Consider the following 576,716-nt stretch of genomic DNA (forward strand, 5'->3'; position numbering starts at 1 on the left):
AAGGTCAGCCAGGACTCCCCTCCAAGAGTCGAGTCCCCTGACTCTTGCTGGTCCTCTTCAAATCCCCTTCTGTCCAGATTTGCACTTGCCAAGGCTTGTTGGTGGTCCTCCTGACCACTGACCCGACTGCGACTGGCATGGGACAGCTTCTTCACTAATTCAGGGACTCCTCTGCAGCTCCTGGGCTCCACAGTTGGCCTTCATCTTCCATCGGCGACCCGAATCTTCATCCATAGATGGGTGGGTAGTGGCTCCTGCCCCACCTGGACACTCCTGTGGGGACTGGAGTCCGTCCCCTTCTTTTGTAGGTCCTTTTTTTCCGGAATCCACCATTGGGTTCCACTGGACTAGTCTTGTTGTTGCAAAGTTGTTAGCCTATGGGAAGACCAGGTAACTTACATCTGCTCTCCTGGTTGCTGGGGGTCATCTAGGTATTCACCTTTGGGGGTCCCAAGTTCTTTTGGCTCCCTTCTAACTATTCCACATCGTTGGGTGGCGGACCTCACTTCGCACTCCACCACCCCCCAGGCCCCCCCATCGGGCCCTAGCTATTTTCAGTTATTTCTTGCCAATGCTTGTTGTTTTTCTATGCTAATTCCTAATACTTACCATGTATATATGGTGTCTACTTACTTCCAGTTGGGGGACTGCCTATAAGTAATCTAGTTCACCGTTACTGTAATAAAGAACTGCACAAAAATAACAAAAACAGACACAGCTGCTGTTAATCAGCTGTGTCATTATTTTGAAGCAGTAATGGGCATCCTTGATCATGCTTCATACCATATAAGTTAGAAAACTTTGCTCAGTGTCCACCCACCAGACCAACCGATGATCACTCAAGGATGAAACAGAAAAGTGGACCTAAGTGTGTACAGGCCTCCTAATCAGAGATCTGAACCTCATCACAAGTGTGCAAGAAACGTCCTGAAAACTGAACTATAAAAAGTTATTTTAATTGAGATCTTCAGAGGTTAAGGGTTGTGACAAAAGAATATTGAATACAGTTACCCATCCTTCTCCTTCTGGCCTCCTTCTGTCCCCTTTCTCTTCATCAACATGTACAATTCTCATCTCCTCTAGCTGTATGAAGTAATACACTGTTTTTGCATCAAACCATATGCTACATCTGTGTGGGCCAATTCACTGCCCTTATATTTTATATTGTAAATAGTCTATATTTTCAATAAAAATAATCATAGAAATGTATGGTAATTACCAATCTTCAAAATGATCTCTACATGTGTTTTCAGAAAATGTCGGAAGAAGGTGATGCTTGCTAAATATTACATTTAATTCGGTGTATTTGCTTCTGTCAAAATAGTACTGGTCTAAAGAAGGAACTGTCTGTTTTAGGAACCTAAACAATTAACGTTCTGAGGTATGGGCTGAAGTGGTTGCCGAAGGTTCGCTACAAAAGGTCACATCCAGTTTGACAGCGATTGTAGACAGTTATGGCAAGCCAAAATTGAACAGCTAAGTCTCATAGAATAAGATAATACTTACTGTAAGAATTAGGAGGCTTGTTTAATGTTGAGGATCAGGCCAGCATACTGCTTGGGTTGTGGAGGTCTCATGTGCTGATCTTAAGGGTTCCCTGGTGCTCGGGTGGGGAATTTTGGTCAAATGCTTTCCAGACAACAGGGTAGGAGCTCTCTGAAAAACAAAAACACTAACACCCAAAGTAAGTGTTTGTTTCTGAAAAACAACACAAAAATGTCCTCAACATGATTGGAGTGTTCTCCTACAGTGCGGGGGACATTTTTGTTACTTTCCTGACTGTGGGTGCCCCAACTTCATGGTGGTCACAAGCCTCAATATTCAGTGTCAAACGTAAACCAATATTTTTCTATGACAAAATCATAGTTAATAGGAGATTTCATGTGTCTACGGCAGATTATAGGGCTAGATTTTGAATCATTTCTTATCACAATGCCAAGAAAGTATCACTGTTAAATTAATTAACAAAACTGCTTATTTAGATTGTTTGCTATGACATCCTCTTCACCCATTGAGCAAAGTTACTTGCTTTGGGTCTTAACAAATAAACTGCTGCAACACAAAAAAAAAAACCTTCATCCACAAACTAAGCATTTGAGGCAACAATTTCAAAGCAACAGTGTGCATTTATCTCAGTACAAAGGACAATCCAAGGACAACAAGATCAACAGTAAGAACAACTTATAGTATTCTGAAACAGACATTTACATCAACACCACCAGAACAGCAGAAAGTGCAAAACCACAGCCTCAGTCATACTGTAGCTTTTATATCTACTGCAATCATATTTGAAAATAATGACTGAATCTGATGGATATTTAAAAACATTCAAAATATTTTAATAGCAAGACGATCATGTAATTGTATTTCAGGTGTAGTTAATAGAAACTGAGTCATGTTAATGAAATATTGCATGAAAATGACAAAAATCACAGCAACCATGTGAGATGAGAACAAGCGATCAGCTGAATTGTTACAGATATGGGGCACATTAAAAAGATTTAAAAGAAAATGGAGGAAAAGCAGTTAATGTGCTGGTCACAAATGCATTTTTTAAATAAACAAAAACATTGTCAGAAAGAGGCGCTGTGAATCACTGCCCTACTACACCTCAAAGAAAATAATTAAGTCGAAACCCTTATTTCTGTAAGTCTTGAAAGACCACTTTGATCCAGCCATTTTTCACACAGGATAAATGGTCCCTAGAAACCTAAACAAGGGGTCAAATGAAGTCAGGGAATAAAACATAGGAATAGCCTATTCTTTCAGCGTCTACTAAATAAAACAATGTTTCTGATGATCGATAATAAGCAGAGAAACATCACTATTTACCTGACAGTTAACTGAATAGCCACAGCCAATAACATACTTATGGCCCTTCTTCCTTGGCATTCACACCACATTCCTATCCCTCACTACTATTGCACTAGACTTTTTTTTTTTCATCTTGCAAAAAAACTTTCAGGCTGTGAACTCAGAAAAGAAAATGCTGGAACAATGAATAACTGAATGCTGTGTTTCAGCAAAATTTCAGTGTGGGTGGAGGAAGGTTATAAGCCTGGTTTGTTGTAAACAGCTTTTTTTGTACACAATGAACAGTCATTTCACAAGTGATGCACAAAAATATACAAGTAATAAGTTATTTTTCAAACTCCATTAAAAAGACTACATAACGTAACATGGATTTCATGGAAAAGGCCTGTTCCAATAAAAACAAAAACACCTGCAGGTTACAGATTGCCACTACTAGATCACATTTAACAATTATAAAAATAAACCGCACAGACTTCGTTCTGACGGCTAAACAGCACATGTGCTGGTACCATGTTTTAAGAACATTCCTTGAAGGGGCATTTCATGCCATTTCATTTGGCACTCCGCAGGACATTAATTCTTTACTTTTGGCACGAGCTCCAGTTCAATGGCACAAAAGAAGGACGAAGCAGACAGAACAGGTCCTGCTGTCGACAGAACAGGCGCGAATATTTTAAGACAAGAGAGTGCCGCTTAAAAAGTTCAAGAGGGCACATTTTCCTTTTTAGAGATACCTTACAAGTTTCTGCAAAAGGAGCTTGTTAATTATTTTTAATTGGAACTACTGTACTTCTTGATTGTATAAACATCAATTGTAAGAAAGGAATGACACCAAATTTCCCCTAGAAAAAGCAGCTGGAAAAGTTCGGTTTTGGCTCAAGAGAAGACCTCAGTACACACGAAACTCCTTCTGACTTGGAAGTGGGCTGCGCAGAGCTGGGCTCGTCGCACTTCGGATCACCTCCATCCACCTGTGATGAAAAAAACAAGAGGTTAATACATTTCCTTAGAGAAACGACAAAAATCAGAATATGTCCTGGTTCTCCCAACTGTAAGTACAATGTAATACCATTTTAGTCGCCACAAATACTGTTGCTGCCTGAGGTATTTTGAAAACCTAACACCACAGACGTTTTTGTGCGCTTGAAACGTTTTGAGTGTGATGTCGTGAATTTTCAACAAGGCAAAAAAGAAGTAACAAGTCATTTCATTTTCTATTTACCAATTTAAATGTTATAAAGCATGGGGAAAAGTCCAGAAAGGTTAGTAGAGCAATCTATAATGGATAATAAACAGAGACTGCGGACCTCATGTGTGCATTAAGTAAATGGGATTGCAATTTGCACACCAATGTTTACTGAATGCCCTTCATATATACTCACGTGTTGTCAAATAGAATTACACCTCATTCTATACGCCTATTTTAATGCCCTTGCCAGCCATATCCCTTCTAAGTGTGCCAGCCAGCCCTGTGACACTTACTAGCAGTGACCCACTTTCTGCCTGCAACAGTGGCTTGCGTCCCCCCAGTACATTGGTCTTTGTTTCGCCGTCTGAGCTGGCCATTACCCCAACAGTTTTACTAATGGCAACTACCCTAATCAACACCTTCGTAGCCTCCACTCATTGGCTTTTATGTGTGTTGTGCCCAGTTTGCAACAAAGTAGTCAGTCAGTATTGTGCAAATGATCATAGCAAACGCTCGGTGTCCTGGATGGCCTCTGACCTCATCCGCCATGCTTGTGTCCCCATTTGTCATTAACTAAAGGGAGTGGACTGAAAGGACCCTACCCATATATTCCATGTCTCTCCAGTCTGTGTATATGTCATGACCGACAAAAAGATAGTCTAGAGTACCATAAGGGCCTTGTGGGTGTAAACCTGCTTGTCTGGGTGTCAGTACGCCATGTTACAATCATCTAAAATTGGCCCACTGTGTTTACTAGTTGCAATGTGAGGCTTGTCTGGTGCCCGGTCCTGGGGGGCGTCTCTTCTTCTCGGATGACATTACGTAATTAAAATCCCTGTCCCAGATCACTGGGGGTCCTGGGTGTGGGGTCATTAATTCCAGTACGTTGAGGAAAAAGGACATATTTTCTATGTTGGAGAATAAACAATCCATATGCATTCCATTCAATGAGCGAGAGCTCGACCTGTACCTCTCCCAAGGAGCTCGGGGCCTGATCAGAGTTTCAAAGGACACTCTGCAGTCCACCCATATTGACACTGCTCAAGAGTATTACAAGTAGGTTACCGAGTGTATCTGTCGCCTCCATTTTGATGCTAATTTTAGACGTTCTTGTTGCATTAATTGTGTTTCCTGAAGGAATGCTATTCAAACTTTTTTTTTGCCATTTTAGGAATAACACTCTAGTCTGTTTAATAACAATGTTTAACCGCCTCACATTCCTGGTAATCATCTTAAGGGACTCCATAGATTGTAGATTTACTTTAGTCAAGCTGTCACCTTTGCCTGTCACTGCATGTTGTGCATTCCCATATCTCATTGGCACCGTGCCTGTGCTCGATGCCCAAGTCATTCCTGCTAGTCCAGTGTGCACTACATGCAGCATTTCAGTTTCAGGCTCTTTGTTCCTTAGTATAACACCCACTGCTGGACCATTCTGGGCAACATAAACGTGTAAAGTTAGCTCTGTGCGATCGTGTGAAGTGATCAATTGACAGTACACTAATTCTGATAACCTGTTTGCAACACAACACACGATCTGCAGATATTAGTACAAGCGGTGCTGTTTGTGTGTCAACTCCATGGGGGACCAGTGGCAATGCATACAGCACTATTTTATGTGACTATGCTAGTTTGATTTATTACTTGCCATATTTGTGGTGCATTGAGGGTCATGACGCTCCCTTCTACAGTAGTGCATCGTGATTTACAGGGTCACCTTCCAGTCGGGGGTCTCATAGGAGGACCCAGCCAAGGAGCAAGCCCCACTTGTGTTATTTCAGAGGCTAAGGGCCTGATTACGAGTTTGGTCGTCTGACTGTCGGACCACCAAACGCGTGTGAAGAAAGCTTACCCCCCCCCCAAAACCTCCCTCAGGGAGCTGAGGCCAATGCGGTCGCACACAACCACTCTCGGAATGTAGACAGTGCGCATTCTGAGGGTGCTAGCAGAGGGGGGCTGCACTGCCCACGGCATAGTCCATCAAGCAATCCTGCAGCACTTTACAAAACCCCACAAATAAAAGAAAAATAAATACAATTTCAAAAACCTTTTTTCCTTTCCTTCTCCTAGTGTGTATGAACATGCGAACACCCGCCGAAATTAAACAAAAGTGAAATAAATTCCCAACTATGCCACAACTACGAAAGTGCCGTAGTTCAACATTTCGAAATACTAATGCTTGTGCACACTGATGCTCATTACTTCATCGAGCCATTGATACTTTAATGCCTTGTGACCACTGGTTCTCGCTTATGCCTGGACCTATTAAGTTTTACTGTTGCCAGGAAACTTTGACTTTCATTACTGCCTTGGACAACTGAGGCTTTCTAGTGCCTAATGGCACTGATGCTCATTGAGACTCCTTACCACCTTGTAAAATTAATCCTCAATATTCCCTGCAGTGCCTCAGGCAACTGATGTTTATTGCTGCAAGGGGCAATTAATGCTTGTGTATTACTAAGGGGCAAATTATATTTGGGCACAATGGCAAACATGATCACCTGCTTTGTTAGTGTAACCAAGTCAAGTTTCTCCTAGCTCCTTGAAGGGCGCAAAGCGGTTATCTAATAAGTCCACGTGGTTGGAGGGTAAGCACTAAAATCTGCAATTTATGAAGGGGTGAGAGTCATCCCTTTCCTTTGTTAGACTCACTTCCTTTCGGAGACTAAACTCATTCCTCGATCAAGTGAAAGAGATTGAGGAAAAGAGATGGTGGCGATCAGTATCCTGCTAGAAGACCCACTGTGTGTAGAGCAGTTTATGAACTTAAGCTACAGGTGTGACTACAGGCTAGTGCTTTGCAGAGAGCTGCTGGAAGTGCAGATGGCACAGGTAAGGAACGGCCTTGGCCGTCAGACAAGTGCGTCTGAAAATGTGAGTGTTAACCCCAAATCCCGAGTTGATGTAATTGGGTTGATGGCCTTTGTCTGCCATACAAATTGAGAAATCTGTTGTCATTTGATACGAAGTGGGCTTCAGGATGTCCTGTAAAGAAAACAGACATGTTAGGGTCGAGACAGTGGCTCAGACAGGACATATTTGAGGGGCACAAGTCAGCTCAATAGTAGAGTTTGCACTTAAGGAGTCGCGGGGTCCAGTGGCTGGTGTCCCCCCAGGTTGTGTAGCTTGGGGTGAAAGGTAAACTTAAGAATGATGCGGAGGCAAGATTGCCCAGTGGCATGTCAGGTTGGTGGTTTGCACTGTGGTGTTGCTTTCTCAGTGGCGGAGGGCTATGGCCCGCAGACACAGTAGGAAGGTAATAGGCACTTGTGTGAATGTTTTGGGAAGTCTTGAAAGATTGAGAGGAGGGTCTGGTGAATCAATGAATTGACTTATTTTACACATCTCACAAAAGGTTTGATCTAATTTATAAATATCATACAAAATAGTGAAAATTATTTACACAGAAGAAATAATTTCAACATCTAGAATATGCCTTAAAATTGACCACTAATAACCTGAATATCAGCAACCATCCCCAGGAGGATAGAAGATGTGTGCAAACATATTCCTAGAGATTGTGTAATCATTTGAGTCCCACAAACCCTTTGACAAATGAAAAAATTAGATTTGCGGGGAACTGGACTTTATATATCCTTGTTCTTAATTCAAAGGAAATGACAGTAACTCTGAACGGCCTGCTAAAGTGTTTTAGCCTGGTCGAATGAGCCTAAAGATGAAGAGGTGCCAGGCATTTTTTCATTTAAGACCTGAAGCTTGAGCTTTAAGGGCAAATCAGGTTATCAAATAAGTAATTAGGTTTCGAATTTGTTTATTAACCTTCACAAGAGATTGAATACAAAGGCACTGGAGCCTGGGTGTATTAATACTAGGCAGGTTACACCCTAGCAGCTCTGCTCATTTTATGGTTCACTATCAGCCACAAACCCTATGGCATTGTAAAATACTTTATCTTAAGCACAAAGTATTCCATAGATTTAAGTGCATCTTCCCAGAGCATACGGAATTAAGAGGATTGCTGCTCTTAAATTTGTTCTTGGGAATGTTACACATTCATTACTGGATTGCAGCTTTACTTGTAACATAAAATGGCAGTTCAAGTAAAGCGGGTTCATGGCAGAATAGGCTGTTTTTAATGGAAATATGATCTGTGTGACAGTCTCACAGTATCTACATTCAAAGGTGCTCTTCACCTGGGTTCCTTTATTCACATTCTGAACTGGAAGCTGAATTATGCACCCGCATGACTAGCAAAGAAGGGGAATGAGTACAGAGTGCCTACTGAGAGAACTGTATTGTTCATAATAAACAATGCACTTTACACAAAGAACGATATAGACTATGTCAGCATTTTGTTAAGCACTCCCAGCACTACCCAAGTGAGTTTAAGGTCTTTGCCAATTATTCTAAAAAATTATAACTTGGTCAGTTTCTTTATTTACAAACGTATTAATGCAGGAAGCTGGCTCTTTATATGATATGTCAAAATGAGATTTATTGCGCAAGAGTCCAGTGGTTCCCTTACTAGTGGACAGGGGCTTGCTCTAGCAATCCCAAGATGCTCTTTTAGGGGGTAGTGTGGTCGAGCAGCCTTAGGCTTATTAGAGAGCAGTGTTAGACATCTGCAGATACTCACACGGTCAATAAATGAGACCCACAACTCAATAAGGAGATCCACACAAATTTACAAAAAACAACAAGTATCTTTATATATATTTAGGCACCTAAAATCAATAAGATCAGGTAAGTACGTTTTACCAGAAAAATACTTTCAGGTTTCAAAAGTGGATAGTGCATTTTTCGGAAGCAGCAATGTTATTCTATGGAGGAACAACAAGTACTGCTTACAGGTACAGTACAGCGACTTATGGGACCAATCTCCTGGACGTAAGATAAGTATTGGGCAAGGGTCAAGGCCACACCAACAGGTCATATCAGGTGCACTGGGGAAGCCAAGTGCAGTACGGTGACAGGTACTCAATGTTAGTCAATGGGGAAAAGAGGCTGCAAGTTTGGACTGGGAGTCCAGTTGAGGTGAACCAACAGGTGGGTTCAAATCTTGAGATGCTCGGGGACGTGGGGACACCTTAGGCCCTTTTCGCCACAGGCCAGAGGTGACGGGTGCAGAGGTGTCTTGAGGCGTCTGGTTTTCTCCACCAGGAACACTCGCGGTTGAGGGGGCCTGCATTCAGAGGCTAAGCAGCATTGGGGAGTCCACAGTGGGCAAGTCCAAGGTGGGCTTTGTCTCTGAAGGGCCAGAGTACCACGTTGGCACCATTGGCACACTTCAGCCTTGGGCTAGGTCTCACGGGTGCAGTGGTGCCTTCTAGTGTCGTGTTTTTGCAGTCTGAGGTCCTCTCAGGTGTCTTGGTGTACTTGCAAGATGCAGAGAAGCAGCTCTGCTGGTCCACTGGAGTTCCTGGATCTTTGTTGAAGGCAGGCCTGACCTCCCAGGCTTTCGGAGACCCAGCAGCTTGCAGGACGAGTCAACTTTGGTTCAAATCGGTGGGAACAGCAGACAGGCTGGCAGGGCTGGGGTCAAGTTAGGTGCTTCTTCAGTTTTTGCTTTTGCGGCTCAAGTGTCCTTCTCCTTTGTAGGTCAGCAGGAATCTTATTTCCTGGTGTCAGCCCCCCCCCTAAATACTTTTAGCTGCAATAGCAGTCTGCAAGTGCTAGGTGAGGTATCCCTGAGGATGGCATTATACATGCTGCAGCTAGCAGTCTGCAAGTGCTAGGTGAGGTATCCCTGAGGATGGCATTATACATGCTGCAGCCCTTGAGGAACCTCTTTGGTACCCTGACACTAGGTACGAGGGGTACCATTTACTAGGGACTTACAGGGGTGCTAAAAGGTATTGCCAATTGGGTACCAATTGCACAGTTTTAGGGAAAGATATCTGGCACTGGTGACCTGGTTAGCAGGAACCCAGTGTACTTTCAGTCAAAATTGCATTGAATACCAAGCAAAACGTGGGGGAGACCATGTAAAAAAGGGGCACTTTCCAATAATTAAATACTAAAAAATAAATAAATAGAACCCATACAGCAAGTAACTGTGTTAAAATGTGTTACTATTGCAGACTGAACATACGTTGAGGACTTCAACCCGCAGTCTAATTATAACTGTGAAGTAAATGTGCTGTACTTATAGATAGGAAAGAATACATAGAAGCCAATTCACAAAGGTTTTGCTCTGACTTCGTTTACTGTACCGCTGACATACATGTGAATTCCAGGAATAACCTTGGAGTAAGACAAGATAGTGCTCCCGGCTTACTACTAGAGTAAGTCATCATGCAGGAATTAATAGTAAATTGCCACAGGCAAAAAAAATAAAAAATACTGACCTAGCCTTCTCAGTCAAATCTTTAAGTACAAATACTTGACAGCATGCTTCAGTACGTTATGCTGCAATATTAAAAAGTCTTCCGTTAATGTACCTTTCAAATGAATATTCACTTTCAGCCCGGAAGAAGTACACATGGGATTTGAAATGCAACTTGAAAACATAGTCCTTGTGAATATTTTCGGATTCGGATGGAATGGTGAGGGAATAACCAAGCAAAGGCAGGCTGGCTAAAGGATGATTGTCCTGTAAGGAAGAAATAAAAACGTCAGGTTGAAATACGCGGCTGAATTTGAGAGACAAATCATAGAATATTGCGGACTGGAATTTACTTTGCTCAGAGACAAATTACCTGAAAGACACATTTTAAATACAAAAGTATTAAACATCTGTAAATTAATCGCTGCATTTAAATGATGCATTAACCTGACGTTTTTGGTGTCTCTCACAAAGCTTAGTAAAGGGATATCTTTGATCTTCAAACGTTTTCAGCATATTCATATCTTCTTCTCTGCTTCAGAAAATATTTCTAAAACTAATTTAAAGCGTCTGCATTATAACCTACTCCCATGTATTATTAGTGAAGTCTCTCGCGTGAGATGAGACTGTCTGTTCCCCTGGGAAGTTTCATCATCCATCTCAGTGGCTTTACCACTCACATATTCAATGTATCACCAGGACAGTGCCTCACCTCATGATCTTTACTGGGGAGGGTTACTGGGTGATGCCTTGTATGGAAGACAACATTTAGATCACACTCCCAGAATAAACTGATTGGGTACCTGAAATCCTAGGGCTGGGAACCTGGTGTTCCAGTGAGATGGGATCATTTGGTAATTAGAATTCAGGCCGTGCAACGATTCAACATTTTGAGGTTTTATGAAGTAGTCTTCGCTGTCCTCAGAGCCCTCAATCATACTCCGTCAGTAATCATTATAATCAGTGCACCTACTCATCATGACTACCTACTGCTATACTAAAATGCATGGATTCCATGACAGCATGCTTATCCGTGGTCTTTCACTGGGCCACGTGTCATTATGTTTGCATTGGTTGCATTCTATAAGTACCCATACAAATACTGGAGGAGATTGGAAAGGCAGATGCTGACTGGCGTATAGCGCTTTAAGAAGAAATGTTCTTCTGAACGTCATCTGCTTTCAGGTCACAGCACAGAGGCACTGTGGATTGCTGTTCTAGATGTCATCATGGTAAGGGCTAACGAGGCTGATTATCAGTGGCTGGAGCAACAACCGAGTCCCTTGAGAGATTTTTCTTATTTTTAAATCCGGGCAGAGCTGCGAAGTTTAAGATGATCCCTCCACAATTCTTGGTTGGAAATTATGTTTCACCTTTTAGTTGTGGCTTTATAAGAATAAACATGCTTCTAGCTGCGTGTTTCATTCTCTTACTCCCCACAATGCTACAGTGCAGCCCTAGTCTCTGCGCCTTGATCTTTGGTTGCTGCTCTTGCTGCCGGGAGGTCGCACGATAACCAAAGTGTTGTTTGGATTTGTTTTTTTGTGACTCACGATGATGACTAGATAGGGATATGATAGAGTGCTAGGTTTGCTGATTTTCTCCGATTTTTCGAGGTAATTGAGTTACTATGGCGGTGACTCTAACCAGAATTGCATTGGCATCATTTACTGCAAGGAAAATTGAACCTGTGGCAGAAGAATACACTGAAGCGGCCAATTGCATTAAGTGAGAGAGTCATTTTAAAATGGGCTGGGCCATTATGTAATTGGCAAAGTCTTAAGCCAATTGCTGACAGAGACTAGCCAAAGACAGACAAGGCTCGCATGAATGACTGGAGGAGACTGATTGATGAAAACCAATGACTAAAACTGCCGGATCCAAAAAACCCTCTATTTATATTGTTAGCAGTTGATGGTTTGATAGCTGCATTGTCACGTTGGCATAAACAAATTAGCAAGACAGATCCCTGGAGAACCCAAAGTGATGTCTTAGGCCAAGGGCAAACCGTTTGCTAGCCCAGGGACTACCATTTAGTGCCCCTCTATTAAGACACAAAGGGAATTGCCGTCATTGCTCTCAAACAGCCACTGTGCTGCCCATACACGTGAGGGAAGCTTCCCATGTTGCTGCCCATGTGTGCAGTGTGCTGTGCATGTGTGTAGAGTAATACTGATTTGATGCTGCTTGTTTTCTTTGTGAGGGACATTTACGTTGCAGTTGTCTGTCTTGAAGGTGTTGAAAGCTGGCATATGGTGTCTCTGTTCTGAGTATGGGATGAAGGCTAGAGGAGATGCCATCCGGTGAGGGAAGGGGGAAGCTGTGTGTGCCTGGCACTACTGTCTCTATGCTAAGCCGGTTCTGCAAGTGTGGTTGTCGTGCACTATGGCTCTCTATACTGTGAAACCGAATGTCCCGTCCCAAGGTAATTCAGAGCAATTTGTAAAGGAGTAAAATGGTTTTCTATACGAAGATAATAGCTTGTCGTACCACAAACAATAACATCCTACATACCTGTCAATTTCAAAATGGCCGCTAACAAATCAACTTCTTGTAAGCGCTTACCTGGTGAGACTTGTAGAAATACAGGCAGAAGTTGGTAAATACTACCCAGAGCTTCTGCCAACCGTTACTGTTTTTAAACTTCCTCAACAAGTTCCCTGATAACTGGTTCTGTAAACGAGACAAAAAAAAGATGTTTCAAAATCCTCACAGATGTACCACAAGCCACACACAAACAGGTGAAAACAAGGTAAGCCTCAGCAAGAGAGCCTTGGCGTTGTCCTTGGTCTCCATCAAAGCCAAGAATGTGCTTCACCTTATGCCCTCCCAGCGAGTAGACAGACCCAACCTCATCTTTCTAAAGAAACTTCCCTCTCATCTCCCACCTTTACGCGTACAACGGTCTGCTGATACCTTCGAGATGCAGTAACCTTTCTGTCAGATTTAATTGCTTTTGGCTTTTAAATTATTCATCTTCAGTGAGAATCCTACATTTTTCAATGGATGCCAATTACAGTGTGTATTGCTACTGTCATAAAATTGTTTATTGTTGTGCGCCAGAGCACCTACACAGTGTTTACGCCAGATACAATTCGTGGCAAACTGTTTCCACCTAGTGCAATCTGCTTTGTTCCTAGAGAATATGAAGTGCTGCTAAGGAATTCCCAATAAATGTCCTATTTCACATACAAACAGGAATACCAATATCCCCGGTGTTTTGAAAGCAGGAGAAGATACAGGACAGACAGAATATTCTAAATGATGCGGGGAGCATACAGGAGAGAACATTATAAAATGGCCATACATCCCAGGCAGGGGACTCAGTCTCCCCATATGTCCTATCAGTGGAAAAACAATTTAATGACTTTCAGACAACTAAAGAACCGTGTAAATAATTTTAACTCTCATTGATGAAAGAGGGAAAACTCAGCCCAATAGGAAGAGGCTTAGAGATCACTGTGTGACTGAGGCTTTCACTGATTAACTAGGCGGCCTCGAGGAAAAAACCTAACGCCGCAGTAAGAGCGTTGATATTAGTTTTTGAAGAACAAAATAGAGCTGTTAAATGTCACCCACCCCTTTGAAACACAGTCACACATACATGCACACTTCTCTTTTCCATGTCCAATATGTCTAAGGCGTCACAGATTTTGTTATTTCCCATTTTATCTAAAAAAATGGAGGTCAAGTCAAATCCAAAAATGTCCTTTACAGTTCTTGCATTACTCCACCTTTCTCGTATGATCATTGTTCATTCAATGTGCTACTGTTCACTTATGAACATGGTTCATTCAATGTGCCATCATTCACCTCGGTGCACGACACACCAAACGCAACATCATTCCATAGGTCCATGGCTCATCCAATGTGCCATTATGCACTTTGTCAGTGGTTCACATGTGATGCTAACATTCACCTTTGTTCATAGTTCCCCCAGTGTAGCCAGAAACAAAAATCCACAACTCACTGCAAACATGAAAGTTAACAGAACTGCAAACAGTAAAGCTGTCATGGAATTTATTCTCAGTTGCAACGAAACTTTAATATTTTCTCAGATTCTGAGTCAACAGCAATTTGTGCACTCCCATTCCTTTACATACATGGCTGACACCATCTTAAAAACCAGGAGACCGACTGCTTCTGAAGATTTTAAGTTTGAAACGTTACACTGGGTGCACAAAAAGCCACATTTCACACGAGAATAACTCTGACTGCCTATGTCTAAATGATGTTAAAGCGGGGCTGCTCCTATTGGTAATGCTGCAGATGTTTTTGACTGTGTCTGAATTATACATCCCTCAACTCCAACTGAACTTTGCACTGCTTTGGTGTGTAAAGTGAATAAGTTGGGAGTCTATTTGGGTACAAACTATCCTATGGCAACATATTCCAAATAATGTCCACCTAAGTCTGCACTATTTCTTGGAAAACAACTAATTAAGCCACGTATTCTGCACTTAAACTGGAGGAGTTCAACGTAATTAGAGGCAAAAGGTGCACATCTGGGAGGTTGCTTTGTTCTGCTGATGGCCAGGTTGCCTACCATTGCTTGTACTGTCTTTGTCCGTGGCTATCGCCCAACAATGAACATTGGTCCACGTCCACCTGCCGCTTGGTGGTCTTTGTTTCAGGAAATTAATCTGTGCTTGCTCAATTTAGTGACCAAAAACGTACACATCTATGTGTCTTCTGTACATCGGGTGTCAGTGCAGCACATCTACTGTAACTCTCTCAAGGTACATTGTATAATTTCAACATGAAGGAAATTGGGAGCCACATCAAAACACATGTCCAGATGAGTTTCAGGCTTTACATTTCTAAAGAGCACATATCATGAGAAGGAGAGATTGCAATTTGCTTTGGTTCATATTAGGTATTGTATCATATTAGCACTACTCCTGCAGGGTATCGGCTTGATTTATCTGTGTGCCAACACGTGTCCTTCACTGTGAAGACTGACTTCAAGAAAGGGCCTCAAAACCTTTAAGAGCGATGTCAGCCATCACCAAGTTCAGATCTGCACAACTGCACACAACCGTGCGACATGCAGAGATTTCAGGTCTAGTGGCTATGAAAATGAACAACCTTAAAAGAAGGTGGACTGTTAGGAGCCGTGTCACTGGTGGCGGCTGTCAGCAGAAAATCATTTGGCCCTTGGGAACTCTTATTAGACTTTCAGTGTTACTGCCCTACCAAAAAAGATATGATGGATCATCATGATATCTGGCCATCTGCCTAAGAGGACTCTACGGAGAATGACCTACAGAAGTAGGTTTCACCAGACAGCCGTGAGTATTGTAGCTGCGGTAAGATATGTGCTATGAGAGGAGGCACATTCAGGAGTCAGTGACCTCCTGAAATGACTAGGTCACTTCATCTACAATTTTTCATTTACTGAGCATGTATAGAACTGAGCAACTGTTTCGCCACACATTAGCCTGAGAGTTACGTGACTGGGCGTGTAGCCAGGTCTTAGAAATAAATAAACACTGCAGATGACCAATGGCCTGAAAGAGAGGTCCTGTCCCCAAAGAGGGAAAAGCTTGACCTTTAGGAAAGGGTTTGGCAGAGACCATAGATCTTGAAAAATGCATCTGCAATGAAAGAGAAAAAATATGCAAAGCATACAGGATGCTGCAGTCCCAATGAATAAAGCAACATTAAGTGCATGCACTGGTGATCTCCTTCGGGCTGCAATGAGGAGGATAAAAACAACATCGCCCGATTAGAATCTAAATCCACTGGATGCTGAATCAACAGCTAAAACATATCCTCCTTTCTGTGCACAGAATGGAAGAGGAGTCAGTTCTTGATTTTCCCAGAACATAGCTATATTTGATGTGCCTTAGTCAAGCTCCACATTTTTGCTTGGGGCCAGAGTAGAAAAGGCAGCAAGCAGGCACAAATATGAGAGGAAATATACAAAATAGTTCTTCATTTTCTCAGCCAGTGTAACTGTACCAATTTTTTTTTTGTCCTGGCAAAAGTCGATTTTTGGACACTTGAGAAGTAGAAAGTAGAAATGGCAACCTGCAGCAATAACAACGGATTTCTAACATTTTCAGACTTATTTGTGATTCTGGTAAATTGTGATCATAATTTATTATAGCCTTAGAACCCGCCGTAGTGGGCTCTACCGGCTATTAAAGGCCCGCTCCCCGCGTTAAATGCCCGAGCCGAAGGCGAGGGCATTTAACAAGGGAGAGGGACTTTAATAGCCGGTAGAGCCCGCTACGGCGGGTTCTAAGGCTATTAGAACATTCTGCCACTCAGGGCAGAATGTTCTATTAAAAAAAAAAATGTTCACGGAGCCCGAGGGGATTAAAATCCCCTCGGGCTCCGTGAGGCTTTGTTCACAGCTGCTGCTGTGAACAAAGCGAACATTGGAATGTTGGCGCTGCGGGCTTTTACCGGCCAGTAAAAGCCTGCAGCACTCCATTGTTTTCAATGGAGCCCCCAGCATTGCAATGTTCTAATCAGCGGTAGAATGGATGACAATGAATGGGTATGAGAGTTCACAGGAAAAATTTCTTAAAATGGCAAGTGCCCTTTGCCCTAAGTATTCTTCCAAAAATGTGTTAGGGGATTGCTTCGAGGTTTTAGGGTCTGATACATACAATATTTGGTACACATGCATACTGCATGTTATCCCCAAGAGCACTGCATGTCATGCTCTTCGGTGACATATGCCAAGCTGAGACACACTCTAAGCCACACCCCTGTCCACACAGGTAATGACGTTTGTACTGCCTGCTGTGCATGCGTGCACAGACAGTAAAATGTACTCCATGTTTACATTTAACAGCCACATCAGATGTTGAGGAAACAACGGGAGGAAGGGGCGAGGCTTAAGCTGTGCGCCGTTTTCTGTATGTGGAAGCCGGCAACTCAGAAGCGGAATCGTTACAAGACACGGTGTACTACCACTGGCAGTTTAGGACCACTAATTTAGAAAAAAAGAATGGCAAAAGCGTATCCAATTAACACTGCATTGATGGTCCCTCTTAACAATAGTTGAAAAATGCAACAAACAGCTGCTGACAAAAAGCAAGTATCTCAGCACCCGCTGCGTATGTGGCACTGCCAACTTGGAGAGCTAAGGACATGCTGTGAAAAGTGCAATGAAGTGTACAAAAAACTAATGAATGGAATACTTGCATTAATCTCAGCCACTGGTAATTTGTCGGGCTGAATCCCAGTCCATCGTTATTTTGAACACCATGCCACCTCAGTTTGGACCCAGCCACTTGCTAATCAGTCTTGACCCTGCTCCGATGGAAGCAGTCCAGCTCGACGCACTCACACTCGCGAAGTGACACAGCGCACTCAACCCGGGCATGACACAGCTCTAGATCATTTTCCAAAAATTAATCTCAAAATTATTTCCCCTTTTTTGTAACCTCCCTCAGCATTTCCTTTGGTGCGTCCCTCTGGAAATGATTGGGTTAGTGCACAAGATCCTGTGGAGCCTGGAGCAGGTGAGATAGGTTGCGGGCACACATTGATTTACCTCATAACTCTTGGTGATATCATGAAAGGACAGGCTCTGCACTCGGTACCAGCAGATATGTGAAATGGTAACAGGCCGCTGACAACTGATCAGTCCAGCAGGCAGGGACGCACAGTCACTGACAGTGAGAGAATCTTCTACCACACAAAAGACAGAAAAGGGAGGAAAGACACAAGAAACATAGAATAAACTGCAGAGGTGGAGTGACAGCTACACGCATACATCGAGGAATGAGAGCACAATGACATTTGGTGACTTGTAGGAACTACAACACAAAAAATAAGGCTATGCTTCTTTGAATGGTGCCTCTAGGTGCCTTGGTGATACACAGCTGCATCGTAGGGAAGACATAAGTTCATTGAAATGAGAAGATCCAGTTAATGCATTGACAAAATGGCATTAGAGTGACTTATGTGGCCATTTACTCCAGCTAAGGCTATCAAAGAATTTTGCACGACCTCTCCCGTGAAAATGCCTTACGATACAGTCATGGCACCTTAAACTACGAATGGAAACATTATTCCTATTGTACCTGCTGTGGCCATACATTTTTCGCTTTCCTCATACATCTCACTCACACTGAGAGCACAAATAAATACTGTTCAGGGCACTGATGTCTGTGGTAACTTTTTCTACAAGTACATTTACATCAACATTTCCACTTCTGTGTGCATAAAGTCAGTCAGTAAATTTGACAATATAAGTAATTTGAGTTTGTGTGATGAAATTAAAGATGCATTTCACATTCTTATTTAATATTTTCCTAACCGGTCTCTTTTTACCCAAGTAATTTTACTGCACGTTGGCATGATCAGGGTACCCTGACTCTAACCAGACAGATAATGCTGGGGAGATGCAGCTCAGAACCGAAAGTGAATACTGAGTCAACCAAATGGATTGAAAAGGAAATTAAGTGTAAACGAAACCAAGACTGAGGAAAAAGACTGACACAAACAATCTGTATCAGTGGTAGAGAACAAATAGACATTCAAAAACGAAAATTAGGAAAGTGCCAAACAGTAGTGGTGAAAAGAAACCCGTGGAACTGATAAACTAACCAAAGGATGAATGCAGGAAAGTGCACAGAATGTGAATCTACACTAGATAAATTCGGCAAACATACCAGTCGAGATCAAGAGGTAATGAAGATATAATAGAAATAAACATCCAAAATCTTAAAGTTGAGAAGGACTAAAATACAAAGAAATAGAAAGAAGGCAAATCCAACAAAAATATGTAGCAAAGAAAAACTATAAAGATAAAACAACATTCTAAGAGAACAGGACTAAGCAGACAACATGGGAAAGAATGATGCAACGCAATAAAATATTTTTTTAAATGGCAGAAAGACACGGGGCCGGAGAAGGAACACTATCAAGAAAAAGCTGAGGCAGAATTGAACAAAAGAGGAAACGAAAATCCTGATAATGAATGAAAGTGAGAGATTCAGATTAAGGGCAGGATTCACAAAGTTGTTGGGCAAACATAAGAGGAACCTGCCTGTGCACAACTGATTTGCAAGCACCAAAGAGACAATCCTGGATTTATATTTACTGAATCAGGGCCAGTGACCGTTTCTGCCCATAAATAAGATTCACTCCTATGGAAAATTGAAACATTTTGCAGGTTGTCTCTCGAAATAGATCTTTGAGCTTCTGCCTAGCAAAAAGTTGGTGAGCAGCCACAAGCATATACATTCCTGGTGTTCACAAACATTCTTGAAAACAGCCACAAAGCAACTTCTTTAAAAGACAATAATGTGTTCCTGTAACCCACTAGAAAATCGAATACTGTCTTAAATAGGAAAAATAATTAGCTTACCAGACGCAATGGTGGGACTGAGAGAGGCATGGTAATGGTATGTTGAGGATTTAAGAGATAAAGACTGGAGTAAGGCAATGTAGGGCCCTAGGGACATAGCGACCAGGGAAGGGTTTAGGCTAATGCAATTTAACACACTCCATAGAGTATATTACAAAAGAGAACCGATGATGAAGATTGGGCATGCGCATAACCAAAAAGGCCTCCGAGGCTGTGGTCAGGTGGGTACGTTTATGGATGCAATATGGGGCTGCTAGGAAATCAAAGAATATTGGGCTGAGGTGATAAGATGCCTGAACACTACTGTGATATAGTCACTGCCTCTAATTCAGTAACTGTGCATCCTAGGAATATCGCAACTAGGAGAGTACTAGAAATAAATATTTTGCAACGTGGGCATGGTTGTGGCCCAACGTTGAATAGCACAACTATGTCAGTTAGCCACACGACCATCATTCGAACAATAGACCAAAGCTATGGTATGGTACGGTACTGAAAGATATGCATATGAAGCACGCGGCTGCCCAATAAATTTGAGAAGGGATGGGGTCACTGAAAAAACTAAACGGGCGAGGTGTCAGTTTTCCTCAATGAGTAGATGTTCAATTGAGTCTGACAGCAGCACTTCTTGAGCTGGGATTACAACTGTTTCAAATGTATGAAGTCACCCTTGTGACTGTGATATTGATAGATTGCTTAATAACTACATGGGCTTCCCCCCCCCCCCACACAGAGCTTTATAACTGCCTTAATATTTGTATTGTTATGTTTCTTTCAAAAATTGTCAATAAAAAAAAGGGTTTATAAAAAAAGAATGAGTGTTTTGTCGTAGTTGAAGGTAAGGGAGAATTCTTTCTACCCTGCTATAAAATGAGGATACAAGGAGACGTCGTAACATAATCCGGAACAAAATGTTTTTCCTACGGCGAAAAGTGTATTGAGGAAATCCACAGGAGAAAGCACAGAGGAGATTGATGTGGGACTCCAATGGGGTTTTGTGAACCACTAAAATGTCCATAAATCTATACAGTCACTGGTGCATGCCTTTGATATGTAGCTTCACATCTTTCTTTTCAGAATTCTGCCCTAAATTGAAAAATAAACTCTCATAAGAGAAGGGGAATAATTATGAGACACTGGAAAGGAATACCTCAGAAGGGAAAGATGATTATATTTTGGGAATAACTAAAAAGTAGAGAGCATATACAGATGGTAAAGGAAAAGATAAATAAGGAAGGCCATGTCTGTTGCACTAGGGGTTTATTTAAATACAGGGAGTGCAGAATTATTAGGCAAATGAGTATTTTGACCACATCATCCTCTTTATGCATGTTGTCTTACTCCAAGCTGTATAGGCTCGAAAGCCTACTACCAATTAAGCATATTAGGTGATGTGCATCTCTGTAATGAGAAGGGGTGTGGTCTAATGACATCAACACCCTATATCAGGTGTGCATAATTATTAGGCAACTTCCTTTCCTTTGGCAAAATGGGTCAAAAGAAGGACTTGACAGGCTCAGAAAAGTCAAAAATAGTGAGATATCTTGCAGAGGGATGCAGCACTCTTAAAATTGCAAAGCTTCTGAAGCGTGATCATCGAACAATCAAGCGTTTCATTCAAAATAGTCAACAGGGTCGCAAGAAGCGTGTGGAAAAACCAAGGCGCAAAATAACTGCCCATGAACTGAGAAAAGTCAAGCGTGCAGCTGCCACGATGCCACTTGCCACCAGTTTGGCCATATTTCAGAGCTGCAACATCACTGGAGTGCCCAAAAGCACAAGGTGTGCAATACTCAGAGACATGGCCAAGGTAAGAAAGGCTGAAAGACGACCACCACTGAACAAGACACACAAGCTGAAACGTCAAGACTGGGCCAAGAAATATCTCAAGACTGATTTTTCTAAGGTTTTATGGACTGATGAAATGAGAGTGAGTCTTGATGGGCCAGATGGATGGGCCCGTGGCTGGATTGGTAAAGGGCAGAGAGCTCCAGTCCGACTCAGACGCCAGCAAGGTGGAGGTGGAGTACTGGTTTGGGCTGGTATCATCAAAGATGAGCTTGTGGGGCCTTTTCGGGTTGAGGATGGAGTCAAGCTCAACTCCCAGTCCTACTGCCAGTTCCTGGAAGACACCTTCTTCAAGCAGTGGTACAGGAAGAAGTCTGCATCCTTCAAGAAAAACATGTTTTCATGCAGGACAATGCTCCATCACACGCGTCCAAGTACTCCACAGCGTGGCTGGCAAGAAAGGGTATAAAAGAAGGAAATCTAATGACATGGCCTCCTTGTTCACCTAATCTGAACCCCATTGAGAACCTGTGGTCCATCATCAAATGTGAGATTTACAAGGAGGGAAAACAGTACACCTCTCTGAACAGTGTCTGGGAGGCTGTGGTTGCTGCTGCACGCAATGTTGATGGTGAACAGATCAAAACACTGACAGAATCCATGGATGGCAGGCTTTTGAGTGTCCTTGCAAAGAAAGGTGGCTATATTGGTCACTGATTTGTTTTTGTTTTGTTTTTGAATGTCAGAAATGTATATTTGTGAATGTTGAGATGTTATATTGGTTTCACTGGTAATAATAAATATATTTGTTTTTTGTTAAGTTGCCTAATAATTATGCACAGTAATAGTCACCTGCACACACAGATATCCCCCTAACATAGCTAAAACTAAAAACAAACTAAAAACTACTTCCAAAAATATTCAGCTTTGATATTAATGAGTTTTTTGGGTTCATTGAGAACATGGTTGTTGTTCAATAATAAAATTAATCCTCAAAAATACAACTTGCCTAATAATTCTGCACTCCCTGTAGAGAAATGGTCTTCCTGTGCCCAATTCTACATTTGTTTCCATTTTGGGGAGCTCTACGGATAACTGTGGCCATCTGCATAACTAATCACAGCATACATGTGACAGAGAGATTAGTTATGGGGTTAACAAATACCACACATTTTCTTCAAATAGTAACTATAAATACACTACTCCGATGTTTAAACACATTGAGGGAATCATTTTCCAATACCCTTGGCTGGCTTGGGACTCTGTATCCAGGGCACACACTGTCATGCCTATGTTCTGTGAAACTTACTTCTGACCGCAACAGGAAACGCATACGAATTTTGGGTTTCCTAAATAAACAAAATACCTCGCTAAATTGATCGTATTTAGAGAATACCATGCCACACAAAGCCATATTCATGACAGTCTCCTACTCTTAAGACTTTCAGTGGAGTCTTTGTTCAGGACCTTAAGAGCGGGATTACGAAGTGGCCCGGTTAATAATCATACAAGAAGTGACATTTTAGAACATAAATTAAATCTATTTTCTTGTTTGAAAAATTATAACCTCAGCTTGAATAAACTTAAACATATGAAAAACTATACTGCATTATTAACCATGTGGCATTTTGTGCCATGCTCCAATAATAACGCCAAGAGGAGATGACTTCAGTGCAAGGCAACCTAGAGACACCCTCCATTGATGCACCCTTAAAGAGACACCCTATAAGAGGAGCTAAATCAATTTACAAATCACTGAGGTCAAGACAATGTCAATGTGGCAAACAGGTGATATGGTCCCAAAACCTTTGCCAAAGCCACAAGTATGATCAGTTTGTGAGTAATTTCATGTACATAAGAGTGATCTGAACCAAGGGAAAATGTCATAATATTCCACACAAAACTGGTTTAGCTCCTTGAAAAGAAAGAAATAGGCAGACAAGATGAAGAGCTGTGAGACTCCAAGCAGAGGTCTGTAGTAGAGAAAGTGAATTATATTTTAAAAAAACACATATGCCTGCAATCTCCTAGGTCAAGAGACAATATTTTTGATGGTGAAAGCCGTACCTCCATCGGCACTCTAAAGCCACTTGTGGCATAAAAAATGTTGCAAAAATTAAAGTAAAAATAATTGTGTATTGGAAGAAAGAATTATGTACAGTAACACATTTGCCGAGTAGCAAAACTTTAGTAAAATTTTAATTCAATACTCATGTTGGCCCTTGTGGTATTTGACTTGCATCAAAAAATGCCAGCAACATCACTGTATTATATAAGGTAAAGAAAGCTCTAGATTTGTTTGCTTTGTGGCAATTTCAAAGTTAATAAAATTATAAATGCAATATGCCACATTTTAAGCATCAAATAGTTCTGAAAGAGAAAACTGAAACCATCAAGGAAATATGGTCTCTCTTTTGAGATGCAGGTATATGTGGGTTGAGCGACACTGAGGCAGCTACCTCCACAGCAATACTAAAGTCGATCATTGACACACTGGTGTTTCTGTGCCAGCAAACATGCACTGTAGTGTTGCCACGGTGAGGGGACTGCCTCTCCAGTGAACTGCGCGATGCACTCAAGTCGTCCTCGGATTCCTGGTCTATCGTTGTTTCGTCCGGAGACTCTAGTCAGGGAAAAAGCATCTTTTTCTCAGTATTGGGAACACTCATGATGAGATCATGGTCAGCCAGTAAAATAAAATACATTTACGATTTAGTGTCCAGATATTACCACCTTTATCAGACAAGAATCTTTGCTCAAGAACAAACAATGATGTTTAAATCTGGACATCTTTGCTAGAAGAGGTGCGGAATAAAACACAACAATAGGGTTAAATTCATAAGAAAATACATTGCGATATAGTAATAACACAGATATTCACTAACATTTGATCCCCAAGCCATCTAGAACATTTCTTAGGCTTAGATTCTCACATTAGGTTAATAACTTAGGGCCTGATTTAGATATTGGCGGACTAGTTACTTTGTCACAACGGTGACAGATATCCTGTGTGCCGAAATCTAAATCCCTTTAAATCCTATATGATTTGGGTTTTGGCAGACGGGATATCCGTCCCTGTTGCCACAGTAACTTGTCTACAGATATCTAAATCAGGACCTTAGTTGCTTCTCAAATACCTCTACTAACCCCTGCTCAAGAACAACCGTGACAGCTACAACTGCTGAGGAAAGTGACAGCCAAAATAAAAGAGACATTGCTGCTTTGAGATCTTGCCATGTTTGTGCATCACAGTCACAAATCAAGCGAAAACAGTGTGTCATACCCGTGAACAAGTTGCTGTCCATGTTTTTTTGCCTTAAACTAAATTAGCTGGATCTGGATCTCAAAATGTAATACATCTGCATTCATCCAATATTCTGTACTTTTGTAAATCTCCAGAAATGGTATAAATGAACGTGGTCAGATTTTTGTTCAGCCATCACTAAGATGTAATTTAGTATTTTCCCTGAAAAAACATGACTATTGTTGCCAAGAATTATATTTTAAAACTTTTTGTGAAATATGCTTTCGTGCCCAGATTGTTGATGGTGATCTCGAAACAATTTTATTTTTCACTGGTCAACCATTTATAATGTTTTCATAGATTTAAACAGATTGTGGTGCCAATTTTCATTTTTTTCTGTTTTAATTGTTTTATATTTGTTTTAGTGTGAGGCAGTGTTTTCATGGTTTTCATCTTTTTTCATGTTCTCCTTTTAACATCCTTCAACTGCCTCCAATTCGACATTTTTAAAGACAAAGCAAAAAAAACTTCAAGTCTAAGTTTAATCATAATTTGATAGTCTAGGCAGATATCCTGGCTGGTTGTTCAAATTACAGACCCGAATTATGGAACAACCGTTAAACGTGGAGGATTCTACCTTGAATTATGGTTTCATTACAATCAGACAAGACAACATTTGTGGTTATAAAAACAATGCAATAAGCAAGTTGTAGGCAATGTTCTTCATACAGCATCCTGTCACTTTCAATGCTGTGGTGGGAGTACCAAAGTGGGCATTGGAATAGGGGCCGCAATCCTGAATCAGACAGTCTGCGGCACTGTCAATAATGGAACAATATCAAAGCTATAGTTGATGACAAATTCAGAAATGATGGCAAATAAAAATACAATATTGAAAGTCATCTAATTTATCACACCAAAATAAGTAAGCAGAGAGGAATCGCCCAAGGCTATTTTCTGAAACTGAGTAAAGACCCCAGGGGGATAAATGGTGCTTCAACAGAGATAATCTATCAATTAAACGAGTCGTACATTTTCAATGTACTTTGAAAGAGATGCACTCAAATGTTTGTAGCTAATGCGTGTGTTAGAAAGAGGAGGGAATTAAGACTTGGATAGCACCACCCACAAACTGATTTACCCCACAGTCATAGGTGACCACTTAAAAAAGGCACAGACTAATTAAGACAAAAAAACACCAAGTCAAATTTGAGAAACAAAAACATTTCTTGCCTGTCTGTATTGAGTGAATTCTGCTCTGATCTGTACTTCTACAACACATGTAGATGTCGACTGCTAGCTGAAACAAATGGGATGTTCTGGCACTAGTCACTCAATGGATTCCATCCTTGTCATTAAACCACATGCCTAAAATAATATCTGGACCATCTTGAATACACAGAACACACTTTCCACAAAGAAACAAGAATAAAATGCTGTGCAGTGATCTCATGTCAAGACGCATAGACAAATTTCACTTTCCTGTTGAACACATCTCTTATATGTAAGGCTTAGAAAGAAAATTGAGAAGAACTCTATTCTATTCACAGATATTTATATAGCGCATGGCTACCCAACAGGCCTTCTGGCACTGCTAACAACCTCTGCTATAGTACTTTGCCTGGATAAAACTGGAATGGAAAAGATGGGTTTTCAGTTTGTTTCTAAAATTAATATCTGATTAGTCCAGTGTCAGGTGTGTTGGGATGACATTCCACAGCTTACATGGCAAGTATGAAAAGGAGCTCCCTCCATATCTCATTCTTTTAATCCTAGGAACCAGCAACAGAATGTGACCTTCTGATCTCAATGTTCTTTTTGGCCTGTAAGAGGTCAGTAGGCGCTGTATGAGCAGGAGACATTTTTTATTGATGCCATGATGGACAAGGCAAAGGGTTTGAAACTGGATTCTCTTCTGAACTGGTTATTAACACCACCCTACCACCTTATTAAGGCTCAAGCAAGCACAAGTACTCACAAGAATTGCAAGAAATACAAACAGCCAGGTATATTCAGGTGACAATCTCGATCAACTACATCTCAACTAAAACTTGACTATCAACCAAAATATTCTTCCGTTTATCCAGCTACATGAAAATGTTAGGAATTAAGAAAAACTCGTCTCCCTACAGTTTTACAAACACATTTCAAGGTATTTAAAAAACTACCTCACCCTAGGTCGTTCCAAAGATAATTCTTGGTTTCCAGTATTTGAGTAAAAGGTACGCTATCCACCTACAGTATTGTTCCAGACTAGCCATAAATGACAAATGTTTATGATCTTCAATATCTGGAACAACTCTTTCTTAGTCTCACTTATGGTCCCAATCACGTCTCCGGTGGTTACTGGAATTGAGAAAGTATTAGGACAAGAATGCAGCACAATTTTTTAGCACCTTCTATTTGTGCCAGCTTTACTTATTGCAGTTTCTGTTACATGGGATATAGCATACAGAAAACAAAATGTGAACCTTTGCAAACAGCGAAATAAATTATTTAGGCATATTAACCACAGACCATGCCCTAATGTTGGCTGTTTTGTAAATGGACAATATGAACTGATATGACCATGTTTCAGAAGGGATGCATTTTGGCTGACCAGACAATCTGAACCTGATTCCCAGCAGACAGAAAGCATTTATCTGTGTTGGTATTTTTTTTTAGCAATGGTACCCCCTTCCAATACTTAACTTTCTACATCTCAGAACCAGTGCTTAAGAAACTAGTTGAAGGCAGGTTTATGAAATCAATACTTTATATTTGAATATAACTTTGTCTTAACAGATAGCCTTGCTTACATTGAGCCTTTTCCAATTTTTATCAAAAGTGCTTCTTTCATAATACTTTTCATCAACACAAAGCATTGTGTTACTTTCTGATGTAGGCCAAAAATGATGAAAAACAAAGATGAAAGCAAAAAGCAGATAAGCCTTTTTTCAGTGGGTTTTCAAAAATTGCAAAAGCCGCATTTAAAGTTTACAGTTTTTAGGAATTTATTGCTGAATGAGTCAGCTGGCCTTTTACAAGACCAAACAGCTATTAATAATTGGTAAAGACTCACACTTAAAGCCAGAGCTGAACCACAGAACTATTTTGGCTTAGAGTCCGAAAATAAATGCTGCATTTATCCTATGTCCAAGGACACGCACATTCACCACCAAAGATAGAAGCTGAACAAACTATCTTCTTTGCAGACCGTAAACCCCCTCTGGAAGTTATGATGAAGTGTCAACAAAAGAGCAATAAGGCAAATCCTGAAAACTTTCATGCGGGTCTGCCAGACTATTGCTGCCGAGCTTCACATGCAGCAGTTTCAACCTCAAACCTTCAACAGCAGAGTCATGCAGCAGCCTTAATAGGACCAGGGAGGGCAAATTGATTACATTTTAATACTGAACGCACAGTTGGAGGGGTCAAGTTCAGATGCTCTTCCTGAAAGAATCATTCTTCAAGGTTCACAAACACACAGGCTGCACTTACTGCTGTCAGGTGGGCTGCTAGCCAGGAGTTCTGGGACCGGCCCGCTGCTTTTGTCTGCCAGATCTATTGCCATCTGTATGTCCTCCATCCACTTTACCATCTCATCATGGGAGCTATGAAAAAAATATCAAGGACCGCAAGTGACTCAAAATGGCACCTGTATGAAATTATGATTTCTTTCCAACAATGATCATCGTTGGCTTCTGGTTGAGAATTAACCCACAAAGGTACCTTGCAGCAACAACTACGGCCTGGCGATGTCCTCGTAGTGTGAAACAATGAGGAACAGCCCACTCCTCTTCACTTTCTTCCACCTAAAAGACACACAATTGAGCAGTAGTTAGTGGTGCACAAGAGCTCCAATGGTTACCTTGTCATCACAACTAACAACAACCCTGAAGGCTTTCATTCAACATCACAATATACTAAACAAGAGAGAAATATTCAGTAAAGCAAAAAAATCAGCCACTGGAAACACAAGTTATACCTCCTTATCATAGCGAACACCATCTTGGAAGGTAACCACTAATTATATGCAATTCTGTCTGGCAAAGTAAATGCAAACACAGGTTCAAATATAGCAAACATAAAAACAACTAATGTAGAATTATGAAAAACCTCCAATTTTACCAACATATATAGCTTTGACCCAACTATAAAGGATTACAGCTACTGCTTAAACTCAAAGCTCACTATCAACTCTGTACTTTATGTATTGTTCTCTAGAATTCTAATATTTATCTTTGTGAGGGGGGAAGGTAGTAGTTATGGAGGCAACAAATTGATCACACGGACAAAAGGCCCTTTCCTAGCTTCACCTTTGTAGTCCATCATGGCACAAGCTATACCTTAGGGAATTTTCTTTTACATTAGGTTACTGCCTGGACATACACACATCACTTCTTTAAACCTTCCTTTTGAAACTACTAGTCACAGGTGTGTTTGTTTTTTAAAGATAGTCCTAGCCCACTAAAACATATGCTTATTCTTCTTACAAGTTTACTCAACAGTGCCAAAAATGGTTGCACAGAATGTATATTAGCAGGCAGCCTAAAATAGCAGAACCAACATTAGGCACAGAAGAGTGTTTCACAAAACTTAAAATTAGCAATGTGTGCTAATTTATTATAATTGCACCTTCTGTCAAAAAAATCACATTTTCTAAACAGATTTAATAAAATCGTTTGAAGCAGCTAAAATGGATTACATTGGCTTTCCTGCCGGTCCACTAACGGGTACTGAATTCGATTGGTTTTACAACTTGTTTAAAGTTTGTGATGCTGCATCATCATGACAGGATGTCTTACAACTGTGTGTGTTTATATGAGTACGGATTTTTCTCCCAAAGTCAGATGATACCTCTTTACGATGGCAGCCGCGCAGCCAGTATATTGGACTACAACTGAATTCTATAGTCCATTTCTACCAATGGGCAGCTAACAAAAGGAGTTCCTGGTGTCATCGGTGTACAGATAACGGAAGGGAATGTGTGGTCTTCAAGAAGGCATGAACCAGGAACAGTTTGAAAGACATTTACCATGAACACCTAGGTAGCTCAATACGAGACTGGGCGCTTCACTTCTTCCCAGTCCATGGTACCACCAGCAGTAAGCAGAGGCTCACAAGGAATGCCAGCTAATAGACTGATGCCACGATGAAAACAGTGTACAAGAACTGCCCACGCACCTCTCTTGCATGGCAAATAAAGAAACTGGTGAAAGTAGGAAAACCGGAAACATGAGAAATCTGCAGAACTGATGTATTTTTAATTTATTGGGCTAGAGGAAGATTGTTTGCTTTCCTGGAGTTCCAATAAAGAGTTGCTGCATTGTTAGAGTAGCATAAACAAGACCATATCGGTCCCTGCTATGGGTATCATATGTCTCGTGTCTCTACTACAATGTAAGCCACAATCCAGGATAAAGTAAGGACATGGTCAAAGACAGGCTGAGGGCTATTCTGATTACATCATGCGTTGCTCCATCATTGTACACATCCCTGGAAACAAAGTAGCAAATAAAGCACAGACTAACGCATGTGACACTCTAGTGCAGCACTGTTGCGCAGCAGCGCTGCATTGCTGCCACTGATTTTAGTAATGTCTCTAGGCTCGGAGGCAGGGGTGTATTTTTACAAGCAACTGTGTATGGATCTGGCACATCTCCAGCACCAGGAGGCAACTAGCAGGTATAATGGTGATGACACAGAAGGTGGACCGTCAGACCCAAAATGTGCGGTTGTGTGTGTGTGTGTGTGTGTGTGTGTGTGTGTTGGGGGTGGAGGGCAGGGGTATGAGGCGCTGCAGGGAATGAGGCGGAGCACAAGGTACCTATTCAGAATACACCATTTTGGATCGCTTACGGTCTGTAACTGAGGGTGCCCATCCACCCAGGATCCTGAGTGGGCAAACAAGAATTTTTAATTGGTGCGCGTAGCAGCCGTCAAGTGAGACAGCTCAATTGTAGGTAATCAAAATATTAATTAATTCTATATCAGTTATATATTTCTGATCACACTGTGCATTTCCAATGCAGCAGAATAACCAGTATAAAAATATGTTGTCAATTAATTAACCCTAATAGTAATGCACAGTTCACATCAAAGGATGGGTTTAAATGTTCCTAAATGTTGACCTTTACTGTGGTCAAAACCCAATTCCCAGTTAATACAAAGTAAGGATCAAACTACTACAGCTTGCGTTCCTTGATTTTATTCACACTGAGATTGAACACTAAGGCACTTACAAAATGTAGTATGCAGCATATTTAAATATGTATGCTGTGAACCAAAACAGCTTCAGAAGCAAATTACTGCAGTTATGTGGTCACATCCTTAGTGAGTGCCACAAGGGCATCAATGGACACACTGTGAATGGCTTGTACTCGGTCTTACGACATTCATCCCTACCAAACGTGGCCCTATGCATTATGTAATCCTTACATTGGTCAAACAACTTAGGAGTGGAAAAGATAATAAATGTTAAGATGCGTGCTCACCTGGAGGCCATAAAAGACTAGACTAGAGCAGGTTACTCACCGACATGCTGTAGAGAGGGAGCTGTCCGTGCACTTTAAACTGGTTGGAGGCAGTGAGCCCTCTGCTTGTGTACAGCAACACATCATTAAACTGAAAAGAAAAAACACACACATTCATTGCAATGCGTCTTTCTAGTGGTGAACACAGTAGGGAAAGAAATCAGGCATTGCTCAGCTATAAATTAAAGCTTACAGATAAGGAGCACCATATTAATCCTTGAACTACCAGTTCTCACTATCTTTGCATAGTTGAGGGAATTCAATACCTGGTTTAGCAATCCTGGCATGCCTGTTCCTACATGTCTGCTATCCAAAATATGCAATCTAGTTCCTGGTCCAAATGGTTACAGGCCCTACTCACAGAGTTGGACATACCCTGGATGCAATTTATGCCACACAGAAGTTCTGCCATATATTTGCCCAAAACCTCATCATAGCTCCTGGCAAATATACGTCTTGGAAAAATCATGCATCAATTCAATTTAATGTTAACCTGCCAAATATACAGCTTAGACATGTATTAGCTCATGGAGCAACTTGACCGTGCCACTTTCTGTGCTTACATCCTCTTGTCTTTGCTGACTAACTCAATGATCTCAGTTCAACATTTTTATCTCTGGCTGGCATTAATCAACAAAAATATCATCAGGTCAAGGAGAACCACGTCTGCCTGTTGTTGTGGGCAGTGCTTATTTGTCAATCAATAAGTGCTAGGGTACAAAACTTTTCTCAGAAGCCCACAGCCTCCACTATGAATACCAGGGGTGCTGAATGCCAAGGCTGCAGAGTCTTGATTATACCTCAATCAATCAATCAATCAAGGATTTGTAAAGCACAGCTAATCACCCATAGGGTCACTCATCCCTCTTTCATTCACAACCCACCACTTTGTGCCTCTGTATCTCACTAAATAGCAGGGTGTTTTTTCATCCCTGCTTTCTACCTTCGTCACTGTTTTTCCATTGCTGTCTTCTCTTTTCTACTTTTGTGTTTTTCTCTCTCTTATACTGTAAGACGACAAGCAATCTGAATAACAAACTGACGTTACAAAGACATTCAAGAATCTACAAAGTTGCAGTCAGGAATGCAAACAATCCCCACTACACTAGTCTGATTAATGCAGCAACATTTGCAACCAAGGAACTTCACAAGATAATCACTACATGTCTAACCCAAAAACAACTGAGCCCCAAACCCACCTGCAAACAAGAACTAGGTGACTCCTTAAGGTGGTCACTTCATCTCCAAAACCAAAACCTAAAAAAATACATTGAGGTGAAAATAAAGGAGGATCTTTCAGCCAAACCCACACAGCTGAATCCAAGCCTGAACACTAAGTAGAGTCCTTCATCCCTCTATCTATCAGTGACTTCAACTATCAATAGTGATTCAAGGCACCGTTCACCACTGAGTTGATTTGTACTAACAGTCTCTCAATCTATTTCTCCCTCTTTTGACTACAGCCCCTTTTCCCTTGAACATGCGAGTCCCTTGAGGGTCCAACATTTCTCCTTTCTCCTTCAACTTATATCTCACAATCTCCTCATTCAAACTCAACTGCTACAACTATGTGGCTGAGATCCCAATTATACTGAAACTTCAGTGGCCATTCAAATAATATTCCTGAGCCACTGGCAAATAACTCTTGGCTGCAGACCATTGGAAGCAAACAAATTACCTAGCTTGAGGTAAACAACGTACCACACGAGCTAGGGACACCTTGTAACCCAAGACACCACATTAGGGATATAGGTGTGACGATGGATGCAAAACTCACCTTGATACTTTCTACTGAACCAAGAAATAAAGGCTTCATTTTACAGAATGATATGCCTATGTTGAATCTTTCTTTAGTTAGCATTCCAGCAAAGGTACATGCCAGCATAAATATGGACTGGAATTACCTCTGCTATGATCGTAGTATATTTCGTGGCTGCTTCTTATGGTACAAAGTTCGACAAGTTGAACTGAGGGAAGGTGAATCTGTATGGAATAACCTATCTAATTTCATAAATTGAAGGAACAGGTCAATAATCATTGTGTCCTTTACAAACATGAGATTGTGCTCTTAGAGAAGGCCAAGGTTCCTCTAGACGTAAGTATCGGGCATTTGGATGTACCTGTCAAAATGACATATCAAAGTCTCACTGCACATGCTGGCTCGATATTTTTGCAGATTTATGAGTGTCGGAACGTTAGCAATTTCATGTGCATGGTATTTCCTGGGAATGCTCAGTCCTTGTCCATTCGGGATGCCTGGAGCTTGCCCTTGGGGTCTTGCCTTGTAGCAAGAGATTATCATGAGTCAAATTGTAAGTACTGGTGCTTAATGTGAAATCATGAGTCCAGCTCTCTATTTTGTTGGAGCACTGCAGTCTAGAGTATGCCCACAATAAGTTTTTCACAAACACATTCCTAAATGTTTATGGTTGACTGGCAAGTAACGTGTGAGATGGTGCACTTGGCTGTTAGGTACAACACTGCAGTGTTGATTTTAGTGCACTTCAGAGCAAACCATTTCTTCTACTCTACAGCATTCTCAGTAACAATTTTAGGGCTAGGCATTTTGTCTTCGGGTATCGGATACTGGCACATGTGCCCTCCATGCCAAACTGAACTCCCATATCATGCTAACACTGAACTCAAAGAGTTTAGGTTTAAAATAATGCATCCTTTAGATGTATCTCCTCTATAGACCTCAATTTTAGCAATGAAAGGGATTCTAGACCAAAGATTCTCTTTCATCTGAGGGGACAGATTACTTGTTCTCTTGCATAAGAGCTGTTTGGAGGTCTACAAAGATGCACGTGACCAAGCATCAGAGACTTTCAAAACCACTATCTCAAGGTCTTCTGCAGAAGCAGGTATATCATTATGTGTTTTCCTTAAGGCTTAGCACCTTTTAGAAAGAGGAACCGTTGTGCCATGATTAGAATCCAAGACCTGCCAGATCAACTGAAGACACTGCAATCAACAGTGTAGAAGGCTGATGGAAGAGCAAGTATGGGCTCTATAGTTGAGAAATGTGTGATGAACCTAACAGTGTGCAGTCCATGTAGGGTATACATGGGTCACTTAGTGGTACCAATGTATGGCTGCTAATGCCACAATTTGGTACAGACTGAAATAACCACAGTGAGGCCAAGAGGCAGAATAACGTACTGGTAATGCTGATCCTTACAACAAACTGGTTCACAGCTTTCTGCAAGGAAGATATGGACAGACCCATCATTCACACATACTGAACATGCCCCACTTTGAAATTAGAGCCGGGTGCTGGGCTACACCTGCGATCTTCAATCTAGGAAATCAGTTCACCCTGACAATAAGCCATTCAAACTGTGTCTTGGGGGATAGGAAAAGAACGAAACTAGAAAGACGAACCTCTGCACTGCTTTTGGAGGAAACAAAAATGACTGAAAGTAGCACCCCTTTCATTAAATGGACCTCTGTCAATAGGTGTTGTTTGGTTTCCCTAGCAGGAAGTGGAAGTTATAAAAACATTTTCAGCCCCTGTATCATTGCATGGTATGACACCCTGGAGATGTGTCTAAACCCCTAGCATCTCTGAGAGCCATAAAGTCTGTGGCAGCGTCTTCGCTGCTGTCATCAGTGTCATGCGTGGGTGTGTCATCCAGAGTCACTACCAAACAGATTGTGAATTTTTTCTCTATACAACCTAGACTCAGTGTATTGTAGTTCATCCAGCACACATCGAGTTTTTGGATCTGTTGTGGGGCACGAGCTTCGATCTCCGTGCCAAAGGGGTCAAAGTTGGCATTGGTTGTGGCTCCAGGAGAGATAAATGTGATGGTATCAGGCCTGGAGGCGGCATCGGGGGCCGAGGAAGGAAAGAAGTGAACAGCTCCGAGGGAAGACCTCATGTAGATGTCTGAAAGACATCACCTAAAAGTACCACGGGGCTCAATGCGCAACATGCGGGAGCATAGCCCGTTTGAAGATATCAAAATCAAATCAAATCAAATCAAATCATTAACATTTATAAAGCGCGCTACTCACCCGTGCGGGTCTCAAGGCGCTAGTGGGAAAGGGGTTACTGCTGCTCGAAGAGCCAGGTCTTGAGGAGTCTCCGGAATGCGGAGTGGTCCTGGGTGGTCCTGAGGCTGGTGGGGAGGGTGTTCCAGGTCTTGGCTGCCAGGTAGGAGAAAGACCTCCCACCCGCCGTGGAGCGGCGGATGCGAGGGACGGCAGCGAGCGCGAGGCCGGTGGAACGGAGGAGACGGGTGGGGGCGTAGAAGCTGAGGCGTCGGTTGAGGTATTCAGGTCCCTTGTCGTGGAGGGCTTTGTGTGCGTGGGTGAGAAGTCGGAAGGTGATCCTTTTGCTGACTGGGAGCCAATGCAGGTGTCTCAGGTGTGCGGAGATGTGGCTGTTGCGGGGTACGTCTGGGATGAGGCGGGCGGAGGCGTTTTGAATACGTTGCAGACGTTTTTGGAGTTTTGCGGTGGTCCCAGCATAAAGGGTGTTGCCGTAGTCCAGGCGGCTAGTGACTAGGGCGTGGGTCACGGTTTTTCTGGTGTCGGTGGGGATCCAGCGGAAGATCTTGCGGAGCATGCGGAGGGTGAGGAAGCAGGAGGAGGACACGGCGTTGACTTGTTTGGTCATGGTGAGAAGAGGGTCCAAGATGAAGCCGAGGTTGCGGGCGTGGTCTGAGGGGGTCGGTGCGGTGCCAAGGGCCGTGGGCCACCAGGAGTCGTCCCATGTGGCCGGGGTGTTGCCGAGGATGAGGACTTCCATTTTGTCTGAGTTCAGTTTTAGACCGCTGAGCCTCATCCAATCTGCGACTTCCTTCATGCCATCTTGTAGGTTGGTCTTAGCGCTGGCGGGGTCCTTGGTGAGGGAAAGTATAAGTTGAGTGTCGTCGGCGTAGGAGGTGATGATGATGTTGTGCTTGCGTACGATGTCGGCGAGGGGGCTCATGTAGACATTGAAGAGTGTCGGGCTGAGCGAGGAGCCTTGAGGGACGCCGCAGATGATCTCGGTGGGGTCTGAGCGAAAAGGTGGGAGGTAGACTCTTTGAGAGCGGTTGGAGAGGAAGGAGGCGATCCAGTCCAGGGCCTGGCCTTGGATCCCGGTGGAGCGGAGGCGGGTTATTAGGGTGCGGTGACAGACGGTGTCGAAGGCAGCCGAGAGGTCGAGGAGGATGAGGGCGACTGTTTCACCGTTGTCCATCAGGGTTCTGATGTCGTCTGTGACTGAGATGAGGGCGGTTTCAGTGCTGTGGTTGGTTCGGAATCCGGATTGTGAAGGGTCGAGAAGGTTGTTGTCTTCCAGGAAGTTGGTGAGCTGTTTGTTGACGGTCTTCTCTATTACCTTGGCAGGGAAGGGGAGGAGCGAGATGGGGCGGAAGTTTTTCAGGTCGCTTGGGTCAGCCGTAGGTTTCTTTAGTAGGGCGTTGACTTCGGCGTGTTTCCAGCTTTCGGGGAAGGTAGCAGATGAAAAAGAGGAGTTGATGATGGTCTGGAGGTGCGGGGCGATGATGTCGTCGGCTTTATTGAAGATAAAGTGAGGGCAGGGGTCCGAGGGGGCACCGTAGTGGATAGAGTTCATGGTGGTTTTGGTCTCTTCAGTGTTGATGTGGGTCCAGGCGTTGAGGGTGATGGCAGGGGGTGTGGGTTCGGTGTTGCTTGGCTGGGTCTGGTGTCTGAAGCTGTCGTGTAGGTCGGTAATCTTACGATGGAAGAAGGTGGCGAGGGAGTTGCACAGGTCTTGTGAGGGCGTGATGGCATTGGAGAACTCTTTAACGATGCTGAAGAGTTCTCTGCTGTTGTGGTTGTTTTTGTCCAGTCTGTCGGTGAAGAAATTCCTTTTGGCTGCGCGGATCAGGTGGTGGTGTTCACGGGTCACGTTCTTGAGGGCGGTCATGTTGTCAGCGGTGTGGTCCTTGCGCCAGGCTTTCTCGAGGGCGCGACAGGTTTTCTTCGATTCCTTAAGGGTGTCAGAGAACCAGAGCGTTTTTTTGGTGTTGGCCTGTCGATGAGTGCATCTGAGGGGAGCAAGGTTGTCTGCGCAGTTGGTGATCCAGTTCGTGAGGCTGAGGGCTGCGTCGTTGGGGTCGTCGGTGGTGAGGGTAGGTTGGTTGACGGTGAGCGCGGAGAAGAGCTGTTCTTTGGGGATTTTGTTCCACTGTCAACGAGGGATGGGTTGAGTGCGGAGGTGGCGGGTCTCGCGTCGGAATGTGAAGTGGACACAGCTGTGGTCGGTCCAGTGTAGAGCGGAGGCGTGGCTGAAGGAGACGTGTTTGCTGGCGGAGAAGATGGGGTCAAGAGTGTGTCCGGCGATGTGGGTGGGGGTGTTCACCAGTTGCTTGAGGCCGAGGTTGGCGAGGTTGTCGAGCAGGGCGGTGGTGTTGGGGTCGTTGTTGTGTTCCAGATGGAAGTTGAGGTCGCCTAGGAGGATGTAGTCCGGCGAGGCGAGGGCGTGCGGGGAGACGAAGTCGGTGATGGAGTTGCTGAAGGGTGCGCGGTCCGGGGGGGACGGTAGATGAGGGATCCTCTGAGGGTGGTCCTGGGGTCGGTGCGAATCTGGAAATGCAGGTGTTCTGCGGCGAGGGGGATGTCTTCGGTGGAGGTGGTGACGCTGATGGAGTCTTTGAAGACGATGGCGATTCCTCCTCCTACTTGGTTGGTGAGGTCTTTCCTGGAAATATTGTAGCCTTCGGGGATGGCTATGGCGATGTCTGGGGCCGAAGAGGCGTTCATCCAGGTCTCCGTGATGAAGGCGACGTCCGGTCCTGTGGAGTCCAGGAGGTCCCAGAGTTCAACGGCGTGCTTGTGGACGGAAGGAGCGTTGACCAGGATGCATTTGAGGTGGTTGATGGCGCGTGGGCTGGTGGTCATGGTAGTTGCGTGGTGGAAAAAAACGTTTGCAGGGGTGGCAGGCGAAAGGTCTCTGGGTACGTTTTTGGTTAGCTTGGAAGCAGGTGTTGGAGCGTCCTGGGTTGAGGGCATGGAGGGAGGTGGGGTCGTAGCGGAGCAGAGGGGTTTGGGAGTGCTGAGGACCAGGGGTCGTGGCGCTGGGCGCGGGCCAGACGCAGACGGGTTCAGACGGGCTTGCCTCTGGCGCGCCCGCTGCGCGGTCATGCAGCAGCTGCCATAAGAGGGAGGAGGGGGGGGGAGGGGTCAGCTGGGGGCGAATGGGAACTGGGGGGCGGGGGCGTGCAGGAGGTGGCAGCGGGAAAGCGGAGGGAGGGGGGACAGGTAGAGGGGAGAAGAGCTGGGGGAGGGGGGGTCAAGGGTAGTGGGGGGTGAGTTTTAGAAAGTTTAGGAGTTTAGGGAGAGAGATAGGAGTAAGGTTGGGAAGATAGGGGAGGGGGGGTGTAGAGGTGGGTGAGGGTGAGAGGTAGAGTGAAAGGATAGGAAGATAGGGGTGGTAACAGAGGGGGTGGCGAGTGGGGGGGAAGATAGAGAGATAGGTAGATAGGAGGAGGTGGTGAGTGAGGGAGACAGAGAGAGAGATAGAGAGATAGGTAGATAGAGATGGGGGTAGATAGAGAGGGGGAGAGACGAGTCAGGAGCGGGAAGAACCAGGGAGTAGGTAGCAGTTAGCTCTGTTGAGAAACAGAGCTAACAGAGGAAGAGGAGCGGGGAGCAGGAGGGAAAGAAGAGAACAGGAGGAACAGAAGACAGAAGAACAGAAGACAGAAGACCACAGAAGAAGAACAGAAGTGCCGAAGAACAGAAGACAGAAGACCACAGAAGAAGAGGAGCCGAATACACAGAGGACAGAAGGCCACAGAAGAAGAGGAGCGCCGAGGACAGAAAAGTACAGATGAAGGTGAAGAAGAGGAGCGCAGAAGACAGAAGAATACAGATGAAGGTGAAGAAGAGGAGCGCAGAAGACAGAAGAATACAGATGAAGGTGAAGAAGAAGAGGGGCGGCGAGCAGCAGAGGAAGGAGCCAAGAAGAGGGACAGAGAAGAGGAGGCACACACGGGTCACGGTGCAGAGGAGAGGGAGAGAAGCACACAGATGAAGAGAGAAGACGGGGAGCAGGAGGGAAAGAAGAGTACAGAAGAAGACTACAGAAGGAGCGCAGAGGAAGAACAGAGAAGAAGAAAAGAAGCAGGCGAGAGGGTGAGTAGCGTGGGGCAGGGCGAGGGGCTGGGAGGTGGGGGGTTCTTACTGCGAGGTAGCTGGGCGGTCTCAGGAACCTGGGCTGGAGGAGCTGCAGCGGCAGGGGGAGCGACCTACCCTTGGGTCAAGGGTCGCTACCACTGTCGCGCAGCGGCCGCCATAAGAGGGAGGGGGGGAGGGGTCAGCTGGGGGCGAATGGGAGCTGGGGGGCGGGGGCGTGCAGGAGGTGGCGGTGGGAAAGCGGAGGGAGGGGGGACAGGTAGAGGGGAGAAGAGCTGGGGGAGGGGGGGTTAAGGGTGGTGAGTTTTAGGAAGTTTAGGAGTTTACGGAGAGAGATAGGAGTAAGGTTGGGAAGATCTCAAGCATTACATTGAAAAAGATCGCTGGTTTGGAGCCTAGAGTAGAAATTCTGGGTAGGCCAGTGGAACCCGAGGCCCTGGTGGCAGCTGCTGAGGTAGAGCTGTGCCAGATATCAGAGATGGTGCTGGTGGCTCTGCTCACTCAGGTACCGGGATCTCAATGACTTCAGGCTCAGAGACTATCCCCTCAGGGAAGAACAGCAGCGAGGTGACTTACATTTGGATGAGTGATGTTTGGAGAGCTCACTACGTCTCCTTTTCTTTTTGGGGTTTATGTCACTTTTCCTTGGAGGATCTGGAAGAAGGGGACTCCGGTGACCTTGCAGGTTGGTGAGATATAGGCCTGCCTCTACGATTGTCCTGGGCTTTGGCCATGAATAACTTTGCCTCCCTCTTCTTGATGGTTTTGGGGTTCATTCTAATGCAATTACAGCATGGCTTCATGTCATGGTCAGACTCCCAAACACCACAGACAAATATCATGCAGTGTGTGACGGACATTTGACCCTGACAGTCTTTACAGGCTTTGAACCCTGAGCACTTAGGAGGAGATATCCTAGCACTGCATCAAAAAGGTTTGAATATTCTGTGTGAGGAAATTGAATGGTGAGCTTCAGATCAATATCACATTTGTGGAGAAAAGGGAACTGAAGGCATTACGCTGGCATGGGCACTTTATGGGTCCAGTGTTTCCAAGGAGCTTCCTGGAGCAGACGCTGAGCCAAAGCCACCTACCGGCATGGAAAAGCTACTGCAAAAGTTTTTCTATCCAGGTTGATGCCTGAGATGGAAGGTGAGGAATCTGCAGTTAAATGTATCTATGAGAAAATAGTATATTGTGATAAAGCTTACAATTAAACAAGACAACTGGCAGGATGAATACGTTTCAAATTGTTGAGCACTGACGCACCTAAGGTACACCACTGGTTTTAAGACTCGTATGAATGGAGATTCAGCTAAGGAAATATATATTACACTAGTTAAGGAGGGTGGTTAGTTAAATAAAGCTTAACAGATTGGAAATTATTTCTACAAGCATTACTTTATGCTTGTGTTAACTATTCACCATGATCAAGAACACCAGCTGCTGAATTTATTATAATACTTACAAACCCAATCTGGGTTCACCAAACTGGGGACAGCCGTGAAATTTGTGCCGATGTCCAACCAAATCAGAGAATTATTAATGTGTAATCCTTTATGTATTTTACCTGTATTTACTGGATCCCCCACTGCAACACCACAAAATGGTTATTGCTTTGTTCAAACATTACGAACGATAGCAGACTATGTGTATCCTGATACACAGATGCGATGCAACATGTCTTTTCTCCCCTCCTTTGTTTCTGTACAAGGTTGGGTCACACAATTTAAAAAGTATCTTACAAATCACACAGATGGTAGCCATACCCACAGCATATGGCACATCAAACTATAAAGACAGCCATTTATAGCAAAGTCTCTTTCCTTTTGCTCAAAAAATTGGAATTTCTCTTGGGGTTACCAAGGGACAAACTCCATAGTCTTGATGTGTCACCCAACCAATGGATGTCACAACTTAAAAGCAAAGTCACAGCATCTGCTGTTAAACCATCAGGCCACTGCACTAAGAAACTCTTACCATAGGTCTCTGGTCCTTCCAAACAAGGGTGCAAATGAGAGAATGGCCAATAACCTCCGCTTGCTATCCAAAGAAATAGATGAAGCACCAAACTGTCTAATGGAAGGAGGTTCTAAGTATGACTTTATTAGATTTAGGAGATCTCAGGGCACACATGGCATGTTGCTTGGCCTATGGATGCTTGTTACGAGATCCATACGAAGAGCAACAAAGCTTGTGGTATTGGTCTCTTGGTTAGAATGGTTCATGCTTCTGGGTGTACATCCACAGTTTCAAAACAAATTCAAAATCCCACTGAGCCCCCATTTCTGAATGAGTTACTCATCAACTGCGGTCAGTTCCCCAGGATACAGTAAACTATCAAAAACTGAGATAGATTGGCGCGGTCTGATTCACTACCATGGACTCTGGCAGAAAGGTATTGTGAGCCTCAGTTGCTGACAGCTGACTTCATCCAGTCTTGAATTTGGACTCTTAATGATCTGAACAGCAATTTGAAATTAGTTTTGGGGGGTGGAGCAAATGTGCTGAAAAAGTGAAAAAAAAGGCCTAGCCTTGGAAGCGGTTGAAAAGTAAAACAGAGCACAAAGATCATTACCTAAAAGCTGATTGGAATTTAGCAACTGGGTGTTGGGACTACAAGAAGCATAAAAGGGATGCATTTATTGCATTTACCTTGCTACGTTCTGTTCTCAAAATACGATCGCATTGGGCTACTTCAAGATACAAAATGTGACCAACGTAGGACTTAATTCAACATTTTAAAGCTTTTCAGATTGCGATTATCTGAGTAAGAACGCGCTGGACATTCGCTGTGGCACAGCCACTGTGTGTGACATTTTAATGCTTTAAGGTTTTCGTCCTTCAAGATGTACGGAGTATTGTTGATTGGTTGATACACACCGGCAGTTTGAGTATACTAGGCACTGTTAAAATTTCTGCCATCTGGGCGTAATTTTGAGTAACTTTACGTTATGCCTGCTACACAAAATTCCAGAATTAATGCTGTTACACCAAGTTGAGTGGTTAAGGGCCTTTCAAGGATAACATTTAGGGTAAGTGAACAGCAACAACATGAAAAAACAGAACCTGCGCAGCTGTTTACGGTACTTGTGTTTTTTTAAACATTTTTAAGAACACAATGTATCCATATGTCCAAATCTGACAGGAGAACGCATTTCACACTACAATATAACTAGTTTTGCATTTTGTATGCATTTTAGGAATTTTTAGGTAAATACATAAAAGCAAATTAAGCAAATGTTGCGCAACCCTAGGCGTAACTATGACTGAAACTATTATTAATGTTCAATTAAAGCAGACGTTTCATAGGAACAAACCAAAAACTGTTTTAGCCATCTGAAGTTTCGAGACCAAGGGCCCAGCAATATTCCGCAAGCTGTTATAAATGTCATTAAATGTCACAGGAGCTGTTGACTGCACATCTTTCACGCTCCTGTCCTTTATGCATGCTCGGAGTCTGAATGTCAGCCGCAATAAGACATCCAATTAGTTGCAGAACAAACAGTTACCCTCACTTACCAGGAAAAACATGCGCTGTTGTAAGCCTTTCCCAGAGAGCTTGCTGAGACTGCCCAACCTAATGAACTCCTGAAAGAAAGCAAGAGAAAAAACAGGTGTCAAATTGCCCAGTACAAGCAGTTTAGGACATAATGTGCAGACATTTGGTAAATATTAGTGTTAGCTCAAAATGCCATTCGTTTTTCTTTTCCAAGTACTGTTACTTTCCCAAAAATAAAATGGCAACCTTGATTAAAGCAGGAGAGGGTCCTTTTTGGCTTCTGACCTCACTGAGCAAAGGCGCAGACGAATCTTAAAAAAGCATTTTTTTTATGTGTGTGGGCATATCTGGTATTTACCGCTACACAAATCACTGCATGAATGAGTCACACTGAAGCTAAACCCAGAAGAGCCGGTCTTAGGAGATTCAAGGGAAAGAAGTGTCCAATTAGGTACCTTTAAAGAGGTTACTTCACCCGTCAATGAACATACTCGTGTTAGATGGACATTCAATGCAGAGAACACACCCTAGGGCCCTCATTATGAGTTTGGCAGGCGGCTAACTCGTACCGCCATCAGGCCACCTGTGCGGCCAGAACACCGCCAGCCCTATTAGGAGTTCACCTCAGGGCCGGCAGGCGGAAACATTGTTTCCGCCCACCGGCCCTGCGGTGAACAAGGCCTTAACATTGACGCCGGTTCTTAATTGAGCTGGCGCCAAGGTAGTGGTTGGGCAGTGCAGGGGCCCCCGGCATCCCCTTTCCGCCAGCCTTTGCATAGCAGGGCTACCGCCATGCAAAGGCTGGCGGAAAGGGGACTCGTAATCCCCTGGGCAGCGCTGCTTGGCGGTTTACAACCGCTGAGACTGCCAGGCTGTCGACTGGCGGCAACCTGGTGGTCTGACCGTGGCGCTTTCACCGTGGTCATAATGCTGCGGTCAGACTGCCACTTTGGTGGCGGTCCGACCATGACACCGCCAGGGTCATAATGAGGCCCTAAGTGTCTGAATTATCTATGTATGTAGACTTTGTGCATCTGGTTTGGAGATGGCGGATTGGTCATTGTGGATTTCTGATACAGGGTAATGAAGGAGATTTTTTCCAAAAAGAGGTTATGGAATTACCACCTATCCCCAAGCTAGTCATGCTTCCTCAGATACTGGCCAAATGCAGAATCACACTGGAAAGAATGAGGAAAGAGCCACAGCATGAATCAGGGGTTTGGGCAATTGAACTGAAAGAGAAGAATGCTCTAGAAGGAGACACACATCCTGAACAAAGCCACATAGAAATTTGGGGAGAATACATAGCAAACAGAATAAGTACTGTGGAATATGAGGTGGGAGAATGTCACGATAAATGAAACTGTTTATTTTTATTAGGAAGGGGTAATGTTGCACCATTTTCTGATTGCCGATAGACACAGCTGCGCGTTCTGGGGATGTGGTATCATTGAATGATTTCTTAAAGAAGGCAGTGTGCCATAGTCTTGTGTGGCCAACATATAATAATTGTAATGTGTATATGTCACTGATACAAACATGAATTGCTTCAAGGATTAGCCACATTTCATTGTGCATCTTCACGTTAGCGCCTTACCATGGGTTGTCATACTAGAACTAAGGTGAGTAAGGAACAGATTTGCAACTTTCATTGAGGAAAGACCACTGTAGACAACAGCAAGCTTTTGTAAGCTCGTTGGGCAAAAGCAGGCTCCAGCTGGAGCATGGTTTAGAATGTAGGGCCATACTGTAGCATAAGTATTCTGATCCCCCTAGCGAGCTTCCTACACACCCTCTTCTGATTTATCTTCATTCATCCTGGAGAGTGGCCTCTCAACTTCAAAAGGTCATCCAGACTCCCAGGAGTCGGTGCCTTTTTGCAAGAATAGCTAAAGTGAGTTCTCTATGTGTGGGGCTTTAATGATCCAAAACTGCTGTTCCTGATGTTCAGCCAGTCAGTGTAACAGCTCTAAGTTAAGCGAGCTAGAAAGGGAGGTCTCAATCCAAGTCTCTGGAAGGTACCATCATCTTGGTAGTCCCCTTTGGCCATGCAGGTCTTAGTCGCTATCTTTCATGTCTGGTAGATTTACTCAGTGTGGACATGTCATAAATGCTCTCCTGTCTTGTTACTGGGTACTCAGGCACCAGTAGGCTCCTTGCCGCTTTGGAAAATGAGAGGGAGAGGATTGGGCAGATGGGGTTGCCAGCTTCCCTTGGCCTACTACAATTCTGATGCCCTTCTACTCTGTAATCTCATTCTTGAAACTGGGCATTTTTATAAAGTGTTTGATCACAAGGTGTTGCAACATTAGTGGCTTGTTGGTGTTTTACTACAGTAATAGCTGTCTGGTACTCCTCAAATTTAGTGACTGGGATGAGGGAGGCAACAAAGGGATTATTTAAGGGTAATCTTCATTACTGTTAGTCCTGTGCTTCCACATCCCAGTCATAATGATAGCCACCAACCAACTAACGTTAGTCTATTCATCCTTCTGTGATGCATGGAATATACTGGGAATGGCAGCAACCACTTCTGCAGCACACAGTCTGGATGGGTAAAAACTCTCATTCACAGCATTTCTTTTTGGACTTCCAACCACAGATGTGTGGTCCACCTCACTCGGAAAGACTGGGAAGAGGGTACAATGGGAGTAATGGGGGTTGCTGGTAATCAATTAGGAAATTACTAGTTGATGATCATCAGAAAGACACCAAGCACAAGTTAAATTGCAAGTGAACACATCAGCATACTTTGTACCATACTCTACCACATGCTGGTCAGTGCATTACATACTACCACTCACCCGTCCTGGAATAACAAGGTTGTCGATGCCTATCAGGTCTTTCTTGAGCTCCTGCAGCTTCTGAAAGTTCTCCATCTTGATCATCGTCCCGTGCAGCTGGGCTACTAGTTCAGAAATCTCAGCTAGAGCAGCTAACAGAAACAAAACAAAAAAAGATTACTGATCCTGGTGTTTGAAGGTCTACTGGGACCAAGATATAAGATGAATATAGCAGCAACTTGGGGACCATGGAATGAGAACAGGTTGTTTTATTTATTTTTGTGTAACCTTTATTTTTAATGTTCAATACTTTTTATTGAATTTGTCTTGCTACGAAAAGTTGAGATTGGTATACCCACCTGGAACGTACGGTAAACACCCCCACCACCTCCATCCACTCTCCAGCCCACACTCACACCCATAACAATGGTAATAACTAATCTGTTCAGATAGCACACCCACACACCATCCCTCCATTTATTCATGCATAGACTTCACTAACATGGAACTACTCATTGTCCAGCAAAAAGGGTCTTGAAGCCATATTGGGCACCAGGCCTCCATTCTTGTCTTTCATGTATGTCAGGACCGGATCCCACATTCTGTTAAAATTGAGGAGCTTCCCTTACAGGTCGTATGCTATTTTTTCCTGCATAAACAAATGTCATAGCTTTGTTTTTATTTTAATTTCAAAAACGCACACTGCTGCTCAGTCACAAACATGATAAACTCCTACAAAGTTCACTAGCTTTGGAAGAATTCAACAGCGATATCAGAATAAAAGCAAATACAATGTCGGAAAAGGGAGAGGGGCAGTCCAGGCTGAATCTGACTGACTCAGAAGCAAAAACAACAGTAATGTAGGATGGAACTCGCTTGACCACCAATGGGTTTTAATGAAAACCCCACCCTCTTAAACTAGGGGTGGAAGGTGTAGTTCTGTAAGGAGTGGCTCACCGTTAATGAGATGTAATGGCTGAAGAGACGTGTTAAATATCCAAGAGGAGCTGATAGGAGCAAGAATTTGCTTACAAATAGAGATGGTGGTACTGAAAGGAGTGCCACTGACCAAGACTTCAGTGGGATAACGTGAATGCAGGATGTCTGTACATGTTTGTGTAATAGGAAATGTATCAAACTGTAGCCGCAAAACTGCCTGCGTGGCATAAATGATTCTGTCACTATTTTACTGTGTTTTCATACCCATAAGTAGAAAAAATACACGTACCCAACTTTTTGTTTTATGTCCCACTTAATGCTGCACACCTGACGGTGTTAAAATATGGAACTAACCTTCGGGACCTTGAGTTTGTTTTATTTTTTTTATTTTTTAATCACTCCAGTATTAAAAGTAGTTCAAAATTAATTTATGTTTTTTCTAAAGTATTATTAATGGGCGGTATTTTTATTTTACAATCTCTACCACTCATTTAAAATGATTTATAAGTAATAAATGTGTTTCATATGATTACACAATTAATTTCCTTCATTTCTGCCCTGATGCAAAAATCTCTTTGCGTGGGATCTGGAACGGATGCAAACCTATTTGCTAAATTCTGAACCACACGAGAGGCAAAATGGGGCAAACTGATTTGCCTTACCAGCAAAATGATACTGATATGTGGCCTCTGTTGTCTTAATTGTCGTTAGTGTGTGCAAATCAGCCGGTGGGTCTGCGATGTGAGCAACACACGTTACAGTTTAGTGAATAAGTGGTTCTGTTCTTCCAACTCTTGGGATCAAGCGAATAATTTTCAAAAAAGGGCCTTGATTTTCTACATTTCAGGTGTATTAAACAAAATAGAGCATCCCTTAGGTAACGGTATGGAAGTGTTTTGTGCGTCAGAACAGTGAGTAAATTTTAAGAGTAGCAGCTTTGGTCTAAAGATGTTTTTTCACACCGAGTTTTTCTTTCAACCTTTTTTTAAATTAATATAATTTGTGCTTATTCGTCCATGACTCACTTAACTGCCTGGACCTTTCCCACCTCGCGCTGTTCATCAAATGTGCTGCTGAAGCGAACGAAACGAGCGACCTTTTCTAGACACTTTAAACAATGCAGTGGTTACCGACGACAAAAGACTCCGATAAAGACGAGAATTGTAATCCCATGGCGGGCATGAGTATGTAATTTTGACTACACTCTGGAGCAGTGCTTAATTTGTGCTTATTGTTTCCGGTGCTGAGCACCGGCACTTATTTCTGAGGGGCGGCGCTTATTTTTCTGTCTCAAGCATTTACTGCGAGCAAAAGACACGTGGGAAAGACGGAGGGAGAATAAAACGAAAAATCGTCAGAAAGAGGAAAAGCAGGAAGCTGACAAAGTGAGCTGAAGGGGCAGGGAGTGGCTACAAATGGACTGAAGAGTCCCGAGGTGGCTTCAGGATTACGCTGCCTCAGTATTATGTGCTCGCACTTTTAATTGCAGCAGCCGCGTGTTTAAAAGGAGCTTTGAGCACTGGCACCTTTTTATTTACAAATTAAGCACTGCTCTGGAGGGAAATATCCCTCTACGTTACTGGGGTGTTAGTAAATTCTTATTTCGAGAGATTTTATTTTCCAAATATATGTTGTTGAATAAAATATAGTTGAATAATCCGAACCCAAAATGTCACGATTTAGTTTAGACAGGTCTTCAGTTACATTATCTGAGTGTGTATTACAACAGGGCAATACAATGTCGTCCACGACTCACTGAGCTGTCAGGACCTATTCCACCTCCTGCTGTGTTTTTTTCTCTCTCTCATTTTTCGTGGAGGGAAGTATGCCTGCCAAGATGGCATTAATCACCTTCCGGGGAAAGTCAAAGGTGTTCAGTTGTTGACGCTCAATCACCGAACATGAGAGATTGAGAAGGCCAAGTGCAGAACGTGACCTGTTGTTGTGGCAGAAGGTCTCCCTGCAGGGAAGCCGGATTGGAGGACATACGCTCATGCCCAGGAATTTTGATACAAACTCTCTGTGCCCAATCTGGAGCCACTAGTGACTTGGGCTTGGCCTGCCTTGATCATCTTGAGAACTCGCCGCAAGAGTGGTATTGGTGGAAAGGCATACAGGGAGCCCGAGTTTCACTCAATGCAGAAAGGGTTTCTAAGCAAGAGACACGTTGGAAACTCTAATGTGCAGAGTAGCTGACATTTCATGTTCTCAGCGTGGGGAAACAGATTGAACCAAGGTTCTCCTCATTCTCAGAAGACAAGTTGCACCACCCTTTGGGTGTAATTGCCACTGAGCTGAGCTTGTCCACCTTGGCATTCTACTATCCTGCCAGGTGAGTCTTCACCAAGAAGGTTCCTTGATGTTCTAGCCACTTCCAGAGGTGCAAGATTTCCTGACACAGGGTGTGTGACCCCACCATGCCCTGTTTGTTGTTGTACCACATGGCAGTGCTGCTGGCTGTATGCACCTGCACAAGCCTCTCTTTAATGGAAGGCTGCAAGGCTTTCAGTGCTAAGCGGACGGCCCTCAACTCCAGAAAGTTGATGTGGAGCCGAGACTCTGCCAGGGACCAGAAGCCTCTAAAGCCTCTGATCTCCATACCTCTCACAGAAGGCTGCACCATCAAGAACTAATGCATTGATCATCACTGTCTGCTCTAAGCAGGGAAGAGAGTGGGTCTGCTGCTCACCCAATCATGGTTCCTGGACCAAGGCTGAAAGATGGGGATCAAAGTCTGAATGTCCAAGACTCTCCTTTCCGGGGGAAAGGAACAAGACTGAATCATGTTCAGAATGACTCTGATGAAGGAGCGGGTCTGAGAAGGACTCAGGTGCGACCTCTGCACATTGGTAGTGAACCATATAATGACAAGAGATTTGCTTTAGCATGGAGGTGGTTGACGACTGCCTGGGGCAAGCCCGCCTTCAATACTCAGTCGCTGAGGCAGAGGAAGACTGGCATCCCTGACTTGTGAAGGTATGCTACCGCCATGACTTTGGAGAACACCTGAGGGACACTAGTGAGGCCAATGGTGTGCACAGTACACTAAAAAAGCTCCTCCCCCACCATGAACCGCATGTAGCACTGAAGGGTTGGCAAGATGGGAATGTAGAAATAGATGACCTGCAGATCTAATGGCACAATCCAGTTTCCAGGGTTGAAAGCAGACAAGACGTGAACCAGGGTGACCATTTTGAACTTCTCCTTCTAGAGGAAGGCACTGAGAGGGCGCAGATCAGGATAGGCCAAAGGCCAGCATCCTTACTGGCCAACAGAAAGTAGCTGGAATAAAAACCATGCCCTACTTCTGGCACCAGCTGCCTCTGACAGTCCCTTTGGCCAAAAGGGTTTGTACTTCCTCCTGGAAAATGGAGAGATGGCCAGTCACTGGGGTGACGATAGGATGTGTGGTGGATAAGGAAACAAGGGCAGGGCAAAATCTTTCGGACAATTTGCAGTACCCACCTGTCCACTGTGATTTCCTGCCAACCTGGATAGAATGTGTGGTTTCTGCCTCCCAGTGGGCTTCTGTGACTCTAAGGGTACACTAAAGAGCCTTGGAGGGTGGAGCTGCTGGGTGACTGAGTGACACGCTGACCTTGGCCACAGTGGACACAGTGGTCTTTCCCGCTAAACTGCTGAGTTCCCTGCTGGGGAGAAACAGGCTGGAGTAAGGAATGCCTTACCTGAAACCACAACAGAAACGCTGAAGCTGCAGCTGCCGAGGCTGGGTACACAGGCCCAGGAAGTGAGCGGTAGCCCTACTCGCCTTAAAGCATTCAAGAGGAGAATCAACTTGTTCCCCAAAAAAGCGAGTCTCAGGTAGGACTAGACACCGTCCAAGAACCCACTTCAACATAACAATGCATGGCAACCCTGGTGCATACAGGGAGTGCAGAATTATTAGGCAAGTTGTATTTTTGAGGATTAATTTTATTATTGAACAACAACCATGTTCTCAATGAACCCAAAAAACTCATTAATATCAAAGCTGAATATTTTTGGAAGTAGTTTTTAGTTTGTTTTTAGTTTTAGCTATGTTAGGGGGATATCTGTGTGTGCAGGTGACTATCACTGTGCATAATTATTAGGCAACTTAACAAAAAAAAATATATACCCATTTCAATTATTTATTATTACCAGTGAAACCAATATAACATCTCAACATTCACAAATATACATTTCTGACATTCAAAAACAAAACAAAAACAAATCAGTGACCAATATAGCCACCTTTCTTTGCAAGGACACTCAAAAGCCTGCCATCCATGGATTCTGTCAGTGTTTTGATCTGTTCACCATAAACATTGCGTGCAGCAGCAACCACAGCCTCCCAGACACTGTTCAGAGATGTGTACTGTTTTCCCTCCTTGTAAATCTCACATTTGATGATGGACCACAGGTTCTCAATGGGGTTCAGATCAGGTGAACAAGGAGGCCATGTCATTAGATTTCCTTCTTTTATACCCTTTCTTGCCAGCCACGCTGTGGAGTACTTGGACGCGTGTGATGGAGCATTGTCCTGCATGAAAATCATGTTTTTCTTGAAGGATGCAGACTTCTTCCTGTACCATTGCTTGAAGAAGGTGTCTTCCAGGAACTGGCAGTAGGAATGGGAGTTGAGCTTGACTCCATCCTCAACCCGAAAAGGCCCCACAAGCTCATCTTTGATGATACCAGCCCAAACCAGTACTCCACCTCCACCTTGCTGGCGTCTGAGTCGGACTGGAGCTCTCTGCCCTTTACCAATCCAGCCACGGGCCCATCCATCTGGCCCATCAAGACTCACTCTCATTTCATCAGTCCATAAAACCTTACAAAAAACAGTCTTGAGATATTTCTTGGCCCAGTCTTGACGTTTCAGCTTGTGTGTCTTGTTCAGTGGTGGTCGTCTTTCAGCCTTTCTTACCTTGGCCATGTCTCTGAGTATTGCACACCTTGTGCTTTTGGGCACTCCAGTGATGTTGCAGCTCTGAAATATGGCCAAACTGGTGGCAAGTGGCATCGTGGCAGCTGCACGCTTGACTTTTCTCTGTTCATGGGCAGTTATTTTGCGCCTTGGTTTTTCCACACGCTTCTTGCGACCCTGTTGACTATTTTGAATGAAACGCTTGATTGTTCGATGATCACGCTTCAGAAGCTTTGCAATTTTAAGAGTGCTGCATCCCTCTGCAAGATATCGCACTATTTTTGACTTTTCTGAGCCTGTCAAGTCCTTCTTTTGACCCATTTTGCCAAAGGAAAGGAAGTTGCCTAATAATTATGCACACCTGATATAGGGTGTTGATGTCATTAGACCACACCCCTTCTCATTACAGAGATGCACATCACCTAATATGCTTAATTGGTAGTAGGCTTTCGAGCCTATACAGCTTGGAGTAAGACAACATGCATAAAGAGGATGATGTGGTCAAAATACTAATTTGCCTAATAATTCTGCACTCCCTGTATATCAAATCTGAGGGAGTTAGTGTGTCCAAGCCTCAATGAAATGTGAACTTTGCAGCATCACAACCATTCTGAATGGCCTGTGACAGAACAGGGTGAAGGTCTTCAGGAACACCTGAGAGGACTTGTGCCACTGAATCCCAGAGGGCATGAGTGTTTAGAAAGCAGGAATCATTAATGGACTGTAGGGCCAAACCTGCGGCTGAAAAGAGGAGTTTACTGAATATCTCCATTTGCTTAGATTCCATAACAGGGGGAGTGGTAGGAATTTTGTTGGCGTTGGTCCTGCTGGAGAAGGCCTGCACCACAAGGCTCTCAGGAGAAGGTTGCTGCAACAAGGTTGGTTGGTCACCTGGAGTAGGGTGATGGCATCTGGCAATTTGCCGGTTAACTGGAAGGCCAGACAAGGCTTAGTCCAAGACCCTAGTAGGTAAGTCCTTTTTAAAAGGTAGGAGAGGCTCAGAAACAACCTGGACAGGTTGCAGGACTTCTGTCAGGATGCTGATTTTCACCTCCATTGTGGGGATGTGAAGGTGAAGGACTTTGGCCACCTTACGCATAACCATGGCGAAGTATGCTGATTTGTCCATGGCAGGCAAGGGGGGAGAGAAAAGGGCTGACTCCAGGAAGGTATCCAGCCACTAACATCTTACAAGTCCTCATACCAACTGTCATTGACATAGGGCTGAGCGAACTCATCACCCTGGTCAGGATGGTTGTAAGAGTATGTACCAAAAAGAGAATGCAAAAAGTGTTACCTGTCGGCTGGTATGCTGAATGCAGAAACCTCGTTTGGATTTAATTGAGATGTTGGTCAAATTTGGGCTAGCATTGAGACAGAGTCGGTACTGGAGCAGAGGGTGGAAGCAGCTCAGAGGGCCCAGCTGGCACAGAGAGCGAACCCACCCCAGTGGTAATTCAGTTGGTAAGCCTCTAGGTTCCATAGGGCCGAAATGTGCACCAGAGGAATCTGTAGAGGTCCGAAGAGCTGAAGCATAGCTGTTGTATTTGTATGGTAACTAACTATTCTAGTTGAACTCAAAGCCTCAAGGATATCAATTGAAATGCTGACATGTAATACCTTTTATGATATAATGACAGGTACCAGGCTATCTGCATTTGTCGCAATTAATTTAAATACAGAATAATGGAGAGTAGGCTGGTGCAAAATTAAAATTTAGCTGGAGAAATTTGTGAAATTCCTAATTTTGCATGGTGCAAATTTTCCCAGGATTATGCATCAAGCAATTTTGTGTAACAAGACATGTTTGTGAAGAGACAATTTCTGCTCAAACCTTCCTCCCACTGATACAGAATGTGTTTTTTTTCATGTAAAGTATACATTCAGGTAAGGAAAGTTATGCAAGGTAACAGAAAACCATATTTCTCAAAGGAAATTGATTTTGCGTAATTTTTGTGAAATTATGCAGAATGTTTTTTTATTGAAAGATAGCAGCTTAAAAAAGCATGATTAAAATAAAATATGCTTTCTGTTTCCTGATACTCTTTAAAAAGCACAGAATATTTCAAAGTGAGCTGCAGCCTGTTACGTTTACATGCATTACCAATGCAGAGCCAATATGTCTCATCTAACTAGATGCCTTATCACAAACACAGCTGCAAAAAATAAAAACATGGGCTGCTTGTACCAGAATATGGACGGCTTTATCTCCAAGTCAAAACATATTGCACTCAGTTTTCATGAGCTTAAGATGGTGAACACTACCTCTCTGTAACCATGCATGCAGCATTTGAACTGAATGCTGCAGCACTTGGTAGGCTGTAAAGAGCTGCAGGGATGTGGAATTCCTATCGCCCGACGCCCGGGACATCTTGTTTGGGGTCAAGGGCAACAAGATTTTATGTTTACTTTGGGACAAGTAGACCCAACCCTCTGCAGCACAAACCCTTTGGCTGCCTGTTTACAGAGAGTGGAACTCTCTGCAGTTGAGGTAATGTGTTTCCAAGAGATAACGCTGTTCAAACTTGTATTTATGGTTCATTATTTGAAAACCTTCATTATTAGGGTGAGTGCTGTAAATAAATGTTTTAATGTCACACTTTACTACTGACGTTGGTTCCAGTACAAAAAAAAAAACGTGTAACATGTTTGAAAAGTTTAGGCTATGAGGCTAAGTATAATGCTCCCAGAATGCTCTCTGATTATATGCAAATGAAGTGTCATTTAGTAAAATGTTTTGATGCATGCTAGTATTTCCCAAAAATATTTCTAATGGAAAATCAGTGTAACCATTTTCAACACGATTATGGGGAGCATGAAAATAAACAAACACTGACAAAGCCAACTGATCTGACATATTTTTTATAAGTCTTTTAGTTTCATCAATGCGTGTCTTGTTTTGACATGGCTTTTGTAACACTTTATTGTTGTGGGAGCTACCAGGTCCTCAACATTGTAACAAACACTGGCAAAAACCCCCCAAAACGTTTTTGAACTCTAAAAGCACATGTTGCCACCAGTGGCATAACAAAGGCCCCGCAGCCGCCCTCCAGGGGGCCCCTTCAGCACAGCACCTGCCCTGAGTGAGTCTGGAGAGGGGGCTCCTCCATGTTCTTTGCAAAGGGGCACCCTCCAGTTTCATTACGTCACTGATTGCCACTGTAGTTCCTGACACTGAACAAAACTACTTTGTGTGCCAATATGCTCCTTGTGGAAGAGAAGAATGCGATCACTCACAGTAAAGCCAGCCGAAAGAGAGAGAAATAGAAGTTTAATAAAAACAAAGGGGGTGATTCTAACTTCGGCGGGCGGCGGAGGCCGCCCGCCGAAGTTCCCCCACCAAAATACCGCTCCACGGTCGAAAGACCGCTGAGGGTATTTTGGGATTTGCCCTGGGCTGGCGGGCGGCCGCCAAAAGGCCGCCCGCCAGCCCAGGGCAAATCAACCTTCCTACTAAGATGCCGGCTCAGAATTGAGCCGGCGGAGTGGGAAGGTGCGACGGGTGCAGTTGCACCCGTAGCGTATTTCAGTGTCTGCTAGGCAGACACTGAAATACTTTGTGGGGCCCTCTTACGGGGGCCCCTGCCGTGCCCATGCCATTGACCGGCGGAGTGGGAAGGTGCGACGGGTGCAGTTGCACCCGTCGCGTATTTCAGTGTCTGCTAGGCAGACACTGAAATACTTTGTGGGGCCCCCGGGGGCCCCGCGGCACCCCCTACCGCCATCCTGTTCCTGGCGGGCGAACCGCCAGGAACAGGATGGCGGTAGGGGGTGTCAGAATCCCCCATGGCGGCGCAGCAAGCTGCGCCGCCATGGGGGATTCTAAGGGCAGCGGTAAACCGGCGGGAGACCGCCGGTTTACCCTTTCTGACCGCGGCCAAACCGCCGCGGTCAGAATGCCCTGCGGGGCACCGCCGGTCTGTCGGCGGTGCTCTCGCCGACCCTGGCCCCGGCGGTCCGAGACCGCCGGGGTTAGAATGAGGGCCAAAATGTCTTTGTTAACACCAGACCTAATTAGGGACCATGACCCACATGTAGGTAGCTTTTTGCATGTCGCAAACAGCGACTTTCGCTGTTTGCGACGTGCAAAAAGCACATTGCGATGCACAAACCCAGTTTTGCGATTCGGTAACCTGGTTACCGAATCGCAAAACGGGTTTGTGACTCGCAATTAGGAAGGGGTGTTCCCTTCCTAATTGCGACTCGCAGTGCAATGTAGGATTGTTTTGCGAATGCGGGCGCAAACCAATCTCAGTTTGCACCCATTTCAAATGGGTGCTAACACTTTCACAAAAGGGAAGGGGTCCCTCTGGGACCCCTTCCCCATTGTGAATGTCACTGTAAACATTTTTTCAGAGCAGGCAGTGGTCCTGCGGACCACTGCCTGCTCTGAAAAAATGAAACGAAAACATTTCATTTTTCGTTTTTGTAATGCATCTCGTTTTCCTTTAAGGAAAACGGGCTGCATTACAAAAAAAAACAAAAAAACAAAAAACTGCTTTATTGAAAAGCAGTCACAGACATGGTGGTCTGCTGTCTCCAGCAGGCCACCATCCCTGTGAGGCCGCCATTCGCAAGGGGGTCGCAAATTGCGACCCACCTCATGATTATTCATGAGGTGAGCATTTGCGAAGCCCTTGCGAATCACAGATGGTGTCAGGGACACCATCCTACATTCGGATTTGCGACTCGCAATTTGCGGGTCACAAATCTGAACCTACCTACATGTGGCCCCAAATTCTTAAAGAAAGTCACAAAAGTGCACCCATGGTATATGTCGTACCCCTATAAAATATTTGTGAACTGTATTTTTGCATGGGTAAATACGCATGTGTAGATTTGCTCATGTGAAAATCTATTGAGCATTTGCAAGTTCATTTTCCCTCCAGCCACTTTCTTCCCAACCCTGGAAGAAGTTCTAATTCTGCCATTGTCAGGAGTAAATGTCCAACCTTTCTTATTATGGGAAAATATTAGAGAGAAGCTGGTGAAAATCTTTAAAACATGCAGGTTAGTAGGTTTGCAGACTCAAAGGCATTCCAGCCCTGGAACTATTGCTTACTGCTTCCTCCAGCCCCAGTATGCAGATCTGCAGAAAGGTGGAAAAATAAGGAAATTGCTACAGTAGGGATTGAAACTGCTAGTATTCAAGCCCTACTATGGTAGTAGCCCTGGCATAATCAGAGAGGCTATTATCAGAGCTCTTACATAATGAGATTGCTGCTATAATTTGGCGCCACACTACATGGCACCAAAGGGACAAGTAGATCTTTTTACAGGACAAGTAGATTTGAGAAGCAACCTGTCCCGTGCACAAGTAGATATTTTAATAAATTCCACACCCCTGAGCTGTATCATAAAAGGTTGTTGAAGGGGCATAGGCAGGACAAAAGTAGAGGCTTATCGGCAGGAATACTCCTTAAAGGTATATAGGCTTTGCAGGGGACCCTCCGGGAGAAGGCCAGAAGCTGAAGCTACCTTTGAGGAGAACTCTAATCTTTTAACTGAGCCCTAGAGGCAACAGTGGCTGGCGTTAATGGCAGCCATACTGAATGATTAGCAGACGTGCATTGTTAGTGGCTTATCCGACCTTCCCCCCCCTCCGGTATAAATGGATACGAACCATGCACGGGTAGATGCACCGATGCAGGAGAGCCCTCGTTATACTACAGGGCTAAGATCCGAATTGGAGTCTGGTGCCCACATGTAGCGGTACTTAACCTGGGGACCTCAACATCTAATCAGGTGACCTGCACCTGTTAGAATATGAAATAATATTAGCAGAATAATAAAGTATCTTTGTAGGAAAAAAAGAATAGAATTATAAAACGCTCTGTAAGCATGAAGGAATTTGAAATTGGGGGCATAAAGTTAAGTTGGCTTTCTTTGCTTGATTCTATGGAGAAGCAAGAGTACAGCAAAAATAATTTAGTAAGGATGAGTAGGGGCACTGGTACTATTATGCACCGACAAAAAGAGAGGCTGGATAAGTAGCAAAAAAAGTGACATGCCAGAGACCAACATATCACCTCGCCTTTAAAAAACAAAGCCAAATTTTGAAAAGCTCAAACCTTCCTTTTCAAAATGAAAAGTCTGCAGTTTGTTTAATTTGTTGCTTGTGAATTAAATACATCCCATAATTTACATAGTTGTATACTTGCTTATGTATTTTTGTTGATTGTTTTGCATTTCAAGTCAAAGAAATTGTTTAGGTGCAGGTCCCCAGCTTTGAGTACTGTTTTAGCAGAGGAGTAAGTAGGAACCTCTGCCATACTTTATGGGTAGTTTGGCTACATTCTCCCAAGAACTGGAAAACAGCAGCCCCAAAAAATCTGTCTCATCCCTATAACCGCGTCAGACAAAAGAGGTTCCCATACAAGTTACACAAGCATTTGCAATGCAATAGGTCTTGCATTTGCTTGAGTTAGAGCAATTGGCATTGTAAATTCATAACTGGACTTTTCATGCCACATAAATTGGTCAACCCTGTCTCATAATTTTGTTTGCCATATAATTCAAGTGGCCCGGTGTAGGAAGCTGGCTCTGTATATACTATGTACTATATCAAAATGAGATATTGTGCACAGAGTCCAGGGGTTCCCCAGAGGCTTAACAGGGGCTAACGTAGATAATATTAATGCTCTCTTTTGTGGTAGTGTGGTCGATCAGTTAGGCTTAACACAGGGTAGTGCACAGCATTTGTTGTACACACACAGACACTAGAAGAAGCACACACTCAATGACTTAACTCCAAACCAATGGTTTTTAATATAGCAAAAATATATTTTCTTAATTTATTTCTAGAACTACAAGGTTCAAGTTGCAGGTAAGTACTTCAATAGTTTAGTATTTCACACAGAAATCAACAGTACTTTGTTTGATATCGGTAAGTTATACAGTTTTTGAAATATTGGCAATAATCTGTTTTAAAACTTGAAAGTGCAATTTTCAGAAACAGTACCTGGGTGGACGAAAAGTTAGTTCGGTTTACAGGTAAGTACAACACTTACAGTTCCAGTCTTCGGGGGTTAGGAAGTCCACTGGTTGGGGTTCAAACACCCACCACCAGCAACACAGTGCTGGGCAGGTGCAGAGGTCAAAGTGTAGGCAAGATTAATGTGGGCTCCTATGGAGACTGGGGGCACTCGGTTTAAAATCTGCAGGTAGGTAAGTACCCGTGACTTCGGAGGGCAGACCTAGGGGTGTTTAGAGGAGCACTGGGGGAGCCACAAGTAGGCACCAAACATACACCCTCAGCGGCACTGGAGCGGCCGGGGGGAGAGTGCAAACAAGATGTCAGGTCTCCAATGATTCTCTATGAGGGGACCCCAGGGGTCACTCAGAGGATGCAGGTGAGGTCCAGGGGGTTGTCTTGGGCAAACCACAGGCTGGATATGGAGGATGGACACCTACTGAACGTTGCTGCACCGGAGGTTGGGTTCTCCAAAGCCTGGGGGCTGCGGTGCAGTTTGTCCTTAGGAGTCGGATATCTTCGTCCGGAGCTTAGCGGGCAGGGGGTCCTCGGGATTCCCTCTGCAGGTGTTGTCGTGGAGGGGTGGAGAGGTCAACCCAGGGTGGGCACTTGTTTGGAATTGCCTGGGGATCCTCTCTAGCTGGTTGGGCCACCTGGACACAGGCCATGGGTGCAGAGTGGTCAGGACTCATGCATTCGGAGTGAGGTTGGAGTCCTTAGTTGTTGTTTCTTCTTGGACAGGGCTACTGTCCACTGAGTTCTTGGTCCTTTCGAGTGCAGGGCAGTCCTCTGGAGCTCGGCAGAGGTAGCTGATCCAGCTGGATTCGTCACTGTTCTTTTGCAGGTTCTTTGAAGCAGGAGACAGGCCAGTAGGGCTGGGGCCAAATCAGTTGACTTCCTTCTTCTCTGCCGCGGGCTCAGATAAGCAGTCCTTCTTGTCAGGTTGCCAGGGATCTGGTGAGCTGGGTTCAGGGAAGCCCTTAAATACAAGATTTAGGGGTGTTACAGGGGTCAGTAGCCAATGGCTACTGTCCCTGAGGGTGGCTACACCCTTCCTGTGCCCACTCCCTGGGGTTAGGGGGGCACATCCCTAACCCTATTGGTCCCTGTCCTCCAAACTGAGATGGAGGATTTTGCAGAGAGGGGGTCACTTCAGCTCTGGACAGCTTAAGGGTGGTCCCAGGTGAAGTGGTCACTCCTCCTTTCCTATGTTTCCCACCAAACTTTCCTCCAAAAGAGGGGATTTGTTCGGGGGGGAGCATCTCCACTAGCTGGAGTGCCCTGGGGCACTGTAAACATGAGGCCTGAGCCTTTGAGGCTCACCACCAGGTGTTACACATCCTGCAGCGGGAAGGTGTGAAGCACCTCGACCCAGAGGAGCCTTTGTTTCTGGCCTCAGAAAACACAAAGGCCATCAGCCCATGGGGTAAGAAACTTGTCTGCTAGTGTCAGGCTGGCGCAAACCAGTCAGTCCTACATTAGAGGATTGGGTAAAGTACAGGGGGCATCTCTAAGATGCCCTCTGTGTGCTTTTTAGAATAAATCTAACACTGGCATCAGTGTGAGTTTATTGTGCTGAGAAGTTTGATACCAAATTTCCCAGTATTCAGTGTAGCCATTATGGAACTGTGGAGGTCATAATGACAAACTCCCAGACCATATACTTAATATGGCCACACTGCACTTACAAGGTCTAAGAATGGACTTGAACACTGTAGGGGCATAGTGCGCAGGCAGCTATGCCCTCGCCTGTGGTATAGTGCACCCTGCCTTAAGGCTGTAAGGCCTGTTAGAGGGGGTGAATTTACCTATGCCACAGGCAGTGTTTTGTGGGCATGGCACCCTGAGGGGGGATGCCATGTCGGCTTTGCCCTTTTCTCCCCACCAACACACACAATCTGCAATTGCAGTGTGCCTGTGCTGAGTGAGGGGTCCCTTAAGGTGGCACAACACATACTGCAGCCCTTAAGGACCTTCCCTGGCCACAGGGCCCTTGGTACCACTGGTACCTTTTACAAGGGACTTATCTGTGTGCCATTGTGTAAACAATGGTACATTTTTAGGGAAAGAACACTGGTGCTGGGTCCTGGTTAGCAGGATCCCAGCACACTCTGTCAAGTCAGCATCAATGGCAGGCAAAAAGTGGAGGGATAACTGCAACAAGGACCAGTTTCCTACACCCTGCATATAACTAAAGAACTTCCATTTAACACATTCTTCTATCTGCAGCAAAAAATAAAAAATGTTGCCTTTTAGCATTCTAATTTAAATCTGCCATGCTAATTCGAATACAATACCACTTTTACCACCCCACCATCAGAGTTGCTGGCTGGCTATCACAATTCCCCCCAAAAAGAGACAAGACAGCCGCGGAGAAATAACGAGAGAAAAACTAGATATCAAGAGTGTTCAAGCAGTCATAGCTTAATAAGGAAGTTAAGCTGGCCTTAATTATGGTCATAACTGTAATGAAGAGAGATTAATGAAACATATACAATTATCGTGTAAACCCAATAAAAACCTTTGTCAGAAATAAACTCCTGTCATTCAACTGTAATGCGCAAACCAGCCTCTAGCGGGCACCATAACAAAAAATATCATTTGTAAGAAACATGGCCATGTAACCATATTGGTAGCCCCAAGAAGAGATAACCCAATTAAGAAAATACAGGAGAACGTAATATACTGTTACCATATACTTAGAGGACATTTTTAGGGCTAGCCGGCCTACTGCAATGATATTACAAAGAAGTCCTTTAACACAAAACGTTTCCCAGCTGTAAAACAAAAGTTGTAGCCATGAGAAAGCTTAAAAGACGCTGAGTGGTGAAAGGGGTTATTTTTTGTGGTCCCCACTAACCTAGTGTGGGGACTCGAAGATGATGTAGACAGAAAGAGCGTTTTGAAGGTGGTCCCCTTGTCCTAAGACCACCACAGGTGGTGAGTTATGAGCAAAATGTTTTGTAAAAGTAATGCCCTGCAAACCATTATGGAGCAAGTTTTTGTGCCGCAAATATTATATAGTATGTTGATTGCACTGCTCAGAACATCCTATAGAGAACAACACAATAAAATAGCATTTGGAAGAAACATCGTCATGTAATCATGCAGTCAGCCCTTAGATAGCATAACCACATGAAAAAAGAATGAGAAATAGTAATGCAGTATAACTAAATATTTAGCTTCTAGAGGACATAATGCTTTCCACATTGTCAAGTCTATCAAAACTACTACAATGATATTACAAACAAGGCCCATATAACATAACTTCTCCCAGCTGTGAAACAAAAGTTCTAGCCATGAGAAAGCTTAAAAAGATAATGAATGGTGGTAGGGGTTATTATTTAGTAGTCCCCACTAACATAGTGTGGGGATCCAGAAATGAGGTAGACAGAAAGAGCACATTATGGTCAATGTTTTGAAGGTGGTCCCATTGTCATATGACCCACACAGGCAAAGTTATGAGCAAAAATGTTTTGTAAAGTAATGCCCTGCAAAGCATTATGGGACAAGTTTTCATGTCATGAATATTTTAATATGTTGATACGAGTGTAATGCTTAGAACAGCCCCTAGATGACCCACAATGAAAATGGTATTTCTAAGAAACATTGTTATGTATCTGTATAGTTAGCCCCTAGAGGGCATAACCACAGAAAGAAATGTCAGAAAGTAATGCAGTGCAACAATATATTTAGCCCCTAGGGAGCATAGTACATTACACATATTCAGGGCTAACGGGTCTATAGCAACGATATTACAAAGAAGACCCTTAAAACACAACCTGCTCTCAGCTGTAAAACAAAAGTTCCAGCCGTGAGAAAGGTTAAACAGACACTGAATGGTGGGAGGGGTTATTATTTTGGGGTCCGCACTAATCTAGTGTGGGGACCCAAAGATAATGTAGACAGAGCATGTTGTTGTGAACATTTTGGTGGTGGTCCCAGTGTCCTTGGAACACCACGGGCTGAATTATAGGCAAAAATCTTTTGAAAAAAGAACGCTTGCAAAACATTATGGGATGAGTTTCCCGAGTACAGTGAATATTGTAGTATCAGCTCTCCTTCTGTGCCGGGAGAGCCGCTTTTGCTTTGAGGATTTCTGTTTTAGGAAAGCATACACCAATTGCAAATGTTTTAAGGGAAGAGCCACAAGAAATTACTCTGATTAGGTAACTGTGAACAATGTGACCAGTGCTCCAATACTGCCGAACAAGTTCATGCAGTTGTGCCTTTTTGTGCTGTGAGTGCCATGGCCGCCATGCAGCACGAAGGGGAGAGACAAAAGAATAGTTCTCCCACGCTGAAGTATATGGCCAATCATCCATGTAACGGGCATTCTGTAAGGTGTGACAAATCAGCCTAAAGGCGTGACAAACGTAAAGCAATTACCAATGACAACAAGTGATTTTTGAAAGGCAAGGTCATGAACGAGTTAAACTGATGGGCGTGAGGTGGGTGTGGTTAAAAGCCTACAATACTTATAACAAGTCAAAGAACTCAACCTAAAAAAAAAAGAGAGCAAAGGAAAAAGGGACCATCTAAGAGGAAAAGATGCTAAACTAAAGTGAGTGGCATTCAATCTCTGGCACTGAAACACACCCAATTTCAGGCGAATGTGCACATGTGATAAAGCAAAAAGCCTTCAATCACGGGCCAATGTCTGAAATGGGGTGACCCACTGGCCTATGCTATTGGTCAAACAATGAAACCCCATCCAAGAGGCTTAACAAGTATTCCCAAGGTTTTCCAGTGGGTGCAACAAACACCAAAACCCTGGCCTACAAAGTAATCTGTCAGATTCAATGTAACAAAATTCCTGTCTACATGTTTCAGCCCAGTGTAATATCAACCCACCCTCAAAGACTTGTCGCTTTCTAACAAGATAAAGTGTAATCAATATAAATGAGTCAGCCCTACTGTCTTTGTCAAAGATTACTGTAGTAAACAGATCAGATATATGCCAGCTGACATAACTTTTTCTAGTTATGCAATCAGGTCAATAGCCTTTATCATCGGCTTGTCACTATAATCAACATGGCCTATTGTATTGAGAGTAAGTTTTGCCACAAATCAGCCACCAGGCAAACATGTAAAATTACAAACATGCAAGAAGGTACAGCTGACAAAACAATAGACAAATCACCCTAAGTAGGTCTAACAAATCAACTCACAGTGCGGAACTTCTACCATAATAGATTGTCAGAAAGGGTGATCACACCAAAGCCCTTACTTCCAATGGAAATCTGTGAGATTACATATAACAAATACTAGTGTACAGGGCTTACCACGGTATAATAATCCACCCTAAAAGACCTGCTGACTTTAACAGATACTTTTCACAAAAAAATAATTCTGGTCTACTGCTTTTGTGATGGGCTTTCTTAAACACAGGGGTGTTGAATTTAATAAAATATCTACTTGTCCATGGGGCGGGTTGCTTCTTAAATCTACATGTCCTGTAAAAAAAAAATCTATTTGTCCCTTTGGTGCTATGTAGTTTGGCAACAAATTAGGGCAGCAATCTCATTATGTAAGAGCTCTGATAGCCTCTCTGATTATGCCAGGCCTACTAATATAGTAGGGCTTGAATACTTGCAATTTCAATCCCTACTATAGCAATTTCCTTATTTTGCCACCTTTCTGCAGATCTACATACTGGGTCTGGAGGAAGCAGCAAGCAATAGTTCCAGGGCTGGAATGACTGACTCTGCAAACCTACTAATTTCAATGTTTTAAGGATTTTTACCAGTTCTTCTCTAATCTTTTGCTATAATGAGAAAGGTTGAAAATTTACTCCTGACAATGTCAGAAGTAGAAATACTTCCAGGGTTGGGAAAAAGTGGTTGGAGGAAAAGTCAACTTGTAAACGCTCAATTGATTTTCACATGAACAAATCTACACATGTATATTTGCTCGTGCTAAAATACAGTTCACAAATATTTTCTAGGAGAATGATTTCCTGGTCTACTTCTGTAAGCTCTTGTGAATTCATGGAAGACACTAATTCAAAGACACATTTGTGACTTTCTTTAAGAATTGGGTCCTTAATTAGGTCTGGAGATAACAAAGAAATTTTGTTTTTATTAAACTTCTATTTCTCTCTCTATGTATCGGTTGGCTTTACTGTGAGTGTTCGCATTCTGCTCTTTCACAAGGAGCATACTGGCACATGAAGTAGCTTTGTTCTGTGCCAGGAACTATTGTTGCAGTCAGTGGCATAACAAAACTGGAAGGGGCTACCCTGCAAAGAACATGGAGGCCACCCCCTCCAGACTCACTCAGGGCAGGTGATGTGCTGAGGGTGCCCCGTGGACGGGACTGTGGGGCCTTTGTTACACCACTGGTGGCAATGTGTGCTTTTTGAGACCAAAAACTTTTTTTCTTTTTGCCAGTGTTTGTTACAATGGTGAGGGCCTGGCACCTCCCACAACATTTAAGTGTTACAAAAGCCATGTCAAAACAAGACATGCAATGACGAAACCAAAAGACTCACAACAAATGTCAGATCGGTTGGCTTTGCCAGAGCCTGTTTATTTTCATGCTTCCCATAATATTGTAGATAATGGCTACACTGATTTTCCATTAGGAATATTTTTTGGAATTACTAGCATGCATCAACACATTTTACTAAATGACGCTTCAAAGAAATAGCACCTAAAATTTAATAATAGCAAAACTTTTTTTTTTCTACTTGCATTTTTTCCTGAAACATTTTCTTTTGAAAGCAAAGAACTATCACTCTTGCTTACAAGCTTCTGCAAACATTTGCATCTAATAAGAGAGCATTCTGAGAGCATTATACTTAACCTCATATTGTTAAGCTTTTCAAGTGTGTACACTTTTTTTTTTTTAACTGGAACCATTGTCAGTACAGTGTGACCTTAAAACATTTATTTACAGTGCTAACCCTAATAACATTTCATTAATGAACCATAAATACAAATTCAAACAGCATTAACATAGGGATCCACATATTACCTCAACTGCAGACAGTTCCCTTTTCTGTAAACTGGCAGACAAAGGGTTTGTGCTGCAGGGGGCTGGGCCAACTTGTCCCAAGGACAAAATAAACATGAAAAGTTGTTGCCCTTGACCCCAAACAATATGTCGCGGGCAATAGGAATTCCACATCCCTGTAAACATATTCCACCTATGGCAAGGTATATAACTTTTTCCCATGAACCATCAGAAACTTTTGTCACTGGCTTGTCAGTATAAGCATCCCAGGCCTACTGTATGGGACAAAAGCTTTCACAAAAGGCGACCATTTACATGTAGTGTACAAGTTACAAATATGTACAAAATAAGAGTTAGAACTGGGCCTAACGGGAATTCTCACAGTGTAAATCTTGCGTCCCAAGGTTTTTATCAGAGTGGATCCCCACCGCAAATCCTTGCCTAATATGGTAAGCTGTGAAATTCTATTTAACAACATAACTATGAAGGGCAGTGCATAATATGTAAATAAGTAAGTACCAGGGCCCTCGTCAGGAGGCCACTGCAGCTTGCACCACCTACTGGCCCTGCTGGTGCTTTCAATAAAAGTACCAACACAACCACTAACCATCACACACTTACAAGTGTATAGGAATGGCTTGGGCGACAGATGTCAGCCGTTTTTAATGTATATTGAATTAATAAACAGCTGTTGTTGTTGTGCTGATCTCTAAATTAGATAAACAGCACACCATATGGCAAACAATCATAAGAACAGGTGTTGAAAATTAAGTGCCAAGCACCTGCTCAAATTAAGCAATGATATAGGTGCTTTACTAGAGTGTGTAAACAGTTCAATCTTACAAACCTACTGACCTAAACATATGCTTTCTAAATTGTCATGCCTTTGTGATGACGTGTTATAATAACAGATCATACCTATGGAAGCTGACACATGGCATCACTGACTTATTGCCATACCATTCAAAACTACTGCAATATGAAGTGCAATACAAGCACTCATTCTTTGCGGAAAACACACCTTCTGTCCAATCGAACGCTGTAGTTAAGGATATCAACATTTAAAATGACCAAATACTTATCAAGTAAACGTTAGTAGTTCCTCTATCAGCTAACAAGCCGACAGTCGCTCCGCTGTCAAACCAAAGCAGGCTAATTCCTTGAAAATCAGCTTTCAAGCAGTAGGTGGCAGCAAAGCTCTATGCTATAGTTCATATAACCAGTTGTTCAAACCATCCAGACAAAGGTCAGTCGTTGTGCGTTTGCTCTCTCAAAAGCAATCAATCCCACGGAGCCTCGCTGAAGTATGGATTTACTTTTCCTGATGGAGCACAGGCGACGGTATTTAAAACAAACTGACAGTCCATGTGATGGGGGATGGGGGGAGGAATCCTTAGTGTGCAGGTTGCAGCAGAGAACACTCCATCATTTACGTTTTAGCTCGAGGTTAAACCAGAAGACAGCAGAGACTTAAGTTTCAAATAAACTAAACTGCACGTGGCTTCAGAAATGTTTCGTAAGGGGATCTTGCAAGTGCGTTGAGGAATTAACAATCTGATATGTAAGAGGGCAAAGCCTTCTCTTTAAGTGCATTTTTTTTAGTGTTGCACTGCAGCACAGAGTCAACTTGTCTGCACTGCTTCTTAATAGATGAAAACGTATAAAACATCTACCAAATGTTTATTACACTATTCACCTTGAATACAAAAAATGCTGTAACTACTCTAAAGTAATGAAAGAGAGAACTGGACTTCATGTTTCCATTTGCTCACGTTATTTCCTTTAAAAAATCTGTGTATTTACTGCAATGTAGGAATTCATCAGAGGAAAGCAGGAGTTTCTACAGATTCGGAAGTCACTTCTGGAAGTGACTTGCATTCAAACTAACAATTATTTTGAATGCAGTTGTAAAACTAAGGAGTTAACAGGGAGTGGGGTGGCGAATAAGGCTGTAAGCATCAATTGCATGAAATAAAAAACCCCTATCTGGATAATTCTAAAGATATTGCAAGTCACCTTGGAGGTCTATGACTTAATGAAGCAACACTCTCTTCGGCCTTATTCCCTTATCTCATTATCTTATTCACCATCTCTTTATTGATTCACATCATTATAATGTACTGCAGCTGGTACTTTATTCTGCACATTCTTTATGAAAGACTGACAACAAGTATTTCTATGTTTTAGTATAGTCTAATTTTGACATCAAAAAGCCTCTGTCAGAGTCAGCAGAACTTTTCAGATTACAAGTGTTTTAAATGAAGTCTGAGATAGCCTTTCAGCCCGTTCTTCTGAACTATTTTTCTAGTCATTAGGCTGCAAGACCGGGACCGGCTCTCTAGAAGTAGCTGTGGATGAGCAGCCAAGGCTTATCTAGGAGACATGCAAAGCTCATGCAATACAACTACAGTCACACAGTACTTACACACAAGAAAGAAAACACCTAGTTGTACAAAATAAAGGTACTTTATTATTGGAACACAGTATCAGAAAATACTAGAGAGACAACCCTTCAATAAAAGGTAAGTAAATACTATTATATATATATATATATCCTCCAACTCTCCTCCGAATCACAGGAGACCCAGGACACCTCCAAGGTGCAAATCAATTTATTTCAGCACACAAATCCAACGCGTTTCGGCAGCAGCCTTACTCATGGATACATCATTGTTACAGTGCCCCAAGTTAAAAACCATGCAATCCTAGACATAAAAAACAGACAAAATCTCAAATCCCCACCAAAAGACACAAAATGTGGCGGCCATCTTAAAGTGCATCTATAAATAAGTTTCACAGTAGTTTGTACCATAGTCCTATCAAAATACAACTCAAATTATTGTTCAAATCCATCAGAATCTTTAAATTAATGTGATATCATAATTCGCACAATAAATAGAGTAAAATTCAATTGCCAAAATACAAAAATTGTAAATAGAATAATTCATTGCATTATAAAAGTTTGTAAACTATGAATGTTTTCAAAATTTAAAATTCAATATAGCACTTAAATCCTGAACATTATTAACTATGCTTGAATTAATTACATATAAATAGACCTGTACACCTACACAAAACTTTTGGGGGATCTCATATTTTTGGGGGATCTCATATTGGTATATGGAGCTTCTCTACCCAAGTGGGTAGACGAACAAATTCTTCTATTGTAGAAACCTTATAGACCCCAACACCTGTACCCTTCTACTAAGAATCAAATAGGATTCAAAAAATCACCCCTACTTCACATTCTCTATCAGATGACCACCCACCAAACAAAGTATCGATTACCCTAGATGGATGCTCAGCTCCTCACTCGAATTTAGCCCTACAGGTTCCAACGTTTCGAAGTCTATTATATATTTAGACTCTAAAACACGTAACAATCTCTCTCTATCGCCTCCCCTTTTACTCATCTTTACTTGGTCTATAACTACAAACTTCAGCAGATTCTCATTGCCAAAATGATGGCTGAAGAAGTGCCTAGCTACTGGATAAAGAGTTTTAGAACACAGACGAGCCATTAGAAATCAGGATAAAAACTATCCAGTAGCTAGGCACTTCTTCAGCCATCATTTTGGCAATGAGAATCTGCTGAAGTTTGTAGTTATAGACCAAGTAAAGATGAGTAAAAGGGGAGGCGATAGAGAGAGATTGTAGTAGGGGTGATTTTTTGAATCCTATTTGATTCTTAGTAGAAGGGTACAGGTGTTGGGGTCTATAAGGTTTCTACAATAGAAGAATGTGTTCGTCTACCCACTTGGGTAGAGAAGCTCCATATACCAATATGAGATCCCCCAAAAATATGAGATCCCCCAAAAGTTTTGTGTAGGTGTACAGGTCTATTTATATGTAATTAATTCAAGCATAGTTAATAATGTTCAGGATTTAAGTGCTATATTGAATTAAAATTTTTTAAAACATTCATAGTTTACAAACTTTTATAATGCAATGAATTATTCTATTTACAATTTTTGTATTTTGGCAATTGAATTTTACTCTATTTATTGTGCGAATTATGATATCACATTAATTTAAAGATTCTGATGGATTTGAACAATAATTTGAGTTGTATTTTGATAGGACTATGGTACAAACTACTGTGAAACTTATTTATAGATGCACTTTAAGATGGCCGCCACATTTTGTGTCTTTTGGTGGGGATTTGAGATTTTGTCTGTTTTTTATGTCTAGGATTGCATGGTTTTTAACTTGGGGCACTGTAACAATGATGTATCCATGAGTAAGGCTGCTGCCGAAACGCGTTGGATTTGTGTGCTGAAATAAATTGATTTGCACCTTGGAGGTGTCCTGGGTCTCCTGTGATTTGGAGGAGAGTTGGAGGATTTATTAGGGCCTCTCGGAGCCCACCCGGGACCGCTGTGTGGTGTTCCTGCAGTCCGAGTGTTTTATGTGAATTATATATATATATATATATATATATATATATATATATATATATATACACACACTAATAAACAGTAAGAGGCATAAAAAAAGTTAGAAAACAGTGTAAAATAGCAATAAGCAATAGTAGCCCTAGGGGGAGCCCAAACCATATACTAAGAAAGTCGAATGCGAACACCAGGCCCCCACCTAGATAAGTAAATCATGTAGAGGGGAGCTGGGAGTACTAGGAAACCACACAGGTAAGTATTGCAGTACCCCCCAGCGACCAGGAATGCAGGAGTAAAACACTGGATTTCCTCCAAAACCACCCCAAAGGATGAAAAGAAGAAAATGAAGACAATCAGAACAGCCTGCAAGGAACGAGCGTTGGAAAACCGGAGATGGAGACCTGTGGAGAGAGGGGACCACGTCCATAAGTGTCTATGGAGTCCAGGGGGAGTAGGAGGTAATACACATCCAGAGGTACCTTTTGGAGATGGTCAACGAAGAAGGAAGACAGGTCAGAACTGCAGCACAGAAGCTGGAGAAGAGTTACTGATGCATGCAAAAGGTGTCCCATGCTGGAAGCTGGATTGCAGATGGGTATCTGTGAAGGATTTCCACCAATAAGCCTCGGCAAAGGCACACTCGCGTTTGGAGGAAAAGAGGTGCTGCTAAGGACCAGCCAGGTCCAGGAGGGCTCTACCCGGGAGGGGGAGTCACAGGGTACTCTCCGCGTCGCAGAAGGCCCACAGGAGCAGAGGCAGCACCTACAGATGCCCCACAGGACAGGGACACAGAAGTTGCTGAAGCAGCCCACGTAGCACCACAGAGGTTGCTCCCACATTGCTGGAGGAACACGCAGAGGTCTAGAAGTTGCAGTAGGGAGTGCTGGGGGCTAGAGCTACATGTCGCCTGAAGTTCCCCTTGAAGGTGAAGCAACATGCCTTGGCAGCTGCAAAGGATGCAGTGCACGGGGTACTGCCTTGGGTGGAGGGGAAAGGACTTACCACCATCAAAGTGCAACAGCTGGCAGAGAGGACCAAGGGAGACACTCTGAATCACCACCCGTGGTGCAGGACCCACGTCACTCAGGATGAGGGGAAATCTACGTAGCCGGTCGTCGATGCAGCCAGGTACCTGTAGTTACAGGGGAGTGATGCCTTCACCCCAAGGGAGATTCCTTCTTCTTCTTGTGCAGGCTGAAGAGTTGCAGTCTTCTTAGAAGGCACAGCCGGGGAAATGTTGCAAAGCTGGCAGGAGTTCCGGATACAATGCTGCAGAAGAGTCTTCCTCGTGGATCTGCAGCTTGTAGGTTCCTAGAGGTTCCAGTTGTGGTTCCTGAGGCCTGAAGTTGAAGCAGAGGTTGCAGAGGAGTCCTGCCGGAATCTTGCAAGCCACATCTGAGGACCCATTCAAAAGGAAGACCCTATATAACCCAAAAAGGGGGCTCGGACACCTAACCAGGTAACTACCTATCAGAGGGTGCCTCTGACGTCACCTGCCTGGCCTGGACAATTAGATATTCCCAGAGTTCCCTGCCAACCTTGGAATCAAGATGGCAAAACCCAGGTACCCTCTGGAGGAGCGCTGGGCACCACCCCTGAGGTGGTGAGGGACAGGGGAGTGGTCACTCCCTTTTCCATTGTCCAGTTTCACGCCAGAGCAGGAAATGGGGGTCCGTGAACTGGTGTGGACTGGTTTATGCACGGAGGGCACTAAATGTGCCCTTCAAAGCAAAGCAAGTGGCTTGGGGAGGCTACCCTTCCCAAGCCGGTCACACCTATTTCCAAAGGGAAAGCGTATTACCTCCTCTCCCAAAGGAAATCCTTTGTTCTGCCTTCCTGGGCTTGATCAGATCAAGCAACAGGAAGGCAGAAACCCGTCTGAGGGGTGGCAGCAGCTGGGCTACCTGGGGAAAACCCTGTATGACTGGTGGTAGAAATGCCGAGGGTCCTCTAAGGAGCCCCCAGAGGGCATGGAATCATAGTTCCAATATTTTCAACAGAATTGAGGTGTGATTCCGACATGTTTGATACCAAACATGCCAAGGTTCGGAGTTACCATTATGTAGCTGGACATAGGTAGTGACCCATGTCCAGTACATATATAAAATGGCATCCCCGCACTCACAAAGTCCAGTAAAATGGAGCAGGAGTTTGTGGAGGCACCTCTGCTAGTGCAGGGGTGCCCCCACACACAGGTACCTGCACCCTGCCCTCTGGGCTGAGAGGGCCTACCACAGGGGTGACTTACAGTGACCTGTAGTGAAACTGGGTGCATGCGCCCGGTTCACGCAGACTGCAATGGCAGGCCTGCAGAACCCTTTGCATGGACTCCCAATGGGTGGCAGAATAACTGCTGCAGCCCATAGGGATCCCCTACAACTCCAATGCCCTGGGTACCTAGGTACCATATACCAGGGACTTATAAGGGGGCACCGGTATGCCAATTGTGGGGAGAAAATGTTAGTAGTAACCATATTTAGAGGAGAGAGCATAGTCACTGAGGTCCTGGTTAGCAGGATACCAGTGAACACAGTCAAACACACTGACAACAGGTTGAAAATGGGAGTAACCATGCCAAGAGAGAGGGCACTTTCCTACACTAATCAACAGTGTTAAGTGCACATCCATGGGCAAGGCATCTCCATTCCATTGATGAGTCCCAGAATCAGATGCATCCTCCCTTCTATTTCTTCCCTGTGCACATGAAGCAGAAATCCCAGTGCCGTGTATTTTCTCAGCCCCTTAGCATATTTGGAGTACACTACTGAGTATGTCTGTGCTTTCCATCTTTTGCAAATCTTCCCCACTTTGTTTGCAGTTAAGCAAGCCTTATTCCTACACTGATTCTTTCAGGTATGTCAATACCCTGGACTTTGTTGAGCAGTCCATGGACATCCCATAGTACAATATTAATTGCACTTCTTATCGTGTCTACGTCATTTTTTCATGCCTCGTGGAGACCCATCACATGCACAGTGTAATATATCATGTAAGGCCCCTAATATCCTCTTGGCTCTGACTTCCATCTGTGTGCCTGCCGCTAAGTGCATATTTCATCTAAAATCAGAACCGGTTCCTTCCCTGTATTTCTCCCTACCTGAACAGCCACCTCTAAGAAGTGTCTTGATGTCCAGTCCACTGAGTAACATAACTTCCCTTTGTTTACTTCAACAAATTCTTCAAATCCCATAAATAGCTCTGTAACCCTCTTCTCTAACAAATAAAAAGGTGGACCAACTCAGTCTGTTGTCTTAACCTTAACTCTACATGTAAACCAGTATCAAACAGCAGGAGTGGTTCCCATTCAGCCATGTATGTTATGATCGTCAATGTACATCCCCCACTAACTGCAACATATAACTCTACAGGATGAATGCCAATTAGTTCAGGCTTCAATTCAAGTTAGAAAATCCTAGGTGAGAGGCCTATGCTTTAGATCAAGGGAGATACCATAGTTTGAGGGTCAGCTCCCTTCTTCATTCCCTGTCGGGAGCTAATCTCTTTCATTAACCTCTGCCTTTCTAGGTCCATGGGGAGGCCACAGATTCCGCCCCACCACTTTAGTCTATACTTGCCTTCCCACTGGCGAATCCTGCCCCAGCTTTCTTTCGTAAGCGCATCGGTTGTGCTTAGCGGCACTACACACTGTAGGGCTTAGTGAGTGCTAGCCTGGCACTGTCATTTTCATCCTTCTAGCTTACGTTTCTCCTCTCACCTGCCAGAAACCGTGTTTCATTCTCCTCTGCCAGGCTGCAATATAGCCTTAGAGCCTGCCCGCCGGCAATTAAAGGCCCACTCCAGCGTTAAAGGTTTGAGCTGAAGGCGAGGGCCTTTAACAAGGGGGCAGGTCTTTAATAGTCGGTAGAGCCCGCTATGGCGGGCTCTAAGGCTATTAGAACATTCTGCCACTAGAGGGTAGAAAGGTCTAGTACATTTTTAAAAAGTCCTCATGGAGCCCAAAGAGATTACAATCCCTTTGGGCTCTGTGAGGCCTTTATTCACAGCTGTTGTTGTGAGCAAAGAGAACATTGGAATGTTGACGCTCAGGTTTTTACCTGGAGCACTCCATTGCCTCCAACGGAGCTCGCAACATTCCAATGTTCTGATAATAGCCTTAGATCCCGCCATAGTGGGCTCTACCAGCCATTAAAGGCATGCTCACGCTTTCGGCGAGGGCCTTTAACAATGGAGAGGGCCTTTAATAGCTGGTAGAGCCCGCTACGGCGAGTTCTAAGGCTATTAGAACATTCTGCCACTGGGGGGGCAGGATGTTCTATTAAATAAAACAAATTCCTCACGAAACCCGAGGGGAAATCTCCTCGAGCTCCGTGAGGCTATATTTACAGCTGGTGCTCCTCGGTCTCAATTTGGGCCTCTGACCTTTTCCTAGAGTGGGTCAAGAGGCTGTCTGCCTCCTAGAGCTGCCTCGCCATGCTATCAACTTATAAGAAGTAGGCCTGTCTTCCTCTAAGACACAAAAACATTGTTCAGCGAGTTCATCCAGCAGAAGCTATCCTGTTAAGCTCTGCATCGCTTTATTTTAGCAGCCAAAGCAAGCACTTGAAATTTTCATGAGAACGTAGTCCGATTTTGCCCCATTATACATGGGGGTGGTGAGCTCCTCTAATGTGACAATTCCACCATTTGATTTTCTACAGCCCCCACAAACATATCACTACAAGATATTATTATTATATATATATATATTAGCACGTATCCAGTAATGCTAAATCAAATTTTTTGACAGATTTGTAAATCCACTTTAAGCCCCAATAAACTGCAACATGATTGAAAATGTCAGATATTTCTATATTTAATTTATAGCCTGTAATACACGAGGCATTGATGATTGCAGATTGGAAAGTCAAAGAAGCAGGTCATCTGCATTTGTAGGAGTTTAATACTTATAACTTGAATTTGTGATGTCTTCAATGACTGGGTTATCTCTTACTGCAGATATTAGTGGCTCAACTGTGATGTCAAAGAAGACAGAAGATAGGGGAAAGGCTCGACCTCTGCAACATAAGCCAGGCCAATTTCATCTGATAAAATGAGATATGTCAACATATAATGATGGGATCAGTTATAGTAGAGGAGTAAGAAAACCATTCCTTTCCAGGACTTTAGATTTTTTTTAAAATGCCAGTTAACGTCATCAGGTGTTTTTCCCAATCAGAAATGCTTGCGGTCTTAGGTATGTCAGTGTTGTAGTTCACTCTGTTACATTAATTAGCGATTCAATGTTGCAGCTATGGTGCAATTATAATAATAACCATGCAACACGAGCACATTTGTGAACGGGTTATCAGTTCAAGTAATATTTACCCATCCTAATTAAGGAGTCATGTCAGAATGCTGTAACATCATTAATAGCCCGAACTATCTTTGCAATTAACACCTGCAGAGCAGGGTCCATTTAATCTGCTTTATTACCATTTTGTATAATTTCTGCATATCCTTTGAAAATGCCATATATTTCTTTCTTTAGATGATTAAAGTTTTATAGATTTGCTTCCTATTAGATACAATTAAGGAGATTATGTTTTAAAGTTATACATAAGTTATATTTAAATTCTGAAGGAAGCGTATTATATTCAAGGAAATCTAGTATATCTAAACATACTATCTATAAACCCTAACTTAATTGTATATGTAGCATAAGCCTTAAATTAATGTACAAATCTGTTTGCATATTTTTATTCCCTGTTAAGTAAAAGTTAAGTAAAAAAGTTCAGTCATGATCTTAATAATCCTCTCTGCACTGGCCACCAGCAGGCAAGCATATTCAGTTTCAGGTGCTTAGAACTGTTCTACACCTAGGATCCAGACCACTAGATCATACAGAAGGAAATCCTGAAGTTTGGTCTTGAGATTTATTTTACTCTGCTTTGAAACCCTTGCTCAAATACTAGGATTTTTGGTTAAATATAGTTGAAGGCACAGCTCGTCGGGTCATCGGTCTCCCATCAGATGCACGTGCAAAAATAGCATATTCATGATTTTTTATACCTAATAATAGGAATGAATTCCATTGCACATTCATTCTAATTCTGCACTCAAAGTGCACTGCTTTCAACTGTCGCATTCTTCACAAATTCCTTTTTAAGTACATAACAACCTAACATCATGTACTTTAATTTGTACAGCATGATGGTATTGAACCAATTATTTTAAAACCAGCTTTGCCCCCAGAAAAGATGTATACCATTAGCATATCAAGGAAGAAAAAGAAATGTTTAACTTTCTGTTTTCAATTAGGCCTCCATATTATGCAGTAATTATACACATATGGAAGAAAACATACTTTCTATGAAGAGAGAAATTTTGTTAGAAGAAAAATAAGATCCTGATATTGTGCATTGTGTCCTTGCGGCACCTGCTCGTCTGGTTTCTCTTACCTCTGGAGTCCCTGAAGTCGACATGGTTGGGCGAATAGTGCTTGCAGAGCCGCTCCATGATCTGCTTGTAGTGCATTAATCGGTGAAGCGGGCGCAGGAAGAACGTATTGAGAGGTAGGTAGCAGACCTTCTGCAGCTCAAAGTCTCTGCAAAGAGTCTCCAGTTTGCGAGAATTGCGAATCCCCCTTTCCAGCTCCACGAGAACCTCATTGTGCTTCTGTAGGTGAACCGTCAATTGCTGCACAGAAAGAAGAGAAGATGAATGTAAATAAGGTACAAAAATATGACTGTACATAGAGTCCTTGCTGGATTTCAGTAAACATCTGATTTTAAGGTATTTCCCAACCATATATCATCTTTGTGGCCCCCCTATTATGTACCGCTGCATGTGATTAAAACTATTGTAATTCAGACAGCAGTTCCAACAGCACACAGTGGAACATGGCAAAAGGTAAAAACTATTGGTTTCAGAAATATGCATATTTCATCTCTAATGACGTTATTATAAACCATTTTCATGTATGGGTACATACATTTATGCCTCTAAACAATTCCAAGATACCCAGCAGTTTTAGTCCACTTTGTCAAAACCTCCAAACAAACTAGGGAGGAGGCTATTAAAATCCTGTTCCAACGCGGTCTTATAAGAGGATCGTAATAGTAATCAACTGTAAGAAAGAGTTAAAAATAAAAATAAATTACAAAGGCTTTTAATAAAAAACTGGAGTGCTTCTGACATCATATGATAAAGTAGAAGAGTGGATAAACCTCAAAATAAAGATGAGCACAGTAAAAAAAAGAGAGGCACATTTAGAATTCAGTAATTTGAAGATGGAGAATTTATAATGTTGCACTCTATAAATAATATACCAAAGAGACTGCTGAGGCAGGCATAAATGATATGGCATTTAATCACTGTAACATCTACCGGCCTGATCTTTATACAACCTCACCAAGATGTGACACTGTTTGATGCCTAATGTTCCTGCTTCCATTCAGCTACTACTGTTCTACCTCATTGTTTGAGACAATTATTTTTTTTAATTGTATTTACTATTTTTGCCCCCAATACCACAGCTCAAATGCTTAGACTGCAAAATTGCATCTGAGTATCACTGTAAGAACCAGACACAGCACAACGTTGAAACCCGTTGTAGGAAGTTGGCTCTGTATGTGCTATTTCAAAGTAAGGAATAGCATGCACAGAGTCCAAGGGTTCCCCTTAGAGGTAAAATAGTGGTAAAAAGAGATAATACTAATGCTCTATTTTGTGGTAGTGTGGTCGAGCAGTAGGCTTATCCAAGGAGTAGTGTTAAGCATTTGTTGTACATACACATAGACAATAAATGAGGTACACACACTCAGAGACAAATCCAGCCAATAGGTTTTGAATAGAAAAATATATTTTCTTAGTTTATTTTAAGAACCACAGGTTCAAATTTTACATGTAATAGCTCATTTGAAAGGTATTGCAGGTAAGTACTCTAGGAACTTTGAATCATTACTTTAGCATGTAGACTTTTTACATAAAACACAATAAGCTGTTTTAAAAGTGGACACAGTGCAATTTTCACAGTTCCTGGGGGAGGTAAGTTATTGTTAGTTTCAACAGGTAAGTAAGGCACTTACAGGGTTCAGTTCTTGGTCCAAGGTAGCCCACCGTTGGGGGTTCAGAGCAACCCCAAAGTTATCACACCAGCAGCTCAGGGCCGGTCAGGTGCAAAGGTCAAAGAGGTGCCCAAAACACATAGGCTACAATGGAGAGAAGGGGGTGCCCCGGTTCCAGTCTGCCAGCAGGTAAGTACCCGCGTCTTCGGAAGGCAGACCAGGGGGGTTTTGTAGGGCACCGGGGGGGGGACACAAAGTAGCACAGAAAGTACACCCTCAGCAGCGCGGGGGCGGCCGGGTGTAGTGTGCAAACACGCGTCGGGTTTCCTTCAGTTTTCAATGGGAGACCAAGGGGTCTCTTCAGCGATGCAGGCAGGCAAGGGGGGGGCTCCTCGGGGTAGCCACCACCTGGGCAAGGGAGAGGGCCTCCTGGGGGTCACTCCTGCACAGAAGTTCCGTTTCTTTAGGGGCTGGGGGCTGCGGGTGCAGGGTCTTTTCCAGCCGTCGGGAATTGGAGTTCAGACAGTCGCGGTCAGGGGGAGCCTGGGGATTCCCTCTGCAGGCGTCGCTGTGGGGGCTCAGGGGGGGACAACTTTGGTTACTCACAGTCGTAGAGTCGCCGGAGGGTCCTCCCTGAGTTGGTTGTTCTCCACCAGTCGAGTCGGGGTCGCCGGGTGCAGTGTTGCAAGTCTCACGCTTCTTGCGGGGAGTTGCAGGGGTCTTTAAATCTGCTCCTTGTAACAAAGTTGCAGTTCTTTTGGAGCAGTGCCGCTGTCCTCGGGAGTTTCTTGTCTTTTTCGAAGCAGGGCAGTCCTCGGAGGATTCAGAGGTCGCTGGTCCCTTGGAAAGCGTCGCTGGAGCAGGTTTCTTTGGAAGGCAGGAGACAGGCCGGTAAGTCTGGGGCCAAGGCAGTTGGTGTCTTCTGTTCTTCCTCTGCAGGGGTTTGTCAGCTCGGCAGTCCTTCTTCTTGTAGTTGCAGGAATCTAAATCTTTAGGTTCAGGGAAGCCCTTAAATACTAAATTTAAGGGCGTGTTTAGGTCTGGGGGGTTAGTAGCCAATGGCTACTAGCCCTGAGGGTGGGTACACCATCTTTGTGCCTCCTCCCAAGGGGAGGGGGTCACATCCCTAATCCTATTGGGGGAATCCTCCATCTGCAAGATGGAGGATTTCTAAAAGTTAAAGTCACCTCAGCTCAGGACACCTTAGGGGCTGTCCTGACTGGCCAGTGACTCCTCCTTGTTATTCTCATTATTTTCTCTGGCCTTGCCGCCAAAAGTGGGGGCTGGGGCCGGAGGGGGCGGGCAACTCCACTAGCTGGAGTGTCCTGCGGTGCTGTGACAAAGGGGTGAGCCTTCGAGGCTCACCGCCAGGTGTTACAGCTCCTGCCTGGGGGAGGTGTTAGCATCTCCACCCAGTGCAGGCTTTGTTACTGGCCTCAGAGTGACAAAGGCACTCTCCCCATGGGGCCAGCAACATGTCTCTAGTGTGGCAGGCTGCTGGAACCAGTCAGCCTACACAGATAGTCGGTTAAGTTTCAGGGGGCACCTCTAAGGTGCCCTCTGTGGTGTATTTTACAATAAAATGTACACTGGCATCAGTGTGCATTTATTGTGCTGAGAAGTTTGATACCAAACTTCCCAGTTTTCAGTGTAGCCATTATGGTGCTGTGGAGTTCGTGTTTGACAGACTCCCAGACCATATACTCTTATGGCTACCCTGCACTTACAATGTCTAAGGTTTTGCTTAGACACTGTAGGGGCACAGTGCTCATGCACTGGTGCCCTCACCTATGGTATAGTGCACCCTGCCTTAGGGCTGTAAGGCCTGCTAGAGGGGTGTCTTACCTATACTGCATAGGCAGCGAGAGGCTGGCATGGCACCCTGAGGGGAGTGCCATGTCGACTTACTCAGTTTGTTCTCACTAGCACACACAAGCTGGTAAGCAGTGTGTCTGTGCTGAGTGAGGGGTCTCTAGGGTGGCATAATACATGCTGCAACCCTTAGAGACCTTCCCTGGCATCAGGGCCCTTGGTACCAGAGGTACCAGTTACAAGGGACTTATCTGGAGGCCAGGGTGTGCCAATTGTGGAATCAAAAAGTACAGGTTAGGGAAAGAACACTGGTGCTGGGGCCTGGTTAGCAGGCCTCAGCACACTTTCAATTCAAAACATAGAATCAGCAAAGGCAAAAAGTCAGGGGGTAACCATGCCAAGGAGGCATTTCCTTACACAACCCCCCCCCCCCCCCCAAACGAAAGAGGATGAGACTAACCTTTCCCAAGAGAGTCTTCATTTTCTAAGTGGAAGAACCTGGAAAGGCCATCTGCATTGGCATGGGCAGTCCCAGGTCTGTGTTCCACTATAAAGTCCATTCCCTGTAGGGAGATGGACCACCTCAACAGTTTTGGATTTTCACCTTTCATTTGCATCAGCCATCTGAGAGGTCTGTGGTCAGTCTGAACTAGGAAGTGAGTACCAAAGAGGTATGGTCTCAGCTTCTTCAGGGACCAAACCACAGCAAAGGCCTCCCTCTCAATGGCACTCCAACGCTGCTCCCTGGGGAGTAACCTCCTGCTAATGAAAGCAACAGGCTGGTCAAGGCCATCATCATTTGTTTGGGACAAAACTGCCCCTATCCCATGTTCAGAGGCATCTGTTTGCACAATGAATTGCTTGGAGTAATCTGGAGCTTTTAGAACTGGTGCTGTGTACATAGCTTGTTTCAGGGTGTCAAAGGCCTGTTGGCACTCTACAGTCCAGTTTACTTTCTTGGGCATTTTCTTGGAGGTCAATTCTGTGAGGGCTGTCACTATTGATCCATATCCCTTCACAAACCTCCTATAGTACCCAGTCAAGCCAAGGAATGCCCTGACTGGAGTCTGGGTTTTTGGAGCTACCCAGTCCAGAATAGTCTGGATCTTGGGTTGGAGTGGCTGAACTTGGCCTCCGCCTACAAGGTGTCCCAAGTAAACCACAGTTCCCTGCCCTATCTGGCATTTGGATGCCTTGATAGAGAGGCCTGCAGATTGCAGAGCCTTCAAAACCTTCTTCAGGTGGACCAGGTGATCCTGCCAGGTGGAGCTGAAGACAGCAATATCATCAAGATAAGCTGCACTAAAGGATTCCAGCCCAGCAAGGACTTGATTCGCCAACCTTTGGAAGGTGGCAGGGGCATTCTTTAAACCAAAGGGCATAACAGTGAACTGATAATGCCCATCAGGTGTGGAGAATGCTGTCTTTTCTTTTGCTCCAGGGGCCATTCTGATTTGCCAGTACCCTGCTGTTAAGTCAAAGGTACTTAAGAATTTGGCAGCCCCTAATTGGTCTATGAGCTCATCAGCTCTAGGAATGGGATGGGCATCTGTCTTGGTGACAGAGTTGAGACCTCTGTAGTCCACACAAAACCTCATTTCTCTCTTTCCATCTTTGGTGTGAGGTTTGGGGACTAAGACCACTGGGCTAGCCCAGGGGCTGTCAGAGTGCTCTATTACTCCCAATTCCAGCATCTTGTGGACTTCCACCTTGATGCTTTCCTTAACTTGATCAGACTGTCTAAATATTTTGTTTTTGACAGGCATGCTGTCTCCTGTGTCCACATCATGGGTACACAGGTGTGTCTGACCAGGGGTTAGGGAAAAGAGTTCAGCAAACTGTTGCAGGACCTTCCTACAGTCAGCTTGCTGTTGGCCAGAGAGGGTGTCTGAGTAGATCACTCCATCCACTGAGCCATCTTTAGGGTCTGATGAGAGGAGATCAGGGAGAGGCTCACTCTCAGCTTCCTGGTCCTCATCTGTTACCATCAACAGATTTACATCAGCCCTGTCATGGAAGAGCTTAAGGCGGTTTACATGGATCACCCTCTTGGGGCTCCTGCTTGTGCCCAGGTCTACCAGGTAGGTGACCTGACTCTTCCTTTCTAGTACTGGGTAAGGGCCACTCCATTTGTCCCGAAGTGCCCTGGGAGCCACAGGTTCCAGAACCCAGACTTTCTGCCCTGGTTGAAATTCAACCAGTGCAGCCTTTTGGTCATACCACAACTTCTGGAGTTGTTGGCTGGCCTCAAGGTTTTTACTTGCCTTTTCCATGTACTCTGCCATTCTTGAGCGAAGGCCAAGTACATAGTCCACTATGTCTTGTTTAGGCTCATGAAGAGGTCTCTCCCAGCCTTCTTTAACAAGAGCAAGTGGTCCCCTTACAGGGTGGCCAAACAGAAGTTCAAAGGGTGAGAATCCTACTCCCTTCTGAGGCACCTCTCTGTAAGCGAAAAGCAGACATGGCAGGAGGACATCCCATCTCCTTTTGAGTTTTTCTGGGAGCCCCATGATCATGCCCTTTAATGTCTTGTTGAATCTCTCAACAAGGCCATTAGTTTGTGGATGATATGGTGTAGTGAACTTATAAGTCACTCCACACTCATTCCACATGTGTTTTAGGTATGCTGACATGAAGTTGGTACCTCTGTCAGACACCACCTCCTTAGGGAAGCCCACTGTGGTAAAGATACCAATGAGGGCCTTGGCTACTGCAGGGGCAGTAGTCGACCTAAGGGGAATAGCTTCAGGATACCTAGTAGCATGATCCACTACTACTAGGATATACATATTTCCTGAGGCTGTGGGAGGTTCTAGTGGACCAACTATGTCCACACCCACTCTTTCAAAGGGGACCCCCACCACTGGAAGTGGAATGAGGGGGGCCTTTGGATGCCCACCTGTCTTACCACTGGCTTGACAGGTGGGGCAGGAGAGGCAAAACTCCTTAACCTTCTGGGACATATTGGGCCAGTAGAAGTGGTTGACTAACCTCTCCCACGTCTTGGTTTGTCCCAAATGCCCAGCAAGGGGAATATCATGGGCTAAGGTCAGAATAAACTCTCTGAAACCCTGAGGCACTACCACTCTCCTCGTGGCACCAGGTTTGGGATCTCTTGCCTCAGTGTACAGGAGTCCATCTTCCCAATAGACCCTATGTGTTCCATTTTTCTTGCCATTGGACTCTTCAGCAGCTTGCTGCCTAAGGCCTTCAAGAGAGGGACAGGTTTCTTGTCCCTTACACAACTCTTCCCTTGAGGGTCCCCCTGGGCCTAAGAGCTCAACCTGATAAGGTTCCAGCTCCATAGGCTCAGTTCCCTCAGAGGGCAGAACTTCTTCCTGAGAAGAGAGGTTCTCTTTTTGGTGTTGTGTTGCAGCTGGTTTCCCAGCTGACTTTCCTTTTCTCTTGGTAGGCTGGGCCATTTTTCCAGACTCCAGCTCTACTTTTTCACCCTGTGCCTTGCACTGTGCCCTTGTCTTGACACACACGAGTTCAGGGATACCCAGCATGGCTGCATGGGTTTTCAGTTCTACCTCAGCCCATGCTGAGGACTCCAGGTCATTTCCAAGCAAACAGTCTACTGGGATATTTGAGGAGACCACCACCTGTTTCAGGCCATTGACCCCTCCCCACTCTAAAGTTATCATAGCCATGGGATGTACTTTAGTCTGATTGTCAGCGTTGGTGACTGGATAAGTTTGTCCAGCCAGGTATTGGCCAGGGGAAACCAGTTTCTCTGTCACCATGGTGACACTGGCACCTGTATCCCTCAGGCCCTCTACACTTGTCCCATTAATTAAGAGCTGCTGCCTGTATTTTTGCATGTTAGGGGGCCAGGCAGCCAGTGTGGCTAAATCCACCCCACCCTCAGAGACTAATGTAGCTTCAGTGTGACACCTGATTTGCTCTGGGCACACTGTTGATCCCACTTGGAGACTGGCCATTCCAGTTTTAGCTGGATGGGAGTTAGAAGTGGTATCTTTCTTGGGACAGGCCTTGTCTCCAGTTTGGTGTCCAGACTGACTACAGTTACGACACCAGGCCTTTTTGGGATCAAAGTTTTTACCCTTGTACCCAGAATTGTGTTGTGAAGAGGCTCTGGGCCCACCCTCCTGTGCAGGTTTTTGGGGGCCTGTAGAAGACTCTTTACCATCTTTGTTTTTGGCTGTCTCACCACCCTTCCCCTGGGGAGGTTTTGTGACCCCTTTCTTTTGGTCACCCCCTGTGGAAGTTTTGGACACCCTAGTCTTGACCCAATGGTCCGCCTTCTTTCCCAATTCTTGGGGAGAAATTGGTCCTAGGTCCACCAGATGCTGATGCAGTTTATCATTGAAACAATTACTTAATAGGTGTTCTTTCACAAATAAATTGTACAGCCCATCATAATCATTTACACCATTGCCTTGAATCCAACTATCTAGTGTTTTTACTGAGTAGTCTACAAAGTCAACCCAGGTCTGGCTCGAGGATTTTTGAGCCCCCCTGAATCTAATCCTATACTCCTCAGTGGAGAATCCAAAGCCCTCAATCAGGGTACCCTTCATGAGGTCATAAGATTCTGCATCTTTTTTAGAGAGTGTGAGGAGTCTATCCCTACACTTTCCTGTGAACATTTCCCAAAGGAGAGCACCCCAGTGAGATTTGTTCACTTTTCTGGTTTCACAAGCCCTCTCAAAAGCTGTGAACCATTTGGTGATGTCATCACCATCTTCATATTTTGTTACAATCCCTTTGGGGATTTTCAACATGTCAGGAGAATCTCTGACCCTATTTATGTTGCTGCCACCATTGATGGGTCCTAGGCCCATCTCTTGTCTTTCCCTTTCTATGGCTAGGATCTGTTTTTCCAAAGCCAATCTTTTGGCCATCCTGGCTAACTGGATGTCCTCTTCACTGGAGTTATCCTCAGTGATTTCAGAGAGGCTGGACCCTCCTGTGAGGGAGCCAGCATCTCTGACTATTATTTTTGGAGTCCGGGCTTGAGAAGCCCTGTTCTCCCTAGATAGGACTGGTGGAGGGGATTCTTCCTCCAGTTCACTATCATCCTCCTCTGTGTTATCCACAGAGGGGTTGGCTCTATCATACTCTGCCAACAGCTCCTGGAGCTGTACTTTGGTAGGTCTGGAGCCCATTGTTATTTTTCTTATGTTACAGAGTGACCTTAGCTCTTTCATCTGGAGATGGAGGTAAGGTGTGGTGTCGAGTTCCACCACATTCATCTCTGTACTAGACATTATTCTTCTAAAAGTTGGAATGCTTTTAAGAATCTAAAACTAGTTCTAGAATCTAATTCAAACTTTTACAAACTTTTAAACTCTAAAAGAAATGCTAACAGGGACTAACACAAGGCCCTAGCAGGACTTTAAAGAATTTAGAAAACTTTTCAAATTGCAAAAATCAATTTCTAATGACAATTTTGGAATTTGTCGTGTGATCAGGTATTGGCTCAGTAGTCCAGCAAATGCAAAGTCTTGTACCCCACCGCTGATCCACCAATGTAGGAAGTTGGCTCTGTATGTGCTATTTCAAAGTAAGGAATAGCATGCACAGAGTCCAAGGGTTCCCCTTAGAGGTAAAATAGTGGTAAAAAGAGATAATACTAATGCTCTATTTTGTGGTAGTGTGGTCGAGCAGTAGGCTTATCCAAGGAGTAGTGTTAAGCATTTGTTGTACATACACATAGACAATAAATGAGGTACACACACTCAGAGACAAATCCAGCCAATAGGTTTTGTTATAGAAAAATATCTTTTCTTAGTTTATTTTAAGAACCACAGGTTCAAATTTTACATGTAATAGCTCATTTGAAAGGTATTGCAGGTAAGTACTCTAGGAACTTTGAATCATTACTTTAGCATGTATACTTTTTACATAAAACACAATAAGCTGTTTTAAAAGTGGACACAGTGCAATTTTCACAGTTCCTGGGGGAGGTAAGTTATTGTTAGTTTCAACAGGTAAGTAAGGCACTTACAGGGTTCAGTTCTTGGTCCAAGGTAGCCCACCGTTGGGGGTTCAGAGCAACCCCAAAGTTATCACACCAGCAGCTCAGGGCCGGTCAGGTGCAAAGGTCAAAGAGGTGCCCAAAACACATAGGCTACAATGGAGAGAAGGGGGTGCCCCGGTTCCAGTCTGCCAGCAGGTAAGTACCCGCGTCTTCGGAGGGCAGACCAGGGGGGTTTTGTAGGGCACCGGAGGGGACACAAAGTAGCACAGAAAGTACACCCTCAGCAGCGCGGGGGCGGCCGGGTGCAGTGTGCAAACACGCGTCGGGTTTCCTTCAGTTTTCAATGGGAGACCAAGGGGTCTCTTCAGCGATGCAGGCAGGCAAGGGGGGGGCTCCTCGGGGTAGCCACCACCTGGGCAAGGGAGAGGGCCTCCTGGGGGTCACTCCTGCACAGAAGTTCCGTTTCTTTAGGGGCTGGGGGCTGCGGGTGCAGGGTCTTTTCCAGCCGTCGGGAATTGGAGTTCAGACAGTCGCGGTCAGGGGGAGCCTGGGGATTCCCTCTGCAGGCGTCGCTGTGGGGGCTCAGGGGGGACAACTTTGGTTACTCACAGTCGTAGAGTCGCCGGAGGGTCCTCCCTGAGTTGGTTGTTCTCCACCAGTCGAGTCGGGGTCGCCGGGTGCAGTGTTGCAAGTCTCACGCTTCTTGCGGGGAGTTGCAGGGGTCTTTAAATCTGCTCCTTGTAACAAAGTTGCAGTTCTTTTGGAGCAGTGCCGCTGTCCTCGGGAGTTTCTTGTCTTTTTCGAAGCAGGGCAGTCCTCGGAGGATTCAGAGGTCGCTGGTCCCTTGGAAAGCGTCGCTGGAGCAGGTTTCTTTGGAAGGCAGGAGACAGGCCGGTAAGTCTGGGGCCAAGGCAGTTGGTGTCTTCTGTTCTTCCTCTGCAGGGGTTTGTCAGCTCGGCAGTCCTTCTTCTTGTAGTTGCAGGAATCTAAATCTTTAGGTTCAGGGAAGCCCTTAAATACTAAATTTAAGGGCGTGTTTAGGTCTGAGGGGTTAGTAGCCAATGGCTACTAGCCCTAAGGGTGGGTACACCCTCTTTGTGCCTCCTCCCAAGGGGAGGGGGTCACATCCCTAATCCTATTGGGGGAATCCTCCATCTGCAAGATGGAGGATTTCTAAAAGTTAGAGTCACCTCAGCTCAGGACACCTTAGGGGCTGTCCTGACTGGCCAGTGACTCCTCCTTGTTATTCTCATTATTTTCTCCGGCCTTGCCGCCAAAAGTGGGGGCCGGGGCCAGAGGGGGCGGGCAACTCCACTAGCTGGAGTGTCCTGCGGTGCTGTGACAAAGGGGTGAGCCTTTGAGGCTCACCGCCAGGTGTTACAGCTCCTGCCTGGGGGAGGTGTTAGTCTCCACCCAGTGCAGGCTTTGTTACTGGCCTCAGAGTGACAAAGGCACTCTCCCCATGGGGCCAGCAACATGTCTCTAGTGTGGCAGGCTGCTGGAACCAGTCAGCCTACACAGATAGTCGGTTAAGTTTCAGGGGGCACCTCTAAGGTGCCCTCTGTGGTGTATTTTACAATAAAATGTACACTGGCATCAGTGTGCATTTATTGTGCTGAGAAGTTTGATACCAAACTTCCCAGTTTTCAGTGTAGCCATTATGGTGCTGTGGAGTTCGTGTTTGACAGACTCCCAGACCATATACTCTTATGGCTACCCTGCACTTACAATGTCTAAGGTTTTGCTTAGACACTGTAGGGGCACAGTGCTCATGCACTGGTGCCCTCACCTATGGTATAGTGCACCCTGCCTTAGGGCTGTAAGGCCTGCTAGAGGGGTGTCTTACCTATACTGCATAGGCAGTGAGAGGCTGGCATGGCACCCTGAGGGGAGTGCCATGTCGACTTACTCAGTTTGTTCTCACTAGCACACACAAGCTGGTAAGCAGTGTGTCTGTGCTGAGTGAGGGGTCTCTAGGGTGGCATAATACATGCTGCAGCCCTTACAGACCTTCCCTGGCATCAGGGCCCTTGGTACCAGAGGTACCAGTTACAAGGGACTTATCTGGAGGCCAGGGTGTGCCAATTGTGGAATCAAAAAGTACAGGTTAGGGAAAGAACACTGGTGCTGGGGCCTGGTTAGCAGGCCTCAGCACACTTTCAATTCAAAACATAGCATCAGCAAAGGCAAAAAGTCAGGGGGTAACCATGCCAAGGAGGCATTTCCTTACACCCGTGCACGCAGGGATTTGCCACCTGCTTCCAAGGCATAACTACTTTTAAACCTCAAAAACCAGAAAAAGGGGCCCAGACAATATGTATGGGGAAGCAGAATGAGAAAGGAAGGGAATCAAAGATGATTGCTGTAGGTTTTTTTTTTTTGGGGGGGGGGGGGGTCGGGGAGTTTCCTGTTTCCCCTTTAATTGTACAAGGGGCTTTTAATGTTTCTATGTGGGATTTTTGTATAATTGCTAACATCGCTCATTCAAGTAAATACAGGCTCTTGTAAATGCTTTTGTGTGGAGGTATACAAGTCAATGACTGAACTCGGCGGCACACAAATTTGAAGAATCACCCAAGGGTTTACCTTGGAAAGAATTGGTCCAATCTGTTAGCAAGGTCTACGTCCTCTCTTTTTGGTGGTGATCTTGATGGAAAAGTTAAATATCAGGATAAGCTGCAAGATAGGTTAGTACAGTTGAATGAAGGGGGCTGGCCAAAGCTTACGTGCATGGTCCTTAGAGTGATGTTCTAAAAGCCAGAGTGTGGTCTCCAAAGTGCCTTTCGGCCCGGTCTGCACCGTAAAAGAGTGCAAACATGAGATTCTTCAGGGTCATTCCAGGAGATTGTTCTGTTCCTTTGGAGTCCTTCCACCTGGTTTCTACTGTTTCAACCTGGTGTGACAGATCGCATGGATGCGTCTGGATCTCAAGACTCCTGGTGGGTGTGCTGAGGGACAAAGTTTTGCTGATGGTGTCCTGCCATAGGAGCATTATTCTTGCTACATAATGATTTGAACTGAAGCCATTGAAGTCAATGGATTGAATTCAATGCATTTGTAATATGCCTCATTTGTACTGGATCTTTGAGCCTTTAGTGAGATGGGACCAGTGAACTAATCATCTCTGCATTGGAATTGCTTTGGAGGGGTGAGAATACCATTTCTGAACATTTTAATTACAAAAAACCTGGATTTTCTTTATCACTGAGACAAGCATGAGAACTCCAGGTCGAACAGGCATCCTTGGCAATGCAACTCTATACACAGGGGAAAGGTCTTGACCCATGAAACATGGCCTTGTTAACAAAAGGGTGTTGCTAAATCAAAGGTAACCAAAACTATATGTTTTATGTTCAGACAGAGAAGGCTGTTAAGTCATAAAGAAGTATATACGGCCCATTAATTCTCTCATAGAAACTAGATTTGCCATCAAGTCACATATAAGCTTTGCATCCTTTCAATCCTGAAAGGGCAAGTGATCATATTGACTGACCTGAGCTAAGGGACTCATATCCATGTTGAACAACAAGGGTAACAGCACTAATATTCCAGAAGCACTCAGCATCTTGACCTTTGTAGGATTGCTCCATGCCTAATCAAAGCTGTTGAATGTTATTGGTTAAAAAGGATTGCTTGCATGCCGTAATGGTCATTAAAACTTACCTGCCTTCTAATAGAAACATGAAAAGGATACAAAACAAATCAAAAAGGTGCTAAGCAGTAATTGAGGACTTTAGAGAAGTTTTTATACTGCAGCATTAATCTATTTAAGTGGCTTGCTTGGACCATGCAGATTTGGATTTGGGCTGGACGTAAGAAAGCATGAGGTACAGCTGGTCCAAACGTTTGGTTCAAGTCAAGCTGGACTTCATTGACTCAACTCAATTCAAATGGTACAGTGCTCGCCTGGGTGGAACTTACTTTTTAAACTTTTAGAAAAGCTATGTGCCACATGGCTACCCGCGGCTAGTCAGCAATGGGGTTTAAGAGCTTAGACGTATTATTAAGAGTTTTAACAGGCCTGACACATGAGAATACAAACATACTGCTATGAATCTTGCTAGGTCAGTTATTTATGATTACAAATTACAAATTAAATAATTACAAAGTATGTCAATCTTTACAAAAATGCAGGATACCAAACCCCTACAAATTCCCTGTACCATGCCTGGTGTTAAAAAAAAAAAAAAACAGTTCTTCATCCTTGCATCCCTCCCCTGCTAATTATGGATATTTTGATTTATTTTCTAACACTCAGTCCTTCAGGATGTCATCCACTAAAATGATGTAAGACGCCTTTACTTAGCGAGAGCGGTCTTTGGGTTGTCTGCTGATTTAAGCATTCCTGCCAACTAGTTACAGTTGATGCTCCAACTCAGAAAAAGGATTCATACTCAGAGGTGGTAAGGAGAGAGAAATACTCTAGTTAATGATCCATGTGGAACCAAAAGGGGGGAAATCTGTTCCACAGGCAACACGTCTGCCACCCCTAACAAAGTGTGGACTTCTCAGACCTCCACACCTACCTTCATGCTTTGAATGTTCTTCAGCATGACATCACCGATTCTTTGGTAATCTCCTTTAATGTGAGCATTCGATCGTCCTTCCCTGTAAAAAGCACACTTAATTACAAACATTTCAAATCATTCACAAGCAAATAAAATACGGAAGGGACAATGAACAAGCAACATACAGTGGCATAGAAACGGAGGAACAGCTGAACACAGGTAAGCTGCTAATAACAGCCTTTCTACTTGGACACAAGTTCTTCACTCAACAATTTGTATTGGTTTGCAGGAAATGTCAAGTGTCTCACAACAAAGTTTGAATGTCTGGAGAGGTCCTACACACCACGCTAGTAAGGACAAGTGATACAGCACGACAGTACATGATGAAACTTGAACTGGTCAAACACATAAATCTGCTTTCTCAACAATGTACGTTACCAAAAGTTAGTTATATGCAAGATTAAATAATTCCATTATTTCATAGTAAATGTGATGCTCTTAAGAAAGAATTGAAGAACAAGCAATGCTCGAAGGGGGCTAAGGAATGAGGAAAAACTATTTTAATTAGATATGACTGTGACAGAGTGGGGGAAGTGCATAGACATCGTTTTGGGGCTCAATATGAAGCATCAGAACACAGTAAAGACCATTTAATCCCACAGGCGGAGGGAATGAGAGAAGCACACGATGAAAGGAGTTAGAGGACAAAAACTTTCAAGGAAACTAAACTTTTGGAACTGCTGCCTGCTGAAAGACGGAAAATGGATCGCCCAAAGGGAGAAAAGCACCTCACTGAAAACTCAGTACATCATACGATTATGTGCCCGTTGTAACACAGCAGCAAAATATTATTTGTGTAGAACTTAAAGTCACAAGTTAGTCCTTTTGTGAATGGAGGCCAACAGAGGTTTAGCTTCTGCAGTTTATGTGCACTGTTTTTTTTTAAGAGTTCATCCCTTGCCTGTTGCTCACACCGAGCTTGAAATATCTGCAATGTCCACATGTAGCTTACACCCCTACCTTCCAGCCACTCGCTGCCAATCTCTATGAACAATTATTCAGGATAATTAGGGCCTGATTAGGAGGTGGGTGTAAATTATGACCACGCGTAAACAGGACTTTGAACAGGAATTAGAAATTCAAGTAATGCAATAATAACGCACCCATCTCTGCCCTCCACAATTTACCCATGTCAAATGTTGGCAGATCCAACACGCTAAAATTTTCCAAGGAATATGGGGGAGGCCAGATCCCAATATGGCTGCTGATGCTTGGCACTCACGTCATGTCTGAGAACAAAATAAGATATGGAGGTGACTCCCCCACCCTCCACCCTCCACCCCCAATCAGTGCTGCACTGGGCCATGGCATCTTTGGAGAAGTGATGTTCTACTGTGTGGTGGATCATCTGGCCCACAGGCCTTCAAAAGCATGCACATGAGGAGACTCTGGCCTGTAGGCATAACACTTTGGGGCCCAAAGGACACTATGTGAGAGCTCAGTGGAATAGTTGAGGATGGTGTTCGGTGGCAGAGGTGGGCATGGAGCTGAAGAAAGCGAAAAGGTATTTTTTTTTTTTAACACATGCAAGGTTAGTACCCAAGAACGGGACAAAGAAGACGAGGTCCACTGAGGATAGTTAGGAGCTCAGGACGAGCAAATGCCCGTTGTTGAGGTCCATCTCGGACTTGAAAATAAAATGGCTGGAGAAAACTGGTACTGCGCAAACTTTGGTCCAAAATAGTGAGTACAAGCTGAGGGGCCCTAGTATTGACAGTGGACTAGAAGCCTCCATGTTTGGAGGGAAGAATTATGGGTATTGGAAGACCTGCCTGTTGAAAATACTACAGGCAGACGGAATTGGAGTAATTTAGTAATTCCAGTCAGCACTGTAATGGTTTTAAACAGGTCTGGAAGAAGGAGCAGTCCCTCTATGTTTAAAAACGACAGCAGACTAAACTTTACACCAAGGGGTATACACTGCACTGAACTGAACTGCAGCGCAGCACATGCCCCTCTCGCTGCACGTACTTAAATTTGTAAGGGCACTGAGGCGTATGCACTGCATTGGAGTGGATACCCATTAATGCCCATACATAAGTATGTAAGGGCACCAAGGGGTATGCACTGCACTGTGGTGCATATCCTTCAAGGGGTATGCAGTGCACTGCACTACAGTGCAGCACACCCCTCGTTGCCCTTACATAAATATGTGAGGGCACTGAAGGGTATGAACTTGAACGGGTAAAGTGTCCCTCAGTGACCTTACATGCTTATGAAAGGGCACTAAGGGGTATGCAGTGCACATTGCGGTGCCCACTCTGCCCCTTTGCTGAATTCTGCAGAATTCCACAGAATTTGAATGTAATTCCGTGGAATGAAACTCCAACAATTCCTCCCGCTCCTCAAAAACATCAATGAGATGGGAATGCTCTTCTACACCCCCAGCAAATCTGAGGGTGTTCCGAATACCTTCCAGTCCTGGAAGGGAGTAACCATACAACTATTTCCAGGGTAGAAAAAGGTGAGATCAGAGTTTGGGAATTTCCATAAACATACACATTTGTAGACGTTCCCACACTTACACGACAGACCAGTGGTTCCCAACCTTTTGACTTCTGTGGACCCCCATTTTATCTTTATTGGAACCGGGGATCCCCAAAGAATCATTTTTGGAATCCGGGGACCCTATCGGTTAATATTTTTTAAATTTTAAGCAGTCGCGGACCCCCTGAGAAGGCTTTGCGGACCCCCAGGGGTCCCCGGACCACATGTTGGGAACCACTGCGATAGACAATTCCTTAGCATGCCCCCTTGCCAATTCTCGACACGGATTTAGGGCTGCAGATTTCACTGGAGTTGAGGTGAAGAAATATTCACTAGCACATCTATTTTACACCTGCCAGGAACCTTGTGAATTCCTGATATGTGTAAATTGAGGTGTGTTCTCCAATAAACATATATTTACAGATGAAAATAGATTTGTGAAAAGACCTGTGGTATTTCCAAACCCCAAGGTATTGGTATTGACCAGGTACATCAATACCTCACCGACTATCCCCAGCTTCTAATCTTCAATCAGGGTCTTTTAAGTACTGCTTACTGTCTGTAGTCATTTTTGGGTAATATGAGGGTCGCAGGGTCCTTATGGGCAGTGGATTTTTAATAGTGAAATGGCACTACCAGTTTCCCTTATTCTGTGAGCACAAAAACTTGTACATAACTGCTCTGATTTGTTTCTGAAAACCCCATGTCTGCAAATGTATAGTTCATGCTTACTGCTTTCCAGTAGACAGCCCCCAACCTTTAAGTTTGCTCCTTCCATCCCTTGAAATCAGGGCATGTTTAGTTTTCCCAGGAGTCCCCCCTCTCACATTCCAGCTATCACACTCTAGGAGTGTATCATTGACTAAAATGTACAGACAGTCTCAACACAAAGGCATTTCTCAAAAATAAACAAAAGGAAAAACAGGCATCCAAAGAGGACACTGGAACTTCTTAAAATAACTAATACAAGGACAACTTGACAGCAGAGTACCTTCATTTGAAGAGAAATAGGAATAATGTACTGCTGTTGGTTAAGGAGATGGAGGTTGTGGAAATCTCTCCACCGACAGATATAACCTCCACCACCTCACTAGCCTACATATCATTCACTAGTTCATCCACCCATTCCTACTATCCTGTCAGACATAGTAGCAAGTGAGAATAAGAGGAATGCGAAAAATGACGAGAAATCATTCCTATGTGAATGGACATGTTAGAATATTCAGTGATTTAAGTGATCTTACAAACAATAAACAAGGCTGAACTTTCTTGTCAAACTAAAAGAAAAAATGCCACTAAGCCATGGAGTGTATAGTGAGAGACAGCCTGAGGACTACCCTTGCTTGTGTCCTGCCTGCCACCCAAAAAGGTCAGTGATGCTCATTCAGGCTTAAGTGGAAGGAAGCAGGGTACATGATTCTAAATTCACCTTTGGAAGTGGTCATAAGGAGGGGCCTTCAACTTTTTCATTTTTGGTAGTGCCTCAGGACACTTCATTTCACCTATGAAAGCAAGTGTAATCCATGTAGAAATGTAGCCTCTGTAGGTTCTCCGTTAAGGATTCCAAGGTCAGCACCACACAAACGTGCTCTGTCACATCCAACATAACCAATGTGGCAAAAAAACGTGTTTATGAGGTCTGGCTTTAGTGAAGATCTTTGATTTTAGTAACATTATACATATTTATTTACAGGGGCTTTCGGACAGCCCTCTTCATTCATTCATTGGTCTGTTCTTGCGTCATTCATATTTTTCTTCCGCCTACTAAAATATACTGCGTGGGGTATTAGGCTAGTCGACTTCAGCCATTGGTTAACTTCACTGTGAGTGATGGTATGCTGCCTTTTCACAAGGAACACATCCTCACCCAAAGTACGTCCCTTCATTGTCCGCAGCTACTTTGCCAATGTGTGATTTTTGACCCCCAAAAATATATTTTTGCTTTCTTCCTATTTTTCTTTTAGCATTGGCCAGAGCTTGGCAGGTGCAACAACACATTTTTATAAACTATATCAAACTAAACCTAACACTGACAAAGTCAAAAGGTTCTTCAGGGGGTTCCCCCTCCTAACCTTTGAATCTCGGTTACTGTTCTGCTTTCTTCTTGAGTTGCTTGTAGACAGGGAAAAACGTGAGACAGTCATTTCATAAAGCACAGGGTCAACATCTTCATACAACAACAACATATGAGTCTGCTCACCACTTGTGTCTCGAAGGATGAAGGAAAATATCCAGGGCTGGCTCAAGAGTGAAGTGAAAGCTTTTCATTACCCATAAGGATTTAATGGCCTAACAAAAAAAATATCAGCAACAAACTCTACAAGAGTTTTATGCCAAGCACAGAACCCTTTATCCAGGCTTTAACACTATGCTTCACAGAATAAGGGAAAATATGAGGCACAGCTGACACAACACTAACAAGGGTGTTTGGCTTCCTTTTGTTTTTAGGTCGATCCTAGACAGTGCTTGCGCTGTCACTTAGTGACCTGTTGTAGATGGTTTGTGAGGTTCAGCTTCAACTAGTCATTGTGATTTGTGTATGCCAGTGTCCTTTAAAAATCCTTTCTTGCTACTGGGTAATCTTACTCTTTGTCCCACCTTTTTAATTTTTTGACTCCTCCCAGGAGATCAGACGAACTACTATCTAAATACACTGCTCACCATTTTAAGATGTGCTCAGGGACTACTTTGATCTTTCATCTGGAGCTCTGGAGAGGAGTGCTCCTCTTTCGGAGCTCTGCTGTAAACAAGGTGTAAATCTTCTTATCTGGTCACATTTGCTGTGCATTAAAAGACTTTACTCCCTCCTTCATGGGAAGGCTCGCCTTACACACAGCTGCTCCCCTTGCCTTTCCATTTCCAGTGAGAGTGAAAACAAGCCTGTAAATCCTGTCACGGCGACGCTTTCATGTTTCACCATCGCACGCCTTTTATTTGATTAGCACGGCGCCCCACGACTGCTTCCTCAGCGCTCTGGAGACCAGGTGATTTTGTTTTTGTGCATTCCTTCGTTCCGATTGAGCATGCACTTTGCAGTGCCCCCAGTGCACAAGTAGGGACTGACTACAGTGTTTCTTTGTTGTTGAAAAAAAACCTGTGTGCTGAGGGGTTTTCTAGAGACCAGTGTGTCTCTTAGAGGACTTGCGCTGCACAGATGGTAAGCGCGGAGTCCTCCAAACCACCTCCTGCTCTGACATCAGCGCTGCATCGGAGAGAAAGTATTTCCCCGATGCAAGCAGCGAGGGAGTGCAGTGCTCCTCTCAGCTGCTTTTTTTTTTCCCCAGCAATAGAGATGATGTCTTCCCTTAGCTACAATGCAACCTCCACTACTTTATTTTCTTGTCTCTCAATTGCTGACTCCCACAGATCGTCCCCATGACTTGTCCTCTTTTACGTGTCCCATCAGATTTTGTGTCTTTAGAACTTTTTTTTTTACACTGAGAGCAGCACTTACCACTTAGCATGGTGCCTGCGTCCCGCCCGCCATGCTTCAATGTAATCGAGCACTTCCCTCGTGGCACACGCCTCACAGACACACTGTTCTTTTAATTTATGCACCTGCTTCATGTGATGTTCTTCTTATTCATTTAAGCTTTTTGGGGATGTGCAGCGCCCGCTTGACGCAGCTGCTCGTGTTAACCTTAAGGGATTATCTCATTCATCAACGTATCTTTGCAGGCTTCATAAAACTCTGCTCAGCAGGCCTCCAATACGTGTCTTGGTGCATTTGAAGTGCTTGTTGTGCGCTATATTTTACATTTGTTTCATTTTTTTTACTAGCTGAGTGCCGGTGGGGGAGGGACGCTGTTTGCTACATTTTACTTTTGTTTCATTTCTCTAAATGGGTGAGTGCTGGTGGGGGAGGGACCCTGTGTGCTCGCCCACCAAGGCACACACTTCACCGACGGGTCATGCACAGAGCCACTAGTTTAATTAGAGATGACAGCAAACTGAAGAAATGCCCTACTGCGGACAGGCACCTTTAATTATGGAACCAGTGAAGGGAAAAACATTCTTGAGGAACGTGAGTAACCCAAGCGTGAGGGAAATTTTGCTTACAAAGTTAATTTGCTCATTTTCCACAAATGTATTGAGCTGGGTAGATTTTGTGGAATTATGCAGAGTTTGCCCAATGTTGGGGGTTTGCCAAACTCCTCCCCCTTTGCGAACCACTGTAGGCAAACACAAAAACGTATGTTCCGCTTTTCCCTCACTTTGGGCTGTTCTCTCTCTCTCTCTCTCTCATCTGCCCCCTCCTCCTTATCTACGGCAGCGACATGGAATATTTTATTGTATGCTCGCCCCTCTTCCCTCCCTCCTTTATGCCCGTGTCGCTTTGCCTTGTCAGATTTTGTACCTTAATCTGCCTTTACCGCTCTATTTCATCTCACATTCAGCAGTATAATAAAGCCGCAAATAAAACAAATCATGGGCCCATCGGGTATCAACACTGCATTCACTTACATAGCTGTCTGCTTTCTCATTCACTTTTTCTTTAATAATGTGTGTTTTTGTTTGCTGGAGGCAAGGAATATCTATCCATCTAATGCTTGTTAATGGAAACAAGACATTTCCATGATGCTCCTGACAGACCTTCACGATTACATTTCTGAATGTTGGTGAGTGTGTTGTTTCAAACAATAAAGCTATCCAATTCCGGGAGTTAGTTGATGAGCGGTCAATAAAATGCTCTTTGTTCTTTATAGTAGTTACTGTCAGTGAAATCACTGCTGACAGATGTATGTTTTGATTTAATATTACATCTTAGTGAAAAGATTATCAGTGACATAGGCAAGTGGTGTTTTGTTATGTAGCACCTATTTTTAAACAAACTGTCACCACAACGTGATCATGGACCTAAAAAGGACATAAAATTGAAATTCCTTACCTAACTTCCAAGTTGCCTCACGTCATCTGTAATCCATAACAGAGCTCTCACATTTCCCAGTTCCATGCGTGAGTAGCTCATCAACACCAGGAAGTTTTGGGGGATTCTGGGACTTGTAGTCCTGGCACTACGCTTTTTTTTTAATGGATTGCAATGATAATTTGGGCCTGGTGAGATACTCAGACACGGAAGTGGGCTACTTCAGAGCTCTGTTGTTGCCTGAAAGCAGGGGCTAACTGCCAGTCCGACCAATCACATTTGGTTTTATATATCTCGAACTCTACCCAAAGGTATTGCAGTGCTTTACATGAGCACCAGTTACATTGCACAGGGACACATTCATTTTTGGTAGGCACTGGCAGATAAAGTGATTTGCCCAGAATCACAAGATGTTGATCAAACACCGACACTCGAACCTGGTTCCCCAGTTCCACAGTCGCAGCTCTGGCTGTTACATCATATCCTCTCTCTCCATTGGGTCACCTGGTGCCTATGCTTTCAATGCAGCCTCTTAATGACGTAAATCATGTTTTCAAAGAGATGCAAAAGTTAATTATTTTCAAACATGATTGTACATTTTTGTTTCAGAGTGATGCAGACTCCTTCTAGAAGTTTGATTTCAGAGACTGTGTAAAGTAAAGTGTTTTAAAGTGTACCCAATATACATGATCCACATATCCCAGAATCCACCTCTCGCCGTGCATAGACTGAATTTTGCTCATTTTAGAACTCTGCACTGGTGTATGCATGCATTTATGTCTGAAACTGGATTCCGTGGTCTAATGAAACAGTTGTGACTTTCCTGCCTCCAAAGGATCAAAGATCCAATTAAAAGAAATCTTCAGTGGGATAACGTGATCTTGGCAAACACAGCTTCCCTCTCCACAGCTGCATGATTGACATAGATGCTAACCAACATGTAGCCAAAATGTAACCATTCAGTATAGGTACAGAAGCAAGGCCTTATTACCTGGAGTACATTTCAGCCTATAACAGCACCAAACATTTCCAAAACGTGTGATGGCTATTTCTAAAGACAAGACCCTTTGTATACGTTCCTGGATGTGATTTACATTCCAGCCATCTCTTGGCAGCTGATACATTTTTGTGCAGTTTCAATATGTATAGTGCTCACCCTCCTTCTGATTGTGAACCCAGATGCTAAAGCATTTGGCCCCGTACATTTTCGGGCCAGTGAGAATTGTAAAGCACAATTTAGATCTTAATCTTTGGCAGCATATGCGCAAGAAGGCTACTGACAGGTACCGTTCCATCTCACAAGCCAAATGATGACAGACACGCCCACTTTATCTATTTGTTTTGTGTCCCTGCGTCACACCGTCACTGACTAGCTCTTTGAGCCTGTCTTACGTCACATGTTCTCATTAGCAAACTAGCCAATTGTAGCTGTTCACCCTTTTGATGGCAACTTACTCAATAGTCTAAATGAGTACAGAAACATTTTCAAATGGGAATTTCTTCTAAAGATTGTGAAGGACCATCTCAACTGTTACACACAAGGAATGTAAAAATACTCTACTTTATTTTTTTATCTATTTATTCATTACAATAGATGGATGATCAAATCAATTTTCTGCAGTTCTCTAAAGAGCAACAAACGAATTGGTAGGTGGCCATCAGACAAGATGCTCTTTTTTCCGGCTCTTTCTAACATAACATATCCAGTAAATATAATCTCCTTTGAAAGGTCATCCATCCCTTAAAATATTTTCTGCTAAAAATAAATATATTATATTCTTCTCCACCTGACAAAGGTATTTTTTTCCTTCAATTATCAGTATTTTATCCTTTTGCACTACACTGAGATCATAAGGTCTTTGTTCTTAAAACTGGATGTTTTGACCTTGTGCTTCTAGTCGTACTTTCCAACTCCAAACCATTACTCTGCCACTTCTATTTCTCTTGAATTCTTGTTCTCGTGTTTTCTCTTTTTGTTTCTCTTTCAGGTACTCATTTCTTTCTCCCTCTCCTGTTTCTCTCAGCATTGTTTCTCTTTCTGCTCTATCACTCTTTCTCCCCCTCATGTTTCTCTTTCTATCTCCTCCTCGTTTCTCTTTCTCCATCACTCCTCTTTGTCTCCCCCATTGTCTCTTTCTTGTTTCTCTTTCTCTCACTCTGGTTTCGTATGTTTACCCACATAAATCCACTCTATGCCACATAACAACAATCCACATAAATACACTCCACATTACGCCGCTGAATTCCACTCAACATAATTTAACTCAAAGCCATACTGTTCCATGCCACACTATTCAACCTCACACAAATCCATTCCACACTACATAATTTCACACCAAACCACATAATTCCACTCCACAACACAATTCCATGTCGCATATATCCAATTCACAAAAAATAATAAACATCATACCACAAAATTCAACAGCACACCACATAATTAAACCCAACAACATAACAACCCACAACACTAACTACCATTCCACATAATTACACTCCATAACACACAATCCCACTCCACATAATTCCAATACACTCAAAAACACATATTTACCATCTACATAATCCCACTGCACAACATGCCACATAATCCCACTACACAAATCCACCCCATGCCACAACTAACAATTCCAATCCAACCCACATAATACCACTCCACTCCACATACACCCACTCCATAACACAAAGGTAAGACACATTTACAGTTACAACACGAATAGCTCTAGCTCTCTTTCTGTTTTTTTTTTTAACACCCAAACACACAGATCTACGTATTTGTTTTTGTCACCAAAAAGGCAAAGCTATCTACACAGTTCCACACCACACAATTCAACTCCACACATTTCCAATCCACACCACATAACTCGACACAAAACCACATAACAGAACTCAACAACAATATCAGACAGGACACCACATACATTCAATCCACACCACACAATTACACATCATGCCACAAATTTCAACAGCACACCACACAATTAAACTCCACTACATACCACTCCACAAAATACCATTAAACATCATTACAATCCATAACACACAATCCCACTCCATATAATACCAGTACACTCAATACCACATAATTACTATCCACATAATTTCACAGCCCTCCAAACCAAATACCACTACTACACAAATCCACTCCACATCACAATTCCACGGCACACAATTCCACAACTAACTAATCCAATCTAACCCACATAATTCCACCTCACACCACATACGTACACTCCATAACACAAAGGTAAAAGAGATTCCCATTTACAATGCCAATAGCTCTAACACAAACAAATGCGGACCAATTGCATTTTCAATGCTAGTTTTTAGTGGTGCCAAGTGAACCCTTCATGGGAGAGGTTTACTAGCCTGGCAACTCAAAATCCTCTCTTGCTGAGAATTAAAAAAATGCAGACTGCCAAATCTTGTCTGGCGTTAAACAGGAATCTCGAAGAATCAGCTAACTGAGAAATCAGACATGTGCTCTTGCACTTTGTTTATACAGACAATTCCTAATTACTACAATTAGAAGATCTCTATGTTCACCGTCTCATAATTGTTCACTAAGGTGAGACGAAAAGAAGGTGATGGAAAGATGTACAGCCCCCATTTATTTTCTAAAGTGTATTTGATTACTATTATTCAAGGCTTGGTGCCATATTATTTGCTCTGTTTGTTAATTACATATGAATAAGTTATAGATATGATTTATAGTGCTGTATTGTCAAAAGTATGGCAACAGAAGTTGGTCCTTAAGTGTCAACTCATTTTCCAATAGACAAAGAAGAGATAACATTCTTTATTACATCAGGCCCTGGTTCCATGTACCCTGACCTCGAGCATTCCATCACAGACCGGGTCTCTTGAGCTGGCTCTTTGGTATTGTGGTGCTTTTGTGAATATGTTTAGTTGCATGTTTGCCATTGTTGTTTCTGGTACGCAGCTAGAAGCATTTGCTCTTTACTTTGTTGGGTATTGGGAAAAAATGTCTCTCATATTAGATTTGGGTGACGAGACGTCCCGGGGTTCCCCGGAGGGTCCCGGTTTTTAGAAGACTGTCCCGGTGCCCCAACGCTTCTCTTAATTTTAAATAAATGTCCCGGTTTTTGGGACAAAGGTCATATCATCTAGGGAAGCATAAGTTAAAGAGGTCTACAAAGTATGAAATAATTAAAGTATTTTAACTGTTACTGTCAGGCAACACAGTCCCCTGTCTGCTCCCAGCAGAGACGGAGTGGGGAGCAGAGAGAGGTGGCTGGGGTACAGGGTGGGAGGTGAAGACATAGCTAATTTTATATGTGTAGTCTTGTAAATGTGTGTGTGTGTATATATATATATATATATATATATATAGATTCACAGGTACACTCGTTGGTTTCTAGTATTGGAAGCCAGCTGTCACGTTTCAGCCACTAGGTGGCGGAATAACCGCGGAAAACAGACAGCTAAAGATTTCTCACGTGTATAGTTATCTTTACTACTTTAACCCATATGCGACCTGTGCGCACCATAACAAATCGACACTTGAAAAGCAACCACAAGCCCCCCGTTCTTGAGGTCAAGCGTCTAGTGTGAGTGGTTTCTCCCCCAACGTAGTTAGACGGTGGCAAAATGGGGCACTTTGCAGCAAATGTTCATGTACATGAACTGCTTTATGCATGGGTTGCTGTGTTTTTTAAATCACAATTCTAAAAAGAGAGTAGCGAAGAGATACAGAATAAACCCTAACAAGCATTTATGCCCTTGCTGGTAGCCCACGTGAACGCAACGTCGAGATTAGACAAGTCTGGCTCGCTTCACTTTCAGAAATATGTAGGAGAGCGTAAAGCCTGTTTTATGTTACACATTTTGTTTCTGTAACTTTGACAGATCTGTTAAACATGTTTTCAACAATACATGAAGCTGTGCCATCCTTGCTGGGGGCCAACACCACACGGTCCAAAAGCTAAATAAAGAACAAACAGGCTCCTGTGACAAAGAATCGAGCATATCCTGCTGCCTGCACAGCGCGTGCTGCCCCATCATCCGGGTCCCTTCCCCGGGACCGCATGTACCTCTGCTGACAAGTGTGGCATTCCGGCGACCACCCCAGTCCAGATCCGCCTGACTGACCGGTACTGCTGCCAGAGCCTCGGACCGCACTGAGGAGTCCTCGTCCACCGGATTGGCTAATGACTGAGTATACTGTAATGAGAAGAAGGGATGCTACCACTCTCGACTCTATCTTAAACATCTAAGGACTGTTGTGGCGGGCTTCGGGATTGCCCAAGGTCAAAGAACCACGTGCCGGAGAATCTCACACCTTTACCCACCCCAGGCAGTGATGACCTCCGTCAGAGGAAGTTTTCAGGAGACACCAAAACTTATATTGTACCTCAGTGCTGTTTACGGATTCTATAGGTCAGCGAGTTAAACACTCGCTGCTGAGGCCTGCAGCAGCGCGTAGTCTCAATTTTGTATCCTTTCATGCTTCAAATGTAAAAAAAAAAAAAAAAAACACTGAGTGCCACTACATCTGTTAATACCAGCAACAGCGATTTAAAGTTCTTTGCTCTGAAGGTAGTTGAGGTATAGTGGGGCGTTGTAGGCTTCGGTTCAAGCGTTCAACACGTTCATATATTTTAATAGGCTGATTTAGCAAGCCCAGCCACTAAATAACGGAATAAGGCACAGCACGTGGAAATAAGAGTTTCACCTTCAAAAAGACATTATTATAATTTTACTCTTTCTATCATCTCTTTTTTGCTCTTGTGCTACTACACATCCGTGAAATGTACAATGACATGTTTGCATTTCGTCTTGTACATAAATATAAATTGTTCTTTTTGGTTTCTAATTGATATTGAAAGCTAAAAATAGAAATAGAAAACCGTACTCTCTGTGGGGATGCAGATGGGTGCCCCCATTCCTCTGAAACGGACAGGAATGTGATACTTCCCAGGCAAGGAATTTTCTTTTTTCCCGTTTTTTCTTCCACCCTTGAGCTGAAACAGAGCTACGGCGAAGGGTAAGCGTGCGAACTATGCAGAGGAAATGAAGGAGTCAAAAGGGGAAATAAAAAGGTCATAACCTTTTTATGCACTGTGAGAAATTGTTCCCATTTCTTCCACAGGTCGAGACAAGACCTCAATGCTCGTATTGTTGTCACCGCCAAGATGGACGCCTCAACGCGTTCTACCACGTGCGTCACTGACTGGGAGTTACTGGGACCGCCTGAAGCAGTCAATATCTTCAAAGTTATGCTCTCCCCACTTAATGTCTTTCCTAGGCTGTTGCTTATGGATATGTTTGAATACTAAAATCTTCATTAAGAGTGGCGGGGGAACTACCCGACGAATACAGTATTACAGCTCTGTTACAAGTGTGACATAAAGAAATGGGGAACAACGGCAGCGATTAGAGTTTCTGCATCAATTCCCCATGTTTCCCCAATTCCTAGCACTTTTCCATCTGAATTGTGTCCTAAGAAAACCCTGATGGTACGGAATTACCACACAGCCCGGAATTTCGTTTTTCCTGTAACTCCTGTTACCAGCCGAATTGGAATTGTAAAGGCTCTGGGACTGAGGGTTTACATTCATGCTTGTGAAACCCAACGGAAGGGCCAAAGAGACATATGTATGGAGTGCAGTGACAGGATTACTCACATATGGTGCTTTGTGTTCTGTTGGTCTTGTCCGATCATCTTACCCACCGTCACTTTCTTACCTAACCACCTTCTCATCATTATTTACTACATGTCAGTTTCGGCAGGACTTTTTTTTGTCACATGGGCACCGAGCCGTCTTTATTTAACTATAACTATGATTTTTAATTTGATGGTTAGCTATTATAAAAGTACTGTATGATTACTTTCCTCAAATTTAACCTGCGAGCATGCAGTCAAACCAAATCTTACTTCTTTGGAGGCCAGGTGGTTTCTTCCCCAAGATTCTTTTAAACAGTATTTTACATTTAAACGTTAAATAAATTAACCGTTTCAAACATGGATTGTCTTTTTTGATAACAAATCACTCAAACAAGTACTCCACAGATTTACAATAAACCAATACAAGCAGTGGCAAAGTCAATAGGTCTGGTGTTTGGTGCAGACCTATCGGAATTGCCAATTTTTGTTTCAAAATGTTTCTTTGTAAAACTTGATTGCAAAAAAAAAAAAAAAAATACAAATGCAGCCCACAGGCGCATACAAATGCAAAGCTATTGAGAAAAAAATGTTTTTGTAAAGACATTTTACAAAAAAAGCATTGAGAGATGGCTTCCTACACGTGTGTATGCACAATCAGTCATATTTGAATTGTTTGTCTATTCAAAAATGTGCTCCATGCACCCTGGCAGTCATTTTATGGTCTAGTTTAACAATACAGAAGACGCCAGCCAATTATGTAACATGTTTAGAGTCAGCTGTACATGTTTTGATTGGGCAGAAGCTGCCTGCTTCCCAAAAAATTATGCTTGCCCTACACACAACTGTGATCAATTTGTTTATTTATGCAGCTGCCAAAGCTTGAACTTTAAGGGGCAAACACATGACCTTGTAATACTATGAAAGTGTTTTACATAACTAGTGAATTTATGGTAGCTTTCTCTGGCAGTAGCACAAGGAATAGGGCAGTCATTATTCTACATGGATGTTTAGGTCTGACTTAGTGCAATGGCCTAACCTTTTGACCACCACCAATATTATTATACATTTATATTATATTACTGTGCCCAGGGTGGTAAAAGGCTTTTGTCATTTTCCAGCTTGGCACGGATGGCACTTGCCAATCCTATGGAACAATGGCAAAAGGATTTGTCACTCTCTAGCTCTGCGTGGATGGCACTGTGCTAATCATCGTATGCCTAAAAAAACTCTGCTACAGAAACAGACATTTTAGGTGAGCAGATTCAGAGTGTCGGTGACTGGTCTCTACCTAAACTTGGGAACTACCTAGAGTTCCTTGCTTATTTGTTTTTTTGCATAATTTATGCACCACTCAAAGCCTGAAAGGGTATTGTTTTGAGATATATGGAAAATGTCCCTTACCCAGTGTACATCTGTTCGTGGCATGAGACGCTGCAGTTTCACATGCTGTGCATTATCCTGCCATCTAGTGTTGGGCTCGGAGTGTTACAAGTTGTTTTTCTTCAAAGAAGTCTTTTCGAGTCACGGGACCGAGTGACTCCTCCCTTTCGGCTCCATTGCGCATGGGCGTCGACTCCATCTTAGATTGTTTTCCCTGCAAAGGGTGAGGTAGGAGTTGTGAGTATACTAGAGGTGCCCATGCAATGGAGTAGTAATGTATGTATATAGTGTGTATTCAAATAATATTTATTTACATATTTACAATTTTCATGCAACTAAAAACGGCTACAGGCTCCCGGGGAGGTAGGAGGGCGCATGTGAATCTGCAGCGTCTCATGCCACAAACAGATGTACACTGGGTAAGTGACATTTTTCCGTTCGGTGGCATGTGTAGCTGCAGATACACATGCTCTGCATAGACTATAAAGCAGTAATCTCCCCAAAAGCGGTGGTTAGCCTGTAGGAGTTGAAGTTGTCTGAAATAATGTTCTTAATACAGCCTGTCCTACTGTGGCTTGTTGTGTTGCTAACAACGTCTACACGTTAATGCTTAGTAAATGTATGAGGCGTAGACCAGGTGGCTGCCTTACAAATTTCTGACATTGGTATATTTCCAAGAAAAGCCATTGTGGCACCCTTTTTTCTAGTGGAATATGCTCTTGGTGTAATGGGTAATTCTATTTTTGCTTTAAGGTAACAGGTTTGAATGCATTTAACTATCCATCTGGCAATGCCTTGTTTGGATATAGGATTGCCTGCATGAGGTTTTTGGAAAGCTACAAACAATTGTTTTGTTTTACAGAATTGTTTCGTTCTGTCAATGTAATACATTAGTGCTCTCTTTATGTCTAATGTATGCAAGGCCCTTTCAGCTACTGAGTCTGGTTGTGGAAAGAAGACTGGGAGTTCCACAGTTTGGTTTAGATGGAATGGTGAAATGACCTTTGGTAAGAATTTTGGATTTGTACGGAGAACCACTTTATGTTTATGTATTTGTATAAAGGGCTCCTGAATAGTAAATGCTTATATTTCACTCACTCTTCTAAGTGATGTGATGGCTATTAGACAGGCTACTTTCCAAGTCAGATATTGAATTTGACAAAAATGCATGGGTTCGAATGGTGGGCCCATGAGTCGTGTTAATACAATATTAAGGTTCCACGAAGGTACTGGTAGCGTCCTTGGAGGTATGATTCCTTTTATTCCTTCCATAAATGCTTTAATGACTGGGATTCTAAAAAGTGATGTTTTATGTGTAATCTGCAGATAGGCAGATATTGCAGTGAGATGTATTTTAATGGAAGAGAATGCTAAATTAGACTTTTGTAAGTGTAATAAATAGCTTACAATGTCCTTTGTGAAGGCATGTAGTGGTTGAATTTGATTAGTGTGGCAGTAGCAAACAAATCTTTTCCATTTGTTTGCGTAACAATGTCTTGTTGTAGGTTTTCTTGCTTGTTTAATGACCTCCATACACTCTTGTGGAAGATTTAAATGTCCTAACTCTAAGACTTCAGGAGCCAGATTGTTAGATTGAGAGATGCTGGATTCAGGTGTCTGATCAGTTGTTTGTGTTGTGTTAACAGATCTGGTCTGTTTGGTAGTTTGATGTGGGGTACTACTGATAAGTCCAACAGTGTTGTGTAGCACGGTTGGCAAGCCCAGGTTGGTGCTATGAGTATTAGTTTGAATTTGTTTTGACTCAATTTGTTGACTAGATAAGGAATGAGTGGGAGAGGGGGAAAAGCCTAACTGTTGTTGATTAAACGGCATATTTAACACCGCTTGTTGAATCTCTGGCTTGAATCCAGAACTCGGCAGCCATGCATGCCTGCGAATGGTTACAGCCATGTTGACCGTCCGTGCTGCCGTATCTGCCGAGTCTAGTGCGGACCTTATCTGGTTGTTAGATATGGCCTGTCCCTCTTCAACTACTTGCTGGGCACGTTTTTGGTGTTCCTTGGGCAAGTGCTGTATGGTGTCTTGCATCTCGTCCCAGTGTGCCCGGTCGTAGCGTGCAAGTAGGGCTTGTGAATTCGCAATTCGCCATTGATTGGCTGCTTGTGATGCCACTCGCTTGCCAGCAGCATCAAATTTCCGACTTTCTTTGTCAGGTGGTGGAGCATCTCCTGACGATTGAGAGTTTGCTCTTTTCCTTGCTGCCCCTACAACCACTGATTCCGGTGTGAGCTGCTGTGTTATGAACACTGGATCTGTTGGGGGTGGTTTGTACTTTTTTCAACTCTAGGTGTGATAGCTCTTCCTTTTACAGGCTCCAGGAAGACCTGTTGCGCGTGCTTGAGCATGCACGGGTGCATTGGCAGGTTTTGATACGATGTGTGGGTGGATGCCAGAGTGTTAAAAAGGAAGTCATCCTCCACTGGCTCTGTGTGCATTGCTACGTTGTGGAACGTAGCTGCCCTGGCTAGTACCTGCGTATATGTAGTACTGTCTTCTGGTGGTGACGGCTTGGTTGGATAATATTCTGGGCTGTTATCCGACACTGGTGGATCATATAAATCCCATGCATCAGCATCATCTTGGGTCATCCCAGTATGTGTGGGTGACTGCATTGTAGGTGTTCCCACCGGTGACAAATGTGGTGAGTGCAGTGGGGATAGCTGTGATGAGAACATTGGTGGTGGTGATTTGTCTCTAACCACTTTGGCCTTTGGTTGCGTTTTCGTTTCCTGAAATGCAAGCTTTCTTTTCGATTTGAGTGGAGATAAAGTCTGAATCTTGCCAGTCTCTTTTTGGATATGTAACCTCTGTTGTGTATGGTCAGATTCTTCCATACCTAACTTGCTCAAATTGATGTCTTTCCTTGAGTTGCATGGAAAGTCCTTTCTCTTCTGTATAAGAGCTTCTTTTCGGCTCCGAGGCTGCTTTTTTCGGTACCGAAGTTTCTGCTGGTATAGTCTTTTTCGGTTCCGAGGAGCTTTTTCGAGGTTTTGTCGATTGGATCACTCGGTGTCGAAATCGTTTGGTGCCGGATTCTCGACGGGAGTCGGAAGTCCTTGGCAACTCCTTGGCCTTTTTCGGTGCCAATGTTTGGTCACCTTCCTTTCGGTGGGTTAAGCCATTGCCTGCTGGCAGTGGCGTCCCCATGGCCTTAATTTTCTTGGCGTGACCCTGAGTTTGGGACGGAGCAGGTTTACTCATGGTTTGTTGCACCGTCGGGGGTCGCTCACTGTCGGATTCATCCGATTCCGTCTCTTGGATGGAGATTCTTTGCTCCTCCTCGACGTCGAACTGCTCTTTCGGTCTCGACGCCATTTGCAGTCTTCTTGCTCGTCGATCTCTCAAGGTCTTCTTTGATCGAAACGCCCAGCAAGCTTCACAAGTATCCTCTCTGTGTTCGGGTGACAAACACAGATTACCGACCCAGTACTGGTCTGTATTAGGATACTTTGAGTGACACTTAGGACAGAAACGGAAGGGGGTCCGCTCCATTAGTCTGGGACGACGGGTGTTGTCGGGCGACCAGGCCTCAGTGCAGAGTGGAAGCCCCGAAGGGTCGCCAAAGCGGTCTTGATGTCGGTGTTGAAACACTAACACTAACCCGGTACCGAACGATAACAATACCGTAGAATTGTACCGTAGAGCGAAGAGGAACACGTCCGAACCCGATGGAGGAAAGCAAACAATCTAAGATGGAGTCGACGCCTATGTGCAATGGAGCAGAAAGGGAGGAGTCACTCAGTCCCGTGACTCGAAAATACTTCTTTGAAGAAAAACACCTTGTAACACTCCGAGCCCAACACTACATGGCAGGATAATGCACAGCATGTGTATCTGCAGCTACACATGCCACGAACATATATACATATTACCTATTGGCGGTCGCAAGTAGGTAGTTATAGTTAGGACCATTTTACCATAGGAAAAGCGTTTTTTGACTTGCCTATATCTTTGGCACCATTTGAGGAATCTTCACAAAATTTTCCAAATAAAAAGTGCTGTGGAAGGCTTCGGGGTGATCCGCCCGAGAAAAAAAGGGGCTCAAAACAGGTTGTGTTTCCAATGTTAATGGAATTACACCAAATTTGGCAGAAAGCTAGCTGTCGGTATGCAGATTACACTTTTGCTTATTTAGAGTAAATTCGTTCATTAGTGTTTGAGAAATTTAGGTGTAAGGAAATGCCTCCTTGGCATGGTTACCCCCTGACTTTTTGCCTTTGCTGATGCCAAGTTATGATTGCTAATCAGGCCCCAGCACCAGTGTTCTTTCCCTAACCTGTACCTTTGTTTCCACAATTGGCACACCCTGGCATCCAGGTAAGTCCCTTGTAACTGGTACCCTTGGTACCAAGGGCCCTGATGCCAGGGAAGGTCTCTAAGGGCTGTAGCATGTCTTATGCCACCCTGGGGACCCCTCACTCAGCACAGACACACTGCTTGCCAGATTGTGTGTGCTGGTGGGGATAAAATGACTGAGTCGACATGGCACTCCCCTCAGGGTGCCATGCCAACCTCACACTGCCTATAGGTATAGATAAGTCACCCCTCTAGCAGGCCTTACAGCCCTAAGGCAGGGTGCACTATACCATAGGTGAGGGCATAAGTGCATGAGCACTATGCCCCTACAGTGTCTAAATAAAACCTTAGACATTGTAAGTGCAGGGTAGCCATAAGAGTATATGGTCTGGGAGTCTGTCATGCACAAACTCCACAGCACCATAATGGCTACACTGAAAACTGGGAAGTTTGGTATCAAACTTCTCAGCACAATAAATGCACACTGATGCCAGTGTACATTATATTGTAAAATACACCCCAGAGGGCATCTTAGAGATGCCCCTGAAACCTTAACAGACTACCAGTGTGGGCTGACTAGTTTTAGCAGCCTGCCACACACTAGACATGTTGCTGGCCACATGGGGAGAGTGCCTTTGTCACTCTGTGGCTAGTAACAAAGCATGTACTGGGTGGAGGTGCTTCTCACCTCCCCCTGCAGGAACTGTAACACCTGGCGGTGAGCCTCAAAGGCCCACCCCCTTTGTTACAGCACCCCAGGGCACTCCAGCTAGTGGAGTTGCCCGCCCCCTCCTGCCACGGCCCCACTTTTGGCGGCAAGGCCGGAGGAGATAATGAGAAAAACAAGGAGGAGTCACTGGCCAGTCAGGACAGCCCCTAAGGTGTCCTGAGCTGAGGTGACTCTGACTTTTAGAAATCCTCCATCTTGCAGATGGAGGATTCCCCCAATAGGGATAGGGATGTGCCCCCCTCCCCTCAGGGAAGAGGCACAAAGAGGGTGTAGCCACCCTCAGGGCTAGTAGCCATTGACTACTAACCCCCCAGACCTAAACACACCCCTAAATCGAGTATTTAGGGGCTCCCAGAACACAGCAAGATAGATTCCTGCAACCTAAGACGAAGAAGGGCTGCTGAGCTGAAAACCTGCAGAGAAGACAGAGACACCAACTGCTTTGGCCCCAGCTCTACCGACCTGTCTCCCCACTTCTAAAGACACTGCTCCAGCGACGCGTTCCACAGGGTCCAGCGACCTCTGAAGCCTCAGAGGACTACCCTGCATCTAAAAGGACCAAGAACTCCTGAGGACAGCGGCTCTGCTCCACAAAGACTGCAACTTTGCAACAAAGAAGCAACTTTGAAACAACACATGTTTCCCGCCGGAAGCGTGAGACTTTGCACTCTGCACCCGACGCCCCCGGCTCAACTTGTGGAGAACAAACACCACAGGTAGGACTCCCCAGCGACTACAAGACCGTGAGTAGCCAGAGTTGACCCCCCTGCGCCCCCACAGCAACGCCTGCAGAGGGAAACCCAAGGCTCCCCCTGACTGCGACTGCCTGCTTCAAAGACCCGACGCCTGGTAAAGACACTGCACCCGCAGCCCCCAGGACCTGAAGCATCCGGCCTCCAGTGCAGGAGCGACCCCCAGGTGGCCCTCTCCCTTGCCCAGGTGGTGGCTACCCCGAGGAGCCCCCCCCCCTTGCCTGCATCGCTGAAGAGACCCCTTGGTCCCCCAATGAAACCTATTGCGAAACCGACGCCTGTTTGCACACTGCACCCAGCCGCCCCCGTGCCGCTGAGGGTGTACTTTTTGTGCTGACTTGTGTCCCCCCAGGTGCCCTACAAAACCCCCATGGTTTGCCCTCCGAAGACGCGGGTACTTACCTGCTGGCAGACTGGAACCGGGGCACCCCCTTCTCCATTGAAGCCTATGCGTTTTGGGCACCACTTTGACCTCTGCACCTGACCGGCCCTGAGCTGCTGGTGTGGTAACTTTGGGGTTGCCCTGAACCCCCAACGGTAGGCTACCTTGGACCCAACTTTGAACCCTGTAGGTGGTTTACTTACCTGCAAAACTAACAAACACTTACCTCCCCCAGAAACTGTTGAAAATTGCACTGTCTAGTTTTAAAATAGCTATTTGCCATTTGTGTGAAAACTGTATATGCTATTTTGCGAATTCAAAGTTCCTAAAGTTCCTAAGTGAAATACCTTTGATTTAAAGTATTGTTTGTAAATCTTGAACCTGTGGTTCTTAAAATAAACTAAGAAAATATATTTTTCTATATAAAAACCTATTGGCCTGGAATTGTCTTTGAGTGTGTGTTCCTTATTTATTGCCTGTGTGTATATACAACAAATGCTTAACACTACCCTCTGATAAGCCTACTGCTCGACAACACTACCACAAAATAGAGCATTAGAATTATGTCTTTTTGCCACTATCTTACCTCTAAGGGGAACCCTTGGACTCTGTGCATGCTATTTCTTACTTTGAAATAGTACATACAGAGCCAACTTCCTACATTAGGGAAATTCAAATCTGTGTATCTCTGGCAGTAAAGTATTCACGAACAAAAACAAGCTCATGCAGGGAAATGCACAGCTCCGATCGGCTGCCAATACTTCAAACCAGGAAATGTTGGTAGCCATCTTGGGACTCGGCTTGAGCCAAAACCCTCCGGGGCTTTGCTTTAAATATATGTGTGTGGGGAGGGAGGCGGGTCCGCTGCCCCCGTGCCCGGGTTCCAACAACCCCATGGCAAAGCTTGAAAAAAGTGAAGGGGGGACCCCACTGCCCTGGGGACCACCCTCTCCCTGGGGCTTCTAGTTAAATATATGTGGTGGGGCCCACAGCCCCGTACCCCGGAGACCACCACCACCCCCAGGGGCATTAATGAAAGCTCTGCAGCTGCAGCCAAGCCACAGCAAACACTCTGCTGTTTGACAGAGGGACCTTTAAAGCAAGTCCCGCTGTCAAACAGCAGAGCTTTCCTTCTGTCCCCTGGACGTGTACAAGGGACAGAGATGAAATGCTTTACCAAGCGTGGAGCTGCTGTCAAAGCAGTTCCATGCTCAATGGCACTGCAAGAGAAGTCTTAAGGCTTCCCCTGCAGTGCCAGGTAGCCCGTAAGGACATTTTATAATTTAAAAAAGTATATAAAAAATAAATAAATAAGGAGGAACCGCAGGGGAGCTCTTAAGGGCTCCCTCGCGGTCCCAGATTGCCGATAAAGGGCTTAAAAAACAAACAAACAAAAAAAACACAGTAGCTCAGTGTGAAGGTCGCAGACCTTCACACTGAGTTTTAGGTGTTTGAGTCTAGCTTGACTCATTTACAATTTTTTTTGTTATTAAAAATAATATATTATGTTAAAAAAAAAATACATCTTTGATTTTAAATTGGAAACAAATAACCAAGTATATCAGACAACAAAGACTAAAAAACTGTCTCTCTCCTTCTCACTTTCTTTCGCTCTCTGCCTCTCTTTAAATCAATTCTCCCACTCACACACCCATTCACAGTCCCACTCAGACCCTCACACACCCACTCACAGACCCACTCAGACCCTAATGCACTCACTCAGAGTCCCAGTCAGACCCTCACACACCCACTCAGACCCACTCAGATAGTTACGCACCCACTGACACACCCACTCAGACCGTCACACACCAACTCACAGACCCACTGACACCCTGATGCACCCACTCCCAGAGCCATGCACATAGTGACACACCTACTAAAACACTGATGTATGTAGTCTCACACCCAGCCACACTGACAGCCACTCTTACCCCCAGATATGGCCTCACACACCTATTGTCACAACCAGAGAGTAGAGGACAACTTCAGCAGTGCATGCGCAAAGGGCTGTGCACAGCAATGGGTTGGGTGGTTAGGGCATTTGGCAGCAGGGATTGGCTGCAGGCCTGCCCCTGTGGGCGAAGTCTACTGTGCACCGGAGAAGGTCGTGCACGGCACAAGGTTGGGTGATTATAGGGGGTTGGCCTCAAGGCCTGGCCCTCTGGCCAAGCGCCACCACGCACGGCCTAAGGTTGGATTGGCGGTGGTTGGATTAACATATAGTAATGAAAATTACTATATGTTAAAAAAACATAGTAATTCACTGAAAAAAACAAAGGTTACAGGGGCATTATTGTTAGGTTCTGAATTTACTCGTACAAAACCATAAAAATTCAGCAGTTATAGTTGGAGTTCTTTCAAGTAACTAAATAACTAATACTCACGCCCAAAGGTAACTGTAACTCGCGCCTCCGCCACGCACAGCTAAATACTCCACAGTATATAATTGATGACACAATTTATGCCATCTTTCAAATTCTCACTGCAACATTTTCAAAAAAATTGATGAGCCAACTGTGCATGGCGAAGGCGCGAGTTATAGTTACCCTAGGGCGTGAGTTTTATTTAGATGAAAGAACTCTAACTATAACTGCTGAATTTCTATGGTTTTGTATGAGTAAATTCAGAACCTGACTACAGGACCCTGTAACCTTTGTACATGCACATGCATCTGGGGAGGAGAGGGGTGCATATGAATCTAAAGCATTACAATCCACAAACAGATGCTTACAGGGTCAGTAGCGTTTCCTGTTCATATATCAGTGGCTGTAGATACACATATTTAGCATAGACTGTATAGCAATACCCACAAAGCCATGGTGGTGAATGTGTGGATGATGCAGATGTGTGGGGAAAATGTCCTTAAAATAGCTTTGCCAACTAGAGCTTACTGACGGGCAAAGATGTCCATTAAATATTTTTTAGCAAAAGTGTGAGGGGTTTGCTAGGATGCTGTTTTGCAAATATCGGTTAAGGGGATGCTTCCTAGGAAGGTGCCAGTAGCTCCCTTCCACTAAATAGAGTACACCCCAAGAGGAGTGTACAGGACCCTCTTCTCCTTGAGGTAGAAGGTCTGAATGCATTTGACAATTCACCTGGCTATTCCAGCATCTGAGACAGGCTGCTACTTGTGAGGTTTAGCAAAGGAGGTAAAGAACTGGTTTGACTTGCAGAATGATTTGAGCCTATCTATGTAGTACATGAAAGACCGCAACATCTAACGTGTGCAGTGCCCTTTCTGCCACAGAATTGGGCTGTCACAAGAAGACCGGAGATTCTTTGGTTTAGTTAAGATGGAAGGGCAAAACTAACTGAAGAAGGAGCGAATAGTTGGTTCCAAGAAAAAACATCTCTGGGAATCTGTATAAAAGGCTCCTGAATGGTAAGAACTTGCAGCTCTCTGATGTGCCTAAACAAGGCGACTGCCACAAGGAAGGCCACCTTCAAGGAAAGGAGTTGCAGAGGGCATGAATGCATAGGTTCAAATAGATGCCCCACAAGTCTGGTATTAACTATGTTGAGGTTTCAGACTGTAGCAGGAGATACTCAGGGGGTGGAGGGCGATTTGCCCTGACTGCAATGCTCGATATCCTACAGACTCTGGAGGGCTGCTATTTTCATGACTCTTGGTGTGGCCCAGGCTTCATACACACATAAACATTGTCTGGCTAGTCATCTTCAGGTTTGCTCCGGGACAGCAGTTCTGGGCTGAACGACCACTGTGAGAGGGGGAGACCTGGTGGATCAACTTCCTTCTGGGTGCCGAGGGGATCTTCCTCCCTGAAGATGTACGTAGTGCCAGACCGGTCATGATGCTGGATTATGGTGTGTGCCCAACAGTGTTCCCTCAGGGCAAGGCATGAAGACGACGTGGTGTCTCTGGTCGGGAGAGAGACAAATGCTGCACACCTCATGGTGTTAAGTTCACAGATATTTCATGTGAGTACAAGGATACTATTGGAGTGTGCATTTTCAGACAACAGAGATTCTGAACTTGTTTGTCCCCCAAAGAGGCCTACGCCCAGAGAGGTTTTTGAGGCAGGCTACGACCCTCAAGGAGCGACGGATTTCTGCTGAAAGCAGGGTAGACTCAGAACCGACGGGATCTGAGGAGCCCATGGAGAACACAGTGAACTCGCAGCCCACTCTTGCACTTCCGAACCCAGTGGCAGAAAAAGCACAATCGAACAATAAGCCAATACCCATGTACAATGTACAATGAGAGGAAGAGTCACATCACGTTTATTCAAGAAACTTCTTCAAAGAACAACAATTTGCAAATGTCAGAGCCGTACACTAGATGGCAGGAGTATGCTAAGCATGTGTAGCTACAACCACACATGGTACAAACACACACATATATATATATATATTTTTACACACACACAGATATATATATATATATATATATATACATAAAAAATACTTCGCAACAAAAAGGGACCGAGGGCCTTTAAAGGTCGAACATACATGCCCCCACCCGCGAGGGCAGAGGACGGGGTAAGTCTTTGAGAAGAGGCTCTACGGGGCTCAAGCGAGACGCCCAAAGGGTGTCCCCGCTGCCACTTGATTGAACTTTTAAGTGATCAAGTTGGTCAGCTTTTCACAGAACAGTTAGACACAACACACTTATTTTCCAAGTGGTGGATTACATGAGGATATCCATTAAACACAACCCCCCTGAGAGTAGGCTAGGTTTCTGGTCCTGAGGAATTGTCATGATCCATGTGGGACATTAAATAGGAAAGAAGCATGTCGAACTTATTCCATTCTGACACCTGAGTCAGAAGGATCATTGTACCCACTACTGACTCACTCGGTTGCTTTTAATCATGACAGGGGCTCCTACACAAACTGATTTTTGATTTCCCCTAGTCATTTTTAATTTACCTTTCCTGTACCAATCTACTCACGCTCATAAAAGATCTTCGGTAAAGAGTCCCCCAGAGGGGCCTACTGGGCATTGCGGAGCCAGCCCAATGTGGAGCTGCCCGATGATGAAGCATGACACCCCTTGCAGTGTGTGAGGGCTCTTGCTCCTGAAAGGGGCTACCCCCATGTGGGGTTCTGACCTGCATGCCGTGCTTTTGGTTTTTGTAGGAACTGCATACAGAAAAGAACCAACGGCTGAAGTGGACAGTTCCCCTGCCATAAGTTGTATTGGGTGAAGATGATGACATCACAACACACTAATGGATAATAAGGATTGACTGAAAGCCCATGTAAATGTGTTTATAGATATATCTAATTTTATTAAAACCAGACCTAAAAAGGATCGGTCGTGGCACAGCCTGTGCCTTCATGGTGGGTTTGGTGTAAACTTGTACAGTATTTTGGGACAGAGAATAAAAAAAAGACATGCAGATTTCATGCACACACCACCCAAAGTGGCTTTCCTGAATAACTGGTGAAACGCTTAAACAATCCTAGGCAAACACAGAATGAAGAAAAAGATGCAGCAGAATCAGAGCACAGCCACATTTCTTGCAGTTTGTCAAACGGCTTACGAGTTACTTATGATTCAATAATTTATTTTCTAGTGGACCAATCAACTCAACATGACTACAGAGGAGATGCTGAATGCCAGAGAGGAGATGCTGAATGCCAGAGGCAAACACTGACACTCTGCCATTCATGTGGATGCGGCACAATGAATTGGGCCATGATGTGAAACAATGGCACCTATGTCTGGGATGCTTAATTACGGTCTACAAGACCTAGCGATGATCAGTGTTTGCCTAGTTGTGTCCACAGGCTCTATAAGTGCTCAGTTGCTCGGGAGCCTACATACTCCAGCACTGGGACAGACTGCGGGTTGCACTGAACACCTGGAGTGTTCTGGAAGGGGCTGGAGAAGTATATTGGGGAAAAGCAGGTTGTTTTTGTGGCGTAAGAGGCCTTCCCTGTGGCAATTTGATTAGGATGGGAAACTGCAGGAACCATTGATGGAAGGATGTCTATGGAGGTTGGAGTGGGAGGCCAACCGGGAAATAGCAAGCTGGAGAAGCAGAAATTGCACAGGGAAGGGCTCTGAGAACAAAGCCAGACTTGCCATGCTGGGCATTTCCCTGGGAGGCTGGAAGGGTGGGGCACCGCTTTTGTTGCTTAGGAGGGGCGGTTTTGTAGCAGTGAAGCAGTTTTGAAAGCACTGCAGAGTTCCTTGTATATCCAACAGTTTTCAGGCAACAATAAAAGTGCCAAGATAACTCTGGTGATTACTGTACCTCCTGGAGAGAGTTCTGAGTTTTGTCTAGCACCAGTTTTGACTCATAAGGTAGTGCAGAGGGTTAATATACCTGCTGCCTAGAAAATGTACTATGCAGATCACAGAAAAGTATTTCAAGTGCAGTGCTCAGTAGGATACTGCTTTTGTCACAGAGATCCTTTTGTTACAGTACAGTTCATAAATAACAATCATACTCTAGCACAGTGAGCTGTGAATTGCCATCAATGAGCTGCGTGCAAACTGCATGGTAGAGGTTAGAAAGTTATATTTTTTTCCCAGTCTCTCATTATCTTAATTTTACAAAAAAAGGTTTGTTTGGGTAGAAATGAATTGTTATTAGTAAAGTCAACTCTAACCAATGTGTTACGTTCTGAATCCTGACTTTATGCTTCCCCATACCAAGCACTCGTCAAATGCATACTAGTATGGCTGATGTGAATCGTGCACGTTGTATTCCCTTTTGTCTTATGCAACATTTTCTAATTCCTGATTTACAGTTATGATTCATTGCTTCTGTATGTCTGTGTGATGTAAAGTGCTCCACCACCCTATGCTGGAAAGAGGCGCTATAAGACAAATAAAATACATGGAAGAGAGGGGCTATGCAGAGATGGGAGGCAGTGTTAGAGGGTGAGGGTGAAGGAATCATTGAGAGCCCCAGTAAAGACTGCCATGTCTTGGTGCACTCTAAGGTCATCATCTACTATGTTTTAAAAACGAACACAATAGAATATATAATGAACATAAGGTTGTAGAATGCACTGTTTTTGTCATATTTTCCTAAATCGTACTTTTGGTGTTTGGGGGGGGGGGTATGGGAGGTGTGGGACCTCCCAGCCCCATTGTGGTGGTCAGGTTTGTTCGCTATGCACCCTATGGGAGCTAGTCTGACAAATTGTGCCAGGAGCTGCTTTGGGTTCCCATTCCGGTCTGTATGAGAAAGAACGAATCATGTCAAGGCAGCAAGATGGCTTCCAGTTTAACATCTCATAGCTTTCAATGAGATCATGCAGCGAGAAAGCAGAAAGAGAGTTGGATATCTCTCTATTCAACATACCAACCAACAACTGAACATGTTGTAATTGTAATACTGTCTATCCTTTCATCAACACAGCCAACATAGGCCAGTAGATGGTTATCATGGCTCGCCAAGTCAGCCCATTTGAATAACATCATACTGGGCAATGGGCGAGTCAAACACCTCACACAGGATTTAAAGAGTTTAACAACCCACCAACCTTCATAGCCTTGAGACCAATCAATTATTAAAAACACAAATATTTTAAACCGATACACTACAGTTTGAAAACAAAACAAGACTCTTGACTGAGACCGCATTCTACAAATCAGGACAAGAATGTACTAAACCCCATTAGCACTCTGAAGTGGTGCTAATGGGAGAAAGATTGCTACATAAAACCATCTAAGGTAAAATGTTTGTAAGCAGCTCCTTAAAGAGGGGACTACTCTTCAGTGCCTCCTGCGAAGACACCACATATCCTCAATCAATGGTTATTTAAAAGATATGAGGCAGATCACTCCTCAAAAAGATAGTATGTATCTGCATTTGCGAAAGGAACCATCTCACACTCGTCAGAACCATGACTGATTAGTTTGCACTCCACGTCAGAACGTGTCTATTTACAGCATGCAACTCACAGAACACCTCTCACATAGGCCAAAATGCAACCATTATCAATCATGCACTCCAAACGGTCGCCTAAGAACCAGATGGCAACTGTAAATTCTACATCACTATGCAATATCTTTGCGACAGAAGAAGTAGGTGTTTAAATACTGTTCTAGAAATATACCTATTACTGTCTTCTAAATCACACCTTTTAAATTAATAACAATGAATATGAAGAAGATAAATAAGTGTGTTTAAACTTTAGCCTACAGCATCATAGAATGTTCACAGTTTATTTTTCTGAGGGTAAGAACCACTGGTAACCCTCTTTGAAACTAAGCTCTGGAGGTAATGTCAAATTGCAGAACTGGAGTTATTTTAAATCTATAATTATGGCCATGCCTGCCAATACACATAAGAAAACAAAAAGGAAACCATAGTTAGAAAGTGAAATATGACAGCCTTACCACAAGGCCAGTCTTTGCTCGATTTCCTTGAGAAAACTTGAGTGAAACTTGTATAAGGGATCAAAACTTGAGAATATGAGATTTTTCAGCGCATCTGGCATGGAGTCATCTTTGCTCACCGTGCTCTGAAACCACTGAAAAGAAACAGAAATTATTAGTGGTAACGTGGTGATTTCAAAATTAGCCAAACTATATACTGAAAGAAACATAACCTTTTCAAGATATGCAAAGAGGGCACAGGGAGGGATTAAGTCTGCCTTCTGCCTGTTGTCTCTGTCCAAAATAATGTTTTTTAGATTTAATTCATGCATATTTTCAAATATTGTTTTCCTTCACGGCGGAGCTCTAATTCTTTAGTATTCACAAAGGTTTCTAAGTTTATGTCTGTTAAAATGTAACAGTTGTAGGTTCCAGACGTATTCCTGGAAATGCTATTCGAATTCCAAATTGCTTGTGTGTAAACGCAGTTTTACACGTGTAGATGTACATAATGTGATACCAGCTATTTCCCTAAAAGTATGGTTTTGCAGCTCGAAACACTTCTAAATACACATGCTGTGCATAGTCCCGACAGCCAGTGACTGGGCGCAGAAGTACTGTAGTAGTATTTTCTTTCTCCTAACAAGGCGTCAACATAGACGGAGTCGTATGATTCACTAGAACATCGACTGTAATCCCACATTGCCCCTGCACGTGACATCCATCTTGGATTTTATTTCTTTTGCTTCCTCCATCAGGCCGGAGAGAGGGTGGCATGGGACTATAGAAGTGCTTTAAGCTGCACAACCATACCTATAAATAAGTAACTGGTATGTTTCCCGTTGCAAAACCTCTTATAGATTCACAAGCTGTGCACAGATTGTGTAGTGATATGTCTCCCTTTTGAAGAAGCGGTTGTTGGAAAGTATTTCTCAGCAAGGTGGATGTAATACTCCTCTTTCTTGTAGCATGAGCTCTGTATTTTTTTGCCATAAAATAGCATAATTGAATTGTTTGCACAACTCACCTTGCACTGACACCTTTAGTGACTGCTGGTCCCCAGTCCTTGCGGGGCTTGAGCAACGAAAAATTGATTATCTTTCCTTGATAAATTACTGCTCTTCTAACAACCTAAGGGTGCAATGTTGCGTCTACCACACTTGTACAATTATGACAGAATGAAGGCAGACTTTCTTTGGTATAAACGATATTTGCATTCATTGCAATCTTCTCCTTGTGGACATTTAGAGACAGTTTTTCCACTGTTAGAGGCTGTTATTCACTAACTCTCCTTAGCGATGTAACTGCAATTTAAAAGACGGTTTTTGACATAAGATGTTTGGGCGTGCCTTGTGCATAGGCTCCACCACGGTTTCATCAATCCTCCTGATTTAAGTACCTTAGAGCACCACGGAGTGCTGGCACCCCGTGTGGAGAATACCTACTTTAATCCCCTAGAGAATACTTATGACTGGTACCGTGAAGATATGTTTTTTAATACCCATTTAGTAAACACAGCAGTGGGGAAGATATGGACTGCTAAAGAGGTATAACCGAGATCAGCACTAAAAAAATGTGTTAGGTAAGGTATAGTTACCTTTTCTCTGGTTAATGTTTGCTAGTTGTTATTTTTGTCCACCAGTTGTAATATACGCACCATTTCGCTTCAAAGATTCTTGGGAGGTTTTCTTCCTTAGTTGATCGTAATAATTCATTTCCCTGGTAATTTCCAAGTGTCTAAGCTCTCCCATTTCAGAAACCAGACTGCTGCTGTACAGTCTAGGGCTCTGGGTTACGCATTTTTCCGTGTGTAACGTGAACAGATCCTTGTGCATTGTTAATGTGTCGTAGTATTGGTAAGATATCGCCATGAGGAGAACATACCAGATTTGTCATGGCCACCTGGGTGTTATTATTATTAGTACCATCTTTGAATTTGCTTGTAAATCGGGATTAAAGGTATCAGAGGAAGCGAGTAAACACATTTCCTGTACCAATTTATCTACAGAGCGTTCTCCACCGATTGTGGGTGGTGGCACCTGGATTTGAAGTTAAGACATTCTACGTTGTGTTTGTTGAGAACAAGTCTATTGTTTTCCTAAATATTGAATATGTGATATAGTACTTCCTGCGCTAGTTTCAACCCATGTGTGATGCCTACTTGCCTGCTTAGGCTGTCGGCTGCAACATTATCCACACATGGCCCGTGGTATGCAATGTTCTGTGCAATCATTCTTCTCCTCGTGTTCTGCTCTAATTATGACAGGGGAAAGATCCTTTTCCTCCCTGTTTGTTTAGATAAAACATTCTGGTCTCGTTGTCTGTTAGGATTTGCACAACCTTGTTCTGGATATGCCCTTGAAAAACCTTTAGAGATCTGTAATCTGTTTTTAGCTCCAAGAAATGTATGTGCTTTACAGTATCTGTCTCGGACCAACAGTACTAGATATTTAGGCTGCCCCCATCCCTGTTGCAGTGCATGTATTGCCATGATGACTTGGTGTGCTGGTAAATGGAATTAACTTCCCCTTGTCATTCTTTCTATTTTCCAGCAGTGTAACTCAAATTATATCATGTTTGTGACAATCACTAGATTGACCTAGAGTTTGCGACCTTTCCTTTATCCATCCATGAAAGCAATTTTGCATTTGGAATCAACTGGGCACACATGCGATCATCTACAACAACTTCATCACATTCCTTGCAGTCAGAGATTGAACTGTCTGGTAAAGGAGATTCACATTCTGCAATCCTCTTACTCTACTCATTGTGGCTTTGGCCCTGCACCCAGTAGTATCCAATATGTCCCCACCTCCCCCCGAAAAGATTTGATTTACTCTGATGTTGGGGACAATTTCTTTAAGCTGATTGTCAACCCAAACTGTAAATAAATATTCACCACTATCTGCAATCTTTTGGCACTGCTGAAATTCATATTTACCAGCTATTTGTCTAGGTAGGAATGTGCATAAATTGTCTGACATATGATGCTACAACTGCAGGTGTTTTTGTAAACACTTATGGAGCAGATTTAGTGCTGAAGGATTGGACCTTGAACTAGTAATGAGTTCTCTTCATTATAAACCTTAGGCACTGTGTACTGGATGCATCAGGATGGGAAAGTACACATCTTTGAGACCTACTGTTGTGAAGAAATATTTATTTTCCATTAGATGTATCGCCCTTGCAGGGTATTTACTTGGAAATTCTGTGCCACGATACATTTGTGTACTAAGTTTAGGCCCAACATTGGCCTTAGATTGAAGTCCTTTTTGGGGACGAGAAAGTATATGGAATATACTGCTATATCTATTTTTTTGCAGTGATGCTGTTTTGTCTTTGAAGAGTAGTCCTTGTATCCTTTGTTGCAAGACCTTTAGTTGTTCAGGTTTGCAATTTTTGATACTTGTACTTTATTGCTGGTGTTTTATTTACAAACAATAATACATTACTCCTGTTTCATCAGATTTCCTACCCATTTGCCTGTATTTGTTTCCATTGTGGGCAAAAAAAAAATATTCTGCTTCCACTTGAGCAAGTACAAATACTTGTTCTGTGTCTTTAATATTACAATTTTATTGCAAACAAAAACATTTCACTGTATGCCTGAACCATGTACTGATACATTTTATTATTGAACTGCAGTGTTGTTTTTTATATTAAATCGCAGATCACATTATCCTGGCATGTATGCAAAGTATATTTTATTCCAAAATGGAGTCGCCATAGTGTTGAGCAATTGCACTTGTTCCGTGTGTTAAGTGTATAGTTGTTCTAGGGACTAGCACCACGAAGTGTGAATTACTGAAAATAGTGTAGTCAGGGATTGCTTATGTCGTCAGTACCTAGGGACTGATTGGGAGTTTGGCAGATGGGGTTCCTCAGTCACAAACATGATGGATATCCCGTCTGCTGTATTATGATTACATTATATCCTACGGAAATTGTAATATGGCGGACGGGATATCTACCATGTTTGTGACGGAGTAACCCATCTGCCAACTCCAAATCAGACCCTTAATCTTTAAGGACTTCTCTGAAAGATTCCTCATTATTTAGTTTCATTTAGTAACCGTATCAGTCACATGCGATCATTCCCATTCACTGGCAATGAGAAAATATCTGTATCAAAAAACGTATGGGTTTTAGCATTATATGCACCAACTGATTAAAGTCGGAAGTTCTGGATCGTTGAAAAGGCAATAGCTGTGCACTGTTTTGCTTGCATACTGGATATATATTTTTGCATTAAACTATGTTCGTTTTTATAGGCTTTTCTGAACTGTTGTTGGATGTTGTGGGGCAGATCTGAAGAGTTATTTATTCATAACGATTGAGCCTCAAGAGGCTTGGATTCGACTTTCGGTTCTTCCTCAAAACTTTTGTTTTTGCTGGGAAGATTGTTTGCAGTAAAGGCATGGCTTGTAGTGCTCCTTGAAATACAAATACAAAAGGCTGTTTTCCTTCACCGCTTTTATTAGAAAAGAAGCCCCTCATACAAAACAGTCTCAGCTGTAGGGACCCTATTTCCTTTTCTGCTCCAAGGGCTCATACACCTGGGCTGCAAACAGGGTTTCTCCTGTAAAGGGCATATTGCTGATACTGACTAGTACTTCAGGTTAAAAGCAAGAGATATGCACCAAAGCATGCATGTGAAGTACGGTGCTTCATGTTAGCTGTCTATTCACTGAATGCACAGCATCTAGTGCCAATTTAAGGTATGTATTGGCCTTATTTCCCTCTTCAAGAACTACGTTGTCTCTCTTTTAAACCTCTTCTGGCTGATGTATCATTATTTCCTAGCCCTCACCCGTCTGCTGATGTGTATACCCATTTAAATGTGTATTAGAATTGTCCATGCACCACTGGGTTGCTGCTTCTCCATTTCTCTACCTTCTGCCTCCAGCCTTTAACTGTCTCTGCTAGGCAGTTAGCAATGCACAGCAGTTTATGGTGCTCTCTTTCTAGCTGTGAGTGGAATACAAGAGTCTGCTTCTACATGGGATTTTATATATTGTATACAGGCCCTGAAAATTAAATTGACTTCTTTTCTATTCTTGTGCTAATGGCTCTTGGTGTGGCTGGTTTAAACAAATATTGCCAGTCCTTGCAGTAAGAATGCAGCCAACATCAGTAAGTAAAGATGCCTCCTACGCTAAAGTGTTAAGGTCTCTAAAAGATAAAGAACAACTTCCAGTTCTGGATCCATTTGGCCACCGAAAGGCATCAGCTGTGCTTTTGAGGACATTTTAGTGTAATGTAATGTCTGCTGGAGAAGGTCTGTTTGGATAGAGTTTAATTTCTTCCTGGGGTTAATCTGTCTCTACATCCTGTCGAACTAGGTTTTCATCTTTCTGTATATCAAATTGTACCTCATGGTCCTCTGCATCTAGATCAGCTCATAATCCTTTCTCCATTAGGTATTCTTCCTCTTCAGTCCCTTCTACTGAAATTGTTGTGGTATTAGTGGCGCTACCTTTTCCCATGGTCTTGGGACTGCTGTGCCCTTAGTAGGTCTCTTAATCTTGAAAGGGTTTGGAATGTGATTTGAAGCTAAAACCTCCTGTTATATTATGTGATTTTCCACAGCCCTGGGAAAGTTCACATGGTGAACGAAACACAAAGGCTGTCTCATTTTTATAGCACTAAGGAAAATAAAAAAATGATTTGGAATGCATATGATTTGGAACTGGACTTCCATTCGAATTAACTGTACTTTATCAGTGCACACCAATGTGTAAAGACTAACCTCCTCAAAGCTCTATTGCTTTTTCTTTAGATCAGCTATTTCAACATCAAGAGGTTTTTCCAATTCTTCTAGCCGCCACAACCGCTTCAGTTTCTGGCACATTTTTAATCTGCATCAATGGTTTATCTTTGTGCTTTCATATTCAATTGTGTTTTGTCGTCATGTCAGCCGGGCTCTCAAGTTGAGTTGGCGGGTTTGTCCTTTGTTTATCAAACTTGATCGCACTCTGAACTTGAGTCTGAAGAGATGGTTCTATGCTGTTGGCTGTGAATGTGATTGTTGTTTATGGCAAGCTTTTCGTTGGAGTTAGGGACAGAATTTAAGAGTGTGCTCATAATCTAAAATGGCTTCAAGGAGGCTCCAAGATGACATACTGTGTTCACAAGCAAAAACCTGCTCTCTCAGCAGCAGTGTCAGGTATCTCCATAACCCACAAACTTGTTGATTGTTTTTGACAAAATATTCTATTTCCCTCAAAGGCCCCACAGGTACAAATCAAACTCTAATGGTGGCAAAAAGAACCCCAAGATGGAAGTCTTGTATAAGGGCATTGTGAGCTTGCAGTCTATGCCAAAGTGAGTCATACGACTCCATCAATGTCAAAGCCCAGAAAAAAGTACTTCTACAAACACTTTCAGACCCAACCACTACACTGCAGGACAATACACAGCACGTGAATCCAGAAAGTACTCCAAAGATTTCAAGCTGCAACAATGCACATGTGAAAATGTCTGTGTGACTGCAGTGACACTTTTTATCTGTATAATGAAAATATTTCTCTCAAGGAGTGAGAGCAATAATGTTAAAATTGGCTACAATATATCCTCTCTTGCATACATCCACAACAACTGATTAATACTGAAGGCACTATGCTATACCACGAGAACTCTTAACAAAATGGGTAGTCACGTTAAAATAAAAAAGCCTGCCAGCTCTGGGATCTCAAAGTACTGGCTTAAAAAGACGACAGGTGTTCACCCATTTGTGCTTTGGTCCTCTCCTCATCACAACAAATTTTGTGAATGGTGGGGCTGAAAATCGGCTAGTTTGTCTTGTAATCACAAAGCTCTAACTTGTAAGAAAGTATCTTACCGATTGCCATTAGAGGTGTTTCACAGTGGTCAAGCACTTCTTTGTAGCTCAGTAACCACGAATGACCAAGTAGAAGTTAAAATCGTGCCATTCTAGATTACACCATGGTTTATAAGTGGCTTAATAAACCAGCTATGTGCAACTACATGTTTTGAAGCTCTGAATCCAACAGGAATCTAAGCCTGCTTGATAAGAGTAACAAACATTATCTTTTTGGAAAAGTGCTAGTAGTGGGTTTCAGTAGACTGTGTCCATGTGATGGGATGGGATCAAAAAATCAAGAGTAGATGATCTGATAATCTTCTTATATGCTTCATAGCACGTTAGCACAATTATTCACCAAAGTAAAAAAAAAAAAAAAAACATTAGATGTTATAGGAAGCTGGCCTGGTGTGTGGTGGGTGTTTATGATACTTACACCTTATAACAGGTCCAGGTAACCCCTCCTAGTGAAGTGGAGGCAGTGTCTAGAAGACAGGCTCTCTAGAGGTAGCTGTGGATAAGCAGCCAAGGCTTATCTAGGAGACATGCAAAGCTCATGCAATACCACTGTAGTCACATTCAGTACTTGCACACAAGAAAGAAAACACTCAGTTGTACACAAATAAAGGTACTTTATTTTTGGAACAAATCACCATAAAATACTAGAAAAGCAGACCCACCCATAGGAGGTAAGTAATACACTAAATATATACACTAATAATCAGAAACAGGCAGAGAAAAGGTTAGAAAACAGTGCAAATAGCAATAACCAATAGTGATCCTAGGGGGAGCACAAACCATAAGCTAAATAAATGCAATACGAACAAGGTACCCCCACTTAGGTAAGTAAAATGTGCAGAGGGGAGCTGGGAGTATTAGAAATCCACAAAGGTAAGTAACACAATACCCCCCAGCGACCAGGAATGCAGGAGTAAAACACTGGATTTTCCTCAAACCACCCAAAAGGAGGAATATAAGAAAAAGACGACACCCAGACAAGACTGCAAGAAAACCAACAGTGGATTCCTGAAGAAAGAAGACCTGTGGAGAGAAGGGACCAAGTCCAAGAGTCACAGCGGAGTTCAGGAGGAGTAGAGGCTACTACCCACCCATTTGTGGATGCAGGAGTTGGTCAATGGTGATGAACAGGTCAGCACTGCAGCCCTGGAGCTGGAGAAGAGTTCCTGATGGATGAATACAGATGAAGTCCCATGCTGGAAGGAAGATTGCAAACGGGTGTCGGTGTAGGAATTCTACCAACATGCCTTGGCAAAGGCAAACTTGCGGTTAGTGGAAAAGAGGTGCTACCGGGGACCAGCAAGGCCCAGGAGGACTCACAGGGGACCTTCAGCATCACAGTGACCCCACAGGAGCAGAGGCAGCACCCACAGGATGGGACACAGGAGCCGCAGAAGCCGCCCATGCAGCACTACAAAAGAGGATCCCAAGCTGCAGGAGAACCACGCAGGAGGGTGTGCTTTGCAGAACAGAATGCTGGGGGATAGAGATACACATCCCCTGAAGATCCCTCAGAGGAGATGAAAACAAGCCTTGGCAGCTGCAAGAGATGCAGTACAGGGGGGTACTGTCCTGCGTGGGAAGGCAAGCGCTTACCTCCACCAAAGTTGGACAGCTGACAGAGAGGACCAAGAGGACTACTCCGGCCACCACCTGTGATGCAGGATCCATGCAGCTCAAGATGAGAGGAGATCAATGCAGCCAGTCGTCACTTGCTGTAGGTGCCTGCGGTTGCAGGGAAGGGACTCCTTCACTCCAAGGGAGATTCCTACTTCTTGTTGTGCAGGCTGAATAGTTGCAATCTTTTGAGGACGAACGGCCAGGGAAATGTTGCAAAGCTGGCAGGAGACGCGGAAACAAAGTTGCAGAAGAGATTTCTTCATTGTAGCAGTATTTGACGATTCCTGGAGGGTCTAATCGCAGTTCCAGTGGCCAGAAGTCGAAGCAGAGGTTGCAAAGGAGTCCTGCTGAAATCTTGAAAGCCGAATCTGAGGACCCACCCAAGAGAGAGACCTTAAATAGCCCAGAAAGGGGGATTGGTCACCTAACCAGGTAAGCACCTATCAGGAGGGGGCTCTGACGTCACCTTCCTGGTCTGGCCACTCAGATGCTACCAGAGTTCCCTGCCAAGATGGCAGAACCCAGGGACCCTCTGTAGGAGCTGTGGGCACCACCTCTGGGGTGGTGATGGACAGGGGAGTGGTCACTCCCCTTTCCATTGTCCAGTTTCGCGCCAGAGCAGGGACTGGGGTCCCTGAACTGGTGTGGACTAGTTCATGCACGGAGGGCACCAAATGTGCCCTTCAAAGCAAACCAGTGGCTTGGGGAAGCGGCTACTCCTAAGCCTGTCACACCTATTTCCAAAGGGAGAGGCTGTTACCTCCCTCTTCCAAAGGAAATCCTTTGTTCTCCCTTCCTGGGCTTGATCAGATCAAGCAGTAGGAGGTCAGAAACCCGTCAGAGGGGTGGCAGTAGCTGGGCTCCCTGAAAAACTCTGTAAGATTGGTGGTAGCAATGCTGGGGGTCCTCTGAAGGAGTCCCCAGAGTGCATGGAATCATACTTCCAACACTTGCAACAGTATTTGGGTGTAATTCTGACATGTTTGATACCAAACATGCCAAGGTTGGAAGTTACCATTAAGTAGCTGGACATAGGTAGTGACCTATGTCCAGTACACGCGTAAAATGGCGCCCCGCCACTCACAAAGTTCAGGAAAATAGATCTGGAGTTTGGGGGGAGGGGGCACCTCTGCTAGTGCAACCGTTTCACGCAGGCTGCATTGGCAGGCCTGCAGAGCCCTTTGCATTGGCTCCCTATGGGTGGCAGAATAACTGCTGCAGCCCATAGGGATCCCCTGGAGCCCCAATGCCCTGGGTACCTAGGTATCACATACTAGGGACTTACATGGGGAGTCCAGTATGCCAACTGTGGGAAGAAAAAGGCACAATTTAGAGGAGAGAGCAAAACTACTGGGGTTCTGTATAGCAGGAACCCAGAAGACACATTCAAACATACTGACAACAGGCAGAAAATGGGGGTAACCATGCCAAGAAAGAGGGTACTTTCCTACAGATGTCCTCAAAGGAACCATCATAAAGCAACATCCAGAGATAAAATATTACAGACAGAAGGAAAATATTACTTATCCAGTAAGCATCTGTTTGTGGCATGTAGTGCTGTAGATTCACATGCTCTGCATACTTCCGCCATCGAGTGTTGGGTCCGGAAGGTTGCAAGTTGTTTTTGTTCAAAAAGTATTTTGAGTCACGAGGTGTAGTGATTCCTCCTCTTGCTGGTAATGTGCATGGGCATCAACTTGATCTTCAGATTGTTTTCCCACAGGCGGTGTAGGAATGGAGTGATGAACAATATAAAGTGACTGAAAAAAAGCCCATGCATGTTAATGTGTAACAAAGACTAATAGTACAACCACAGGTGACAGGTGAGGTGGGTGAACACATGTGAATCTACAGCACTACATGCCACAAACAGATGCTTACTGGGTATGTCACATTTTCCGTTTGATGACATGTTTGGCTGTAGATACAGATGCCCTGCATAGATTGTAAAGCAGTACCTCCCTAAAAGCGGTGGCTAATCTGTGGGTGTTGTAGCATTTTGAAAGAGTATGTAGTACTGCCTGGCCTAAATTAGCTTGTTGGTGTGCAAAGACATCCACACAGTAATGTTTAGTGAAAGTGTGTGGTGTAGCCCAAGTTGCTGCTTTGCATATGTCAACAATGGGAATGTTACCTAAAAAAGCCATTGAAGCACCTTTTTTTATGAGTTGGGTGCGCTCTAGGTAGAATAGGTAGTGGCCTTTTAGCTTTTGCATAGCAAGCTGGATGCATTTAACAATCCATCCAGCTAAAGTAGATTTAGTAACAGGGTGCTTCAATGTGGTGGGGAAAAAGCAGCAAAAAGTTGTTTCTACTGCCTAAAGGTTTTGGTCCTATCAATGTAGAACATTAGCGCTCTTTTAACATCAAATGTGTGTAGAGCTCTTTCAGCAACCAAGTCTGGCTGAGGAAAGATTCAATCGTTTGAATAAAATAAAAATGGGATACTACTTTGGGTAAATATTTTGGGCTGGTACGAAGAACTACCTAATACTTATATATTTGGAAAAAAGGTTGTTGTAAAATTAATGCCTGGTGTTCACTAACACATCTGAGGGGAGGTTATGGCAACTAAAAAGGCGAATTTTCAAGACAGGAACTGGAAAGGACATGAGTGAAGAGGTGAAGAGATGGTTGGTCCATAAGTCTAGTGAGTGTGACATTAAGGATCCAAGACGGCACTGGGGAAGTCAAGGTGGTATTACTCTTTTGAGCCCTTTGAGTGTCAAGTGTTGGCTGTTCTGAAGAAGCTACAGCTGCTAAATGGAGTCTTGTGAAAGTGTATGCTAAGTTAGCCTTCTGTAATTAAAGAAGATAAAGAATTATATTTTTGACTGATACCTTGAAGGGATCCCAAATTTGAGCAATGTAAAAAGGGCACAAAATGTTTCCGTTTTGCTGCATAACATCCTCTAGTAGCTGGTCTACGTGCTTCCTAAAGAATATCCATACAATGTTGAGGTAGGTCTAGATAACCGAATTCTATGACTTCAGGAGCCAAATTGCAAGATTTAACTTCTTGGGATCGGGGTCTCTGATTTGACCTCGATTCTGAATAGGAAGTTCCGGGTTGAGGGGAAGCTCCTTGTGTGTTACTACTAAAAGGTCTCAGAGTGGTGAACCATGGTTGTCTGGCTCATGTGGGTGCCATTAGAATGAGTGTGAGAGAAGTTTGCCTAAGTTTCCAAACCATACGATACAGAAGGAGAGGGTGAGGTGGAAAAGCATAGGCAAATATCCCATACCATTTCATCCATAGAGCATTGCCCTTGGTACGAGGGTGTGGGAACCTGGATGCAAAGTTTAGGCTTTTTACATTTTCTTCTGTTGTGATAAGGTCTATGTCTGGAAATCCACACTTTTGAAAGTAGGGGAGAAGGACTCGGTATGGAGTTCCCACTTTTTGCCGCATCCTGCTGAGGAGGTCAGCAAAATGTCTGTGTGTTCCCGGGAGGTGTTCCGCTAACAGGTATATATTGTGGCACATAGCCCAATACCAAATTGTCTGTGCAAGGCGAGACAGCTGTAGCGAATGTGTTCCCCCCCATTTCTGCACATGGTTGTCATGTTGTCTATGGGTATCAGAACTACCCTGTTGGTGAGATGAATCACAAAGGCTTTGAATGCTAGGTGAACAGCTAGCAGCTCTAGAAAGTTCTCGATGTGTGTGGTCTCACAGACCCTGAACTGTGAGGTCCTGTAGGTGAGCACCCCACCCTGTCTGAGAGGCGTCCATTATAGGAATGATCTGGGGAACACAATGACCGCCCTTTTAACAGGTTGGTTTTGTTTCACCACTGCAGGAGTGAAAGGTGTGGCTGTCCACCAACACTAGATCATCTAATTGACCCTCTGCCTGAGACCACTGGCGTGAAAGACATTCCTGTAAAGGGCACATGTTAAGACAAGCATGTGGTACTATCACAATGCAAGAAGCCATCATTCCCAGGAGCATCGTGATTAATTTTACTCTGACTGGGTGGTTGGGAACAAAAGGAGAAAGCTGTATTTGAAAATTGTGTATCCTTGCTGCATTTTTGTATGCTTTTCCTGACTGTGTATTGAGAATGGCCCCTAAATAGGGCTGTATCTGAAGTGAGTTGGGATGTGACTTCTGAAAGTTTATGTTGAAACCTAACTGATGAAGTCAGTCTATTGTGACTTGGGTATGATGCAAGCATTGACTGAGATTGCTGGCTTTGATGAGTCAGTCGTCTAGGTATGGGCAGGCATGGATTTTCTGCCTGTGTAAGTGAGCCGCAACTACTACAAGGCATTTTGTAACACCCTTGGTGCTGGGCATTTTGTAAACACCATTATGACTTCAAAGGGAAGCACTTTGAATTGGTGGTGACGTCCTTTTATCACAAATCTGAGGCATTTGAAATGTGCTGAATGTATAGGAATGTGAAAGTAAGCCTCTTTTAAATCTAGTGCGGACAAAAATTTGCCTTGTAGCAGCAATGGAATCACGTCCTGAACTGTGACCATGTGAAAGTGTTCTGATGTGATGTAACAATTTAACGACCTGAGATTCAATTTAGGTCTTAAAGAGTCATCCTTTTTGGAGAAAGAATAGTGAACACACCTCAGTCCCTGATGTTGTAAGGGAACTGGCTATATTACCCTTTTGAGGAATACAGTTTGCCTTCCTGTTTGAGGCGAGTGAGAAGTTCCTGTGAGAGATTGTGAGTGTGAGGTGGAATGTTTGGCCGGGTGGAATTGAGCTTCAGACAATAGCCATGTTGGATAATACTTAACACCCTTTGACGGTGGTGATTTTCTTGCCAACTGTGTAAAAATAACTGAAGACGTCCTCCTACAGGTGTTTGGTAATCGAAGGGAAGGTGAACTGAGTCACTGCTTGGTGGCAGTGGAGGAAGTTTGAGGGGAGGGTGTTTTTCTATAGTTATTCCCACTATAGGAACCCCTGTAAAAACCTCTGTGAGATGGTGCGTGTTGTTGTCCCTTGGTATATGATTGAGAGGCTTCGGATGTAGAAGACTTGGAGGCCGATTTAAATTGAGGCTTACGAAAAGTACCACGGGAAGCAGGGGAATGTAGCGCCCCCATGGACTTCACCACCTCATTGAACTTAATTTGCTCCAACGTCTGATTAACGTGTGGGCCGAACAGGTGTTCTTTTTCAAAAAGTACATTTAATATAGACTGCGGTACCTCCTGGTTGAAGCCTGAAATGCATAGCCACGCATGTCCGTATAAGAGGACACTGGTGTTAATTCCTCTCGCTGTTGTGTCGGCTGCGTTTAAAGCACAGTGGATAGAGTTGTTGCAAATTAACTGCCCATTGCTGGCAATTTCGTGACCTCTTTTCTTATGTTCCTCTGGAAGGTACTGGAGAAACTCCTCCATTTCGTCCCAGTGGGCATGATCATATCAGGCAAGTCTTGTGTGTTGGCGATAGAACAGTGATTGGCTGCTTGTGCAGAGACAAGTTTACCAGAAGCATCTATAAGCTTACTTTCCTTATCAGGAGGTGGAGCATCCTGAGCTGATTGTGAGTTTGCTCCTTTTCTAGCATTGGACACAACCAGGGAGTTAGCAGGAATGTGACCTTAATAAAAACAGGGTCAGATGGGGAGGTCTTGTATTTTTTCTCTACCCGTGGAGTGATAATGCGTGCTCAAGTGGGGTCTTGGAAAATATCATCTGCATGCCTCAACATACCCTTCAACATGGGTAGGTATTGTGTGTATTTATGCGAAGTGGTGAGTGTTTCATAAAGGAAGTTACCCTCAATGGGCTCTTTGTGAAGAAGCAATTGATGGTATTGGTTGCCCTCCCAATGAGTTCTTGAAACAAAGTGGTATTGTCTGGTGGAGAACTTCTAGCTGGGTATACCTCTGTGTCAGTGTCTATGTAAGTGACCACATCATATTAAGACCAAGGGTCTCTGTCTGGATGTAGGGGGGAGATTGTCATCCCCTATGTCCTGTGTGTAATAAAATGAGTGTGGTGAGCCCTGTGGAGAGATGTCAAGAGGATCATCCTGAGATCGTGGAGAAGGAGTTAGTGGTAATGGTGGAGTAATTGGTGGTGTAGACATAGGCAGAGGTGGGTGGATATCTACCAAGTCCTTTTCCAGTCTCCTCTCTTTCACTCCAGACGCTGGTGGATCAATAGCCTCTTCAAAGGAAGGCTGCCTCTTAGATGGGGTAGTAACCACCGCTTTAACCGGCACTCTCCCTGTGTGTGGTTGTATATGCAGCTGTGACAGCTTGGCATGAAGCTGTTGCTTCATTTTGTGAAGAATGGGCTCAGGGCATGGTATTGGCTCCAAGGCTCATGGAGAATGAGTTTCTTTGCACGGAAGTGCTCTTTACTTTTAGTGTCAAGGTGGTCGGTGCCAAGGCAGAAAGTCTTTTCAGTGTCGAAACAGTCGGTGAAGAGTGTGACGCAGAAGGTTTTGGTATGAGGCTGGTGGTGTTCGAGTCGGTACTGAGGTGGAAGGCTTATGTTTTAGCTTCGGTGCCAGCCTGAAGGTGGGGCATCCGAGACAGTTTTTCAATGCCTGCCATGGCCTGAGTGCAGTGGTGGCCCAATAGCCTTTGTTTCAGTATTTGTGGGTTTTTTGGTGGGAGGAGGGGAGGCTTACTCACTGGTTGTTGACCAGCTGGAATTTCCTGCATCTCGAGCATGATGATGGCATCTGGGTCTGACTCTTGAATGGAGAAAGCCTCCCCCTCAGCAGATAAAGCCTCCTGGAGTTTCTGCTGCTGCTCGGTATCTGACATGGTGTCCTGGATACCAAAGATGTTGGGTGTCTCCTTGAAACTTTGCCGCTGCATCTCTCGGCGACGAGCTCTCGATGTTGCAGTCTTTTTCAACCGGAAAGATCAGCAAGCTTCACAGTCTTATTCTCGATGCTCTGGCGACAGGCAAAGGTTGCAGACATCGTGGAGATCGGTCCTTGGAAATTTCAAGTGACACTTCGGACAGAAACAGAAGGGCAACCGTTCCATCAGGATTTCATACTGTGAGGTGTGGAATGGAGAAAATGGCAGGACAAAGGGCATGCTCCTGAGGTTCTTGATCGAGATGAGTCTATCAGGTCAGAATTTTTTCAGTGCTGAAACGCAAGGGAAAAGAAGTACCGCATTCAATAACAATACCAATGGAATGGAGGTTTCCCCAATGGAAAAAAGGCCCAATAGGGCCTCTAACTGGAGTACACTGAAAACACACCAGACCCGATGGCGGAAGAAAATAATCTGAAGTTGGAGTCAATGCCCATGCACATTACCATCACGATAAGGAGTCATTATACCTCGTGACTTGAAAACCTTTTTGAACAAAAACAACTTGCAACCTTCCAGACCGAACACTAGATGGTGGAAGTATGCAGAGCATGTGTATCTACAACCACACATGCCATCGGTTGATACATCTATATTCCGAGAGGTGATATATGATTAAATACTATTACCCCTGAGACTGAGAATCTCATTAACAGATCACTGAATCGGCTGATAATCAAATTCTGTCCCCCCCCCATGTGCTTTCACCCCCTCATCTACATCACATGGACAACAAAAAAAATGTATAAAGAAGAAAACACTGCACTTAACTGACTAAGATATATCCATATCCATTTAAAACCTAGTAAAGTTATTTTCACTATATCAGTGGTTCCCAACCTGTGGTCCGGGGACCCCTGGGGGTCCGCGAAGCCTTCTCAGTGGGTCCGCGAGAGCTTAGAAAATTAAAACACATTAACAAATATTGGCAAATTAGATCCCCAGCTTTCAGTAATGACTCAGGCGGGGGTCCCCGGATTCCAATGATGATTCAGTGGGGGTCCCTGGGTTCCATTAATGTTAAAGTGGGGGTCCACAGAAATCAAAAGGTTGGGAATCACTGCACTATATGATTGAACATGTTACCAAATATTAATTTACACATGATTAAATCAAGAGAAGGACATCTGCTAAACAGTGGCGTGAATGTTCTATATGCAAGTAGGTTAAAGTGGATGTTTTCAGAATTAATCAAACCTTCTGGAAAGGGTATTGTGATTCTAGTGGTGCCTGTCTGCGGAAAGTCGGGAAAATGAACCCAAACAAAGAAAAAGAGGACATAAAAGGCAGTCTGCATAAATTAATGGTAACAAAATGAATTTAAAAAATACAAAAAACTTTCAGGAGGTCTAGGAACCAAGAGGAATTCTTATGCAAAGGCCAGGGAATATAGTTAAGGAAAGCAAACATTACGTGAATGGGGTTGGAGGTTTGAAAGAGCTATGGTTTACCTACATAAGAAGGTAAAGTCAGTCTCACTATTGCACAATTTTATCATAAATTCCAATACAATAATAAAAAAAAAAGAATCTAAAATACTTAAAAAACAAGTATAAAAATTGTGGAGTCGAAATTCAAACTTACCGATGTGATCACTTCAAGATCTTTCAGGTACGTTCGTTCTGTTGTTGACACCTCCTTTGCAATGAAGTAAGCTTTGTTAGTGGGGAACCTCTGAAATACAGAAGAGGGAAAAGTGCCGATCTACTTTTATAAGGTTGAGGTTCCTTTTAAGGCAAACACAAACAAGGCTGCTTTCTCCCAGTCTGTGGTTATTCAAGGAAAAAATGACATGCTGTATTACAATAAACTACTCAGTGCTTTGATGGATTACATGATGCATGAATTCTGTTTTTTTGTTTTCACTTTTTATTTCATATATTTTCTTTACCAAGTTCTCTTTGGAACCAAATTAAATAGAACGTTTTCTTAAAGGAGGGGCATCAGGCTGGAGGGCAGTGACTTTCTGACAAATATTGTGAGGCAAACACTAATCTACCTACCTGCAACAGTGGTTTTGCAGTTTGGCATCTTCACAAATTCACATGCTTGCATTCACATGGTTGAATCGAAATCAACTGAAGAACATTACTAATGTTTCTTTTAATTCTGAAACAAGACTAGGTAAGATTTGGGCAGAAAACAAAGGAAGCAGACCGATGTGAAACAAACAAAATCTGATGCGGCTGAATTGTGTGCCGCTCTTTCCATATTTAACTGCTGGCAATATGAAGACTTGCTAGGCTTCTTGACTCATTAGACATTCCTGGGTATGTTGACAAGCTAATTTTGGGATAGGCCTTTACCATCATGCACTTTGTCTGCCGATGGCCAGCTCTAAAAGAGGTTTTTACCAGGCAGCCAGAACTGCCTTCAAGAGTGCTTCTTTAATGGCAACAACTGTTACAAAGACACAGGTACAGCTGCAGAATTCCAACAAGGATGGTGGACTTTGTTTCAGCAGTTTGCAACTTTCTGTACTAGAAATGTAAGTGTACAGGTTTCCTGTGAAGGTGGGCCTGAGGGGTAAGGAATGCCCTCCTTGAGTTATGTGTCAAAGGAACTTGCATTCTGTGTTTTAAGGAAAGAAAAGTGTATCAGCCTTCAAAATATCTTCCTCTCTGTATCCATAATTCCTATTGACCATATTCAGAGAATCAGAATCTAATCTGAAGAGTTAATCCATCCAGGCAATTTACTGGGCCGTATGGCTGAGCTTGCCATCAAAGCGGATACAAACACTTTCTATCACCAAACAGTGGAAGAGGTGTCACATCAGCCATGAAAATGATGCCTTAGCCAGCAGGTTCTTATTCAGAGGCAGTGCCAAAGCTGTAGCCTGTGGAGGCATGAAGCTAGACAGCTTCCTAGTCAAAGTCAACAGATTTGCCAAACCTTCGGCATGGGGTCTACGCTTAGAGAACTGCCCAGAAGACCATCCAGAAAATATCCAGGATGGCTTGTGAAAAAGTTTCAACATGGAAAGGGTTTGCAATGGAGTTGAGAATTCCCATTCATCATTTTCAGAACTGGAATTGACGCTAACATCAGGAAGGCATCATTGAACAGAGCCTCTGCTTCACTGAACTGTCAATGGGGCCTTTTGTGCTTCTTCCATGAGGGTGTTTTGGGTGAAATCGCTCCACTGTCCACTAGCTAGAGGAGGGAATAAGGTCAAATATCCTTACGCACCCTTGCAAAAAATACTTTGACCTCTCATTCCTTGATTCAGGCGCGCTGAAAACCAAGCTGCAGATTAAGTGGTCATGGGCGGGTCCAATATGCCACATACATCGAAATACATGTTGTTGCAAAATCGTATGCATGGATTAAACCTGAAGTCTTTGTGAGAGGACATTTGACCTAATCGCTGTAGGATTTGCTGAGCAATTTCATCAGTAAAAAACAAAACAAACACTAGACCTGCCTCGATGAAATACAGAGAAACAACAAGCATTTGCAGTGCAATGGGTCTTGTGTGGGCTCGAGTTAGAGCTATTAGAGTTGTGAATTCCTAATTGGACTTTTCTTGCCATAAGATTCAAAGTGCCATGGCCAGCATGAGGGTGAAGGAGAGAGACAAAAAGAAAAAGAATTTCGTTCACAGTCAAACGTACCGGCAATCGTGCAATTATCCATGTAACAGGGACAGTCCTGCAAGGCGGTAACAAAACCGCCTCAAGGAGGGACAAACGTGAAGCATTTAACAATGATAACAAAGGATTTTTGAAAGGCAAGCCCAGGAACGAGTGAAAGTGGTGGGCGTGTTTTAAAGCCACAATACTTACCACAGGTCAAAGCGCTTGCGCCCTCGACCTAAAAACTGACACCTGTGCACCAGACTGCCCTATATCGAGCCAGATGCTGTCACATCTGGGGTACAGGCTGGAGAGATATCCTCTGCACTGCACAACTGATATAGTCTGGTGCCTGGAGGATATTTATAAAGTGTGAAGGCATAGCCATCAGAAACACACCATCTTAAGGCTAACTGTGTATTAATATTTCATAACGTTAGATTATAGCACTTAACTATGTTGTATTTGAGATTATTCCTTTCCAGGAATTGAAAAGGCACTTCTACATCGTGGTCTGCAATGTTGGAACAGTTCCTATAGTTAAGTGAGTCTCAACTAGGCAATTTGTTGTATTTCACTCAAAACAGTAAATTTACATGGCTTACATTTGAGAAATGAGCTCAAATGTTTTTCTGAACTCTTATGAAGCCATGTTCTCCCTCAGCTAGCATCATACCTTTGCCATCTGAAGTGGAGCCAGTCCTTCTCTGATTAGCAGCAGCCCTGTCTGCTTTCCAAGAGGCATAATTAAGGAAGGCACTGGTTTGGAGTATGGTTCTTTTCAGGTTTTAATACCTTTTCTTGGCAGGTGCGTAGGGAAGGAATTAAACTCTGCCCCACAGGACCATTGCTTTTGACCCCATCTTTGGGTGCCTGTCCCAGATAAGTGCTTGCTTTGCTCTACCTTATCCACTAAGAGGTTCTGCTTCTTAAGTGTCTTGCCTATTGCTCTAGAGGATCTCAAGACTACTATTCCCTTGTGTGTGCAAAGGCAAGAATTATAGCCATCCTTTTCTTTGGAGTTCTGGACAATGATTAAATCCAACGGCTTGGTGTGCGCTGGAGCACATCATGCAATGTTATAGATCATCTTTTTTTTTCCTGACATGCTAACTGAATGTTTGGGTCTGATGAGCTGTCTGTGCCTTGCTCCATTTATTTTCAGAAATATGATTAGGCAGCACATGCACGCTTGAAGCCAGAAGTGAATCATTATCAAAAATGTTTCTAATGGAGTAGATGATCTGTCATTTCACTGATACGGGGGTGGTCTTGCTTTTTAATCTGCAGGCAGTTCTATAGGTTTTGTTTTTATTATAGTGCCACTAGACACCTCAGCATAAGCTGACTGGCTTACTTATATCTTTTTGTAGTTAAGGATGAGCCAATATTTAAACCAAAGGGATATCTCCGTTTTTGGGATAAGGTTCTTCTTTCCCTTTGGTCTATCCATTCCTTTCAAGGGGCTTGTTAGCACCACTGGGGGGTGTCCATCTTATCCCACTGGAAAAACCATCAGGTCAGTCAATCAGTCTGACTGTGGGACATTTGTTGGGTTCTGTGTTGTGAGGAAGATGTCATATTTGTTTTACCAAGTCCAGCTGTTGGTGCCAATATCACTCAAAGGCCTACTTTTGGTGATGCAGGATTGATCACAAAAAAATATTTTGAAAACCTTTTCTGCCATTTTAGGGAATGTCTGGTTGCCCTGCATAGCTATGTGCAATAGAGTCTGCACAGTACCAGAAGGTAAACGTATTTTCTCCTTCTAATTGCTAAGTGTAAAATTGCTATGTCAATGATAAGTGGTCTGTCCTGGATTATCCAAAGCTGGCTGGCTGATTAGGCCTATTGGGAAGACTTGGCGGATACATTCTCCTCCATGCTACCAAGCAAAAACAGGTCCAACAATATATGGGTTCTTTGGAGAATATGATTAATAAGCCTTCAACCCCACTGGTCAATACAAGCCCAGCCATCCAAAACCCTAGTGTGATATTGATTAGCTGTTCATGATCCCGGAAGACCAAGCCTGCAATCTTGGCATCATCCTAGAGAGAGAACTATCATTGAAAAAACAGGTCCGCGTTGTCTCCTCCGCCTGCTCCACATATGCACCACAGAATTTTCAAATGGCTTTCCTCCGACACCAAAAAACAGTGACTCAGGAACTCATCAGCAGCTGTCTGGACTACAGCAATGCACTCTATGCAAGTACCACTGGCGAACTCATGGAAAGACTCCAGAAGATCCAAAACACTCCAGCCAGATTGATCCTCGACCTGTCCAAAAGAACCCACATCTCCCACCACCTGAGAAACCTTCTTTGGCTCCTCAACCAGAAGAGATGTCATTTCAAGCTTCTGACCCACTCATACAAAGCCCTCCACATACAGGGACCAGCCTACACGAAGCACTGGCTAAAATTCCACCAGCCACCCAGAAAGTTCCACTCCGCCCAGCTTGCCTCCACACAGACACCTTGAATCAGCCATTATCGAACCAGAGGATGATCCTTCTCCCACCTTGCCGCAAAATCATGGAATGACCTTCCCCTCCACCTTCGTACATCACCATCACTGGTAGACATCAGGAAGAGACTCAAGACCTGGCTTTTTGACTGAGACCCCTGCACCTGGATACTCTCACGGGTGATAAGTCGCACTTTACAAGAAGAAATTGATTGGTGCTGATTTCATAGGGTAGTATGCAGCGATTACTAAGGTGTGTTGATCTTACTTTCAACATTTCTGTATCTAGCAATTATTGACCGAAATGTGTATGTAATACTTAAACATGAGTAACATGCTGTTATGACAACATTTAATTGAAACTGTTCTTCATATGTTCAGTGTTTATATAAAACATCAAATGCTGTCACACTGTCTGCAGATTGCTTATAGTTTGAAGATTTACTGTTATACAAAATTGTTAGAAATAAAAGTACGAGAAAAGAACACAGGCCCTGTGTTAAAGAAAACAGAAAAGTTTATGATGCTCTGATAAGTTACCAATAATCCTCATTCGTAAAACCTAGTCTTTCTCTTCTTAGTCTTCTCAGATTGCACTCTCTTGTCAAGGTTACTGGTTGGTAGCTGTACACAATTTCTCTAGGAGTCCTCAGGTAGTACATAGAACCTGTATAGCAAACTTAGACTTAAACTTAAAACTCAGATCTAAACTCATTTTTTATACTGATGCTGTGCAGCATCTAAAAAAAAAGTAATGGTGCAATGACGCAACTGCTGGTAGTCGCATCAGTTTATAAACACACGTGATGAGGTATGGGTGGACATGTGTCACAACTCATGCAGGCACCATTTGTTTTAATTTATCAATCTAACATGGATCAGTAAATAAAATAAAAAGAAATTGGAGTAGCAAAAAAGTGCTGTTTTGCAAGCAGAGGGGAAAGCAACAATTTGTGGCCATGCTTTAGAAAAACAACAAAAATAAAATAATAAGGACCACAGGTGGAATGAAATAGCAGGTGGGGGAGCAGATGGAAGGAAGCAATGGGAAGTGGGCACGGGAGGGGAGAGGGGTGAATAAACAAATAAACATAGATGGCGGGGAAGGGGAAAAAGCAGCAACAAAGAGAGCAACACAGTGGGAGAGAGAAACACAAAGTGAAGGTGTGGGCAAGCTTGCCGTGGGAGAAGCAGGCGAGACAGACCACACTCTGAAGTGTGGGGGTGGAAGCACAAAAGGGAGAGAGCTGGAAAACACAAGCACCTTCATGGAGTGCTTAAGCAAAAAGAAAAAAAAAATGTTCTCTGGAAGTGAGCAGCTGAAGGATAAAAAGCTGCAACTTAAATGATGGTAAGGAAGCTACGTAGCTCCAGGGGACCGACAAACACAGTAAGAGGAAGACAAGCCATCAAATAAGAAGCAAGAAAATGAGAACATCAACGATAACCAATGGTAAGAAAAGGCAGGCTTGTAAGCTCTATCAGTTTTTGAGAAAGCCCACAAAAGAAGACAATATGTGATGTCTGGTAGGGAGACATAAAAATGTGGTGTCCAGTATCAATGCTCCCATTTTGCTCAATTATAATATGGGAGCACTGTGTATCCTTATATTGTAAACATGCTCTTGAACAATGGCATCTTGTAATTGAAAGCGTCAAAGTTGTAAAGCAGGGGCTTCCAACATACATCAAGGAGGTCCAGCTCAAGCCCATATTTGCACACAAGGCAAATTCACAAAAGGTAAATCTTAACAGAAGAGTGGATAGGCCCAAAATCAGACCAGAGCCTGGCCCTTCGGGGCCTATGATGGCCACTTGCTGTAATAGAAACATGGTAAAAAATGACAAAATCTACAATATGCAATATGAGCACCATTGGTTCCTGTGCTGTCGAACATCAGTGGAGAATGACAAAAATAATGGTTCAAAAAGTCCCACATATAATCACTAAATATATTTGAACTCAAGTAAATACTGAGCAGAACTAAACTCCACCTCAGACCACATGATTTCCAAAGGAGTAATGTAGTTTACAAACAAAACACACTATGCATTTGCTACTGTCCCACTCTTTATATTTAGTTATAGATTTGAACTGCCTTTTTAAATAACATTTTCATGCTCTTTTACTAGCTCTATCGGAGGACTCCTTGTACCGCAAACAAGTACACAAAGGATATCACAGTTCTAAAAGTCAATGATCAGACATGTCACATTGAAAATGGGCAACACCAAAAAGAAGTGGTAAAAACGTAGTACCTTTCTTCTGACTTCTTCTTCGTCATCAGTCCTGATGCAAGATGGATCATTCAGAAGTGGGCTTAAGAGCGGAGAGGAAGGCTTGGCATCAGGGCTCATGTTTGGAGAGGTTGAGGAGGTCAGCCCCAGTTGGATTCCTTGAGAATTCATTGACAGTTCTGAGAGTTGAGGGCTGTCTGTTACAGAGCCTATTTAATGAAAGAATACAAGGTTAGGAAACACGCTTCAATGCTGGTTTGGGTGACAACCCCTTAAACTTATAAAACTAATAAAACTAAATATGATGGCAACATCTTTATATTATTTTCTTGAAACTTTCAATTATAATGAAGATAGTGTTGCTAAAGTGCACAAGTAATAAGCTATGCTATGTTATCTGGCTTTGTATAGCAAGGTAACTCAAGTGTGAAGCACCTCTTTCATAGGTAAAAGGATAATGTGTTAGAACTATCCAACATACAAGTCACTAAGAATCTACAAAAAGGTTTGCCACTACACAGCCATAGACTACTACACAGCCCCTACAACAGAAGCTTAAAAACACTTTCGGATTCTACACAAAAAAAGGACAAAAATGTACCTTTAGTTTTACTTTGTGTTCCATTGATTGTTCTTCTATACAAATTGGTAGATCAGCTTAAATGCCACACACCAGAATGCTGTTATAGCCCACTGAAGTGTCAAGTTCTATTTCTATGTCAATTTGCTCTACATGCACAAACACACATTCACACATTAGGGGGGGAAAAAAGACTAAAAAGCCATAAGTAAAATACTGTGCACAATTTTGAGACTTGGAAGTTTCCAAGAGGACCTTCACCACGGTGAAGAAATGTCAATTAAGGAAGCTTACTAGAAAAGCAAGAATCTTCTTCCAAAGATTTTGCTACGCAAAAAAATATGAAACGATTTTACCTGTCAAAGCACCGCAGGAAATAAAAAAAATAAAAAAAAGTTGAAATAGTGTAATAGGCAAACAATGACCATACAGAGTAAATTGTCATGTCATTGGTCTATAACCTTGTAGCTAATTGTTTTATTTAATTAGGTAGTTGTCAAATTACTTTGCATAGCGTTTGGAATAATAAAAAAACAGAGGTGGGGTGGCTCTCAATTACTGTGGCTTTTGCTGGTAAGCCAGTGGAATTTACCTTGATGACTGGGGCCCATACCATTATGATAAATTATATGCTCTCAATAAAGGTTTGCTTAGTGATACTGCCTTCTATGTAATGAAAAAGTTGTTTTCTTTAGGACTCCTGTTGAGTGAATGATGATGAATCAAAAGCGTGAAATGTGACTGCAACAGAACTGACAAATGTAGGACTACCATCCATCTAAATCTATCTAGACATAGCAGGATGAGCAAAAACACACGGAGGAAGCACATTAAGATTCTAAACAACACTAAGACTTACAAATTGTATCCAATGACTTGAAATATTTAATCCAACTAAATCAACGCTCAATAAAATATGATGGAAATGAGTCAATTTTATTGACGCTATTACACGTGTAATACAAAATGTCAAAATATTTATAACTCAGAATATAGAAACAGTTAAAAACATTAACACATTATTCGAAGGCTTACAAATTCTACACTACACTTTACAAAGGACAAACATTTGTGATCTTGAACATTTTTTAAGAATACTAGACATTCTGGCACAGTTAACTGTCAGGTGACAGTAAATTGAATGTATCTGCATCTGTTAAAGATCACAGATGTCAGCTTTACATAATGAGCCGTTCAAAAGGTGAAGCATAGACCTGTTCTGAAGCAAGCAGCAGCTAGGACTATCGAAATCTTTACAAGGGAATTTGCCAGACTACAGTAGCTAAAGTCAATAAAAGTACCTCAAACAACGTTTTATAACTCTGGTAGGAACTGTAACACACAAGACATACACTCACTTGGAAAGTTTATTGCTTAACCTGGAAATCAGACAGATGATGTCATGAGTATCTGCGACATCCTGATCTCACAAAACACTATTGAAACAAGTGAAATTTCTTGTCCCACTGACCTCACTAGAGATGTCTTATTATTGGCATGAAATGGTGAACACAGTTATAGTGGACACACTTTGATAATGGTCTTCTTTGATAGTGATGACAAGTATATTCATACACATCACCTTTACTCAGATCGAACCGTAATTACCCTTGTGGAACATATTTATCACAGACTAGGTTGTTATGATCAATAAGTATATGTATGTACATACATTTCTCAGATAAAAATGTGTGCGCACAAGAGTACAATCACTGCTTACTCACATGCTATAAGTGACTATATTGTACACATTTGAAAAAAGTGTAGTATGGAATTCGGTGTGCACAATTAAATAGAATGTTGTTTTCCTTCAAGGTCAGTTGGTTAAAAAGGCAAAAATAAGTTGCAGAGCTATACTATAAATGTCCAGTGATTGGAATCATTAACTTATAGTGGTAGGAGAAACGAAAGCATGTTTGTCTAAATATTGCCTCATGTATGCCTTGCTAAATAAAGGTTTGGAAAATATATTTTATTAAGTCACCACAGACATACAGTGACAGCTTATAGTATGGTCAACTATATTTATTGCAACTTTCTTTTCCTTTCAGAGACTGGGCCAGTGAACAGGATTGTTGATTCCGCTATTTCCCATAAAGGTAATGGGCGGTAAGTAACTGAGCTATGCATCCAGGAGCTGTACTTGGTTTGCACAGTCATAATATCAGCGTGGACAGATTTTTTAAAATGACAAACTCGGTTTATGCAAGGTCAAGCTTTAGCCTGATGGTAATTATCCACTGGTGAATGGCATGAAGTCAAATGTTTGTTAAATGAACAGCCCCATTTCATATACCCTGGATCCCGGAGTAGCAAGAAACATGGAACTCTTCTGAGGTAGATAATAAACTGAATAAGGAATGAGGCTGGTTTGATACTAAAAATCAAACACAAAATGGCAGACATGTTCTCTGCATCCCCTACCTTAAAGAGATGTAATGATATGCATAACAAACATAGTGCATGGTGATAAAAAAAAACAGTAATTGATTTGAAATGTGAAATTCCTTCAATATCATTTATTTATGAAAACTGGCCATTTAAAAATGATTCCTCACAGCTAGAGCAAGGTAAAATATCAACCAAATAGAAGAGAATTTCTATAAACAAGACAAAGTCAGGCTTCCACCTGTAATCCTATTTGGTAAAACAGTGATAGTGCTGTATGTCTTAGAATAACGGGGCATATTTAGCGATCAGACCACATCTACAGGATACAATAGCTGACTGGCAATTAAGCTCAGATATATTAAGAGGGTTCTATTTTCCAGTGACTTTCACCCTCAGGCATAGTTTAATTAACTGAGTTGGTATACAAACGTCCTCTTCTTCCTTGGCTACACTATGCCGTTCTAATTACTTAGCATGCAAGCAGAGAGCTTGCCAAGCCTGACTACACAAGCCACTTTGGAGCACACCTAGGTTTAATAGGACACAAAGTTTAAAGCTATGTCTTGTATCAAGGGACCAACTGACAAAAAAGCAGTCAATCACTCTATGGAACAATACAGACGGCAGATGCAATGAGAAATAAAGCAAATTGTAACTTAATCCAAAACTTTTCAATTTACAATGATTACGCAGGGCACATCTTTATGAAGCATATATGTCCAAACCACCAAGTAAACTTCATAAGACATATGCGTACATCAGGAAAGTAAAAAATACTGCAACAAATGAGTTTCATTAGGGTAATTAGGCAATACGATCTGATGACAGGCTATGTTACGATTAACAATGCCAATTTTCTCCCAAATTACAAAACATAGTTTTTGTGGTGACTGCGGATCAGTGAGCCAGAGTTCCAGGCAAAAGACATTATGACTATGTAGTAAATAAAGGCGAGTATGCAGCTACATCCAGATCATATTGCATTTGTATTGCTTGGGTTAAGTCACAAAGAAACTTGTATTGCACAACTGGATCCTCTACTACATGATGACCATCATGTAAGAGCAAGGCTACTCATGCTTTTGTGTAAAACGTAGAGCTGGTACGTACAGATGATTTATTGTAGTTAAATGTCCAAGAACATCTGATACAAAAACGAGACTCTGGGGTGGAGGAGAAGAAGGGACAAGTTCAGGGTGAGTGTGAATTTGGAGTGTTGAGGCTTCATATCATGCAAGTGCATTGAGCTCACAGAGTCTGAACAGTCTTCACAAGCTTCAGCCATAGGTTAGATAGAACAGGTAAAACCAGAACAGGTTTACAGCAAGAAAATAGTTAGAACATGTAGAAGCCCTCAAAAAAGCTTACAAAGTATGAATACCATGCACACACTGTTACCCACATTTTGATATGCATGCTCAAATCAACCAGCTCATTTCCATTTCAGCAGTGAGAACCCGTCTGTTGGCACATGTCCATGCTTTTTATGAAAAAAACATTTGCAGACATTTGTCAATAAAAAAGGACAGTAAATGGTGCCACTAGCCTCCACCAGGGTGCCTGAATCAAATACACATATGCAATATTAACAGACATTAACAGTGGGCAGCTATGTTATAAGCTTGAATTCATGTTTTCAATCTTCATAAATCAGTGGTAATGTACTATACAAATCCTACCAGCAAGACATTCTTTGCTACTTTCTATATCTGGCTTGATTAACACTGCTTGTGTGACATGAGTGTACCATGCAGTTTAACCCCATGTAGGCTAGTGCCACAAATACTGTCCATTTGGAATCTCCAGGAATGCAGCAATCATGTTGAAAAGATGTGGCAAATCTTTAGGTCAAATTCAGGGAATTCTAGAACGCTGAATAGGGGCGTATTTTTGAACAACTGATGGTTCATCCACATCTCCCGACTACCACAAAACAGATGTTTGTTTGACAGTGGTACCTGGCACCGGATATCTAAAAATTGTCCATCTACTGCAAGATTACTTTATGTGACAACGCATCCAGGGCATTCCTCATAACACATCCAATGAAAATACCAACAAAGTTACATTTGTGAATGGCAAATAACAGACCACCAACATTGCAATTTTTCCACATTGCTAGTCACTTGTAAACTCGCATTGACTTTGCTTTTCTAATGCAGTGCAGTTTTACGATGATCACGTTCAGCCATAGGGAATTTAATAACATCTGAGTAGGCATGATTGAGTACTATGGACAACAGGATTACTGCATGGAGAAGTTCCAACCATACAAAGTACATTTGAGAACAGTTTTCCAGAGTAGAATAACATTCGGAGAGTGTTCCATATAACATGCTGAAAGGATATTAAAAAAACTATGACGTGACCCACTCCTCCCCGTTCACCTGAAGAGGTACATGCTGACAAAGCAGTGCATAGGATGAGACAAAAAAAGCTTCCCTTCAGCACCCTGTTCAACAAATGACAAAAATGAGAATGAAGTCCCAAATACTTTTCGGATCCATAAAAAGGGAAAATATGTTAAAAAAAAGTCTTATTGCAGGAAAAATTTATTTAAGCAGAAGATGGATGAATGATGCACTGCCAATCATGCGCGAATTGTGTTTAAGTGCTCTATTCACAGTGTCAGAGGGTTAAGTTGAAACTAATGGATGCTGCCATATCAATTTGAGTGCAGAATGCCAAAGCAGCCTACCTCAGTCCTGACATTCAACCACAAAGAGAGACATCCCTTTGACTGCTTCACAAATAGTGGCACACAAAGCAGCAATTGCTTTGGTGCTAGTGCATTAGAAATGCCGCCTATGAAATGGAATGGCTTGCTCGGTGCCATAGATCCATGGTTACCTAAGCATGCTTCTGTACAATTAACACCTTTTGTTGGATTAACAATAAAACAGCATCCCAATTAGTGCAGAAAGCAAAGCAGGTACCATCTGGAGGCATCAAAACACAAACGCAAAACAGTTTATCTGAATACTGTCCTGGGTCTCATATGACTCAGGCATTCTTCCTTGTGTAATAATACAGCACAAAAGCGACCGTCCGGGTGAATCAACTACAGTCAGACTGATTATAGTTCGCATAAGTCGAGGAGTCTCTGATGCGAGGGAATCATCACAGCCTATGTATACCGCAGAACTACTGATAAAACAACAATCAGTGGGAAATAAATTACCACCAGGAAAAAATATGCTTGCATCATATTATATCACGTTCTGTAAACTGCAAAGAGTTGCTTCAATGAATGTAAATCTTCATTGTGGAAACGTAATAGGCTTGCTAAAACATCTTTAAAAACACATAATCTGGGGTTGCTCTGTAGTAATAGATGCAGTTTATTATATTGCCCTCCACCTTCAACTTTAAAGGTGCAAGAGTGTAAGTAACACACCCACAAACACTAAAATAACTTTTAAGCACTTCAGCACCTTTCAGTTTTGATATGAATCAGACGGTTATCAATCATGGTGGTCAAGATGTTATGAAGGATTTAACTGTATGCTCCAGGGCTCGTACAGAATGCATACATTTGTAGAATTGGTGTGATGCATTGTTTGGTTTAAGAGGATAAAGATTCATGCTTTACAACACAGAGCATGGGCATGATTAGCCCAGATTAATCAAATAAAGATTTGCCATATTCGTTTGTATCAATTTTCTAAACCAGGATCTGGTCTGAGAGTAACGTATGAAGTTGACATTTAAACCCATATCGAGGTAAGATAGATAAACTTTCTGAAACTAGAAAAGCTTACAGGACCGAATACTACAAGACGAGCTAAAAGGACATGAAAAACAAAGTGTGCCACACTGGTGGTTTAATACACATGGTGGTGTTGCTGTCAACAGAGCTATAGAACTGGACTATTAAGACTTTTCTGCAATAATAGAATGTGAAGCACAAGGACCTTTGGAGCTCTGGGATTGTGCCTTGAAAATACCACCCTATCAATAACTGCTGGAAGATAATGTATTGCTCTGAGGTATAATAGGGGGCACAAAGTAAAGGAGACAACCAAAACGTCAAGCAGCACAGAGACAGAGACAGTTCTGTAGCTTTCCAGAGTTTAAACATGCTTACTATGTAGCCATTCACTGAATAGACCATGTGATGGAACTTGGGAAGAGCTAGGCCAAAACTAAACAAAATCTAAAGAAGCAAGCATTGGTTACTGATGATCAGATAAAAACCCCCACCTTGCATTGTTTAGCCAATGTACTATGCCAACAGACACCAAGCAAATTAGTTATCTTGCTACTTGTATATTTAGCATTTCTTCATTCTTTAGTTAACCTGTATGCTTGGCTTGCAAATTGGCGATCTTCTGAAAAGACCAACACTGCCTGTACAGACGGTTACATCAGGCTTTGCTTGACTAAGTTATTGTTCACTCAGTTAATGAGGGGCATTCAAATGATGTGTAAGCTTAATAAATAGTAGTTTTCGGAAAGGGTCTCTCCAAATGACATATTTAACCTATGCAGGAGAGTAGTGAAATTAATGTAATAAGGGACGATGGTTTGGGAAGACCCTCGTGCTCATCTTTACTAATGACCGCATATCTTCTATTGAGGTAAGCAAAGAAGCACCATGGACTGTGGTTTGATCAGCAACACAAAGACATTTATCAGCATATATACACCAATCCTAAGGTCATGGCAACTCCCCAAGTCTCTCATAAGATGGCCCTTTTTGCTGAGGAATGCTAGATACAACAAACATACCCAGTGGAGGTGTCTAATTCACTCTTGGACAGAAGTACTGAAGACGTGAATGTTCTGGCTTCTAGAAAGAAATCTAATTGGTAAAGCAAATACGTTTTCCAGTAGGAGTGCAGGCACAACCAATTAAAAAATAGATGCTACTGAAAAAATGCTTTATTTTCTGTAGTATCCATTTTTCTGATTCTTTTTTCGGTGCTCACTTCCCAGTGCTCCCAGCACATTCAGAGTATGAATTCAATGCAAAATAGTCCCTCACACATTCCTCACAAAATAGTCCCTCACACAGTGGAGGTAGGAACCCATGCCCCTAGAGCCAATAGAAAAACAATAAGATCAAAGTACTACGGTTGGCTGATCCAAGCCAATGGCTGAAGGCTCTAGAGAAGAGAGTCCAATGGGCAAGAATACATGTCCCAGAGCCCTTCAAAGTAAGTATAGAATAAAATATGTTTGCCATGAATGGTGCAAGCATCATACACATCAACCCTAAAAAGGGACTTCAGAATAGAACTACACAGTGACATCAAAAAGGTTCTGATGCTCCAAAAAAGCTTTTACTTCTTCTCTGCATGCTATTCTACGGTAGGAAGTCAGGATACAGGCAATACTGTGCTAAGACACACTAATACCAGCATCCTGAGAACACAATTCAAGTTTGTAGAAAAATAATCACAAATAAAATAAAAACATTAAAACATAAGTAAAGATACAAAATGTGTTCTTCTAGTGAAATAAGAAGTGAATGAAATACTACCCACTCACTGCACAGTAGTTTACTATCCACATTTGGAATGGAGGTGTTATTTCCCAAATTTGGGCAAATTTTTAAAATAGTCACTGCTTTTAGTAAGCAGAAGCTTTATGAGGACGGAACATCAACTAAAGTAATATTAGAGGTTTGCTCTCAAAATATAACGAGGAGCGTGAGAAGACCGTAACATGGGGAGAATAAGTTAAATTGTAGCAGATGCTAGTCTGACTAGATGAAAATGGGAGCACTGCAACGCAAAGCCGACTTAGAAGATTGTGTGCTTGTAACTAGCATGACACACAAGCAAATCTAGCCCATAACACTTAAGCATTTAGTATTTCAAAATTGGAGCTCAAGGGCTCTAAGCTCCAAGCATTTAACAAAGAAGACATCTAGCTATATCAGCAGAAATCTTATTGGCGATGGCTGGGCTGAGAATTTGAGTTGACAAATGTATGGAGACAAGTCGTTCTTATGTATACCCAGGTGAGGTGTGTCCTTTGAGCACAAAGATCTCCAAGGGGTCTGGACAGGATTTCAAGAAGAAGGGAGTAAACAAATAACTGCTGGATACAAGAAATTAGAAAACGTTGCCGCCTCTGTTTTTTTAAGTGCTGAATCATTATTATACACATTTAATTATCTTTTCTTAATATTTTGAAAAATCTTACAACTTCTGAAACAATTGAGATTTTGTATTAATTATCTTTTTGGGGAAATGGAAATCTTTTCATGATATTATGTTGCCCAATAAACTTGTTTTTAAATGAACTTTATTTAAATGTTAAAATTACTTAGGACTTTAAAAAAGTTGCGACACTAAAAAGAACATTTAAAAAGCTGGCGCAGTTAAGGGTTATACAAAAAATTGCAGTGGTTCTGCTTTGGGGACGAGGTGGTTGCACGGACACCGAAAGAGAAGCTGTGAGCAGATTTAAAGGCGACCTGATACAGGGCCTCACAGCACTGAGACAAGATATCACAGCACAACTGGAGAATATTTACAAAAGAGGTGATTTAGGATCAGTCAGACTGACAACAAACTTAATGATAAATGGGGCACCCACTGCCTAAGTAACAGGACAGAAAGTCTAAAGGAACAAGTCATGCAAATAATATAAAAAGCAAGTAGATTCGGAAGAAAAACACTGAGGGAGAATCTATGACTCTGGCTTCAGGAAAAAGTCAAGGCAAAGGACAGTGATATTTTCATTTTCAAATCACTTATTTATACACGTGGAGGAAGTGCTATTGCTTCAAATGAAATGAACCAACAAAGTAGATCAGAAATCCACAAACAGGGACATGTGTCTTAAAAAAGATGACCATTACAACATCTAGAAAAGAGTTCTGGTGGAGTTGGGCAAACACAGATCAATACTGTTAAAATAATTAACACATGCATCCTTATCAAGATTACTCAGTGGCTGAGAAGTTAGAGAATGGAGACATTCACATCGCTGGACATTTGCCTTTGGGATTTCCATCACCTAAAACGTAAAGAACTGGTATGCCACTCTTAATGCAGATGCAATATAACATTGGGCATAATACTGCTGGGAAAAAGGGGAACACTGCCTGGGCGCTCTCAGGTGCATTAACAAAGCAGCATGCTGCACGGAACCCCTCACCACGCAGAAGCATTTACATATAAGTCTGCTAGGCTGCCAACCAGTGCAGGCTATGATGTGCAGCGGAGTCAGGGTTCAATTTCTGCAAAGTTTTCAATTCTCTGAAGTTTCGCAGTAGCATATGCTTGCAGACCTATATTCAGGCTGTTGCACTAATATAACCTTGAGTGTATACTGGTTGACATAATGTGGAAGAAGACTGGGTTGATCTGCACATTCAGGGAACGGTCTTAGTCTAGGGCTACCCCAAAGATTTCACTTTCCCTTCCAGGGTAGCAGGCTCACCTTTCATGGCTGCCCAGACAGTTATTCCATCAATCTACTGGATTACCAATACATCATTAGGCTCATTTTTACTGGTGTTAAGTTGAAGTTGTGTCTCATCCAGTGCTGGATGGCCAGAAGACACTCCCTTACATGCACTATAAAAGATTTATTCAAGTAAATCTTAAGCTGCATGTCACCGCCTAAGGGGTAGCACTATGGATACAAATAGGGCTTGACTACGGATACAAATAGAGCTGAATGGACAGTTCAAAGTGAAACAAACTTTATAACAATAGGGAAACAAAGAGGGGGCTGACCTAATGAGGCTCTAAGCAAACTGATAATCGGAAAAGAAGTATAAAAAACTGTCAATTCTCTTAAACCCACTACCTCACAGGCTTTGAAAGGAGCTGCTACAAAGCTTGTGTAGAGGTAATGGGTGACCCATTTATCTTGCTATATCACATTCTCCTCTTTGAGGGGAAAGTCTTAGAGAGAGTGACAGAACCAGATATTAAATTTGCATGATTCAATGGGGATTACCCAAAACATTGTGCTTCCTACAGACTTGTTGTTTTAATATGGACGCAAAGACCTTTACTAAAGTTATGTTAGGAGATGGAAGGTCATTCCACCACAGCTAGTATGCCCACAAATAATAGCCCCATACCAGAAGAGAAATGGGGAGGCATTACCGTGAGTCTTAAGAATAATTACACAGAATGGCCAGAACTGTAAAGTTTACTACAAGCTTATTCATGTCTAGTGTTATAACCTAATCCACTGTTTGCCCATATAGATTTGAGTAGCTGAGGAAGCTCAAACTGCAAGAGGGACGTAATTCACAACTGGTGAAGCTGCTCTAAAATAACATGTTTGGAAAGATGTTCTGTGTGTCATCAAGGAAATACTTTATAAACAACACCCTAAGAACCTGGTGAAGTCTCCTAGATCTGAGAAACCAACCCTTCTATAGGAAGATATCTAATGTTTGAACTGTGATTTTGCAAGGGTTAAAAGGAGAACATGTTTGAATGACTGTAGTAAGGAAGAACACCAATCCAGTAATTTTGTGCAAATGCCATCAGATTCTGCGGGACAATTTGGGTGTGAAACAGATGGCCAACATTTTAAATGATATGTGGTGGAAATTTGTAAGCATTTGACATCTTGTTTTGCTCTATATGCAGAAGTAGGGTTGTGCAATGTCATAGTCCTTATGAGTTAAAAAAAAGTTAACCTAGTTAAAATGTACGTAAAACATTTTATAACCTGTATTGTTTGAAAAAAAAAAAAAAAAAAAAAAAAAGTCCTTCAAAATTCCAAAAACTTTTAGGCCTGTCAATTCTGCTTCTTTAAGAAGATTATGTAAAAAAATGTTTAAAAGACTGAGCTTGTTTGTTACAAAAAAAAGTTGGAAATTACGTATAACTTTTTTTTAACAAATAAAGGTTTTCTAAAAGGCTCTTGTGGAATTTTTACTAAACAACCCCAGATTTTTTCTGCTAAACAAACTTCCAGAACTTTTAAATAAGGTGAAACTATTTGACTAAATCACGTACTTGCTTTAATTTGTTTTCCTTAGTTGTAGGCATGGACACCACATTTGTTTTGTATAAGTATTATTCAGCAAATATCATTTCAAAAAAGAAACAAGCATTTCCAATGCAAGAGATCTCGCATATTTCGAACAAGTTAATTGTCAACTTTTGACAACAGCGCCCACAAGCAAAAGCAAAACAAAACATGAGTGGAAACTGAGAAAAGACGACTTAATAAAATAAAGTTAGCTTTAAAAAATAAAACTGTGCAATTTTGTTTGTCCTGCTGGGCACGTTACTGCCAGTCACAAGCCTTCTGTTTGCAAAGCACTGGAAGTTAGAACAAAATAGTACCTCGATCACGTTGGGAGCAGCAGACAGGCACTAATTACGTTGAAATCAATTAATGCTTGATACCTGCTTCACACCGAGGAACGGAAATGATGCCAGAGATGCCTTGACGAATTACGAGGCTGTAAAAAAGAGTGTCACACACACCAACAAATGGTGGGTGGCCGGCGGGCTCCAAGCCCTTAACTGATCACAACAGCGTCTCACAAATGAGACGCATGTGCAAGCGCATGCACTCACAGGCTCGATCCTTAAAAACTTAGGATTATGAAGTATAATTATGGAAATCTCTGGCAATTAACAAAAGCAGGGTTGTTATTATTATGCAGAACATACTCTGGTGAAAACATTAGTATTAATGAACTGTGTAGGAAGGACGGTCAGGATCTTAAAGACAAATATTTGTTAAATTGTCAGACTAAAGACAGATTAAAATGGTGGGCTGTTATTGGCAAATTCAATGGACTGTGCTGATCAGTCAGTCACAGCATTACCTGGACTGTGAGCACAACAGAGGTGCTACCAACGTTTGATAATCTTCCCTGTACAGCCATGGGGCATAGACAAGGGCTTGGCAAGATTGGAGGATAACCACTGCTAAATTTCTTTGAACTCCGCTCTGGGAAAATACTCATTTTACAATAGTTTTATGTATATTTATGTCTCTTAGAACTGTTTTAAAATTCATGTTCTACGGGTAGCAAGATTACTAATGTACCATTAATATTGAGTACACATGTTTAAAGCAAGTCGTAAAAACGTAAAATCTACAAAAATAGATACTCTCCATTCCGAAAGTTGGATTAGCGTGACATTCTTTGCAATTTTAGGTAGCAATAATAAGTTTACTTTGAAGACACTCGACATTAAGTTACTCACACTCCGAAAACACACAAAATGTTGTTACTTAGAAGCAATCTGCCCACAAGCACCTTTTCAGTTAAATCTATAATCTGCCAGAAATAGCCAAGTAATGCTAGTAGAGTAACCTCCAGAGAAACAACTAGATTCTGTAACTGCAAACTACACTGATGATGCATTATATACTTTTCCACTAATGGGACTTGATAAAATGACATTCGACCGAAATAAGTGAGTTGAATAACATATTAATCATGGTTGTCAGCCTGGATATAATGCAATTCAGACTGCATAAACGCCTCATACATTGAGAATGATCCATGCTATGCCATCAGTACAGAATGACCCACACCTGATCACGGGGATATCATTTGTGCTGTCCAAGTAAGCTACACTTCATAGCCTATCAGTAAAGTTAAACCGTAATGTATATTCTATTTACTTGGCATTTATAAGAAGGCCATCATGTGACAGATCTGTGGATCCACAACCAAACAGAAAAAGTAACAGTACAGTCAGAATGCCACAATACACTTTTTCTTAAACTTTAACTGTATGTGGTTCAGATTCAGAAAATGTATACCAGCTGCAATAGTAAGATTATATACACATCATGTACTATCATTGAATTCCAAGACTCTGTAAAGCTCAGAGTATAAGAAAATAATTACATCAACACTGATGCAGACATGCTAAGGACATTTAAAACCTACAGATATATTCCAAATAGATATATCTGAAAATATCTATCTAATGTGCTTTATTAAAACAAGGCATTAAAAAAGATGCCACTTTTTCTTCACTTCCATGAACTATATTACAAACAAAGTTACAATCTTCGAAATGTAGTGATTATGTGTGTCAACTACAGACAGCAGATCTTCAAGTCATGCCATCTTATCCAAAACATGTAAAACACAACCACACAGTAAAACCTTCATATTTACAGCTATAAAGTGCGGTAGGGAAAAGAGACATATGTAAGACCGCAAACACATTACAATACTAGGAGGAACATTCCCTATAGAGCAGCAGTGTGTTGCTCTAGCCATTCATTTTGCTAAGAGCCAGAATAACTGTTGCACGAGTCAATGACTTCTGTGCTCAGTAACTATCCGTCATAAACATAGAAAGGCCGCCATTCAAAAAAAAAAAAGAAGAAAACATTCTATTTTTCAATATTGTTTACTGATCAGTCTTCAGGAGACATTCCTTGGTGCTACTGTGAGCACAACCAGAACCATGCTCTGACCATTTTGTGCATGAGCCAATATAGGTTCTATGAGCAAGCCATTTGCTTCCTAAGATGACCAACTCTCTGTCTTTTTGGGGGCCAGAGTGTATTTAGGTTTATTTATACTATAGAGTTATATATGTGCACTTGGCAAACTGCTTACCTTGCCATACAAACATCCAAGGAGCCACTAAATACATATTATGGGTAACATGTACAAAAATACAAAAATTAGAATTTGGAATGTAAAGGCTCCTGAAGTACAAAAAATAATAATATCAAACATTTACTAATTACTAGTAAATGAAGATTCTTCCTGCTGGCCACAAACAGACTTGCACTCATTTCAAACACTTCACCAGGCACTGAATTCACTTAGAGACAATTGGTGGAAAAACATGAAACTTTTGACAAGCATATTTTGTTTTCAGTGACTGTTCTACACAGATCTAAATAGATAAACCCTCAGCTCATACTTGACACTGTGTTAACCTAATCCACTTTAGATCAGCATCTAACACATTCTACCCTTGAAATCTCAAATGACAAGATCCACTAAGCTAAAGGAGTTATTTTAACAACCCACAACAAAACCGTCTGCATCTAAAACCTTTACTCCGTACACTGTTCTCAATGTAAACAGAGTGCAATCTAAATACACAGAAACTGCATTATGATGCTCCTGGAAAGAAAAGGTTCTCAAGGATTTCAGGCATCCTAACCAATCTGTGTGATTCCGAGAAAACTGGCGAGTAAGAGGCTCTTTTGATTTCTTAATTTCAGAAATCAATTTCCTGGTGCAGTTCTTTTGAGAAGATCTCAACTGTACAAACAGCTCAACACTGACTAATCCACGCGAGGCAAATGTACTCAGACCAGTCACTCCCATACTTATCAGCATCAACTGGGCCTATGGACCAGATCCTAGCAGCTGAATAAATTTGGACCATCCTCGTCACTGAGGCACACAGATGCATCCTCCTCTTCAGCATCTTCCTCAAGATGGTGTAGGCTACCAAAGGAATACTTATTCCTAGGCATCTGGGAGGAGTTTAACACAACAGGATTCCCAAACACTAGCGGATGACTGAATGGGCTCGCCATTTCAGGTTCAGAATCGCTTGAGTCTGTTCCACTGCTGGTGGAGCCATCTACCATCTGAACAGAGCCCATGTGATCCATCATCCCACGTGTATAAAGGGACTGCATGACAGGACTGTGTCTTGTCTGTCCAGGTGAAGACACACCATTTGACATCATCTTTCCCTCTGATGCAACCATTTTGGCTAACCTGCCTTTGCAATTACTTTCAGTCCTGGGCTCATGAAGTGGAGTTGACGCCCCTTGGCTTAGTATGAAAGGGTCTGTTTCTGACCTGTTGTGGACATTCTGTAATTTTTTTAACTGTGGTCTCTGCAAAATAGGTGAACACCTGTCATAACCATGACAAACATAGGTGGGCATATCTTCCTCCATATGTCTCTCACGGATGCCATGGCCATTTTCCAAAATATAGCCCTTAGGCCCTGTCCTGTTGCATGTAATGGGGCTTGCGCCTTTGCTACTGGGAGGCAAAGGAGTGGCCAATGGGCTACGAGTGTGTGGACCACTAAACATATCATCTATCAAAGAGCTGTGCCTTGGCATTCTAGGACTTCCACCAGTGTAAAAAGACATATTAGCAAGGTCATCGTCAATATATTCCTCAATAATGTTAGACGAAACCTTTGCAGTGGAGGGGGAGTCCCTACATCTAGTCTGTTTATGATATTCATCTTGGTGGCGAATGTAAAGACTACTGGGCATTTCACACTCATAGTTGTCATTTGTTTGTGACCGTGACCGAGTTAAGTGAACCCTACGAAGGTCATACTCGCTATCTACATCACTGCAGTCAATGTAAGGAATTGAAGTGCTGCTACCACAAGCAGCCCTGGATGCTGGACCTGTGCTTGGTTGCTGTGACTGAGATTTGCTCTGCTGTATCCTGTCCTTGGCAGCTTCATCTTGTTCATCTAGAGTTACAATTGCGGTTTCATCCATCCTTTTGCCTCCCTTTGGACTTTTCTTTTGTGCTGGACTTTTGCACTGTCCAGATTCATCTGTTGATATAATAAGTTCTTTTTCCTGGTATGAGCTCGAAATCACTGCTGTTTCAACGCTCTCACCATAAGTGTAGCTAGAACTCTAAAAAACAAAAAGGGGGAGAAAGCACAATAGTCAGACAAAAAAAGAACAAAAAAACTACAGACATAAAACTTAAAACAGTAAATGTGGACTTAACATATGAACTCTCAAGAATGTTTTTCAAAGTATGGTACTAAATTATTCATTCAGAGGGTAGGCTATAGCAACGTATATTGCTTTTTGATAATTTCAGAGTGGTAGCACATACAGTGTGACAAGATGTCATTATGTAACAACAGTATTAACCACAACATCACTTTGCTGCCAGCACTGGTCTTTCTTTTCACAAATTATTACTAGGGTTAGTCCACTTGGTTGAACTGAATCAGAGTAAGAGACTGCAACCCTTGGCATGAAATGGGGAGAGGCCACAAACTTAACAGGTAGATTCACAGATCGGTCAAGGGCTTAATGTGACAATGGCTGCAGTTCAAAAGAAATTCCCAAACTTCCTGCCAATAATCCCACCCTCTTACTAATACACAGTTCCTGCTGTACTATGGTGTAATTCTGTCAGGCTTTCACAGTGCAAAAGGTGGCAATGTGCAAAAAAAGTGGCAAGGAATATCTTCCACTCACATATTTCAAGTGCACAGAGGGAAATCTAAAACAGACAACAAAAACAATGTCCGAAATGCATCATTCAAAATTTCCCTTTTGTTGCTATGTGCTTTATTTTGTGACAGCACCTTTCAAGGTGGCTTTCTTGACACAAAGAGGTCTTTTTTAACAGACTGAAAAGATTCCAGGTGTCAACAATTCTTTAATTGACAAACTGATAGCAATATGCATAGGTGGTATAATGTTCTTGAAGTGCGACAGCCACTTTTAGTGAAATCAAAAGATCTTGGCTAACACAGCACTAAAAAAAAAAAGCCATTGGTTTGGCACTATCTGTTAGTCTCGCATTTGAGAAGGCAAGAAAGCAGGGCAGAAAGGAAGGAAAACAGAAAGGAAGGCACCCAAAAAGGAAGAAAGGCAGACACAAACGAAGAAAGGGGTGCAAGGAAGGAAGGCCAAAAGAAAGGTAAGGAGGGGTAAAAATAGAAGCAGGATGGCAAAAACAAGGAAAGGAGGAAAGAAGGACAGAAGGAGAAAAAAGAAATAAGACAAGAAAGAAAGAAGGTAAGAGGGTGAGAGAGCGTAGCTTATATAATCTATATTAACATGAAATGTTTATGATTTAAGGTGTGATACTGCCGCATAAAAACTATAATAATAGTAATTTTGCTTAAGACATGCACTTGAATTGTGACCACGGAGAGTGGCCACCAATGTATACGCGAACTAATAATGATGACCAAAATGTTTATATTACGTTTAAATAAGTTTATACTAACATTTGCGTTATTAAATCTGTACTGAAAACCTCATAGGCCTTAACTTAGCTGCTTGGCTCTCATATTAAATGCATTTTTGTATTTTTCAGTGTGCTGACTCACAAGGGTACATGACCCTGCATGTTCTTTTTGGAAGATGAATGTAACCATGTAGATCTGTTTCCCACCGCTTCTCCTCGTTTTGCAAAATAAATGTTAAAAGTGAAATGAAACAGTGTAGATTAATATAATGTACAAGGTCATTCAAACCGGTGAAGACAATGGAACTGCTGACTAAAAGATGTGCAAAGAATTACAGAAGGATGAAATCATACCGGACATGCCACCTCTGAAGACGTCAATTTACGAAGACCAATCAAAGACTTGTAAAATAATATGGGGTGAAGATTAGGATTACCTAATGCTTATTTTGATAGGTTAAAAATAGTGGGGTATAACAGTCGATCAATAGAATTTTGGGGGAATGCACAATGGAAAAGGGATAAAAACCCATGTCACAGGAAGTCATTTAGAATTAGGTAGGGAATGCTATTGATTTTATCCAGAAACTCTGTCACTGTTTGGTGATTTGGTGGTTTACTTAAACCATCCTCGCCCTTAGAATTGCCCATTTACACTTTACCTCCTAATGAGGGAAGTGCCCTTTTGCCCCAGAGCTGAGTTCTGACTGATGTCCTGAAGACGAAGACCGAACCTGTGCGCTGACCTAATCCTTATAGGGTAATTATGACAATGCATTTGTAATTTGTCTGTTTGCTTTTCCTTTCTAGGTACCAACTGCTTACTTTTGACAGAGACCATAGTTAGATGTTTTCCAAATTGGTGTTCGAAATCGTTTTGCATGAAGCCCACCATGCTAATGCCAATCAGTGGTTAGGACAGGTGTTCACTAAACTGATGCAAATAGACAAACAACTGAGACTATGCTTTGTTGAACTGACGCGTTATTGACACTCTGCTAATTCATCTATGTTCACGCCATGTTATGTTCTGATGTTTGTGATTCTCGCCTTAATGAAATCTTACCAAAGTTGCCATATTGTGACTATGCTGTTATGTTTCTTGGTTTTGAGATTGACTCACTTGCTATTAGATTTGTAAATAATAGGGAATAAAACTCATAAAATTCTACTAAACCGGTGTGGTTATTCATGGCTGAAAGGTCATGGTAGCATCTTTGAATTGATTAATGACTTTGACTAAAGTGAAATGTATTGTTGTGATGAATATTGATGACATCATAGATGTATTGATTGACATATTGATTAGCTATCTCGTCCTAAGGTGTCTCTCAACTGGGTCAAAAGATTCATTGGCCTAAAACGAGTCCTGATGTGTAATAAATTATCATAAAAGGACGCGTTAACAAGGGCAAAAAAGAAAGAAAAAGAATCCCTGCCAATCACCTCAGTGCCAGTGAAAAGGGACACCAATGGTCACACTACGGTTCACGAAAAACTCAGACTCAAACACAAACCTAGAACACCTCCAGTAGACCCAGAGATGGTGGAGCTCCCTGAATTAAAAACATAAAAGAAGCCACAAGAAAAGGAAGAAGGCACAGAAGCATAGTTTTCCCCAAGCCAGCCAGGGGGCTTACTTCCTCATACCATGTGTTGGAGAGAAGAGCCTTTGATTGAAAAAAAGACTAAAAGTAAAGGTCTTATTATTATTGAGCCAGTTAAGAATGCACTTTTTAAGCACCAATGTTAGCTTTAACAATTATAAGTTATTGATATGTAATGTACTCACTTACAGAGGTGGACGGGTTGACAAAGTGATGGGGAGAACCAAGTTGGCTCTCAGAGTCTGTGCACGAGCCGAGCCATAAAAATGTTTCAATTGTAATTCATAGAAAAAAGCTCATTTGAAAATATGATAAACCCTTTCAAAAATTCAAATAAGTGAATGTCTTCAATATGCAAAAGTGTTTCATCATAGTATATTAGATTACATCCCTGCACTGAGAGACATTTATTAAAAGTTATAGTTTTTAGTTTTTAAGCTTGAAATTAAAAACATTCATTCTCCACCTAAACCTCACCCTTGGACAACAATGCCACTGTTGAACTTAGAGGCAGGTAAGTAATCATGTGCACCCCATATGTGGATTTGATTTTTATTACAGATGAAGCAACATGTTACCCTCTTAAATCAAACAAAAGAGAGATATTTGCCTTGGATCACACATGGTCTTCAAACTGGGAAACAGGGATTGATACCAGGTTTCTTGTTTCATATTGTTCAATTCATCTACTAAAATGGCTTCTCTTTCCCTCTCCTGCTTTACATCAAACGTTAATTCTTTATCTTAAATTCTGGACCCATGAGGTTAGATCTTATCTGGAAGGTAGAAGACACATGAAAGTTTGACTCATTTTAGGCTTGAGGGTCCAAGATGAACCAAGCTGAGCCAGAGCCAAGAATTGGAATCAAACCTTCAGCGGCACACTCCCCTCTACTCGTGCACATACAAAACCTGTCCTGAATATCTAACTGCTTTAAGTGCATTGTCCCAAAAAGTATTAAGTGGAAAATTGATTTTGTGTACGATTTAGGTTAGGAATAAGAGTGCCAATTCGGGGACAATAAGGACTTAAATAGTGAAACTCAGCTCAATCTCCAGAGTGAAACTACTGATTCTTATAAAACACCTCATCAAGCATGTATCTAATATTAACATGTAAGATTTTAATGAATCTCAAGAGCATCGGATAAGTAACTGGCACCTTTGTGTCATTCACTAGGAAACCTTTTGTTTGAAGTGGGAAGAAGGAGAACATTTCACAGATGAATACTGAATACTTACTTATTGAGGGAGACAGAAATATCACAATACTTGAAGATTTTGTTTTTTAAATGACTGTTTAGTCTGTCAAAAGGCTTTCTACTTTATGACTGGAGGCCGTCTTTGAAGGGTTTCCCCAAGAGGAAGGATTAGAGCCTAACCCTCCAGGCAGAACACAAAGGACAAATGCAGCTGGGAGCCTGAATCTGAAATGATTCTAACAATATGGATCTACAGCCGAGAGGCTGGATAAGGAGGCCACTAGGGATCTACAGATTTAAAATATTTGGGCACTACAAGACGCTGTAGAGAAAGCTCCTATTCAACTTAAACATGAGTATTTAAATGTGGGGAAGAAATGTGGGAAAGCACAGCCTAGAGACAGATGGAAAAGGACAAAATTAAGGTACACAAGAGCAATGCAGTCAAGTTCAGTGATGGTAGGCTAGGAGTGTGGGATCTACTGAAGATCTCAGAAAGAATGTATTTTCATCCAACCACATTTGAGGCAAAGAAGCCTCATGTGGTCGGAGGGAAAGCTGGATGACAACACTGGATACCATCACTTGAGGGGCCAGTATGCAGCAATGAGGGCCATCTTTGCTTTGTGCTTCTTCAGCTGTGTGGTCACTGTCAAAAGCATGGGAACTAAAAGAAAGGTGTAAAAAATGTCCTAGACAGAATTATGTTAAGGATCCTGCACTTTTTAAAAGAGATTCTCGAAATATAAATGTGTACTGTTGGCATAGTAAATTTTCTTCTAAGTTGAATAAATCTATGTCTGACAATCAACATGTGAGACAGTCCTTGTAAGAACTTAGTTTAACACCTACCATATTCTATTTGGAAATGACCATGAAAGTGACAGCAGAGTTGTGCTGGCCACAGATGGCTTTTTATCCCAGACTCCTGTTCTCCGACGCTGTTGGTCTTTCAAACATTTTTGCATGGGTCTCATGTGAAGCTGGTGTTTTGTACAAAAAGGTGCACAACGCTAGGTATATTATGAGAGATGAATCTTGTTTGGCTGTTGAGTGAAATGCCATTGTCAGACACACGCACATGTTCTGAATAGAGAGAGGTCAGCAGGCCTTCTTACAAAACTATTAGGTGGTGATCTCCTCCATTTCTTTATCTTCATTCTCAAGATGATGTCAAAGGAGCTGGAGCTTGTGTCTTCAAAAAGTACCCAGTGAAAATACAGACCCCAAAATATAACCATAAAAATAAAGACTCAAAAACCTAACGTGCAAAAATCAGGACCACAAATGAATAATCACTAAAATATCAACACTCAAAACTTATCATAAAATATCCTGGTGATAGACCTTGAATATTAATAGTCTCCAAGTCCGACCGTTGGACAAAAGTGATTTTGGTTGTGTTTAGGAATCTTTTGTCACTATTTTTTAAGGTCTTTATTTATGCATGGGTGTTTTTGTAGACTGCACTTTCAAACAAACATCTTGCAAAAAGACAATCTCCACTCTATTGCGCCCCACTGAGGGACAGCCTCATACAGTAAAGAGCTACGTAATTACATCAGCCCCCTCCCCTGCCCACTTACTGCATTCACCCCTGTACAGGTACCGTTTACCAATGGACAGTCTAAGGTTCTTTCTGTGGTGACCAGAATAGGATAAATAAGACACCTCTCAAACTGCTACATTTAGAGAAGTAAGTTAAAATCCTTTAATACAATTGTCTTGCATTGTATTGGGTTCATAACCTTTAGTGCATTTAGCACTTTGTCATGCATAACTTTCTGGTGGGAAAAAGATGACCAGTTTACCAGAAAGTCGGAGCAGTGATAGATTTTTCTAATGTATTGCCAAGGTGACAGTCCTACATTAAAGAAAAAAGTAAGGAGCTAAAGACCTGGTAAACGATACAAGTATAAAGCTGCCTGAAGCACATTGTTAGGTCGAGTATAGCAGCGCACAAGCACTGCTTTTCCGACGTGTTGGTATCTATGTGGGCTTTTAACCACGCCCACCTCGCGCACATCACTTTCACTCTTTAGTGGGCTTGCCTTTCAAATATCTTTTGTTATCATTGGTAAATGCTTTATGTTTGTTGCTCCTTAGAGCAGTTTTGTTACTGCCTTGGACATCAACCGTTACATGGATAATTGCATGTATGCCAATATGTTTGACTGCGAGCGAACTTCTTGTTCTTTTTGTGTCTTTCCTTCATGCTCATGGGGGCTGTGGCGCTTTGAATCGGCTCACTTAGGTCGACTGTTTTTACTTTAAATTTTCAATTTATGTGGCAAGAAAAGTCCAGTTAGGAATTTACAAAGCTAATAGCTCTAACTCCAGCAAATGCGAGACCTATTGCATTGCAAATGCTTGTTTTTTTATTTTCTTATGTTTATTCTCCATACAAAACGTCTGGCAAGGTGCTACAGAGAGAGAGGACAACTGAATACAGCTTAACTTTCGACTTTAGAACAGGTTTGCCATTAAAAAAACAGCATTCCTAATTTTTAACACCAGTTGTCCATTGCAAACATTTTACAATTAATCTAATCATGATTTCTTTTGTCGAACCTTTTGTTTTAACGCACGTGCCTCACTATTAATTAGCTTGATTTATTTTTTTACGATGACCTCTTTTTAACAAATTAATCTTACAGTCAGTTCGCTCAACCAAGGTCTTTCTTTTATTTTTGCATTTTCTCCACCTGAGCTCTGGTTTCCCACGCATCTTTACAACCAGGTTTCTTTGTGCTGTGATAAGGACGTACACTGGGGTGGACTAGGACAGAATGTGCAATAGGAAAATAAAATGCCACAACACCAACCAGTCACCACCGCTACTGCCATGTCGTACAGTTTTCAAAACATAAATTTGCTACATTTACCACTGGCCTTGGGCTTCCAATGCCTGGCGTGCAGAGCGGCTTCAAGTGTATCAAAAGGAATTTTAATACAATTACTAACTTGTTTTGGCACTTCTGAAGGCTGGTCTGAAGGCTGCGTGGCTAAACTTCTGATCGAGCAGATTTTACTGTGTTTCCTGGGAAAAATCACATGAGGATGTTAGAAGCAGAACGATAATATACAAAACAAGACTTTTCTTTCTATTCCGGAACCACGAGCAGCTCAAAAGGACCATTTGGCGCAGCACAGTTCTTTGTGGAACGTGACGCAAACGTTAATTCAAAAAAACGGACAACACGCTGTGCAGGGACAAGCAGTACTTTTCTCTGTTTTGTTACTGAAGTCGCAACACAGTCAATGAGAAATGTACAGTAATGAAAAAACATAAATATTCCCTGAGAAGCCTCTGACAGCTTTCAACCAACCGGAGAGTGCTGGCTACCAGATCACACTAATCCGTGAGAGACTGAAATAGCCCTCTAAAGTGCATTTATAACGTCTTTGTGAAATAAAAGGATATGTAATATTTACGAGTCAGCGTGTGGCTTAGGAATTTACCACAGGTCTGGTATGCTCCAATTCACACACCCCTACTGCGAATCTTAATGCGCCAACACTGGTTTGTCGAACGCCGAGCTAGCAAAATTGATACCAATGTATTCAAAAAGGAAAACATTTTCGACGATTTCTCAGAGTCCAATACAAAATCCAGTATTTCATTCATCTTACCGTTCAAACTGTACTTTTTTGTGTCCACCTTCTTTCACGTAATCAAGAACCTGCTTCTGAGTTCGGCCACTGGAATATATAGGTAAAAAGAGAAAAAAGCAACAACAAAAATTTATATCTATAATGTGCTTGAGAGGGAGACCCTGAAACCACATTCATTAAAAACAGTCATGGCATTCCGACCTCCTCCCTATGGGCCTGAGGTGTGTTCTCATGTACATAAAGGCTCAAACTGCAGGAACTTAGTACAGACTGCAGTTTAGATTTCGAGGGTATTTCATAGTGTAGTAGATTTAAACTGTTGACAATACTTTCAAAAAGTGGAATTTTTTGAAGCAGCCAGTTGCCTACCTTGAAATCAGACTAAGGGCCTGATATAGAACTCGGCAGATGGGTTACTCCATCACAACGGTGACAGATATCTGTCCACTGTAATATAAATCCCACTCTACACTATGGGAATTAGGTTTCGGCAGACACGATATCCGCCACTGTCGTGATGGAGTCACCTATCCGCCGAGTTCTAAATCAGGCCCTAAGACCTGCCACGTTCGTGCCCACAGAAGACAAACACATTAGAAAACTTGCCAAATTTGATCTAACAAGCAAGAGGTAGCGGTTTATCTCAACTCTGTCAAACTATGTAATAAGCCAGCATTCCTTCATTAGTTGCCCTTGGGGAGGTTAGAAGCTGCACAACATGAGTATGAAGAAAAATCACAGCTTCTGGTCCCTGAGGTGGATAAGCCATCTTCTCACACAGACATGGCGAGGTAATGTTCACATTGAACCAAAGATTAGAGAAGATACATTTGATGACCCGCAGAAAGAAACACAAAATAGAAAAAATAAACAAGACAAGAATTATGTAGATTGCACTACAAATAACATCACCTCCAAGCGCTACAGCAGATGGACAAGACGAAAGTGGCTAATAACGGGGTCGAAGAAGTCACCACCCATGAAAAAGGGTGGATACAATGACTACATCAATACCCGGAAAGAACACTTCACCTTGACACTTGCTCAAAGGTAACAGAAGTAAAACGGTGTTAAATACAAGGGAGAAAAAACAAACAGCAGTAGGCTCACCACAGAACACGTCCAACATAAGAGCAAGGAGTACTGTATTGCCCTTCAGGCTTGTGGCGGGGCTCTGATAAAGTTTCAGCCTTATCCTTTTGAAGTACTAACCACTGCTTTGTATTAACAGATTTATGGGTCTTCTGCAAACTAGCGACTACATATTGATTCTTAAGTAAAGGTATGTGTGTACAGCCACAGAAATAAGTAAGTTCCAACACACTTTTGTAGCAAACACTATACTGTGAGAAACTGACATCATATTACATTACCTGAACCTAAAAGAAGATCCTCTGCTGAAAAGAACTGGTTTTGGCTTTGGTTTGGGTTCCTCAAACAGTCTGAAAAAGGCATGATGTTCTACACATATTTTCCAAAAGGACTTGCAAAAATCACGGCTAGCCATCATGAACTCCAAAGTGTCCTGGAACGAACTCTGCAAGGAGAGAGGATTAGTTAGGGAGCACCAGGGATTTTTGCGTGCCCCACTCCACATCACGTGCAAAGCTGCCTCCGCTGCAGTAATGAGAACTCTTTGCATTTTCTTTAATCACCCCAAGGTAACAAACAGTCAAGCACAAGATAATACTAGCGAGTGCACTATAGCAAAAGAGACCAGACTAGACAATACATAACATATCCGAAACGTACAATCTCAAACCTTGCGGTACATAATTGTTTGGCAATTCATTTTCATTCAGTAGGAACAAAATCAGTTCACAAGAAGATTGCAAGTATAATGCATTTGTTTTGTATAGAGCCACAACACTACCAAATCACATGAAGCTGGGACTCCGCTCCATTTTGTATGAAGCCTTTTAGCCATAGATGTATATTTTGACAAATACAGAGCTTTTATAATACATACAAAGTACACTGACTGATAGATAACTTGGCAGGTACACAAATAAAAACAATGAGTGGTTCTCTGTACATCATTACTGATCAATTAATCAATGTGTAAGGATATTGTAAGGCTGCAAATGTTTTAGCCTGCACTGATAGAACAGCTTTATTTTCAGGTCTAGCCAATACATGCCTTTAGCTGCCTGTTGTTAGTGACCTCTTGGCTTTAAAAAAAGTACAAAAAATATATATAGTGGGCTCAGGGTCAACCCCTTGCACTTAATTGGATGACTCTTGTCTAGCTCATTTTCCTTGCTTGTCCCACCTGTGCTACATTTCCTCTTTACTGTGTTGCAATTTATTGGCGTGTGGCCTACCTCTGCTTGCATCGATGGAACTAATTGTTTCCTTCTCTTTTAGCACTCCACAGCAGTGTATGTATTTTCTTGCTGTCCCTCATGTGCCGCTTCCCCCCTTAAATCCCATACGCTCGCTGTGCTGCTCTGAAACCAACCCCTCGTCCACCCCCCAAAATCTAGGCCACTACTTCCCTTCTGCTTTCTTTTTTCAAATACTTTTAACACACTGCTCCTTGTTGGAACTGGCCCTTTCTGCAGGGTTATCCCTAACATTTTCGCCTTTCTCCTCCCCTTTTTGCTGAATTCTTTTTTGTTGGGTTTAGTACACTGGGACCTTTAAGACTGCTAACCAGTGGTGAAGCACACATGCTCTCTGCTTATAGCATGGCAATATTGGCTTATCCACAATTGGCATTTTATATATACTTTAAAGTCCCTAGAAAAAATGTGCACTAAATGTGTCCAGGGTCTGAAATTTAAATGCTACTGGTGGGCCTGCAATACTGAACTTGCCACTCACTTCAGAAGTCCTTTAAATATGATTCAGGCCGGCTATTGCAAAGCCTGTGTGTGCAGTTTAAAACTGCAATGTTGACCTGGAAAATTAACCCTCTAGCCAGGCTCAAACCTTTCTTTTCAATACATATAAGAAGGCCCCAGAAAATCGTACAAAATATGACTAGACTTGCAGAGCGAGTAACTTGAATAATCTATTCAACTTAACTGAAATGTACTTGACCTGTAAACTGGCCTCAAATTGAGTGATCGTAGGAAAATATTTTATTTTACAGAGCAGCCTTTTCTCCATTCTCACATATGAGTGCACCTTTCAATATGTGAGTTCAGTAGGTCCTAACTATAGCTCGACTTGCTTAAGTATGACTCGCCATTGCGAGTAGTTTTTTCAGGCCTGTTAAGTCACCCCTGAGGTAGGCCCTGGATAGCCCCAAAGGCAGGGTGCAGTGTATTTAAAACATTGGATATGTACTTTCAAGTTCTACATAAACAGATAGTAAAAAAACCTCTTAATTTTGTTATTCACTACTACAAGGCCTATCTCTCCCATAAGATAACATTGGGATTGCATTATTACAGTTTATAAGTGTCATTTCCAATTGGAAAGAGATGGGACCCGAAAATCTGGTGTCTCTGAACTCACCATTTAAAATCACAACTTCTGGTGAAGTTGGATTTTAAATTGTATTTCCGAAAATGCCTCTTTTAGAAAGCTGGCATTTTCTTTAACCATCTACTGCCTTCTGTCTGTCTCTAAATACATGTTTGTGTGTGGCTGTCTGGCAGGAATGCACAACAGCCAATCTGTCACCCACCCAAAGGGAGCTTAGGTGTGACTGATGGGCCATCAACATCCTGATGGCCCATCCTAAGCAGGATGGGAGGGAGCAGTTGACACACCTGAATGGGCTAAGTCCTGATCACACACAAAGGGCTTCATAACCCCCTGTAGTGAGTCTGAAGGAAGGGCAGGGACTCTGCACACTTCAAAGGCCTCTCTCTGAAGTCTCCCCCACTTCTAAGGCTCCACTGGGTGTAAGAACTGTACTTCTGACTCCACCAACTCAATACACTTTGTGACCTGGGCACATTCTGCCAGGAAGAAGGACTGCTGTGCTGCTGAAGGGACTGTCACTCTGCCAGACTTTGCTAGACTCCTGCTCTGCTGTGCCTGCCCTACTGCCCTCCTTGCCTGGGAGTGAGAAAGAAAGGAGCCTGCATCTCTACTTCCCCATAACCAAAGGTGACTACAAGGGCTTGCTGGCTTGCCTCCTGTTCTTAAGTCTCAGGGACATCAAATACTTCACCACATACTGCAACAGCACCTGGAATTTGCTTGTTGTAAGTCTAGCCCTGCCAAGGGGTGCCACCCCACTCCTGGGCCCTTGGAAGTGTGTATAAAGTACTGTAACTGCCAGAACCTGCGCACTGTTGATTACGCTCGCTAGAACCAACGTATCTCTTCCCTATCATTGCTGCTGAGGGCAAGGACATCACAACACTGTCTGCGTGGCTCAGAACTGACGCACCAGCGCACTGCCTTTGCTTCATCGGCTGGGCGGGTCAACAATGACACATCATCAAGGGCTAGCAGATGACGTATCTCTGATTGCCTGCGACCGAAGGAATCAACGCAGACCCATCATCTCCTCTGCTCTTCATATCAGGTCTTCGACGGCAATGCAGCCTTCACCCACAGGTACTGTTTCAGCAGGACAAGGTTGATCCCTCTATACAACCTGCACTCCATCTCACTTGCCTTGGCTTTTCAGATTTGACCTGGTCTAGCACGACCAGATTGCCCCAGTTATCAATTATTTGCTTTTTTATTTTCAGATATTTATTAAACAGTTGTATCTCAACTTCAATTTACAGCACGTTTGTCATTTCCGTCCAGTTTTGTTTATTAAATTAAGCTCTATTTTTCTAACCTGGTGTGGATTGTTTTTGTGCAGTGTTTTCACTGTTTAACTGTTTGAAGGGAGGCCCAAATACTTTACAAATTGCCTACAAAGTTAAGCCTGTCTGTTCTGTGCCATGTCACCAGTGGGTAAGCATAGATTAATTTAGGGTGTGCAAACGACTTACCTACTTGGACAGGGTGCACATCTCTGCTAATTAGAGACCACATTTCCAACACTCCTCCATTGACTCACCCACTAACCCACCCTCTGCTGCTCCCACTGTTCTGTGGCATTAGCTCCCTCCCACCACACATCCACTCCTACTTTGCTCTCCACCATTCTTTTATACCTTTTTCTTTTTTTTTTTTTAAAGTGGGCAAGCCGGTACAGTTTGCTGCAAATTCTTAATAGGTGCGTTTGCACACATTTTGTTAATAATGGTGGCTGCATCATGCCACATGCACGCACAAGTGTGGTGATGCATGCACATATACAAGTCATCATGTTGAGCTGCTGTAGCACCAAGACACGTGCATATATAAATCATCATGCCTTTTTCACCTTTCACCTGACCCCAATGCTTATTAGCATCAGCAAACATTTTGTTTTCTTTTTGCCAGTGCGGAACACAAAATGCACTGGCAAAGCCAGTAAACCTGTGTGACTTTTAAAAGGCAAAATATTTGTATTTGCCAATGTTTTTTTAGTTACTTCCGTTTTGTGCACACACACATATACATACACACACACACACATATTTTTAGATGGCCATCAAATCTTTCTGTAGATGGACTGGACTGCAAAGCTTGTAGGTGCTCATTTGCACAGTGCTTAACTTCTGCAAGTGATCTATGCCTCCCTCCTTTTGTTTCAGGAAGTAAGAGATGGACCTTCATCTCCTTAATTTGTTCTCAAGCCCACTCAATTCTCTACAACTCTGCCAAAGGTTAATTACCCAAACTGCCATCCCCAGCCTAGGGCATCAAGGCCGCCCTACAATAGCCCCTACTGGATCATCAGCTCAATATGAGAGAATGTCTTCCAGCAAAACACTCAATACCAAATTCAAGCTATTTGAAAAGCTTAAGAGCCACAATTGCACTTCATCTTTGCCTAGCCTCTTCTAAGCATATCTGGACACATCATACTATTCGTCAAAACAAGGGCCACTTTCACCCAACTGTTCCCCCCATGGAACACTCCTCACCACATCCTGCTTCTTCAAAAGAAAAGGTTTTCTACAATAAAAGGAATGGACAAGAAACCTACCAAAGGCACATTGCTATCATACTGATTAAACAATAATCACCATTAGCGGCAACTAAATCTTCTTATAGCCACTGAGAAATCACCTAATTTTATTTTCCACACAAATTATATGCAATGTCGATAAAATTCACTTACATCCTTAAAGGGAAAGACTAAGGCCCTCATTATGAGTTTGCTGGTAAATACAATTCCTAACCATCCCCGCCCTTGTGGGAAACAATCCAGAGACATCACAAGCTTTGACCCTCGCCATATGAAATAATGGTGGGAACTGACCTTTGCTAAGTGATTCCTGCATGTTTTTCAGTTTTTCATCCATTCCTCATCTTTCTTACCTGCACATTATGAGAGCTGTTACCTACAGAAATGTGTTCAAGGAAAAATGTAGCAGTGCAGTTAAACACACAAATTGTCATTTGGATAGCGGCAGAACCCCGTTTTCTCCCGTACCTGAATTATATACAGCAACCTTCCTTAGGGCCTCTGTTATCTTTATTAGGACCATTACAAAGGACCCAAAGGATCCTATAAGACCTTATTGTAAGTTTGAACCCTCAGATGTTCACAGGAGATGCAACTGGAAAGATCTAAATATCTCAAAAAAAATCTCAAGGATTTACCACTCATATACACCATTATTTCTCTATTTCCACAATTCTCACTTCTACCACCAGTGTCCACTTTGCTAGTGGTTAACATTCCAATGAAAGAAGAAATATAATTATTGACCTACTTGTTGTGTCTCCTTGTTGCGGTTGTAGCAATAGATTTGAAAAGTGGTTTAAATCTTTGGTCACACATACATGTAAGTATCTACTGTTCAAATGTGAGATAAGAGATGTTCAATAAATTTCCCTGTGAGCTCAAAGGCAAAATATATACAGGACAAGAACAATATGAACAAAGACACGTGACATATTCATTGTTTTGGCTTAGACTTGGTTCAAATTTGGTTGGAGAAATGGGGAGCTGGTGAGAATTTTTTCTCTCCCACCTGAGGATTGGGTCCATTCAAATGGAGATTGGTCATGCTGGATGAGTTCCTGAGGGACTCTGTCTTGCACCCATGAATGCCTTTTATGCCTCAAGAACCCCTCCCCTGGCACACCCTCACCTCCCCTCTTACCACATGCCCATGAGAGTTCATCATCTTCTTCTAGTGGGCTATGTCTGAAAATCTAACATTCACCCCAATCACATAATTCCCAGTCAGTAACTGCCCTCCAGACATCTACAAAACTCATGCAACTGTCCCTTCACAGCAATATTCCTTTATTGTGTTTCCCTCTCATGCCATCCCAATGTTCTGACACAGTTCATTGCTAGTAGCTCCCTCATCATGCCACAGATCAAGGAGCCACTGTATCTGAACCCTTGAAGTCTCCCTTTCCCTGCCACTTATCCAACTTCCTTGTGCTATGAAGAATGAACATGGATGAGAAGCACATTACAATTAATTTTCTTTTACACCCTCTCTCCTGCATCAGCATGACTCCAAGACCGCTATATGCATTGCCATTACACTAATTTCCCAACTATGCATTACAGAAACGTATAGGTTTCTATGATTCACCTTTATGTTCCCTGGACTTAAAACATAGGCAAATGACCTTGTTTTCCAATACTACTACTTCTTCACCTCCATCGTTTCTCAAGCTCTACCCCAAAGGCCTCCTTCATCTTCCCAACTGCTCCTCATTCCTTCCATTAGTTAAGGCTCCCTATAGCACCCTTACACCCCATATCTCCCTTGTTCCCACAGTACCCTACAAAGAAGGGTGAAGGACACCGGTGCCTACTAACCAATCCACTTGACGGATGTGACTGCAGACTCTGATCTAAATGATCACCGGGGCACATCAGAGGAGACCTTTACTGAGAATCTACACAGACAAGACTACCACGGTTCAAACAAGTCCACTCCTCATCTGCCCTTCCTTCATGTAGGAGGTTGGCTAAAGTAGACTTTCACTTATCCAATGTTTTTATCTCACTTGATAACCACCAATGGATGCTCCTGGCATCTGTAATTATAAGACTTGCTATGTTTTCTTCATTAACTTTTCTCATTTATATTTTGAACATGTACAACGTGAGAGGGCTTGTGTTTTTTCTCTCCAAATTATTTATTTCACAGGAATCCAGTCAACACGCAATGAAACACAGTGGGAACAGCATCTCACTTACATCCAGTGCTGCACATATATGCCTAACCCAGAGGTCTTTAAAGAATTTTAATCCAAGAACCCTAATTTGATTACATTTTCTTACAATTACTATATGTAACATTAAATTACGCAAGTGAGCAATAGCAATGTAGCAAGACCTGACAGCAGTACATAAAAACTGATATTCAATGATGCTATTCAGTCTAGTCCAATAAATATATACAGCACGAAACTCAGCAAACCAACTGAATGGTTCAAGTGAGATCAAAGTGCACACCTTGTTGAAAAAAAATGTCCAGATTATGCTCTCTGCTGCTTTATTTGTTTTCTGCCAGTAAATCGAGTTTCTGATATTAAAAATATACGGATAACTGAAAAGAGCTAAAACAGGTGTTGGGAAAATAGTTTGCTCAAGAAATGCTGAAATAAATAACAAGTTACTTTTGGTAACGTTCTTTCTGATCGATACTAAATGCACATTTCTCACCTTTGGAATGACCCCAGATGCCAGACTGGATCCGGGCAACTCAAAAAGCAGTGCTGCTGCGAGCAGGTGGATGGTGTTGTGTGACACTGTGGCGACTCAGTTCTGCTACGCAAGTGATGAAGGAGCTCCATATAAGCATCACCCACGAGCGCTGGCATCGGTTGCTCTTTGTAACCATGTCGGTGCCCTAAAATGTGGAGCCCATCAGCAAATTGGAAGAACCAGTATGCAGAGTCCTAAAATTGTGAACTTTTAAGATGGAAAGCAACTATCGAAAGAACAAAGAGAGGAGCGAGAGATGAATTTGAGGTCAGATAGACTTCCCACTAAAAAGAGTATTTCCGAAGGTAATTAACTTGTTCTTCTGATGAGTACTTTCTCACCTTGCGAACAGAAACCAAAGCAATACCTCCCAAGGTGGTGTCCTACTGGAATGGCTCAGTCTACTACGTCCTACAGGACCAAACGGGCAAAATGCCTTTCCCGGCAAACCTGACTGTCAAGGTAGTATTGCTTCTTGAACATGAGTACTGATGCCTATATAGCTGCCAAACAGGTATCCAGGACAGGCACTCCACGTGCCAAAGCAGTGGTATCAGCCAGGGCCCTGGTGATATGAGACTTTAGATGTTTTGTAGGCTGCTTCATAGCCACTGTTTAGCAGATCCTAATATAGAGGACCATCCATTGTGAGATGATCCATTTCTGCATCACCTTGCACTTCTTTTCACCAGAAAACATCACAAAGAGTTCGATGAGGATGAGAAGCTCTGTTTCTACAACATCTTGCCCTTCTTTGCAGCAGAGAACCCCACATCATTCACTGAATATTCTGCTAAGAACCCTACAAAGTACTTATCGTTCACTACAATTCTGCAATCAATGCAATGTCAAAGCGAAGTTTTGGGGTCCCAGTGATGGAGTCTGTCTTCCTCTTTTGAGAGATGAGGTAGAGCAAAGAATGCTGGAAGAGTGATGGCTTGCCTGGTGTGAACAGACATCACCACCTTTGCCAAAAAGGCTACTTGAGTCGAAAAGTAGTTTGTCCAGACAAAAAAGTGGCATAAGGAGGCTGGACCGAGAGGGCCTGGAGCTTACTCGCCCCATGTGAGGATGCTATCGCAACAACAAAAACAATTTTTAAGGTGAGGAAGTGCAGTGAAAACTGTGGATTGATTCAAAAGGGGTACATATGAGAAAAGTTAGATGCAGATTTAAGTCCTGCTGAGGCATCACAAATGGCTCAAGCAGCATCATACGTTGCACACCTCCAGGGAAATCCATCAGATCCAGTGATTTAAACAAAGTTGGCTGGTTCAGCAAACGTAAAAAAGGCCACACGAACAGGCAAATAACCTTCAACAGTGCCCACAGCAACTCCTTGCTGAGCCAAAGATAAAACAAACAATACCTTAAAAAAGTTTGGCCTCCGGGGAGTCAGTCTAGTGTGTACTGCACTAAGCCAGAAATTTATCCTAGTGCCCAGCATGCACAGATTTCATGGACGAGGACCTTGCTGCTAGGATGACCTCAACGACTTCATGAGGGAGGTCAGGGGAGAGTAACTGTTGTTGCTCAATCTCCACGCATGACAGTGCAGGATGCAGAGGCCTGGGTGCAAGACCCTGTCCTGCTGTGAAAGAAGATCCTCACAGATCGGTAGACTGATCAGAGAACAGCTGCTCAAGGCAATAAGTTCCAGATACCACTCTCTCTTGGCCAAATCCGGAGCAACACGAAGACTTTAACCTGGGCATTCCCGATCTTTTTCAGAACTCAGGGCAGGAGTGGCAGCAGCAAAAAAGCAAACAGGAGTCCCATGAAGTGGAGTGACTCCTTCACTCTAAGGGAGATTCCTTCTTGCTTCTTTGGTGCAGCGGAAATCTTCACCCGCAGAAGGGTGGGCAAAGTCACCTTCTTTTGCAGGTTCTAATCATCCAGAATCCACTGTTGGGTTCCACTGCCCTCGTCCTGCTTTTGCCCCATTTAAGAGTCCCCATGTTAGCCTATGGGACGACCAGGTAACTTACCTCTCCTCTCCTGGTCGCTGGGTGGTCTTCTAGATATTTACCTCTTGGGGTTCCTCTCTCTCCCATCCCTTGGCTAACCACTCCATCTCCTCTCGTGGGGGTCCACTTTTTTAGTATATGGCTTGGCCCCCATTTAGGGCCCTTGCTATTTTATTCTATTTCCTAATAAATGGCTGTGCATATTTTGAGTGTAGCTACCTCAAGAAGGGGGTTTTCCTGTAGTAACCTAGTTTGGTGTTCCTGCAAAGTACCTTTATTTTTGCAACACTGTGCGGTTCCTTACAGGTGTGATAAGTTACTGTGTGACAACAGTGGTATTGCAAGTGCTTCACACTCCTCCTATATAGGTCTTGGCTGCTCACCACAGCTACAACTAGAGAGCCCTGGCTATCTGGACATTATAACACTATCTAATAAGGGTTGCCTGGACCCAGTATAATGTGTAACACCATATGTCCACCATACACTGGGCCAGCCTCCTACATCTTGGACATCTCAAGAGAAGCCTTTGGTCCTTCATTTATGTGCCCCGTCTGAGCACAACACTTGTTCCCATAGCCCTACCTAGACAATCTGTGGTGTCTAGAACTGTGTGGATGACTAATTTGGCTATAGCCCGACAATCATGAATGGTTTGGGCTAAACAAGCTCATAAGTCATCATGGATTGCAGGTGAGCTCTCACCAAGTAGGTCCCAAATTGCTTGGGTGTAGCATCCAAGTAAACAGCTTGCATTGACCGACCACAAGGCTGGCAGAGGAGAACATTCTCTTGAAAAACGCAGCCACATGTTTTAACTCCCTGTCGGAATGAATGGCTGGGAAGGAGTTAAGGTGTATTCTGCTTGTGGACACCTGCAACACCAATGTCACCAATGTTTAGGGGTTGGGTATTGGGTTAAGAAATCCATGTCACCTGGAACAGGTCTATGGAAAGGGGTGACTTGTCGACTTATGAGGGCCAGAGCATGGTTTAGCCCAAGTGCATAAAATCGTGCCATTGAGGCCTCATTAAAAGGCAAAAGAGGTTCTGTTGGTGCTTGGTCAGGCTGCTGGACCAGAGTCAGTACATTTGTGTTTACTTCCACAGAAGAGAGGTGATTGACAAGGACATTGTCAGGTCTCTTAATCACAGTGGAGAAAGACATACTTTCCTACATTGCTTCCCCTCTAGGGATGACCAGCCTACTGGCAGGTCCAGACCACTGGCATCCTGTAAGTCCATGTATCAACTGGCTTCATAAAAGGGTGAGGCAAACTCTTCCCAATTCCCACCACAGTTGCCTTCATACGGCTGGCTCTGGTCTGAGTTTGAGTCAAAAAGCTGATGTAGTGCTTGTGTATTGCTTCATGATAGTGGAATTGTGTCTGATGGATTGACATTTGGGGGTGCCAAGTCAAGGTCTGGACGCAGCCTTGGTCGCAGTTGAAAAAGTCATCAAGAGTCAGATACCACTACTGGGTTGCGTTTCCACTTTCAATGCCATGTGGACTGGTGTCTACATTCGAGGGGTAGGCGCGGGTTTTACGCTGGGCTTGAAGCTGCCACTAACGCCAATATCGATCCTGAAGCAGGATCAAGGGTGACAGACTGTGCTGAGCAACTCACCAGCAGTAACATGACTGGAGGACCCTCCTGATCTTTGTGGCTCAAAATGTGCCGAAAATGTGCAGCATGGCCTCTGTAAAGGCTTTGAACTGCTACTATGTCACCGATGGACCTAGAAGCTCCAAGTGCATGAGTACTAAAGATGGAATCAGCTCCTCAGTGGAAGGTAAGCAGGAAATGGAGGCACAGAGGAACTGCACTCAATCAAAATGCAACTGCAGACAACTCAAAAGGAAGTGGCGCATCAGAAAAAAAACAGAAGACCACTCTGCCTTCAGGACCGCTCCCAACCCGTACCACCGCCTCCTGAAAGAAACCAAAAACACTACCAGACCGCATCAAAGCCAGCACAAACCACAGCAAAGAACTCTTCGCCATCGTGAAGGAGTTCATCAATCCTGCAGCCACCGAGAACGACACCACTCCCTCCCAGGAACTGTGTGACAACCTCGCAGACTTCTTGCACGACAAGATCTCGGCCATCTATGAAATCTTCGAACGCTAACCCTTTGTCACAGACAGCATCAACCAGCTCACACGCACAAACACAAACCCTGAACACCTTTCCCACCAACTGGGAACTCCTCACCACGCAGGAAGCTATCTCCATCATGAACTCACTGCACTCTGGAGCACCCACAGACCTTTGCCCCCACATCTTTAACCTAAGGAGCAAGACAAACAGCAATGAGCTCAGGATGGTCCTGAATACCTCCATCACCGAAGCCTCCTTCCATGAGATCTGGAAACATGCTGAAGTGAGGCCCCTCCTGAAAAAAACATCCACCGACCCAGCCGAACTGAAGAACTAGTGGCACATCTCTCTGCTCTCCTATCTAGCAAAAGTCCTTGAGAATGCGATCAACCAGCAACTAACCCAAAACCTAGAAGACCACAACCTCCTGGACACCTCCCAATCCAGATTTCGAGCTAACCATAGCACAGAGACAGCCCTGATTGCAGCCACAGATTACATCAGAGCCCTCCTGGACAATGGGGAAATAGCAGCCCTCAATCTCCTGACCTGTCTGCTGCTTTTGACACTGTCTCCCACCACATCCTGATCAACAGACTCCACCACATTGGGATTCAAGGAAGCACCCTCAAATGGACCACCTCATACCTCACTGGCAGAACCCAAATGATCTGTCTCCCTCCGTTCACCTCAGAGCCCAAGAAGATTATCTTTGGAGTTCCCCAAGGATCATCCCTCAGCCCTACCCTCTTAAACACCTGCATGACCCCCCGGCCACCACCATCATATCACACAAACATCATCTTCAACGTTCTTGACACACAGCTCATCCTCTCACTGTCCGAAGATCCCTCCACCACTAGAGCTAACTTACACAGATGCATGATGAACATTGAGACCATTGTCCTTCACCCAGTACTGTAACTCAACACAGAAAAAACTGAAGTCTGCATCTTTGGGAACAAAACGTCCCCATGGACTGACACATGGTGGGCTGCACAGCTGGGCACACCCCGCCACAACAAACCATGCCCACAACCTCGTCATCATCTTGGATAGCATGCTGTCCATGAAGAAACAACTCAACACAGCCTTTTCTGCCTGCTACCACACCCTTGGCATGCTATGGAAGATCATCAGGTGGCACCCATCAGACACCAGCAGGACCGTCACGCAGGCCGTAGACTGGACTAAGGAAACACGCTCTATGAAGGAATCACAGCATGCCTCCTGAATAGACTTCTGACAATACAGAACTCAGCGGCAAGACTCACACTCTACCTCCCAGAAGGACCCACATCATCCCCCCTATCTCAAGAAACTACACTGGCTCGCGATTCAGAAGAGATGCCAGTTCAAGATGCTGACCCACCCCTACAAGGCCCTGCACAACGAAAGACCAGCATACATCAACAAACGCCTGACCTTCCACCATCTGACCTGACCTTCAATCAGCTTCCCTCTCCCTCGCAGACATTCCACGGATCCAACAAGCCAACAACAGAGGACATCCTTCTTGCAGCTGGCAACCAAGGATTGGAACAACCTCCCCCTGCACCTCAGGATCGCAACATCACTCCAGCACTTCAGAAGAGAACTAAAGACCTTGATGTTCAAATTATCATTCCTCTACGCAGCAGCATACACCTCCATCGCCTTAAGACCCTCACGGGTGATTTGCCGCACTTTGTTAATGTTTGATTGATTGATGGTGACACCTTCTCTGGAAAATGAGAATGGGAAGAAGGGGCAAAGTCCAGCCTGGACTTCTTTTGTTTCTTCTTTATGTTATCTGATGTATTCGACTGCAATGAAGATTTGCTATAGAAACAACTTCAGGAGTGGGTCCACATACTCAACTTCAATTTGGAGTGGGACGGGCATGGAGTTTTCCAGTGCTTCACAATGTAGAGCTGTGATTGGCATTCTCTGAGGGTCTTTGAGCTCATCTGGACCCAGTTATCATAGGTTTTGGACGCAGTTGTCATTGGGTTTGGAGTGGTGTCAAAACCAAGCACCATAGCGCACACCTCATGAGGATCTGCACACACATCTGTTTGTGACAGACAACATTTCAACCCTGTCCTTTTTGAGGCTGACATATCCCTCACACTTATACGTAGCTCCTCTCATCACTTCAGAAGCCAAATAGAATTGATGCAGAGTTGTATGACGCCATTTACCAGTACACAGGAGCACTGTTTTCTGGACCCAGACTGGAGCCTAGGGATATTCACAAAGTGAAGAGTTTGTGCTTGGAAGCATCCTTAGAATGTGAACGTTTGTTTTTAGTTTTATTTTTTCACATAAGCATGGTTAACATTTTAGATTTGGAAATGTCATTCAATTGTCCCTTTTAAAAGCATGTTTGCTGTAGCGCACTGGCAAAACGTTACTGGTTATCAGAGAGAACTGAGAAGTGGTTTGAGAAACATCAGTCATCCATTTTGTCACAGTCTCCTGCCCCTCTGTGCGGGAAGATTGGGGCAGAGGGGAAAGCTTTACATCTTATTGAGCAACAAGATGGAGGGGCAGGATGCTGACCCATGTTTTAAGAAAAATGGCCAAACTAAACACATGAAGACCAACCCTATTTCAGTCTTATTAACTCCTGAACCCTTCTTAGCTAACCACAGCAAAAGGTGAAAATTATATTGGGAAGAGCTACCAGATAACGATGTTTATTATTAACACTAAGCCTTGACATCTGTACTTCCAAAAACAGAAAGGGTCACTGTCCAAGTACCACAGTAGGCATTTTGTTTAATGTCATGCAACATATAAACTAATTTAGGGAAGAAATCAATGTTTTACCTCTATTAACATGATTTAGGGTTTAGTAGGGTGCCTTTAAAATCGACAGGGCTATATAAAATGTGATAATAAATAAAGTACTTACGTTAGCATCAGGGCGCAACTTTATCAGAAAGCGCTTCCTCTTGAAACTCAACTTCCGTACCTTCGCCCAATTGAAGGCATTGATCTTTGTGTGACCCTGAGGAGGGAAACATTATGTTAATGGCTGTGGTTGTTTTCCAGGGATTTATTTGTAAGCTGGGTTTAAATCTTTATTGAAACAGAAATGATTCACAGGAGAAGGAGTATGAAGTACAGCATAATTAAAGAAATACATGAGGAACCGATACCCTGCGGTAATAGTCATACTTTAGACTCCTACATATTACCTTTGGAAACAGTGCACACAGGGGCTAGGGACCAAAAATTGGTTGCTAACTGCTAGAAGAGTGCATGACCCTTGGATAAACAATAGTCTACAAAGCTCTGCTCACTCATGCATAATCTGTACACCCACCTTAGGGTCTACATGATGAGCCCCCCAGTAGAAACACCATTTGCCAATGGTGTAATGGGGAATGGATGGATGTGTTAGCAGAAAGGGACCGTGGACCGACAGCACTGAAATCTGAATAGAGGTCTCTTTCTCATATATGTGTGCTCTACACCATTCTCAACCTCTGGAAACTGGTTATTACGAACAAAAAAAACAGTACCAGTGGAAATTACCCTGTTGTGAATCAGACTGCAAATACACACTTTTTTATGAAATGTTGTAATACATTTTAGAATATTGTTAGATGAGAGATGGTAGCAGAAATACTTACAGAACACTGTTAAGTGAAACATTTGGCAATGGCACATTTGGCCAACCTACAGATTCCCCAAAATAAGGTGTGGCACAAACCTCCAACAAAAGATGCTTGTTTGTTTAAGGCAGAAAGTGCATATAGTCAGTAGATGGGATACCTTGGATTTCATCCTATGTAATGTGAAACAGCACACAAAAAATCATCCTAAAATTCTTTGGGGTCATAAGATGTTGCTTCACAGCCAGTATTCCAACAGCTGGTAACTTCACTAACCAACAATTTAAAATCCTGAGAAAACTCAATATGTAAAACACACTTACAGAGAATCTCCTCCAATGGATCAATTGGCACTATAATTCGTAAAATTCTAAACCCCTCACCCACCACAACCCAAAGACAAAATCCAGACAGTTCTGACAAATATTTTAAACTGCAGCATCAAAAGCAACACCTGATGAACAGCTTAAAAGCCTCCTACATCCTTAGCAGACTCCTGCAAACTCATTCAATACTTGGACATGTAGAGCTATTCAGGAGGTCAGTTTTTTGTACATATTTTAACATGAACTTATATGGAAAAATCTCATGAAGTCCTCATGCAATGGCTACAACGACTCAGGCACACTTAACAGTTACCATTCAGGCCAGTTCTTCCCACCGGCACACATATTTGGGGATCAGCGCTTATTTTTCTCACCAGACATTTACCAAAAGTAAGAGAGGGGAAAACATACAAAGGGGAAGAAAGAGAAAACTGGAAAACATTTCACAAAAGGAGAAAACAGGAGCCTGTAAGAGTAAGATAAAGGGGCAGGGAGTTTCGGGTGGTGAATTAAAGAGACATGAGGTAGATTCAAGAATGCACAACTTTGGTTTTTGGCACACTGGTGCCATCTGCAGGCTTCTGAGCAGAACTTTGGACACCGGCACTCCTTTTACAAATTAAGCACTGTCTCCATAGTTAAATACTGGACATATTCCAACTGGGCTGAGCCAGTTGTTGGTGGGCATAAAAACCATCACCACAAAATCCATGGAAAACCACTGGTCCCAAAACAAGAGCAAAATAGTAAAATAGTCTGGCTCCAATTAAAAGTGGAACCATTGTTAAAACAAGGGAACCAAAACAGCCAATAGAATATTAAGCTCCAAAAGAAACCAAGAAAGTTACTAAGAGGTAGAAAAACTGAGAGAAAACAGACGGCACCAACAGCAAATACCCTGGCCAGCCAAAATGCTTAATTCACACAAAGATCAGTTTGAAAATGGCAGCCCTAATTTCACATATGATAAGGGACTCCCTGTGAGCCCACATTCGCTTAAATCTAAGTTATCAACTAAACTCACATGTAGTTACAATTCATAAGCTTCATTGTGGTTTTTACTGCTTTCAATTCCCACACATACCTCAAATAAAAGATCTAACTTATCATACACCTAAAATCCCAGATTAGCTTTTCAACATGAGGTGGTAACACCATCATGTACTAAGTAAATAATGGGCATGGAAGGTGTAGGGACCAAAGTCCATCCCTTATGACAACAGCGGCATCCAGCCATTTGTACGACTTTCGGGCTGACTACACAACTTTACCCTACAAGACATCTGTGAGCTAGAGAGAAACCTGGGAGTGCACCACTCATTCTTCTGTTGCTTCATCAGCAAAGAACAAAACACTCACACCACATCACCAACTGTAATGCATGCTACTGCCAGCTCACCAGGCCATAGAGAGACAAATGGGTAACACCCGAGAGTCTAGCAGGGCAATTTGCCTGTGAGATGTGCAACTGGTGAAGGACTCTTCCAACACTTGACATGAAAAGTCTATTTAGCCCCCTGGTTGGATTCCTTCACTTTTCTTTGCATCGGGACACCATCATGTGCATGTGTATATGTTTTAGTACCCTTCCTTATGACATGGATTTTGCAGCAAGCACATGGAGATTGAACTCTTTGTGACCCTTGCAGCCAGGACACTCTCTACGTAGCCTCCCTTCGCAGAGCCATCAGGCCTTACTGAGAGGGTACAGGTTAACCACATTTAGCTCCGAGCAAGTCTGAGTCCCGCAAGAGAATAAAAGCCTGATTATTATGCATTTACTTTTTGACAACTCGACCTGCTGAACACCATTTAAATAAGCTTACCCTCTGCTGGACTTTCTTATGGGCATCTGTGACCTCAATCTTTGACCTGCATTAGGAGCTTCTGAAAATCACGGAGACCCTACTCAAGGGATCTAAATCTTCTTCTTTGGAATACAGGTTACTTTACCCAGTTGGTGCCTGCACACATCTTCCTCTGCGGAAAAGTCTGGAAAGATGAACTACTTACCACTGGTGGGAGAGGATTATGGATTTTGAACGCCCTGGCCTGGCACCAGAGCCCCCTAATGTGGATACAAGATGCAACTGCATAATCTGTTCCTTGTATTTGCCTGGACATCTAGAGAAGCTCTGCAATATTAGCTGGGAAGAATATCTGTCCAAGAACAGAACGTTGAAATTTGCTATGCCCTTACATGCAATCTATCCCCACCTTCACCTTCCCCCAAGGACATTGCAAGATCTCTGTGCTGAGAGGACTTGAGCTGCACTGCACTAGAGAATAAGAGTTGTTTTTGTGAGAACCATATGAATCTAGAGAGGTCCTCTAATAGTGTCCCACTGGTTGCTCTCTCAGATTCCGTAATTGTTTACAAATATTTCTCTACTGTTTATGAAAAAACTGTAGAGTAGAGACATATTTTGACATCGCTTCTCCATCGCTCTCACTGCTCTGTCCTTGATTTTTCCCCGTTTCCCCAGCTTTCTCCTTGCCTTTTCCCTGTTTTTTTGTCTGCTTCCTTGCTTATCCCTCGTGTTCACTGCTTTCTCCTTGCTTTTTTCTGTTTTCTGTGTGCCTTCTCCTAGCTTTTCAATCGTTCTCACTGCTCTTTCCTTGCTTTTCCCCTTGTTTTACGAGTATATTTTTAGTGTGCCTTCTCCTTGCTTTACACATATATATTACACACACACACTATAGTACCTCCCCCAGCACTAGATTATATTTTCCCAATTTCAAATGAGAACGAAATGTTCCAGTCGGTGCCCCAGGTCTAATCAGCAAATAATCACCTGCTTCCCCATTTACTTTAATTCTTCTTGCATGGTCAAAATCCAGCTAAGCCCTCTCATTCCCTCTTATGCAACTGATAATCCTTTTTGTCAACCGTTGCAAGACAGATACCATCTCCAGTGCAGTCCACATTACTGAGATACTCCTTCAATTCCCTGGCAGTTATGTGGTTCAACTCTCCCTTGAGGGCACACCCTTTTATGGTTCGACAGTGCATCGCCTGACTGGGAGCTTCAATCTCTGTATGGTTGATATTTCCCTTTTTTCCCCATACACCCCTTTGCTTGGCTATTTCTCTTTCAATCACTCCTTAGAAAGTAGTCATTCCCCTTCATCTTTTTATGTTTCGATGACTTCTTCCATTCCCCCTACGGGTGTGACTCCCCACCCCTTGACTACGTGACCACCTTGGTGTAATCACCATTTAAATAACCCAAAGGAGCACCCCCTCCCCACCCCCCACCACCTCCATCAGCTGTCCATGTGCTGCTTTTCAAGGAAAAGGGTGATCCTACACCTAGGTTTTACTGTGGGCTCTTTAAAATGGATACTCGTTGAAAACTTTACCAAGCATTTACACTCACTCCTCAAAATGGCCCCAGCCTCCCAAAATATTGTCCTAAATGTGTCTCACCTGATGGGATCAACAATTTATAAGGACATGTGAGGGATGCACAGCTTCCTTGAAAAGATACAAAACCCATGGTTGCAGTGATGAAGGCTGATGCCATATTCCTTACCTGGAACACTAAGATGCCGGTGTGGGCGACCGCTAGATTGATCTTTGTTCCCTCGCGATCCTTTGCAGGGTGCAAACGGACACCATACATTTCCAACCGACGGGCTATCTCCAATAGCTGGAAATCTGACTCAGCTGGTGTCTGACCCCTTTGGAAAGAAAATTACAGAAAATATTAGCTAACGTGCGGACGTGTCAACAATTTCAACAAAGTGAAAAGCGGGGTGCTTTTAGATGCAGAAAATATGTTCCAACGAAAATAGTTAAACGTGAAGGTAGCGTGCACCACTGGCCTTGCTTAAGGTGTGACTACTGGAGGCTTTGATCTTCCCATTAGGTACATCTTTACTCAGGCATCTTGTTAGAGCATTAACATTTTTTTTCATGATACCCGCTACTGACAGGGCGCAGTCAGTGAAAAAACACTTTCCTATCTGTCTGGTCCTCACTCCACGACTTAAAATCACCAAGTACTGTTGAGACCCTCGTCAGCCAGATCTCTCCCTTGAGTGGCGGTAAAACTATGGCAAAACTACTCTGGGTGCATCAGTACAACGTATATTCTAGCAACACACTAAGTGCCTTCATACATACTTCAATGAAAAGCGGCTGGAGGTGCCACAGTCACCCAGACTAAAGTAAGAATTGCAAGATTTCAGAATTCCTAAAACCATAAGGACTTTTTTGGAAACAATGGAATAAAGAAAATAACAAATTAATTCTAAAAAACAAAAACAAAAAAACAAAAAAGTCAGTAAATGCTCTCTACAGGGAGGATAATCATTTATGGTGGGTTTTGCACCATTTCAATTAGTTTTTGCAGATGAAGTGCTTTTTGTCAGTTCGCAGGTATGCCAAGCAGCAGGTTTTCTTTTTAGTGGGTCGCAGTTTAATTGAACGTTGATCGTAGCCTTATCAGGTACAAGAACGAAACAATACTGCTTGGAATTGGGAAGGTTTGGAATGCGCTCATATCAATGTCGGGGTCCTCTCTCTCGAGTGGCTCCCCCAGTTGGGAAGGGAGGTCATAGTACCGGCAGCCCCTGATGACGTCACTGTGAGTCTGCGCCAATCTCCACGCTACTCACAATATTACAATCAACGCACCTTTTGATGACCTTCACTGTTTTCAGACTTAAGGACATAGAGCTTCTTGGGGTGCGCGGCTATTTTGAAGCATCAATGTTAAGGAATAACCGCCACAATACAGCAGGCAAGTGCAAACTACATTATGATTGCCCAAATTAAGGTGTTAGACCTTGTGAACCGCATCTCAAACTGGGCACATAGGAAGTCATGCAGGGAAATCATACATCAGATGAGAATAAAATTAGAAAAATATTTCTTCAGCTGCAGGCTAGAGAAAAATAGCTGCAGGCAGCACAGGCTTTAGTCACAAAAACACTAAGAGGACTGGACGAGAGGAGTGTGAATCATGCAAACCAATGGCGAACATTGATACAGCCGAGCTCAGAGTGCCAACCTGATATCACAGAAGAGACAATGCAAGAGAAATGTTTATGAATGTTTGAGAGCGGGCTCTGCCCGTGCCCACCACTGATGCAGACTTACCAATGCTTGCTTACACAATAGTGCACTGAAAAGTGTATTAAACAGCATTTAGGTATTTTGAACACATTCATGCTATTGATCATTGGTGGTCAACAGTGCCTAATTTGTGCCGGTGATTGCCAGAGCTATATTTATGCATATCATGAATGGAGAGCTCAATAACTTAATATGCTTCTTAGTAGATATGTACTGCTGCTAGTGGCATCTGGCAGCAGTGGCAGGAGCCGAGGGCAGTGGCAGCTGTAGTGCACTCCCAAGAAATACTTTAAGCTGATGCTTAGCGAACCACTTCAGCCAGAAATTTCAGCTCCTTCAGCAGAGGTGGAGGCAGGACTGCGACAGAATTACTGGGATAAAACACAATCAGAAGAGGACAGGACAATATTTCCTGCCCTGTTGCTACCTCTTATTACACATTGGCTCACGCGCAACTTTGCCAGCTCAAGGAGGTTGTGCGCTACTGCGAGCAAGGCATGTAGCAGGTAGAGTACTGGAAACAGTATTTCATGCCTATCTGAAACATGTCTACAACTCAACTTATTCAGAAATATTTTCTCCTAATGGTCCTTGCCTAACATCCAAAACTACCAAGGAAGAACGAGTTACTGCTCCAAGCTTGGCTTCTCTGTTAGTTTGTCCAGGTATTTGTAGGCACTCTAAACAATTAGCCTGCAATATTCTGAAATGCTGATCCCACCTAATTTCGTATTCTTTCTGCTTTATTATTAACTCAATCAAATAAAGAAAAAAAGCATAAGTGCTCTTTACACAATGGTGTCCTCAGTGCAGTGGTATCCGAGACAAAAAAATCGAAGATTTAATTACTTGCATGACTTTAATGCAAACACTTTATGGAAACAAGGGAACAATGATAGGGTGTGCGGCAAGGGAGAAGAGAACGATGAATCAGAGACACCTACACATGGTTACGATGAAATTCCATGATTTTGTCTTCCAGGGCTTCATGTTGAGGAATATACTCGGTCTTTGCTAAGTGTTCGCGGTCAAGGGCTTCATCAAAATCGCCAATCTCAGCTGTGTCAAGGAGAAATAAAAGTAACAACACTGCTTTTAAACTAGTGTGACAAAACAGTTTGCTGGAAAATGCTTCCTGGGAGATATACTTACTTGTAATACAAAACAATCAGTAATATATTGCCTCTGTGTGCACTTCCTGCTTTCAACGCCACACCAAACATTTTTATATAAACCAGCCTAATAAAATACACCAACATTGCCTTGGCTCTGGCTTTTATTAGTTATTTATGTACTTATTTTCACCTACACACACCACAGGAACAGCATGGGCAGCATGCAGTGCAAGCTTTCCTACCACGAGGCGACGGGGGACTACTGGAGAGAATGGGGACTTCTCCCATGCCTCTTTAGATAACTGAAGTACATGAGCATGCCGCTGCACACCGGGCCTCTTGGAAGACCTGAATGCACTAGCGTCCAGATCCCCAAGCCTCCACCGGAGCATTATTCGGCTCTACCCACACTATCATGTCCTTCAAAGAGTCACTGAAGAACTTGACTTTGTAAATTCTAGCGGATGCTCTTCCAAAATGGTGGAATACTGGATCTTCAGAGACCCGTTTCCATGTACTGTAGCAGCACTCTAGCTTTCGTGTCTGTGACTCTGATGGGAACCGATGTGAGGAGCAAAGTGCCTGGAGTGGGGCTTTAAACTGTGAGGGCGTGTTCCTGGAGGACGTACAAAAGCTCTGAGGAGCTCCTTCCCGGCATGGGCTGGGATATACGCTGCATGCCCATGGCTGGTGCTGTCTCAGAGCCACAGGGGAGAATATGATGGTGCCGCAAGCTAACACATGCTGCACAGAGAGGCAGTGCAGCTGTGGTTTAAATGAACATACTTTATTTTTTTTGGATATTGACTCTGCAAGGGGCCGTGAAATCCTTGGCTGCACACGCTCCACACAAGAGGAGTGGCTGAGGAGCCCCCCAAGTCCTGCATTAGCTGCTGCAAAGGACTACTGGGACACACTGTTAAGATCGGTAGGGGGTACTGTAGAAAGCTGCATAGAACGTGTGCCAAAGGTGGTTATGAGATACTCTGCATGAAAAGGAAAGCAACAAAAAAAGCAGTCACATAAAACCCAGAGGGGTCAGAGTCAAGAGATCCCTGAAACCCCCACAATCTATTAAAGATTGAAGGGAGTAAAACTGTACAGACATGAGTGGGATAGGGTCATGAACAGGAACAGCCAAAACACACTGCATGCGATTACCAAGGATTACCTGATGAGCTTTCTGCCATTGCTCAAGACTGATATAGAGCACAAGTTAACAAGCTAACTTCAGACAGTCATGAAAGAAACTATTAATACATGGAGAAGCTGCAAAAAAAGATTTCTTCCCTAAGCCAAAGAGTGGATGAAGACAGGCAAGCTTCCCGAGATCTTAGTGATGTTACCAAGCAGAGTCAAGACTGTCTCAGAAAGCCCTAATTCGGTAGCCCTTGGCATGTGAACACCAAAAAATTTGTCCAAGAGAGACAAACTAGACATTTGGTACTTGATACGGGGGGCGACACAAAGCTCTGACCGAAGAAGCCAGGTTATGCAGAATTTTGTTCAGCTAGTTCCAGATCTTCTTTTGCGATGCAAACAAATTACAAGAGAATTTAGATAGGACCCTCAAAGTAGGGGCAACAGGGCTGGGCCTAGAGATGATACCATAAAAGTCTACATGTTGCAAATTAAACAGAAGACGCTTACAGCAGCTGGGCAACTGCACTGTCTACCTTGAGAAGATATCCCAGCTTTGGCAATCAATTAGGACAAACTTCACCTGCACAAACTTAACAGAATATACTACTCAACAAACAAAAAAGCTACAAAAAAATGGTACTACTCAGAATTCAAAATGCTATATGTGCAAATAAAGAATTTTATAAAATTCTCAGAATTTCCTAAGTGCACAGAAGACACTCACCCCATTATCTGCAAATTTACTGACAAGCTGGCAAATCATTACACAACAAAAGTAGGTATGTTGGACTCCTATTTAAAACAAAGAAAAAACACCAGCACCAACCCATTTCCAGCAATCCCCTCCAAGAGTAGGCTAAGCCAGCCTCTGCATTCCTTCAAACAACTATCATACCCTTTTGACCCTTGTCCACCACAAATCTTCAAGAACATTCTTTCAACTACCTCTGCTGCCACATCAGTCAGAAGAATCATCAATAATTCTTTAACCACAGGAATCTTTAGGTTCAGTGTTAAAGACAACAACCCTGTTCACACATGGCCCTAACAACTACAGAAAGATTCCCAACGGGCCTTTCCTTTACAAGCTGACAGAAAGAGCAGCATTTACCCAGATGGCACAATTCACTGATGATAATTCTATACTTTCCCACTTCCAAACAGGATTCCAAACAGAATTCCATCCAGGAACAGGCAAGGAATCTGCCCTCATCGCCATCTGGGATGACTTTAAAATCTTAGTAGACCAGAAGGGGACTCGCTGCACTACTTCTCTTAGACCTCTCAGCTGCCTTTGACACAGTTGACCATGACACTAATCTAAAGACTCTACAAAGCTGGCATAGAGGGGATTGCTCTGGACTGGGCCACATTCTACCTTCAAATACAACAAACGTCATCCAAACTCCCCCTTTCTCATCCAAACCATGCTTCACAAAAGCAGGGGTCCTTAAAGTTTCTACCATCTCACCCATGCTTTTCAACATCTACATGAACTCATTACCGGCAAAGATCGATGAGTTTCAGCTCACATGCCATAATTACGCAGATGACACCCAAATACTTCTTAAACTGGAAAGCACCAAAACATAGGAAATTCAAAAATCTTCAGTCGCCTTAGCCATTGATCAGTGGATGAGACAGAGCCATCTCAAACTAAATGCTTCCAAAACTGAAATACTCAAATGTGGCAATTGTAAAAAAAAATATGGCCCACTCTGCGCATAGCCTATCTGGGACCACCTCCTAATATATCTAAGGAAGTAAGAATAAGTATTACAAATGCCAATCCAAAGCTGTAATACTGTGCACCTTCAAGGTGAGCAAATTGTGTGTTGCTGCTGTTGTAGGGTGCTCTATACTGGAGCAGCCCTCCACCTAAACTTGGAAATGACCCAGAATTCATCCTTCTTTTTGGCATTTTATATATATATTATGCCTAACATATTTATTGGTCACTGCATGGTTTTCAAATAACTTATTTGATTAGATGGTTACGGGTCTCTGTTCTATTTTATCTATCAGCACAAAAAGTAAGTTATGATACTACCAATTGTATATACAAGTGCTTCACTACTGAAATATTGAGAAAAATATCAAAATAAAACAAACAAAACTATCTATCCACACATGTACATATGGAACTTTATACAACTTTATATGTGATATATTATCTTCCTTATACATGTGTACTCTGTGTAGTCATGCATCTATATCGTTATTGCTTTACCCTAACTGTAACAGACAAAATAAATAACATTTTTTTTTAAATGTAAAATATTCCACTCTCTCTAATGCACTACTTTATATCTCATCCTATACCTCCCTCAATACATCCTCTACCTTCAATCTCGGATTCATCCCAAAACTCATTCTACTACTATGATCTCCCAAATAACCCTTTCTAGACTCTTCCCTCCTATATCCTCTCCTTGGCTCACCCTAAACCTCACTTTACTGCTATGATCTCCCAAATAATCTTTCTAGTGTCTTCCTTCATGTAACCCTCCTTTGACTCGTCCCTAACCTCTTTTTACTACTGTGATCTCCCTAATCCCTTCCTAGACTCTTCCCTCGTCTATTCCTTCTTTGACTCATCCCAAACCTCCTCTTACTATTATGATCTCCCAAATAATACTTTCCAGACTCTTACCTCCTGAATTCCTCCATTATCCTATTCAATCAAACTAACAGTATCATGTGTCTACTGTTCAAATTAACAACTTATAGTTCCCTTTACTAATCCACCACTAATTATTTTTGGGGTTCCTGAGCAGCGTGCTATTCGCCGAAAAGCGCTTCAATGCCTTGTCAGGGTAGTAAGCACTATTTAAATACAATTACAACACAATAACAGAGTTTCTCAAGGAAAACAAGTTCAAATAGTGTTTTTATCTCTTTGGTCCAAGTTTTCATAAGAACAATTACTGGCAAAATGGTTGGAGACCATCAGAGGAAATAGTGTCAGAGTACAGAGGCAGGACAAAAAATGGAAGGTGAGGATGGAAAAATCTGACCGCAAATTAGCTGCAGTAAAGTGAAGGCTTAGGAGAGAATAGGCTAATTCTCTGTTTGGGTATAAGAGCACCACTCGAATACTTGAATAGGATGAAATGCACTGGAAGTACTAGATAGGCCTTAAACTATTGCAGATAAAATAGTCAATAACTGAAAACTCAGCTCTTTTTAGGTAAACATTGCTGTGATCAGAAATAAATTGGATAAGAAAATCAAAGGTTTGTTTTGTTGCTGGAAATGATGTCTAGTACATATCTCAATACACAAGATGAAAGTTGTTTAAAACAACTATTAGGATTCTGCTAAAAGTCCATGCAGTGAACCTAAAAAGAATGATGTCTATAATATGAAGAAAAACACTGAATCGGCGAGCTCTTATAAGGTATGGGTCTCACTGTGCGATGTCAAATAACCAAATAAAAGAAAGGCAGTGTGTTACAGTGCTTCAGGAACATGCATTTGGAGAGATGACCTCCAATCATGCTGCCATTGTAGCCTACAAATGAGTTGTTTAAAATGCAAACCATGCAAAGAATGCCATTAAGAATGAACGTAAAGTTTGGTTCGATCTACCAATATTTATATATTAGAAAATGATGTGCTGTATTTGAAATAATAAACTATGACACTGTGAAAAAGCACAAGAAACTGTTTTGATATTATAGGTTAATTAAAGTTTCATACACAAAAAAGAAAATATTGAAATTCAAAATGTTATGGTGCAGTCCTACCTCAAGTTCCCACCCTTACCACCACTAATAACATCACGTTGGAATGTTGATGCAATGATGCAACTTCAAGAGACTGTGGACTTCAATTCCAAAGCTACTTGCACGTGTACATTTAGTTCAGATATACATTTTATTTCTAAGCATGTACAACCAGTTTTAAAATTCACAAAATTTGGCTTTACACTTGTAAAAGTATTTTCTCGAACAAAGATTCTTGTGCGTGTAAATCCACTGCCAGTGATTAGAAGTCCACATTCGAAGGCAGTTATGACCTGAAGGTTTTTGCACATCCACACATTGACCCCTTTGTGGATATCCACAAACCTCACCAACCCACTGCAGGGTGACCAGGCATCCTGGATTTACTGGGATAGACAGTTTTTCACTGGCTGCCCCAGCAGATTTCGGGAAATTCAGCTCATGTATCAGATTTCTAGAAAGGGTTGTCTGAAGACGATGGGAGGTGAATTTGTTTGGTTTCCAAAGCAGAGATAGTTAGCAGGTTTTATCAGAAAGCGACTTAGTTAGCAGGCATTACACTGGCTTCAAAAATCACATTTTATTTATGTTCTTAGGGCTTCTTCTGCAATTCTATGCTGATGAGCGCTGTCATTCTATGCGCTTTGTTGAAGTAAAATTGTAGGCCTTCTATTTTTGTGACATGTCCTGGTTTTTAGTTTCAAACATTCTAGGCACCCTAACACACTGCCAATCTGGCAAAGGGAGAAGATTTACTCTGGTTAAGGATATGAGTAAATCACTGTCAGGAACAGAAAAACGACTTTCCCCTAACCCACCACACCCCCACACCAAAAAATGACAGCACTGTAGCAACAGGGATTTCTCCACAGACAAAAATATTGTCTGCATGGAGGAAAGAGGGAAACAACTTAGGCAATACATTTTCACTTGCCCTGGGATTTTTGCAAATCTACACATGTAGATTACCTAATGCTAGAATAGGATGATTCACCATAGGATTTCAAAAACAGACAAAGGAACTGCTTCCCTGAACTACTCACACAAACCTGTATGAATGTCACAATCCACTTTAACCATGGGAGGAAACACAAGAGTTTGATGAGTGATTTTCTTTTAATTCGGACCCGTGTCCTTAAATGTACGTTTAGTTTACACAACCGGTTAGAAGTGAAATGAGCAGGAATCTATACATCCCAACTAGCATACAGGAGTATATGACTAGATGTTTGTAGTACACTAATAATTTAATTGTTTTCTGGACATGTACAGTGCAAAACAAAGTTTATCATAATTTATTTTAATTTTGCAGATTAAACCTGTGGTTGGGCAATGTTTAACTATACATGTTTGATACTGTACTGTGGAAGCGCAAACATTTTAGGGAACTCTTACTTTTAAAAGATTATAGAAAGACATGCAATTGTATTCTGTAAATAGCATACTTACATTGTACAATATGGGAGATTAGCAGGGCAGCACTGGTATCATTACACGTAAGCTTCCCTTGTACCAGGTCTTGCTTTACCTGTAAAGCAAATAAGTACCTGCAAACAAAGAAAACATGATTTAACACAAGCATACTGCAAAACAACAAAAAAACACTAATTTAGGCTTAAGTGATTTAATAACCTGTTAGTCTGTGTTTTATAAAAAATTTAAAAAAATTACCCCTTATCTAAACAAGTAGGTTGCTTAAAAGCCCCACAACACGGTTGATGAAAAAACTGGTGTTTACGCCAGTCTCTTGGTTTCTAGGAGGAATTCTGGTGACTGACTTTCTTCAAAGATTGCGTGTGTTTAGCAAGGTCCATGCTGGAGCTGGAGAGTATAAGAAGTGGTTCCTGCTAACAGGGTGACACAAAATGACCATCGTCCCCTACTTTTTTGCAAAAACACAATGTCCCAGGAGGGTTAATCCAGACAGTTTAAATGCCTCAGCTGAAGTGTCATTCAGTGAGTCTCCTGTGCGGTTAAAACCGAATTCCGGCAGACAGCTACCTAAGCCTTCCTGCCAGGGTGCCTGCTTGCCAGAAAATAATGCAAATGTGCGCTACGAGTTAATCTGCAAATGTAAAGGGTTCTCTGCAAATGTAAAGGGTAATCTACAAATGTAAAGGATGTTTAGTAGCTGGTACTGGTTTTAAATGGCCTAATCACTCGAAGCTTTGTGATGACAAAGATTTATTCTTTTTGAGTGGTTGTGAACATAGTTAACAATTGGGCTGTGAGGTGTGTGCTTTTAATTGCAAAATGGATTTAAATTGCGCTAACTAAACATGGAGGTGTTGAAGGGAGAGTAATGTTAAAAGTTGCACCACGTACACTCTCAGTATTACTAACATCTATATTTTGGAAGCACCATTTTATATTAAACATTTTGAGCATTTTGTAGCAGGCTAGGTTTAAAATAATTAATTTTATATTCACAGTACTTTCTGTCACAGGCTGTGACCTTGTAGCACTACAAATACACGTCACTTTTCTCCTCTGCACCAATCAAAACTTAATTCTGTGGATCTCTAGTTATACACAGACCGCTGCAGTGCATTAAGTAATAGAGGTTTCATAATGCGCTATAGTGCATTTCCCAATGAGTAACAACTTTTTTACTTTATTTTCATTTAAGTAGCATGTTATGTTATATGTTGCTACCTGATGCTGAAAGGTCAAAAAAAGTACAGATTATTTTATTTTTTAAAGCCACACCTTTGAGCCCGCCCCCATGCTCACTGACCCCTCCCCCCGCATGCAGCATTACAGTTTCCATACTTCTCCTAATGCACTTCAACCGCTGACTGTATGCGGCTGCTGAGGAAAAATACAAGGCAGGAGACAGACTGAAACAGCAAGTGAAAGAATGTTTGAGTAAGGAGTGAGTGTGAAAGTGTGAGTGTGCAAGTGAGACAGTGCCCAAGAGAGTGAGAGATTACTGACAAAGCTTTATGGTTCTGGTTTTAAAGTCAACGTTTCAATACTGCCACAGTCAGCAGAAGTAAGTCATATACAGGTATGTAAAAAAAAATGAACGCCTGTTAATAAAAATGTATGCACTGCAAGCAAACAGTCTGCAAAGGGAAACACCACCAATTTTAATATTCAAAATCTATGTGTAAACATTTGAAGTTGAACAACAAATTTAATCAAAAAGGTAATACCGCTTACTAACATAGAAGTTAATTTGTTAGACAGGGCACAGAGAGAGCACTACTTCAGAGGCGTTTTTTTTTTTTTTTTTATTATTATTATTTTTAAATGTATTTATTGAGTTTTACAAAATACGATGACAGGTGAAAAAAAGGGAAGATGCAAGCAGGCACTAAGCAAATTATTATGTACATGAAAGAGATGTCACATTTGAGCTTGCAAGAGATACATCCCGCCTGTCGGAACTGGAGAAGGCAAAAAAGGAAAATGGACGGGGGATGAGGAGAGAGAGTAGGCCACTCAGCTTGATTTAAGGGTTATGGGAGAGTATACATAATATGTGAAAGTGCGCTTATGTGATCAATCGGGTTAACATGATATGCATCTGGATTCAGCAAGCCAAATCATCCGGAACAGGGCTTGCAGTGGCATGCAACTCTATATCACCCGCCTCGGCCTGTGTTTGCAAATACACTTCCAAAGGGGCCCAGATGTTTTTGGTTCAGGTATGCTCCGGCATCAAATCACAGTAGTTGAAGAGCTGTTCCTCACCATATGTAGCATTGTGCAGCCAGACATCTTTTGTGGGAGTGGGTCGTCCATCCCAATACATTGTCAGTGGCGCCTGCTTTAAGTAACACTGCTGGCTCGTCGTAATGAACACACAGCTCAATTATCGATAGCGACATGTATCTTTGCCACAGAAGAATGCCAATTTTTCTAAAATAAGGTGGAATAACTTTATAAGGCTTTCTTTTCTCCTCAAGGAAGGTGGAGGTCATGGAAGTATAATTTAATGTGCTGGTTGTATCTAAGAGCAAGCACTGTCAACGCTAAAAGTTCTCCCTTCGGGCTTACTGACTTTGCCAATGGTTTTTGGCCATGCTGCACAGCATTCCCAACGCTGCATAGCTTTTCCTGACACTACAGTTGTTAACTTTGGCTTATACATTGGGGTGACCACTACTGCATTGGATGTGCATTGTTCTAATCACAAAGGATGTGGTCAACACTAACATTTATTAGTAGCTTAGGATGCTTTTTGTTGATCAGAAGTAGCTCTCATTACAGAAGTGCTTGGAGATCCCTGGTCTAGAGGTCTTTCCATGGTGAGCCATTCATACTCTTGAAGTAATTTGGGGGCATATTTATACTCCGTTTGCGCCGGAATTGCGTTGTTTTTTTTAACGCAATTTCGACGCAAAACAAACTCCATATTTATACTTTGGCGTTAGACGCGTCTAGCGCCAAAGTCCATGGAGTTAGCGTCATTTTTTAGCGTGGACACCTACTTTGCGTTAATTATATGCAAGGTAGGCGTTCCCGTCTAAAAAATCGACTCCGAGGCATGTGCGTCGGATTTATACTCCCGGGCAAAAATCACGCCCGGGAGTGGGCGGGTCAAAAAAAATGACGTACGCCCGTTTTTGCGCCGTTTTTTAGCACCTGCAAAAGGCAGGCGTTAAGGGACCTGTGGGCTCTGAAGGAGCCCAGAGGTGCCCTCCCATGCCCCCAGGGACACCCCCTGTCACCCTTGCCCACCCCAGGAGGACACCCAAGGCTGGAGGGACCCATCCCAGGGACATTAAGGTAAGTTCAGGTAAGTATTTTTTTGTTTTTTTTTTGTGGCATAGGGGGCCTGATTTGTGCCCCCCTACATGCCACTATGCCCAATGACCATGCCCAGGGGACAGAAGTCCCCTGGGCATAGCCATTGGGCAAGGGGGCATGACTCCTGTCTTTGCTAAGACAGGAGTCATTTCTATGGGGGTTGGGAGTCGTAAAAAATGGCGCAAATCGGGTTGAGGCGAAAAAATTGCCTCAACCTGACTTGCCCCATTTCTTGACGCCCAAGCTCCATATCCCCCTACGCCGGCGCTGCCTGGTGTACGTAGTTTTTTTTAACGCACACCAGACGGCGCCGGCGGCTAACGTCATTCAATAAATACGGCGCCCGCATGGCGCTTCAGAATGGCGTTAGCCGGCGCTAATTTTTTTGACGCAAAACTGTGTTGGCGCAGTTTTGCGTCAAAAAGTATAAATATGGGCCTTGGTGCGCTGCATATAAACACTTTTTTTTTTACTCTTCCAGGAATTAAAGCGAATAGCAAATATGGGTACAATTTGGACTTACTAGGGATGACCTGGTTTGTACGGCGTTTTCTGTAAAACTTTGCATTAAGAGCGCAGAGCCATGCACTGTAAAAAGCTGCTGATGGGCAATTTTCTCCAATGATCTTAATAACAGCACAAATCACTGGGTAAAATGTTGAAACTTAGCTCTTATAGAGCTGGATTTGGCTAAATCACAGCAACACTTAACAATACTGGTTGATTAAACAATCTAGCGACCTAGATTTCTTAAAATTTCAAAAGAAAAAACTGGCTTTCTAGGTTGCCGATTCATACACCATCTCAGTCAAGCAATCCTGCTTTTGAAGCCTTGAATCGCCTCATTAGACAAAGGATTATAAGCATGAGTTTTTTTTCTGTTCCCCCCCTCTTAGGTCAGACAAAGCTGGAAGCCTTCTGTATCTCACAGCAACAAATGCAGTTTTAGCCATTATATGAGGCTCTATTTAGTGCATGTTGTTTGTTGGGGCACAGGTTTACTGTCGGAAAAAAAAAGACTGTTCTGACCACATTTCTTAAAATGCAGCATTAGAAAATGCAAAGGTGTGTTCAACTTCAGTTAAAATAATGTTATCATTCTATACAGTACAGTTACATTTTTTTAATTGGCTTCTGCTGCTTTAAAAAAGGGACAGTATAATTGCCCATCAACTATTTACTAAGCAATACACACATTGCTTACTAAGACTTAAGGACAACCATTTTTTTGCTTGTCTTTGAAAATTACAACAGTCCTAGGTACCTTTTGACTCTGCGTATTTTAATACCTACAGCCACCATCTTATCATATTTGGCTCACTTTATTTTTGATCGTTTATATTCTTGTGATGTTTTTATTACTGGATTTTTTTAATTACATCAAAATACTAATTTATAATTCAGTGACTAACCATATTTTCTTTTCTGCCTACAACTAAGATGGTCACACATTACATTTTTAGGTCTCTGCTACACAGCACTTGCGATGTCTCGAAGAGACATGTTGTGCTCAATCCGTGGGCTTCAGTCTACCCATAGGCTTCCCATCTGCTCGCTCCATCATCGCTCTCAAATTCCTTCTCCCAGTTTGTCCATGGAATGAATGCATCATGCCTCTTCCCTCCCTCAGAGCATGGGCCAAAGTACTTGAGTCTATCCACTGCTCCCGTTTTGGGAGCTACTGTTTTCTTTGTCTTGAAGCATTCCTTACAAGTGCTTGTGTTTTCACCCCGTCCTCAGCCTTCGATTTGTTTTTAATACAGTTTTCTATAGCAGGTTTACCCGAAGGTATTATTGCAGCGCGTTCAGTTACTTTACACTAGGACACATTCATTTTTGTGGGCACAAGGACATTATGTGATCTGCCCAGAATGACATGATGTTGAGCCAGGCCTGAGACTTGAACCCGGTTTCAGAGCTTCAGAGTAGGCAGTCTGGCCTTAATGCCACATCCTCTTCTCCTATTGCCTAGAAGTGGCCTGACCCTCCGACAGCACGTGTGATACACATCTGCCCTTTCCAAGACTGTACGAAAACAGACGGTTGTCATATCAGAGCAGGCAGACACATTTATAAAGCGAACACACAGCTCACTTCACCAACTTACACATGCTCTTTGGTGACCAAAGGGATATATAGAATCCAACCTTGGGCTTTTTTGCACTTTGGTATAGCATTGCCCCAACCCCCTCCCTGTTCTTGCTTACACATATACCCACCCTCCTCCCCTAGTTGTCAACCCCCCTCCCTCGTCATCTTTTGTCTTAAAAAAAAAATGCTATGACGTGATTAACTCTGGCAGCATCATAGCGATTGTTTTCTAAAAAGAAAAAAAACAAACTGAGCCACATTGCGCTGCAGTGTACATTGATATCATCATGCATACATGCCAACGCTGCTAATTTGGATGGGAAAATCATGTTTTTAACAGGAAATGGCTCTTAATTCTTTTCTTTTTTTCCCCCAAAGCATTTGTTACTTGGATTTTTTTTACCTAAATCTTTGGTGTGTTCCCATAAGTTGGCATGTTAATTACTCCTGCTGCCAACACGATTACCACTTACGAAAAAGGTTTGGGATTTTTTAATTGCAGTTTTGTATAGCATCCCATCGCCTCCTCCCGCCCATCCATCCCACCCACCCACCTCAATTCTGGCGTTCACATACACCCAGTCTCCCCATTATTGTTGCTTGTCTATGCTTTTTGTGGCCAAAACCCACCCTGTTTTTTTTTGCAGTTTTGAATTGCGCCCCCTTCTTGCTTACACATACACCCATACTCCTCCCTTTGTCGTTTTCCCCCTCCCCCTCTCGTTGTTTGTCTTAAAAAAAAAAACACTATATAACGCGGTCAACTCTGACCGTATCATAGTGCTTTTTTTCCTTGAACTTTAAGCCATGTTGCTCTGCTGTGCATGTTCATAACCTCAAGCATACTGCGCTGCTAATGTAAACAGGAATTTCATGATTCTTACTGAAAACAATCGTTCATTATTTTCTTTTTTACATTTTTAAGGTACAACTTCCTCCAAGGTAACAGTGCGGTGATATACAAAGAATGTGTAGGAAGTCTTCTGGGTAATGTGCACAAAGTCTGCATCTTCCACTATTTGAGGGTGTAAGCCATTTTAGAGCAGCATCCAATGAAGGTAGTAGGCCAAGTCAGGTGTGGAGCACCTTTATTTTTAGTGTCTTTTTTAATATTTCTGCCGTGTAAATCTGTGCTGTCGGAGCCTTTTAAGTGTTGATTGTCATCCATGAGTGTGATCGCTTTCTGAACTTGTCTTTGTCCATGCTCCACGAGAGCAGCTTGACTTGTTTGTTTAGTAATTGCTTGAAGAGTTTGGGCGGTAGAGACTTTTGCCATAGATCTTCTGCCTGCAAACGCTTTACTGCTGAAGCAATACTCTCTGGCCATGGATTTGAGACTTTCACTAAGTTTGTGCCTATTTCTTCCCAAATCAGTGCCTTTAGTGTATTCGGCTGCGCCTGTCTTAGCACGGAGACATATTTAAGCATATTTTTACCTAAATTCGTGTTCACACAAGTTGGCATGTTATTCACTCCAGACTCCAACAAGATTACCACTGACAATCGGAAGGTTGGGATTTTTTGGGCGAATTTGATTTTGTTTTGATGCAGCCGGTGTTTCGTAAGCTTTGATACTCAGCAGTCATTTGTATTTTTTGCACAGACGCTATGTGATAAGAATACTTTGCTCCGCTAATGTTAATGGACGGCGGAAGGAGCTTTTAAAAGGTTAACACTCTACTACTCACATCCGCTCATGAAGCAGTCCCAGAAGCTTGGTTCAAGGGCTTGCTGCTATGCTTGGCAGTGGTATGTTTTTAAATTTGCTAAAAAAATAATTGGCTCAATATGTTACAAACGTAAGCGCTTACATGTGGACCATCTACAATGTTTTCATCTTCCTCCACTGCAATGGAAGACCCAAGGATGCTTGGCTGCCCCGGCTTTTATTCTTTGCCATATGTATAGTTGCAGTTTATCTGCCGTTCCTTAGAAAGCACACTAGACTGATGCCTAAAACGTTATGCTTAAACTTCTGAAATCTCAAAGCGATTTTTGTCAAAGCTATAGAGCAGATTACTCTGAATTGATTTAAGATTGTCTCAGCTCAATTTCATATCTGTTGACCCCGACTACTTTGTGTATGTAATTTCTGTTTCTCCTTATTAATCCTTTTTTGGCAGTGATAGCACTCGAGTTGACAGCACCACAGAATTGCACATCACACTACCATATTCAACACCACGCCACATAATCCCACTCCAAAACATTCCACTCCATGACACGCCACATAATTACACTTCATGACAAACAATTCTGCTCCACATAGTTCCACTACACACAATACCACATAATTACTATCCATATAATTCCAGTGCACACCATACCACAAAAATCTTGTACACAGCTCCACTCAACCCCACAAAAAACCCATGCCACGCAACTCCATAACAAACAATTCCACTCCAACCTACATACTTCCACCGCACACCACTTACATCTACTCCACTCTATAACACAGAGCTAAAAGACATTAACACTGGCCACGCCAACAGCTGTGGGACTGCCGAGACCTACTGGGCTTTGCCAATACTGGTTAATTATTGCTTTAAGTAACAGTTTGTATTAGTTATCATAAAGGTTAATGTATTCATTATTTTCCTCAAGGAAATCCCAGAAAGATTACTGCGCACGATTCCCCATTATGAGAAGTGCCAAATTACTACACTTCTGCCTTAGGTTGGAGTGGTATTACCAATATAAACACATCAGAGCACGCAGGTCTGAACAACGAAAATATGTGTCTTTTCGGTCGGGTGAAACAGATTCTGCAAGTCTTCTCTAATTCCATCCTAAGAACTTGTAATATGGCAGTAACATCGCATTGGAGGTGGTGATGCCATATACGATAACAGAATCACACGAGGGCGGTTCAATCGCACCGTAGTTCCACGTGCCAAGAAATGAGGCCTTGTGAGTCCTCCTCAGAGGACATTCTGAGGCAATCAAGTCACAGACTCGCCTCCACTGCAGCTGATTAGGCCAGGGACCGTTCATAAAACACAGAGCAGGCGTTTGCTCTTTCATTCAGAAAAGATTTTCTCAAGGGAAAGCTGAAAAGTGTTTTGTTGCCAGACAACGGGGATGAACACAGCAAGGTTTCGGGCTGACGCTGCAGAAACAGCAGCCAATCGCCTTGGAGGTCGGCACAACCAACCGACGAATTTACAGTGAATGAGTCGCGCTCCCCTGACTCTCACTAGTCAAATACCGCTGCTCCCTAGAAAGCTTTTTATTACACGCAGGGGAGCATGGGTGTACCAGGGAGGGGTGTGGTACTAAACCAGACAACTGATAATTACAGCCCCAGGCAAGCAACTACAATAACAACACCTTATCATACAGGGCTTCATACTGCGCTTCTGCTACTTCTAAGCGCTGATGATCGAATTACCCAATTTGTGGTACTTAGCTTTCCAACTTGCTGAAGGGTGGGTGACTGAGTCAACCTTTTCTAGAGAAAAACCTGCGACCTTAAGATTACCCTGTTTCCCAGACACAACACTCAACCCAAGCAGTCAACTTTCCAGGAGAGACAGAACTTTAAAAGTTGATACCTCATATCATTCCGTATAGGAAAGTGGGGCCTGAGACGTTGAGTGATGGCTTGTGAACTTTGAAATGGCTGGGGGACAAACTGCTCAACCCCAAACTGCAGTGTATCGAGTCAGTGCAGAGACTGAGGTCGACTTCCTCAAGAAATCTTTAGAGGGCGTGTTCTACACCTGAGAAACCTTTGGGGGAAAATACTGTATTTTACAGCACAATTGTTAAATACACTGCTTAAAAGACATCCAATTTTACTGAAAGTGGGCACTCCTGAAACATTTGCCAAACATGCCGAAATGTCCCTCGTGGTGTTTAGGTGTGTCCTTACCAACAAAACTACCCTAGATAGTGGACTTAAAAGATATAGGTTTCATAGAAACATGCAAACATTCCGGATCTGCAAGTAGACACAGCCTATCATATTTTTTATTAAAGTATACAGCATTTTTCGTCACTTGGAAGGTTCCAAATGGGAAAATGAAAGAAAATAAAACTTCTATGTGTAGTCTCGGTGATACACAGACCCTCAGTTATGTACAATGACTAAGAATCTGTTCGAAAGGGGGGGGAATGAATAAAAGTTGCACTCATCTCACAAGCTCAGGTCACAGAGCACAGAGCTGTCCCTTACTTTAGACAGAGCTCATAGCCTTGGACCGCCTACACCTCATATCACACGTTTATACAGCAGACATATCCCTCAAGTAACAGCAGTCTACCAGATTCATGCCTACAACAGCAGTACTAATGATTCTGGCCATCACTAGTGTGACAGCAGACATGCCTGGAGTAAGCTCTCTTCCAATGCACAATTAATCACTTTTATGCACTCAGGAATGAGCTCACTGCAGAATCCCCTACCCAAATGTTCAAGGGAAACAATCACTCTGAAACTAGGCTTCTTTGGGAGGATGTGGAACACAAGAAAGACAAGCATTTGCAATGCAAAGAGTCTCGCATTTGCTTGAGTTAGAGCTACTGGCATTGTAAATTCATAACTGGACTTTTCTTGCCACATAAATTGGTCAACCCTGCCACATATTTTGGTATTTCCTGCCTTATAATTCAAGTGGCCCTGCAGATAACGGAAGCACTTTCATTTATGTTCTTCCTCTATCTGCAGCCAGAAATAAAAATGTTGCCATTTAGCATCCTAGTTTAAATCTGCCATGCTAATTCCAATATAATACCCCTTTCACCACCCCGCCATCAGAGTTACTGGCTGGCTAACACAATTCCCTAAACAAGACAGCCATTGAGGAGTAACGAGAAAAATAAACTAGAAGAGTCACCCAAACCTAGCAAGAGTGTTCAAACAGTCATAGTGTAATAAGGATTTTATGTTGGCCCGAATCATGGTCCTAATTGCAATTAGGAGAGATTTATGAAATGTATACAATTATCATATAAACCCAATAAAAACCTTTAATAAAAATACAAGTTTGGCATTGGACTGTAATGCTCAGAACAAGCCCTAGAGGACACCACAATGAAAATAGAATTTGTAAGAAACATGGTCATGCTACCATATAGTTAGCCCCTAGAGGGCATAACCACATGGAATGAAAATGACTAAAAGTATTGCAGCGTAACCATATATTTAGCCCCTGTAGGGCATAGTGCATTACATATTTTCAGGGCTAGCAGGCCTACCACAAAGATATTACAAACAAGACCCTTAAAACACAAACTTCTCAAAGCTGTAAAATAAAAGTTCCAGCCATGAGAGAGGTTAAAAAGACACTGAATGGAGGGAGGTATTATTTTGGGGTCCCTACAAACCTACTGTGGGGATCGAGAGATGATGTCGCTAGAAAGTGCGGGTTGAGGTAAACGTTTTGAAGGTGATCCCAATTGTCCTAGGACCACCAAAGGTTGAGTTATGGGTAAAAATGTTTTGAAAAAGAATGCTTGCAAAGCATTATGGGGTGACTTTTCCAGAGTGTAGTGAGTATTGTAGTATCAGCTCTCCTGCTATGCTGGGAGTGACGCGTTGTGGGTTTCTGTGTTTTTTAGTAAAGCATTTATCAATTATAAGTGTTTTGGGGAAAGCTATGGAGCGTGAAGGGGAGAGCCAATAGAAATGACTCAGATTAGTTAACAGTGTGAAAAATGTGATCAGCGCTCCAATACCACGAATGGAGTTTGGGCTGTTGGCGCTGTGAAGACCAAGGCTGCCATGGAACACGAAGGGGAATGACCAAAAAAAAAAATAGTTCACCCATGCTGAAGTATATCAGCAATCGTACAATCATCCATGTAACAGGGTCATTCTGCAGGGTGGTAACGAAACCGCCCCAAGGCGGGACAAATGTAAAGCAATTACCAATAACATTAAGGGATTTTTGAAAGACAAGCCCACTAACGAGTGAAAGTAATGGGTATGGTTAAAAGCCCACAATACTTACAACAGATCAAAGCACTTGCGCACTCGACCTAAAAAAAACAGATTGAGACTGTGGAAAGCACAAGTTAAAGAAACAGCAGACTTGGAGTGTGCCTCGACTTGAGGATGGAGACAGTGAATCCACAGCAGAGCCATTAGCTTTTTAATGCAACAAGATACAAAAGCAAGAGAAACACGGGATCAGCTGTCAGAGTATGTGAAGCAGTGATGGGGCAATATAAATAGCCAGAGAGCTGGAATGGCACTTGTGCAGATCTTATAGTTAAAACAATTTGGAAGGGATCTTTGGAACAGGTGACTCACAGACAAGTGGAGAGCAAGAGACAGCAAAGAAAACACCACAAATATCCAATACTGACACAGGTGCTGCACCAGGAAGAGCTGTTTTGCACAGCTGCCTGAACACAATTTATATATCTTTTTTTTCAGGTCTGGTGTCAACCAAGAAATAAATAAAAATATATACAAATACACACATTTACACACACAGATATATATATATATATATAAAAATCACAAAAAAACAAAAGGTTGCAGGACGTTATAGTTAAGATCAGAAATTAAATACACAAAACAATGGACATTCAGGACCTCGTTACAACCTCGGTGGTCTTCACAGAAGACCGCCGAAGCTGCGGGCGCCAGTATACCTCCAGTGCTGGCGGTACTTCTGGCTCCCTATTTGGACTTTTCCGCTGGGCCAGCGGACGTAACTGTGTTACTGTCCGCTGTCCCAACGGAAAAGTCACATCAACATTGCTGCTGGCTTGTAATAGAGCCGGCGGCAATGCTGATGTGCAGTGGGTGCAGTAGCGCCCGTCACGCATTTCCCTGCCCGAAATTCAGGCAGTGAAATGCGCGATGGGGCTATGCCTGGGGGCCCCTGCACTGCCCATGCCAAGTGCATGGACAGTGCAGGGGCCCCCAGGGGCACCCCAAGTCCCCCTTACAGCCAGCTTTTCCATGGCAGTGTTTACCGCCGTGGCCAGGCTGGCGGTTGAGGACTCATAATCCCCAGGGCAGTGGTGTTTGCACCGCTGCCCTGGGGATTATGGTATAGTGGAGGGGCCGGCAGTATGGCCGAGGCTATTGCGCCACGGTCATAATAGCTGGCGGAACACCGCCAGCCTGTTGGCAGTATTACTGCCAGCTTACCGCTGCCCGTCAGGGCCGTAATGAGGCCCTCAGTTTTTATAGTTAGAGTTTTTTCAAGTAACTCGCACCCTCACCATGCAGTGCTACTTTCAATACATATTACATCACTCATGACATCTTCTATGACATCATGGATAGTATCACTAACAATTCCAATTAAATTATTGATGAGAAAACTGTGCATGGCGGGGGTGCGAGTTATAGTTACCATTAGGGTTATCATAATTTTTTCCTTTTGTGTCTCTCCTTCACGCTCATGGCGGGCATTTCACTTTGAATCAGCTTGCTTATGTCAACTGTTTTATTTTTCATTTTCAATTTATGTGGCAAAAAAAGTCCAGTTAGGAATTTACAACACTAATATCTCCAACTCAAGCAAACACGAGATCCAATGCATTGCAAATGCTTGTCTTATTTTTTAAACTTTTTTTCTGGGACTCGTCTGAAGTAGAGCCCCAAGATGGCGGCCAACACTTCCTGGTTGAAGTGTTGGCAGCCAATGAGAGCTCTGCAGATCTCTGCACAAGCTTGTTATTATTCACTAATCCTTTGTGCCTCTAGATATCTATATTTCTTTTTCTTGTAATAGCTCAAAAACTACTGCACAGATTTCACCAAACAACAACAAGGCTTCTTTCTGGACCAAAAGCTACCTTTGTATTTGTGTTCAAAATCCCTATGGGAATTACAATGGGAAATGCACTTTTTTTTCTTCCAAAAACCGTCTGTCTGTGTATCGTTCTTCAGCATATATAGGCACACTGTTATTACCACACATTTCTAAGCGTTTTTTCTGTCAACAATTCAATGCTGCTCATGCTCAATTCCTTTGTCAACGATGTATACTGTGTGTGTTTTGTGCACACTTTATCATACTATGCCCCATTTTTAAGCTTTGACAGTATTTTCTTTTTGGTATCCATACTGTGTTGTGCCTCTACATCCCAATTATTATAAACCTCTATTGCAAATTAATCCTCACTTTTGACTTACTACGTATATCGTGTGGGCTAAGTAATAGTACTTTATTCATTCATTTTTACAGTAATACGTGTTGTATGAGCGGTTTATCATTGTATGCACAATGTCACATTATGTAATGTTATTGAGCTTAACTTACTGCTATACGTCATGTATCGTGCCTGTACGTTAAAATATATATAGTACCTTTGTTATCCACTAAGGTCTCAGTGCCTTTAAATATCCCCATGCAAGGGAGAAAGACTGAGAAAAGAAAAAAAAAGAAGGAAAAGAAAAAAAAATATTAAATTGAATTAAAATTAGTAAAGGGTTCTCTAACTGCACTTGTGAAATCTACATTAATATATTTGCTATGTACCCTGAATGCTACTAAAACCTTTTGACTGTGACCCGAACGAGTGCAAGCATATAGACGTGGTAGGCGCTTTCTGCTTTTAGGTGCTATTTATGGTTGATTCTTGAATTTTTGTCATGTTGGTCTTGTTTTTTTATTTTTTTAAATTAAATTAGGCTCCATTTTTCTAAGCTGGTTTGGTATCTTTTTGTATGTTTTTTTCACAGTTTTACTGTTTGAAGTGCTGCACAAATACTTTACACCAGTGGGGGCTTGAGGTATTTGAAACTGGGGGGGCGTAAGAGCAATGAATTAATTTCAGTGAGCAAGCCTGATGTTTAACAAGGAGGGCCCAGGGAGGACTTTCCACCCAAGAAAATGTTTTCTTTTCAAAATTGGTGTATTTTGGTGCATTTTTCAGCACGATTTCTGTGATAAATGGACCAAAAATACAGTTCTTATAGGCATTTATAAAGGAAACTCATAACATATTTCATAGGTTTGCCGAATAAGTCTGCACTTCAAAGGGGTCTAGAGCATTTGGAAAGACTGCTTGGGCTGTCCCCTTTACATCCTGTACAAATGTGTGAAGAAGGTACATAGTCGTCAAAATATTGACATGGCTAAAGAAAAAGAATACCGTGCTCTCAGGTGAGTAGGTGCGTTGTGTGGTGAAGTGAAGGAGATATGAGTAAGTGCCTTCAGGAAAAAGTCAAAAGAGGGTGCTGAAGGGAAAAAGATAAGGGTTACATTTTGTAGAGATGATACGTGGAGCGAAAAAGGGCATACATATCTAACATAGAACACAGAGGGAACATATCTAGAGTGGTTGGAAAACAGTGCTGTGAACTACGCCTTCCACACATCTCAGTAACGTTTAATTCACAGTTTCACAATTTCAGAGTTTGAACATTTTCAATAACAATTGTTTACTACAAAATTGTTTTTATTCATTTATCTTAAGCAGCTAACAACTTCTGACAAACAAATAGCCCTTGCTGGTTTCTGACATATGCCCATTGTCTGGATGGAATAACAGAAAGCTCAGAGAGGCACCAAAATACTAGTCGGTGGCACACTATGGGACCCAGGGAAATGTAGTTTTTGTGTTTAAGACACATGCTTTATTGCATCGGCAGTGCCACTTTTAGACTTTCCCCACACTATTTTCATCCTACTGAAAGGCCTTGTTGGACTTGATGTATTTCCAAACTTTCCCTCTATTTCAAGCTCTATGCCTGGGAAGTGAATGCATATTATTCCTTCATGAACAGTCATGGATGATGACAGAGTGCAGGGGGGTTGGTAAGGGAAAACATGTTCACTCCAGCGCAGACACTTAAAATACAAAGCTGAGCATGCTTGCAGCTGACACCCTGTGATAAGCTTGCCTTGTATAAGTTCATCCTACAGATGACAACAGTGCACCATCATCGGAAGTCCTCAGGCATAATCAGGTCTGGACTGATAAAAACTGTTTGCCACTCCTCACTGGTGCACTTTGCACAGCCTGTTCAGCCTCAAACTCTGCCTTGCTAAGTTAGAACACTTCACAATTTCCTCCAAACGCATTCTTTGCACTCACACTATCAATAAAGCAAGAGACACACTCAAAGGAATAACAAGACTAATTTACAAAAATACTTCATAGTTTAACCCGTTTAGTGCGGGCTTCGGCCACAGGCCCACACCCACACTACCTCCCTGGTGCGGGTCACAACCAGTAGCCGACACCTTGGAGGGAGTTAAAAAAAAAATCCTCGGGAGCGAGGATTTATTATTTTTTTTAAACGCCTGGAAGATCTTCTGTGTCTCCCCCCTGGCCCCACCCACCCAACCACCCCTTTGTGACATCAGCGCGTCTCACTGTTTTGTTTTCCCCATCGGAGCAGAAAGCAGCTGCAAGGCCACTTCCTGCTCCAATGGGAAAAACGGCCCCAAACTGCCTTCCCGACGCTCAGGAAGGCCTCGTTTGAAAGGGTAGGCGCAGCTGCGATCGAGGGCCAGGAAAACCCACTAGACACCAGGGATTTCACTTTGGGGGGCGGTCAGCCCCCTCAGCAAACAGGCCACATTTTTTTAAATTCAAGGTAGGAGTCACCTGGGGGTTGGGGGGTGGCGCGATCACACCATATCGCCCCCCCGAGGAAAACCAGACCCACAATGCAATGCACATACTTTAACTGACGCATTCCAACTGTAGCTTTTAGGCAGCAATAAAAAAGTAAAGTAAGTCTTGTGATTATGTTTCTGCTGTTTCTGCTACAAAAGGATCAGACTTTTGTCTAGTGGCAGTTTTGGTGCCATAAAGAAGCGCAGAAGGTTTATATGCCTACTGCAAAGAGCAAATCTGTATTTTATGTAAATAGCTGAGTACATTATTAAAGTCAGCCTTCACCTGCGCTATAATACAAACGAAATGTATGTGCGGGGGCGGCTTTGGAGAGATGAAGAGCACTTTTGCTAGGTGGTAGTGAGGGAATCCGAGGAGGAGGACATGGGAGAGGGAGCACCAATAATGATTGTTGGACTGGGCGCTAGAGGTGCTAAAGAATGACGATTGATATGTGACAAGGTGTTTTTTGAGTGTCTTGAAAGAACGCGCTGATTGAGGGAAGAAGCACAGGTAAGGTGACCTCTACTGTTGCGCATATCACACCCACACCAGCAATTTTGTGACTGTCTACTTAGGCTAGTGTTTTAGAGCAACGGTTTAGCCAGTAGCAGAGATAGCATCTCGTTGGATGACTGCTGCTCACACCCTCACTCGGGTTATAGAGGACAGCTCTGACATAGGATCAGATACTGAGACAGCATCTGAGGGATAGGACAATGGTGCAGACTCTGGGAGTGATTTTTCAGTCGTAGGAGTCCCATTCGATAACTCCTCTTCCAGGAACTATGTGGGAGGTGATGAGGATAATCCTGCTGTCCCTTCGCAAGTACAGTCTGTGCAACGGGACAATAGCCGGTTAGCCCAACCCAAAGAGCAGGTGAATGCGGCGGCAAGCACAGAGAGAGAGTGCTCTCTTGGGACCTCCCCAATTTAGTTCAGCCACAAATTCCACCGCCCAAATCGTATTGTTGAGACATCAAAATTATATATCACAAAACAAACTAGTTTTTTAAGGCAGGCACCTGTGTTTTTGGTCCTGGGCTCAGCGGCCATATAGGGAAACATACTAAACCCAAACATTTCTGGAAACTAGACATCTGGGGGAGTCCACAGAGGTGTGACTTGTGTGGATTCCCCTAAGTTTTCTTACCCAGCATACCCTGCAAAGTTGAAATGTTGAATACAAACTATTTTTTTTCATTTCTGTCACACAAACTACAGTAATATGCTGGGATCCACAAAATTCCTACCACCCAGTGATTCCTCATCTGTCCTGATAAAAAACACTACACCACTTGAGTGCCTGTACCTAGTGCCTGTGTCAGGGATAGATCACCCCAGAGTCCACAGTTGCGCCCTCTTGTAAGGACCAACATTGACCGTTGTGTGATCTATTCCTGTCGCGGGCACTAGGCCTACCCACACAAGTGAGGTACCACTTTTATCGGGAGACTTGGGGGAATGCTGGGTGGAAGGAAATTTGTGGCTCCTCTCAGATTCCAGAACTTTCTATCACCGAAATGTGAGGAAAAGGTGTTTTTTTTTGCCAAATACTGAGCTTTGCAAAGGTTTCTGGGTAACAGAACCCGGTGAGAGCCCCACAAGTCACCCAATCTTGGATTCCCCAGGTGTCTAGTTTTAAAAAATGCACAGTTTTGGTAGGTTTCCATAGGGCCTGGCTGAGCTACAGGCCAAAATCCACAGCTAGGCACTTTGCAAAAAACAGCTCTGTTTTCTTTGGGAGAATGTGATGTGTCCACGTTGTGTTGTGGAGCATTTCCTGTTGCGGCACAAGGTCTACCCACACAAGTGAGGTACCATTTTTATCGGGAGACTTGGGGGAACGCTGGGTGGAAGGAAATCTGTGGCTACTCTCAGATTCCAGAACTTTCTGTCACCGAAATGTGAGGAAAAAGTATTTTTTGGGCCAAATTTTGAGGTTTGCAAAGGATTCTGGGTAACAGCCCCACAAGTCACCCCATCTTGGATTCTCCTAGGTGCCTATTTTTCAAAAATGCACAGGTTTGGTATGTTTCCCTAGGTGCCGGCTGAGCTAGAGCCTAAAATCTACAGCTAGGCACTTTGCAAAAAACACGTCAGATTTCAATGTGCTGTGTCCATGTTGTGTTTCCTGTCGCGAGCATTAGGCCTACCCAAGCAAGTGAGGTACCGTTTTTATCGGGAGACTTGGGGGAACACAGAATAGCAAAACAAGTGTTATTGCCCTTTGTCTTTCGCTAATTGTTTCCTTCCAAATGTAAGACAGTGTGTAAAGACGTCTATTTGGAAATGCCCTGTAATTCACATGCTAGTATGGGCACTCCGGAATTCAGAGATGTACAAATAACCACTGCTTCGCGACACCTTATCTTATGGCCATTTTGGAAATACAAACGTTTTCTTGATACCTATTTTTTACTCTTTATATTTCAGTAAATTAATTGCTGTATACCCAGTATAGAATGAAAACCCATTGTAAGGTGCAGCTCATTTATTGGCTTGGGTGCCTGGGGATCTTGATGAACCTACAAGCCCTATATATTCCCGCAACCATAAGAGTCCAGCAGACGTAATGGTATATTGCTTTCAAAAATCTGATATTGCAGGAAAAAGTCACAGAGTAAAACGTGGAGAAAAATTGCTTTTTTTTCAGCTCAATTTCAGTATTTTTTAATTTCAGCTGTTATTTTCTGTAGGAAAACCTTGTAAGATCTACAAAAATTACCCCTTGCTGAATTCAGAATTTTGTCTACTTTTCAGAAATGTTTAGCTTTCTGGGTTTCAGCATTGGTTTCACACCCATTCCTGTCACTAACTGGAAGGAGGCTGAAAGCACAAAAAAATAGTAAAAATGGGGTATGTCCCAGTAAAATGCCAAAACTGTCTTGAAAAATGTCGTTTTCTGATTCAAGTCTGCCTGTTCCTGAAAGCTGGGAAGATTGTGATTTTAGCACCGCAAACCCTTTGTTGATGCCATTTTCAGGGAAAAACCACAAGCCTTCTTTGGCAGCCCTTTTTCCCCATTTTAAAAAAAACAAAAAATATTTTCACTGTATTTTGGCTAATTTCTTGGTCTCCTCCAGGGGAACCCACAAACTCTAGGTACCTTTAGAATCCCTAGAATGTTGGAAAAAAAGGACGCAAACTTGGTATGGATAGCTTATGTGGACAAAACGTTATGTAGGCCTAAGCATGAACTACCCCAAATCGCCAAACAAGGGCTCAGCACTGGAGGGGGAAAGGCCCAGCAGCTAAGAGGTTAATGACATTTTTAATACCAAGATCAAAATTGGGTAAGTACTTTTTATGTTATGAATTAAAGGTTAGACAATGTCTCAGTTCTGTGCGTAATTACGCACCATAGAAATCAATGGAGAAATATTTTTAAAATGTATATAAAACCAGGCAATGTGTTTACAAATGTCGAGGTCGTCAGTGGGCCCTGTAGACCAGCTGGAGAAGTTTGGGCGGTTCCCAGTTTCCGCAGGAGCAGCTGCAGAAAGTCGTTGGAGCTGGTGCAAGGCCACTGCGGGGGACCACTTGGAAAAGCATTGCACAGGTGGACTTCAAGGTGGGTCCTGTGGGTCCTCTTAGGAGTGTTGAGGTTGCAAGGGGTGGGGTACCCTTAGAACACATAGCTGGATCTTTGGTGCATGGCACAGAGCGGCCGGGTGGCAGAGCGAAACGGTCACCCAGTAGCTGTGTACAAAGGTGCCCTTGGAAGCAGGAGGTAGGTCGCTTTGAGGGTTGTTTGCAGGTCAGCAGGGGTACTCTGGTTGGTGGTCCTGGTGTTTTCTGAAGTCCTGTGACTGTGGCTTGCTTCTGGGCCTTTTTCAGACCAGGGTGTTCTGTCCTTCTCGGTGTCCGACGTGGAGTGACCAGTACCTGGGGCTATTGCACGGTACGGCCACGGGAGGTTGAAGCGCCACCAAACATAGCACACTGGTAGGTTTCGTCCTCACAATCAGTCAGGAATTTGGTCTGGCGGTGGCATCCGGTTCCTTGGTCAGCAGCCGGTCAGTGAACAGGACTTCACTGGTCTTTTAGTCTTTGTTGCAGGAGAGTGAGGTCTTCACTTTGAAGGAAGATCTTCAGCGATTTTTAGAAGAGTGGAGGTCCTCTGGGAGTTTGTATTGTCTGTCCAATGTCCGAACAACCCCTCAGCAGCGATTGTCGAGTCCTGGATACAGCAGGCAGAGATTGGCGCCTTCTTGGTGCAGCAGGACTTCAGTTCTCGAGCCTTGGGGCTTCTGTTTTGCTTTTCTTCTTTTGACCTTGGAGTCTGATTCTCTGGTCTAGGCGTGTCCAATGAATCCTGTATTTAGTGAGTGCTAGAAATGGGGTCTCTAGTTGGCAGTCTGTCCAAGTAGGGACCCGCACTCTAGTCAGGATAAAGGAGATACCCACTCAGATAACCCCTGCTCACCCCTGGGTAGCTTGGCATGAGCAGTCAGGCTTATCTCAGAAGCAATGTGTAAAGCATTTGCACATAACACACAGTAATATGTGAAAACACTACAAAAGGACACCACACCAGTTTTAGAAAAATAGCCAATATTTATCTATATAAAACAAGACCAAATACGAGAAAAATCCAACATACAGTAAGAAAAATATGAATTCTGCAAGATTTACTCAAAACTGCAGTCCCTTGAAGTCAGTAGCTCCACCTGGGGCTATCACGGCGTCGTGATCAACAAAACCAACAGTTCAGGCAGGCCGCGGCGTTGCGGGCCAGCTACGGTGTCTGGAAGACCTGCAAACAGTACCTTGGATTTGCAGGGCGTCGTGATCCTCGCGGTGAGCTCCGGAGAGTGGCGTCACTGACGTTGTGGTGTCGGTTCCGGAGTCGGTGCAGGAATCGTCGGGCCCTTGAGGTCACACGTGTTGCAGATCGAACTCCAGGCTGATGAAGTCAGATGCGCCGGCGTGGATGGCGTCGGGGCTGCGGTGTGAAGTGGGACGATGCGACGTGCGGTGCCCACAGGTCGGTGACGGCGTCCAGCGGCGTCAGTGTGACCAGGGCTGAGGTGTGAAGCGGGGGCGGTGCGTTGTGCGAAGTCCACGGGTCACGGTGCAGGCAGCGGCATTGTTGTTGATGAAGCGCTGTCGTCAGTAGGCCCAAGCCAGCAGTGCGGGACGGGACGGTACTTCGTGACCCTCACGAGCGGCGTCCACAGGCAACCCTCTTCAATATCTACATGAGCCCCCTTGCCGACATCGCTCGCAAACACAACATCAACATCATCTTCTACGCCGACGACACCCAGCTGATACTCTCCCTAACCAAAGACCCAACCACTGCCAAAATCAACCTACAGGAAGGAATGAAATACGTCGCGGAATGGATGAAGCTCAGCCGCCTAAAGCTGAACTCAGACAAAACGGAGGTCCTCATCCTCAGACAATCCCCCTCTGCCTGGGACGCACCAACCCCCTCAGACCACGCACGCAACCTCAGATTCATCCTGGACCCCCTCCTCACTATGACCAAGCAAGTCAACGCCGTCTCGTGATCATGCTTCAAAACCCTTCGCATGCTCCGTAAAATCTTCCGATGGATCCCCGCCGAACCAGAAAGACAGTGACCCATGCCCTCGTCAGAAGCCGTCTAGACTACGGAAACACCCTATACGCAGGGACCACCGCAAAACTACAGAAACGTCTCTAACGCATACAGAACGCCTCCGCACGCCTCATCCTTGACATCCCGCGCCACAGCCACATATCTGCCCACCTAAAACACCTACACTGGCTTCCCGTCAACAAGAGAATCACCTTCAGGCTGCTCACCCACGCACATAAAGCTCTCCACAACAGGGGCCACGAATACCTCAACAGCCGCCTCTCGTTCTACACACCCACCAGTCAGCTTCGCTCAGCCAGCCTCGCCCTCGCCACCGTCCCACGCATCCGCAGAACCACCGCAGGAGGAAAATCCTTCACCTACCCTACCTGGCAGCCAAAACATGGAACTCCCTCCCCACTCACCTAAGAACTACCCAGGACCATCTCGCCTTCAGGAAACGCCTCAAAACATGGCTTTTCGAGCAGCAGTAACACCCCCCCCCCCCTCAGCGCCTTGAGACCCTCTCGGTGAGTAGCGCGCTCTAAAAATGCATTGATTGATTGATTAACCTAACCAAAACGCACCCCCCTCCCCTCCCCTACCCTCCCCACTCCCTTCCCCTTAAACTTGCCGATCGTTAATCCCGTCATCCTTAGCCATCAATTACCTTAACAGCCATTTTCTGCAGTCCATCTCTCGAACCTGCAAGTCTCCGACACCTACTGCCCAATTTGTTATCTCTTTTTCCCTGCTGCAGTCCACCCCCTTTCAAATCTGAAATTGTCTTGGCATATGTCCTGTCCATCCGTTATCGTTATCATGTGAACAGTCTCTGTCTCTGCCCGCACCTGTTCCAAGCGACGACTTACATGCCATAATAATACCGTCCACCCATGTCACAATAAATTGACCCTTATGCCGCACCTCCCCAACAGCCCACCCCTCTTAACCTGTGACCCCATGGGAGGGAGGGTGGGGGAAAAAACCAGCAGCGCACCAGCCACCATGTCACCACTTAAAATCGTGACCACACAAAATGGCTCCCCCTTTTTAAACTCCTTTTTCCCGCCTACCAGAAAAGCGCCCAAACGGCGTCCGTGGGCTATACCACCCTCCACAGTCTTCCTGGGGGGAGGGGGGGAGACCTCCCGTCCTCAGCTCCCCCCCAGGACCCATTTCTGTTTGGAGCATGCAGCAAGTGACACGGCGTCACAGTGCCATGACTGATGCCAGGTCTCTCAGGACCTGCAAGGCCTCTTGCAAAGGCTGAAACCCCTCCCTTTCCCAACTCGTCACCCCGTGACGAGAAGTACGGGGCTGAAACTGTACACGCCCGGGCTGCTGTCAAAATATGACGCTGCTCACGTCATTACTGGGAGGTCCCCGGGGACCCTGCAGTATTGAAGGCCGAGGTCTTTCTTCACCTCTTGCTGTCAGGACTTACTTGGATTGACAGCAGAAAGAAGGTTGCACCAAAAGTAGCTAGTTGAGTCCTGGGGTCTGGAGAATATTATTTAGCTGCACTGTTGTAAAATGTGGATGGATGGCATAGCAGCCTTTGGCTAGGTTTGTGCTATAGACCTATCACACATACAAATACAATGCTTGTGTGTGATGGAGATTTAGAAGGGAGAGGGTCAGTGTCCTTTTAGGCAGCACTCATGGGACACATCCATTCCATTCAAGCCCTCCCTAAGCTGGCAGAAGTGGCATATCACTGCTGGAGTTATTGCTTGAGGGGACTGGGGCTGCTTTGGCCTATCCTCACAGAATTCCTTTTTGGTGCCTATCCAAATCTGCATAAGTGACATAATATGCTAACAAGAAGATGTGGACAGAGGCCGGGGTTTCGTGAGTCAGTGATTTGTTCGGGTTTACTGAGAACCCTAATAATTGAATGTTGTCTTAGCACATCCCTGTAGGCCAATTTCTCATATATGGACTTTTGACCTGCTCTGCACAGCTGATATGATGGTGCAGGCCACAGAAAGGTATAATTATAAAAACTCATCACCTTGGGGATTAGCAGGAAGGCAGTCACAATGTTACATAGGATCATGGAGAGAAATAGCAGGGCCTCACTGGGAAGTGTGAGGGAAGCAGAATTTTAAAATGATGGCAGCGACAAGTGGGAAATAATGCCAGGCCACTCATCAAGGGATATCCATGAATCAAGGTGAGAAAGTTCCAGTATTTACACCGTACTTATTCAAACCATTCCCACCTTTGCAGAAGTCACTGTTTGTTGTTAGGGATGGAAGACAAACAAAGCAGAGTGCTTCTGCATGTTGTGAGGGAGTCCTATCATCCAGTGCTCCTGGAAACGAGTCATTGACCAAATCAGGGTCGAAAAACCAGACTCAGTGCTCTTCTGATGAATTCAATCTACTTGATCTTTATTAGCTGCCCTAGGAAAATTAAGTTAACGTGTAAATCCACAGACCTGGCTCCCTTACTGGCGAAAGGTACCATTGCCAAGGCCTAGATTCGTATTTGCCCTCAGGGTGATTTATTGAAGGAGGCATGCTTATCTGGGCTGCTTGCTTAATGAATGTCTCTCAGACACTTTGGCCACTGGCAAAGTCTATTTTGGCTAAATTTGCAAGACAAGCAGACAAAAGACCACATGAGTAAGTCGTTTCTGAGCCATATTTAGGATTAGGAACTAAGGCACTATCCCCAACAAGGTTTGGACTGAATTTTCCTCCCCATCCCAACAAGAAGTAAGAGCATGGAGTGAAAGGATAGTGACAGGTCCTGTTGATAATGTGGAGAATGGTAGCGCTGTCCTTATGATAGGGTGGGCTCTCGGAGTGGCACACAACCAGATACTGAGACCACAAATGGGGCCTGTGTGGTGTAATATGTAATGGGAGTTGGAAAAGGAGCGGGAGATTCAATGTAGAAAATGGCAGTATAACCTCAATGATACATGGCCAGCACCAAGCAAAAGTGATTTGCTCATTGACACGCTTAATTTTAAACCTCACTGCATTACGGTGCGTCCTATTTTTGCTTATGAAGACCAAATTAAGATATTTACAATCAAATAAACATATTATTGAGACAAAGGCGGATTCCTCACAGGTATCTAAAATTTCAAATTTGCTTGATAAAAGCAATGGCCACGAATACGTTGAAAATGGCTGCGGACCACACAGATGGGTGTATGAACCAATGCATGAGAGAAACAAACATGCTGCACCAATCACTTTAACATAACACATATTTGTTCTATTTCCTAAAGTTACAAAGACGAAAGACCACAAAAAAGATGTTAAAACTTTCTCAAAGCCTTAGTTCTTTTCAAGCAATTATTATCTGCAGCTCAATGGAAAAGGGGGAAAATACTATTCAAGTATGATTCATACTGGAAATGAGGCAGTGGCTAGCATGAAGGCATTACATTAAACTGAAGAGAGGGACTGCAAAGGATGCATAAATCTCAGTGGACATATGTGTATAGCTTTAGAAGACACTGGTTAACAGGGTTAGCACAAAGCATCATTACAAATCCCTGGGCCACACCTGGAGCCATTATAATAAAAGAACTAACAGAATGTGTTTGAAGTCAGTTAGCTAAAAAAAAAAAAAAAAATTGTTGTCAACCTCATCTTAAAGCATTTATTAAGTCTTGGTTCCACAATACCATTAAGACTACTGACTGCATTTAGTTTAAAAATCACCCTGTCATATTTGCAGGCAAAATGGTAAGCGTATAGTGTGGTCAGTCCTTCAAGATTTAGTATCCGCACTGAAATGAATCTGTGCCTCATCATCTTCACTGTTAAAGGAACTAGTAAAGGAGTTTAACAAGTAGTACGTAATAAACGTTGCGCTTGCGGGGCTGCTTGTAAGGTTCTTCAATTTTAAATGATATACAGAGTGATCTGTTTTTAATGAAGTGTGGGCACTGCTATTTAAGTAGCTATTTACAGCAGGTTACAGGAATAAGAAAGATCCACGTGTTTCACTACCACGTGCCTCAACTAGTTTATTTCACTGCACCGTATTTCTTTAGGCTTTCTCAAAGACATTCCTTACCAAATATGTAGAGTGTGTTCACTGTGTTTAATTGAATTTAAACACATATTCTTCAGTAGCCCAGAATGCCCACCTTCCGTGGAGACAGAAGGCGGTTTTTGTTATGCAGGCAAGCACCCAGTCTGTCCTAACCTGTGTGTCATTATCCTTCATTTGGTATGCCATATCTGGTAACATTTCAGTGGAGACCCAGAGAGCAGGCGTTAAGCAGGGAGAATGGGCGGCCACGATATAAATGAATCTTCTCAGACAGTAAACTGCAGCATTTCTTTGTTCACCGGGATAAACAAGAGTTTGTACTCCCTATGTGACATGAAAACTGCTGTAAGCTTCCTTTTTGGAAAAGATCTGTGTAAGCTAGATGCCCGAGTAAAGGGCAACCTGTTTTCCAAATGCCTGAGTAAAGGGCAACCTGCTTTCCAAACTATGTGCCTTGAGATGAATCAGTGGCCATGCACTTTGTAAAGAATCTGAACTGTGCTTAGACTTATGGCCAAAATTAAACCCCACTTAAGCCCTATGAGCCACTATCACATGCATGCAGCTGTGGTTGAGAGGAAGCCACCAATCGACCACATTAACCTATCACCAACAAAGTTAAATCGCCGCCAATTGAATGTTAGTACATTTCTTGGACTTGTAAGGATAAACATCAGTTTCAATATATCATTAACAACATTGGAAGGAATGACACTTATTTCAGGATCATTCTACAGAGCTTTCACATCAGACTGACACAAATAGACATTGTGCTACAATTTCCACAATAGCAGATGCTCATGGCACTGAGTGTCATTATCATATGCGAGGATAGATGAGCTAAAGTTCCTGAGTGTGTACACCAGCAGTCTACATTTAGAGGCGCTGGGACAGCCCTAAAGCTGGGTATGAGAGAGTGGCACAGAGGATGGTGAAAGATGCGTATCCATTCATTGTCTCATTACACATGGCCAATAAAATAAAGCAGATTCTGGGGTTATCATCCAAACACCAGTCAGCAGTAAATTTACTAAGACATGGTAATAAACCATGTGAAATAAAACTAAACACTAAACCAAAACATAGTGACCTGTCACCATTAACAATTCAAATAAATGCCACCAAAGTCATCATTGTCATTGTTACTTTTGAAAACAGGTGTTTTTTTCCACATTGGGTGCACCACAAACATATAACTCAATAGCATGCCATAACAAAACCATGCCTTACAGAACGTGAGCCTACGAAATGAAGTGTTCTTGAGAAAGTAAAAACATCACAAGCTCCATTTGTTTGGGAAAACAGTGAACTCTCCTTTAGAGAAATGAAGAAGGCCTGTCAAGCTTAACCCTTGCACTATCTGGTGTAATCCATAAATCAGAATTAAATCATCTACACTGTGGTTTAATTAAGGGAGAAGTCCAGACTAAGACAGTTTACTCATGGACATAGATTGATACACATAGATGTAAAACAAGAAGACACTATTACTTTTAAAAGCTTTAAGTTCCAGAAATGCTCCTATCAGCTACAAGATTCACACCAAAAAGTGTTAATTGAGTTAAGTGTGATTTCAGGACACCTATTTCAGGATCTTAAAACTGCATGCATTAACTTTTCCATTACAAATTCATATTTTCTATTACAGGCTACATCAATAACACGTTCATCTCTTAATTCAGTGAAGTACTCCTATCAGAGCGCTCACACTTAAGAGAGCGCCTAAAAATATATCCAGTTGAAATGCCAGTTTAAACATTTCCCAGACACAATTTCCATCAAAGAGCAGTAATGAATTAGGTATCCCAAAAGACTATCACAAATGGTGGAAAACGACTTTTGGATATAAAACCTTAGTTTTGTTTATTTTTAATTAAGCCTTAATAGAAGGACAAAGATTTAATTAATACATAGTCAATACCCCATTCCACATTTTATCCATATCCAATATGAAAGTCAAGCACAAGCCATTTATTTGCTAAAGCATATTTATAACTTTCAGGTATTGGTGGATTGGTATTCATCAGTAACCTACCAATTTAGCACGAATGGACTATTAATATTTAGTTCACAGCCCTTCATCAATCATTACCCAGGGAAGATATGCATTCTAAAAGGAACATCACCAGCACTATAAAGAAATCATAACAAACGGCTGGTTGACTAACAAAAAAAGTGATCACTAACCTTGTTAATTCCTCTTGCAGCTGAGTATGGTCTGGTGGAAAGAATTTAACCACAAATCTTATTACAACATGCTTTGGTCCTAAAACAGGAAAGAAAAAAATGAAATGAGTTGTGTAGTAATCACAAGGAATTTCAGGGTTTTTAACTTGAAGCAAAATAAAGTTATACAGGATCATTAGCATGATTCTGTTTTCTATCACACTAATATCTATATATCTCTGAATATTTATATATATATATATATATATATATATATATATATATATATATAGTAATCCAGGAAAAGTAATCCAAGAAAAGAACTGCACCGCACTGTGAACTCCTGTAATTCCTTTATTGTGACCCAAAAATAACAACTGCATCGACCAAGCGGTTTGTTTTATATATATATATATATATATATATGGAAAATGTCACTTACCCAGTGTACATCTGTTCGTGGCATAAGACGCTGCAGATTCACATGCTGTGCATATCCCGCCATCTAGTGTTGGGCTCCATTGCGCATGGGCGTCGACTCCATCTTAGATTGTTTTCCCCGCAGAGGGTGAGGTAGGAGTTGTGTATATAGTAATAGTGCCCATGCAATGGAGTAAGTATGTATGTACATAATGTGATTAAAAGTGTTATATTTACAAGTTTACAAATGTACAAGTTTATTTTTATCAGCTTATAACGGCTACAGGCTCCCGGGGAGGTGGGAGGGCGCATGTGAATCTGCAGCGTCTCATGCCACGAACAGATGTACACTGGGTAAGTGACATTTTCCGTTCGATGGCATGTGCAGCTGCAGATACACATGCTGTGCATAGACTAGTAAGCAGTTATCTCCCCAAAAGCGGTGGTTTAGCCTGTAGGAGTTGAAGTTGTTTGAAATAATGTTCATAATACTGCCTGTCCTACTGTGGCTTGTTGTGTTGTTAACACATCTACACAGTAATGTTTAGTGAATGTATGAGGCGTAGACCATGTCGCTGCCTTACAGATTTCTGTCATTGGTATATTTCCTAGAAAGGCCATGGTGGCACCTTTCTTCCTAGTGGAGTGTGCCTTTGGTGTAATAGGCAGTTCTCTCTTTGCTTTAACATAACAGGGTTGAATACATTTAACTATCCATCTGGCAATGCCTTGTTTGGATATTGGATTCCCTGCAAGAGGTTTTTGGAAAGATACAAACAATTGTTTTGTTTTGCGAATTTGTTTGGTTCTATCAATGTAATACATTAGTGCTTTTTTATGTCTAATGTATGTAATGCTCTTTCAGCTACACAGTCTGGTTCTGGAAAGAACACTGGGAGTTCCACCGTTTGATTTAAGTGGAACGGTGATATAACTTTTGGCAAAAATTTGGGATTTGTGCGTAGAACCACTTTATGTTTGTGTATTTGTATAAAGGGTTCTTGTATGGTAAAGGCTTGTATTTCACTAACTCTTCTGAGATGTGATAGCTATTAGGAAGGCTACTTTCCAGGTTAAGTATTGTATCTCACAAGAGTGCATGGGTTCAAATGGTGGACCCATGAGTCGTGTTAATACAATATTGAGGTTCCACGAAGGAACTGGTGGTGTTCTTGGTGGAATGATCCTTTTTAGACCCTCCATAAATGCTTTTATGACTGGGATTCTAAATAGTGAAGTTGAATGTGTAATTTGAAGATAGGCAGAAATTGCTGTGAGATGTATTTTAATGGATGAAAAAGCTAACTTAGACTTTTGCTAAGTGTAGTAAGTAGCTTACAATGCTTTTCGCGGAAGCGTGTAATGGTTGAATTTGATTATTATGACAGTAATAAACAAATCGTTTCCATTTATTTGCGTAGCAATGTCTTGTAGTAGGTTTTATAGCCTGTTTGATGACCTCCATACATTCTTGTATAAGGTCTAGATGTCCGAATTCTAAGACTTCAGGACCCAGATTGCTAGATTGAGCGATGCTGGATTCGGGTGTCTGATCTGTTGTTTGTGTTGAGTTAACAGATCTGGTCTGTTTGGTAGTTTGATATGAGGTGCTATTGACAGGTCTAGTAGTGTTGTGTACCAAGGTTGTCGTGCCCAAGTTGGTGCTCTTAGTATTAGTTTGAGTTTGTTTTGACTCAATTTGTTTACTAGATACGGAAGGAGTGGGAGAGGGGGAAAAGCGTAAGCAAATATCCCTGACCAACTCATCCATAACGCATTGCCCATGGAGTGAGGCTGTGGGTACCTGGATGCGAAGTTTTGGCATTTTGCGTTTTCTTTTGTTGCGAATAGGTCTATTTGCGGTGTCCCCCAGTTTTGGAAGTAGGTTTGTAGTATCTGGAGTTGAATTTCCCATTTGTGGATCTGTTGGTGATCTCAACTGAGATTGTCGGCTAACTGGTTTTGAATTCCTGGTATGTATTGTGCTATTAGGCGAATGTGATTGTGAATCGCCCAATGCCAAATCTTCTGTGCTAAGAGACACAACTGTGTTGAGTGTGTGCCTCCCTGTTTGTTTAGGTAATACATTGTTGTCATGTTGTCTGTTTTGATAAGAATGTGTTTGTGGGCTATTAGTGGTTGAAATGCTTTTAATGCTAGAAACACTGCTAGTAGTTCTAGTTGATTTATATGAAGTTGTTTTTGCTGAGTGTCCCATTGTCCCTGGATGCTGTGTTGGTTGAGGTGTGCTCCCCACCCTAGCATGGAAGCATCTGTTGTGATCACGTATTGAGGCACTGGGTCTTGGAAGGGCCGCCCTTGGTTTAAATTTATAGGATTCCACCATTGGAGCGAGGTGTGTGTTTGGCGGTCTATCAACACTAGATCCTGAAGTTGACCCTGTGCTTGTGTCCATTGTGTCGCTAGGCACTGTTGTAAGGGCCGCATGTGTAATCTTGCGTTTGGGACAATGGCTATGCATGAAGACATCATGCCTAGAAGTTTCAGGCTGGCGGTGCTTCCTGGGCGATTCTGACCGCGGCGGTAAAGCCGCGGTCGGAAAAAGGGAGCCAGCGGTTTCCCGCCGGTTTCCCGCTGGCCCAGGGAACCCGCCATGGCGGCGCTGCTTGCAGCACCGCCATGGGGATTCCGACCCCCTTCCCGCCAGCCTGTTTCTAGTGGTGTCCACCGCAAGAACCAGGATGGAGGGAACGGGTGCCGTGGGGCCCCTGCAGTGCCCATGCCACTGGCATGGGCAGTGCAGGGGCCCCCTAACAGGGCCCCACAAAGATTTTCACTGTCTGCTTAGCAATCGCGACGGGTGCCACTGCACCCGTCGCACCCCTTCAACTCCGCCGGCTCCATTGTTGAAGGGGCTGTCCCGCTGGGCCGGCCGGCGGTCTTCTGGCGGTCGCCCGCCGGCCCAGCGGGAAAGCCGGAATGGCCGCCGCGGTCTTTTGACCGCGGTGCGGTCTTTCGGCGGGAACCGCTTGGCGGGCGGCGACTGCCGTCCGCCGCGGTCAGAATGACCGCCTTAGTGTTCTGAGATCTAAGATGGGTCTCAGAGTTTTGTCCTTTTTGGGTATTAGAAAATACAGGGAATAAACACCTGTTCCTTTCTGATGGTTGGGTATGAGTTATATTGCCTCTTTTTGTAACAACGCTTGGACTTCTAGTTGTTATAGATCCAAGTGCTGTTTGGACATGTTGTGTGTTCTTGGAGGCACATTTGGTGGTAATTGTAGGAATTCTATGCAATAACCATGTTGGATAATGGCTAGGACCCACAAGTCTGTAGTTATTTTTTCCCAATTTTTTTAATGATCTGTGAGTCTCCCCCCCACTGGTGTTATGTGTTGGGGATTTGTGACATTGAAGTCACTGTTTAGTTTGTTGTGTCTTTGGGCTTTGGAATTTCCCTCTGGTTTTAGGGAACTGTCCACCTCTATATTGTCCCCGAAAGCCTCCTCTTTGATACTGGCCCTGGTATGTGGGTCTGGCTTGTGAGGTTGAGGGTTCTGTGCTTTGGGCTCGAACCCCCCTCTAAAGTGTGTCTTTCTAATGGTGCCTCTGCTCTGTGGGGAATAGAGCGCGCCCATGGCTTTGGCCGTGTCAGTGTCCTTCTTTAGCTTCTCTATAGCTGTATCCACCTCCGGCCCAAACAACTGTTGTCCATTAAAAGGCATATTAAGCACAGCCTGTTGGATCTCTGGCTTAAATCCGGAGGTGCGGAGCCATACGTGTCTCCGAATAGTGACCGCTGTATTTACAGTTCTGGCGGCTGTGTCCGCTGTGTCCATTGCCGATCGTATCTGGTTGTTGGAGATACTTTGGCCCTCCTCCACCACTTGCTGTGCACGCTTTTGAAACTCCTTGGGAAGATGTTCAATAAAATGCTGTATTTCATCCCAATGAGCTCTGTCATTTCTTGCCAATAAAGCCTGTGAATTGGCAATGCGTCATTGATTGGCTGCCTGCGCTGCAACTCTTTTCCCCGCTGCATCAAACTTTCGACTTTCTTTGTCGGGTGGTGGTGCATCCCCAGAAGTCTGTGAGTTTGCCCTTTTGCGTGCTGCGCCTACTACCACTGAGTCAGGTGTTAGTTGTTGCGTGATGTACACAGGGTCCGTAGGGGGAGGCTTGTACTTTTTTTCCACCCTCGGTGTAATGGCTCTGCATTTGACAGGGTCTTGAAACACTTGTTTTGCGTGTTTTAACATCCCTGGTAGCATCGGCAGACTCTGGTACTGGCTGTGTGTTGACGACAAAGTATTAAATAAAAAGTCATCCTCGATAGGTTCAGCATGCAGTGCTACATTGTGAAAAGTAGCTGCTCTGGACACCACCTGCATGTAAGCAGTACTGTCTTCAGGTGGTGACGGTCTTGCCGGGTAGCAGTCTGGGCTATTGTCAGATACTGGTGCATCATATAGATCCCATGCACCTGGGTAGTCCTGAGTCATCCCTGTGTGCGTTGGAGATTGCATCATAGGGGGTGTTGCAATTGGTGATAGTTGCGGTGAGTGCTGTGGCGATGGTTGTGGCGAAAAACGTGGTGGAGTTTTTTCTTTTGCCACCTTTGCTTTTGGCTGTTTCTCTGTATCTTGGAAAGCAAGTTTCCTTTTCATTTTAATAGGGGGAAGAGTTCTTATTTTCCCTGTATCTTTTTGAATATGGAGCCTTCTTTGTGTATAGTCTGGCTCCCCCATCTCTAATTCTTGTCCAAATTTATGGCCTTGTAGTTGTGCTGAAAGGCCTTGTTCTTCGGAATAAGAACTTTGTTTCGGCTCCGATGTTGGGTGTTTCGGCACCGAAACTTTTTCCACCGTCTTTTTCGGCTCCGAAGCCACCTTTTTCGGTTTCGGGGGTGCCGATCTCTCGGTGCCGACTTTGCTCGGAGCCGGTATCTCGGTGTCGAGTTTGGTCGGAGCCAGTATCTCGGTGCAGAGTATACTCTGTGCCGGTATCTCGACCGGAGTCAGATGTCTTCGACACGTGTGTGCCCTTTTTCGGTACCGATGGTTGGTCACTGAGTTTACGGGTTAAGCCATGGCCTGCCGGCGGTGGCGTCCCCTGGGCCTTCATGATTTTGGCGTGAGTTTTGGCCGGGGCAGGTTAACTCACGGTTTTTGCCGGCTGCTCACTTTCGGCCTCGTCCGGGACCGAGTCGGCAATGGAGAAAGTCTCCTCTTCTTCGACGTTGTGGTGTCCTGACGGCGTCGATGCCATTTGAAGCCTTCGAGCTCTTCGGTCCCGTAGCGTCTTCTTCGACCGAAATGCCCGACAGGCCTCGCAAGTATCCTCTTTGTGTTCAGGGGACAAACACAAATTACAGACCAAATGCTGATCTGTGTAAGGATACTTATTGTGGCATTCGGGGCAGAAGCGTAATGGGGCCCGTTCCATGAGCCTTGAAGACGCACGCGGTCGGGCCGACCAGGCCCCGCCGGGGGATAGTAGCCCCGAAGGGCTACCGGAGCTCTTCTTTTATTCGGTGTCGATCTGCTATAACTAACCCGATACCGAACGCAAACAATACCGTCTAATTTTCCGAGATTTAACTAACTTTCCAAACCGAAACACGGAGCGAAGAGGAACACGTCCGAACCCGATGGTGGAAAGAAAACAATCTAAGATGGAGTCGACGCCCATGCGCAATGGAGCCGAAAGGGGAGGAGTCCCTCGATCTCGTGACTCAAAAAGACTTCTTCGAAGAAAAACAACTTGTAACACTCCGAGCCCAACACTAGATGGCGGGATATGCACAGCATGTGTATCTGCAGCTACACATGCCATCGAACATATATATATATATATATCTCTATCGAATGCCAGACACCCGAGGCCGCAATAACGGTGGCGGTCCGAGCGTGGATCTGGCTCACCACAAACATTCCAAACTTTCTCCAACAATTATTTCGAAGAATGCTCGAACACAGAATGAAGTCACGTGAACAAGGCTACGTCTGAAACGCTTTGTATGTGAGGAGACATTTTGTATTTAAATATATAATTTTTTGGGGACTTCATTCTGTGTTCGAGTATTCTTTCAATTGTTGGAGAAAGTTTGGAATATATATATAACGGTTTGAACAGAAAAACCATATGTTACATCACTTCTGGAATGATTCTTATCCCAACAGAGTACTCAAAACAAATCAAAGTAGAGTTCAAAAGTGCACCCTACAAGTTGGTCCTTCTATAAAATGCCATGAGTGCACTCATACCTACAGCAAACACATTATCAGAATCATAGAATGTATTTTTCACTTCCTCACTCGAACACCTTTGAGATAATGTCCAGGCCAAGTTAAAGAAGAAAAAATCTGAAACTAAGATCTACTGGCTTTTTAGACAGGCAGTGCTCTACACAAATCAGGTTAGTCAACAGAAAAATACCTAATCTCTTACCCAACTGCAACAGAGTTTTACTTTCTTAGTTTACTGACCCTTTCAATACAGCTGAGACAATTTTGGCTTAATAGTTCCTAAGAGCAGATAAGACAGCTTTACCACCAAATTTAGAAGATAATCATTCTATAGCGTTGGTGTGATCAATCACAATTACGGAACTTTTATGCAATCAGTCCTCCCATTTTCAATACTCACTGAAGCAACATCCTAGATACCTAAGAGAGGAGGCTTTGTACAGCCATTCTCCAGCAACATACACATGGGGGTTAAATATTCCACTGCAACAGTAAACTGTGTATTTAATTTCAGCTCATTAACAAAAAAGACTATGATCCCTGCAAAAATAGGCACACCTGCCAAGGGGATGAGACAGTCATCTAGAAGATTTAGAGACAAGGGCTACATCATCTACAAGAAGCAGCATTTCAACTGTGGTTTTGGCCAGTGAGGAAGAGCCATAAACTGTTTTGGGCATTCAACCCATTGAAACAAATAGAAGTGTATAGGAGCCATGATACATCCTTGATGGATCCCTCTTAATACTGGAAACTATCTGTCTCTTGCAAAGGTGGCATCATGGATGATTCTTATGGGTAAAAGTAAATCAAACAGCGTACCCAGTTTCTCCAGAACTTGCCAGAGTTTAATATGCCTAACACTATCTAATGCCAATGTTAGGTCAATGAACATTAAAAGAAGCAAGTCTCTTAATCTCAACGTAATTGGTGAATAAGTAAATTCAATCTGAATATGTGGTCGGTGTGCTAATTCTTTGCTGTAAACCAGTCTGGTAGTATGAAAATATGGCATTATCAGTAAGCCAGTCATTAAGGTTACTTAGAAGTATACTGGCAAAAAGCTTCTGGGAGGCATCAAACAAACTGACTGGGTGAGAAGATTTTTCAAGGGAAAAGCAAGATCTTTTTTTATATATTTCGTTAAAATTGTATTTATTTAATAAAATGGTTCAAGCTGAGCTCCAAGACACAGGGCCACTGGCTTTTACACAGTCAATACAGAGACTAGGAATATAACACAGAGGCCCCAGACATTAACATTAGATAGATAGAAAGGATGAAGATGTTTATCTATGTTTGGTGTCTTGTGCATTTTTGGGCTTTTACAGCTAGATGTATCTTATCTTAGAGGAACATATATGTACACTGCTTCAGATTCTGGGAAGATCACAAAATGTGAGGCTTTCTCTGCTCTTATTGGTCACATCCCAAGGATTAGAAAAGAGAAACAAGGATTTATACACTCAGAAACTAGTGAGTGCATGACCCTCAGGGTGAACCGTTAGATCACTAGTTCTGTGAGTCACTATTTCCCAGAATGTTCTGTCATTCGCACGTGTTATTGAATCTATCAATGTTACAGTTATTAGTCTCCCACTATTGTTTCTATTATTTACCAGGCTCTTGTAAGAAGATAGTCAAACTACAAGCAAAAAACTTTGTATTTCCAAAATTTCATAAGTAGTTTGATTTGGTTTGGTTTGAAAGTATTTACAACTTTAACAATTTTGATTTTAATAGAAGCTAAACAAGATTCTCCAGCACAGCAATAGTAGTAAAAAAGGCCTCCAATAATGGAAGCAATTAGGTAAATAGTTTTTGGAGCAAAATGGGTAGATGAAGATTTTCCCACCTGATTGTTCTCCTGCTATTGGAAAAATATTTGTGATCACTTGATAAATGTTAGACATTAGGTCACTTAATTCCATTATGGCAGTTCATCAGGGTCGGAACAAAATGATCATGAGTGCTTTCCCTGTATTGAATCCATTTTGCGTCTGTAACAATATGGCAAAGTGAAACATCTACAAATAAGTAATCAATTGTCCCAGATTGTCACCTACAACAACAAGTTGGAACTGGTAGTTGGTCTGACTCTATCCTTTATCCTTTGTAATATGCACAAAACCCTAACTTAATGCTACAGCAATACATGTTCAAATGGAACATGACAGAAAAAGTAGCCTAGGTCTCTTTCAGAATATTGCTACATTCAGCCTCCAGAACAATGGTTTTATTCATGACAAATAATGGCTCAACCTGCCAACTTCCATAGCCAAGATAGTCATATTGATAATCTTCCTGCATCTTCCAGAAATATCAGTATGCATTAGTGAATCAAGAGTGCGTAACAGGAGCAGTTCCTTTCTGCTGATTGTTTGTCTTTTATAGATATTTAATCAATTTATTTCAAAGCCTGAAGGAAAACTAACAACCAGACGCGATATGTCTGGGTTACTGTTTATCAAACTCTAACTTTACAGTTACATTTAGTACTAATACATGTGTTTACCTCAATAAAAGGACGACCCAAAAGTCAATTTGTGGCCTCAATACTATAAGTTATTTCACTAATATCAGAGTGAGGACACTCATGGGCGAGGAGCATCACCCATAGTCGGGGGGGCTTCCACTGCATCCAAGCTTACAGCCACATCCCACATCTGCAGGTGTAAAGCAAGTGGGGCACAGATGTCTTTCTCTAATTCTGTAGCACACCAGCATAAGGTCTCAATAATTGGACAGTTGTTCCTGACAATATGCAGCATCTTGCAACAGACTTTTCCCACTTTAGTTGTAGTAGCTTTATTTGTATCATATAAAGAATATACAAACTTATTATCTCCTGGGCTTCAGGATCCTGGAGTATGACTTAAGCAGGGCACATTAAGTAAACGTTTGCTTATAAATTGATTTCTGTGGTTTAAGACTGGAGAAATTAATATAATCCATATCATTTAAAGTATACGTTTCAGAAAGACTGGAATTAGGATTTTCACTTGTATGCGATTAGCCTGTACACTTTGAATTTAATATTTTGGAGCGAGGTGGCAGACAAACCTTCTTTGGGTTTATGTACAGTAACCATGTCCATTTTAGATTCAGGTTATATGACAAAAGGAATCGTACTATCCTATGTATCCCAGAACCTGCAATACATTCATCAGCTCCAGGAGGCACGGGGTGGCGGGGGTTGCATAAGCCATGCTGTTTCTGAAGTGAGCAATATCAGAGGGATCAGTAATATCAAGATGTGGAATCACGGAGTCATTCGGCGCTAGCCCATTAGACAAGCAGAATAGTCCCAGATACCTGTGTTCATGTACAGATTCCCACAGGCAATTCTTACATTGTGGCTCATTCTTCAGTGCGCATTTCAGTAAGTTGATTGTGAATATGCAAAAAATGAAAAAGGTAGAGCCGGGCTCCCGCACAACTCACAGTCCCAATTCTACCCAAATCACACATTTATGATCAAACTGGGATTAATGTAAATACCATGAATGGAGGTCTCCAAGCAGAATCTACATTTCAAGTTCAAGGCTTGCTATAAGAAGACTTTACTGTGAAGTTCTCAGTTAAAGTGTGGGCAAAGCACAAACCCGAGTTCTCTCATCGATTAGTATGCCTTCAGTGACTACACAAGACCAATGGCCCCTGCTATGCCGTGACTGGAACTACCAAAATGTAACAAGGCTATAACACATTAACTTACAACATAAAAAAGAAAAAGATGGCACCCAGCAACTGAATTATACTACACTTTGAAGGTGAGGCAGAACAGTGTTGGTCGAGGATGGAACATTTATAGTGGAACAATGTATCAAACCTGAGAGGATGAACAGCACATACAGACAACAGGAAGGGGATTCCAATTCAACCCTAGAGGATGACAATCAGTTCACTATTAGCTTCAAAAGGGCTACATTTCAATTTTTTGGGGTAAAAAAGGACTGCAAGTGTAGAGGCATAACAAACCTCTGAGTTATGGCCTCTGACATCCGCAATTGTGCCAAAACAAATTCAAATTGGGGATGATCCGAACAGAATTTCTGATGTATCTTCAAAAGCCTACTGAAAGGTATGTGCTTCAGGCAGGATTTCCCTGACAATATAAGGGCAACATAAAATATACATCAAAAAATGAAGAGCCACTCGAGGGCTGCTGTTTGTATGTTGAATTAAATCTGGGGTACTGAAGACACAGGGACTGGTTCCTTAACAGAACAGTCTCCTTTTCAAATATTTGTGCCTCTGAACATAAAGGGCATGATTACGACCTTGGCAGATGGATACTCTGTCACAAACCTGACGGATATCCCCCCACCTTTTTACAAGTTCCACAGGATATAATCTAACTCAGTGGTTCCCAACCTTTTGATTTCTGTGGACCCACACTTTAACATTAATGGAACTCAGGGACCCCCACTGACTCATCATGGGAATCCAGGGACCCCCACCTGAGTCATTACTGGAAGCTGGGGACCTAATCTGTCAATGTTTGTTAATATATTTTAATTTTCTAGGCTCTCGCGGACCCCCTGAGAAGGCTTCACGGACCCCCAGGGGTCCCCGGACCACAGGTTGGGAACCACTGATCTAACTTGAAATATGTCAGAAGGGATATCTGTCACATCCCACCCGCCAAGGTCGTAATCAGGCTCACAGTCTTTCAGCTTTACAGGTGCAAGTTCTATATGTTCCTATCTAAATAAAGGAACAACATAGCTTCTTTAATCCATGATTCTTTAAGTATGAGTTTGTGTCTGTGTTATAATTGCCTTCAGTGTATCTATCCAATTAGTCGTATTAATGTTAAAAATGGATGTCTCAGTGTCACAATACTTTTCAACTCGGGTAAACTCAGGGAATGCAAGGTTGCATCAACTCAAAGAGAAAGAAATCCAATGAAACCGGGATCTCAGCAAAAAATGGGACATTATACATAAGTCAATCTACCTATAATATTGATAGGAATTATTATTATTATGATCATTATTATTAGTCACATTAATTTAAAGTCCATGAAATGTAATTACACCTGGATTTTAGAAAAGAATGGGACATTCTAAAAAAGTTAATTCATTTATAGCAGTGGTTCTCAATGTGTGGTCGGGACCTCTATGGGTTCAATCCGCAAAGCCTACTCAGGGGGTCCGTGACTGCTTAAAACATTAAATAATATTAACAGATTAAGAAACTGTATATAAATAAAGAAGCAAAAGGAAAATTGAAAATTAAAAAACATTCCATAAATGTGTGGAATTCGAAATCTGAGGCTAAAAATTAAGGTGGTGTCTCCAGATTGATTTATGGGAGCAGTGCAAATGCATCAAACCGAATACAGTAATGACTGTGGGAGGCTACTGTTAAATTTAGAAAAGCCTCAACCTTCCCATTGAAATAAAAAAATAAAAGTTTATTTAATTCACAATCATCATCATTTGCGTATTTGTTTGGTGAATGCTTGTTTCTGTTTTTGTGTATTGTTTTGAGGTTCAAATATTCAAAGTGCTTAAAATGGAGTTCTCACCTTCAGTAATGACTCAGTGGGGGTCCCCTAATTCCAATAATGATTTAGTTGGCATCCCCTGATTTTAACAATCATTCAATGTGGATCCCCGGATTCCAATAATGATTTAGTGGGAGTTCCTGGATTCCAGTAATGATTAAGCAGGGGTCTACAGAGGTCAAAAGGTTAAAAAGAGTATTGGCAAACGTAATTACTACCATTATGATTAGAGAATGTGTCCTTTTCTGAAAATGCATTTCAGAATATTGGTCTGTGGTTATCTGAGGATTATGTTATACATTATACAGTGAAAACAATTGGAAAAAAATGCTATATCAATCTGAACACTTAGGGCCTGATTACAACTTTGGAGGACGGTGTTAAACCGTCCCAAAAGTGACGGATATACCACCTACCGTATTACGAGTTCCATAGGAAATAATGGACTCGTAATACGGTAGGTGGTATATCCGCCCCTTTTGGGACGGTTTAACACCGTCCTCCAAAGTTGTAATCAGGCCCTTAGTCCCAAACTGACAGTGTGGATATCACAGGGTCAGATAGGTATACACAATATTTTAGAGCAGATTGTTAGTTATTTCTGAGTAAGTGGAGCAGTGTATATTATTTTCTAGGATAAGTCTAATAAAGACATAGCTTTCATATCGCCCAAAAATCTTTCTTCTGTTAAAGTCCAACGTTCTACCAGTCAGACGTGGAATAAATGGGTGTACAGGAAGAATATCTATTGTCCAATTTGTCGTCTTTGTCATTTCTCTTTGCAGCTTCAGTCACCTTATGAGATCCCCATTGTTCGATATCCAGGTCTAATGTGCCTACTTCACTACAGACGTACGCAATGGTATCCATCCTGTGAACTAGTTGCTTTCATCAAGTTACAGACTTGCCAAATAAAAGATCTGCCAGAAGGGATTTCTTTCTTAGATAAGCCCAATTAATGTTAAACCGCTGACACGCTGAAGCCTATATTAAATGTTTCCAAAGAGAAAAACAGACTTCTACAAATACACTGAAAGAAAAGGAACAAAACTATATTGTGTGATACCATTGCCAAAGCTCTACAATATTCTTTCATCTTTCCATGGCATACTCACTTCGAATTTGTTTCAAAACAGGTTTCAAAAGGTCAAGCCAGACCTAAAAAGGGACAGAAAATACAAGTCATTTATTTTTTCATTTTTTTACACTTTTTTATGAGTACTGTAAAATAAATCACTTTTTGGATTATTGATCAAAACCGTGCATTGCAACGTTGTGTCAATAAAATGTGCGTCGGCCCATAGAAACAGGCTTTGCATAGCTGCAGTGCCTGTTTTGGGGCTATCTTTGAGGCTTTTAAGGCAAGGGATGAAGCATTCATTTTGCTTGGTCTGCCTTTAATGAGAGAAGAGGAGTGTGTATTCGTTATGTCTCAGTTAAGATGTCTCTGTGGTTCTATTTCTGTCTAAGGGGATTGTGGAATACTCGTGGTTTTAAGTGTCTAGCTTTAAGAATCTTTTGGTTGGTGCTTCAGTTGAATTAACAAAGCAGGTACAGTGTTGTGAATAAAACATGCACTGAATATCTCAGTAACATGTCTTCAAGGCAGAGACTTCGGTATGGAGTGAGTATGTTTGCGGCCTGTTACAGTGAGGTTTGTGACCTGTAGTTTTGTGGTTCGGGGCCTTGGAAGAATTTGCCTTTTCGCGTGTTTTTGATTTTGTGCAAGAAGAATAGACAATGTTTCTGAGTTGTGGCAACTGTGGCCTAGTTGGGGGCATAGAAAAGCCATGTTGCTTAGGGCAGACTATGGATATCATTTCTGAAATAGTTTTGTTTGAGGTAGTTTATGCAAATATTACAAGTATGGAATTGTATATGGTTAGTTTTTACCTTCATAGAAAAGAACTCTCATAATGTGAAGTGTTGAATTGTTGAGGAGGTGAATGTTATGACTGAATGAAATACCAATACCGGTCCATCGCTGCTAACTGTGGTTTAATTGATGAGGTTTTCACGGCTCTGGAAGACGGAAAAGACCCCACCAGATGCAACCCCCACCAGGTCCTAAAGACCATGTATGAGTAGTTCAAGTAAGTGGAAGTTTATGATTTCAGCAATAGATGTTTCACACACTGGAGCGGATAAAAAGATGATAAATGCAGGATTTAGCACTGTGGTAGAAGCATGGGTTGTGGTTAGGTACGTACATTGATGGAGCTTTTTGGGGTCTGGGAAGGTAATGATGGTGTGGAGGAGTAACAAAAGTAATTATTAGTGGTATATTTGGAGTTAGGTAACAAGGAAGTGTTAACCATGTTTGGGAACAGAGTATTTTGTAGCATGGTGTCATATTAATTAGCTATGCGCTTCTTATGCTAGACTTACTTAGTGGCAATAAATATCAAATAAAATGTTTAATCCCATAGGACGTTAACGTTTTTCCTCCATAACTACGTGCAATCAGTTACCTTAGGATAATGAAGAACTTGGACATCATGCACTTCAGGTGACCTGTCTGGCCAAGGGTGCCCTAAGGTCGAAAGGTGCAGCCTCATGGCTTGACGGGACCTGTTGTCCCTACCTCTGTAGAGAAGAAATATTCTTTCTTTTCAAAATGAACATTATTATTAATGGTAGAGTTCTAGATCTTTGACCTTTCTCCAAAGGTCTGACATTGATGCTTGTAATGAGTGCCCTGTTCCTTCTCAGGCGCAGTGTGGGAGGAATACACAGACTGGGTGCTACGGCATGCTTACTTGCTGCACTACTTTGTCAAAATGTCAGCCATGCATGAGAACATTGATAATGTCACCTAACCCAAAGAACGCGCTGCCTACAGCTGAAAAACTAAGACAAAGATAAACAAATAAGTTGCATGTTAAACATGTAAAGCAGGTTTAGAACATTTTTAGGATCGGCATTAAACGAGTAATACAATTACAATCCACACATTCAAATTTAAACTAGGCCAGTGGTAAGTTTATTATTTCTGGTTTCGGATGGCATTCTGGTGCAGCCTACCCACATCCTTTAATACCCTAGTTCAGTGGTCCTTAACGTGGGATTCGCCTCCTCAGAGGGTCAAAGGTAAATAATATTAGCAGAATAATAAAGTATATACACACACACACAACTGTTATCCTTGGCACGATACGCAATTGTAGTACAATTACAGCAACGAGAATCTGGCAGGGTCAATTGATGGCCTCAATTAAAGCACTTGTACGTACTTAGACAAAGAGCATGCATTAGGACCAAAAGACACTATGTGATATCTTAGAGTCTATCAAAATGTTTTGTCTTTTAAAAATAAAGTCTAATTTTGAAAAGCACCAACCTTTCCACTAGCATTTAAATTCCGTATTTTATGTATTTTTGATTGTGAATTTAATAAAAAAAATTATAATGAGTATCTGATGTATGCTTGTTTCTGTGTTTTTGCATATTGTTTTTCAGCTCAAGTCATAGAAATTGGCTAGGCAGGGATCCCCAGCTGTAGATAAGAATTGAGTGGTGATCCAGGAACGTCAAAAGGCAAACCCGGTAGTTATAACCCATCAGCCGTCCCAGTCCTAAGGCACCCCTCTCTAATGTATGAGCAGGGTCAATTTAATTATGTGATTCCTAAGCTGTAGTTTCTGAAAAAGTATGAATTTACTGTATTTGCATATAATGCAGCATCTGTTACATAATTTGCAGATTTCAACAAAACAATTACTCTTACCCACACACTTCAAAGCTACTAAATAAAAGTACTTTGTGGCGCTGCGCAGGGGCAGCACCCCCTGCAAAGGTTAACTGGTCAAGTGTCAGCTGCACTCCAACGTTAAGCCGGCACTAATGATGTGGCACTTCTGCTCAAACGCTATCAATGACTTAAAATGTCGAAATAATACTGTCACCGACTCTGCTGCCTAATTTGCCTTTGCTTGCACTATGATAGTGGCAACCTTAGCACATAATTAGGTCCTCTGTGGCTGCATAATTTCAGTGGCCCTGTAGGAGAGAGAGAAAGTACATGACGAAGAGTCTACCCTATGATGCCAACGGTGGGCAAAGAGTGCACGATGTCACTTTCGCTCACTAGAACGTCTTAGAGAATCCGTGTAAATGTTGAACCGGTTTTTCCTTAGATAACCTAAGTGAAAAAACTGTGTGTAAACATCTTTACATGCCTTTGCCTGCATTACTGGTCAGTGCATTGCTCTGCCTCCTGTGGCTCCACCCTGTAAGTAGAGCCCTTTCCCTGGCTCCTCTGGACTCCTGACCCCTGTCAGGAGTTCGAGGCCCTCCTCCACCCACAGGCTTCTGCCTGCGCCTCATCCCTATTGTCTAGTGGGAGAGCTCTGCTTTCCTACTAGGCTACCTTCTGCCTCTCTCCTATAGCTTTGCTTTGCTCTCTGCTCTGCTTCACTACTGTGCCTTAGTGCTCCTTATCCTCGTTTCTCTCTCACTCCGCTCTCTCTCTCTCTCTCCTGCCCCGTATTTTGGCTCCGTCCCCTTTTTGTGCTGTTTTTCATCCCCCTCCCGCTTCCCAGCTGTCCTCCCCTCGCCCCCGCCTCCCTACTTAATGACTGCCCCTGCTGCCTGCACAGATGGCGCACCAAAGGCAAGCCCGTCGGCGCCTGGACTGCGCCCAGCACCAGAACCCCTGGCTCCCGCCCCCCCCACCGCCGCTACGCACATCTTCATTACGACGCCACCACCCTCCATGCACTCAACACCGGCCGCTCTCCTGCCTACCTTCAAGCCTCTGTACAGACCACCCGCGGACCCTTCTCCTGCTGGAACTGCACCTTCACCAGCCTCCACGCCAACGACCCACCCACCAAGGCAGGACACAACCTTCTCAGATGTTTCCTCCGCAACACCCGCTCGGTCCACAAGCATGCAGTAGAGCTATGGAATCTACTCGACTCAACCTACCAAGACGTCGCCTTCCTGACCGAGACCTGGATGAACCCCTCCTCAGCACCTGACATCACCATAGCCATCCCAGACAGCTACAAGATCACCCGCAGGTACCGCTCCAACAAACCAGGAGGAGGCATCGCCATCATCCACAAGAACACCCTCAGGAACATGACCAACACCGAAGACACCCTCAGCACCGCCGAACACCTGCACTTCCAAATCCACACTGACCCAAACATCACGCTCTGAGGCACCCTCGTCTACAGCCTCCCCCCACCCCCGGCCCACAACAGCAGTTCAGCGACTCCATTACCGACATCATCAGCACGCACGCTCTCGCATCCACTGACTACATACTCCTCAGAGACTTAAACTTCCACCTCGAGAACACCGACGACAACAACACTGCCACCTCGCTCTACAACCTCTCCAACCTCTGCATCAAACAGCTCGTCACGACACCAACCCACTCCGCAGGACACACACTCGACCCTATTTTCTCCACAAGCAATCACATCTCTTTCAGCAACACCATTGAACTCCACTGGACAAACCACCCCTGCATCCACTTCTCCTTCAAGAAATCCACAACACACCACCATCCACAACGGATCCCCCACCCACAGTTGGAACAAGGTCACCGAAGACCAACTTATCGCGGCCCTCTCCCAGAAACCAGCCATCGACACCACTGACACTGAGGTAGCTGCCCGCAACTTCAGGCAATGGGTCAACACCTGTGCCAATACTCTCGCCCCAATCAAGAATCCCTCCAACAGACGCACCGACAGAAAGGCCTTCTGTTTTACCGCCGACACCCAGGAATCTAAGCAAAGCTGGCGAAGACTCATAAGAAAGTGGTGCCAAGATCAGACTCTGGACAACCTCACAGCCTTCAAAAACACCATCCGCAGACACCACCAACTCATCCGAACCACCTTTAAAGACCAAATCAACAACAACGCACACAGACACAAGGAGTTCTTCAACGCCGTGAAGGAACTTTCCAATCCCAGCTCCAACGCCAACGCCATCCCGCCATCCCAAGACCTCTGCGACTCCCTAGCCTCCTACTTCCACTGCAAGATTGCAGACATCCACAACAGCTTCAGCACCAAGACCCCCCGCAACCACCAACACCACAGATTCACCTCTGACCAACCTCCTGCTCTCCTGGACCCCCGTCAATGACAACACCACGATCGAAATCATGAACACCATCCACTCCAGCTCTCCATCTGACCCCTGCCCTCACCACATCCTCAACAATGCAAGCTCCGTCATCGCACCTCAACTATGGAAGATCATCAACAACTCCTTCGATTGCGCCACCTTCCAAGAGAGCTGGAAACACGCAGAGATCAACGCCCTCCTCAACAATCCCAAGGCGGACCCAAAGGACCTCAAGAACTTCCAACCTATCTCCCTGCTCCCCTTCCCAGGAAAAGTCATTGAGAAGGCTGTCAACAGACAACTAACCTGCTTCCTCGAGGAGAACCGCACCCTGGACCCTTCCCAATCTGGATTCCGCAGCACCGAAACCGCCCTCATCGCCACCACCGACGACATGCGAACCATACTGGATAGTGGCAAAACCATGGCCCTCATCCTCCTGGACCTCTTGGCCGCGTTCAACACCGTCTGTCACCACACCCTACACACACGCCTCAGCAATGCTGGAATCCGCGACAGAGCCTTGGACTGGGTCACCCCCTTTTTCACCAGCAGAACCCAGAGAGTCCGCCTCCCCCTATTCCGCTCAGAGGCCACCAAAATCATCTGCGGCGTACCCCAGAGTTCGTCCCTCAGCCCGACCCTCTTCAACGTCTACATGGCCCGCTCGCTAACATCGCCCGATCCCACAATCTCAACATCATCTCATACGCCAACGACACCCAGCTGATCCTCTCCCTCACCAAGGACTCCGCCAAGACCTACCTTCACAAAGGAATGAAGGCCATCGCCAAATGGATGAAGAGCAGCTGCCTTAAACTCAATTCCGACAAGACGGAAGTCCTCAACTTCGGCTCCACACCCTCCCCATGGGATGACTCCTGGTGGCCTGCCACTCTTGGAACCACTCCGACTCCCACCGACCACGCAGGCAACCTAGGATTCATCTTGGACCCCTCACTATCCATGACCCACCAAGTCAATGCCATCTCCTCCTCCTACTGCTTCAACACCCTCTGCATGCTCCGAAAGATCGACAAATGGATACCCACCGAAACCAGAAGAACAGTCACCCAAACCCTCGTAAGCAGCAAGCTGGACTACAGCAATGCCCTATACACAGGAACCACGGCCAAACTCCAGAAGAGGCTGCAATGCATCCAGAACGCCTCTGCCCGCTTCATCCTGTACATCCACTGAAACATCACAGACCACCTGAAAAACCTTCACTGGCTTCCAGTCAACAAGAGAATCACCTTCAAACTCCTCACCCACGCTCACAAAGCACTGCACAACACCGGACCAGAATACCTCAACAGACATCTCTCCTTCTACACCAGACCCAGCATCTCCGCTCTGCCGACCTCGCTCTTGCAACCGCCCCACGCGTCTGCAGAACTATAACCGACGGTAGATCTTTTTTGCACCTCGCCGCCAAAACGTGAACACTCTTCCCACCCACCTGCGCCGGGCCAAAGACCTCCTTTCCTTCAGGAAACTTCTCAAGACCTGGCTGTTAGAGCCGTAGCAGCACTCCCCCCCCACCCCCTCTTCTCACCTCTCCTCTCCTCAGCACCTTGAGACCCTCACGGGTGAGTAGTGCGCTCTACAAATTCCTGATCGGTTCATTGATTGATTACTGGACCAGCGAACTGCTTCAGCCATGTTTTCTTGCTCATGCTAACACTGCTGACATGAAGAGCCCATGACATTGAGGCTCCTTGCATTTTGGCTGTAGAGGAACGAAATAAAGAAGCAGATTACTGAGTCGAAATCTGCTTACATTTTCGTTACTCAAGCTCGGCACCTGCACATATTCTTTAACAGAACTTTGTCATATGACTAGTACTAGAAATGTGTGTAGGTTGGGGCATACATTTGAGTCTTGCCGTTTCTCATTGAGTTTGTCTTCACAGATGCTTTGGGGAGGTTGACTGGCTGACAGATTCACAAACAAATATTTTTTTTCTTTAGCAATAAGCCTTTCAGACACTGGACCCGGTACGAAAATAGATTTCTTTGACCCTTTGAAAACCGATTTTTTGCATAACCTGCACAAAAACTCAAAAGAGACAGAAGTGGTTATTAAAGCCAGGGACAATACCTGTATATTTGGAATGGTCTATTCACTTACCATGATCTTTCTGTGATCCTGGAATTCAAGGCCAAAATAATCTCCTTCAACCAGGTTCAGATGGTTACAAACAGCATCCAAAAGAACCTTCCCCGGTACTCTGTGCTGCAAGAGGCAAAGAAAGCGGGTTACTCTACAAAGAGCCACTGGTGCAAATGCTCAACAATAGAATTGTTATCAGTTTTTAAACAGAAACAAAATATATATATATATATATTTTTTTTTTCATTCAGTGTGTATGGAGCAAGGAAAGTTTCATAAAGCTAGCCATTTACTTGTGCTGAATAAACGATCAAATTTGGTACGAAAGGTATGGTATTGCTATGAATTACAAGCGGATGAAACATGAGTATACATACAAAAAGTTCTCTTCATTTCTTCTGTTAATAAAGGAGGCTCACAAGCCTAAATAAAACGGAACCATTCCTACACCCCAGCTAATTCCCTCCCTGGAACCTTTTTTTCACTTTTTGAGGTGGTGGTGGGGGTCATTACATTTATATGATGATGGTGTCTCACTAATGGGAACTGTTTTGCCAATCCTGGTATTCATTCTTATAGACTGCCATGACCCCTTATGAAACAGACCAAGCTACATCCACCTTGTTGCATGAGCAAATACCTGAGAGAGGAAGAAGACCCGGGTGGATCAAATGCAGTGACTATAAGGAGCTCAGGTCCATAAGGGCGACTGCCAGCAAAAGCACCACCAAATGTTACATTTATGCCTTCATCAGGGTCTCAAACATTGAAAGTTTTACGCAAGGCTTAACTTGGAAAGTATGTGTGTTCAGTTACCCAAAGTTTTTCTTAGAAGCCTGCTGCTGACTGCCAGGGCTGCCAAATACAACAGCTGCCTAGTACTGGTCTATCCCATGCTTCTTTCTTTCTCCCATGACACTTCCTGTGTTTTTAACTCTCACAGGTTTTTTTTATCCCTGCTTTCCCCCTTGCTTGCTGGTTTCCATGTTGTTTTTCTTTTCACTCTCTTACTCTAGGTCAAACTCTGATGGTGAAAAGGTTGTGTTCCCCAAAAATAGGTGCATGTGCTTACAGCCTGCACAAATTAAGCACTTGGACTGTGTCAACGTCTTGGTTTACATCAATATTCTAGCTGAGGCATACATGCATATATGCTCAATTTGATACGGTTTCATTTTATTAGATTCGGAATCTACAAAGTGGGTGTTCATCTCAAGAATTTGAATACTTCTGCTTTGGTTCTTCAGTAAAAACACTAGGGATGCAGGAGAATTGCATGCTATGTAGTTTGTCCTGGCAAGGTTTGTTTTCTATTAAAACAATGCAGTATACATTTCTTTCCATTATAGTTTTTAGTGTATTTCTTAGTGTTATTAGAAAGAGAATCCACAAAAATTATGTAATTCGAGAGATCATTTTATTTTCTCCTGATGCAGAACTATGGCTTGAAGAAGATGGTACTTTTGTTTCATGAGGTTTCTGGATGAAACACGTCCAGTTGAAGTGATGATGGACCAGTAATGACTGGTGCAAGTGAGGTAGGCTCATAAGTACTGTTCAGATAAAATAGCTAGGCTGCTATTATGCAGCCAGGCTCCGACTCTAGGTGGCTGCAAGGTGTTGAGTATGACTGATGCAGAGGATGTGTTTTGCACTCAAAGATCACAAAGAAAAACCTAATCAACGTTTCAACCCTGATATACAGTATGGACGGCCTTCTTCGGGATACTTACAATTCTAAAATGCTCAATATCATGACAACAAATATCTTAGCAGACTAGACTTTTGAATGAAAATATTTAGCAGCTGTCAATTTCTATTTTGATTTTACTCATTTTTCCCTACTGTCCATAATAAAGGTTGTTTGTTATCATTCTAGCCACGCTTAAACAAAAGAAACACCGGGAAGCCCAATCAAGATGAAACATGACTTAATGAATATTATTATGGAAAAAGATTAATCTCTGGCTGAAAAACACATTTAAAGTCATAACTCCTTTAGATTTGTTTATAATGTAATTTTACTTTGAATTAATTACAGTACATAGCTGACATTCCAAGGTGACTCTACGAACATTCATAGCTTCTACCAACTTCTCATTGTCAGTTCAATGGTATCAATAAAGCAGAACTAGGAAGGTACATAAAAATTGTAATTGCTTTATTTAAACTGGTTAATTTTCCTCTATTCTGTTCTTATACCAATGAAAGTAACAAGTGCACAGAAACATACAAAAGATCAGGACCACGAGAAAAATGTTATTTGGTCAGGCCAGTGACTTTAATGATGCTGCAGCCTTGCATGGTCTCAAGCATTACTCCATTACTCAAAATGCAATTTACAGACCTTGCATGACTTCAGGTTTTAATCCAAAATTCACAATACAATGTGTTGTTATTTCTTTCCTCCCATGCTTTGCTACTAAAGTTGCAGCCCACATTCTTACTTAAGGTTAATGGCATGCAGATGTCACCGTTTTCCATGATTAACATATTTACTGCTGATCCTAAATCTTATGTATCATTCAGACCCCATTTGCACACAAAAATAATGAACTAAAGGCAAAATGTGTCTGCAAGTAAAACTGTAAAGAGGTCTCAGTCAGGAGATAAGAAAATTAATGATATCTATAAATCACTGACAAGTCGCCATGTGAAAAAGGGGGACTGCGCTCAGTGTTTTTATTCATTAACTTGACAGCTAACTATTGAAACAGGCATTTGGACACAGTAGCAGAGCTGCATGGCACGATATGTTAGCATGAAGATTAGTGTGTTCATGTGAGCAGCTTGTCTCAATCGGCGCTTTTTAGCATCAAAAGGGCTGATTTGTGGATCTGGGCTATGTGGGAGCCTTTGGGAACGCGAACTCTAAATGCAAATTACAAATTACAGTAAACCCCAGAGCAGCCCACATTCGAAATCCACGCATGAAAATCCACACTTGGTAATCCATCCACATGATGCTGTTTCAAGATGTAAACCATGACAGTTCATCAAAATTAAGAATCAATAGAGGAGGCAAACAATTATAGTGTCTCAATCAAACTGGTTATGCAGCAGATAAGACTCAAGGAGCATTTGTTATGGGGACTGGTCAGTAAAGCAGAAGAAGACCTGAAAATCATTCTAAAGTACAGAGTGATAAACAGACCAGCAAAGAGTCTGCTCCTTAAATTGGGCTAGTGGAGGACCTCTCAAAATAATTTAAAAGTGATAAATAATAAAGACCTTAACATGAAGTCTGTCTTATAGGAAAGCAAGGAAGAATCTTGGCTCCTCTCCCAAATATCGAATTTATATACACTTTTAGGCAACAAAACTGTGCAGTCACTGTGGTAAGACAAAGTTACAACTCACAACCCAATAATAAAATACAAAACACATCACTTAGTAAATGCGATTCCTGTTCTAAACCTAATGAATACACTATAATATTTGTTTTGTGCAAACAAAATATGACTTTCAGAATATAGGCAGCACCTCCGTTCGGCAGAAGTGGTTTTCAGTCTGTACACAATTGTAAATTCACCCACTTCGGGAACATCAAGAACACAGAACATTAACTTTTATCAGTGTTACAGAGCAAACACGACTGTCGATCTACCTGAATTTCGTGCAACTAATAAGCAGTGAAGGACACACTTGAGTGCTGCGGAGCAAGATTGGGAGAATGAAGACAAGTTGGTGTCAGAGTCTAAAAAACACACGCATCTGAAATTTGAAAATTCGAAAGCATGTGTAGGCCCAATGCCTCACTCATGTCAAGCTAAAAGAACTACTTCATATTAAAACACAGTAAAACATTATATTTGTCTCATAAGAATTAATACCCTGCATTATTTATTGTGGAATCTGCAACCACATCTCAATCTGTAGTCAAAAGCCCAGATCTTATACCTAATCGTTCATAACACAAAAGAATTAAGTCTTTTAGTGTATTTGTAAAGCACGCCGCATTACAATGACTCCCAATCAGTTAATTCTCCTGCTACCGAAACAGCCCCTTGTAAAAGCACCAAAATGTAGTCATAGTCCGTCCAGGACTTTACATTTCAGTCACTTCTCTCTTTTGAACAGTTCAAGAGTCCAGTCAGAGGCTTATGTTGCAAGCATTCTTCCCCCTGCTAAACGGATCTGCTATGCTGAATTTGTAGGTCTAGGTTTTGGTAGCACAGTTGTCGAACAGACCGGCTGGTAACAAAATACACAGAGTGGGCCCTGGGTCCGCCCCTTTCAAATCACTGGCTTTCTTCAGCCTGCTTCTTTTAACTATTGACTTGAGACTTTTCCAATCATATTTTGTCTCAGCCCAGTGAAATAATCATCTTTCACCTTAAACTACTGTCTGTTTGGGTGTATCCTTTCGTCTCCACTCCAGTGTTTGCAAGGAAATGTATGATGAAATCATTTATAACCCTAGGCCTCTGCCTGTTCCTGCTGACTCCCTTCCACGTGTCTCACTTCCATGTGCCAGTGCTACATGCGTTAGCACATTCAACCAAGCTTTGCCAATATTTGCTTAATTTAGGGACTCAATTAACAAAGGGCAGAGGAAACATGAGAAACATTCTCTTCTAACTTTTATTTCTGAGTGTAGTGAAGAAATCAGGCACTATGGGGTTAACAAAGTAACCTTTGTAAGTAGGCAAGGCATGTCTTCAACAGTTGTAGATTTCACCCTGTTGGAAAAAACATAAGTTGTCATATACTTAAACCAGGTATACAATTGGGCAGAATAATCAGGACACAGTTGCATATTCACTATTACGTTTGTACTCACGTTCAATATTGTGGATGTTCACTCGCACTGTAGAAACATACACACACCTGCCCTTGCCAACCTTGAGGGTCCACAACCCTGCCACTAACTCTAAACTTCAGAATCAACAATTTCCACGATACTTGCAGAACTGCAACATCCATACTGGCCACCTAAAGCAAAATTCCAGCATTTCAAATTCTGTGAATCAGATTTAGAATTTTAGATTCATAAACAATAGCTTTTAGGTACCCCCGTACAAGTTGGACATAAGACATTTGAGAATTGGGGTCTTTTAGGAATTGTTTTTTGATCATGCTGTAGGGTGACCAGGTGTCTTGGATTTGCTGAGACAGTCCAGTTTTTTTTTGTCATTTGTCCCACTAAAATGGGATAAATTAAGCACGTCCCTATTTTCAGAGAGGCCGACTCATCAAACAGGGGCAATTTTTCATGTGTTGCAGTGCAGAATTAATTAGCAGCCCTTCAGAGAAAGTAATTTATCGCAAATGACTGTGTTTAGAAGTTGCATTTAGTTGCCCCTTGTGCCTCCATATTTATTTATTTTTTTACGTTGGTGAGTACTTTCAGTTCATTCGGTGTCCCTCTGTCTAAGCAAAATTGTAGCCCTAGCTCTAGGTTTGTGGAATGTCCATGACTTTTTCAAAATCTAGTAATCCTACCTTGTGGCAGATTCCTGAAGCACCATTCATTTGAAGAAAGTCCGAGCCTTTCAAGGCTAACACCACCAATATGATGTACACCTCAGCCAGCACTATTGTGACTTCAAAACTTACAAATTCATCACAAACGCTAATAAGAAGACTGACCCCTTGAATCTTGAATGCGTGGCAGTATTACAAACTAAAAACCACTGGTCTGGCACTGTGGAGGTAATTCACCTTCGCCTTAACTTGAATTTTGGAGTGCTATGGTCTGGAGTGATCTACAGAGCAGCAACAGATCTACAAGGCCATCCATCATTCAAAATAGAAACATGTCACATATGTGCCAATGACTACGTTAAGGGAGGGATTAATGTTAGGTCCCCCCAAAACGACCCGCCTCTGTACTTGAGACATTTTAGGTTATTGCCAGTCGAAATGGTGCTTTTTTTTTCTTAATAAGGACATGACCCCACTAATGCTGCCACACTTTCATTGAAGGATGCTAGTGTGATCTTTTCACTTTGGCTAGGGGCTCCAAAAAGTGTCCCAATAACTACCACTTACTTTCTCCTAACAACTAGTAGATGAGGGCAATATTTTAATTATGCCGGTAGAAATCCTGCTTTTTGCTTATTGGAAAATTCATTGTACGCATTTTACGTAACCTTTAAGCAAATGTACACCTTGAGTTCAAATAAAATAAAAAAGTCTTGCGCGATACCAGATACATTGTATGGTCAAAATAGTCTCTTGCTGGTACCCGACAAAACGTTTTTTTTGTTGTTTTTTTTTTTTTTAACTTGCAGGACGCGCACGTTCGTGGAATTTCGAAATTTCACACATCCCTAGGCATACATTGACCATATTGAACCTTATTTTCAAAACGCCACAGATCGCAACAAAATGTAATCCTTTTACAACATGATGCCACTAAACGGATTGTAGTTTCCAATTCCCCTGCGAGTCCAGCAGAAAGAGGCCGCCAAGGTTTAACAAGTCATTCAGCATGGGTTTGTCACGTAGCCAGTTCTTGACTGGCATAGCTTGCATTTCTAAACCATGGTCAGGAAAATAAAAGGAAATATGATCAACAATCGTTATTTTTCAGCTTTTAAGGTAAAATTACAGCAGTAAACACAAGAACACGTCACTCAAAAGTATTTTACAGTTGTCTATAAACTATTCCTACATGCTTATTAAATTATAAGCGGCAGAACTGTTGTGCCAAAAACTAATACAAAGAATTTGACACAAAATCTTATTCAAGTACCAGCTCTTGGCCCTTACGGAATCAAAGCACAAACAAATGCGCGGTATTTTTCGCTGACGAAGGTTGCAACCTTGGCTCAGCCTACAGATATTTAGAAGAAAAAACCCCACCAAAATCGCATTTTAGAATATGTATAAACACATCTCACTTGCTGCCTCCTATTTATTATTTAAACAAGCGCCCCCCACACCTCCAATCATCTGATCTTTTCTCATAGACAACGCGAGGGAGGAAGGAAAGCTGAAATTCGACAGACAGAAGAGGGGAGGCAGGGTCGTCTCAGATGCTTCCCATGGCCAACTTGAGGGCGCTGAACTCTGTCTCCTCGGCTCCGCGTTGACTTCTGCCCTTTTCCCAGCATTGGCTCAGCAGAAACATATCTGTAACATGGGCATGTAACAACATAAGCTTGCTAGTGCAGTGAGGAATTCAAACTATGGCAGATGGTGAACTTTCAAAGAGGGAATAGCCACCCCAAATTTCACCAAGCTAGCAAAGAAAGGAGGCCAGACTTCTCCCAGGGGAAATTCAGGGAAGTTCTTCGACTTGCTCCTCCCCCCTACAACATCACAAAAACATAGAAAAATAGAGAGATATTTTGGTGTTTTGCTGTATAGTTTTCAGCTAAATGGACAAATTGCATGGGCTTTACAGGACGTGCTAAACGAGCCTGGGATTCAGCCTGTTGTTGGGGCAGGGGTGAGAATCATCCTTCACCAGCCCCTGAGAAAGTTTAAAACATAGTTGCATAATAATGCATTTTTCAGCAGAACTTGCCAAAATTGGCAACAAGTTAAAGGTTTCAAAGGATGTTCAAATAATCAAGGCATGTAATCTGACATGGCCCAATATAATTTTCTTGCCGTAGATAGGATTTTCGTTGACTTCTACTTTCCGGTTCCTTTCACTTCCTCACACTGCACATTCCAAGTAAATTTTAAATCCGAAAATGAAATTTTGCACTGAACTTAATCTAGGGCCTAGACAACAGAAGTATACCGAAGGTTCGAGATACCTCACAAGCTCACACTCAGGGAAGAACAGTATTTTTCAACACAAGTTCAGGAAGATGCACAACATTATCTTATGGAGATCTTGAATATCTATCATGGATTCGGCCATTTTGGACCTATAATGGACAGCCCTGAACTAGAGCTTAGGCTGATGACATCCCACAGGTTACATTAACCCCAGAGGCTCAGACCTCAGACAGCAGTAGTGATGAATATGCACTAAAACACTGCTATATGTGGATGTTTAAATATTTTAATACTGTAATAGTAACAAGCAGCAAGGCGATCACCATACCTATAAACGTAATGAGCTCTGCACGGATTATCACTCTACTTTCAGCTCTAAACATATTATGGAAATGCAATTATTTGTTTCAGAAAACTCAGTTTGCTGACTGTCGCTCAGACCTGCTACTGGACAGAGAAGTAGCAAAATACCTGAGGGGTGCTAAAGACGCGTCTCTGGGATCTTTAAACACCACCAAGGTCTATGCATGAGAAGAAGCCTCAAAATAGTGGTAGTGTAGTGCAATGTTCAACCCTCAAACCTCTTCTGAGAGAGTCCCTTTACTAGGGCTGTACACCATTGGTTTAACAGCTTTAAATAACACAATGCCTACAAAGTTACAAGTCTTCCCACCGTTTCTTGCATCACAAGGGCATTTGCAGTGTGTCCTACTCCATGGAACAACAAAACCTACTGTCACAAGCCTCAAAATCCAATATCCTTGATGCGTATCAACTGGACGTCAGGACAGAAAAAGCACACCCATACCAGCTGTGTGTTATTCTCTATTTTCACAACTACCTTCTAATGCGGCTAACCTCTCAGCAGTCTCTGACGCTGCTGATCAGCAGGCACATCTTACTACACTGTCTGCAAGACAGACTTCATCAGCACAATACAGAAATGCTTCATTTTCTTGTTGTTCAGCAAATCACATTTTTTTTTTAGACGGCATCCTCCAGGCCCTGCTCTTCCAATTACATGCTGGGAACTTCAAGGTTCAGTCGAATCCCTCCCTTCCCCAGCCCCTTCTAAACATCTACACTGAGCTAATGGCTGCTGGAGGACAGTGCTGTCTTTCAACAACATGCAGTTGAAACCCAATTTCACCTCAGTGTGGCTGTGCCTTCTGAATCCTTGCTGTGATTACCATGTGTCAGTGCCAGGACACTGTTCCCTGGGTACTTGCATGATTACAAAATCACCAGTAAATCAATAAAATTAAATAAAATCATGAACCTAAAAGCTGCAAATTTGGATAAACTTGTTCTTATGCAAGCTAAATTGAACAACACTGAATTCCTTCAGCTAAGCCCAACAGCACCTCTCCACCAGTTCAAGCATGGCCTAGTAATCTTTCCCAGTCAAATATCTAATCCCTTTATAGTGCCTCACGCCACATCCTAAGTATTCACTGATGATCAGCAGGTAATATAAGGCTGTGAGATGCCATAGTTTGACGACATGGAGTTTTTAGAGGACTAACACCTATTATCCCTGAACATAACCTTTAAAAAAAAAAAAAAAAAATATCTTTCACATATGATCAGTCCCACAGATGCAAAGAAATCCGAAAATATTAAAAACAGTGATGCCCATGTGACTAGGTATATTCCACATATGAGTAAAACATAAAATAAAATAGTGCAACACATTAGAAAGCGCTTTCGGGCTTGCAGTAAGCTAAACTAAAGGAGAAACCACACAGAAATTACACTTTGAGAGAACCGCTCAGACATTACACTTTAATGGAGACACGTAGAAGTTACATTTTAATATAACAGGCCTCTACTGATGAGAATGAGATAACCAAGAAACAGAACCGAGCAAACCCAGGCTACCAGAGCCTGCCTAAAGTAGTTTTCGACCACGAAAGCACCGAGTCACAGCCGTGCATAGCTGCACAGCAAAGAAGCTACACAATGAGCCAATTCAACACATGTTAAACCAGACAACGACTGCATAGGCACTAGGAAGCAAACTGGTGAATGAAAAAGCACCTTGAGTTTCTCATTAACTTTTTTTTTATTAGTTAGTTTAAGTCGGTTGTATTTCACCCAAGGCCACGTTGAATCCAGAGCTATGTAATTAAAGATCAGATATTTAAGAACACGTTAGACGTTTCTGGCAATAACCAATCTGCGGGAAACGAAAGCCAACCCACCAACCGCAATGTTTTACGTTAGCAGCGTTTTAAATGGGCTTGTACTGCCAGGTACACACTGCCTGCAATTCTGATTTGATAGTGGAAGAACCAGCATTCCTTCTTATTTTGAGAAACAGTAAGTCGTGTGCAATGTATGGATGGGTATTGGTCATTTGAAGACTTGTAAATTAACTACAATAAACCTTTCCAAATGTGGGTGAACTTTGAGCTAGGCTGCAACCATTTTAGAACTGGAGACACAATGACGACGAAGCATTGTGTCTAGACTAGAGACCTACACCTATAAAGAGAAGACAACGCAGCATTTCTAGAGACGATGTGGGCCCTGCACGCCTCGTGATGGGCAAACTGCACCCTGCATCGCCCGGTGCCCTTGTATAAAAGCTGCAGAATCGTTAGTAATAAGTAGCCAAGCCTCACTTAACACCATGTCACGGTAGGGCCTGCTTCCGCAAGTTCTCCTTGCCTCTTGTGCATATAACCTTGCCCCAAACTGCAACCTGATGGAGACTCTGAAGTTGCTGCTGCACACTGATGTAAATTGTCAGGGAAGGTAACAAAAAATGGGACAGTGCATCGAAAAACCCCGCTCACCCTGTGTTCTGCTGAAAAGTAGTACCCATCAGAAGCATCTGGTTCTTTCCAGAATACAACTTAAAGAGTACAAGCACTTTCATATTTCCAATTCAAATACTGCAAATTAGGTAAAGGAAGAGGTTGTGCTGATCTGACATCAACCATGAGGCAGTTTCAGAACCAGATTTCAGTCTTAAGGTGGGCAGTTCTGTAAAAGAATATTCAAACTTTTTTTACTGGTTCTGTTACGCTATGTTACATTATCACAGGACTACACTTGGCAAGACGTGAACTTAGCGCACAGGGCTTACAGAATGTGTACATGCTGGGATTTCTGTAGAAAAGCGGAGTAGTTCCTGTAGGTTAGTTGGTTAGAGCATGTTTGGCAGATGTTCTACGGAGTCTGATCTAGGTGGGTGGAGCCAGGTGCTGAAAGGATATGGAGATACACAATATATGAAGCATGGTCTGGGTGTGGAGTAAAGGGCGAATTTTGATTGACTTATAATAAGTCAGCATCACCTGGATCTACTATGAGACACATGTCTGCCGCACAACAGTTATTTGTCTTTGGACTGGGAGGCAAAGCCTGTGTCTTTGGATACCATTGATATGGTCTCCTTGTTTGACTGACAACTCTAGCAACACTGATTTTTTTGTAGGTAAGTTGCCAATTATTTCCATGTTGCACTGCACCAGTTTTGTTACCAATATTATTTAATAGACATATACCTTGCAGTGAGGTGTGTAGCGGAGTGCTTCAGTGTGGTCTGTACACTTGACGCTGCCTCCTCCCGATACAACCAAGCCCGGGACACCCACAAAGGATAGAGAGCGGTGGAAGCGCAGCTACCATTGCTTTGCAGGATTCTGGCCGCAAAAGCAGGAGCTGGTCTTTTCCTCCCCTTTTAGCTGGTCTATGTCTCTGCAAATGCAGATCATCAGAGGTACATTTTGATCTCAGGTCAACTCAGGGGAGCAGGTCTTGCGAGCTGGAAAAAAATGTCCACAACTAATGCTGCTGCCTAAGGGCAGTGTCGCAAACTAATATGCATAGAACACAAAAAGCAGTTCCAAACTAAAACATGCACACACACTAAAATGTTAATTCGCCTCTTAAATGTCATCTGAATTTTAATTTTGAAAGTCCTTTTAAATATTCACAGGAGACTACTAAACAAAAAAACACGAAACAATTAACGGTATGCGTAAGCACACTAAGCCGTGTGCTCTCTAACGACAATTACTGAACAGTGGCAGTTTGGTTTCAAAGCAATATAATGAAAGAATATATCTAATTTGACCGAGTTCTGGGAAAGGATAACTTTCATCTTAAATCTTGACTTTCACACATATAAGCATATTAGGAAAAAAGCTGATAAAAGCTCAACAGTTGTGCACAAACACATTGTCAAATGTTGGACTACATGATCTAGATCTATATGCGTAACATTTTGGTAGTGAAAAAAAGTGACTAGAATTATGCTTAAAGCCAAATTCTCTACATTTATGTTTTTTAATCCAACCTGATGTTATAAGGAATAGGCAGAGTATGACGACAAGTGCTAATCACCGCTGAACTTTGGAAGTAGCCTAGCCAGCAGCACTTGATAATATTTATCCACAGGTAAAACCAGAAAGGAAGCCCTTGTAAGCTTCTTTCACAATGATGGTGCTTTTCCAAGTGTTAAAAGATGTAAGGCCATGCTCCAGCTGGAGCCCCCCTTTGTCTTCATATATTTACAAGAATACATAGAATATCGCATCGAAAGGCTGTAGCATGAATCCCACGGTCTGATAAAGTCTGATCCATGTCTTCAGCTGAAATCTTCGGGAGAGGGCAGACACACAACGCCTTCCATGGGAAGCAAGTATCCTGGATGGAACCCAAATGTACATAATAACTTACAAATAATATGATAGCAGCCAAAAGATAAACGCCTCAACTCAATTGTGCCACAAAATGTATCACTAGTTTTGAAATACAGTACCAGAAAACATTCAAACTAGGATTCTACATTAAATTCAAAGACTGGGGAAAGTGCCCATTGTATGCAGTGACAACGTCAGAAAACATGTTTGGTTCGGTGCATTTTCCACTAAACTGTACTGTAACTATAAAACTCTTTCAACTCGGAACCAGAGATCCATCTCCAATGTATTTCTATAAGAAGAACTTTGCTGCACATCTCTTCAAAAATGTAGTATTGCTTGCAGCTACTGATCTTTTTTTCCACTTTTGGGTGGGTGCAATCTTCTGCATCAGTCTTCAACTAAGCAGCCTTTCACAAACCCCCTTCCACCCCCGGCCATTTTAGTGATGTTGGTTCTTCGTAGCAGTGTATGTGACATGTTACAGCTATGTAAATAAATAAACACATTAACATACAATTTCTCGACTGAATTCGTGTTTTAATAACTGTTTTTAGTGTACAGATGCTTAATTACTAATACAAATAAACTGTCAAAAATCCTAGCAAACCCAATGATGGGATTTTACAGTGGATAATATTTCTCAAAACTTTGATATTTTATCCAAGTGAAAGTATGCAGTCCTGGAGCAGATAAACCATCTCGTGGAGAAGAGGCAAACATCCTGAATTTGAAAGAAGATGTAGCCCCGGTAGTCCTATTTTGGTAGAGAGTTACTGAAGCAGGGGTGTGGAATTTATTAAAATATCTACTTGTCCATGGGACAGGTTGCTTCTCAAATCTACTTGTCCTGTAAAAATATCTACTTGTCCCTTTGGTGCCATGTAGTGTGGCGTCAAATTATGGCTGCAATCTCATTATGTAAGAGCTCTAATAATAGCCTCTCTGATTATGCCAGGGCTACTACCATAGTAGGGCTTGAATACTTGCAGTTTCAATCCCTACTGTAGCAATTTACTTATTTTTCCACCTTTCTGCAGATCTGCATACTGGGGCTGGAGGAAGCAGTGAGCAATAGTTTCAGGGCTGGAATGCCTTTGAGTCTGCAAACCTACTAACCTGCATGTTTCAAAGATTTTCACCAGCTTCTCTCTAATATTTTCCCAAAATAAGAAAGGTTGGACATTTACTCCTGACAATGGCAGAATTAGAACTTCTTCCAGGGTTGGGAAGAAAGTGGCTGGAGGGAAAATGAACTTGCAAATGCTCAATAGATGTTCACATGAGCAAATCTACACATGCGTATTTACCCATGCTAAAATACAGTTCACAAATATTTTATAGGGGTATGACATATAAAATGGGTGCACTTTTGTGACTTTCTTTAAGAATTTGGGGCCACGTGTAGGTAGGTTCAGATTTGCGACCCGCAAATTGCGAGTCGCAAATCCGAATGTAGGATGGTGTCCCTGACACCACCTGTGATTCGCAAGGGCTTCGCAAATGCACACCTCATGAATAATCATGAGGTGGTTCGCAATTTGCGACCCCCTTGCGAATGGCGGCCTCACAGGGATGGTGGCCTGCTGGAGACAGCAGACCACCATGTCTGTGACTGCTTTTCAATAAAGCAGTTTTATTTTTGTAATGCAGCCCGTTTTCCTTAAAGGAAAACGAGATGCAGTACAAAAACGAAAACTGAAACGTTTTCGTTTCATTTTTTCAGAGCAGGCAGTGGTCCGCAGGACCACTGCCTGCTCTGAAAAAATGTTTACAGTGACATTCACAATGGGGAAGGGATTCCAGGGGGACCCTTTCCCTTTTGTGAAAGTGTTAGCACCCATTTGAAATGGGTGCAAACTGCGATTGGTTTGCGCCCGCGTTCGCAAAACAATCCTACATTGCACTGCGAGTCGCAATTAGGAAGGGAACACCCCTTCCTAATTGCGAGTCGCAAACCTGTTTTGTGATTCGGTAACCAGGTTACCGAATCGCAAAACTGGGTTTGTGCATAGCAATGTGCTCTTTGCACGTCGCAAATAGCGAAAGCCGCTGTTTGCGACATGCAAAAAGCTACCTACATGTAGGTCTTGGTCCCTAATTAGGTCTGGTGTTAACAAAGACATATTGTTTTTATTAAACTTCTATTTCTCTCTCTTTCGGCTGGCTTTACTGTGAGTGATCGCATTCTTCTCTTCCACAAGGAGCATATTGTCAGGAACTACAGTGGCAATCAGTGACGTAACGAAACTGGAGGGTGCTCCTTTGCAAAGAATATGGAGGAGCCCCCTATCCAGACTCACTCAGGGCAGGTGCTGTGCTGAAGGGGCCCCCTGGAGGGCGGCTGCGGGGCCTTTGTTATGCCACTGGTGGCAACGTGTGCTTTTAGAGTTCAAAAACGTTTTGGGTTTTTTTTGCCAGTGTTTGTTACAATGTTGAGGGCCTGGTAGCTCCCACAACAATAAAGTGTTACAAAAGCCATGTCAAAACAAGACACGCATTGATGAAACTAAAAGACTTATAAAAATATGTCAGATCAGTTGGCTTTGTCAGTGTTTGTTTATTTTCATGCTTCCCATAATCGTGTTGAAAATGGTTACACTGAAATATTTTTGGGAAACACTAGCATGCATCAAAACATTTTACTAAATGACACTTCATTTGCATCTAATCAGAGAGCATTCTGGGAGCATTATACTTAGCCTCATAGCCTAAACTTTTCAAACATGTGTATACACGTTTTTTTTTTTTTGTACTGGAACCTACGTCAGTAGTGAAGTTTTACCTTAAAACATTTATTTACAGCACTCACCCTAATAATGAAGGTTTTCAAATAATGAACCATAAATACAAGTTCGAACAGCATTGTCTTTTGGAAACACATTACCTCAACTGCAGAGAGTTCCACTCTCTGTAAACAGGCAGCCAAAGGGTTTGTGCTGCAGAGGGTTGGGCCTACTTGTCCCAAGGACAAAGTAAACATAAAAACTTGTTGCCCTTGACACCAAACAAGATGTCCCGGGCGTCGGGCGATAGGAATTCCACATCCCTGTGAAGACTAACCTGCCATGGGATGATCACTCAAATACCTGACCATTAAAAGCAATACTACACATCACCAAGAGCTGACAATCTTTCACTAAAGGCCACCAGGACAAAACTGCTTACAACCAGGCATAAGCTTAAGTGGGAGATTATTCACACAGTACAGCCTGATTTTTGCCCAGTGCATTGCATCAGGAAAGCATGACATTTGCCTTAATCGTACTTGCCAACTCTATCAATTTATGTTGTGAGTTACTACTATATCAGTCAGACTGCTTCCAACAGATTTCACGCTGCAATCCTACAGCTTTCCATGAAGACGGAGTAGGCCTCAACAACTAGCTGCTCCTTCAGCAGTAAAATAAATATTAACAATGCCGAGAGCAAGCCAGAGGTTAACTTCTGAGCGGGTCTAGGAAAAGTGAATCTAAACACCTAACACTATAAAGGGCGGGGAGTGTGGGGGAGGAACAACCCCACCCGTGTTCCAAACAGCCCAACCCTCCCCCTCCTTCCCGTTCCTGCCTGCTTACTCCCACAGAACAAATACTGTAAAAGAAAATATTTGGGAAAACTGATCATGCACCTTAGAGAATATAATGACGCTTCTGTAGCCCGGAAACCACCACCTTTGTCCAGGACGCTTTCACTGCTAGTCCTAGCAGCAGGAGGCAAGTAACTGAAGCTGCCCTCTTGCCTGGTCCAGCCATGCTCTGATACCCAACCACTCGAGAGTAACCCCAGGGCATGGTGGTACTTGCAGTCTATGTTGGGATTTTTGCCATCTTTGAAAATGACTTCCTCTGCTGGAATAATATGTTCCTAAATGTTAACCTCTGTCTCTGCCACTGCACATCTCTCAGCCACCTCCTGGCCCAGAACGCATCCAAAGTCCCTTTTCTCCCATTAGCTGGGACACAGCTAATGATCTAGGCTGGTAATCCCAAGGTCTCTTAAAGATTAACTCTTAAAATCCTTGGCATCTGTGCAGCAGGTGATGGCAAAGCCAGTCTGTTATGTTTACAACTAGGGTCACCCACATGCACTTCTCTGCCACAGATAAAACAAAACACATGCAGTGGTTATAAGGGAGCCCTGTCACTGGTTTGGCTTTAGTTCCACACCATGAAATACAGTCTAAACTTAAACAGACTTTCATACATTACGTGTCTGACCCAGGAGTGCATTCTGATTCACCTAATACAAGTCTCATACCTTGGGGAGGGAGCCTCACTCATTCACTCTGAGTCACAAACATAATCTTACTAATTGAGGGTGAGATTCACACAACTGGAGCTCATTCTCGCTCACTGAAAGTGAGCCTTACACTTTGAAGCACAGCCTCTCTCCTCTAAACTTGAGTTTCTTACCTTGGAGTGCTAGGTTTAACTCCGACTTACGTCCATTTCCATTTCACTTGATTTGTGGTTAACTCACGATAGGCCTCGTCTGATGTAATTTAATTTCTTAAGATGTTATTAATATGCTAGTTGGTGGTTTTAAAGCCTGAAAAAACTAACTCTTTTTGGTCACAGAATCTCAGCAAGGAAGTACAATTCTAAAAGAAAACTCCAAGTATTAAAATTAAATTTCTCTCTTAGGAGTGCTGTAAAACCCACGAGATGTATATCTGCTTAAAGACCACAGCACAGCTCACACTTCTTTCAAAAACTGCACAATGTGTCAATATGCTTGTCCTTTTAGGGAACTACTAGCAGACAGTTGTCAGCGTTTTCGAGCAATTTTTCATAAAGGCTCCCAAATTGTGTAATATCTGTCTGCTCACGTCAGAAGGGGAGACCGAAAGAGTGAGATGGCGTGCACAAAGAGAGGTCCAGAGATGGGCTGAAATATAGGTCAAACTAAGATTGGTTGACAAATTAATTATTCAAGGGAGTACCAAAACAACATTCATGTGGCGAGAAGGTTCCTAGGCACACAATGAATATGAGAATAATGATGTCCTTGAACTCCCTTGGGCCACAGACAACCAGTTCAGTTGGGAAGAACGTGTGTTAACCTGAGCAGTGTGTAGCTCCTATCTGTTCCAAATGCATGCAACCACTAGATCATCTCATCTACATTGCAGTCACCATGATCAGAGTTTGGGTCCCACGTAATAAGGGACTGGTCCTTTTACCTAAAAGAAGAGTCTCTGCAGTCTAGGTTGTTCGTCTATTTAGACCTGCTTTCCAAGAAACTCAGCACAGACCTGGGGTTGCAAGTGGAACATTTCAGACTCTGTCAATCACCCTAACTGACTGAACTCTGATGTCCCCATCTCTTTATTAAACTGTATTTTCTTTGCTTTCAGTGCTCCGAAGTAACTGTAAGGAGACATGCAGCACTTGACATACAGTTTTGAATAAATAAACTATACAGGCAGTTATGACCATGACTGCTTGATGGCTATTTGAGCACTGTCTGGTGTGGCTCAAAGGCGCTCAGGGCCTAAGAAGCAATGGAAATTCCTCGGTTCAAAAACAGAAGGGAGGATGCAAACGCAAATTTTACATGCATTTGTCGAAACTGATAGACTCCCGAGATGGACATATTTTTTGAACTTGTGGTCAATGCTTGGATAAGGGTTGCATTTAGTGGCTGACACAATGCTGTGGTTGTGAATTACAACCACTTCTAACCCACTTAACGTGCTTTATAATCTTCCGTAATTGTGTGAAAGACCTCATTTTTGTTTTCATAAAACACTAAAGCGCCGCCAAAATACCCAAACACTTATCCAGTTCAATGGTACTTGTTTCATTCACAACAGCAGGGTGAAAGGTTGAATCAACGCCACTGAGGACCCCAACTTGCAAATGCTGCTTTCAACGCATTCCTGGAGGTACCGAACTTGAAATCATTTTTGGTACTCGAGTTACCAACTTATAAATTGGTAGAAATTGGTTTGCATTAGAACGAAATTTTGTGATATGTAAGATGGCTATTCATTTGTCTATTTAAAAACAATGAGATGATAACAGACCGTCTGAAGCAGAAACTTCTGTTGACAATAACATGCTCGCTCAATTCAGGCCAGCTTTAAAACTGTTGAGATTCCTCTGGGTGAGAAGAAATCTGACTATTTAGCCACCATGTCATCAATGGACTTCAATTAAGAACACATCACTTTGTTTCAAAGTCATTAATACATAGACCTGCACCCATCATAGAGAAACTAATTCTCCACGGTGGAATTTTAAGACATCAACCTACCACACTACAATGTATCACAGTAACACCAAGCAACCACATTTCACCCCAGGGACATTGACCTAATCCACAGAAATGCACTTTAGAGATTATAACCACCTAACTGCATCATGGGATTACTATCACACCGCACTGTGTGATCGCGTCTGACCTTATTTGGTTTCTTATTGTTAATTTATAAGGGGACGCGTTAGAGGTCCGATGGACCTTTTGACTTAGATTAGAGTAATTCCCACCATAAACCCCTATTGCAACTTCAATTCAACAATAAACAATAGTAAATACATTTGGAGTCATCAATCTTCACACACCATGACCCATTTGGCCTTGAATAACCACACTCTTAGGTAAACGTTAGAATGTTTATTTCCCTATATTAACAATGCTAAAGTCATGTAAATCAGCCTCAAAACCAAATGATACACATACAAAAACAACACAGTACAAAACAATAGCAAGAATAATGGCACTCTAGAAATAGCATATATCTAGGTTCTGCAATTGAGCAACATCAATCGTTTGTTAATAGCAACCTGTTAACATTTCATCACTTCCTAACTAACCTTCTGATTAGCATAGCATGTTTGGGCTTCATGCAAAACAATTTAGTCAACATAAATTTGGAAAACATCAAGCTATGGCTCTATCAAAATTAGCGGTTGGCACCTAGAGACAAAAGGCAACACTACAACAAAAACAATACACCTCTCCTCATTTGGATCAGCAAACTGCAATTTTTCTTCGTCAGTTGGACCTCTGTTTGGTCAGCATCGGAAACGGGCCATGAAAGGGAAATGGTTCAGAAATGGAGACTCTAAACTAGCCGAACCATTAGAAAGCAATGTCTAAGAAACAGCATTCAGCATCAGAAGTCTTTACGGAGAAAAAGTAGGAATTAACTCTCTTCTCTCTGTGCAGATGGGCTAAGTTAAAATTGTCTAACGAACTTCCCACATTGTGATTGGTCAGGAATCGTACTTTTACAATTAGTCCAATAAAGATTCATTTCTCTGTCTAAGATATAACTAAACTGTCTTCCACACGATGATTGGCTCCTCTTCTCCTGTTTCCATTATCAGACTCGCCAGGTAACCTTTTTGTATCCATGCCTTCTCCAGTCAGTACATCCATTGTTAGCTCCTGGGAACATCACCTTCTCACGCACCAAACTAGACATTTCTATAATTCTGGGTACAACATCATAGTACTACAAGCAGTTTCTCTTGAGAAAGTTAAGACATCTGCTAACGTTTGGTGAACACAGTGAAAAATAATACATGAATTTATTCCTCTAGACAGACAATTTCACGCTTCTGTTAAACTGTGCAGTTTAACATGAAGCTGTACAACTAGACTCAGACCTCGCTAACTTAAGGCCTATAATTAATAACCCAAGTACATAAGGTAAATATATCACTCTGCCACATTCTCTTAATGCAGGCACTTTAATTGATATTAATAAGCTTTTAATAAAGACACTTTGTGATTAATGGGGGCCACTTAAGTGGGTAAATTTTCGAAGTCACACATTATTCTTTATGTTAATCAAATTCTATGCAGATTCATAATCCAAAGTATATTAATATTTATTAGTTAAAATTCAGCGTTCACAACTGCATCCAAGAAAAACAAACCTAAACTGCATCCTCAGGCTTTTTATCCACCACACTGCACAGCCTAGGAGCACTAACCATCACAGGGCATCCTATTGGTACTAGCATCCTAGTTATTACGAATCCACCACACTCTACTGTAACTGGGGAAAATAGCAAAAACAAATAAACTGCAACGTAGGGACAACATCCCAACACATCGTGATACATTCTAGAAAAGCTAACAATGCAGAAATATATTTTTTATAGGTTTTTCAGGTTTAACTAAAGAGAGTTTAGGTCGATTTGTCAGCATCATGGACATATAACAATTGGATATTCAAACAGCTGCTTAAGGGTTGATCTGGGATTGTAAATGGTGTACATTCTTTGAGTGTTCACTACCAAACTTCAGCAAATTCTAAGTTTGCTGACTACTGGCCCACCACATTGTGTTGTACTCTAGGTTACTATCCCAAACCAATGTGCTGCATCCACTGGACCTTTACATGCCAAACGGCACTGCATTCCATGACTTCCCACACAGCACTTCACCTGAATAGTTTTGCCTAATGCACTTCCCTCTGAGGAAATGTGCCTACCCCATTGTGTTGCTACAACATTCATGCCCCACACTACAGCACACCCTTGGAATATAAAACACCACACTGCATCCTGAGGGGACTAACACACCAAAGACACAGAATCCTAATGGCATGAACCAATCACACTGCAACCTAGGGACATTTACTCATTACACAGCATCTAAGGAAGACTAACCCATCAATCAGTCCGGATTTATAAAGCGCTGCTAATCACCCAATAGGATATCCAGGCTCTTGCAGGTACCGGATAGGCTCAATCTAACAGCCAGGTCTTGAGGGCCCTTCGGTTTTGTAGTATTGACATGATGATCCAAACTGTGTGGGGAGGCTGTTCCAGGTCTTTTCTGCGATGTAGGAGAAGGAACGTCCTCCACTTCTGCTTCGGTAGATGTTGACAGTGTGGGCAAGTGGTAGGGAGGTGAAGCATAGTCTTCTGAGCAGTTAGTGGAAGCTCAGGCGGTGGTTAATATAGGCAGTCCTTGGTTGTGTAGAACCTTGTGTGCGTGGGACTGTGGCTTGAATTTGCATTTCTTGTGTACGGGGAGCCAGTGGAGTTGCCTGAGATGGGGTGTGATGTGGGTTTGTCGGGGAGGTCGAGGATGAGTCTGGCTGCAGCATTTGATATGGTTTGAAGTCTCTGTAGGATGTGTGTGGCGATTCCTACGTAGGCAATGTTGCCACAGTCCAGTCAGCTGGTGATTGGGGGCTGTGATGTGGTGTGTCTTGTGCGTAAAGGTAGCCACTTAAAGATCTAATGCAGCATGCGCAGAGTGAGGAAGCAGATGGAGGAGACTGCGTTGATCTGTTATTTCATGGTGAGCTTATCAATGATGAGATAGAGGTTCCTGGCGGAAGTGGGTCCTATGTTTGATGGCCACCAGGAGTTGTTCCATGGGTTGCTGTTACCGAAGATAAGGTCTTTTGTCTTGTCGGTGCTCCGTTTCAGGCAGTTGTTCTTCATCCAATTGGCAACACTAGTCCTGCATCTGTGGAAGTTAGTTCAGGTGGGGTCTTTGGTGAGTGAGAGGATATGTTGGGTGTTGTCTGCATAGGATATTATGTTAAGACTATGAACTCTGATAATATTGGCCAGCGAAGTCATACATGTGTTGAAGAGTGTGGGTCTGAGGGATGAGTCCTGGGAGACACCGTAGACGATATCTTTGGGTTTGGAGATGAAAGGCAGAGGGTGGACCCCTCTATGTTTTACCCATCACAATACACTGCATCCTAATGACTATCAAAAGCAAATGAGGGGGGAAAACTGGCAGAGGTTTGCTAGAATCAAGCCATCAAAACACTCTGAAATCTCATTACATCTGGAATACTGTTTCTGCCTTACTCTTTAAGCGGAAGTCAAAACACATATCATTTATCAGCAGACCTGATTAAAAGAGCCAAGCAGTGTGCCCCTCAACATCAATGCATAGGGGCCATGTACTGGAGCAAACGGTTTCAAATAGGGTTACATTTTTCTCCTCTTTTACAAAAGTGAGGCTTATGACTGTGTACAAAAGCATGTAACTTAACACACACTGCCAACACTATTATGGTCTTGAAACGCTTTTGGGAGCTTGGCACCCTTTAAGTTGCTGAGTTTCTTGCTGTCCAGCACCAAAATGGTGTATTGGAGTTATATTTGGTTTATTTTCATATTGTGTATAGGCAAGTTACCCTGAATAGTGGCTGGCAAGGTGCATATCCATGGACAGCTTTTTGATGAATTACACAGACAATGGCTGTCTAGATCCTGTTGTGGATTTGTGTGGAGCACTATGAGCACTAATGTGTGCGCGCCGAAGGACACTGCTTTACCGGTTTAATAGAGTGTTCATGCGGTTGCTATGTTTTAGGCATCTGATTACAGTATAGTGGTTGTGCTTGCATGGATGTGTAATGTTTACCTTTCCTTCAACTTCTCCAGGATTGTTGACATATCGATTGGTGAAAGAGTGGAAATGTCCCAGTATTAAATGAACTAATGTTCTGTTGAGGAAGTAAAGGCTTAGCCAACTATACAGCTTGGAGAAGCAGTGTATGTGTGACGGTGTCAGAGGTTGTGGCCAATATGTGCTGTTGGTGTGAGGTGCAGTGAGACTATAATTTAGATCTGAATGCGCCGCTGACTAATGCTCAGCCAACTAGATGGCTTAGAGCCATCTGGTACACATGAGGATGCCAGGAGATGACTAACGGTTGTTGTTGGCTTAATTGTGCGTATAGCTTAATCTACATGGCCCCCTAAGGCGGCACATGTATGGCACTTTTATTATAACTCTACTTCCTTTAAAATACATTTTGATTCTAAAAAAAATATGGGAGCTCGAGCCTTAGAGGGTGATAATTTCCACTACACCAAACATGGACTTTTTAAAATGAGTCTTCCAATACCCAACATAATTTTCCACACATGCACAAACGCAACCAAATTGGCAGTGGTACATGAAAATGCACAAAATGAAACTGATTCTTCACCAGTAATTTGTGACTGGAAGATATCCTACCAGGTGCTTTCCATACCTTCCACCCTCTGCCTCATTTCCCAAGGTTGCAAAGTTAATTTGTTCCTTTTTAGCTCCCTCCCCTCAGCGAAAAGTCACACACCGTGACGACATCAGCCATCATCCACAAAAGAAATTTTAAAAAAATTAAACAAACCGGTCAGCAGAAATGTCTGGAAGTCTAAACAAAGCCTCTTCCAGTAAACAAAAGGCACGTCTGTAGAGTTGTGCCAGGAAACGTCGCAGTTTAGACAAGAAAAAAACCGCAGTCCCAAAACGGCTTGGAGACAGACAACGTAACGCTGCTGTTTCAAGGCCTTCAGGTCGCAAACTGCATGAAAAAGAATAGGAACCCGCGACCCGGCGCAGGATCAGCTGAACTAGAGGAATGGTGTCAACGTCGCTCAAAGAAGAGGAAGGTGATGTCTGATTTACAATATCGAAGCCATCCAGCACACACTTAATCTAAGTCAGGAATTCAACACGCTACATAAGGGCCCAATCAGTGTGCCACTTAGCCCGCATCACAAGCACTCCCACACTCGACGCACGTCGTATTGGAAGTGCCCAAGATCCCTGTCCAGGCGCCCTCCGCCACAAGTGACGCAGCGAGGGTACCACAGGCTCGAAAGCAAGCAGGAATGTCCCCGGCCATTTTGTTCGGTATTCACAAGCAGCCATTACTGGGTGGCAGAGGCCCCTCGAGCCCCAGACCATGGTGGCTTTGCACCTGATGCACTAAATAAAGCCACACACCTGCCAGAGACCCACGGTAAAGACGACGCAGATTAGCGTCGCCAGAACGGAGCGCCTCTCTGACGGAGTGATTACCTCGCGCTGGCTGGGGTTAGGCTGGGAAGGTTGCAAAACCCGCCACCACACTCCCACGGGGTTCCGCCTCAGGGAAACCATCACCCAACAAACCATATCAGATCTCCAGAGGCTGGTCGAATAAACCATCCTCCCGCCCCACTGAGGACCTGCGATGTCAGAGTACCGAAACCAGCACAGTGAGTTAAGAGGGGAGGAGAGGAGAGGAAGGGAGTAAAAGAGATGATATCGACAGGGAGTGATGTGGAAGGAGGATAAAGGGTGGGAAGAGATGTGAAAGACTGTAAGAAGGAAGAGACCGAAAAGAGGGGGGGGGGGTGAAAGGGAAAGGGAAGGGGAGGAGAGGTTTAATGAGGCAAGGGTCAAACTCAAGCAAAGAAATGTGCGGGAAGTTAAGAGGATAACGGAGAAAACGATAGGAGAAGGATGAGATACAGACGGCGATAAGTAAGCTGTTGGGGTAATAAAGTAAAGGGATGAGAGAGGGGAGATCCGGTCTGATGATGACGATGAAGGAGAATTACTGGAGAAGTATTTGAGAGGAAATACGGTGAAATAAATGTACGTGTGGTGAAAGCGGAAGGAGAGAAGAGAAACTAGAGCACGAGGAAAGAGGGGGCACGTGATTTCAGAGAGAATGAGTGGAGACGAAGCAGAAGACCAAGAGCAGTGCAGAGAAAGGCCCAGGAAACGCCCTGGACGAATTTCTTGGAACTGCAAACTGGACCAAGTGCGCACCGTCAGCAAGGATCAAAATGCACTGTACACGGGCGCTGCTGGCGCCCATCATAAGGGCCAGCAAGGGTGGTAACGACTGTATGCCACAACGCCACAGAAGCAGGGACAAACGTTTCAGTTTTTAGTAACAACACTTTTTGATTGAAGTGGCGAGCCCCGATCACTCTAGCAAACTATGCAAATTACAGACAAGCACAATGCTCGAGCCAAAAATGTCTACCATGGACCAGGCGCTTCAGCAATTTGGAAGGAAAGCGGGAGATGATGTAATCTCCTATTGACACGCGCCTCAGTGAAGACATTTTCAAACGGGATTAAATTAGCAAAATCGTCGGCCAAAAGGAGGGAGTTTCCTTCCTGGAAAGGGAAAGTTGGCAGCTCTTTTTAATGAATGACTGGATCGCTTCCACTATGAAATAAGATTTATTTATTTCTGCTAATATATTGTCCAGCACCAAAACACATTAGTATCTTTAAACAACTCCCTCTTTTGGAGTGACATTGGCACCCTTTTCCTAGCTGTCCAGTTGTGACCCCAGAAACAAACAAATCACATCAGAGGTAGGATGGCTGCCAAATTCAGTGATAAAGGCGCAGCCCAAAAGTGGCATTAGGAGGGTCTCTTCGATAGTTACTCCTAAATGTTTTGATGCAATAAAAATAAACACTGAAAAAGGCAATAGGTCTTGCCTATAGAAGAGCTATTGCCATTGGCAATGTTTTTGCCATGCTGTACACCAGTGTGGCTGCTGTTTAGCATGGCTAAACGTGGCATGGAGTGGGGGGAGTAGAGTGTCGCAGCCAGGATTTGTTGGAGTATAATGTTGTAGAGTGGAGTAGGGGGGATTACTATGGGGTGGACTGGATTGTGGTAGAGTGGGTTGTATGGATTGGAGAGAATTGGAGTGGGTGGACTGGATGGGGTAGATTGAATTGGAGTGGGGTGGAATTAAATGAGGTGAGGTGGATTGGACTGGGATGGATTGGAGTAGGGTGGATTAAACTGGTGTGGGGTGGGTGGATGTGATTGAAGAGGTAGGACTAGGGTGGGGTAGATTGGATTAGAGTAGGGAGGTTTGAAGTGGAGTGAATTAGACTGCCCTACAGCCGTGTGGATTAGACTGGACTAGAGGTTAATGAATTGGACTAGCCTGGCGGGGGGTAGACTGGACTGAGGTGGAGTGGATTAGAATGAGTGGGGTGGACTGGACTGAGTAGGGTAGACTGGACTGGGGTGGGGTGGGGTGGGGTGGATTGGAATGGACAGGCACTGATTAATAGAAATCGATCAGTGCTTGTTCCCTGCTCCAGAGGGAGAAATGGAAATGATGCTAGACCTGCAGTGACAAATTACAAGACTGTAAAGAAGAGTGCCACACAAGCCAACACAAGATGAGCAATGGGCGGGTGTCCTTTTTTGCTAACAGTATCTTGCAAGCGAGGCTTGGCTCATAGGCTCGACTAACAAAAACTAAGCAGTCTTGGGTAAACTGTTTCTATAGGCTAACCTTATTACAGAGGCAGGAAGTCTTAGTTTGAAAACTAATTGGACTTTGTAATGGTTGTATATCTTCCAGGTTCTAACACCACCAAAACAAGAGGAAAAAGTGGCATAACACAAGATGGCTACCATACAGTAAGGATGTCACCTGAAAAGGATCCTTGTGCAGTGTGGACCTAATTTACATTTAAGATGTAATGGAAAATCCACCGATTTGTGGAGGAAGTGCTAATGCAGAAGAAGAATCTATTCACAGAAGGTCTTGCACCATTTTATCCCTATAGGAAATTTTATATGAGTTTTCTTTCTTCACCAGATTGAACAGATTCTTTACAACTGAACAAGGGAAGGGTTCTCGGAAAACAATGGCAACTCTGCAGGTCAATAAAAGGGAAGCATAGAAGGCTGCTAGAAAATTATAACATGGTAATATTTTTGTACTCCTGCACATGTGGGGATGGAGTTGCCCCACTGGTCTGTTTGTCCGAAGGGTTGCCTGAAGTTGCACAAGATTAAGCAATGGCAGTACAAACTGGTTTCTGTCACAGGGAAAATTCAGATGTCTCTGGTATAGGTTTCTCCAGTGAGTAGTTTGTGAGCTACTGGTAGCTCTCCAGCTTCCTGTCCATAGCTCTTCTATTTGCGCAGCCCAGTCTATCAAATTAGAAGGTTTTACTTGGTTGAATTAACATGTATACCATAATTGAAAAGCATGTATTTGAGACAAAAATGTATGTAATTTCATAACTCCTAGGCTGATGTTTGGTAAAAAATGGTTGATTGAAAACTTGTATATTTAAAGCGGACATTTGAGTTATAAATCATGCTGCATTGGGGGGACCTATCAATCATATGTCTACCTTGGTACCAGGGACATTATAGCCAATGCTGTTATTTTACTCATCTAGAGGTAACCCAAAATGACAAAGTCTTTTAACATTACTGGTGGCAACCTTGTCTGAGGCAAGACGGTGATAACTGCTTTAATCTTGCATGGGGCGGCCACTAATGTATGCTTGCCTGATATGTTCACTATTACAACAGTAGTAACAGTAGCTCAGGATGATATGATTTGTACATAAGTAGCTCTTTTTACAGAAAAAGGTTGGCGACCACTGCTGTGGTACATCGAGCTGCCATGGCTCTGCTGGAACCTGCCTCTTCCCTACTGGCTAACAAACACCTCCCTATGGTGACACACCCTTCTTCACCAGCCAGAAAAGGAGTCACTCACTCTGATCTAGCCCAGGCCAACAACTTCTTTCCAGCACCCTTACCCCTTGGAAGATGAAGCCTTCCAGGGAGCTGGAAAGAGAACCAAAATTATCTGTGCAATTTGCTAGTGAGTGCAGTATAGAAGCACAACCCTCTCTGAGAAAAAGTGGTACAAATTGTGTAAATTACGCTTACCTGCTTAGCACCAGTTACTCCCAGACAGTTTGATCATGGCCACACATTCCTCCCCTCTATTAACAGGAAGCATTACTTGACCAAGTAGTTTTTCAGAGTAGGTGCTGAATGGTAAGAGAGCAGCAAAGGTTAACCTCTGTGGAGAAGGTGGAGGAGAAGCGTTTCTGAGGCTTAGCGTACTGACAGAGAACGCTCGAGAAGGGGTTTTCAATTTCTTGAAATACGGAGTTTTCAGTCAAAGAATTGTTTTGCTGCATGTGGTGTTGGATACCCACTCAAGGAATAATCACAACCCTTGTCACTGAGAACCCTCATCAGGGTGAAGCCTCAAAGTCACTAAATTAATCTGAATTCAACCCTTTGGTAGCTATGGCACAGAGCAGACAGACTTAATTCGAAGGAAAGTGTAAAGTATTTATGCAGTACCAAAACACTAAGCACAAAGTGCCAATGAAAGTTAATGGTCGCAGTAGACCAGGATTTGAGGACAATTTGAGGCCAACCGCGAAGGAGCACAGGTTGAATACATAAACTAGGCTCGCCCTGGTCAAAGATTTTACCTTCTGAAGTTAGCCCTTTAAGTCCCAACCCACTAGAGGAGTAGCCATCTAAAGCTCCCCAGGATCTCAGTGGCAGGCTATCAGGCAGAAGCCACTGCAGGGTCCATTCCAGGGCCATCTGCCACTGGTCAGCTGCACGAAATGGCCTTTTGTAGCTTATCGTGTCCCTTCAGATTTAACACAAGGTTAGACTTAAGACCCCTGGAGTCTACGTCTTTTTCTTGGGTACAAGAGAGAGCAGGTCCAGTCCTTTAGGGCTCCTCTCAGGTCACAGGTACAGTTGTTTCCTGTTCTTCCTCAAGTCCAGGACTGTTCTGAAGTGGGTGCCTACAGGTTCCAAATTTATGGCTGGCATAAGTTAGTGGGTGGGAATAACTCCTGGGCACAACCTAACTAATGAAGTAAAAGTTCACAGGCCAATCAAATCTCCTTTGGGCATTTTCAAAATGGCAAAAGTCCTTGGCCAGACTAAACCTGGGCTCCAAGGGCTAGAGGTATGTATGAGGAGTTTGTGATGTGAATCCTACTACCCTCCCACATTTAACACTAAAATTCAGCTGTACCCACAATAAACCCAGAGACAGAAGTCTAGTAGAATAAAAGTAGAGTTTTCAAACAACCAGACAATGGGTATAAAATAAATATTTTGGCATCCTGCTCCTCTTCCTTTTAAGTGTGCCCCTGTTCTATATAAAACAAGCAGACCTGTCAAGCAAGCTTGGATACTCAAGCTGTATTTGACACTGTAAGGTCAAAAAAGATGCTCACAGCCCCACCCTGCATATTTGATGAGGTTCAGGAGAGTCATCTCTGTCCATTCAGGTTAGCTTAATCACTCTACTATTTGGCAGCACCAAAAGGTGTTTGTTGACGTTTTGTGCAGCAGCTAATATATATATATATATCTTTATATATATATATATAGATATATATCTATATAGATATATATATATCTATATAAAAAATGTGGCAAGTACCGACCGCCCCATATTGGGTTTTTCTTTTTTACGTTCAGCCATGCTGCACAGCAGATTTTTTTGATATACGACAAGACTGAAAACAATGACAAAGCCAATTGGTCTAGCATATGCAAGACCTATTGACTTTGCCAATGATAGTTTCTCCTGGCAAGAGGGGATTGAGCAAACAACAAAGTGGGAGGATGGTGGAGCAAAGAAAAGCACAAGATTGGGGTAAGATGGGGCAAAAAAGAATGCCTGGGATGGTGCAAGCAAGGCAGAAGGAGGGCAAGGCTTACCGTGCAAGCAACAAAGTACGGTGAACGGGGCAAGCAGTGATGGGCCAACATCAACAGCAGGGCAAGCAACAACAATGGGGCAAGAAACAGCAAGACAAGCAACAACGATGGAGCAAAGGGGCAACAACGATGGAGCAACAACAACACAGAATATACCTCAAAGCGCACGAGCAGTGGAAAGACAATGGTCTCTGAAAGGAACCAGTACTTGGGCCATGTTCCATAGGAGGGACAAATACAAAAAGAGGAAATGAAGGCGGCACATGCTGACCACAGAGAAGCAAGGAAATGAGTGACTATGAAGCCAATCAATAGCAAGCAATTGGCAGGCTCTAAGCCCCAGTAATCTAACAAAATGTCTTGTAGTCCACCGTGCATGCACGGTCTCAGGCAAGACATTAAAAAAGGGCATTAAACATTAAGATATTAGAAGTAAAAAAAATGTTAAATCATTAATAAAATATGCATATGCAGCTAAAAACAAAGTGCGCTCTGCAATTTGGGACTAAGTTATTGTCGAATGCAAGGTAATGCAATTTGATTTGGGTTTTTAGTTAAGGATGTTGTTACCTGGAAATTGGCATCCTGACACAGAGGAGCACATTAAACAGCAATATAGTGTTGACAAATGAAGACTATGTTGTTTTGAGCAGTTTATTGAAAAGCAGGAGTTTGGAGGTGGCTCGAATGGTGGGAGGTAGAGATTTCAAGGCCTCCAAAGTCATGATATAAAATGCTTGTCTGCTCTGCCAAGTGCGGAAGACTCTGAGGTTTGCAACCAAGTTTTGGAGGAGCAGAGGGTCCAGTCGAGGGTATACCACATAAAATGATTCTGCATATAGTGTGACACTTAATTGTAAATTGCGTTATGACAGAGCTATCATTTTAAAAGCAATGGTTTTCTACCCAGAAGCCAATGCGGCAACAGAAAATGTAAGGGAATATGCATCAATCTGCTAGGGCCTAGGATGCATCAGGCAGGCACATTCTCAACACACCGAAGATGGCATAGGAGTTAATCTGGGACACCATAGTACCGAGAGTTAAAGTAACCCAGTCTCTAAAAACAAATACAGCCTGAACTACCATTTTCCCACATCAGGATGAAATAAGATGTGGCATTCATAAGTACCAAAAAACATGTAATGGAGAGTTTGCCAATCTATTCTTTGAAATATAATTGGTTATCAAAGATGATGTCAAGGCTGCCTGCAGAGCTAGATGAGTCCTAGTAGGGTCCCCAATTTGAGAGACACAAGGATGCAAACCACACACACACTGCTCTCGAAGAATGACCAACTTTTATCTTTATGAAGACAAAGCAATTTCAGAAATCCAGCCAGCCACAGCTTGGAGACAATTTTGAAAGCTATTGCAAGAAACAGCAGAGTTGCACTCCAAATGGGCAATTAACAGCAGATCAACTACATAGGAATAAAAGCATACCTTAAAATTCCTTATCAGTGCAGCTAGAGGGGCCACAAACATGAAAGTCGGACTAAAGTCCGACCCCCGTGGAACATCACATGAAAGCTCTTTGAAACTGAAAGTAAAAGGAGGTGATGTAATCGCCTTCCTCCTATTAGTCAGAAAAAATGTGATACCATTATCACTTTCATCAGCACACTTAGCATCAATGAAAAGAGTCAATAAACATAGGTTACTCAACTTTTCTTGCACCTTGTCTCCTCCAAATCCCAATGTTTTCCTTCCCGTGCCATGTGCTGCTGCCCTATACTCCTCTAGCTCTGAGACACTATAGGCCTTGATCACTGTGATGTGTCTTCTCCCCAACCGTACACCTTCGTATGATGTTTTCTCGAAGGCCTTTTTGGGTTTCAACTCTGCAGTTGTGTGTCACTCTTTTCCTGTGCCTCCCCACTTCCCTCTGGTCATTCATGGCCATGCTGTCTGTGGCCTAAGCCTGTGGAATAGCTATGCTGTCTCTGGGGTTGGCCTGTTAAAGTCTGAGACAGCTGAATGATAGCTCTGCTGTGCAAGGCACAAACCGGTAAATTTGGTACAGCCAAGGGGGAGAATTTTTTTCCACAAATTGTTACATTCAGCATCATTGAAGTGAAGTACAGCTTGTGGATTGCCTCCAAACCCAGAGATGCAACTCTCCTGCTGAATAGCTAAGGCCCGAAAGATCCGTGCAACCTAGTGGCTATCTTTGCTGCACAATGACAATATCTGCACGTTCTGTCAAACATGATATTTAGCTTTCCATTCATGAAGGTTGAATCTCTAAGTTCTTTGCTTCTCTTGACAAGCAGGTTTGCAATGCCAATGCTTGTTACTCTACAATCAATTGGGTATCGCTGACTGTAGGTGTAAATTAGGGGACAGCTCTACTAGCTAGGCTTTCAGATTGATGCTGAATGTGTAACCTAAACTATAGCTTTTCTGCCTGGGGCCTAAGCCTGTGAGATAACTCTCCTTGCAGAAGGAATGCAATTGTAAATTCCAAGTCACCTGATAAATAAACTAGTTACCTAAGGATGCGACCTGAATTTTATGTCAAGCAACAGATAAGTCTACTGTCTACTACCACAGACTGTCACCTGAGGGAAAGCTCAGCTCTTGTTTTTTTGGTTTGACGGTTGGGTTTGCCTGTGTATTGCAAGCTGATCAAGCCTTGGATGTGGGTCTTGAAGATAGGTGAATTTGTGGTTTGTGCCTCTGATACTCTTGACAAAAGTCCAGTCAATCTTCATCCTCGGCCCTCATCTCAAGGATTCCCTAGGTCCCATTATATCCACTGTGGAGATAGGAAACAGAACCTTAATTCCATCCTGTGAAGAGACTCCATTTTGTGTCATTCAACCAAACAAATATGCACAAAACTAACTGAAAGTATGTGCTACGCCCCGAGTATCAGAACATTGTCACAAGGCGTAGGCAGGGAAAGAACACAAACAGTTCCAAGAAACCCGGGTTATCTAGAGTCAGCAGAACTCCCCCAGTCGCAGGGAGTGTAGGGTGGGTGACATACATCCAAATGGTATCATGTATGTGTGTGAAAGATAGAGGTTTAGAAATAAATCACATAGCTAACAGATGTGCTTGCCACTTGTAACGTGCATCAGCTATTGCTTGTTGAAGTGTATGACTACTGGACACAGTCAGATGGTCTTTGAGACTCTCCCTTGTACGGGACTTTGCATGCAGCACTACAGTGGGTCTCCCGGTCGTGAAATAAAGTCTATCCTGAGAACCCAAGACAGAAGTCTGTGATACTTTTTAAGGGCAAAGGGAGGAAAATTGTCCAGAACTGACATTAGGGGAGCCAGAAAGGAAAGCCCTTGGGGCTGGCCCTGCCAGGCACTGGGGACTACCCCGTTGCCTCCCCTCGGGTGATCAGCATGCATATAGGTAAGAATAAACCAGTGTTTATGTAAAATCTGCCATCAGGGAGGGGGTACGGACCTCGTGGCTCAGACAGGTGAGCCTGTTTTGGTTTTCGAAGCCTTAGAGTTGCGCTTGTATTCTCTTCCCTCTTGAGGGTCTTGTAAGGTACAGGTTGTGCAGCAGACTACGAATCTGGTCATATTTGCTTTTGATCAGGAATGTCCAAGTGTTTTCACAAACTGAATGATAAGAGGTAATCCGTGTCATTCCATTGTTGGGGAGGCGGAAACGCAGTGTGACTAAGATGGTGACAATATTCGATACTGTAAACACACTGATGAGAAATTTTTATATTGTGACTATATATACAAAGACAAACACACACACACATACATACATTTTTTTGTGTTTAATGTGTACAGTGCCGAGGAGAATATCAGAAATGTCGTCACCTCTCAAGATGTGTCAAAAGTACTTATAGGAGATTCAGACAGGAATATTAAACATTGTGAAGAATGGCATCAGGGTACCCAGAACAGTCTGTACACATGGCCAAAAGTGGGAGCGTTTGACCCAGTGGTACTCAGCCACTTACAGACGTATATTCATGGGGGATATAAGGGAAAATGATTAAAAAAAACAAATAGTTACACTTAACACGTGGCAAGCAGTTAAACCAGATCAGGAAGGAAACCCCCCTGGGGTTCCTTGGCGTAAGCTGCCCTCGGCACCCCCTCCTCCATATGAACATTCAAAGGAAATTAAGAACCCCCTATAGAGGAATGAGATGTTTGTTGAACAGAATCATGGCAGGCGTACACACGCTGGGAGAAGCCCTATCTCCTCCACCACCTATATTAAATACCGCATCAGACATGAATGAACCTAATAGTTCAGGTAAGGTGTTTATAGATGCAATAGGTTGCAACACACAAGGGTAAGACACTGAGACAGAGGATGAAAGCCCTAAAAAATATACTGGTCAAGTCACTGCCACATTTCCATTGGAGCTGGATAAGGGGGATGGCCAATTGCAACTGCAGATGTTAGAACGCAGGAACACACAAATATATGACACAGGTGGGACCTCAAGGTATTCCCCCGTACACAGTCTCTCTCTACCTACATGGTTAGGACCCATGTATGGTACTCCCAGTGAGATCTTTGATTCCCCGCTAGATATACAGCGATATGGGGCAAATAGTCAGTCTGATGGGACTGGATTTAATACCACCCTGAAAACGTTTGACAAATTAGTTGAAAACTCATCTAAAAAATGGGGGGCATAAACACCCACATAAACAAACTCACTTTGAGGGAATGGCACCAGTTAGAGGCTGAACAGAGAGTACTTGCAGGTCAACCAGAAAGAGACAGGGTAAGTAAAAAGGAGCAAGAGAAGATAGAACGAGCAGTTAAGAAGTTAAATAGTGAACTAGATAAGGCGTGTTCCTTATCTGATAAGGTTGTGGAGTCACTGGACGACAGAGAAATAGAATAACGGGGAGAGCCACAAGAAAATATGAGTGGAGTAATGAAAGGTAAACAGCCAAAGAAAAGGAGACAGAGTGAACTGAATAAGTTGAAGTTGGAAAGTACTCATGGTAATCCCACCTGTGGCGTAGGCTCTCATTATCCTAATGAGACTACTGGGTTTCGAGTGGCAGAATCATCTGTGATGTGGGAGACTGAGTCAAACCCACTACAGGTGACACCTGTCGCTCTAATCCGGGTTCTGCTCCCGCTAACTAGCAGGGCCTCATCTTTACCCAAGGGCAGGGATGATTGGGCAGCCGAGCGCATGACATAACTGATTTCTCAGAGAAGCCGTGGTCACTCAGGTCTCATCCTTTTTTCTCAGTTACATTGATCTCACATACACAATGACAAACAGAGGCAGTATATATTTCAATAATGCTTTTATAAAGCGACTGCATCTTAGATAGCAAAGTGTGGATAACTAAAATGGCTACACAACACATCCACCTAAGGTGTAGCATAAGGGTGAAAGGAAATGTTACTTTCTGAGAAAAAGACAGGATGATGAGGAGGATGAAAAAGAGTATTTTGGTCCTAATAAAATTTGTGTCAACAAGACAGTATTGGGACTGTATGACACCTAATATTATAGTAATAGTGGGGAACAATCCTCATTTAACATATTTCCCTTTACTAATGATTTAGCACATTGTACTGAAGACTACCCCCAGAGATTTTCTCCCTGACCCCGGGAGGGGTCCTTTGCCAGAAAGAGATTTAGCCACAGCTCAAGATTGTAGAATGGGAGGTGAGGGACCTTCAAGATGGGACTGCAACTATATGAGCGACATTACATGTCTGGCAATAGTACTTAGAAAAGTATGTTGGTAGACACACCGAAGGAAACTGTAAAACTGCACTGAAGGTATTACTACTGATACAATGTGGTACTGGGCACAATCCTCCTGTATATGTTCCACGGCAGCACATAGATAAGGAGAACTTACGAAAACAATTACCACCATTACTAGAAGGAGCATCCAAATAGATAGCCACCTTTGAACAACACACAGCAGGCGTAGTTTTGGCTGTAGTACATGTTAAGAGCCTCCTTGCCAGCATTGTAGGAAACAACGTTAATACTATATTTAGTCATTTAGTGCCAACCGGAGCCAACAGCAAAAATATGCATACTTGGGAAAAAATATACGTTTTTGATTGACACAGGGGCCACAAAATCATGTACCAGAGATTCAGGTTTGCCGTTTTCAAATAAATCTATGGCCGCACCGGGTTCTCAGGTGAAATAATGAAAGTACCATATACCTGTGACGTTCCAGTCCAAACTGGGGATACAATTATTTCTGAATCATTGTTAGATGCCCCTGCAAATATATTGAGTAGAGGCCTGTTACAAAAATGTAATATGACAATAACATTATGTCCAGATGGATCAATGCTTTGTTCTACTCCCGGCTACCATTAAAATGCATGGGCCTCAGAACCGCACCGGAGAAACAGGACCCGCAAATAACAGGGGTCCCTTTGAATTTGTCCTTTATTCAAGCAGTGATAGAACATTTTATAATGATTGAACCAACATTGACAGGGAAGAGATTAAAGATACCAACTATAGTTCTGTTTAGATCAGAATACATAAAAGCTAAAGTAGGAGAAATATTAGTGCTATCATTGATGTGCATAAGGATGACGAGCAAATTTGGTGTATTGGAAGCAGTAGACCAGTGTCTGGGAAGATGGTCAATTATAATATTCACCACACCAGGGACAAGAGTATCAGACATAACAGATGGCATATTGTTTAAAGACTATTTGAGATCCACAGAGATTGTGTTAGAAGAAGTAGAGACAGTCCCCCGAATTGCCAAGGACCACAGGAGAGGATGTGAATGCATGTCATACTGGTGTGCAAACCCAGCTATTGTCCCGGATCCGAATGATGTAGGACTGATATTAAGTGCAGAAATAAAACTAAATGATAATGTGCAATTACCTAGAGTTTGACATTATCCTATCTTGTGTGAAGCCCAGGATGAAATAAGCATAATTATACAAGCGTTGGTTAGAAAAGAGGTTTTGTATCCCTCTTCTCCGCCATGTAATACACTGATTTTTCTGGTGCGCAAAGCTAATGGGAATTCCTTGAGGATAGGCGAGCATAACTGACCTTTGAATGCTACTGTGATACAAATATTTCCAGTCATTCCTGATCTTCCAGTTATCCTCACAAACATACCCAAGGATGCTAAGTATTTTTCTGTCATAGACTTGAAAAATGCGTTTTATGGTGTGCCATTAGATCCAGAGTCATTATTTGATTGCTTTCACAATTTCTGGGACCCAATATTTATATTCTCTTTTACCTCAAGGGTATTGTGAGTCCCCGTCAGTGTTTAACAGAGTCCTTTGAAATGACCTGACCAATTTTCAATGAGACAGCACAATTTCACAGTATGTTGATGACTTGCTTGTATGTAGCCCAAACCTTGAGGAGTGCATCCAAGATACTGTGAACTTATTAACAGTTCTATTACACAAGGGATACAACATTGAGCAGAAAAAGATGCTGTTTGCACAAGAAGAAGTACAGTATTTAGGGCAATTGATCTCAGCAAATGGCAGGCAGATAACAGAAGACAGAGAGATGGCTGTCCACAACCAGCCACTGCCTCAAACTGTAAAAATATCTAGGATTGTACAATTTTGTGAAACAGTGTTTTTTTTAATTATATCTTCAGGACAGAGCCCTTATACCAAATGGTTAAAATGAAGCACTTACCAAGTGCTTCTATACAGAGAACACCAGAATTGATACAGGTATTCAATGACTTGAAAGAATCAATTTCCTCTGCACCAGTGCTGGCAACATGAGACTATGCAAAGGAGTTCATTTTGTTCTCACATACAAATGGGACATCTATGACAACTGTCCTTGCACAGAAATATCCAATGGGAAATAAGCCAATTGCTTATTTTAGTGGTCAAATAGACGACATAATGACAGGACATTTTCCCTACGAGCAGAATCTAGCAGCAGCAGCCTTTGCTGTAGAGAAGGCATCAGCAATATCAGCTCTGAGCCCCACCACACTGTATGTCGAACATGCCCCTTCTGCACTTTTACAGAAAGCGAAGAGCACTCTAACAGCTCAAAGGGCATCCTGATATGAAGTCATACTTTCCAATGCAACTATTAAAATAGTGTATGTTCACTCTGTCAACCCTGCACAATTTCTAGTAGAACCGTTAAAATACACAGACAACGATTGTGCTATACATTAGGAATAACACACTGCCCTTGCACAAGAGACGCTAATTGAAGGAAGCAGAGTACTATATGTTGATAGACCTCTATGATAGATTAGGTGAAAGGACTTAGACACACCTTTGCAGCTATAGTGGAACAGACAGGTACCTTAACTAATGTGATATACTCAGAACTGCAGTACTTACCATTGTCTTCACTCTGGTTCCAGACCTTCCAAAAGTAATTGATTGTTTTAAATATCAATGTCTTATATGTAAACAATACAGTTCACCCAGACCACCAGAAGCACCACCATCCTCACCTAGGCCACAGGGTCCTTTCCATGAATTGCACACTGACTTTGTAGATATGGTTAACAGATGTAACACCATGAGGTACAGGACAGTGGTAATTTGTCCCTTCTCTAGGTGGCTAGAAACAGGCCCATGCCAGGCTGCGAATGCTAAAAGAGTGGCTAAATTCATTCTAAAAGAAGTACTAACATCGTTCAGCCAATGCCACACACTTTGTTAATAAGTATTTTGAACGCATTGCCCAAATGCTGGGTATACAGCACATCCTTGTCCCTGCCTATCACCCCCAATGTAATAAGATAGTGGAATGCCTGAATAGCACTCTAAAAGACAAAGTAAGGAAAATATCAGTAACGCTGAACAGAAAATGACTACATTGTTTGTCCCTGGCATTATTCGCCCTTAGGAATGCTCCCTCTTCTGACCATCACCTAAAGCCACACCAGACTGTCACAGGAAGAACAATGCCAATGGGAGATGTCCAACTATTGATATTGTATGGCAAGAAATGTCAGCATATATGTCTGCCCTAACAAACACTGTCAAAGATTTTTCCAAACAGGTTCAGCTGCAACAAGCAAGCTCCACCGCACCACCTGTGTTACCATGTCAGCATATTGTTCCGGTTTTCCAAATGTTTGTTAAGAACTTTGTTAAAAAATGGAAAGATCCACACTTTCTGGGCCCCTACACAGTGATTCAAGTTAATGCCAACTGCAGTGAAGGTGCAGGAACTGAAACACTGGATCCACATCAGACCAGTCCAAAATGGTACCCCTCCTCCTTATCAGGAGTAAGGAGAGGGGGGAGGGGAGGGACAGAGAACATTTGGAATATGATCACTTGCTATGCAAAACTTTAAAAAAAAAAAAAACACCCCTTAGCGCCTGGTGGGATCTTTATTGGATAGCAAGCCTTCTGCCATGAAATTTTGTTTTTATGCTTTTTTGATGTATATGTTTTACATTTGTGTTGCTGGTGCTTACCCTCCTAAAGGAGAAGGACTCACTAGGGAGTGAAATGTTGCTGACCCCTCCTTAAGAGACAAGGGTCTGCCATGTAGTCTGATGAATGGCATGTTGCTGACCCCCCTCTTTAAAAGACTTGGGTCTGCCAGGTAGTCTGATAAATGAAACACCGCAAGCACTAATATCCCCTTATGAACTTTCAAATGAAACTGACAAATTATTAAGGTAAAAAAGAGAAATTTCTCAGCACTCTATGCATCCTTTGTGGTGCCAGAAAATGTGGTACAAACGTTTACATGTCAGCTACAGCACATTTCAATGCATCATGCTTTGTTTGTACCCTATACCACATGCTGTAGATAGTCAAGAAGTGAGAAGGGTTCAAGAATGCCCATTCCCCATATGTTTAATATCCCTGATGCCATGTTACATCAAAGGGAGAGTGCAATTTCATGTTTATATTTTTTTCAGCACCCAATCCACAGCAATAGTAGAAGAATGAGCTCAATCAAAGCTTCAGGATTTTAGCCAGATTGAAAAGGCAGGAATTCTCACACAACCGAAATACACACTTAAACAGTGGCAGACACAGGGGTGAAGAATAGGAAAAGTAATAACGAGAGTGACTCCACCTGGGAACACTGGCCACAGTTAACATTCCAGACCCAGGTTTCTGTCAGGGGGGAGAGGCAAGGAAATGACTATGGGTTGCCCCCTGAGGGTGTTGAAGGACATGTATAATAATGATAGAGTAAAAAAATCAGATCTGTACTAATTGTACCGACATATGGGATTATAAGGTATTCTCATGCACCTTTTTGGACCCAGTTCCTCCCCCCTACACACATTTTGCCTTCCAAAGAATACTCAGTGAGTTTTAGAGTTAATGGGACACAGAGTAGGAATAAATAAGAACTGCAAACAGATAATAGATATGACATTCCTACAGGAGGGCCTTGCAGCATTGATGGATACCTATTGGTTATGTTATACGTAAGCATATGTCCAGTTGCCATATAGCTGGAAGGGCCTGTGCTCTGTTGCCATATTGGTGTCCCAGATATTGATAGTTCCACTACATGACAGTATAATAGTGGAAGATATCTACGCACAAGCACTAGAACAACAACACGCACTAATACATAGATGGAAGAGGGATGTATGCCAGTACTTAGCCCTAAATGTGCAATCCTTGTCAGATGAGTACAGGTTCTGGAACGGAGCTGAGGTATGGTTTGGTAGCATCTTTCCGGAAGGATTGATGCCTGCCCCACAATCCATAACCAATGCCTGTTGGTTACAAATGACTAGGTATGACTTTATGTTACTAGTAAACGGCACAGAGGATGGACTCTATTCTATCAAAGAAGAGCTTCGGGTTATGATCATCACTGTTATGCAAAACAGGATGGTGTTGAACCTGCTAACTGCTATTGAAGGTGTGGTATGTGCCAAAATAGGGTCTTCCTGTTGTAAATTCATCCCAGGAAATGACGAAGAAACTGGATATTCAAGCCCTCCATACTTTAAGGGACACAATGGCGGGGGGAGCAAAAGGCCCCCCGGTGATTGATTTTCTGGCTACCATCCTGGCTTTCAGGCCTGTTAAAAGCCTCTTTACCAATAATAGTAGTTTTAATATTATGCTGCTTCCAAACAATACTGCAAGGCTGCCACAAAGGAGCAATAAAGATAGCAACTCTAGGAATTAACACCATAGAACACATAAGGCTAGACCAGAAGGATATAAGTGTTGAAGATTCAACAAGAGGGGAGAATGTGTTGATAGGAAACATAACCTTAACTCAATCTTGTGAAGAGACTCCATTTTGTGTCATTCAACCAAAAACGTGCAGAAAACAAACTCAAAGTATGAGCTATGCTCTGAGTTTGAGTACATAGATAGTCACAAGGTGTAGGCAGAGGAAGAACACAAACAGTTCCAAGAAACATGGGTTATCTAGAGTCAGCAGAACACCCCCGGTCGTAGGGACTTTAGGGTGGGTGACATACATCCAAAGGGCATTACTTATGTGAGTGAAAGATAGAGGTTGAGAAAGAAATCACATGGCTAAGAGATGTGCTTGCAGCTTGTAACGTATGCATCAGCTATTGTACAGAATACTAAAGGGACAGGGAGATTTGAGAATGGTCCAGTGCACATCCCCCCACAGTTAAGTACAGATAAATAAGGTACACTGTTCCACAGGGAAAACCACAGATCCAAAGGGCACTCTTAAGAGTAGAAGTCAGAGCCCTCACATACCCAATGGGTGTCATGCTTCATCATAGGGCCTGCTCCTCGTCGGACTGGCGCTGCAATGTCTGACAGGCCCCTCGAGGGGGCTCTTTGCCAGAGATCTTTTTAGATGTGTGCCATGGTTGAGTGTAGAAGTAGATTCAGTCCTAAGAGGAGAAGTGAAAAGCTGGACAGGTTGAATTAAAATTGGCTCTAGACCCTACCTATTGTCTGTTTATTTTACACGAGGGGTCTAGGCCAAGATTAAAAATTGAAGAAATTATGTTCCTCCACTCTGCCAAAAAAGAAGATATGGGAAAAGCTAAAGATAAATCCTTCTACCCTAGATGATGTTCTGCGTGTTTCGCACCAATATTGTCCGAGCGGATCAGTTGGCGTTTCTTCAGGACTAGAAAACAAACAAAAAAAACTTCTAAGCTTCACTAAAGAACCCTAATGAAATATGTGAAAGAAATATAACTTAAAGTGCTATGCAAAAAAACCTTAATAGGTTTGGACCCTCCTATATTAAAGAATGGGCCCCTTGGGAATATGCGATCCAATGGACTCCGGAGGACAGTTGCCCGATGGAGCCCCAGCGTCGAGATCTACCTGGGTGCGGCAAACCCGGAAGTTGTATTCAATGACTGAAGTGTATAAATATTGGACACAGTCAGATGGTCCTTGAGACACTCCCTTGTTACGTGACTTTGCATGCAGCACTACAGTGGGTCTCCTAGACATGAAATAAAGTCTATCCTAAGAACCCAAGATGGAAGGATGTGATCATTTCTAAGGGCAGAGGGAGAAAAATTGTGCAGAGTTGGCACCACTTATGCTCTTCGGGACCCTTTAAGTTCCCAGCTCCCTCACTTACCCATTCTGGGTTTAGCTTGGTCACAGCCGGTGACAATATTACTGATTGAAAAACTACAGTTTGAGCAGACAACGAAATTGATCGAGATGTTGGGAAAAGGCACCACTTCAAGATGATATTGGATGTATGGCCCAAAAGCTTTGTTTCATCTGTCCCTTTCTTATATGAAAGGACCGGTAGCATAATTTCATCCTATTGTTTGCCAGGGTAAAAAGACTGCTATCTGAGCTAGTGGATGTAAGGTCTGTCCTGTTTTGTAATGCTCCTCATAGGATATTCCAATATCCATTAGGAATTATTAGATAGAACTGAACATCTTATATACATTCAACACTATACCAATATACTTTATATGTGTCTATTAGAGTGCTTCCAAAAGCAGGAAATATCACAAAGTCCGCAAACAGATACATAATAAAGCATGTCAGATATACATCCAACATAATTCTGATAAATCACAAGGCCACTTCCAATATCACTCTCCAGTGCATTTTATTCTGCCCCAACCAGATATAGTTACACTTCACCTTACTTTAACAGAACACATTAGACCAGAGGTCTTCAAACTTTTGATGCTGGGACCCCCCTCTCAAAATGTTTTAGGTGTAAGGACCCCCCTCTGACAAACATTTCTAGAACCTGGAACTCCTCATCATTGACAATTATAAACGTCTCCAATTCCCACAGCAAATCACGGTGAGGAAATAATATTAAACAGTGTCTAGCAAACAAAAGGTCAGTCGTTCGGGGTGTGGTTAAAGGTGTGGCTAAAAACTAAGGTCGAAAATATGAGGAATTGACATAGGGCAGTAGCACACCTCTTCTTGCTACACTGCCCTACGGCAATATAAAAGGGCAGGAATGGACCATATTTATGAAATACAGTTAATTCCTGTCCTTTCCCCCTGTTCTGGTGCACAAATTGCTGCCTAGTGCCAACGAAGGCAGGATTGTTTTTGTGCAGGAAGGTGTACCTTCCCGCACAAAAACAATCCAGAGAGGCATTTCTATATGTGTGGCAGATAGCAACACACATGGAAAGAGGAAAAAACAAGGAGAAATTAAAACATTTTTCCATATTACGCCTGCTCTAGAGAGGCGTACAGGTTTGGCACGGCTCCAGTTTACGTGATTTTGTAAATCTAGGGCAGCGTGAAAATCCATGGGTGTTGCGTGGGAACACCCACCACAATGCCCATGGATTGCCTCCTTGACGCAAAGTACGGCAACACAGTGGCTTGCACTGCTTTGCATTACTCCATATCTATGACGCCATGCAAAGCCATGCTGAGTGGCTTTGTGTCGTCTCATAGGTATGAATGAGGCTTGTGCCACCGGAGCATCAAATATGTGAAGCTCTGGCGGTGCAAGCCTCTCATAAATAAGCCCCAAAATATTCTGTATTTTTTTTTTAATTTTTTTTTTTAAGTCTTTCACCATCGGGTAGCTACATGTAAAATAACAGTGAACTCAAATGAAAAAAAAAAAAAAGAAAAATGATCATCATTGGGAGATGCACTTTAGTGCATTATGAAACCTCTATTAGTTAGTGCACTGCAGAGGGCTGTGTGTAAAAGAAAATAAAAAGAGTTACATTTTGGTTGGTGCAGTGGAGAATGGTGACTTGAGTATTTTTAGTGCCACGAGGTCACAGTCTGTGACAGAAAGCACTGTGAATATGTTAGGCATTATTTTATACTCGCATTACACACAGTATAAGATAGGCCACCACAAAAAGGAAAGGTTTAAGATAAAACGGTGCTTCCAAAATGCAGATTTAAGTAATATCAGAGCATATGTAATGCCATATTTAATAGCTGTTCCTTCAACACCTCCAGGTGAATTACGTAAGCACTATGTAAATAAAATTATAATTAAAGTCACACACTTCACAGTACAGTTGTTAACTCTGCACTATTACTCAAAGAATAAATGTTTGACATGATAAAGCTTTGAGTGACTCGATCATTTAAAGCTAAGAACCGGCTCCCAAGCATTGTTTATAGTTGCAGATTATCCTTTGCATTTGCAGAGCAACTTGTAGAGCACATTTGCATTTCATTCAGGAAGCAGGCACCCTGGCACCAAAGCGTTTTTAGCTGTCTGTGTAGCTCTATTTCCCAGCACAGGAGACTCAGTACATCCAAGTTCAGCTGGGGCATTTTAATGATGGGAGAAGTGAGGATGGGGGAATGCACGACCCCTGCCCATGTCTCCATGACCCCCCTGATTGAAGACCTCTGCATTAGACACAACCCACAGACCATTATTGTGCAACACAAAACCAAAGGCATATAGGACTGATTAGGAGTCAGCAGAGAAGTATCCCCAAAGTGAGATACTGTTCCCCCGGATCACACTGTCTGGTGTTTCAGATTATCTCGGTGCAGGAACACTGGACAGAATTTACCAGCCAGAAAAAATGGCTGTTAAAATCGCATTGCGAATCAGCCCTCAGTTCCTACCTGTCCCCCTCTTAAGGCCCAAAATGGAGCAGGCAATACACCCCTGCCAGCCCACTTTCTTTTGTGTTCCCCACCGCCCACTCCCTTCCCTTTCCGCCTTTCATCAGACACAAACTCCAATATACCACCTACTCACAGCTCATGGTAAATGGGAGAGTGTCAATCCACACCGAAAAATGCAATACTGTGTGGCATTCCACCCAGAAAAAAGCGTGTCTACATAGAGAGTCTCTATTCCACAGGGTTTAACTTGTACTGGCGGGATGTTAGCGCCCAGTACCAGTGTTTATGGGTGCTAAGCATCCACTCCGTTAGTGCGATGCAACTTGTAACTGGGGCCACTGTCCATGTCAACTGCCCACCTTCCTTCCAGCAAACTACATAGCAGAACAAATTATCTTTAACATACTTCACGCCATGCATGCACATTACTTCAAAGCTTGTTGATAACTCTTCAAATAACAGCCTCCTCATTCCGAGGAATCGACGTGTGCACCCGAAGGGGACACCATTTTTTTTTTAAGTCATTTGGCACATATATCCCTACACATAATGAATTCCAAAATGCAACACTAATTCTACACAACAGATCACCTTGGCTTCTGTCAACAATAATCCCAGAACCGCAAAAGGCACCCAAAATCTGAAAATAATATGCGAAAATACAAATGATATATGTGTGCTATACAAACACTGCCAAAGCAATATCCTAGCACGTCACTTGCATTATTAAGATTATATATATATCCATCCCCAGCCTTTGTCTAATAAATTGCTGTTAATGATCTCAGACTTAAACCCGGTGAACACGTGACTGCAGCAGAGAATTAAACGGTGTTTTTGCCTCTAGCTTTGCAGTTTAGCTACACGTCATTGTAGCAGTGAAACAACTTTTGCACGCAAAGAAATACAAAGCGGTGCTTGCACATCGCCAGTATTGTTATAACAATATAAAACGTACAAGTGTCATTCAAGCAGAGTGTCACTTCAATGTCTGTAATAAATCAAATCAAATCAAATCATTAACATTTATAAAGCGCGCTACTCACCCGTGCGGGTCTCAAGGCGCTAGGGGGGAAAGGGGGGGGTTATCGCTGCTCGAACAGCCAAGTCTTTAGGAGTCTCCGGAAAGCGGAGTGGTCCTGAGGCTGGTGGGGAGGGAGTTCCAGGTCTTGGCCGCCAGGAAGGAGAAAGATCTCCCACCCGCCGTGGAGCGGCGGGTGCGAGGGACGGCAGCAAGTGCGAGGCCAGCGGAGCGGAGGGGGCGGGTGGGGACGTAGAAGCTGAGGCGTCTGTTGAGGTATTCCGGTCCCTTGTTGTGGAGGGCTTTGTGTGCGTGGGTGAGAAGACGGAAGGTGATCCTTTTGCTGACTGGGAGCCAATGCAGGTGTCTCAGGTGTGCGGAGATGTGGCTGTTGCGGGGTACGTCGAGGATGAGGCGGGCCGAGGCGTTTTGGATGCGTTGCAGGCGGTTCTGGAGTTTGGCTGTGGTCCCGGCGTAGAGGTTGTTGCCGTAGTCCAGGCGGCTCGTGACGAGGGCGTGGGTCACGGTTTTTCTGGTGTCGGCGGGGATCCAGCGGAAGATCTTACGGAGCATGCGGAGAGTGAGGAAGCAGGCGGAGGACACGGCGTTGACTTGCTTGGTCATGGTGAGAAGAGGGTCCAAGATGAAGCCGAGGTTGCGGGCGTGGTCTGCGGGGGTCGGTGCGGTGCCGAGGGCCGTGGGCCACCAGGAGTCGTCCCAGGCGGACGGGGTGTTGCCGAGGATGAGGACTTCCGTTTTTTCAGAGTTCAGCTTTAGGCGGCTGAGCCTCATCCAATCTGCGACGTCATTCATACCCTCTTGTAGGTTGGTCTTGGCGCTGGCGGGGTCCTTGGTGAGGGAGAGTACAAGTTGGGTGTCGTCGGCGTAGGAGGTGATGATGATGTCGTGCTTGCGTACGATGTCGGCGAGGGGGCTCATGTAGACATTGAAGAGTGTCGGGCTGAGCGATGAGCCTTGAGGTACGCCGCAGATGATCTTGGTGGGTTCTGAGCGAAACGGAGGGAGGTAAACTCTTTGGGAGCGGTTAGCGAGGAAGGAGGCGATCCAGTCCAGGGCCTGGCCTTGGATCCCGGTGGAGCGTAGGCGGGTGATTAGGGTGCGGTGACAGACGGTGTCAAAGGCAGCCGAGAGGTCGAGGAGAATGAGGGCGACTGTTTCACCGTTGTCCATCAGGGTTCTGATGTCGTCTGTGACTGAGATGAGGGCGGTTTCCGTGCTGTGGTTGGTTCGGAATCCGGTTTGTGAAGGGTCGAGCAGGTTGTTGTCTTCCAGGAAGGTGGTCAGCTGTTTGTTGACGGTCTTTTCTATTACCTTGGCTGGGAAAGGTAGAAGAGAGATGGGGCGGAAGTTTTTCAGGTCGCTTGGGTCAGCCGTAGGTTTCTTTAGTAGGGCGTTGACTTCAGCGTGCTTCCAGCATTCGGGGAAGGTAGCAGAAGAAAAAGAAGAGTTGATGACGGTCTGGAGGTGCGGGGCGATGATGTCGTCGGCTTTGTTAAAGATGAAGTGCGGGCAGGGGTCCGAAGGGGCGCCGGAGTGGATAGAGTTCATGATGGATTTGGTTTCTTCCGTGTTGATGTGGGTCCAGTTGTTGAGGGTGATGTCCGGGGAAGCGGGTTCAGTGGTGTATGGTTGGGTCTGGTGTCCGAAGCTGTCGTGGAGGTCGCTGATCTTGCGATGGAAGAAAGTGGCGAGGGATTCGCACAAATCCTGTGAGGGCGTGACGGCGTTGGCGCTGGCGCTGGGGTTGGAGAACTCTTTGACGATGCTGAAGAGTTCTCTGCTGTTGTGGCTGTTTTTGTCTAGTCTGTCGGTGAAAAAGTTCCTTTTGGCAGTGCGGATCAGGTGGTGGTGTTCGCGTGTAGCGTTCTTAGGATAACTGTAGTTACCATCGCCACAAAGAAAGCCTTCCTTAAAATGATCAGAGCTACAAAGGTCACCATTATTCAAACCCAGAGGTATGCCAGTTCAGTGCTCAGATTGATGATTTTCTCAGTTGGCTACCACCCCGCTCCTGTTTCCAACCACTACTGCTGCCCAAACTTCTCCCCACAGAACAATCACTGAGTCTCTCTCTCCATTTCCCATGGCCAATGGTTCTGTGTTGCATATTCCGTGAATATGTTGAAACACACAAACATGGCAGATATGGTTATTGGCCACGAGCAGTTTAAAATAATGTTGCAAAGACCTCACGTTTGACGCGCGTGAGAATAATGTAAACTGGTTTAAGAACCAGATGTCACACCAAAAAAGTAATTATAAAACACACTATGAACCCCTGAAATGCAGTTGCAATGAAAACGTGGATGCAGCATGTTGGCTGGCAGAAGTGCTTATCACTCTGTGACTGTCTAAGGGTCAACACTGCAACCAATCAGAGTAGGCCACATCGCTTGGTAAACTTGCTCCTTCACGATGTTTCCAGGGTTCGACGTCATGATTACCTGCTGCCCAGGATATGGAGCCCGTGTTGTCTTAACTGAGCTTGGCAGTGGGGGCAGGGGGAGAGAGTGAAAGTTGGGGAGGAGGGTGTTAGCCGACACTGGGTAGGTCCCCCTCCAAAGCCCTCTCACAAGATTATTGGGAAAATTGAACAGTCTAGGACTGCTTGGGATACTCTGGGCTCGTTGGGCTATTTGCTGGGGTCCAGGGGATACAGCCAGACATTTTCTTTGCCACCATTTTATTGAGGTGACCTGTTGGCTGGACATCTATTAGGGGCATAATAATTTGTTCTACCTTGATACAGTGGTTCGCTGGCATTTGTGTATAGTTATTGGTAGTTGGAGTGTTGTGTGCATAGCATTTAATTAGGCGTTTATAGTATATAAAAGGACCGTTCCTACCTTGCGTGATGGCAGCAGGTGATAAAGTACAGCAGGCCATGCGCTTACTGGAGGAGGCAGGCCGGCTCGACCTCATTGCCAAAAATAAGCTCCCTGTGGCGAAACCCTAGTGGCGTGATGGAGTCTTCACTTGTTCATCGCTCACGTCTTCGGCAAGCAGCCTTGAGTGGGCAGGGCAGACCACGAGCACCCACACTCCCATGATAGGTTGTGGCACAGCCCCCGGCCCTCAGAAGCGGTGCCGTGAAGAAGAGGAATCTGGCGCATGCCAGCAGGGCAAGTTTCCAGCTCAGGCTGGTCTTCTCTGTCGAGCCGGTCTAGGGAGGGGCAGGGCCTAAAAAAATGCACGGACCTCCACGTTGAAAGGCAGGGGTCAGGGAGGAGGGAGGAGTGGGAGAGAGGTGGGGGAGGTCGAGTGGGGATTGTGTGAATGGGAGAGGGGAGGCGGGTATGAAAGGGGGATGCCCTGGATGGGGGTGGTGTCTCAAGACAGGGAACTAGGAGGTGGAGGAGGTCATGTGGAAAATGTTTGAAAGGGAAAAGGAAGGAGAGGGTTGGCATGAAGGGGAGCTGCCCATGAGTGGGGAGCTGGCAGCAAAGGTGGGCAATACCGGGCAACAAGGATCACACAGAGCGGACACGAGCCACAGATGGTTGGGGAGGGATATGTCACCAAAGAGGTACAAGTGGAGCGGGTGCTGCTGGGGATGAGATGCCACAGCAAGGTTGGGTGAGTGGGGAATGGCTAGGTAGGAATTTGTCTAGCATACCGGGGCTCTGGTCTGGTTTGCAGGTCCCAGCTCCTAGTAGCATGACTGACCGGAAGAGCTTGGTGCGGCTTGCTACCCACAGGAAGAAGAGAAAGCAGGGCCCGAGCGGTCTGTTGGAGCACCGCGTGAGACGTTCCATCGTCAGCCCCGTGGTGTAGTGCCAGCTGGGAGGCACAAAGGTAAGGCAGGTTGCGGGCAACCTCCAGCGTCCTAGGTCAGCCACAGGAGCATCACTCAGCAACAGCGTGGGAGAGAGGGCAGCTCACTCCCCTCAGGGCCTACCCGCAGGCACTAGACAGCATCATTCAGGAATGTGCAGTTATATTGACAAGCCTGCAGGGGCCTCATAGGCAGCAGGTTATGAGTTGAACAGGCATACCTTGCTTGATTATGATGAGGAAAGTCTAGAGGAGGGTGAGGTGAGTGAGGAAGATTCGACATGACAGGGCAGTGAGGGGGCAGGATGTCACAGTGACAAAGGGTGGGGGCGAGGGATCTGATGTCTTTCATCATCTATTGCAGGTGTTGAGTGCTGCAGGGAGGCCTGACAGTCACTGGGCGCTCCCAGGAAGGCACAACTGGCAAGGTGGCAGAGTCAAGAGCGGCTACTGACCTTCACATCAGGTAAGTTGTCATGGGGGAGCCGCAAAGGCATGGTATCGGTGGAGGCTGTGGAGCCTGGTACTGGTGGTGGAGCTCGCTTTTGGAAAGGGATGCACATGGCTGACGTAGGAGTGGGGACAGGGTGAGTGAAATATGAAGGGACCAGTAAGGCAACAGTAAAAGTTGACAGTGCTCATCAGACAGCTGACAAACCAACAACTGGGTAAAGGTCAGAGGGGACACTTGTGGTTGGTGACAAACCAGACAAACAAGAAGGCTTAGAGAGCAAAGAGATTAGGATTAAGAAGCTCCCCTACATGGGGTCTTCAAAACCTTTAGGAGCTCACCTGATGTTAGCAACGAAAGCAAAAAATATGGAGATGTGACTACATAGAAATGTTGAAGCTGCTTTACAGGCAGCTTAGGGCAAAGGGGGATTCCAATCACGATTGAAAACTGGATGTCAGTGTTTCTAATATTTGTCAGCGTATATTGTGAGAAATACTCAGAGCAGTCTGTGGCTCTACTAAAATACATGGATGTGATCAGAAAGGCCCAATTAAGTTATGGGGGGGGGGGGGGGGGGGATTCTTGGAGTCAATATGACAAGGAGTTCCCAGCCAGTATGGCAGTTGACCCAGAAGTGCAGTTGGGGGCGGGGGGAAGAAATCGATGCGATCCATGGCAGCATACCATGGGGCCCATAAAGTTTGTCAAGAGTGTTTATAACGCCAGTGAGCGGCCCATAGTTTACCGTCCTTTTAGGGGACGTCCCACCCAGGAAGGGGTCGTTGCCGAACAAAAGGACAGAGTACCAGACAAGGTAGTGGGAGTGGACAAGTGAGGGCCTGCTGGGATTTCAACAGGAGTCTATGCACGAGGGAATACTACTGTTACCAACATGAATGTTCTAGATGTTCAGTTCGACATGCGCTTGTCAACCTTTAGGGAGGGGGAAATACCACAGGAGGTATGGGGGAACAGGGGCAGTCATATCAGGGCAATGCCGGGGCTCAGCAGTTAACCCTTCCCATCCCAGCCAGTGGGGTGGGGTTCCCAGGGTACTGGAGGAAGAGCGCCTAAACCAGTTAATCTGGAAAGGTTGCTTTCATGGTTGGCAGAATATAACAAACAAGATGATGCAGCTCTTCTCCGGGATGACTTTACTTGGCAGTTCTGACTGGGGTACACTTACCTAGGGGGTGACTCTGGCCAAACAATTTAAAATCACTTGGGGCTCACAGACAAGTAGTGCTGGACAAGCTACTGAAGAAGATAATGAAGGGTTGCATGGCAGGCCTTTTCTTGGATTTGCTGATGCAAAATTTGATCATATCTCCTATCGGTGTGGTGCCAAAGAAGGAGCAGGGGCAGTTCCGCTTGAATCAGCATTTGTAATGGCCGGAAGGAAGTTTGGTGAACAACTTTATTCCTGATGAGCAGGTGTCAGTAACATATGAGCCTGTGGAGGTGGCTTTCTACCTGGTTGAGCACGTCAGACATTGGGCCCTGATGGCAAAGAGCGACATCAAGTCTGCTTTCCATTTGTTGTTGGTACACCTAATGCCTTCGAGCTCTTGGGTTTCCAGTTTGAAGGCTGCTGGCAAGTGGATAAGGTGTTGCCGATGGGATGTTTCATCTCATATGCACTTTTTTAATGTTTCAGTACATTTCTGCAATGGGTCTTTTCAAAACAGACGGGACGCTTTCTGATGACACACTATTTAAACAACTTCTTCATAGTAGGTCAGACGGATTCATTGCAAATTCAGTGGTTTTTGGAGGCTTTCCAGTACATTATGGGTAAGTTGGGAGTTCCCCTGGCACCTGAAAATACAGTTGGCCCTAGCACGTCTGTCCTTTTTGGCCACTGAAATTGATTCAGTGGCAATGGAGGCCCGCTTGCCAGTAGAAAAGAGGGTGGCAATGATGAGCTTGCTTGATGACATATTGGGACGAGAGAAGAGGAAAGTGAGAGATATTCAGGTCCTACTACATCACTTGAATTTTGCCTGCAGGGTAGTACGGGCAGGGAGAACTTTCTACAGAAGGCTCGGTTTATCCTTGGCAGGTAGATCATTGCCCCACCACCATTTGCACTTGACAGCAGGGGTCAAGGAGGACTTAAGGATGTGGCACCACTTTTTGGAGGCATTTAATGGAGTTCCCTTGACAACATGGCAGGAGATGTAATGGGATACACAATTTTTTCTGACACAGTAGGTGGGGCTGGATTCGGCTTTTATTAGCAGGGCAGGTGGTGTGATGAGGAGTAGCCTCAACATTGGAAATGGGGAGGGCGGAGTATTGGCTTCCTCAAGTTCTTTCCTTTGGTACTGGCAGTGACACGCTGGGGGCAAGCGCTGCTGCACAAGAGAGTGCTATTCCGAATTGACAATATGGCTGTTGTACACGTTTTTAACTGGCAATCCACTAGGGATGCGCAGGTGGCCAAGCTTTTGAGAGTTTTTGTGCTGCTTTGTCTCTGGTATGATGTTTTGTTTAGAGTGAGACATCCCCGGTGTGGACAAAAACATTACATATGCTTTGTCTCCTTCACAGTGGGAGAGGTTCCTTGGTCTGGCTATGGACACGGAGTTCAGGAAAGTCCTGATGGCTCTAAGATTGTGTACCGTAGGCGACAAAGGATGCTTCAACTGGTCTTGAATTAATTCGCAGTCTCCACGCAGCAAGCGTATTCGCAAATCTGGAGGGAATATTTGGAGAACAGGGCCTGCAAAAGACAGGCAGGAATGAGAGAGAGTTGAGGATGTGGTGCAGTTTATCCTGACACTCATAGAAAAGGGTCAATCCAGGGTGACTATCTCAGGCAAACTGGCAGAAATTGCCTTTATAGGATAGCTAATTTTGGGGTACCCCCCTTCTACAGGAGAACTGGGGACCAGGATATTGGAAGGATGGGCTAAGGAGGTTGGAATCAAGGGGTTAGTTAGAAGAGCAGTGTTTTCATTAACAATTGCCATGAACGAATCGCATGCAATGACGTGCACCAGAGGCCAGGCAGACTGTAGAAGGGGTTCAATGGTGCATAAGCAGCAGAAGTGTAGCAAGGACACCATGGGCCCCGATACAAGCAAGCAAATGGCCCCTTTCACTGCTGTTCAGTTAGTAAAATACAGCAATTATCTTGGGTTGGTTGGTTTCTCAGGGATCTGGACCCTGGTGCCATTGCACCTGCTGCACTAAGGGTAGGTACACCCCTGCTCAGCAGCAACCTAGCCCAAGCCCAAATGTAGTCAGTGTGCGTTTCTCTACGGTTCTCTCTACTATTTTTGTACGCAGTAAGTTTACTTTAGAGACGTTTTTTGATGGTATTTTAAATTTGCTTGGATCATTTCAGTGATGTCACTTCTGGTCAATGGCGTCAAATTTTGTGTAACATTGCTCCCTGTAACATCATCATAGCATGCTAATTAGTTCTCACTCCTACACATTATCAAAGCTCAAGCGCTGACGTTGTGATGGTTAAATAGATGTTCTGAATCAGTGCAGCAAAGTTACATCATAACTATACTTCTCTTTTAGATTGCACAAGGAATAGCTATTTATTTCTCTTTTGAGCTGGAATACACTGGGAGTAGGGCCCCACACAAAAATGTGAGTCAGGAAATCTATCCAATTCACTACCCCTAGAACTATTCTGGACTTGAAGGCGCAACCACTTCATTCTTCCAGAGAAAGGAATTTCAAGAGTGCCCTGAAGCAGGAGAGGATGACTTAGAAACATCAATAATACGTCTAGGCAGGCTGTGGTAGGACTGAGCGAAGAGACGGCTGTGGCAGACATGAGCAAGTGTCCACATAAAACGTCTAGTACCGAGCCCTGGGGCACCCCTACAAACGAGGCATGGGAGACATTGTTCGCTCTTGTGGAGTTTAGAGAACGAGGGATGAGCCCTGCTGTGGTTGCCCTAGGCAGGCCATAGTGAGAATATGGGGCAGTTATGTCAAGCGAGACAGACACGTGAAACCCTGCGTCTGCCCTGCTGCCAAAGTATTTGATGTAAAGGTGATAAATCGTCGGCTTAAACCACAGCCTTGATTGGGATTAGAATGTTTGGGCTGCTTACCTTTTATAACGTCTTGATAAAAACAATGGGCAATGGTGACGGGCAGTGAATTTGTACAATTCTGTGGCTGCACCGCTTAACACATAATTATGTATTCACCACATCATTTTACAGATGTTTCAAAATGTGATTCTAGCGCCAATAAATGCAAATAATACTGCAAGAGAAAGTCCTACATAATTCACATTTTCAGCCACGTAATTTAGATAACCCAGTTGTGTAATTTTGTCCTTCGTGCTGCATGATCCTATCCTAGCAGCCCTGAAAACGTTTAAGTTCTGTAGAATGGTTTGGGGGCTGCCATAAGGATGCTGAAATCCGTATTTCAAAGGTAACCCAGAAGTTTTCCCAAAATTTCATGGAGACAAACAGACACACACACAAAAATAAGTATTTAAAACAGCACGGGCATGTTCGTCTACAATAAGACCAAAGAGTTCAATATAACTTGGGGAGGAGAAAGGCATAAGAGAGGGAAGTAAAATATATTTTTATTCTGCATCTGTTAGGTTCTGTTTTAAATGCCTGCATCTGTGAACAGTCCTACAATGTAAGCCCTTCCCTGAATAAAGTTGCCCTGTAATTAACTCACCATTTAAAATATACTTTTCGATTCAAGTCTGATGTGCAATTATGTTTTATTAAACACAGATGGCAGTCATTTTCTAAGTTGTGTCAAACAGAAACTGAATGTTTGGTTGATGGAGAATCGGAGGCCAATTAGGAAAGTATTTATTCTAGAACAAATCCCCCGACGCCTGTATGGGGGACTCCACCTCATAGCAGATAATTTAATCTGACTGAGAATAAGCAATTCCTGCACCATCAACCTGGCATGATCATAGTGCCCAGTGTTCACTATCTACCATTGTCAATCTCTGTTCACCATTAATCTGGTCTGTAACACAAAGCATCACATGATTGCACATTACAAAATGATCCAGTCCAAAGAATACTTATGCATGTGGCATATCCTGCCAGCAGGGCCACTAGAATCATGCGATTCTGTGGCAGCAGAGTTTTTTTCACAGAATTATAGGTTAGTCACCTTTGCCACATAATCCATCATCCTCTGCATAACCTGAAGATTTTAACCAAAAAAATGTTGTTTCCAACTCCAACAGATCAAAAGTTACTAAAACCGTGGGGTACATGTGTTGCAGTGCGGTGGAGGGCCCTGTGCAAAACTAGTCACCATTGAGTTGCTTACTGCTGTATTTCGAGGGTTGGCTGGTACTAATGACGTGAAATCTTTGCCCAGACAGTGTAAACATGAGTACAAATGACAAAATAATGAATTAATATTATCACAAAATGTGCTAGATAATTCGCCTTTTCCTGCTGCTTAATTTAGTCAAACATTTCGCAAAATTAGATCGTCTCCTGCTGCATAGTTCCAGTGACACTCTCTATGAGGCAGAACCGACAGGGGAGAACTCGCAAGATCCACACATGAAAGCTACTATTATTCTAAAATATTTCAAAGAAGATAGCGCCACTTACATAACTGATACGCCAATAAAACTATTAAAACATTTAAAAACATGATCCATCCTTCATACGGGGATTCTATGCCAAATAACAGCTTGGTAGACAAAGACCTGGGATGCTAGAGCGGCTGGAGGGGCACATGTCGGAACGTTCCTACATGCACCGCACCTGACCCACATGTAGCGTTTCACACAATACGACCTGCATGTCTTCGCTTGCTTTTGTCAAGTGGTTTACTGGGGAATGAGGCTCTATGGTGATAAGGCTGCATGGACCACAACGAAGGAGAGAAAAGACTTGAGATCATGGGACTGGTATAACCAGCAGAAACATGGAGTATGGTGGAGTCAAACAACAGCTACATGTTGTAGTATACAGTGTTGTAGCATCTGTGTAATGTTTAATACTCCTGATGAGGCCATGAAGCACTCGAACTGCTTCAGGTTTCTCTGTGCCCTTTCGGACTGCATGGTCGGCAGAAGCTGGGAACTGTGTGTCCTATACGGGAGATGTTGGGTGGGGGACATGAGGTTTGATGCCGTGCCTCAAACGTGGTGGAACTTACTTTGCTAGGTATAAGCATGAAGTATGGTAAAGTGTATAAGAGAAGATACATACAGGCAAAGCTATTTTCCAACCTGCATAATCATTCATCACATCTGCCTCTTGTGATTATCTGGAGGGGAAGGGCCAGGTTTTTGGTGCTTGCGGGAACGCCAGGCAAATGGCGAGTGTTATTCATGCAGGTATCGAGTTCCTAAAGCTTGGCTTTTTGAAGGATTTGATAGTCAAATAGGAGAGCCTGCCTGAACGCATTTAGGAGTTTACAAACTAGAGGCGTGAGGAAATCAGAACCAAATTACAGGAGGGACCACACTACAAATCTGTGAGGAGGATGAAGAAGGAGGGATCTGACTGTTTGGATATTAGTTCCTGGACCATATTGGGTGGGAGGGAGGGGGGCATCCTCTACCACAAAAGAAAAAAGGAATAATTATGGACAACATCCCAGTCCCTACAATAAAGTGTTTGGGATTTCATAGAATTGGGAATCCATTACACCCTACCACCAACTCTGGGTTGAGACATTGCCTGTATCCATAAGGCTGTCACATTTAGAAAGATAGGACAATTATTGCTCTAATAAACAGATCCAGCCTTTGACAGCAGCCATCCTCTTCTGGTTAAAAAATTGTTCTACATTATTGGACAATGTTGAACATTATTAAACATTTTTGTACGTAATATGGAAACCAGAACGGGCGGTAGAGCCTTCTCTTACATCGCTTCTAAATGTGGGAAGACCTGCCGATACGCATTAGAGCCTCCTCCTCACTTCTTGAATCCTGCAAGAAGCTAAAGACCTGCCTTTTTTAGTAGTGCCACATGGGCCTAGGTTTGGGAAGCCTCACAACTGCTCTGCGCCAGGATACCCTTCCTGTGTGATAGTGTGCTCTAAAAATCTGCATAACAAACATGCACACAATTGCTTAGGTGGAAGGTATCCTCATCACAGGAATCAGCGTGATGTATCCAGGTGTATAGGAAGAGCAGAGACCATGCCGGCACAGCTGGCTTTCACTGTGAGAAAAGCCTTGCAGTGGGTGGCGCGAGAGAGCTCAGCTCGTGGGGCTGTGAGCCTCTGATGTGAAGTCGCTGCCAGGACTGGAGAACCAGCGTCTGCTGAGGACATGTCTGCACTGGCTATGTGTGCAGTAAAGAACTTCTTTGTCACATCACCAAAGTGATAATGTAAAGTTAACGACATAGTGTAACCATCCACTAAATGCAGTGGGCCCTATACTGATCACATCAGTTTTCGCAACACAGTTAAAACAGCCTACGGTCAGACAAAAAATTGACTATGTACACTGAAGTGCTGGAGTACGTAATGCTAATTATGTGAGTGGATATGGCACAGACACACTTTCAAAGAAGTGCGTACTATTTGATCTTTCAAGCATATTATGCAAATACATCCAAGCTTATGTAAATGATTATGAACTTTACTAATAACAAAAAGCAATGCCACAGAGATTATTTCATAAATGCATCAGTAAGTGGGTCGAAAAGGGCAGATACCATAGTTTACTGCTGTGTTTCATGAAACACTAGCCAAAGCAACGGAGGCCATTCCAAAACGCAAAACTGCTGAATGTGCAGCCATTTTGTACTCACCCGATGGACAAGAGCATCAGATACAAAGTTAAGTAAGAACAAGAGGGGTTTGGAACTTGTGACCAACACTCCTACTTATCAATATTGCACATCGCCCAATAGCGGAGATTCCTCGTGTCGATAACACCTACTGGTCGAATTCAGAAGCACTTATTTATACTGCATTCAATAGACTTAACTATAGCAAAATGTAGGGGCGGCTCATCCACATGGGTGGAGCACCACAGAAACTTTATCTGTAACTCAGAGTCTGCAGCTTTGTGGAGAAGACTCACAGCCAAGGAAAACCACAAACCCTTGGACCAAAAAGGGAAAGAAAGTCAAACTGATTTTTTTGGGGGGTCAGGGAGGGTTGCCACTGTGCACGAGGGCTGTGTTAGAGGGGTATGGCTTAATTTCATAGCTCTCAGATTTCCAGCGGAGCACTGGTAATCAACGCTCCTAAGCCAATGGCAGGCCCTGCAGTGAAAACTGCAGTGTGAGTGACAGTGCAGGTCTTAAGCACAACCAATCACTTGTCAGCTTTGAAAATGTATTTATCATGTGTTACTTTAACCAGTTGTGGTTGGGCTTCTGAATAGGCAGGGCTATTGGGAGGGATTTCGGCTCGGTGTTGAGCAATGCTTAGGACCATAACCAGTATTTTGATGTCCCATCTAGCAAAAAAGTAGTAAAACTTTCCAAAAGCAGAGTTTTTTCCCCTTATCAGCTCATACTTTAAACAGTAAACAAAACATGAAAGGTCTTTAAAAGTCTTTTAGAGCTGCCTTAATAATTCCTGACTGATTATTAAAAACAAACAAAACAGAAAGTCACCTTAATAAATACAGACGACTTTATATAAAGAATTATGTTTAAGTATCATGTACAGGCCTTTGCGGAATCTTGAAATGTTAACAATTATCCAGCACTTTTCTCTGGGAAATGTGACAACTCTGGCACTGAGACCCTGGGGAGATTGTAAATCCTCCAGTGCTCATCAGTCACGTAAAACCGCCACACAAACTGGAAACCCTCTCTGTGCAGGGGTTTTTCTGCTCACTTTTTCATCTCCTTTGCGAGATATCAGCTCTCCACCGGTGACCGTGTGAAGAGAGCCGACATTGTGACAGCGGGACTGTGGGTTGGCAGATCTGCAAACACTATGTAGCAAGATGGTTTTTGCCTCTATATTTCAAGTTCAATGTGATTGATCACATCCTTTAATATAAGAATACGGTCTGCTCTGAGGCAGGAAGAACGAACAGAGGACAGGGGGTCTGCACAGGATCGCAGCCCAACCTAGGTGTAGGAGACGACGCCAGAACAGCACTGCATGGGACAAAAGAACGCCTTAACTGCAGTGGGTTTCGTGGTGCACGCGCGTGTCTGTGTCAAGGAGAGACTGCACCTGTTGTCCAGCCACAAATCAGGCCTGTCCACAAGCCGCCACAGTGCCACCAATCACGTATGGTAAGTGTTGACGTCGTTTTTAAAACCTCTCGAAAATATTAGGATTTTAAAGAAGCGCATGGTTAGGCATCTGCTACACGTTTTCAGAGATCAGGTATAGCAAGTGTGTATTTTACTGCAACTGTAAAGATGGTTACCGCATTACACTTTGATCATTCTAATAAATGAAAGCAATTGGAGTTTAATGGAGCACACAAATTACAGCAATTAGGAGCTAATTAGTTCGAATAGCACTTACTAAACTGCTTGCACGTTATACTGTAAATTTAGAACAGTAGGTCGGAATAATGGCAAATCAGACAAACGAGGGAAAAATAACATGTATTGCTGCAAAAGGTGTACGCTTAGCTAAAGCCCAACTAAAAAAATAAAAAAAATCTTTAGAAACGCAGATAATATTCCAATCAAAATGTGAGAAACGGTCTTCATTCAATTACTCTTGCAATTTTCCGAAATTTTGAATTCTGTAAAAATGAGGTTGCACAAGACATTTTCAATGGCGCTGAAAAAATATACACAAAGGAGCAAGTAAAAGAGAGTGTAGTGAGATCGGATCTGGCGGCGCGCTGCGGTGCTTCATCGTCTGTTACCATCTCACTCACCACGTGCTCACATTTCACCAATGGCGCTGCACCCCCTCCCCGCTTCACACCTTTCACCCCCATTGGCCCAGTGCCCTGGTCTCTCACTTCCGCGAAGAGGACGGTTCATAACTACCAGATTTTGCCGCCGCCCTTCTTTCTTACCAAGTTTCAGTACGGATACCCCCCGGGCCCCCACCTCGCGATTCCTCCATTCCCAAGAAGTCGTGCTCAGCCCCCCTTCCAAACGGCTCTCCGTGGTCCAATCCGTGCATGCACAGGACCCACCGAGCACATACAGGTCTCCCAGGAAATCCGTGAGCACGATGTTCGGTCCCTACTGCTGTGTGCTGGGGCCCCTTACATGTGGGTCCATAGAGGACATAAGGATTTAAAGTGTTTTCAAAATCAAACAATTATTTTCATCCCTGAATCTCCTCATTAGAGTGCTTATTGTGTTTTCAAATAATGGTCACATTTCCCTTCAGATTTCCACTATGGCACGTTTCTCTCACATTAAGTGTGCTCTCGTATGAATAGGCTGTGACTTAAAGAAACTGATTGTATTTTTTCTGCGAACGGTTAACCAAGGTGAGTGGAGGCTGGACCATGGACTGATAATGCAGAGACTGTAGCAGGTTATGTGAGGGGCAGTCAGCCTCCAAGCCTTCTGCCTGTAGTAGGAGCTCCTAGATTTTGGAAATTAGAAGAGGGTGCTGCTAGCACTTCTGTATTTTCTCTCTAGGCAGTAAGATGAAGTAGGAAAAGAGGTTAATTAAAAGTACTGATACACACCACATAACCACTGTATCGTGCAGGATTACTACCGCTGGCCACATCGCAAAATAGTGTCATGTTTGCGACACAAGACATCAGTTAGGAATTCAATTGACTCGTGAAAGGAACGCACTTACAGACAATTCCAACGTACTAGAACAGAGTACATGCAATGTGAGTACTACATGGTAGTTGCTAAATATATTGTGCAAGCAGCGTAACCTTTGCTAGACATGTCAAAACGTATCTACCATTATTATAATCAAAACAGACTTCTGACTTTATGTTGAAAATCATGTCAACAATGCAGTGACTTTCACTAGTTAATTCCCCTACAAGCGTTTTTTTTCCTAGCTTCCAAGATCCACTAGGACCTCCTACCAAAGGCTGGAACACGTTCTCAAAGTGGAAGATCCCTCATGACTAGGTAGACCTCATCATGAGACCCCACCCCATGTAACAGACTAGCTTGACACCCTCTGCTCCAGTTCTTCTTGCTATGTACTGTTGTGTAACGTGGAACTAGCAGACAAATACCCTTCCTTTGCTGCCTCTTCCCTTCGCTTATCCCTGATCTACATTGGTTCTTGAATTTGCACTGCTTGTTGTCAAAACACTGCTGTTCACATACATCAATACAAAAGCTAATGAATTCAACATGCATTTGATCAAAAACCTGACAGATTCATTTTTCACCTGTGACCTCACACTGATTAGCTTGACATTGTGGCTGGTCAGTCAAAGGCACTTGAGACATTATATGAACTTGTACCATAGTCAAGAGTAAGACAATTACTTTACACCCTTCATTGCTGTCGCTAGATTCCTCATGAAAAATATTAAACAAGCATTAGCTCGAGTTAGAGCTATTAGCGTTGTAAACTCCTAAGCGGACTTTTCTTGCCACATAAACTGAAAATTAAAAGTAAAACAGTTTCACATAAGCAAATCAATTTACAGAGTCATGGTCACCATGAGCATCAGTGTGAAGAGACACACAAAAGGAAAAAGAAGTTTGCATGCAGTCAAACTTATCGGCAAAAGTGCAATTATCCATGTAACAGGAGCGATGGCCAAGGCGGTAACAAAACCTCCCCAAGGAGGGACAAACGTAAGCCTTTTACCAGTGTCAAAGGATTTTTGAAGGGCAAGCCTACGAATGAGTGGTAGTGATGGGCGTGAGGTGGGCGTTGTTAAAAGCATAGATACATGACAACATGTGGGAAAAGCATCGCTTGTGCGTAGCTATGCTCAACCTAAAAAAGGTCTTTAGTGACTTGTAATTCTGAGAGTGTTTGGCTTTTTAAGAAGCCCCAGTGGGCGCAGGGGTTAATGTGCTTGGTTTGTAACAATCTACACCTTTCAACACTTGTGTCCCAAGGTTAAACATACTATTAAGCAAAACCGAGCACCAAGTACTTTACTTGAGCAATGACCATCACATTAGCAAAGTTGAGCCGTTCATGGCTTATTCCATGAGGTGGTGTGAGGGTGCAGACTCAAAACTCAACAAATTAACCAATACACATTAACAATTCAGTGTCCAGACAGTGCATAGTCTGTGAAATAGTAGTACTTTAGTATATCATAGGCACCGTAATATGGTACATAATCTGTCAGAAGGTAGGAAATTACACTGAGTGTTCTTCAAAAAGGTTCAACATTTACTGGGGAAACAGCATAGGGTACCCTCCTACCCCTCCCTCCAGTCAGCCTCTGTATTTAGCTGTTGAGCAAACGCCCTAAATAGCCTCTATGAATTATGTTGTGTGTGAACAGTGACAGCACCGCTCTAAGTAGTGTACACAGCACTAAGGGCAGTGGTTTCGCCCTATCCCAATGGACCTGTGCACAAACCACATCTGCAATTAATCAGATAGGCAGGGGCAGCACTAGCACCATTCGAGGGAGTTGCGGTGCTTGCACCTCAAAGGATTTTGCAGGTTTGGTTCTTCCTCGGACCCACTCACAAAACCCACCACCCACACAAGCCAAGTGCTCACCTTTGGTTGTGGCAGTGAGTGCTCCAGTCTCAGCGCAAGACATCTTTGTGAATGTAGGTTTTCCTTCAACACTTTTCTTCGAACCCTAGGGAGACCACAGATTGCAGGCAAACTTGTTTATAGATGTGATCATCTGGGGGGGGGGGGGGGGGGGAGGGGGGAGGTGAGGGGATGGTGTATTCCAGCAGTCAGTATTGAGATTGGTTCTGGCAGGTCTGGCCCTTTCGCATATTCCATTTAGACTAGTCCAGCCAAGAACACTGTTGCAAGGTGCTAGCAGGACAGTGGGGTGGAGCTGTGAATCGCCTGTCAGGAGAGATTAAAGGGAGGCAATCTTGCATAACTACTTGTTAACCCGTGAGGGAAGTCCTTATAGTAAACTATAGACCATGAAAGGGAATGGTAAACTCCCTAAACTTGAAAGAGGCCATCGGTCTCCTCTCCACACAACAACCTATTACCAGGGATTATTGATTTTTATGGCAGAGGCATGTAATTTACATTTGCTATCTGGACCCCTTCTAGCCCTCCATCTTATCTACCACTCGGATGTTGGAAATATAATATGGATTCCAGTTTGGCTATGGCCTCATGCATCACACATAATCCACACACATCCTCTATTCACAGTGGTACAGTGCTTAATTTGTAATAAAATAAGTGCCACAGCCCTCGTTAGGCGGTCACTACAACTTAACCACCCAATGCCCCTGCCAGCGCTGCCAACCACAGTACCTACACAACTCCTACCCATCACACTCCTGCACATGTGCTAATTCAGTCCATCCAAGACCCCAAAGCTATAAGAATGGCTTGGGCAGCAGGTATTATTCTTTTCTAATGTGTATTAAATTAATAGACAACTGTTGTCCAGCTCATCTCTAAATTACACAAACAGCGCCACCATGTGGCAGACTGTCATAAGTACCGGTGTTGACAATTAAGTGCTGGTGCTGAGCACCAGAAACCACTGACTCAAATTAAGCTGTGCAGTGGCAAGATACACGTGACAGCATGTGCCACATGGATGGGCAAAAGACCTGTCTTCAGGGGACTGTCAAACCAATTTAAAAAGTAGGAGGGGCATGCAGGCAACTCTCCCTGGTAGGGACATGTGAAAAGGTCTGCCATGCACCAGAATATTTATCACTGTCACCACTGTGCCTGGGGAGCCGCCAGTAGCTGTGCTCATTAAGGAGTGCGCTCTGGCGTTCAATCTGTGTCACAAAAAATGCCTACAGGTTTCATTCGTGATTTTTGTGTGTACTGAGGCTTCTGTAGTCTACCAAAAGTGGGTAACGGCGGCTGTTAGACTCACAATAATGGATGCTGACATCCCCAGATACTTGCAGGTCCCCTGCAAGAGCACCAATTAGTAGATTCTGGATCAGGTTAAATTACTTAACCTTCAGCATAGAAAATTCACCACTGCAAGAGACTTATAGGGCTATAAAACGGGTGCTACGAAATGAATTGCTATCAAATGTGCAACGGGGGACTTCAGATTACCCAGCTGATTCCAAGAGAATTCTAAAGAAAAAAATATATTATGATGTCACAAAAAATACAGCTGGGAGTATAAACCAACTTGATTTCTATAGTGTAGCCAGCTTTCCAGAAAACAATAAATCTCCTCATCCCATTGAATCAGAAGTCACGCCACCCGCTCCATCTAGACGGGAGGCACCCTATTTCCTAGAGGTCTATTGTTGCAAGCCATCAAGTTGAAATGACGTGCATATGGGCCACCATATGGCATGCATGTGAGGCATGCGACCAGCAGGTTAAATCACCCTTTCTATCTAGAACTTGATGGCTTATAGCTTGTCAAACCGCCCACAGTCAATCACAACTACTATTTATACAAATTGAAATGCATTACTTAATTTGACTGTCAATCCAAACCGCTATCTGAATAGAAGACACAGCAATAGCAACCGCTTGACAAAGTACAAAGCCACAGTACAAATCAATACCTCCTGTAGTGCACGCAGGAGCCAACTGAGTAACCACTGTCTCAACGTGCGCTCCCCATCTTCTATGTGCAAATAGTGTGATCGTGCAGCTTGGGACCAGGTTCATGCTATATAAATGTCCTCAATAAAATAAATAAAAAACACTAAATGCTGTATACAGCGATAGATAGATAGATAGATAGATAGATAGATAGATAGATAGATAGATAGATAGATAGATAGAGCTAGATTTATACGTGCTACTGAATCTATCTGTCATGAGGGGTCACCTGCTGATCCACATACAAAACGAAACCACCATACCGTCATCTTGCCTCGTGGCGCTCCCAAGTCCTGCGTTATGGTTCCACAGGTGCCACTGACCATAGCTAGCTAACTTCATATATTTTCGTGGATAACTAATATACGTTATATTTCAGACATGCCGTCCCTTGAGGTAATTTTCTTCAGTGTTTTTTGTGTGTTTTTTAGTTGTACGTATATTTCAATTCACTAGAAGTTTGCGAACGCAACAGAGCGCAATCACTTCAATGAGACTTTTAATTTTGAAAACGCCAATGCATCCAAAACTGGCTTTCTCCCATTCTGTTCGTTTTGCATAAACTGATTTTTTCCATTCCACACGGAAGTCTTATTTGCACAAGGTCAGTAGTGCTTTGTGAATCAGACTGTAGTTGACTATATGAAAGCGATGAAATGACACAAAACATTTGAAATGAAAATAATGCACAAAGATTTGTACATTTTGTTTTAGCTCCATAGTTAATAGTGTTATGTCGAGGCCAGTGACAAACGTTAAAAACAAATGACCTATTTTTAAAAAATATTTGAGTTGCAACAATATATTTTTAGATATCAAACTATGTTGGAGCCATTCACCAACTGGCGAAACAAAACCCTCGAGGAAAACAGCTGCAGACAGCAGATGCCTTTGGTGGAGAGGTCTACCACCCCAGGCTGAAATGTACTAACTTGGGAAGACGGGCTTGAAAGAGCCTAGCAATTCTCCTATAATATCAGGTTAAAGAAAACCAAAGCACAGGCTCTACAGAGAATTCCACGTAACGCAGCACAAATAGCTACCTTCCAAGGCTGAACTGTTCTTCCCACGTTCTCGATGCGCGTACTTCCGTTAGCAAGATCGGAAATACTTTACATGGCGGTGTCCCAACAAGAAGGGAATGGCCACACCCTCGCCAGCACAGGGCTTCACACCACTGAGTAGGTACTGCCACCCAACTCCATTATCTGCCTATAACAAAAGGACAGTTCAAGGTTAGATCCCAGGATGAAATACTCCTACTGAAGCTGGATCAAGGCTGATTTGCAAATGGCTGATTTCTGTCTGAGCTGGCATAGAGGGCACAAAAATAATGGACTGGGATGCAGCCCGAGTACTGACCAGTGGCTGAAAATAATTCAAGTGTTATTACCCATCTTTTTTTTATTTTTTATTTCTCACACTAATAAGGGAGGCCTGTTGAGGCGATCGGTCTGCTCCCTTCAGCCACTCGCCTTCCTGCATGGAGTTTAACAGAAGTTTGCCTCTTGATATGGACATCTGCCTAAAACTAAGTGCATTTTGTTGCCAGGGCAGATGGGCTAGTAATTTACTAATGCTTTTCTATTTCCTTTCTGTAGCCCTCCTTTAGCCATCCTTGTGCGATTAAACCATGTCTTCAGGTCATGGTAATTGAAAACCAACAGTACCTTTTCATTGAGCCAATAAGAATCATATTTTCCTGACAAGTGCCTCAAAAAGAATGAGTGCCTGTGTCTGTTTTAAGAACGCCTAACTGCAGGGAAGTACCCTTACTGCTTTTAAATTAATACGCATTGGTAACAGACATATGCTCACCATAAAAATCTAACCTTTGCACCAACTTGCCAACGTCAGACTTATTGCTTTTGCCAATGCAGATATTTTGTTGTATTGGGATTCAAAGATGTTGAAGGCCCCAATGAAGTACAATGTTCTCAGCTCCGATTACTATCCTACCTGCTATGGTTCATCGCTTGAAACCTGCACCTGACTCATGCCAGAAACTCATTTGAAACCCTTCATTGTAAATGTTTTCATTTGGGCTAGTTCCACAGAAACAAGAACTCATATACCAAGAAAAAGTAGTGAGTGGAACTTAATGTTGTCAGTACCTTAAAGACATCTTTGCACAGAGCATAAAACTTCCACAACCTTTAGGGAAAGAAAGACCTTTGGTTTGGTAAACTGGACAACAAATTAACTGCTTTTTATTTTGGCCTCAGTTCAACATTCCTACTTAATGACAATAATTAGTGTAAACAGTAGCAGGAACTTGTATGGCTTTTAGTCAGCAAAGAAGCCCAACCCACACCAAAACACACCACAACAGCCCAAAATCCTCTCCTAACATCCAGTCACACCTGTCACAACCACAGAATCTGACGCTTTGCCCCAAAACACCCCACATTCCCCCCTTTCACCTCCTAAACACACACAACCATTTTATGAATGTTTTTCATACCCCTGAACCCATGAAGGAAATCCTTTTCTATTTACATAATGGAAAATGGAGCCCACCGTGTCGACTGAGACAAAGGGAAAAAACAAGAGGAAAGGCAAAAACTAAAAGAAGCAGGCTGAAGAGGGCACAAGCCTCTTGGAAGAGGTGCAGGAAAAGCAGTTAGAGAGCAGAAAAGAGGCAACAACAAATCTAATCTAGGCCTAGCTTCTCCAACAGAAGATGTTCAGACAAATCACAACTGTTCTTCAGAGGTCACAAAGCCTGCTTTCCCACAACAACGAATACATTTCTTGCATGAGGGTCAATGAAGCACCTGTTGCTTGTCAAGTGATAAGAGATAATTTGCATAGAGGACACAGTCAAGAGAACTCAAAGTGGTGTGGCACCAAACCTATCCCTTATACCATCGAACTGGTGGGGGTTACACATCTGCAACCAAGCGTGTACCATTGCAGATACTGGCACCTGAGAAGCAGTGGTGGTACACAAGCATTAGCCACACAAAAGGATGATGGACGGAGTGCTGACAATGCAAACACTCACCCCTAGTCACAGATCTGGGTTTAATCCATCGTTCTTTTGCTCACCATGCCACCCCAGTTTGGACCCAGCCATATGCAAATCAGTCTTGACCCTGTTCCTCATGGGAACAGTCCAGACCGAACTGCCAAGCCAGGTCCTCACTGGACCGGAAACAAGCATCCTGGGACCGGTTTCGGGGTTTCACCCCTCATCAGCCAAGCTAGCTTGAATCCAGTGGCATGGGAAGCACGGGACCCACGTCTGGGCATACCCTTCCCACTTAGGGTGACAAAGCAAAAACAACAAGTGATGGACGGAATGCTGAACATTGTCAAACACTCACCCCCAGTCATAGATCTGGGTTTAATCCATCGTTCTTTTGCTCACCATGCCACCCCAGTTTGGACCCAGCCATATGCAAATCAGTCTTGACCCTGTTCCTCATGGGAACAGTCCAGCCCGAACTGCCAGGCCAGGTCCTCCTGAGAAGCAGTGGTGGTACACAAGCAGACATAGAAACAGCAAATGTTCAAACATTAATTACAACTTTATTCACCTTTCACAGACTTTGCAACTGATAGCTCAGAAAGGAACAGGCATAATAAGAAATCAACGCAATGGTACAAGACAAGGTTAGGCAGAAGCCATCAGCCAATGCAGTGGTACAGATCAGGGTGGAGACCTTGCAACGTGGAAGCAAGGCTCTCTTCCCACCTCTCCCACTGTGGCCTGATAACAGATAGCCAGTTTAAAATTACACACACTTGTTTGTTTGCCTCCAGTCAGACGAGTCAGACCAGTTTTTCTTTTTGTGACTCAGAATTCTAAAAGATCAACTACTGTGCTTGGCGTTTGTGATATTTACATACCTCAATAAATATGGTTATGGCTCGGAAAATAAAAATTATCTTAGCAGCGACTGCCAAGTGCTAACCAAGACTGACCTGAGTCAACATAGCGCGGCACACAGATAATGGAGGTGCAGTGTAACACCTTAAAAGGTCTAAGCATGGGTATTCCACAATGGGATAGTTGATATTTTTCTTAATACATTCCCATAACTCTGAACGTGCTGAGAATTTAGGAAGGTCTATCCAATTGAAAGATCACTGTGTTTTAATCACCAAAGACAAACCTATGCTTCTGTATGCAGTAAACCACGTTTTCCCTCACTATACTAGCTTGCAAGAAGGTACACTGCCTTCCACGGGCATTCCTCCAGGGAAGGATGCATCATTCGGAGATTTTATGCCCTACTGCAAAATCACTGCTCTCTGTGACCAATGAGAAGAGCACAGGCCCTGACCCGCCACAGACCTGTGCATACCTTCTAGACCCTGCATGCAAGTGGGCTATGAGCACGATATTGGGCAGCCTGAAAATGAATAGCTGGGAAAAAAAATACTTTCTCCTTTCTTCCAAGTGGCCTAGGTTCAAGACAGAGAATGTAGGGAGGAAAGCCGCCATTTTGGAAGTAGATACAAGCATCAGCGAACAGGTGAAAAATTAATTGCAGACTGCTGTAGAAACTACCCTTTCCAGAGGCTAGTTGGAAATAGGTTTCCTTTTCTTATATCATTTGGTTTGTATGACACATTGAACTTCTAGGGAAATTTAAGAGCTTCTTGACCTTTTGTTCATGGGAATACTGAACTGATCAATAACAAGAACGGCTGCAACAGTGTCTGTGCTTGAGGTTTATTCATGCTGTCTATCTCTGACTGTGAACAGTTTACGTTTTACTAATATACCAGCGGCAAAATATGAGCCATACAAATTCTAAATAACAGCGAAACATCGTAAGAAATAATACAAAATAAGACTATTAACCTACACAATAGCACACACGTAACTTTTTCTAGGCACTTTAGTAATAAGATGATACGATCACTAAATTGCACTATCCCAATTATTTATAAGGCATCCAGTTCTGTTCACACTGATCCTAAGAGCCCCATCTATCTACAGATAAAGTGACCTGCACAGGGCTTCTTGATTTAGGGAAGGACAGGTGCAAGGATTAGAAGCATAATTCCTGGGCTCCCCAGCTGACACTTCAAGAGCTACACCCCATCTACCAACAGTATATTGTTGACCTCAAGCGGGAGAAAACCGGAGTCGGCATTGATGTAATTAGCTCAACCCACTGAGCTATCCAAGAGATTAAACTATTCTAACCTCTAAAAATGCTGCACCGTTGTATACACTGTCAAGAAAAAGTTTTGTGCAAATTTCTGTTGCCGTACAAAATGTAAAAATAATAAAATGGTAGCACCCACAAGTGAAGAAATGCTGTTTTAGGAACCCACAGGTTTCCCAAAAACACAGATATAGATAACTGAAAAAAATAAGGTGAGACTATAAAAGGGAACATATTCTTCTATTTTCTTTCCAATATATTTGTATTACTTTTTCATGAACAAATACTGAGGACAAATATAAATATACAACATTTTATAAGTAGAAATCAGTGTGGAAAAACATGGTCCACTTCTGAGCGTCTAGAGTTTTTCACACAACATTAACACTGGAAAAACATGAAAGTATATGTGTGGATTAACTCTGAAGTTACAATGAGCACACCGTCCTCTTTTTTGGGGGGGGATTGGGGGGGGGGGGGGGGGGGGGGGCATGGCAACATTAATCTTTTCCATAAAACTTTTGCAGTGACAGGCAAAGACAAACCCGTGCAAAAACTATTTTGTAAGGGACCCCCGGTATATGTACTGCAATTTGTACCGTTTCTGTTATGTATTGGTCAAATGAAGTAAAGATCAGAGTACAACTGATGCAGCCTCTCCCCCTTTTCCGGTCAGGTACTACGTTTCATGTTCAGTCATCAGGCTGGAGAAGACTCTACCATTTTACAAGCACAGGGAGACCGCGAAGCAGAGTGCTTAGAGCAAAAGCCACGAGCGTGCTTCTTCAATTTAGTGATTGGACAAAACCGAAAAAGCCCCATTAAAGGCCTCCCCGGAGAGTCTGCCTCAGAGCGGATTCTGAAAAGCTACCCACACAGCGCGCCACTGTTTATGTTCCATACTTTAACGATGTCGGACTTGGCCCATCGCCAACGGAGGGCATGTCCCGCGGTGCAAGAATGCACAAAGCCGGCTCCCTTTCTCTATTCATGGTTCGGGAGCGAGCCTAGCTCCCCTCGCCTTCCATTTTTTTTACGGTGAGGGCAGGATTGCGCCCAATACGCCAGCACTAAACAGGCATAATGTGACGCAGGTAGGGTGATAGCGTGTCTGTGTGAGAGTAATGCCACCTCCACGTGGCCTGCGCTGGCACTGCCGAGCGGGTAATGTCTGTCCTGTTATTTCCTGTGCCTCTATTAGTCCCCCACCAGATTTGTGCGCACGTACTATGTAAATACCAACACTACACTGCAATATGTAAGGGGCAGAGATGGGTTAATTATGAGTCGGTCGCCCCACGTGTGCTTTGAGCAGCGCGTCCAATGCAGTTTTCCTTTTACTTTTGGTGTTTGTACTCCAGGATTTTTAATGGAAAAAACAAACTACAAGAACAAAAATTCAGTGAAAATACATGCATGGGTTGGTGATTTGCCTAACACCGCTGTGTCTAATAGTTCCCATTTGGTTTTGATGGTGTGTAAAATCTAAATGTGACCGATGCCAGTAACCGACAAGATTAGATGTGTCATCGCACTGAGTGGTTCAAGAAGAGGCACCCTAAAAGAAAATGGCCACCCTGGCCCAACTCAGTCAAAAGTAGGCCAGCCAGTGGCGGCCTTCTCGCTTGATTTTGTAGGAGAAGACGTCAGTGTTACTAGTTTCACTTTCCATAGCAGCAATGCCTTTGTTTATTTTTTTCGCGATTTTATATAGCGCGAATTCGACCCGAAGGAATAGGAGCGCTTTACAAGAGCACCAGTTACGTTACATAAGGACACATTCATTTTTTTGGTGGGCACGGGGAGATTAGGTGATTTGCCCAGAAGCACTTAAACATAAAAATGGCATGTATTTTGCAACTGAAATAATAGCTCAGCAGCTGCAGCTGCTTAATGCGAAATGCAAACCCGTCTGGCAACTGCGCAATCAGCGCAATCATGAATGTGGGCACTTCAATTAAGTCCTGGGACACGATTCTGTCGCCAGCCTGGGAACACGAGATGAAATTCAAATTGAGCCTTCACGCTGCTCTCCTGCATTCTAAACACAGTCAAAGACGCATACTTTGTGACCATTGTTTTAATGATAGTAGTCAATCAGACTTCCCAACCAAGGTCATGTCCTGCCTCCCTCAACCAAAAATAGCCGAGCCCCTTTTATAGTGGCTCGGTTATTTTTGTATTCCTTGGCAGGAGTTTTCCAACAGGAAATAAACACTCCAGTAAGATACTAGCCTGATTTATGAGTTGCATATTTTTAAATAATTTTAAACAAACATCTAGTTTTTTATAGATATATATAGCTTCCTACAACATGTCCGTGGTTTCCAGGAGCATTAAATAACAGCTTTTATTGTTACCTTATTTAATGTACCATCGATGTGGAATACAATCAAGCAACCATGAGCTTGTAAAGTGCACTACTCACCCATAGGGTCTTAAGGTGCTGAGGGCTGGACTCAGAGATTAGTCAAGGAGCCAGGTCTTGAGGCCCTTCCTTAACCGAGGCAGCGATAGCAACCGTCTGAGGTGCGGTGGTAAGGTAACCATCCTTTTACTGCCAGGTATGAAAATGATTTTCCACCCGCTGAGGACTTCTTTATGCGGGGTACACTGGCGAGTGATTGTTGGGATGAGCGGAGCAGTCTGGAAGGGGCGTACCAGTTGATGCGGTTGTTGAGGTAGTTTGGGTCCGTTGTCGTGGAGGGCTCTTTAGGCATGAATGAGGAGTTTGAAGTTGATCCTCTTCTCGACGGTGAGCCACTGGAGGTTTCTCAGGTGTTCTGTGATGTGTTCTTGGGCAGGGGATGTCTAGGATCTGTTGCAGTTTGTTCAGGTTCTCCTTAGAGGTTCCAGCATAGAGGGCATTGGCGTAGTAGAAACTGTTTGTGACAAGGGCGTGTGTCACAGTTTTCCGGCAGTCGGTTGGTATCCATCTGACCATCTTTTGTAGGAGCCAGACGATGTGGAAGCAGGTGGTGGCGATGGAGTTGACCTACCTGGTCATGGTGTGCGCTGAGTTGAGGATGACGCCGAGGTTGCATGCATGCTGTGTTGGGGAGAGGGGTTTGCAGAGTGTGGAGGGCCACCAGGAGGCGTACGAGGCCGACAGTGAGGGTCCCATGGCGAGGGATGTGTTTTATCACAGTGGTTCCAAACCTTCTGACTTCTGAGGACCTCCACTTTATCATTACTGGAACCCGAGGACCCACCCTGAATCATTTTTGGAATCGGGGGACCCACACCGAGTTATTACTGGAAGCCAGGGACCCAGGCCTAAACACTGTCTATGATTTGAACCACAAAACAATTAATAAAATATATAGAAATAAGAATTCCATCAAACACATACACAAATGATAACACATTTTATTTAATTTGCAAACAACAAAAAAAAAAAATATATATATATTTTAATAAGAAGGATGGAGCTTTTCTAGGTTGAACTGAAGCCACACATTGTCCATACTACATTCTGTTTTATGCACCTGCACTGCTTCCACGAATCAATCTGAAGATACTAATTAAATTTTTAGCCTCCAGTTTCAAATTCATTGATGTTTACAGTACGTTTTAAAAATTTCAATTGTACATTTAGCCACTTTATTTATATACACTTAATGAATCAGTTAATTTTAGTTAATTTTATAAGCAGTCAGGGACACCCTGAGGAGGCTTTGCAGACCCCCATGGATCCCTAGACCACAGGTTGGGGGAGTAAGAGTGAGAAAGCGAGTCTGTGTTTACATGTCATTAGGCATCACAATAGCACGTCAGGGCCTTGCAGACGGTGTCGGCCATCTTGGGGGAATAATGCAAACAAAGTAGGCGCAGAAAGAGTACTTTCCCTCATTGGTCCAAATACACCATCTATTTTCACTCACAAAATTAAAAATGTTGTTTTTAGCGGTGTGATTGTTTAGTTTATAAATGTTTTGGTAGGTTTTCTAGAATATATTTTTATGAAACAAGTCTTTTCGTATTTATTAGGAATTCCACAGTATTATTTTTAACACAGGAACTTCATACTTAAAGGACCTCAGCAAGGCTTTTCCTATTTCAGGTTTCAAGTGCATACAGCTCTGCCTGTTTGGTTCTCTAGGACTGGCTACAACACAATACAGAGTGGGCATTGTTTTACACTCCTGAATATGAGTGCCTAGTTTTCTTGTCTATCTTAATACCCTGCACCATATGCTATGCCTTTTTTCTAATTTCTTATATTTGTCTTGCCCTAGGAGCAATTCTACTTCACTGTTTTTTTTATTGGGATGACTTGCATCCGTTCACTGTTGAAGTGAGGGGACTATTTTTCGTGTTTCAGCACTCTAAGTGAAAACATTGCTTCCCCCTCCTTATGTCTGCTTATTACCATGCCACTACAACTCAAGTTAGAGCTATTAGCGTTGTAAACTCCTAACCGGACTTTTCTTGCACAAAACTCAAAATGAAAAGTAACAGTTTCACACATGCCAGCCGACGGCCGCCAGGAGCGCGAAGCAGGCACACAAAAGGAAACAGAAGTTCGCTCATAGTGAAACACATCGGTAAAAGTGCAATTATCCACGTTACCAGCAAAAGTGTAATTATCCATGTAACCGGCAAAAGTGAAATTATCCATGTAATAGGGTCGATGCAATACAAATCGCTCAATTACTGCCCAGCAAGATCGCACTGCCTACGAAATAAAGAGAAAATGTAGACCAGAAACCATAAAGAAAACATGGAGCCTCGTATGTTTTCAGTAGTTGGCCGGTGCGCTCGAGGACGTATGCATACCTTTCACTAATTAAATCAAGAGAATGTTAAAAGGCATGCCCACAAACCAACCAAACTGATGGGTGTGGTTAAAAGCCCATGGAGAGATTACAACAAGGACAGAGCGCTTTGCGCACTCAACCCTAAAAAGGAGGGGAAGAACAGAAGCGAGTTGCATGAAAAAGCAGAATGACGTTATAGCATAAACGGTCACTGTGTACAGGAATCTTTCAGTCTGCCCTCCCCTGGCCCTTTCCCTCTATGTACATCCACTTTCTGCAGAAATCCTACTATGCAGTGGTATTGATTTTAGAATTCAGCAGCAGGAAAAAGAAAACACAGAAGCACGCAGCTCTAATTTATGTGGCATTAGGCTACACTGAAAGATAGGCACCGCTGGGTATTAAACATTGATGAATAAAGAATAGGTGTCCAGGATGCGGTCCGCGGATGAACAACTAGTTCATATATCGCAGTATTTCGTTATTTCTTTTGGGGTTTTTATCCCTTATTGGAATATCACCTTGAAGCTACTGTGTAGTGCTTAGTCAAGGTAAGAAACAAGTAGGGATGTGTTTGCTAGAGTGGCAAAAGGGTGAACAGTTGGCTGGGTGAGTGCCTGTCCATGCAGGGTCTGTCTGTGTCTGCTTGCCTTCTAGATTTGAGATACTTGTAAGGGGCCTAATCAACTTAGTCGCAAAGCATCAATATCTGGATCAGTCAGTTCCTCACCAGCTGACAAGAATGAGTCACTGCTTCCTGAATGCCCTTCAGAAAAACACCTTCCTGGACATCAAGCACTGTCCACTATCTGCAAAGTGACCTTGGATGAAAAGGGCTCTTAAAAGCGGAGGGACTGTGGTGCTGGGAGAACCATTCTGCAAACATGAGTCATTACGTTTGGTAGATAGATGGCAATGGAGCCCTTGGTGCAGATGAGGAAGCCTGCAAGGGATTGTGCTGCAAGAATTATCATCATCACGTGTCAGCCATTTTAGACTGGGCAGGATTAAGGAAAAACGTACACTGCTGATTAACTAGTGCTATTTATTTTAAGAGGGATACTTAAACTTATGAGCCTTCCGGCTTTTTGGTTGCACGTACACGTTTTCGGCTATTTCTGATATAATTTAGGAGACTCTATTTTGGATACAGCAGACAGGCTGTAAGGTATGGGCAATGTGTTCCTGTGGGGTTGGAGTTATTCTCACAAGGGTAACTCTATTTTCCTTAATTTTGGAAGAAGTCCATCTGCAAGGCGCATAAATACACGAACTGGGGTTCAAAAACTACAGCATCGTGAATGTTGAGGTCTACTTTTCTCTCTCAATATGAACAAGCCCAAACCTTTGGTGGATTTACTTGCCAGCCGTTGGCAGCCAACAAACTCACGCAAGGAGGCACATGAGTTAAATGAGAAAATTACTGTGCTGGAGAAACTTTCTCCATATACCAGTGCCTGAAGATACAAGACGGACTATTGCACCTTATTTTTCAAGGTAACCCTCCTCCTGTTTGTGAAGTTTTTCTCCCATTTCCTTGGCGAACCTGATGTTTGAAACTATATCTGGATAACTGAATTGATAAAAAAAGTGTCGATGTGTGCACCTGAGTTGGAGTCAGTTTCCCTCTTTCAGTAAGACTATTTTTACTGAGTTAACACTGCTGACATAGTAAGATTGGTGGTATTCTTTCCAAAAACATATTTGGAATTTATCCATTTAGGAAATAAAACTTCTATTAAGATCTTTCAAATGAGTGTGCCTACCAGGGGCGGCCCCTCCAAGAGAGCAGAGGAGCGTAACCTGCTAAAAATATGCCCCTAGAACTGAAAAATAAAACTGTAATAAAGTTTATTTATTACCATTTTATTTTTCAGCTCCTCATCCTGAATAGAGAGTCAGGATGGGGTAGGGGCAGAGACAGCAGCAGGGAGCTGTGCACTTTAGTTTAAAGTGCACATGTCCCTTTGGCCGGCTGTCATGCGACGGCCGGCCTGACATGCGCACTTTAAACTTCTCTAACCTAGCTGCCTCAAGACACCCGAGTTAGATAAGGTACATGGTTCCAGTGCTCTTGTGAATGCTGAGAGAGGCCGCTCCCTCCAATCCTGATGCTTCTTTCATGCTGGTTACCAGCATGAAAGCAGTGCCAGGATATGCTAGTCCAGTTTCCTGATCCTGCTTTGGAGCACAACAAGAGGCGAGGAGGACATGGTCAGGTAAGTGACTTTAAAAAAAAATATTATTATTATTACTGTGTCCCCCGCCCACCAGCTGTAAATACAAGCCAAATGCCCCTGGTGCCTATCAGTGGGATTTGCTTTGTACCATCAGTTACAGAAGCACTGCCAAAATCCCAAACATACAAGTATTCCCTTTGTTAATGGAGTTCACCAATATTTTGCCAGCAATACAAAATGTGGCCTATTATATTCTGGGAATGTAATAACAAGGCACCAATCTTTCTTTGCACTACAAATGAAACGTAGCTTTGTTGTGTTGTATACATGGTCAGACTAAAATAATTGCCCCCTAAAACATCATCTCTCCCCCCGCCCAGGATACAGAAGCCATCATGGCTGCAGGATGAAGGCCAGGTGTGCTAGCTCTTATTTGCCTGCGTCATCAAATGTGAAATCCTTTGAGTCACCTGATCCATAAATCCTGGCCAGATTATCAGCAAGGGGCATGATGTCTTTTTTGAGGCTCATGGTTCTAGAGTCTCACGTCTTTCTTTAAGGGCTCAAATATGCACTCTGTGCAGAGTACTTCTGGGCACTGGTCAGACTGAAGAAAGTGGGAGCCTAAGTAACGTCAATGCCTTTCCAGGTTGGCATTCATTCCATTCAGCTATTAGGTGAACATATAGGGCACTGTCTTAAAATTCACGCCCACTACTTGTAAAATCTACTCTGTTTCTTTAAATATTGTCCTTCAAAATTTTTATACAATCACAGAAAAAGTGACAGATGGCTCCACTATTCACTCAATGCTTAAATAACAAAGCTAAGAAATCTCTTTCAAACGATAGTGATGTAACCAAAAACAATAAGGAAGAAATGCAGTCATAAGTGAAAAAATGATTTTTATTTTTAATGAAATACAAAGATCACGTAACAATGTGAAATAATTACTAAAAAAACACACAAGACAATAAACTAACGGAGCCAGACTTCACTCTGTAATTGTGATTATTCAAATGTTTCTGGAGGTTTAGAATATATAAACAGCTCCATTTTAATATGGAGTGTCAAATAGGATTGATGCTCGAAACTTTTGTAGTACAGAATGTCAAAAAATTCAATACTGAACGTATATAAATTTACTTTTTAAAAGCTCAAAGCTAAAGACAATTCTAAATGGGATTTGTGTATGTGTAGGCACTACCAAGGTTTTCTGGATAACAATGTAATTAGCATTTTCTTTTAAGATGTGTTAGAAGTATGGGTAGGGAAAATGGCTATTTTGGAAAAATTCTCCCCTTTCTATAAGCATGCGAGTTTTAATTTGTAACAGAATCGTGACATATCATTTAACGTGTGATATACTGTATTGTTTGATGGATTTGTTTTACCCTTCAGAATAAGCAAGGGATGACTATGGACTGTTTTTCTTCCCTGGTTTTAAACGGATTCATGTTGGAAAGGGAGAGGTGTGGTTGGTTTACTTTGAGACACCTGAAAGAAGCATGTGGCAAACAACCATTCTCTGAGGCAAAGTTCTTCAGTGGAAGAAGGGGCTGTAGTAGGCCTGCAGATATGGCCAGTTCGCAAGTTCGCTCTTTCGGTTCTCCAATTCGGCTAGAATCGGAGTGGGAGCTGTTGAGGGCAAGGGATTAGCTTCCTTTGGTGCAGCAAGTTCAGTGGCACCAGGTCTCAGAGGCCTGAGGGGCCCACCGAACCCTGACTAATCCTAATTAATTTCACATTTCCAACAGAGGCGGGGGGGCATTTCTCTTTCCTGCACAGGGCCACTGGTTGAGGGTGCAGTGAAGAAGTGGTGGAGACAGGTGGAGTTAGTTAAATAGCTCGACGATGACTTCATGCCTGGGTATTAAAGTATTCATGTGAAATTAAAGACTGGATCAGGAATAGAGCCTCCTATTATAGGAAGGCCCACTTACAAATGCAGCTCGATTAGCGGATGCCTTTTAGCATCTCACTTATCAGGTCTTCTAATTTACAGTTTTATTTTGGGTATAGATATCAATCATGAGCTATGAATATGTTTATCTATCTTTAGGTTCCAAATGACCAAACCTTTCCACGTGCAAGTATCACACAGGTCGGGAACGCATAATGGCTTTCAAATTGATAAAGCCACATGATGCACTGATCTTGAAAGGCACAAGTCTGCATTGGGCACCCAAAGACGTAATCTGCGCAACCTCCGTATTTTCAAGGTATTGGGAGGGTATAAGTGGCATATGACGCTTTGGTAAAAACATTTCTGCCCACTTAGCGGGAGTGCACCAACATTAATTCCTCCTTGCCTTAAATTAGTATATATTTAGCACCACATTGTTGGTGTACTAAAATTTAATGGGCACAATAAAATACCGTTTTTAAAGTCCCAGTTCAGAATTAGGGAGCAGGTGCACTGTATGTCAGGACAAGTGTGTAGTCGTCAGTGGTGCGCCTAGCACAGACCAGGGGAGTATGGCAGATTATACACAAAAAATGTGGCGTCCCAGCACAGGCTCAAAAGCAAACCCCCAGTCTGCTTTCAAATTAAAGTGTCTGGAAGCTCTTAAAGTATGTGGCACGGTTCTCACACAGGTAGATGGGTTCAGTCACTGTACCCATCAGCAGGGCAGTGGGTGTGGCCTTTGGCCACCCACTGTGTCAGCAGAGGAGTGGGTGGGGCCTGCAACTCCCCCATACTCCAAAGGGGTAGAATCAGTGCGCCTCTTGACTGCTTATTAGCCCCCTTTGCCCATGTCTGTAACACAGTGCAGTGGCAAGACCAAAGGTTTTCCCTAATTTGCAAGTTGCCATGCCCAATGCAAAGGAAGGCATGTCCCCTTGGAGTCCCTCCTGCATGATCCACACTACAGAAAGGCGCATGGAAGTGTCTTCAGCCCCTTCTGTAGAACTAAACTCAAAATGCCCAGGGGCTGCAAAAAGTGTAAGAGGGCCTGTGGTGTTCGTCTACATCAGGGCTCTCTAACCTTTTCTGTAATGAGAGCTACTTCGGGTTATTGAAATCATCCCAAGCTGCCATTGTCATTAATGCTATAAAACAGTGACCACTTCAGACAGGGTTATATTGGTGGGTACCATGCAAGATTACGGGCAATGAAGGCCTATGTCCAAAAGACAGGGTTGGCAGCTGTAATGTAAAAAAAGATTTTATGTATTAACATGAGTAATGCATTGTTGGTATAGCTTAAATGCCCCTGGCTCCAAATTGATAATATTAGTAATAAGTGTCCTAGCACTATATTATTTATTACATAAATATCAACATTAAATATATTTTGAAAATTCAAAACTTTTTCTGTGAACATCAGCATATGAGTTCTGAAAAGACATACATTTTTGTCTCAAATACACACTTTTAAGTGTTGGTGGTCATATATTAATTCAGTCAAGCAAAACTTCATAATTAGTGGGCTGCACACATGAAAGCTACTTACAGGTGGCTGGAGAGCTACCAGTAGCCCACGAGCTACTAGTTGGAGAAGCCTGGTCTACACTAAGAAGGTGACAGAACTAGAGTGTTTACTGCTTTAGCTGTCATCCTATTTCTGAGCACCTAATAAAGCCCATGGATTGCTTACTGCCCACCTAACATGATGCTGAATACAAATGGTGCACAGTAGTTTGTGTCTGCCTACACCAAGGGCCTGATACAAGTAGTGCAGTACCTACTGTTTACATCTGACTGTACTCATAAGGTGATACTAGTAGAGTATGGTTTACAGTAGGTCTGCCCAGAATGAAGCACATTACAGAAACAGTGTGATGTTAACAGTCTATATGTGTGTGGCTGACAGCATAAAGTGCAGCATACAATATCTATGTACGGGTCTTTTGGCAGAGGCAAGGCTTGTATTTTTAATACCATTCCTTTTCGCAAGCACACGGAAGAAGAAAAAGTTTCTAAAAATGTAAAAAAGAAAATTTGATGGTTTTGAAAAATGCCCCAACCTACAACCATCTCCCACGAATCAGGAAGGAAACAGTGTGAATGTGATATTCTCTGTGGAAATGTGTGCCTCTGCAGGAGTTCCATTCTAATTACCAAAAATATACCTTCTCCTAAAAAGGAAAAGTTACTGGGCCAACTGGAAGGTCAAACGTTAAGGAATAAATAGGCACTGCACAAATACTGATTTCATTTTGGGCAAGCAGGGGTTAAATATTTCCAAAGGCAACACTTACAAGAACTAGGCTACCAAAGCACTGGAATGCGGCAGGAGCCTTCCAGCTCTGGGTTGGATTCCTGGAAATGCAGCACGCGCACCAGGGAACCAATGCAAGGGGCACGCAGCGTTCTCGTAAACTATCGAGATTTACATGGAACAAAATCTAGGCGCTTTCATTATTTGGTATTAAAAAGTCAGAAAACGCGTAGTTCTAGAAAACCGGGCCCATGCCCGGAACCTCAAAAGAATTGATTCTTGGACACCCTGACATTTTTTGTGCAAGGAGGGTTTTAGGATTAATGACGTCATCTGCAAAAGGTCAGGGGTCCTGGCGTGGTCCCGGCTCTGGAGCGTGCATGATGTAGTGCCAGAACTCGTTGGAAGAAGGAGCTCATGAATTCACGTCTCCACAGACCAGCCCCGCCACCCCTGTCGGGTTAATGCGTCTCTCCGAGCTATCATGCAATTCATTTCTCCTTAGTTAGTGTTCAGAAACCAGCAGACTTGAGTACAACCAACTGATGAAAAATGTGCTTAATTTGCTGCTAGTTTCCAGGCGCAGGGTGACGGAAAATCGCTTTCTTAAAAGAACAACGATCGGTCAATGGTTTGTCAGCTTTTCGTTAAATATCAAAAAGGTAACCGAGCAAGCGAGAGAAAAGCAGAAAAGGAAAAAGTGGAAAAGAGACAGCAAGGGTGAGAAGCGGAGGATAGTGTAGGGCAGGGGAGGAAAGGGGACGAGGTGAAATCAAAACTAGAAACTATTCAACAGCAATGGCTCCATGGAAAATCTGTGCAAATCTCAACTTTTTTTAAAAAACTAATTAAGCGCAGGGCCCCAGTCTGGGTGTCTATAGAGAATCCCAGAAAGAGAATAAAAAACACAGATTCTGGCAAAAACATCGGAAGCACACAAGGGCTACTCTTCCAACTTTCTTGCTGTACTATCTGAACCTGGCACTGTGATGCCCCGACAACCTGCTACAGCACCTTAATTCCCCCCTTTCGAAAGATGAAACATCTAACATGCAGCTTAAGACCATCTGGTTAAATGCACAATAAATACACTAAAAACTAAATACACTTGAGTAACCTATTTTGCACAAGCCCGCAACCTGAACCCCAAGTAGCAAGGATCGAGCTGTTGCATACACTGACATTTAAATATTTTGTCATTTTTATGGATAGGAAATGAATTCTCCTAAAAAAAGATGTCCTTGCTCTTAATTTACTCAACCTCTATATGGAATCCTCACATCTTCATTACTTCCAAGTTCAAGAAAAAGTTTGATTCCACTCTGCTCACTGAATCCAATCTCATTAACATTTTTCCCTCATTTTCCATCGCGAATTTCCTCGATTTCAATAACGCAATAATGCTATCACCACAGATAACTCACTCATTCAGTCAACGTCTTTCTTTGTTAAAGAAAATCAATCCTCTTCTAATCCTTGAATATGTTGACAAGTGCTGCACAGGCATGGACAAAAGCATGACTCTGTGGTATCATCCGCCTGGTGTCCTTCAATTATCCAGGATTCCAAACACGGATGGTCTGCAAGCCAGAGCCTGTCCCATATCCGAGAACGGGACATCATATCCGAGAACAGGACATTCATCAAACATCAGAAGTTCTGAAAGATCTGCCCTAGCTCTCAATGAAGGCCATGTTAACATTTTAAATCGGGTGCCTTACGTACAAGGATCTTCATATAGGTAACCCAATTTACCTTTCCAACCCTCTCTGACTATTTCAGTTGGACACAAGGAGTACAATAAAGTGATGGATAGAATGCTTGAATTAATTTCATCCACTGCGAATTATTCGGGCCATCTCCCAGTCCATTGTTTTCCCCCCCACCATGCCACCACATATTGGATCCGGCTACTTCATATCAGATTTGATCCTGCTCCAATAGGAACAGTCCAGCCCAAACTGCCAAGCCAAGTCTACTGTGAACTGCAGCACAATCAACCCAAGACCGGTTTTAGCCTTTTTGGGCCTCTTCCGTCAGGTGCAGTTTGATTCCACTGGCACATTAAGCACAGGACCGGTGTCTGGGCATACTCATCACACTTAGGGTATCACAATGCATACAAAAATAGTTCAATCAAATGCTTGAACTAATCTCAGCCACTGATGATTACTGGAGGCCACAATCCAATCAAGTGTTTTTTTTTTGGCCCACCATACCACCTGAGATTGCACCCTGCCATATGCAAATCAGCCTTGGCTCTGCTCCAAAAGGAACAATCCAGGTCAAACTACCAAGCTAGGTCCTCCCTGAACCGGAACACAAGTGACTCTAGACTTGGTTCTGCCTAGTTAGTCAGGTTGAACTTGGTTCCAGTGGCACAGGGAGCAAGGAACTCAAACCTGTGCATCCCCATCGCACTTCAGTGGGACAGTGACACCTACGGAGCAAATACCCTCCACTGCAGGAAAAGCCAAATTTGAAAACATCAATCATATCATCCATCACACGTGCACAAAGCGGCCTTTGGAACTCTCGGGTCACTAAGAACTAAAGCATATCTCTTGTCCGTCAGGAAAATGTTGGCAACACATGTAATCTGTATCCAGTGATGACGCAGAAAAAGAAGGTCCGACATATATTCATGTATACCGTGTAATCAATACATATAATGAAGTGTGATTTTAATAAAGAAATAATGTACGAGGGAAATTGTGCCCTCGGGGTAGTTCGCCATCATTATAAACGAGCTTTATTAATCACGAAGTATTGGAAATGTAGTAATCCGTCATAATCGCAAATGTATGCCATGATTTCTTGTTTGAAAAACTGTTTTGCTTAGCTTAAATTTAGTACAGGCTTTGGCCTAGTTGCTTGGTTTCAAATTCTAACTGCGTGATTTTTTTCCCTGAACTAATGAAACATATATTCTTGCTTGAAGTTGTATTTTTCCAGTAGAAACTGGCTGGTACACTTATCTCCAAGGTTTCGTGCTAGGCCGGTTACATCCCCTTTGATACAAGGTCAGTCTCTGCAGGTGCGGACAATGAAGATACAGATAGTAAAATAATTGGCAAACCATGATACAATTTGTGTTCCAAGGCTCCAAGGACAGTGTATGCATAAATGAGCGCTAGTAAAAGACAATTTTTGATTGGACAATTTGAAGCCAACCTATGAACCCTCCAATGGAAGACCCTGCAGAATTTGGAATGTTTCTTACTTAAACTCACCGGACAAAGAGAAGTCAGCCATTTTCCTCGATGCCAGTTTGAAGCCTGATGCCAGACTCCATTTTGGACGACACCCCGATGCCCTTTTCTCTATCTGAGAGAAAGAGACTTTAAGAATTCTCACCCTAGAGACTTTAACTTTGATTTGCCCCCCCCCCTCGTCTTGCCCATGCAGTAACTTTGCCCCATTCTCCTTGCCGCTGCAAGGAAACTTGCCCTTAACTTTGCCCCTTTGAAACTCGCCCCATGCTGATCAACCGGTACCTGAAGGACGAAGACTTTTCTTGAATGCTGATTGTATTTGGTAAATATGAAAGGATAAATGTATTATGCATTGTGTTTTTCCTTTTAGGTACCAACTGCTATTTTGATAGGATCCTAGATAGAAGTTTTCCAAATTTGTGTTGACTAAATTCATTTTGCATGAAGTCCCACATGCCAATGCTAATTAGAGGTTAGTCGAGGTATTCATTCAATGTATCATGAAGAATTGAAATCTTGTTATGCTGACCGAATGTATGCAATTAGTCAAATACAGTTAGTCACATTGGTGATTTGCATTGCTATAACAGAGTGTATCATCATTCAGATTTTGCGTAGATTGCGTTTCTTCCGCCGTTATGGACAGCTAGTAATGTTCATATACATATATCAATTGGTTTTGAGACACATATATATCGTGCTAGCTTTGTTAATATAGGGAAATAAATTCACTAACTTTTAATAAACTGGTGTGGTTATTCATGACTGAAAGGTCATGGTGCGCCGAAATATCAACTGTTATTGATTTCTGATGTGTTGTATTGATCTATTAATTGAGTACTGATTACCGATTACAACAGTTATTGATTATTGATTTGAGTGACTCGACTATTGAGGATGAGGAGAGCCCGACTCGGTTAAAAGATTCACCGACCTCCAACGTGTCCAGGTACAGCTAATTTATAAGGGCTGGACGCGTTATCACCAGCTAACCACATACAGCATATACCTACTATCTTAAATTTCCAGAACCAACCCCACTCTGTACCCCAGGTTCCTGGAAAGTTTTCGCGTTCTTCCCATTTCTACCAGTGTTGCACAATTCGTAATACAGTCTCTATTCCTGTAAAGTGCACATTAGAAAACATGTTAAACCAATATTTACAGGTGTAGGAAGTTGGCTCTGTATGTGCTATTTCAAAGTAAGGAATAGCATGCACAGAGTCCAAGGGTTCCCCTTAGAGGTAAAATAGTGGTAAAAATAGATAATACTAATGCTCTATTTTGTGGTAGTGTGGTCGAGCAGTAGGCTTATCCAAGGAGTAGTGTTAAGCATTTGTTGTACATACACAAGACAATAAATGAGGTACACACACTCAGAGACAAATCCAGCCAATAGGTTTTTATATAGAAAAATATCTTTTCTTAGTTTATTTTAAGAACCACAGGTTCAAATTCTACATGGAATATCTCATTCGAAAGGTATTGCAGGTAAGTACTTTAGGAACTTCAAATCATCAAAATTGCATGTATACTTTTCAAGTTATTGACAAATAGCTGTTTTAAAAGTGGACACTTAGTGCAATTTTCACAGTTCCTGGGGGAGGTAAGTTTTTGTTAGTTTTACCAGGTAAGTAGGACACTTACAGGGTTCAGTTCTTGGTCCAAGGTAGCCCACCGTTGGGGGTTCAGAGCAACCCCAAAGTCACCACACCAGCAGCTCAGGGCCGGTCAGGTGCAGAGTTCAAAGTGGTGCCCAAAACACATAGGCTAGAATGGAGAGAAGGGGGTGCCCCGGTTCCGGTCTGCTTGCAGGTAAGTACCCGCGTCTTCGGAGGGCAGACCAGGGGGGTTTTGTAGGGCACCGGGGGGGACACAGGTCCACACAGAAATTTCACCCTCAGCGGCGCGGGGCGGCCGGGTGCAGTGTAGAAACAAGCGTCGGGTTCGCAATGTTAGTCTATGAGAGATCTCGGGATCTCTTCAGCGCTGCAGGCAGGCAAGGGGGGGATTCCTCGGGGAAACCTCCACTTGGGCAAGGGAGAGGGACTCCTGGGGGTCACTTCTCCAGTGAAAGTCCGGTCCTTCAGGTCCTGGGGGCTGCGGGTGCAGGGTCTCTCCCAGGCGTCGGGACTTTAGGTTCAAAGAGTCGCGGTCAGGGGAAGCCTCGGGATTCCCTCTGCAGGCGGCGCTGTGGGGGCTCAGGGGGGACAGGTTTTGGTACTCACAGTATCCGAGTAGTCCTGGGGTCCCTCCTGAGGTGTTGGATCGCCACCAGCCGAGTCGGGGTCGCCGGGTGCAGTGTTGCAAGTCTCACGCTTCTTGCGGGGAGCTTGCAGGGTTCTTTAAAGCTGCTGGAAACAAAGTTGCAGCTTTTCTTGGAGCAGGTCCGCTGTCCTCGGGAGTTTCTGGTCTTTTCGAAGCAGGGGCAGTCCTCAGAGGATGTCGAGGTCGCTGGTCCCTTTGGAAGGCGTCGCTGGAGCAGGATCTTTGGAAGGCAGGAGACAGGCCGGTGAGTTTCTGGAGCCAAGGCAGTTGTCGTCTTCTGGTCTTCCTCTGCAGGGGTTTTCAGCTAGGCAGTCCTTCTTCTTGTAGTTGCAGGAATCTAATTTTCTAGGGTTCAGGGTAGCCCTTAAATACTAAGTTTAAGGGCGTGTTTAGGTCTGGGGGGTTAGTAGCCAATGGCTACTAGCCCTGGGGGTGGGTACACCCTCTTTGTGCCTCCTCCCAAGGGGAGGGGGACACAATCCTAACCCTATTGGGGGAATCCTCCATCTGCAAGATGGAGGATTTCTAAAAGTTAGAGTCACCTCAGCTCAGGACACCTTAGGGGCTGTCCTGACTGGCCAGTGACTCCTCCTTGTTTTTCTCATTATTTTCTCCGGCCTTGCCGCCAAAAGTGGGGCCTGGCCGGAGGGGGCGGGCAACTCCACTAGCTGGAGTGTCCTGCTGGGTTGGCACAAAGGAGGTGAGCCTTTGAGGCTCACCGCCAGGTGTGACAATTCCTGCCTGGGGGAGGTGTTAGCATCTCCACCCAGTGCAGGCTTTGTTACTGGCCTCAGAGTGACAAAGGCACTCTCCCCATGGGGCCAGCAACATGTCTCTAGTGTGGCAGGCTGCTGGAACCAGTCAGCCTACACAGCTAGTTGGTTAAGTTTCAGGGGGCACCTCTAAGATGCCCTCTGGGTGTATTTTACAATAAAATGTACACTGGCATCAGTGTGCATTTATTGTGCTGAGAAGTTTGATACCAAACTTCCCAGTTTTCAGGGTAGCCATTATGGTGCTGTGGAGTTCGTGTTTGACAAACTCCCAGACCATATACTCTTATGGCTACCCTGCACTTACAATGTCTAAGGTTTTGTTTAGACACTGTAGGGGCACAGTGCTCATGCACTGGTACCCTCACCTATGGTATAGTGCACCCTGCCTTAGGGCTGTAAGGCCTGCTAGAGGGGTGTCTTACCTATACTGCATAGGCAGTGAGAGGCTGGCATGGCACCCTGAGGGGAGTGCCATGTCGACTTACTCATTTTGTTCTCACTAGCACACACAGGCTTGTAAGCAGTGTGTCTGTGCTGAGTGAGGGGTCTCTAGGGTGGCATAAGACATGCTGCAGCCCTTAGAGACCTTCCTTGGCATCAGGGCCCTTGGTACTAGAAGTACCAGTTACAAGGGACTTATCTGAATGCCAGGGTGTGCCAATTGTGGATACAATGGTACATTTTAGGGGAAGGAACACTGGTGCTGGGGCCTGGTTAGCAGGGTCCCAGCACACTTCTCAGTCAAGTCAGCATCAGTATCAGGCAAAAAGTGGGGGGTAACTGCAACAGGGAGCCATTTCTTTACAACAGGCAAGGAAGGTGTAATAGAAGCGAGATAGCAAGATGTGCAGAACTAGAAAAGAAAAAAAGCTTTTTGGAGTGCAAACTTTCGTAAGAAACCATGCAGAGGTGCAGGCAAGCACGCATGGTCACTCTTCATCATTGAAAAAACACAAAGCTAATGAAATACATGCGTGGAGCATGGATAAGCTCAATGCCACATTTTCCCGTTTTTACGAGGGACTAGGATCCTGTCACCACGAGGGTAGTGGTCAGGAGTGCGAATTTACAGAACACCACTCAGGAGAAAGCATATCTTTTTAAAGCTCTTCTGCAATGTGTTAGACTCCCGATCTGGTGATCTGAAAATTAGAGTTTTGACAAAAGTCGATCACAAAAAATGAATAAAATCGGGAAGTATTCTTATTTAAAGGGGGGCTGTACAATGGGACCATTGTTTATTTACCTGCATTAATATCTTCATTAATAACACAACTGATGGATCAAGATGGCACATGTGTACAATGCTACGACTCATTAATTCTTAATCTCTGCAGTCTTCAGAAAATAACACAGGACCCGGTGTAACTAATTAACAGGCCTGGTAAACCAATGCATGCTTTGCTGATTCCGCAGAATCATTAACAAGAATGGGGGAATCCACCAGTCAACATCCTGTCTGTCCTCAGGAAGCCTCCATCCATGTAACATGGACTTTCATGAAATTATTTTAACAGTTTATTCAGTGCTATGTCGGAGGTTCATTCTTTACATAATAAGGAGCCAGAAGTGGCAGATGGCTCTGGAGAGAAGTACCACAACTGTAAATAGTCGGAGACGTGTTTTTAAAAAAATACGTCTGGAGCGGTCTGGGAATGTCCGAGACTGATAATACGCTTTGTCGAGGAGTTTTTACAGAGGTTAGGAGTGAAGCCATTTAAAATAGGCTTGTTCTTAAACATGGGAAAAAAGGTGGCTTGCTTCAAGAAACAAGAGCGTACTATCTGGCCAAGCATGTAGCTGGATTGTATATGGGTCTTGGCATATAGAATATGCTAACAGGGCAGTACACTATATGAGCAAACAAAGATCCTGTTAGGAATTCTATAAAATTACATTAGAGTGAAAAATAATAGCATCACTGTATTAAAATGCAAGCGAAATATTAATATTTTCAGCTAATCTTCGTTTTTTTTCCTATTTATAATAATTTAGTAATGATTAAGCCCTAGTTTCAGGCTTAAAATCAGGATTCTAATGTGTTATCCCAACATGTAAGACCACAGGTAGGGGTGGGGAATAAGGTGGCAACAGAGCAGGAGCGGGACAGCAACAGGCAGCGGACGGCAGGGAGCGAGACAGCAACAGGAAACAAGCGGGAGGGAGAAAGCAACAGGGAGCGGGAGGGAGGGAGAAAGCAACAGGGAGCGGGAGGGAAGGAGGGGGAAAGCAACAGGGAGCGGGCGGGAAGGAGGGGGAAAGCAACAGGGAGCGGGCGGGAAGGAGGGAGAAAGCAACAGGAAACAAGCAGGAGGGGGAAAGCAACAGGGAGTGGGAGGGAGGGAGAAAGCAACAGGAAACAAGCGGGAGGGGGAAAGCAACAGGGAGTGGGCGGGAGGGAGCAGGAAAGCAACAGGGAGCGGGCGGGAGGGAGGGGGAAAGCAACAGGGAGCGGGCGGGAGGCAGGGAGGGAGAAAGCAACAGGAAACAAGCAGGAGGGGGAAAGCAACAGCGAGCCGGAGGGAGGGGCACAGCGACAGGGAGAGGGCGGGAGGGAGTGGGCGGGCCGGAGGGGCACAGCATCAGGGAGCTTAATGGGAAGCCACATGGAACGGGTGGGTGGGAGGGGAGGGAAGCCACATGGAACGGGTGGGTGGGAGGGGAGGGAAGCCACAGGGAACGGGTGGGTGGGAGAGGGAGAGACGCCACAGGGAAAGGGTGGGTGGGAGGGGGAGAGAAGCCACAGGGAAAGGGTGGGTGGGAGGGGGAGAGAAGCCACAGGGAAAGGGTGGGTGGGAGGGGGAGAGAAGCCACAGGGAAAGGGTGGGTGGGAGGGGGAGAGAAGCCTGAGGGAACGGGTGGGTGGGAGGGGGAGAGAAGCCTGAGGGAACGGGTGGGTGGGAGGGGGAGAGAAGCCAGAGGGAACGGGTGGGTGGGAGGGGGAGAGAAGCCAGAGGGAACGGGTGGGTGGGAGGGGGAGAGAAGCCTGAGGGAACGGGCGGGTGGGAGGGGGAGAGAAGCCTGAGGGAACGGGCGGGTGGGAGGGGGAGAGAAGCCTGAGGGAACGGGCGGGTGGGAGGGGGAGAGAAGCCTGAGGGAACGGGCGGGTGGGAGGGGGAGAGAAGCCTGAGGGAACGGGCGGGTGGGAGGGGGAGAGAAGCCTGAGGGAACGGGCGGGTGGGAGGGGGAGAGAAGCCACCGGGAACGGGCGGGTGGGAGGGAGGGGGAGAGAAGCCACCAGGAACGGGCGGTTGGGAGGGGGAGAGAAGCCACCAGGAACGGGCGGTTGGGAGGGGGAGAGAAACCACAGGAAACGGGCGGGTGGGAGGGGGAGAGAAGCCACAGGAAACGGGCGGGTGGGAGGGGGAGAGAAGCCACAGGAAACGGGAGGGTGGGAGGGGGAGCGAAGCCACAGGAAAATGGCGGTGGGAGGGGGAGAGAAGCCACAGGAAACGGGCGGTGGGAGGGGGAGGGGGAGAGAAGCCACAGGAAACGAGGGGGTGGGAGGGGGAGAGAAGCCACAGGAAACGAGGGGGTGGGAGGGGGAGAGAAGCCACAGGGAACGGGTGGCTGGGAGGGGAGAGAAGCCACAGGGAACGGGTGGCTGGGAGGGGAGAGAAGCCACAGGGAACGGGTGGCTGGGAGGGGAGAGAAGCCACAGGGAACGGGTGGGTGGGAGGGGAGAGAAGCCACAGGGAACGGGTGGGTGGGAGGTGAGAGAAGCCACAGGGAACGGGTGGGTGGGAGGTGAGAGAAGCCACAGGGAACGGGTGGGTGGGAGGGGAGAGAAGCCACAGGGAACGGGCGGTTAGGAGGGGAGGGAAGCCACGGGGAACAGGCGGGAGGGAGGGGGAGGGAAGCCACGGGGAACGGGAGGGAGGGGGAGGGAAGCCACGGGGAACGGGCGGGAGGGAGGCGGAGGGAAGCCACGGGGAACTGGTGGGTGGGAGGGGAGAGAAGCCACGGGGGACGGGTGGGTGGGAGGGGAGAGAAGCCACGGGGGACGGGTGGGTGGGAGGGGAGAGAAGCCACGGGGGACGGGTGGGTGGGAGGGGAGAGAAGCCACAGGGAACGGGCGGTTAGGAGGGGAGGGAAGCCACGGGGAACAGGCGGGAGGGAGGGGGAGGGAAGCCACGGGGAACGGGAGGGAGGGGGAGGGAAGCCACGGGGAACGGGCGGGAGGGGGAGGGAAGCCACGGGGAACGGGTGGGAGGGAGGGGGAGGGAAGCCACGGGGAACTGGTGGGTGGGAGGGGAGAGAAGCCACGGGGGACGGGTGGGTGGGAGGGGAGAGAAGCCACGGGGGACGGGTGGGTGGGAGGGGAGAGAAGCCACAGGGAACGGGCGGTTAGGAGGGGAGGGAAGCCACGGGGAACAGGCGGGAGGGAGGGGGAGGGAAGCCACGGGGAACGGGAGGGAGGGGGAGGGAAGCCACGGGGAACGGGCGGGAGGGAGGGGGAGGGAAGCCACGGGGAACGGGTGGGAGGGAGGGGGAGGGAAGCCACGGGGAACTGGTGGGTGGGAGGGGAGAGAAGCCACGGGGGACGGGTGGGTGGGAGGGGAGAGAAGCCACGGGGGACGGGTGGGTGGGAGGGGAGAGAAGCCACGGGGGACGGGTGGGTGGGAGGGGAGAGAAGCCACAGGGGACGGGTGGGTGGGAGGGGAGAGAAGCCACGGGGGACGGGTGGGTGGTAGGGGAGAGAAGCCACGGGGAACGGGTGGGTGGGTGGGGAGAGAAGCCACGGGGAACGGGTGGGTGGGTGGGGAGAGAAGCCACGGGGAACGGGTGGGTGGGTGGGGAGAGAAGCCACGGGGAACGGGTGGGTGGGTGGGGAGAGAAGCCACGGGGAACGGGTGGGGAGAGAAGCCACGGGGAACGGGTGGTTGGGAGAGAAGAGAAGCCACGGGGAACGGGTGGGTGGGTGGGAGGGGAGAGAATCCACGGGGAATGGGTGGGAGGGAAGAGAAGCCACGGGGAACAGGTGGGTGGGAGGGGAGAGAAGCCACGGGAACGGGTGGGTGGGAGGGGACAGAAGCCACGGGAACGGGTGGGTGGGAGGGGAGAGAAGCCACGGGGAACGGGCGGGTGGGAGGGGAGAGAAGCCACGGGGAACGGGTGGGTGGGAGGGAGGGATGCTTGCCACAGGAAACGGGTGGGTGGGTGGGAGGGAAGGAGGGATTGATGCCACAGGAAACAGGTGGGTGGGAGGGAAGGAGGGATGGATGCCACAGGAAACGGGTGGGTGGGTGGGAGGGGTCGGAGGGACGGATGCCACAGGAAACGGGTGGGTGGGAGAGAAGGAGGGAGGGAATGCCACAGGAAACAGGTGGGTGGGAGGGAAGGAGGAATGTATGCCACAGGAAACGAGTGGGTGGGAGGGAGTGTGGGATGCCACAGGGAACGAGTGGGTTGGTAGGAACGAGTTGGGATGCCACAGAAAACGGGCTAGTGGGAGGGAGAGTGGGATGCCACAGGAAACGGGTGGGAGGGAGGGGGAGGGAAGCCACGGGGAACGGGTGGGAGGGAGGAGGAGGGAAGCCACGGGGAACGGGTGGGAGGGAGGGAAGCCACGGGGAACGGGTGGGAGGGAGGGAAGCCACGGGGAACGGGTGGGAGGGAGGGAAGCCACGGGGAACAGGTGGGTGGGTGGGGAGGGAAGCCACGGGGAACGGGTGGGTGGGTGGGGAGGGAAGCCACGGGGAACGGGTGGGTGGGTAGGGAAGCCACGGGGAACGGGCAGGTGGGTGGGGAGAGAAACCACGGGGAACGGGCGGGTGGGAGGGGAGAGAAGCCACGGGGAACGGGCGGGTGGGAGGGGAGAGAAGCCACGGGGAACGGGTGGGTGGGTGCGGAGAGAAGCCGTGGGGAACTTGAGAGAAGGGACGGGTGGGTGGGAGGGGAGAGAAGCCACGGGGACGGGTGGGTGGGAGGGGAGAGAAGCCACGGGGGACGGGCGGGTGAGAGGGAGGGTGGGATGCCACAGGGAATGCAGGTGGGATGGGAGGGTGGGATGCCACAGGGAATGGGCGGGTGGGGTGGGAGGGTGGGATGCCACAGGGAATGGGCGGGTGGGGTGGGAGGGTGGGATGCCACAGGGAATGGGCGGGTGGGGTGGGAGGGTGGGATGCCACAGGGAATGGGCAGGTGGGAGGCCACAGGAAACGGGCGGGTGGGAGGCCACAGGAAACGGGCGGGTGGGAGGGGAGAGATGCCACAGGAAACGGGCGGGTGGGAGGGGAGAGATGCCACAGGAAACGGGCGGGTGGGAGGGGAGAGATGCCACAGGAAACGGGTGGGTGGGAGGGAAGGAGGGAGGGATGCCACAGGAAACGGGTGGGTGGGAGGGAAGGAGGGAGGTATGCCACAGGAAACGGGTGGGTGGGAGGGAAGGAGGGAGGTATGCCACAGGAAACGGGTGGGTGGGAGGGAAGGAGGGAGGTATGCCACAGGAAACAGGTGGCTGGGAGAAATGCCACAGGAAACGGGTGGGTGGGAGGGAAGAAGGGAGGGATGCCACAGGGAACAAGTAGGAGGGAGGGAGGGTGGGATGCCACAGGGAACGAGTAGGTGGGGAGGGAGGGTGGGATGCCACAGGGAACGAGTAGGTGGGGAGGGAGGGTGGGATGCCACAGGGAACGAGTAGGTGGGGAGGGAGGGTGGGATGCCACAGGGAACGAGTAGGTGGGAGGCCACAGGGAACGGGTGGGGATGCCACAGGGAACGTGTGGGTGGGAGGGAGGAATGCCACAGGGAACTGGTGGGTGGGAGGGAGGGAGGGAGGAATGCCACAGGGAACGGGTGGGTGGGAGGGAGGGAGGAATGCCACAGGGAACGGGTGGGTGGGAGAGAGGGAGGAATGCCACAGGGAATGAGTAGGTGGGGAGGGAGGGAGGAATGCCACAGGGAACGAGTAGGTGGGGAGGGAGGGTGGGATGCCACAGGGAACGAGTAGGTGGGGTGGGGAGGGAGGGTGGGATGCCACAGGGAACGAGTAGGTGGGAGGGAGGGTGGGATGCCACAGGGAACGAGTAGGTGGGAGGCCACAGGGAACGGGTGGGGATGCCACAGGGAACGTGTGGGTGGGAGGGAGGAATGCCACAGGGAACGGGTGAGTGGGAGGGAGGGAGGAATGCCACAGGGAACGGGTGGGTGGGAGGGAGGAATGCCACAGGGAACGGGTGGGTGGGAGGGAGGAATGCCACAGGGAACGGGTGGGTGGGAGGGAGGAATGCCACAGGGAACGGGTGGGTGGGAGGGAGGAATGCCACAGGGAACAGGCGAGTGGGAGGGAGGAATGCCACAGGGAACAGGCGGGTGGGAGGGAGGAATGCCACAGGGAACGGGCGGGTGCGAGGGGAGGGAGGAATGCCACAGGAAACGGGTTGGGGGACAGCCACAGGGAACGGGTGTTAGTAATTCTTCTTCTGTATTCTGAAAACAGAAATTCAACATTATAAAAATGCATTTAAAAATTACTGTTTACAGTTTCACATATACATCTCAGCAGTGTTACCATGGAAATAAATTGTAATTATCATCAGAAATTTCAAAAACTGGGGTGTGGTCAAGACGTGCAAGATGGAGGATGCCATTTTTTAACACTCCTTTGTTGGCATCCTAAAATCTACCAGAATCCTTTGTGAGCTGCAGGCATAGGGACCCCAAAAAGGGATAATAAAAAAGTTCTGAAGTGGAGGGCAAACCCGGGTCTAGGACACAAAGTTGGCCAGACCAGAGCAGTGGATGCTGAAGGCGTGGCGGCCTGCACACCAGGTGGCTGCTTTGGAGGGGGGGGTAATAATCACACCCTTCCTAAGCCAAAGTGACACGACTGGGAACAGCAGGCAGGAGGTGGACAGCAACCGCGAGTGCGCGGGCAGCAACAGTGACTGGGAGGGGACAGCAACAGTAGGCGGGAGGGCAGACAGCAGCAGTGTGGCAGCCATTAGCAGGTGGGTGGAAGAGAGGTGGGACAGCAACAGCAGGTTGGAGGATGCAGCAACAGCAAGGGAGCGGGTGGGAAGATGCAGCGACAGCAAGTGGGCGGGTGGGAGAGAGGGAGCAACAGCAACAGTGGGAGGGAGGGGGCAACAGCAACAGTGGGCGGGTGGGAGGGATGGGGCAGCAAAAGTGGGCGGGTGGGAGGGAGGGGGCAGCAAAAGCGTGTGGGCTGGAGACAGCAGCAGCTGACAGCAACAGCAGGTGGGCGGGAGACAGCAGCAGCTGACAGCAACAACGAGTGCGCGGGCAGAGGAGGGCAGCAAGAGTGAGCAGGTGGGGACAGCAACAGTAGGCAGGAGGGTAGACTGCAGCAGAGGGGCAGCAATTAGCAGGTGGGTGTTAGAGAGGTGGGACAGCAACAGCGGGTGGGAGGATGCAGCAACATCAATGGGGCGGGTGGGAGGGAGGGGGCAACAGCAAGTGGGCAGGTGGGAGGGAGGGGGCAGCAACAGCGGGCGGGAGGGAGGACAGCAACAGCGGACAGCAACAGTGGGCAGGAGGGAGGACAGCAACGGCGGGCGGGCGACAGCAACGGCGGGCGGGCGACAGCAACGGCGGGCGGGCGACAGCAACGGCGCGGGCAAGAGGAGAGTAACAGCAGCGGGCGGAAGGAGAGTAACAGCAGCGGGCGGAAGGAGAGTGACAGCAGCGGGCGGAAGGAGAGTGACAGCAGCGGGCAGAAGGGAGAGTGACAGCAGCGGGAGGGAGAGTGACAGCAGCAGGCGGGAGGAGCAGCAATAGCAGGTGGGATGGGCAGCAGTAGCAGGCAGGAGGGGGCAGCATTAGAGGGCAACAGGAGGGGGACAGCAATGGTGGGTGAGAGGGGGACAGCAATAGCAGGGGGGTGGGGTGGGACAGGAATAGCAGGTGGGTGGGAGTGGGACAGCAATAGCAGGTGGGTGGGAGTGGGACAGCAATAGCAGGCGGATGGGACACCAACACGATGGTGCCTCTTACGAGCCTTAGAGAGTGGGCTAAGGCACATGGATGAGGAGGGCTGGTGGGATGCCTTGATGACCCCAAGGAACCTAACCATATCCTCTCACCTCCGTTTGGTTCAGGCATACTATTTACACAATGCATACCTTACCCCCGACAGAATGCAAACGGCGGGTCTTCAGGTCGACTCTGCCTGCCCCTGCTGTTCACGACCCATCACAAATTTTTTCCACATGGTGTGGGCTTGCCTATGCAAAGATTTACTAGCGGGCAGTGACTGCTGAACTCTCAAATGTGTTGACTGTGGAGGTGGAGATGGTTCCATTGTTAAATCCTGTTGGGTGTCGTTGAGGGAGTGGGGCGCAACAGGGCTGACTGCACCTTCCTGGGGACTGCGTTCCTGATAGCGAAGCGGGATTAAGCCGCCAACTGGAGATCTGAGAATGCCCCTAAACTGACCCAGTCGAGATGGGGGTAGACTGTGAGCCCAGCAAGAGAGGCTGGTTTATGAGGCGCAAGGGTGCCCAGCCAAGTTTGATAAAGTGTGGGGTAAATGGAAATTTTGCAATGCCCAATAATGAATAGACTTTTGGACTGGGACTTTGGCAGCTAAACATTGAGCTCCTTTGGAGCGTGCAATGTACTAAGGGAGTGAACCACTGAATCTTTCCCTTAGGATGTTCAAGCGTGTTATAGCAAAAGGTATAGATGTGACATGTTAAGTTGTTGAAGCAATAAAATCAATAAAGATGTTTATAAAAAAAAAAAAACAGCTGCCTACTGAGCTGCTAAAGAACATGCTCACCGTAGTTCACATAAGAAAAATATACATTTTCTGCTATTGAGCGAGGACATTTGAAGGATTTCCTGCTCCCGGATTCTTTTAATCCGCCGACAGTTTGACAAAAAAGTAAATGCCACTAAATTACCCAGGTTTGATACACACAGATGGAAGACATCCCTCACCAGTGGATAAAGCAAACAACCTGGCTAGAGGTATGTATGCTACATGTTACTGGCTTAAATAAACGCAAAGTAGTTCATCTGCATTTTGAATGGACCGTTAAAGTTCCCTGTTGATCACGTGATAAGGGAGTTGAAAGTGACCAGACGAGCTCCTCACCTGCTGAAGTTCACCATCCACTACAGAAGCAGCATTACATGCATACAACTCCCAAAGCGTGTCCCTATGTCCTACTTTGGAAAAAAGGACAAAGCAAATTTGACAGCTGGGAGTTTTTCTGGTGCAGAGGTATCCTAGACGGAAGCGAGCCAAACCTCAAACCCACTTCTATACCACCTGCCGAACTATGAAGAAAAGCTGCTTGGGGAGCACCAGCATCTGTCACCAATGGGGTAGTGCGTATCATTAAATAATCAAACATAAGAATAAATCACCAGCATAGAGTGAAGAGAGAATGCTCCTTCCGAACCCTTATACATCTTCGGACCATCTAGCATTCTCAGATTAGTTTACCCCACACTACATTGTGGAATACTACACCACCACTGCTACAAATATGGGACACTACATCATTAACGGTAATTACTACAAAGGAGTTAACTGTATGAGTGCATTATTTTAGAAATAGGATAAGGGTGCCTTGGTAAAGCCAATAGGTCTGGCATGGACTGGCCAGCCTTTGGCTTAGTCAATAGCAGTTTTGTTTTGTGTTGGTTTTAGTAAAACATTACTACTAGAGGAGTGGCTGAGCATCAGGAATAAAAAAAACAAAAAAATTAAAGTCAATAAATAAATAAATAAAAACACTGACCAAAAACATACATGTTTTTTTGGGTCTCCAAAAGCATGAATTGCCACAGTAGTGTGTGTCACTGAAGGGAATTATTGTCTGTGTGCATGTACTCTTTGTGAAAGGGAAGAATGCTGTCACTCACACTCAGGTTAGCCAGTGGCTGAAGTGGACTGACACACTTCTCCATGCTGTAGTGAGCAGAAGAAAAATTGGAATGACAACAAAAGACCAATGGATGAAAAAGGCTATATATCTCAGGTATCCTCAAACTTAAAAATGAAGTTCTTGTGGAGGTCTTCCTCCAGAGACATATTAACCCCCTGCCCCAAAGTAGTGGTGGCGATGTGGTAACACTCAATTTGATAACACAGACGCCACCTGGATGGCAGCCAGAGGTTCACAATGCATCTGCTTATGAAGGACTAACATTCCCTCCATCGCAAGATCATTACATTTTGGGCCACAAGAGAGTGATTTCCTTTCAAGAGAACACAAGATTTACATTTTTTTACTGGCTCAAGTGCCTGGAAAATAATGGCATAGAAGGTCGTGGGACATTTTTACACATAGCATTATCCATCTTTTTTCTAGGACAAATACAAGATGTATCCTAAAAAGCTCTGGTTGCAAGTTACAGGCCCTTTGGTTTGTCCTAAATAGCAACTTCCAGTCCTCAAGAACGAGGGGAAGCAGAAAGCACAGAGAAGAATCCTTGCATTCTGTGATGTTTAGCTCCACTAGTCTGTGGGAAGCTGGAGGGACAATGCTGTGAGGTTTGTACAGGAGATTGAGCTTTTATGTATATTCCTTGGCAGTTACGCTCCTCCGCCATCATTTCTGCCTTGCTTACCCCTAAAGAAATTACGGAGTCGACAAAAAGGGGCAAACAATAGAGAAACTATAACAGTATATATAGTGGCATTCTTGATTATACGATTTCGCACTTCTGTGTAAACAGGAGATCGTGGTGTTTTGTTTTCGCTGATTAACAAAAAGTTTGTTAACTAAAATGAGAAAACGCAAAGGGGAAAGTACGTCGAACATGCTAAATAATTATAAGATATTTCGAGCTAATGATACATGCTACAAGGACAGTAGACGAGTGAAACGATGTGACATTTCTCACTGTCTGCATTGGTGCTTTTCGCGCATGATGGCATCACACATACCTTGGAACCTAGGAGGAAATGCTTGGGTGTCCTCTAGAGTTCATTTATTTTCAATACGCCGGTTGCCTAGTGAATAAATACCCCCTCGTACCATAAATGAAAACATCTGTGCCGCCCAGATGTGGGGCGGGAGGAAATGTAAGCGAGTGAAAAGTGGATATGCAGATTTATCGGAAGAAAGTGCCGGTGTAGTAGCAATTGGCTCGGATTAGAGTGAGAAATGCACACAGGAGAACGCGAAAACCGTGTCTGTGTATCTCATTTTATTGAGGGCCGTGTTCTACGCAGCACCGCGCCAGCTCTTAGGTTCCCACAGAAGCCGCCACGAGGGGTTGTAATGAGAGGATCAGTAGGGCGTACTCGTCGTAAAAGTGGTCGCACGCAGTGAGGGAACCGCTGTGAAAATGTGTTTATCCTGAGCCGTGTGTGTATTTTTAACTCTAACGGAAAGGCTCCGACACTGACCTGCACAACCAGGCCTTTCTCTGCCTTCCGCAGGCGTTGGGCGCAGGGTGACGCGTCCAAATCCAAAACGCAGTATTGCAGAGGTGGGCGAGCCAACAAGTTAGCAGGGGGAGCCGGGCCGAACCAAAGGCCTGGATTGAATCTAACAGCCCCTACTCGAGCCCAGCCATGAAAATGTTTGGCATGTAAATCGTGCAAAAAAACACCATTAAAAAACATGCTAAAGTATCTTCAAAACTGAGAAAAACGCGTATTTTACACGTGGAAGTGTAATCACCTTAAATGTAACATCACAAGCATTGAGAAGCATTGATTGAAAGTGCTATACTTTAAACATGACGTTCGAAACATTCCTGACCTCTTTCCCAAGGACAATAACATTAGTGAAATAAGGAATCATTCTGTCTGTATATATGGTCCAGGTTCTTGTTACACAAGGAGCAACACTGTAATACATTAAACCGAACATGAGGTTTTAGGTTTTTGTACAGTAGACATCTAGAATGCATGTATTTGAAGATGCTCTCCTGTATTAATAAAGAAAAATGAGGCACACTGAAATAAAATATTTGCCTAGATTCACGCTATTTGGACAAGCGAGGAAGCTTGACAGCCCCGGGGACAGGAACACGCCAGATTAGACCGGTCAAGGTGGTGGCCAACTGTGGCCGTTTGAATTTTTAAGGGCTTGTCCATAGATAGCAACCATTGGTTTCCTGGGTGCTTATGGGGTCACCTGGATGGATGTCAGAGGCGGCCATGCTGGTTGAAAAAGGGGTAATTGCACCTTATTGCCACCTTGCTGCCTGGCTGTCCCTGAAGGTAAATCAGCTGGGTGCCCTGTATGTTATGTTACGAGTATTTGGAAAGCACACCTCACATGAAAGGGAGAATTGTCTCACTATATAGAACCATGAGGAATTGGAAACCAGTTTTCATTAGGGTGACAAAACATTGGCGCAACATCTTTTCCAGTATAATTACAATAGTTATTGCTTTGATAAGAAACAGTTCCTGATACAAGGAGCCCCAGCACACACATCTGCCAGGATGATCCTGTCACAGAGGCATTTGTGGCCTAGTTGCTAAAGTTTTAGTCTCTCAGCCTGAAGGACAAGGGTTCAGAAGTCAGGCGTCATGTGTTTACTCAAAGGACTATTGACCTGCATGGAGTTTCGGGTTTTATGATATAGAAAAGATGCTTCTATATCTTCTTAAGGTTCAATGTTTATTGCTTTAAAGAGGCCTCACTCACGCCAAGCAATGATTTTATACTCAGTTGGGCAGAAAATGTTAAGGCAAGATACTCTGAATCAAGAGAGTTGCGAAGGATGAAGCTGCCATGACCATGTTTGAGAGGCGCTACAACTGAGTAAGATGACATGGGACCAACATGCATGTAGCACAGGAAATTGGTGCAGTCAACACAAAGAGCATTGACAACTTTCTGCTTAGAGGCATCATCCAACTGTTGGTCTGCATTACAATGCAGCGGCAGCAGTTATTTACGCCATAGAAGGACCACAAAGGATTAGAGTAAATGGGACAGACTAAATTAATAACATGGTAGCATGAGATCGCAAGGATAACCGCAATCACTTATCTGGCGAAAAGGTTCTGTGGAAGCCAGGGTTTTGCAGGTGGCAACACAGATATCCATTAGTCGTTATCTATATAGTCATAGAGGGCCTGCATCACAAGTACAACATAGTCATTTAATTTGCTGATTGAAGTGCATAATTTCAGCAAGATTCAAAGAAATAAGGCCATGACAGGTTGTGGCTCGGAGGGGGCACTTTAGCTGTCCAGCCTGGGGACCATACATTTCAAGGAGGGTACCAATTTCTTTATTGTGGAGGCAATCATTAGGATAAAGCCCATCTTTCACAGCTGCCGCACTCTAAAATACAGGCAGGGCCAGGTGATTCCTGAGCTCCTTACAAGGTTCTAACGGGTTAAAGATATTGAGAATCGGGTCAGGAACGATCACCAGGGACATTAGTCACACATTTTTTTGAAATTTTGAAGACATACAATCTTACCTGGCCTGCACTTGATCCCTTTATGCAAGATTGGCCATGTGACAGCGGCAGGTACACCTTGGTACTTCATAGGGGAGAGGCAGGAAGCAACAGAGGAGTGGATTCCTCATACAGTATATGTCATGCTGTCACATAAATTGACAGTATGACATATACTATATCTGCAAAACTTGGGTGGCATTGAATTTTACATGTTGATTAGCCAAATGAGTGGTGTCTGGGTCAGAAGGATTTTGACAATAACACTGGACTACTGGTGGCACACCATGTCTGACCTGGACAAGTCAAACTGTACAATACTTCACACCTTCTGGATAATGTTGCTCATTAGGGTGGTGCCTCTGCCTCTCGTCTGGATGGTGTTCTTTACTTCTTGGAGTGTAGCACATTTGGGTTCCTTGCACGGTGAGCTATTTATATGGAGACAAGTCAGATCACTCAATCTGTATCTCAGTGTCGAGTCATGCTACACTCTAATTCTAGAGCCCAACTTTAGGAATTCGGACAACTGATGCCACTGTGTGTTTGTGTCTGGACATGGGTACAATGGGCATTTGAGCAAATCAATCATTAGCACTGACAATGATTAGCAATGGAGTGTTGAATCAGTCCCCAAGTTATTGTAATGCCACTTAACACTTGGTGGTGGTGTATGTGACCAGATTTTTTTTTCTTAACAAATACTATGATGTGATACATTGCTTCTGTGGTGCACACTGCCCAGCAAGATGGTGTTACTTCAACGCAAGTTGGTAGCAGTGCTGGGTCCCTGAAAAGTGGGCGTCCTCCACTTCTGCTGAAACTACCAACGTTAACCTGCTGTTCAACTTGTTGAGTTATGCTGGTGGCTACACAATGACATTCATGTGAGAAATTGCTCTGGGTATTTCTTTATATTACAGCTCATGTTTTTTCAGGACTGGGGCATCACTTAGAGGATTTCTAGGAATGCTCATTTTGGCTTCATCTTAGACTAGGATTCAGGCAGCAGAAGTGGGTCTTCATTTCTACTGGCTGGTAAAGGGCAATTTCTGCTTGGATGGTCTACATCTGTTAGTTGAGAAAGTTACATGCAGGGATCTACATCCTCCGGTACTCCTCATCCTCCACATCAGTGGTAATGATTTAGTGAAGAACGACCCTATTCGAGAAATTAATCATTGAAATCTCTTGGTTGGCTAGATATCCAGACCCCGTCATTGTATGGTCCCACATTACTCCAAGCAAAGTTTGGAAACTGGTCCTTCAAAAGGTCTCAATTAATTGGTCAAGCATTTGAATACCAAGATACTTAATGCATCCGCCAGCCCAGGTGTGGCTGTTTGTAGAGAACTTGGTGGCTTTTGCAATACAGCATTTCTGACAAGACTAGGCAATGGGAGCATGGCCAGAGTTCTGGTCGGTTGGGGAACCACCCAGGCTTGTGACAGAGGAGAAGTCATGTTTGATCACAAAACAGGTGGACAACCTTGGCATCAGTAGCATATGGAAACAAATTCAAGAATGCAGTGGAATTAAGCTGTTGGCTTAAACAGGGGCAGGGGTACTACAGTCGCTAGTGAAGCCCTGGTGATGTCCACAAAAGCGAATGTCCATGGCCTTACAGGGTACTCCATTACATTACAGGGTGCGGACTATGCATCGGACCAAGGTATAGCCCAGGTGCCCAAGTCCATCTCAGATAGGGTGCCAGGGGGGTGCCTCTATTGGGTTACTCTGATATGGCAGTTTTTGTGGGACCTGCTTTCATGTTGGCATAGGCTCCCTCTATCTTGAGGGAGCAAGGTGGTTTCACCTTGTAAAGGAATACTTATGGAGTGCCCTTTTTTTTTTTAATTTCTCCTGAGCTCAAGTCAATTGAATTAGGTGAAGTCACAAGGGACCTGAGGGGTGGGCAACCATGACTTTTGAGAAATGTGAGAATGTGGTAGGAGGTTATTGTGTATTAGTTGTTTCCACACAATCGTCCACAATGCTGCACATTGTGAAATAATGTAAAAACAGTTCCCTATTGTTATGTTGGGTTTATAATGTGTAATAAATACAATATAATAATTTTTATATTCTCTAATGCAATAACCGCAATGGGCATTGGGTAATTTTTGCAGGATCAGCTGTATGGCTTAGCAAAAGTAATGTCTGTTTGGAATGGGATACGACTGGTTTCAATGTTGTGCCCCACCTGTCAGACTGATCTGAGATTTTCGGGGTTCACGTTGTGCAGTTCAGCAACTAGAAAGGTATCTCTTTCTCTCTCCTATCTTACATCAAATGTTAGTGCTTTGTCTTCAGTTACTGGCACCTGAGGTTACAGCGTGGGTGGCAGAATGAAGCCACATGAAGGAACCACTCGTTTGGGGATCGAAGGAGCAAGAGGCCCTCAAACAGAGCAATAGCCAAGCCTCTGGATTGAGACAGGCTAGAGCATTCAGTGGCTTGTCCACCTCCATGGGACTGCATGCATGTTTTCCTCCCTACATAGCAATTGTAAGTTTAAATATCTACAAAAGAATAATCATTAAAGGGTTTCAAGGCACTATGAATATCCGCATAAAATGCCTTTATACACAAACCATCGAAATACAACTCATACATGGTGTTAACATTAAAATCTAACATAGCTCTTTCTTTTCTGGCATTCAAATCCGGGATAAGCGTTGAAGATTCACCATTCTAACTAGAGCCGTGTGGTTTGGCTTTAAGGCAGAGGATCAGTCCTCATCTTTGCCCTACAATTGATGAAAGGGGTTCGATTATCATTGGCTCTGAGGCCATGGACATATCATCCTAAGAGAGAACACAGCATCTTAACCTGAAATACAGATATGCTTATATGTGCTAATGAAACCTCCAATGGGGAAATAATTAGAACAAGTTTCCCTTAAATTCTCTGCTGAAAAGGACAAACATGTTTATTTTCCCAATTAAAATTTCCACGACGAGGCAAGCTATACCACCATTAGGGTGTGGCACAGGATCCAGGTTATAAGTATGTCCTAACTACCCTTTCTAGTGTAAGAAAGGTATGCACATCCTTAGAATTCCTGGTAAACTCCGAAGACACCAAACTAGCCTCTAAGCAAGAGCTGTAGGTGCTTTCATGAAGCTCCCTCAAGTGCTGCTTTGACTAAAAAGTTTCAAATGACGAATAGGTCTCCGATCCACATGTCCTTAGCTCAGCCTTACAGCCACAATAGCAGATTTTGCCACCAACTGCCCATGAGTTCCAGAGCAATATACTGACATGCCAGGTGGACAGGAACAAACATGTTTTTTGTAGAGCTCCCAAAGAAGCTGAAGAAGCTATTATGTCTCTAGTCCACATTCCTTGTTCAGCTGTGTGCAATGTGATGGCCATTTCTTCAATATGGAGTCCTAAGCTTCCTAAGGGCACTAGCCACACCATGCAAGATGGCTGCTGGTGGACCCAAACAAGGCTTGAAGCTGCCTCCAATCGTCCTTGCAGAATGGAGGGAATAGGCTCTGCCAACTCATACCATCTTAGATTTTTATCTCCACGTTTCTAAAACTCAAAACACGCAGTCGTCTTCGCTGTCCAAAAACATGCGGTCTTCGCTATTCTATTTTGAACCGCATCTCACTATAAGGAGCAGATAGGATGGTGGGGTGAAAAAGGTTAGACTGACGAGGAGGTTTACCTCCTGTTCCATGAGCAACAATATCTGCTGCCCCGAAGCTCATATCCATGTGATATTCATTGGTTTGTTGATAATTTACAAATACACAGCTGTGGCCATCATCCCCACACTCCTGACTCGTTTCCCTTGGGTAACAATACTGTCCCTGGTGCAAAACCACTGAATCCCCGCTGAAAATGTCTCAGATTATCATAGCAGAATATTTTTTTCCAATATGTATATTTAGTTTAAGGTTTTGAGTTCACTCAGACATGTGAAGGAAATTTAAGAAAGGGAATGATTCTTTTAATTTCCGACTTCTCGTTTCCAAAGCTAACATCAAAGTATCTACAACAATATCAATATGTCAACAAACACGTTTCATCCCATTTTAGGAACATCCTTAGGGCCGCCACATGATCATTTTCTTGTGCATGTTTTGCATTACCCGGTCTGTGTTAGAATACCACTCAGATAAAATCAAAAATGTAGATATAAAGCATTTATTTATTCAATACAAAAAATGAAGCTGTATTAGAGCATGGCTCTGGTAAGCCTACAGAAAGTACAGGGAACAGGGTGGTGGCATCTGAAGGTCTGGTATTAGCCAATATCTTTTGATTTTACTAAAATTATAGAAATATTCCTTTAAAGGCGCTTTAACCTTCATCCATTAACCTAACAGTGTGTCATTCAATTTTTTTTCCTGCCCACCTCAGCACATGGCTTAGGGCAGTGGGTCAGCCCACTGCAGCCATTGGTTAACTTCATTATGAGTGACAGGATTCGGTCTTTCACAATGAGCACATCCACACAAAGTACATGGCAGGGACTACTATGGCAATGTGTACTTTTCGAGACCAAAATATTGTGCTTCTAGCTAAACGATCTGTTATATTGATGAGGGCCCAGCAGCTTCCCTCACAAAAAACGGTTCTCAAAAACCATGACAAAAAAACAAAACAAACACAGACAAAGCCAAAAGGCTTGCTGTGAACACCAGACCTACTGGCTGTGCCAGTGCTTGTTTTTCTTTGCTTGTTGCTTCAGCAGACTTTTATCAGTTACTGAGCACACTCCAGTGTATGGTCATCATCACCCCCAAGCCACCAGGAACCACACACGCCAGACCTTGGCCAGCATTCCACAAATCACAATAACGTATAGTCCCAGGTGATATAGGGCAAGTACCACAGTATAGTCTACGAGAGCTAGGAAAACGAACATCAGGCTTCATAAAGTCTGATATTTAATGCCCAAGGAAGAATCCTATTAAATTTTGGGATTGCACTATTTATGAATGTGAGTATCACCCATTCCGTAGAATGTTAGCTGGATCAGGTAAGCACCCTGGGCTGTGTAGTCACTTCTGTGCTACCTATTGTGATATCACTCCATGACATTTTGCACCAAGTACAGCAAACCTCAAACCCAAACCAAAATCATTACAGTGACTCCCAATAGAGCAGTGAATCAAACTCCTGTGTACTGAAAGCAGGGCCCCAGGACCCAAAAGCCTCCACATATGTAGATTTGCCTTAGAAACCAGAGGTAATGCAATCACCCAAAACATCAAACGATACACCACAAAAATAAGCCAAGGGCAGGTCATAACGAGTGAAAGGCCCTTGATACCCAATACCAAAAACCTAAAGACAATCGTGCCTTTTCTGTGAGCTACTTGAAGGCATCAGTCTTCAGATAGTCATGCGTTATGAACTACAACCGCAATAACCAAACTGTGTACAGCACTTGAGCTCACAGTGTTGTAGGTGTACACAACACTTGCTATGCACTTAATCATAAGCATATGTAGGATGCAATTCCGGTGTTGTGCACAAACAGCATATAAGTGGTCAAAGGGCACCATATACTTACGTATAAAATAAACTAGATACACATATTGTATACTATATTTAAAACTTAGTAACACAAGCATCCAGATACAAGCTATCAACCAAATGAAGACACTTCTCTCACAGTGCATCTAAACTACACAAACTGAACACAGTACAATATTTATTCGTGTTCCCCAATGTATTAAAACGAAGAGGCTGCTGCATTTCACCAACCCCACCAACAGAAAATTATGTTTTCTCAACCACACCTTGCAAATGGAAATGATGCAATTCCAGACTAATGGCTGCCTTCTGGTCAAGTTTCTGCAAAGAAAATACTCGGTTCAAGTTATGATCATTACCATCTAATTGCCATAGATTAGAGTGAGTACATGTAAAAAGATGTCCTGTCATTGTTATTGAATCAGGCTGCTACCACAGACTATTGCACATTTGACAGCCATGCTCTGGGCCTCCCATTTTCTTCCACTGTTCAGCCAAATGATCAGAATCAGATTGGCTTGGATGCATGCATTGGTATTTATATAGCATAAGCCTTGTTAGAGAATAACGGAGCGCTGCGCCTTACATGGGGTGTTGGGGACCAAGTGGGAATGCACAATTATATTACATTTCACACTTTTATTCTCATGCACAGGGAGCATAAACAAATTGCCAAGAGTCACTCAATTTTGGGTCAAGTGTGGAGGCCTAGATTTGAACCTAGGTCCCCAAGTCAACAACTCCAGCCACCAGGCCTCATCTCTACCCACAAACTAAGAACTCTGCAGCAGCCTCACTTGATAAATGCCCCAGAATCTCAGCCCCAACTTCAGTATTCCCAAAGTGAAAATGTCTTTCATAACAGACTAAAAGAATTGGTTGGGTTAGTTACAGCTTCAAGAATGGCAGCAAAGTCCCATTCTGTAAGCTCTACCGTGAGTTTGCACTGTCCACCCTGCTACTCCAAGCTGCTGTGGATGCAGTTCTTAATCCGAGTAAAACAGTAAAGGGCCCAATATTTTTTTGTAAGGGGCCCTCCCTCTGCCAGGGCTGCAGAAAGTCTAGGTTGCCAAATAACAAGACTTCATGCCTCTTTTTCCATCACCTTACATTTCATGTTTCTTGAGCTCCATCTTTCAGGTTATTATTCATCCCCACTTTCATCCTTTGTACCTGTCTTCTTGTCTCTGTGCTCCTCGTTTATCTGCTTTTCTCTGAATCCAAGTCTGATGATGAAAATTAAGTCCCAGCCCCCACCAGTGCTTAATTTGTGCTTGTTATTTCCGGTGCGGAGCACCGGCACTTATTTTTGAGGGCCGGGGCTTATTCTTCTGCCTCAAGCATTTGCTGCGAGCAAAAGACACAAATGGGACAGACTCTAGGAAGGGAAAAACGAAAAAGCGTCATAAAGGGAGAAAGTAGAAAGCTGCAGGATGAGCTGAAGGGGCAGGGGGTGGCCGTAAATGGATGATTACGCTGCCTCAGTATTCAGTGCTGGCAGATTTAATCACAGCAGTCTCGTGTTTAAGAGGAGGGCGGTGAGCACCGGTACCTTTTTATTTACAAATTAAGCACTGGTCCCCACATATTAGTGCTTTATTCACTGTTTTTCTAATTTGTAATTGTGAATCGCACATTCACGGCATGGAGCATATTTGTGTACAATAACAGATGCTTATTTTTTCCCAACTAAAAGATACTCACTAATTTCATTGACCTAGCGAGGGTGAAAAGCCGAGCAAGCAAGCCTCCTGGAATGCCAACTTTTAACCATGAAGTGAAACAGAGATTGCTACACCGAATCTATTCGTTCACTGGGTCACCAGAAATGGCACAGACACTTATAATGTGCCTTTCATAAGTTGAATATACGAGGCAGAGCAATGGCAACCCCGGTGAATTAGCATAACATACTAAACACAACCAAAGGAAATCTCAGAAAGTGTGAAAATGGCGGCCAGACCAAGAAAGCAGAGCGGTGCCATATTGATGGTAAAAGGCGCTACAGAGGAGCTGACAACATAACATACATCATTAAAGCAGGTATTCCTTCGCCATGCGTTTCCCCGAGCCTGCCACTGACGGTTGAGAGCCCAGCGTTCATCCCAGGCTGACCTCAGGATTTCTAAGCAAGCCAAGTATTGATGGAAAAAGACCCTGAAGCATGGGCGGATTTATTTCGTGCACCTGAGGACTAAACGGTGCTCAGGGCATGGAAAGTATTTAATTAAGGATGACGGCCAACTGCGAGATAGAGGGCTACGCAGCCGCCTGCTTTTCCCACTAGGCCTGACGCATCACCTTTCAAACCGAAGTGGAGAGAAAAGACGTAAAACTCGTTTAAGAGGGAAGGGTGAGAAGAACAAAGTCGGTTAAACAGCCGCAGCAGAATGGACATAGGTGGGCGTTTTAAGCAGGTCATGACAGGAGTTTAGCCCTTTAAGTCTAGATTTAAAAAGAAGAGTCAGTCGGAAAAAAAACCCTCAGTGAGAAATTTAACTACAAGGCTTAACATGTTTCCAATTTTAGTAACTGGTTTATAAAATCCATCTGTGCGAACCCGGTAGATTTGCAGTCGCCATTATTCTAAAACACCTCCAATTAAAGAACCACTGCTCTAAAATATCAGATGTTGGCAATCTAAAGTTGAAGGCTTAGTCAGATGTGAAATTGGCTTACTATCGTACTTTTTATTGTTGTACAGTGCTCTGACGCCGGAAGAGGTCTGGTCTGTGCTTTATAAAAACTTGCATATAAAAATACGATAAATTCAGCTTCAGAGAGACACCCGATTTCGAAGTTGTGTGCATTGTCCTGGAAAAGTTCAAAGTCACTCAGTCTTCCCTATGAGACCATCTCGAGGGCTAAAATGCAGTATCCTGTGGCTACCTGACCTGCCAGGTGAGGACCCATACCTGGAGAAAGAAAAGGAATGAACTGTTTGGCACAATCTGAATGATCAATGCCATATTCTGTGTGAAACCACAGGGGGAGTGGAGAAGGTTCTGGAAGTGTAAAATCTGTTCTTCCTTGGAGCAAGAGGCACGAGGAGGCCACAACTGGATCCCAATGGCTGTGGGTTTATGGTTGAGAAATGATTTCTTCTGGGCGAAAGCCTGCACCTTCTTTCTCTGATTTTTTTTACTGCCCAGCACACCAATATGGATCAAGGTGAAATATAGTGGAGTGCTAGTGGAATCTACAATACAGGCAGCATTCAACGTTATATGATTTTTACCGATAGCTTCCCGGGATTAGACATGGATTCTTGGAAGGTGGCTTTGAAGATACCAACACGAAGAATAGCTATGGCAATTGAAGACATGAAAGCCGAAATCTCAAGATAAGTTCTTAGCTATAGTAATACAGCTGAGAAAACAAGCCTTCGGCTTGTGCATTTGCTAAACTAGCATGTCTTTCTCTGCTCACTGTAAAGGGATGTTATATTGCCCAGTGGCTATAAATCATTTCTTAACCATCAAAGATGCATCGGTCCAAACCACTTCAAACCCTCCCCAATACAGCCACATCAAGTTAACCAAAGGCCCCAAAGATTTAGAAGTCTTCATTTATCACAATCTGAGATGGGTCAAATGGAGGGTTTCTCTACAGCCAACTTCTTTTTCACCCATCATTCTGATCCAAAGGGACACTCTGGAGGAGCAGACTTGATGAGGCTCTAAGGGAGTGGCATATCAATAGGGATTGTGTGTATATGGCATCTGATAACCTTTTGGACTCGTTTCATATATGGTTTCCATTAAATAGCACTATATTCTGTTTTTGGTAGTCAACAAGTATAATTGCAACTTATAAGCAATAATGACATCTTCTTTGCTAGAAAAAAATGTTACGCTTGAGATAGAAAATAAAGACCGACAAATCAAATAGTTTTGACTTGTGTATAATAAAATGTTTTGACAAGCTTAAATTACACACAAATAACAGATTCAGCATTGAAGCAGTGCAAGCTTCGGTCCCACCTCTCTCCAACCTTCCCTTACAACCACACACAAAAAACTACATCATAGCAGCAGCAATGAACACTTCCTCATATTTATATTCACATTAACTCAGTTGAACGTAGAGAAGAGGCACAGAATGTCCAACTGGCATAAGCTTCCTTCACACACAAAACAGGTACATAGATTAGTCCCACTGAAAAGAAAGGCCTTTTGTTCCTATGAGGAAGGGAAGGTACAGGACAACTGCCCACACTGTTTTAACACACAAATGAGGCTTGTAGTGTGTGCATGAGTGATCTGATTAATTCGATTACACTTAAGGCCAGCCACCTATGCAGTGCAATTTCTTGCTCTCATATGTTTAATATTACTGTACCAGCTTTGGGTTTTTTCAGTCACTGGCAAGAGCCCAAGAAGCCTGGAGTGCAAGTTGCTATGGCCGCCTGCCATGGCCTAAGTTCTCCTTGAACTCTAAAAAGAAAATTTTCCACTGCACAAATAAATATGTCCGGCTGCATGTTCACAGAGATAGAACACATGTATGAAGTGTCGCCAAATCAGGACCAAAAGAGTACCTTCATTCTCCGCCTCCAAGTCCTAATGCAGGGCTTATGCGCTGCTCTCTGGTCATCTGGAAGTGCTTAGTGGGGAGGGACTTAACCGTATGGAGGTACCTAGATTGACGGCGCAGCACAAGTATTTGATAGTGTAGAAGTTTCTATAATACTAGTAGAACACACAAACATGGATTTCATTTACATAGATAGCTATAGGTGGTAAAAAACATGCATTCCTCATGGCAATGTACATATGAAAGGGCCCATCCTACAGACATCAACGAGATTTTGGAGTAGAAATGAGTATGCAAATTCTCCATTGGAGGAACCACAGATCACTTAAACAAGCAGCATTTAGATTGATGTTAGTCTATGCGCCGTTTCATAGTTCTCTACCTCAGTATATATGCATTCCTAGTGCTTTCATCTTCTGGACACGTTTTATGGTTGTAATGAACTCGTTGTGGCCTGATGACACTAGATTTCACTGTGTTCCATACTGTTTAGTGATTGGCAGATGGTGACCTGCACGGCTAGTTTAGACTAGTAAGCCAATGGATGATGTTGGCTGAAGGCCACCTACATCCCATTATGGATCTGTGCAGAGTGTTATGTTCAGAGAGTGTGCACCAAGGGACGTTGATGTTTGCTCTATTCTGCTGGGGTGACAAGATGCTCATTGCTCGGCTTTGTTTCTGAGGCTTCTTTGGTCATCGTGTGGATTCCTTCACTATTATGTGCATATGTGGTTGTAATCATTTTCTTCTGGTTGGTTGATATTTACATATTGTTGTGGTGCTAAGGGTTTGGAGATGCTCTAAGTGTTCGATGGTGCCAAGGGTTGTGTCTAGTGCGGGCTGGTGGTGTACTTAGTATGTATGGTATGCGAGCTGTTTGTTCAGTGAAAATTGCCCTGTTGGGGAACCCCCCCACTCCCTCCCAAAAAAAAAGGTTAGAGACCAAACCAAATCTTACACATATAGACACAACGACCCTGTGACAAATAATTTAGTATGGGTCAAGACAGTAGCTAATACTGGAATAATGGTAAGTAAAATTGCCTTAGGAAAATATCCCGAAAGAATGGATACCGAAAGGTCCTCTTAGACAGGAATGGGATACCGCTGATGTCACGATCTCCCTTCAAAGGAAAAAAAAAAACACAGTCAAAGAGAATTAGCTGCTAATCCACAGGAAAAGCTTTCGCCTTTTGCAGTTACACTCATCATGCCATTTAGTTTGTTGGAGGTTTCAAGGATTTGAGGCACAGTAAGAGTCTGACGGGGATAGAGGGCCATTTCTCTGAACAAGGGAGAGTAATGAAGTGGTTGAGGTTAGACCAGGACTGCTGACTAGTTTAAGAAACTGCCTGACCTTGAATAGCTTTCACACAAAAACAAGGCTGGACCGCAGCACTGCAGCTGCAAAACCACCAACGTAGCTGCACAGTACCACACTACCTTCTTCTGCCAAACTTTTCTATCCAGGCATCTGATGTGGAAGCTGCTGTCTGAAGACAGAAGAACAGCGAGGCAAGCCCACCACCTTGGTCAGAAACAGACTTATTTCAGCTCCACTATAAGCAGCACAAAAAGTGTGCAACTTCCTTGGTAGCGTTTGGCGAGCATGAAGCCTCTTAGAGGAGAGGACAAATGAAACCTAGTTAAAAATATGACGTAATGTTTAAAAGAGAAAGGACAGTAAGGAGAATGGAAGGGAGGCACCATATACAAGATTTCCAGCAGGAACCATAAATATGCAAAGTAAACCTGCAATGAGTGAGCAGTTCTCAGAGATGAACTGCAATCCATGCGCAGGCCGCTCAATCATTCCAATCTTAACATTCGCATTCTGGTACTTGGAAGTTCTGTTTATTATCTCATAAATTCAGATTTACAAGTAGTAAACACAAAAGAAAAACCTGGACTGGATGAGCTATTCATGTCTAGAAACTGTAATCTTCAGAGCTTTTCCCTTGCGCTGCTATGTGAAGTTTAGTTCACATGCATCCAGTGCCAGGGAACAGTACTGCATATCCAGAAATCAAGGGAAAAAAAACATAGTCGATCACCTCAGGACTAGCTGTTGGCATAGCGCAAAGTATACAATGCGCAAATGTTGAAGTGAGGCTTCCTTCTCTACAAAAGCACACATACAAAATTTTTTGAATGTGGTGGGAAAACACCTCACTAGAAGCCCATTGATGCCCTACACCAGTCACAATGCCAAGAGGTGATCTTTGCCAGTGCAAATTGGGGTTACAAGAGATGATCTGGGGTTTGCCTAGGACCCAGAAGCTGCTTGCCTAGGAGCTAGGAGCCAAGAACTGGATCTGTGTTGGCGGTTCTTCTGCAGTGCTGGCTACAAATGTATTCTGAGCAATTCTCCAGCCAGATAATTTAAGGGATTCTTTGTTTCTTATTCCATATGGAAATCAATGATGTTCTCATCCTGGCAAAAGAATTGATTGCAAAATATAGACAATCAAGACAGAATAAGGGTCCCAGGCAACGGACAATATGCTACTGGTCGTCCGCCTCAAAGTGCCACTGCTCTCGAAGGCAACGTGGGCTTGAGACAGAACCTTCACCTCGTCCTACTGCACCAAGCCAAGAAGACAGTTATGTATATGAATATAAAACCAAGAAAGAATGTGTAAAGATTTGTTAAGTTAAACATATGTACAAGATGAGACAGTAGCAGGGGGTCTTTTTAATTTTGAGCTTTTTAAAAATCAGGAAGGATGATATGAAAACTGTATTGTCTAAAATGATGAGAAATCCGACAATATTACCAATTACAATGGACATCTCTTCTAAATGAGTGTTCACAATTAATGCAAATTCATAAATGGATGATGGACATTTGGGGCCTGATTACGAGTTCGGCGGAAGGTTTTGCACGTCCACCGAACTTCCGACGGGGAGCGTGCTGCCATAGTGGCTACCTCCCTGCCGGATCCATTATGAGTTCCCCGCTGAGTTCCCGCCCGCTGGCCTAGTGGGAAACACCATACAGCATTGTCTCCGGCTCATAATCAAACCGGTGGCAATGCTGTAGGATGTAGGGTGTACCAGCACCCTCCCAATCTTCACTGTCTGCAAAGGAGACAGTGAACATTGCAATGGTGCTGGCCAGGGAGGGGCCTTACACTGCCCATGACATGTGCAAAGGCAGTGCAGGGGCCGCCCTGAGGCCCCCTGCACCCATTCTCCACTAGCTTTTTATGGCGATGTTACCAGCATGAAATCGCTGGCGGAGATCAAAGTCGCAATCCGCAGGGCAGTGCTGCTTGCACCGCTGCCTGGGCAGATTAGGACCGCCACAACTGCCACACCGCTGGGACAACTAATCCTTGCGGTGCTGCCAGTCCGACCGCGGCACGACCGCCGTGGTCATAATGTGGCTCTCGGAATACCACATTGGCGGCGGTCCGACCGCCACCACAAGTCTGGCTGTCAAGTGACCGCCAGACTCGTAATGAGGGGCTTGGTCTTGATACGAAAAGATTACAAAAAATAAGTGATGTATCTGTCTTGCACTTTTTATTCTTAGCAAAAATGTTTAAGTTAAATCGGTTTTAGATACATGGATGGTTTAGCCTGGTTAAAGTGAGCCAAGCCCACCAAAGTCAAAATTCTGATTGAAAATATGACATTTAGAGGAGCTGTGTGAGTGCTGATGGACACATCATCAGGGTCTCTTATCTATAGTTTGAAGACCCTGCACAGGGCCACGTGCACCTTTAACAGGGGGGTGCAGGAGCACAGAGAACGGCAGTGCACCCTATTACAGTGAATGTGCTGTTGCCAGTCTAGGCTCCAACTCTCGTCTGCTCTGGGCAGAGTGCATCAGTAAACTAAGGACTGACTTAACTGCAGGTCTGGTCTCCCTTTTGAAGGGAGGGAAGCGATCTCCCCACAAGCAGGTGCAATAGGTGGCTTACAGAACCCTCCAGCCCAACAGGAACATGGAGAATTGTTTCTCCTTTTACTCTAGGGCAGTGGTTTCCAACCTGTGGTCTGAGGACCCCTGGGGATCCACAAAGCCTCCTCAAGGGGTTGTGACTGCTTAGAAAATTCAATAATATTAACAGATTGGATCCCCAGCTTTCAGTATTGACTCAGTGGGGGGGTCCCCAGATTCCCATAATGATTCAGTGGGAGTCCCCGGGTTCCAGTTATAATAAAGTGGGGTCCACAGATGTCAAAAGGTTGGGAACCACTGCTATAGGTCTTTTTGTACTTTGGTAACACTTATATAAGCTTCATAGCTGCTTTGTCTGAAGTTCACTTGCACTTAAAAAACTCGGACAAAGTGCAGTTGTATTGATACTTTGTACCAATCTGCCTGACTTTTTCTCCCATTAAATGAGACTGTAACCAGAATCCTAGTGTCAGGCCTGAGTCGAGAAGGACAAAGAACTTGAGCTCCTTCCCCATTGGATAACATGACAGAAAACCACCCATTTTATTTGAATCTTAGCACCTCAACACCAAGGTGCTGGTAGGATCATGTTTTGCCTAGTAGGGTCATGTTTTGCCTAGTCCCTTAAATTACATTGTCTTAATTTGCATATTTTTGTGAAATTAACATTACACTTGTTATGCGAAGTTCACAAAATTATGCCAATATGCCAGTTACGTAATTATAGCGCAGTTTGCAGCAAAAATTTAGTGCAGAGAAACCAGAACGTATTCAGCAGTTGGTCGTGGCCATTGTAATTTTCGTGCTACTTTTTGGCAGATAAATGCAAACTCTGAAGAAAGTGTGCATTTTATGCACAAAATATGGGAAAACAAGATTTGCATATTTCAATTTTATGAAAGTTTGTGCAACTACACTAAGGCAAATTTCCCACACCCCTGTTGTTGCCTACTCAGACAGTAATACGTTTTGAGTTTTTGTACTGTTTATTATGTTAACCACCCTACATATCAATACAGCCTACCTTTCTAAGGATATAGATAGCTCTGAGCGGACATTTACCGTACGCTGTGTGATTATCAAGGCACACTTTTCCAAATGGAGAAAGGCAAGTTCAGGAACCAAATAAGTATCTGAACTGAGATCCTGAAAGACAATTAACTGACTTTTGATATCTAGTCTGTAACATTTATCAATGTACCCCTCGTACTCGAATCTCGTACAGGCGATGATATGGAATGTATACCTCTCTGTTTAACACATTTACATTCTCAAGCAAATTAGTCCACTAAAGAGCAGCATGAGATGCTAGCTTCAAGGCGCCAGCAAAGGTCTTTCCTTCAAGGTAAATAGTGCGAATGGAGAAAATGTATCTGAGGACAGTCTAGCTCAGGAGGAACACTTTTTTTTGTTTCAGGTCTGGCGTTAGCAAAGTCCTATTTTATGAAAATTATTTATGTAATATGCTTAAATATAGGTGTTTACAGACAGCCCTTTTCATCAATTGGTCTATTGTGTCATTCATATTTTTCTTTTACTAACTGCAACAGAGAGCAAGAGGCAAATGCACAGCCCACTTCAGCCACTGGCTGACCTCACACCAAATTAAGTTCTCTTACAACAGGAACATCCACACACTAAGTAGTTCGCCATAGTGCCAAGGACAATTATGGCAAGGAGTGCTTTTGAAAACTCAAAAATATGTTTGCTTTTAACCAATACTTTATTATGTTAGCGATGGGCCAGCAGCTGGATAACAGCTTTACAAAATAAAACAAACACTGAAAAAGCCAGAAGTTCTGAAACTCAATACAGGACCAACTGGCTTTGCCAATGCTGGTTTTCCAATAAGATAGATTTTTTTGGCACAGTCAACTAAAACTTTTCAGATAACTGCATTGGGCGTACGTCAGCATCTGAATATACGTTTAGTAGTAGTTTTGAGACAGTCCCATGAAAAAGAAGGAAACATCCGAAAAGAATAGAACATATTTACGAAATTCAGTGGGTTTGTCTTGGGACTTCTTCCACAGCAACATTTTCACCGCCCAGGAGCCATCGTAGAGATCCACAGGGCATAGGGGGAGAATGGTCAGATCGAGGAATTCTTACATGCATTGAATTGTTAAGTATACTTCATGCCAAGCCAATAAATAATATTTGCATTTACCATTCAGTTTAAAGTTTTACCGCTCACCAAGAAGGGGTTCTTCTGCTTTTCAAATTTTATGCAACCCTCTAAGTTTCTGAGCAATTTGGGTTCACCTCGCCCCCAGCAAGTAGTTCATTTTTAAATTGTTGTAAGTTTTGTACGTTACAGTTCACAGCTAAACAACGTCAGACAAGCCTGTTCAGAACGAGCTAGAACCCACTGTACTTTTATCTTGTCAGACGAACTCTCGTAACCCTGGCCTCTCAGGCCACCTTGCTAACCATAATCAACTAACAAGCGCAGCCCAATCTATATATTTTTTTTTTTTACGTAGTGCCGATGAGATATGACTATCATGTATCCTTCAGCCACTCGACTACTACATTCTAGTTCTCGAGTGACAGAGCAACACCAGGAATAGCAGTGGGTGAAATTTTTAATTACGCCAGAGTAACTTTAGTAATTTCGCATTACACTTTTGACACCAAATTCCCAAAAAGGACGCAATTACGCCCAGTGATATAATTAGAAGTAATACGGCACAAAAAAAAAACCCTACTGCAGAGGCACAGGAAAAACAAACTTAGCTAGCACGAGCAGCTGCTACCGGTCATGTTCTGTTGCATATAGCAAAATTTTCTTAGAAGAAAATGCATCATCGGCTGCTAAATGCTGGGTTGCATTCATTCCATGAGATCTCACATAATTTGGCTATAAATGTGTGTAATAATGCTAATGCAAATTACCCGCCTTAAGCCCCCCGAGACAGTATCCCCTGATATCACCGATACCTATATGATGCAACTCAAGGAGGTCGTTGATCAATTTTCGATTCTAGTTTTTTGGCCCAATTGTAGTAGTGTATACCACCTGCCTATAGCCTGACAATGTCAGGGCAGAGGAAGCTTCATACCGCATGGCAATATGCCACTTCACCAACACATAGCTGGGTCCACAATTCTAATCATGTTTTCTTTTCTTCATGCATTACATCAAATTCAAAATGCATTGAAGTAGGTCCCTTGGCACCGGTCTCCCCATCACATTCAATGTACATCCCAAAAGACCTTCTATGAACAGACACTAAGGGGCTCTACCATGCAATATGTAGAAACTCACCCCACTCTCTGTATTTCTCTGGCAGCCATCTGAAGCTCCTGCACACATATGCCGAATCTGCTTAAGAGTCAAGTAAGTGTTGTGCAATTAACTGAACAGAGTATACTTCAACCTAGCATTTCTGGAGATCGGTTTAATTCTACCCAAACAAAAAACCCTTTTGCCATACGGTATCTTATTCCCCAGATGGGTTTCCCACCACTTTGAAATCACTCAACCTTGTTTCTCTTTAATGGAACAACATGCTGTAAAAACAGGTGATCGCTTCACTATCAAATTCATCAGCACAATTGGACCACCTTCATGAGTGTTATCTAGTAACACACCCAGTTTTGACCCTAGTAGTCTCTCCAATACGGTGTGCCCCTCCAGCCTTGAAATCCCATCTTCTTGTTCCAGACATTTAACCAGCGCATCAGCCACTGCAGCATAACAGGACTCATAATTAGGGGACTCCAGCCCACCTTCTGCCAGGGTGCACATAGTTTTGTTATTGCTACCCTACGTCTGCTGAAGCCCCATATCAAGGACATAAGGAATGACTGTACTGCTTGGAGGAAGCCCTCTTTATCACCACTTGTCTAGCCACAAAAACGTACAGAAGTCTAGGGAGCACCGGCATCTTTGACACGGCTACCCTTGAATGCTCTATCATAAGAGTAAATTGTGCCAGCTGCTTTTCCAGGTGGGTTTGGATGGTGATGTACTAATGCAAATCAGCAGTACTTTGCCTGGAATGGTAACTACTTATGTCACTTCCTGGTTCGGCGTGGTTGGTAATCTGCTAAGCCAGTGTTTAATGCCAGAAAAGAGGCATGCAGGCCAAAGAGAGTGCCACAGAGGGACTAATGCATTACACTCAGAATGCCCCCTGCCTACAAATGGGGAATTCAGAGCTTACTTCTTCTCATTCCACGCATTGGTACCCTCTTAAAACCACAGGGGTGGAGAACGTCTATTCTCAGGAAAGAATACACCACTTATCATCCGTCGTATGATATCGGAAGTTACTACAGTTGTGATAACAATTCATCCACTCCAAACTGGGAATACAAGTAATGCTTCCCAAGTTCATCAAGTGACACATTAGGAGTTGCTTCAAATCAATGTCACAGCTCCCCAGGCCCCCAATGATACGTTGTTGTGAAAAACTTCACCTTATTGAGCTACAAGAACCTAGCCTCAGGCACCCTCGGGTGCAGGTGGCTGTAACACTGTACCATACAGCTAGCATGTACTTGTGGTTATCACAGCTAAATAGCAGTTTCAAACATGTCAAAAGTCGATTCTACTCAACTCACAACTTGAAAGCTAGATATCCAATGTCCTAGGAGAGACTGAATGCAGAGCTGTTCATTGAGTTAGACCCAGGTATGCCCTCCCCGGAGTCAGCAGATATACTTAACAGCAGTACCTGTTCACACTTTACGATAACACATGAACCTGTTCCTGTCTTGAGGACAAAAGCAGCAGCAAGGCACAATGCATATCAGTAGATGGTTTAACCACAAAACAAACAATTGTAAACTGCAGCTAACAACACACCCATGGTGTGGTTAAACACTGAACCTGCGCAGACGGAAGTAACCAGAGATGGATCCGGGAATATAACCCTGTTGGTGGTGAAGGCTACCGATGAGCTTCAAGCAAGTGTAACAAAAAAGTATTGCAATCAAACTGGTTATTCGATATAGTCATACACACAACACCGCTGTAGTTTTTTGATATTTCAATGTGGACTGATCTAAACGTGGGAAAACGGTGGTAGAATTTACACCTGCCTATGATGCAAAGTCCGATTTAAGTTCAGCATCTGCATTACTGTCCTTCCTCCTTTAAACACCCAGTGCCAATAACACCGTCTTAAACTTCACAGAACCACATATGCTAATCCTTATGCTGTTATAATCTTATACAGAGAGATATTTTCTTCTCCTTCCATAAAGAAGTTAACACTTTCTGTTTGCTGACAGCTCCAAATTGAGTTGCACTCATTTAATACAAGCTGGCCTTTATGCTTCCTGTGCGCAAAATATATTTCTTGTCTAGGTTTCTGTATGTTGGAGTATGAAGGTTTCTTGGAAAAGACCACACTGCTCTTGGTCAATTTCCAAGTTGCTGCAGGAGTTTAATTCTCCTTGCACACACTCTGCTAACCCCTGCTTGTATGACCTTGGCCAACAAACAAAAAGTACAGGACTTAAGATAAGATGGAGTCTTTAATAGAGTTGCTAGATTGATTTCAGATACTTCCAAAAGGGCCAAACAATATGGCACTTTGAGGAGATCTCCACAGGTTTCCAGGTATTCAGATATATCTGGCTGCTCAGAGCTCCATTGATCCCTGAAGACACTGTTCTGCTCAGGGGCAATGTGCACTAATCATGTATTACCAGGAAATTATGGCCCTGGAAAGTTAAACTCGTCCTGCATACTGCTGGCTGCTTCGAAGGGGCACAGGAACAATGTACAGTGAAAATAATAATATTAAATATTAAAGACAAAAAACACACACATTACCCTCAAACCTTTAGAAATCAAATGTCAGCCCTCCAAGGGCACTCTGTTTAACAAAATGTTTACCCAAGAAATTGTTGCGGGCAATTGTTCATTTCCCACCACTGTATTACGTACGTTCAGACATGATGCCATTGCCAGTTAGGAATAGAATCAACAAACAGATCAAACATGTTATGTATCAGGTTGGGTAAAGTGGAAGCAACATATTTGTAAGCTTCATGTTTGAAGATTGTCAACCTGGTATCATTATAATGTGAAGTCGTTATGGATTCTCCCGAAAAGTTCAGGTTCTCTTAGCATCAGCCCATTGTTGGGACAAACAGACTCCATGTTCCTTACCACGCCATCGAGAGACAATATGAGGGTTTGCAACTCACCAGTATTTAAACAGGGAGCCCTTGTATAGTGGTTTGACTGAGGAGAACCCCAAGGACCTACTGAGAGAAAAAAGGTGTGCCGCACATAAGGGAGACAAAGGAAGGCAAGAAGCAGAGATTGAGCCCCTTGATTTTATAGAGGGTATGAGGTGTCGACTAAACAGACTTTTTGGAGGTGAATTTAGAAAGCTGTGTGTGAAGTAGGGAGATGGTGCTCCAGAGTGAATACTTCCATATTCTGGGGGCGGCTCCTGGGAAGGATTGGGTCAGAGTATGTGAATTTTGACCTCTGGCGAATCATGATACATCAAATCAGTGCTACACAGGGAACTCTGATTTCTGGAAATCCTCAACTTCTCAGCCAGGTGGTGAGGAGCACAATGTGGAGAATTTAGCAGACCAGACAGGCAGGTTTGAAAATACATCTGGAATCAATGGACTGAGGTAAAATCATTGCTTGAAGAAGATCAAGCGGGCTGCTGTACAGAAGGCAGTCGTGAAAGGGTGCTCTTGGGGACAATAGTAGGAAAGAATTCCTAGATTGTAACTTCACACCTAAAAGTGCATCAACTCATTGAAAATAGGCAGATTTTTTGGGGGGCTGTCCTTCTGGCATCTGGGTGTGTCACATTTTGTTATGCCTTTCATTGAAGTTTTTTTTATTTTATTATTCTTGTCTGTACTGTATACATTCTTTACTACTCTTTATGGGGGCGATGCCTGGTGTACACTACAGCAAGTAGAGGAGAAAAAAAAAACTTTATTGCATTATTCAGTGATTGGTCCAGGTATTTTTTCCTCCTCAAGTCGTCCAAGGGGTCAAAAGCAAAAAGAGCCTGAGCAGCTCCTCTGACGTACATTTGGAGTTGCAATCAAAAACTTTTGAGGGTGAAGACCTACCAGGATCATACAATCCACCCAACCTCTGCACACAGACCGCCATCATGCTGAAAGATTGCTCAAACTTATTTTCAAATTACAACAATCGGTCAATCTATGCAACAAGGCCAAGCTAGACCGAGTTAAGACTGTATAAATAAATGACAAGTTAAGTATTTTCTGAAAAGGTGGGAGTTTGGATAGGATGACTGTTATTCAGCACCATCTGTAAAGCAGGCACTACCCAGTAAATATGTGGATGGTTCTCACTATGGTGAGAAATTTATTAGGCAAACTAGGATAGCAAACGATATAGTCATATCTCCACCATTTAGTTATCATACATCTTTTTTTTAAGCACAACCATGTAGTCCCACTTTAGCAGTTTTGTACTGAGAAGTAACTCCTTCTAGCATCCTTGAAATTCAATGTTACTTTTTCAGCATAATGGTAAACAACCTGAGAAGAATAACATCAAAGGCCCTCCGCATCCCTCTCCACAAGCGGCACTCTCCCTGCTTGCCAAAGATTTCATGAGCGGTTGACTTTGCAGGAGGCATGTACTGCACAAAAAAGTTCCTTAAAAGGAACTGCTTCATAAATATCTCCCTATGTGTGTTTAGAGCGGTAACTCACGTCACTGCTGTAATACCATGGGACAAATATTCAGTGTTTTCGCAGATCTAAAGAAGCTACAGTATAAAAAAGGCATTTACTGCACCTGTGTGGGCGTTAAAAGAACGAGGCATAGAAAGGGAACTGGTTATAAGGGATTGAGTAAAAGTCTGGCACCGTGGGGAAAAGGGGTTCTTCTGTTAGAAAGAGCAGTTCTAGATAAACTGAGTACTTAGACGCTCAGTGAAACTGCAAAACAAGCCAGCTAGGAGGGAACCCCATGTTTTGCAAGAGCCGAAGTCCATCAGGATTCGAATATTATCTGGTCTTAACATCTCCCGAAAAAAAAAAATTCTAACAAATTTAATTGAACCAAAGGCAAATTCTCTTGAAACATTTAAAACTGACAAAGGGCAAGACAGAGGTCAGTTTCTGTTCTGGCTTTACCAGAATAAGAAGCAGTAGGCCCTTCAAAAATTTCTCTCAGATCAAATTTTCCAATCCTTAGATTTCTGTGCCTGTAGTTGGGAACTAAAAGCAACACTAAAATAAATTGTAATAGCTTTGTATTCTCTAGATTTAGGGGACTTCTTCCCATTTTATTTTTTTAAGAGGACAACCTACTCATTTTACAGCACATTTACCCAAATATAGTAGCTAAAGGGTCATAGGTTTGAAATGTGATTTTGAGAAAAACTAAAAAAAAACAGTATTCAAGGCCTGCATTGTAACCAGGACCATTATTTTCCCAAAGCTGTTACTTGTAGCTTTCTGCTGCTCACTTTTGTGGTGAAACTTTTTTTCCTTTTTGTTTAAGCTCTCTGTGATAGTGAATGTGTTTTCCAGCTGTCTTTCTTGTGTACTCCTCCCACCCTCTGCTGCCCTCGTTTTGCTCATTTTTGGTCTGGGTGATTTGGTCATTCTCTGCCTGTGTGCTACACCTCGCCCTCTTCATGGGCCCACCCTTGTGTGCTTCTCCACCTCAACACTGCTAGCCCCCTCATTTGCTTTTCCGCTCTCAGCTCTACATTGCCTCTCTCCTCCATTTGCTTTAACCCCTCTACGTTCCTCTCTCTCCATTTGCTTCCCTCCCTGCACTCTACATGTTGCTTCTTCCACAAAGGTCCCTCTCCACCCTTGTTGATTCTGCTCCATCCCAGGTTGGTTTCCCATGCCTTCCTGCTGCTTCCCTACCCTCAGCCAATGTGATTCTATACTCCATGTTGCTTCTTCCTACCCTCTTGCACTTTTTTGTTTTGTTTACAGACCCAACTCTGATCATTAAACAAAAACAAAAATAAGCACCCATGTTACTTTTTGGGCAGGCACATGCTTGGTGCGCAGGCCTACAAAACTATATTTTTTAACTCTCTCATATTTTTTTGAGAAGCCATGTTGAACAGCATCTGGGATGCTGTACAGAGTGGCTGAAACAACTGGCAAAGACAATAGGTCCCAAAAGTAAGACCTATTGACTTTACTAATGCTTACTTCACATAGCACTTCATCTGCCCTCTAACGGTACCCTGGTAGCATATCTACTGGGATCACCAGGAGATTGAGCTTGTCAGTCAGATATATCAGTGTTATAGCCGTAATGTTTGTGAGATCATTCTGCTGGTCATGGATGCTGTGCAGACCGGCAAGAAGAGCCTGTAGCATTCCATTAGTGTGTGATGGTGTGGCCATGACTTTAAATGTCCTTGATGAGGCTTGCTGTGGCTCTTAGATGGCCTTTTATGGGGGCAGTAGGAGTCCAGAAGGCAGCAGCGCAGGGTATTGCCATCATCCAGATGTGAGAGTCCAAGGCTATTCTAAAGTCACTTTCTGGGAGAATTTGTTTCACTTACTTTAGGAGAGAGAACCAGAACAAGCAGTTACGGGGTTCTTCACTACGTAATCCTTGTGGGCGAGGTCAAACAAAAGGGTGACTATGAGTGATTTGGCCGATGTAGGTCAAACTTTGAGCTATGACTCTGCCAATGTTCATGTTGTTGTGAAGTAGTTGCCTCTTGTTATTGGCCAACAGGAGGAGCGGTTTTGGTGGGGTACTTCTAGCATGTGCCCATAAGAAAACTGTCTTCTATTCTTTAAAATGTCTGGCTGGCTTCATGTGACATCTCTGAACATTGCCCATGTCAGTTATTCCACAGGATAGGCTTTTAAGAACCAGTGACACACTCTTTCTACATTTGGCACTCAAAGTGAATGAGAAATCTTAAGGTAACACAGAACGAGAAGCATCTACACTTTACTTACAAACCAAGCCCTGAGCTAAATCACCACAGACAATATCATTCTTATAATTTTACTTTCATTTTTTCCATCTTTAATTGAAAAGGACTTTGCAAGGATGAAACCAGCCCTAAAGTGTGAGCACCCAACCAAAATACATTTGATTTTATTGGCTCCGCCACCCCCCCCCCCCCGCTCCCAGATGTACGGAGGCACAGGCAAACACATAAAAATAGAAAACAATATTCAACCCATATGCCAAACAAAGCGACTGTGCTTGTTCAGCAAATGCTAAAACTGTAACCCGGTCTCAAAGGAGTTTTTGAGGGCTGAAAATAGCTATAAATCGCTAATTTGGCACTCTCTTTCTATAAAATATTCAGAAAACATGCAGCAAAATACACTCAAGAGACATAGTCTTTGAAAAACAGAAGGAAATCTCTTCTCCTTCCACTCATGCCTCCTTCAGCACGACTGTTTTTTTTTTTTTAAGCACTCATGTTTCTATCAGCTGTAACACGTTATTCGGAACGTCATTTTTTAAACCCTGCGTTAAATAAATATATACGCCACATATCAGCTTTGGCAGAATTAATTAACTGGGATACATGCATCGGTCAAGAGCAATAGATTTGTTACCATTACCCTACAATTCAGTCACAAGTCACTATTTTACAAGAAATAGTTGATGTTTTTCCACTTTTGTACGTTCTTCCTCTTTGTACACATTCATTTTAAAATTCTTAATTCCAAACTATTCAAACTACTGGCTAATAAATGAAAGGAGCAGAAAACAAACACTTTAAAGTAGGCCAGAAAGACACACACATACACACACACTATTACAAGGAAGCAATTTACATGCTGTGTGGTTACCCTCAAAATCCGCCATGGGTTTGCCGTCCATGAGGTCAATCTAGAAACTAGGGGCCAGATGTATCATTCATTTTTGTGGTCGCAAACAGTCCAATCGGGCCGTTTGCGACCGCAAAAATGCATTTTGGTATGTATGAATTCCAGTTTGCTATTCGGTAACTTGTTACCGAATCGCAAATTGGAACCGAGACTACATACCGATTCAGTATTAGGTAGCGGCATGTCAAGGGCGTTCCTTCCTAATACTGAATTGCAGCTGTAGGCAGGAATGTTTTGTGACCGAAATGCAGTCCCAAAACATTCGCATTTTACCACCTGGTGGTAACCCATTCACAAACGGGAAGGGGTGCCCAAGGAATCCCTTCCCCCTAGTGAATGCGTGCAAAAACATTTTCAAGAGCCACGGACCACTGCCTACTCTTAAAAAATGAAAAGAAAACTTTTAAATTTTCTTTTTTAAACACATCCCGTTTTCCTTTAAGGAAAACGGGCTGCATTTAAAAAAAAAGAAGACAAAAAAAAAAAAAAAAGACTGCTTTATTCAAAAGCAATCAGAGACATAGTGGCCTGCTGAGCGCAGCAGGTCACTATCCTTGTGATTTTAGCGTTTCCTAATGAGTCGCAAATTGCAACCAACCTCATGCATATTAGTGAAGTATGACGCTTTGCGACCCGTTAGGAAACGCAATATGAAACTCATTGAGTTTCATACATTTGAATAGGTATTCTGTAATTGCGATTCGCAGGGAATCGCAATTAGGGAATTGCAATTTTATAAAATGATACATCTGGCCCTAGATCTCTTCCTGCACCTCTTCAGTAAGGTAGTCAGCATCTAATAGGACGATGGTACTGATGCGCAAATTTCCAGCAAAGAGCACTAAATACAACGGAAATATGACGCCAATGTCAACTTAAACTTTAATTTCTCGACCAAAGACCGACAGATCTCGGTCAGAGATGAAAGGCTGAAGCTCAAAGCCACTTTGCCATCAGACATTCCTCCCTCTGCAGAAAGTTTGGAAGAGTAATCTTACTAAGCTGAGGTATTTATAGCTTGAAGCAGCAAGGGGATCAGTGTTTGCATCACCTCCTCGCGTCCCTTTAAAACGCAGGGATTAAATAGAGCTGTGTGTGTACCTAAAAGTGTTCATAATGGCGAGACTAGGTGCATTTATGTTAGTTTAAGGCTCCTGTTGATGAATGTTTGGCACCAACACTAATAATTAGGCTCTTAGCCTCCTTTCCCTCTCAAGTACCCCGATCCACTCTATTTGATGCAAATACCAGACTTGATGAGGAAGCTTTTTGACAAAAGGCGGTAGGAAGGGGGTTGGAGTGCAAAGTGGAAAAGAGACAAGCTGCATACATGCAAATCTTCCGGGCGACTCACGATTTTAAGCAAATACAAAAAATACAAAAAAACTAAGCTTTCTTCTGCTTAACATTTCCTCCACACCAATATAAGTCAATGAGAAAAACAAATACATTACACATTTTTTGTATGAAACTCTCTCTTGTCATTAAATTTTGCATGGATACACTTGCCTGCATGACAAGGACTCTTGACGGAAACACAAGAAGATTTTAACAGGGACTAGTCAAGATTAGAAACCAGGGTTCCAGGAACCAAATTCACCAACTTGATCACTAGACCACATCTCTAAAACACTAAAAGCAATGCCTTCATCTTCCTGCACTGGTTTAGTGCCTCCATTGCACTGTGTGTGGAACCGGCATCGAGGCATTTTAATGCAATTCCACACCATCCCTGAACCAGTCCTGGGGAGCAACAGGGAAGGGTTTTCGTGAAACCCACTTGTGTGCGCGGAAGGCGTCAAAGACAGTGACAAACACAAACCCTAACCGTTCAAGAATAAATCTGTTAGAAAACAAAATACATAAATGTGAGAAACAAAAGGCACGCTAACAATCACCTAAAAAAACCAACCATTATAAAATGAAACAGAAGTGATAAATGGAACACACTGGAAAGATGTAATAAAACTGGGTTTGGATTCGAGTAATCACAAGGTCAGGTTCTACCATCTGGAGAACCGAGAGACCATGGGAAATCCCTCACTCTCTGGCTCAGTGAATCTAGTAGACACGAAGGGTCCAATCAAAAAAAAAAAAAAAATCTGTGGTGGGCTGAACGTATTCATGAACTTTCAGAAGTCACAACTAGTGATGGAAAAGGCTTTCTGAACTAAAGTTTACTAAAAGGGCTGTAGTCTGGACGGATCTTACCTCTTGAACAAAGCATGCTCCTTCATGAAATATTATCGAGGTTGTCTGCTAGTTAACAGGTCCTTGCAGTTTCAAGATTAATACATTTGAACCAGACGACACTTTCGTCCTCTAATCAGCATAAAAGCCAATAAAAAGAGACCTGCACCTTCCAAACCCAGAGACCACCACAGCTACCAACAGGGCACAAACGTTCATCTTAATTAATAGAAACATAGCGTTCTCTATAGCTAAGAAAAGAGTCAGTTTGATATGCTCGCACACAAAATCTAGGAAAAACGTCCTCTGGAGAGAATGAGCACATCATTGCTGCAACCACAGAACTATGCGAAGGCAAATCCACCGAAGGGCATGAATAACTAGAAAGAAATGGCCTCACCTATGATAAAATACCTCTGGCAGCATGGACATAATGCACAATATCACCAGAAATCCACAACAACAGTTTGTCCAAATCAGTAAAACATAATTATGCATAACAATACAAAGACAACAAAAGCTATCATATTTATACATTCAAATGAGTAAAAGTAAACCCATAAATATCATGTATGCAAGGCAACCTCAATAAAACTCTTATATACACAGGACTTGTATATTCATTACTTTACCTAAAACCCTTGTACAAATTGTACCAAATCCCATAATCACTGCCTGAATATTGCCCTTTATTTACTCCAGGTTCTCCATTTCCAGGTAGCGTGGTGAACCCCTCAGACAAAAAGATGATTAAACCTTCTGAAAACATTAAGGGGACTTTGCAACCCTGAGATAGAACGATTCCAAGATGTACAAATTCATTTTTGGAAGACGAAACCAGAGGTGAATGCAGGGGTAGCTGAAGAGCTCACTCTATTTGAGGATCTCATATGGTTTCTAAACTCTACCAGACCCTAAACTCACAGCAACCCCACAGCAAACACCCATTCCAATGTAAATGATAAAATGAGCCAGGTGTGACTTTTGACAAGAAATAAAGGGAGCAGGTTTTTATGAGGAAACAAAGGTGGTGTCAGTTACTGCAGGGTTGCACATGTTGGTGATGTCAAAGGAGGAAGTGGGAAACATCATCATCCCTAACATCTACCCCTGCTCTACCAAACTGCTTCCCTTCAATTTGCAGAGGGCGACCAAGGAGCAAAGCATTTCCCTGCCTCATTCCTTGGCTTTAGTGACATGGCGAGCCACAGAAACAGGGGAAATCTCCCCGATATCTATCAGCTACAGCCTCCGTCTCTCTCACTCCCTGGTGCAAGCCGTACATCTTAAGGCAAAGGGAGAGTCAATGGAGGCTGTAGCTTAGGACATAGTAATGTTGACATCAGTAGATGTATTCCATTGTATTCAGCTCAGTTTTCATATAGTATTACTTTAATGAATTAGATCTAGTAAAATCATAAAAGTACAGAATAGGTCTCTTTTCTCAATTTAACCAGTGCCACCTGTAAAACCCGTGTGACCTCAGAACAAAATTTGATGCTAACCCCTTTGGGCACTGTTTAAATGCCTCATGCGCAGCACATCTATAAGATAGCTCTTAAATAAACTTAGCTAAGAGCTTAGAGGCTTGGACAGGAAGCAATGATATGCGTCAAAGACTCCTCATTTTTGTCACACAGCCAGCATTTGTGATCAGCTGACTGATCATGCTTCCAGCTGGATCTCGGACATCAGCTTTATGCAATCTATGTTAGAGGAAGCTGATCTGCCGGGAAGAAGGAAAGCTCTCAGAAGGCTTCCCCAAACCTCTATTATAAGCCTTGAACAGCCTAACAATTAGTAACACATTTTTGGCAAAATCATACTTAAAAAATCAAATATATAAATAACAAAACGTGGGTAACACCCCAGTCAACATAAAATAGTGCAAAACACATGCATACACCATTCTAACAGACACAAACAAGTTATAACAAGTCCCAAGCCCCAAAACACGGGCAATTCCAGTAATATTTTTTTCCACTGGGTACACAAAAAAGTCGGACTGTAGTTTTCATATTTTGCTGACATATGACAAGGTTCTTATTGCATAACTGCAAGGGAAAGAGTACAACACAGTAAGAACAATAATAATCATTGTCTATAAAATAATGATTAACAATGGATTTATCATTCCCATGTTCTGTTTACTTCCAGTTACTTCACTGTAGCACATTGACTCCAATCTCCCTCCCTTAAAAGACTCAACCTTCAACTCTTGACCACAACCGCCCCCCAGAATTTTTGCGGCCTGGGTTGGCAAATTTTGCATCAACAAAAGTAACATTTGCGGTCCCCAGTCCCAAAATTCGAGGTACTCTTTGTGGTAGGCAGAAAATGTGCTTGTCACAAAAATACCACTTAGCCTGTGGTTTGGCCCTCCTAGAGGCTCTGCCAGGCGACGGTCTGTGACTTGGTAGAGAGTGCAGCAGCACCGCACCTCGGGACAGGAGAATGTCTGGAGCTTAAGAGCCCAAGGCAGGGTTCTGCAAAGTCGGTCCTGGAGAGCCGGGTCCATGCCAGATTTTTTGCATATCCACATTTAGAAAAATGTAGATTTCTGAAACACCTTGTTTCTAAATGTGGATATGCTAAAAATCTGGCATGGACCTGGCTCTCCAGGACCGACTTTGCAGAACCCTAGCCCAAGGGCCTACCGGGCAGCAGAGGGGCGAGAGGGTACAGGAGACAAGTGGGAGATAGAGACCAGAAGAGCCATGAGGACGGGGGGACCAGAGGAAAAACAGGAGACGTGTAGGAATGGGTTGGATGAGCCAGGGGACAGCAAGGGCAGAGAAGACATAAGGGAAGTGGCCACATGAGACAGATGGACACCAGGGTTCCAAGAGGGAGCCAGGCAGCAGACCTAGCACAGGTGCAGGACCATGTACATCTGCAATCTGTAGTACCAGACAGGCTATAGAGGAAGTTTACACCTGTGCTGTCAGCTGGCCTGTTGTCTACACTCCTTTTATTGTCCACTGCAGCACACATCCAAACGAAATATGCTAAGCCTCATTTAAAAATATATGTTTTTTTTGCAGGCACGTTTGTAAATATCGCAGGGTTTTCACAAAATTACGGATTTTGTGATTTTTCTACATCAATTTTTCTCAAAATAACAAAATCCAGGGTGTCTGCTTAAGTAATTCTCTGATTCCATATACTACATATTGTTGTTATCTCACATGCCTTTTCTTCTATCAAAGCTATCCCTGCAACTTTCCCTAATTTTGAACAGCTGATTTTATGTGCCCCATATTCTTACAGAGTGACTGAGATTGTATCTATGTCGATGCAAACGGGTAAAACGAGTGTGACAACATTGCACCAGTCCAGGACACTGTACAGTAGAGAGGAATTCAAATCCTAAACACAAACTTCAAAACACAAAGCAAAAGGAGAACCCAAATGCAAGCAGTGCATCTGCCCCTATTCCACTGTTCATATTTGCTCCAATCTTTCTGGAGGGTTGGCTTGACCAGCATGACCACTTTGTTCCACCTCATTTGTTTGTATGCCAAGGTGTATATTTCTTGATGTGCTTAATAAGTGTTGCCAGGCTGGGCTCAATCACTGTAATTAGAGCTTCTCTTTGTCTCTCACCCTTGTTTATCTCTTTGCATGTTGCGCTCTACTAGAACTGGACACCTAGGTTAAGCTGGGTGGACCAAGAGACCCTCCATCGCACCTTCTTCTGATCTTACAAACTACTGTTCAGGATGCAACACGAAATGTACAATTTAAGCCCTGAGTGGCATCTGTCTGGATCAGAATCTGTGTGTTTTACCCCCATTGTTGCAGAACCCCTGGTCCTTTCAGAAACACTGTAGCCATCAAAAAGAGGTATAAGCCACACACCTACCTCTCTGAGCCATTATCATGGAAAGGGGCTGGTCGCTGGGATGAGAAGAGGTAGGTTTCCATTTGGAAACCCATTTTGTGCAAATCCTTGGCAGGTTGTTGTTGATATTTAACACACGAGAGCAATGGAAGACAGATATTTCTCTGTGGATTCTATTCAACTCTTTGCACTACTTTCAAGCCAAGATATTATCTAAGAGTGTGAAATACATGAGAGCATTAGGCTTGCAACAAGATAGTTAATTCATATCCCTGATCACAGCTAAGGTTGAATTTATGGCAGAGGAGGTGCAGAATTTTATTAACGCCTCTTTACACATGGTGTAGATAACTACACATAAGCTGCACTCCTTCAGATCATACTAAAAAGCTAAAACTAACCAAGTTGCTGTTTGGGCTGGATCAACCCCGAGTTCAATGGTCATCATTTTGTGTACTCATAAAATGACACTTCGATCATTTCTAACCTTTCATATCACATTCTCTCAGGACCAGGGTTCTTTCGGATTATGATAAGGGTGGTCTGTATTCTATTCCTGTTAACAGCAATTCTAATGCATCTAATTTAGGCTTAATAAATTCTGAGTTTTCATTACATTTATGACTAGATAGCCTTCATTTTATCTCATATTTGACTGAATGGTGTTGTTTAGCAGCAAGGAAGACTTGTATCCAGCTTGCTACTGAAAAGCAAGCTGTATTATCGTTAAGTACGTGGTTATGGTAAGAAAGCACTTTTTTTTTTTTTGCAGGACTATCAGTGGGTACTCTGGCTTAAGGTTCTTCTGCAGACCTACAAGTCCTATTTCTGACTGAAAACAACAACAAAAAATTCCACCAAGTACTAAAATGGAGTAGACTTTTGGTGAAATGGAGCTGGATCTGAATAAAGAAGGATCCATGACTTACCACCAAGCATAAATTCCTTTTTCCCTACACACCCAAGCATTAGACTATCTGCAAAAAGCGTTGAATAAACCCGAATGGGCGCACTAACCTCTTTTGCTTTGCATAGCAAAAGCAAAACTGAGTCACTACAATCTCATCTGCTGAATTCTGCATGCAGCATTCACTTCCCACTCGCCTCAATCCAACAATTATTAGTGGAATGTCAACTGTAACGCAAGTGTGCTTCCAATAAGACAATGATTATTTCAATCAACCTTTCAAGCAGAGCTGAACGTTCAAGCACAGGACAACAGAACTCCGAAATTAAATGTTACCCACTGTTCCCGATGTTCTTACAAATGCGACTGTAACATTGCAAAATACAATGCTATGAAAAGAAATAGCAGCTTCTATGTTACATTAAAATCAACTAGGAAGGAACCTTGTGAACTCTAGCCAGAAAGAATGTCTAATGGAATAACAAACCTCTTTTTTTTTTAGCTATGTCTAATTTTGTAAAGTGCTATAATGAATAATGGTGCCATAACTTGCCTCACCGCTAGCTAAACATGTTTTTAACGTATGGTTACACACAGTTTTATCTATCTGATGCAAAGCAAAGGAGTTCCATAATACCGACCCAAGGTATATTGCTCGTTGTGTCAAATCAAACAAGACACACTCCCGTCGCCAATGCTTGTTTAATTAAAAAATTAAAAGACAAAATTACATTCAAACCTCATCCCTGACGAGTTGTGGTTGCACTGCTTGGCTTCCTGCACCAGGGCATTATCTAGAAGCTTCTTCCTCTAACAACTGTGTCTGCCATCTCACCCATTCTCCCGCCAACAACCAACTGGCAGCGCTCAAGAAGGATTAGTCTCCAACTCCCTTTTAACCAAGTGACATAGAAATGTTAGGTTACCAGATTCGCTTGTAGCTGTAGAACACGAGGCGGGACTAGAAGTCCATTAACCATCTAGGGCACATTGCCGTCCCAACACCCACCATTTGAAAACGTCTTTTCCATTTGCTGATATTTACTGCCCACTCCCGAAGATGTAAAAATGGGAATGGCCCAACTTCTGCCAATTGCGAGTTGTATTTTACTGGATTTTTGTCTGTTTCGCAGCTCTGATTTATGCCTAGGACATATTTATGGTCACCCAGTGGCTCCCTACTGGCTTTTATACTTAGGTTATACTCAGCCTCCACAGCACTACAAATCAACTGAGCTTAATTCTGCTGCCGGCTTCTCTCGGGCTGCATGTACAGCAAATGCTGTTTTCTCACCCAAACTTGATAGATTCAGAAGCTGGGACAGTCCGCTTTGATGACTGCTTCAACCGCATATTTCACCCACCCACACAAAACAACATGTAATTTATGAATTCACACCTGAGAGAAAAACACTTCATTCCCTACACTTTAGGAAATATGTCTATCAAAATGTGTTCGCAACAAAAGAGAGAAAACTTACTAAGCACAGCTTCACTGGAATACAATATAAAACTGCCCTTACGAAAACCTACAAAGCAACTAAACTAGACAGCTTGCGTCTCTCTCCGACAATCTGTAGCGACCGTTTTTCACTACTGTGCAAAGCTTCTTGATAAGTCTAATTCACCGAACATTCCAACAAACTAAAGCATCCATGCAAGCACGACCGTCCACCGTGCTAATGTATTTCTATGGACATTTTCATTTATTTTTTTGTAATAACAAATAGGCTGTCCCCGTGCCCATCATAACAATTAATAACTCTGTAATAGACCAAAGGACACTTACAGCAGACAAAAGTACACATTACAACACGAGACAAATTCGGACATTGTGAAGTAAAAAGAACAAAATTCTATTTAACAATAGCAGCAGAAAAGCAAAGAGCAGAGAACTGTAAATGCCACGCGGCTGTAAGAAAGCAAGGACTTTCTCTCGGACATAAACAATGTGATGAGGTGCTACTGCGAAGCAAAATATATAAACTGGCGGGAAACAACCCGCTGGCACAGTCTGTAACGGCGCATTCACGGGATGCCTGCTTTTCAGAACAAGACGCGATTCAGACATCCTGGGCGAGGAGTCACTTTTTGAACGGTTGTGGGGGGAAAGGCCGCTGGAGAGCGGTGCACTAATGACCCCTCAGCACTGTGGCAGCTTTGTGCGGCCCGGCGGAGAGAAAACAAACCGGGCCAGCTTTCCTACGCCTGTTCTTTGTGGGGTGTAAAATACTAACGCGTTCGCCACGGCACTTCAGGCGTCAATGCAGCCCTTTGAGTTCAGAACGTGAGCTCCCCCAGTCCAACTTCCGGGACCGGAAGCCAAGCTTGGCGGGAGAGCGGCCTGACCCTGCCGGGCCGCCCCGTTCCCACCACCAAGGCTACTCGGAGAGAGTACCTAGGTGAGGGAGGGCGTCAAGAAGCAGCACAGGGGCTACAGAAAGCATATAGCAATGAAACAAACGCCTTTTTTGCAAATTACTGTGAGTGGTACAATGTTCCTCAGATCGTCACAGTGAGAACTCCAGTGGAACTTACCGAGGAGATCAAGCACTGGGAGAGACAATAGATCTCGCCTTTGGGCCCAATGGATTTGCTAGTGGTCTTTGTCAATGTTGTACAGCTTGCCCAAACAAAGTCCCCATGACGCGGCCACCCGCCTCTTTTTGTATGAGTGCGCAAAAAGCATGTTCGGGCCTACAAAAACGCAAGTGCTTTTTTGCCTTTCTATTTCACAATAAAATTTGCATTGAATAAAAAAAATGTAAAACAAGCACTGGCATAGCCAACGGGTCTGAAAGTGCAAAAGGTGAAAGGACACTGCCCAAGGAAACAGTTAACCCCTTCGCTGTCAGGCTTTTCCCCCCCTCAGGTGCCAGGTCTTTTTTTTGGCTATTTGGGTCAGTTCGAGCTTAGGCCCTCATAACTTTTTGTCCACATAAGCAACCCACGCCAAATTTGCGTCCTTTTTTTCCAACATCCTAAGGATTCTAGAGGTACCCAGAGTTTGTGGGTTCCCCTGAAGGAGATAAAGAAATTTGCCAAAATACAGAGAATTTTGTTTTAAAAAACAATTGTGAAAAAAGGGATGCAGAAGGAGGCTTGTGTTTTTTTCCCCTGAAAATGGCATCAACAAAGGGGTGTGGTGCTAAAATCACCATCTTCCCAGCTTTCAGGAACAGGCAGAATTGAATCAGAAAAAACAATTTTTCAACACAATTTTGGCATTTTACTGGGAGAAACCCCATTTTTACTATTTTTTGTGCTTTCAGCCTCCTTCCAGTTAGTGACAGAAATGGGTGTGAAACCAATGTTGGATCCCAGAAAGCTAAACATTTCTGAAAAAAGCAGACAACATTCTGAATTCAGCAAGGGGTAATTTGTGTAGATCCTACAAGGTTTTCCTACAGAAAATAACAGCTGAAATAAAAAAATATTGAAATTGAGGTTAAAAAAACTGCCATTTTTCATCACGTTTTACTCAAACTTTTTCCTGCAATGTCAGATTTTTTAAGGCAATATACCGTTACGTCTACTGGACTCTTCTGGTTGCGGGGATATATAGGGCTTGTAGGTTCATCAAGAACCCTAGGTACCCAGAGCCAATAAATGAGCTGCACCTTGTCCTGTTTACCGGGTATACAGCAAATCATTTGCTGAAATATAACAACTGAAAAATAGGTATCAAGGAAACCTTTGTATTTCCAGAAAAGGCACAGGATAAGGTGTTGAGGAGCAGTGGTTATTTGCACATCTCTGATTTCAGGGGAGCCCATACTAGCATGTTAATTACAGGGCATTTCTCAAATAAATGTCTTTTTTATATACTGTCTTACATTTGGAAGGAAAAAACGTAGAGAAAGACAAGGGACAATAACACTTGTTTTGCTATTCTGTGTTACCCCTCCCCCCGTAAAAACTGTACCTCTCTTACGTGGGTAGGCCTAATGCTCACGCCAGGAAACGCAACATGGACACATCACATTTTTACATTGAAATCTGACGTGTTTTTTGCAAAGTGCCTAGCTGTAGATTTTGGCCTCTAGCTCAGCCGGCACCTAGGCAAACCTATCAAACCTGCGCATTTTTAAAAACTAGACACCTAGGGGAATCCAAGATGGGGTGACTTGTGGGGCTCTCACCAGGTTCTGTTACCCAGAATCCTTTGCAAACCTCAACATTTGGCAAAAAAAAAACAAATTTCAGTGATAGAAAGTTCTGGAATCTGAGGAGCCACAAATTTCCTTCTACCCAGCAGTCCCCCAAGGCTCCCGATAAAAATGGTATTTCACTTGTGTAGGTAGGCCTAGTGCCTGTGAAAGGAAATGCCTCAAAACACTATGTGGACACATCAAAATGATCAAATACTAAACTACCTGTTTATGTTGGGGGTGGGGGAATCTATCGGTATAGATGTGACAATGCTGGTTGGTAGGAATTTTGTGTATTCCTGCAGATTCCGGAAGGTTTCATCACAAAAATGTGGGAAAATGTGTGATTTCCAGCAAAGTTGGAGGTTTGCAGGGGAATGTGGGCAAGAAAATGGTGCGGGTGCATGTGAAGTACACCACCCTGGAATCACCCAGATGTTTAGTTTTCAGATGTATCTAGGTCTTGTGGATTTTTCTACATGGAAGCGTTCCAAAGTCCAAAAAGTGCAGTCCTCACCATTCCAAGTGGGACTATTTTGAGAGTTAGCCAAGCTCTTGTGGCCCAAATGTAAAACTAAAACCCAAAATAATCAAATGTCCTCTTGCTTGCTGTGGGATAAGATGTTTTAGTGTGCAGGGGAGAGCTGCAAGACTGTTAGCCCCTTCAGTTGGGGTGGGGGCATAACCAGGCCCATACTTGCTGGTAGCCACCACCCCACTATTTTGTTTTTAAATTCCCTGGCATCTAGTAGGCTTTCTGCCCCCCTCACCTGGATCGGGGTAACTGCCCCATCTGCTCACTAGTGGGCAGAACAACATTGTCCCCATTTATTTGGGGTGGGGGTATGGTGGGGTTACTGCCCCCTTGGGGGGCAGATGAGCTCTACAAAAATAGGCCGATCTGCCCCAATGGGGTGCAGAAATGGCCTAAAATAACCCCCCCCAGGGTAGCAACCCTTGCCTAAGAGGTCGCTCCCTTTATCAATGTAAACACATAAAAAAAATCCCTGGTGTCTAGGGGCTTCTGCATGGGTTGGAGAAGGCATATGGAGGGTGGGAGAAAGCAACATGGGTGAGAGGAATTTTTAGTGTGGAGGAAGAGAAGCATAAGGACAAGAAAGCAACGTGGGGGAGTAGCACACAAGGGTGAGCACAAAAGGGAAGGGGGAGAAGCACATAGGTGAGTGAGAGCAACACAAAGCATGGTGGAGGGTGGGGAAAGAACAGGACATGCGAGAGACAGCTGGACAACACAAGCACTCTAGTGAAGCACCTAAACAAAAAGAAAAAATGTAGTGTCTCAAAAGTGAGCAGTAGAAGGACACAAGCAATGTGTTGATGCTCCAGGGGAGAGATAAACACAGTATGAGAAAGAAAAGCCCACACAGGCTGACAAATAGAAAGCAAACAAATGAGTGACAATAAAGCCAACCGATGACAAGCAATGGATGAGATTTAAGACCACTGTAAGCTGAAAATATGTCTTTTCACCCACAGACAGCTTTCACTGTTTGGTAGGCAGGACGGAAAAATACTGGTGCCTACACATTCAGCATCCAAATATACTAGAGCTGTGCAACCCAGCAAATGAACACAAGACAAGGGAGACCTAGGTAAATGGTGGTGGGAAGAAACCACATGAAGGCTTGGCTCATTTTTGACTCAGGGTTTCAAGAGGACCTTGAGCTGTGCTAGAGCCAGACATCTGGCTAGGCCCCTTAGTGGCTCGTCCACCTCTAAACTATACACTGCAGCGTTCTCTGTGAAGGGCTGCACTCTCCCATGGAGACCGATCCATGCTATCTCAAATTCCCTTATAAAATACAAATATAAAATGACATGTATTTAACTATTGATTCTGTTGTGGGCTACATTGTTGTTAAAATACACATGTACAATATCTACATCCGAAGGCCTTCCTTATGAGTATGCACTTGTGTCACTGGCCCCATCGGATTTACGAAGTCTGCGGATTTACCACAGACCTTGTGTGTTCTTCTCACAGAAATTTCACTTGCTGGCAAGAAAAACTGTAGGAAATAAAGAATTACCAGGAGAAATTAGTCATGATATTCTTAATTCCCAAGTAATTCCTCAATGGACCCCGAGGTCCAACTCAATGTGCTGGATTTTCCCCACCCTGGAGTTACCAGTATGCTGGAATTAATAACTGTGTGGAAGAAATATTAACCCCTTTCCGTGCCACTCACTATAAGGGCTTAGAAGAACAAATGAAAGACCAAGTCTCTTGTTTAGACTTTGGTGGTAAGAGAAAATCCTTTGATTCCTGGAGCAAATGATAAATCTGGATAGGGTCCACCAATTAAATTTCCTTCACTAAAGAGTCAGTATGGTGGAGAAGTTCCACAGGTGAGCTATCCGATGGATGTTGCGATTTCTGAAAAAATCTAAGAATTTTACATTAGCACCCACCTTATATGTGGCCCTATTTACTGATTTAGGAAGGATATTTAGGGGAACCCTGTTTTATGGATTAACAGTTCTAAGTATATGCATCAATATAATTACTTACTTTGAAGCACTATACTAGCCACAGATCTTAGTCGCCAAACATGGACAAGAACTACTGAGACATTTTCCTGCTCGTATTCTTTACAGGAGAGGCTTCCAAAAGGAAAACAGATGCAGTATGTATTTTTAATGTCACTTTAAAACCACATTTTACAATATGTCTTGCTGGTCAACAACGAACCATGCCATATGTAATGGGGTCACAAGAAAAAAAAACTTAAATAATCATTATATGTCTTTTTCTTAATGCAATCAATCTTGGTGGTATGAAAGGCCACTAGAACTGGCATTCACTTTTACAGGCAGACAGCCTTGTATAAAGTCCTATTTGACCACACTATTTTATAAAAAGAGACAGTCAGATCGCACCTTGTATGAAGTTCTCTGGTCTTGCGTTAATCAATCATTGTTATCAGGAGTGTATAACAAAAATATTCAATTGAAGCACATAGATTACAAGTCCCAGAGCACAACAATCTGTAAAAGTAGTCAATACTGGATACATAACACTATTCTGACATGGAACACTGTGACAACCCTACAGTAAGACTCTCCTACTGCACGTATTGAGCAACCTAGACATCTCACAGAAAGAAATCAAGCTTAGGAATGATCTCCTTATACAAATCAAACTCCATTCACAAATGAGTTCAATCATGCAAGTCAACGATGACAAGTAATTTGAGAAAATCAACGTGCACCACTTCCCTGGCATAATAATGCATCCCAATAATAATTCTTGCAAGGAGAAAGGTTAAATTATAGGACATAATTTCAGCCCACAGCCACCAGCCATCATCCATGAAATACTTTAGTGTGCTAGGAATATTGACACCACCATACTTAGCTCAGGGGATTAACCCAGGGAAAGAGGCCAGCAAAGGCTTTGCATGGTTTCTTTTGTTGCTCAGTGAACATACACAGTCTCTTGGTGGGATTCTGAGTCCAAGGGTGTGCTTTAGAACAGTAGCCAGATGACACATAGCAATGTCCACGAGAACGCTAGCAGAATTGACACTGACTGCAGAAATGCTTCTCATTTCTCTAAATTAATCAAATGTTAACAGCAGCTCACAAGTAGGTGTTCGTTTTTGAGCAAGAATGATGCTCCAAGATGGTGCGAAGTCAGCTTTTCACACACAAGCTTTGCTAGTGTCTAACCTAGAGATGGCCAAGAGCCCTCAACGTTATCAGAGATAGGCCAACTACAGACAATGCTAGATGGAAGAGGAGAGGATGTAGCGCAGCAGTCAGAGCGACTGCCTCGGGAGCTGGAGATACAGGTTCAGGCGTCAGCTCAACGTCCTGTGATTCTGGGCAAATCACTTAATCTCTCTGTGCCCACGGACAGCGCCTTGAGACCCTCACAGCTGATAAGCCATGCTATATAAATCTACAATTCAATTCATTCATGGAAACCTTGCATACGATGAGGGCAACCAAAATACTGACTCATCACGGAACTTTGCACTGGGTCAAACGCCATTTGCATCTGGAAGCAATATCCAGATGCAACACCAAGTCTACACTGGACAGAGGATCCACCTCCTTTTCCAACAACTACTCATGCTGAATTTGAAGAATTAGAGAATTTTCTAAACTGTCCCATAGTAGCTTTCACAATTTTTGCTGACAACAATTGTGTAGGGGGCAACTTTTCCACAGATTTCTGGTAATGGGAAATCACGCTGAATACAATAGAATCCTTCCACATTCTAGTCTGTCAAGCTGTCACTCTGTGCAGCATTCATCCTCCCCAGAGAGTAATTAACGCAACTCTTCACATCAGTATCATTTAGGTGCTGCTAGATATCATTTTCACTCTTGATGTAATTTCATAAATTACTGTTGCAGCTTTTCCCAAATCGGCTGTTTTCCTTCCCCTATTTGTTTCTGGGAGGCTGTCCATCTTACTTCAGTCCTCTGAAACACTTGTCTAAATGTGAACATAAGGTGACAAGGGTATAAACTAACCATCATTGATCCTTTTTATGAGCTCAAGCAGAAGCATATTAGACTTAAGGGTACAAAATTTCCTCTAAATCTCAGCCTACCTCCACGTAGGAGTTATAGATTTGACACTCGTTATTTCTGTGGTAGACTGGTGAACATGGACCACTTTTCTTGCTTTATATTCATGACGTTCAAATCATACTAGTCCATTCACTGACTCACATAAAACGTGCAGCACTGTTTGGAACTTCCACATTAATGCACCTGCATTGCACCGCATGCGGTTTGTAAGTGACACTCAATTTAGTACTTTGTAGCAATAATCTGTTACTAACTTGCTGTGTTTCTCATACTGTTTGCGCCATATTCTCATTTGTTTTGTCCCAGTTGTTAACATGTCCCTTCTCGCTCTAGTTATTTTATGATGCATGCTTCCACCAGGTTATTGTTTCTCTAAACTGTTTTATGTCTCAAGTGACGAAGGTCAGCTTCTGAAGCTGCCTTGCGCAAACTCCACAACTTGACAGTCTTGAAAACATTTTCAAATATGTTTATGTTCCTTCACACACTTTCTTATGTAAGCTATGTAGTAGTGGCACAACTACATAGCAAAAAGAAATAAGGACATTTTCTGTGGCCCTCATCTGGCTTCCTCTGAGCTTATAAAGAATATGATACATAGAGTATCAGTAGGAAACTCCCAATGAGTTATTTGGGGACAGTGCAATTCTCAAAAGAAAGGGTCAAAACAAGGCTCCAGCGTGCATATCCCGGTTTGGTCCTTCACGTGTAGGATGAGAGTAGATTTTTTCATACTTTAGTGGATGCGTAACAACCACTTCACTGTTGCAGCGGAGATGTATCCCAGATAATAGATAAATGTAAGACCTTTTGCTTTTAGTAAAATTATTTGTATAACATACTTACATACAGTGGTTTTCAGCTACTGGTCTTTTAATATGTCATCCACATTTTTCTTCCGTACTCCATTGTATCCCGTATGGGACATTGGGTCCGCCCCCTTCAGTCATTGGCTATTTTCACTATGAGTGATGGCACAGTGCTCTTTCAGAAGGAGCACATCCGCACACAAAGCACTTCCCTTCACCGCCAGGGATTATCATGCCAACGTGTGCCTGTGAAACCAAAACTTTTTTTTTTATTCTTTACCAATGTTTATTTTTTAATATTGACCGGGGCCCAGCTGCTCCCACAACAATGTTTTGTAAAGCACCACGGCAAAACAAGCACAGACAAAGCCAAAAATCTGGCAGACAACACCAGACTGATTGGCTTGGCAAAGCTTATTTTATTAGGCCATTGCTATTCTTTGGATCTCAAAAATGCACAGGAATGAAGAAGAACTGTGCTAAGGTGTATTATATTTAGCTCCAAGACAAGCAAAAAGGTAATGTGGCAGACAGCCACAACATTACAACACTGCAGGGTGCACATTATGTAACAGGAATGTCTGGAAAACCTGCTGTGCAAAATATTTGAAGCTTCTGCATAAAGCTAAAATTCAGCGTGAAAAATCAGAAAAAAAGTATTTGTGGCACAATTTAAGGGCGGACATACAACACTTTCAAATTCTTGATGCTCTTATTCATCTTTTTTTAAAAGAGTACTTACTCCATATATTGCATTTTCAAGCCGAGACTTGAATTTTTGTGGTCCAAACAATGCAATTACCCACAAAGCCAGGCGGCACACTAATCTAGAATCAGCACCAACTTTTCGAAAAATGCTCCAGTTTTAAAATAACTTAAAAAAAAAAAAAAAGCAGGTTATGTTTTCTCATAACTAGAGATTCAGTTATGCACAATTAATTTCTGTGTGCAAGGGCCAGGACACTGTATGAAGAAGCCTCATTGCTGCCCACCTGCGGATAAGGATGTCAGTCCTGTGACAGTCACTCATGTAGTTACTCCCAATAACGCATCTATTGACCCGCAATATGCACAATACTCGCAGGGGCCACTGAGGTGAACACTTGTGCAAACTGAAGGAGAGGTTACTCAACTCACTATGACCCAATGTCACAAGGACACCTCATTTCCATGCCTTGGCTTACATTTAAAATGACCATGTATCTGGATCTCCATAGCTTATTTGAACCCTTTGGGCAGGAATACATTAAAATGATCATTTGTAAAAATCCAAGGCCGGAAAAAGTTATATGTTAGAAACATGAAGTCATATGGTAACCCTAAATGTATTTGGGGGGCACCATCTTGCTCACAAGTACGTTTCATTGGGTGTCAATTATTAGCAGACATATAGAGTCTTTTTATATAAAATCTGACTAAGGATGCACCAAGTGAGGCTTTCGAGCAATTTTTCCAAAGGCGTTAAAGCCATCAGCATTGATAATAGTACAGAACTTGATTCAGGTGAACGGGTAACTGAATGGAAGTCCTTCACCTTAAGGACATTATTTGATTCTATACCTCTTTTCAAACATGTGGAAACTGAAACGAAAAATAACTTTAAACGGTGGAGTACTATTTTGTCACAAAGATTCAATAATGCACAACTTAATCAGTGTTCTCTAGTTCCTGGGTTCCAGGAGTGAGTAACATATCTAGTCCTGGCTTTGTAATTTGCATTCTGGTACATGTACTCCCATGAAATTCAGCACCACAGTAACACAGCACAACTTCAGAGCTCTGAGTTACCTTTGGCATGTCCAATGCGGACAGCATACTCTATCCTGGATCCTCCTTAGTGTGCTGATGAAGCAGGTGAACAATTGCAAGGTAGCCGCACGGGTACTCACTCCAGAGAGGAGTCCTCAAAAGACCCCAACGTGACCAGCACTCACCAGCGTCACTCAGGGAGACATTTCTACAAACAGGCCTGCAGGGCTATAATGGGATTCCCTTGCCCGGAAAGTATGGCACCCCAGAGGAGGATGCTCTAAGAGAGTAAAGCTAGAGACGCTTATAGGGGGTGACCTGAAAATAAAGGCAGCAATTAAATGAATATTTCAGTTTTGCGTTTTGTGGAATTCATGCTGTTTTATCCCACGCAGAAATGAGTGACGATGACGCCAACTGTACACAATGGGCGGGTGCTAAGCCCCCATGAAGCTAACAAAATGTCTTGCAAGGCGAGACCTAAAAAACTTTAGATTCTCTCCGTCAAGCACACAATTCTAGGCCGAGAAGGTAATCTTCTAAGAAAACCAACTGCATATTATAGGCTGCAGAAGCAACGCAAAGCTCATAACCGCTCCTAATCTGGCAGAGGCCAGCGGGTTTCTTTTATACACGACGAAAGCTGTAATAAAATACCTCGAATAACTGGTCTGGCTACAAACAAGACAAAGGAAAAAGCCAACAAAAGCGGAAAGCAGGTTTGCTGCCCAAAAGCAGCCTCTGCGTCACCCACATGTATTTTCACTTCAGCCTATCAGGTGGTTTGGTTCAGACTAAGGGGCTTTTTGGGACCTGCAGAGTAACTTTATAGCCCTGAATAAATAAACGCTTGCAGCGTGTTATGTACTGTGCACCACAACAACATAAATAATCCGTGATAATCTATTAAACGCGCTCCCCTTTGTGTTTGAGAGCTGTGTTTCTCTTCAAAATCCATAGTGTCTGGAAAGCGCACTTGTACAGGCAAACGCCTGCGCGTTAGCGTCCGTGATTTGTACATAAGGGTGGACAACTCCCAAAGGAACAACTAAATGTAACGAACTCCAAAAACACCAGGAGACGTGCGGCCTGCCTGGTCTGTCAAATGTAACAAAAAACCGATCTCTATCAAACACCACAGGCACCACGGGCTCTGACTGAGATCCCCATTATGCAGCACAAAAGGCCCGCGCAGTAAAAATGACAGCTCTGCAGAGCCAACAACCATCGCAATAAACAAGTGAGAAAACCCATTGAATCCATCCATCCAGCAGATGGGAAATATTTCAATATCAACGGAAAGCAATAAAATAAAAATAAAAACGAGAAGTGCTGCCAAACGGTCTGTTGAGGGATGATTCGCGAGGGAGGACGCGCGCCGGATTTCCGGGATTACCCTTAAATACGTACATGATTGCCGTTTGGATTACCCTAATTTATTTTATGTTGACATCCTGATAAGCTGGCAATGTACTGGTCCAACGTTGGGACATGATCATCATTACCAAAACATCATAAATTCTCCAATAAATCCCTTCATTTGTGCAACATATGAGACTGCCACAAAGAGCAGCTCTACGGCAAGACATTTATTTGTTTATTTTTAAACTGTCCTTGGTGCACGCACAAAGGATGCCCCTTTGCGGGTCAGCAAGCAGTACGCGCCAGGCACCAGCAGCTGCTGAGAAGTGGCGCTTTCCTTGCACGAGGAGAAGGCTAGGAAAATGGGCTGATGCAACAACCCCCCCCCCCTTCCACCCACCCAATGCAAGATCATTCGAGCCTGCAACCCCAATTCCAGTAAAAAGCACCCAATGCAAGAGACCGCAATCAAGTCTTAAGCAGGTACCGCAACAAGACAAACAGAAGAAGGAAAGCATTCGAGCCTGCAACCCCAATTCCAGTAAAAAGAGGACAAACAAGAGGGACATGCAGAAAGCATAATGGGGAAATATTTACCACATAACCAAGAACCCCACTGCCTCGAAAAATGATTAGGAAAACCAGAACTCAAGGACTGAAGCCACGTTTTGTAATCAAGGCCTTCGCAATAACCACTTTGTTTTTTTGAGCAGAAGATGGACAAGATGTGACCAACAGCTAAAAGAGGCTGTAATGAGAAGCATGTCCACAAGTTCTCCTCCTATAAAAGGAACAGTTCAGACAATCAAAAAAAATAGTTCTAATGGGTTTGGGTTTCTTCATTTTCACATAAATCCCATGTATGCATTTATATTGCAGAAACTTAAGACTGTTCTCTTTCATTTTAGGCAGCTTCCAAAATGCAAATCAAGTCATAATCATTTCTCTGCCCACTTTATTTTTAAGAAGTGGTTCAAGTGTAGTAATTTCCTGGCTTACAAAGTATAGCTCTCACAAAACGCTTGATGCACAGAACTCCTGCTTGCTTATTATCTACGTCAGGAGAACAGGCCTCATTATGACCAGGACTCGGAACAGGCACAGACACTCAAACAGTTGCTATTAAAAGCAAATGCTAGACATAGAATGGAATTGTCCAAACTTACTGGAACTTCGATGGTCTCCTGAGTGTCATCCAGCATCAGGACCTTGAAAGGAATGAGTCTCCCAGGAGGAGATGTGGGTGGCTTCTGTCCATGTTCCAATGTGCTTATTCCTCCACTCTCCTGTACTCCTAGTCGCGAGGCTGGTGTCGGCTCAGATTCCCCCATTCTGGTGAAGCCCTCGTCTTCCTGTGGCTGATCAAAAGAGTAAAAGAATCAGTAACAAGAATGATACAACAGCAGGAAGTATACATATCACAGATGTGCACCATGCTGGTTGATAGTTCATCTAGAGGAAAAGTGGGGAACCTGGAGTACAAGTTCCTGTTTATACAAAAAAAAAACAGGCACTCTTCAAAACACCAATCATTTAATTGGCACAAAATCAAGGAGAAAGTCCTTAGCAGAAGTGGGATTGACAAAGCAGTGGTATCCTACTGAAACCTGTAATCTTCGAGCTATCACCCTATCAACACTATGCTTGGCTCGCAAGGATCTGCCCTCTCTTACGGAAGAAGATATCTCTGTACTCCCTTACCAGATGAATGCCCTGGTTTGTTTACCAAGGGAACTGAGGGGCTATGGTGACGCACCCTCACCACCACCTGTGTAATCCCTTCTTTTCTTTCAGACATGAGCGGCACATTGCCACACTACCTTCTGAAGAAGGGATCTCTGTGATTCCTAAAGTTCATGCATTGTACCTCTGCTGCACCTTCTTTTCAGTTAGTTCAACACAAAATGTCAGAACCTGAATAGTTTAAGTGCAATTATAGAACAGAGACAGTACATAAAAACGAAATTTAAAACTATTCACCCACAACCGCTGCACAATGGAAAAAATTCCCTTTATAGGTCAAGCTTCCCACGGTTGACACAAAATGTGTCCTTCTACCAACATCTTTGCCCCGCATGTCATCAAAAAGCATGTTCTTGGACAATGAGGGCCGCTGGGAAAGTTGAACCAGGCTCCACACCGCCTGCACCTTCCGAAAATGATAAGTTAGGACTCCATTTCGGTTTTTAACAGCATATGGTCCACATTACCCAAGTAATGTTTCTACTTTGCTATGTCCTTGTGTTCTGGTTACATGTCAGGTCCTGCATGGTTAGTCTGCTCTCTGGATTATTCAGTCTAAGCGGTCATTGGTTGTTCAGATATGGTTACCTTTGTAAAGCAAACTGAGCCTAAATGCACCTGTGTAGCTGAACTGCATATAACAAGGTACATGATATTTAAATAGAGCACTGAGCATCACATATTGAGTAAAGCATTCAACAGCCCCTTATTGTGCAACTTGCTCTGCGGAAAAAGTTTATTTCTAAAAACTAAACTCATGATCTGGTAATGGATTTGTCTTTACAGAAATCAAACTGCAGCACACCATAGCTAGAGGACTGACACTCAACCCAAATTAGGGAGCCAAACCAACACAACCTCACAATTACCGCAAGATACAGATTGAGTACAGTAGGCCTCTTTAATCAACACTAGAAGTAGCTATTGCCGTCCTGAACCTTAACTTTCTCCGCCTGCCTAATTACATATGGCACTCTAACCATAGCTACTACTCCCCACATTTCACGGACCTAGTGAACTATGTATACCCTACCTTCTACCTAAAATCATAAAATGGAGGACAGTTAGTCTAGTCTGTTCGAACGTCTGCCCCCACGCAACTTCATATACACCATATATCAGCATATACAAATTCAGTAATTGATCCCTCATCATCAACGGGACAGGCGTATAATGTGTGGAAGGACTTGCGGAACAATGCTGGCAAATGGATGGCACAAATAAAGGCAATACAAGCCAGTGTAAATAACCGCTAAATACTAACCAAACTGGACTGATGATACCAACGATATCTGCCATAAATTGTTGGTCAATGGCGGACTCTAACAGTTCACCCCGCAGGTCTCAAATAGTTACATGTTCCAAGTATTTACATACTATAAAGACAAAAACCAAGCCCATCAAGGTAAAACTCTTCAAATGAAACGAAAATTAAATGAAAAAGTTTTATAAAGCGCTCATATGCATGTGGGCGTCTTAACGCTGCCAATCTGAACAGAAAAAGAGGCGGGCAAAAGAAGAACGGAAAGTCTGACCTGGAGGTTGAAAAGCCACGTCTTGAGGTTTTTCCGAAAGGATGACAGAGAGGTGAATTTCTTTAGTTGAAGATGCAGAGAATTCCAATGCATAGCAGTGCCATAAATTAAATTTCTTCTACCCCAGTGAGCTTTTTAACATTTTGGGATGGCTAAATTGATGCCCGCAGAAGATCATAAAGGTCTAGATGGGTCATACCAAGTGAAACTTTCCCTAAAATAGTTCGGACCTGACCCGTGTAAGGTTCTGAAAGATACACAAGGCGTTTGAGTACCAGAAGCCAACAAAGTTGGACAAAGACCTGAGAAGTAGATTTATGTTTGGGGATCCCCATCAGCATGCGGGCTGTCGCATTCTGTAAGACCTGTAATTTGTATGTAAGCCTCTTCTGCATATTAATGTAGAGAGCATTACAACAGTCCAACTTGGAGAGAATGAGGGCAGTTACCACCTGTTTCCTTTGATCCAAAGGAATGAATGGGAGGAGTTCTCGTAGAATTTCTAGAATTAAGAAGGAAAAAAGAGGTCACAGTGGTTCTCTCTCATTTCATAATGGAAATGACAGAACGGAGGGCTAACACAGTTGATTCAGATATATTTCTGACCCCCTTCCCCCAGCAGTTACCTCTTGCAGAGCTATATGATCACAAAGTGAATAACTTAATGCTATGGCAAGCATAAGGAATCGAATTGAGAACACAAGGCAAACTGTCAACACAATAAAAGGACCTGCAGAGCTAATCAGAACTGCAAACATAGCATATATTATAAAATGCACATTTACGTCTCACAATTCCTCATCAATCGCATAGCTAAATGCTGCGTGACGTAAGCCAATAACTGCACCTCTGTAGTTATAAACCAAGATATGGAAACACTTCCCATATGGGCTGAAAGCAAAGCTAATGCTCGTCCAGTCACACACTCATATGGTGTAGCATGCTACCTACGTAGGGGTCATAAGCACTACAGAAATACTATAATACTGTACAAAATGATCCAATGAAAAACATACAGGAAAAGAGGACGGCAGTCAAAAGGTGCAGGTGCTACTGCTGCCTTCCACAATCACCTAGGAAGGTTCTTGAGTTTGGCCTTAGGCTCTTCGTAACATGCAGCGATTGCAGGTACTGGTCCTACTTATCCAGAAGGACAGACGTCCCACCTAGTTGGAGCAGAAATATTCTGAAAGAGGCTGCATCACCCAGCTCTAAATCAGGATTACATTACATATTACCACAGTAAAGCAAAACTGACACGAGAAACACAGCTTATAGCAAGGGCGTAGCGAAGCACCTCTAAATCAGCTTAAACGGTGGTGCTACTGGGACAGAATACATTGTTTCAAGGTCCTTCCTCACTTTAATCTGTGGCTTGCTCGTTCCGTTTAGAAGACAAGGAGATTTGTGTGGGATGATGAGCAATTTTAACTTAATGCATTTTAAATAGCCAACAAATAGGAAAGGCCACGAGGCAGTCGGTGGAGGGTGGCACAACTCCTTGTTAGTTCAATTCATAGACAAAACATTTGAATCCCATTCAATCTGACCTGAGACAGACGGTGTGGATCACAAGGCCACTGTCAAAGGCCACTGAACAAAGGTGGCTTCCCAAAGGCGGTCGCTCTTGGCCATGCTGTGAAGACTAGGGAGTATCCCAGATACCCCTCACTCATAGCTGTTCGGACTAGGCAGTCATAATATTACAGACCAAGCTGTTGCCGCAAGACCCATGTCCAAGGTAAGCTGCTGCCGAAAGCCAGATACCCAAGCCGAGTTAGTCAGAGGCCAAGGCCAGATGGCTGGGGTAAGCCTTTCACATATTATCCTTCATGCATACAATACATCGGTGCAAATGATAAATCAAACTGAGAAACAGAAATGTTACCATTATAGCATTCCGTCACATGCATGGCCTGATTTCCTAGTTTCTGCACAACAAAGTTCAGTATGGATGATACAAGAAATTGACTTCATATAGTAAATACCCGACTTTCTTACTCTGCTGTCGTTAATCCGGCCTCCTGCAGCTACGAGTGCCTGACTGAACACCCAACTCCAGGTATTCTCGAATATAGTGCTGTGTGCGTTCAATCATTTCATCTCCTCACAAACAAGCTCAGGCATCTCCTACAGCACGCTTGAACGAGGCTCGAAAACAAAGGTTCATTTTTCTTGAACGTTATAATTTTTTCGCATTCCCCACCGGAATAAAAACAATAGGAGCACATTCTTACCCTGGGGTGTAGATGGTGTCAGCATACCTAATTTGCCACACAGCGCAACCTTTTAACAATCAACTCTCTGGTTCTGTTTAGCCTAACTCAGAAATGTCCTTCCTGGAGCTCTCTATCCTACAGAGAGTTGATCATCCGCCTGAACTGTTTCAGCTCGCCCTGAAGATGTCTACGTCACAGGAAGTGTCTGTAACAATCAGAAATTGTGAGAGGAACTTCAACCCATGAGTGCGTGTTTAGTATTTATAAAAGTCACCAATAACAACTAATTTAACCAATGTCCATCAAATATCCTCCAAGCAGTAAGATTCCGACTGAAGGTTTCGATTCAACTTAACCTTCATCATGAGACTCTTCCTTATCCGACTGGTCCCCAAGTAGGTCAGTGTCTACGCATTTAGCAAGATGGCTCAGTGAATTGACTTCTGATGCATCTTATTTTAAAGTCAAACTTACAAGTCCGGAGGGGTGAGCTCAGCCCTCTTTCCTCGTAAGGTCAGTAAAGAGTGTACATTTAAGGTCAGGAAGAGCAGTGCTTAATTTGTGATAAAGTGCGTGCCAGGGCCTTCATCAGGAGGCCACTGCAGCTCGCACCCCTCGTTGCCCCGGCCAGCAACAGTATCTACATAACTACTAACAGTAACTTCTCTAAGTGTGACAACTGAGACTATTCTAGGCCCCCAAAGTTATAAGAATGGCTTGGGCGGCCAGTATGTCTTTTTTAAAATATGTATTAAATTAATAAACAACTGTTGTTCTGCTCATCCCTAAATTTCACGAACAGCACCACCATGTCATAAGTGCCGGTGGTGACAATTACGAGCCTGTGCCGAGCACCGGAAACCACCAACTCAAATTAAGCACTGAGCAAGAGTAACACCTGTTATTTACAGCGCTTAGAAATAGCAGACATGTGGAATGAAGCACTGCATAAAAAGTTATTATGATTTGCAAGTGTCTTGTTTTGCCAATAGTTTTACTGGAACTATGATCTAGTCTTTACCCTTTTCTTCTGTGGAACCGTAAAAGTCTAAAGCCCGGTTCCCCACCTGATCAAAGGTGTTGGCGAAACCGAATCACATCATGCCCCAGTGTCTCAACTCTCTCATCTCAGAAAATTGGGAGTACTTAGAAACAGGTCAACTGGCAGAATGAAAGCATTCAATTAAAAGTGGACTTCAGACAGCCATGGTACAAGGAAGCTGAGCACTATGAAATACCTGCAACAAGATTAGGGTGAGGTGGGTTCGGAAGAGATGTGCAATAAGAAGATATGGAATGCCTCAATGCCACGTTCCTATGGCAGCCGTGGTCCCAAGGTGCCATCCGAAAGGCTGTGGTTGAACCACCACTAAAGAAGAAAGGAATGATGACGGACCTCTAGGCAAACTACTGCTTTAAATCAATCTGTTGCTTTCTGGGCAGATTTTGGAAAAGCCGCAATGGAGAAGGATCTTATGAGCAGCACTTGAAAGAGGGGGTGTTGGGCATGGAGTATAGAGCAACAGTGACTCTTTCTACAGGACGGACAGTATTTTCACACTTGAGCTGAAGAAGATACAGACTGAGCGTCAAATCTAGGAATGTGGCTTGGCTCTGTAGCTGGATTGGGAGATGCAACTTTGAAGGATTCCCATCCAATGCAACTCTGTCTCATAATGAGCTGAGCATGTCACAAGATATATATATATATATATATATATATATATATATATATATATATATACGTACATATATACACACACACAATATATCAACATTATCCCTTATAAAGCCCATGCCAGGTGACAGCCCAGGCTGTCAGTGAAATATACATTTATACCATGGCAGCGACTAAGATATGGTGCAATAACACGTTATTTACAGCAACTGTAATATTAAATGCTCTTTCACGACATCTATTACTACAGTACAAAGATAAAATTTCATCTTGGCACAGAACAGTGAAAGTGACATGATAAACACCGTTTGTGGCAAGGGCGTAGTGAAGCACCCCTGTATGATCTTAAGAGCAGGTGCTAACTGGGCAGAATAAATTGCTTTATTACCCTTCCTAACGTTGACCTGTGTTTTGCAATACTGCAAGAATAACTGCCATGACAGATGTAGGACAGAGGCCAAAGGGTGAAAAAGAGGCTAAAACGGTTACAAAGATAATTTATTTAAATGGTAAGAAAACGTAAATGACAGGCAAATAGAGTGAGAGACGTCGGACGAAGGAAGGAGGATAGAATACAAATAAGGAGAGAAAAATGGAACGAGAAAAGGATAGTAAAAAAGGCATAATTGAAGAATGGCAATAAAGAAACAAAGATGGAAAGAAATAAAAATGAAAGAAGAAAAATGAAGGAAACAAACGAAGAATGGAAAAAGGGCAGCAAGAAGAACAGACAGAAGGAAAAAATAAAATGGAAAGAGGGACAGAAATAAGAAGAGCTGGAAAACAGAATGAAATGTGAAGAAGTAATGGATAGAGAAAAAGGTGGTGGAAGGAAAAAGGGAAGAATTAACACAAGGAAGGAATACAAAAAAGTATAGAAAGAAGGGAGAGAAGGAAGTACAAGAGGATAATAAAGGAAATAACAAAACAATTATTGAATTGAAAGAAGAAACTAAAATAAAGTAGGAATAAAGAAGGACATAAAGAAACAAAGATGCAACTGAAGAAGACAGACAGATTGAAAGAGATGGAAAGAAGAATGGAAAAAGTGAAGGAAGAAAGCAGGAAAGATCGATAGAAAGGAAGATAGTATTAACAAATAAAACAAAGGAAAGATAGAAAGGATGGAAGAATGAAAGACAGAAATCAAACCAAATAAAAAACTTTTTTTTACCAAATTCCTCTAAATCATGCAGTAAAATGCATTATTGTTCGTCCAAAGAAAAAATGCAAAATAGTCACTGTCTTTCATAGGAAAATTTGAGATCACTGCCTTTAACCCTTATTTAATGTTACAGGGCTCATAGTGTGTGTGTGTGTGTGTGTGTTGGGAGGTGGGGGGGGTATTGTATTGTCCTGGCTACTGTATTGGTTAAGACCTCACAGACAGCAGGATAGAAAGACAGTCACCCAAGCCAACTGTTTTAATTATCAGAATGCCTCAACAATGTGATTTTACCTTACTGACCAAATTCAACCCCTTGTATTCTGTTTTTTGTTCAATACCTGTTTAAATACACATACACCTAAAATATGCTAAAATATGAAAAGGGGTCATGGCATAAACCAAATATGCAGATGGGCAGAGTATTATTATCATTGTTTGAGAGGGGCATGCAAGCACACTCGAGGCTTTGTATCTCATGTGTCATGGTTCCTCCCCACACTGCAATGAAGTAATCCTAAAAATACCACAAACTCCTAAGAGATGATAGCTTCCACCCAACGCCCCCGCCCCCTCCACCCCCGGGAGACTCTCCGTTATGGGCAACCCTTGCAGTTGTGGAGGAACTGCAGCAGAGCAGGGGACTTCAAGGGGCAATCTGACTCCCTGGCAGATAAATGAAGATCAAGGGGATATCCAAAAGAGTTACTGAAAGATCTAGGAAAAAGCCCAGAAACCAAAATGGAAAACCTCTACTGGAGGCAACACAAAAAACAACTAATGAATCCCTCATAGTGTGTGACCGCCTACAATGTAGCCTCTAACTATGTAGAGAAATTCATGAATAATAATGGAAACATACTTAACACAGGCTGTATATATGGGAAAACCATTATTCTCACACAAGTGGGTGGATTAGCCGTTGTGACAGCTTAGTCCATACCAGAGACTGTCAAAGGCCAGTAACAAGCCCAGGTACAACTAGCCTATGGAATGTGCCCAATTGAATGGAATGGGCATTATCCCTGAGGAAAGTGTAGCGTGAGTAGTCTTACTGCACTAACGAAACATCCGGAAATGGGGATGAAAAAGCCATGAAAACTAAACAAGCACACAAACTGTAACTCTAAACAAGCAGTGTGCATGATCACATGTCCGTGCGATCTCTGATATATTGATACAATCAAGCGCAAATTTAAGACACGCATCTGCAAACCACAGCAATTTGAGATGCAGCAGGAGCACAACCAAAAGGAGATATCTTTTCATTACAAAAGAACACACTATAAAAGACTCAAGATGGGAAGTGACTGGACAGCTAGATCTAAAAGCTGGAAAGGCTGTTTACCAAAAAAAAAAAGCATCTATCCTTTAGGTACCCACAAAAATGAATTAAATGATGACATCACTGTAGTCAAAATACCCCTTTGACATCTTTTCTTCTGCATCCCATCTTCCAGCACGAACAGTAATTACATTGCTTTTGCACACTACCCAATACAAAATGAATGACTTTTCTAAATACTCAGAACGCTTATTTAGGGAAGAATTAAGACTGTTAAGGCCAAGTCCCGAAAGAATTTCACATTATTTATATGTTGAGCTCCTTATTTATATTAACCCCCATATTTTATAGTGTTCCCGACACAAATAACATGCATACCGATACGAAGTTATCTTTATACCAACATAGGCAGGAACTAGGGCTGACATTGTCAGAACAAAGAATGTATTATCAAGTGCAAAAAACAACCAACCTTAAAAGAGATAAGACAGAGTGTCAAAATTAACCCAGAGCAACCAAACATGAAACGTGCACAAAAGATATCCGAACTAAAAAGGGATTGGATCCTCCAATGCAAGCGCACACACGTCATGACCACATCAGCGGCTGTGAGTCACGTGACCCAGAAAATGAAACTGACCAGATAAACTGGAAAGGACACCACTGGCAAACTAAGATGCAAGGTAGTGGGACGAACATTTAGGTATAGATGCCTATACCTTGATAAGGTTGGGACGAGTGGTCCTTCTTGACATTCTCATGTTTCCCTCCTTACTGTCAGGAACATTTTTAATTCTTCCTACCTCTATTTTCTAAACCCCAGTGTGCTACTACAGGAACCTCCTCCTGGCCCCGCTCACTGTGCTTAGAAAAATGTAAGATTCCAGTAAGACAGGCTCTGTTTCCTCTGGAGAATAGGGATGGCACCTGGGCAAGATGTGATCACACCGAAACAGCCTGCATAAGTGACTCACTAACATTCATGTAATTTGCAGAGAATCATGAATAAGACTGACCATTTTTAATGTTTGGCACATTTTTAAATTTAATCTCACTCTTTCATGATTATGAGGTACAACCGGTACTTATCGCAATCGAATTGCCAATGTGTGCAGTGTTCACATTCTGACACAGCAACGGAAACAATAGTTAGTTATTAAACAGGACAACCAGTCTCTCTCAATCCACAGGTACTACAAAATAGGATACATATTGGGGAATTGTATATCTGTATGTGCCTGTATGACTGGCTGGCATGGTATGATTGTTGATTTCCACAAAGGGTGGTTATACAACACAATAACAAAATAATAGCGTATAGGCTAAGAGCTATTTGGGACCAAATTAAGAAGGTCCTGATGAAAGCTACAAGATTTAGGCAATGAGGTGGCTGAAACGTGTTGATCCATAGATACTCGAGACAATCTCTCAGTAAGTCACGTTTTAAATCTTACAAAAGTGCCACTTTATAGTAAAAGCAACAGCGACTCAGGAATTTTTTACCTTAGGATCCCTCCAATTAAATTATAGCTCTCTTGTTTAACAAGGTAGAGTCCGTGCCGGACAACTGGTCCTGGCACATGGACTCTAGGTAGAAGCATGCCCTTGACTGAGAGTCCTTATTGGGTGTTTGGTTAGAGTCATGGGTGGATCTTGGGTCTGGAGGTAGGATAGTATATATACGTTCCATAGTATGGTTCACCTTCCTATTTTTTGATGAACTGAAGCTGGGAAGTAGGAGTGCCCCACGTTAATTCCTTCTCATCCCTCTCTTCTTGATTTTAGTGCTCCCAACATCGAACATTGACAAGAAATAGTATATTATATTCGGTGCAGCTACATACGTTATTTATGTGTGTATATATATATACAAGTGGGTATATATACAAATAAGGCACACACACAAATAAGAATACATTGCTTTATTTAAATTTTCTCATTTTTGCTATTACTTTATTAATTTCATATTTTTCGAATACTGAAGTTGTAATCTGTTTTTTTTTGTTAATGTATTAACTAGATAGACAGTACTTCGAGTTTTTACTATTACTTAAATACATATTCTGCACCTCGAGCACTGGTCTGGCCCATTCACTTAGAAACTCTTTGATCACGTGTCGTACCGGGGCGCCAGGCTTTCAAGTTTCACTCTGCTTGCTTCTTCCGGCAAGCACGTGACCTGTGTTTACATGGTACCTTCTGGTATTTGCCCAGCCGTGCAGCTGCACTTCACACCCTGATGGATTCAATCATCAACGCGGCAAGCCAAGAGGAAGACATGGCGGCCCCAGCTGGGCAAATATATCACGGCACTGGAGCATATCGCGACTGAGTGCAATCTAAATGAGGTGCAAATTCCAATGCCCCATCTCCCACCGCCCCCATCCGGCCAGGCACCGTGAGGGGATGTGGGGTGAACCCCAACGGGTTGCGTCTTTCACGAACTCGGTCAAAATACGCGCAGGTCAAACGGAGAGCGGCGTTTAATCTTTAATCAACACGGCCCTGTCGAATGCAAATATTTTACCACAAGATATCAACATTTACTCTCGCCAGAGAACAAAGCCTGTGCAAACTGGGATCTCCGCAACTTCAGTTAACAGTCAGACCCAATAACATGGATGCATGCAGTCCGAGCGGACTTATTACATCCACCGTACCGTAATATTACAATTCCAACAGTGATGTCAGTTAGAAACCACACCGGAGCTCTGCGCTACCTAAATCAGAAGGCCGCGTGACGGACGCTTCACGTGGGCACATAATTCCGAGATGATTCTTTCAATTGTGCAGCACGGTTTAGTACCCCTTGTGGGGCTCTGAAGCGCTTGCCGGCAAAGCGTAGGGGCTGTGGCTAGGTGGGTCCTAGGTGGGAGGTGATTCGATACTATATGATTAACATGTGGTGATTATGTTGAGATTATTCTAAACAATACTACGGTGATAACGTCACGCGCCTTTCTGCCAGTACATATGCGACCTTAAATTAGGAGACATGTTCTCTTTGAAAGGCTTGGTTTGTTTTTCAAAATGTAACTGTAATCGAAATAATAATACACATTGAAGATTGTTTTCCTCAGAGTGCAGGGCAGTGTGTGCTTCATTATTTATCTTATTTACAGCCAAATAGGAGGGGAGACCTGAACATCACTGGACATACTGGCGTGCTGCTGTTGGAATTTGTGAGGAGACTACAAGCGCGACGAGGCGAGTGCTGGTGGGGATCGTGCAAGCAGGTGAAACAAGCATCGGTAAAACCAACTGTCTGACTTTAATTGTCCGAAGCATGTTAACGATGACATTCACAAATGATGTTTTCATGCTTTGCCTGAAAAAAATACTGTTTATGACATTAAAGAATGATCCAGCTGGCTTTACGCAATACTGGGGAAAATATAAAAAATGTAGCCCTGGAAAAAGGTCTCAGCTGAGCTACTTTGTTTCGCAAAGACTTTTACCGATTGCATGCATGATATGGGTCAAAACGCTTGCCCACACATTGGGGTTCTGCATTAAACAAAACGCATTACAATAAGGCCAACAACGCACCAGCATGAGTTATGACTCAAGCAGCCGTGACTTTTTTTACCATTCTTAGATGGTGGACGGCCATGTTGTAACAGTAAAATTAAAATTAAGAAAACAAAAGAAAGAAACACAAGTATCCATGAGAACAAAAAAGGAAGCACTTTGCAGCTACCAGGCCCACGTAAAACAATAATAATAATTTAAAAAACAAATGTATGTTCAACATGAACAGCAAGATAGGGAGCGAGGAGGCAAATGTAGGAAACATATAGTTAGAGATAGGAAAAACAAGGAACGAGAGCAAAGAAGCTTATGTCTTCTGCTGGTGTGCTCAAAGGGAAAAATGAAACTCCCCTTATGTAAGCCATAGAAAGCTAGAAGAATATAACTCACCAAGTCAGCACAAAGAGCAAAATGTTTCTGGGCGGGACAAACAAATGACTAGGGAGGAAAGACACTAAATCAAGAGAGCACAACTGGAAAGAAAACTAAGCCATCCAAAAATGAACAATGGACTAATCTAAAGCCCATTCTAACATTGTGGACTGTCTTATTGGGAACAGTAGAAGTGCCTACAAACAGCTAAATTTGTCAGTAGTTGTGACTTAAAAAGGATTTCTTCCCCATCCAAGCTCACCCAGAAGCTTTCAGGTCAAGGCACTGTGTTGAGGGGGGCCCCTGGAGCTCAGCTGCACCCGCACTGCAGGGGAGTTTGTTAAGCCCCTGCCTGGATGCCAGAATGATCTATAAAGTAGCTAAAAGCAGGACACGAGAAAGTCGTATTCCTTTGGCTGGAGCGAAAACTCACACATTTTAAATAATTGGTTGCAGTACGTCTTGCAGACCTAAAAACAGGTCAAGTGGTGGTGTGTCTGTGCATGTGTATTTATTTAGATACATATAAATGTATATGTATTAATATATATTACAAATAAAAAGTGTGATGGTTCTTTACTCAATAAAAAACATAACATTTCCTATAAAACAGGCACCAGCGCGAGCACAATGAAAACAAGCTGTGACAAAACAACATAATAAAATCAAATACAAGTTAGGCCCACTTCTAGAATTAAAATGTATTCACCACTATCCATGAACATCCAGTTGTCTGCTGTATCAACATTATGGACTTGATATTAAGACCTGATGGCCAAGTTATCAACTGCATTCACATCCATGGCTATTTATAGAATTAATATATATTTTAAAATTGTTCTACCTTGGAAGAAGGAAAAAAAAAACATTCCAGAGAGCACGAAGCACTACAAGGTCATACCAATGGCCCATCTGTGTTATAGAAATACCAGTAAAGCAACATGAAAATACATTCCGGTTCAATTACTTTTCAAGAAAACTGAATCTTATGTTAAAAACAAATTGCTAAATTTCAGTTCCTGGGAACAGGGCAGGGCATTTTTATTTTATGTGGCAAGAAAGAGAACTGGTTGAAAGGTACTGCAAAGAGGCCACAAACATCCAGGACATCAAACTGGCCAGCTTTCAAACTGGACTTCCAACTGGGATGGTCCAGAAGGTGTAGTTATCTCCTGTGGTCCACTGATGAACGTCATTGTTTCTTCGCTTTGGACCCAACCGTTGACATGGAGTTCCGCGTCAGTGGAAGGCATCGCCTCTTTCCGTGCTGGACATGAGGCCATCTTGATACAATGGCTTTTCACACGTGCAATATGAAATAATTTGCACCTCTCCTTTACCTAATGCTAAGGAATAAAAACTATAATGAAACTATTTTAGAGGGGCTGTTCCACCATGAGCCTCAGCTTGCAGTCGCCAGTGTGCGGGTAACATAGATCTCTGCCACAATTCATTTAGTATAAATGGTACTGGGTCCCATCCGTGCCTACCTTGATGGTGATATGGAATGTGTTCAGTCTGAATCCAGACAAGAAGCGTTGCTTCCAGAAAAGTGTTGAACGAAGATCTTTACTAAGCATCACCTCTCCCTCATAAGAACTTTATGTGAAGTGGGGATGCTTGGATATGTTAATGATCGCAGGGAAGGCAGGGCCTGAAAGGGAAGGGAGGAGTGTTTGGAACTGGCGTGGGGAGGGGCAGGAGTTACATTTGTCTGGTTATTTACTACTAAAGGTTCTCAGGTGCTGCGTGTGCTATAAACCTGAATACAAATTATGGAAACTTAAGCAACAGGGTTGGCTTCTTTCTACTCACAACACTATTGCATTCATAATAGCATCAGTCGGGCAAAGGTTGTGTAGAAGACATAGCTAAGGCAAGCCTATCCTTTCCACAAGCCATAGCCGTGGCTCATTGGAAAATTAAGCAGATGATGTATATGTTGCTAATTTCGAGGTCATTGGGATGAGGGTCACAGCTCAATTGCACTTAGGAGGATGTTTGGTTTTGTTGGGGTCAAGATTAAGCGTGTTCACTTACATCCATGATTAGCATTCTCACTGAAGAATGGGTACACTAATACATTGCCAATGCAGAGGTGCGCTGTGGCAAAACATGGCCTTCCGACAACTAGACTTTGGCCAGACATCTGATAACGTGCGACTATAAGCTCAAAACAAGCTGTGCAGTCAGAGAAAAGGCACTGAGATTACAGAGAGTTAATCTCCAAGTATGGCTGTGATCGTAACTGTGAGAGGCAGATTGTAGTTATAGTACATCACTTAAAAAAGCAATCACAGCATTGCAAAGCGCCTTCACCGTGATACCCCTGGTTCTTAAATACTATACACTGCTGCCTCCTCTTATTGGTTCTGGTATTTATTGAAAAGCAACAACACCATGTCTGCCGGAAATGTTGTACATGAGAACACGGTTTGGGTTGGTGCCTTTTCGGAGTACAGGAAGTACTCATAGTAGGGTGAGCACTGATAAGTGACTGAAGAGTCTACACGTGTAGAATACAACCATGGGATATTGAGTAGATTACGTGAAGTGGTCTGTTAGAGTAAGTGAAGCATGGCGATGACTGTGGGGTTGAGGGACTTTGACTATAGTTCAGGAACTGTTGATCACCTCAAAGGAGGTTCATTTTTAGAGTGACCCTTAACACCCGGAGAGAGGTAACTGCTTGCAGGTAGTCAGGCAGAAAGTACCAACGAGATGTAAGGGAAGGAGTGAGTCCACTGGGACCAGATCTTGATGAGGCATTAGGACGTTCGTGGAGTCAAGCAGGATGTGGTCGGAAGATGACAAGTTACTTTCATGGGTGTAGTAGTAAATGTTTTCATTGAGGTAAACTGAGGATGAATACCAGGATCAGCAGTGTAAACAGGCCTTGTACTGGCACATCACCAGCCAACCAGCGTGATGCCAATAAAACCAGTCTGTAGCCTGCTTTGCAAAATTGAAAAGGGTTTGAGCATTAAAGTTTACTACCTTATCAGCTGGACAGAATGTATACAAGGGCCGCTGCAATGCTTATTTTTTCCTGTAGCTAGTGCCTTAGCTGTGGGAAAGAGGCTATATTCCACATGCTCAGCATCTGGTTTCGTGCTGCTATGCCTGTGGAGAAATTGGATTGCAGACGCATGCTTGTGTAGAAGTGTACGCTGGTGTTTCACCCCGATATGGTTGAGTGGGTTGGCCAGCAGGAAGAAAAGAGAATCAAATGGGGAGTGTGGTGCTCTGGTGGCATGGAGTAGTGAATTTTGGAGGAGCTGGGTGTTGAGCATATGGGAGTAGAATGATCAAGGGTTGGTGATGGTGATATTCCACTGGTGCTGTAAATGTTGGTTCAATCACGATGTCACAACTTCCACCTATATGTAAATGTAACATTTCATATAATGTTATTAATGCAAAGTGTTGTACTCAAATTCAGTAAAAGTGCATGATTAAAGGTGGTCGGTGAACACTGCCAGCATCGCACTTAAGAACGTAAGAGTGCTGGGCAAAAACAAACATGATATTCACCAGTGCGTCTCCCTAACCTGTCCTCCAAGCATTAAGCGCGCTGTGTCTTTAATAGTGTTTTTTCCAGCACAGGCAGTGGCTTACACACAGAACAGAGGTACTACAGTATAAGGAACAGTCAAGCACAAGCAGCAGTAGCGCGGCCTTCCCCTCAAACCCAGAACAAGGACAGGACATGCAGCAGCATCACAAGATCACCACTCAGATGAAAATTTACAGCACAGGCAACAGGGATAGCATAGGCATCAGAAAGACCACTTTGTGGCTGAGAACAACCAAGAGGGCCTCCTTAACACACCTGTACATACAGGTCAGTGGAGGGGGGCAGGACCTTTCTTTGCAACAGTGTAGGCCTGGTGAAAACAGGTGCCTTCTCTGGCATTCTTCTGTCCACAATAGTGTACCAAAGGGGATTAGGGATCTACTACACTCATTTACACCGTGACAGCTGTTTAGAGGGCCCTCATTCTGCCACCACAGAGAGGCTAATGGCTCTCAGGGCCTCTTAGCTGGCCCTCAGCCTGTCCAGATAGGCCCTCATTTCACCCTGAAACACCTCCAGTCAGGCACAAGAGATGACAATACGCCGTCCAAAATAAGCCACACTCAGAGACCCTCTGCCAATCTTAAAACCCCTTCAGATGGCCATCAAACCATCCTCAAGGACCACAGATCAACCATCAGACACCCTGAGCATGTACTCGCTCCTCAAACGGGTCTCATCTCAGTTACTCTCAACTGACCTAAGACCTCACTCTTAGGGCACTTTGTCAAACCCTCTCCACTGAACCACAACCTTTCCACGAACTCAACCTCCCCTCAAATCAGGATAGGTCACCCTCTCTTCGTCCTAAGAGGCCCCAAGATACCCCTAGAAAGTACCAAGAAACCCTTACCTAGCTTAGCTGGCCATTACCCAGCATGCCCACACAGACACTCACAGGCTGTCAGTCCCAGCCTGCCAGCCCAGAGTCCAGCAGACCTCCACTGATAGCTCTTACGCCTATCACAGAGTCCTGAAGATCACCTCATCTGCTCCTCAGACTGACTCTGATGACTCAGTTACCTTCAAGGCACCTCTGCTAGGCATCAGAGTCTCTCAGTGAAATTCCCCCCATTTGATGTAAACTTGCATGTCATCAGTATACTACTGACCGCCCACCAGCATGTTTAAAGTTGTCCAAGGCAGATCCCAAAGAGACATAAAATAGCACTTGTGATACTGGTGGGTGATGAGGGGCCCTGCATGTTGGCTAGACCCCTTGAGATCTGAAATGTTCCTAACGTGACTCACTATGAGGGAGAGTACAAAAATCACTCGGTCCACCAAACTGAGACTAGCCTAGTCTCTTTCGCCACATACTGGCTCTTCTACTCTTATCCTGTATTCGTGGACCTCACCGTGTGCATTGGTGGTACAGAAATATTCACAATGTGGTGATTCAAAATAACTGACTCGAGGATATAAAGTACCAAACATCGTATGAGGGCTCTGAAACGTCAGGATTACTAATGCAGGAAAATCATGGAAAAAATGCAACAAATTGGGGCATGACATAGCGGTACAAAAATATGATCCGCCAACAAAGCATGTCATATCGTGAAAAGGCCTCTTATGAATTCAAATTCATTATTGTAACTGAAGCACAAAGCTCATTAATGCATAGGGGTATATGGTGCATAACGACTCGATGTCAAAGCCACAACTGTTAATTCTGAAATGAAACGAAAGCCAAGCCAAATGAATCAGCAGGGAGGAAAATAAACGATCCAGTTGATTCTGCATAATTAAAAGACATTTCACAAGAAGTAAGCTTTGAAAAAAGGAGAACGACATGTGTGATCAGTCTGAAAGTAGCGCCCGTTTTGGCAGCCTCACAGCCTTGAAAAACAAAAACCGCCCTCTCTCATGGTGTTTCTTTGTCATCTGCCTGGCGTTTGAGATGGAAACTGCTCGACCATGCCAGCACCCCATTGGGACATATCAATACAGTCCTATTGAAGAACTGAAGTCTTTCTCAGAGCTAGTCCTCGCCTTCGAAGAACTGGAACATTCAGTTACATGAGTCAGACGGCACTTAGCCAGTAAATAATACATTCGACTCCCGTAGCTTTTCATTGGCTTCCATCTTTAAAGGGTCACCTCTTTCAACAGAACTCAGCATTATGTCAACAGAAGGTTTGTGGCAATTAGTAACTTGAGAGCAAAAAGGGGCTGAAAGACGAACAGAACAGTAACCTTCCTACTTGGTCATTCATGTAGGTTCATTAGGTCCAGACCACGTGGTCATGCTATCTATAAACTAAATGCATACGCAAATGAATTTAAATGAAGTCATTTACATAGTCTGTTCATGAATTAACATTGCATAACCTTGATCGAAGCTATTGCATCCTTTAGCTCCTACGAGGTCGACAATTCTAGTGCCTGCATAAGAACAGTGCTCTGGGTGAATTGACATTTGAAAAACCACAATTTCAGCTGTATACAATGTCTCTGCTATGTCAACATATCAAACTTTAATGGTTGCCAGTGGTTGGCTCGTGGCAGGTGGAACACCACTTACTCCAGAATGACCCAGTTGACACAGTCTACCAAGCCAAGTGCACCTGGAGAACGGGCGACACTCGCTGTATCCTCGCCAGATCACACCCACCTTCCTGATCCCCACACAGGAGGGTGACATTTGCAGAAAGCACATCTGCAGGCCTTCACTATATTTAGGAAAACCATTAATACGCTGCCAGGGCTCAAGTAATTCGTTCCTAGCCCTGCTCAGCATATAATATTGCAGATTGTAGGTCCAGTGCTGGAAAAGAGGCAAATGTAGCCGGATCTAGAAGTTCTTATGAGCAGGAACCCAGCTAGTAGCAGTGAAATAAGCTTGGTGTCTCCCAGAGTAATTTATCAACACCAGGAAACACTTAAGCCCATATTTATACTTTTTTAGCGCCGCATTTGCGCCACTTTTTGACGCAAAAATTGTATTTTGTAAGTTTGCGCCGATTTTGCATTAAAAAAAAAACTCAAATGCAGCGCAAAAAAAGTATAAATATGGGCCTTAGTGATGCCCAGATTTTTTGCGCTTTACACTAGGAGTACCAACTTGTAGGGGGTGAAGATGGTCTCTTACTGTCAGTTCCAACTGGGCCCAACACAAATGCCCCACTGAAACGACCATCATTCTTTTTGCTTGAGTATCATCTCGTCTGGGAGCTAGCCGGAGCCCAGCACCTTGAATCCAATTCCACTGAGGAAACCAAGACACTCAGTTTGTCACTCAGGGTGCTTAAGATGTAAACTATGATTTGGAAGCATGTTTTTTATTACGCTTCCAAACTTCGTACGAAATGATATGCAAGCACTCTAAGCTCATCATTCACACCAGTCCATAAAAGGTAATCATACCCCAAAACACGTATATGGCACTTCCAATAACAAGAAACACTAAGAATAATTAGATATTTAGAAAATTAAACAACAAAGTCATAAGCCTTTCCCTTATAGTTTGCAACCACCTATTTGTTGCTAGTTCATAACTCATTAAGCTGTATTAGAAGGAGCTGTTACATGTGACCCTCAGGTAACACAAGACTCTGCAATAAAACTAGTACCCCACTGATCTAGCTACATAAAATACAAATCTGTGACCTGAATGTTACACGATTTGCTATGCAGCAGGCGCTCTAGCCCTATGTGGAATTTTATTATGAGTCAAACCTGTGACTAGAATGTATACAGATCTCTCTGGCAAAAGCGTTAAAACCAGGCTTCGCAACTATAATTGTACCCTCGAGCTTGCTGGGTACAGACCTCTATGCAGCAGGTGTCTTAGTCCAGTAACAGGTTTTACAATGTAGTGTGTGACCAATTATGTAATCTAGAACCTATGATCAAATTTGTCCTTGCTGCCAATTTCTTTGGTTTTAGAGTTTAAAATAAACATACCAGTTGTCTGTCAGATTTCAAAGCGAGGCAAGTCCATCTAGGGTCTCAATTGCACAATGGGAAATCAGAATACCCGAGATTAATCCTCTTTCCCACTTTCACAAATTGTGTGATCCTAGGCAAGTGTTTCATTTCACTTTCTCTCCTTTTTCTTCATTAGCATATATAAAACCTCTAAATATACAACTACAGGATGTGTGCTGTACAAGATCCTCTCTTGTGTTTGATGTAGCAAACTATAATGTAGTTCATGTATAATAGGGTCCCAGGCCACCCAAAGAGTGCACATAACAACTGACTTGCCTCTTAGTGCACTACTGGCATTGATGACAGGGCGGGGAAGAATGAACGTTTCTAAATTCATGTTTGAAAACAATCACTTTCACAGAAAAAATTGGTCAATGCACTGATATTTTCTGAAATACTAAGGTGAAATGGTGCTGCTTGTACATGAAATAAACTTTTTAAATGTTGAAAAGATGATAATATTTTTACACTTTTGCTGCAAGAGGTCTTTAAACGAGCATTGGCAATACCAATGGTAAAGTGAAGCATTACAAGTAAAGAGCGCAGGAATAGATATGTATTTGTATGGAAGCGAAGAACTGTAGAATATTATTAGTGCAGGTTAAAAAGGTCAGGTGATAGTTGCACTGTCATGCCAGGCCTAAAAATCCATGTAGGTTAATCAATGGCTTACTCTTATCTGTGCTGCTGCCAGAGAAAAAAACACCAAAAATTATCTAATTATCTAAGACACCTGAATAGCATCCAATGTCATGTATGCACCCCTGAAAGCTCAAGCTTGGGCAGCTAGATAAATTAACAAAACTATCACAGATGTGTAGAGAGCAAGTCCATTTTTTGTGGAAGCACACAACTTCTGGCCAGTCAAAACATGTACTCCTGTCTCCCAACATGTGGGTGGAGCCAAAGCCCCTCTCTAGTGATCCTCATGTAATTGTCTGCGCTGTTCCTAATGTGATGCAGGACAACCTAGTTACTTCCTATCTTTAGCACCAATTATCCTTTAAATAAATGCTTGCCTGTTTATTTCACTTTTTTAAATGTTAGAGCGGAGTTGAGTAAACAGCAGCACAGTGCTGCTGTTGACCAGGGGGGGTGCATGTAAACGTCAGGGGTATCACTGTGCTACATGGACAGCAGCAAGGGGGTGGGGGGAAATGCAACTTTTATCCAACATATATACAGGGCTGCGTGGATTATGCAGAATGAGGAGGACCGAATTATGCAGCAGGGTGGACCAAATTATGCAACGTGAAAAAACTAATTAAGCAGTTTAATGCAGTACATTTTGTGTTAGCGCTACTTCATTTTTTGTTATGTTTACACTGTCTGAACGAAGGTATCACTTTATTGGTAGTGATGTAATACCACAGTACAGCCATAACAGAGACAGGTGACCAGTCAACATTTGTGAAGGGCCTTTTTCCACTGCGTGCGGTCACAGGTGTGTCTGCGTTGTTAGTAACTTTTGATCCTAGAAACAATATTTTTTCGTTAAAGCAGATTATGCAGCAGAAAATGGATTACGTGGCATATGCACTTTTAAAAATCACATAGTTCCAGTGGCCCTGCATATAGTGACAGGATAGACTTGCCCAGTATAAAAGCTACAGAGAAAATGGAGGCTCAACTGAATGTAATATTTGGTGGCAGAGCAAACTCTTGTAGGTATAAATTAAACCACCAATTTTACATTACAAACCACTAACATGCATAGGAGCAGGGATACATCCCAACCGAGAATAGTTCTTAAAAAGTACTTTAAAAAAAAAAAAAAAACGCCCATAAAAAATCCTTAAAGTGAAAAGTATTAATCCTGCCCAATGTACGTGTAGGATTCATTCTGTCAGCAACCGTATTCGGCCAAAACAGGTTTTCAGTCGGTAGACGTCTGCTCGGTATTTGACCTCTTTAAACCGGGTATACAAACAGAGGATTTGGAAAACGCAAGTGCACTTTCCGGTCTACATTCCAGCAGTAATACCACATCATCTCTGTTTTATTGCCACAACAGAAGGGCAAGCAGTTGGTGTTATTTACTGAAGCTGCCGAGGTGAAGTGGTGTTTGTGTGCTACAAAGGACGTGACTATTGATCGCACGCAAAACAAGGATCGTCAATTACCACAGAGGGGCCGAGGACAGGCAAGGAGTTATCAGGCCTCCGCCAGGCATATAATCAATACATTTTCGACGTTACGCTCCATTTAATAGTAGAAAATGGACAGTTCGATAGAAAACAATTACCAACTTGGTAAGTGAATGCCCATCGTTTTATTAAGCTGGAAATCGTCCCAACAATCTGCAGGGCCTAGTTCAACCTGACACTGTCATTGTTTACCATATGCAGTCATAAGTCCCTCAAACAAGTGCCACTCCAAGAGGAAACTGAAGCGGGCACGTTGGAGCTTTTCACCTCCTCAAACATGGCACTTGCGCGTGTGCAACCGCTGAGCCAGCGTTTCAAAGACAACCTGCACTTGGCACTTCATTTCTGAGAATCCCACAATGCTTATCACATATGCTATTTTTCTGTCCAGAGTGTATTTTTCAACACCGAGGCCTTGAGCACTGAGGCTATCTACATTTATTTTGTGTATACAACAGAACAAATAGTACAACTGAAACAAACTGTCACCCTCACATAATAGGAATATATTTAACATTAGTTAATAATGTAACTGTACTATTGATCCGTGTCAAAATAGCCACCGTAAAACATATTCTCAGTTGCGTCCCTCAGTATAATGACCCCTCCCCCCGCCTTCCCACAAAGCACCGCGTGAATGTTCGTGGGAGCCAACGAGAAGGAATAAAGGCGCCTTTTTTGAGTTTGTGGTACTAGCTCACGGGAGTCCAAGTCAAAGAGGTGTTTGTGCAATTCCCTCGTCTGTACGCTACTGCAACGTTTATCTGTCCTACAAGGAGGCTGAAGCGAGTGGGATCTACTGGGAGCATCCCCCCGTTTTTTTCTTTTTGTTTTTTTTAAATTGTATCGTAAACGTCCCATACTTTTTGACGAAGTAAAACAGTTCCTGCACGATTGAAGGCGATCTCGAGTTGCCTCAAGTTGAAAGGAAAAATAAGGGGCTCCAGTACTGTGAAAATTAGTTTAATTCGCATTTGTTTTTCGAATATGGTTTTTATAGTATATGCAGTTACCACTAGGAGAAAGTACAACATAGTTACAGACATTTTTGTTATTTTTGTTATGCTTCTGTCCCGGCACCCATGCGCTCAGGATAGCAGCTTCCAAACTTTTTAATGCACTTCGATCGCTGCCCCTACAGACGCTTTCCATCTCAGGAATAGCGGACGTCCACATCTTTGCACCTTTCCCTCCCAAACATTAATTAAATCCGAGCTTATTTCGACAAACCGCTAGAATGGGCCTCACAGAGCTTTCTGTACAGTGCAAAAGCGATATATACACGAATAAGCAAAACTCAATTGAAGACCCACACAAGAGAACCAAAAGTCACACAGTAGGGCCACCATTGCCAATCATGCACTAACCACCTCGTATCACCTTTCACATATTTTCACCAGGAAGCATTACACTTTACCTGTCAGACGATACTCCTGAGAGACCAGTCCTTTCACATAGTGAGCGGTTACTTGGATAACACCTCAACTAAATTCACGCACAGGACCGTGCATGAAAAGCACCCTTAACTCCGGATCAGACTACACATTCCTTGGGGCTCTGCACATCAGGCACAATATCTAGTATCAAATATGCCTTTTCGGTTGGGAAAGAGGTGTGTCAGTACCTTAGACATGCTTTCAATGGTTGGAGATGGGCAGCCAGGGGTCAGATATGTGTGGGGCACGGAGAGCGGGGTACTAGTGGTATGTCAGCGTTGGGGGGCCGGCTCTGTGTTTGAATGGCCTCATTAAAAGTGGTATACTACACCATTCAAGAAACTCTCCTAATGTAATAATGAGTTTGTACCAAGTCATGTTGGTGTACCATCCTCTAACAGCCTATATATTTTTAGCCTTATAAATTGGTTTAACTGATATCCCGATTAAATAGTTGAGAACTTTATCCCACACATAGAGCACACAACAAACCAAGTAGCGTTTCAGCACATAATTTTACCTTTTCAAGCAGAGAGATTACATGAAATATATATCTATCTATCTACCACAAGAAAAAGAAAAAGGGTTGCTATGACCTCTCTCTTGTCCTTCTTCACTACACACCTTCACCCAGTTTAGAACATACAGACATGCGCGGCACCTTCCCGGTTCAATAACCCAAAGAGGGGGCATTGTGAGGAACCCAAGAAACAGATCTCAGTCAGGTTGAAGAAGAGACCACACTTCGGTCAGCTTTGCAGTTAGGAAGCCACTTTTGACACCCACTTCCAGATTAAGAGGAATGGGAAATCTGCAAATCCAAGAGCTGCCAAAGACGAGTTTGTTTTACTGTGGGATTACGAACCTAAAAGGTTATTGTAGGAGGCTGGACTGGCTTGTAGTGAGTACCAAGGGGTACTTGCACCTTGCACCAGGCCCAGTTATCCCTTATTAGTGTATAGGGTGTCTAGCAGCTTAGGCTGATAGATAATGGTAGCTTAGCAGAGCAGCTTAGGCTGAACTAGGAGACGTGTGAAGCTACTACAGTACCCCTTAGTGTCATATGCACAATATCATAAGAAAACACAATACACAGTTATACTAAAAATAAAGGTACTTTATTTTTATGACAATATGCCAAAGTATCTTAGAGTGTACCCTCAGTGAGAGGATAGGAAATATACACAAGATATATATACACAATAGCAAAAATATGCAGTATAGTCTTAGAAAACAGTGCAAACAATGTATAGTTACAATAGGATGCAATGGGGAAACATAGGGATGGGGGCAACACAAACCATATACTCCAAAAGTGGAATGCGAACCACGAATGGACCCCAAACCTATGTGACCTTGTAGAGGGTCGCTGGGACTATTAGAAAATAGTGAGAGTTAGAAAAATAACCTTCCCCAAGACCCTGAAAAGTGAGTGCAAAGTGCACTAAAGTTCCCCTAAGGACCAAGAATTCGTGTTAGAGGAATAATGCAGGAAAGACACAAACCAGCAATGCAACAACTGTGGATTTCCAATCTAGGGTACCTGTGGAACAAGGGGACCAAGTCCAAAAGTCACAAGCAAGTCGGAGATGGGCAAATGCCCAGGAAATGCCAGCTGCGGGTGCAAAGAAGCTTCTACTGGACAGAAGAAGCTGAGGTTTCTGCAGGAACGAAAAGGGCTAGAGACTTCCCCTTTGGTGGACGGATCCCTCTCGCCGTGGAGAGTCGTGCAGAAGTGTTTTCCCGCCGAAAGAACGCCAACAAGCCTTGCTAGCTGCAAATCGTGCGGTTAGCGTTTTTGGACGCTGCTGAGGCCCAGGAGGGACCAGGAGGTCGCAAATTGGACCAGCAGAGAGAGGGGACGTCGAGCAAGACAAGGAGCCCTCTCTGAAGCCGGTATCACCCGGAGAAGTGCCAGAAACAGGCACTACAAGGATGCGTGAAACGGTGCTCGCCGAAGTTGCACAAAGGAGTCCCACGTCGCCGGAGACCAACTTAGAAAGTCGTGCAATGCAGGTTAGAGTGCCGTGGACCCAGGCTTGGCTGTGCACAAAGGATTTCCGCCGGAAGTGCACAGGGGCCGGAGTAGCTGCAAAGTCGCGGTTCCCAGCAATGCAGCCCAGCGAGGTGAGGCAAGGACTTACCTCCACCAAACTTGGACTGAAGAGTCACTGGACTGTGGGGGTCACTTGGACAGAGTCGCTGGATTCGAGGGACCTCGCTCGTCGTGCTGAGAGGAGACCCAAGGGACCGGTAATGCAGCTTTTTGGTGCCTGCGGTTGCAGGGGGAAGATTCCGTCGACCCACGGGAGATTTCTTCTGAGCTTCTGATGCAGAGAGGAGGCAGACTACCCCCACAGCATGCACAAGCAGGAAAACAGTCGAGAAGGCGGCAGGATCAGCGTTACAGAGTTGCAGTTGTCGTCTTTGCTACTATGTTGCAGGTTTGCAGGCTTCCAGCGCGGTCAGCAGTCGATTCCTTATCAGAAGGTGAAGAGAGAGATGCAGAGGAACTCGGCTGAGCTCATGCATTCGTTATCTAAAGTTTCCCCAGAGACAGAGACCCTAAATAGCCAGAAAAGAGGGTTTGGCTACCTAGGAGAGAGGATAGGCTAGCAACACCTGAAGGAGCCTATCACAAGGAGTCTCTGACGTCACCTGGTGGCACTGGCCACTCAGAGCAGTCCAGTGTTCCAGCAGCACCTCTGTTTCCAAGATGGCAGAGGTCTGGAGCACACTGGAGGAGCTCTGGACACCTCCCAGGGGAGGTGCAGGTCAGGGGAGTGGTCACTCCCCTTTCCTTTGTCCAGTTTCGCACCAGAGCAGGGCTAAGGGGTCCCCTGAACCGGTGTAGACTGGCTTATGCAGAATTGGGCACATCTGTGCCCAACAAAGCATTTCCAGAGGCTGGGGGAGGCTACTCCTCCCCTGCCTTCACACCATTTTCCAAAGGGAGAGGGTGTCACACCCTCTCTCAGAGGAAGTTCTTTGTTCTGCGATCCTGGGCCAGGCCTGGCTGGACCCCAGGAGGGCAGATGCCTGTCTGAGGGGTTGGCAGCAGCAGCAGCTGCAGTGAAACCCTAGGAAGGGCAGTTTGGCAGTACCAGGGTCTGTGCTACAGACCACTGGGATCATGGGATTGTGCCAACTATGCCAGGATGGCATAGAGGGGGCAATTCCATGATCATAGACATGTTACATGGCCATATTCGGAGTTACCATTGTGAAGCTACATATAGGTAGTGACCTATATGTAGTGCACGCGTGTAATGGTGTCCCCGCACTCACAAAGTTCAGGGAATTGGCTCTGAACAATGTGGGGGCACCTTGGCTAGTGCCAGGGTGCCCTCACACTAAGTAACTTTGCACCTAACCTTTACCAGGTAAAGGTTAGACATATAGGTGACTTATAAGTTACTTAAGTGCAGTGTAAAATGGCTGTGAAATAACGTGGACGTTATTTCACTCAGGCTGCAGTGGCAGGCCTGTGTAAGAATTGTCAGAGCTCCCTATGGGTGGCAAAAGAAATGCTGCAGCCCATAGGGATCTCCTGGAACCCCAATACTCTGTGTACCTCAGTACCATATACTAGGGAATTATAAGGGTGTTCCAGTAAGCCAATGTAAATTGGTAAAAATGGTCACTAGCCTGTTAGTGACAATTTGGAAAGAAATGAGAGAGCATAACCACTGAGGTTCTGGTTAGCAGAGCCTCAGTGAGACAGTTAGGCACTACACAGGGAACACATACATATAGGCCACAAACTTATGAGCACTGGGGTCCTGACTAGCAGGGTCCCAGTGACACATAACAAACATACTGAAAACATAGGGTTTTCACTATGAGCACTGGGCCCTGGCTAGCAGGATCCCAGTGAGACAGTGAAAACACCCTGGCATACACTCACAAACAGGCCAAAAGTGGGGGTAACAAGGCTAGAAAGAGGCTACTTTCTCACAGTTATCAACAGCACTAGGTATTGGCACTCAACTTTGGAATCAAAGTCACGAGATAGGACCCATAAGTGAGGGACAATAGCTTGTGTTGCACTATAGCTCTGGAGTGATTAATGTTAAAGTGCAAGCATCCTAATCACTTATCTGCTGCTGTAAAAAGTCTGTTGCTTGCTATGATAACTGTGACCAAAGGACTCAACAAGTGATCACAACTGAATTCTGAAGAACCCAATTGATCGTTGGACTTTCCAGTTTATAATGAATGTGCAAACATAATAAATCCAAGAACCAGCCTATATCCATTATGACTACTGAATAATGCTCAACTTTGTTTTTATGAGATACAGGCTGGTGGATCAGAATCAAGTGAGACGTTTCGGTGCTGTCGCTTCTGAATGACAGCCATGGTAATAGAAACTTGTGGGTACTTTTGTATGTGACAACCAGCATGTGAGTATACAAATAATAAAAAAAACTAAGTCCAGAAAAATAGGACAGATTCACAATTTGGCAGATAATTTTATGGCAAGAGCAGAAGCTCACATTATGCCTTCTAATCTTGCTTTTATTGTAATAGCAGCAGTCAAGATAATGGAGTGAACTACAAATCCCAAGAAGCTAAACAAAAAATAGCCAATGGGAAGAAAAAAAATGTAACAATAATATCGACCAATAGCGTGACCACCATATGTATAATATCTAACTTGACTGCAAACAGTCCTCTTTTCTTGCTGCTCACAGCCTACGTAAGTATTATACTTTGTTATTACACTTCATCTCTATTGTTATTTAATAGTTAATGCTTTTAGATGATTTTTAATAATTTTGCTTAGCACGCACGCTGTCTGAATTAGTTTCATTCTGTCTGTCTGTCCACAGCTGGCACGTTACCGCACTGAGCTTGAGCACGGCGTCTCACGCACTCTTCACAAAGCAGACTGCGTCCTCCATTTCATGACGCAGTCCGCGTACCATCTAAGTTCAGCTACTCTACACCTGTTTTTCCGCTGCTCTTTCCTCACCGTGACTTTCTTCTCTCCTGTGAGGTTTCTTAGCAGCGCTTCACAGGCTCTTCGTTCCCCAACTGCCTCCGGTGTTTTTTTTCTGCTCCCATAACCAAAGCTTGTTTTTTGGTTGGTACTTTGCTTCTCTCTACACGCACTCTGGATACACCCTCTTGATTCCCTTCCATTTTAACCCCTTTTTGTCTGTTTTCTTTTACCACTGGGCAATTTAGTCATGGATTTGAACAGTTTTCCTGTTATACATCAAGAGGATGAGGAACAAGAAATCGTAAATTACAATTTGAATGGCTCTATACAGTCTTCGGTGGCTCAGCCTGTGAAAGCCTGTATGGACACTTTGACCAAAAATATTGAAAACTCGGTCATTAACCTTGTTTCTAAATCTATTCTGGCTCATTCGGCGGGGAATGCAGAAAGCGCAAATCGATGGTTTAACTAATACCTTCTTGCTCCAAACCCATGACAAAAGATAATATTGAGCAAGTGGACAGTGAGGTTCCCTCACGCTTGACAGAAGACGCGGTTCCACACAGGTCTCCTTCTAAGGAGGGGGTTAATTCTACAATTAAAAATAACCGTAACAAGGCTATTTTGACTGAAACAAAATGTAATGAAAAAATCTAAACACACCAAGGTGAGGTTGTCTCCCATTTTGATTGCCCATATTGCAGACACAAATGACATGTATGACACCGAGTCAGACAAGGATGATGCCAGGGACATAGACTCCCTTTCAGGTCCTCCTCTCAAAAAAAATAATAATAATAATAACTTTTGTCAGCTTCTGATGATCCCTCTGCACCAGATACAATCCTGGATACGGAGGGTGCACCAATGTTTAAACCTTCGTTAATCCACCACCCTAACTCCACCGAATGGTTTCTGGTAGATCACGTGGGGGAATACACTGCCTCCAGACTCTGTTTACTTCTGGACATAGCAACCAGTGCTAAACTTAAATGCGAATGCCCTTGCCCCTCCTTACGTTCCAAAATTTCTCTTACCCCTTTTCCATAGACCCTGCTATGGTCAACTTTTTCTCAAAATTCGGGAAGGATCCAAGGCATGGTCCACATGTCAGGACAAATTACATGACATCGTAGGCCTCCTCTCTCGCACTTTTGATCTTGCAGAAGCAGCCAGACTAGAAGGTTCTTCTACTGATCCGGAAACCCTGTCTCTTTAGGTACAAACAGCCTTCTGTTTAATGGGCAATGCCAATTCTGCTATTACCCATGAACAAAGAAAAGATCTATTGTTAAAATTAGACCCTAAACTTATGAACCTAACGACCATGGATCCAGGTATTAAAGCCGACAGGTTTCTCCATGGTGATTCCTTCATCAAGGAACTAGGTAAATACGTTTCAATGTTTGCTTCTCTAGACAAAGCACAACAGTCCCTCAAGAATGTTTTTACACAACGTGTTTTTGCCAGGGCCGGTAGCGCAGGAGCAGCTTTACCGGCCGCAATCTGCAACATCAAGGATTCAGAGGCTCCTTCCACACTTTCTCCCAGGAATACAGACCACAATTTTATCCACAACGTGGCCGAAGCTTCCGTGGTCGGGGACAGAGAAGTTCCAGATATCCTCCACATTAAGTAAGTCATGTTTTGGCCCTCCTCCTGTAGGAGGTCATCTTTGTTTATTTCTTCCAAAATGGCAGACCATAACACAGGACCCTCGGGTTCTAAGTGCAGTTCAAGGTTATATCATCGAACTTTACTCTTCTACTCTTCAGAGTTTTCTCTTCCACCAAAATTTTCCTCAGAAGTGTCTGACCTCATTTCTTTAGAAATGAACTCCCTCTTAATGAAACAAGCAATTCAAAGTACGTTCCCTGACCCTTCATTTTTTTTAAGCTCCCTCTTTTTAGTTCAAAAGAAAAAAAAATGAGACCAGTGATAAATCTCAAACACTTCAATCAATTTGTAGTTTATCGTCACTTCAAAACAGAAACTATTCCCCATCTCAGGGACACTCTTCAACAGCACGATTGGATGGTTCATCTGGACTTCTAAGACACTTATCTTTCTGTGACCATTTGCCCAGAACAACAGAAGTTCCTACAATTCCAGTGGCACAACCACACATATCAGTTTTCTTCTCTCCCTTTCAGCCCTTCACCAGCCCCTTGGCTTTTCACCAAACTAATGAAACCAATGGTTGCCTTTCTCAGATCACAGGGCATCCGATTAATAATATATCCAGACAACATTCTCCTAATGAGCCAATGCATTCTTTCTCTTCATTCACAAATTCAAACGACATGCTCTCTTCTCTTAGATCTAGGTTTGCTCATCAACAAGCAAAAATCCATTCTACCCCCTTTGAAACAAATAGAGTTTCTTGGATTTCTAATTGATTCCTCTTCTGCCACTCTGCATTTACCTTCTGCAAAACTAAGGACTATAAAATCAGAGATCATTCAGATTCTCTGCAGTTCGTCCATGTCTCTCGGAGTTCTAGAAAGAGTAGTGGGGCTCCTCTCTGCCTCCATTCAGGCAATATTCCCGGGCCCTTTACATTATAGTGTCCTTTAAAGACTAAAAATCTGCCATTTGCGTAGAGGCCTAGAATTTTCTGACTTCATATCCCTAAACACAGAATCTCAATTGAAACTTTAATGGTGGATGGATCATTTAGATGCCTGGAATGGCAGGACTATCTACGCATCAGCCCCAGATCTCGTCTTAGAATCCGATGCAAGCCTGACGGGTTGGGGCACCTGTTGTGGTCTAATCTCGACTGGAGGTACATGGTCTTCAGAGGATTCCTAATTGCACATCAACTGTTTAGAGATGTTTGCAGGCTCCTTTGCAATCAAAAGCCTTACAAAAAACAAGGTGTCTTGTTCCATTCTTCCTCGCATGGGCAACATCTCTGCTGTCAGATACATCAATCACTTAGGGGGTCACAAAATCCAATACTTTGGTAGAACTAGCAAAAAGTCTGGTCTGTGGGAGTTCTGCCTTCTCAACAAAATCTCATTGAAAGCAGAATACCTTCCAGGATCACAAAATTCAGTAGCAGATTGGCACTGTTACCTTATAGATTCAAGCTATTGGAAACGTTGTCCCTCTCTGTTCAGATCTCTTCTTCACAAGTGGGGTCCGTTCCATATAGATCTTTTCGCCTCCAGACTAAATCACAAATTGCCTCTATTTTACAGCTGGCGCCCAGATCCACTGGCTTTTGCCTCAGATGCCTTTTCTCAGGACGAGTCCCAGATGGTGAACTACGCATTTCCCCCTTTCATCCAGATAAACAGAGTGTTAGCTCAAGTCAGACATCAAAAAGCAACCCTTGTTTAAGTAGTTCCCTTTTGGCATGCTGAAGTCGGATTTCCGTCTCTTCTGGAACTGACCATGGATTTTCCTGTTCTTCTTCCTTCTTTTTCCTCTCTTCTGCTAGACCCATCAGCCAATCCACATCCTCTAGCATGGAAAGTGGCAGGGCTTTTGAACTTTCTCCGTTCATTTCGTCAGAAGCTGCAAACTATATTGATACATCCTGGGCCCCTGTAACAACAAAAGCCTACAAGTCAGCCTGGGCTCTTTGGTCAAGCTGGTGTGTGGAAAAACACATCAATCCCTTTTCAGCAGATATAGTTTACTCTATTAATTTTCTGGCAGCAGAAGCCAATAAAGGGAAAACACATTGTACCATAAATCTAAACAGATCTGCTATTTCTGTCAACCATCCACAGGTCAATAGAAAACTGGTTGGTGAACATCCGCCTGTCTGTCGACTGTTAAAAGGGAGTAAACATTCTAATCCTCCTATTCCAAAATACAGTTTGTTATGGGATGTAAATGTTGTTTTGAAATTGTTCCAGATAATGATGCATTATCTCTTAAAATGTAATCAGCCAATCTTACGTTATGTCTTCTATCTATTAAACGTCTTTCAGGTATCAGAGCGTTACATGTTACCTCTAGACGATTTATCTCTGCAGGTGTACTGTTTTCTATCCATAAACGGACAAAAACAAATGTAACCTCTGTATTTTATCCATACTTCCCGGACCATCCCAAACTTTGCATGGCACAATGTCTCCAAGTGTACGAGCATCTTACAGTTGATCTCAGAACTTCCTCTGACACCCAGCTTCTCATTTCCTTCAGAAAACCCCATAAACCCGTTTCTTCTCCTACCATTGCTCGCTGGGTTAAATGGGTTATGTCATTGGCATTGTTTTGGTGCGAAATCAGCCAGGGGATCTATGGTCTCTAAAGCTTTTTGGGCTGGCTCCCCTCTGGGTGATTTTCTGAGATCAGCTGATTGGTAATGACTCTGTTTTCTGAACTTTTTAGTATAAACTAGTTCTTACAGCTTCTTCCGTTGTAGTTAGTATGTTTTAAAATAAGCATAAGGGCCTCCAGTCTTGCCATAAAATGTAGACTTTCCTAGTATATTATGAAGGAAAGTCTTAATTGTATTAAAAGACACGGAGGTGAGAATTATCCACCTCAACATGTTATAATTTTCTTTGTTGTTTCCCCTCACTCACAGATACTCCAATGTATTCAACTTCTTAACGTTGCAGCTTCCTCACTTGGATCGACAAGTTGTTCTTCTCCGCTACATTTCTCGTCTGATCTTCTGGACCTTCCTCCTCCGTTTCTAAGACTAGGATCAACGTTTATAACAACTTTCATCACCTTTTCATATCACCTCACCCCAGTCCAATCCACTACAGTCGAGTCCTCCCCACACTAGTCCAATCCACCCCAATCCAATGTCTCCCACTCCATTGACTGATATTCGCAGTCAGGTTAGGTATTATACATATGCTTGTCACACTATTGGTCGATATTATTGTTACTTTTTTTCTTCCCATTGGCTATTTTTCATTTAGCCCCTTGGGATTTGTGGTTCACTCTATTATCTTGACTGCTGCTATTACAATAAAAGCAAGATTAGAAGGCATAATACTCGCCGCTGTGTCTTTAATAAAATTAAGACTTTCCTTCATAATATAGTAAGAAAATCTACATTTTACATAACACAAATGATTCCTCATGCAAAATCATGACTGCCCACAACGAGATAAAACACACCATTCCACAGATTTCTGCCACTGGTATTTCAGCTATCTGTAGAAGAACCTTACATTTAGTGCATACTCTCCCAGTTGTGAGAGAAGCAGAAGTTTGAAAGCCTTTCCAGAATCTCACAACAGGTTCCCTTGAAGATTGGTGTCCTATTTTCATACTTGAAGAAAGAGGACTGATAATTTGCATTAAGGTGTACAAGTTTGATAACATCTTTTTCTAATAATGCTTTAAAAACAAGTATAGGGGACATGCTTTTTGTAAAAATAAATGGAAACATGGACTAGAAAATTAAATAGTTCTCAACCATTCAATTGAGTTACTCAACTATTTGGTTTTGCAAATCCTTTTTACAAGTGCTGTTTAGCAGTAGCAAAAAGAAAAAAAATGCTTGTTTGCTGATGTGGGATGGCTCTGGCAAAAAGCATCATAATAATCAAAAGGCATGCATAGGTCCTCATGCATGCATTAAATACATCATCATAACTCTCATAACTCTATAGCAGCCACAGCAAGAACGATTGTTGTGACCATATATGCCTGTGCATATTTTGGTTTTATTTTAGTTTACCATCCCAATATGTAAAACACCCAACACAGACAGTAAAATAAAAAAAAATAACAAAACAAGCAGTTTCAATGCTAATTGGTCTGGCTGATGGGTGCAGTCAAGCCAGAACTACAAATCCTTGCACATTAATGACTGCCTTCCACCCAACTGTGCTGCTGCCAGAATAAGAACACCACACATTATCTAGTCTAAGACGCTTTAATAGCATTACAATGGCATGTTTGTTTGCCCCTGAAAGTTCAACCTCCAGTCAGCTAGATAAATAAACAAAAGGATCATAGCTGTGTGGAGGGCAAACACTTCTGTGGAAGCGCACAACTTTCTGCCCAAACAAAACATGTACTTCTGGTACCCAACATGTGGGCGGAGCCAAAGACCCTCTCCTGGTGATTCTCACATAACTGTCTGGTGACAGCTGAGATGTGTTAAGCCAGACCATTTAAAAAAAAAAAAAAAAAAAAAAGTCAAAGCACTTAAAGGATGGAGCAGTCCTGCAGCACCCTGCAATTGCAAGGGAACTCAAGAAAGCACAAGCATTTGGAATGCAAGAGGTCTCGCATTTACTTGAGTAGGAGCTCTTGGCATTGTAAATGCAGAACTGGACTTTTTTTTGCCACATAAATTGGTCAACCCTACCTCATATTTTGGTCCTTTCGGCCACCTAATTCCAGTGGCCCTGCATACAACTAAAGGGCTAGTAGGCCTACTGGAATATTTTTTTTCAAATAAGTCCCTTAAAACACAAACTACACCCAGGTGCAAAACAAAAGTTTGATCTATAAGAGAGCTTAAAAATACACTGAATGAATTATTTTGAAGGTGGTCCTATTGACCTAAGATCACCACAGGCTATGAACAAAAATGTTTTGCAAAAGGAATGCCCTACACAGCATTATGGGGCGGGTTTCTAGGTGCCGCGAACATTGTGGTATGTTAGTTGTAATGCTCAGAACAGCCTCTAGAGGACACCACAATAAAATTTGCATTTCCAAGAAACATGGTCAAATAACTATATAATTAGTCCCTAGAGAGCATAACCACATGAAAACAAAGAGGCAGAAAATAATGCACTCTAACCATATATTCAGCCCCTAAAGAGCATAGCGCATTACAGCTTTTTAGGGCTAGCAGGCCTACTGCAATGAAATTACAAAACAAGGCCTTTAAAACACAAACTACTCCGAGCTGTTACACAAAAGTTACAACCACAAGAGTGCTTAAAAAGACACTGAATGGTGGGAAGGGTTATAATTTTGGGGTCCCCACTAACCTAGTGTGGGGATCCAGCGATGATGTAGACAGAAAGGGCACATTGTAGTGAATGTTTTGAAGGTGGTCCCATTGTCCTAGGCCCACCACAGTCCGAGTTATGAGCAAAAATGTTTTGTAAAAGTAATGCCCTGCAAAGGATTATGAGATGAGTTTTCGTGCCTGCGAATTTTGTACCATATTGTCTGTAATGCTCATAAGAGCCCTTTGAGGGCACCACAAAAAACATAAAATAGCATTTGTAAGAAACTTGGTCACGTATCATATAGTTAGCCCCTAGAGAGCATAATCACATGAAAACAGAATGGCAGAAAGTAATGCATTGCAACCATATATTTAACCACTAGAGAAGACGTAGTTCATTACATATTTTAAGGGCTAGCAGACCTACTACAATGATATTACAAACAAGGCCCTTAAAACACAAGCTACTCTCACCTGTAAAACAAAAATTTCAGCCATGAGAGAGATTAAAAAGATACTGAATGGTGGGATGGGTTATTATTTTGGGGTCCCCATTAACCCAGTGGGGGAACCAATAAAGAACCTAGAAGACGGAATGAGTGGGTCATGCTGAACATTTTGGTGGTGGTCCCATTGTCCTGGGACCACCACTGGCTGAGTTATGGTAAAAACTGTTTTGAAAAAGAATGCTTGCAAAGCATTATGGGGCGAGTTTCCTCAAGTGCAGTGAATATTGTAGTATTGGCTCTCCCGCTGTGCAGGGAGAGCTGCTTTGATGATTTCTGTGTTTTTATTTAGGTAAAGCCTTTACCATTTACAAGGGTTTTCTGAAGGCCATGAAGCACAAAGGGGGAGAGACAGAGGCAAAATTTAAATGACTCAGATTAAGTAACAGTGTGAACAATGTGGCAAGCGCTTCAATACCGCTGATCGAGTTTGCACAATTCACGCTCAAAGTGCCATGACTGTCATAGAGCGCGAAAGGGAAGGACAAATGAAAAAAGTAGTTCGCCCTCCCAAACGTGTATCAGCAATCATGCAATAATCCATGTAATAGGGTCAGTCCACAAGGCGCAACGATAGAGCCTCAAGGCGGGACAAACATAGCATTTACCAATGACATCAAGGGATTGTTGAAAGGCAAGCCCAGGAACAAATCAAAGTGATGGGCGTGAGTTTAAAGCCCAAAGAATATATTACCGGACTGTGGACTGGATTGGACTGGAGTGGGGTGGATTGTACTGGAGTGAGATGGATTGGGGTGGTGTGGGCGGGTTGGATTGAGTGAGGTGGATTGGGTAGCAGCAAACTTGATTGGAGTGTGGTGGATTGCAGTGGGTGAATGTCTATTGGACTGGAGTGTGGTGGGTTGGATTGGAGTAAGGTGGGTTGTAGTGAATTGGATTAGGTGAGGTGTACTGGACTGGAGGTGAGGTGTATTGGACTGGAGTGGGATACATTGGATTGGGGTGGATTGGACTAGTGTGGGGAGGACTCAACTGTAGTGGATTGGACTGGGGTGAGGTGATATGGGGCAAATTGGAGTGTGACAGCTTGTTCTGGATTAAACTGGGGCACATTATTTTGGATTGGAGTGGGGCAAATTGTTTTAGATTGGAGTGGGGCATGTTGGTGTGAGTGGATTGGGTTGGACTGGAAGGGAGTGGAATTGACTGGAATGGGGTGAATTTAAATGGAGTGGGTGAACTGGACTGGAGGAGAATGTTTTGGATTAAAATGGGGCAGATTGGAGGGAGTGTGGTGGACTGGAGTAGGGCAGACTGTGTTGGACTGGGGTGGGGCAAATTGTTTTTGATTGCCGTGGGGTAGAGTGTTCTGGATTGAAGTGCAGTAGATTGGAGTGGGACAGATTGTTTTAGAGGGGAGCAGATTGTTTTAGAGTGGGGCAGATTGTTTTGTATTGGAGTGGGCCAGATTTGAGTGGGGTAGATGGGTGTGGGGCATATTGTTTTGGATTGCAGTGGGGTATGTTGATTTGGATTGGAGTGGGGCAGATTGTTTTGGAGTGGTACAGATTGTTTTGGATTAGAGTGGGGCAGATTGGGTGAGGTGAGGTGGAGTAGACTGGGGTGGATTGAGGTGTACTGCATGATTATGTGTTAAAGCATAATTTCAGAAATTACACATCATCAAGAAACAATATTGCTTTGCAATATTTAGAACAAGATAATACTCATCTTTTGAGAATGGCGCCCACAAGCATAAACAAAAGAAAACATGAGTGCAAAGTGAGAAAAGATGACTTGGCAAAATAAAAGAATGTCAGCTATACAGAATATAAATTTGCAATGTGGTTTGTCCTGCGTGCACAGTAACAAGCCTTCTGTTTGCAGGGCACTAAAAAGAACAAAAAAGTACCTTAATCACGTCGGGAGCAGCAAACAGACACTGATTAAGGCGAATCAATCTGTGCTTGGTCCCTGCTCCACACAGCGGAACGGAAATGATTCTTGGCCTGCAGTGACGAATCACAAGGCTGCAAAGAAGAGTGCCACACAAGCCAACTAATGGTAATCGACAAGTGGGTTTCCAAGCCATTTACTATACACAGTCTCGCAAGCGTGACGCATGCACTAGCACATGCACCCGCAGGCTCAGTCCTAAAAAGTAGTAGCCTGCTGCGGAGCTGCTGAAGGATACAAGTCACACAATCAAAAGGATGGTTAAAAAAAAAAGGGTATGTTCCAGGGGAGGGACCGCTGAAAAAAGAGAAAGGAAACACATCAAATAAGATTCTATCATGAGAACCTACTGTGAGTATAGGTATGATCCACTATATATATATATATATATATATATATATATATATATTTATTTATATGTATAGCAACAGAACCTTGCAACAAGGACGAACACAGACAACAGTGTGCAGGATGCGTGGTGCACAAAAGGGAGTTTATTAACAAAACTTCACCAACGCGCTTCTGCCGTGATCAACGCTATGGTCAAAACACGTTGCTGAAGTTTTTTTTTAAATAAATTCTGTTTCTTGCACCACGCACCCTGGTGTCTGTGCTCGTCCGTGTTTCAAGGTTCTGTCGCTATGTATTACAGGGCTACTAGCGCCCAACACAGACTGCCTCAATTTGCGTTTCCCGACACCGCTGGAGGAAGGCTGGATCTATATATATATATATATATATATATATCTCAAAGGCAACACAGAGAATGGAGGTACATAATCCCTTAAATCATGTACAAGAGTGGCCTTGTGACAGCCTTCATAAGACAGTCATACTGTCAATGCAGCACCAAAGAAATGGTAAATGAATATTCTAATCATGTGACGACCAATCTAGGTCAGCCAAGTTGCTTGCGAGTCAAGTATGAACACCAATAACTCATTCCCAGCCATTAAGATATCTGACAGTAAAGAACCTCAGAGGATCTATGCAAAAATGCTAACAATTTCATGAAGCTAGGAGCCGGCACACTAACACAACAGCGGGACCAGTCATATTAATCATCGCATTGAGAAAGAGCCATGGTCTCCGAAAGCCAAGTTTAAATAAAAAATAATAAATACAAAAATCCTTCCTTCCTATGCAGGTATGTTTTTTATGTTCGCCTTTTTCTTGGTCTTCTAAATTGATGCTAAAAAATCTTAGCATTTGAGATCTTTCGAAAATCGATTGGGCTTTCTATTCTTTCTGTGTGCTTTTCTATATACAGTATCCCAGTAGTAAAAGCTTACCTAGCGCCTCAATGGAACTAGTCATTTTGAAACGGATATGCGGCTTTCTAACTATTAACTTTACAACCATCCACTAAATTAACAAAAATAAACGTGAGGAGAATTCATTTTTTTAAAAACACTTCCCAATTACTTTTACACTTTCTAAAGAAACAGCAATTAGTGACTGCCACCTAAAAGGTTTATTTTACGTACATGCTATTTGGAAAATGGGCAATCACTCAAACGGGCCTGAGAGGTGCAACAGTATGAGATACAAAGAAAGGGATCTTTTCCGGACTTGCAATAGGTGTTATGTGTGCATTCTTCGGGGAGCTCAGGCGATCCCTAGTGTCAGTGAAGAACTGCACAGGTTCGGTGGGGGGCAACCAACACGCTTCTTTTTCTGAAATCATGTTACCATTTCATCTCCACTTTGTTTCAAACATTTTGGCAATTTGCTTTTTTGCAGAAAGGCCTTCCACAGTTCAGGGTCTTGGTCACATTCTAAAGCAGGTTTTCTCAAAAGGTTAAAAGGCATTTCGCAACAGTTCACTTTTTTGATCTGTTACTATATTTTATTGTGCATTCCCCCATAGCTGGCTGACATTTGCCTGGAGAGATGTTTTTGTAAAAAAAAGGTGTGCCAGAAGGCAATCTACCTTGTTCCCCTACTCCTAGCATTTACACCCTGCCTTCTTGTGAGCAAACCGGGCCTTTTCAACAGACTATGTCCTCAATGTTGAGCCACTAATGAACACAGACAACAGGCAGGGCTGGCTGATCCTCCCACAGTTGTTAAATACAGACAATATAATGTTTTTTTTTTTTTTTTACTGATCTGAAATTATTAAACTACTTTTGAAATAATCTGTGGGATAAAGTGTTAGTAGAAAACAAGCTAAAATACAGTGGTGCGAAAGTGAGGGGACCCACTTGCTGGCCACTGACAAAGTATCAAACAGGAATACATAGGCATCTCGTGGGAGCAAGAAATGTTGGAAAAGAACAAACATAGGGAGAAGATAGTCAGTGAATACATTTTAACACTCAGCAAAGAAATGAAAGCAAACCTAGAACACAGGTAGGTAGCACACATGATTTAGACATCGAGAAAAAATAAAAGTCATGATCGAGTTCTAAATGGGTTTCAGAGGAGAAGTTGCATATAAAAGACAATTTGAGAAAGAACTACATTAAAAATGAGTTTGGAGAAGAGAATGATCTCACTGAAGATATTTACCAACAGTATATAAATGAAAATGTCTGGGTTATCAATGACAATGTTCGAGAAGTGCAGAGCAAAAGGAATCAGTGAGGGTGGAAACGCAGCAATCGATGGAAATATGGGCACAAGTACATACCTTTACTCGGAGTAGAGAGACAATAAATAGCATGAATGTAGGGGCACTGAAACATTTTCAACATACATGATATTGGAAATGTCACACTACACTTTGGCACTGTACTGATGATAAATGAACTGTAATTGATTAACCAGAAGCAATAATATCAACTTATGTAAATATATTTTTCACTGATAAAAACAAAGGTTAAAGTAACGTTACAATTAATGCTGTGAACTAAAAAAATAAAAAAAATAAAAAAAGAGAAATTCACCAGTTATAGTTAGCAAAGCTAACTATAACTTGTACCCCTGGCATGCACTACATATGACATCACTCATGGCATGTTCTATGAGATCATTTATGACATCATGGATGATAATTCAAATGACTGATGGCATCATCCACTGAGTCTGTTAGTTTAATAGTTCACATAGTGGTGGGTAACTACCATATTACTTTTCTGAATCATTTTGTACAGCCTGTGTCCAGCTAATCAGTATGAGTGTTTACAAAACACATGTGCTTCTAGTGCACCATGTGTGTACAAGTACTGAACATGTTATAAATCTTTGTTTTGAATAGTAACTGTTTGTGCAGGTGACTGCTGGCTTGTGTACATTATGTCCCACACAAGTTTTTTTGGTACTGCAGAAAAAGTTTTCAACAGAGCAAAGATTCTATGTACTACATACTAAGTATTGTAAGCAGACAAGTTAATAGACAGAATTGTCTCAGCGTGACAATTTCTACTTAACATTGAAGACTCTGCTCACCAGGTATTAAGCTATGTGCATCTGCTTGTTTTGCTTCAGGAGACGGGCTTTCTGGAACGATTCACCACTGTCTGAAGGCTGCAGGTCGAATGATCTGGAGCACCATCAGACCTTGGTTATTTTAGGTGAACAGCCGCTATTCAGACATATTTTTTATAGAGCTCACACTGTGCTTAGTAGATACTTTTTGATACTTTGTGGTGTATTTCTCATGAACGTTTTACTGTCTGCAAAGAGTGTGGTACACAGAAAACTCTCTCCAAAGCAGCAAACACTGTTAACAGTACCCACTTTTCTACTCCTATCAACTTCATTACTCTAGGTAGGTTCAGTGACTGGCAGGGGTTTGATACGGGTAAAGAGTGTTCGTAGTAGGGCACTAGTTATACAACAGGGCTTGAGTATCAGGAGGAACTTGTTTTTTTTTCCCAAACAGTTCTATACAGATTGATCATCATGTGCAGGATAGGTTACCCTTTTATCTTTGGTTCATAGGCAACATGAACTCGGCTGCCCATGAAGTGAATGGCGTAGAGTCAATGTTACAAACTATCCAAGCTGGATTTGCCTACGGGGCTTGTATGTATGATAGCAGTAAAGAAATGTCATATTATTCGAAGCTACTTTGCACTTACTTTCATAGGTCTATACCTGTTTAACCAGCAGTGTGTACAAAAGAAGCTTGGATGATGTAATGAGTGATGTCATATGAGAGATCATAAGCAGTGCATGTCAGGGGCAAGTTATAGTTTGTGTTGCTAACTAACTGCTGAATTGCTGCTGTTTTTTTTTAGTTCAGAAAGTTAAAGTTATCACAAATTCATCTAACTATAACCAATGCAGAATGTTGAGAAACAAGAGTGTACAGCAGACATAGCTCCTTTCAGGGAATCAGAGATGGTATACTCCAACAGCATACACATCGTTGTATAGGGCCATTGACGAACGCCAGATAGCACAGGAGACAATACATTAACGGAGTGAAGAAATGGCAAATGAGTTCCAATGATGTAGATGGGTGCGAAAGAAGTGAAAAAGAGATGAAAGGCAGAACTTTTTTTTCAGTAAAGCAACAATAACGTAGAGAAGATACCAGCAGAGGGGAAGTTTCTGAAAAGAATGATTAAATAAGCTGATAGACCATTTTATCCTCAGCAGAAAGAGGATGGTCCCATGGAATGTGTCGAATTAGCAGTAGAAAGAAAGTAAACATTATCAGTCAGTGACAGGGTAGAAGGAATCTAATGCAGAGTATTACAAGTTAAGACCAACTAAAGAGGCTGGTGATGAAATGTGCACTGGAGGAAAGAGGAACAATTTAAGTGAATTTTGGAAGGGAACTAGGAAGCAAAATTTATCAGCACTCAAAGTACAGTGTAGGGAAATATTACACAAAGAGGGGTGGTGAGTATGTGGTCTAGAGAAGAACACAAGCCTCCAATGATTGCTTGACTGAAGAAATAAATGATCGCTAATAAACTCCTGTAAAAGATCTAAATTGTAAGGCGAAAGGCGTAAGAAGCGTAACAATACGAAAAAGAAAAGAAGTTGACAACTTCTGCAGTGTTCACATGCGGCCATTTACCACACAAAGTTTGCACATGAAGAAAGTCAACCTTAAACTTTACACTTCTGAACCTGAAATGTAGTGCAGTGGTTTTCTATTGTCGCTGGCCACAGGCTCAACACCGTACAGGTTGTTTCTTATACCTAAAGAAAGGAGTGCCTGTTGGACAGCAGGCATAAGAGGACAACTCCATATCCTTCTACGATGGACTAAATATCTTGAAGACTTAAAACAATGTATGTAATACAAAATGATGGGGAACCTCTTCTGAATGCGATGAGGGCCCTGAGTCTCTTATATCTTTGAGTTATTCATAGGCTTTTCGTGAATAAGTGCCCCATTGAACTGTTGGGGCCTTCTGGAGTGTTGGGGGCCCCCTGAACCGCAGGGGCCCGTGTTACAGCCCTGACTTGAGGAATGGTTTGTCAATAGTGTTCCCAAAACCTAGCACATACCTTGGAAGCTCCGGCCTTAGAGACGCTAGGTCACACAGTGTTTTTAACTAAGCATACAAAGGAGAAATAGAGATGCTATACAGAGGGAACAGGCAAGATTCAGTCATTCAGAAGTTGGCCGCAGATTGTGATTCTATTTGCGCTTGCAACAACAGACAAGGGTTGATGAGCAGTACCTCTGACCACTTCCATAGATCTACTCATGGTGATCCATCACATTACAGACTCATTCAATACTTTTGAAAGAGGTATTTTCAAAAAGGACAACCAGCAGAATACTCATAGATTCGATCTGAAGTTCTAGGCTTTACCCGCATACAACAACAGAAGATCCAGGTAAGTCCTAAGGAGAGCATACGTTTTCTGGAATAAGTGTCAGCCCTACTCACTATCGCCAAATAGAGCACTCACATGGAAATTCTGGCTATAACCCCCTCCCCTTCCACTCCTCCCAGATCACAAAAGATATAAGACCACAGTGTAGAAACAAAGGAGAAGCCGGAACCAGTTTTGGTCCTGGGCTACTTTCCATCTATGCTGCCATCCCCGCCTCTTGTTGCTCTGAGGAGTCCTTAGTGCAAAAAAGATCAAAGCAAGAAAGCAATATAAAATCAACTACTGATAGCAGTAAAGAGCCGGCATAGCTGGCACCTAGGTCCATGTCATAATGGTCACAAATAATTCTCGTTTTTTTTTTTTTTATCCAGGAGCACTTTAGATTCTTGGACTTGTAAGATATATTTACATGTTCTTCTGAGTACAGGCCTACAGGTCTCCTTAGAATGTTGTTGCCTAACACATACTACTCCAGATGACGGGGGTTGTCTTGACATAGCACCACATGGGCTTTGACCTGGTTACCTTAATAGACGCTGCAAGTAGCGGCCTCTTGTAACTGTACATACTTACTGGCACTCCTTTATTACACCTCTTCTGGAATTCAGAATGTCCAATCAGATCTCGACAAGTCACACATACCAGTTGGGAGATTTTGTTTTTCAAAAACTAAACCAGGCTTGTAGCAGGACTGCAAAACAATACAAACAGATTCACTGCTTTCTAGGTTTATCGCAGCAGCTCCACATGAGGCTGACTGAGCATATCCACAACTTTGAGAACTAGCTGGATCATGCGTCCATCATTACACATAAAACCAGAAGAGCCATCCAGGAGGGATTCAGATGTAAAATATGATTGTAACTTTCTCTGTGTAAGTGATAGAGAAATTGCACAGTGGGGATTCCCTCCTTGTAGAAGTGACTAGTATCTTGCATAGTGGCCGTAGCTCCTGCAAGAAACCTGATGTCCAGGAACTACTTTTAACTCCTACCCACTAAGGCCCATATTTATACTTTTTTGCGCCGCATTTGCGTCGTTTTTTGACGCAAAAACGGCGCAAACTTGCAAAATGCCATTGTATTTTGTAGGTTTGCGCCGTTTTGCGTCAAAAAGCGGCGCAAATGCGGCGCTAAAAAAAAGTATAAATACGGGCCTAATTCTTTATGTAGGCAACTGTGATTATATCAGCATTCAGTGATCTAACTCAAGTGGAAAGAAAACCAAAACAATTTCTCTCCGCAGCTACATTTGCAATTTGGTTTTTCTAAAGTGAATTGTCTGATTTTCTTAACTGAAACCGACCTGGACCCCCACAAAAATGTGGGATGATTAACAATTGTGTATGGCAAGTCAAAAAGGGCACACTGCAGTGATCAGGAGAGGGGAAGGTGACAGACTTTTCATTTTGTATGGTCATGCAGACATGAGGATACAAACACATACAAGATAAACAACATAAGCAATTGTATTTCCAACAATGGGAAGCCATAAAGGGGATTTCTGGAGTAACACAAAGCGCAACAAGAAACTTGCATGAAATGAGTTCAAATTCCCAACTCGCAAAGGTCCTGGCTGTTTCAGTGGAGTTTACAATTACCTAAATACACAATAGCTTGTAACAGTCAAAATGGGGAGCACCCTGTCTTCCATTCCAGCATTTGTGACCCCGAGGCATCATGGTAAATGCAGTCATTAGCACGAATTTGAATAGAGTTTTGAAAGTTTTTCACCATAAGTTGGTGCGGCGAGTGCCGTATCTTCGGACACGTGTTTCTGGCTATTTGGCCATCATCAGCGAAGAGCAACGTGTAGCTGGCGGGGTTGCTTGAAATGCCACCTTGAAAGTATTCACAGGTTTAAGTACCACTCAAGAAGGCGCACAGGTGCTTCACCCGAGCTCGTCAGCTCAGAGGCTCACGGGAGCCTTAATTACAACAGTCAAAATGGGGAGCACCCTGTCTTCCATTCCAGCATTTGTGACCCCGAGGCATCATGGTAAATGCAGTCATTAGCACGAATTTGAATAGAGTTTTGAAAGTTTTTCACCATAAGTTGGTGCGGCGAGTGCCGTATCTTCGGACACGTGTTTCTGGCTATTTGGCCATCATCAGCGAAGAGCAACGTGTAGCTGGCGGGGTTGCTTGAAATGCCGCCTTGAAAGTATTCACAGGTTTAAGTACCACTCAAGAAGGCGCACAGGTGCTTCACCCGAGCTCGTCAGCTCAGAGGCTCACGGGAGCCTTAATTACAACAGTCAAAATGGGGAGCACCCTGTCTTCCATTCCAGCATTTGTGACCCCGAGGCATCATGGTAAATGCAGTCATTAGCACGAATTTGAATAGAGTTTTGAAAGTTTTTCACCATAAGTTGGTGCGGCGAGTGCCGTATCTTCGGACACGTGTTTCTGGCTATTTGGCCATCATCAGCGAAGAGCAACGTGTAGCTGGCGGGGTTGCTTGAAATGCCGCCTTGAAAGTATTCACAGGTTTAAGTACCACTCAAGAAGGCGCAAAGGTGCTTCACCCGAGCTCGTCAGCTCAGAGGCTCACGGGAGCCTTAATTACAACAGTCAAAATGGGGAGCACCCTGTCTTCCATTCCAGCATTTGTGACCCCGAGGCATCATGGTAAATGCAGTCATTAGCACGAATTTGAATAGAGTTTTGAAAGTTTTTCACCATAAGTTGGTGCGGCGAGTGCCGTATCTTCGGACACGTGTTTCTGGCTATTTGGCCATCATCAGCGAAGAGCAACGTGTAGCTGGCGGGGTTGCTTGAAATGCCGCCTTGAAAGTATTCACAGGTTTAAGTACCACTCAAGAAGGCGCACAGGTGCTTCACCCGAGCTCGTCAGCTCAGAGGCTCACGGGAGCCTTAATTACAACAGTCAAAATGGGGAGCACCCTGTCTTCCATTCCAGCATTTGTGACCCCGAGGCATCATGGTAAAGCAGTCATTAGCACGAATTTGAATAGAGTGAGCCTCTGAGCTGACGAGCTCGGGTGAAGCACCTGTGCGCCTTCTTGAGTGGTACTTAAACCTGTGAATACTTTCAAGGCGGCATTTCAAGCAACCCCGCCAGCTACACGTTGCTCTTCGCTGATGACGGCCAAATAGCCAGAAACACGTGTCCGAAGAAACGGCACTCGCTGCACCAACTTATGGTGAAAAACTTTCAAAATGCTGTTCAAATTCGTGCTAATGACTGCATTTACCATGATGCCTTGGGGTCACAAATGCTGGAATGGAAGACAGGGTGCTCCCCATTTTGACTGTTGTAATTAAGGCTCCCGTGAGCCTCTGAGCTGACGAGCTCGGGTGAAGCACCTGTGCGCCTTCTTGAGTGGTACTTAAACCTGTGAATACTTTCAAGGCGGCATTTCAAGCAACCCCGCCAGCTACACGTTGCTCTTCGCTGATGACGGCCAAATAGCCAGAAACACGTGTCCGAAGATACGGCACTCGCTGCACCAACTTATGGTGAAAAACTTTCAAAATGCTGTTCAAATTCGTGCTAATGACTGCATTTACCATGATGCCTTGGGGTCACAAATGCTGGAATGGAAGACAGGGTGCTCCCCATTTTGACTGTTGTAATTAAGGATCCCGTGAGCCTCTGAGCTGACGAGCTCGGGTGAAGCACCTGTGCGCCTTCTTGAGTGGTACTTAAACCTGTGAATACTTTCAAGGCGGCATTTCAAGCAACCCCGCCAGCTACACGTTGCTCTTCGCTGATGACGGCCAAATAGCCAGAAACACGTGTCCGAAGATACGGCACTCGCTGCACCAACTTATGGTGAAAAACTTTCAAAATGCTGTTCAAATTCGTGCTAATGACTGCATTTACCATGATGCCTTGGGGTCACAAATGCTGGAATGGAAGACAGGGTGCTCCCCATTTTGACTGTTGTAATTAAGGCTCCCGTGAGCCTCTGAGCTGACGAGCTCGGGTGAAGCACCTGTGCGCCTTCTTGAGTGGTACTTAAACCTGTGAATACTTTCAAGGCGGCATTTCAAGCAACCCCGCCAGCTACACGTTGCTCTTCGCTGATGACGGCCAAATAGCCAGAAACACGTGTCCGAAGATACGGCACTCGCTGCACCAACTTATGGTGAAAAACTTTCAAAATGCTGTTCAAATTCGTGCTAATGACTGCATTTACCATGATGCCTTGGGGTCACAAATGCTGGAATGGAAGACAGGGTGCTCCCCATTTTGACTGTTGTAATTAAGGCTCCCGTGAGCCTCTGAGCTGACGAGCTCGGGTGAAGCACCTGTGCGCCTTCTTGAGTGGTACTTAAACCTGTGAATACTTTCAAGGCGGCATTTCAAGCAACCCCGCCAGCTACACGTTGCTCTTCGCTGATGACGGCCAAATAGCCAGAAACACGTGTCCGAAGATACGGCACTCGCTGCACCAACTTATGGTGAAAAACTTTCAAAATGCTGTTCAAATTCGTGCTAATGACTGCATTTACCATGATGCCTTGGGGTCACAAATGCTGGAATGGAAGACAGGGTGCTCCCCATTTTGACTGACACAATAGCTTGTGTTATTAGCAGCCGTACAGTGAATTTCTACCCTTTATACTGTAGCCTTAAAGCACTATACACACCAAACATTAGGTGCAGCTGGTACAATCCCTGCATAATTGTAGCACGTACAATAAATAGAACATGTTGTGTGTATCATGGTAAGCGTTCATTCTGAGCAAATACATGTGTGTGTTTCAGATACGATTTTAAATTACATTTGGAGCGGATGTAGCCTACAGCTAGAATCACTCATTACAGAGATGTTCTTCTGTGACTCACACAAAACAAGACTCTTCTAAATCCACAGTCACTGGATGCAAGTCACCTAACCTCGCTTCTTTTAACAAAGCCTCTGATTGAGAAAAGACCCTCTGCTGTTCTAGATATATAAAATCTGAAATCCCGCACCTGTGAGCACAGGTGTGTTGACATTTGTAAAACGGCGCATAACGACGATGCGCTGAAACTGGGATCGCGTGGTGCTGAAAACCCCATGAGATGGTGGCCACCTTTTTTTACCGACGTTGACATTACTTTTATGTTAGGCCGGTTAAAAATAATAAACACCGTAATCTGCGATTTTTATTATAAGAACAAACCATCACATCCAAGCAGAAATCACTGCAAAACTATTTTACAGCCTTCTACCCAATCCTAATCAAAGTCATGCACACTTGCCAAATCCGTGAAGAATAGAAAAGAGTTTTCACGCATTTCCTTTTCAAAGCACGTACCTGTTCTTGACTCGTCCAAAATCTCAAACCATTAACAAATTACTCGTGTTTTTCCCATAAAAAGGTGGCAACCTTAAACGCTGCCTCGCAGATTTTGAAGAGTGGTGCACGTTTCGAGGCATAAAAACGTGATGTCAGCATCCCCGTTCAGTAAACGGTACCAGCCCTGCTGCACGCATTCATTCATTCATAGCCATGGAATACTGCAGTGTGCAAGGCTACCCTTTCACTGGCAAGGCTTCAATACAGAATGAGCAGTAAGGATGCAGTTCGCGTTTTTTTAAAAGAAAACCCTTGACCGCTCTGGCCACACAGCAGATTGCGAGAACGGCCGCGTACAACCTGCTTGTTTTGGCGCCTCGCTCCCGCCTCGTTTATTGACGCCGGGTCGCCAGCTCGCCCCGTGCGCTGGACTCCTCTCAGGCGGTCATTCTCATCCGCACATGCCCGCTACAGTCCTTTGACGAGTCTAGTCTCAGGCTGCCATTCCTCTGAGGTCATCTCATTGACACGCCCCCTCCCCCCCCCCACCTTTCTGCAAGGATTAGCTTTCCTCTTAACTCCTTCTGCGCCAAGGGCTCGGTCACAAACCTCCCTGAACAATCAAAACACAAGCACTGGCAAGCCAGTAGGTGCGCTCTTTGTCTTTGTTATAGTTTGTTTTGTTATGTTTTTCGAAAAGCTCTATAGTTTATTTGTATTTTTTTTGGGGGGGGGGTTCAGGGAGGGGGTTGTTGGCCAGACCCAATATCAAACATTGGATTGGCTAATAGCATAAACATTTATTATCTTGAGCATTACATATTTTAAACACTGATGGGACTTTGTGTGTGAACAAGCAGAATGTTGTCAGTCACAGAGAATTTAGCCAGTGCCTGAAGCTGGCAGCCTCACTACCCCTTGCGCGTGGAAATGTGAATAAAACAGGGGGTCGGACTGGCCTATAGGGCAATGATCAGCGTGGGGACCGTTTTTAGGTCAGGCACGCAAGTGCTCTGGCCTGTAGTAATCTATCTGTGGGCTTTTAACCACGCCCACTGCACGCTCATCACTATCATTCGTTCATGGGTTTGCCTTTCAAAAATCCTTTGTTATCATTTGTAAATGCTCTACATCTGTCCCTGCTTGAGGCAGCTTTGTTACCTCCTTGGCCATCGACCCTGTGACATGGTTAATTACACTTTTGCCGATATGTTTGACTGAGAGCGAACTTCTTTTTCATTTTGTGCCACTCTGCGCTCATTCTCATTGTGGCCATGGAGCTTTGAATCGCCTTGCATATGTCAACTGTTTTACTTTTCATTTTCAATTTATGTGGCTCGAAAAGTCCAGTTAGAAATTTATAACGCTAATAGCTCTAACTCGAGCAAGCGCGAGACCTATTACATTGAATATTCCACAGGGAATATTCATTTAAAAGAAGACTCTTTAGCATTACAATCCACTGCCAATGGCTGTGCTGTTTGTTAAAGTCCTCTTCTCCAGTTATAGTCACAATCTTCAGACGAGGGCCTATAGTGCTGGAGACAGCCTTCAACAACTGGTATAGCCATAGGCAGAGGGCTTTTCGGCTATTAGAACATTCAACAAGTGAGGGTAGAATGTTCTTAAACAAAGAGAAACAATAAGACAAATATAGGATGGTTGGATCAGAGGTCGATACCAGACATTGACCTACTGCCACGTTGTCTTCAATGGAGCTCCCAACATTCCTGTGTTGTAATATCTACTCAAACACCCACATCAGGCGAAGAACCAGACTAATGTCTCCGAGTGAGTCAAGTAATTCTTATTATAGCTGCACTAGACTTAACCTTAACCACTATTTCCAATTTCTGTAGGATTTTCCAATCATGCTTCAATATGCCCTATGGAGAGTGCATGGCCCTGACTTAAGAATTATGCCCCTGTTCTGATATGGGACGGTTGTACATTCTCAACCATTGCCACTTCATACAGCCTTAGTTAGTCTTCCCAGTGATCCTTGGAGCTCAAAGAAATGCTTGAAGTCACCTGAAGAGCTAGAAGGGTCTGGCTCTTTTCCACTCCAGCCTCCACTTCCTACCATGAGTGACATGACTGCGTCCCTTCACAGATAACCACAGAGGAGTCCCTAATCTCTAAAATACTGAGAGCCACAGAAAATATCTGCCATTAGATGTGGAACTGACTCGGAGAAGTCTCAGCTCTGGTACCTCTCTTAACAGTTCTCTCCTTTCTATGCATCATTCATCTCCAAGGGCCAATTATCTCTTGCACACATGACAACATACACAGAGACCCAACACGCCATTCAGCAATCTCTCAGCACACAATAAGAACAATCCTATTATAAAAAAAATAAAGAAAATGCACATGCATTCTGCACATGCACCACTTCACGTGGACAACCTCTTTCAAGCAGAATCCTGGTCTCCACTTTGAACAATATACAATGGCCATATGCAAGTGAAACACCTCCCGTTTTGATAGGTTGCCCAATAATAAATATGATTCCAAACCATAGGACATGGGCACCTTCCTAGGCTAAACATGCAGAGGGTGAGTTAAAGTAGAAATGAGAATGGGAAGAGCTGTGTGTGGGTCTCTTCATCCAGGCACATTAGCAGGTTACTTAGGTAGCGGCAAAGGATCAACATCCTTGAGGTACATTCAAGGAGCGATGTATGACCCATCATGCTAACAGAGAGCAAAGGTAGCATGTTGATGGCACAACAGGAAAATACCAACAACATATCTCGATTTAAGAAATGTAAATGAAGATATCTTAGCAAATAGGAAAACACAAGCCTCTCCAAAGGCACGGACAGCAGAGGCCACACCCATCAAGCGATGAGCCAGGTGGCACTCTAGGGCATGGAAGCAACTCAGCGATATCCAGCTACCGGACAGGGGTGGAAACTCATATGGATTGTCTGGATACCTGACGGCATGTACCTCCAAAGACCCTGCTACTGGCAAAAGGCCACTATGTGACTTCCCATGTTGATATGGAAGCATAATCCTTGGTTATCCTAGGATCTGCTGCTGATATCCCTGTTTAGAGCGCATTCAAGAACACACATGTACCGGTGAAGCTGGTCAGACCCTGTACATTAAAGGATGTTTCTACTTTTGGGAATCCCATAGTGTCAGTGCTTACGATGGTGCACATTCTCCTCTAGCACGGTGATGGAGCCCACTGACAATGTAGACAAGAGTATAGAGCAATGGCCCTTTTATTGATTACACAGTGTTACGTGAAACTGCCCTATATAAAAGCTTACAAAATATATAAACAATTGCAATTTCGAAGTCTCAAAAACTATGCAGTCTAAACTCAAGAAGGCAAGTTAGGATGTACCGGAGAAAACGTAGGAACTGTGTGTGTTCTCCCACCTGCAAGGCTGAAGCTTAAAGTAAACGTGTTAGCCCTTCCTCATAGCTCCGCCCAATACACAGCTAAACTGTCCTAACTTGGTAACACACCACAAATCCCAGTCATATAACAGATAACCTTAAAGGCAAAGGGTCCCTCCTCCAAAGACCTGTTGCAATGAGACACAAAGGCTCCTTGCAAGTTCCTACACTCCTGCCCATTTTCATGCATTACAAAAATTAGAGAGCTTGCAAATGGCAGTAGACACAGCCCTTTACCCTAAAGACAGTAGGTGACAAGCCTTAAGGCAAGGAGAGACTGATGGTCCCTTCCTGTGGGGGTTTTTGAATCCCAGCTTCATGTTAACCACAAGAGGGCTTACTACAAACCCGAAATGACTGCCATCGATTTCTAGTAAAGAATAAGTGACTTCTTATATGCAATGGAGGACTTCATCCATCCTGGAAGAGGCAGCAATGGCTATAAGAGATCAAGACAACCATGAGGACATGTGTCATGCACACCAACACTCCCGACTTAAAAGCGAGACTTGGTGCTAGCTTTCTCGTTCAAACCTTCCTCAGCTTCAATGGAAAATAAAGGGGAAATGAAGTCCCCCTGATTTTCTGTCACCAAATCTCTCTCTTTAGAATGACAGAATGTTGTAATGTGTGCATATTAGAAACGTTTCACCAGATCACAGTGGTTGCAGGATCCACAGGAGTAAAACAATTTGAATATCATGGAAGCATTATGGTCAAGATCAGGCTTCTCCAAGGAGTAGCTTGTGAGCTACTGCATGCTCTCGAGCTATCCATCAGTAGCTCTCCAGCATCCAACCCAGCCTTCTAAATTGGAAGCGTTCTGCTTGATTAAATTAACATATGCATAACAAAGTTGTGAATTATTAGACAAAATTGTGTGTGTTTTCAGAACACATAAGCTGATATTTGGAGAAAAATGGCTGAAGTTCCAAAATATATTGTTAAGGTGATTTGTGAGTGATAAATTATATGCGGAGACTTATTAGTAATATGATTACTTTTGTGCCTAGTGCACTGGAGCTGTGGCTGGCATGTATTACCTACATACAGACGTTTCAAATCGACAATGCCTTCTTAGCATTACTGCTGGCAAGCCTACTGATGCACTGAGATGCTCGCTGCTTGGACATAGTGGTTCACTAATATAATCTTGCGAATGTGGGCCTGATTACAACACTAATATTAGTAGCTTGTGAGGATTTTTGTTTAACGTAAATAGCTCTTATTACACAAAAGGTTTGAGACCCCTGGTCTAGATTGAAGTCTCCTCCAGCAATACCTGCAATTCATGCAGCTGATTACCAAATGACTCAATCATTAGATCGCGCCCCTCAAATCTGGTTGATGAGAAAGCTTAGCTACCTTAAATACTAGGAGGGCATTTCTGTAAAAGCATGCAGCCCTCTCCCAGGTTCTCGCAAAGCAATCTCAGACTCTGATACTTGTGGAGGTGACTAAAATTACAAGAGTCAAGAATATGTGCTACTGTTGTGCGTCAGCTGGGTCACAGGTCTGAGCGGGTTCAGCAAGTTATATGAATGATTTAAAGGGCCTTTCTGGTTTCTGGCATCAAATTAACTAGGCAGTCTAACTACTTAACGTAACAATTCTATACCTCGTAAAATATTTACAAACTAACGCAATCAAGTCAAATTTCCATCTCCAAGACTATTGTTCAGATACAACGTGCACCAATTTTTTTTCTCCGAAGACAAACGATAGGAAAACATCTAAACTCTTTTTGGTTTTCTAGCTAAAATTCAAGGCCATTCATTTTTGTTTTTTTAAATAACACATTATCATCCCAGGCCAAGTGAATCATGTTAAACCACCAGACACATCAACCGGTCCTGCTGTATGAGGATTTGACAGAAGCTGACCTGGTTGAATTATTAATCCACAGCCTGCATTGACTGCTATTTTATCTCAGGATACAGCGGATGACCTCAGGGAACTTGTGTGAAGATGGCACAGTGTCCTCTCGTTTCTTTTACCGTAAGTCCGCTATCTGTGGCCGGCAAATCATTCACACCTTTTATCTGCTAGCGTCATGTTTTTCCCCAGGTTAATCCTTGTTGTAAGCATGCTAAAGGTCAACTGTGCAGAAGACCAATCCCAAAGTATGTGGCTGGCTACATAAACTTGCTAGACAATACTGCAAAAGGACCTTACAATCTTGAAGTAAACTAAAACGGTGAGCCGCTAAACAAGATTTTTGATTGGAGCAATAGTTCAATGGTCAAAAATTAGTTTATTGGACCCCAAACAAATTACACGGAGGAAACCTGAGAATATTGCCACCGAAAATTAACATGTTCATGCCACCGAAAGTTAACGTGTTCAGCCGTAAGAGTGGAACATCTAAACCAGGGGTCTCCAACCTTTTGTGTAATAAGAGCAATTTATGTTGAATAAAAATCATCATGAGCTACTAGTATTATTGGTGTTGTAATAGTGACCACATGACCACCATGTTCAAGACTACCAGCAGGGAGCACTTCAGTGCATCAGGAGGTTTGCCAGTAGTAATGTAATCAAGCACTGGCAAATCCAATAGGTTTCACCTTTGATTTTACTTTTGCATTCTATTTTACTAAGTGGATTATAAGTAATAGAAAAAAAGGTTATAATAATGTTTGTTTTAAATCCAATACACTGTTAATTGTTGTTTATGTTGTGATGTATGTTGCATTAATTTCCCATGGGTCCAAACTTGTAATTTGTACCGTATTCAGTATGGCATTGTGTTAAAGTATAGTAAATGCACAGTGTGCCACTGCACCTGCTGCACCCTTCAAATCATGCCCCTTTTAACTGCAAGGTAGCCATAAATGTGACTTCCTGTTTAGTAGTAAAATATTTGGTGTTTACAGGAGCGATGACAACTTTTGGCCCCGGAGCCACTGCATCATTCAAATCATGGCCGAAGTGCCTACAAGATGCTGCACTTGTGACTGCCGGTTTAGTTGTAAAATTTAGCAGTAATAAGTGCTCAGTGGGGTGCCTACCCTGTGCCACTGCAACTGCTGCACCATTGAAATCATGACACTAGTGCCTGGTAGATAACTACACTTGTACAGCCTGTTTAGTAGTAAAAGCTAGCAATAATATGTGTTTGGTGGGCTTCTGATACCCAGTGGCACCAGTGCCACTGCACCTGCTGCACTATTCAAATCATGACCCTAATGCCTGCAAGTTGACTGCACTTGTGACTGCCTGTTTAGTAGTAAAATATAGCAATTCCTGGTGTTTAGAGGAGTTCTGATGTTTGGCCCTGGAGCTACTGCACCTGCTGCACCATTCAAGTCATGACCCTAGTGCCTGCAAGATAACTGCACTTCCCGCTGCCCATTAATAAGTCGCGGAGAGAATAACAATTCGAAATAAAATGTCGCCCAATTATACAAAGGACTTTTCTATAAACATGACTGAGTGGTAATTTAAGAAATAACAGAGTGGTAAAGAAACAAACACACAAATCATTTTATTATTTATAACTGTTATTCATCAGAAATGTAATTATTAAGTAACAAAAAACACAACATAATGAGCCCCTTCGCTGCTTGCTTTACATCTGCATTCGACACTCCATTGCAAGATGGCCGACATGTTTACACACATTTCAATGCAAATTGACCTGTGTTCAGTTCATCTGGTCGCCTATAAACACTAACAAGTAACCAATCACCAAAAACTGGAAGGTGTACTTCGGCCACACTCCACGTGAGGGCAAAAGCATAAACAAAAGAGAAGGAAGTGACCTGCTAGCCAATAAAACGCAAGTAAACTCAAGCGGCATTGGAGCAACGCTTGAATGAATAAACTGGAAGTTCAGGAAAGTAAGGGGCGAAGTGGAAATCTCTTTAAAGAATTTTCTTTTGATAACACAAGACTTTGTAAGCACAGTGCAAGCTTTGTCAATTTGGAGTGCTTATAAGTAGGTAATACGTACCAGCCACAACTGCAGTGCCCTAGGCACAAAAGTAATCATATCAGTAGTGTCTCTACACATGATTTATCATTTAAAAAATCATGTTTAACTATATTTTGGAAATTCAGCCATTTTTCTCCAAACATCTGCCTATGTGTTCTGAAAATACAAACATTTTCTTCATGTAATCCACAATTTTGTAATACATATGTAAATTTAATCAAGCAAAACGCTCCAATTTAGAAGGCTGGGATGCACACAGGAGAGCTACTTACAGGCAGCTGGAGAGCTAGCAGTAGCTCACGAGCTTCTAGTTAAAGAAGCCCGACTAAACACCCCTCTGTTTTAAATTAGCGTTGGCAAAGCCAAACTGTCTCAACTTTGGGACCTATTGATTTTGTTAATCCCTTTGACTGTGCTCTACAGCATTGACAAAAATAATTTCTTGTGGATGCTGTGTAGAATTGCCAGAAGGGGAAAAAAAGGCATGATGAGACAGTTGCCAGTGGCAGCATGATTTTGTAAGCATGCATATATATGCATGACGACATGCGCACACCCAAGAAAAGAAGTGAGCATCACTTTTTTAGGTGTCGGCTAGACAGCACATACGCTGTCTTTTTAATACTACTGTAGTCTTACAGTGGGCTTAGAGCCTGCACATTGCTTACCATTTGTTGGTTAGCATGGCACTGGTCTTTACAGCCTTGTAATTGGTCACTGCAGGTCTAGCATAATTTTGTGTCTGTGGAGAATGAACCAAGCACTAATTGATTCAACTTAATCAGTGCCCGTCCGCTGTTCCTGACGTGATTGAAGTCCTTTTTTTTTTTTTTACTTTTAAGGTTCTGCAAACAGAAGGTATGTGACTGGCAAAAACATGCCAAGCATGACAAACAAAATTGCAAAGTTATTTTCTATAGTTACCTTTTTTTTCATTTTTTATTTTGTCAAGTCTTCTTTCTCACTTTGCAGTCATTTTTTTTTTTACCCGTGGGCACTATTCTAAAAAAATTATGATTATATTGTTCTAAGTGCTGCAAATCGACATTGTTTCTTTCATATGTGTAATTCCGAAATTATGCTTTATCACATAATCCTGCAGTACACCCAATCCGCCACTCAAATCCACCCCAACTCAATCTATTCCACCCCACTCAATCCAATCTACCTTAGACCAATCCAATCCAGCGCAGACCAATCCAATCCAATCCAAATTACTCACCCTAATCCACTCCAGTCAACCGCACTCCAATCCTCCCAACCCACACCATTCAAATTTCTACCACCTACCCCACTCCCATCCAAAACAATCTGCCCTACTCCAATCTGTCTCAATCCACTCCAAAAAAATTTGTTCCACTCCAATCCAAATCAATTTACCCCACTCCAGTCAAAAACAATCTTAACAACTCCAATTGTGAACAATTGCCCCCACTCCAATCTGCCCTACACCAATCCAAAACAATCTGCTTCACCCTAGTCCAAACCAATCTGCCCCGCTGCTCAAGTCCAAAATCAATCTGCTACTACCTGACCCACACCAGTCTAAAACAATCTGCCTCACTCCAGTCTGCCCCACTGCAATCCAAAACAATCTACTCCAATCTGCCCCACTCCTGTCTGCCCCACTCAAATCCAAAACAAAACAATCTGCCCCATTCCAATGCACCAGATTCCAATCCACCTCACCTCAATCCAATTCACCCCACTATATCCCAATCCACCCCACTCCAATCCACCATAATCCACGCCACATCAATCCAATTCACTCACCCCACTGCAATCCAACCCACCCGCATCCATTCCACAACCCAATCCACCCACCCCACTTCAATCCACCCCACTCTTAATTCAATTCACCTTAATCCACCCCACTCCAATTCAGTCTACCTTAATCCTTCCCACTCCAATACAATCCACCCCACACCAAACAGCCTTAATCAACCCACTCCAGTGCAATTCAGCCCGCACCAATCCAATTCACCCCACTCTAACTCACCCCAAAAAGTTCACCCCACTCAATCAAATTCACCACAATCCACTCAACTCCAGTCCACTCCAATCCAAGCCAGTCTACCCCAACTCACTCCAAGATACCCCCAATCTAATCTACCCCACTCCACCCCACCCACCCCACTCTAATCCAATTTACCTCACTTCAATCTACTCCAATCCACCCCACTCCAATCCACTCCACCCCAATCCAATCTAACCCACTGTGATCCATTTACTCCAGTCCAGCCCACTCCTGTTCACCCCACTCAGTTCAAATCACTCCACTGAATCCAATTGACCCCACTCCAGTCCACTGCACTGTAATCCAATCTATGCCAATCCAACTCACTGGAATCCAATCCACCCTCCACTCCCATGCACCCCGTTCCAGTCCACCCCATTCCACCCCACCCCAATCAACCCCACTCCAATTCAACCCCACTCCACTTAACACTACACCCCTCCACTCAACTTTACAACACTCTACTCACCCTACACCACTCTAGGAAAATGTACTCCAACTAATCCATTCTGCAACACTTCTCATCCTGCTCCACTCTATGACACACCACTAACTTTTAGCCATGCTGAACAGCACCCAAACTGCTGTAAAACATGGTAAAAACACATTTCCAAGTCGATTCCTCTTCTGAAGATTTAAGTCAGGCAAATGGAGAGATGGTAAAGAAGCCATGCACCACGGGAAGAAGAAAAATAGGATGGACAAGGAAAGCTATACAATAAGAAGCGCGCAATGTGAGTACCAATAAAGCCAACCAATGGTAAGCTATGTGTGGAGCTGTAGGTACCTGTAATTGCTTGATAAGCCCACACCACCACAAAAGGCCTTTCACAATCAGACAACTTATACTTTCTGGAAGGCCAGACCTAAAAAGGGGTGAAAGGGGTCCGATGCCCTGGGATGGGACTAATGGATTAGCCTACCTAGGTGTTCCTTATGACCTTAGTCTTAGGTCAAGGTTAGTGGCACCTTTAGTTGCCTCGCCAGTCTCGTGTAATCAAAAATTCATAAATATAAAATACATACATATATAGACAGGCTATTTTTTGGGTCAGCCGTCTTCACCTACTTGTCTGCTCAACAGTCGTTAAAATTTCGCTCTTTCACTGTTAATGAAGGTATTTTGCCTGTTCATGTGCACATCCGCCTAAAAAGTAGTGCACTTCAGTGCCAAGGCTGATGGGTTAATATTTTATTTTGATGGTACCTTTCTTCCACCTCTTTATATTTTTTTAGTTACCCTTGTATGTTAAACGAAGTCTTCATGCTGCAGTAGTTCAAAGCCTAACCTACTTTCTCTTTGTGCCAATAAAAAAAAAAAAAAAAAAAAAATTCTGTGATGGGAGCTGAAATTAAAAATGGAAAGGGGCTGTTTAACTACTTGTGCCTGGTAGGAATCACCCTTACTGCTCTATTTGAATTATATTTTATGGGCTTTTTATACAAACGTTTTAATTGCAAGCATATTGCCACCACATTTAGGCAGCTTTATTTTCTTATGGCATATGCTTGCAATAACAAAACAAAAATGTACACATCGGACCAGGTTGCTGAGGCCAAACATACTGGCTTTGCCAATGCTAGTTACATCTGGATTCAGTACACCAATTACAGGCCAATAGATGAAAACCACGACTAGAAATATGTACAACAGAAAATACAATAGAAAACAAATGACAACCATTCTAAACCATGCACAGTCTAACCAAACATAAAAGTCTGCCTTTAATAGCTAAGGATAGCTATACTGCCACAATGCCATGCTAGTGACAGCTGCTTACTATACCAATGCTAGGAAATATCACAATGACAGATATGGTTAGACCTAGTCTGTGAGGAGATCTACGCAGTGAAAAACTGAGCTCCAACAAGCGGGAGTTGCTCGCCTGGACTTAGGCATTCAGTCCATGGGTTGAAGTTACCTTGTAAATGCAGTTTAAAGGTGGCCTCCTGCCCTATTAACAGTAAAACATTTTAATTTGGTGTTCGCTGTAAGTGCAAAACTGCAAGTCAAAACATTAATTCAGCCACGCCAGGACAGACAGCTTAGCTTCGATGCATCTTAGAGCGAATGGTTTCAGTAGTGAAAGGGTGTGCCTGGTTTGTCAAAGGGGCATTTGGGAAAAGAAAACACAGAAGACCTATGGCTATCAAAATGTATGAAAGCTGTTGCTTCCTGTGAGGAGTAAGATTTTGATATGTTTCATGACGAAAGTATCACACTGGAAGATATACCAAGATAAACCAAGATATACCCGCTACAACAGTAGCAAATGCCAACGTGCTACGAGCAAACATGCTGCAAAGGATATACCGAAAAAAACAACTATGTTCTTTTACAGGGGAAAGTGGGACTTGATTTATAGCGGTGCACTACCACAATATCGAGTTGCTGCTATCGACTGCAGAATGTAGACTACCACTATATCATCAAGGTAAGTATTTTATGGAAATATGTATTTACTATTCTTGACTCCACATCTATGTACCTTGACAATATACATAGTTAACGCCACATCTCACCTGAACTTCCTCCACACCTGAAGAGAGTAAATGCAAACATCAAGTAGGCTCTTCCCCTGAGTGAGCGCGTGAGCTTGCACAGCACCACCTCATGAAAGACCACCTTAAGAATCAACAGATCACCATGGCGAGATAATCGCGCCTCTACGAATAATTCCTCACCGCTGATATTCGAGCACTTGAATGAACAAATAAACAAGACCATAGCAAACGCAGTCTTAGACAGCCTGCTATCCCGGAGGGGCCAACTCCGAATGCTTAGAACAAACCAAGCAGAATGCAGTTTACTGGCCCTCAAACAGAGATACAATGACAAGTGGGACAGGATGGACACGCTACTGGCATGCAAACTCAGTTTTCAAAGGTCGCAGGCCCACATAGCCCCTATCCCCGCAGACCATACATCCTGGACCAGCTCAGAAGAAGCCAAACAAAATATCTTCTGAAAGATCTGTCAGCAGCTTTACACTGTTACAACAGAGGATGTCCAATCGATTCAAGCAAACCTCAGGGATTGTGCCTGAGAGCCCATTACGGACCATGATAGGGAAATACTGGAAAAACCTGTAGAGTCTACCGAGCTACGACCCTGGGTAAAGCCCCAGGACTGGATGGTCTCCCGCCCTCCTTCTTCAAGGCTTACCTCCCACTCCTTCAAGACCACCTCTTATCGCTCGTCAACTCTTTAATCTTCCAGCTCCATCCTCACTCCCACGATATGTGAGGTTGAGACAGCACTTATTCCAAAATTGGGCAAGCCTCTGAAAGACTGCACGTTGTTCTGTCCCACAGCTCCCTTAAATATAGACACCAAGCTCTACACTGGCCTAAAACTGGACCCTCAACTCCCCGGACTGGTTGATCCCGACCAAGTCGGATTTGTGAGAGAGCACCACGGTGCCGACAACATCAAGCGACTGGTCCACCTCATACCTGAGTGTGAGCGCGGTGAAGGCAGGACACTAAGCGATCTCTTTAAAGGTTTACATTTATTTTACATTAAGTAATTTGAACAGTGCATAACCGAATTTCAACGAAAAGATTTTTATAGGAGACATTCTCAATTTATCGCAAACACCTTAACAAGGCAGGTTCAATGCTTTGGCCTTTGTGTGGCTGCATAAGGACTAGCTGGACGCTCCGCATCAAGCGCTCCACATCACGCAAAAATAATAGTTAAAAACATGAGACCCATTAAAATTTGGATTAGAGGTGCAACTAACAGCGGAGGAGAATAAAGCGTACGAGGTGGAGGGATTTTGTTAAATACCCTGAGAGCAATGCAGAGATCTCGCAAAGAATGGTGGCAGGCGGGATCACGTTATTTTCAACAAAAAAAAATTAACTCACTTTAGCCAGCTGTCATTGGTTTGTCAGTACTAACATTAAAACCACCATTACCCGGTATCAAAACAGTGCTACACTTAAAGAAATTATACCTTTTCAAATCAGTTTTGAAAAAGGCTCACAGATGAAGAGCATATGTGCACAGGAAAGCTGCGCTGTGTTACTGATCCTCCAGGCATAACTTCAGTACTGGTGTAGTTTAAAATAAAACCTGGCCCCTGTGAAGACTTCGACCTCTGCGTCACACCACAACTACACATACTGTGACGCTGTCAGAACAGTTTAGCGTAAATACAGACCAAAAGAAAGCACAGATAAATTACGTTTACAATCAATTTCAAAATAGCCATCACCACTCAAGAGCCTAAGTGGTTAGTTGGATTAATTAAGAAATTAGGTTTTAGCAGACATACAATTGGCAGAAGAGACGCCACAGCATGGCAAACAAATACAGCATGTAGAACGAAATTACAAAAATCATGATTAGAGATTAAACTAACTGTAAAAAGGGATAGTCATTTAAAACACAGCATTAGTGTGCAATAATAATTTATATTCAAGAATGGTTTATAGACATGCTAAATTCCAAATAGTCACCTAGTTTAAAAGAAAAATAATTTTATTGAATGTTGGCTCTGCGCCAGCTGTAAGTAGAGGCAGAACAGGGAGGTTATTCTTTAATTTGCACTCTAGGCCGGTAGCAGAACAAAGGCCCACAGATTCCAGTGCTACATAAACATGGCAATTCATTCAATATACACCGGCCTGGCTTAGGCAGCATTACATATCCAATATGTACCTTCGAATACTTAGCTTTTAAAAAATCAGGTTTTTGACCAGATTGGTTGGCAGGATGTGATGTTTCTCCAATGACAACTGTCTATGGCTTTCTAGAGTCCATGTCCCCCAGGTTGTACGTTCGAAGGTCCCCGACACAGTCGCGCTGTGCAGTTCTGCTCCATTTTTCAGTAATTTTCTAATGTTCCTGGTATGTTTTCTGCCCAGGACACTCCTATCCAGAGTTACCTGGTAGGATGTGTTTAGGGTTGTGTTAGCGAGTTGCTCACAAGCAGAGTGCTCAACTCTGCTGGGGATGAGGTGCATCCAAAGTGGTACTCCTGTTAACATGGATAACTACTGTCATCAAGTCCAGGCCAGGACACGACTAAAGATTGTTGACAGCTGGTTTCGTAGTAGTGACAGGCCTTTTAATCTGCACTCAACGTTAGTGTGGATGCCTTGTACCACTGTGTACACACCCAAGACTGGAACAGAGAAAGAGGAGAACAAGAAAGGGAGACAGAGTTATGTTTGTGGAGTACATAAGGGTACAAGGTATACCAGATGACCGGTATCACAAAGCATGTGCAAGACCAAGAAGTTGGGTTGCGCAGAAATGGTGGAGGAGGCCATTTAATGTACAGGTGCTGCTCACCTCAACCCGCTCAGGAAACTAAAGCCAGGGTCTTGTATGTCTGGGCTGATGCACAAAACTATCTACAGAGATTTGTGCATCCCCAAGTGGTTGAGATGTGTAGGAGCAAGTCAGTCTGCACCTGGAAAATGTAGTATATTGTAGCTAAACCCAAAATCACCACCACATACTTCATCCCTTACCTCCCCAGCCTGTTACCAATCCCTGTGCTTACATGCACTCGCCGTCTTCACTACATTTGTGAATGTAGACCATGTCTCAATTTCCTCACATGGGCGCTTGGTTCACACCTTATGGATACCCCCTAATAAATTTAGAAAAGCTCTTCAAGTCACAGCCGAAGCCCACCTCTTCCACTAAGGCCTAGCCTCAGACACAACAATGACGACTAGTCATCAAGATACTTTACACCTTTCATCATGGTGCAACCGTCCACAAACTCTGCATCCACCACTTCACATTCTTACCCCTTTGAACATTTCATAATAGACTACACACTATTTGTTGGCTTGTTGCAAGCCCCAAAGACGAGGGGCGGCCAAATGCATTCTCACTGCTTTCATCCTCACAACCTTATTAACTCCCCAGAACGGTAAAGATTCTTCCAGCAGTTAAATGTTTCAGTTTAAGTTGCGAGTTTTTCTTTGTGCCCTTGCTGGACACACCATACAAATCTAACAAACCGAAGTAAATGGAATACTCTGCTCTTGATTCACAGAGGTTGCTATGACTTGCTCCTGTGGTAGTCCTGAATTCCGTGGGTAAGCCAGGCTCAGCCTTGGCTCACTTCTGACATCTCTGGGTAAAACAGTGGTACCCTAAGAGGCAGCCGTTCCTTGCTCATACACAAACCTCTGTGCATCGGGCTCAGAGTACTTACTACAGGGCATGGTGAGCTGTCAGAGTTATGTTGCACCCACCTGCACAGCACAAGCAGGTGAGGAGAAGCGGCCTATGCTGCAGCTGCCGACCTCGGAACTGGGGAATCAGGTTTGAACCCCACCCTTAGCTCACGCTCTATGGGTTTGAACTAATCGCGTAATCTCCCCGTCCCTATCAAAAAAGCACAATTTGTAGCTCAGTCAGGTTCCCTTGTAAAGTATTCCAATGCCCTCGGGTCAACGTTGCGGTGCATAAAACTACAAACAAAAAAACACCAAGACACGTGCAGAATAAGGAGATAAGAGCTTTGTATAGAGGGAAAGTGGGGTATCTTTCCACAAAGTGGGCCACTGTTGACACAAACATCTATCTGACGGATTATGTATGTGAAACACTTGTCCTAATAGCGTAATAATTACGACGGCCTGCAGAGGCGAGGATGCCGAATGCCTGCCTGAAAGCACTTGATGCACAGAAAACACACGACAGCCTCCCTCTATTCCTCCACTGGCAGCGGAATGTGCCTCAGGGAGGAGAGGAGGCCGTGGTATCTCATGAGCGTGTTGAGGGTGCGATGAGTGGAGGGGAAAAGAAAAGGGAGAAGAGAATAAAAGGGCAAAGAAAGAAAGGGAACGAGGAAAGGGGTGCCAAAGAGACGAAGAAGGGGCGGGGGGGGGGGGGAGGGAAATGTAAAGGTGAATGGCAGAAGAAAGATCACGGGTCTTAGAAAGAAAGAGTGGGTGAGAAGGGAATCCAAAAGAGCATAAGCAATATGTAATGGAAAGACAAGTTAGTTTTAGTACACAGGCAAAAAAAAAAAAAAAAGCCCCATCTCTGTTTAGTTTTTTTAAGCCAAAAAATGGCTTTATGTTGGGGCTGCCTCCCGCCTAAATCTGCCTCTCATTCAATAGACGTCCGTGGGGGAAATACATTCTCTTGATCAGATTTTTTTTTTTTTACAAAAATTCCTCTTCCACAATATTGGGATATATGTAGTGGCTAATATTCCATTGTGAAACAGTCGACATAAATCACTGCTAAAATACACTTTTTTACACAGCATGTACAGCTGTGTGGCAGAGTCACGGAAGAGATGACTAATGGCCAGGAAAGCACATGCATGGCCTGTAATACCGTCTGGGGTCAAGAATGCGGGAGGCCCAGCTCTGTGATCACAAGCCCGACGGAGTGAAAGGCCTGGTGCATACAGCCCTCAATGGCCGCTCTTTAAAGGGCGAGCAAGTGCCCGTCTACTGGAGCATGAGCAGGTAGGCCGCCCGCCCCTCCCCCGTGAGACAAGGCCGCGGGCTACTTGAACTGCACGGCTTTCAGTCAGGGGTGGGGGAGGGTGCCAGCAAAACTACTTCTCGGGGGTGTTAAAGGGTCGTGGACCCTGGGAAATCTCTGCCAACGGATGTAGGAGCAGCGTCTCCGCCCCGACATGGAGCCCCCGAGCACCGCCCAAACTGAGGTCATCTTCTGAAGGGTACATACACCGCTATCATGAAGATCACGGTGTGGGCGCGGGTCCTGGCTTCGGGGTGAGGAACCCTCCAATGATGGAAGATCTTATTGAAGGGTCTGAGATGCACGAATCACCACTCAAAGAATCACTAACAGGATAGATAACTTTGTGGAGGGAGGCCTGAGGGATGTTCAGAAGAATAAACCATCAGGGGTGCATTAGATTAAATTAGGAAAAATAGACATAAATCGCAAGCAAGAAAAACAAAACTTGTCGTTACTGCTTCCTACTGATCTGCATGTATTCACCGGGTACGCTCAGGGGTGGCGAAGAGGAATGCAGAAGACATCTATACACACCACAAAGAGAGGTTCAAAAATAATCTATTTCCCTTGTATAGTAGCCTCAAGTAAGACTTTTCAAAGAGACCTGGAAATATTTGGGATGGAAGTGGTGCAAGAGACACACTGATGTGCCAGGTCAACAGAACTAAAATGTTTGGGAGGTGAATATAAACACCACAGTCCTGTCTGTCGCCAATGTTTTGCTGAGGAGGGGCACAAGTGATGGGGATCTTCCAGGCTGAGGAAACCTTGGATGGAGTAGGATGAAAGGAGGGGCTTGGAAGGCATTTGAGTGTTTGGTGTTACTCATGTATTAACCAGATTACACATCTCATTTGCCTTGATCTCCAAAGGGACACTGGAATCTACTTCACCAAGTGACCCTAAAGGTGGGCTGGGAATTTCTCCATCCTAAAACTGCCATGTCTATGTAAAGGATGGCCCTTACGTAGCCAACGTTCTTGCTTTAGTCCACCACTCCTCCATAACCATCTTCAAGGACAATGCACCAGCTTTCCACACTATTGATCACCAAACTATACTCACAGTTTTCACCTCCACAGATGCAATGGGCTTTACCCCCAGAGTATACACTTCCTACAATTTCAACCATACTGTTGCAGCCTTCTGGTGCTCCTCCCCCTCACTACCCACCTAACTCTCATATGGTGTACCCTAGGGATCTCTTCTGACCCTCTCCTATTCTCTGTATACCACATCCCTTGGTGACCTCCTCTCTTCCTTTGGTTTATCTACCACCTCAAAGTAGATGGCATTATTTTATTTTCATTGCTTCGCATCCCACTTGAGAACCATTTCAAACCATTATTATAAACTGCCTCACACCCATCCAACACTAAATGGCACTCTGATCCGTTCATCAAAAACAAAAGTCATTACTTCCTGGAACGGCTGCTCAAACTTTCCTGTCTCCCTACAGATATCCTTTACCATTTGCGAACCTCTGTGCGCTCTTCAATTACTCCATGAAGATGGAGTCCATCATCTCCACCATTTTGCCTGGTACCAAGGAGGGACTATTAGAAGCGATTCACCAGCACCTCCTGTCCCACACTGCTGTATAATTAATGAGTGCCCTAGTTACGGTAAAGTGGACCTTTCGCAATTCATTAGTTTGATTCCACCAGTACCACTCTCCCTCCTTTAAAGTCAGTAATTTAGTCACTAGGCCTCCTTAACCTCCAAAGCCATTCACCGTTTTACTTAGATACCAAGCTAGATGGCTCTCGGCCTATCAAGGAGCCTGGTACAAGTCTTCAAAACTCAACACTCTTCTATGACCTCTCCAGGCCCGTCTGACACCACCTTTCGACCCGCTAACCTTAGCCACCTCACTGCAAATCCCTCCCCATGCCCTTTGCTCTCACTGAGGTTCAGGCCCTTTAAACTCTATGGACCTCTCCTGTGCTTTGGTGTCCCCAGCCATGACCCTCCGATTCATACCCCCTTGAACTCTTTACAAGTGTCCCAAAAGCACATTTAATGAAAACGGAAACGCCCCATAGTCTGATTTACCACATTCACTCCAACCAGTCTTCATTATCGGGAAAAGCTGAACAAACACAGGTCTTTAAAAAAACAAACAAAAAAAACACCACAAGTAAGTGACAATCCACCTCCACTTTCACAAACCTGATTCTTCTCCAATTACTCATCGACTATATTCTTGCCCTGATCCCCTATAGCGCTCTCTGCCTTTGGCCACTTTTACGCTTCACAAATATCTGATTCATACTCAACCTTAACACAGCTTCCCGCTTATTCCAAAGTGTGCAAACTATATATTGTGTATGGTCGGTGTGTCGTAGCGCTACACCTTCAAATTGACACTTTACACCCTTGCCCGCCCATCTGATGTAACAGAGTGCATTTCATTTAATACATTCACAATTCCAAACTAAACACAAGCCATGTGGCAGAAGAACTAAAAAGAAAAATACAAAAGTGTGTATTCGTACAGCATTTTCCTTGCCCCTTAGCAAAATCAAACAATTAAAACCAAGACCATCCATGGCGCTTTCCAGAACCCCCTCCCTTTTCAAAATTACCAAGTACCAAGAAACAAAGCCTTAAATTCACAAACATGACAAGCGCCACCTAGTGTACACACCTGACACGACCTGCTGTCATGACACAATGCACTTATTAATGCCTCATTTACAACCAAAACTCAGTTAAACATTGATAGAACAACATTATTAAACACCAAAATACGAGTTTCACAGAATGTGAGAGAAAGGCGTGGTTAATCGACTTCAAGAGCAAGTCTTTGCAGGCGCATAGTGTAACTAAGTAACTATAGGTTCATCGTAATCACTTTATGCTTATAGAATAGAGTTTTTATGCTCGCTCCCCAAACCCCTACTCCTCCCCCTCATACCGTACACACCACGGCCTATGTCATCTACGCAGCTGAGAAAATCGGTTCCCTGTCCTGCCCAAAGGGTAAATATAGCGTCATTAACACCGGAATAACCTAGGTCCTCCCTCTGCAGATGGCATAGTGTTCAGGCCATGGTATAGTGTTCAGGCCGACATCTGGCGACTGAATTTGCTCTCCGACTTGCACTGGATGGGAGAGATAGGGGGAAAAGTAGTACAAGAAAAGTTGACAGATGTCAACTTTTTAGCTAAAAAGTGGGAGGATTCTAAAAAGGGAGGCTTTGCATTTGAGGGCCGCTGTTCTTCTGGCAGCCTGGCGCCTGAGTAACACTTAAACCTGGACGTCGCACCCTGGCCACTTCAGGGTAAACTGCACTTTAACAGGTGCAAGTGGCTTCTGTCCCATCCCGTTGCACGAGATGTATATTGGGGCACTAAAGAATTTGTCCACTAAGAAAACCAGGTATGCTCGACTTATTAAAAAATAGAATCTAAAACTTACGTCCTTAATTAGACATCCTTGTCTAATTACATATGCTACCTAGCAGGCATTAAAAATATAGTGCACCCCTGCCCTTTCAAAGGCCTCTCTGGGCTGTAATTTGCATTTTGTTTTCATAGCAGCTGATTATATGTCGCACAATCTCAGGTTCCAAGAAAGTCGCTTTATTTGTTATATTCTAAAATGTTATAGCGCGAATCTAGCCCAATGGCATTGGAGCGCTTTACAGGGGAACCGGACTGCGTAAAACATTTTTTCACTTACAAGACCAGACCAGACCGGCTCCTACAGTCGCATCTAGGGATGTGATATTGCATTGAAGTGCTCAATCCCCTTGTCAGACCTACGCGACTGGATTATTGTCATCAAAAATACACCGCAGTGATGAACGCGCTGCACTCTGATCCAGCAGCGACAAAACATATGTGGAGAATCTGGTCCCCTCTACTTTGAAGTCAGCACAAGTCCCTCACGCTCCCCTCCTGGCATCCAGCAGCTGGACGGGGTCATGTGACTGCCCTCCCGGTGTCTCCCGCTGAGGCCGTTCCGCCCCCGTGCTGGCCAAGCATCTCTCCCCCTCCCCCGCCACATTGTTCCGCTGTATCCTTACCCTCCGGAGCAGAGCTCTCCAGCCAACCCGGTCCTCCCACTCCCTGCTGGGCCTCGGATCCCGCGTCTTTGTCCCGGTGCAGTTGCCTCACGGTCCCGAGTGTTACGGAAGATTGTTCCTCACATGGAGTGGCGGAAGGGGGCAGCGACAGGGGCCTCCTTTGCTGAGTTGCCGCCGCCTCCAAGAAGCCTGTTCACCAGGAGCCGCGCACCCTGCCAGTGACGCCTCTAGCTCCATTCAGCAGGATTGTGGTTTCGATCCGCCCTGTCATATTATTCCGCAATAACCCAGCCTCCCTCTTTAGCATACCACACCTCCTCTGAAGAGAGCCCGTTTTAAAGCGCCAGGGCTATCAATAAATATATTTATACACAAGTATATATATTACAAACACATTTCCTTTTCAGACGTATCAAGGTTAAAAGGCAGACGTCTCGATTTTGTCTGTACTGTGTAGCGCGGGGCTCGCCGCAAGATATGTGACCCGCCCCCACCCCCATCTACTCCTAAAGCTGAAACTCTGCCTCTGACCTGGCTCATTCATTATCCTCTTAGAGAAGGTGGCGGTTCCCCGAGGGTTTACGGCTGCTTTCTGACCTTGCTTATTTGCCATGGGGAAATCCCGAACCCTTAGCGGCAATATAATCATTGAAAGAAAGGGGCGTACCTTCAGGGGGTGCTTGGGGTGTTACACCCCTCAATACATTTATTTTCTGATGAGAAGTTAGGTACAGGTGCTTTCTTTTTTTGTGTTTCAATTCTTTATTACATTTTTTAAACAAATATAAACATAAACTGTTAATTGACTGTAAAAAATATACAACATATAAACAAAAAAAAACAAGTGCACCAATAAAGATTTTCCATAATCATTCCATATTAAATAATAATAATAAGAAGGGAAAAAATACACAACTTACTATTAAGAAACCTCTAAACAATTTTCTGTTTCAATATACTTTCCCAGAACATACCAAAAAGAGAAAGAAAAAAATAGACAACCGTTTAAATTACAAGAAACTTATGCAATAGTTTGATGAATAAGGTCTAAAAAGAAAGAGCCCCAGATACTATCAAATTGTTTTAAGTTATCGTTCAGTTTATATATCACTCTTTCAAACTGTGCAATTTCAAACATATCCTTTAAAACAAGATTAGGCCGTTGTTAAAACATTAGATTTCCAAAAACGTAATATATTAACTTTTGCCAGACTGATTGCAGTAGATAAAGCAAAAACAACAAGTGATGGACGGAATGCTGAACATTGTCAAACACTCACCCCCAGTCACAGATCTGGGTTTAATCCATCGTTCTTTTGCTCACCATGCCACCCCAGTTTGGACCCAGCCATATGCAAATCAGTCTTGACCCTGTTCCTCATGGGAACAGTCCAGCCCGAACTGCCAAGCCAGGTCCTCACTGGACCGGAAACAAGCATCCTGGGACCGGTTTCGGGGTTTCACCCCTCATCAGCCAGGCTAGCTTGAATCCAGTGGCATGGGAAGCACGGGACCCACGTCTGGGCATACCCTTCCCACTTAGGGCGACAAAGCAAAAACAACAAGTGATGGACGGAATGCTGAACATTGTCAAACACTCACCCCCAGTCACAGATCTGGGTTTAATCCATCGTTCTTTTGCTCACCATGCCACCCCAGTTTGGACCCAGCCATATGCAAATCAGTCTTGACCCTGTTCCTCATGGGAACAGTCCAGCCCGAACTGCCAAGCCAGGTCCTCACTGGACCGGAAACAAGCATCCTGGGACCGGTTTCGGGGTTTCACCCCTCATCAGCCAGGCTAGCTTGAATCCAGTGGCATGGGAAGCACGGGACCCACGTCTGGGCATACCCTTCCCACTTAGGGCGACAAAGCAAAAACAACAAGTGATGGACGGAATGCTGAACATTGTCAAACACTCACCCCCAGTCACAGATCTGGGTTTAATCCATCGTTCTTTTGCTCACCATGCCACCCCAGTTTGGACCCAGCCATATGCAAATCAGTCTTGACCCTGTTCCTCATGGGAACAGTCCAGCCCGAACTGCCAAGCCAGGTCCTCACTGGACTGGAAACAAGCATCCTGGGACCGGTTTCGGGGTTTCACCCCTCATCAGCCAGGCTAGCTTGAATCCAGTGGCATGGGAAGCACGGGACCCACGTCTGGGCATACCCTTCCCACTTAGGGCGACAAAGCAAAAACAACAAGTGATGGACGGAATGCTGAACATTGTCAAACACTCACCCCCAGTCACAGATCTGGGTTTAATCCATCGTTCTTTTGCTCACCATGCCACCCCAGTTTGGACCCAGCCATATGCAAATCAGTCTTGACCCTGTTCCTCATGGGAACAGTCCAGCCCGAACTGCCAAGCCAGGTCCTCACTGGACCGGAAACAAGCATCCTGGGACCGGTTTCGGGGTTTCACCCCTCATCAGCCAGGCTAGCTTGAATCCAGTGGCATGGGAAGCACGGGACCCACGTCTGGGCATACCCTTCCCACTTAGGGCGACAAAGCAAAAACAACAAGTGATTGCAGTAGATAACCATCTGAATATTTGTGGAGAATTTCTACCCATTCCACAAGTATTGTGTAATAAAAACAATCGGGGTGAGCAATAAGAGCAATAAGAAACAGCAATGGAGATAGTGGGCATCCTTGTCTGGTACCATGAAGAATTTTAAAATAAGGAGATGTGAAACCGATACAAGTGATCGCTGTAGTTGGGGATTGATACATTCCTTTAGTTAGAGTAATAGAGTCAGTACCAATACCAATTCTATTCATGGTTCGAAATAGGTATCCCCATTCTACTCTATCAAAAGCTTTTTCTGCATCCAGGGACAGTGTAACAAATCCTCAGATTTACGTTGTTGCCATAATAAATGTAGAATTGTTCGAGGATGATTTGAAGAGGATTGAGATGGAACAAAACCTACTTGAGATGAATGGATAAGTGATATGATGACAGAATTTAAGCCAGTCGCAAATATTTTAGCCAGAATTTTAATATCAGAGTTTATTAGTGAGATAGCTCTATGGCTGGAGCATTCTAATGGATCTTTGTCAGGTTTAAGAATTACAGTAATACGTGCTCCTAAAAATTCTGGAGAAAAATGACCCTTTTTTAAAGCTTTGTTAAAAAAAGTTTGTAATAATGGGATTGTTTGAGCTTTTGTGATCTTTTAAAATTCAATGGAAAAACCATCCTCTCTGGGAGCTTTATTTGTGGCTAGACCGTCAGTAGCTTTTGCAATTTCTTCCGTTGTTATGTGCCTCTCTAATCTTAATTTCTGTTCTTGGGTTAATTTTGGGATCTTTAAATTAGTGAAAAAGTCATCTTCCTCATTAGAATCGTCACAGTTCAGTGATGTATATAGTGTTTCATAATAGGTCTGAAATTGTGCCAGTATATCTGTTGGTAAAGTAAGTAAATCATTTGAAGAATTTTTAAAGGCAGGTATCGTGCTGGAGGATTCCTGTTGACGTAGTTGATATGCCAGAAGTCTTCCAGCTTTCTCTCCCTTTCATAATTACCTTGGCGAATTAAAAATAGACATTTTTCGGCATGAGAAGTATACAAATTATTAAGTTTGAATTTGGCTGAAAGTAGATGTTTTACAATTTCAGGAGATTCAGTTTTACTGTAATCTTTCAAGAGTGATAAAACCTCCTTTCCAGTAATATCCTTTCACTATTCAGTTGTTTTTTGATAATATATGAATCTCTCATAATCATTCTCCTAATGACTGCTTTGCCAGCTCCCCATAGTATACCAGCATCTGTGACTAAGTCCTTATTCCCATCAAGGAATTGTGCAACATGTTGACATAAGTTAAATTTGGCTTGGGGTGTTTTATATAAAGAGATATTGAAGCTCCAATTGGGTTTATGACTCTGTGTTAATCCAATAGTAATATGTATATCCATTAAATCATGATCTGAAAGGCTACAAGGAATAATACCTGCATGAGTTATTGATTGTAACATTGCCGATGAAGTTAAAAAATAATCTACTCTAGAACGGACTAAATGTGGACAAGATGTGAACGTATAATCTCTATCATCTGGATGTAACAAACACCATGGTTCCTGCAATGCAAAATCTTCTATAAGATCTTTTAAGATATGTCTGTCACTTGTATGAGAAATGTCTGGTTTGCCCGATCTATCAATGAATGGGTCTATGGTAACATTCCAATCTCCCCAGATTATTACTTGTGTAGATCCAAAAGAAGATAATAACCTACTAATCTTAGAAATAAATTTAGTTTTGGAGTCAGTGGGTGCATATATCGTGCCTATGATCATAAAATAATTTCTAATACGGATTTTAACAAATGCATATCTGCCATCATCATCTAACCATGTTTGAATAATTTTATATGGCATGTTTTTATGAAAAAGAATAGCTACTCCGCATTTCCGAATAGGTGTATCATCATTATTAGAGTTATTCTAAGCTATGCTAGCATGTATAACTTGACCAATCCAATCTCTTTACAGTTTTTCGCTTTCTGATTCACTAAGATGTGTTTCTTGTAATAAGGCAAAATCTGGTTTTTGTTGTCCAAGAAAATTAACTATCTTCTTTCTCTTAATCAAATGTGTTAAACCATTAACATTCAGGGATATAACATTCAAGGGTTTCAACTTATAAACTGACATATTTAGACTAAAAAGACAATATCAATCCAAGTGCTAATGATAAGAAAGAATATAAAATAAAGATAAGAAAAAAAAGATGTTCTAAAGTTCCAAATGTGTCAGTATGTATGAATGTTAAGAGTGAGTTCTCAAATCAGTTAAACTTTTATATTAAATCAAAATAAGAAATTATCATTTACCGGAACTATCAATACGAAATAAATTGCCCAACACAAGTGATAAGACAATTATGTACACTCAACAACTAAAACTTTAATCTGGTGAGATAAACCGATGTGCCGTGGAGAGGTGAGCAGAGAAGAGGATGTTAATGCCATTGCAATTGTAAAATAAATATCCGATATCATAAACAAATATGGTCATGTAATGAAATAAATGGTAGGGAGGAAGTAGTTAAAACATCATCATCCATGATTAATATTTTAACTTTGATCAAGGTTTCTAGGGTGATCTGGATTTATCTCTTGGATGATATTTTTTCCAGGCTTTAAGTTTGCCACCATGTGACCACTGACATTGAACTGTCTCCCATTCACCTTGATCCGCATTGTAGGAAGTTGGCTCTGTATGCACTATTTCAAAGTAAGGAATAGTATGCACAGAGTCCAAGGGTTCCCCTTAGAGGTAAGATAGTGGCAAAAAGGGATAATACTAATGCTCTATTTTGTGGTAGTGTGGTCGAGCAGTAGGCTTATCAAAGGAGTAGTGTTAAGCATTTGTTGTACATACACACAGGCAATAAATGAGGAACACACAATCAGAGACAATTCCAGGCCAATGGGTTTTTGTATAGAAAAATATATTTTCTTAGTTTATTTTAAGAACCACAAGTTCAAATTCTACATGTAATACTTTGCATGAAAGGTATTGCAGGTAAGTACTTTAGGAACTTTGAATAATCACAATAGCATATATACTTTTCAAATAAAACACATATAGCTATTTTAAAACTAGACACACTGCAATTTTCACAGTTCCTAGGGGAGGTAAGTAATTGTTAGTTCTTGCAGGTAAGTAAACCACCTATGGGGTTCAAGTTTGGGTCCAAGGTAGCCCACCGTTGGGGGTTCAGAGCAACCCCAAAGTTACCACACCAGCAGCTCAGGGCCGGTCAGTTGCAGAGTTCAAAGTGGTGCCCAAAACGCATAGGCTTCAATGGAGAAGGGGGTGCCCCGGTTCCGGTCTGCCAGCAGATAAGTACCCGCGTCTTCGGAGGGCAGACCAGGGGGGTTTTGTAGGGCACCGGGGGGACACAAGTTAGCACAGAAAGTACACCCTCAGCAGCACGGGGGCGGCCGGGTGCAGTGTGCAAACACACGTCGGGTTTCCAATAGAAATCAATGGGAGACCTAGGGGTCTCTTCAGCGATGCAGGCAGGCAAGGGGGGTCTCCTCGGGGTAGCCACCACCTGGGCAAGGGAGAGGGCCTCCTGGGGGTCACTCCGGCACTGGAGTTCCGATCTTTCAGGTCCTGGGGGCTGCAGGTGCAGAGTCTTTACCAGGCGTCAGGATCTGGGAAGCAGGCAGTCGCGGTCAGGGGGAGCCTCGGGATTCCCTCTGCAGGCGTCGCTGTGGGGGCAACTCTGGCTACTCACAGTCTCGTAGTCGCCGGGGAGTCCTCCCTGAAGTGTTGTTTCTCCACAAGTCGAGCCAGGAGCGTCGGGTGCAGAGTAGCAAGTCTCACGCTTCCGGCGGGAAACACAATTGTCTTGAAGTTGCTTCTTTGAAACAAAGTTGCAGTCTTGGGTGAACAGAGCCGCTGTCCTCAGGAGTTTCTTGGTCCTTCTAGAGCTGGGCAGTCCTCTGAGGATTCAGAGGTCGCTGGTCCTGGGGAAAGCATCGCTGGAGCAGTTTCTTCAGAAGTGGGGAGACAGGCCGGTAGAGCTAGGGCCAAAGCAGTTGGTGTCTCCGTCTTCTCTGCAGGGTTTTTCAGTTCAGCAGTCCTCTTCTTCTTAGGTTGCAGGAATCTGAGTTCCTTGGTGCTGGTGAGCCCCTAAATACTGAATTTAGGGGTGTGTTTAGGTCTGGGAGGGCAGTAGCCAATGGCTACTGTCCTTGAGGGTGGCTACACCCTCTTTGTGCCTCCTCCTTGAGGGGAGGGGGGCACATCCCTATTCCTATTGGGGGAATCCTCCAAAATCAAGATGGTGGATTTCTAAAAGTCAGAGTCACCTCAGCTCAGGACACCTTAGGGGCTGTCCTGACCGGCCAGTGACTCCTCCTTGTTTTTCTCATTATCTCCTCCGGCCTTGCCGCCAAAAGTGGGGCCGTGGCCGGAGGGGGCGGGCAACTCCACTAGCTGGAATGCCCTGTGGTGCTGTAACAAAGGGGGTGAGCCTTTGAGGCTCACCACCAGGTGTTACAGCTCCTGCAAGGGGGAGGTGATAAGCATCTCCACCCAGTGCAGGCTTTGTTACTAGCCACAGAGTGACAAAGTCACTCTCCCCATGTGGCCAGCAACATGTCTCGAGTGTGGCAGGCTGCTAAAACCAGTCAGCCTACACGGGTAATTGGTTAAGGTTTCAGGGGGCACCTCTAAGGTGCCCTCTGGGGTGTATGTTACAATAAAATGTACACTGGCATCAGTGTGCATTTATTGTGCTGAGAAGTTTGATACCAAACTTCCCAGTTTTCAGTGTAGCCATTATGGTGCTGTGGAGTTCGTGTTTGACAGACTCCCAGACCATATACTCTTATGGCTACCCTGCACTTACAATGTCCAAGGTTTGGCTTAGACACTGTAGGGGCACAGTGCTCATGCACTGGTGACCTCACCTATGGTATAGTGCATCCTGCCTTAGGGCTGTAAGGCCTGCTAGAGAGGTGACTTATCTATACTGCATAGGCAGTGTGAGGTTGGCATGGCACCCTGAGGGGAGTGCCATATCGACTTACTCGTTTTGTCCTCACCAGCACACACAAGCTGGGAAGCAGTGTGTCTGTGCTGAGTGAGGGGTCCCCAGGGTGGCATAAGATATGCTGCAGCCATTAGAAACCTTCCCTGGCATCAGGGCCCTTGGTACCAGGGGTACCAGTTACAAGGGACTTACCTGGATGCCAGGGTGTGCCAATTGTGAAAACAAAAGTACAGGTTAGGGAAAGAACACTGGTGCTGGGGCCTGGTTAGCAGGCCTCAGCACACTTTCAATTCAAAACATAGCATCAGCAAAGGCAAAAAGTCAGGGGGTAACCATGCCAAGGAGGCATTTCCTTACACGCATTATCTGGAGTGTTAGATGGAGAAGATTCTTTTTTTGGTGAAGAAGAAGAAGACTTATGTTCCATCTCTGAGTCCTTTTCATCTAAGTCATTCAAAAAAGATTCCAAGTCATGAGGATCTGAGTAGTCCTTGGTTTTCCCTTGAAAAGTTACAATCATAGTGGCCGGCTCCAGAAGACCATATTTTATTTCTCTTTACTTTAATCTAGCACATAGATTTAAACATTGTTTTCTTTTGAGGTTAGTAGGTGCTGAAAAGTCTGCTGTGATGATTACCTGAGAGTTTTTATACTCATATGGACCATTTTGTTAGCTGCCATGATAATTTGACAGGTTTGTTGATGTCGTAGGCAGCAGGCTAGAATATGTTGAGGTCTTGTAGAGTGGTCCGTTCCGCGTGTTCGAACAAGATGAGCTCTCTGAAATTCTAAAGGCATTGGGAAAGTGATGTTCGTCAACGTTGGTATTGAAGTGGTCAAAAAGTCTAGAATAATATCTTTCTCTATTTGTTCTGGAAGACCTATAATTCTGAGATTATTCCTTCTACTACAATCCTCTAAACTAATCATTTTTTGCTGTAGATACCAAATATCTTGACTAGTATTAGGTGTCTTATCAAGGCGGGATTCAATATTCGATTGTCCATTGACTGCATGCAAGATTAGAACTTGATAACATTGTTCCTCAAACCTTGAACTTCCGCAGTATTAGTAGAGACTGTATTGTCCAGAGACGCAATGGAAGATTTTATGTCTAGTAGTTCTTTCAAAATGGTATCCATTGCCGCTGAGGGCAGTTCAGTAGAATCAGCCATTTTACATTTGGAGTCAGTGGCGGCGGGATTAGATAATAAGGCTGCACTATATGACAGCTGTCTTACTACTTTAGGATCTGATATAGGGAGTATCAATTATCTTTCAAAGTTCTGTTTATAATGATTGCTTGATTTTATTCACCATTATAATACCTACATTGCAGCATATATTCCATTTCTATTTCAAAACACTTTCCATTGTAATGACTTGTTATATGTATGTAGAATAACACTTAAATATGGAGAAAGAAATAAAGTACTTCAAATTCCATCCCCCTATGTGATCATGACATCCACCGTATAGTTTGTAGTCAGTTATTGCCAAAGTGATATTGAATCTGTTAAGCCGTAATTATGTTAACCTTGTGTCTTCCAGATTGTGTCATGTTATGGTAGAATCATTCAGATCGGACAATATTCAATGTATCATACTATAGATTTAATGTTGCTCAGTACAATGAGGTAAGGAGCGAATGCGTTTCCCTATTTTCTCAGAGTTAGACGTATGTTAACTCGCCGTCTTACGTAGCGTGCTAGATCACAACATAATCATTCAGATAAATAAAGCATCCAGAAGTGTTGGTGTATTATGGTGAGGAGCACACACGCTTATCAGTTACCGCTGGGCCGCAGGCCTGGTCTCTTGTCGAATTTCACTTTGTGCTGCACTATTTAATGATCAGACACGTTGGAGATCATTAATTTCCAGGTTGCACAGTATAATAAGGTGAAACACGCATGCATTCCTAAGTTTAGAGACTCATAAGGAAACGTTCCGTACCATTCAGAGTTTGAAATAAAATGCATGCCGCCAATTTGACCTCCGCATGACGATTTCAATATTTAGTGCATTAAGGCGAAAAGTGCACGCAATTATCAGTTACCGCTATGCCGCAGGCCTGGTCTCTTGTCAAATTCCACGTCGCGCTGCACTACTTAATGATCAGACACGTTGAAGATCGTTCAGAAGCAGCATGTGGCATTTCCAGGTTACGCGGTCTAACAAGGTAAGAAGCACACGCATTACTAAGTTTTGAGATGCATAAGGAAACGATCCGTACCAGTCAGAGTTTGAAACAAAGTGCACGCCGACATTTTGGCCTCACCGATGGATGTAACTTACAGCATTTAAGTTAATTGCAGAGCGAGTTGTTCACAAGTTTTAAATCCTACGCCATCCTGCAGGATTCCAACAAGTATTCTCCCTTTTTCTTGAGATATTGATATCAGAAAACATTCTTTTGGCTCGTTCCCTCGTCTCTGTTCGATTCTTCTCTAAGAAGAACGCCATCTTCCATGGTGCTTGGGTCCGCCCTGGTACAGGTGCTTTCAGTCGAGTATGGTGAGGTGTCTGTAAGGTTTCACCCTGGATTTCTTTTGCAAACTCACAGACAATAACGTACACTCTCTCCCCCTCTCTGTTTTGCAAGTCCTCAAAAATGCTGGTTATTTTACAAAACATCGTTTTCTCTCAGTGAGTACTCCTACCAATCCTCATTTGTCTCCCTCACCACTGCCTGTTAAGACCCTATCATGCGCCCTACCTGTTGAATAATGTATTTTAACATTATATGCCAAAGTGATTGTTGGGAACTCTGAAGCTCAAACTCCCACAATCAGAGTGGAGGGGCATAGAATGGAGTAGAGGGTCATAGAGTGGGGTAGAGTTTAACCCCTTCACTGCTAGGACTTTCCTCCACAAATGGAGACCCCTTTTTTTTTAGCTATGTGGGGTAGTTTGCGCTTAGGGCGTCATAACTTTTTGTTTCTAGATAAGGTAAGCAAGCCAAATTTGCGTCTTTTTTTTCCCAACATCCTGGGGAATGCAAAAAATACACAGGGTTTGTGGATTCCCCTGGAGGGGACTGAGTAAATAGGCAAAATATGGCAACATTTTGAGTTTTGGGGAAAAAAAACACGGAAAAAGTGCTCCAGATAAAAGTGTCAGGTTTTCCCCCTAAAAATGACACCTATGAACGGTTTACCGTACTGAAGTCACCATCGTCCCAGCTTTCTGGAACATGCAGAGCTGAATCAATAAACCTAATTTTGTACCATTTTACATTTTTCTAAGAGGTAGCCTATTTTCCCTATTTTTTGTGCTTTCAACCTACTTCCTTTTTGCAGTGGAAACCAGTGTGAAACCCCTAGGTGTTTTAGAAAAGCTATACATTTCTGAAAACTAGACAAAAATCTTAATTCAGTAAGGGGTAATTTGTGTAGATCCCTCAGGGTTTTCTCAAGGAAAATAATTGTTGAAATAAAGAAAGATTGAAAATCAGTAGGGAAAAGAACGGGCATTTGTGACAATATTTTTATCTGTGACTTTCTGTCACAATGGCAGATTGACAAAAGCAATATACCATTAAGTCCGCTAGACCTTTCTGGTTGCAGGGAAATATAGGGTTGTAGGTTCTCAAAGAACCCAAGGTATACAGAGCAAACAACTGAGCTGCACCACACAATGGGTTTTCATTGAGTACAGAGTATAGACCAATTCTTATAGCGAAATAGGCAGAGTGAAAAATGGGTATCAAGGACACTTATGTATTTCTGATATGGGCACAAGATATAGAGTTTAGGAGCAGCGGTTATTTCAACATTTCTAAATTTGTGGCTACCCGTACTAGCAAATTATTTGAAGGGTGTTTTTCAAAATGTTATTACCGCGCCTGACCTTCATAAGGTCAATGAACCTTTTGACTCGCAATTAAGATGTTCTTACCATAGCTCCAGTACATAATCATTACACAATAATCAACCATCATTAATAATCAATAACAGCATTAATCAATGGAGTTGGTAATTATAACACACCATGTCCTTTCAGTCATGAATAACCCCACCTTTATTAAAAGTTTAGAATGTTTATTTCCCTATATTAACAATGCTAAGGTCATGTAGAATAAGCTCAATATCAAATGAAACACATACAGGAACAATACTGGTTGTCCAAAGTGGCGGAAGAAACGCAATCTAATCAAAGCTTGAGCTACAACACATTCTAGAGTTATGGTGCAAATCAATAGCAAAGTCAGTTGCATCAATGAAATTAAGTACATGAAGTTGAGCAGAGAAGTTCATCAAGCATTAGTCCCTATTGTCATAAGTCAAGATCCTTGACTAGCATCAGCATGTTGGGCTTCATGCAAAACAATTTAGAAACATAAATTTGGAAAAAACATCTAACTATGGCTGTATCAAAATAGCGCAGTTGGTACCTAGAAAGAAAAACCAAATATGCATAGTAATCACGTCAGCATATACCTATCCTCGGTATGGATCAGCAAAGCAGAATCAGTCTTCATCCTCAGGACATCAGTCGATCCTCAAGGCATCAGGCTGTCAGTAAGGAAAATATGGGAACAATGAGCCATAATGTTGGAATGAACTGTCTTCTCTCAGAATGAGCATTGTTATAATATATATATATATATATATCCTGGGAAAGTCAGTCTCACACACATTACACATAAAATGTTGCATTAGCAAGAACATCATCTCCTAGTAGTTGGTTCACACGAAAAGCTTCCGTTATGAGCACATTTAAACAATACAAAAGACATTTCACAGTTTAATTCAGTGGGTCAGCATTTTTATTAAACGCTAAGAAATACAGCTTTTACATGAGGCCTGGCAAAATAGGCCTAGACACTCGCTAAGTTAAGGCCTACAATTAATAAAGCTAAAGCTAAAGCTAAATTCATAACCTTTAATATGACATATTACTGCATTAGTCTAACATATATTCAATATTTCATAAGTATTAATCATTGATTACTACACTTTGTTAACATTGGTGGCCATTCTTCACGATCACATTTTCAAATGCATGCATTATTTTCCTACATTATTTAATTTTCTACATAAATTTATTATTCAAAATAAATGAACATTTCATTAATAATTTTTATTAAAGCACCTGTGTTTGCAATCCCTCCTCTGATGACTAAATATGTCATCACACTAACTATTAACCACAAATTTTCTGCATCAGCTAAAACTCTTACAATTCAATTTCTGCATAATTTCGTTTTCCCCTTGAATTTTCCCTGTTAAATTTTTCCCTTTTCTTTTTTCCCTCCTCTGATTATTCTTAGACCTTTTCAATTTAATTATTTTTCATAATTTGCACAATCCCCATATCCCCAATAGACAAACCACAACAATTAATATCCCCTGTATTATTATTAATAGAACCCCATTCCAAATGTTACTGAGCCAATTTCCCACCAAAGCAAACCCTTTGCCAACCTTTATCCAAACACCTGGTTCTTTCAATTCTTTCAAATCAGCACTTGCCTTAGTCAGATTAGTAAGTAAGTCTCTTATCTCTTTACTATTATCTGGAATATACGAACAACAATGACTAGAATTAATCATTCTACAGACTCCACCATCCTTCGCTATAAGAATGTCTAAAGAAACAATTTTGAAGAGTCATAGCTCGATCAGCAGCTAATTCAGAATCTATCAGGAGTATGGCCCCTGAAAAATTTGTTAGCATGTTATTCACAATAGTAGACAACTTTCAAATCTTTATCAAATTCAGAATGACTCCCACTGAAGGAATCATTGCTCCAAATATATCTCCCACTATAGCAGAAGAGGACTCCCTCCTCTCTCTCTTATGATGTAATTCAGTCACTTTTGGAAACTTCTTCAAATCCTCTATTTGATAAATCTTTGGGAAAACTATCCCCAAATAGCATGTCTCATACCATCCTCTTGGAAGATGGTAATAAGCATTAAGTCCACAAATATAGTAAATCCCTCGGATTGCAGGGTCCTGTCCATTCAACATAAATGTCCATTTACTCTGAAACAAAAGCACATGCCTACATTCACTTATTCCTACAAATAAAGTGTCAGTGCACAATTAAGGCCTGTATATACAAAGTTTCCCTACGTGTTGTGCATCTAAAGCTAATTTCCCTTGCGTTTGAATTGAACTATAAGCATAATCATTCTTGGAAGTCCTTTTTCTCTAAGCCTTTTTCTAATTTCTCTTTTAATGCTTTTATCCTGTCATCTGTATGATCTAAGAAGCTTTTCTCTAAAGGTGTAAGCAAGCATGTCAAATTATTTCTATGCGCATAAGCTGTGCCGAACGTCAATGCAGGTTCAAAGAACCCTCTAGCTATTACTATGTCATTATCTTTAGCCACTCTACTCCAATTCATAATTGTAGGGACAAACGTAAACACAACATCGTAGTTTGAGTAAAAATACTGGATGTGCTCCTGGTTATAAAATCTTGTTAGTAACAGACTATAACTTATCCTGTAGTTTAGAGGTAAGCTATGTTAGGTGACTCCTTCCTTGACGGATGAAGGAATCTGCGTACACACAAAGCAATTCTTTGCATCCATTGTCTCTCTTATCAAGAACAGACATACCCACAATCAACACCACAAACAATATCCCATACATAATTGCCAAACCAATGGTCATATATTTACAGCGCCTAGCACCTCTACCTTGTTGACTAATGTTACTCATGATCTGTAAAGAATCAAAAAGCAGAAGAAATTTAGAAAAACTTGCAACAAAAATAAAAAATAGACAACTTTTCTTTCAGCAGTTCAGTTTCACTTCCAAGATCCTTTGTCAAAATCGGCTAGCAGCTTTGTCAAAATCAGGTTATCAATGTCTCTTCTGGTTACTTTCAACAGTCTCCTTCTCAAACATTTTCTCAGATTGTTTCAACAGTTCAGTTCATTAACTTCCTTCACCTGCCAAAATACTGACCTGGAACTTCTCTATCGAAACAAAAAGACAAAAACTCTTGCTGCCATTCGTTAGTAGTTGCATACTCCCATTCAGGACCTGCGTATCTTCGACTTGCTATTCTCTTTCTTTTCAATTTTCGATCACCATTCAGCTCTCCTTCACTTATTTCTTCTTTTCCTGTTGTGTCTACTTCTTCCTCGATTGTTGGTACAACAACCACCTCTTTCCCTTTCTCCACTTGTGATTCCCGCAACTTATTTCCTTTCAGTGGACTCTTTGTCAGTATTCTCTTCAGAATCGAACTCAAACCTTTTCCTTGTTCCGTGGTGTTTTCTCTTGACAGACCTGCATCCGTTTCAGGAGGAGTCAGATCACTTTGACCTTGATCGACCTCAACTCCTTCCCCTTCTGGGTCTAACAGTGGCTCTTTTTGTCTCTCAAGATCATCTGCTTCTAGGAAAGCCCTCCTCTGACTAGGCTTGCCTGCTGCTTCGATTGAGATAGGCTCTCCGTCACCCTACTGGGGGTGTCCTCCCTCATCTCTCGCAGGAGTGACTAAACCGTCCTCAATGAGCTCAGATCTGGTCTCAGTTCCTCTTTGTTCTCCTTCCAGCCCTGAGACTTGTCTCTCTGTTGTTGGTACTCTCAACAAAGCTTCATCATGATCCAGTGGACATGCCACTTTCTTTGAATGACTTACATGAATCCAGTTTGGAATTCCAGCACACTTCACAGCTGTAGTAGTTGTTAAGACCACTTGGCATGGTCCCTTCCAACGAGGCTCCAAACACGTCTTTCTCATGTGCTTTCGGATGACAACCCAGTCCCCAGCTTTCAGGTTGTGCCCTGGGTCATGGATTAGTGGCAGCGTGGTGGCCTCCACCTGCTGAGAAAAAGAGTGGACCACATCAGCCAGACCTTTGCAGCAATCCAACACCATATCATCTGTAATGTTGACAAGTGCATTTGCTGGCACCGCTGGTAACCTCATTGCTCTGCCCATGAGGATCTCATGTGGCGACAGTCCTGTCTTCCTGTCAGGGGTGTTTCTCACTGACATTAACACTAAAGGTAACACGTTAGGCCATTTCAAATTTGTAGCCACACACATCTTTGCAACTCTTTACTTCAATGTACCATTTATCTGTTCCACTAGTCCTGATGCTTCAAGGCGGTAACTACAATGCATCTTCTGCTCAATGTTCAATGCTGCAAATAGTAATTTAATTACTTAATTGTTGAAGTGACTTCCCCTATCTGATTCTAAAGAGATCGGAAACCTGAAACACAGTATCAGTTCCCTAGGCAGTAGTTTAGCTACTGTGAGACTCTCATTTCTTTGTGTAGGGTATGCATCAATCCAGTGACTAAAGATGCATACAATCACCAGCACATATCTCAAACCTCCACACACAGGCATCTCAATAAAATCCATTTACATTCTGCTCAATGGACCTCACACTCTTACAATGTGGCTCAAATTAACCACTGTCCCTTTCTATGCGTTGAGCTGTTGGCAAATAATACAACAATGGCAAACTGCTTCAGCAACTTGTCTAAACTTTGGGTTGAACCAATCATGTTTGAACAAATGAACCATGGCATCCCTCCCAATATGTGCTTGACCATGATAGTACCTCGCCATTTGAGATACCAGGCTATTTGGTAAAACCAATTGACCCTCCTCAGAAACCCACAATTCATCTTGTCTTTGTACACATTTCATTTTGCTCCATGAACGTTTTTCCTCCCTGTCAACATTATTCTGCAACAATTTTAATTCTTCCAAAGTGTCAATTACTTTCAATGCATAGCTTGTACAAGTCTCATCTTCTTCAGGTAACAGTTCCCACTTGTCTTTGAATGATATACAGTTCAATGCGCAAAACCTTGCGACTTGATCTGCATATCTATTTCCCAATGACACATAGGCCCTCATTATGACATTGGCGGTAAATCCCACTTACTGCCACGCTGAAGGCCGCCAACTTACAGCGGTGGATATCCGTTCACCATATTATGATACACACGCACCAATCTGACAGAATTCAGCCACACACACAAATCCGCCAGACCAAAGGTCAGTGATAAACTGTCAGTATCAAACCCCACAGCGTTACGCCAACAGAACGACGCCCAGCACATTATGACCCACGAATCACCATGGCGGACATTCAACAGCAATAAACCATTGGCGGTACATACCGCCGTGCTCACAATGGACACCCACATACAAAACAACACCACATTGGGCAATTCAAACAACACACACCTGACACCCATACACACACCACACCCACACCACCATAAAACACCCACCCACAGTACCCACAACCCTTTACGACTACAAAGCATTGCCAACAGAGAGACACCAAGACCACTGACACAACCAGAGCCACACACTACTCACACCTATACACCACTCACACACTCCACATCACACACCCCAACACATTACCCAACACACCCTTACCAACACACCTAACATAACACCCATGGCACCGCAAAGACACCCCGTTTCACAGAGGAGGAACTAAGAGTCATGGTGGAGGAAATTGTCAGGGTAGAGCCACAGCTATTTGGAGCACAGGTGCAGCAGATATCAATAGCCAGGAAGATGGAGCTATGGTGGAGAATCATGGACAGGGTCAACGCCGTGGGACAGCACCCAAGAACTAGAGATGACATCAGGAAGAGGTGGAACGACCTATGGGGGAAGGTACATTCCATTGCAGCAAGACACCAGCTCACTATCCAGAGGACCGGTGGTGGACCCCCACCTCCTCCCCCACAACTCACAGCATGGGAGGAGCAAGCCTTGGCATTACTGCATTCTGAGGACCTGGCCGGAGTCGGAGGAGGACTGGACTCTGGTACGTCAACTCTCTACTATTATTACCCCCCTACCTGCATGCCATCACATACCCTCACCCCTACCCCATCACTCCACTACATCCCACACACCCCGCCATCAGATCTCACTCATCCCAGTGCCAAGTCCTGCATGCTGTACCAATGCATGGACACCCCTCACAGCCCTGCATGGACACTCATCACTAAAGCATGCATAGCAGAGAGAACTAACAATCCCACAATACACTAACATACACAAGTGAAAGCTGGCAGGGCAAATCCAACCATAGAGGGGAAGCCACAGTAGCACAATATGTCAGACACATTAACCATAACACACCATTTACATTCACACAGGTACCCCAGCCAATGTCACCGGAGGAGAGGTACAGCACTATCAAGTCCCCCAACTGAAGAGGCCCATAATGATGACAGTAACTCTGGTCTTCAGGATCTGGATGACCTACCTGGCCCATTAGGGACCACTGGACAGCCGGTTACCCAGGCCCAGTCACATACCACCACAGAGCCTCCCCCATCTGGAAATACCACCACAGCACCTACCCAGCGAACCCACATCTCTGCCCCCAGGACACGTCAATCAGCAGTGTGTCCACCTCTACAGGGACCCCAGGCCACACCTCGCACCTAAGACAATCAGGAACCTGGGGTCAGTGGGCACATGGTTCAGGGGACAGAGGCACAGGACAACAGAGAAACTGGGAGGACTGCTGTGCGCCGGGGGGAGGACAGGCCCAGGGAACCAACTCTCCAGGAGGCACTCGCCGACATCCTGGGAGCCTATCAACATTCCCAGGACACAATCGGACAGATCCTGGACAACGTGCAGGAGAACAGGCGGCTGCAAGAGGGACAGTACCAGGGGATCAGGGAGGACTTGCAGGCCATCAACAACAACCTGATCTCCATAGCAGGGGTGCTGGCAGACATGGCCAACATTATGAGGGAGGCAGTCTCACACCAGCGGGACCCTGCCACTAGCCAGACATCTGAACAGCCTTCCACTTCTGCTGCCGCTAGTGGCCAGGAGGCCCCGCCACAGGACTCACAGGCCACCAGCACCCCTCCCCCTGCAGAAGGTGAACCACCCCGCAAACATTCCCTGTGATCCAGACAGAAGCCAGAGACACTTGCCGAGACCCCGCCAGGAAATGAGACTCTCCTGATTGTCACCCTTGTGTCCCACTCAGTCACCCTGTCCACCTTGAACTGCCATTGCTCCCCTTCCTATGTCTCCTTGGACAATGCCACCTGTGCTACAAACAGACTGGAACAATACCCTGGACTTTCCTCCACCATCACCCCATCCCATTGCACTTGCCCCTTATAGGTTAGCACTTCAATAAACACCCTTTGAAAAAAATCCATTTGGAGTATGTCATGTATATCAAATATATATTGATTGAAACAGGTAAAAACATTGCAATTTAACTGTACATCGAATGAGCATAGATTAATGATCTGTAGCTGGCTGTAGTGATCACACCAGGAGTATATGTCAATTCACCAACATCTGCAAAATGAATTGGCAGCGGAAACAGTAAGTGGGCATACAGTAGAAGTGGGAAATACCAGCATGCCATTGCCACACAGATTACAACCAAAGTCATTGAAATGTAAAGTTACACTGTCCTACCTGTGTTTCATTGGAAGTATTGTCGAATAACTGATGTTCTGTTGTCCTCATCCTCTGCCTCCTCACCCCCACTGTCCACAGGGTCTACTGCTGCCACAGGGGCATCTCCGGTCTCCTCCTCCTGCAGAAAAGGGAAATGGGGTCTGAGGGCCAGGTTGTTCAACATGCAGCATGCCACTACTATCTGGCAGACCTTCTTGAGTGAGTGGCACAGGGATCCACCAGTTAGTTGGAGGCACCGGAACCTGGCCTTGAGGAGGCCAAAGGTCCTTTCAATGATCCTACGTGTTCGCCCAAGTCCCTCATTATAACGTTCTTCTGCCCTTGTCCTGGCATTCCTCACAGGGGTCAGCAGCCATGATAGGTTTGGGTAACCAGAGTCACCTGCAAATATTGAAGGACAACATTTAGCCACACACTATCCTACATGGCCAACACCATACCCATACACCAACATATAATGGGTGGGAACCAGGGCTCACCTATTAGCCACACCCTGTGGCTCTGTAGTTGGGCCATCACATTTGGGACGCTGCTATTCCTTAAGACAAAGGCATCATGCACCGATCCAGGATACTTAGCATTGATGTGGGAGATATACTGGTCCGCCATGTACACCATCTGCACATTCATAGAGTGGAAACTCTTACGATTCCCGAAAACCTGTTCATTCTGCTGGAGGGTGGAGGGAATGCAACATGTGTTCCATCAATCGCCCCAATTATGTTGGGTATTTGTCCCATTGCATAAAACTCGGCCTTCACTGTGGCCAAATCCTCAACCTGGGGGAAAACAATGTAGCTGCACATGTGTTTTATCAGGGCAGACAACACTCCTGTCAGCACGTTTGAGAACATTGGCTGTGACATTCCTGCTGCCAAGCTCACTGTCACTTGGAAAGAACCAGTTGCCAGGAAATGGAGCACTGATAGCACTTGCACAAGAGGGGGGATCCCAGTGGGGTGATGGATAGCAGATGTCAAGCCAGGCTCCAGTTGGGCCCACAACCCTGTGATTTTGGCCCTGTCCATTTTATAGGTGAGGATAATGTGCCTGTCCTCCAGTGTTGCCAAGTCCACAAGGGGTCTGTACACGGGGTATGTCTCCATCTCCTATTCATCTGCAGCGGTAGGTATCTAAGGGACACAAGAGTGAGGAGGCTGTCACAAACTGAACATTTGAGCCACAACAGGAGTTTTCAATATGTAAACTGTCAGTGTGATTTGTCCAGTTTGTGCCTATTTCTCCTTTGATACAGCATGAATCCATAGGGTTGCCCCCCTGAAATGACGTTCGCCTGTCTTGTGTGGAGGGACAGGTGGAAGTGAGGTAATTCCGCTGACGTTGTGCACCGTGGCGGGAGGCGGTCGGGAACCGCCGTGCAACTCCTCATTGGTTAATATTGGCCCCTATAGGGTACAGTGGCCAATGGTGATCTACGCCGGCGGTGACGGTATGCACCGCCGCGGACGTGACCACCATTTTCTATCTGATTTCTCCCTTGCTACCTGACCTTCCATAGGAGAGGAACTACACTGCATGTGCTGCTGTGACCTGTGTCTGGAACCTACCATGGCCCGTGTGACCGGGGAAAGGGCCCCAGCCTTCACTTCGGAGGAGTTGGAGAGACTGGTGGATGGTGTCCTACCCTGTCCGACCCCACTACAGACTGCTGTATGGGCCTCCAGACCAACAGGTGAGTACACTGTGGGCACAATGCATTTGGCATGAATGCATGGAGTGGTGTGTGTGAAGGACTCGTATATGGGGGGGTGGGTGGATGCCCTCTTTGCGGTGTAAAGCTTGTGTGCTGGACTGTGTGTGTGCCAATGGTGATGGGAACGGGTATGGTGGGCCATATGTGTAACAGGCTGGACTGTTTGTCTAATGGTATTTTCCTGTGTGTATTGCCTCTGCAGGTCAGCGCCCATCAAAAGAAGGGTATATGGCGTGCAATTGCCAAGGAGGTGCAGAGCCTGGGGGTGTTTGGCAGGCAGAGCACCCACTGTCGTAAACGGTGGGAGGACCTGAGATGCTGGGCACAGAAGACAGTGGAGGCCCCGCTGGGGATGGCCTCCCAACGAGGAAGGCGTGCCTGTCGAACCCTGATTCCCCTGATGGCCGGCATACTGGTGGTGACCTGTCCAGAGCTTGATGGGCACTTGAGGGCATCACAGCAGCCACACAGGGATGAGTACAGTGCCCGTCATTACAACTTAAGCCTGGTGGGGTGGTATCCGGGTAGTGGATGTGTGTCAGTGGGTGCCCCTAGGCCAGGCCTGACATAGCAGCGTAGGTTCTCTGGTGGATAGGGTTCTGAAGGGATAATCTTGCCTACCTAGCTTGAAAGCAACCACTACTGGTCAGGGCTGCGTGGGCCCCAGGTGTTCTGCAGTTGGCGGTGTGTGCCCCTCCTCATGCCTTGGTGGCTAGCGATATCAGTGGTGATGCAATGCATAGTGCGTAGGCCTGTTCCCTGTGTGTGAGGATGCTGTGTACGCCAACGGTGGTGTTAGTGCAGCCATTGACCCAGTGTATCCTTTGTCTCTCTCTCCCCTTTTTAGTTTTGTCATCCTGTCCTTATGTCCATTAGCATCATCTGGCGGAGGAGCAGAGGCACTGGCGACGGAGAGAGCTGCATCCCACAGGACCCAGAAGGCAGAGTCCACCAACACTGAGGGCACCAGTGGGACGGAGGGTGAGGGGAGCAACACAACGGAGACTGGAGGGGACCCTTCAGACACAGATACTTCCTCTGATGGAAGCTCCCTGGCGGTGGCAGACACTTCTGTGACCACCCCAGCTACAGGTACAGCCGACACCCCCGTACCAGCACCGACCTCCCAGCAGCCCCTCATCGAGTTGCCCGTGCTCGCTCACCCAGGAGGGTGGGCATCTCCTTCGCCCCAGACACCTCAGGCCCTGCCCCAGTCAGCCCTGCTGCCCTGAGTGAAGAGGCTATTGACCTCCTGAGATCCATCTCTGTAGGGCAGTCAGCCATTGTGAATGCCATCCAAGGACTGGCAGCCCAGATGCAACAATCTAGTGCATTCCTGGAGGGCATTCACACTGGATTGGCAGCCCAACAGAGGTCGATTCAGGCTCCGGCCTCCTCTCTGATGGCAGCCATTGTACCTGTTTCTACCATACCCCCTCCAACTTCCACTTCCCACTCCTATTCTCCTCAACCCCAACCCATCCCAGGCACACGTACAGATGAGCATGCACACAAGACAACACCCAAGAGTAGCACAGGCAAACACAAGCACCACACTTCATCCCACAGGCACTCACACAAACACCATTCATTTGCAGACACTACAACAGCCATGAACACATCCCCTGTGTCCTCTCCCACTGTGTCTGTCCCCCCCTAAAGTACACAAACACAAGCACTCAGACACCCAACAACAATCCACCTCACAACAGCATACAACCCATGCACCTGCACCCAAATCCAGCAGACAAACACCTCCAACAACCACTCCCTCATCCTCCACTCCCATTCCTTCTCCCTCTTCCCATCCCAATGTCCCTAAGAAACCTTTCCTATCCACCATTGACCTCTTCCCTACCCCTCCCCCCATCCTGCACGTATGGAGAGGGTATCATGAACCCAGCCACAGAGTCCATGGGCCCAGTTCTATCCGCACCTACTCATGGTGGAAAGGAATCCAGGCCCCATTTAATGAAGGGGACGGAGCCTGCACAAGCCAGCCTAAAGGGGAAGGACCCTGCACCGTCATGCAAGAACAGCAAGGGGCCTGTACCTGCCACCCAAAAGGGCAAGGAGCCTGCCCCAGCAGGCAAGAAGGGCAAAGAGCCTGCACCTGCCACCCGAAAGGGCAATGGGCCTCCACCAGCAGGCAAGAAGGGCAAGGAGCCTGCCCCAGCAGGCAACAAGGGCAAGGAGACTGCACCTGCCACCCGAATGGGCAAGGAGCCTGCACCATCAGGCAACAAGTGCCAGGAACCTGCACCAGCAGCTGTCACTGAGCCCCCACCACCAACCATGGTTGTGCATCCATCAGAGGGTGCAGGGGATGTGAAGGAGCCTCCCCCCACCACCAGCACCACCACAGTGCATCCATCTGAGGGTGCAGGGGATGTGCAGGAGCCTCCCCCACCACCAGCACCACCACAGTGCATCCATCCGAGGGTGCATCCATCCGAGGGTGCAGGGGATGTGCAGGAGCCTCCCCTCACCACCAGCACCACAACAGTGCATCCATCCGAGGGTGCAGAGGATGTGCAGGAGCCTCCCACCACCACCAGCACGACCACAGTGCATTCATCGCAGCTGTCACCGCCGGCGGACGCAATGTAATCCTGCATCCACGGGCTGCTGTGCCGCTTGTCCACTCCAGAACCAGTGGGCAAGACACCCACTCAAGAGACTGTGGCCTTGCACTCCCCAGGACCAGGCACAGAGCATGTTGCTCCCTCCAGAACCAGTGGGGAAGACGCCCGCTCGAGAGACAGTGGCCTTGCACTTTCCAGGACCAAGCACAGGGCATGTTGCCCCCTCCAGAACCAGTGGGCAAGATGCCCACTCGAGAGACTGTGGCCTTGCACTCCCAAGGACCCAGCACAGGGCATGTTGCCTCCTCCAGAACCAGTGGGAAAGACACCCACTCGAGAGACTGTGGCCTTGCACTCCCCAGGACCAAGCACAAGGCATGTTGCCCCCTCCAGAACCAGTGGGGAAGACACACACTCGAGAGACTGTGGCCTTGCACTCCCCAGGACCAAGCATAGGGCATGCTGCCACCTTCAGAACCAGTGGGCAAGACACCCACTCGAGAGACTGTAGCCTTGTACTCCCAGGACCAAGCACAGGGCATGTTGCCCCCTCCAGAACCAGTGGTCTTGTTTCCGCTCCCGGCTGAGGTGCCCCCCTCTCCCCCTGAGGTGCCTGCCTATTTGCCAACTGATGCCCCTGCAGTGTTCTCTCCGTGTTGATGCAGGTGACAAGTGGGGCCTTGGGCTTTGGCCTGTGGCCATGTGGCCCATGCGAACTGAGGACTGGCCAGTGTTCCTTGTTCTGTACATTTGTATATAACTGTTACATTGCCTAACTTATTATTTTTACTGTGTTGATAATATTACACTCACTTTCGTTAATTCTTTTTGTCCTTGCATTATTCAGCCGATTTCAGAGGATTAACTTGCTTTCTTGTGCATCTGGGTGTGTTTATCGGTTGTGTGTATGGGGTGTGTGTTGTGCGTGTGTGTGTCACTCTCTTTTTCCTCCCCCCTCCCTTGTGTGCTACGTGTCTGTACTCACCGTCGTCATCTTCGCCGGCGTTGGTGTTCGTGGTGGAGCAGAACGTAGAATATCATTAGAAATACATGCAGTTCTGGTTCCATGGAGGCGAGGCTCTTCCCTGTGTCTCCAAAGGTGAGTCCTTTCACTTCTGAGCTCAGTTTCAGCCAGGCTTTTGATGTAGTTGGTACCACTCCGGAAAAGGTGGTGGATTGTGTTGTTTTAATATGGTGGGCAGAACTTTGACTTCCACCTGGCTGTAGGCGGCTACCATCGTGGTGGCTGCTGTTTCCGACCTGGCGGTCGGTGGGGTACATTGGCTGTCTTTCGGAGATCTTTCAGCCATGGTCATAATTTAGTGGTAATTAATGCCGGCCTGTTGACGGTATTACCGCCACTTTATCACCAACCGCCAGGATCGTAATGAGGGCCATAGTCTTGCGACTTCAGATGTGCACTGCATTTCACCACGGCAATCTTTTCAGGCATTTGAATAGCATGTAACAATTCTTTAATTCTCTCGCCATTTCTCACTGGTGAATCAGAAGAGGTCAGGAAACCTCTCTGTGACAATTGACCAAAATCATTGACTATTCCAAATCCATACTGGCTATCCGTATAGATTGTAACTTTCAGCTGAACAGAAACATGGCACGCTCTAGTAAGAGCTACCAGTTCCCATACTTGGGCAGAATACACTCCTCGAAGCCAATAAGCTTCCAAGGTACCTGTAATTGTGCACACAGCATATCCTGCTCTCAGTGTCCCTGTTTTGTCTCTCAGACAAGAACCAGCAACAAAAATAATTTGGTCATTTTCTGCCAAACTGGTATCTCTAATGTCAGGTCTCGGTTTTGTGCACAAATCAGTTACTTCAAGACATTCATGTTCAACAGCTTCCTCTTTTTCAATTTCAGCTATTTCACTCTGAAGTAAGGTTGCCGGGTTCAGCACTGTACATCTTTTCAATGCCACATTTGGTGACCCCAACATACTCGTTTCATATCTAGTCAACCTCGCACCCATCAAGTATTGGGTTTTCGTCCTTGTCAGTAGAATCTCAATAGAGTGAGGGACCATTATAGTCAGGGAATATCCCATCACAATGCCTCCACACTGTGTAAGGCTTTGACCAACTGCAGCAACTGCACGCAAACAAACCGGTAAGGCTGCTGCGACTGGGTCCAAAGTAGCTGACAAATATGCTAGTGGGCGGTTTGCACCTCCATGGACCTGTGTCAAGACAGACAAAGAACATGCATCACGCTCATGATAAAACAATGTGCAAGGTTTCGTGTAATCAGGCATACCCACCGCTGGAGCCCTGCACAAACTCTCTCTCAATTTAGTGAATGCTTTCATTTCATCCTAGTTTTACACTATGGGATCAGTGACTTCCTTATGAGTCAGCTTCTGAAATGGTCTTGAAATTACTGAGAAATTTGGAATCCATTAGCGACAATATCCCACCATTCCCAGAAACATCCTGACAACTCTCTGTGTGTTTGGGGGACTTCTCTGCAATATCGTTGTAATCATCTCTCTGGATATTTTTGTTGAACCCTTCTCAATCTGATGACCCAAATACTTCACTACTTTCTGACAGTACTGCAATTTCAGTGCAGACACTCTATGGCCATTCTTTCCCAAATGGTCCAACAGGGCAATCATATCAAACTTGCACTCGTCCCTTGTCTTGGATGCAATCAGTAAGTCATCAAGTACTGTACCAAGGTCGATTTAAAAGGCAATTCCAACGACTCTAAATTATTTTTCAATATCTGATTGAATATGGAAGGTGACTCTGAATTCCCCTATGGAATTCTGCACCAGCAATAGACTCGATCCAGTAATTTGAAACAAAAGAGAAACTGGCTATCCTCATGAACAGGCACAAAAAAGAATGCTTGTGACAAATCAATGACACTGAACCACTCGGCATCACATGGAATCTGAAACATTATCACAGCTGGATTTGGCACCACAGGACAACATTTGACCACAATCCCATTTATGTTTCTCAAAACCTAACCTTCCCACAGGGCTTCCTCAAACCCATTATTGGTGAATTACATGGGCTGCTTAATACTTCCTTCAGAACCTTGCTTTACAAAATCTGTCCATCCTCTGCCAATCAATATTCTTGGGTGAAATTCTCGATTTCAGAAACTCAGTCACCTTATAGTAAAATTTCATTACTTCAGGAGATGGTGCACCCGTATTCTTGTCTCTCTCCGGTTCACTTGTTGGCCAGTCTACACTCCTTTTACACTCAATCCACTATCTCTAGTAATGTTTTCAAGTCTTCCCACAAACACTTTGCAAGTTTCAGGAATCTGTCTGCTGATACCACTCTACTGGCTTTTCTCTCAATTTTGTATAATCATTTGTAAATGATAGAATGTCACTTCTCTTTCAAGGGACATGAACAAAATTTCCCCCTGGAATCTCTCTCATTGGTAAAATCTTTACTGGATCTTTATCCTGCGGCACATTTTCAATCAGCTCCAAATAATCCCTTTTTCTCTTGTCTCTTTTCTTTACCCATCTGCCTTCCCATTTGTTTAATGCTCCCCAGGTCTGAGCAATTCCCAAAGGTGTGCCTTCATCCCAACAGATCTCATGTGTTCAAAATCTTTTGTCTCAAAATCGAATCTGTAACTCCTTTTCAAATGCTTTGTTTTCTCTATCTCTATGCCATATTTCTCTGCCAAGTCTTCTAATCTCTGATGCACCTTGCTCGCCTCTCTTGCAATTTTTGGGAACAGATATCTCAATTTGGCCTCTGTATAGGATTCTAACCTATTCACCCCCATAGTTCCTTCAATGAGTTCACCCGCTTCCATGCTTAGCCTAGCACAATTCAAATACTCCTCTCCTTTAGGGGCACTCTGTGGGGTATTCAGCTTGACTAACCATTCAGTTAATTGCTGAGCTGTCAGTCCTTGTAACAAAATGTTACTCGCTTGGAAAAGAACATCATCTCCTAGTAGTCGATTCACACGAAAAGCCTCCATTATGAGCACATTTAAACAATACAATAGACATTTCACAGTTTAATTCACTTGGTCAGCATTTTTATTAAATGCTAAGAAATACAGGGCTAGATATTCGCTAACTTAAGGCCTACAATTAATAAAGCTAAAGCTAAATTCATAACCCTTAATATGACATATAACTGCATTAGTCTAACATATATTCAATATTTCATAAGTAATTAATCATTGATTAGTACACTTCGTTAACATTGGTGGCCGTTCTTCGCAATCACATTTTCAAATGCGTGCAATTTCTTTCTACGTTATTTCATTTTCTACATAAACGTATTATTCAAAATACATAAACATTTCATTAATATTTTTTATTAATGCACCTGCGCTAACAATGTCATCTTTCTTCTCCACTGGTTGCTATTTAAAAGGCACAAATGCAGCAAAATCTAATTGATAATAACAAATGTTCTACTATTCTTTGCTCCCACAAGTCTCCTGATAAACATGGTACCTCACTTGTGTGGGTAGACCTAGCGCCCGTAAAAGGAAACGGCCCAAAACGCAACATTGATGCAGAGCATTTTTCCACCCAAAACTGACCCTCTTTTCCCAATGTGGGAAGCTCTAGATTTTGAACCCTAGCTCAGCTGCTACCTAAGGAAACCTAGCTAACCCGCACATTTGTAAAAACTAGACACCTAGGGATATCCAGAGTGGGCTGACTTGTGTGAGGTTCACAGTGTTTTGTTACCCAGAATCTCTTGCAAACCTCAAACTTTGACAAAAAACAAATTTTTCTTCAAATGTCTGTGATGGAAGGGTCTAGAATACATGGGGGGGGGCACAAACCTCCTTCCATCCAGCGTTTCTCCAAGTTTCCTGACAAAAATGGCACCTCACTTGTGTGGCAGGGCTTAGTGCCTGCACCAGAACAAATCAAACCAAGATCAAGGAGGGTCCCTTTGAGAGGACTCCCATTGATGTTAGTTTGATCAGTTCTTGTCACAGGCACTAGACCCAGTCACACAAATGGGGCAGCAGTATTATTGGTACAGGTGGGGAAACGCTGGGTGGTAGGAATTTTGTAGTTTCCTTCTGGTTCTGGAAGAATATGGTGCAGAAATGCAGGGAAAATGTGTGATTTTAGTCACATTTTGAGGGTTGAAGGCCATTGTGGGAAGAAAACTTGTTGGGATACACAAGTGGAACAGGACCCTGTACTTCCCTAGGTGTTAGTTTACAAAAATATCTAGAGTTGGTAGTTTTTCCCTAGAGACAATGTACACCATGTCAGAGAAAAACAGAAAATACAAATATTACTTCACAGCCATCTATTCCTGAAGTACACACACTTACTGGTTGGATTTGGCACGAGGGTGAGTGATGGTTCAAAACTTAAAATTTTATTAACAAGAGATTTCACAAAAATGAAATACACTGTTAATAATTTAAAGGTTAAAAAACTGAACCAATAACTCACAGCTCATGAGCTGTAAAACCGCGTCAAGACTCCGACCAATTTTCAGTCCATTCACACACATTTTATATGTGACACACACAAGATCATTCACACCGCAAGCCGTGAACCCAGCAGACAATGTAGAGACAATTTACGCCCTGCCAGAGAAAGACAGAAAAGACAAACAATACAGCGCAACATACTGGTTGGATTTGGCATGAGGGTGAGTTATGGTTCAATATAAAATTTTGCTAACAATAATACACTGTTAATAATTGAAAGGTTAAAAAATATACCAATGACTCACAGCTTGTGAGCTGTAAAGCTGGGTCAAAGCACCAACTGCTTTACAGTCCATTCATAAACCTCTCATTCATGACACGCCCACAATATCGTTCACGCCACCTGCCGCAGGCCCAGCACATTACAACACTCAGATTAACAGACAGCGCTATTCAAGGGCCCATCACTTTTGTACGCTCACATGACCGACACAGAAATCACGCCGGCTGGTGACTGACTGTATGGACTGACGTTTGGCTTGCAGTGTGTAGTGACCAGCAGCAAGTCACTACTCACACACCGCCAGCCAAACGCCAGCTCACAAACTCCACCAGTCAAGCGCCTGTCCATGCAAACCACAATCACATTTTTTTTTACAAAAAAGAAAACACAAACCAATTGGAAGTAAACACAAAACTACAAACACAAGAGCTCTGAATAAATATATCACGCTACTGCCAACCGTGAAACTGAACAAAAAGTATAAAACAATACAGACCAGCCAGTTCACTTTGATGCTCACAGCTGCTCCTAAAAACTCAGTTGTGTGTGGTACAATGTAAAACATGTGGTCACACACAACCCAGGTTTAGAAGAACACTCGGGGCAATGCATAAAACTCTCCTTCTGCATGCCTCTTCGCATACAGGCTCTACATCTCCTATAGGGATTGTTTTATTGGGTGTGGAATGTAATCAGCAAAGGGGCAATCTTTCAATCAAGCAACATCCTCCACCACTCCAACTCTAGGAACACTTGCCTGTTCCACTACAACAAGGCTGCCTATCACAGACTGCTGAAACTGAACAAGTGTCATCTTAGACTCTGGAGAACAATCCTTGAATATAACAAAAGCATTGAAGGCTGCTATATGGAACAAATGGATAGCCAACTTCTTATACTAAATTTAAGCCTTACGAACAGCAGTGTACGTTTCCTACCTCTGATCCACTCTATCTACACCACCCATGTGCTTATTGTTGTCTAAAATGCACACAGGTTTGTACACTTCAGGCACCTGACTGCAAACAGTAAGAGGTGAATTACTTTCATCATGGAGGGTAGTCAGCATGTAGACATCTCTCCTGTCTGCAAATTTCCCAGCTAGCAATTCATCACTACACAAGGCACTGCACTGTCCCCTCTCAAGTTTTTTTTATGAACAAGCTCCTTTGGAAAACCTTTATGGGTAGAGCAGACTTTGCCACAGGCTACAGTGTCCACTTTGAACAATTCCCTGAAGAACTGCACACCAGTGTGGAAGTTAGCTACGTATAAATGGTGACATTTGTTAAAAAGTCCTGTCCAAGTTCCCACACAATTTTCTCACTAACTCCAAAAGTGAACGGACAACTAAGTGGGGCGGTGGGGGCAAAAGTGGAATCCTTACCAGTGCACACCCTGAAGTTGTAGACATAGCCTGTACTACTCTCAGACAGCATATACATAATAATTCCATAACGTGCCCTCTTGCTAAGGATGTACTGCCTAAAAAACAAACAGCTCTTGAACAGGACCAAAGACTTATCCACAGCTATTTCTTTCCCTGGAACACAGGTCGCTGAAAATTGAGCTACAAAGTGATCAAGGACAGGCTGAATCTTATAACGACGGTCACAATCAGGGTGATCTTGAGGCAACACTGAAGCATTATCAATAAAATGGAGCATTCGAAGAAGAAGCAAATACCAATCACGACTCATGATTTCAGTAAATATCGCTGTTGCCATCAAGGGACTGGTAGACCAATATGAAGACAGTGATGGCTTCCTTATCAAGTCCATCAACAAAGTTAAACCCAAGAACTTCTGCAACTCATCGAGATTTGAATGAGTCAACCGGTTAGCTCTAGAATGGGCATTGTCTGGCACTGTTGTCCCTTAAATGTTCTCCAGCATACAAATTACTCTGTTCAACAGTCTCATCCAAAACGACATACCCATAAACAACTGAGAGAAATGTATAGGCAAAATGCTTTCAGGGTTCACTTTACATCCTACAACACCAGTAAAGGCAGGCAACGCCAGTTGCACCACGTTTATGGCAACTCAGAGTTCAGCTCTTCGAATCAGAAGCCTTTCAGCCCCAGGCTGCAATCCAGATGCCTCCTACTGTACTGTCAGCACATCAGTGTCCTCCTCTAAAACAGATACTTCCTCCGCACTGAGTGGCTTCATCATTAAAGGATTCTTCTCGGACAGAAAATTCACTGCCAGAATCTTGCACTTCCACCTCCTCAGATGCAGAATAGTCTCATTATCATGGCCAGAGGAAGAATTGAAAAGCATGCCAATAACCTGCTGAGTGGTAATCCTGCGACTAGCCATAACGCATACTAATAAAAGAAACTTGACTATTAAGTCAACAACAACCAACACTGTGTAAAATAAGTAATAAACAAGGTGTGGCCTTATCACAAAGACCTACATACTCAAAAAACGATACCACTCACTTGCCATTCAACTGCCAGAGACTGCTAGACTCACCAGCAAATACTCTGCACAGACACAGCAAGCACCAACAATATCTCATTAAAAAGGAAAAAGAAAACAAATACACATAGGACAACACAATACACATCATGCACAAATCCAGGGGAGAATTTCACACATAATAAAACAGAAGCTAAATATGCTGCTATTATTACACCATTTACAAAAAAAACCATTCATGCATGGCAATAATACTCATTTGGAGCAAACAGTACAAAAAGGTTTTTCTTACCAAGCACATGGAAAATATCCCTGGTGTCTAGTGGCTTTCTTCCCCTCTTGGGAGAAGAGGGGCCTAAAAACATGTCAGATCTGCCACAAGGTGGGGGGGGCAGAAACAGCTAAAATACATGCTCCCAATAAGGAAGCGGCCCTTGCCAAAGGGGTCGCTTCCCGATATGAAAATAAATAGTATCCCTGGTGTCTAATGGCTTTCTGCCCTCCCCTCCCCTCCTTGGGGGCAGATTGGCCTCAGATTATCACTGATCTGCCCGCAGGGGGGCAGAAACAGCCAAAATACATGCCTCCAATAAGCGAAGCAACACTTTCCACAGGGGTTGCTCCCCAATATACAAATAATAGGATCACTGGTGTCTAGTGGTTTTTGCCTCCATGTGGGGGCGATTGGCCTAAAAATATGGCTGATCTGCCCCCGGAAGAGGGGGAGCAGAAACAGACAGAAATGATGCCCTCAAAAAGAGAAGCAACCCTTGCCCAAGGGGCCACTCCCCAAATGAAACAAATCACAAAAATACCCCCAAACTGGTCCAGAGGTTGCATTCCTGCTGTGCGATCCTAGTGATCGTGCAGCAAGAATGCACTGTAAAGAGACATCGGGCGAAAGGAAACCCTTTCCTTTCCCGGGATGCCTCTTTGCCTTTCCCAAACCCTCCCCAAATGATAAAACCTAATCTCTCCTCAGATTCACGCTTTAAGCAAATTGCTTCCAGCACAGTCCCGGCGGGTTTTGATGATGTTAGCACATTGTGCTCGCCAACATTATCAGATCACAAAGGGGAGGATCAGGGGTTGCAGAGGAAGCGCTTTCGCTGCCATCCCTAATGCGGGTGTTTAGAGTTCATTCCTAATTCGTATATATTCTGAAATTCCACTTTTGTGGTGTGCTAGAAAAAATAACTTTGTACAGCCTACCACCAGGACACCCCAAAGACCCGGCATCAAGAGAGTAATCAGAAAATTAAAGTACCCCCCCCTTTGAAATAATAGCTCTGCTGGCACAAATAATGCAAAGCAAGTGAGCATACCCCTCCTTAGAGGAACTCCCCTTTCTCTTCGGTTTAGGCATCTATACTTTCATCCTTTTACCCTTCTATCCACCCACTGATATCCGCTATTTCACCTTTACTTTCCTTCAGCCACTAATTTTTTCATGCATTATTCAATCTTTCCCAATTCTATCAATCCATTTACTCTGCCATCCACTGACCCATCCATCCACTCTCCCATCTATCCATCCATGCATCCATCATTCACTGTGCCATCCATCCATCAACCCATCCATCCATTCATCCACTCTATCATCCATCCATCCATGCATGCATACATCCACTCATCTATCCATGCATCCATCATGCCAGCCATACGTCATCCTTCCATCCAATGTGCCATTCCTCTATTCATCCACTCTGCCATGCTTTCACTTATCCATCCACTCTGCCATCAATTTCCTATATCCTTTCACAACTCATCCATCCATCTCTTTCCCATCATTTCACCTGTCTATCCACCTATCCGTCCCTTTACTATGTCTAATCAGCCTGTCCATCCATGTATCCATTCATACACTCATCCATCTGTCCATCTATCCATCCATCCATCCATCTGGCCCTTCTATTTAATATTCCTTCCTTCTTTTCCTTTTTTATTTACCCATCTTTTGGTCTTCCTCACTCCTCTTGCACTTTTGTTGATGCCGACTCCCTTCAGAGAGTTAATGATGACCCTTTGTCTGGCGAGTTGGAAACAGAAAAGGCCCAAAAAGAGACCAACTGCAGCTGTAGCTACCAAAGCAGGGGGTTCAATACGTCCCTGCCCAGCATGATTTTCACCTAAATCCTCTCACTTTGATGTCAGAGAAAAAAAAGTAAACACCAAGCTGCGGACTGTGCAAAAATGCGAGAATATATCAGAAATAGGAAAGTACAAACGAAGCACATGTTTTTGTAATTGTGGTGAAAAAATATTTTAATATGATCAAAAAAATCAATACACTTGGTCATACCATTTCCACACATTATCGTTTGTGTGCTGTATTGTTTTATCAATAAAACTGTATCTGTGTAAATATAATAGATATTTTAATTGAAAATGTGTTGTCTGCAATGGCAGTGTGCTCCCACACCATGCATACTCTACGGCACACTACAACACTCTACCCCCTCACTCTATGCCCTCCACTCCACAACATTCAATGAGATTCAATGTCACTCCACTTCCCAGTATGCCACTCTACTTTGCTCTATGCTACTCTACTTTATGCCACCCCAGGCCATTCTACCCCACTTTAAGTCCCTCCACTCTACACCACTCCACTGTATGGCACTCTACTTTATGATACTCCACTCTATGACACCTTACTCCACCCCACCCTGCAATGTCCTACTCCACACTACGGCACTCCATTATACTCTACGCCACTCTATGCCACTCTAAACCTCTATACAACACTCCTGTCCACGGGACTCCACTCTACAATATTCCACTTTATGACAGTCTACTCCATTCGACTCTATAACACTCTACTCCATTCCACTCTTCCCCACTCTATGACACTCTACTCTGCTTTACACCACATTACTCTACTTCACTCTATGCCCCTCCACTCACTGACACTCTATGACATTTGACTCAATGGGGGTTATTCCAACTTTGGAAGAGGTGTTAATCCGTCCCAAAAGTGACGGTAAAGTGACGGATATACCACCAGCCGTATTACGAGTCCATTATATCCTATGGAACTTGTAATACGGCTGGTGGTATATCCGTCACTTTACCGTCACTTTTGGGACGGATTAACACCTCCTCCAAAGTTGGAATAACCCCCAATGTCACTTCACTCTATGCCACTCCATGACATTCTATGCCACTCTACTGTATGCACTCTATGACATTCTACAACACTCTATGCCATCCTACGCCACTCCACTCTACAACACTCTATGCCACTCTACGACACTCCACCCCACTCTACAACAGTCCACTCTGTGACACTCCATGACACTCTATGCCACTACAATTTATGTCAGCCTATGCCACTCCACACCACTATATTCCAGTAATCGACACTCCACTCTGCACCACTCCAGTCTGGCACTTTACTCCCCTCTAGGCCACTCTACTATAAACCACACCATGACACTCCACTTTAAGACACTGTGGCCCTCATTACAACCCTGGTGGTAAATCCCACTTACCGCTGTAAGCGGTATTCCGCTATGGGAATTATGACCCACACAGAGAATACCGCCACAATACAGACACCCACACAAGTCAGCCAGACCAAAGGTCAGTGATAAACTGGCAACAGCAAAACCCACACCATTGCGCCAACAGGAATACGCCCACAGTATCACGACCCATGAATCAACATGGCGGTCTATCAACTGCGGTAAACCATTTGCGGTACACACTGCTGCGCTCAAAATACACACACACTTACAAAACTACACCACATTGGACAATTAAAAATACACACACCTGACACACATACACACACCACATCCACACACTCATACCACTTTAATACACACACCCACATTTCCTACAACCCCTTACAACCAAAAAAAAGAGACCAAGCACAGAGAGACAATCAAAGAGCACACACTCACTCAGAGGCACAGAACACCATCACTCATACACCATCCACGCACATCACATCATACATCACAACACATCACCCCACACATCACCTCACACATATCACTCACACCACATCATGGCACCTCAGAGACACCCCAGGTTTTCTGAGGAGGAGCTAAGGGTCATGGTGAAGGAAATCATCTGGGTAGAGCCACAACTATTCAGATCACAGGTGCCGCAGACATCCATTGCAAGGAAGATGGAGCTATGGCGGAGAGTCATAGACAGGGTCAACGTCGTGGGACAGCATCCAAGAACCAGGGATGACATCAGGAAGAGGTGGAACGACCTACAGGGGAAGGTGCGTTGCGTGGTATCTAGACACCAGATAGCAGTACAGAGGACCCCCACCTCCTCCCCCGCAACTAACAACATGGGAGGAGCAAGTCTTGGCGATCATGCATTCTGAGGGCCTCACATGAGTAGCAGGAGGACTGGACTCTGGTAAGGCAAATCTTAACTACTTTATCCCCCCCACCCTACCTGCATGCCATCACATACCCCCACCCATACCCTCACTCCCATCATACCATCACCTCACATCCACCCCACCATCACAACCCACACATCCCAATACCAAGCCCTGCATGCAACAACAATACGTGGACACCCATCACAGCCCTGCATGGACACCCATCACCACAGCATGCCTAGTAGAGAGACTCACCCAGCCCACACAATCAGCAATCACACAAGGCCACGGTGACAGGGAAAGCACAATCCTAAAAGGGAAACACACCCATTGCACAATGTGGCACATACAGATACAATAACAATGCATTTCCATGCCAACAGGACCCCTACCCAACGTCACCGAACAGGAGGTGCCAGCTACATCCAGTCCCTCCCCCAGAAGAGGCCCACTGTGATGACAGCAGCTCTGCACGCCTGGATCACGATGACCAACCTGGCCCATGTGGGACCTCCGGAGAGTTGGTTACCCTGCCACAGTCCCAACCAACCACAGAGCCTCCCCCTTCAGGAAACACCAGCACAGCACCCACCCAGCGGGCCCATGCCACTGTCCCCAGGACACGTCAATCAGCAGTGTGTCCACCACTACAGGGACCCCAGGCAACCCCAATAACCCAGGATAATCAGGGACCTGGGGTCAGTAGCAGTGGGCACACGGTTCAGGGGAAAGAGGCACAGGACAACAGGGAAGCTGGGAGGACTGCTGTGTGACAGGGGGAGGATAGGCCCAGGGAACTGACCCTCCACGAGGCACTCTCAAACATCATGGGAGCATACCACCATTCCCAAGAAACCATGGGCACGGTACTGGCCAAGTTTCAGGAGACCCAGCGGCTGTAGGAGAGACAGTACATGGGGATCAGGGAGGACCTCACAAAAATCTACATCATCATGGTCACCATAGCAGGGGTGCTGGTTGATATGGGTTAGACCATGAGGGAGGCAGTGGCACAACAAAGGGCCTTTGACACTAGCCAAACCGATGAATAGCCTTCCACCTCCGCCGGTGCAAGTGGACAGGAGGCCCCGCCAGAGGACCAACAGGCCACCAGCACCCCACCCCCTGTAGAAAGAAAACCACCCCGCAAAAGGTCCCTGCGATCCAGGCTGAAGACAGAGAACATTGCCAAGACCCCCGCTAGGAAATAGGACCCACCTGATTGTCACTCTTCTGTCCCACTCTGTTACCCTGTCTACCTTGAACTGCCATTGCTCCCCTTCCTATGCCCCCTTGGACAATGCACCTGTGATGCCATGAGACTGGACTCTACCATGGACATTCCTCCACCATCACCCCAGCCCCTTGCACATACCCCTATACCTATTAGCACCTAAATAAACACCCCTGAAACAAATACCAATCTGGAGTCAGTCTGATGATTCACAAATATATTAGTACAACATTAGCAAAGCATTGCAAGGTATATGCTAATTTACTCATACCAATGTATGACAGTTGTTGGGCAGCAGTACACATAGCAGAAGCCTGAATGGGGTACACAGATCTGAAAAAAGGAAACCCAAAGGGAACAGTCAGTGTCCATAGACAGAGGGTAAGAGGCTGCCATGTACAATGTCCCAAAGTATACTGAAATGTGAAGAGGAGTTACACAGTGTGTGCAATCGACAGTGCTAATATGTGCTGTGACGCAGTTAGGTGCCATGCCTTGTGCCCCCCTGAAATGGCAGCTGCCTGACCTGTGAGGAGGGACAAGGGGAAATGAGGAAACTGCGCTGGCGTTGTGCAGCGTCGCGGTAGGCAGTCGAAGCCCACCAGAAGAAGGGTATATTGTGTTCCAAGGAGGTGCGGGCCCTGGGGCTCTATCACAGGCAGAGCACCCACTGCCGCAAGAGATGGGAGGACCTGCGCCGCTGGACCAAGAAGACGGCCGAGTCCCAGCTGGGGCTGGCCTCCCAACGCTGAAGGGGTGCCTGTAGCACCATGACCCCCCTGATGTTCCGCATCCTGGCGGTGGCGTATCCGGAGTTGGATGGGCGCTTGAGGGCATCACAGCAGCCACAAGGGGGTGAGTACAGTTTCAGAAAGCTGACTTTGCCCGCTTTAGGAACTAGATGGCTGGTAGATGTGGGCTGTGGTTGCCCCTAGGCCAGGGCGATCATGCCAGGGTAGGTCCCTTGTTTGCAGGCTCTGTAGCACCCCTACCCCAATGGTACAAGTAGCCAACTACTACTGTGCAGGCTCCTGTGGGTGTCAGGTTTGCAGGTGCTGACGTTAGGCATTGTACCCCATGGGCTGGTGACTACCTTAGTGAGTGTTTGGGCATGGCCTACTGCCTAGGACAGCTCAGTGTGTGTTGTGTACGCCAATGTATTGGTGCTGCTGGCATTGACCATGTGTGTCCTCTGTCTATCCCCCCCCCTTCTTGTTTTGTCACCTTGTCTTTGTGTGCATTAGCATCACCTGACGGAGGAGCAGAGGCACCGGCGACGGAGGGAGCTGCATCCCACATGGCCCATGAGGTTGAATCCATGGAGGGTGAAGCCACGAGTGGGATGGAGGGCGAGGGGAGCTTCACAATGGGGACAGGAGAGGAGACAAGTGACAGCGACTCCTCCTCTGATGGAAGCTCCCTGGTGGTGGCGGACACCTCTGTGCCCACCCCAACAACAGGTACAGCCCCCACTCCCCCTACCAGCACCGCCCTCCAAGCAGCCCCTCAGCATGTTTCCCAGGCCCGCTCACCCAGGAGGGTGGGCATCTCCTTCGCCCCAGGCACCTCAGGCCCTGCCCCAGTCAGCCCTGCTGCCCTCAGTGAGGAGGCTATTGACCTCCTGAGATCCCTCACTGTTGGGCAGTCAGCCATTCTGAATGCCATCCAGGGTGTCAAGAGGCATTTGCAACAAACAAATGCATAGCTGAGGGCATTCATTTTGGCGTGGCGGCCCAACAGAGAGCATTTCAGGCTCTGGCCTCAGCACTGATGGCAGCCATTATCCCTGTGTCCAGGCTCCCCCTCCAACTTCCATTATCCCGACCCAATCCCCTCTACCGCAGCCTATCCCAAGCATACCTTCAGACCAGCGGGCACACACATCAACACACAAAAGTGGCTCAGGAAAACATAAGCACCACACATAATCATACAGGCACTCACACAAGCACCATACCCATGCACACATACCAACACCCACTACCTCCACTGTTTCCCCCTCCTCCTCTTCCTCTACTTCCCTCCCAGTTTCGTCTCCACTCACACCTGCATGCACTACATCATCAGCCACTGCCTCCATCACCAGCACGCCCATCACAACACACCCCTCACAGGCAATCACCACCCCCACAACCATTCCCACGTCCCCTGTGTCCTCTCCCAGTGTGTCTGTGAGCCCTCCTCCCAAAGTACACAAATGCAGGCACACACCCACTCAACAGCCATCCACCTCACAACAGCCTCCAGCCCATGCACCTTCACCCAAACTCAGTAGACGTACACCTCCTACAACCACTACCTCTTCCTCCACTCCCACCCCCCCTCCATTTTCCCGTCCCAGTGTGTCAAAAAAACTTTTCCTAGCTAACGTTGACCTCTTCCCTACACCTCCCCCCCATCCTTCCCCTAGGGTCAGGATGTCTAGATCCCAGGCCATCACCTAAGCCACCAAATCGGCGTCCGCTGTGGTCCCTGTAAGTCTGGGAGGATCGAAGGGGGCACCAGTCAGGGCTGCCAGTGTGCCACCTATAGATGGTAAGGACCACCCAATTCCGCCACCTGCCAAGGTCAAGAAGGGGCTGGCATGCAGCAGGGAAAAGTCGCACCACCCACCCAACAAGGCCTCATCCAAACCCAAAGAGGACAGTGCCAAGGTCCCAGCAGCGACTAGCAAGGTGGGGAGGAGACACAAAAGCAAGGGCAAGTCACCTCAGGGCACGAAGCCTCCTGGTGAGGGGCTGGTGACCACCATTTTCCCAGACAGGCCAGCAACCTGTACCACGGTCAGCACCGCCACAATGACCTGCACCGCCACCTGGCCCGCCATCTCCACCACCCCCCGCACCGCCGCTGCCACAAAGACAGTCACAAGCATGCTCCACAGTAATCAGCCATCCGAGGCTGCCGGAGACGGTCTGGTGTCTCCCTCTACTACCACAGACACCTGCACCACGGGCAGCACTGGCAGCATCTTCGCCGCAGACACCGCCGCAGTCAACGCTGCAGACACCTGCACTGCCATCTGCACCGCCACGTGCCCAGCCGGTGCCACTACATCGGACATCAGCAGCATCCCCAGTGGGCAGCCGTCCGAGGCTGCAGGTGATGTCCTGGACCCTGAACACACCACATGAGGCACCACCACCAGCACTGGCACTACCAGCAGTTTGCAGCCTATGTCGCCGCAGGATGGAGTGTGGCTCTGCATCCATGGAGTATCACGCTACCTGCTCCCTGCACATCTCGTGGCTCAGACACCCAGGTGAGGGTATGGGAACTGCCACACCCCAGGTTCAGCATCACTGGGCACAAAGCCCCCTCCAGAACCAGTGGAGAGATGCATCCAATCCCCCAATCCTTGGCAGGATGAAGCAGAATGGGCACAATGCCCCCTCTAGAACCAGTGTAGAGATGCATCCACTCCCCCAATCCTTGGCAGGAGGAAGCAGACTGGGCACAAAGCCCCCTCCAGAACCAGTGGAGAGATGCATCCAATCCCCCAATCCTTGTCAGGATGAAGCACACTGGGCACAAAGCCCCATCCAGAACCAGTGGAAGAAGGCATCCACCCACCCCCTCCTTGCCAGGATGAAGCACACTGGGCACTAAGCCCCCTCCAGAACCAGTGGGAGAAGGCATCCACTCACCCCCTCCTTAGCAGGATGAAGCACACTGGGCACAAAGCCCCCTCCAGAACCAGTGGAAGAAGACATCCACTCACCCCTCCTTGGCAGGATGAAGCGCAATGGGCACAAAGCCCCCTCCAGAACCAGTAGAGAAGCCATCCACTTGTGAGACTGTGGCTTTGTACTCCCCAGGACCAAGCAGTGGGCAAACCACCTACTAGAGAGACTGTGACTTTGCACTCCCCAGGACCAAGCAGTGGGCAAACCACCCACTAGAGAGACAGTGGCTTTGTACTCCGCAGGACCAAGCAGTTGTAAAACCACCCACTTGAGAGACTGTGGCTTTGCACTCCCCAGGACCAAGCAGTGGACAAACCATCCACTAGAGAGACTGTGGCTTTGTACTCCCCAGGACGAACCAGTAGGCAAACCACCCACTTGAGAGACTGTGGCTTTGCACTCCCCAGGACCAAGCAGTGGGCATGGAGCCCCCTGGAGGAGCAGTGGCGTAGTACCATCCACCGGCTGAGGTGCCCCCCTCCCCTTCCACCTGAGGTGCCCGTGTTTTTTCAACCTGATGCCCCTGCAGTGTTCTCTCCGTTTTGAGGCAGGTGTCATGTGTGGGCTTCCCCCATGATTTTTGGGCCCACTGGTCCAATGACATTTACAAGGGACAGTGTACGGCCTTCTGTACATAATGTAAGTATTTGTATATACAGATTTTTTTTCATTTGATTGCTATATATGAATTTTCCAAAATATCACTGGTTAAACTCATTTCCTTTTGTCCTTGCGTTCTTCCAGGGGGTGACGGGGTGTATCTGTAATGTTGTTGGATGTATTAGTGTGTATGGTGTTGTGAGTGAGGGTGGGGGTGTTGCATGTTCCGTGTGTGTGTCACTCTCTTTTTCCTCCCCCCATCCCCCCCTCCCCTGTGTGCTAGATGCAGTACTCACCGTCGTTGTCGCTGCCTTCTTTCTACTTCCTGGTGTATTAGTAGATACACCAACATGGGGAGGACCTGCATTTCGGGCTCCATGACCTCCTGGTTCTTCATGGAGTGTCGGAAGGTGAGTGGTTCCACTTCAGTGTACTGTTTCCGCCATGCTTTTGATGTCATTGGTACCGCCCCAGAAAAGGTGGCGGATTGGCCTGTCATAATAGGGTGGGCGGCACATTGTCTTCCGCATGTCTGTTGGCGGTGACCGCCGCGGTGTTTGTTGATACCGCCCTGGCGATCGGAGTGTTAAAGTGGCTGTCTACGTTGGCGGTTTCTTCTGTGGTCGTAATCCCATTTTGTTTACCACCGGCCTTTTGGTGGTGTTACTGCCGCTTTAGCACCGACCACCAGGGTTGTAATGAGGGCCTGTATGCCACTCTATATCACTCCACTCTATGACAGTATTCACCACAATTCTCCACTCTACGCCACTCCATGTTACACCCCTCCTCTCTTGCACTTTACCCCACTCTGTGTTGCACCACTCCATTCTACACCCCAACAACTCTCCACCAATCTGTTACACCATTCTGAGACTCTACTCCTCTCAACGCCTCTCTACTCTATGCCACTCTACTCCATGCCAATCTATGCCACTTCAAGCTAGTACACTCTAATCTATCCTACTTCAGTCCACTCCACAACACTTTATGTCCCTCCACTCTACACCAATCTAATTTATGCTGTTCAACTCTACTTTACACCACGCCACTCTACTACACTCCAGTTACTCTATGACACTCTATGCCACTCCATTCTAAGACATTCTACTCCACTCTACTGCACTCTACTCCTCTCCACCCTGCTTTGCTCCACTCTCCTCCATGCCACTCCACTTTACACCACCTCAACTCCAATCTTTGCCACTCAACTTAGTCCACTCCACTCTACGATACTCTATGCCACTCCACTCTACGCCACTTTACTCCATCCTACACCACTCCACTCACACTATGGCCCTTCACTCTGACACATTACTTCACACTATGGCACTCCTCACAACTCTGATCCACTCTACGCCACTCCTATTTACACCACTCGACTCTCTGCCACTCCATGCCACTCTACTTTACTCCAGTCCACTCCACTCTATATCGTGCCATTCTACGCCACTCAAGTCTAGAGCACTCCACTCTACTATACTCCACTCTGCAACACTTTAGGCCACTCCACTCCACACCACTCTATAACACTTTACACCACTCAATGCACTTCACTCCACTTAATGGCACTCCTCTCTATTATACTCCAATCCACTCAAGTTCACTCATCTCCAATCCTATGCCACTCCACTCTATACCACTCCACTCTATACCACTCCCCTCTATGCCACACCAGTCTATGACACACCACTCTATGATACTCTACCCCACTTTACTTCACTCAACACCACTCTGACAGTTCAGTCCACCATGCAGCAGTCCTCGTCACTGTACAACACTTTACTATACTGTATGTTACGCCACTCTAAATCCCTCCACTCTACATATCTCCAATCTATGACACTCTACAGCACTCCACTGTACACCACTCTACGACATTCCACTATATGACATTCTTTGACACTCATTCTACTCTACTTCACTCTAATCCACTCTTTGCTGCTCTAATCTACCCCACTCTATGACAGTCTATGCCACTTCACTCTAGGCTGCTTTACTCCACTACTTGCTACTCCAATCTACGCTACTCCACAACTCTCCAAGATACACTGTGCTCCATTCAACTCTGCGACACTGTATACCACTCCACTCTATGCCACTCTATTCTACTCCACTCTACAACACTTTGCTGAACTCTACACTACTTTTCTCCACACTATGCTATGCTGCCCTACACCCCTCTACTCATTGACACTCTAGCACATGCTACAACACTTTACTCTGTGCCACAACACTCCATGCTCTTCTACTCCACTATATACCCCTCCAATCTACATACCACCATTCTAAGCCCCTCCACTCTGTGCCACTGTACCATACTATATCACTCCACTTTATACCACCCTACTATACTCTGTGATGCTCCACTCTAATCCAGGACACTTCAATCTCCTCTATGACAATCCACTCCATGAAATTCCACTCTAGGTCACTCCATGCCACTTTACGATACTCAGGGCCGGACTGGCCATACGGGCATCAGGTGTTTCCCTGGGAGGCTGGAAGAGTGTGGAGAGGTTTTGGAGCAGTGCTGCAATATTGCCTCCAGTAACAAAAGCAGCAAGCAATCGTTTCCAGGCTCCCGGGGCCAGGTAGTGTTTCCCCTGGAGTCAGGCAGTGCTTCATCCCCACTCACCCCACAGGCCCGCCCCCATCTGGAGGCTGGTCCCGAGGAAATTGACAGAGCTGCTTTGGGTTCCCAGTCGGGCCCTGATGACACTCATAACACTCCACTCTACTCTACGCCACTCCACTATAGGCCACTCTACTCCACTCTATGCCACTCCATTCCACACCACTCTCTTACATGCTGCAAACATTTAGCTTTGATGAACGGCTGCCTGGCTGGTGAACATTATGGCTAAAACACATTGGTAAAGCTGTTTTGGTCAAACATGGTTTGTGGGGCCAATTGCTCAAGGGTGTACTGATGTTGTCAAACCAGTGCTATCGTGTTTGTGAACTGCAAAACAGCTGATTAGATGAAGACAAGATTTTTAAACGCAGCAGCCCTTAAACATCGAGCCAGTTTTGTGAACTCAGTCGTACAAAATCATATTGGAGTGACACAAAGTTGAGCACTTTTCGATGCTATTTTCCCCCAATAAAATAAAACAGATTAATAATACTTCGTTTGAGGACCAGTCAGCCTACTTCAGAAGCCAAAGCTTCTCAGTAAGTGGTCTGAAGGGGTTAATTTGAACTATATCTGTACCATCTAGTGTACAAATTGTTTTAGGGGACATGTGGGCTCAAGGTTACAACACCCCCACAGGGTCGGAAAATGGCCTCATGCAATGCAACAGGGAAACTACCCGTTTTGAGTACCTAGAATCTGAGAGTGGTAGTCCAGGAACCAAGCCTGTACTGTTTAGAGTTAATAAGTGGTTCTTTAATATTTCCCCAGACCAAATCTGGTTCTCAAACCAAAATTCCCTGTTTGGGGAATTTGAATAAACAAAACAAAGAAAATGGAAAGAATAAGGCTAGCCCACCCTAGGTATATAATGGAATTTTAAGGATATTTGTTTTTTTAATAAGCTTTTATATAACACACCATTTGCAAGTAATGTGTCAAAGCAGCATAGTTCAGTAGGCCTAACCTTTCTATAAGACCAAAGGCTAATTCAGTTTTATAGATGTATATTCTCAGTTAGCTGCGTATGTCAGTTTTCCACTTTTAAGAATATATGTTGAGCCATTTCTCCCTGCCTCGGGAACTCAGGGGCAACTGGTTAATCCTTGTAACAAATCTTTATTTTACTTACTAGAAATTTTCTACAGAGCAAACTATACCTACAGTGTAGAAGTGCACTTCACATAAGAACAAGTAACTAGTTACAGGAGCAAATTCACATAGAATAACACAGCACATTGGGCAACAAAATAAACAATAGATACAAAAACAATTGCATGACAGCGCCTGGTAAGATGGTCGATTAGTTTCAAGGCGCCTCTTAGCTCCCTGTACTACTCAACTTTTTAGACCCCCCAAAGGAGACCTGCCAGATCTGCACCAAGTCAGGTGTAGTGAAACATTCCAAGATTCCAGTGTGGCCTTCAAACTCTACAGAGCAACTACTCCCTTAGAACACAAGAAGGTTGAAAAATTAGGGTGGGTTTTAGGAGTAGAAAAACAGCATGGGAGTAGGAAAAGGACTTTTGTAAACAATTAACTCACTTTTGAGATTATTTCAGCATGGCCTCTAAGGAACCCTCCTGTCCCAAGTGACTCTAGTTGTTAAAGATTTTGGACAATTTCAAACTTGAGGATTATTATACTGCAATTCCAATGAAATTCACTAAACTATCACACTCCCGGCTTGTGTAATATGGAAGAGCAAGGGGGAATAATTTGGACATTTGTGAAAAAGAGCTTCAGATGCAGGAGGTGGGAGGGAATTGAAGAAAGAGGAAGGAACAAGAGGGGAGGTAAGAGTGGGAAATTGATGGCTTGTTGTTTCTTTCAGTTCTATTATCCTGTTCCTTTATCTAAATTTATAATTACTGAGTTAACAATTCAAATGCTAATAAAAATGTATTCAAACCTCAAGTCAACTGAGAATCTCAGAAAAGCCTGGTATGTTGACTTAGGTCAGGCCTGACATTCTCTTTAAAGTGGCATCAAACGACTCCTGAGTCCCTCACCAGCGCAACCGTAGCAACTTGCATAAACACTGTAAATCAGGAAGAACATCTCCAGCGAAAATGTCATCCTCTGGGACACCAAGTCCCATTTTGATATTTGACAGAACTAACTACCCTCCCCTTAGATATGAGGACACATGAGGCAGACTATACTGTGCATACCTGATGAGCCTATAGCACCATGTGAAGTCTGCTGTGACTTCCGGTCTGCTGCCCAGGGTAGTTCACCACTGAATCACCATCACTTTCAGCCACCACCTTTGGTCCAACTTAGCCCACAGTAATCCCCGCTCTGTTACCTTGAGTGAATAAATACTAAATCATCAACACCTCAAACGTGGCTGCAGAACCCTCTCAAAGTGAAGCTCTCCCGACCTGCTCCAAGATGCAGACCACATCTTCAGAAGTGGTGCAGTGTGCTGCAAAAGGATAGAAGCTTGAGTGTGAGTGAGACTACCACCTCATTTGGCGTTTTCTATATTTGCTAACTATGTTCCCATCTGTTGCCATCCATGCTATCTTCTCTTCTTGTTACGTTGGTACCCACCTCCTCTCCATCCAGAGCACCGCCAAGCACTCAAATCGTAGCTGTGCATTTTCTTATCTCTTTGAGACTGCGTGCCTCAACATCTGGGATAGTGTAATGGCTGTCAGTCTCAACAAGATCCATCAGGCTGATCATCCTACAATTGGAACAGGGAACAGCAACCATTGTACTATAGACACTTCTCAAAATTGTGCATCAGCATCTATATGATTATTGTAGTGGACTGTTCCAATACTGATATATTACTGACGTATAACTGAGCCACTTTTGTCTGATATTTTGACCTCAAAGCACTTCATGTACTCTAATACTTTGTTTTACGCTATAGACCAAGCACCTAACTGCATCTCTGAAAATCAATAAAGCCATCAGAAAACAATGCAGGTTACTGAAAGGGTTTGAATTGTTCTACATCTTGTAAACCAAACTAGAGACTGAGCTAAACCTGCGATTAACCCAACTCACCAATAGTGCATGAGCCACTGACCTCAATTCTAGACCCAAAATCAAGCCATGAAGAGCAGAGACAAAAGAAAAAGAACAGAAGGCGGCACTAAAACAACCAAACCATATACTCACATCCTAGACTCTCCAGCTAAAGAGAAGGTCGACTTAAGTATCACCTTGGTGATGATAGTGAGAGAGCTTGCAACCCTACAATATCTTGTTCAAGAGACTAAGGTTAACATTGACATGATGCAAGTAGATATTACTAGTATTCATGAAGACTGCAGGCAATTCTCGAGTTCAGACTCCCATACAGAATCAAGAATCTGCCAACCAAAGGACTCTTATGCTAAAATAAAAAAAGCAATCTGAATCCTCTGCAGACCAAACACTATCACTTCAAAGAGACTTCTGTAGTGTAGAGGGTCAGAAAAGGAAAGGGAACTTATGCAATCCAGACTACTGGAGGGGTTAAGACAACACCAATTTCTGTGTGGAACTCTTAAAGGCCTGGATCGCATAAACATTATGAATTAAATTTGAAAGGGACTTTGAGATAGAAACAGTGCATAAGGTCCCTGCACTGAAACTAAACACTTCCATACCCCCTATAGTAATTATTTTCAAATCACCAAGATTGCATCATGCTGAGAGAATTCTATCCCACATGAGGAAAGTACAAAATGTAATTTGATCAGTTGAGAAGGTGCAAGAATAAACATATTGCAAGGCAACTCCAGAGATACTATAATGAAGCAAAGAGCCTTTCTTGCTGTAAGGAAGAAGCTGAAAGAAAATAACACCCCCAGCTCTTTCATAGTACCATTAAGATTCATAATTGCAAAAAAGGGAACACAATACATCTTCATGGAACCAACTTAGCTAGAGACCCATCTAACAAACAACATTGGAGTGTAGATGGTCACTCAATTCACCTTGGCGTAGCAACATTAATAATTAGAAGCTGTCAGTAACAAAACCCTACAACATGCAAGCAATGTAGAGCATAATATGACGAGTACTGACCCTGCCAAATAACATATTTGTGCGTATTACCATCTTTATTATGAAGTACCCAATTGGACTTATAATCTGAGATGCAAGATAGCTCAACAAAATGATATCTCTTGTCCATATTACTGGAAATATAAACAAATCATTATATTCCAATTCTAATATTTCTCTTTATGTGAGTTACCAGTCCATTTATATGTCTTTTAGGTAAAACAATTGTGACCTGGCATTATTTCTTATTATGGACTGACCGTGGTCAACCACAAATCACAGGTTTTCTATATTTGCATATCTCTTGGTACTGAACTTACTGTGACAGTTTCAGTTATTACTTTTACTATGGTTACTGTTTGGCTTAAACTGATATTTCTCTTTTTAGAATAACAAGAGAGGAGATACTGGAGGTGAGCCGTTCCTAAAGTTTCCAATGCTTCTGCTTACTCATATTGGAAAGATGGGTGAAATGGTGAGAATACATGTGATCTTGGGCGGGATGCTTGCTTCCCATTTATCCTTACTGTGTTCTCTTCACGGCTTTTTTGAACTTCAATATTCAATTGTCTACTTTACTAGACATGCCTTGCAAAATTATATACAACAGCTACTATCTTTAACCATGACTACCCTATCACTCATCAATGTGCTACTCTGTGTAGTTCAAGATAATCCCACCAGTATTTACTGCAGAATAGTTGCTTTTTAAATCCTTTCACTCTGAACTAATGGCCTCAAGCACTCAGTTAGGAGAAATAAGATGATTGATTACTGTGCTAGACTCAAAATCAATATCATCATATTGGAGGAGAACAAAATTGGAACAAATTAGGCTGTACTGATAAGAACTAATTGGATGGAAGAATTTACTTGCTGTCCTGCAGCTAAAAAACACGGGGGGCGATTCACAAAGGTAAACTTAGACCAAAAGTCTGTATTTAGACCAAAAGTCTAAGTTTAGACCTAAAGTATAACTTCGCTAGTAGTAAAGTTGACCTTTGGTCTACGTTTAGACTTTTGGTCCAAGTTTAGACCAAAAGTAGACCAAATGTCTAACGTTACTAATAGTAAAGTTAGGCTGTTGGTCTCAACTTAGACTTCTGGTATAAATTTACCTTTGTGAATTGGGCCCGGTGTCATTCAAGTTATCTTGAAAAAAGGAAAACTGAAATATAATTTCTTCTGAGTTTGACTCCTAAGGTTGTTGCCTTATAACAAGATTATAAAGAGATATGACAGATCCATATATATAATCAATATCGATGCACCATCAGCAAATCATCCAGAATTATGTCTCCCAAATGGATCAATCCTTATGTTGAGAGGTGACTTTAACCTCTCCATGGATGGGAGGCAAGGTAAATTCTCCAAATGTCAGTTTAGATAAACTAGATAAACACAGATGGATGAAGGATCTATAATCATAAAGACCCTTGGAGACTTTTTAAACCAACAGCAAAAGATTACAGGTTCTAGTCTGCCCCCACCACAGCATATCCAGACTTTGTTATATAATAGCATCTGACCCAGTCTTTCAAATGATTCATGTCCCTGGGAGCTTGGAACCAATCCTGCAAAAGTATCTACCCCTTACAAACAGGGTTCAGGAAGGACAGATTCAATAGTGACATCACCTACCTCTTCTTCATATCAAAGAAAAAGCAAACAAGTTTGTGACCCCAACTTCACCTCGGGTGCTGGATGCAGAAAACGTCTTTGATAAGGTGTCTTGGTGTTTTGTAAGTTAAGTGCTACGAAAACATGCATTGGGTGACTCCTTTATCTAAATGGTCCTTGTCTTGTGTGCTAACCCCTCCCCTCGAGTCAGAATAAGGACCTGATTAAGAACTCGGTCCGTCCGCCAAGATCTAATCCTATAGAACATAATGTAATTTAGATTTCGGCGGCCAGGATATTTGTCACCCTTGTGACAGAGTAACCTGTCCACAGAGTTCTAAATGAGGCCCTAAATAACCTCCTGTTGGACTGCTTCCATGTTGGTCAAGGCACTCAATAGGGTTGCCCCTTATCAGCTCTCCCATCCTTACTTACCATAGAATCACTTTGCAACCCATTTTGCAACCCAGTAGGAACAATCAAAGAATTAAACAACTACCTTTTGGGACAAAACTTATAAAGCAGCCACTATGTCGATGATGTACTATTCTTTACATGTGATGCTCACAGTGCTACCACAGACCTATTGGATACTATCCAGGCATATGCTAAAGTCTTTAGATCCTCCAAAAACTTGAACAAGACAGAAGTACAGTTCCAAAATAGTCCATGCAACTCTGCATGCATAGAGAACCTTAATCCGAAATGTCAACCAAACCAAAATAAATATTTAAATAGCTGGTTCAACAAAAATCTAAAAGAATCTGTGAGGCACAATGAGACTATCACTCTAACTACAATCAAAAACCTACTGGTCTTGTGGTCCCCCAAATTCACAACCTGGTGTGGCAAAGTAGACACTCTAAATGTGAAACATATCCCTGCATAAACTCCCACAATCAAATGCATATCTTTCATGTTCCCCCTAAAACTATACAAGGATTTTATTTTAATGATAGATCAGGAGATTAAAAATGCATCTGGTCTGATTCAGCCAGAATATCCTATAATAAAATAAGACTAAAGTATGAACACAGATGGCGGAGTCTTGCTGATTTCAATATATATCAATCTGCTCTTCTAATCAGAAAAGGCACATACTGGTTCAAAGATATGACACCTTGGACGCCTCCATTGCTATCAATTGAGCAATAGCTTGTTTATCCCCTCTGACTATACTCCCTCCTCACACCAAACACATAAAGTCACCATACTCAGGAGATATATTTGGAGATGCCAACAACACTTTATTGCTACTGGACAAGGAGCTTCTAGATATGATGTCCAAATCTGACTCTCTTATCCCTCTGGGACAATACCCAAATCAGAATGGAGGGGCAATCCATCATCTAGGAATGTTGGACAGATAAATGTGTAGTAGTACTCGGTGACACAGGTTCCTCAGCCTCACAAGATTTGCTGAGCTACAAACAAAATTTGATCAAGGAAACCATATATGTTAATGAAACCTTGAAGCTAAAAGTCTTAACTTCAAAATTGGCCAAACTATGTACACGTGACGAAAAACTCACCATCGGCAGTTATATAACTCAAAAAATGTATGGACTTTTTCCTGTGCACAGGGACCTGTGGGGACCCAGTGTGACTGAGAGACCCATTTCCGCCTGGTTCGCCCACCTCAGCCTATACAACTGTTGCTTCCCTGTCCCAGAACACCAACATATACCATGGTGCTGTAGCATGGCAGAGTGACTAATTAAAGAGGCCACAAACCTCAGATAGTCCTCAATCAGAGGGCACGGTCCAATGGAGGCGCCGGCACCCAGAGCACAGGGTGAGACATGGATGGTGAAAATCAAAATCTTCTCTGTCCCAAGAAGTGCAACACCCCTAATGCTGGACGATGCAAAATGAGGTAGCATCAGAGCTCGTTGGTGCAGAGCGGTGAAAGGGCAGAGTGCCCGGAGAAGAGAACTCAGCTGAGTGACACAGCCCAGGGTAGCTGGTATAACTCGTACTGTGAATTACACGCTGAGAGCCTCTGTTTGCTGAACTCCATTTGCCGGATGTAAGTACTCCAGTACGCAACCCAAGAAGCTGAAACTTGTTTAACTTACAGAGACCAACCTCATTCCAACACCATGAGGAAAAGGTTGAGACAGAAGACCATGATGGTTCCAACCTGGCACAAGGGGGATTTCTGCTATGGGATGTGCTGCCAGAATGGGCCACTACCACCAAAAATGTTGAGAAGAAAGTATCCTAAACAGAAAACAGCCTGTAAGATTTGAGGTGCAGGATTTGCACAGACGAAGGCCAAACTGGATCGGCTTGAGAAGCAGCAAACAAAGTTGGAGGGGTGACTGACGAATCAAGACAGGACCCTCAAGTTGCAGAGCACATTCAGAATGTGTTCTACATTAGCAGTGATCCAACTGAGGGTGCTTGATAATTCAGGCCGAACTACAAAACAGGATCCTTGGCGTGCTTCCTGTGCCCTAATCTGAAGACATCAGGAAACTGATGTTGTAGTTCTCCCTGATTGAGGTGTTGGGATCAATGGCCCAAACAAAAGTGGAGGTCTACAAAGCTGTTCACCTCCCAACTAAAGGAAGAGGGGAAATACCTGATCCAGAACTATTATACTTAAACTGGGATCACCATTGCAATGTGAGGTTATTGTCCGTGCAGCCTCTAAAACGAGAGGTTTGCAATCTCGAGACAACAAGCAGAACCACCAAAAACAGAGAGGAGGCGTTATTTGCAGTCAATCAAAAATAACTGCTCACAGCAGATCAGAAGGCGTCAGTTTAATATTCAGCCAAACCAACCAGGTATGAAGAGAGAGCCTATCACTTTACGGATCCACATGTGGCTGGAAGGAAAATATAGACTCCAGCATGTGCAAAGGCAATACCTGATGTTTCACAATTTTCTATTTTTACTGTAGTTTGTATGTCTGTTCTGAATGTCAACTGGTGTAATAGCAAAATCACAAAACACCTGCGCCCAGCTGCAGGTCAACAAAGTGTATTCTTGGTTTTCCAGACACCACAAAGGTCACTAAGTCAATTATCAACTGTGTCAAACCCCAGTCAGTTTCTATAACGTCCTCAACGTGTTGTCATAAATCTGACAATACACAGAGTGAGCGGAAACACAAAATCCTTGCAGCAAGAAAAAAGTCTGGGACAGGAAAGGGGCATATAAAGAATAGCCTCTGAGAATAAACCTCTGCAACCTGTGTAGATGTGTTAGATTTCCTAACTAGGACTACAGTAATAAGAAGTTAATGTCCCGATGTTCGGTTGGGGAGCAAAAGGGGTGGATACGGTGGATTTCCAAATTTTAGGGGCATTCTCGAAGAAGGATTGCTCTAGTGTTTATCTTTCTTAATCAGGGGATTTCAATAAAGAGAGGGTCTATAGTCCACATTGGACACTGGTCTTCTAAAATGGTCAGCTGAAACCTAGATAGATTGGAGAGCCAGAATGAAATGCCATGAGAGCAATGCATGTATTGATATATGGATCTGGGTGGTAATATAGATGTAGGTGGAGCATGGATGGATAGATGGATGGGCGCATTGATGAATGGGTGGACTTGAACGGATGGATGGGCAGATGGGCTGATCTGGGTAGGTGAACGAATCCTGGTGGGTGCATGGATTGATGGATGGTTGGATTAATGGATGACTGAGTTTAGATGGATGAATAGATGGATCTTGGTGGGTACATAGAAGGATAAATGGAAGAATGGCTAGGTATGAACAATCTCTTTTTTTTTTAACAATAAACGTTTTTGGCATTATTAGTAGAACGTGCACAGAATGAAGTACATATCCCTGCATAATCATGTAGCACATTTTTTCAACCTGAGCATACATCTAGACAAATCAGTGCGGACAGTAACAGCACAAGGACAATAGGCAATCAAATACTTTGCCATTGGCCACCCTCTCAGTAAGCCCTTACCACAAGTGTCCATTCCACACTACATCTTTCACAGCATAATTTATCCAGGAACCCCAGGAATAATAATAGTTCACAGGAACCCATATTTTCTGGTGCTTCTGAGGGCAGGCTTGGGGCATGTATACCAAATCCTCAAGTCTTATGCAGTGGCCTAGGCCGCATGCCCAAGTTTCTATGTCTGGATGAGTTGCTGTACACCACTTGTGTGCAATGTCTTGATTCGCCACTGTGATACTGATGTGTACAAATGTCCTGGTGCACTTATTTGTTTCAATGTCAAGTAGAATATTAAGCAGACCGGATTTGGTTGTGAGTTCAAGAGGTCAACCAAGCCCTTGCCACACTTTGTAGGTCATGCTATGCAAAAAGACCAGTATCATAGCAAATAGCCAGGTTTTGTGCAAAAAATCCATCTCTGTATCATTAAAAGTTAAGCATCAAACATAGGAGTCTTGTTGGAGTCTCCAGAGCTTTTGCTTCCAAGAAGGTGTGGTGGAGGAATTGGAATTAGATTAGTCTGAATTGTGCTGCGATTGTCACCTTTCTTGGAGACATCAGGGCATCTTACAACTCTTCAATGAGTGGGCCAAGTTCTGCCTCCCAAACCTTACTGAGCGTGTTTAAAGAAAGGGATGTGTTGATTATGAGTAATCAGCATAGGTAAAATAATCTAGTGGTTTAAACTCTGAGATGGAGTTGCTCGATTTCAGGTATGAGTACAGGGAATGGCAAGATGTAAGTATGTGTAAAACATGTATATTTATGGAACCCAAATTCAGATTTTAGTTCAGGAAATGAGCAGACAGTATTCTTCACCACAATGTCCCTTAATTTGGAGGTACCTTTGATATTGCAACCCCTAAGGCCTGTGAAGGAATTGACTTTTTTAATACTGTTCCATGCAATAGCGGAGTTTTTCTTCTCAGTGGTCTATCATAACTTAATGGCTGCAGTCTGTAATTCGACATCATATTGTTTTAGAGGCCAGTGGAGAGAGACTGGGGGTTTGCCATTGTGTAAATGACGGAGAGGTTATGAATCATCAATGGACCACCACTCAGTTACATTAGAGTGGCTAAGGTGGGGCTAAATACCCAGATAACCAGTCGGGAGGTGAGTTAATATGATAGCATGTCAGCCATGATCAAGCCTCCATCGTACAGGTACTTATTTTTTTTACTTATGGCCATCCTGCGAGAGCGCCCATCCTAGTCAGGTGCAGGCATTTTATATTGATAAGCTCTTTCTTGGGACATCTGCTGGTAATCTCACCTGAAATGCTTGGGTGGTCCCTACGGATGATCCTGCTTACGGTGGTCATAGTGTAACATTAACATATGTGGTAATTGTAGTTCATACCGACAAATCTCCCTCTTAAATGTTAAGGCCAAGGTACTGACGAAGGTTCTGGCAAATAGACTTTAAAAGGTAATTATGGCCATGATGCATCCGGATCAAGCAGGATTCATGCCGCACAGAAGCACAAGGCTTTTTCTGAGGCAGCTGCATGGAGTTCTACATATGATGGAAGCGTCTGAGCATGAGAGCACGGTCCCGATGTCTCTGGATGCTCAAATGGCATTTGACAGTATCGAATGGACATATCTCTTTGCCGTCCTAGCCAAGATTTTGTGCATGGATTAGACTTCTATACCAGGCCCAAGAGCAAAGGTGCGGGTCAGTGGGGCAACCTCCCGTCCATTTACCCTGCAACGGGGAACGAGGCAGAGCTGCCCCATCTCCCCAATGCTTATTGCTCTTGCGCTGGAGCCGCTGGCAGCCTGTATTAGGCAGGACCCTCTAGTAACAGGAATCGCTGGAGCCAGGGGGTGGGAGGAACGTATATCTCTTTACGTGGACGACATCCTATTGTATGCCACCAGACCACGCACCATGGTAGATAGGTTGTCACACATTTTGAAGATCTTTGGAACATATTCAGGGTATGACATAAATTGGGAAAAGTCTCTTGTCTTCCCCCTCGCGATGACATCCCCTTCACTCCCAGCACGCTGATGGGCTGCAGTGGTATGCGGGGGTTTCAAGTATTTAGGTATCCACATCAAAAGATCAGTCGATGCTTTCCTGAAGGAGAATTTGCACCGACAGCTGGAGCACCTCCGGATGGATGTGGAGCATTGGCGGAGACTCGCAATATCTCTAATGGGGAGGGCAGTCCTATTCAAGATGATGGCCCTCCCATGCCTACTACACGTCCTGCAGAATACTCCTTATCGGGTGCCACCTGAGCAATTCAGGGAAATTGCGGAGAACTTTGTCAACTCCTGTGGGACGGGGGCAGCTCCAGTATCTCTTTGCCCAAGTTCCAACATGGTGTATTCGAAGGGGGACTGGCAGTGCCAGACATGCACCTCTATTACTGGGAAGCTCACCTAAGTATACTAAATGAATAGGTCTTCGCGGCCTGGGATGACCCGGTGTATCAAGTAGATTGGGAGACAAGGGATATCTGTCACTCATTTATTGGACATGATGGGAAGGCCGGATGCCGCAACACTCCCAGGCAGTGGCTCACGCCTAAAAGGAGGCTAGCAAATTTCTTGGTAAGGACAGACTGACAAACCGGACACCCCTCTGGGACAGCACATTGCTGCACGAGGTTGGGAAATTACAGGGTTTTAGACACTGGAGGCTGATTGGAATTTAGTATCAGGGAGACATCTGGAGAGGGGGTTTGCTTGTACCTTTCACAGCCCTGTTGCAGGAGTATGAATTGGCCAACTCTGAACAGTTGAGATATGTGCAGCTGAGACATGCTTTGAGATGCCATGTTCCTGAGGGGGAGCAACCTCCAGAGACGGCACCATTGGAGGACAGGCTCCTCCTGGAACCAATTCCGGCTAAAGCTATCTCCCTAGTATATAAGAAGTAACGCAATACTCTCCTGACCTCCTACAGAATCTCCGAATAGCATGGGAGGGCAACATAGGGCTGACTGAAGATGACGACTGGATGTAGGCGATTCAGAGCCACAGGGAGATCGCCATTAGGCCCACTTTAGGTTAATTCAACTTAGAATCCTGCACAGGACATACTACTTCAGGTCACTACTACATCGGTTGGGGAGATGTGCAACTGACCACTGCGTCAGAGGCTGTGGTCTGACGGTATCATTTTTTCATATAATATGGGAGTGTCCGAAAGTGCAGGATTACTGGAGGGAGATTACACAAATTATGTCCAAGGTGACGAGTCTCTAGATACTGTTAGAACCCAGATGGCACCTACTATACATCAAAGGGGAGGAAGTATGGCCCAAACACCTGAAAACTTGGCTGAATGTGGCGGCTGGGGTGGCTAAGCGGAATATAGCATGATTGTGGGCGGCGAATAGAGCTCCAGGGATCCCTGACTGGAAGAGAGATCTGGACTGGTGCCAGCAGGCGGAGAAAGTGGTCTATCAGAGCTGTGGCTGCCTGAGAAAGTATGAGAAAATATGGTCACAATGGTCGACATTCAGAGACTTGGGAGATTCACTGAGAATGAGGGGTGGGGAGGGCCTAGGGGGAGTGAGAAGAGGAGGGTGGTGGGGCGGGTGGAGATTGTGACAAAGAATGCTCGTCCGAAAGTTTCAAGCACCTCTGAAATCTCAAACTGTGATATGTGTCATGGATAACAGGTTCTTTGGCTGTAATGAACATATTCTGCATTATCTGATTAACGCATTGTGCGCTGAGCTTTGCTTCAATTAAAAGAGTTTAAAAAAAATAAAAACATATGTGGTCATTGTATTACAGTGATATAATTTGCTAGTAGCATAGGTGGACTTTCCTTGAGCAGAAGTAGCTCTTACTACAGAAAAGGTTGGAGAATCCTCCATTACAGTATGCTTTGGTGCCAGGATATCACTGTGTATTGCATACATTTTGATGGATAGACCAGTTACTAAAGATATCGCTTTAGCTAAATCAGCAATTGCTTCCCTAGCCTACTGGATTGATAGTGATGTATCTAATCATTCAAGTTGGTAAGAGTATTGGAACTAGTTTGGAGTCATATAAATTATTCTCAATATTCTTAGACAAAGCTAATAAGCAGTATTCAGTGTAGTGTAACTTGTGAATATGTTATTCATTTCTTGCTGTGTCTGTTCACTCACCACACTGCTACCTTGAACTCACATGATTGCAATCCCTCTGGTATCAGACTTGATAAACCACAGTCCCTCAGTTTTATACTCTTCCATATTTTTGTTTAATTCTTCTCAGCGTTGGGCACCTTTTTTCTCAGCTCAGTCAACTGATTTCTTCGTCTCATTGGGGTATTTCTAACTCTAAAATTTGCATGCACTTTTCTAGTGTATCCATATTTTTCTCCATGTCCATTTGAGCCATGTATTGTGTTATCAAACACTGCCCCCAATCAGCACTTTTGGAAAATCCCCTTTAGTATTCCTAAAAAAACCTTTGATTCTTGACTGCTATAGTCCTTCACAACACAGTGTGCTCTATGGTAAAGTCTGCAATGTCCAGGTAAAGATGTTGTATCTCTGGGCTCTACATCTGAACTCCTTTAGAAACAGATTATGGTTTGAAATAGTTGGCAGAAGTTTTCTGACTGTAGAACTTATACATGCAGTGATCTAGAGAATTATATGTTGTCCAGTCTGACATGTAGATCATGACATTATAAATAAATCAGTCTGGTCTCAGGATTGAGTAATGCCCAGGAGTCAACAAGATCCTAGGTGTATGCTAATCTTCTATAGCCCGTGCTATTTGTGCTACTGATGAAGAGGGCATAGAAGGGGAATGTCTGCCTTTTTCTACATCACTTATTCCATTATAACCACCACCCATATTATCGGCATACATGTCTACTTTGCCATATGTAACTGACTGTTCTAGGAATTGGGCTTAGTGAGCGCTTAGGACATACACACTATCAGTAAGTCCACCTCATCTAAACCATCCATCCCGATAATACAGCAACCCTCTTGATCTAATACTATTTGGTGCACTACGAAAGGTACTCCAGGTCGTATCTCCATTAACCCACCTCTAAAATAAGCAAGCTTCCTCATACAAAACAGCTGCCCTTTCCATCTACACTTTAATGCAAGGGTCTCCAACCTTCAACCTCCAAACAATAAGAGCTATTTATGTTAAACAAAAACCTTCATGAGCTACTAACATTATTAATGTTGTAATAGTGACCACGTTACACAAGACTGGATTAGTGACCACCATGTCCAAGACTACCAGCAGTGAGCACCTCAGTGTATCAGGAAGCTTGCCAGCTGTAATGTAAAAACGGCTTTGTCAATTTGGAATGTCTATATGTAGGTAATACATGCCAGCCACAACTGCAGTGCCCCAGGCACCAAAGTAATCAAATTAGTAATGTCTCTGTACACTAAAAATCACATTTGTAAAATATATGTTAATTTAATCAAGCAAAGTGTTCCAATTTAGAAAGCTGGGGTGAACTCTGGAGAGCTACTGACAGGTAGCTGGAGAGCTGCCTATAACTCACGAGCTACTCGTTGAAGAAGCTTGCTTTAATGCAAGTCCCTCTTCTTTGTTAGGGTGCTTTTCTTCTCAGGACTATTTTCACAACATTTTTCTTAACATGTGCATTTGTTGTATCTTTTAGTAAGTTTAGCCATGCTCCTGGCATTCCACGTGAAAATAGGGTTAAGGTGGAGGGCCATTATTCTTCGTTCTTGTTGTATGTGTATCTGCTTTCAGCCATCGAATGGTGATTGCCATACTCCAAACCTCATATCTGTATGCATTTGCAAACATCTGAACCTTTTCATCTGTGTCTCCTCTACCCATTGGATCCACATAAATTAAACCCCAACTGGGCCCCCAGGGCAGGAAAGAAACATCTCCATGCCCAGCAACAAAAGCCAATGATACAACATTCTCTCAACATCTTTCACACTGATGTAGAGCCATGGGGAAAAATCTGTGCTTTTCCACGTCTCTCTCAACCACTTCTTCAGTTCACCAAAGTGATCCTATCAATTCTTTCCATCCATAGAGGGTGGTCCCCGTACATGTAAGGATGTAAAGCACTTTGCATAGGTAATGTAACTCATCTGCTGACTTAAGGGTCACCTTAAGGCAGTTCGTTATCTTCACCCATTATGCTTTCTGAATCTGATTTCTGAATACTCGTATTAGGTTCTGATCCTAAAACGCAAAGAGCGAGTTTCCATGTCTAATTGGCTCAGCACAACCCAGCCTAAGAGATCTGCAATGTATCTAATCAATACATTACAATTCTGACAAAAGTCTTGAGGTGTACCATGTTTTCAATCAATGTAAAAAATCCCAGGTCTATTGGGGCTATGTTAGCTATATCTTGATAACGGTGGGACTATGGCTGTTGCAGTGAGATCAATTAAGAAAGGAAATGTGTAAAATAGATGTACAAAGTATTATTGTTTATATTCTTTGTAGTATGGTCTTAACAATAAAATAAATATTTATAAATATTTTAATTCGGTTTCGGGATGTTTTAAATTGATTAACAAGTTGTTAAACCCTATGAATTTTGTTAGCTTCTGATCCCATAGTGTTCACTTAGTGTCCATCTTGGTTGTTGCCGTCCTGTCGTTCTAGGGCTGTGGCTGGTCTCTTAACCCCTTCGCTGCCAGGCCTTTTCCCCCTATGGTGCCAAGCCTTTTTTTGTCTCTTTGGGGCAGTTCACGCTTAGGCCCCCATAACTTTTTGTCCACATAAGCTACCCACACTAAATTTGCGTCCTTTTTCCCAACATCCTAGGGATTCTAGAGGTACCCAGACTTTGTGGGTTCCCCTGAAGGACACCAAGAAATTAGCCAAAATACAGCAAAAATTTTGTTTTAAAAAAAAAAAATGGGTAAAAAGGGCTGCAGAAGAAGGCTTGTGTTTTTTCCCCTGAAAATGGCATCAACAAGGGGTTTACAGTGCTAAAATCACCAGATTCCCAGCTTTCATGAACAGGCAGACATGAATCAGACACCCCCATTTTTCAACACAATTTTGGCATTTTACTGGGACATACCCCATTTTTACTATTTTTTGTGCTTTCAGCCTCCTTCCAGTTAGTGACAGAAATGGGTGTAAAAACGCAATGCTAGATCCCAGAAAGCTAAACATTTCTGAGAAGTAGACAAAATTCCGCATTCAGCAAGGGGTAGATTTGTGTAGATCCCACAAGCGTTTCCTACAGAAAATAACAGCTGAAATGAAACAATATTGAAATGGAGGTGAAAAAAACAGCCATTTTCTCCATATTTTACTCTGTAACTTTTTCCTGCGATGTCTGATTTTTGAAAGCAATATACCATTATATCTGCTAGACTTTTCTGGTTGCGGGGATATATATGGCTTGTAGATTCATCAAGAACCCTAGGTACCCAGAGCCAATAAATGAGCTGCACCTTGCAATGGGTTTTCATTCTATACCGGGTATACAGCAATTCATTTGCTGAAATATAAAGAGTGAAAAATAGGTATCAGGAAAACCTTTGTATTTCCAAAATGGGCACAACTTAAGGTGTTGCGATGCAGTGGTTATTTGCACATCTCTGAATTCCGGTGTGCCCGTACTAGCATGTGAATTACAGGGCATTTTTCAAATAGACGTCTTTTTTACAAACTGTCTTACATTTGGAAGGAAAAAATGTAGAAAAAGACAAGGGGCAATAACACTTGTTTTGTTATTCTGTGTTCCCCCAAGTCTCCCGATAAAAATGGTACCTCACTTGCGTGGGTAGGCCTAATGCTCGCAACAGGAAACGCAACATGGACACATCACATTTTTACATTGATATCTGACGTGTTTTTTTGCAAAGTGCTTAGCTGTAGATTTTGATCTCTAGCTCAGCCGGCACCTAGGAAAACCTACCAAACCTGTGCATTTTTGAAAACTAGACACTTAGAGGAATCCAGGACGGGGTGACTTGTGGTGCTCTCCCCAGGTTCTGTTACCCAGACTCCTTTGCAAACCTCAAAATATGGCCATAAAATCACTTTTTCCTCACATTTCGGTGACAGAAAGTCCTGGAATGTGAGAGGAGCCACAAATTTCCTTCCACCCAAGCCTCCCAATAAAAATGGTACCTCACTTGTGTGGTTAGGCCTAGTGCCCGCAAAAGGAAATGCCCCAAAACACTATCTGGACACATCAAAATGATCAAATACAAAACTACCTGTTTTTTTGGGGGGGCACCTGTGTTTTTGGTCCTGGGCTCAGCAGCCATACAGGGAAACCTACCAAACCCAGATATTTCTGAAAACTAGACATCCAGGGAGTAGTGACTTACGTGGATCCACCAGTGTTTTCTTACCCAGAATCGTTAGCAAATCTCAAATTTAGCTAAAAAAAATCACATTTTTCCCACATTTCTGTGTGGGATCACCGCACCGGGACAAATTTCCTACCACCCAACGTTCCCCTCAGTCTCTCGGTAAAAATTATATCTCACTTGTGTAGGTAGGTCAAGTGCCTCTGACAGGGAAGAGCCAAAAACATGTCGAAATTGAGGGGGAACCAAACCTGGTCCAAAAGGGCAGCTTGAAAAAAAACATTTTTAGACTGACAATTGGGGCGGAATATTTATTGGTATACATGAGACAACGCTTGGTGGTAGTAATTTTGTGGATTCCTGCAGATTATAGAAGGTTCCATCACAAAAATGGGGAAAAAATTTGCATTTCCAGCAAAGTAGGAGGTTTGCATGGCATTGTGGGTAAGAAAATGGTGCGGGTGCATGTGAAGCACACCTCCTTGGACTCACCCAGATGTTTAGTTTTCAGATATGTCTAGGTCTTGTGGATTTTTCTACATTGCAGTGTCCCAAAGTCCAAAAAGTGCAGCCCTCACCATTCCAAGTGGGACGATTTTGAGAGTGGCCCTCTTGTTTGCCGTGGGAGAAGATGTTTTATTGTGCGGGGGGAGGTCTGAAAGACTGTTACCCTCTTCAGTTGGTGTGGGGGCATAACCAGGCCCCACCCCACTTTTTAAAAAAATTCCCTGGCATTTAGTAGACTTTCTGCCCCCCGGGGTGTGGATCGGAGGTAATTGCCCCATCTGCCCACTGGTGGGCAGAACAACTTTGGCCCCATTTATTTTGGCCATACCCCCACTCTCTTATTTTGAAAAAAAAATCTTCCCTGGTCTCTGGTGAGCTTTCTGCACCAAGCCTTCCAAAAATAGGCCGATCTGCCCCCAAGGGGGGCAGATATTACCAACAGTAATGTGCCTCCATGGGGAGAGACCCTTGCCCAAGGGGCTGCCCCCCAAACAGAACACACACATACACCAATCCCTGGTGCCTAAGTGGTTTGATCTAATAGAAATAGGCCTATCTGCCTCCAATGGGGGCAGAAATGGCCTAAAACCAATTCTCCCCACCCCCCTGGGGAGCGACGCTTGCCCTAAGAGGTCGCTCCCCTTATCAATATAAATCAAATAGAAAAAATCCCTGGTGTCTAATTAATATAGGCCAATCTGTCCGGGGGGGGGGGGCAGAAGAGGCCTAATAGAAAAACTGCCCCCTGGGAGCGACACTTGCCACTGGGTAACTCCCCTTATCACTATTAAAAAAAAAAAAACATCCTGGTACCTAATGGCTTCTGCCCCCTCTGGGAGCAGATCCTCCTAATTAATATAGGCCAATCTGCCCCCGGGGGGGGGCAGAAATGGCCTTAAATAAAATGCCCCCCTTGGGGAGCAGCCCTTGTCCAAGGAGCCGCTCCCCTTATCACATTTTCCAAAACAATAAAAAAATTCCCTGGTGTCTAATTGCTTCCTGCAGCACTATCGCAATGCACAGAGAGACATGAAAAGGGAGGGAAAAGCCTTTCCTTCACTTTTCATGCCTCTCTGCCTCCCCTGCCCCATACCCCCTGTACAGAGGAGAAACTAATCCGTTTCTCCTTGGTCGTGCTGGAAGCATTGCTTCCAGCGCAACAGGAGATGACCTCTGATGAGGTCAGCAAGCGTTGACGCACTGACGTCATCAGACGTCACTGGGGGGCTGGAGGGTCGGGTGGAAGGGGAAGCAAGTCCCCTTCTAGCCCTGCCCTGAGGGTGGGAGGGGAGGCCCTCTGGGGGGCACCAGCACTTCTCTCGAGGGCCGGTCCCAGGACGTAATGGTTACGTCTCTGGCGCCTCATCGCCGTAGCCACAGACGTAACCATTACGTCCATGGTGGGGAGTGTTAATATGCCATGGCTTCAACATCCTGTGGGATGGAATGGGCTGGCCATAACAGGTCCATCAGACGATCTAGTCCCAAAAGGGGCGAGCTTCAGCCGATATGCCATATCACTCCAGCCGTTGTTCAACCAATCATTTCTAACCAAGAGTTGGGAGGCCCAGTAGTACAATTTGATGTCAGCTGCCCCTTAGCTACCAGGATAGACTGGCAGACTGCATTTGTCATGGGCAATACGTGGAGGCCAATTCCCCCAGACAAAGGAGCAAATTAATGCTGATACGCAAGAAAACCACACATTTGGGATGGGGAGCAGGAAATTCTGCAACACGTACAGAAAGCATGAGAGGACCATCATTTTGCCAAGGGCAATCCTGACCATGACATTCAGCGGAAGATTATACCCACTAAGGAGGTCTATTTTGGTCTTACTAAGGAGGTGGCTGAGATTGAGATAACAGGTAAGCAGCAGTGTGATCGCCGTGGCCTCCATTCAGGTGAAACAGTAGGAATTTACTCCGATTGAATCAGAGTCCAGAGGCCTCGAAGTATAGCTTCAGGATTTCAAGAATTCTAGGCCCTGACTCCTGACGATAGGAGAGAATGAGGAGTACATTGGTGGTGTAGAGCACAATCTTGTACTCCAGTGAGTCTCCCCAATTCCAACCCCTCACTTAGGCATCACATCATACCAACTTTGCCAGTGGCTCAATGGTGAGGGCAAAAAGGTGGGGAGACAGTGGGCAGCCCTGCCTCATGTCCCACTGGATTGGGAATGTGGTTGTCAGTACCCCGTTGAAGAGGACTTGAGTCATAGGCTCATGAAATAGGAGCTTGACATATCCACGGTATCTGGGCTCACAGTCCATCTAAGGGAGGACTTGATCCAAGTATCCTCATTTCACTGTATCAAAGGCCTTCTTGAAATTCACCAGAAAAAGCAAAAATGGGTCAGAGAGAGCCTGAACTCTGGCTATAGCCGCTTGCACATGCCATATACAGTGTCGGGACTCCTATTGGGCATAAAACCACATCGGTCAGGGTGGACAAGAGTATCAAGGACCCGCTGTAGTTGATTTGCTAAGACTTTGCCGAAGATTTTGATACTAATGTCAATCAGTGATGTGGGCCGATAGGCATAACAGTGATCCCATCCGCAGGACGGCCAGCCTTTGGAAGCATCACAATGGTCTAAGGAATGTTCTTTGTAACCAGACCTGTATTTATCTGCCCTGTCTCAAGACTCTTTCGGGTTAGAGAAAATATGAGTTTTAGCTGCCGCTATTACCTTCAGTCACACTGGGAACAGAAGCAAAGATCAGATGGTGATTTTGACTGTCGATGATTATGTCTGAGGTGTACAGTCTGTTAGACACATTTCCCAAACTCACAAATGATCCCACTTTGGAATTTCTTCAGGGTGATTGAGATTTTACAGTCATGCTATGGCAAATAGTTTTTGTCACAGGAAGAGTATGATTTCTTGATGAATACTACAGCCAAAGTGGCAACATTTCATATATTGAATAAGGAAGGCCCACTATATTTGGGATAGGGTATTTAACAGAAAGCTTTTAATCTTTATAGATGGATTTCTTTTAGCGCATGTTTTGAATCAGAGTGCGTATCTTAAATATATGAGTGATTTTTTAAACACATATACAATATTGAATAAAATAATGATGTGGTTGCTAACAATTGATGTTATAGCACTTTACACCTCTATGGGACATAAAGAGAACATTTGTAGTGCAGGTCGTTTCCTGAAAAGGACATCTGCCAGTTTCACAGAATATTCTAAAATGATTTTAGCATTTATTGATATTGTTTTGACTCACAACTATTTTGTTTTCAATTGGAAATTGTATTTATAGACTCATGGAGTTCTGATAGGCTTCTGATGTGCACCATCCCTAGCTAATTTGATGAGGGGTTGGTGGAAATAAAACCTTGCATGGCAGCAGGGTCGGCTTTAGGGCAGTGTGTCTAGTGCGGCCACACTGGCCGCTGAGCTGGAGGGTGGGGGTGGAAATGACCTTAGGGGATTCGGTGTGATAGAGATCAAATTTTACTAATATTTTAGTGGCATAGAAGTTAGCATATGATGACTTACAAACCTTCATTTAAAAGCCTAACAGACAAATGAACGTGAAAATGTAAAACGTGCATGTTTGAATTATGGTGGACAATGTGGCCGCCATTCGTATTTCAACAACACGTTTTGACATGAAGATATTGTGCATATAAATTTGAGTGAATTACTGACTTGAATTAATATTAAAAGTATTATCTTTAGGAGAAACAGTAGAAAGGAAGCATTTTGTAAGTATTAAACAAACTTGAATTCATTGTAGTTATATTGACTTAAATGGATTTCCTTAATATGAATTATATGTGTGCAAAAACAAAATGCACACTTAAATTGTTCTAACATGTCGTAAATAATCCTTGCAGTAAAATGATTTGCTTTGCATATGTGATTTCAATGGTAAGGTACGCAATAGGTTTTATAAATCTATTAATTGTATTAATGCACTGATACTCAAAGTACGGCCCAAGGGGTGCTTGCGGCCCTCCTGATCTTTACATGTGACCCCCTGGTGTACAGCAGCACTCTGCTGCTGTTTACTCAGATAGATGCTAACAATAAAAAAGATGTTAAAGAAACAGGAAAGCAATTATTTAAAGGATAATTAGTGTTAAAGAAAGGAAGTAACTATTTAGTCCTCCATCACTTAACTTTAGGAGCACCTTCATTTTTAAAGCCATCTTGCAGCAAAGTGTAACCATATGATAAAGTCTCTTCAAAATTCCAAAGGTATATTTAATTAACATGCAGAACATTTTTACTTTAGTACATCAGATTATATCAGCGCATTGAGAATTATTATTTTGAAAGTGATAGTTTTCAAACACGAATTTAGAACCATCAATTCTTCCCTCTAATCCGACAACAATGCCAATAGTTAAATGTGGCAAGTAGGTTGTCATGTGCACCCTTTGGGCGACCTGGGTTCCTATACAAGTAAAACATTAGAGTTTTTTAAATCAAACATAGGAGAAGGTTTTGTACAGTGGACATCCTGAAGTCATGTATTTTTTAGGACCTGTTTATATGATAACAAAGGGAAGAGAAATAAGACTATTGCCTAGGATCACACAATTTGGTTAAGTGGGGAAGCTGGGATTAATCCCAGGTATTCTGGTTTTACATTGTGCAATTCAGCAACTACATGTATATGCTTTGTTTCCCCTACACCCGCCTTACCACCAATGTCCCCTCAGACTCCCACCATTGGCCCCACCACACGCTGCTGGCATTAATGCGGCCCTTGGTCTCATCACAGACCACGACCTTTGGCTCCAGGGAAAATGTTTATGAGTACCCATGTATTGTATATGTAGGCTTTCTTAGCTTGACTAGGCCTGTGAGATTCATTCTTGCCGCAGTAGAGGAAAAATACTTGCTTATTCTGTTTCCCTCTGACCTGAAATCTCTTTCCTAGGTTGCTGACGTGATATCGAATGTCCTATTGTATTGAAGAAGAGAAGCATGTGTCAATGTTAACAATGTAACAATATTTGTTCTAGCTCTTGAACAAGCCAGGAAACTTATAATTTTAATGTGAAAAATTTTAAGGTAATCCTGTGACGGTGACAAAGTATCCTGGAGTAACAATCAACTAGAAAATGTAGTATTTTGTCGGAACTGCATGAAATAATTGAAATGACTACACACTTTTTCTGAGAAAATCCGGAATAGTTGTAAATTTTGTGTTGTCAGCGGCTATCATTGAATGCTGACTCTTGTACGTAAAATGAGCCCACCTTAAGGACCATTCAAAAGGCCATGGATATTTCTAATTAGTGAGAAACATTGAGACACTCTGCCAGAGCCGGTTTTGACATGCTGATGATCCCAGACAGGGTGCTGCTCTCTGCTTCTTCTGAATCCTTCTACCCCTTAGCTATCTTCTGAAGAATAAAATCATTCTTTTAATCGCTCCACTTGCTTATGCTGTTCAGTACTAATATGCTGAACCAATTCTGAACTGCTGGCCTGTCCTATGTGCAACCCATGTTTCGCACCATCCTGAAGCTGCTGTCTACTGATGTCGGGAAAAGGTGAACACTCTCTCTGATGAAACTTTCCTGTCTGTTGTTCCATGAGGAGAGGTATAACTAAGTGCGTTTTTTAATTTCCTTTCCAGTTAAAATAATTACACCAGCATATTTTTATAGAGAATAACCCTAGTTAGATGATTTATTCCAAATTATTTTTGTCTTTTTCCTTTTTGATTTTTCCCACATGCATTAGTCCATTCCTAAACATGCAAGTCCAAATTTGGGTTAGAGATAACGATGGCCCAGCCCTGAAATCTAAATGTTATTAACTGAATTTTGATGATTTACTGTTGTCACCATCATCTGCTTTGAAATCTGAAATTAATGTGCATATTGTAGTTTTACTAATTTATGTTATTCTTTTGGAGCGTTTAATAGTATTGATGTTTAGTAGGCTAAATCTCTTTAGGCGTTTCCGTCAGCCTATGGTTTTCATGTGTATTTTATACCTTAGTTTTGCACACCATACACGTTACATTGATTTTGGGATTGTAATAAAGCTTTGAAACATTATTCAGTTTGGAGTTTGATTCAGTGTTTGAGTTATCAGTGGTGTTTAGAATTGGTTATGGTTTTATGATATCAATTTGTCATTAAATTAATCTGACTACACTCTTCACTGAGTCCAAATATCCATTTGAATTTTAGTGGTGGGATAAGGTATGGTGTCTCACCAGCGTGCATGTGATTTTTGAACCCGAGGTGGGAAGAAGACCTCCGCAGGCGCACCAGCAGTTTTTGGTAGCATAGGATGGTTTTTTCTTATGAGGAGGAGAGTCAGAATTTGCCCACATTATGCGTTGTTCTTGGTGTAGTGTAGAGGTTGATGAAAGTTCAGCATTGTGTTACAAGCGTACGGTATGTGTTTTGAGTAGGGTTTGCACCTGCAATGGTTTTGGCTGAACTGCGGTGAAGTGTAGTATATGAAAAGAGTAGGGAGTTTGCATACTCCAAGTCAGAGAGTGGGGAGTTGGCATACTCCAAGTGAATGTTGCGCTTTGTGCCAAAAATTGCCCAGGTGGTTGTTGTTATTTACAGTTCCTGCGAGGCCTAAGTCTCCGGGTACTGTACAAGTGCATGGAGACACTTGGTTAATTTATTGTCTGTGGTGAGATGTAGGTCGATTGAGTGCTGTCGACAATGCCTGTAGATTTCCCTTCAGTATGTGAATTGTTGTTTGGTATTAGGTGAATCCTGAGTGCACAAGGAGAATCTGTACCAATAGGAGTGATGTTTGCAGATCAAATCTTACATGCATTTGTGAGAAAGCCATAGTCGGAAGAGTAGCTGTTTGTGTGGTAAAGGTCATAGTCAAAAGCTCCATACAGCTTTCAAAGCATTTCAGTCTTATCTGTAATGAGCAGACATGTTTAGTTTTGTGTTTACAATGTTTTCATTTAGAGTGCATGCGTGAGAGGTGTATGAGACGGCTCTGAAGTGAGTCGCAGCTGTCAAGTGAAGAGAGTGTGACACCATTTGTTCCGTGTTGGCATAGGTTGGTAGGTGAGAAAAGCCGTGCACGGATTGGTGGACAAGACTGCGCTGCTATAGGTTGAGACCAGCTCGTGAAAGGGATTGTGAGATTGAAAAATGAATTACTGGTTTTGTAGAATTTGTGTTTGTGAATTAGATTGGTGTAAAAATGAAGTTTTTCAAAGCCATAAGGAGTGTGTTGAGAGGAGATGCTTTAATTCCAGTTAGAGAGGGGTAGCCCACTCCACCTGAGTGTACACCAGCATTTGAGGTTATAGGGGAAAAATAAGTTTCAGCATGACTTTGGGTAAATCAATGGTGTAAAATAACTGAGAAGGAAGGTGACTTGATTATTCCCTGCCTTGGATCTTTTAAGTTAAGAGTATTAGAGGATCTGAGGAGGGTGTTGTATGAATCAAAACCCCTTCCGAGAACTGCACAATTTGAAGCGCTGGTCATTTGGGAATTAGTTGCGAGTTAGAAAGAAGCTCAAAAATTCGAAAGAAGAATGAGGAAAGCAGAAAAGACATTGGCAGAAGATAGATGGGATGAGGAGCAGAGAATGTGGAGAGCAGACACATTACATGCAGTGAAGTTATTCCCAGCAATTTCACAGGAAGGTGATGGAAGTGTTAAACCTAAAGCCAAAAAGAAATCTGAGGAAGATCCAAAACGGGTGAACACAGAAAGGTAACAGCCACCCAAAGTGATTCAGATGATGAATTTATAACTCAGTTGTTGCTGAATCGTCCTCCACCCTATCATGCAGTTGAATCAGGAAATCAGAATGTAGTTCCCATTATTGCCACAGCCCCCGTTGCACAAAGCCAGGTTCAGATGGCTCCAAGAGTGCCTACTGCTAATGTTGTACAGGTGCCCGCGGTTCATCTGACAGTTCGGATTGCCAATACAGTTTGGAATGTTGCGGTTCCAGTTATGCCACAGCCAATTCAGAATTCAGGAATGACTCAATTTGAGTCCAAACCAAATGTACAGACACCTGCACAAATTATGAACCAGAGACAGACAATGCCTATGTATTCCCAAGTAATGACACCACAGAATGTTGCCCTGAATCAGTCAAATCAGGCTTTGAGTATAGTATTGACTGGCCAAGGTAAAGGACTAATGTTTCCTCCAAGTCAAAGAAATTTGTCCTGACCAGATGCATTGATAGTTCCTGTAATGATAGGGCCGGTTGTCCCATTGTATGCCCAGGGTAATAATGAGAGTGGTCCCCAGATTCCAAATCCAGTATCAGCACTTAATTCACCTTCTGGAACTAATGCAGAAATGGAGAGATGCAGCACTACAGTGCCAGTCATGACCTCTATGAATTTCCTTTGGTCTTAACCAGACATATGATAGAGTAGGTCTACTTATCGATGTGACATGTCCCCCCAGCTCTACATGCTCATCTGTATTGGCTCAGGAGAAGGCTATGAGAGCATCCTGCATTCATCCACAGGCCCTATCTCGAGGTAATAACATTAGTTTACAAGGGTTATCAGCATATCAATTATCCAAATGGTAAAACAATCTAAATGAAGGGCCAGGTTTTAAAAAACACACCAGAGGGAGAAAAGACATTGAATATGGCTAGACAAAAATTGGAATTGAATGAAAAGATTGAGGGAACACTTGAATTGGACAGATTAGACTCTTACAATAAAAACGAATAGTGCTTCATGTGCAAGAATGTTACTCTTTGAGCAAGACAAATTTATGAGAAATTTGCTAATTTAGCCAAAAAATATGAAATTGAGATGAATAAATCCAAACAGTTTAAGAAGAGTTAAAGATTAGAATTTGATTTGAGAGACATTTCAAACATGAGATTACCTGGAATGAAAAACATGGCTCCAGAAGTAATTGAAGGAATTACTCAAATAATTGCAGACTTTGTTGAGCAGGGAGTTCTGAAAGAAGTGATGGGGAGCCCATGTAATTCTCCTACAATGGGATTGCGAAAGCCAAGTGTGAAATACTGCATAATACAGGATTTGAGAAGGGTGAAAGAAATTGTGGTATCCTGTTGTCCCGATGTGCCAAATCCAGCAGTGATTTTGTTCCAGATTCTATCTGAAGCAGAATGTTTTTCAGTTATTGACTTGTCACAGACATTCTTTTTGGTGCCTTTACACAAGGAGAGTCAGTACCTTTTCACATTCAGATTCAGCAACAGTGTGTATTCGTGGAGCCGTACACCACATGGGTCTTCAGAATCTCTGTCCTTTTTTTTAATCAAATTCTGAAGAACTTAGAGTTTTGAACATGCCATTTCAGTCTGCCCCAGTGCAATACATTGATGACCTGATGGTTGCATCTAATACACTAGAAGCATGCAGACAAGATACCATACAGTTATTGAAGCATTTGAATGAAAAGGCACATGAGATTTCCTCCTACCAAATTACAGTATTGCCAGAAGGAAGTAAAGTATTTGGGTCACCAAATTGACAAAGGTGTGAGGAAAGTGTCCTGAGAGGGAGTTGCAGCTACTATGCAGATGAATCCCCCAGTTACACAGAGAGATGTCAGAATGTTTTTGGGGTATGGTGAGCTACTGTTGCCAATAAATCCCAAATGTTTCAGTAATTTTCAAACCACTGCAGAAGTTAATCCACAAAGAAGTACAGACCCAGTGCCCTTTAGTGAAGAATGTATGAAAGCTTTCACTGAGTTGAGAGAGTTTGTGTAGAGCTCAAGCCTTGTGAATGCTTGATTTCATGAATAGCTTTTTGCTGTTTTGTCATGAACTTGATGGTTGTGCTCTTTCCGTTTTGACACAATAACATGGAGGAACAAACAGACCAGTGCCATATTTGTCCACCACATTGGATGCTGCTGCCTTGCCCGGCTGTTTAAATGCAGTGGCAGCTTCTAGTGTCAGCACAGGTCAATGTGAAGGCATTGTGCTGGGATACCTTTTAACTGTTTATGTCCCACATTCAGTTGAAGTTCTTTTAATAAGATCTAAGACCCAATATTTGACCGGTGCCTGTCTTACCCGTTATGAGTTATTGATCCTTGGTTCTGCTAATGTGATTATCAAGAGATGCTCTGTAGAAAACCCAGCTACAATGTTACCTGTTAACATGAATGATTCAAATGATGCTAATGAAATGGAACATGACTGCCTCAATGTCACTGAACTGTGCACCAAACCCAGACCTGATATTCAGGATACTCATTTGGAGGAGAATGAACAAGTTGTATTTGTTGATGGCTCCTGTTTAAGAGACAATGAAGGTACTCTGAGACCTGGTTATGCAGTTTGCACCCTCTCAGGAGTAGTCGAAGCTTTAAGGCTTCAAGAAGTCACTTCCACCCAAGTAGCTGAATCTGTTGCTCTTACAAAAGCATGCTGTGTTTCTGAGCATCTCAAAGTGACAATATTCACAGACAGTCAATACGGATTTGGTGTTGTGCATGGCTTTGGGTGTTATGACATCAGAGAGGTTTTATGACCTCTTCAGCATCACCCATTCGAAATGGTGAAAAAAGTCATAGTTTGTTAAATGCTTTGCAGTTACTTGAGAAGATTGCGGTTCTGAAGTGCACAGCTTATCAAAAGTCAAATTGACCAAATTGCCAGATATTGTGCACTCCATTACGTCATCTTCAATGAAGAGTGGGGTGGTGGAAGTGACACTGGTGAGACAAATCAAAGTTTCCTAATGTCAGTGGCTGATACCTGGGATGAAATCAAGAGGTTGCAGGAAGAGGCAACAGAGGAAGAACACAAAGGGTGCAATAGAGTGAGTTGTCTTCAAAGAGAGGAAGATTATATCTGGATTTAAAATGAAGGGAAACTTGTGTTGCCAGATTGTTTGTGGAACTCAATGGCTAGATATTACCATAGTTAAGTTGATCTCAGCAGAGATGCAATGATTCGCACATTCAAACAGACATGCTACAATCCAGATTTAGTTTGATTGCAGTAGCGGCTTGTCACAGATGTGTTACATTTCAACAAATGAATGTAGCCAAACAGTGGTTAATTTGAGCCACATAGGCAGATCAGGAGATCCGTTTATCAGAATGCAACTTGAATTTATTGAGATTCCTGTTTGTAATGGATTGAAGTATGTGTTGGTTGTTGTGTGCATATTTTCCCACTGGATGGAGGCCTATCCAACATGTGGGAATTACAGTCTTACTGTAGCTAGGCTGCTGCTCAGGGAACTAATACCCAGATTTGGCTTCTCGACTTCTTTGGAATCAGATCGAGGAACTCATTTTAATACAGAAATCATAAAGTTGCTGTGTGCAGCACTAAACCTTGAGCAAAAACTGCACTGCAGTTACAGACCGGAGGCATCTGGATTGGTGGAACAGATGAATGGAACACTGAAAGCTTGATTGGCAAAGGTTTGTGCCTCTACAGAGTTGAAATGGCCTTATGCATTGCCACTTGTCCTGATGAGTATGCATAGCAAACGTGACAGGAAGACAGGACTGTTTCTGCAACAGACCCTCATGGGGCATGCAGTGAGGTTACCAGCAGTACCTACAAATGCACTTGTGAACATAACAGATGACTTAGCGCCTCATTACAACCCTGGCTTAAAGTGGCGTTCGTACCGCCAACAGGCTGGTGGTATGAATTGTCATATTATGACCACCGCGGACACACCGCCTGGACCGGCGGTTTACCCCCATGGATGTCCCGGCAGCCAGAATCCGCCAGGGCAGCGCTGCTTGCAGTGCTGCCCTGGGGATTTTGACTCCCCTTATCACCAGCTCTACCGCCATGGAAAGGCTGGTGGTATGGGGAGTCGTGGGGCCCCCAGGCACAGCCCCGTCGTGATTTTCACTGTCTGCCTGGCAGACAGTGAAAAGCACGACGGGTGCTGCTGCACCCGTCGCACCGCCACATTGCCGCCAGCTCCATTAGGAGTGAAGACTAAGATGGTGCTGTAAGGAGAATGGTAAGGAAAAGAGTGCCAAGTCGCAGATACTCTTCACTTGAATGGATATATCTTGTCACAAATGAATGGGAAAACAAGTTTATGGCCTTTTGTTTTGACAGTGAGAATTTAGTTAAACATTCTGGAACTTCAAGTCGCATATGAACTGAGTTTTGAAAAAACCTTGACAATTGACCAACAAAGACATTACATTATGGAAGTGACCATAAGTGATCATCAGACTGTGTTTTATTGAAAACAAGCATTTTGAACTATAGTTGAAACTTGCTGAACTTTTTAGCCCCTTCGCTGCCAGCCCTTCTCCCACTCATGTACCAGGCATTTTTTTGGCTATTTGGGGCAGTTTGCACTTAGGCCCTCATAACTTTTTGTCCACATAAGCTACCCATGCCAAATTTGCGTCCTTTTTTTCCAACATCCTATGGATTCTAGAGGTCCCCAGAGTTTGTGGGTTCCCCTAATGGAGACCAAGAAATTAGCCAAAATACAGCGAACATTTCTTAAAAAAACATTTGCTTTTTTAAATGGGGAAAAAGAACTGCAGAAAAAGGCGTGTGTTTTTTTTCCCTGAAACTGGCATCAACAAAGGGTTTACAGTGCTAAAATCACCATCTTCTCAGCTTTCGGGAACAGGCAGACTGAATCAGAAAACCCAATTTGTCAACACAATTTTGGCTTTTTACTGGGACATACCCCATTTTTACTATTTTCTGTGCTTTCAGCCTCCTTCCAGTTAGTGACAGATATGGGTGTGAAACCAATGCTGGATCCCAGAAAGCTAAACATTTCTGAAGGGTAGACAACATTCTGAATTCAGCAAGGGGTAAATTGTGTAGATCCTACAAAGGTTTCCTGCAGAAAATAACAGCTGAAATAAACAAAAATTGAAATTAAGGTGAAAAAAACAGCCATTTTTCTCCACGTTTTACTCTGTAACTTTTTCCTGAGATGTCTGATTTTTTAAAGCAAGATACCATTACATCTGCAGGACTCTTCTGGTTGCGGGGATATAAAGGGCTTGTAGGTTCATCAAGAACCCTAGGTACCCAGAGCCAATAAATGAGCTGCACCTTGCAATGGGTTTTCATTCTATACCGGGTATACAGCAATTCATTTGCTGAAATATAAAGAGTGAAAAATAGGTATCAAGAAAACTTTTGTATTTCCAAAATGGGCAAAAGATAAGGTGTTGATAAGCAGTGGTTATTTGCACATCTTCGAATTCCAGAGTGCCCATACTAGCATGTGAATTACAGGGCATTTCTCAAATAGACGTCTTTTTCACACACTGTCTTACATTTGGAAGGAACAAATGTAGAGAAAGATAAGGGGCACTAACACTTGTTTTGCTATTCTGTATTTCCCCAAGTCTCCCGATAAAAATGGTACCTCACTTGTGTGGGTAGGCCTAATGACAGGAAATGCAACATGGACACATCACATTTTTACATTGAAATCTTATGTGTTTTTTAGAAAGTGCCTACCTGTGGATTTTGGCCTCTAGCTGAGCCCGCATATTGGGAAACCTACCAAACCTGTGCATTTTTGTTAAACTAGACACCATGGGGAATCCAGCATGGGGTGACTTGTGGGGCTCTCACCAGGGTCTGTTACCCAGAATCCTTTGCAAACCTCAAACTTTGGCCAAAAATACACTTTTTCCTCACATTTTGGTGACAGAAAGTTCTGGAATCTGAGAGGAGCTACAAATTTCCTTCCACCCAACGTTCCCCAGGTCTCCCGATACAAATTGTACCTCACTTGTGTGGGTAGGCCTAGCGCCCACGACAGGAAATGCCCCAAAACACAACGTGGACACATCACATTTTCCCAAAGAAAACTGAGCTGTTTTTTGGAAAGTGTCTAGCTGTGGATTGTGGCCTCTAGCTCAACCGGCACCTAAGGAAGTCTACAAAACTTGTGCATTTTTTAAAACTATACACCTAGGGGAATCCAAGATTGGGTGACTTGAGGGACTCTCACCGGTACGGTTACCCAGAATTCTTTGCAAACCTCTACATTTGGCCCAAAAAATACTTTTTCCTCACATTTCGGTGACAGAACGATCTGGAATCTCAGAGGAGCCACAAATTTACTTCCACCCACTGTTCCCCCAAGTCTCCCGATAAAATTGGTATCTCAATTGTGTGGGTAGGCCTAGCGCCCGTGACAGGAAATGTCCCAAAACACAACGTGGACACATCTCATTTTCCCAAAGAAAACAGAGCTGTTTTTTGGAAAGTGCCTAGCTGTGGATTGTGGCATCTAGCTCAGCCGGCACCTAAGGAAACCTACAAAACCTGTGCATTTTTAAAAACTATACACCTAGGGGATTCCAGGATGCAGTGACTTGTGGGGCTCTCACCAGGGTCTGTTACCCAGAATCCTTTGCAAACCTCACAATTTGGCCCCAAAAACACTTTTTCCTCATATTTTGGTGATGGAAAGTTCTGGAATCTGAGAGGAGCTACAAATTTCCTTTCACCCAACATTCCCCCAAGTCTCCCGATAAAAATGGTACCTCACTTGTGTGGGTAGGCCTAGCACCCCTTACAGGAAATGCCCCAAAACACAACGTGGACACATCGCATTTTCCCAAAGAAAACAGAGCTGTTTTTTAGAAAGTGCCTAGCTGTGGATTGTGGCCTCTAGCTCAGCCAGCACCTAAGGAAACCTATAAAATCTGTGCATTTTTTAAATCTAGACACCTACGGAATCCAGGATAGGGTGACTTGCGGGGCTCTCACCAGGTTCTATTACCCAGAATCCTTTGCAAACCTCTAAATCTGGCCCCAAAAATACTTTTTCCTCACATTTTGGTGACAGAAAGTTCTGAAATTTGAGAGGAGCCACAAATTTCCTTCCACCCAGCATTCCCCCAAGTGTCCAGATAAAAATGGTACCTCACTTGTGTGGGTAGACCTAGCACCTGGAACAGGAAATGCCCCTAAACACAACGTGGACACATCACATTTTCCCAAAGAAAACAGAGCTGTATTTTGCAAAGTGTCAAGCTGTGGATTTTGGCCTCTAGCTCAGCCGGCACCTAGGGAAACCTACCAAACCTGTGCATTTTTTAAACCTAGACACCAAGGGGAATCCAGGATGGGGTGACTTGTGGGGCTCTCACCAGGTTCTGTTACCCAGAATCCTTTGCAAACCTCAAAATGTGGCCAAAAAACACCTTTCTTTTCCTCATATTTTGGTGACAGAAAGTTCTGGAATCTGAGAGGAGCCACAAATTTCCTTCCACCCAGCGTTCTCGCAGGTGTCCAGATAAAAATGGTACCTCACTTGTGTGGGTAGGCCTAGCGCCTGCGACAGGAAATGCCCCTAAACACAACGTGGACACATCACATTTTCCTAAAGAAATCAGTGCTGTATATTGCAAAGTGTCAAGCTGTGGATTTTGGCCTCTAGCTCAGCCGGCACCTGCTCCAGGGAACTGTTTGCTGTGTTTAAACTGACACGGCAGCAACAAATAATGGCTAAGAAAGAAGCAACATATATTTTGTTGAACTTCGAAAAGTCAGAAAAGTTGCCTTTCACTGTGGTGGAAATTCCATTTGCAGTCTGGTTAATACACTGGGTTATTAATCTGCCCATTTCAACACTTCAATTCACTTCATGTTTAAAGTGCATTCTGTTGGCAGATTTGAAAAGTTAGGAGATAGTTACATCCATGATGTGTGGGAACTACCCTTTACGTAGAAATGTTTCAGTGGCATGATGGAGGTCTTTCTTAGCGGAGGCAAATGTGAGACTTCTGTAAGTCTTTTGTTGATTTGTAAACAGCTGTCTTTGCATGGAGCACGTAATGCATAAGCGGAGAATTTAGCTTTTTATCTTAAGGGGGTCCCTGTCCCTTTGATTTGTCCATTGTTCCAGGTGCTCTAGAATGGGAGTTATGTGATGCTGAGCAAAATCAGCTTTTGTGGTATGCGAGCTAGAATTTCCTATGTAGTTTTGGTCTCCCAAATTGTTACATTTTGTGGAAATGTGCTTTTTCCACCCACGCAAGAGACAAAAGCAGCAGAAATTTGGCCTCATATTGCTACTTCAAATGTAACTTTTGACAAGCTGAGCAGATTAATGGCTGTTTCATTTTAAAAACATGAGCATCCACATCTGCCTGCCAGACATATGCTCTCCAAGTGGTCAGTCATCCGCAGAGATACAGTCTCTTTTAAATACAAACTTTCCAAGATATTTCAGTGTGGCCTTAGGTTGCATTCTTAGCGCGTCTAACATTGTTGGGATTGTACCCTTCTTTAAGGCTGCTGGTTCTGGTTTTGTCAGCTTCTTTTCCACTTTATTTGGCATAAAATCTTAAACCATGCACTCTATTTTTTCGGGTGTCTTTGGGGGATTCCCTATTACTGTGGCGTTAATTGGCGACATTTGCTGTTACTATTTTTCATCTGAATGACTGCCCCATCTCAACAAGGAGGAGACTAATGGCGCTTCTACCAGCCCAACTGTGTGGTGACCACATGAATTGCGTGCAGCCCATCTTTCGTTGTCTGTGTTGCCCTTCGAACATGCACCAGGTGTGTGTCCTACCATGGAGCACATACCTTCTTTGGACGCTGGTCTGTTGGTGTTCTTGATGAGGGGTCATTACCAGCCGTGCTGCCACGGGAAGCTTCCTATGAGTCGCCCTTTTTGGATGAAGTGGCTCTTGGTGCTACAACATCTGGCACTGCACGGGAAACTGCTGCCTCAGCCGAAGCTATGGGTGAGGCAATGGAACAGGAGTGCTCCCTCGCTTTCCTTGTCAAGGAACTGGTTACATTATCATCTGCTGATGTGGGGTCTTTCCATAAAAAAACGATGATATTGGCAATTTTTTAAAAGATTATTTTAATTTGACTTGGATTTGGGCTGTTTTCCTCGTCGACATTGACATTTTATCTCATTCAATATATTTTAACGAATTTTTAGTGATCAATGTAGGAAAGGTGATTTTAATATTAGGTTTTACTACAGACTTCTGCACCTTTGAACCAACAACAGGAAGGGTGCTTTGAGGTTATTTTAGCATTTACACTGCAACCTTATTTAGCTCTAGGCCTGAGGCCTGTGCCCTCTCACCTAGTTACATTTTGCTTTTATTCCTTTCATTATTTTGGCAAAGCTTCATTTTAGTGGAGATATTTTTCATTCCTTTATCAGTTGTCCTTCCATCAAGAATTTGTTACTATTTCTTTACACAATATTTTCTTCCTGTCCTCAACCTAATGTTGAACATGATATCTACCGGGTATTGCCAATCCAAAGAGTTAATTGTCTACTTTACACAGAAAAATATGTATTGCCATATCAGCGCAGTTCTTAGAATAAAAGATATGTTATTATAAAACATCCCACTGCCCACACTAAGGTCGAGCAGTCATTTCAGACTGATCGCCATCTCATGCTGCACATCGTTGCAGTTTCTGCAGAAACTATTTGGTTCCTCTTCGTCTGTGTGGGAGGACTCCCAGCAGACTAACATACCTTTTCTTCACCTCTGAATGCAGGTATGGGGGTTGGGCTTCCTTACCGAGACCAGAAGGGCAGATTGGGTCTACCACTGCTATTTGTTCTCTTGTGGAAACTTAGTAGTGTAGGTAGGGATGTTAGGGACATTGTGACAACATGGTGGGACTCTTCTTGTGTTTCATTTTTCTAGTCACTGCTGTGATAATGCAGTGTTTCATTATCCTCATAATCACAATTCATGCCTTTTTACATAGAACACAGTTGCTTCAATAAAATATATACTGAGCCAAGAGCCTGCTTCTTTTGTCTTTGCATGTACCAGGCTTGTATAACTGAGAGAAAGGGGTACGATCTGTTGCACCACAACTTCCCCAAGGGGACTAAGGGGCATATTTATACTCTGTTTGCGCCGAATGTGCGTAAAAAATGTTGACGCACCTTCAGCGCAAACCTTGCCCCCTATTTAAACACTGACGCACGACCCCGCGGACGTCAAAATTCCACCGTGTGTGTCATTTTTTTGGAGCGGGAAACTGCCTTGCGTTAATGATATGCAAGGTAGGCGTTCCCGCCCAAAAAATGACTTTAAGGACTGTGCGCCTTATTTATACCCCAGCGTCATTTTGACGCACAGGAGGGGGTGGGCCTTAAAAAAGGGCGCACAACCTGTTGTGCGCCGTTTTTTGACGCCTGGGTCAATGCAGGCATTAAAGGATCTGTGGGCTCGGAAGGAGTCCAGAGGCGCCCTCCCCTGCCCTCAGGGACACACCCTCGCCCACCCCTGGAGGACACCCATGGATGGGGGGACCCATCCCAGGTAAGTAAAGGTAAGTTCAGGTAAGTATTTTTTAAAGTTTTTTTAAAGTGGCATAGGGGGGCCTAATTTGGGCCCCTCTACATGCCACTATGCCCAATGACCATGCCCAGGGGACAGAAGTCCCCTGGGCATGGCCATTGGGCAAGGGGGCATGACTCCTGTCTTTGCTAAGACAGGAGTCATGTCAATGGGGATTGTGCGTCAAAAAAGTGGCGCAAGTCCGGTTTGAGGCCTGATTTTTGCCTCAGACCTGACTTGCACCATTTTTTGACGCTCAATCCCCATTTTCCCCTACGCTGGCGCTGCCTGGTGTGCGTCATTTTTGTTTACTCAGACCAGTCCGCAGCGCCGGCTAACGTCATTCCTTAAATAAGGCGCCCGCATGGCGTGTTGGAATGGCGTTAGCCGTCGGTAAAAGTTTTGACGCATAACTGCGTTAGCGCAGTTGTGCGTCAAAAAGTATAAATATGGCCCTGAGCGTCATGCTAGAGGCTGCCACACATCACTCTTACCTTTGGGATTGGTGAGGTGCCGCTAGCTAGCAGGAAGGGTTAGGCCGGCAGCTGTCACATGGTGTGGGATCAGTCCCCCATACTCGGCCATGCTGCCGACCAAAATCCAGCAGTCTCATTACGATAACAGGAGTCTACGGCACTTCTGCTGCACAGTCTCAGCTGTGTCGGCCGCATTGGTGCCTGGTGGGAGAGAATTCACATCACATCCGCCATCATGCCTCTGTTAATACATTAACTCATTTCTGTAGCATATCAGTGTCCAGTCACAATCTCGCCATAGTGCTGTCAGGTTTACATTCATTAGGGTCATCTCTTCTGCCAGGGGCATAGAATTTAATAAAATATCTACTTATCCATGGAACAGGTTGCTTCCTGAATCTACTTGTCCTGTAACAAAATCCACTCGTCTCTTTGGTGCCATGTAGTGTGGTGACAAATTATGGCAGTAATCTCATTATATGAGGGCTCTGATAATAGCCTTTATGATTATCCCAGGGCTCATACTATAGTAGGGTTTTAATACTAGCAATTCCCTTATTTTGCCACCTTTCTGCAGATTTGCATATTGGAACTTGAGGCAGTGGTAAGCAATAGTTCCAGAGTTGGAATGACATTTTGAGTCTGTGGAAACCTACTAACTTGCATGTGTTAGGGGTTTTTGTAGGAAAGTGGCTGCTTTTTGGCATGGTTACCCCACTTTTTGCCTGGTGTCACTGTGTTTACTGGGATCCTGCTAACCAGGACCCCAGTAACTGTGCTCTCTCCCTTTGGATTTGGTTGTCCCTAACTTTTTACACCTCACAATTGTCATACTGGTGCCCCCATATAAATCCCAGGTACCCAGGGAATTGGGGCACCAGGGGTTCCCCATGGGTTGTAGCATGTATTATGCCTCACATGGGAGCATGTGCACCGTGTGTCTGCAGGCTTGCCATTGCAGCCTATGTGAAAGGGTGCATGCACCCTTTTCACTACAGGTCACTGTAAGTCACCCCTATGCATGACCTCCTAGCCCAGAGGGCAGGGTGCAAGTACCTGTGTGTGAGGGCACCCCTGCATGAGCAGAGGTGCCCCCACAAACTCCAACTTCATTTTCCTGGACGTCGTGAGTGCGAGAAAGCCATTTTAGCCATGCACTGGACATAGATCACTACCTATGTCCATCTACATAATGGTAACTCCAAACCTAGGCATGTTTGGTATCAAACATGTTGGAATCCTACCCCAATACTGTTGCAGGATTGGTTGTATGATTCCATGCACTCTGGGGGCTCCCCAGAGGACCCCCAGGTTTGCTCCTGCCAGTTTGCAGGGTTTTCTCTGGCAGCCCACCTGCTGCCATCAGACAGACGGGTTTCTGCCCTCCTGCTGCTTGAACAGCTTATGCCCAGGAAGGCAGAAGAAAGGATTTCCTTTGGGAGAGGGAGGCAACACCCTCTCCCTTTGGAAATAGGTGCTACATGGCTTTGGAGATATAGCCTTCCCAAGTCACTGGTATGCTTTGAAGGGCACATTTGGTGCCCTCCTTGCATAAACCAGTCTGCACAGGTTCAGGGACCTCCAGTCCCTGCTCTGGCATGAAACTGGACAATGGAAAGGAGAGTTACCACTCCCCTGTCCATCACCACCCTAGGTGGTGCCCAAAGCTCCTCCAGGTGGCCACTTGATTCTGCCATCTTGAAACCAAGGGGGGCAAAGGCCTCTGGGAGCAGCTGAGTGGCTAGGACAGGTACGTGACATCACAGCCTCCTCCTGATAGGTGGTCACCTTGCTATGTGACCAATCCCCCTTCCAGGGTTATTTAGTGTCTCCCTCTTGGCTGGGTCTTCAGATTCGACATGCAAGATTCCAGCAACACACCTCTGCAATGTTTATTTTGACTTCTGGCCACTAGAACTGCAACTGGACTTCACAGGAACCTACAATCTGCAGCTCCAGCGATGACCTTGCTCTGCAACATTGTTTCTCTGGCTCCTTCCAGCAAATGCAACATTTCTCCAGCTCTACATACTCAGAGGGTGGCAAGTCTGCACCAAGAACCAAGAAGGAATCTCTCTTGGAGTGAAGGAGTCACTCCCCTGCATCCACAGGAACCAACTGCAACAACGACCAGCTGCGTGGATCCTCTCTACTGCAACTCTGCATGGATCCTGCAGCACAGGTGGTGGCCTAGAGTGGTTCCCTTGGCCCCCTCTACTAGCTGTCCAACTTATGAGGTGGTGAGTCTTTGCCTCTCCTTGCAGGATAGTACCCCTGTGCACCATGACTCTTGCAGCTACCAAGGCTTATTGGCTCGTCAACCGAAGGATCTTCAGGCTCCATGTAGCCCTGGCCTCCAGCACTTGTCCCTGCAACATGTGGTCTTCTGCCTGCTGCTCCAGTGACGTGGGACTCCCTTCCAGGTGTGTTGAGTGGGCCTTACTGCGACTCCTGCGCCTGCTGCCTGTGAGTTGCTTGTGGGGGCTGCATCCATGACTTCTTGCTCTCCTGGCTGCTGGGGGATGCTTGGGACTCCCCTCCATGAGTTGAGTACCCTCGGACCTTCCTGGTCCCCAGCAGCTCTGCAACATCTCTCCTGTGACTCTTGCCTTTGCCAAGGCTTCTTGGTGGTTTTTCCACACCACTGATGGACTGCAACTCTTCTTCCGGTGTGGGATATCAACTGCATCACGTCTGGAACTCTTCCTCTGCTCCTGTGCCGACTCCTGGTCTTCACTGTCGACCTGGTCCGGCATCTCCATAAAGATAGGTAGTGGCTCCTGCCCCAACCGGACATTCCAACTGGAACTGGTCCCCTTCATTTTCAGCTCCTCTTCTGTCTGAATCCATCTTCTGTTTCTTACAGTCTTGCTTGAGTCTCGCATAGTTCTTTCACAAAATTTCTCTGCAGTTTTGGAAAAACTGGTATTTACCTCTTCTCTCCTGGTCGCTGGGGGCACTTTAGTACTTACCTTTCATGGTTCCTAGTTTCTCCAGCTCCCCTCTACAGATTCCACTTACCTGGGTGGGGGACCCTCATTTGTATTCCTTTTTTAAAGCATATGGTTTTGGCTCCCCCTAGGGTCACCATTGTCTATTATTTGACTGTTTTCTATTATTTTCTATGCTCATTCCTGACAACTAAGGTGTATATAACAGTGTGTTTACTCACCTGCTAGTAGAGTATTGCCTATTTAGTATTTTAGTACTTGTGTCACTAAAATAAAGTACCTTTTTTTAAAAACACTGTGATTCTTTTTATGTGTGTAAGTGCAGTGTGACTATAAGTGGTATTGCATGAGCTTTGCATGTCTCCTAGGTAAGCCTTGGCTGCTCGTCCACAGCTACTTCTAGAGAGCCTGGCTTCCTAGACACTGACTACACCTCACAAATAGAGGATACCTGGGCCATAGGTGCTCACCACACACCAGGCCAGTTTCCCACAGTGTTTACCAGCTCTTCTCTAATCTTTTCCCATACTGAGAAAGGTTGGAAATGTACTCCTTGATAAGGGCAGAAGTAAAACGTCTGCCAGGGTTGGGGAAAAAAGGTGGTTGAAGGTAAAGTGAACTTGTAAACGCTCATATTTGCTCATGATAAAATGGAGTTCACAAACATTTTCTAGTAGTATGATTTTATGGCCACCTTCTGTAAATTATTGTAAATTCATGAAAGTCATAAATCTGCACTAATGCAATGGCATATTCTATGGATGCACCTTTACCTTCCTTCAAGAATTGGGTCTGGTGTTAACCAAGGTTTTATTAAAAATGTATCCCTCTATCATTCAGCTGACAGCATTCTGCTCTTTCACAAGGAGCATATCGGCACACAAAGTTTTGGATATTTAGGGGATCCCCTGATAACAGTAAAACAGATTTTTGTTGGACACAAAAGAAGGAGTGGGCAAGAAGCCTGCTATACTCGACCCTCGAGGCGCAACTGGCCTGTCCTGCCACTGCGAGCTCTAAGAAACTGGGAGAGCTGCCAGTGCTTTGCAAATCACCAGAAGAATATTCATTTTAGCAGTGGAGCTACTTCCCTGTATCTGCAGGCTACCCATAAAGAACTGAGAGAACCCAGGACCACCAAAACCTGATGCCAGACAAGACCACTGCACCCGTGCCTCCTAGCCTGAGCTGGGCTAACAGTGTGAGCGTGGTTCTCAGTCCCTCCAGAGACAAAGCCCACCCTGAGTTTGCCCACTGTGGACATCCCGATGGTGACTGCAACCTCTTTCTGTGGGTCTCTCTTCTACAGTCACCGTCTCTGGTGGCAGACATCTGACATTCCACTGCACCTCTGAACCCAGCCACCTCAGACTGAGGAGAAGAGGACCACTGGTGTCCCCAAGTCCCCAAACGTTGTGAGACCTGAGCCCTCATGTTGGTTCGGTCAGAGTGGTCCCCCAGTCCATGCCTGCAGCCTTTTTCTGCAGGCACCCCTTCTACAATGACCGCCACCAGTGATGGAAACCTGATAGTCTAAGATATCTCTGCACCCGGTCACCCCAAACCAAGGTAAAAAGGACCAATGGTGTCCAATTGTCCCCACCCTTGGTGGTTCACCCAGACTTGTCCCCCAGTTTTGACCAGACTGATCCCTATTAACTTCAACAGGCCACCCAACACTGAACTACACCACTGCACCTGGCTGCCCCAGTGCCACCTGAGGTGACCTGTTGGTGTGGCCTTGGACCCTGCCCCACACTTACCTTAGCTCCTGGAAAACAGTCCTGTAAGTTGCTATGAAGTACCTGTTTGTTGTTTTCTCTCCCATAGGGTAACTTTGCAGCTTCAGAAAAGTGCACTGTTGACTTCTCAAAACTGCGAAATGTCCTAACTCGAAAAGCACTCAGCTGATTCAGATGAACTTGGTATCAAAATCTATATAAAAGTACATATTAGTTTTGTAAATTGGTGTTGGATTTCTTTATTGAGTGTGTGTCTCACTTACTGCCTATGTGTGTGCAATACATGCTTAGCACTACCCTCGGATATGCCTACAATACCACAAAAGATAGCATATGGGGTGTCATTTGTGCCTCTGTAATTCCTCTGGGAGTTTGCTTGGACTCCTTGCACAGCATAACTCTTTTTGGTCTACTATATAAAGAGCCAGCTTCCTACAAGCTCATTCACCTTTCTCCTCCCCGCCTCACATTTGTATGGTCGCTTAGAATGCAACGTTGGAAGTGCAGGAGACCGTTATTCTGGGTGAGTTTCTTTCCTACCAGGTGTATTACCATTATTTTTAATATAAGTTGAGACTTTGCCCCATGAGCATGTTATTGAGTGTTATATCACATATTTTGTCCCCAAGGGAGTGGGATGCTAAACCCTGCATAGTCGCTGTGTCCTGCAGGTGGCTGTTTTCTGGCTCTGGGGAGTCTCCTGAGGCAGAGTGCACCATTGGTTAGAGCAGTCGTGGCTCCTCCATTGGAGTGGAGGAGTGTCTCCCCACTTAAATGCCCCTCGAAGCCCCAGAGATGAAAAATAAAAAGGTAATTTATTACTCTTTTATTTCTCATCATCCTGTCCTGAACCGAGTGTCAGGACGGGACAGGCCTGCTGATTGGTAGCAGGGAGGAGTGGTGGGCAGAGGGCTCCCTGTGCACTGTTTAAAGTGTGCATGTCTCTTTGGCTGGCTGTCTTGTGACGGCCAGCCTGACATGCGCACTTTAAACCTCTCAACCCAGCTGTTTTAAGACAGCTGGTTTGAGAGCAAGCGCAGGCTTCCAGTGGGGAGCACCTAGAGAAGGCGCTGCTCACATGCTGGTAAACAGCATGTGAGCAGCGCCAGGTTTGGTAAAGGGAGTTTGCATTGGCCCTCACTTCAGTCCAGGCAGAAGACGACCGCCGCAAGGGTGACATGCTGTGCTGTCCCGAAAAGAGAAGCGTGTATTTATTTATTTATTTGCGTGTGGAGCCACCCATTTGACCGCCCTTTCTCCTCAGTAGATGCCAGCCGCCACTGCGTTAAAGCCGAGCGGCGGTATTCCCTACCTGCCTCAGATCTGATGGTAGACGGCCTCTGACTGGAGGTTTGGGTGGAGTTCGAAGATGGGGAATTGCGCTGCATACTTCTTAGTCCAGCTTTGGATGCCAAGTCACCCAAATTATGTGAGGAGCCGTCGTTATCTCTGCTGCATTAAAGGAGTGGAGTTGAGCTGCTTAGGCTTCTAGGGCGGTTCCTCACTAGCGTCCAACAAAGTTTTTTTTTTATTATATCCCCACATTGGGCATGTTTTAAATTATTCTGTTTATATTTCACACTGATTGAATACATACAGAGGAAGACTGTCAGTGGGAGTGCACTATAGGAGGTTATAATAAATATGTTGTTCCAGTTTATGCCTGCATATCAGATAAATTATGATGTCAAACGTTTTGATGCTAAGCCATCAATCAGCGACCCGCTCCATCTGGTTGTATTCTTGTCATTGCTAATTACCACCGTGCTCTCCTGGACACTCATTTTATAAAATGCAATTTGATCCACAACCAACGTTTTTGCAGTCCAAAGCACAATCCCTTATTTCTTTGAAGAAATGGAAAGACTATTTTCAGGGTCGAGCCTGCGTCGCATGCGCTCACACATGCGTATAGCAGCGAGACGCTTTAGGTATTAGAAAAGGGCGTGAAGCCCTGTCGACGTCATGTCAATGTTTTTCATTGGTTTGTGGGCTTGCCTATTAAAATCTGCTTGCTTTCATTAGTCGAAGGCATGCATATGTCATGCCTTTTCCGGTGGCTAGCCCTCCTCCAGCGCATCGACCAAGTACAGAAAACATGCGAGGCTCGCTGTTTTCTGTCCGGCTCGTGGACTACTTTTTCTCTATTTTCCTAGCGCGATTTCACTTGGCAGAAGTCGAGCGCTTTACACAGTTAATTGCACTTTTTCGGTTACGTACATAAATGCACTTTTGCAGATAGGTGAAAAGTCGGGTTAGGAGTTTACAACGCTATCAGCTCTAACATGAGCAAACGCGAGACCAGTTGCATTGCAAATGCTTGTTTAAATGTTATAGTAGCATTTAATGCAGCACGCGTGCCAGTGGAAAGGCGCAAGGGAATTCTTCCCCATTGTCTGGGATCAGAAGAACAAGAGATATATAGGAATTTGCCTACAGTAGAGCAACCTGAAGGGAAGGAAGAATATTATGCCTACGAAGAAGCGCTTATTAGTTTGAAGAACTATTTCAAACCCAGTACTAGTATTACACTGGAATGCTACCACTTCTATACACGAAGACAAAGTGAAGGAGAATCCTTTGAAATTTTTTTTTTTTCAACGTATGTTTATTGGTATTTCAATGTAGTAGTAGTTTAGCGCTTTATTTCGGTCACAGACCATCAAGCAAAAAAACAAATAAGTACATAAATATAATGATAAAATACATTAAAAATGAAGATAAAATCACACAGTTCATGGAGATAAAACTTTGCTCAACTCTGCCTAGGGCAGTTACACACCATCCAGAAACCTTCTGGTCAGACCAATTTGAAATATGATAAGAAACCTTGCTCGAGTATGCAGAACCACCTACAGTTACCCATGTCTAAATATCGGCAAGTGCTATTTCATCTCTGCACAAGAACAATCATAAAATATGCACGTTCGCAGTGCTTAATTTGTGCTTAATGTTTCCGGTGCTGTGCACCGGCACTTATTTTTGAGGGCCGGCGCATATTCTTCTGCCTCAAACATTTGCTACGAGCAAAAGACACATATGGGGAAGACGGAGGAAGAGAAAAACGAAAAAAGCGTCACAAAAGGAGAAAGTAGAAAGCTGCCAGAGTTAGCTGAAGGGGCAGGGAGTGGCTTTAAATGGATCTTTAAATGGATTGAAGAGGCCCGAGATGGCTTCAGTATTAGGCTGTGTCGGTATTCCGTGCTGGCACAGTAAAATGCATCAGCCGCGTGTTTAAGAGGAGGGATTTTGGCACCTGCACGTTATTGACAAATTAAGCAGTGCACATAAGACCTTTCATCGAGACCTCTACATACTTCCTTGAGCCTAGGATACAATATAATCTTGTACTATAGTGGAAGGCCTAAGCGTTTCCAAGTCAAACTTACAATTAATAGAAATCTCCTCAAAGTACCGTTAGCGGCTTGTGCCTGATCTCATGATACAGAATGCTGGTAGGCAGTGTTGGAACCCCAAATTCCGATGTTTCAACCATTTTGCTCTATGACGAGAATGCAATAGACAACTAAATAAAACATGTTGGATATTTTCTACACGATCAGGGCGGGGGGGCACATTTTTGGGCATTAGCAACGGTGCTCTCCGTGCTGCATTTACAGGTATAGCTGTTAAGTGCTAAAATGCCAAACCTACATTTAAGGAAAAGGTGTTGGCCCACTGCAGAGTAATCTCATCCAAATAGGTTTCAAACTGTGGAATGAGTTTTATGGATAAAAACTTGCCGATAAGACTATTGCTGTTGGCATTCTCGTGAAGGTTAAGGTATATGTACCCCCAGAAAGATTTTTTTTTTAAAGTTGATAATTAGAGGATTAGTACACAACCCACCCTGCCCCGAACTGAAAAGCCAATTTTTAACATCCGCTAGCCAAGGAGCGTTCCAGCCCAACTGAATCATTTCACGAAGGCCTTCACAATAAGAACACAGTTCTGGAGTTGACCAGACCCAGTAGACCAAGGGTCTCAAGGTGGCTAGGTTGCCGATCCTATTAAGAGCTAGATCAAAGTATACAGGAACAAGTGGTGTAGCTCTCGGTAAAGAGAGTAGTGATCTTATAAACTAGCTTTCACTAACTGATAGTAGATCAGATGGAGTCATTCCCCAGATCTCCGCTCTGTATAAAGCTGCTTACTGAACTGCAAACTTATAGACCTCTACCGCAGGAGAGACTGCCCTATGCTTGGAGGCCCTATGCATTCTCTAAATGGCGGCTGCTTTGTGCTCAATGAGTGCCTTGCTTTTCTCATTATGGGTGTACCACGAAAGGGAACTACTAATTCTTATGCCCAGATAATCAAAGGATTTCACCGCCTCGAGTACTGAGTCCCCTAATGTCAACTTCCCCCTAAAAGATCTATAAGGCCATGTCATGAACTTCGTTTTTGTAACATTAGTCTCAAGCCTTCTTTGATTACAGAAGTCCTGGAATTTTTTAGTAAGTTTTGGATTCTAGCTGGGGTCCTTGAAATAAGAAAAGAATCATCTGAAAACAATAAGCTGGGTATGGTGGTGCCACCGAGTCTAGGGGCATCCTGGGTGCACTCCAAAAGATAGTCAAACATGTTGTTAATAAACAGAGAAAAAAGGGTAGGTGGATGATTGCATCCCTGCCGCGCCTCGAGTGTGACTTTTGTCTTCTCAGTAAGCTTTCCCATCTGGCACTCACCAAATATAAGCAAAGTTATCCCAGTGCAGCCTCATGAGGACCCCTAACAAGTGAGAGGTTTGACCCCCATTGACCCCCCATTGACCTAAGAGAGCTCCTTAGATTAGTTATTGGGACCAGATCAAAAGCAGCTCTAAGGTCAATAAAGGCTACTCATAAATGGTCCTTCAGGACCCCAATATACTTCCATAGGATCAAGGAAAATCTAAGCACTTGATCCTCAGTTCTCACCCTGGTCCTAAACGTAGCCTGCAATGGGGAAATAATATAATTATCAGTAATCCACCGCTGTAGTTTTTCCAAGAACCTGGCACCCTAAGTTCGGTGTATCACCTTTACCCTTTGAACCATGGTTGCTGTCATGAGTGGGCTGTTCTTAATGTGATGTAGAATAAAGATTTGCAAAGTGTTGTACCCATATCTTCTGTTGTTTCTGATGAACAGTTGGAGTACGACTACCATGGGCAATTATATGGCAAAAGGAAGAAACTTCGTTCCTTCTAGAAGCCGCCAACAAAACCTGCCAATTTTGCTCATCCCATTCCTTTTTACTCGCCTCTAGTGCCACTTTATAAAGGCATGTGGCTTCACAGATTCCTTGGGGGTTTAAAGAGCTAATGGCTAATAACAAACTGGTTTTGGCCCACCTACAATCCTTTGTGAACCATGGCGCTGCCTCAGTGGTAACTCTTTTTGTACCACCAGGACCTACCTCAGAGAGAAAGAGTCCTCCTGTGGCACTAAATAGATGATTATGAATTTTAAGGATAAGTATAATACACAGGTGACAATCCATGTAAGGCGAGAGGACTGAATCGAAATGCTGATAGATTATGGCAAGAAGCCTGAGACATGAAATAATTTTGGACCACTTCAGAGTCCTTTTGAAATTTTCAGAGGTTACACCCCCCCAGGAACCTTGTCTCGTTGGAGGTAGCTAACAGTCCTTCTATGAGAGTTAGGTGTAGTGGATTATGATCACTCTCAACTCTACAACACGAAAGTCCACCAGCCAGGGCAGAGGTCGGGAGAAAGGAGTATATAGTTGATTCTACTCTTATCAGCCCCTCTGTTAAGTGTGTTTGCCCTACCCACGTCAGAAGCTAGTCTGCCGATGCATGCTCGAACCCTATGAGAGTTCGTAAACAGAGCTAACTGTGCAGCAATAGCAGAGCAGGATTTTAAAGGAGGGGCATTAAGTTCTGGGATGACCAGGGCTGTGTCTTCCGGTTCAGTCACCCACAATAAATAATCCAGTGTCTCAAAAGTTGTGTTAAAATCACCCCCAATAATAACATTTGGTTGATAAGGTAGTGTCATTAAATGATGATCATGGGTGCTTAGAGTTAAAGAGACACTTTTGCTAGACAAACTGCAATCATAGATCTAATAGATGTTAATGATGGAATATTTGCTGGCACTGACAGTTAGTCCTAGGATATCTGGCGACTCGATTGGCAGCCGCTCAATGGCCCATCCAAGAGATACTTTTACCCATATCAGGAGGTCCCCTGCGGAGAGACCAGACTGGGAGGGAAGCTTATCCACGGCATATATTACAAACCCTGATCTATAAGGTGGTGCTAAGGCTCAAGTCTCTTGGAACAGACATAGATGAAAGGAGGCGATATAGGCTACCCATAATGGGTCAACCAACTTACTGAGTATTCCTGCGATTTTCCATGAAAGGACATGCAACTGCCCATCAATGTTACAATATTCCAGTGGAGTATCTAATATAGGATCCCTGCCCCCTAGGGTGGTGTCTAACAATACCATTGTCTGGGATGGCGATCTCCCGGCTTCTACTACTATGAATTCGATAGTAAGAACCATGCAGGTGCTATCAGAAGACAGTCAATCAACCCCAGACAAGGGTTTCTCTGTCCTAGGATCACCCCTCGCCATGCCAGTAGGATGGCTACAGTCAATATCATTGGAAAAAAGCATGTTACATTCCTGTTCCTGAGGTACAAATATCACGAACTTCTATTGCCAAGAGACCAGCAAAGATTTCCCTGGAAACTGTCACAAGCCGCTCACCTGAATTCCAGGTAGTTCCGATTCCACCTTGTGAGAACTAGCCTCGGCGACAGAGTGGTACACTGAGCCACCTGTAGTTCCAAAATGGAGGGGGGTGGGGAATGGGTACACTGGCGCTCAACAGTTCAGAGCAACTGGCACGTCCTGACCCAAAGAGTCCTTGCTCTCAATACACCAATATCCTACTCTGATTTTAGGATTGATTGGCTTTTGAATCAGTTTATCAGTCTCAATCATGTTGTGTTTTCCTGCGGTTGGAATGACGCGGGTAAACACTGGCAAGAAGTACTGAGCCGGCACACAGGTGTCAGTTGTGGACTGGTGCGAAAACCTTGCCATCCCCTTTTATTACCATGCCCCTTACATCAGGGGCATTCCATTTTAACTCCCCACGCAGGGGTAATAGTGGCCTGGGCGGGGAGGATCCCCGTCCCAAATGGACCCATCCATGCCGCAAACATAACATTCCTCCTTTACCCCAAATAAAACAAAAAAAAACAATATGAATACCCAACACATTTTTCATCACTGAATGGAAATATTAACTCAAAGTCCAGCACATCAAAACACCTCTTCCTTGGCATCTCTGCCCATAATCTCATCAGGTGACCAAGAAGTCCCGCAGTTTATTGTACAGTAGCAGCCTAGGACAGAGATGGTATCTCTCAAACCCACCCCGGCGGGGGTTGTACTCACCACACGCTCAGGCACACTACCTGGCTCCAATGTTTCTGCCAGACCATCACCCTCACGTCCTTCCGGTGTAGTCCTGTGAGGGCCCTCTTGCTTTTCCACACACCCTCCGCGAGGTGTATGGACATCCTGCTTCGAGGTGCCAAGGCAACTGGTCTCCAACTCTCTGCCATTAGCGTCAGTGGGTGATAGCAAAATGTCAGTAACAGTAGTGTCAATGTCATATCGATATCGTTTGAAGAACGAGATATTTCAGGACACCGATTTGTAGCCCTTCTGAGCAGTAACCGGGGTGCCTTTTAGCCACACCACAGTCTATGGCATCATCTCAAACGGGATTCTAAATTTCCCCCCGGGATGTCTGTTTCGAACAAACACCTGGTTGTCCACATGCAGAGATGCAGATTTTGCTCACGTCCTCCATGACACTCGGTCATTGGCAGACTTGCGTTGGTGCAGTCTTTCACTGGCCTGCTCCTGCAGAGTTGTGGGTACCTCACACTGAGGGTTGGTGTCTCCTACTGGTCTGTTTATGCACAGAGCACTAGGTGCTATCCTGGTGGTAGTATGTGGATTGAGTATGTATTACCTTAGGAAAGCTTATATAAAGCACAGTCAAGATTGTGGGCATTGGCCACCACTATTCTCAGTATTTTATTCAAAGTCCGCATGAAGTGCTCAGCTTCACCACTGGCCTGCGGCCAGCAAGGCGTAATTTCTCTGTGGACAACCCCCTACCTCGCGAGGTAGTCTGCAAACTCCTGACTAGAAAAGGGTGGACCATTGTCCGTTCGTAGCTCATGAATGAGACCCTGAGTGGCCATAACCTTTTCCACACAAGGGATGACCTGTCCAGCCGTGGTCATGTCCAGTATTTCCACTTCAGGATATTTGGAAAAGTCGTCAATGACCACCAGCATGTGACAGCCGTCAGGTAAACTCCCTAGGTCAGCACTGGCCTGTTTCTATGGTTTGGATGGAATTGGTGATTATCGGGGCTGGAGGCTCTGATGGACCCACAACCTGGCAGGTGTGACACATGCGCACCACTCTCTCAACATGGTGATCCAATCCGGGGAACCATACCTTACACTGAAGTCTGGCTTTTGTTTTGACTACTCCTTGATGAGGAGCATGGGCCAAATCCACTATGCGGGATTGCCGGGATCGGGGCACCACCAACCTCAGTCCACGGAGCAGACACCCCTCTGGTGACACCGAAAGCTCGTGCCGGAACTGATGCAGGGCAGCCAAAGTGTGTCCTCTTCTGTTCATCTAGCTAGGTTGTGTGTCATTTTATGCCACCTCCCTGTGTGAACATCTCTTATGGCCAGTTGGATGCACTTGTCGTCTTAGGCGGCCTCCATGATTTCCTGCATGGACACTGGCAACGGCCTGGAGCGCTCGACCACCAGCAGAACATATTCTTCCACTGCTTCGGCCTCATCCTCCTCTTGTACTGACACCGGCCTGGCATGTCACGACAAGTAATCCACCGGATTTTGAGACTCTTGGCGATAGATTACCATGAACTGATAGTCCTGTAATTGGAGGATCCACTTCTCTATCCTGGGAGGAGAAGTGGATGTGCACCTGTTGAAAAGTGGAACCAGGGGTTTGTGGTCTGTTACCACTGTGAACGGCTGGCCGTATAGGTAGAGGTGGAAGTGGGGACAGCCCCAGTGAACAGCGATGGCCTCTTTTCCGATGTGGGAGTATCTTTGTTCAGTATCCGTTAGGGCTCGGCAAGCATAGGCCACCGAGGTCCACTCACCTTGTTCACCACGTTGCAATAGAATGGCGCCCAGTCCCACCGGGCTCGCATCAAACCGCTAGTTCTGACTCTTTGGCTGGATCAAAGTACGTGGTCTGAGCTGACAACGCCTTTTTGGTGGCACAGAAAGCATCTTCCCGGGCATGTCCCCACTCCCAGGGGTTCGCAGAGAGGAGCCGTGATGGCCGCCAGATTTTGGATAAATTGGCCACAGTACGTGACCATACCAAGAAAACTGCGGAGTCTTGTGACTGATGTGGAGGCAGGCGCTATTTGAATATCACGCACCTTCACCGGGTCCAGCATTACCACTTTGTCAGAAAAATGGTATCCAAAGAATGCAATGTGATTTCGAAGAAACTCACACTTTTCTCTGTGCAGTGTGAGGCAGTGTTCTTGGAGATGCTTGAATGTGGCTTGTAGTCTATCAAGATGTCCTTCCAGGCGTGGGGGCCTGTACTAATATGTCATCACTGACATTGATGACACCCTCCAGACCCGCTAGCACGCATCTGATCGTGCCCTGAAAGACTTCCGCAGCACTGGAGATTCCAAAGCTCAGGTGGGTGTACCTCCTGAGTCCCACTTGAGTCGAGAATGTTATGATTGCTCAGAACTTTGGGTCAAGCAAGGAGTTGGTGATAGCCTGCCCTCAGATCCATCTTTGAGCACCATCTGGACCCACTCACTTCTGCCACAATGTCATCAATGGTTGGTGTAGGTGACGTTTGTGCCGGATTGCTGCATTGGTGAGCCTCATGTCCATACAGATTCTCACTTCCCCAGGCTGGTTGGGCTTTCGGGTGACCACGATTGGCGAGACCCATAGGGTGGATCCCTCCACCTTCTCAATTATACCTGCAGTCTCCAGTTTGTGTAACTCCTCCTCCACTTTGGGACGCAGATGACAAGCTACCAGGCGGTGTTTCAGTGCCACAGGCTTGATAGATTTATCAATAGGAAGACGTATTGATCTTCCCTTCAAACATCCTATTTTATCGAATAGCTCAGCATACTCCGCTATCAAACTTTCAATGTTTTCTCGATGGACACTGAATGCAAACGACACCAGCCCCAACTGTTCGGCTGTTCGGCAACTCAACAGCATGCCGGACCCATCCTTGGTGACATAGATATTGGTCCTGACCATTTGATCGTCATGCTTGATGTCCGACGTGAACACTCCCGCTAGAGGAAGCGGACTGGACGACCAAAATGCAAATACTTTGGTGGCCGCAGGGCGGAGTGTCGGTTTCAGTTGCATATTCTTCAGCACCCTAAGGGCCATGATATTAATGGAGGCTCCCATGTCTATTAGTTCTGTCACTGGCTTGCCTCCCACCACTATATTGCATTGGGTTTTAGTTTCTTAAGACTGCCTCCGGGTTGCATTACATGTATGACATGTATGACACCTTCTGACTCATCGTCATGTATGTCCACCTCGGCTTCATCCGAGGTATGTATTTGTGCTGCCTGCACTGTTTTGTGTTGATTTGTCTTTTTGGAGGCGGCTGATCGGCATACCTTGGCCAAAGGGTTCAGTTTGTTGAAATTTGCACACCGTTTCACTTGGGGCGGGCACTGTCCTTTATGGGGGTTGGACCCTCCCCACATGTAGCATGCTCATGAAGTTGCACCACCCTTTACTCATGACTTCTTTCGATCCCCTGAGGCCATGGTGACCACATTCACCGGTTCTGTCTAAATTGGTTTTTGCAGGGCTGCCTCCATGTGAGCTGCGCAAGTCTTTGATAGCTCCTTCGATCTCCCCACCATGAGCATGTTGGCCATTGATATTCCCTGGACTTGTAGGATGTTCTCCCGAAGTTTGACAGAGTGACAGCCTTGAATGAACTGGGCCCGAATTTCATCCTCAGCATCTGGTAGAATGCAGGTGCTTGCCAGTTCCCATAATCTCACGTAGAACGTGTATACCAATTCCTCCGGGAGTTGTCGAGCCTGACGTAGGAGGAACCTTTCATAATCTGGGTTGGCTAACGGCTCAAAGTGGGCTGTTAGTGCTCTCTTCAGTGACTGGTACATGAAAGGGGGTCCTTCGTCTGTGATGGACTTACTGATCTTGTGTATGGCCGCCCATCCCAGATGTAAGAGCATGGGACGGCATCGATCATTGTCCAGGGCGACAGCTGCAAAGTACGTCTCCAGTCGCTCCACCCATTCTTTCCACTTCACTGCCTGGTCTGACGGCGGACCATCAATTATGAAGGGTTCCAGTGTCGGTATGGATGCCATCGTGTACCACCAGCAACGACCACACACTTCCCGGTGATTAGTACCACAGCTGACAGTCGCTCACCTGCGAAAATAATCTTGTGCACCACCAACGACGTGCAGGGGCCACCGTGGGGGTCCCCAGCAGAGTAAGAAGTATGGGTGAGGTGACCCTTGGGGCAGAGAGTGTACTTAGAAGCCACCACCAATGTTTCAGCCGTCAACGACCTTTTTCACCATTTTTGGTGCCTGATGAGGTATGAGTAACACAGCCTGAGCCTCCCTTCATCCACCAGGAGCTCTTCAGGCCAAAACCAGCCCCACGCACTGCCCATGGCATGGTAGGTGTGTTGGAGGCCCCAGGAGGGAGAAACGGGCCTCCTATTGGCACAAGGAGCCCAATGGGGGTGGGGCCAACAAGCTATGAAGGACGCACGCTGAGCACCATCCACAGGAGAAAGAAAACGGCCAGGGAAGACTTCTCTGCCAGCCAACAGGAGAAAATGGCACCCCGCTGTGCCTGACTCGAACGCTGCCGGGCGTGCGGCTCAGAGCACCGAACGGCCGCACCAGCCACGACACATCGCTGCAGAGAGGGTCGGGCCACCAACCCTTGTCGCTAGTTTGTTGTGTTTCCCCGCAGTTTGAATGACGTGGGAAAACACTGGCAAGAAGTACTGAGCCGGCACACAGGTATCAGTTGTGGACTGGCGCGAAAACCTCGCCATCCCTTTTATTACCATGCCCCTTACGTCAGGGGCATTCCATTTTAACTCCCCACGCAGGGGTAATAGCGGCCTGGTTGGGGGAGGATCCCCCTCCCAAATGGACCTGTCAATGCTGCAAACATAACAAATCACACTATCTCTCCCTGTGCAAGTCACTTCGTGTGCAAGGGCCCAGGTTGGTCTCTGTCTTTTTTAAGCACAAATTTGTTTTTGCAAAAGCATTTGCTGACTATGCGCAAATAAAACTATTATTACCTTGGTTTTGAAGACTGTTCCAAAGCAGGAGGAAGGCGGTAACTTGAGCCTTGAAACAATCACCCTTGTTTTGTTTTTTTGTGTCTTGCAGGTCACGAGGACCCGGCTGGAAGAGGAAGACCGGAAGCGGGAGGCAGCACTGGAGGGCTGGATGATGCCGAAGCTAGATCGGAGGCTGAATCGGGAGCTGGAGTGTAGTTGAGTAGATTCAGACAGGGCCAAGCACCACCAGAAGTGCATGCATGGTTTAAATAGCTGTGTCTGTCTGTCGTTGTTGTGCATGCGAGCCCATGTGCCTAGCGCCGCACACGGAAGGGGTGCAGGGGGGCGTAGCAGCATGTTTAGGATGTGGCTGTATTGACAGGTGTTTTCTCAACACATGCTTGCCAGATCACAGTTTATACAAGCATATTGAGTCCTGCCACTGCCACCAGGGAACTACAACGCGGCCAAAATTGTTCAACTGAAAGTGACATGCAGAACCTTTAAATACATAATAAACACAATCTAATCAGGAGCATAAAAGAAATACAGAGGAGGTGGCCCACCTTTACAGTAAAAGAAAAGCAGTACAGGGGAGGGGAGCCACTTTTACAGTAAAATAAGTGTAACCATATCATTACAGGAAACAGGTGGAACCATGACACCAAATAGGAGGGCCCACCTTATGAGGTAATGAAACGTTTATTAGGTATGGTAGCAACATCAGCTGTCTTTCGCTTACCCATAGCTTAGAATAGGTGAGGGTAGGCAGGGGATTATCAACAAGGCTGTTCTCACCAGATTAAAACCTAAGGTTAACTGAAGCTATACCCATAGAGCCAACTGGACACAGCACCCATACTAATTTAAAAACAATAAATTCTCGACAAGACAAAGTACTGCAACAAATTTGCAAATAACCAAGGTTAATAAGGCAACATCGCACCACTAGGGGCTTTATAGTCCTGCTGTAACACTTGAGATGTTATCTAGACTGGCTGGAGGATGCAAATCTGTGCCCTACCCAACGAGAGGCCTTATGATTTATTATCCTAGCCCCAACAATGTGGAAATGCTTCTAGCACTGGTTGCAATCAAAAAGCAGTGCTAAAAAAAATGGCCAGGTGAAGGGCCTAGCAGTAGTATGCCACTTAGATAAAAAAAGATGGTTTTAACAGTACTTTTGATAAACAGGTTAATAAAAGATCCTTCACAGTTCCAGCTCTCACAGTTAAGATAATAGTGAGCAAGACACCCCCCCACACCAATAACGACCACAAACTGTTTCCGACGTAAGGTTTAACAGAACTCACAAGCTCTCCTCATGGAACAGATTGGGACACCATGCTTGAAAATTAATTCCAGCAACCTGCCAGACAAATATCCCAATGAAATTGTGAGGTACTATAGAGTCCCAGCATGAAAACGCTATTACGAGCAGGAGATCAGGGAGGTGGCCTAGCCCAGCCTCCTCTGGGCTCCGATGGGCATGGATAGGCCTGCCCTTGGTCCAGGCTTCGCCCATGTGTGGCCCACACACGGTCCTTGCCGTGGGAGAAGTCCAAGTGCTTTGTAGTGCTTTTTAGCGATTGTTGTGTTGTGAGCAGGACAGAGTCAACCTCTCCTTCTCAGTTTCCAGTGATGTCTGGGACACTGAGTCCCCTTGAAATTTGAAAGTGCACACCAGCACATCCCACACCGCAAGAGCGGTCCAGGCGCTTTGTAGCGCTCGCCACATTGAGGGCAACGCAGGGTCAGCCCCTCCTCCTCAGCCCCCAGTGATGCCTGGACACAGAGTTCCCCATGAAATTTGAAAGAGCACACTGGTGTGTCCCGCACTGTGGAAAAAGTCCATGCGCTTTGTAGCGATTTTTGTATTGTGGACAGGGCATGGTCTGCCCCTGTCCCTCAGCCTTCAGTAATGTCTGGGACATGAGTCCCCTTGAAATTTTAAGGCGCACACCGGTGCATCCCCTGCCGCAGGAGAGGTCCATGCACTTTGTAGCACTCGTCGCATTGTGGGCAGGGCAGGGACAGCCCCTCCTCCTCAGCCTCCAGTGATGTCTGGGACACCAAGTCCCCATGGAATTTGAACGTGCACACCGTCAATGTAATAATACTACAAAGTTATGTCAGTCCTTTGAAGAGTTCTTGATGGCTTTAAGGAGCTTGTCGGTTACTTGTGATTTTGGGGAGCCACTAATGAAATGATTAGAGATCAGGTTATGTTTAATACTTACACCAAATGTATTCAGGAAAAGTAATAGGTCATGAGTAACCCAGGCCTTGGGGAAGTAATTAAATCTGCTAAAACTATAGAACAGCCAGAATGAGGGGGTAAAGGAAGTCAACAAAAATAAATACAATAAGAAAAGTACTGAAGTTTGTGTTGTGAATAAGTTACCAAACTCTGACACATGGAGAAATAGGAAATCAGGAGGAGAGACCAGTTGCTATCAGTGTAGTAGCAATTCTCATGTGGCATCATTTAAGGGTTGCACAGCCCAAAACGAGCTGTAACATATGTAAGAAAATGGATAGTTTCTCAGGGGTATGCAAGAAAAAATAAGGACCACAGGGTAAGAGAACTGCACAAATTTCAGAAGAGAAACAAGAGTTGGAACTAAGTAATGTGAAACAGGTGTATGGAGTGAAAGACACTGATGATGACAAGGTGAACAAACCTATGTGCACTCTGAATGTAATGGGGAAAGAGCTCATTGTTATGCAGACTCTGATCCTCCTTACACCATCATTACCACCAAAGTGTTTGAAAAACTAATTGCTATGATGATAGCAAACATTTTTAAACCAGACATAAAGGCTGTATTGTTTGATGGCAGACTCATTGATTGTTTGGGATATTTTCCAGCTACAACTCATTTCAAAGGAAGGTCAGCTGAAATAAAAACCTGTGTTACCAACAAGGGATTGTGTGCGCTTGATTGGAAGAACCAAAAGCCTGGCGGAAACACATCATATAAAAGGAGACACTCACCTCCAAGGACACACAGGAGTCCGCGGCCCCTATGGAACCAGAACTGCAAGTCTTCCCGATGCTGTACCATGCCATGGCCGTCTTGGAGCACAAACGCCGACGGTGAGTACAGCCGCCTAGCACATAAGTGAGGGAGAGAGGGGAGGGAGTGACACACACGCACAAAACACACCATACACACACCACACACCCAGAACCAGATGCACAGGAAAATAACAGTAACAGAACCCCGGAGTAAAGAAACCCAGGACACATACACAGTTCCAACCACTGTATTCCTGTTGTACGAATATGTAAAATGCAAAAACATACACAACTGCAGAAATAAATACATGCAGGCCCAAAAGCCAGTCCAAAGTCACAAATGCCCACAGGGCAACATCCAAGCCCCAACCTGACTCCTGGCAACAACACTGTTCAGGGCCATCATGTTGGAAATGGGCAGGCACCTCAGGGGATGAAGGGGTTGGGGGCACCCATTGGGAGTGGGCTCCCTGCCCACTGGTTCTGGAGGGGGCTTCCTGCCCGCAGGTTGTGGAGGGGGGTTCCTGCCCACAGGTTCTGGAGGGGGCTCCCTACCCACTGGTTCTGGAGGGGGCTCCCTGCCCACTGGTTCTGGAGGGGGCTCCCTGCCCACTGGTTCTGGAGGGGGCTGCCTGCCCACTGGTTCTGGATGGGGCTGCCTGCCCACTGGTTCTGGATGGGGCTGCCTGCCCACTGGTTATTGATGTTGCTCCTTGGCCTCTGGTTGTGGATGCTACTTCTTGGCCTCTGATTTGTGATGTTGCTCCATGGCCTCTGGTACAGGATGCTGCTCCTTGGCCTCTGTTTTGGGATGCTGCTCCATGGCCTCTGGTTCCGGATCAGGCTCCTTGGACACAGTTTTGAGTGGGGCCTCCTTGGCCATGGTTTCGAGTGGGGCCTCCTTGGGCATGGATTTTTGTGGGACCTCCTTTGGCATGGATTTTTGTGGGGCCTCCTTGGCCAGGGATTTTTGTGGGGCCTCCTTGGCCAGGGATTTGGGTGGGGCCTCTTTGGCCTTGGATTTTGTTAGGGCCTTCTTGGGCTTGGATTTTTTTGTGGGGCCTTCTTGGGCTTGGATTTTTTTGTGGGGCCTCCTTGGCCTTGGTTTTGGCGGTGGCCCCATGGTCTTGCCAGCCTGTTTGGGTGGGGCGGCATTTTTGCCCTGTTTTTGGGGGCAAGAGTGTCCTTGGTGCAGGGGGCCGGTGTCACACTCATGTGGCCCTTAGTGGCACCTGGAGACTTTGGGGGTGGAGCTGTGTCAGACTGGGTGCTTGAGGTACTGGGCTGGGGTGGTGGAACTTTCCTCTTACGGTCAGGATAGGGGGAGGGGGAGGGAAGAGGTCAAGGTGGGCAAGGAAAAGCTTCTTAGGGACAATGGGGTGGGATGTGGGAGGAGGGATGGGAGTGGTTGTAGGAGGAGGAGGTGTGCTGGACTTGGGTGCAGGAGAATGGACAGTGTGCATGTGTGAAGTGGATGGCTGTTGAGGGTCTGAGTGTGAGCGTGTGTGTGTCTCTAGGGGGGGCAGACAAGGTGGGGGAGGACAAACAGGACATGTGGATGGATGTTGTGGTGTCTGCAAGTGAGGTGGGTGTGCTGCAGTGTGGTGGTGACTGTGCATGTGGTGTGTGGAGTGCATGTCTGCGGGTCTGCTGTTGTGGTGACTGTGGGCAAGACTGTGCAGGTGGCAGGTTCTGGGACTGTTGATGCAGTGCATGCTGGTGTGAGTGAGGATGTGCCAGTGAGAGAGGAGGTGGAGGGGGACCCAGTGGAGGCAGTGGATGATGTTTTGTGTGCATCTGTGTGTTGGCTGTGTGAGTGCTTGTAGACTGAAGTGTGCTGCCTGTGTTTGTGCGAGTCTTGTGTGTTGTTTTGGGTGCATGCTTGTCAGAATGTGTGCGTGGGATGGATTGGGGGTGAGGAGACTGGGACTGGGTAGTAGTACTTGGAGGGGGGACAGATGAAACAGGGACAGTGGCTGCCGTCAGTGAAAAGGCCAGAGCCTGAAACGATCTCTGTAGGGCCGCCACCCCACTGTGGATGCCCTCCAGGAAGGAATTGCATTGCTGCATCTGGGATGCCAGCCCCAGGATGGCATTCACTATGGTTGACTGCCCTTCAGAGATGAATCTCAGGAGGTCAATTGCCTCCTTACTGAGGGCAGCAGGGTGAACTGGGGCAGGGCCTGAGGTGCCTGGGGCAAAGGAGATGCTCACCCTCCTGGGTGAGTGGGCACGGGCAACTTGGTGGGGGGCTACTGGGAGGGCGGTGCTGGTACAGGGGGTGGTGGTAGAACCTGTAGCTGGGGGACGAATCAGAGTCAGTGGTATCACCTCCTGTATCCGACATGGTGCTCCCCTCGTCCTCCGTTCCACTGGTCCCCTCGGTGTCAGTGGACTCTGCCTCCTGGGTCCCGTGGGCTGTAGCTCCCTCACTCCCCAGTGCCCCTGCTCGTTCGCCAGATGATGCTAATGCACACATGGACAGGATGACAAAAGGAGAGAGAGGGGGGAGAGAGAGAAAGGGAGCACAGGGTCAATCTCAGCACCAACAACACAGATGGCAGACACATCACTGTCACACACTGAGATTGAGAATGCGCAGTGTGGACCACACTGGCATACCATTGGCTAAGTACCACAGCAGGTAGAAGCCAAACACTGCCAGCTACACAACAACTGGGACCAGCTAAGCCCTGTCTGAGATGGGAAGCCACCTACATAGCTATCTAATACATGCTTTCCACCCTATGAACCTGAGCTGTACCATGCATCAATGTCTGAACTGGCATATTGGGTCATCCACTGACTAGTACCCTGCACACAAATCCCATGCCTGGCAACAGAGATGGTTGACAAACACACTGTACTCACCCCCTTGTTGCTGCTGTGATGCCCTTAAGCGCCCATCCAGCTCTGGGTAGGCCATCGCCAGTGTGTGGGCCATCAGGAGGGTCAGGTTCCGAGGGGCACCCCTCCCTCATTGGGAGGCCATCCTCAGCTGGGCCTCTGCGGTCTTCCGTGCCCAGCGTCTCAGGTCCTCCCATTGTTTCCTGCAGTGGGTGCTCTGCCTGCTATAGACCCCAGGGTCCTTACATCCTTGGCAATGGCATGACACAACCCCTTCTTCTGATGGGCGCTGACCTGCAGAGGAAACACAGAAGGTGGGACACCATGAACCTTGCAATCCAGCCTCTCACACATATAGCCCACACAAAGCATTATCCCCTCATCAGGCACACACATGACCCGTACCCCTGCATTAGCACTGTGACCAGCCATACCCCCCCACCTGACGCACACTGCCAGCACACACACACCTAGCCATGCAGCCATGTTGCATGCAACGTACCCATGGTGTACTCACCTGTTGATCTGGAGGCCCTTACAACTGCACATACTGGGGAAAGACCCCATCCACGAGGCACTCCAACTCCTCCGACCTAAAGACTGGGGCCCTTTTCCCTTTTGCACGAGCCATGGCAGGTTCCAGACACAGGTCACAGAAACACACGTAGTGGAGATGTCGTCCTGTGGAAAGTCAGGAATCAAGTGAAGTGGTAGAAAGGAAATGACACTGTCACCATCGGCGTTGATCATGATTGGTTCCCATTCTCCTTAGAGGGCCATGTTAGCCAATGAGTAATTGCCCGGCGGTGCACACTGCCTCCTGCCATGACGCGAACGCCAGCAGAGTGAGGTCACTTCCACCTGTCCATGAATACAGGACAGGCGGGTGCCATTTTCTAATGCTGGTACACATGTACAGATTGATAAGTGCCTCATTGTAGTCGAATGCACTCACCTACACAATTCCAGTGTCAAACATACAAGCATGCTCTGTGTACACTGCTGTACTGTGTTCATGGTTCCTATTGTCACTCCTTTCTTACATTTGGGTCCTTTAGGTACCAACCGCTGCAGAGGAATAGGAGGAGGCACACAACCGTGTACAGAACCCTTGTGGACCTGGCTACACTGGAGGACCAGCACATCATACTCACCTATTGTCTGGACAGGGCCACAATCACAGAGCTGTGTGAACAATTGGAGCCTGATCTGATACCTGCTATCCGTAGCACCACAGCAATCCACCATCTTGTGCAGGTACTCTCAGTGCTGCATTTCCTGGCAACTGGCTCTTTCCAGGTGACAGTGGGCTTGGCTGCAGGGATGTCACAACCAGTGTTCTCTATTGTGCTTGCAAGGGTTTTGGCAGCCTTTCTCAAACACATGTGCAGCTACATCGCATTCCCTCAGGTAGATGATTTACCCACTGTGAAGGCTGTATTATATGCAATGGGACATATACCACATGTTATTGGGGCCATCAACGGGACCCATATTGCCTTAGTCTCCCCGGGGCCATTAAAGAAGTGTACAGGAATCGGATGTCACTGCCAAGTATCCAGGGTTGGTGCATGATGCCTTTGTCCTGAGGAATAGCAGTGTCCCACAGCTGATGGCATAACTACATAGGCACTGAGTGTGGCTAAGAGGTGAGCCTGAGTCCCCACCCAAAGTATGTTAGTTTATGCCTTCAGGAGTCATAGTCCTTGCCATTGTGCAGGGCTAATGTGTGTCCCTTACTTCTTGAAGGTGATTCCAGCTACCCAGACCTGTCATGGCTCATGACCCCTGTTAGGAATCCGGGAACAGGGGCTGAAAATAGATACAATGATGCTCATGGGCGTACCTGGAGGATTGCAGAAAGGACAGTCAGGCTCCTGAAGGCTAGGTTCAGGAGCCTCCATCTGACAGGTGGAACCCTATGCTACTCCCCTGAGACAGTCTGCAGAATTGTTGTTGTGTGCTGCATGTTGCACATTTTGGCCCTCAGACTTCATGTACCCTATCTGTAGGAGGAGGGGGTGACAATGCAGCTGTGTCAGCAGTGGACACTGAGGACAGTGAGGAGGAGGAAGAGGCACAGGATGTGGACAACAGGTCACATTTGATCCTGAAGTACTTCCAATGACACTGAGGTAAGACTGTTGAACTAAACATTTCTACATTTTAGTGTTGTACTGTGTGACTGCAGCTGAATGCAAGTCATTCCCTTTGGATCCCACCTGACTGTCACCTATGCCTTCCCTTAATGCAGATGTTGGTGTTGTTCCAACAGTGTACTGTTGTGATGTGTACAGACTGCTGAGACACATTTGTTGGATGGATCATCATGTTACTGGACATTTACACAGGATCATGCAGTTCATTACAGTTCAATAAATTGTACATTACCTGTAGATAAAGCACTATTACTCAAGTTGTGACCAAGGGTGTTTTTTGAAAATTGGTATACAATGGGGACTGCAATAGAGTGGGGTGATGGTTGGGAATAGTCCACTGTAGTGGGCCAGTCTGTTTGTAGCACAGGTCCAGTGTCCAAGGGGGCCATAGGAAGGGGAGCAATGGCAGTTCAAAGTGGACAAGGTGACACAGTGGAACACAAGGGACATTCAGAATGGCCTCATTTCCTGGCAGTGGTCTTTGTCTTGGCAAGTGTCTCTGGTGTCTGTCTGGGTCGCAGGGACCATTTGTGGGTGGTTTACCTTCTGCAGGGGAGGGGGGCTAATGGCCTCTGGGTCCTGTGGCAGGGCCTTCTGTCAACTAGCTGCAGCAGATGTGGACGGCTGGTCAGTTGACTGGCTAGTGGAAGGGGCCCGCTGGTGTGCTGTGTAGTCCCTCATGATGTTGGCCATATCACCCAGCACCCCTGCAGTGGAGACCATGGTGGTGTTCAGGGCCTGCAATTCTTTCTTGATCTCCTGGTGGTGGTCCTCCTGCAGCCGCTGGTTCTCCCACATGATGTCTATCACCTGATCCATCTTGTCCTGGGATTGTTGGTAAGCCCCCAGGACATTACTGAGTGCCTCCTGGGCAGTCGGTTCCCTAAGGCTGTCCTCTTCCTGGCGCACTGCTGTCCTCAGACTGTCCCTGGCCCCCTATGCCTGTGTCCCCTGAACGTGTGCCCACTGCCACTGGCCCCAGGACCCTTATTGTCTTGCCTCTGAGGTGTATACTGGGGTCCCTGTACAGGTGGGCACACTGCTGATTGACGTGTCCTGGGGACAGAGGTCTGGGGACGTTGGGTGGCTGCTGCAGTGTGGGATACCGAGGGGGGAGGCTCTGTGGTGGACTAGGTGTGGGCTGGGGTAGCCGACTGACCAGTGGTCCCAGATGGGCCAGGGAGTTCATCCAGATCCAGAACTCCGGAGTTGCTGTCATCACTGAGGGCATCTTCTGGTGGGGGACTGGGTAGCCATGGCACCTCGTCACCACTGAGATTGGCTGGGGCACCTGTGGGTAGGTAAGTGGTGTATTGTGCTACATGTCTGTGACATATTTTACATCCCTAGCTTCCCCTATATTATCACTGTTGCCTTGCTGCCTTTGTTTGTGTATGGTGATGGATTGTGGGATTGTTAATTCTCCAAGCTGTGCATGCATTGGTGGTGGGTGTTAATGCAGGGCTGGAAGGGATATGCATGCAGTGGGTATGGCATGCAGGGCTTGGCATTTAGGTTTGTTGATTGTGGTGGTGTACTGTGTGGGATGGAATGGGGTGATGGGTGTCAGGGTGAGGGGTGATGGAGGTATGGGAGGGTGATAGGTAGTAAATGTTGATTCACCAGTATCCAGTACTCCGGCAACTCCGGTGAGTCCCTCAGAATGCAGTATTGCCAAGACTTGCTCCTCCCATGCTGTCAGCTGTGGGGGAGGAGGTGGGGGTCCACTGCCAGTCCTCTTGATAGCGAGCTGGTGCCTTGCTGCTATGGAACGCACCTTCCACCGTAGGTCGTTCCACCTCTTCCTGATGTCATCCCTTGTTCGTGGATGCTGCCCGACGACGTTCACCCTGTCCACGATCTTCTGCCATAGCTCCATCTTCCTGGCAATGGATATCTGCTGGCTCTGTGCCCCAAACAGCTGTGGCTCTACCCTAACTATTTCCTCAATCATAACCCGCAACTCCTCATCAGTGAAACAGGAGTGCCTTTGTGGGGACATGGGTGTTGTGTGGTGTGTGTTGTGCAGAGGGTGTTGAGTAATGTGGTGGGGTGTGGGGTGTGTGGTGCATGACGGATGAATGGGTGTGTGTGTGTGTGAAGTTGTCTCTGGGATTTGTGTGGCTAGCTGTGCAGTCTTTTCGTGTTTGCAAAGGTTTGTGGGTGATGTGGGTATGTGTTTTATAGTGCTGTTGGTGGGTGTGTGGGGTGTGTGTATTTGTGTCAGGTGTAGGTTTTTGTTCTGGCCAATGTTGTCAAGTCAAGTAAAAAAATCTTTATTCAGATCTTTTGTAGATATCCAACACAGAGCATACATACACAGTTAGTTAATAAATTAAAATAATAAAAGGCATCAATTAATAACAGTAGAATATACATGCATAAGATGGTCAGACGTTAAAAGAACAACAGTAAATAAAACATCAAGGGATTACGTTTATTGGAACCAAATAAATGGTTAAATAGTCATTAAGGGCCAGATGTGGGTAAGTATGGTTTTGCGACTTGCAATTTGTGAGTCATAGCGACTCGCAAATTGCAACTCGCAAAACCTAATGCAGAAAGGTGTCTCAGACACCTTCTGCGACTCGCTATGGGGTCGCAAAGACCCACCTCATTAATATTCATGAGGTGGGTCGCAATTTATGACCCCATAGCGAGTCTGGGCACTCACGGGGATGGTGGCCTGCTGGAGACAGCAGACCACCATGTCCGTGACTGCTTTTAAATAAAGCAGTATTTTTTTTTTCAAAGTGTAGCCCGTTTTCCTTAACCGCTTCTGTGCCTTGGACGAGATGATCTCGTCCAAGGCTACAGTTCCCCTGTGCCTTGGACGAGATCATCTCGTCCATGGCACAGGGGAACTTGGGGGCGCGCTAGCGCGCCCCCCGTGCACCCCCCTCCCCCCCCAAGTCGGGGATGGAAGGGGAAGACCTTCCCCTTCCACACCCGACCACCCCCACCTGTGACGTCAGCGCGCGCATGCGCGCTGATGTGTCACAGGGGCCTCCCTCGTCGCGCTGGAAGCTCTGCTTCCAGCGCGATTGAAAAAGAAATGCAAAAGCATTTCTTTTTCAATCACTTGGGAGGCCCGGAGGGGCTTCAAAGGGAAGGAAAAGTATTTCCTTCCCTTTGAAGTCCCTCCGAGGGTTTCAAAAGCCGGATTGCTTGCAATCCGGCTTTTGAAACCCCACTAGACACCAGGGATTTTTTTTTTTTTCATTGAAATTGACAAAAGGGAGCGACCCCTTGGGCAAGGGTCGCTCCCAGGGGGGGCATTTTTTTTAAAAGGCCTTTTCTGCGCCCCCTGGGGGCAGATCGGCCTTATTAGGCCGATCTGCCCCCAGGGGGGGCAGAAACCTCTAGGCACCAGGGACCATTTTTTGTTTTTTTGGTGGGGAGCGACACCTTAGGCAAGGGTCGCTCCCCTTTGGGGGAAAATTATATTTTGGCCATTTCTGCCCCCCTTGGGGGCAGATTGGCCTATTTTGATGAGGCCAATCTGCCCCCAAGGGGGGTAGAAACCACTAGACACCAGGGATTTTTTTTTTTTTATTGTTATTGACAAAAGGGAGCGACCCCTTGGGCAAGGGTCGCTCCCAGGGGGGGCATATTTTCGGGAAGGCCTTTTCTGCCCCCCCCTGGGGGCAGATCGGCCTACTATTAGGCCGATCTGCCCCCAGGGGGGGCAGAAACCTCTAGGCACCAGGGACTTTTTTTTTTTTGTTCTTTTTTTTATGTTTCATTTTTTTTTTTTTGGTGGGGAGCGACCCCTTAGGCAAGGGTCGCTCCCCTTGGGGGAAAATTACATTTTGCCCATTTCTGCCCCCCTTGGGGGCAGATTGGCCTATTTTGATGAGGCCAATCTGCCCCCAAGGGGGGTAGAAACCACTAGACATCAGGGAGTTTTTTCTTTGCGTGAATTTCACGCAAAGGGAGCGACCCCTTAGGCAAGGGTCGCTCCCTGGGGGGGAGGGCAATTTATTTTAGGCCATTTCTGCCCCCAGGGGGGGAAGAAACCTCTAGGCGCCAGGGCAAATTTTTTTTTTGTGTTTTTTTTTTTTGTTGTTTATTTTTTTTAGAGATGGGGAGCGACCCATCAGGCAAGGGTCGCTCCCCTGGGGGGCAAATTGTATTTAGACCATTTCTGCCCCCCTGGGGCGGCAGATTGGCCAATTTTAGGTCAATCTGCCCCCAAGGGGGCAGAAACCACTAGGCACCGGGGATTTGTTTTTTGGCGCCAATGTCACGCAGGGGGAGCGACCCCGTAGGCAAGGGTCGCTCCCGGGGGGGGGGGGGAGGGTTGGGGGGGCAAATTTATTTTAGGCCATTTCTGCCCCCCCGGGGGACAGATCGGCCTATTATTAGGCCGAACTGCCCCCAGGGGAGGCAGAACCCTCTAGACGCCCGGGCAATTTTTTTTTTTGTGTTTTTTTTTTGTTGTTGTTTCTTTTTTTAGAGATGGGGAGCGACCCATCAGGCAAGGGTCGCTCCCCTGGGGGGGGCAAATTGTATTTAGACCATTTCTGCCCCCCTGGGGCGGCAGATTGGCCAATTTTAGGTCAATCTGCCCCCAAGGGGGCAGAAACCACTAGGCACCGGGGATTTGTTTTTTGGTGCCAATGTCACGCAGGGGGAGCGACCCCGTAGGCAAGGGTCGCTCCCGGGGGGGGGGGTGGGGGTTGGGGGGGCAAATTTATTTTAGGCCATTTCTGCCCCCCCGGGGGACAGATCGGCCTATTATTAGGCCGAACTGCCCCCGGGGGGGGGGCAGAACACTCTAGGCGCCAGGGCAATTTTTTTGTTGTGTTTTTTTTTGTTGTTGTTTCTTTTTTTAGAGATGGGGAGCGACCCATCAGGCAAGGGTCGCTCCCCTGGGGGGGGCAAATTGTATTTAGACCATTTCTGCCCCCCTGGGGGAAGATTGGCCAATTTTAGGTCAATCTGCCCCCAAGGGGGCAGAAACCACTAGGCACCGGGGATTTGTTTTTTGGCGCCAATGTCACGCAGGGGGAGCGACCCCGTAGGCAAGGGTCGCTCCTGGGGGGGGGGGTGGGGGTTGGGGGGGCAATTTATTTTAGGCCATTTCTGCCCCCCGGGGGACAGATCGGCCTATTATTAGGCCGATCTGCCCCCGGGGGGGGGGGGGCAGAAACCTCTAGGCGCCAGGGGAATTTTTCTTTTTTTTCTTTGTTTTTTTTTTAGAGATGGGGAGCGACCCATCAGGCAAAAGTCGCTCCCCTGGGGGGCAAATTTATTTTAGGGCATTTCTGCCCCCCCCCTGGGGCCGGCTGAGCTACAGGCCAAACACCACAGGTAGGCACCTTGCAAAAAACACCTCTGTTTTCTGTGAAAAAATATGTTGTGTTCACGTTGTGTTTTGGGCCATTTCCTTTTGTGGGCGCTAGGCCTACCCACAGAAGTGATGTACCATTTTTATCGAGAGACTTAGGGGAACGCTGGGTGGAAGGAAATTTGTGGCTCCTCTCAGATTCCAGAACTTTCTGCCACAGAAATGTGAGGGACATGTGTTTTTTTAGCCAAATTTTGAGGTTTGCAAAGGATTCTGGGTAACAGAACCTGGTCCGAGCCCCGCAAGTCACCCCTCCTTGGATTCCCCTAGGTCTCTAGTTTTCAGAAATGCACAGGTTTGGTAGGTTTCCCTAGGTGCCGGCTGAGCTAGAGGCCAAAATCTACAGGTAGGCACTTCGCAAAAAACACCTCTGTTTTTTTCCAAAATTTAGGATGTGTCCACGTTGTGCTTTGGGGTGTTTCCTGTCGCCGGCGCTAGGCCTACCCACGCAAGTGAGGTATCATTTTTATCGGGAGACTTGGGGGAACGCTGGGTGGAAGGAAATTTGTAGCTCCTCTCAGATTCCAGAACTTTCTGCCACAGAAATGTGAGGGACATGTGTTTTTTTAGCCAAATGTTGAGGTTTGCAAAGGATTCTGGGTAACAGAACCTGGTCCGAGCCCCGCAAGTCACCCCTCCTTGGATTCCCCTAGGTCTCTAGTTTTCAGAAATGCACAGGTTTGGTAGGTTTCCCTAGGTGCCGGCTGAGCTAGAGGCCAAAATCTACAGGTAGGCACTTCGCAAAAAACACCTCTGTTTTCTCCCAAAATTGTCGATGTGTCCACGTTGCGCTTTGGGGCGTTTCCTGTCGCGGGCGCTAGGCCTACCCACGCAAGTGAGGTATCATTTTTATCGGGAGACTTGGGGGAACATAGATTAGCAAAACAAGTGCTATTGCCCCTTGTCTTTCTCTACATTTGTTCCTTCCAAATATAGGAGAGTGTGTAAAAAAGACATCTATTTGAGAAATTCCCTATAATTCACATGCTTGTATGGTCACCCCGGAATTCAGAGATGTGCAAATAACCACTGCTCCTCAGCACCTTATCTTGTGCCCTTTTTGGAAATGCAAAGGTTTTCTTGATAGCAATTTTTCACTCTTTATATTTCAGCAAATGAATTGCTGTATACCCGGTATAGAATGAAAACGCACTGCAGGGTGCAGCTCATTTATTGGCTCTGGGTTCCTCAGGTTCTTGATGAACCTACAAGCCCTATATATCCCCGCAACCAGAGGAGTCCAGCAGACGTAACGGTATATTGCTTTCCATAATCTGACATTGCAGGGAAAAGTTACAGAGTAAAACATAGAGAAAAATTGATGTTTTTTTCACCTCAATTTCAATATTTTCTTTTTCAGCTGTTATTTTCTGTAGGAAACCCTTGTAGGATCTACACAAATGACCCCTTGCTGAATTCAGAATTTTGTCTACTTTTCAGAAATGGTTAGGTTTCTGGGATCCAGCATTGGTTTCATGCCCATTCCTGTCACTGACTGGAAGGAAGCTGAAAGCACAAAAAATTGCAAAAATGGGGTATGCCCCAGTAAAATGCCAAAATTGTGTTGAAAAATTGGGTTTTCTGATTCAAGTCTGCCTGTTCCTGAAAGCTAGGAAGCTGCTGAGTTTAGCACTACAAACCCTTTGTTGATGCCATTTTCGGGGGGAAATCCACAAGCCTTCTTCTGCAGCCACTTTTTCCATTTTTAAAAAAAAAAAACGAAATTTTCACTGTATTTTGGCCAATTTCTTGGCCTCCTTCAAGGGAACCCACAAAGTCTGGGTACCTCTAGAATCCCTAGGATGTTGGAAAAAAAGGACGCAAATTTGGCTTGGTTAGCTTATGTGAACAAAAAGTTATGAGGGCCTAAGCGCAAACTGCCCCAAATAGGCAAAAAAAGGCCTGGCACAGGAGGGGGAAAAGGCCTGGCAGCGAAGGGGTTAAAGGAAAACGAGCTGCACTTAGAAAAAAAAAAACGAAACCTTTTGTTTCGGATTTTTTCAGGGCAGGTAGTGGTCCCTTGGACCACTGCCTGCTCTGAAAAAATATTTTTATGTCCAGTCACAAAGGGGAAGGGGTCCCATGGGACTTCCACTTCAAGTGGATGATAACTGCCAGTCCATTTGCGACCGCTTTCGCAGTCGCAAATGGAATTGCATAGCATTGCGAGTCGCAAATAGGAAGGGAACATCCCTTCCTATTTGCGAGTCGGAAATGCATTTTGCGAGTCGGATCCGACTCGCAAAATGCATTTCTGCATTCCGGTGAGGCTTTTGCGACTCGCAAATGGCTTTTTTTGCCGTTTGCGAGTCCCAAACGCTTTGCTACATCTGGCCCTAAGTCTTTTAAAATATATTTTACCGAACTGTGCAAATTACCAGCAAAAAGTGTTTAACAATTAGATTCAAGACTTTTCCTTTCTTTTATCGCTGCAGCAATAAAACGATAAATAACCATACAGATCATGTCAGACTGAAGTAACTGCAGATTAAAAATACCTTCCTTACACATCCTGATATTTAGTGATCTAAGATTTGGAATTAAAAAAAAACCTTCCTCTTCTCTTTGTACAGCTTACAGAATAAAAACATATGCATTTGTGATTGTTCCGAACGCATATCGCATGGACAAGGTATTAGGTCACTGTTTCGATACACCTTGGGGGGGCGGAGTTAAGCTACTAAAAAAAGGGCCAGGCCCACGCGAAATCTTGTCAGAAAAAATCTGTGGTGCCATGAGACAGTTAGAAGATAGGGTTCAATTTTAGATGTGATGCATAAGGGAAGATAAGCTGCCACCATGCCTTTCCCCAAAGCGTGCCTCTTGCTGTTGGTAGACAATTTCTCTTCAAATTCATTTTTTACTACTAAGATCTCCTGCTTGACTATAGCCCTAGGGTTAAAAAATAATTCTAGTCTGTTGAGGCTGCCCAAGGAATCTTTAATGTACATAACCCATGTGCATCTCTGTACCTCATCCTGCCTCATACAGTCCATAAGCAGTGACTGTGTGAGAGCTGCTTCCGGCCTAGTCCAAACAGACATCCAGAGGGCTAGAAGGGCTAACTTGATGAAGTCCTCCAGGAAAGGAAGACCTAATTCTGCGTGTGGAATTATGGCAGGGCACTCTGGAGGAGTGAAAGTAGACTTCTCAGAAATGTGTTTTCTCCTTTTTGCAGGGAGGGTGCACTTGTGTAGCCTCATACTCTAGCTCCATATCTGACTATTGAAGTAGGCCTTGCCTTATAGATAGTGGTAATAGGCTTTAATTGTGCACAACCTAATTTAAAAATGAATTTGCGTAAAGCTGCCACTGTTTGATTGTATTGTATAATCCTGTTTTCTCTAAGGAGCTTCCAGTTAGACTCATTATCAAAGGGAATCCCCAAGTACGTGAAGGTATTCACACTGTTCAATTGGATACCTTTGATATAAAACTGGGGGCTCTGGTTCTTGGACGGCCATAGGTCATAGTATATGAATTTGTTTTGTTAGTGGACAGTCCCAACGCCGTCATGAAGTCAGCAAATCTGTTTTATAGTTTTTGGAGGCCCCTCCTGGTTCTGGCCATCAAAACACAATCATCGGCATACATTAGTACCGGTTGTGGTCTGTGGGCAATCTTAGGGGGGGTGTGTCTTTTCGTCAATCAGAGCTTCCTCTAGGCCATTTATATAAAACGTAAAGAAAAAGGGTGCGAGAACACAGCCCTGTCTGAGCCCTTTCCTAACCTTAAAGAGGCTGGTGCATTGCCCCTGTTGCCCAAATTTGACCTTAGCTTCCACATCATTGTGAAATTGGGCCAACAGAGACACTATCTTTGGGTTTGCACCTTTATTGGTCAACATTGCCCATAATTTGCTTCTGTCCACGTTGTCAAAAGCTGCAGTTAGATCCATGAATGCCGAAAAAAAGACACCCTTGCTTTGCCCCCACATATTTTTCTCTTGTC

The 576,716-nt window shown here is 43.9% G+C and overlaps 1 protein-coding gene across 6 annotated transcripts; it reads right to left on the reverse strand.

Moving 5' to 3' along the window:
• Positions 1 to 2,313: 2,313 nt before the first annotated feature.
• FARP1 (FERM, ARH/RhoGEF and pleckstrin domain protein 1) lies at positions 2,314 to 461,575 on the reverse strand. Of its 6 annotated transcripts, none has more exons than XM_069205182.1 (27): positions 461,337 to 461,575; positions 391,728 to 391,919; positions 244,995 to 245,099; positions 237,886 to 237,928; positions 224,648 to 224,726; positions 196,927 to 197,024; positions 190,436 to 190,550; positions 187,945 to 188,092; positions 183,377 to 183,472; positions 169,088 to 169,251; positions 167,733 to 167,801; positions 167,064 to 167,139; positions 159,750 to 159,990; positions 143,487 to 143,674; positions 136,763 to 136,852; positions 119,921 to 120,054; positions 90,013 to 90,094; positions 76,120 to 76,357; positions 45,571 to 45,701; positions 42,787 to 42,855; positions 31,172 to 31,261; positions 28,367 to 28,449; positions 28,136 to 28,248; positions 23,871 to 24,034; positions 12,855 to 12,962; positions 10,405 to 10,556; positions 2,314 to 3,785 (listed from the first exon to the last, which is right to left on the reverse strand). In XM_069205182.1, exons 2-27 carry the CDS (start codon positions 391,890 to 391,892, stop codon positions 3,704 to 3,706), a joined length of 3,123 nt encoding a protein of 1,040 aa, XP_069061283.1. In that variant the 5' UTR covers positions 391,893 to 391,919; positions 461,337 to 461,575; the 3' UTR covers positions 2,314 to 3,703. The 6 variants fall into 6 exon arrangements, with proteins under 6 accessions (XP_069061283.1, XP_069061279.1, XP_069061282.1 ...); XM_069205178.1 differs by having other exon boundaries at positions 136,763 to 136,882; positions 461,337 to 461,556; XM_069205181.1 differs by lacking the exon at positions 461,337 to 461,575 and adding an exon at positions 440,473 to 440,984 and having other exon boundaries at positions 136,763 to 136,882.
• Positions 461,576 to 576,716: the final 115,141 nt, after the last annotated feature.

The sequence above is a fragment of the Pleurodeles waltl genome, chromosome 8 (assembly GCF_031143425.1).
Source record: "Pleurodeles waltl isolate 20211129_DDA chromosome 8, aPleWal1.hap1.20221129, whole genome shotgun sequence".
Lineage (NCBI taxonomy): Eukaryota > Metazoa > Chordata > Amphibia > Caudata > Salamandridae > Pleurodeles > Pleurodeles waltl.

Bases quoted from the DNA above. Each gene is read 5' to 3' on its own strand.
- FARP1 (XM_069205178.1), bottom strand. From the start codon at position 391,892: ATGGGGGAATCTGAGCCGACACCAGCCTCGCGACTAGGAGTACAGGAG. The intron at 31,262-42,786 runs GTAAGTGAGGGT...TTTTCTTTTCAG, and splicing joins AACAGCGCATGTTTTTCCTG to TTTAATGATGTGTTGCTGTA. The intron at 10,557-12,854 runs GTAAGCGCTTAC...TCTTCCTTACAG, and splicing joins ATTTCTACAAGTCTCACCAG to GACAATCATCCTTTAGCCAG.